Source organism: Rhineura floridana, chromosome 8 (assembly GCF_030035675.1).
Source record: "Rhineura floridana isolate rRhiFlo1 chromosome 8, rRhiFlo1.hap2, whole genome shotgun sequence".
NCBI lineage: Eukaryota > Metazoa > Chordata > Lepidosauria > Squamata > Rhineuridae > Rhineura > Rhineura floridana.
In genome coordinates this window covers 76,480,917-76,985,279 of record NC_084487.1, presented here as the reverse complement: position 1 = coordinate 76,985,279, position 504,363 = coordinate 76,480,917, and the positions used below count along the sequence as shown (strand labels likewise).

Below are 504,363 nucleotides of genomic sequence, written 5' to 3'. Positions count from 1 at the left end.
AACATGTTTTTGCTCTTAACACTCTATGTTTCAACCCAGAATGTAAATCAGAATAATACATATTTATGAACTCATATGTATTCATGAAGAAGTATTGCCTGTTACCTTAAAATGCTGTTATAAACATTATTACCGGTGTTCATGTTTGATGATGCTCTGAGAGTACCTGAGGAGCACAATAATGATAATTACAAATGGATGTACATCTTGATGCTATCAGTTTCCACTGAACCCGAAACAGTAATTGCAATCCTTATCCCAGGATCAAGAAGTATGATTTGAAATTACATTTAGCAAGGATATTGTCTAGTATCCTCATGCTAAAGCATAATTAGATTAAAATATTAGCAGGAACATTATTACCTTTAAATACTCCAAGCTGTGCATGTCAAGAGAATTAGCAAAAGGGCAACTATCAACTTTCCAGAAAAGACAACAAACATTTCAATTTTGAAATAGTTCTGAATAGTTTTCTTAACTGGCAAAAAGAATAAAGTTAAATCAAGCCAGGTGACTGGTTGCATAAATACCCAACAATGTCCATAACCAACCACTCATTCCCCAAATAGCATTTTTCAAAATAGCAAAAGAATCCAAGCAGAAAAATGCAACTAAATGATATTTTGTGTAAGAGAATTCAAGATATTTAATCAATCATTTAACAGAATCTATTAACTATATAAAACACTAAACAAATATCAGGGATGTTTACAGCCAATAAAAATGACCCAGATGACACATTGACCTGGTTGGCACAAGACACTAAGCCAAACCCTGGCTTCGTGTGCCATACCGTACGAACCACCTCATTGGCTTTTCTCTCATGCACAGTCAGGGACATGGCAATAAGCCATGAGGGGTGTGTGTGATTCACATGGCACTTTTGTACACAAGTTCAAAAATCTGAAAACAATAATTCATATTATCAGGTGGATACACAGTACACGCAAAATACTAATAATAATATATTTATTTATTAAATTTCTATTCCATCCTTCCTCCCAGAGGAGCCCACAGAAGGATATAGGCTGTGTGCACAGTCCCATTTACGCTCCCACTGCTGGTTTGGGAAGCAGTGTACACACACAACGCTAGCCACAATGCATACTATCCTTTATCTGTCCTGTTGTTTCTTGTGGTATACTGTGTTTTTCCCCAAACCACCTTCAATTCAAATTAAGAAAAAGAACTCCTTTCCCCACAATTAGCACTCCTTAACATATGGGAGTGGGGAAATGACTTAACATTTAAATCCTTAATATCCTTTTTATTACTGTCCGCTAGGTTAGAGATGCCTAAAAACTGGAAATTGGCAGAAACGTTGACACAGATGCATGGCTCCATAGAATTTGGAATGTAACCATGGCAGAAAAACTAACTTTGACCATTAAAATGGCTAAGGGAAAAACAAAGCTTATGGACTTTTTCATGGTCTGGCATACTTTTATGGATTACATTAGCACACACAGGCAAAAATTGGACAAGTCACATGCATTTCCCCAGCTCTGAAGCAAAAATAGATTTTTCCTGGATTTTTTTTAATTGTATGAAGTAACAAGTACAACATAATCTTTCTAACTACTCGGATTAATTGAATTAGGGGAAATGGGATTTGGAGTAAGATGTTACCTATCTTTGGTTTGTCTTATCTGGTTGATTCTCTCTGTTATATTCTGTGTGGCTTATTATTCCTTTCTCCCTGTACTATTACCTGATATTTGAAGGTGTACTTCTTGCTGTGTTAATAAATGATTTAATTATTTAATTAAAAAAGAATGACCTAGCTTCATTTTAAGCCAGTAATATCTACATAGCCATACACTGCTTAAGATGTATATTTAATTTAAACAACATGTTTCTAAACCCACAAACATAAGAATATTTGGTAGAAAACAATAATAGTAGAACTGGAGATGGTGTAGGGTTTTTTGTTTTGTTTTTTTAAAAGCTCTATGAAAGATTATGTGGGGAAATTGGTGCCTGTTAAGGTATTTCAGTGGGGAGAAAGTTGTAATGGAAAGAACAAAAATCCTGGAGATAAAGATTTTGAAAGCTATCCCATAAATGCCAAAGCCTGATTCCTTCTGTATGTGGTCCTTGGCTTTTTCTACCATACCAGGCCAAAAGATGAACAACTGAAGAATTTTGGCATTGACAGCATATAAAAATACACTTATGATTGGGAGAAGATATTCAAGGAAGTGATGAACTGAAAAATCTGAAAAGCAAAAACACTGCAACACATTGGTGCTGATGACAATTAGGCTATTCTAGATGCACGCAAACTGTTTTTACATGTGAATAAGCTCTGGTTGTTGTTTTTTTTAAAAAAAGCATTAATAAATAGTTCTATTTTTTAATATTTATAATACTAAAGCAGAAATCTAATCTTGCAACCTGGCTTGCCGACTGCATCTTGCAAATTGCCCTAGCAAACAAAATAAGTCATTGTCTGTCCATCTGTAATCTGCAAACATCCACTCCAAACATAATTTGATATGAATACACATCTATGTGTAGAAATAAGAGTTATTGACCTATGAGCCAGATCATTAGTTATTCAACCCACATACATACTACCATCACCTGCTTTTACATTCACTCATACATTCTCACTCATAAATCACTCAATATTCCCAGGGCTGTATATGACCCACAGAACTTACTGCCTACTCAAAAAGCTGTAATGGTTTTCCCACACTGCTGATCAAACACATTAGCAATCTATAGGAAGCCAGGGGAATTTACACTGGCTTAAGATAAGCCAGTATAACTTCCGTTGGGTTGCTAAGGCATGTCTGTGAGCTAGAAGAGGTTTGGAATCAGCATAACTCTCTTCATCCTCCATCTCACTCCCCCAGATTGCCCTTTTGGGGGGGTATGCAGTCATAGCCCCATTTCAGCTGGGGTATGCTTGGGCTTTACAGCAGCATAGCCCCGACTCAGATGAGGTGAGAGATTTACACCAGTATAGCCCTGGCTCAGCCAAGACAGCCCAAGATCTGCTGGATCCAAACCTCTCCATCCTGGTGGATCTGGGGTTTTGACAGCACTGTGTTTAATCTAAATATTTTGTTTGTTAATGCTTTTTGTACAAACAATTACTAGGTTGCATGGGATAGCACAGTGGGGAGGAGAACCTGCCTGGGAGTCCAGAGTCTGTGAGTTCAAATCCCCGCTCATGTCTCCTGGGTGTCAAGGGCCAGCTAAAGAGCAGTCTCATAGTGAGTGGCTCAGGGGTTACATGCCCTTCCACCTGTGCAGCCATGGGCAAGCTGCAGAGTCCCAAGGAGCCCAGTTGCCCCCCAGCTGGCAGTTGCGGACAAGGGAGGGGCTGGCTTGTGCAGCTGTGGCAGCTGGGGAGGACTAGCCTCAGAGGGAGGCAATGGTAAATCCCTCTGAATACCACTTACCATGAAAACCCTTTTCATAGGGTAACCATAAGTCGGGATCAACTTGAAGGCAGTCCATTTCCATTTCCATGGGATCACTATGAAGTACTCATAGAGTATGCAGGCAATCCAATCCACAATCCACTTAAGCAGGAAACGCTGGGTTTATGCCAAGTAAGTTTCATTGATTGAATACCCTAATAGACTAAGTTGGACATATCAGAGGGTTGCATTTCAAAAATCTGTTGAACAAACCAAAATTGCTACAAATGCAGAGACAATGCAGACTTACAGATTAATGATGAATAGGACCACTATAAAGATATCAGCACAGGTAGCCTTACTAATGAAGGGAGCCTGCAGTTTAAGTATTTGCATTAAATTATTTGGAGAAGACTTAACATTTGCAAGTTGTGTTAGGAAAACTACAGTATATTGTGAACGCTTGGTTTAATCTTAATATCCTGAATTACATGCTACGAAGCTGCTGTTTCAAGCCAATGTTATAACTGGGTGCAGAATGGTGGTTTTGTTATGGAGGGTGGTGGTTGTTTTTTAAAAAATAAAATCCAGTTGGTCAATGGAAATTGACAGAAGCTATTAAAAAATCAGAAACATAAACAATTGGTAGCGGCCTGATCACAAAGTTTTACATTGATTCTAGCTCTAGAGTCAATTTAGTTATGTTTTCAGAACACCCACACAATAACAAATATTTTCTGTTAATGTTTTAATAAGGTCTTCAGACTGACTTTCTATCCATTTTATGTAGCTTATTCTAGCTACACGAAGGCAACCTAATGCCATCTGGTTACACAGATGTGCCAGATGTGCTAGAAAGATGAAAAGTAATGGGCCAAGAGAATCCATCAGTGCATACTGAAAATGTAAACAATCAAAGGCCAGTAACAATAAAAATGAAAATATGAAACTATCACATTAAACCTGGGAGGGGGGGACTAACAAAACAAAGATACAAGCCACAGAAATAATTTACTATTAAAACAGACTTTAATTCTTCATACCATAATACAACAAACAGCAGATGAAATACTTAGCACCACTATAGCTCTTTAGTATGTTCAAAGCACATACATTTCTGAGTAATCCTTACACATCCTTGTCCATATATATAATATTTTACTCTTCACCCTCATGCCTCCTGGACACTGTCACTTTGACAGCCTATAAAATGCAAGCTTATTTTTCATGCTTTTTAAAGTGGTGGAGAATGAAATGGGGGGAGGGGAACTAGCAACACCCTTTATGCTGTGCTTTCCAAACACCCACCAGCTAGCTGGCTATCGGGGGCTTGGGAACCCCACACAAGGGATTTTGACAGCTGGGCAGGACAACCCATTTGTCAACCATGTGATGTCATGATGATATCATGTGACTGAAAAGTAAGCAGCCCTGCCAACCTGTCAAATTCAGCCTGCGAGGCTGATCTTGATAAGGATCTGGCCCATGGAACTTAAAAAGGTTATTATTATTATTATTATTATTATCTTTATTTATACCCCGCTTATCTGTCCATAACATAAAGGATCATTCTTTAAAAAAAATCTGGAGTCTTCAAGGGTCTTGGCCAAAACAGTCAATAACTTTTTATACATTTTTCCCTGGGAAAGGTCTTCACCTTTTTTCTATCAACACTCAACAAACACAAGCCAGAAAATTGATCACTCAATGTCAAACATAACTATATCTTCACCCTGCACAAAGTTCTAAAGTATCATTCAATTGTAAGCAGTGGAGACTGGTCAATTAGGCCAAGTGGGACACCGCCACACCAAACTCAGTCTGCCCTCTGCTAACCCAACCTGCCAACCTCCTTACTTGCAACCGGTGTAGGCAGTAACTCTGGCTGCCAGTTTTTTCCTCCACCTTAGTCTCAGGATTGTCTTTGTGGAATTCATCAGAGAGAAGAAAGAGGACAAAACCAGAATTAGTTGGCTCTGGCTCCACCTACTGTGGAGCTCCTCGCCGTCTGAACCACAAGACCCAATGAGCACCATCCATCACTGATTGTAAGGATGCCTATTTTAACAGCAGGGAACAGTTTGGTGTGGTCCAATTGTTCAATAAGGCTCAAGTTGCATATGTTCAGAGCTTGGAAAAGTTACTTTTTTGAACTATAGCTCCCATCAGCCCAATCCAGTGGCCATACTGGCTGGGGCTGATGGGAGTTGTAGTTCAAAAAAGTAACTTTTCCAAGCTCTGCATATGTTATACAGTGACTGGTATATTTCTTTGGTATGTCTTTTTATCCATGACTCATATCAAGTAACAGATTTATCTCCAAAGTTTTCATATTTGTGCAGTTCCTGAATGGAATTGACATGGGCCTGAAAGTTTTTTTCTTTAGTGAGGTACAGATGAAATAGACATAGTTTCAGCAAACTGTAAGCAGGTTGGTCTTCATCACTGAAAAGAGTGCTCAGTGAGGTAATAAGCACCTCCAGGTATGGAATGTAAATAGACTGCTGGTTGAACTCTTCTGTGAATTAGTTGGGATGATTTGCAGTTTTTTCTGTTACATGTTTTTTCTAGGTGTTTTAAGTTCTACATCCACTTCAGCTTCTTGCACCTTTCTATTACTGTGCCAAAGGTTTCTCACTAGCTTCCCTGTGTTGTTCCATTATTCTCACCAACTCTTGTATATGTGCTTTCTTTTCCATTACATCTAACTTCACAGATTGCAGAGTGTGGGTGACTGGCTCTAGCATCAAAGAATATTTGCTCATGACCACAAGACAAACAATAAAAGTCGATATCCGTAATGTACACAACAGGTACAAAAATGGTCTTGTCTTGGTGTTGCTTGATGCTGCTGAGCTGCAAGACAATATTTGAGTAATTTTCTTCAAATATACTGTACTTTTGTATTTTTGAGTCCACTGTGTTTCACATAGCATTGATATGTTGGGTACTAGACATCACCGTTGAGTGCTCTCATAGAATATTTTTATAATGGCTTTCATTGTGCCAACTGTATTATACACCTCACTTACACTATTTAGATCATTTACAGTGAGATTAAGTCTATGGGGTGAGCTGTGGACAAAGGTTGCCTTAGGATAAATTGCCCTCATTTGTGCTTGAACCCCACCTTCTTTTCCTGCCATCATATCCTTGTTCAACTCACTTATTGAGATCTAGTCCAAAAACAGAAGAAGCAGATAAGTTTGTGTTGGCTATGCCTACTGCAGCTCAGTCTGCGATTGAAATGGACCCAAAGAATTCATCATGTACAGATGCATTCCCATCACTTTCTTCCACAAATCTTACACCCAGAGGCAATTGTTCTATGCCAGAAATATCCTTTGTTTCATCTGCTAAAACAGAATCTCATAGACACATTACTCTTCATAACAATATATTCCCTCAAAATGTATTAACTCATTCTACATTTTTGCAGATGTATAAGTAGCATTTCCTTCCTGCCCTAGCTTTTTAAAGATTTCATTCCCTGACTCAACACAAAACTGTAAAAGGTCTATCATGTTACATGTAAATTACATAATCTCAGTATGTAGCATGACTGGTGACCATCTTTTAAATTCTCAGCTGTCTGGGCAAAATCTCAAGAAACAGTTATACATCACAAGAGGAACACACACATAATGTACACTCAATGAGAAGCTGACCAAGGAACATTCCCTTACACCTCTTGCTGTTTATATGGAGGACCAATCTGTTCTATGCATGTGTCCTCCCTGGCCCTTTCCTTACCATTTGTCTGTTCTGTAGCCTTTGAGTTAGGACAGGGTAGACCCTTTTAAAGGCTACAGTTCTAAATCCACTGAATTTTTACTGAATTTTTTTAGGGTGGTGGTTAAACATTGCTTTTATTTATATGAAAAGAACAACAAATTAAAACCAACAAAATATCAAAGTCTAAAGTAGCAGTTGTTACAAGACTTTAATTGCTACAAGATTTTAATTACAAGACTTAAATTACATTACAAGACTTTAATAAAGACATTATATAACTAACCCAGTGGTAAAATTCTTTTCTTTCTGTATGGGGAGTCCTACACATTTGATCCTGCTAAACGCATCGCTTACCAGAGAGGATGAGAGAAGACTTGCAGGGACTGGTAATCCAAATTTGGAGAGGGGGAAAAAACAGTGATAGACTGTTTTGAGGATTTCTCTATTACACCATCATACTAAAAAATCCAAAAATGTTTTACAGAACAGAAAAATAATAAAAATATAATAAAATGTAGGCTGTACCTCTAACACAGTCCAATACACACTTACCTGGGAGTAAGACCCATTGAACCGAATGGAGCTTACTTCTGAGTAGATATGTATTGGATTGCAGCCTTACTTGGGAGTAGGCCCTATTGAAGTCAATAGGACTTACATGCATAGGATTGCAGTATTTTTATTGTTATTTTTCCTGTTTGAAAACACCCTCTGATTTTTTTATGAAGGTATGATACAGATATCTAATAGGTTGACTAGGAAGAGAAGGTGACAGACCGAATTGTGGAAAGATCCTATGGCTACAGTCCTGTACCTACTTACCTGTGAGTAAGTCCCTTTGAACACAATGAGTCTTGCTTTTGGATAAACATATGTAGGATTGTACTATAAAATGTTGGGGAGAAAAGGTGAAAGGTGAAAGACACAAAGGTGATCAAGGCTGTTTTTGAAGACTCAACTTCTGTTTGCTTAGCATGCTTATGATTAAACATCAGGGTTTCTTATTTGAGGATCATTTCTTCTCTTAGCACATTTTTTGCATACCAACCTATTCTCTAAGTCTTCTTTCTAATAATGTGGTAAAGCTGTCTCTAGATTGGTACCACTTAAGGTACTGCACATGGGGCCTCACTTGATTGAAATGGTGTTCTAGGCAAACAAGCAACAAATAAATCAATAGATTTAGAAAACTAGAATGTTAGCAAAAAAAGGAAAAACAGTGCGGTAAAAGCCCTGACCTCTAATTGTTGGTGTGCACATTTATATCCGTACTTTGTATACAAGAACATTCAACAATGTGAGCCCACATTGCAGTCCAGAAAGAGATTTTCATTCTCATATGCTATTTATGAGAATCAGGGTTCAGAGGACAGTGTTATCTAAAGCTACATATAGATAGTCTCGTTCAAGTATAGGCACAACATCTTGGCAGATGTTCAACTGCATGTAAAAGTGCATCTTCCTAGTAGGAAAAAAAATGCTGTTTGAAATTCAGCTACTGTCAACCTCCAGTAGACTTTGAAACTGTACAGTGTATACCAAATTATGCTACTTAGCATTTCAAGAGCACATTTAAACCCCAATTTTAACCATCCTTACTTGGTAATTAAGGCTGCAATCCTCTTATCTAGGAATAAATGGAAATATAATAATAATAATAATAAACTTTATATCTACCCCGCCCTTTTTCCAACAGGAGTCAGAGCGACTTACAGCTAAAAGATAACACACCATTAAAACATAGAAATGTATACAGTTAAAATAGAATTAAACTATGAGAAAAATTAAAAACTATAAAACGTACGTTTAAGAACAGCAGATAATTTAAAATAATAAGATCATAATGTAGTCACGCATCCTATGACACTTAATCCTGGCCGTTCTCTATCCCAAATGCCCATTGAAATAAAACAGTCTTTACTTGTTGCCGGAAAGACGGCAAGGAGGGAGCTAATCGCACCTCACTCGGAAAGGAGTTCCATAGCCTAGGGGCAGCCACCGAAAAGGCCCTATCTCGTGTCCCCATCATATGTACTTGCGAAGGTGTGGGAAGCACAAGAAGGGCCTCACCTGAAGATCTCAAATCCCGGGCAGATTCATGTAGGGAGATAGTGCCTTCAAGTTGATCCTGACTTATGACGACCCTATGAATAGAGTTTTCATGGTAAGCGGTATTCAGAGAGGGTTTACCATTGCCTCCCTCTGAGGCTGAGAGGCAGTGACTGGCCCAAGGTCATGCAGTGAGCTTCATGGCTGTGTGCTGATTTGAACCCTGGTCTCCCAGGTCGTAGTCCAGCACCTTAACCACTACACCACACCGGCTTAAACTCCATTAAATTCAATAGGACTTACTTCTGAGTAGACATGGCTAGGATTGCACTAAAATAATATATGCATGGAAAAATCACCCGGCAGTTCAGTGTGAAGAGTGCCTGCATATGTGCCTGCATATCACTGTAACTTGACTAATATTTTCAGTTCTGAATGCTTGCTGCCATCCTATGCAAAGGAAGTGCTGCCAGAGAAGCCCATGGTGGGGGATGGCTTTTTGTTCCCAAATCCATATATTTATTGGGACCAACCAAAATGTCACAAAAGTGTGGCAGGCTTTTGAGTTCTCCAAAACTCTACATCAGGCAAGATGTTAGGACTGTCTCTCTCCACATTAACCAAGTTGGACCCTGCATTTGTTACCTGAGTCCCTTCTCTGTATGCCCCCTCCAAGGGAGATGTGGAGGGTGGCAACACAAGAACAGACCTTTTCAGTGGGGGCTCCCCATTTGTGGAATGCTCTTCCCAGGGAGGCACTGTCTTTAGGTACCAGGTAAAAACATTAATAATTACCCAGGCCTTTGGAGATTCATTTTTCGTTTGTTTTTAGTCAGGTGGGGAGGAGTGAGATTTTGTTTTTATGGAGTCTGAGTATTTTAGAAGCTTCTAAAATACATAGAAGCATGCTTTTATATCATGCTTCTTGTTTTTGTTAGAAGCTTGTTTTTATATCTATTTGTAATGTAGTAAGACATTGTATTGCCCAGGTCAGTTTACAATTTATGATTCCCCAGGGCGCAATTCTTTGAGGATTTGGAGATGATAGTAACACAGATGGGGTGAAAAGTCACAGGTTTATTTACCGCTAAGCAAAATATATAACAGAAAACAAAGCAGTTAATCTCACATTCCTCCTGCTGCCAGGGAACCCTTCAAAATGACAGTGAATGGACCCCTGTAGGAGCTTTGGTACGCATCACACCATGCTAGGATCTTGGGTCCAAGCTGTGTTCTACCATGGGAGGGTTTTGCAGGGCTTTTTATACTCTTAAATGCTAATGAACTATACCTGCTGTTTGGATTATTGTGACAATATTTATGTTTTTCACAAGACTTAATCAGCAGTTGGCAGGCAGCTAGGATAGATAACTCATGAGAAGTAGCTAAGATCAGTAGATGAATAGTGATTCTCCCCAATTCTAAGCAGCAGGTGCACAGGCCATGGGATGGGAATGTAATGAGCTTATCTCTTGTGAAAGAGTTAACCAGTTAATCTTCCCAAACACTGCCTGAGATGTACTAGTCCAGCCTTTCCCAACTAGTGGGCCACCAGATGTTGTTGGACCACAACTCCCATCAGCCTCAGCCAGCATTGCCAATGATCAGGAAATATGGGAATTGTGGTCCAACAACATCTGGTGGCCCACTAGTTGGGAAAGGCTGTTCAGAGGTTGTTCTAAAATAATACTAAGTATTATGGGCAGGGATTAACCAGTTATATGCCTTCTGGCTCAAAAGGACCCCTAGGCATGCAAGGAGCGAGCGCAGTGTACCAATATTTAAATCGCCTTGAAGTGCAATCTTTCAGATTTATACCACTAGAGACACGTTGAGTTTTCAGTTTTATTTTTATTTATTTATTTATTTGATTTCTGTCCCGCCTTTCCTCCCAATAGGAGCCCAGGGCAGCAATACATGATGATTATGATGTTACACAAAACAGAGGAATGAAGGTTTGTTTATTTTTTAAAGTGCAAAAATTAGGCTAGATATAGTAGCCATGGTTGTCAGTCTGTAGATTCAGTTCCAAGGTGGGGATTGCAGGATGGATAAATCCATCTCCGGTGCTGCAGAGATTATGCTGAACCCCTAGGCTTCCAGGATGAAGCAGCAATGATTGCTCTCCATCTATGAGAATTTACAGTCTGCCTTGTAGCCCAGTTCTCTTTCAACAGAACTGACTTTTCTTGTGAGTGAGATTTGATAGGTATAGTTCCTGTTCATACCTGTTTTCTGTCCTTTTGCCAAGGCAGTGGGTGTTTGGATATATATAAACCACTGAAGTTGTTTCTGTAAATGAATTGTATAGTTAATGAGTGGCATAAAACTGTTTATTTCCTCCTGTACTCTGTGGTAGCTGTTTGGGCATCATACCTCACGTCTCTTGCATTTATGCTCTTATTTTGCAATTGCAATGCAACAGGACAAGATCCTGCCTTGTCAATATAAATTCACTCAGACTGCAATCCTAACCCCACTTACTTGGGAGTAAGGAAGACTTACTTCTGAAAGACATGATTACAATTGCAACCTTAGTGTGTTATTGCTATTCCCTATCAGTCTTTATCTACTCCTATCAGGTCTTGCACAGTTCAGATCCACCATTCTGCATTGGTGCACTGATACAACATCCTGGCCCTTTTGATGCACCAGTGCAGTATGACAGCTTGCAATGATGCACTATTATTAATTATTGAACTTCTTTCCTGCCCTTTACCATGAGTTTCCAGGGCAGGTTGAAATACAACATTACAAACGGTTGAAACAGATTATAGTTAAGGGAATAAGCTGGGCCCTAAAATATACTAGCATTTGTTGAACACTGATCAAAAACAAATCTTCTAAACATGCATTTTTTCTAGAAGACTGCTAATTACCCTTCCCATCCGCAAAAACTGTAGTCCAAGCAAAAAGAGGGCTGATTTCAGCAGCTATCTGAATTCCTCCTTTTTCTTATGTTTAAGAGGCAATGTGAATGAACAGATTCTACTAAATGTAATTAAAACAGTAGATAACTGACATTTTAGAAGATAAGATCACATACAGTTAAAAGAGTAAGGGGGCAAGCTCTGGCTTTATCTGCTTTTCCATCCCCTTTTGCTATAAGGCAAAGATGGAAATCAATATTTGCTATTCTGATGGTGCAGCCTATGAATATAGCATATATAATAGCTTTTGTTTGGCATCTGTTCAGGAACAATATCTTAATAATCACACTAATTAGATCCAGCTTTAATCTGATATAGTCTAGCCATGATGGCTATGCTCTGCCTCTACAATCAGAGGCAGTATACTTCTGAATACCAGTTGCTGGAAACAGCAGGAGGGAAGAGTGCTTGTGTTCAGGTCTTGCTTGCAGGCTTCCCATAGGCATCTGCTTGGCCACTGAGAGAACAGAATGCTGGTCTAGATAGGCCATTGGACTGATCAAGGAGGGTCGTCTTATGTTCTGTGCAGTTATTCACTTGTTCTTTAAAGACTTGAAAATGAAGAGGAAGTTCTCGTTTCCAAAGAAAACCATGTTGTCAACTTTTCTTGTGTTCATTAGAGCTTGGAAAAGTTACTTTTTTGAACTACATCTCCCATCAGCCCCAGCCAGCATGCTGGCTGGGGCTGATGGGAGTTGTAGTTCAAAAAAGTAACTTTTCCAAGCTCTGAGCATACGTCACACAACTTATAATTAAATTTGCTTCTTTTCCCCACTAAGAATTTCTTTTTAAAGGAAAATATTAGGTAGACACTAATACAGCAGAACCTCATTATAAGGAGCTGTCAACCACAGAATAAGCTATATTGCAGGTGTAACAATGTCCCCCACGTAAAATATTGCATACCCTTTTTTCATCCTCTGTGCTCCTTGTACTTGGCGAGTCCTCTTTGCTTCCCTTGGGTATTTTTGAGTGTTTTTTTCCTCTCAGTGTTCTTTTAAAACAGTCCCCTCCCTCCTGTTAGAAACAACGGTTCTTTAAGAGACCCACAATGAAACCATTAATGAAGCAGCAATTTAATCTTTATTTAACGTTCTTGCAAGAGCGGGTGTCCACTAGGTAGGCACACCCAAGTGACATTGGTACAGTTCTTTTATCCTATAACCCGATGCTTTGTTCCCTCCCCTGTTTCCTCATTGGTCGAGTACTCCAGGGTTTACAACCTATCCGTATCGCCTATTCATGTTACAGGAAGTCCCGCCTTTGTTTACATCTCCCATTACTCATATTTTAGCTCCCCCATACCCATATTTACTTTTACCCATATTTGGTATACCTCCCTCCCCCTTGCTTGTTAGTTAGTCAAAACATAGCTCAACCACAACTGCCTTTCTCGCACCTGTTTCCTGATATCTATCTATTTTTGTCTTGTTTTTCTTGCTTCACTAACTATACACCTATGTATTTTAATACTCTTGCAAAAGCAACACACTATATGTATATATCACAATCCCTCCTCTTTTTATTTTATACTTTTCTGTTGCTTTTTCATGAAATTCTCATACTCCTGTGTGATTCCTCCAGTCTGGACAACATGGTCTCATACTGTGCTTCTTGGAAAGATTGGTGATCTTCCTCGTGTTCTCCTAAGAGTAACATATTTTCATTATAAGGAGGGGGGTTTAAAGGCATTTGTTTTGATACAGCGGTTTCTATTAATCTTTGTGCTAATCCTCGCACGCATGGTATGATACAACATCCTACTGCAGTCAATACTCCTGCTACTACTATTAAAGAAGTAAATATTGATATTATCATCCCTTTCCATTTTCCAAACCAAGAATCCAACCACCCGGTGAGTGAGTCATCTATTCCCGAATTTTCGGCTAGTTCCTCTGCTAAAGTGGTGAGGCCTTGTAACGCCTTGGTGATGGTTCCATCTGGGGCCGTGTTGTTTGGGATGAATGTACAACAGCTTTCTCCAAGCAATACACATACTCCTCCTTTTTCAGCCAAGATCATATCCAGTATCATCCTATTTTCCCAAGCCATTCGGCTTGTTGCATCTAACTGTTCTGCAATTCCTTTCACAGCATCTCTAGTATAATTAATGAAACGCTGTTGATTGTAATATATATAATTAATCCAGTCCACATTTTTATTTATGGTTGCCCACCAGAATAGAGTTGACTCAAAACCTGCTGCAATCTGATTTCTAGCTTTAAATTCGTTAGGTACTCCTTGTGGAACCCCAATGGAATCTATATAGATGTTTTTATCAAATGAGGAACTTAATGTGTCCCTTTCGGTTCTCTTATCTGAAGCCTTTTCCTGTTGAAATGCAAGGGTAAATGGTATTGCCAGTTGCACTATGGCACATGTTCCTGTCCAATTCCCAGGGAGGGTAGTTCTTAATATTTTCCCCCCACAATACCACCATAAGTCTGCTCGGGCTACTTTCAAATGGGAATAATTGCCTGTTTTATCTCCTGTTATATTTAAAGTATGGACACATGTATCCAGCCTCCCTACTGGTCGAGTCAACCCATAATCCTGCCTTGAGAGGCAAGAAGAGTGGTTCTTAATGACCCCAGAGAATGCTGGTGGTACTCTTATGTCCTTAGGTTTCATAGCTGGGAACAGGAGGGAAAGCCCTTGGCATGTCTTATTATTCCAAGCATTCTCATTCTGGTATAAAGCCAGTAAGCAACTCATTTCCGTGGGGTGGGTTCCCCATCCCATGGGAAGAGGAGTTACCTGTGCTATCGGCCTTCCAGCCGCACAAGCATAACAGTTGCCTTTGTTTAAGCTATGTACAGTATACTTTATCCATTCTACCCAAGCATTTACTTCCCCATATCCCGTTTCTATTTCGAATGTCTGTGTCAGGTCTTTGACCTCGGTGACTCTGACCTTTTTAGGGTCAATCTGTGGTGGACTGAATGGTTTTACTTGGGGCATTTTTGGCTCTTTATTTCTCTTGTCTATGTGAGGTGCTGGTAGTGTTATTATCTGAAAACAGCATTCTAACTGATCTGTTCCAGATAATGAGATTCCCATCCCAAACTTAACACCATTAACACCAGACTTTTGACTTGTGCCCTTTCTTTCTTCCATCCAGGATGTCTGTTTGATAATCATAGTTATTATGAATATCATAGATATTTCTGGACAAAGATGGTGACTGTCTGAGAGCACGGCCGAAAAGCTCTCCTTCACTTTGCTAAGTGTTTCTATTTTTACTATATCTACTCAACTAAGACTCAACTAAGACTCAACTAAGATTGAATAGACTGGAAAGCTGTTCTGAAGAAGCTTCTTATTCATCCATCCCATATCTTGAGCTTGTATTAGAGCCCGAGAGTATATATCTGGAATTATAATAATATAATAATCGACCCCCTAGAAAACTGGAGACTGGAGACGGGAAACTGGAAACTGAAGAGTGAAGAGTGCAGAGTGAGTAATAAACTTTTCAGTTTTTAATATGGTTCTAACGCGAAAACGATACCATGAACTAATTACTCAATTAGATATACCCATTGAAACAGACTGCCCTCTAAATGAGACTCTAGAAGTCTTAGAGACTCAGGTAATTCCACAAAGACTGAAAAATAAAGCAGACAAAGACAATGACTCCTTTTCTGAACAATTAAATCCTCAATTAGATATACCCATTGAAACAGACTGCCCTCTAAATGAGACTCTAGAAGTCTTAGAGACTCAGGTAATTCCACAAAGACTGAAAAATAAAGCAGACAAAGACAATGACTCCTTTTCTGAACAATTAAATCCTCCTATCCACACACCCTATGACGAAGAGACTCCATTTTCTCTTTCCCTCATGGATTGGGATTTACTAGCCCCCCCTATTGCTCCAGCCATTTCGCATATTACAGATATGGACAGTCCAACTCCTTTACTTACTCAACCCCAATTATCCCCCGTCCGCCCTATGGAGGATATTGAAAAGAAAGAACTGGAATTAATTGGCCAAAAACTGCTTTTAACAGGCCAAAAATGTCTGCAGCTACAATTAGCGATTGCGACCAAAGAAACGGAAAGCATTAAATCTTTCTTAGAAGAAACTAACAACTTGTTAAGATTGTTTCTGGCAGAACTAACTAAACTAAAATCACTACTAAATTACACCTCATCCTCACACAAAACAATCATATCGAAGACTACAAACTCAAAGAAAATTTGGACTGCCCCTAAAAGGAAAAAATCTGCAAATATAAAAAAATTTAAACCTCCAAGAAGTAAAAAAATGAACTTCCAGAAGCTTTTTCAACTGCTTGCTGTCCAACAACAACCGAAGATACAAACAAAGAATTCACTGACTTCAGCATTAAGATCCTCAGTCTCACACACAATGAGAACACCCCCAAAAACCCATAACGACACTTCACTTCAAAACAAAACAAACTCAAACTCAAATATCTTAAAAACGCGTACACGTTCTGACCCGAAGATTGATGAAGAAAAAACTTTCATTATTAATAAGAACTTACAACAAGAAAAGCCAAAGGAAAGCTGGTGCCTTAAATATGACTCAAATAAGCTTGTACTACTGAACCTCCCTTTTCAAAGATACAGAGGAAAAGTGGCTACTTGGAAATACAGAGTTTATTATACACTCCAGTCATTAGGCCTAATGGCTTTATGGCCTGACGACATCATAAAGGTGGAATTCCTCTACAACCCCTCCTTAAAAACATCCGTCTTACTCACCTTTAAATCATCTGCTGTAACAGCTCGAATAATGGCAAATAAATTACTTCTTGAAAATCACGGAATTTCCATCCACAGACATTTCTCCAATTTAGCTAAACCTGCTCCTCTGTTCACAAACAGAATACTATCAACGAATATAATAACCCCATCAAATGGGAGTGGAAACTCCCCACTAAACAAAAGAAAGAATCTGCTAAAATCTGGAAACTTGGATCCACTTCCGGACCGGCTTCCCCTCATCAATCTGCCAAACTCAAACAGCTCTCTTTTACAAACAAGTCTGATTGTGCAGAATTACAACTTAACTCTTCCAACCCCCTTCCCACAAGAAAAACAAAAACCTGAAACTTTCAACACCTTAGTTTCCGATGCTACTTCGCTGCCGTCTGCTCCTAATCTGGTAAATACCGAAGCTATTCAAGATGCCCCTTTTGACTTTACATGCGAAGGGGAGGAAGAATTAATAAATAGCTTCCATACTTTCACAGATGCTGAACAGAGTGAAGTTATTAATAAAATGCAAAACCTATTAACCAACCTCAGAGCAAAAAGGACAAGCTCCAGATTTCTGGAAGGCTCAGAACTGGGCTCATCACCTATAATTCAAGTACCCCCCTCTAATACCACTCTAAATGAACATCCACCTTACTATTCAAATGTCTGCAGACCCAGTATGCTCTGCGATGCAATAGTACATGAGGCACCAGAACTAATTTGACAATCTTCATCAATACTTGCGAACCCCTTTTCAACTACTAAATCATCTGAGAGAAGGGTCAACCACCATTCCCGTATAACAAATTACCTAGGCCTATTTACAAAAGAGACTGCTGATTTTAGTATAATAAATTCCAACTTCTCCATAACGGTAGTACCCACCTCGCCCTACACATACCGTCAAAGGAGTCCTGACGTTAGGCCTATTTCAACACTGCTAGGCAAAGGGAAATACAAAAGACTAAACATCGCCAAATCTTCTAAAGATATCATTGTTTCACGTTGCCTAGTAACCCCTACTCGAGTCAATCAACAAAAGGGACAACTTACTCCAGGAAAAAAGCCACACATTGATTACTCAATATTACTCTTTAATGCCAGATCAGTCAATAATAAGACTTCAATAATCTATGATCTCATCCTAGACGAACAGGCTGATATTGTCTGTATAACAGAAACCTGGCTTAACAATTTAGGTGGAGCCAATTTAGTTGGTATATGCCCGCCTGATTACGCTGTCTACCACCAACCCAGGTTGGATCACCGTGGTGGGGGAGTAGCGCTTATATCCCGTAAATCTATTCCCTTATCTAGAATCTTCCTTCAGCCTTCCCCTGGTTTTGAATCTCTTTGTCTGAAACTTGGTCATCATAATCACACTGTAATTCTTGTGATTTATCGTCCTCCCAATTCACCAAGCCACTTCTTGCTTGATTTATCCAATCTAATTGCAGGTTTAATATTGGATTCTCCTAAACTCTTAATTTTAGGAGACTTCAATATTCACATAGAATCCTCTACTTCAAGTAACGCTCTTGACTTTCTATCCTCAATGTCTACATTGGGGTTGCAACAGTTAATTTCAACCCCAACACATATTGCAGGCCATATCTTAGATCTTGTCTTCCTACCAGAAACAGGTACTTCTGATTTCCGAATACAGAATATAACCTCTACCCCACTATCATGGTCTGACCATTACTTAATTAGCTTTAACCTTCTTGTGTCACCTGTACCCCACAAAACTAGAATTTCAACTAAATTATATCGCCCTAAGAGATTGTTAGATCCCGACCTATTCGCATCAAAGTTTAAGGAATATTCATGCCCCCCTATTGGAACTCCAATCGACACTTTGATCTCCTCTTGGAACAACATTATGACTGAAATTATGGATTCAATGGCTCCCCTTCGCCCATTAAAAATTACAAGATCTAAATCAGTCCCCTGGTTCTCCAAAGAATTGTTAGAAATGAAGCGTACTTATCGAAAGCTAGAACGCCGTTGGCAAAAAACCAGGAGTCCATCTGATCGAGCCCAAACCAAGGAATTTGTGAAAATCTATACTTTGGCCAGACACGCTGCCCAAAAAGCATACTATTCAACTGCAATCAATTCAGCCGGAAATCAACCAAAACAACTTTTTCAGATAGTTAACAGCCTCCTTTGTCCTAAACAGCCGGCTTCTGATATAGCCCAATCCCGTTGCCAGGAGTTTGCCACATTCTTTGAAACTAAGATAGATCAGATTCGCTCCACCTTGGACTCTATTAAAATAGCAGAACATAATGATATTCCATCAGAAATTGATGTAGCCAAACTGGCAGAATCCAATGACACTCCATCTGAAACTGTTCTCCCATCCCAATTTACGAACTTTCAACTTATCTTACCGGTTGATATCCCCCAACTTCTCACTAAAATGAGACCGACAAACTGCTCACTTGATGTCTGCCCTTCATGGCTTATAAAAACATCAAAAGCTCAACTTGCGAACTGGCTCTGTGTGATAATTAATGCCTCACTCCAACAAGGCCATGTTCCCAAGACATTGAAAGAAGCAATTGTAGTTCCTTTATTGAAGAAGCCTTCCCTTGACCCCACACTTCTTACCAATTTCCGTCCAGTATCTAACTTATCTTTTATCAGTAAGGTTATTGAACGAGCTGTAGCCACACAACTTCAAACATTTATAGATACTAATGATTGCTATGATCCCTTCCAATCAGGCTTTCGACCAAAACATGGGACCGAAACATTGCTAACAGCACTGGTAGATGATCTACGACTTGAGTTGGATAGAGGAAATCTAACTTACTTAATTTTGCTAGACCTGTCAGCAGCATTCGACACTATTGATCATACCATTCTCTTAGACCGCCTCTTTAGTATAGGATGCCGAGGAACGGTACTACAATGGCTCCGCTCCTTTCTGGAGGGCAGGCTACAAAGAGTTGTCCTTGAAAATTTCTCATCCAAGGTTTGGCCAGTACGATACGGTGTCCCCCAAGGCTCCGTATTATCCCCAATGTTATTCAATATTTATATGGAGCCCCTAGGAAGGATTATCCGCGAATTCGGAATACACTACCATCAATACGCAGATGACACCCAACTCTACTATTCTTTCCCTCCAGATACCATAGAGGCGGTTTGTCCCCTAAACCAATGCCTGGTTGCCATACAAAACTGGACTAATAGGAATAAATTAAAACTTAATCCAGAGAAGACGGAGGTTCTGTTAACTGGACAAAAACCGTCTCATGAAATTAAAAACCTACTTACCTTAGACGGGGTCCCACTCCCTCTGAAATCCCAAGTTCGGAGTTTGGGTATTATCTTAGATTCCGCTCTGTCCCTTGAACCTCAAATTGCAACAGTATCCAGAAGTGCTTTCTCTCAATTAAAACTAGTCCGTCAACTCCGTCCTTTTTTAGAGATGTCGGACTTGAAGCAAGTGATACAGGCTCTTGTGACCTCAAGACTGGACTATTGCAACTCCCTATATATTGGACTATCTGCAAGATCACTTCGCCCGCTTAAGCTGATACAGAGAGCGACGGCAAGAATGCTGACCAGAGCAAGCCCACAGACACACACCACACCTCTGCTTTATCAGCTTCACTGGCTTCCGATCTCATTCCGTCATCAGTTTAAAATCTTAGTATTAACTTTTAAAGCTCTAAATGGTTTAGCACCAATATATTTATCAAATCGTATTCTGGAATTTAAACCTCAGCGACCGACAAGAATACCTTTTGAACACTCTCTCATTATCCCATCCACCTTTATAATCCGCCGTGCCAATACTAGAAATAAAGCTTTCTCGACCATAGCGCCCATCCTATGGAATAATCTGCCACCAGAGATCCGACGTTCTTCTTCACTCATGGACTTTCGCCGTCAGTTAAAAACTTTTTTGTTTCGTTTAGCTTTTAAACATTTAATAGTTAATTGATTTTTAATGTTGTTACTGTACTCTTATTATTGTTATTTTAGATTGTATTGGATATTGTTACTGTTCGCCGCTCTGAATTCTATGAACTAGGGCGGGGTATAAATTATTAAAATAAAATAAATAAAATAAATAAATATTATTGGGTTGCATTTCTTTAGTCCACATTTACTATCCGATGGACCCTTGGATATGGAGATCATTTCTTTCATTCTACCTGAGGAGGAGGTTATGGTTGATGTCCATCCCCCCAGTTCAGTTGTCCATAGGACATGATTTCAGTAGGGGCAATAGGTGTCTATACACATATACTTGTCATGGTTTCTAATTTGTCGCTGATAGTCTAAGGTTCCACAATTGAAGAGAGTGCATACATCAAATTGTACTGCTTGTACATTTTCACTTTCCCAAACTTGGATTTTGAATTTTACTGTCCCTGAATACTTGGTTCCGATGTGGGTGGCCATCCAGACTGGGACTCCGATTCCCAGAGTTTCAAAACACAAGATCTGGCATATACTCAGCCACATCCACTTCTTCATCCTGCTAGATGAAAACCTCACCAGTTCTTGGTCTCTTAACGGAAGCGTTTACAACAAAAGAGATACAAGAAGATGAGTACAAGACAAATGCTGATTACAGACCCTATTATCTCAGGAACTATGAACACCATGGGGACTACGGTAACATTGTACATTCTATTAAATCTTTGTGTTTTACTGGTATGGTGCTATTCGCTAACCTGGAAATATGTAAATTCCTCTAGAAGGTAGTCTGTCGGGGGTTGGCCTAATTTGGAGGGGTATTATTGCTAACACTTCAGGCCTTAGCTGTCCAGGTTGTTTGTATGATAATACCACTGGTTGAATCCCTAACTCTCTGATCGGTAAGTTTTTTTTTTTAGTTTCTATTACAATGGGTAGCCCTCCTCCAATGTTTCCATCTCTTAATGTAAGCCCACTTCTTCTGGGGTCCAAGAGCTGTCCTGCAAGTCTGTCGTAAAATCCCACTCTTTCCCACACTGGTTACACTTCAGATTGTTTCGATGTTCTCTTATTCCTAATTCCCCTGTGCTTCACCAACCCCAACCTTTTTGTATCCACTTGAAGTTATATATAGGGAAGACTTGATTCTGTTCTTTATGGTGTATTATCCAATACCCTCTATTCTTTCTTCCCCACAAGACTATTAACTGTTTCTTGTAACAATATTCTGCCTGATATATTTTATATCTTACATGCTGACGTAGAGTTCTGACCCAAATCTCATTCCACTCCCACCCTGCTGCCCAGGAATCTAATTCTGGAACCAGTAAAGTTTCAAACCATTCCTTATCTGTCCAGTTCTGGTCCTCTAACTCAATCCTGTGGTGGTCTTCCGGAGTAGCAGCCGTGGTGCCTGTCCAGGGATCTCCTTGTGCACAGTACTGGTCCACGTATCGGGAGGGGATCCCTCTTTTATTCTGGTATAGTGTGTCCAACCTTTTTCTGCTGTCCGAACCGCTGTCTCGGTAGTTAATAGTACCAGGTACGGACCGTCCCAGTCAGGTTGTAGTTTGGACTCCCTCCAACTCTTTATGAACACCCAGTCTCCTGGTTTTATCTTGTGAACAGTAAACTCCAACAGTGGGGTTTGACTTAACAGTCCTTTTTCCTTTAAAAAGGATATAGAAGAAGATAGTGCCAGTATATAATTTTTTAGAAATTGATTCTTAGTCTCAAATGTTAGTGGACCTTTCATATTTCCTAAGTAGGGCAGTCCAAATAACATCTCATAAGGGGATATGCCTATGTCCTTTTGAGGTGCCGTTCTTACTCTTAGGAGTGCAATTGGTAGACACCTGGTCCATGGGAGTTTGGTTTCCAGGATTAATTTTGAGATTTGTTTTTTTAGGGTTTGATTCATCCTCTACACCCTTCCAGAGGAAGGGGGGTGCCAAGGAGTATGGAAGTTCCATGAGATTTCCAATTTCCTCATTAGGTCTTGTAATACCCGGGCAGTGAAGTGACTCCCTTGGTCGGAGTCGATATTCTCTATGATTCCAAACCTAGGTATTATTTGTTCTAAAAGAACCTTGGATACTCCTGTAGCTATTGCTCGGGCCATTGGGAAGGCTTCTACCCATCCTGTTAAGTGGTCCACTATTACTAATAGGTATTTTAGTTTCCCCACTTGTGGGACTTCGGTGTAATCTATTTGAACACTTTGAAAGGGTCTTAGTCCGGGGCTTCGACCTCCTGGGGTTTGTTTCTTCTGTACTTTCTTATTTATCCTTGTACATGTTACACATCCCTCACAGACTTGTTTGGCTACTGTATAGATACCCATGCACCCATATTTCCTGAGTGCTATGTTACACATAGACTGCACTCCCCAGTGACTCCCCTCATGGAGGATAGTCATCACTTCCCTCATAAGTTGTTTGTTTATCATTTCCCGGCCATCTGGTAATACCCATTTGCCTGATTCTTCCTGAATAGCTCCTATTTCTTTTAATTGTTTTCTTTCTTGTTCGTTGAATCTGGGAATAGTTTCCACATGGGGCACTGAAGGAATTAGTACATGAATTGTAATTGGTTCTGAGTTTTGTGCTGCTTCCTTTGCTTTTTCATCAGCTAATCTGTTTCCTCGTACTTCTGGTGTGTTCTTTGTTTGATGTCCTTTAAGATGGACTACCACAATTTCTTTAGGTAACATTAAATTTTCCAAAACTTGTTCAACCAATTCCTCATGTACTAATTCTTTTCCTCTACTGTTTACTAATCCTCTGTCTCCCCAAATTTTTCCAAAGGTATGGACTACTCCAAAGGCATATTTAGAATCAGTATATATAGTCCCTTCCTTTCCTGAAAGTGTCAATAAAGCCTGATTTAATGCATATAACTCACATGTCTGGGCCGACCAAGAATTTGGCAGCCTACTTGCCTCTGTGACTATGGAACTATTTCCATCTATAACAGCGTACCCATTGTGCCTTTTTCCTTCTATTACTCGTGACGAACCGTCAATGAATATGCATTCGCCAGCGTGTAACGGAATCTCCCTTAAATCCACTCTGACCTTGGTTTGCAAATCTATTATGTCTAGGCAATTGTGCTCATTGTTTTCTTGGGGGAATTCCCCTCTCCAGAGGAAGGATGTGGGGTTCAGACAATTATCTGTTGTTAGGACAAGGTCATCCTTTTCCATTAGAATGGCCTCATATTTTAGAATCCGAGAATCCGTCAACCATCTACCCGCTTTCTGGGTCAGAATGGTTCGTACTTGGTGGGGAGTACTTATTACTAAGGCCCCCCCAGAAGTCAGTTTCCTACTCTCTTCCACCAAAAGAGCAGTGGCAGCAATTGCCTGAACACATTCTGGCCAACCTCTGGAGACGGGGTCCAATAATTTGGATAGGAATGCTACTGGTTGTTTTGTCCACCCCATGTTTGAGTCAGTACTCCCAAAGTCGCTTCCCCTTCTACTGTTACAAACAAATGAAATGGTTTGTCTAGTGAGGGTAAGGCTAATACAGGAGCTTGTATTAGACTTTGTTTGAGTTGTTCTATGATATCTTTCTCATCCTGTGTCCATTTTAGTATATTAGGTTCCTCTTCAAGGAGTTTGGCATATAGCCCTTTAGTTTTCTGGGCATAAGACCTTATCCATAACCGGCAATATCCAGTTAATCCTAAAAACTTTCTTAACTTCTTCTTGGTTCTGGGTAGTCCTAGAGTTACTATCCCCTCTATTCTTTCAGGATTTATTCTTCTTCTTCCCGCACTAATTAAATGTCCCAAATATTTTACTTCTGGCTCTACATATTGAAGTTTGCTTTTTGATACTCTCAAGCCCTGTTGTCCTAGAAAATTTAGCAGTTGATTGGATGCTTCTATCACTGACTCCTTTCTATTTGATATCAGCAAATCGTCTACATATTGCAATAATATCACCCCGGGGGTATCTTGAAGTTTTCCAACACCTGTTCCAGAATCTGTCCAAATAAATTTGGACTTTCAGTGAACCCCTGTGGGAGGACTTTCCACTGGAATTGCTGCTTCTGCCCAGTATAGGGATTTTCCCATTCGAAGGCGAACATGTCCCTACTTTCTTCTGCTAGTGGGCAGGTCCAAAAGGCATCCTTTAGGTCTATTACACTGAACCACTTATGGTCATGTGGGATCTTCCCCATAAGTGTATAGGGGTTTGGGACCACAGGGTGGCACACTTCAACCACTTTATTTAATAATCTCAAGTCTTGAACCAGTCTCCAGGTTCCATCCAGCTTCCGCACAGGTAACACCGGGGTGTTAAAGGGAGACATACAGGGTTCAAGTAGTCCATCTTTGATCAAACTTTCTATTACTGGTTGCAACCCCTTTTGTCCTTCTAGTGAAATGGGATATTGTTTCTGTCTTACTGGATCCTCGTTTGGCTTAAGCTTTATTTTGAGTGGGAGAATCTTTAAACCTCCCCTATTTTCTTCTTTGACCCATACAATGGGGTCAATCCTCTCCTCTTGTTCTTCGGTCAGAATAGCTATCTGTGTTTTCTGTGCTCCACTTGTGGCTATAATTTGGTTGTTTTGGATTTCCAGATTTATTGCTAATTCTATCAACAAATTTCTCCCTAATAGGCTACTTCCTGTCAGGCTTCGATGAGCAACACAGCCAGTTCCAGAACAGACAGTGCAAGAGTTAAAGTGTTTAATTGAAGGAAACGCCCAAGGTCAGTGTGCAGCTGCAGCAGATCAGAGGCTCAGCTATAACAAGCTTGGGTAAGCACACAATGGTGTGGGGGGTAATTAGAATGTGGTGTTGTTGGAGAGAGACGGAGCACGGTGTAATAAACTACTTTATTGGAACAGTAAAGTTTCAACTTCCAGAAGCCTCGGCTGTCGGTCTGTTATTTCATTCAGCAGCTGGCAATACAAGACAAGTTAACAAGCTACTGGACTATTGGTTCTGCTGGTTTCACTACACGCAGTGCACAAAGGGTTATGGGCCCAGATCTGAACCAGTAAGAACCAGTTGCAACCAGAAAGCAAACCTTTCCTACGCCAGAAACCAGAGGAGGAGGTGCATCGGTCTGCGTAGCCGGTGAGCTGAAAAGAGCGGCAAAGCAGCAGCAGAGAACGGTTTTGCCAGGCAACCAAGGTGATAAGGAAAGTCTGCAAGAATGGCTGGAACAACTTTGGCTGGCATACCTCTTGAGCGTCTCTCAGAACAAAACTATTCAAACTGGAGGCTGCGGATGCAAGCCTACCTAAATAGAGAGGATTTATGGAAAGTAATTGAACTGCAACCCCCCACCGTTCCACCACCTGCGGAATGGCTTCACTGGGATGAAAGAGCAAATTCGTTAATAATATTGGCTGTCGAGGACTCTCAACTGTTACATTTACGAGGTAAAAATACTGCTAAAGATATGTGGACTGCTTTACATGAAATTTATATACAAACGACTGCTAGCAGTAAAATAAGCCTCGCTAGGAAACTTTATCAGATGAAGCTGACAGACTCAGAAACTATGTCAGCTCATTTAATGAACATTGCAAGGATATTTGCGGAGTTGCAGGAAAGAGGAGTGGAACATACGGAGATGCAGCAGGTCTACATAATTCTTTCAACTTTAAACGCCTCTTGGGATCCAGTGGTGAGTGCACTGGAAGCGATGCCGGATTCTGGATTGACGGTCCGGTATATCACAAACAAACTTAAACAAGAGTGGGAGAGAAGAAAGGAGACTGAACAGAAGCAAGAGGGAAGAAACGAAAGAAACGACAGAAAAGAAAGAACTGAGATAAAAGCTTTTGGAGCTAAAACATGTTACAACTGTGGTTCATTGCATCATTTAAGGTGGAACTGTGATGTAATGAGAAGAAGGAAGGACGGGAGACAACCCTCACATGTGCAGTTGGTGAGTGCAAAGTCAAAGAAAGGAGAATACATTGAAACTAGAGACAATAGTATGTGGGTCTTGGATTCAGGTTCAACCCACTCCCTCTTAAAGGATAAAGACTTGTTTAACACAATGTTGCCAGCTAATGAAGACGTCATATTAGCTGATGGAACTAAACAAAGAGTGTTGGGGAAAGGTACTGTACATATATGTGCTTTAAATACTATCATGACAAATGTTTTATACGTGCCAACTTTGACAGGTAATATTCTGTCAGTTTCTAAATTAAATGCAATGGGTTATAGTGTGCTGTTCAGTAACAAGATATGTGAAGTGATGAAAAAGGGAAAAGTGTGTTTACAAGGATGTCTGATGAGATCTTTGTTTTACATCAGACCAGGCACCATAAGGCATTGTAGCACAGTACAGGAGAAAGTGAGAAAGAATAGTGGGAGATGTATAACAAAGTCTACACAGACACTCCCGATAGTGGCCCCAAGGGCTTTTACTGCAAACATAACTGTAATGGATGAGTGTCTGAAAGAGCCCTCTAGGATTAATTATGAGATTTACCTGAAAATGAACAGAATAATTGGCTTACCGCTATGCAAGAGGAGCTTGAAGCTATAAACAAGAATAATACGTGGACTTTGGGCGAATTACCTCCAGGAAAGAAGGCTATAGGGTGCAAATGGGTATTTAAAAAGAAAACAGCCAGCACGGGACAGGTCCAGCGATACAGGGCACGCCTAGTAGTGAAAGGTTACACACAAAGATATGGAACAGACTACGATGAGGTATTCGCTCCAGTCATTAAACATGAATCAATGAGACTGATGTTAAAACTGGCTGCTGTGAGAGGTATGAAAGTTTTTCATTACAACATTAGCACTGCTTTTTTGCATGGCACGTTACAAGAAGAAATATACATGGAACAACCCCCGGGTTTTATTATTGAGCCAGGCAAGGTATGCAAGTTACATAAGTCATTGTATGGGCTAAAACAAAGTGCCAGGTGCTGGAATATTAAGTTAGACAAAGTGCTACAATCCATGGGATTCACTAAGTGTATAGCAGATGCATGTGTATACGTCAAGAACCAAGAAAACAACCTGACGTATTGTACAGTGTATGTTGACGACATCCTGTACCTGTTTAATAATAATGAGGATGAGGTTTCGTTTTATCGTACCCTGACAAAACATATGGACACAAAACGACTGGGACCAGTCCAGAACTATTTAGGCACTGACATTACATGACATAATGATGGCAGTTTTACTTTAAGTCAAGGGAGGAAAATAACACAGCTTTTAGATGCCTCAGATATGTCAGAATGTAAGCCAGTAAAAACACCAATGACTGCAGGTTTCCAACAGGAAGCTGCTGACACACTATATGAAAAACCCGAGGTATACAGACAAATCATTGGAAAACTGCAATATATAGTGAAGGTAACACATCCAGATATTTGTAATGCTGTGGGGATCCTCAGCAGGAAGGTAGAAAGCCCCTCTGAACGTGATTGGCAAGGACTAAAAAGAGTAATAAGATATCTGAAAGGCACCAGTAACTTGGGAATAAGGCTTACTACACAGGAAACAGATGGAATAGAATGTTACGTGGATGCAGACCATGCAGGAGATCCGTCTAGCCGAAAATCCATGTCTGGCATGGTCGTGCTCCTGCATGGGTCTGTTATCGACTGGCATAGTAGAAGACAAGCAGTGGTGGCTGTTTCAAGTTCTGAAGCTGAATATGTGAGCTTATCCACAGCATGTAACGAACTCACATGGTTTGCACATCTGTTAAAGGAAATCCACGTGGCTGTAAATACTCCAATTAGAGTTTTTTGAGGATAACCAGACGTGCATCAGAATGGCTATGTCAGAATCTCACACAAAGAGGACCAAACACATAAGTGTAAGGTACCATCATGTTCGTGAGTGCGTGCAACAAGGGTTTATCGATTTGAAATACTGTAATACAGACCATATGCTGGCGGATATTATGACAAAGCTTGTGAGTGAAGAAAAATATACAAAACTGGTAGAAATGCTTGGAATGCAAAAGACTTGAAATGCCTGAAATGTAACCAAAAAAATACGCAACGTAACTGAACATAAACTGAATGTAACTATATAAGAACACTGGGAATGTTGAATGCTGAAATGTGTATTGCATGTCTGTCTGGAAGGTGGGGGCTGTCAGGCTTCGGTGAGCAACACAGCCAGTTCCAGAACAGACAGTGCAAGAGTTAAAGTGTTTAATTGAAGGGAACGCCCAAGGCCAGTGTACAGCTGCAGCAGATCAGAGGCTCAGCTATAACAAGCTTGGGTAAGCACACAATGGTGTGGGGGGTAATTAGAATGTGGTGTTGTTGGAGAGAGACGGAGCATGGTGTAATAAACTACTTTATTGGAACAGTAAAGTTTCAACTTCCAGAAGCCTCGGCTGTCGGTCTGTTATTTCATTCAGCAGCTGGCAATACAAGACAAGTTAACAAGCTACTGGACTATTGGTTCTGCTGGTTTCACTACACGCAGCACACACTTCCTATCTCAGGTATGTAGAGCAGTTGTCCCCTGACTTCTGATTGGTCTGTTCTTATCGTTGTTTCCTCAAATATGGATACTTCAAAGGCTTCTCCCTTTACTCCTGATACAGACAATTTATTAGGTGACAAATTCATTCCCTTAGGGATAAAATTTAAAGATGATCTGGCGGCTCCTGTATCTATTAGGAATACCACCTTTTCCCTCCAGGGTCCCACTTCAATATTTATCAAGGGTTCGCTGTGGGGCCCAATTTTAGGGAACCCCTGACCTCCTTATTGTTCATCAAAAGCCATCAGTGATGGTATATTTTCTTCTTTCTTCCATTCTGGGCAGTCTTGTTTGAAATGTCCAATTTTCCCGCATTTGAAACATCCTGCTTGTGGACCTGCCCATCTTTGATTCGGTTTATAGTTAAGATTCTGTCCTCTGTCTCTGCCCCTATTCGATCCCCCTCGCCCTCTTCCTCCAAATCTATCTGTCTCATTCCTTTTCCTCACCACTTGTTCTACTGTGGCCATCATTATTTTTGTTTTCTGTTTTTGTTTTTCCTCTTCCCTTTTTACAAAGACTTTCTGTGCTTCCCTCAACAAATCTTCCAATGGGATTTCACTCCACCCATCCATTTTTTGAATCTTTCTCCTGATATCTGGCCATGATTTGGTTACAAATTGAACTTTCAAAAGTCCCTGTGCGACAGGGTCTTCTGGATTCATGCCAGAATATTTTCTCATTTGGTCTTTTAATCTCTGTAAAAATGTTGAGGGACCTTCCTCTTTTTCTTGTTGTATTTCGAAAGCTTTACTAAAATTCTGTGATTTAGGTACAGCTTCTTTGATTCCTCTCTGTAGTAAATCTCTTAAGTCTCTCATATTGACCCGGTGTGCCTCAATGTTGTTATTCCAGCCCGGGTCATTATTGGGGAACTTATTTTCAGCTGTTGGTACCCCTATAGCGGGAGGGTGTTCTCTCTCCCATAGTCTCATTGCGGCTCTTCTGATCATAGCTCTTTCTTCTCCTGAGAACAAAATATTCATAATGGATATCATTTCTCCCCAGGTATAAAAATTTGGTCCTAAGAATTGGTCTAATTGTTCTGCCAAACCTATGGGATCCTCAATAAGAGACTTCATGTCCTTTTTAAAGGGTCTCACTTCTGTACTGGTGAGTGGGGCATTTACGTAGCCGATTTCATTATTTCCCATTGGAACCTCTCATAATGGGAACAGTTGGGTTTTAGGTTCCTTTGAGGATGCGGCGAAAGGAAAATTTACAACATCTTTTACACATGGCTCTATTTCCTTTCTTAGTCTAGGAAAAGATCCTGTAGTGCCGGGAGGATTTTCTGGGAGACTGGAAGACGCAGTTTTATCTGATATTTTATCCGGATTGGATATTGGCATGGGAGCAGAGGGAGCTACCGATCTGGGGGAAGAATCTACCACTTTCCTCATGTCTATTAAATCCATGCCAGACTCCAATGAAAGGGGAGAGTCTGTAATTTCCCTTAGGTCCCTTAAATTTGCACCGGGCATCTCCCTTAATCGTGAGTCTCCCTGGTATGGGGGTGGTGGAAGGTAATTTATAGGATTCCAAGATGGACATCCACAACTCTCAATCCTTCTTTCCTTTTCCTTACCGTCACATTGTTTTGTAATCTGATTTTTAATTTGTGTAAGTTCCAAAGGATATAGAGTTTCAGTAAGGTTTCCTATCCAACAGGAGGCATAATCTGACTCCTCTTGTGGAAATGGTTCTTTATTATTTACAAAGATGTTTAAACGTTGACAAAGCCAACATTCAAAGGCTCCAAACTTTGGCCAAAATATGACTGGAGGTTGTAGGGGCTGACTTGGCCACTCAAAACAACAGTATTTAATCATGGTTTTCTTGTCCTTTCCTTTGGTACAAGGTAGGTCCTCCCAAACCCTTAACATGATCCCCAATGGACTCTCAGGAGGTATATTCAAAACCTCTTTATTCTGGAAGTGGATGTTATCTTTCTTAGAGTTTTTATTTCCCATTCTCTCTTTTTGTCAGATTGCCTTTCACTCTTCTTCCTTTCGCTTCGTCCTTCTCCAGCCGTATTCCTCGCGGAATAAGCGGAACCGTGAATCCGGACTCCACACTCACTTCATGTTTGGAACACGTCTCAGTCACTCTCATTCAAATCTGACCATTCACTCAATCCTTTTCATCAGATATTGATAGTGGTAGTAAGTCATTACCCAAGGGACTCCGTTAACCCAAGAGACTTCCTGAGGAACCCCGTTCCTCTCGCCAAGGCAATATATATCACTTTCGAAGTGATGTTATTTCCAAGGGAGTTTATTCCCAAGGAACCCAAGGGACTCCGTTAACCCAAGGGGCTCAAGGGACTCCGTTAACCCAAGAGACTTCTTGAAGAACCCTGTTCTTCCCGCCTTGGCCTCCTGACCACCAAGATAATTCTGACACAAAGTTTTCCGTATTTTTCTTACCTTAGTGTGTGCACAGAGTTGCCTGGTCAATATCGCGCGTGCCTACCACTTTTCATCTTCTGGTTCACAAGGTTTCATATAAAAATTGGGTCCTAGGATTCTTTGTCAGTTGAAGAGCCGAAACGTCCCCTTTCACCACGTAGGACTGTTGAAAAGGACAACGGGATGCGTCTCCCCACCGTGTGACTGGGACTATCAGTCAAATCAAAGACTTCATCCCGGACGAGCCCCCATTTGTTAGAAGCAATGGTTCTTTAAGAGACCCACAATGAAACCATTAATGAAGCAGCAATTTAATCTTTATTTAACGTTCTTGCAAGAGCGGGTGTCCACTAGGTAGGCACACCCAAGTGACATTGGTACAGTTCTTTTATCCTATAACCCGACGCTTTGTTCCCTCCCCTGTTTCCTCATTGGTCGAGTACTCCAGGGTTTACAACCTATCCGTATCGCCTATTCATGTTACAGGAAGTCCCGCCTTTGTTTACATCTCCTATTACTCATATTTTAGCTCCCCCATACCCATATTTACTTTTACCCATATTTGGTATACCTCCCTCCCCCTTGCTTGTTAGTTAGTCAAAACATAGCTCAACCACAACTGCCTTTCTCGCAGTATCTGTTTCCTGATATCTATCTATTTTTGTCTTGTTTTTCTTGCTTCACTAACTATGTCTTTACCCCTCCCTTCCAGCAGTCTTTTGCTAACAGTTGCAAAAGAAATCACACACCTATGTATTTTTAATACTCTTGCAAAAGCAACACACTATATGTATATATCACACTCCTGCCCTTTTCCTTCCTGGTTATTTTTCCCTAAGGGATGCTTATCTCTCTAGCCTTCTTCAGGTTATTTGGTTACTGGCTGTGGAGTTTTATTTTTTGTGAACTAATTTCCCCCTCTCTGCTTCTTCCTTCTCACCAGTGTTGATTTGATTTAAATCAAATTGATTTAAGTCATGATTTAAATCACTTCTCTAAAGGACTCAATTTTAACATTTTAAATCACAGTTTAATTACTGGTAAGGAAGTTTCTATTTAATCATCATTTTTGGTAGAAATATATTATTGTTTAATATAACCTTAATATATATTCAGAGCTGTAGGCTTCATTAGAAGGTAGGTACACACTAAGCAATTATTCTGAATTGTTTTCAGATTAATTTCCTTCAAAAATGGGATGATAATTTGGTCATTTTTGTACTAAATCAGAATGAACTTGTGAAGTCATTCAGGAGATGAACCAGCTCCAACTGTTCAATTAATCATGATATTTTTGTCATGATGTGCCAGAATCACCACCACCAAACAGGCTTTTAAATTTTACTAAAAAGTTTGTTTGTTGAAGAAAACTAACCAGAAGAATAAACAACATTAACAAAACATGTACATGGATTTTTGAATGCTTAACTATTTCAATTTTTAGATAAATGTGAAGTTTTTTAACAAAGAAAATGTAAGCAATTTCAACCAAGTCACATGAGAAACTTAAAATATTGAGTTGTACGGTTAAACTCAGTCTTCTTCACCTTTGCCTTCCTTGTTCATTGTTTAGAAAAGAAATACAAGATATCCTGCTTTTTCAGTTCCCAATTTCTCAATTTAGAATAAATTAATCCAAAGGAAGAAAAAATTATATCTGCACCTGTCGAAGAGACTACTGCTATTAAGAGCTGGATTATTACAGTGGTCTCCTCCTTGTTCTGGTCTACTCCATCTCCCCAAATTCTGTATTCATTGACTTTCCCTATCTTTGCACTTCAAGGCAAGACTGAGAGTGTGTACTTCATGTACACCAAATGCAGAATAGGACTGATCAGGTTATCTCCCATCTCTATAAATTGCTGTTAACATATTAACAGAATATAATTAGAAGTTGTATAATTAGTATTCATGATGATATCTTTGACCTATGTTCTATTTTTTTACTAATCCTGGCACTTCCAGGATACAATCTTTAGCATCCACCAGGACTTAGACTCCAGTGTTTTAGCAGGTGAATTAAGCGGGGTATCTAGAGCACAGCCTTGTCCCAATTTCTTGGATGAGTTTCAGTTGGTACAGCTTGAGGACGTTGACAAGGTGCTTGGGCAGGTTCGTGCAACCACTTCTGTGCTGGATCCTTGCCCTTCTTGGCTAATAAAAGCTAGCAGGGATGGAACAGCCGGCTGGGCCAGGGAAGTGATTAATGCCTCTCTGCGAGAGGGGGTGGTTCCTGGCTGCCTGAAAGAGGCAGTAGTGTGACCACTCCTGAAGAGACCCTCGCTGGACCCAGAAAATCTTAATAACTATAAGCTGGTAGCAAATGTTCCATTCCTGGGCAAGGTCTTTGAATGAGTGGTGGCAGGCCAGCTCCAGACACTCTTGGATGAGACCAATTATCTGGATCTATTTCAATCAGGTTTCAGGCCTTTTGGTATGGAAACAGCCTTGGTTGCCCTGTATGATGACCTCTGTCAGGAGAAAGACAGGTGGAGTGTGACTCTGTTGATTCTCCTTGATCTCTCAGCGGCTTTCGAGACCATCGACCATGGTATCCTTCTGGGAAGACTGGCTGAGTTGGGAGTGGGAGGGACTGCATGGCGGTTGTTCCGCTCAAACTTGGCAGGTTGCTTCCAGATGGTGGCGCTTGAGGAACATTGCTCGGCACCCTGGACTCTCCAGTGTGGGGTTCTGCAGGGGTCAGTTCTGTCCCCCATTCTGTTCAACATCTACATGAAACCATTGGGTGCAGTCACCTGGAGCTTTGGAGTGCATTGCCATCAGTATGCTGATGACACACAGCTCTATTTCTCCTTTTCATCTTCTTCAGGTGAGGCTGTCAATGTGCTGAACCAGTGCAACAATGGACTGGATGAGGGCTAATCAACTGAGGCTCAATCCAGACAAGACTGAGATGCTGCTAGTGGATGATTCTTTTGACCAGATGGTGGATGTCCAACCTGTCCTGGATGGGGTGCACTCCCCCTGAAGGAGCAGGTTCATAGCTTGGGGGTTCTCCTAGAACTATCTCTGTCACTTGAGGCTCAGGTAGCCTCGGTGGCATGGAGTGCCTTCTACCAACTTCGGTTGGTGGCCCAGTTACGTCCCTATCTGGACAGGGATAACCTGGCTTCAGTTGTCCATGCTCTGGTAACCTCCAAATTAGATTACTGTAATGCACTCTACATGGGGCTGCCTGTTAAGACGGTTCGGAAACTGCAGCTTGTGCAAAATGCAGCGGCCAGATTGGTAACAGGGACCAGATGGTTCAAACATATAAAAACGGTTCTGGCCCACTTGCATTGGCTGCCTGTATGTTTCCAAGCTCAATTGAAGGTGCTGGTTTTAACCTATAAAGCCTTACACGGCTTGGGACCACAATACCTGATGGAATGCCTCTCCCGACACGAACCCACCTGTACACTATGGTCAACATAGCCACCCTGAGTGCCCTATTATAGGACAGAAGGGCGGGATAGAAATATTTTAAATAAATAAATAAATAAACATCCAAGGCCCTCCTCTGGGTGCCCACTTGGAGGGAAGCTGGCAACAAGGGAGAGGGCATTCTCAGTGGTGGCCCCCAAATTATGGAACGGTTTTCCTGACAAAGTGCACCTGGCGCCAACACTGTTGTCTTTTCGGCACCAGGTCAAGACTTTCCTCTTCTCCCAGGCATTTTAGCATGTGTTTTTAAATTGCTTTTTAGAAATGTGTTTTTAAATTTGTATATTTGTTTTTAATGTTTTTAATTCTTGTAAACCGCCCAGAGAGCTTTGGCTATGGGGTGGTATACAGATGCAATAAATAAATAAATAATTGTTTTAAGAAAATTGTGAAACTTGGCTTAAAAAATTCTGATTTAAATTTAAAAAATCATTGATTTTTTTACCAATCCTTCTTCTTGCTCAGTTCCTCAGCTGCATTTTTTTTTTGCCTCTCTAGGAACCATTACTCAATGGCCTTTATCCTTGCAGTGCAGTTTTCATTATAACATAGAAGCCCTATGTTTTTAATTGTTGTAAAACACCCAGAGAGCTTCGGCTATGGGGCTGTATACAAATACAATAAATAAATAAATAAATACCACAGATGCATCCTCTGTCCCCCAACTAGGGTTGTGGTAGAATATCCACTATATTGGACTTAGTACCAGATTCCAACTGAATTTGACAGTCCACTATCTTTTTGGACCAGCACTGATTTCTTGTGGTGGGCCATGACTGTAGTTGGCACAGATTTTTTTTTTTTAAAATCCTATTTTATGTAATTATCTTCATAATTTCCTCAAAGTTGCTGCATTCGTAACAGTGTAGGTGTGCTAATGATTGCCATTTGTCCATTATATATTACAAAAAATGTGTTATTATAGCCATATAATGCAAAAAATATTGGCTGGCTGCCCTACCCTAGGCTGTATATATGTCATCAATGTTAATTATCAAATCATCCTGCAATTTTGTGTTCTTCAAACAAGACAGCTCAGAGCATTCTGAATTTCCATCCACTTGGGCAGGAAACATTATTATGATGAGAGAGACTGACCGATGCAACCCACCCCATCCCCACCCTGCTTGCATTGCTGCTGTCCTCAGCTCATCAGGGGCTGCCTCACTCTCTCCCCCTCTGTGCTAAATTGTGTGTGTCTGTGTGAATAAAAATACAAGGTGGTACTAGTGGTGGTGATGCTGCTGCTGCAGTGCTGTTAAACTAATTCAAGGATAGTGAATAGCGAAAAGGAGGAGAATCATTAAGCAGCACATCAGTTAGCCCGAGACAAGAGACAGACCAAAGGTGACTATCTGCGTCACTAATATGTAAATAGAACAAAAAACACGTGGAACACCGTGATCATTTACATAATCATTATGTTAAAAATTATGGTGGGGGGAAATTTGCCACAAAAAACCCAACGCTGATCGCATCACCAACCCCCCCCCATTGGATCAAACTGACAAGTGCCAAAGCAAGCAGGAACAAAAAAAGGGCTGATCGGGATTGAACAACAGACTATCGGAATATAAACAGATTGGAACTAGGCAGCGAACCCCATTTCTACCCACAAGCCCTGCATTATAGCAAGGTTCTACTGTATACACAAATGACTATATACACAGTTCAAGTATAATTAACAATCTCCAAGAATGAGCACTGTACCCATGTGGAGCTCCCCCTCCTCTTTGTGCAGTTAGGTGTTTCTACCACGGTTTGTTTAAATCACAGTTTCTTCTTACATCCAAACTGGGAAACTGTGGTGTAATCTTAGCCGTTTTATGAGGATTGGAAACTAAGATTAGATTCCTTGGAGAAAATCCCAGCAGTCTGTTTGTGCAAGGGGAACTCATGACCATCTGCACTGAACCCCCATCCTGCAATGCAACTGAGATGGAGCTCAGGGCAGATGGCTACAAGTTCCTCTTGCAGAACACATGCTAAGTGAGAAGCAGATGCTGACCTCCAACATTTGCCAGGTGAAAACAGTCATTCCTGTTGTACTTTAGCCCGTATAACCATAATTTTTGCCACAAAAGTACAGTTCTGCCCAGGGTTTGATGAACTGGGATTATTGTCCTATGCCCCATGCTGTGGGTGGGCCCACACAACCAAGTGACAGTCACTCTACCAGCCAAATGAGATTTGTTGCTTGTGTTCTTCTTGGTCCTTCTTTCTTCACCACTACCTCAATTTAAAATTGTTTTGCTGCTGCATCAGAACTTTTCCCCACCCTGGACTTTTCTATTAAGAGGGTCCTTCCTGGGGGTGAGGTTGTCTGGGAGAGTAACTGTGCTTTGCTACAAAGCTAGAGAATCTTCAAAAAACATTACTTTAAACCTTTTAACTATAACGTGGAGAATTGGCCATGGCTGGTGCCATCCTCTGTGTGCTGACCCAACCAGCCCAACCTGATGTAAACATGAGCGGCTGGAAGTGTTGTTGTGAGGGCTGACTGGTTGCACAGGATGTTCTCATCTCCACTGTCAACACATAAAGAGGTAAGGCAGCTGGAGGGACAGAGAGCAGCCCCAGCAGCATGCCCAAGCATCAAGCCCATATTTTCCAGTAATAGCAGCTGGAAAAAATTTATTGATCAAATAACCCAGTGGCAAGCCAGAAAACTGCAACCATAACTGCATCTATAGGAAGTGGGGGGAGTAGCAGGGTGCACTAGGACAGGAGCTGCCAACCTTTTTGGACCAGAGGGCATATTCCACATTTTGAGAGAGTGCTGGGGGCATCCATCACAAAACGGCTGCCAGGGGTGGCATGGCATAACCCCAGATCAGAGAGTGGTCAAAGTGAAGCTTTTCCCATAATTGTATTTCCATACTAGGAAACACTGGGTCTGTCAAATTTCTCCCTGCTGTTCAGCTGTTAAAGGCACAAGAGCCCTGTTTTCCCCCTATGCCAATCCTATACCAAAGTCTAGGCTGCCATCCTGTACCCACTTACCTGAAGTGAGACCCATTAAACACAAAGACACATACTTCTGAGTAGACATGTATATCATTGTACTATATGTTAACTATAGTTGTTGTTATGTGCCTCCAAGTCGACTACGACTTATGGAGACCCTATGAATCAGTGACTTCCAAGAGCATCTGTCATGAACCACCCTGTTTAGATCTTGTAAGTTCAGGTCTGTGGTTTCCTGTATGGAATCAATTCATCTCTTGTTTGGACTTCCTCTTTTTCTACTTCCTTCTGTTTTCCAAGCATTATTATCTTTTCTAATGAATCATGTCTTCTCATTATGTGTCCAAAGTATGATAACCTCAGTTTCATCATGTTAGCTTCTAGTGATAGTTCTGGTTTAGTTTGTTCTAACACCCAATTATTTGTCTTTTTTGCAGTCCATGGTATCCGCAAAGCTCTTCTCCAACACCACATTTCAAATGCATTGATTTTTCTCTTATCAGCTTTTTTCACTGTCCAACTTTCACACCCATACATGGAGATTGGAAATACCATGGTCTGAATGATCCTGACTTTAGTGTTCAGTGATACATCTTTACATTTGAGGACCTTTTCTAGTTCTCTCACAGCTGCCCTCCCCAGTCCTAGCCTTCTTCTAATTTCTTGGCTATTGTCTCCATTTTGGTTAATGATTGTGCCAAGATATTCATAATCCTTGACAAGTTCAACGTCCTCATTGTCAACTGTAAAGTTGCATAAATCTTCTGTTGTCATTACTTTAGTCTTTTTGAAGTTCAGCAGTAGTCCTGCTTTTGTGTTTTCCTCTTTAACTTTCACCAGCATTTGTTTCAAATCATTACTGGTTTCTGCTAGTAGTATGTTATCATCTGCATATCTTAAATTATTGATATTTCTCCCTCCAATTTTCACACCTCCTTCTTCTTGGTCCAATCCTGCTTTCCGTATGATATGTTCTGCGTATAGATTAAATAAATAGGGTGATAAAATACACCCCTGTCTCACACCCTTTCTGATGGGGAACCAATTGGGTTCTCCATATTCTGTTCTTACACTAGCCTCTTGTCCAGAGTATAGGTTGCACATCAGGACAATCAGATGCTGTGGCACCCCCATTTCTTTTAAAGCATTCCATAGTTTTTCATGATCTACACAGTCAAAGGCTTTGCTGTAATCTATAAAGCACAGGGTGATTTTCTTCTGAAATTTCTTGGTCCTTTCCATTATCCAACGTATGTTTGCGATATGATCTCTGGTACCTCTTCCCTTTCTAAATCCAGCTTGGACATCTGGCATTTCTCGCTCCATATATGGTAAGAGCCTTTGTTGTAGAATCTTGAGCATTACTTTACTTGCATGAGATATTAAGGCAATAGTTGGATAATTACTGCATTCCCTGCGATCCCCTTTCTTTGGAATTGGGATGTCTATGCAACGCTTCCAGTCTGTGGGCCATTGTTTAGTTTTCCATATTTCTTGACAGGTTTTAGTCAAAATTTGGACTGATTCGGTCTCAGTAGCTTGTAGCAGCTCTATTGGTATGCCATCTATTCCTGGTGATTTGTTTCTTCCAAGTATTTTAAGAGCAGCTTTCACCTCACATTCTAAAATTTCTGGTTCTTCATCATATGGTTCCTCTGTGAATGAATCTGTCATCCTGGCATCTCTTTTATAGAGTTCTTCAGTGTATTGCTTCCATCTTCCTTTTATTTCATCTTGGTCATTCAGTGTGTCCCCCTGTTGATTATTCAACATCCCTACTCTTGGTTTAAATTTCCCTTTCATTTCTCTAATCTTTTGGAACAGGGCTTTTGTTCTACCCTTTTTGTTGTCCTCTTCTATTTCTATACAGTAACTATTGTAATAGTTCTCTTTGTCCCTACGTACTAGTCGCTGTATTGTTGCTTTTAGGGTTCTGACCATGTTTCTGTCTCCTTTTGCTTTTGCTTTCCTTCTCTCTTTAACCATTTGAAGAGTTTCTTCAGTCATCCATTGGGGTCTTTCTCTCTTTTTAACTAGAGGTATTGTCTTTTTGCATTCTTCTCTGATAACAGCTCTGACTTCATTCCATAGTTCTTCTGGTTCTCTGTCAACTAAGTTTAAAGCCTCAAACCTGCTCCTTATTTGATCTTTATATTCTTCTGGGATTCAATTCAATTCAATTTATTCGACCAATGGTCAGCATAAAAGTACAAGACATGTAAAGACACATCCTATACATATACATAAGATATATCAATGTTAATAGAATCAATAGGTTTAGATTTAAAAGAAATATAAACTGGTATAAAACAACATAGCCATAGATATTTATGAGTCAATTTAAATTAAATATCACTAAAAAAAAATCACTAAAATTAATTCAGAATACTTTTTTAAAAAATGTTAGTTCTGAGGCTTTGAACAATAACACTAAATTTTGCCACCTGAACAGTTATTTTTGGAGAGGTATCTCCTAAGAGATATTCCATCCAAAAATGCTCAGACTCATGTGGGAAAGGAGTTAGCAAAGGGGTAATTAGTTGATATCTTGGAGTTCTATATAAAGGACAATAAAGAAGTACATGGATATTATTCTCAACAGCTCCTTCTCCACACGGACACACTCGGTCTTTGTATGGTATTTTGGAGAACCTGCCGTCCATGACGGCTGAAGGTAAAACATCTAGATGGATTTGGGTAAAGGCTTTTCGATATTTAGGGATTTCCAAATTCATTAGATAAGGCATTGAGTTAAAGAATTTTGGGTTATGTCTCTGCTTTTTGACTAATAGTAACTGATGCTGATAGTCAATATCTATCAGGCGTTGGCGTATATTAATCATTGCTGCTTCGAATCCCATAGTAAGGATGAGCTGGGGTGAAAAGCCTATTTTTAAAAGTTTATCCGTCACTAAACTCGCCCAGGGAGAGTGGAGATTGTCTATCAAAATATCTGGAGCAAGGCCAGTGGGCTTTAGAGTAAGCTTTAACCAGGTTTTAATCCTTAGTAGCCAAATTTTGGTCTCTATTGATTGAGATCCCGCTTCTAATTTGAGAATGTTATTTGGGACACATGAAGGGATTGCCATGATAGATCTCAAAAAGATGGTCTGAATAGATTCAAACTCAGTAAATTTCAAGTTCTTATTTACCTGAGAGCCGAAAGTCAGTTGGGCTATTACTTTGGCATTGAAAATTTTTTTCGCTGGTAGAAAAGCTTGGCCACCTTTGGAGAAGTAGAAAGCCGTTAATGCTTTCATCGTTCTCCTTGCATTGATAATCATAAGTTTGTTATGGATCAGATGTTTTCCTGTCGCTTCTGGGATGTTATTTAAATTGTATTTTGGTGTTATGATTGCTTTGTTGGTCTTCTTTAGCTTTACTCTGATTTTCAATACGACCAGTTCATGATCTGTACCGCAGTCCGCTCCTGGTCTTGTTTTCTCAGAAAGTATGGAACTTCTCCACCTTCTGCTACCAATTATATAATCAATTTGATTCCTATATTGACCATTTGGTGATGTCCACGTGTATAGTCGTCTTTTCGGTTGTTCAAAAAATGTGTTTGCAAGAAACAAATTATTGGCTTCACAGAATTCAATAAGTCTTTCTCCTGCTTCGTTTCTGTCTCCTAGGCCCCATTTCCCCACAATTCCTAATTCTTCTCTGTTCCCTACTTTTGCATTCCAATCGCCCATGATTATTAACACATCTTGTTTTCGTGTGTGATCAATTTCTTCCTGTACTTCTGCATAAAATCTCTCCAATTCCTCTTCTTCTGTGTTTGCCGTTGGACCATAGACTTGGATGATGGTTATGTTGATAGGTTTCCCATTTAATCTCATTGATATCACTCGCTCAGACCTTGCATTGTAGCTCCTAATTGCTACATCACTTCTCACTATTAAAGCAACCCCATTTCTTCTTAATTTCTCATTTCTTGCATAAAATATTTTGTAGTTGCCTGGTTGGAAATGTCCCATTCCCGTCCATTTTAGTTCGCTCACACCAAGTATTGTAATGTTGATGTGTTCCATTTCTTGCTTGACAATTTCTAACTTTCCCTGGTTCATGCTTCTCACATTCCATGTTCCTATTGTGTGCGTCATACAACTCCGGACTCTCCTTTCGCATCTGTGCGCATCAGCCTCTGGGCTTCCTTTCAGCTTTGACCCAGCTGCATCATTAGTCACAGTGCTACTTGTACTTGTCCTTTGTTCTTCCCCAGTAGCTCGGTGAGTGCCTTCTGACCTGGGGGTCTCATCTTCCAGCACTATCTCGTGTTGCATTTTGGATACTCTGCTCATAGGGTTTTTGTGGTAACAGATATTCAGAGGTGGTTTACCATTGCCTTCCTCTGAGTTTGGATGCATCTTAGTCTGGTGTCTCAGCTTTGACCATTCCACCTTGGGTGCCCCTGCTAGGAGTCTTGCCTCTTGGTCTAGACTCCTGACGGCATTGCTGTCAGCTTCTTCAACACACTCAAACCCCCTCACCACGTTAAGGTGTGCATCTGAAGAGGAGGGTTAACTATAGAGTGAATTCTTAATGAGTCCCTGGTCTTTAGCTCATACAAAGCAGAAAACATACCTAAGCCTCTTTCCAAAATGTTCACATCACCCTTTTTTTGGAGGGAGGGGAGAAGAGGGAATCTGTAACATTCCCCCACACTTGTTGTGTAGCCGTATTTGCAGAAAATAACTTGGCGCTATTTATTTATTAAATTTATATCCCACCCTTTCTCCTAGAAGGCTCAAGGCACCTGATCCCAGGTCCACCCAACATAGGAAAGATGTATCCTGGCTGCTAGGGAAAAAGGAAGGGCAAATTGTGGAGATTCCAAGGACTAGAAAAAAGTGAGAAGCAGGAAAATACACTAGAGGGGAAAACAAAACAGAAGCTTTTTAACACAAGAATTCCTCTACTTGGTGTTGAAACAACTCATTAACCAGACTCTGGCTTCACTCATTGACTAATAACACTGGTAGGAGAAGCAGCCAGGCTGGCTCATTTCACATAAATTGCTTAGAAGGGCACCTGCACATTTTGTTTTATAAATTTCTTTCCAGGAGGGCTAGAAACTCACTTAAAAAAAATGAAAGCTCAGATTCTGGGCTATTTACACTAGAACATGGAGGATGTGCATAAAAACATGACTGAGAACCCAATATTGAGCAGAGTCTTGGCACTCCTAATATAAAGGACTCTCCAAGTCTCCTCTGTAGAAAGAAGTAGTGCTGTGGGAATCCCTTCTTTCATAAAAGTACTCTCTTGGGCCACCCTCTTCCTCAGAGCAAGGGACAGTGCAAAACAATTTTAACCAGGAAAGGGAGGGGGAGGAGTGAAAGTAGACCCCATCTATGGTAGTATATGGCAAAATCCAAAGCTAGAAAGAATAAAAGCATACTAATTTGTATTTTAATATCTATATCTGAAGAATATGTTGCAGTACAAATACATATTGGTTTCAAATGAACAACTGTAAATGGAGGAGAAAACAGAGCTGTAAGCAGCAGATCAGTAGCAGATTGGGATATGCCTTGTTTATTTATTTATTTATTGCACTTGTATACCGCCCCATACCTGAAGCTCTCTGGGCAGTTTACAGCAATCAAAAACATTAAAACAAATATACAATTTAAAACACATATTTTAAAAACAATTTAAAAAACAATTTTAAAATTTAAAACAATAGAAAAACAATTTAAAACACATGCTAAAATGCCTGGGAGAAGAGGAAAGTCTTGACCTGGCGCCGAAAAGATAACAGTGTTGGCGCCAGGCGCACCTTGTCTAATGGATCATTCCATAATTTGGGGGTCACCACTGAGAAGGCCCTCTCCCTTGTTGCCACCCTCCGAGCTTCCCTTGGAGTAGGCACCCAGAGGAGGGCCTTTGATCTTGAGCGTAGTGTATGGGTGAGTTCATATTGGGAGAGGGATTCCATCAGGTATTGTGGTCCCAAGCCGTGTAAGGCTTTATAGGTTAAAACCAGCACCTTCAATTGATCTCGGAAACATACAGGCAGCCAATGCAAGCGGGCCAGAATCGGTTTTATATGTTCGGACCATCTGGTCCCTGTTACCAATCTGGCCGCTGCATTTTGCACAAGCTGCAGTTTCCGAACCATCTTCAAAGGCAGCCCCACGTAGAGTGCATTGCAGTAATTTAACTTGGAGGTTACCTGAGCATGGACAACTGAAGCCAGGTTATCCCTGTCCAGATAGGGACATAGTTGGGCCACCAACCAAAGTTGGTAGAAGGCACTCCATGCCACTGAGGCTACCTGAGCCTCAAGTGACAGAGATGGTTCTAGGAGAACCCCCAAGCTACAAACCTGCTCCTTCAGGGGGAGTGCAACCCCATCCAGAACAGGTTGGACATCCACCATCTGGTCAGAAGAACCACCCACTAGCAGCATCTCAGTCTTGTCTGGATTGAGCCTCAGTTGATTAGCCCTCATCCAGTCCATTGTCGCAGCCAGACACTGGTTCAGCACATTGACAGCCTCACCTGAAGAAGATGAAAAGGAGAAATAGAGCTGCGTGTCATCAGCATACCGATGGCAACGCACTCCAAAGCTCCAGATGACCGCACTCAACGGTTTCATATTGAACAAAATGGGGGACAGAACTGAACCCTGCGGAACCCCATACTGGAGAGTCCAGGGTGCCGAGCAATATTCCCCAAGCACCACCTTCTGGAAGCGACCTCTGACCCGTTGCGGAGTTCCATCTTTGGTGTGCTACGGCTGGAGTGTGTCGGGGGCCTATCGGCGCCGCGGCGCTGCTGTGGTTCTCGAGGCGTCGCTGCCCTCCGGGTGCTCTTCAAGTGCTTTTGGGCCGTTTGTTTCCGGGCCCGTTGTTTGGTCTCTGGCGTGGCTCTGGCCGTTTCGGATTTACGACTGCCGCTGCCTTGGCTTCTGCTGTTGCTGCCGCCGCTCTCCGGATCTTCTGGACTGCTTGTCGGTTGGTGTTCGGCTTTGTCGTCGGTCGCTGGTTGCCGCGGCTGCGACACGCCTGTGAGTCCTGGACCGCTGCTGCTGGGTTCTGTGCCACTGCTTCTGCCTGCTGCTTTGTCGCTGTTTCATCGTGGCTTTCTGCCTGCTTGCCGCCACTCCATTCAAGTTCGCTGCTTGGGGCGTGTCCTGTCCTTCTGGCTTGCTTACTTGTCTGTTTACTGGGTCGTGGGCAGATATTTTACAACTTTATTTGATGACATTACTTACGGACGAAGCTTGATGCGGAGGAGAATTTTAATGTCGGCGGCTATTGCTGTTGTTTGGGTGCATTTTAATCTGTTTGTTTTGTTTGTTGTGTGTGTGAATGAGATTGTGTGGATGTGTTTGTGTATATTTATGTGTATTTTTATGTGTTGTTGTGTGAATGTGTTTGTTTGTGTTTAAGTATTTTTAAAATGTGCCTGGGAGAGCATACTTTGTATTTAACGGGGGGGCTTTCGGGGGGCCCAATTAGCGTAGTGACGGGTAATGGGAGGTATGGCGTTAGGAGGAGAACGTGCCAGGTAAGGGGAACTCGCCCCAGACAAGTTGTGTCTGTGCCTTGTTCCGGTTCTCCTCAAGGCTACAGAACTGCTGGTTGTTCTATCAGCCAGCCCTTAGATCTCCAGGTGCTGCTTTTGAATGCCAGGTCGGTATATAATAAAACCTCCCTTGTCCACGATTTAATTGTGGATGAGGGTGCCGACCTGGCATGTATAACCGAGACCTGGGTGGGTGAGCAGGGAGGAGTCGCTCTCTCACAGCTTTGCCCACCTGGGTATACGGTGCAGCACTATGGTAGATCTGAGGGCCGGGGAGGCGGGGTCGCTGTGTTCTATAGGAGTACTTTCTCTCTCACCAGGCATCCTGTCCAGATGGCGACTGGTCTAGAGTGCCTCCACTTTGTGCTGGGTCAAGGAGACAGACTGGGAATCCTGTTGGTGTACCGCCCACCTTGCTGCCCAACAGCTTCCCTAGCTGAGCTGACAGAGATAGTCTCGGAGGTGTTGTTGAGGTCCCCCAAACTTGTGGTGTTGGGGGATATCAACATTCATGCCGAGGCTGTCTTATCTGGGGCGGCTCAGGACTTCATGGCCTCCATGACAACCATGGGGCTGTCTCAATTTGTTACGGGCCCAACGCATGTGTCGGGTCACACTCTTGATTTGATCTTCGCCACTGGTCATGGAGATGGTGATCTGGAGGTGGGGTGTCTTTCATCTACTCCATTGTCATGGACAGATCACCACCTGCTGAGTTTTAGACTCACGACGACTCTTTCCCTCTGCAAGGGTGGGGGACCTATTAAGTTGGTCCACTCCCGGAGGCTTATGGATCCTATTGGTTTTCAGAGGGCTCTGGGAGTTTTTCCAGCTGATAGTACTAACGCTCCTGTCGAGGCCTTGGTCGAACTGTGGAATACAGAGATGGCCCGGGCTATTGACACGATCACTCCCGCGCGCCCTCTTCGATGCAGAGCTCATACAGCTCCGTGGTATACCCCGGAGCTGAGAGTGATGAAGCAAGAGAGAAGGAGGCTGGAGTGCAGATGGAGACGAACTCCAGACGGATGCAATTATGCTTTGGTAAGTGCCTCCACTAAGTCGTATATAAAAGCGGTAAGGGCGGCGAAGAAGTCCCACTTCGCTGCCTCTATCAGGACATCTCTCTGCCGCCCAGCAGAGCTTTTTAGGGTTGTACGAGGACTCTTACATTCTGGTCCTCAAGATACCATTGAAACATCTGAAGCTCATTGTAACGACATTGCAGGGTACTTCCAAAATAAAATCGCATGCATCCGTAGGGACCTAGACTCTGATGTTATGACAGATGAATCCATTGAAGTGTCCAGAACACGGTCTTGTCTTTCATTATTGGATGAGTTTCAGTTGGTGCAGCTTGAGGAAGTGGACAAGGTGCTTGGAATGGTGTGGGCGACCACGTCTGCTCTAGATCCTTGTCCATCTTGGCTAGTGAAGGCTAGCAGGACTGGTACCACCGGCTGGGCTAAGGAAGTGATAAATGCCTCCTTGAGTGAGGGAGTAGTCCCTAGTAGCCTCAAGGAGGCAGTAGTGAGACCTCTTTTAAAGAAACCTTCCTTAGACCCAGATAACTTGAACAATTATAGACCGGTGGCGAATGTCCCCTTTTTGGGCAAGGTTCTGGAGCGGGTGGTTGCCGGTCAGCTCCAGGTGCTCTTGGATGAGACCGATTATCTGGATCCGTTTCAATCCGGTTTTAGGCCTGGTTTTGGCACTGAAACAGCCTTGGTTGCCCTGTACGATGACCTCTGTTGGGAGAGGGACAGAGGGAGTGTGACTCTGTTGATTCTCCTTGATCTCTCAGCGGCGTTTGATACCATCGACCATGGTATCCTTCTGGGGAGACTCGCGGAGTTGGGAGTTGGAGGCACTGCTTGGCAGTGGTTCCGCTCCTACTTGGCGGATCGTCGCCAGAAGGTAGTACTTGGGGAACATTGCTCGACACCTTGGACTCTCCATTGTGGAGTCCCTCAGGGGTCGGTTTTGTCCCCCATGCTTTTCAACATCTATATGCAGCCTCTGGGTGCCGTCATCAGGAGTTTTGGAGTGCGTTGCCACCAGTACGCTGATGACATGCAGCTCTATTTCTCCTTTTCATCTTCTGCAGGTGAGTCTGTGGATGTGCTGAACCATTGCCTGACCGCGATAATGGACTGGATGAGAGCTAATAAACTGAGACTCAATCCAGACAAGACTGAGACACTGTTGGTGAATGCCTTCCCTGCCCAGATGGTGGATGTTTACCCTGTTCTAGATGGGGTTACACTCCCCTTGAAGGAACAGGTTCATAGTCTGGGGGTTCTTTTCGATCCTTCCTTGTCTCTTGAGGCGCAAGTGGCCTCGGTGGCAAGGAACGCGTTCTACCACCTTCGGCTGGTAGCCCAGCTATGCCCCTATCTGGACAGGGATGACCTCGCCTCAGTTGTTCATGCTCTGGTAACTTCTAGGCTGGATTACTGTAATGCGCTCTACGTAGGGCTGCCCTTGAAGACAGTTCGGAAGCTCCAGCTAGTGCAAAATGCAGCAGCCAGACTGCTGATGAGGACCAGCCGGTCAGCGCATATAACACCTGTTCTGGCCCGTTTGCACTGGCTACCTATCTGTTTCCGAGCCAGATTCAAGGTGCTGGTTTTGACCTATAAAGCCTTACATGGCGTGGGACCGCAATATCTTGTGGAACGCCTCTCCCGCTATGAACCTACCCAGTCACTTCGCTCAGCATCTAAGGCCCTCCTCTGGGTACCAACCCATCGGAAAGCCCGGAGGACAGTTACTAGATCTAGGGCCTTTTCTGTAGTGGCCCCCGAACTGTGGAACAGCCTCCCCGAAGAAGTACGCCTGGCGCCTACGCTTCTATCTTTCCGGCGCCAGGTTAAGACCTGGCTATGCTCCCAGGCATTTTAAGCGTTTAATGTTATAATTTTAAATTTTCTACTTTCTTTTGTTGCTGCTTGTGTTCATTGTTTGTAGGCTGATTTTATTGTGATATTTTGTATTTTAACTTTTTTGTACACCGCCCAGAGAGCTACTCGCTATGGGCGGTTTATAAATGAAACAAATAAAATAAAATAAAATAAATAAATATTCACAGAAATAGAAACAAAAGAAAATGATTTCCTATAGGAAACTTCACTAAAATTGCAAAGTAAATCAGACATATTTAAAGTGACCATCTGAACTATATCAACTGCCTTAATAATGTTGCTTCCTCCCTGCTAAAACAAGATCAGCACAGCACATGTCTTCTTTCTATTATTTGGGCTGATTGCAGGTGTTGCCACCACTCACCATATCCTCAGAGGCACATGTTACCAAATTCTTCCGTTACACAGGAAGTGGATTGGACTGTGAAAGACCAACCCAAATTGTCTTTGCACTTTGACAAATTTGTAGGGCAGTACAGTACCTCAGTTAGGAGGTCAGGTCTCCTGCTGCCCTGGTGCATTCACTATAGCTGCCCAATTTCCCTGCTTTTTACAGTTTGATAAAAATATCTATGGGCTATAGGTATGTTCTTAAACCACAAGATTTTTTGCCTATTAGTGAATTTCTCTGCTTTGTAATCCGGGACGTAAGAAATGGGGTCCTATGCAGGTTTGCTGAGAATGGATTGATCATTTGCATGCTTATTGAGTTCAGTGGGATTTACTCCCCTGCAATCATGCTTAGGATAGGTAAAACTGACCAGGGGGGAGGCAGGGAGGGCTTGAGTGGGCAGGAGAGGAGGAAGAAGGAAGTGGGGAGGGGAGGAGGAAGGAAGCGGGGAGGGGAGGAGGAAGGAAGCGGGGAGGGGAGGGGAGGGGAAGGAGGGGAAAGTCAGGTCATCATTTGCATGCTTATTGAGTTCAATGGGATTTACTCCTATGCAATCATGGTTAGGATAGATAAAACTGACCATGGGGGAGGGGGAAGGGGTAGAGGAGGGCAGGTTTCATCATTTGCATGCTTATAGAGTTCAATGGTATTTACTCCCATGCAATCATGCTTAAGATAGGTAAAACTGACCATGAGGAGGAGGAAGGGTAATTTGGTAATTCCAAAGTGTGCTCTTTAAACCACATGCAATTTGTTCAGCATCCAACTGCTCAGGCTTGGATACCAGAGAAAGTTTGCAAAATGAGCTATGTTTTCCACTTTAATTTTTTAAGGCCTATTTTTTAAAGATATTAAAGTGTCATGCCCAAACCTCTCTGAAAACCTCATGGGTAATACCTTTGATTTGCTTTCTTAACAAACCCTGTACAAAAATTGGTCTACAAATCCATAGTACTCTGTTACTTAATTGTGAGATTTGGTTGTAAAAGCACCCCTGTGACTTGGACATGTAGTGTGGTTTAAGAATGAAAAGTCTGATCTTAGTTATTAATATGCTCCCAGGCATTTTAATCACTCTAATCTTTTTAGCTTTTTAATCTTGTATACTAAGTTTTTATTTTTATTTTTTGTGTAACTGTATTTGTTTTTATGTCATATATGTTTTTGTGATTTTATTATTGCCATATATGTATTTTACCCTATGCTGTTTACCGCCCTGAGAGCTATTTGCTAAGGGCGGTATATAAATGCAACCAAATAAATAAAAAAAAATAAATAAAGGGGAGGGGGAGGAAGGGGAGGGGGAGGAAGGGGAAGGAGGGAATTGGAAGGGGAGGGGGATGGAGAGGGGCAAAGGAAGGGGGAGGGGAGGGACAAGAGGGAGGGGATAGGAGGGAGAAGAAGGAAGGGTGGGTTTGATCATTTGCATACTTTTGGAGTTCAGTGGGATTGATTTCTGTGCAATCATGTTTGAAAATGGAAATGGACTGCCTTCAAATCGATCCCGACTTATGGCGACCCTATGAATAGGGTTTTCATGGTAAATGGTATTCAGAGGTGGTTTTACCATTGCCTTCCTCTGAGGCTGAGAGGCGGTGACTGGCCCAACGTCACCCAGTGAGCTTTATGGCTGTGTGGGGATTCGAATCCTGGTCTCCCAGGACGTAGTCCAAACCTGAACTGGGGGAAGGGAGGAGGAGGGGAGAGGAGGATGTTTGGTGGGTGGGCACTGGGCAGAGGGGAAGCCCCTTTCCAAAAGGAAAACATTGTGAACAGTATCATTGCTTTTCAAAATTTCCCCCACCTTTTTATTCTACAGCAGGCACATGTAGCCTCTCACCCAAATTTAAAGCAAAGCTGTCCCTGGCCACATCCACACCAGGTCTTTATTTCACTGTGGACGGTCATGGCTTCTCTCAAAGAATCCTGGGAAATGTAGTTAGTGAAGGGGTGCTGAGAGTTGCTAGGAGATGCCCTGTTCTCCTCACAGACCTTCAATCAGAGTGGCTGACTGTTAAACCACTCTGGGCACTGGAGCTCTGTCAGGGGAATAGCAGTCTCCTCTCAGCATCCTTCACAGGCTATACTTCCCAGGATTCTTTGGGGGAAGCCATGTATGTCTCAAGCGAAATCAAAGTCTGGTGTGGGTGTGCCCCCCTGATTAGGCAAGCCAAGCAGCTGTGAGTCTGGCTTCTAGAACATTGACAGTTGGTTCTTACTGAGCATGCCTGACACTATCATTCAGGTCAATGCAAAATTTATTAAATTAATTAAAAATCAGCCAGGCATTTTTTAAACTTTTAAAGTGCAGAAGATGAAGGTCAGAGTATGGGGCAAGGTCAGTAATAGGATTACAGGTACTCTGTGAACATGGCTGATTTTTCATGAATTTCAACAGATTATGAGAACTCTGAGAGAAAAAAGTCCAAAAGGGCTCTGGGTTTTCTCTCTCTCTTTTTCGACTTTGAACTCTCTATTCTCTCTGACTGTTTTGTGTATCACCATAAAAATTGACAGGGTTGTTAAGCAAGCGTTTCTGAGTTCAGGACTATAAGTTTTGTAAGGTTTTGTTTTGAAATGAGTTTAAGGGAAGCATCAGAATGGGATGGGGGCTATTTTCAATTTAACATTGCGGAATGTGAAAAATCTACGCTGGCTATAGTATACAGTAATCACTACCACCACTCTTACAGTTTAAGTCAGCCTTCGCAACTCTAGTGCCCTCCACATTGTTCAGACTACAATTCCCATCAGCCATACTGGTTGGGGCTGATGGGAGTTGTTGTCCAAACCATCCAGTCGGCAAAGGGTGGTTTAGGTTCTTTCTTTAGTCCACGCCCTATTCCTTAAAAACCTAAGGTGTCTATCGCGTGCGCGCATGTAACCATTGCCCGCGACTGAGTAGTCCTCCTGTCCGCCTCGTGGCGCCCTCAGACAGAGGCGTCACTCTCCCCGTCTCGAATCCTTCCACTCTTTCCTTCGTTCATCTCCCGCTTCTATCGATGGGGTTGCCTAAGTGGGAGGGGGTCGTGGAGGGCGTTTCCCCGGTCGCCGCGCGGCGTCATTCCCAGCATGCAGCGCGGCCTGCTCGTGCCGCCGTTCCTGTCACCGCTGCCTCTCCTGGTGCCATCGCTTTCGCAGCTGCTGCTGCCGCCGCCGCGGGGCTGGGAGATATGGCGGAGGGAGGCGCGGCGGATCTGGAGACCCAGCGCTCGGACATCGCGGCGCTGCTCAAAACGGCTCTCCGCAAGGGCGACACCTGGTGAGGGGAAGGGAAGGGATGGATGGCATGGAGAGGCAAGGGAAGGGAAGGCTTGAGGGCCCCTCTGAATGACAGGTGCGGGCGGCTCCTGTCATCGCTTGCCTCTTTTCTCTGCTTGCCCCTCTGATCTGCCGCTTGGGTGTGGGCGGCGGCAGTCCGCCTCCCTTCCACACTCCGCCATCCTCCAGAAGCACCTTCTCAACTGATGGGGCTTACCTTGCCTCACAGGTGTGGCGGGAAGCTCATAGTCTCTCGTCTTTCTCTCGCTTTCCATGACAGGTTCTTCTTAGGCAAGGTTTGGTCAAGGCGCTTTCCTCTCATACCTGTGAGAGGGAGACGAGGTGGTCCAGCCAACTTTCAGTGCAGGTGCTTCTCCCAGGTGTTTTCTCCTATTGTTTCAAACGGCCCCAAGAAACCCGCCCGAAAACAGTGTTTCTGTTTATTCAAAGCAAACAGCGACGGAGCATCAATTTTTCCTGGGTAAAGGTTTCCTCATTAATAGCATAGCCTCCCCAACAAGCTTCCATGGAAAGGCCTGTCTTTTTTTGGCTGACTGTTGTTGGGCAGGGCTGCTGTCACTTCTTGATTTTTGCTTAGGTTTTTATTTCTTCTGGTTTCTTGTACAACACTGGTTTCTTCCTTCCCAACCCTTCCTCTCTTTAAAGTTTGTTATCTGCCAATTCTGCCATTGTTTTGAATTTTGCTGCTGCAGTACTGGCTGAAATACTTAGGAATTGGATCTTGCATCCTTGTGGCTTAATGTGCTGAGTCTTGAAGAACATTTTAGTATTTGTGGAGTAAGATGTATCTAAATAGAGCAGTTGTAATCTCTAAAGCATACACTTTTTTAAAAAAAAACTTATTTTGGAGAAATTTGGGTTTTTTTGAGATCAAGGCTAACTTTGTGCACCTACCAGCCGCTATGTTGTGTTGGAGCATGCAGAGCTCCCAGTAGGCTTGTGGCCCAGATATGTGAAGGCTCCATAAAATGACTGTTGTGACTGGATATATCGTGGCAGTAGCATGTACAGCACCCATGTAGAGCAACTGATTCATATATACCACACCACCTTTTGAATCCCATTCAAGTCCACAGGTGATTGCATATGGGCTGTCAGACATGTGTACCTGTCCAATCTTTAAGAAGTTCTTTGCAACTTGTTACAGTGTATTCCTATGCACGTTTAATCAGAAATAAGTTCCACTGTGTTCCATAGGGCTTAGGGAGCAATTCTAACTTCCAGTCTGGAGCAGCAGGGCTGAACAGAGCAGTGGAACTGCGCAGGCTGGCCAGGAGGGGGAGGGGATGGCAGTGAAAATACTATTTTCCTGCACCAGTTCCATGTGGGTGCAGCAGTCAGGCCCATCATCGGTAACTGGATCAGTTTAGGATCCACTGGTTCCTGGACCAGCCCAGCTCCACCTCTGCTTGCTTCCTTCCTCACCCTGAAACGCCCAGTCTTTGTGGATTATGATGGTTGCCGGTAGTATCTTCTGCTTGACTGCATTTTCAGTGGATACAGTAGGAACCTCCATGGTAGTGGAGGCTCCACGTTGTGGAGTAGACAGGGGGACACCTCTGCCACATCCGAACCCCTTCCAGCATGGTGGCTCAGGGGTTATGTTTGCTTTGTTACTCCCTAAGAAGACATTTTAGGATTGTAGGGTTAATACATCAATTCATTTGGTTTGTTCAACTATAATTTATATTAATATAAAAGAAGCAAGTAGATATAAGTCTATCAAATGTAAGTGGCTATAAATCAAACATTTCCCCTGCTTCTTATTTGTCTTGTATATCTTTCATTACACATTACACATATGCACCATATATGCATGTTAAAGCCCACCTCAGTTGTAGTATTGCTGCCAGGAAGTGGTAATAAGCTTGAGCACTTCCTCCTTAATGCACTCAGCTTAAGACGAGGCTTGCTGGTTTGGTGATCCATTTCCCATTATGTCCAAACTGGAAATTGTACTTCAAGTCATGCCTACACACCTGGATTGCAAAGCACAGATTTACTGTGATCTGCAAGCTGGGGTTATAGGAAGCATTAAACTACAGTTTCCTGGTTTAGATGTCATGGGAAACTGCTATAACAAACCAGGAAGTCACCGCTCAAGCAGGATAACCATAGTTAGCTGAACATGGCCTGACTTACCATATCTCAGTTCAGCCACAAATGTAATATAGATAGCCTTAGGCAAGCTGCTATTCTCTCAGCAGTCCTCCTGCAGAATCATAATTGTGCTGACCTACGTATGACAGTGTGTATGTAAATCAATTTAAGGAAATGTGCTTTATAAATTTACAGTGAAATCCTAAATATGCTTACTCAGAAGTAAGTGTTATTAAACTGAGTGGGATTTACTCTCACATAAGTTATGTGTAGGATTGCAGCCTTAACTACACATGTATGCCCCAGCCATACTCTGCATTTTTGAAGGGTTCTTTTGAAGGTGAGACTAGAGATGAAGATACAACATTATTCTTTACAAACTATGCCCTGCCCTGTATACACCTATATAACTAAGTGTATAAGTGTGTGTATTTCCCCCACCCACATATGCCCTCTTTGAATTCAAAGAGCTCAGAGCACCATACATAGGCATCCCATTTTACCCTCAAAGCAACCCTGAAAGATAATAAGAGGTTCAAGTTTACTAGTGGGCTTTATGACTGAGGGGAGAGATTGAACTCATTACACAGCAGTCATTATCATCTGACTTTTGTTGTTTAGCACAAATGTGTATGTTTACTCAGAGGTAAGTTGCACTGTATTAATCGGGCTTATTTCCAGTGTGTGTATAGGATAGTAGCAGCTCTAAATGGCTATTGAAACTGCCCTCATGAATAAGACAGCATGTAATCTTAAATAAGTCTCATTCAGGGATCCACAGGTTGTAGCTAGCCACGGTAGACAATTCTTCTATAGGGAGCAAGGATCAGATTTCTTATGTCCTGCTGCAGTGGCATTCTCTGTACCCACTCACTGAAGAAGAGTGGTTGGTGGAATATGTTTTTGAAGCAGCCACTCTCTACTATTCCATAGAACTGAGCCTGATAAGCCTGACACTGCATTTAGATATGCATTCTCTGCTTCACTGTATTGCTGATTGATTATTAAAAGCTTATTACTTCTCTGATGGAGTACACTAGTGGCTTTAATTCAGGATAAATTTATGGCTACCAGTAGTAGTCTAGCAACTATATTTGTAGAATCCTGGTCCCATTAAACTCAGTGGGATTTACTTTAAAAGAAACATGCTTAGGGAAGTGCTGCTAGATAAAATCCCAAGCTTGCTTGCTTGCTTGCTTATCTATTTATTTATTTATTTATTTATTTATTTATTTACATTTATGTACCACCTTTCCTCCAAGGAGCTCCAAGTGGTCTACATGGTTATCCCCTCTCCATTTTATCCTCACAACAACCCTGTGAGTTAGGTTAGGCTGAGAGATGGTGTCTGGGCCATGGTCACCGAATGAGCTTCATGGCTGAATGGGGATTCGAATCCTGATCTCCCAATTCATAGACCAACAAGCTAACCATTACACCACACTGGCTCTCACTGTATCATATAATGCATATATTATATGGTGCATTATTAGAATGCATATTCTTAAACTTTGAGAGTTGACAATAAAAGCTATAAGCAAGTATAGTCATGAGTAATATTTAATTGTGGTGTTGTAAGCTGAGTTGTGCTTTAGAAACTTGCCGTATTTTGAGAAGCTATACACATGGTTTTAGCTATTTTAAGTACAAATATTTTAACATTAGATTCCTTCTTTCATACATTTGTATGTCAGCTTATTTAGCCACAGAGAAGGACCATACTTCAGAGATAAAGAGCATGTGATTTGCATATAGAAGGTCCCAGTCCCAAGCATCTCCAGGTATGGCTGGGAAAGTCCCCTGTCTGAAACCATGGAAAACCATCCTGTCAGTCAGCATAGAATTAACAACTTTCTTGGCTCCATGGGCCCATTTGGAATTTTGAGAGTGTGCTATGGGGACCACCCTCTCTTCCCCAGTCTCCCAGATTGCTCCCTTTCCCCCTCCAGCTGCTCAGATACCTATCTTTTTCTGTTTTGCAAGGCTCAGGTGCTGACCTGAGACCTTGAAAAGCAGAGAGAGCTGAGAGAACAAGTGGGGAAAGGGTGCTGCTCCTCCATCTTCCTCCTTCAGCTCTATGCACTTTTCAAGGCGGAGGAGAGGTAATCACATTTGCCATCTCATGACAAAGGGGGCAGTGAGCAATGGGGTGGGGAAACTCAGAGGTTTTGTGAGTGGCAGGGGAAGTCCTCAAGGGCAGCATTGTGCTCAAGGGCGACCACGATGGTGACCACAGGCAGTAATGAGCTCAATGGGCCAATGGTCTGATTTAGCATAAGCAGCTTCCTATGTAGTAAAAATATTTCCTGAAATAGTTTTGAAAACTGTAAACCTATCATAATATGTTTAAAATATATATTCACAGCCATGAGCTTCATGAGAGTAGGCCTAGTTAAGTTTAAAAATCCTGCAAGTATCTGCATGTTGGTCCTATTATCATGTCAGGATTATAATTAGAAGGAGCCTTAATAGAAGGTGCCAGGGCTTGCTCATCCAATATCACAAGATACTGTACCATCACTGTTTAATAATTGGGAAATACCCATCGCTAGAGCCTAATCTTTATTAATCTGCTCTGTTGCTATTAACTATGTATGTACATGTTTGTGTGTATGGAGAGATTGAGGGTGAGTGTGTTTGGTGCCATGTTGTAATATGTCTAAGGCAGAATAAAGCAGAAAGATAAAGTGGAACTGATTCTCCAGGATCCTCCTGCCCCTTGTTTGTACAGTGGTGCCTTGGGTGATAAACCTTGGAACATGGAGAGTGTCCTTCTCCCCAAACCCTTTCATCCTGGCTGCTACAGAGGAAAAGTGAAAAGTGCAGGCCCAGTTATCTATACTCAGCCCCACTCTTCCATCACCATGAAGGAGTTGAATTATGGGCTGTAGGGGAAGAGGTGGTGGAGATGGAGAGAAAGACCTTCTACCAGCCTTTTGGAAAATTAATATTTGGTTCAGGAATATTGAGGAAGAGGGTTTTTTTCAGAACTGGTGAGTACCCTCCCTCCTGTCATAAATATGGACACTTGTTTAGTGTGTAAAAATGAGGATTGCCTGTAATCTAGTGCTTTCCACTAGCCAGCTCCATATTCCTCTAGACAAGTTCTTCAGTGCTGTGGATAAGTAGACTCCTTTATCACCTTTGATCTTCAAACATTTCATAGAGTAGCCGAAGTTTATATGAGATGTCTTTTATCTGTCTAAAAACTTTATTTATGTGGATAGTACTGTGCACAAAATAATCAAATGTGAAAGACAAGAAAACTAGAAGTGCTTCTGCAACAATTACCCAGTTATGGTTTATAATGGGAAGAAGATAAAATGTCATTCCTTTTGTATGTTTAGTTTAAACTGCATCCCACTGTGGTTAAAAGGGATACAATCTTTGTATCTGTTGTGTGACATAGTAAGGTGGGCTATAGCTCTGTGGTAGAGGTTTGCATTTATGGTCCCTAGTTCAGTCTCTGGCAACTCTGGCTAACTGCAGCCAGTCATTGTGGAGAGTACTGAGCCAGGGTGCACCATTGATCTCTTACTGTATATTCTTTAAATTGTTAGCTCTCCAGTAATGGATAGGAGCCCATTTAACAAAGCATAAAACCAATCCCTATTTTTTTTAAAAAAAATAAAGGACAACAGGCAGATTCATTTTAGTTTTTCTTGTGCTCAGAGACAGCACTGATCAGCATGTTAAGAATGATCTGTCAAAATATGCATTCAGAAATTAAATCCAGTAGCTCAGAGATGTAGTTAGTTGTTACCAAGATTTTTAGCCTGCCATTTCTCACCATAAAGAAGCCAACTCACTGAGCAAGACTTTCATGTGTTAAGTTATATTTTTTCTTTTCTTTTATGTAATGTTCCCAGGATGCTCTAATAGCTTTTTCAGTCTCATAAGTAGTTCTTGTCCTCAAATGCAAATGGAGACATATTATAAATTTTGAGCAGGTGACATGCATGTTTTTAAGGTTCTCAACATGTTCCCTACCTAAATTTGAACAGGGTATTATATAAAAACAAGGGGATCTACTTCTACTTAATAGAACAGCATTAGATCCTATTGTTGCATAGTTAGAAAGATGCATGCAGACGTTTAATCCAGGGCATTTCCAGTTAAATGGTCATGCAACAAGTGATGAGAAAGGCCCATGCTAGAACTCCTGTTGAGCCGTTGTCAGTCAGAATTGACAGTACTGGGCTAGATGGACCAGTGGTCTGATTCAGTGCAAGACAGCTTCATTTGTGATATGTATGTCTGTGACGTCCTTCCCTGGTTCTCCCTGTCAGGTTCCCACCTGCTTGTGGCTACTGCCTTTCACTAGGCACCACCAGGGATACCACCAGTCCGGACCATCCTTTATATGGTTTCTCACTCCGCTCTAGCACAGATCTCACTAGATCCCCCTGCTAGGCAGCACCACCAGTCACATCCTATAACCAATACTCCCAGAGACTTTGCCTGAGTCTCTCTCTAGCTGGTTACTTTTGTGACTGTGTGCTTATGCTGTTCCCAACCCCCTTGTATCTTTATAGAAAACGCATACAACTCTGGGTTGTTCTGGATACTTGAATTGTTATTAATCCTCCCTTCACCGCTGCCACCATTAGATACTGTTTCTGTTCAGCCTTGGTAATTACCTTGCCCTCCCTTCTGGTATGTATATCCCCCAGCCAAGGATCAGGCCTTTGGTAAACCAAGTAAGTATTTATTAAATATCAGAAATAACAAGATTACTTTAGGAATGTTTCACAAGCGTATGGTTTCATCTATTCCTGTTTTGTACTTGACTTATTATTAATCAGAACTCCAACTCCCTCTTTCTCCACACTCCTGACCTCCACCCTCAAACACCTCTTTCTCCACACTCCCGACCTCCACCCTCAAACACCTTCTTCTCCACCCTACTAACATCCACCACCAAACACCTTCTTCTCCACCCTACTAACATCCACCCTCAAACACCTCTTTCTCCACACTCCCAACATCCACCCAGATTCAACTGTCATTCTTCCATTTATACTCCCAGCCATTCAAATGCTCAGCCAATCATCCAGCATTCTACTGCTCATGTACTCCCCCCTCCTCTTTCACTCCACTTACCATATGTCTTCTATATAAACAGCACTTACCATATTTACTCTACAAGCAGGAACATCACAATGTCCACTTTTGCTGGTTACAGCTATTTAAAATGGTTATTGTCTACTCTGTGATCAGTGTGGAATCAGGTCTGCCATACATTTTAAATACATTGGCAGAGACAATATTCTTGTCAGTTTCTCTGTTTCCTCTGTGGATTGAGGTGTAATAATTAAAAATATCAAACTGTTGCTTCTTCTGGCTCCCTTGAACAGCCTCATGAAAGCCATATAGAATTCACACTCAAGACAGCAAAAATTGCAGATATTATTTCAGTATCCTTACAGTAAAATTGAGGTACAGTCAGCAGTTCTTAAAGTAATGTGTCCTCCCCAAACCATGTTTAGCCACAGATGTGAAGTAGGGAATATATGGACTATTCTTTTGGAAGTCCTGAAAAATAAAAATAAAGATAACCTTCTCCCTTATGTAAATATGGAGTGTTGCCATTACTGTGTACTGGAGCTTCTCCCTGTCCCCAGTTAGAATTCTCTCACATGCTAGAAAAATATTCCAGCAATTTCAGAAGACCATGATTAACAGTTTCCACCATTGATAAAGTAGTTTTACAGTAGCTGTTAATATACATCTGAGGAGAAGCACTATTGAATGCTGTTTTATAGAATTGGACACAGTTGTACTTAAAAATGCTCTAATGTGAAGGGGTATAGGCTTTTATAATATGGATTTAATTGTTTAGTTAGCAGCTTGAGTTCTAGGATAAAAATGTTTCTTTGAATATTTAAACTGAAGCTTTGGCAGTCTCTGAATTATTTATGTTCATAAATTTGTGAGCTGACGAGGTTATATAGAATATATAGACTTTTTTCTATCCATAGGAATCTTAAGTAGATAACGTCTTATAAGGACTTTTATCAAATACAATTTACAGTGCAATCTTATGCATGTTTGCTCAGAAGTAAAATCAGCTATGATCAGTGAGATTTATTCTGAGGTAGGCATGCATAGAATTGCTGTCTTACATGTATATTGCATTAATTTTATTATGATCTTATTTGAGCAGTTTTCTGTGGGATAGCAGCATATATAGGAAATGTAAAACTGCAAACACTTTTTGATAAATTAACCAGGTGTATACAGTTGAACACTGAAACTTTAAATGTTGACATCAGGAATTTACTGTTGGTCTTTTGAGTGGCATGCTTTTATATTAAGACAATGCTAAGCTACACATTTATATGAAAATTAATGGAAACTTGCAATAAAATGTTGCATTGTATTCTCAGCTCCCAACAGGAGCTGTTTAGGGCTACAGCCAATCTGCAACAGTGCCTTATGGCAGTGTTTAGAGCTCTAGGGAAGAAGGTGACAGGATGTAGGAAAAAACCACATTTTTGTCCCACTGTGCATATGACTGCTGTATGCAAATCTGAGTGATTTATTGGATGAACTTGTTGAAGTTTTTGTGTATGCCAAAAACGTACCTGTTCACCCAAGCCTTCTCCAAATGGTAATATTCATCTCGCACATGGCAATATCACTGTGGATATTATGTTATTGAAATGTGTAATTCCTATGTAGCTTTAATTGTTTTATTGGTTACATATGGTTTATATTTGTGTACTGGTTTGGATATTTGCAATGTAAAGCAGTATAGATTTTATTTCTTTTTTTTTTTTTTTTCAATAATTTTTATTCAGATTTTCATAAAACATACAAGACAAAATCATAAAACATTCAAAGACAAAAAACAAAATCAAAAATAGTTAAACAAAAAGAAAAAAAGAAAAGAAGAAAAAAAAAAACAAAAAAAAAAATAAAGAGTAAAATATTGACTTCCCATTTGTCAAAGATCAAATCAGTTATAAGTCTATAATATATAGCAATCCTGTCTCTTAAGTCATATTATAAAATCACTTTCCTCCAGTAGTTATCTTACTTAATCATCAAATCTCATAAACATTACTTTATTCTTTCCACAAAAAGTCAAAGAGAGGTTTCAATTCTTTAAGAAATATATCTATCAATTTTTTTTTCCAGATAAGCATATCGATTAATCCATCTCATTACTAATTATGATAATCTTATTGTCATAACCATAGTCAAAATAAACATTTCAATTAATCCATCACATCAGAATCTGTTAGGTTCAGTAATTTCAGTAGCCATTGTTCTATTATCTCTATTAGTTCCATTTTCCATCTTCCATCTTCAGTAGTCTTGTTAAGTCCAGTAATTTCAATATCCAATCTTCCATTATCAGTATTCCATAATAATCTTGCTGTCAAAGCCATAGTCATATAATAAGAGTCTGATGGGAATTACCTCTATCCCAAATATTTTCTTGCCATCCATTCTGAATAAGTTGCTGAAATACTGCTGTAAAATCATATCTCTGTTCTTTTTTTCAAAATACACTGGGTCATCTCTTAAAAGTTTTTCCATTGTCACATGGCTGCAGTTAATTCCATAGATTTTCTCTATATTGGGCTCCATCACATCATTCCAGTCCAGAAGATAATCCATGCCATTGATAACTTTATCTCTAGAATCTTCATTAATTTCTTCAGAGATAACATTGAGTTCCAAACAATAGATTTTATTTCTAAAGTCCATAGACTCCAAATCTTGTTCCTGTTCCACGTTTGTTCCAATCTCCGGGATCTCCTCTCTCACAGGGACCCCTATTCCAGTCTCCAGGGTCTCCTCTCTCACAGGGACCCCTATTCCAATCTCCGGGGTCTCCTCTCTCACAGGGACCCCTTCCAGGGTCACCTCTCTCACAGGGACCCTTATATCTTTAATCTCCTGCTTCATTTTACTCAATTCAATTTTCGTTATCTCAATCTCATTCATTATTCTCTGAAACATAGTTATTTCCAGATTCTCAGCCACTTTCTTAATTGCCATTTTAGAAGAAAAATATAGGAAAACCACTTCTTATTTCAGCAACAATTGGGTTAATACTCCAAACTTGGTGACATCACAGTATAAACAGAGCAGACAGCCTTATCTCTCCAATAGTTAAGTAAACAAAATGCAGTTCCCAGGATCGAAGCAATTAATGGCAATCGTCAAGAAACAGATTCGTCAAAATAAAATAGACCAAAAAGAGAGTAGTCTCAAAACAGTATAATATTTTTCAAAATAAAAATCTGGAATAGAAATCCCTCTTCTGTGTGTATCTTTAGAATGCAAATCCAGGACAGCTTTTTGCAACAAAAACAGAGATAAGCTATTAATTAGTGCGTAGCAGAGAGAAGTTACGGCTCCCCAGTGAGATGTCAAAAACCGATCAATCTGGCAAATCTCTTTTAAACAGCAACAATTTAAGTCAAATAAAAGAAAAATATAGAAAGAAGGGTGCTTGCCTGTTAGTGCGTTCTCTCTTAGAAGATAAGATGAACGTTCGCTTTAACAGATAGAGCTTGCTGTTGAAAATCCGTCCCACCTTCGTCGGCTGGACCTCGTCCCATAAATTAATGAGATCTGGTCGTCCCAACAAAAATAGGCTTTGAGGTTAATCTCTTCGTTTCTCCCTACCCGGGAGAAGTTTAATCAGTCAAAAAAAAAAGAAAAAACTGACTGATATATCTGAATAAGCTTCTTTTGAGGCAGGAGCCCGTCTCAAAAGCAGGCACAGGCTAAGTCACCCTTCCCGGAAGTCTAGATTTTATTTCTTTAAAAAAACTAAATTTTTGCTATTGGAATGAGAAAAACTTGACACCTGCATAGCACCTAAACTGCCTCATTTTAATGCCTGCTACCTACTGCCCTATTCCATTGTAAGACTATGACCTGAAGAAGACTCCATGACTTCAACATCAGCCAATTCCCAGCGTCCCCCATTCTTGCTTAAACTTTATCTAATCATATTTTAATTTCTCTGTCATCTTGGTATATTGGATGTGAACTTTGGATAAGAGCTTGACTGGTAGTTGCTAAAAGGTGTGTAGTCAACCGGGGTCTCGGGGTCTTAGATCCCTTACTTTTTTAGGAGCAGGTTCTCAGCAGGTTCCCTAAGTCTCCAGCATACTACAAGCCAATCGGCATGAAAGGGGAGTGTGTTGGCCACTGAGAAGAGTTTTCTAAAGTGCTTCCTTGTCCATTCCTGCTGATTGGAGCCAATCAGAGTGAAAGGAGATGAGTCAGCTGCTGAGAAGCTACTCTCCTCAATAGCTAATACATTCCCATTGCATGCTTATTGGCTCCTAGGGGTGTCTATTGTTATGGGAGAAAGTATTAACAAGGACCTCATTCTCAACCCAGCAGCAAAAAAAAAGGAAAAAAAAGTAGGCTGAGGCGTGACTGTGGCTATCATGAAGGGACCTTGCACTTCTGAATTTGCCACACTACACTACTGTTGGTAAACAGTTATTCAAGCTGCTTGGGAATGTGAGTAGAAGTGCAAGCAATAGCAGCTGGCTGCGCAGGTGGGGCTGTATTGCTCTCCCAGGTTCCCAGCGCTGCACGTTGCTGCCAGCTACTGAGAAGGAGAGGGGCAAGGCAGTGAGGAACTTGGCCACTACTGAGCATAAGCTGCTTTCAAGAGTCAGATAAGGCTTTGATGTTGTGGATGACTTGTTTAGTGTTGAAATACAAAACATTTTGTCATCGGTTATGCAAATATAGCTGCCATGTGCTTTAGAAGCACATAAGTAAACAATAAAATTGGAGCTCACTTTAATTACTTTTTGCCTAGCATATTGGGCATAACATTTTGCACCTGGATTCGTCATATGCAGTGCTTTAATTTCTATAACCGAAAAGCATGTAAGTAGACAAGTGAATGGCACATAGAGTTTGGAATGCTTCCTACAAACTGAATTTTCATACATGGAAGTAACTATGTTTGTGTGTCTTTCTTTGTATTTGTTTTTAAACATGGAACATAGTAACTTGTGACAAATGTAAAGACTATATACATTTGTGTCAGAAAGCTGCTGCAATTCCTGCTTTCCCATTGCATTTTGTACATTTAAGGCAGGCCTGGCGCGAGAGGGTGGCCAGGTTGGGCACTGGCCAAGGGCCCCTGTGGCTGAGAGGGGCCCCTGCTGCTGGCGATGGGTAGATGTAGCTCCTGCTCTGCGATCCATGCTAGCATCAGGTCATGGACCATGCACCCTGCAACATGATGCTGGCATGGATTGTGGAATGGGAGCCACTCCCAGGCAACATCCCTTCCCCCACCAGCATGGGCTTAAAATAGGCTCAGCCACATCGCTTCCCATGTTGCTGCGTTAGTATGCCAGCGTGCTGTGCCGCCACTGCTGAGGGCCCACTGCAGTCTGGTGCCCAAGGGCCTTCTACAGTCTGGTGCTGGCCCTGATTTAAGGGCACACTCCTATCCAGAATGTAAGGTACATTGAGTTCATTGAGACTTCTAGATAAGCGTGTATAGGATTGCAGCCTTAGTGATGTTCCATTTTGAAAACGTGTCTTCTGTCACCTTGGGTGACACAATTTGAAACTTGTATCATTCAAAGTACTCCTTGCCCATCAGTTATATCCTAGGTTTGTAAGAGTTTTTGATCTGTGTTAAATATCATTTTCCCTGCTTCTTCTCAAGGTATTTAGTGGATAGTCGCTGGTTCAAACAGTGGAAAAAGTATGTTGGATATGACAGCTGGGACAAATATCAGATGGGAGATCAGAATGTTTATCCTGGTCCTATTGACAATTCTGGACTTCTCAAAGGTAATTACTGTAGAGTATAAAAAGGCAGCATCCTGATGTGTGTCTGTACAATTGCTTATTGACGTTGCCTCACTCTGTCAATCAGAGGTTTCAGAATATATGTATTTATACTGTTCTGATCCTTGAAAATTAATTTATGATGAAAGCCTCTGACAACAGAAATTTCAGTTGAAGCTACTTAATGGCGGTTTCCAAGTCTTCATAAAAGACTTGGTTTCTGCTAGCAAAAGGAAAACAAAATTGACAGGTGAATTCTGTGGCTAATATTACATAATGTTTAAAAATCATTTACATAAATGTTTGATTTTGAAACTTCTGCATCTAGAATGTCTTAACTTCTGTTGTGTTTCTTGTACATTCAGAATGTATGACTGGAGCAATCAATATCTGAGGATTTCTTTTTTAAAGTACATTTTCAAAAATTAGTTCAGAATGTTGGATGATATCCAACTATGTCTATCTGGTAGTGGAACAGACACTAACACAGATTTCCGTTCTCCCCTGCTGCTCCTCATGTGTCCACCAAATCTGCTCTGGACAAGCAGCGGGGAGAAGGGAAAGTCCCGTTGCATGAGCTACTTGCATGACAAATATGTTGTTAGTTTATAAAGATTTTTCATTTGTCTAAAACTTGATCACTTGTGATCTGAAGTCCCAGTGTACTCAAGTGTGTGTTAAATACTCAGATGTTATAAAACTGTGACATCTAAACATTGCATTAACAAGATATGAAAACATTTCATCATAGATGGGGACTGTCAGTCTCTTAAAGAACATCTCATTGATGAGCTGGACTACATTCTTTTACCAACTGAAGGCTGGAACAAGTTAGTAAGCTGGTATACTCTTATGGATGGCCAGGAACCAATTGCACGCAAGGTACTTTTGTATTGAATGTTGAAATATGTACACTGCACTTGAAAATCCTCTACTTACAAGGCTGCAAGTCAAAACATGATGATGAGACAACTCTATTCCCATATTTATTATTTCATTAACCTATTATTGATGCTAATACTAGTTATTTCTAGGCTGGTTAATCATATTCTGTTACCTTCTCCTGACAGTCTTCAGTGAGTAAGGCTTCTATTTGTCTTTGCTTTGGTGTAGCAAAGCAAGTTCTAACCCAAAACACTTAAAGTAAATATTAAACCAGGTAAATATTATTTCAGTTTTGTAGTGATATCTTAATTGAAGCACTATTGATTGTATGAATTGCTTAATTTTCATTCTGTTTAATTTTGTTCTGATCATGTGCCTTAGATTCTGCAAAGATTTTGGACGCAGGAGTGTGTGCAGCATTTTATTTAATAGTAAAAATACATAGTATTTACAGTTACAGTTTTTTATACAGTTGATGCATTTTATTCAATAAGAATAATTAGATTCTGCTGAAATGTGAACATACCATTCCCTTTTCTGTATCCCTGTTCCACTTTCTTACTTGTCATGCTCATTCTTCTGTGATACATTCAGAAGGAAACTACCTTTCTAGAAATGTTCCTTGGTACAGCTTCCCTTTGTCTGTGTCCGTATCAGTTTACAGAAAAATCCTCAATCTTCCTGTTTCAAGTAAAATGCTAGTTTCTTAAATAATATATGCTTTGGAGCGGGGGGAAAGGTATACTGTTATTATTTATTTTATTTATGAATGACTTCCTATAAGGCATCTTGAGGCAATTTACAGTACAATAAAACATAAAAAAACAGTTAAAACAAATTCATATATAAAACAAAAAGCAATTATATATAAAACAATTAAAAAGCAACAACAGCAATTGCATATATAAAATCAATTTCACATCCCATACAGATACCAATTGGGATAACAATCCCTACTCAGGCTTGTTGAAAGGGGAAAGTCTTCAACAAGCACCTAAAAGACAATAGAGAGATGGTGCTTGTCTGATATATAATATATATACTTAAGAAGATAAGTATGTTTTTCAAATTGTAAACTGTTGCGACTCAGAAATAATCCTTTGAAATAGTCTGGTTAATCAAGCTATCGTATTCCTATTCCTCTCCAGTTTTCTATGAAGGGTGTAAGTTCAGTTCAGATATCGCGCCAGACCCTAGTTTGAGCTGCCAAATAAGCAAACTAGCTTGTTTGCTTTTGTTTTCATTCCTCTCAGTAATTGGGTTTATCCATAATTCAGCAGCTCTGCACATATAGTAATGGCTATAACTATGCCTTGTCCATTTCGTTGTCACGTCAAACCATAATTAACACAAACCATGGTGTGCGCAACCACTTCAAATAATGGTTTTCTACTCTGGTTTGCTGGCTCACAGCTGAAATGTATTACAGGCAACACTTGCTGAAGTCTCTCCAGTTTCAGCTGTGTACATAGATGGATAGCTTCATTGATTTATCTTTTGGGAAGAGTTGAAGAAATGAAAATTGTTGTTAATTGCCTTTGTCTATAGATCTTTTTAGGTTTTAAGTATAGCTGATTATCAAGATAACTGTATTTTACAGAAAGACTCATTTATGTGTTGCTGTCTGAATCCAGTTAAAATCTTTTGTAGTGTTCATTCCTCTTGTGATGAAATTGATATTGTATCAATTTATTGTATACTTGGGATTTACTGTAAATTTAATATTTAAATTGTGTTGCTTTACTGGGCCTGAAATATTAACCTAAAATATTATATCTATGTTTGTGTTTTGTGAGAAAGATTATCTGTGTTGTTATCTAAGCATTCTGTTTTAATGACTGATTTGATTACTGTTTGAAATCCTGTGTATTGTAACTTAACATTAGTCCAACACCTTACCTATATTAATCAGCAGTGACGGGAAGATAGCCTCAGTTTCATATGATGCAAGGCTTCCTAAGCCCAATAGATCACAAGTCCTCCTGAAAGAATGGGGACAGAGATAGTTACTTTGTGATAACACACTGAACTAAGGCAACCTCAAAGATGGTTTAGTTGAGGCAAAAGTCTCTCACTTTTCATTTAAAAGGGTGTCGACCATTCTACTGTAGGCAAAGCATAAGGGGCCAAACCAGAAAATACCAAGTAACAGAAATGAGCTTTTCCATGAGTGACACCTCAGCTTATCTCCCAGGTTTTCAGTGTTGCCTGCGTGCATGGAGATGTTTTGGTGGCAATGGAAAGTACATATTTAGAGCATATAATGCTTTTATTGTTTTATTGCTTGTTGTTTGCTGCCCTGGGCCCCTTTGGGAGGAAGGGCAGGATATAAATTCATTTATAAATAATAATAAATAAATAAATAAATTCACAACCAAAACAGCTGGTTTAAATGGTTTTTATTGGGTTGGACCCAGAGTTAAGTGTGTGTACTGGAGCTGGCAACAGCAGACTTCTCTGCTGCTTCCTACCTACAGCATTCCCCCCCCCAATGTTCTACCTAGGCTAGGGTCAGGAAGCCCTGCTGAATAGGGGTGAACTGTGCTGAGGGGAAGGGGGATCTTCCCAAATTGGTCAGAGGTACCTTCCTGCTTGTGGAAGTTGCGTGGAAGCCTTAGCCCACCCCTGATCACCCAGGTCGTAGCCCATCCCATTCAGCAGAATCCCTTATTGCTCAGTGGAACATTTTCAGGAGGCTAAAGGGACTGCCATGGCGAGGAAGCCAGTTTCTACCAGCCTTCACATGCTTAACTCTGCATATAAGATAATCATATTTTCATAAGTTGCTCTGAAAAGTCATTGAATTAGTTAACTCTTTAAAATAAATCAAAAATTTGCAATTTGCTTATTTTTAAATATATATACCAAAGATTCTTTGCACACTGAAATTCGAGGCAAACATTGTTTTGGTGCTGTTTTGGAATAGTGGCGTACACACAGACCTGGTTGTAACCTTAGCAACAAAAGTAACATGGCATAGCATTACTCTTCAGTTCTGTTCCACTTAAAGCTCAGCTGTAGCAATACATACAAATATTTTGGCATATACAAGTTCTGTATATTAAATTCAGTTTTCCTTAGATATCCAAATCAAACTACTTAATACTTGAACGATGTTTATTAATATACCCTTCCCTTCAGTGAGTGTTCATTAACTCTGTTGCTGTAGCATATGACTTCTAGCAGTTATTTGGTACCTCCTTCTTTACCATATTTGTCTGATGTATCACATATCAGGCTGATGGCTATTTTCAGGACAGTCTACATGGCTGACTTATGCAGTAACAGCATAGAAGATCAGATGGAAGTATATATGAGGTGATTGTGAACATTCTGCTTACTTCAATTTGCAAGTTTTGCCAATTCTTAGTAATATATGACAAAAGAGCAAATTAAAAAATATTTTCCTAGATAAAGGTGAACATTACTATATCAGTTACTAGAAAATCAGTTAATCAATGCAGTAACTCTTGCTGCTGTATATTGCTTTTTTATCGTACCCTATATTGTTTGGATTATTGGTAATGTTAAAAAAGAAGCAGTAGGGATATCTTGTTAATTTTAAACATATTTTTAAACCTAAAACTGTTTGATCATGATCTAGCATCCATGTTCTTTAACCTCATAAGAATTCACAGAGTGTTATAAAACATCAAATTCTAAAGTAAGAGCTAAGTATTTGAATTGCTGAGAGTTTTGTATTATGTATTTAAGGATTAATATATTCTATTCAAATAACCACTTTTGATGTGTTTATTTTCCAGGTAGTTGAACAGGGTATGTTTGTCAAGCACTGCAAAGTAGAAGTATATTTGACAGAATTAAAATTGTGTGAAAATGGAAATATGAACAATGTAGTAACCAGAAGATTTAGTAAAGCTGATATGATAGGTATGCCCATTGTTTGTAACCATGAGTGACTACATTTAATACCTTATTAAATATATTCTTCCAAACATTATAATTTTTGGATGAAATAAATTACATTTAAGTGTAAATGTAGAATTTGTATTACTTTTCCAGTATGTATAATGAGGATTTTTTTGTTTGGCCATAGTCTGAGAAAACTGGCAAATGTCAGATTCTGATACGGAATGAATGTCAGGCCATGGAAGCTAACAAATCTTCTTCAATGTATAGTATTAGTGCTTTGAATCATGGAGTAATGGATGAGTGGCTAAATCTAACTTACTTCCTCCATTCATACTGTTGCAAGTATTTGTGTAATATTCTTGTTACTGGAATGGTTTGCTAGTTGCTTTTTGTTTATAATGTGTTGAACTGTGACATGCATATTTACAAATTTTGCTGCTAGGCAATTATGGTACCATAGATCCTAAAACAATATTTTTATTTCTGTCAATACAGACACAATTGAAAAGGAGATAAGGAAAATCTTCAATATTCCAGATGATAAAGAGACCAGGTTGTGGAACAAATACATGAGTAACACATTTGAACCTTTAAATAAACCAGACAGTACCATACAAGATGCTGGCTTGTACCAAGGGCAGGTATGATATAATATACTTAGGGACCTAAAATTCTGGTGATTTTCTACTTCTCTGGCATGTGATCGTGATATAATTGCATACTGAGGACATCTTCTTGTTCTTAACATATGTTTAATTTCTTTTTGTGTCATCTTTACACTTAATTAGCCATTTCCACACCTTTAGGAGACATACGACAGAAGTCAGATAACCATGATAGTTTTGCTGCCTCAATTTGGGGCTTGTGTTTCTTGAACAACATATTTCCATATTGCATGATAAAACCACTTTTAACCACTCTCCGTTTTTTATATGAATAGTAGTACAAATCCAGTTCTGCTAGGCATACACAAGATCACATTTTTAAACTTTCTTTAAAATTTTCCACAGTACTTTTAGATATAGCCAGTTACAGCGTGCATTGCATCTTTGTCTCAAAGATTAAAAAACAATGATTTAAACAATGATAAAACTGTTACCTTGTGATAGCCTTGTTAAGCTTTTCAACATTAACATAGTGTATTCTTTTAATCATTTTTCAAGAAAACAAAAGTTATATTCACATTAATATATAACAGAGAAAACATGTTATCAACTTAAAACAAATCAAAGCCATATTGAACTTTGGAGAGGCAATAATTTCTTTGACAAAACCAAATAAACAGAGTCCATACTTGGAGAAATCTGTTTTGTCTGTATCCTGTTTTTTTTATATCATAAATCTAGTTCTTAGAACTTCACCTAAAATTTTGACTGATACATCCAGAGAGACTCTAGATGGGCTGGAGGGAAGAACAGCAATACTCCTGGAACATGTTCAGTTGATATCTAAAGAATAAGTTAATTTTGATATTGGAACTAATTCCCAAAGCTGGTTTATCTAATCACTGCTCTGAGGTAATGTCTGAGCTTTCAGTTTATGAGTAAATAACCATCTTACTGCTATTATCTCATATATTAATTATCTATCTTATCTATTTATTGATTGAGATGTATAATTTAACAATAGTAAGGGATTTAATGCTATTTCACAACATAATATTTTAGGCATTAATTTTGTAATAATTTACTAGTATTTCTGTGCTGAAGAACATAACCACATATGAACATAATTTATTGCAAAGTTTGAATTGTTATATATCGCATTATTACAACAGATTTCCATGGAGATATTCATGCCAATGTGTCCATTTAATTATATAGTCTTTGACCAACTCCCATCTGCAATCATGGAATCGTAGAACTGTAGAGTTGGAAGGGGCCTGTAAGAGTATTGAGTCCCACCCCCTGCTCAATGCAGGAATCCAAATTAAAGCATACCCAACAATGCACAAGAGACTGTTTGATCTTCCTGCTCAATTTGTGTTTCCCTGGCTCAGCCTTTCCTACAGTGAACACATTCCTTTAAACATCCCAAGACTGGGGACTCCTACTCCCTTTCCTCCCATTTTGAACAGAGGTGATGGGCAAAGAGCCTATCTCTGTGAGTGAGCAAAACCATGGCTGCTGTAGGTGCCTTTTTCCCCACTGATGGGAGGTGGGATGTCCATACCATTTTGTGGTCCTGTCTCTTTTTCTGCTCTTTTAGATGCAGCAGCATTTTTTTGTTGTTGTTATGCTACACCCCTACATCAGCTATTTTGTGACAGGTGCCCATGGCACTTTCTCAATTCCAAATGTGCTTACTGGAGTGAAAACCTGACTGTTCCATGTATTAGTTCTGTGATAAGATAGATAAGTTTAATTACGGTCAAAGACCCAAATGAGAATACAATCCAGTCGATTAAGATATACAAGTAGTGTACAATATACATACATAGATAAGGAGAAACAGGAACATTACACAGAAGCACGTATTAATTGGGCCGCATATATGAACTTGGCCACCTGGATAGTGGTTCGTTTATCTATACCAGATAAAATAGAAGCAACTATATCATCAGGAGTTTTATATTTATGTATCGGGTTCGATAAGATAAAGTTTAAAAATTTGCAACGGATCTGAGAATATAAAGGGCAATCAAGAATACAGTGACGAAGGGTCTCAATACTATCTGGGCAACACGGGCAAGTACGGAGATTATAAGGTATTCCCCTAAATCGCCCCTCAAGGATTGCCGAGTTCAGAGAATTGAATCTCGCTTTAGAGAATGCTATACGTAGTTTGGGAACGATGAGAAAATAAAAATAGGGAGCAATTTTTTCAAATTCAGAAGTTAAATTTAAATGTAAGGGAGAGCATGTTTTCGAGGCCTGGTTTATTGAGAGCTGATAGTCAATATCCTTTAAGCAGGAACGAATTAAGGTTACCGCTTCTCTGGGCGAGTGAAGGAGCAGATATTCCTTGGATAGACCTATCTTCAATAGTTTCAGCTCTATTTTATTATTCCAAGAGGAAGGGTTAGAGTCTCCCCAAAATAAAAGGAGAAGGCCTGGCGAAATATTAGTCGAGATTTTTACCCAGTAATTAACGGTCATTAGCCAGGCCTGACAGTCCAATGATGGAATTCCGCATTCGAGTCTAACTGCCGCTGATGGGATGCATCTAGGTAAACCCAAGAGACAGCATAATAGGCTAGAGAGGACCGATTCAACTGTGGAGTTCATAGAGTGAATCCAAATCGGAGCTCCATATAAGAGTTGGGGCACAATCTTGTAATTAAATAATTTGATAATCGCTGGCACAAATCGGCCCCCTCTATAATAGAAGCGGAGAAGACTCTTAAGAGAGTATCTAGCTTTCGAGATTGCCTCTCCTATATGACAGGACCAGCTCATAGAAGAGTGAAAAGTTATGCCTAAGTATTTATAATGGGCAACTTGATCTATATGGTGGCCATTAATTGTCCAAACGGGTAAAGTTCTTTGATTTGAGAACACGAGAATCTTAGTTTTACCATAATTTATAGATAATTGGTTCTCAGTGCAATAAGTCATAAATGACATTATAATCCGTTTAAGGCCAATCTTAGAAAAGGACAAAAGTGCCGCATCATCGGCATAAAGCAACAGGGGACATCTAACATCAGCCATTTTAGGAATATGGAAATCGTGGGAGAGACAAGAGTCCTTCAGATCATTCAAATAAAGGGTAAATAGAAGGGGGGCTAAAACACAGCCTTGTCTTACTCCTGTAAACGTTGGGATGGAGTTTGTTAACCCACCCTCCTTGTCGCACGACACTCGGAGCGACGTGTGCTGATGTAGGTTATAAGTTAAATATAGCAGTCTTTTATCAATAGTTGTATTCATTAATTTATACCAAAGTTTATCACGAGGTATAGAGTCAAATGCTGCCTTTAGGTCGACAAAGGCAACATGAAGGCTAGTGTTCTTATACTTGCTATATTTCTCTGCTAAATGGTGTAAAATGAGACAATGATCTAAGGTTGAAGAGCCTCTTCTAAAACCTACTTGTTCTATGCCAAGAATATTATTCCCATCCAGGCTTGTAATTTATTTTTCAACAGTTTACTTATTGTTGAAAGAAGACTGATGAGACGGTAATTAGAAGGATCTTGTCGATTTCCCTTTTTAAATATGGGAATTACTATAGCTTCTTGCCATGAAGCTGGGAAGAAACCCGTTTCGTTAAGTTTAGTAAACATCCTAGCTAATAAAGGGGCCCACCAGTCTGGGAAGCTCTGTAATAGCTCGGCAGGGATGTTATCAGAACCTGGCGCTTTTCCTTTTTTAAGTCCGATGATCAGTTCCTTTATTTCAGATTGATTTACAGTCGGCCAGATGGGGAGCAAATGAGGGTCAAGTGAGAAGGGGATCGAATTATTGAGACAAGCTCTCTGATATAAGGTTTTAAAATAACCTTCCCACGTTTGGGGAGGGATAGAATAAAGGACTGAGGAAGTTGGTTTGAGTACTTTCGTTATGATAGACCAAAAAGTATTTGAATTTTCTGATCTAGAAGCACATATAAGCTGATCCCATTCCTCTTTAAGTGCCTGAGTTTTTTTAAATGCAATGACTGCCTTATATTTCCTTTTAGTTGTATAATAAGCCGGAGGGAGATGATTCAGATGATGTTGGCGATAGTTTAAATAGATAGATCTCAGTTGTAATTTCAAGGCCAAACATTCCTCATCAAACCATTTGGGACGATCAGTTTTTCCCTTTTTTGGAATAGAGTTGGAGGATCGGGAGGGTAGTAAGTTTTTAAAAGATCTAATTAAGTTGTCATAGGCATTATGTAGAGCATCTATGGAATCCGTATTCATTAAGAGGGATTTGGTATCTTGAAAATTTGAGGAGGTCAAATGGTTCTCAATATTATCAGCTACAGAAGTTGTCCAAAATGATCTCTTATGATACGCGGGAAAATTTATTAAGATGTTGCTATTAGAAGGAAGGCGTATGTTCTCATGAGTATAACATGAGAAATTAATTGGAAGGTGGTCGCTGTTTAATTTTGTTCCAGTAGCGAAGTTCCCTATCATATTAATTAGGTCATGAGAAACTAAAACATAATCTATTACGCTGCTTCCTGAGTTGGAAATGTATGAGTATTCCGCACATTCATCAATAGTTTGGAGACCATTCAGAATGATTAAATGATGACTAGCAACAAAGCGAGCAAGGCAAATCCCCGCTCTGTTGATTTTCTGATCCTTTGACACTCTATCATAGGGAAAGGCTAAGTAATCACACTCCTCATCGCGCCATAATTTGGAAGCAAGGAGTGCCTCGTTGTTAGGGCCAATCCTTGCATTGAGATCTCCCATGAGTATCATTTTTGCATTAGGGTAGCTAATCTCAAGATCTAAAATGTATTGGTCCAAGGATTTCCATATAGATTCTGTGAGGGCACAGGACATAGAGGTAGACATATAAACATTAATGAGCAAAAAAGGAAGATCATCAATTTCCATCAGGGCTGCCATCGCAAGGGAATCAAGGAATGGGATAGGGGAAATATTTATATCTAAAGAAGTCGAGACTAAGATAGCCAAGCCCCCTTTTGCTCTGCCACTCAATGAGGGCGTAGCCGGGAGATCTAAAGAGAAAAAACCATTTAAAAAAGGTTTATGAGTAATCCAAGTTTCTTGCATAAAAATAATATCAAAATTATACAAATACGTAATCCATTCATGCTCTATGACTCGTGAGTTCCAGCCTGCAATATTCCACAATAAAAAATGGAGGCTGTGTTTAGGCAACTTAGGTATGGGGGAGGTATTACAATAGGATCTTAAGTCATCTGGGAATTTTTATTTATTTTATTTTTATTATTCAATTTATATACCGCCCTTAGCGAAATAGCTCTCAGGGCGGTGAACAAACAAAATAAAATACAATATATCATAATAAAAATACAAAAACATATACAAACAAACAACGAAAAGCACAGCAAAAACAAAATAAATACTACAAAAATTAAAATACAGATTAAAAGATTTAAAAAGTTAAGAAGAATGTCTGAGAAGCATCGTTTGGAGTAATATAGCATTGTCAATTAAATTCAGTGATGCGATCTAAGTAGCCAGTGGTATCTTTAAAGATCGCTCCTTTGGTGGTGTTGTATTTTTGTTTCGGATAAACTTCAGATTCAGGTGATACGAAAGCTCTTGGACTATCTGTATATCTCAGATCTTGTGAGGATAGAGGTCTAACTTTATCCTTCCAGTTGGCCGAAAGAGTGGAGTTTCATTGTAGGTCGCACTGTCTCGATCCGTGAAGTTGTGGGGCATATCATCATGGGCCTCTGTTCCAAGAAAGGAAGGCTTTGTAACTGAGGCTTGTGGCCGAGAAGGGGACTTGAGTCGAAGAATTAGTTGGTGAAGCCTATTTATAAGAGCTGCTCTTTCAGGCTCAGGAAGGGTAAGATACAAATCGGCAAGTTGGCTTTCTTCAGGTTCTAGTTCATGGAATGGGGTCGTTGATAAATGCGTGCAGTCTATCTGTTTCTGAAGAGGGTTTGTAAATGGTACAGGGTCCTGCCCCAGCAGTAAGCAGCCGTTTTGTCCAAAATTAGGTGTTGGTAAAATAGCATCATCAGACTGGGGCAACTGTATAGGAATTACAAGAGGAGTAGGAGGAGATGTATTAATATAAAATCTTTGTACTAAGAAACCAAATCCGTATAAGTTATTCCTATTACGAAAAAGTTGATTTGCCACAGCTCTCGAGTTGCATGTGATGATCAGTCGCCATTCATAAGGGGTTTGGGACAAAATTTTTATAGATCTTATGAAGCTCAACTTTCGAGGTGTAGCCAGGGATTTGTTAAAGCAGTTATCCAAAAATGCAATACTTGGTATCTGTAAACGATGTTCAGTATATTTGGCTTTGTAGGAGATTGCCAATCTGTCTGTTTGCAGTACCAAGTTCCAAGGCATAGCAGAGTTTGGATTCATAGTCAGCGGCACAAAATGTTGGTTGTTCATAATCGGAGAATTTTCCATTTCGGTCACAGTTGGAGAGTTTGAAGAATGGAGCGATTCGGAGAGAGCAGAAACAGAGACCTCAGACTTAGAAATGTTAGGGGTTATGATGGTAGTGCTGCCAAGTTGCTTTGGCGTTGACTTCGTATTTTGAGTTTCAAGAATTTTGAATAGAGGTTTGAAATTCATTTTATTAGAAGAGTTGGATTTTGGATTTTTCACATTTTTTGATTTCTTTATATTTTTGATGTGTTGCAGAGATTTCTTTTTTTTGTTTTTTTTCGTGTATTTGCCCGGTCCACTTGTGTGCTCCTTTATAGAGTCCTGGGAAGGAGGTAAGAGAGATTGGACCGCCTGCACCACTGTATGCAACAGTGAGTTGGTTTCTGAGATATAGATTTTAATAAGTTTTATTTCCTCGAACAAGTCCAAGTGAACTGCTGAATCAGTAGTCTGAGCATCAATTGGGTGTTTCTTCCAACTACTAGGAGGTGGTGAGGTCTGGCCGTTAGATGTTTGATAGGAGTCGATAGTTAGAAAGGCTGCAGATAATGTTTCATTAGTGGAGTTAAAAGAGTTATTAAAACCAGCATCCTGCAACTCCTCTGCAAGATTTTGAGTGGAGTTGTTCCAGATGGGTTTAATAGGAAGGTGGTGGTCTAGTGACCATTCATGTTGGTTTAGTCTCATTAGGGTTGGGTGAGGACTTAATGCAGTAGAGTAATCAGAGTGAATCTTGTTGGCAGCTGGGTGAAAAAAACTTGTAATTTTAGACTGGGAGGGTCTGTGACGTCTGGATATATCATCGTCCTGAGTAAGGTATTTCTGCTGATAATTATTCATTGTCAAAATTAGTCGGCGGTTTAGCCACTACAACCAGAGTAATAAAAATGCTGGTAGGTCAATTAGGTCGTAAAATAAAACAGTAAAACAATAAAACCTTAAGATACCAGCTCAGCAATAAAATGGCTGCCTCCCGGGAGTTTGCTGAATCGGCAGTAAAAGTTTACAAAAGGAGGAAAATATATAGAGGCTTTGTTTGCATCAGACCCAGCATGAGGCGACACTTAAGAAGTTCATAAAGAGTGTAGCCAAAGATTAGCAGTTCAAATAGACCCAATAAGTATAATAAAGGGTCAAAAAAGAGCGAGTAAACAGTGCACCTTACCGGTGAGAGGTAGACCGGAAGTCCCAGTTCTGTGCCAAACAATCAAACCTTAAAAGTTTAGCTCTGGCTGAATATTTCTTTAGGAGGAGGGTGCAGACAGTACCAAAAGAGACATAAATCCTCCTTTCATACTTCAGGTGAGGACTTCTGCAAAATTAGGGAGTACACTAAAATTCATTGGAGCACTTAGTTCTGTAAGGCTAGTAACAGCCATTTAGATTTTAAACATCTAAAATGGTGACCACCAACCTGATAGAGCTTCAAGAGTTCCAATTAGGCCCAATCTGCACTAGACATATAAAGCTGTATCGTACCACTTTAAACAGTCCCAGCTTTCCCCAAAGAATGCTGGGAAGTGTAGCTTGTTAAGGATACTGAGAGTTGTTAGAAGATCTCCCCTCACAGAGCTACAATTCCCAGAGTTCCCTGGGAAGAGGGATTGAGTGATAGTGGACTTATAATGGACTGTCCACAGGGGCATCACTACCGGGGTGCGGACGGTGCGGACTGCACCTGGGTGACACCGTGAGGGGGGTGACACCCAGAGCTGCCCCGCCCTGCGCCATTGCCCAGCAAAGGAGCCGAGAAGCGCTCCAGGTTGGCGCAGCCAACTCCTCCTCGGAGGCGGGCGGGCGAGACGGAAAGCAGGCGCCCGCTCGCTGGCAGTGAAGCCGGGATGGGCCTTCTACTGCCAGCCTGGAGCGCGTGTGTGCGCGTGCCGGAGGTCCACACCCCCCCACACTCCCGCTAGTGACGCCGCTGACTGTCCACACATCATTCTGCTTCATTAGTTGTTCTGTGATGCTTTCCCAGTGTTACCACATCATTGCTGTCTGGAGGGGCACTCTTGGGCTAAAGCACAACAAAAGCAGGACAAAAAACCCAGAACATAGACTGGAAATAAACCAGTATAATTACAGGATTTCAGCAGGAAGTGATGGGACATGCATGGACTGGAAACAAAACAATACGACCACCCCAAGGCTTTTGGAGGCGCAAACAGTATTTGAAAGCAAGATCTCACACGTACTTCTGTCACCATTAAGGAGGAAAGTTCATCAGTGGGAGATTTTCTTCCTAATGCTAAAAGCACTTTTTTGGGAAGGGGGCAATTTTTATTGGGATCATGGGTAGATTCTTCCCCCACACTACAGTCCCAATGAAAATCCCCCCATGTCCATTGTTATTGTTGTTACTGTTATTTTAAAACCTGATTTGCTTCCAAGTGATATATTTAGCATCACGTGCAGCTTGAACCTAAGAATACATTCAGTTTTTGCTCAGAGGGCTCTGAATGAAGGCTGAGCGGAAAGATCTGCATGGAGAGCATTTGCCTCAAATGTGGGCATGAGGGCAAAATCGGAGGGATAAATAGCAAATGATTCCAAAAGATTTAGCAGCCACCTTTTTCAGTGGGGGTGGGGGGGTCACATTCCCTCCTGGGCAGTTTTCCAGAGGGGTGCATGGACATGGTGGGTGCTCTGCCCTCCATCCAGGCAAGCAAGAGGTATTATCACTGTGCAAGGACACATTCCAGCCAGGCAAAATCAGTAGAGGAGGAGCGTGCAGAACGGAGCTGGTGAGGAGTATGGCCTGGGCAACACCTTGAGGTCTAGATAGAGAGGCCTGGAAGGCCGCATTCAAGCCCATGCTTCCCCCCCCCGGGCTCAGGTTCCCCTCCCCTCCCATACCACAGAATTCCATCTAACAGAAATTGACAGCCATCATGGTGAAGTGGTTAGAGTGTCTGATGAGGACCTGGTAGGCAGCGGTTCAAATCCCCACTTGGCCATGAAGCTCCCTGGGTGGCCTTTGGCCAGTCACTGCCTCTTGGTCTAACCTACCTCACAGGGTTGTTGTGAAAATAAAATGAAGAGGGAGAGAATTATGCATGCCACCTTGAGCTCCTTGGAGGAAAGTCAGGATATGGATGCAATAATACATTAATAAACCCACAGGCTTGGAGGGGACCCAAGAATCTCATCCATACCAACCACTCCCCCATCCTATAAATCAGGAGTGGGGAGCCATTGGCCCTCTATGGTGCTTTTTTTTAATGAGGTGCCAGTACTCATATCTTGATAAAAGTGGCATGGGTGCCAGGAAATGGTTGTGATGGGCAGCCCTCCCAAAAAGAGGTAGCAGTGCTGTTACAAAAAAAACCCTGGCCCTCCAGATGCTGCTGAACTACAGCTCTCATCAGCCCTAGTGAGCATGGCCAATGCTCAATGGCAGTTCAGCAACTTTCTAGAACTGTTTGTTTGCCCAGCCACATGCTGGGCATCCTTACCCATTCACCCTCCATGTGCTATGAATGACATGAAATGATGCTATGTCACGATGCAGTGTCATTCCGAGGAGCATTGAAGTGTGTGTGGGAGGATTGCATTCTCTCCACCCCTCAATACAGCAGTGGTACAAAAGTAAATAGCAGTTAAATAGTTAGAAGCCCCCCTCTCCCCAATTTTCAGAAATGGTCACTTCCATTTTTAAAAGTCACCAAAATGCTGCCCCTTACAAATGACCAGGAGCAAATGGGATGGGAAATTTCATCGGAGTCATTCTTAATTCCATCCCAGGATACTTTAATAAGTAAATAATACTTTAATAAGAAGGATAGTTAATGTTTGCCTTTAAACAAAAAAAATATTTTAAATTTCTATTAAATTCTTTAGGCTGCAATCTAATACACACTTACCTTGGAGTAAGTCCCATTGAACCAAATGGAGCTTACTTCTGAGTAGATGTGTACTGGATTACAACCAGGCAGAGCAATCTAAATGATGGGAACCCGGGGGGGGTGATGGCAGAGGAGCCAGCGCATATCTCCACAGCATCCACTTGCTGCTCATGAGCTGCTGCCCTGGCTGAGCACCCGCTCCATCAGAAGTTGCGCATGAGAGCCAGAAGAGAAGAGCTGGCTCCTATAAACAGGCCTACCGGGAAGTAAGTGGTACCCGTAGGCCACCATTTAGATTTTTTTTACTGTGCCTGCCTATTAGCCAGTGGAATTATGGGGATCGGGACTTGGGGGAGCACTCCAAGGGGGACTTGGAAGTTTTGTATGCCCCCCCCAATGGCTGCAAGTCCTCCTGCCAGGGCTCCTTCCCTGCCCGTTTTTGGGGCTTCCATCGGCTCTCCATCCACCAGGCTGGCCATCCCTAGCAGACCCCTGTAAAGGAGAAGTTTTAATTTCAGGTTTGTGCATTTGTTTCTAATATCTAATCCAGAGAGTGTATACAGTTTATTATATATAATTTCACATTTTGTACAGACAATCCACCACTTGTTTTTTATCATATAATATATTTGCTGTCATTCTTTATTTTCACTGCAAATAACTTTCAACTGATCTTGCCACTTTCTAAATTGCTGATTTGATATTCTAATTGGGAGGGTTTGGAGCAGCAAACTGATTTTTACTAACACTCATTTTCACAGTGGAGAGTCTTCAAGAAAAAGATAAGTTTACTTTTTCCTGCTGTTTTATAAGATCATCATATTCTTAGTATAAATTATCATAATTATTTTCCCTATGAGTCCGGCCATCACAGCGGGTATTAGCTCCACCTATCGTGCGAAGGCAAGAATGTCTTTGAAGTCAAGACTAGGGGCGTCAGGCCCCTCCCACTCTCCAGTTCATTCTTGCCTTCGTACGAACAAGATTGAGATACTATAGCGTAGCATTTAGCTAAGTTTTTCCGTATTTGTCTGTTTATTTGTTCTGACTGGGTGCGAACATAGTGTTTCTTGTGTGTCTCCCCAGTCCATCCTTTCCCTGTTTTTCTGTTTAACTTCATTTAAGTTTATTTCTACTTCTTTTGAGGGTTCCCTCAGAGACCGCGGCTGCGGTTCTCCATGTTTTTGTATTTAGCCTTCCATTTACTTTTATTTCCCTTGCTTGTCTGAGGGTCCCCACAGAGACTGCGGCTGCGGTTCTCTACCTTTTTTTGGCCGTTTTTGAGCCTTTCCCTCCCTGGCTTTGCCATCCATCGGGAGCTCGTGGCTTTGTCTCTCCCGTAGCGCTTTTCCTGCTCAAGCCGCGCTCTGTGGAGCTTTTGAAGGAACCGCGGCTGCGGTTCTCTTCCAGGCGGGAGCTTGCGGCTGCGGCTCCCTGCCCTTTTTCCCAGACACCTAATTTCAGCCTGCCGCCTTAATTCAGCCTGCCGGGGTTCTGCCTCTCCGGAGCCTGTTGATACGGCTCCTTTTCTCCCTCTATCGCCGTGACTTTAATTTTCGCCGCGGAGAGCTGTGCAGCCGGCGGCGGCAGCGGCTTGCCTTCCTGCTGCCTCATCCGTCACAGGCTTCTCTCGGCAGTCTCCTTCTTGGGGTTTTTTAGAGCCGCAAGCGCGGCTATCAGCCCCGCGGCTCCCCCTGCGAGACTGTGCTGGGCTACCCTTCCCCCAGTTCATTACCAGACAGCCGCCATTGCTCCGTCTATCTCCGCCATTTTTAGATCATTTTTTCCCGCCCTTTTTTTTCCCGGGCGCCATTTTTGTTGGATTCAAATTTCCCGCCTTTTTTGTTACCCCTTTATTAACCAATGGATACCTTCCCTGCAAGCTATCTGTATGTGTGTTGTCTGTGTGTTGTAGACAGACTTACACAGGGCTGCCTCACACACAAATTTACTGTGACTGTATCATCAAGGCTGGAGTTTTAATACAGTGGCTGCCTTGTACTAAAGTTGAATTATATTCAGTACCATCAAGGCTGGAGCTTTAATATCAGTGGCTGACTTGTACTAAATCTGAATTATATTCAGTATTATCAAGGCTGGAGCTTTAATATCAGTGGCTGACTTGTACTAAATTTGAATTATATTCAGTATCATCAAGGCTGGAGCTTTAATATCAGTGGCTGACTTGTACTAAATCTGAATTATATTCAGTATTATCAAGGCTGGAGCTTTAATATCAGTGGCTGACTTGTACTAAATCTGAATTATATTCAGTATTATCAAGGCTGGAGCTTTAATATCAGTGGCTGACTTGTACTAAATCTGAATTATATTCAGTATTATCAAGGCTGGAGCTGACTTGTACTAAATCTGAATTATATTCAGTATTATCAAGGCTGGAGCTTTAATATCAGTGGCTGACTTGTACTAAATTTGAATTATATTCAGTATCATCAAGGCTGGAGCTTTAATATCAGTGGCTGACTTGTACTAAATCTGAATTATATTCAGTACATCCTGCCCCCTCTGTGGCCGTGTACCACGCCTGAAATCCAGCCTACAGCACTAATCTGAACTATATGTTGTACATCCTGCCCCCTCTGTGGCCGTGTACCAAGCCTAAAATACAGCCTATATTATACAGCCTATATTATTCTAACGCTGATACCACAGTGCATTCTGCCCCCTCTGTGGCCGTGCACTTAGCCATCTGCCAGTGTATCCTACCCCCTCTGTGGTCGTACAATGTGCCAGTTCGGGTCTTTACATCCTGCCCCCTCTGTGGCCGTGTACTGCACCCAAGTTAATATAAGATGGCAGAACAGCCAGGCATGTCGCAATCAGCCAATATGATGCCAGATCAGCCAGGCATGTCACAAACAGCCCAACCGCAACACTCTACGGCGACTAAGCCTAAGCATGTTAAAGCAATGGCTAAGACAAAACATCTTTCAAGCCATAGCAAACCAAAGCGGCTATGCTATGCCTCTGTGCCAACCCCCACCACTACCACAGCAACTCAGGCACACATAAGCGATATACTTCATTCCCCTGCTGCTTCCTCTGACGAGGAAGATTTTGCTGGCTTCCACACTCAGCCTTCGCCTAACCAGCCTCCCTCCGTTTTACCGTCCCAAACATCTGCTGCAATAGCCACTCAGGCACAAACATCTACCACAACTGGGCTGCTGCCGTCCCCTGATTTCCTCTTCCAACTTCAAGCCATGCTGGCATTTTTCACCCAAATGCAGTCACCACCACAAGTTCCTGCCATACCCCAACTCAACATGGACCAACGTGCTTGTCATGAAGCTCATCCTTCCTGTTCACCTAACCCCTTTGATGTAGCCAGAGGCAGATGTATTGACGAAGCCTCGTATGCGGAGGAGTCAACCTTCACTGACCACGTTGAAGGAGATGACTGAAGCGACTATTCAGATCAAGAGGAGGATACATCGTATTGCTTGTTTAATGCTTCAGACTGTCAGCCCCTGGCACGCAGGGTAGTTAATACCCTTGGTCTCCAGACTGCGCCTTCAACTTCCTCCACCCCAGCCATCAAAGGGGCCAAGGTTCTCAAATCCCCTGCACCTACTGAACATTGCATCCCGGTGCCGGACCCGATTGCCAAATTGGCCTCTGAAGAATGGGCTCACCCATTCCATTCTCGCCGCTTCAAGAACCTGGCTGACAGGTTTTACGCCCTAGCTCCGGACTTTGCCACCAAGTTAGACGTCCCTGGCATAGATGAACCAATCGCTCGCCTCGTTTCACGTTCTCTCTTGCCCAGGGAAGGGGAATCCCAACTAAAGGACACTACTGAGCGACGAATAGACTTCGCCCTCCGCAAAAATCACGAGGCCACTGCCCTTTCCATGCGTGCCTCCGCTTCGGCCTCCATTTTCTCCAGAGCAGCTATGATGTGGCTGGATGATCTTCTAGAGGACACTAACCCTGATCCTGTCACCCTCAGAAGGTCACTGGTAAAGTTGCGTAAGACAGCAGCTTTTGTGGCCGATGCCACCTTGGATGCCACTCAGTTGGGGGCACGAGCCATGACGGCTCAGATAGTCACTCGACGGACCCTCTGGCTTCGCCACTGGCAAGCTGATTCAGCGGCCAGAATGAATCTGTCCAGGGCTCCTTACTCCGGATAGTTACTCTTCGGCAAGGAAGCTCTAAAGGCAGTGCTGGTTGATCCCAAAGACGCCCACAAACCGGTTCTGGCCACTGTCCAGAACATTGACCACAGGCCTTTCAGGCGATCTCCTTCCGTACTAACCAGCCCTTTCGAGGAACGCGGCCAGGAGGACGAGGCCGCAACTTCAGATCCTATGACCCCAATTCATTCAGGGGCTCCTGGAACCCACGCTTCCAGGGCAGAGACCTACGGCTGGCTTGTCAACTTCGACAAAAGCCATCTCCAACCAACCCAATGCCTACTACATCTAGGGGCAATGTTGGACACCCTGCAGGCAATGGTATTCCTGGCTCCAGATCGCATCACTGCCATCACAAGCATCGCAAGGTCCCTGATGCAACAAACATCAGCAGACATCATGCTTCTAGCCAGGGCGCTCGGAATGTTCATTTCTACAATCCATATTGTGCCATGGTCTCGAGCCCACACTCGGCATCTTCAATGGACTCTACTGCCCTTTCAACAGGACATTGCCAGCTCCAACCATCGCAAGGTTCGCTTGACCCCCGCGCTGCGCCTATCATTCCGCTGGTGGACGAGGTCCCAACACCTCTCCAAGGGCACGCCGTTCAGAGAACCACACAGAACTGTTGTAACCACAGATGCCAGCCTCATCGGCTGGGGAGCCCACTGCAACTCCCAGTATGTTCAGGGGGTTTGGTCCACCACAGAGCAGACTCAAAGCATCAACTGGCTGGAGCTAAAGGCTGTACATTTAGCTCTACTTCATTTTCAGTCTCTGTTCCCTTTGGACCATGTCCTCATTCGAACGGACAACACGTGTGTAAAATCACATTTGAACAGACCGGGGGGCACCAGGTCTCATCCTCTGCAGGACCTAGCCTCCCTCATCTTTGTCTGGGCAGAACAACATCTACAATCCCTGAAAGCAGAACATCTCAGAGGGATTTGGAATGTGACAGCAGACTGGCTCAGCAGACAACAGGTTTTTCCGGGGGAATGGAAACTTCACCCAGCCATTTTCCATCGTCTTCAGAGTCGGTTCGGTGAATTCTCAATCGACCTGTTTGCCTCCAGTCGCAATTGCCAGCTACCCAGGTACTTTGCCCGATACCTGGAGTCAACAGCGGAAGCAATGGATGCTCTGACAATACCGTGGCCAGACGGTCTCTTGTACGCCTTTCCTCCCATAACATTGTTAGCCAAAACCTTGAGGAAGGCGTGAACCAGCTGGTTCTGATAGCACCATTTTGGCCATGCCGACCGTGGTTCTCAGATCTTCTGGCAGTGTCAATGATGGATCTTTGGACACTTCCAGTCAGGCCAGACCTTCTATCCCAGGGTCCAGTATGGCACCAGGACCCTACTTGGCTCAATCTAACAGCATGGTGTTTGAACGGGGACATTTGAGGTCAGCTGGCCTGTCTGACGCTGTGATTGATATTATTTTGGCCTCGAGAAGACCATCTACCACTCGTATTTATCAACATACTTGGGTGGCTTTCTCCAAGTGGTGCCAGTTCCACCACCACGATCCATCCCAGGCCACCATGCAACAGGTGCTGCAATATCTCCATAGCGGCTTCATGATGGGACTTAGACCCAACACTCTACGTTGACATGCGTCCACTCTATCGTCCATTCTCTCAGTGTCCTCTCCTGGAGCTCCTATTTCCTCACATCTGTTCATCAAACGTTTTTTGAGGGGAGTCGCCCTATGCTCTCCGGCTGTTGTCCATCGGTTTCCCTCATGGAGTTTGCCGAAAGTTCTGCAGGCTTTGCAACGCCCTCCGTTTGAACCCATCAGGACTGTGCCCCTACGTATGCTGTCCTTCAAGGTCGTGTTCCTGATCGCAATCACATCTGCCAGATGCGTTTTGGAGTTGGGCACATTGTCTTCTGCTCGACACCTCTGCGTCTTCCATAAGGATTCTGTTGTGCTGAAGACTGATCCTTCCTTCCGTCCCAAGGTCGATTCAGTCTTTCATTGCAACCAGGACATTGTTTTGCCTTCCTTTTGCCCGAATCCTACCCATCCTCTCAAGAAGGCTTGGCATTCGTTAGATGTCCGGAGGGCTCTCAAGACCTACCTGTCTAGGACCCAAGAGATTCGACGAACGGAGTCTCTGTTTGTATCCTTTCATCCAAGGTCTATGGGACATAAAGTATCCAATTCTACCTTATCCCGTTGGTTAAGGGCATGTATTACTTTAGCATATGAGTCTCTGAAGTTGTCAGTTCCAGCTAGTATAACGGCTCATTCTACCAGGTCAGCTGCCACTTCGGCTGCTTTTGCCACTAATGCTCCTGTTGCCGATATTTGTAGGGCTGCAGTCTGGTCTACCCCACACTCGTTTATAAGGCATTATAAAATTGATCGCTATGCCTCTGCTGACGCTTCTTTTGGCAGACGAGTGTTGCAACAGGTTCTTAATCAGGATTAGCATGTGGTCCCACCCTGTATGGGCTGCTCTGGTACATCCCGCTGTGATGGCCGGACTCATAGGGAAAATGGACCATTGGTCTCACCTGAAGGGTGATTTTCCTATGAGTACGGACATCACGACCCTCCCAGTTGGAGGATGACTATATGTTTTCTAATGTGTTATATATTACTGTTACGCTATTATATTTAAATTTAAGAGTGAAGTCAAGACTTCTAGTTCTGTTATACCGCTATGTTGGAGTCATGTTACTATGCATGGTACTATTGTGTTATTTTCCTGCTGCCAGGCCTGTTGGCCTTGTTCTTGTATTTTTAGATATTTCTCCTCAGACTCGCTGCGAATGAACTGGAGAGTGGGAGGGGCCTGACGCCCCTAGTCTTGACTTCAAAGATATTCTTGCCTTCGCACGATAGGTGGAGCTAATACCCGCTGTGATGTCCGTACTCATAGGAAAATCACCCTTCAGGTGAGACCAATGGTCCATTTTCACATAATTCATCAAGCTTGTTAGTTACTTTGATCCTGAGGTACCATATAGATCTTGCTTTAATTTTATATGCAAATCTTTAACCTTTTTTTCAAATGTTGTGTTATTACTACACTACCTAATATATATATATATATTATCTTTATTGAATTTATATTCAATGTTGTCAGCTTTTCGAGGATTGAATTGGATTTGTTAAAGTCAGCACAACATAGTTTTATTTATAACATAGCTTATAGTATTTATCGTTATTTTATTTCCTGCCTTTTATTCTTTGTTGTTCTCTTTGTTTTTATAGCCAGTGGTTCCAAAACCAATACAAATAATAATGCTGATGGAGGTCATCCTTGCCTTGTGCCTTTAGTTAATTCAAAATTGGATGATGACATACCATTTATACCAACTTTAGTTTGTGGATTTGTATAAATTGCATGAACCCAGCTCCTGTACTTGGTACCAAAATTAAATGATTTAACGGTCACAAATAGAAAAGGCCATACCAACTTGTTAAACATCTTTTCAGCGTCTACATTCTTATTCTAGTATCTTGCATGATAAATGTGGTGGGAATGACTCCTTCTCTTTGGTCTGTTTCCCATGATGAAAAGGATATTGAGTACTCTACAGAGTTACCAGACAGGTTGGAATATAGTCTGTTTGTAACAAGAATTTAACCTGGCATATAATTTGACCTTGTAGGCAGGCATAGCGAAATCATGTGTTAAAAGATGTGAAAGTTTAAAATTCGTAAAGGTGGGCAGGAAAGATATGAAGACTTATTTCAAACTTCTAGGTGGGGAAAAAGGGAATGGGAGTGTGTATATTGTGTCTCCACTCGAGCCAAAATTAGGGCCAGATTTTTTTCAGTCAGAAATACTGTTAAAAGAAATGCTGGCACAAATTCTGAACATTCATTTGAGATATGAGAACAGAAGCTACTAAAATTATATTAAAATCTATGCCTCTCACAAGGTTTGAGACAAAAGCAAAACATTTTTACTGACACTTAGTGCAGGCCTTTTAAAAGCTGATTTTGAAGTCTGAGGAAAACTTGTAATATAGTTGCCTGAGGTTATTAATATATTCCATGAAACAGGTGCTGTTGGTTAGTTTGTATTTTTGTTAATTCTGAGTATGATAGATGTCTTACAAAATTAAAACATCCAAGTCCTTGCTTAAAAGGGCTTAATTTAAAATGCTGGAGGCATGAAGGAGAAGTGAAGAATGGGAAGGACGAAAAATAAAATACGGAGGTATAATTTTGATTGCTTAAGTACAAGTCAGAACTGTAGTTATTAAAAGTTTTTTTTAAAGTTTGCAGATACAAAGATAATACAAATTGACAGTCATTCCAAAATACATTTTCAGTTAGTATGTATTCCGTTAAATCAGTTTGACACTGATATAAGCTAAATTTGATGGACTGAACAAATTTGTTCAAATTTGCATTGTTTTGCACAATTTTGCAGCTTTTTACATTTTTACATTTAATTTGGGTTTTCCTGTTTTGGCAGGAGGGGCAAGGAAGTATGCAGTGCATTAAAACCCTGTCCCCAGCTGTTAAATCTCATTTAGGTATCCGTTTGGCTTCTGAGATTTCAGTGGTCATTGCCCAAACATTTTCAAGCATATCTTTGCTTGCTTTTTAAAAATGAAGTTGAGATTATTAAGTTGAATTCCATGCCTATTTGTGCTTTTTGTAGGCTTTCATAGAAACACAGCATTTTCACAGTCCTGCATTCTTTACTGGAACTCCAAGTGCTTCAGAAAACTAGTCTGAAATCTATGTTTTATATATTGCCTATATCTTCAATAACAAGAATTCAAGAAAATATAGGATTGGATCCAGAGTTCATGTAAGGGGAACTCGGGTGTAGTCATCTGTGGTCTTGGGGGATCTTATACCCCTTATGTTTTGGGGGGCAGGGTCACAATGTCTCCAGCATCCAATGAGCCAATCAGCATGAAAGGGGAGTGTGTTAACCACTGAGAAGAGTCTTCTAACTTGCTTCCTTGTCCTTTCCTGCTGATTGGAGACAGAGTGAAAGGAGGTGAGTCAGCCACTGAGAAGACTCTTCTCAGTAGCTAATACTTTCCCCTTTCGTGTTTATTGGCTCCTAGGGATGTCTCTTATTGTGGGAGAAGGCATCAACAAGGGTCTCATTCTCAACTCAACAGCCCCTGTCAAGAAAGAAAAACAGCAAAAAAAAAAAAGGTGGGAGGGGGTGTGGATGGGACTATCATGAAGGGATCCTGCACTTCCGAATTTGCCACTACACTATGGGGGGAACTCCACTAATGAAAGCACTAATGAAGGATGAGACAAGGAGGTACATTTTGCCAATTCCTCCCTTACCTCCTGAAAAGCTGTTCTGGAAAATTGAGGGGCCTTCTAAGTTGCTGGCATTCATGGATCCAAGCCATCCCATTTTTCTTTATTTTTGAGAATTATACCTTTGTTTCAAGACTCCAGGGCACGTTACAGGTATAAATAGAAATTAAAGTGACCATCTAAATTTAAAAAATGTAAACACATCTTAGTCTGACACCTAAAATGATACAGTATTGGTGCCTGTCTAACCTCCAAAGGGGTTGAGTTGCACAACCTTTTCCTCTCTCACCATTTGTGTCTGATACTATTTATAGTGATTCCTAAAGTGATATTTTACCTCAAATTAATTGTCTGAGCACTGGCTGAGTAGATAAGTCCATCCATACCCTTCTAAAAATGTGCTACAATTTCTTAGGCCCCAAGATGTTTAAGGTAGTGGTGGCTAGCTTGTGGCCCTCCAGATGTTGTTGGACTCCAAGTCCCATCATCCCCAGCCAGCATGGTCAGTGATCAGGGATGATGGAAGATGTAGTCCAGCAATAATAATAATAATAATAATAATATAATAATAATAATAATAATAATAATAAAAAAAAATCGTAAAGGTTTCTACATGCAGGGGGGGAAAGAAGAGAGAAAACAACCTTTTCTGGTATCTGTCCAAACAGAATATTTCAAAACATTATCAGTAACTATATTAGACAGTGGTTTGCTACAAATGAATGCAGTTCAGAGAGAAATTATTTTCTGCACTGACACTTTCTGAAGTTTCTCAGAAATTTCTACTAAATTCTGCAAGAGTAAGAAAACACTTTTTGTTTTAGATATCGAGATGTCATGCAAATCCTAATATGGTATACATGTGTTCCACTGTATTATTGAGACATAATTCTGCTAGGTATTACTGTTATCTACATTATTAACTACAGGAATTCCTTCATAGAGACAACAAGCTATATTCCGTTGAACAGGAAGCAATCTCCCCCTCCCCACCCTGAAATTACATTGTGCTTCTTGTTTTTATTCATACAGAGTGATATCCAAGGGCACAACAAGGCTTTCCTTTCCTTTCCTCCTCACTTCAGTCTCCTGCACATCCCCAAAATCTGCTATATAGGGTTGGTGGAGATATGAAACAGATTGGGGGGGGGAGAGAAAGGAGAAGTTCTGTTGTGTGAGTGTATGTCTGCTCACACAAAATTGGCTTTCACCCACAAATACCAGTTTCATTAACCCAAACAAAAGTATAGACATTACTCATGGTTTTAGAGAATGCTTGTCCTCTCTTCAAGGTGAGAGTAGTGTGTGTGTGTATCCATATATGTATACACGTGGAGAAAGTTTTTTGTTCAGATTTTAAATGGACAATAATCTCAGGAAAATCGTGAGGTGCAAACTGTTGCTCTGATGGATGTTATATAGGTGATTTAATGTCCAGTTTTAAAGTCTTAAACTGAACTCCATTTTCTAAACTGTAATGAAGTTAGTTTTTCTTTTTACATTTTATTCAATACAGGTATTAGTGATAGAACAAAAAAACGAAGATGGAACCTGGCCAAGAGGTCCTTCAGCTCCAAAGTAAGTGATTAAAACAAATTAGGGCTTCCTACAACATGGCTTAGTAGATTTGACTCTCCACCCCTAAATCTTTTCTCTGGTTTTGGAAACAATACTTCCATATTTGTAATTATATGCTGCTCTTTGCAAGAACAGTAATTGTGTTAGACAGGTTTATGTGGCTGGTAACTGTTCAAATGTGTTAAAGAGCATATCTTTCTGTAGACCTGCAGCTTAGTTATTATTATAACAGGAAATCTGGGCTAAATGCTAAAATTTCCTTGTATATAAGGAAGATGTCAAATTACTAATCACTACTAACATTACTGTCCGTATGACCTTTTCCCCCCATTATGATTATTGGTTGTTTTCTGTCTTCCATCTTCATTGTATTGCGATAATAGGACTGAATTAAGACCAGTCCTATAATTTATTTATTGTACTTGTTAGTCACATTCTCTGTCCATGGGCATATGAAGCAATGTTACAGAATAACCCATAAAATCTTAAATTACAATACAATAAAATCAAACAAAACTTACACAACAATAAAGCAAAAATTAACAGCTGTATGTATAATGAAATTAAACTCACAATTAAACAGGGCCACCCACTAATGCACCAGCAAAACATTAAAAACAAAAACCATCTAACAGAAGGATGTAGTTAGGAAGGAGAATGAGCAGGTCTCTTTAGGAAACACATTCTGTAATGGGTTAATATGATCAGTTTTCCCCAAGTGCACTTGCACCAGGCCACCCTCACCACTTGACATTATTTCTCAAAAAATGGTAAGTTAGGAAAAGGCCCGTAGTTCAGTTCTGTTCAAAGTTTATTACAGTCAAAGACCAGCATATAAATACACAACATTAAAACAATAGGACTTATTTAAAATTCAAGCATCCACAATAAAACTATACAAGCTCCAATTAAAAAAACCCCAGTTTTAAAGCCTTTGAATTGTGTTAGTTTATCAGCACTCTCCAGCATGTAATGGCCACTGCACAGGAACTGGCCACTTTAGCTGTGACCTGAGGATTCCAATGAAACAAAAGATACTCTAGATAAAATGCATCAGCCTGTAATTCAAATCTGCTAAATCTAAATCAAAATGTGGCTTTCAAAATGCAGATTCCATTCTACAGTCTGAATACAAGGGCGTCTGTTGTAGTTCATTTTCTACTTGTATATTTTGAGCTTGATTTTATCACTTATTTGCTTTAAAAAATCCAGCAAGTCCCTCCCCTCATAATAATGCATTTGGTATGCTTTCAAAGATTTTATATAGCAGTCTGTAAGAACTTCCATAAAGGTAAGCTGTGTAGCAAAAAGATTGAACCCTAATAAAATACTTCAAAACCTTCCTGTGTTGCCATGTAATTCTGCTGAAGGACAAAAGGGAGACAATGGTAAGGAAGTTCAGAAAAATGTTAGAATGGGAATATCCTTTTCTATAAAACTGATGCTGTAAGTATAAACTAAAATTGCTCAAGCTGATTCTGCATGTCATATCTAGATGCAATTTTAGGTAACAGTTCTATAAGCATGAATATGCGTAGGGATAATTGCTTAATCGGACCAAGTTTGAAAATTTAAGAAAATAGGCAGCAGAATATAGTTTAAATGTCTAAATACTCTCCCAAAGTGATTGAACGCAATTAGACTGTTTTTTTAAGAATGAATGCTTGTAGTTTGTTGTATATAGGCTAAATACCTCTACAAAATGTTTAATTTCTGTAAGAATTTACCTTTTTATATTAAAAATCCTTTTAAATTGAATCTGTATACTGAATTTAATATATTGGGTTTTTGTATTGAAATAGTTTGGAGCAGGTTACAATATTTCTCTAATATACTGCTATATTATTCGTCCATACACTCAGACTTTGGTTTCACAGTGTTCATCTGCGGGGTAATGGGTATGTTTACCTTCACTCAGAGTTTAGAAAAGTTACTTTTTTGAACTACAACTCCCATCAGCCTAATCCAGTGGCCATGCTGGCTGGGGCTGATGGGAGTTGTAGTTCAAAAAAGTAACTTTTCCAAGCTCTGCCTTCACTATATAGTATATCCATTTTCCACAGGAGGACTGCCATCAAGCGGGTTATAGCTCCACCTATCGTCCGAAGGCAAGAATGTTTTGAAGTCAAGACTAGGGCCGTCAGGCCCCTCCCGCTCTCCAGTTCATTCTTGCCTTCATCCGTGCAAGTTGGAGTATATAGCTTAGCGTCTAGATAAGTTTTTGTGTATTTGTGTGACAGGGTGTGGAGGTTTTGTGTGTGTATTCCCATTATTTCCCTTCCCTCTGTCTTTTAGCCTATTTTTTCCCTCAGTCCCTAGCTATTTACTGGGAGACCGCGGCTGCGGTTCTCCCTTCCTCAGGCGGCGGACGCAGCCCTATTCCGGGAGCTTGCGGCTGCAGCTCCCTGCCTAGCTGAACGGCGATTCTGGGAGACCGTGGCTGCGGTTCTCCCTTCCTCAGGCGGCAGACGTAGATTTAATCCAGGAGCTTGCGGCTGCAGCTCTCTGCTTTGCGCCGCCGCTCTTCCCGTACTTTTTCAGCTTGCCGCCTATTTTCGCGGCAGCTCCCTTAAGTTTTTTCCTCTCCAGAGCCTGCGGCTGCAGCTCTTTCTACCTTCAGTGTCCATTTACTGTTGGGCTGCCCCGCCTCCCCCAATCGTTCCGCAGCATTTTAAACCTCGCCGCGACTGCCTTCGGAGCCTGCGGCTGCGGCTCCTTACCCTTTGCAGTTTCTCTTTGCCGTTGCCCCCCCTCCCTCCTTGCTTGCTGAGTCTGTTCCAGCGGCTGTAGGGATTTCACTGGCCGTTTTGCCCTTCAGCAGTTATTAACTGGCTCTCCCTCTAAGCCGTGATTGCGCTTCTTAGCCCTGCGGCTGCAGAGCATTTTTTTGAGGCCGCTTTTTGAGCTCGCTGGTGCTCCTCTGTGACCGCCATTGCTTCTTCATCGCCCCAAAGCCTTTCTGATTGGCCAATTTTCCTGCTCTTTTCGCGGGCACCATTTTGTTCCTCCCCCTTTTTTCCCGCCCTTTCTGTTTGGTCCTTTCAATAGTAAAGGATTCTGTTCAAGGCCTTTTCTATCAGTTTCTGTGTGTATGCTGCAGGGTAGAACATCTATAAGCCTGCTATAGGTTCTTCAACACAAACTGCTGACTGAAGCTGACTATTGAAGCTGTTTCGTGTATCCAGCCTATTTGGAACTATACATTCTGCCCCATTTGCAGCCGTGTACCAAGGCTGTTTGGAACTGTACATTCTGCCCCATCCGTGGCCGTGTACCAAGCCTGTTTGGAACTGTACATTCTGCCCCATCCGTGGCCGTGTACCAAGGCTGTTTGAAATTGTACATTCTGCGTATACTAAGGCTGTCTGGAACTGTACATTCTGCCCCATCCGTGGCCGTGTACCAGCGCTGTTTGAACTGTACATTCTGCCCCATCCGTGGCTGTGTACCAAGGCTGTTGATACTGTACATTCTGCCCCATCCGTGGCCGTGTACCAGCGCTGTTGAATCTGTACATTCTGCCCCATCCGTGGCCGTGTACTTAGCCATCTGAGCCGGTGCATTCTGCCCCATACATGGACATGTACTGAGCCTGTTTGGGTCTGTACATTCTGCCCCATCCGTGGCCGTGTACTGAAGCCCCTTGAAAATATATGATGGCGGAACAGTCAGCGACAACTCAGGCAACCAAGCCTAAACAATCTAAGGCGGCCAAGCATAAGCACACCAAAGCGGTTGCCAAAACTAAACATGTATCCAGCCACAGCACAACCAAGCGGCCACACTACGTCTCTGTTCCGGTCTCCGAGGGGGCGGGCCAGGAACAGTTAATGAATCTCTTTCATTCTCCGACTGCATCCTCCGAGGAGGACTTTGCTGGGTTTCCTGAGCAGCCAGCAGCCAGCCACCCTCCTCCCATATTACCACCTAGAGCTTATTCATCTTCCCAGCCTGCTGAGCCGTCCATAACGTTGCCTCTACAAGCGCAACCATCTACCACACCGGGGCTGCAGCTGTCTCATGAGTTCATATCACAACTACAAGTCATGCTATTGTTCTTCACTCAAACACAGTCACAGTCACAAGTCCCCGTCATTTCTCAGCGGAGTGTGGACCACCATGTACGCAATGAGGCAGATCCATCATGCTCTCCAAATCCTTCTGACATTGCCAGGGGCAGGTTTGTTGATGATGTTTCTTGTGGGGAGGATCCACCATTTGCTATGCAAGCCGAAGGAGACGAATGGAGTGATCAGTCGGAACAAGAGGAGGATACATCTTATCGCCTGTTTGATGCCTCCAATTATCAGCCCCTTGCTCGCAGAGTATTGAACACCCTTGGTCTCCAATCTACACAACCTGCAGCTGCCACTTCCGCTATTAAAGGGGCCAGGGTCCTGAAATCCCCCACACCAGCAGAGCACTACCTTCCTGTGCCAGATCCTATTGCTAAGCTGGCCAAGGACGAATGGTCTCACCCATTACAAACACGCCGTTTTAACGCCCTTGCGGACAAGCTTTACTCTTTGGCTCCGGAATTTACAAGCAGACTGGCCGTCCCTGGCATAGACGAGCCGATTTCCAGTCTAGTCTCTAGATCCCTTTTGCCGAGGGAAGGAGATTCACATTTAAAGGACGCCACTGAGCAGAGGCTGGACTTTGCCTTACGCAAAAATCATGAGGCCACCACTTTCTCCATGCGAGCCTCTGCATCAGCTTCCATGTTTTCCAGGGCAGCGATGATGTGGTTGGACGACCTCTTAGATGATCCTAATCCCGATCCTGTCTCTCTGAGGAGGTAACTGATGAAATTACGCAAGACGGCGGCGTTTGTGGCTGATGCCACCTTGGACGCAAATCAGCTGGGAGCAAGAGCTATGGCAGCTCAGGTAGTCGCTCGGCAGACCCTCTGGCTTTGTCACTGGCAAGCGGACTCTACAGCCAGGGTTAACTTATCAAGGGCACCTTATTCCGGCTCATTACTCTTCGGCGAGGAAGCCCTAAAGGCAGTACTTGTTGACCCCAAGGATGCTCGGAAGCCTGTCTTGGCCACTGTCAGGAACGTTGATTGCAGGCCCTTCAGACATTTCACCTCATACCACATGACCCAGCCCTTTCGAGGAGCGCGGCCTGGGCGACGAGGCCGCGATTTCCGAACCAATGATTTCCGTTCCTCCAGGGGAGTCTGGAACAGACGTTTCCCAGGCAGAGGTCAGTACCAGGGACGCAGAGGTACCTCAATGTCCTCATATAGGGGAGGGTCTCGCCAGCACAGACAGTACTGACTTGATACCGGTCGGGGGCAGACTGCTTCTGTTTGGAGACCATTGGCTGCGTCTGACTCAGGTTGCCTGGATCAGAGATCATTTTTGTTATGGCTATGCACTAGAGTTTTGGGCAACCCCTCCAGGGCACCATCCAGGCACTGCATCATGCAGACAGCCATACATCACCTCTTGGACACAGTGGCAATAGAGCCAGTCCCTACATCAGAGAGGTCGGAAGGGGTGTACTCCCTCCTATTTGCTGTGCCCAAACGAGATCTGTCATGGAGGGTGGTGTTGGACCTCAAGTCCATCAACCGTTTCGTAAAGTATCACAGGTTCAAAATGGAATCCCTCCATTCCATTACAGAAAGCCTTCACGAAGGATACTTCCTGGCTTCTATCGACCTAAAGGAAGCGTATCTCCATGTGCCTATTTGCATAGCCCACAGAAAATTCCTTCGGTTTGCCTTCGGCCCCCAGCATTTTCAATATCGAGCAATGCCGTTCGGCCTCTCGTCTGCCCCAAGAGTATTTACCAAGGTGCTACTCATACTAGTGGCTTACCTCCGGCTTCAAGGGGTGCATATCTACCCCTACTTGGACGATCTTTTAATACGGGCGAGTTCCAGGGAGCTGGCTCATTGCCATCTAAAGCTCACGCTCCATGTCTTGCAGACCTACGTCTGGCTAGTCAATTTCGACAAGAGCCATCTCCAACCAACCCAACGCCTACAACATCTAGGGGCAATCTTGGACACCCTGCAGGCGACGGTGTTCCTGTCTCCAGACCGCATAACTGCTATCATAGACATTGCACGGTCTCTGATGCACCACGCAACCGCAGACGTCATGCTCCTAGCAAGGGCTCTTGGAATGTTGGTGTCCACCATCCATATTGTGCCATGGGCTCGAGCTCATACTTGCCAACTTCAGTGGGCTTTGTTACCATTTCAGCAGAACATTGCCAGGTCCAATCATCGAGCAATTCCCTTGAGCCCCGCACTGCGTCTTTCATTCTGCTGGTGGACGAGGGTCCAACATCTCACCCAGGGCACTCTGTTCAGAGAACCCCGCAGGACTGTTATCACCACAGATGCCAGTCTCCTCGGCTGGGGAGCCCACTGCAACTCCCAGTTAGTTCAGGGGGTTTGGACCGCAGCAGAGCAGACTCAGAGCATCAGTTGGCTGGAACTAAAGGCTGTCCACTTAGCTCTGTTCCATTTTCAGTCTCTGTTCCCCTTGGACCATGTTCTCATTCGAACGGACAACACGTGTGCGAAATCACATTTAAACAGACAAGGGGGAACCAGGTCCCATTCTCTGCAGAACCTAGCTTACCTCATATTCGACTGGGCAGAACAACATCTACAATCCTTGAAAGCAGAACATCTCAGAGGAATTTGGAATGTGACAGCGGACTGGCTCAGCAGACAACAGGTCTTTCCGGGAGAATGGAAACTTCATCCGACCATTTTCCATCTTCTCCAGCGTCGGTTCGGCGTCTTTTCCGTCGATCTGTTTGCCTCCAGTCGCAATTGCCAGCTACCCAGGTACTTCGCACGATACCTGGACACGACAGCGGAAGCGGTGGATGCTCTGTCGCTACCGTGGCCGGATGGCCTATTGTACGCCTTCCCTACAATACCACTGTTAGCCAGAACCTTGAGGAAGGCGCGGCGCGAGAGGGCCCAGCTGGTTCTGATAGCACCATATTGGCCCTGTCGACCGTGGTTCTCAGATCTCCTTGCCATGTCAGTGACGGACCCTTGGACGCTCCCAGTCAGGCCAGACCTCTTATCCCAGGGCCCAATATGGCATCAGGACCCCAATTGGCTCAACCTAACAGCGTGGCTTTTGAATGGGGACATTTGAGGTCTGCTGGTCTGTCTGACGCTGTTATTGACATTATCTTGGCCTCGAGAAGACCATCTACCACTCGTATATATCAACATACTTGGGTGGCATTCTCCAGGTGGTGTCAGTCCCAGCACCTCGATCCTTCCCAGGCCACAATACAACAGGTGCTGCAATTCCTTCATAGGGGCCTCATGATGGGACTTAGACCCAACACCTTACGTCGACATGCGTCCACTCTGTCGTCCATTCTCTCAGTGTCCTCCGCTGGTGCTCCTATTGCCTCGCACCCGTTCATCAAACGTTTTCTGAGGGGAACTGCTCTATGCTCACCGGCTGTATTCCACCGCTTTCCCTCATGGAGTTTGTCGAAGGTCCTGGAGGCTTTGCAACGCCCTGCGTTCGAACCCCTTAGGACTGTGCCTTTACGTCTGTTGTCATTCAAGGTCCTGTTCCTGATCGCGATCACCTCTGCGAGACGAGTTTCGGAACTGGGCGCATTGTCTTCTGTCCGCCATCTCTGTGTTTTTCACAAGGACTCTGTTGTGCTGAAGACTGATCCTTCCGTCCCAAGGTCAATTCAGTTTTCCATTGCAACCAGGACATTGTTCTTCCTTCATTTTGTCCAAATCCTACCCATCCTCTCGAGAAGGCTTGGCATTCGTTGGATGTTCGGAGGGCTCTCAAGACCTACCTGTCTAGGACCCAGGATATACGACGAACTGAGTCTTTGTTTGTATCCTTTCATCCACGTTCTATGGGGCATAAAGTAGCTAATTCCACCTTATCCCGCTGGTTGCGCGCATGTATTACCTTAGCTTATGAGTCCCTTAAGCTTCCTGTTCCATCTAAAATAACGGCTCATTCCACTAGATCAGCGGCCACTACGGCTGCTTTTGCTACCAACGCTCCTCTTGCTGATATTTGCAGAGCTGCTGTTTGGTCTACCCCACATTCGTTTATAAGGCATTACAAAATAGATCATTATGCCTTTGCCGATGCCTCTTTTGGCAGACGAGTTTTGCAACAGGTTCTTGATGATTAGGATGTGGGTGGTCCCTCCCTGTTATGGGCTGCTTTGGTACATCCCACTTGATGGCAGTCCTCATGTGGAAAATGGACCATTGGTCTCACCTGAAGGGTGATTTTCATAGGAGGACTGCCATCACGACCCTCCCAGTTGGAGGATACCTAGATATTTTCCGGGATTTTTTTATATATTCCTGTTACGCTATTATATTTAGATTTACTAGTGAGGTCAAGACTGCTATTACTGTTACATCGCTATGTTAGAGTCATATTATTATGATTATTGCTATTGTGTTATGTCTTTGCTGGTAGGCCCGTTGGCCTTTTTTCCTGCATTTTTAGATATCTCTCTTTGGACTCGCTGTGAATGAACTGGAGAGTGGGAGGGGCCTGACGCCCCTAGTCTTGACTTCAAAACATTCTTGCCTTCGGACGATAGGTGGAGCTATAACCCGCTTGATGGCAGTCCTCCTATGAAAATCACCCTTCAGGTGAGACCAATGGTCCATTCTAAACTAAGCAATATTACATCATAGAGCAGGGGTGGGGAATATGTGGCCTCCCAGAAGTTGTAGGACTACAACTCCCATTGGCCCCAGCTAGCATGGCCAATGCTCAGGGATGAAAGGAACTGGAGTACAACATTTGGAGGTCCACAGGCATCGCATGCATGCAGGCACCAAGGTTCTGTAGTATTAATTGTGTGTTGGTGAGACTTTAAATCTTGAATTACATAATTTGTGTTTTTGCAGACCTTAGAGACAATTTGAACATAGTTTTACATATATATGGTCCTTTCACGGTCCTATATCAATGTTAAAGGTATGTTTGAATGAAATATATGTTTCCCCCCCCCCAGTAAAAAAGTCTGACAGCATGTTTTGAAGCCACCTTGCTGAACCTAAATGGGTTTGTGTCTGTATCTGGTCAAGATTGCCTAGGAAGCCCATGTATATCTCTTTGAATTCCATGGTGGAAAAAAAGTGGGATAGAAATGTATGAAATAATAATAAATAATATTTCAGCACATGTCAGAGATAAACATTCAAACCCAGTTCCAGCATGTTAATTTGCTAGGTACTAATATTTTGATGATGTGGTGCTTTGCAACAGTCTCTTACGTACATTCTGAAGTGATACTAGCCTGTATAACCACTGCTTCCATGTGCCTACTTAAATATACAAATCAGGTTTTGTCTGTGGTCTTAAGACACTTTGATCAGTCACTTCACTGATGAAAGTTGTTTTAACTCTCTTGCCATGTTAATGTATCTTAATACATACAAAGTGCTAGAGTGTTCTTATTTTCTTGTTCTACTTTTTACTTATTTCACTTCACATATTTTAGGTCAAGTCGTAGGTATGGAGTTGTTTGTTACTTTTAAATTTTATTTAGTTCATAGCATAAGTTTTAGATATTTAATTAATGGTAGAAGTAATAACTTGTGAATTATTTACATTTTTTCTGTCCCTGTGTGGAAATTGTTGCTGCTCAAAAATAAGCAATAGATTACTATAGATGACTATATAAATAATTATAGGTCAAGATCATGAGCTAAAATCATGAAGAAGTCATTCTAGGATTTTGTGTGTTTGTGTGCTCTTGACTGTGATTTATAATACAGATACCTTACTATTCTCTGCAGAGATGAGTTTTACTGTTAATTGCTGCAATAATGACAACAAAGTTAAGAATTCTCAAATCCCTTTGAAATAAGAGTTCAAATACAACTGGTTGGTCATTATTTTTTCTGACAATGAGTATGAATGATTTTTTCATCTTTTTCAGAAGATTGTTAAGATACAAATACTCTGTTCTTAAACATGTGGATCCTTGGCCATTTAGATAAATGCATCTGAGGATGGGATTGGCTGTAGCTCAGTAGTAGAGCAGTGATCCCAGGTTCAACCTCTGGCATTTCCAGATTCAGCTAGGAAAGGATCTTGTCTGAAACCCTGGAAACCACCGCTAGTCCATATATAGGCAACACTAATCTAGATGGGACTAATGTCATGACTTGGTATAAGCTTCCTAGGTTTCTGTGACAATGAAAAATAATCAAAATAACCTCACCTAATCTTGAAGGTTTAAACAGTTGAAAATTATTTGGGGGGCAGTTCTTATTTTCAGCCTCCTACATAGAAGGGTATTGGAAACTCTTCCCTTATGGCAGGAATGACTCCATGCCAAGGTATATATTTTGCAAAGCACCCCCCCCATCCCAGTGGCTCCTCATGCAAGACTTGGCTAAGTGTTTCAGATAACAGGAAGGAATGAAATCTTATCAACATTTGGTTATGTTTAGTTTCTCAGAGACCCTCCGTGGCGCAGAGTGGTAAGCGGCGGTAACGCAGCCGAAGCTCTGCTCACGGCTGGATTTCTATTCCAACGGAAGGAGGAAGTCGAATCTCCAGTAAAAGAGGGCGAGGTCCACTCAGCCTTCCATCCATCCGTGGTCGGTAAAATGAGTACCTGGCATATGCTGGGGGGTAAAGAAAGGCCGGGGAAGGAACTGGCAAACCCACCCCATATATGCAGTCTGCCTAGTAAACGTCGCAAGACGTCACCCTAAGAGTCGGAAACGACTCGCACTATAAGTGTGAGGACATCTTTACCTTTTTAGTTTCTCAGGGCTGTAATAATATCATGCAAGAAGCACCTGGCTCCAATCCTAACATCCTCAGTTAACTTTTTGTCCCTACCTTGGTCCCAGTCTGAATTAAGGGACCCCATGCATGCTATTTTCAATGGAAAGAAAGCTAGCAGCAAATATTGTTTTAATCTGGTGGTTAGCCCCTTATTGCTCAGAATGGATTGGAAAGTCCTAGACTAGAGAAATGAACAATGGAGGTGAATAAAAGACTCCTTGTTCTGATTTTTAGATAAATAACTGTGTAAAACTGTGGGTTACCATGACCATGTACAGTTGTGTGGGACACTTTGAAGATCCAAGTTCTGTGGGTTACTTCAAAGATCCCAGAGTCTCTCAGCTAATAATGTAAGCTTAGCTATTGTCAACTAAAATGCTGTAGGATATTTAAAAGCCTGAGGCAAGGTTAATTAACCATCCCTAAATACACTGCTGGAAACAACCACACATCTCTGATTAAAATAAACCCTGAAAGGATAAATGTAAAATCATTTATTGTAAAAATGTAAAATCATAGACTGCCAGCTGTGCTAATAAGGCATTTAACGACCATAATCAAAGGAAGTGTGACACTAGTTGCATGATCCCAGGAGGCTTTTGAGCATGGGAAAATGCTTTTGAAACTGCAAAACAATTTCAAAAGCAGATTGAGTCAGCAATGGGTATCAGCTTTTTAAAAAACACTCTGGAAGGGTTGATTACTTCTCATGTATGGTGAAGATTAAGAATGTATTGGAAACATAGCTATTAAGTTGACTTTTGGGGATTGTATTTATTGGAATATGGAAAAATAAAATTACATTCCATACCAAGACATTGAAGGATTGTACTTCCACATTAAAGAATAGAATGGCTGATCTAGATTGGAACTCTGGAACAAATTAATAATTTAAGCACTGTTAGTAGTTAGTAGTTAGTAGTGTGCAAATGAGGACATATGCTATATATCCACTGCCCTGATTTACTTAAATTAGCTGAATTAGGTCAACTAAACTGTATGTGTAAACTGGTTCCCACTTTTCTGTAAAACCCGTTACATTGTGGTGTTATTTCTTCTGACTTTTGCCTTCATATGGATTTAACAGAAGTTCACAGGATGTTTGTATACCAATCCAGTTTTGGGAACCCAAACCCTTGTGAAATAGATATGTGGCGTAAGGGATGTTGCATACAAGCTTCTGCTTGTCTTTATAATAGAAGACAAAAATGCACACAATATATTTAAGTAGTAATGTTTTGTAGGTATGATTTGCCAGATGTTACTTTTTGAACACCTTCTGCATGCTATTTACATACTTTTGTGGGATCCCACTCCCCCCGAATATGACAATAACCTTTGCTTAAGAACTACAAGTGAAGGTTCCAGTCGAAACTACAACATTAGAAAGGATGAAAATGAGACTGCAACAGAATGTTACAGTGTATTTTCACCCCCCCCAAGGGAAGAGTTCAACCCAGCCATGCCCTCCTTAGAGTACTACTAATGGCTCAAACAGGTCATTTGCGGCCTATTGCCGAGATAAAACACAAACACCATTCATTGGGTTAAATCATGGGCCACTTTATTAAACGGAATCAATTAGAATAATGAACCTGCAGAGGGGAAATCAAGTGCGGGAGCATTCTGATGATCCAGGCAAAGCCTGCTTGCAGCCATAGGGCAACTAAACCTTGCCTGAGCCCGGGGCTGCCCTGTGCCAGACCCCAGCTCAGGCCACACCCTGAAGATGTGTAGGGGGTCCAACCCGCATCACCGCCCCCCGGAGCCGTGAAACTCCGAGCGGATGAGGCACGTTGGCCCCAAAGGCAGCCCGTGTTCTGCCCCCCGGGCCGTATAGCCCTGAGCTGCAGGCCCCCGGACCGCCAATCGCCCCCAAAGGTGCCTAAAGGTGTCACCTAGCTGCCCTTTCCCTTTTAACCTTTTCCCGCACTTCTTTGCCACAAAAGGGGGACAAGCCTCTGCTTGGTCTCCCTTTACCCCACACCCGATAAGAATCTTGTGCAGACCCCTCTGCAGGTCCATCTGGAAGATGCCATCGTTGCCCCACGAACTGCATGTCCACACATGCCTGCTACTGAGGGCCTTGCCCTCCATGTCTGACCACAGCAGATGACCCAAGGCTACCGAGGCCTCAACTGCATGTCCTCACATGCCTGCCACTGAGGGCCTTGCCCTTCCTGTCTGACCACAGCAGATGAACAGATGCTATTGTGGCCTCAACTGCATGTCCTCACATGTCTTGCCCTTCAGTAACCAAGGTAATTCCCACCCAGGGGAATGACCACCACCTACAGAACCTTCCGCCCTGAACCCTGCTGGAACAACATGGGTAGGAGACCATTCCAGTGCATACTATGTCGACCCAGCCACCAAACTGTGGCCCACCATCCGAGGCCCAGCTGTGAACCAATGTGCGTTTGCGGCCCCAAGGCCAACCTATGAGATCATGCCATGGCTGCAGAGTAGGCTGCGCGTCTGCTCCATCCCCATCCAGCAACCTGCCAAAACAGAAACAATCGTGAACAGTTGGGTCGCGGACCTTCAGACTCACCCCCAGGGTGAATGTATTCCATGCGCCCCCTACTTCCACCTCCTGATGGCGTGCACCTGCATATACCAAAACCAAATGGACCGTCCCAGGTAGGCAATTCCACTGCCGGGTAGGCAAACCCCATTCCGGAGGAGCATGTCCCTCAAACCCCCATGGGTCTTCTCCCAGGCACTGCGACACTAGACTGAAACTTTATAAGGGAAGATCCCTCCCCCTGAATATCAGGCAACCAGGCCTGTAGCTTCAGGCCAAAAACACTATGACGCCGTCATGGGGAAATGTCCAGTCCAGGGGGAGGGTAAAATAATGTGGACTAACTCTTGCACCCCTGGTCTGCCTGGAAGTCTGACCTGGCCCCCAAACACCCTCGCCCCCCATCCGGAAGGCTCCGAATTAAGTGTGAGGGCCGCTACATGCAACTGCTGAGCTTTGAAGCATGATGGTCTCAGGGCACCTCCCTGATCAACCATCCCTGGCGGGTCAGGTGAACATGGAGGATGAGGATAAGGGGTATGGGGGTGTGCATGGGCCAGCTGGCCAGCACATGACATATCCCAAGACATCTGAATGGTCCTAAAGGCCCCCTGCCAGCCGACCTTGCGACACACTGACAGACAAGCTACACTCCTACCGTGTGATGAATTCCAGCACGTGATTCATAGGAATAGGCCACACTTTGCATAGCCCCTGCCAGCCCCTAACTCCCAGGAATCCCCTCCTGCCCTCTGATAGCTGGTGAGCATGCTGGGGCCGCAGATAGGCATATGGCCATCTCTGACTCCCTTCCCCCATCTCCCAGTATGTGGTATGGGACTAGCTGAGTCGGTCCTTCCTCTAACTGAAACACCATTGACGCGCCGCAGGAAAGGAGGGGGCCACACCACAGGTTGGCGCACAAGGCAGCCAAAAACTTTGAACTTGTGGTAAGGCTGTGAAATCCCTGTTATGGCACCATCACCCCCACCGTAGAAGGCCCCCAACACCTGAAGGGGAGGAAGCAAACACCTTCCCCAGCCCCTGAAAACTGCAGGATCTTGATCTGCAACAGTTCAAGCTTTTCCAGGGCAGCCTGCAGCCCTGGGTCCAAAAGTCAGTCTTCATACCCTGGAAGGTGAACACTGGGGCAGGATCTTCCCTTTCCCCAGCTGCCAAAGGAACCCCCCAGTTCATAGCTACGCTATAAACTGTGCCATCAGGTGCTAATATGCACCCAAAGTCTGCCCTACCCGTAAACTGTAAATCATGAAAGTAGTGCCCCACTGCTTCTGAGCACTCTCGTCTCCAAGAAGGGGCTGAAGTGCTCCATGCAAGAATACAGCAGCCCCTAGGTAATGCTCTGCTGCATAGTTGACTTAACAGGCAAAACTCAGCAGCTCAAAATCCACCGTGTGTAACGGCCGGCAATGCAGGCAGATTAGCTGCCACACTTGCCCATAAGGCATCACTGAGTGACCCCACTTGTATGACGGATGGTAAATCAGGTAGACTTTGCCCACTGCCACTTTGGGCACTATACGGGGGGGGGCGCTGAGAGTGCAGAGGTAGGGGATGATGGGAAGGGGCCAATAACCCTGCCCAACTGTATGTCTTCATCAATTGTCCCCTGGACCAGTGCGTCCATAGGATCCGGAAAACCGCATAATAAAGAAAAACCACATCATAAAATGAGTCCCCCCCATAACTGGGCAGTCTGCAAGCAAGGTCCATAGCCCTCGAGCATAGCTGGGAAGGGACACTTTTTCCGAGCAGCCTCTGCTGGGGGCTGCCCTGGCCCCACATATCCTTCTGGCTTGTTGTTGTTCCTTTAATAGCAGGTTCATATTCAGCAGTTATTAGATGGCATGGAGTTAAGCAATGTCATCTTCTAATGTCTGCAGATCAAATGACCATTAAAAGCACAGGACTAGAGGCCTGTAAAAAGGTGGGCACCTTATCTACAGACCAGTTTGTAAACTAGCTAAAGTGAAGATGCAAGCAAATGTGCAGCCTGCACGTGATTGATTCCATTATGTTTAAATAATTTACTCAGAGAAATATGAATTGGACAAATTCTATGCATACTTACTTATGAGAAAATCCCCGAGTGTCTCGTTACTTCTTCCCCTGGAAGGGTGCATGTGATTGCACACATACAGCAGAATCCTATGTGTGTTTACTCAGAATATCACAGATTAAATGGGTTTTAGGACAGAGGTTTATGTTTTTTTTTCCCCAGTCGAAACTGCAACATTAGAAAGGATGAAAATGAGACTGCAACAGAATGTTACAGTGTATTTTCACCCCCCCCAAGGGAAGAGTTCAACCCAGCCATGCCCTCCTTAGAGTACTACTAATGGCTCAAACAGGTCATTTCCTTCCCTTCCCTTTAGTTTTGGTTTCTTTTCTGACATTTAACTTTCCATGGCTCTTGGAGGTCACTGAACATTTTCAATACTCTGGGCTGTTTTTCTGGAGATTGCTTTAATTTTTCATCTAATTAATAAACATGCATACTTCTGTGAACACAGGACATTCCCCACATGTACAGAAACCATTATTTTATTTTAGAGTGGTCCTGATTTGTTTCCAGAAATAGTTACTCAGACACCTGATTTCGCTAATGTTGTTATGTGCCTTCAAGTTGATTACGACTTATGGCGACACTATGAACAGTGACCTCCAAGAGCATCTGTCATGAACCACCCTGTTCAGATCTTGTAAGTTCAGGTCTGTGGCTTCCTTTATGGAATCAATCCATCTGTTGTTTGGCCTTCCTCTTTTTCTACTCCCTTTTGTTTTCCCCAGCATTATTGTATTGTCTAGTGAATCCTGTCTTCTCATTATGTGTTCAAAGTATGATAACCTCAGTTTCATCATTTTAGCTTCTAGTGACAGTTCTGGTTTAATTTGTTCTAACACCCAATTATTGGTCTTTTTCACGGTCCATGATATGCACAAAGCTCTCCTCCAACACCACATTTCAAAGGAGTTGATTTTTCTCTTACCTGCTTTTTTCACTGTCCAACTCTCACATCCATACATAGAGATCAGGAATACCATGGTCTGAATGATCCTGACTTTGGTGTTCAGTGATGCATCTTTGCATTTGAGGATATTTTCTAGTTCTCTCATAGCTGCCCTCCCCAATCCTAGCCTTCTTCTGATTTCTTGACTATTGTCTCCATTTTGGTTAATGACTGTACTGAGGTATTGATAAGTTCAGTGTCCTCATTGTCAACTGTAAAGTTACATAAATTTTCTGTTGTCATTATTTTAGTTTTCTTGACTTTGAGCTGTAGTCCTGCTTTTGTGCTTTCCTCTTGAACTTTCATCAGCATTCGTTTCAAATCATCACTGGTTTCTGCTAAGTAGTATGGTATCATCTGCATAGCTTAAATTATTGATATTTTTCCTCCAATGATCTACACAGTCAAAGGCTTTGCTGTAATCTATAAAGCACAGAGTGATTTTCTTCTGAAATTCCTTGGTCCGTTGCATTATGTTTGCGATATGATCTCTGGTGCCTCTTCCCTTTTGGAACGTCTGGCATTTCTCGCTCCATATATGGTAAGAGCCTTTGTTGTAGAATCTTGAGGATTACTTTACTTGCATGGGATATTAAGGCATTAGTTCGATAATGACTGCATTCCCTGGGATCCCCTTTCTTTGGAATTGGGATGTATATCGAACACTTCCAGTCTGTGGGCCATTGTTTAGTTTTCAATATTTGTTGACATTTTTTGTCAAAATTTGGACAAATTCAGTCTCAGTAGCTTGTAGCAACTCTATTAGTATGCCATCTGTTCCTGATGATTTGTTTCTTCCAAGTATTTTAAGAGCAGCTTTCACCTCGCATTCTAAAATTTCTGGTTCTTCATCATACAGTTCCTCCATGAATGAATCTGTCATCCTTGCATCTCTTTTATAGAGTTCTTCTGTGTATTGCTTCCATCTTCCTTTTATTTCATCTCGGTCAGTCAGTGTGTTCCCCTGTTGATTATTCAACATTCCTACTCTTGGTTTAAATTTGCCTTTAATTTCTGTAATCTTTTGGAACGGCTCTTGTTCTTCCCTTTTTGTTGTCCTCTTCTATTTCTATACAATAACTATTGTAATAGTTCTTTTTGTCACTACGTACTAGTCGCTGTATTGTTGCATTTAGGGTTCTGACCGTGTTTCTATTGCCTTTTGCTTTCCTTTTCTCTTTAACCATTTTAAGAGTTTCTTCAGTCATCCATTGAAGTCTTTCTCTCTTTTAACAAGAGGTATTGTCTTTTTGCAATCTTCCCTGATAATGTCTCTGACTTCACTCCATAGTTCTTCTGGTTCTCTGTCAACTAAGTTTAAAGCCTCAAATCTGTTCCTTATTTGATCTTTATATGCTTCTGGGATGTTATTTAAATTGTATTTTGGTATTACAATTTCGCTAATAGAGGGAACAAATGGGACCCGTAATTCAATGTCACACTGCATCCACACTCTCTAAAGGGAAATATTTCTGTTCAGGCCTTTACGGAACCTGGAAAAGGAGTCTGTTGAGGCCTCTTCCTAAGTGGGGGTGGGGAGTTTAGTTGCATGAGTGGAGGTGGGGAGAGACTGAGCCATCTCTGTATACTATATATAGGAGTTTCTAACTTGTAAATAGACACACACACCATTTTCCAGGATACCTACTACAAGATCTTGGGGGGGATTGAGGAAGTTAATTCTGTGCCTTTCCTCTGCCCTCCATTTTTCCTTTTCTCCTCTTCTTTAGCGGTCAACAGCATAACACTTCTTAAGCTGCTGTCAACCATAGATTGGCTTGATAAATTGTTGTACTCTGCCTGCCTGTAGTTTCATTACACCCTTTCTTTCTGTCCAGGCTCAACTATTATCAGGATTGTGTAAACTCAGATTTTTTTAAAAAAGACATTTTAATTTACAAACTTCGATACTTCTGTGTTCCCCAAGTATGTAGAAGTTACTATCTTATTTTCATCACATTTCACTTTCAAACTGATAGACCTTCAACCACCTGATTTCACTCTTCAAGGGAATGGTAGGGGTGGTGGTGCTTTTTTTGACAAATGTTTAAGGAAAGAATCGGAATGTGGCTGTTCCCTAGGTGTAACATTCTAAACACACTTTTGATGAGTGATTATACTTTATTGATAGACACCTTTTTGATAAAAGTGTTATAACTATTTATTGATAAACTCTCTCAGAATGGATACTTGCATGATTTGACAGTTATTTTTATTTTGTTCAAAATGATAACATTTTGAATTCTGGATACTAAAGTGTATCAAGTTTAAATCTTGTCCTTGAAGGTGGCTTTTGTTCAAATTACCACTGTTGGTGTCATGTTGTCTTTTCATTGTAGGCTGGGAAAGGGAAACGGTACATTGACATAGGCCAGACATAACTGCTTTGACCAGTTCGCATACCAGATTAGTTTATGGTCTGAAGGAGCTATTTTGCTCTGTTTTGGTTTTACTGTTGATGAACTAAAGTGTAGCATTTTTCCTTTCAAAGGGATAAATTGTAGAGTTAAAATGTTAATGTATAAAAATCCTTCTGTGAACCCATGGTCTTCCGTCTGACTTTGTCCCATAAAATGATGTTATATGTTTAGGTGTTTTTCCAACCATTGTTGGAGTTAATTTGAAATTGGTGCACTTTTAACTAGCTTCCTTGGTCAATGTTAAAATGCAACTTGGTAGTATAAATGTTAATAGAGGCTTTTTTGATTGGGAAAAAAAATCAAGACTTCATCAGCATTTCTTATATAGATAGCCATTTTGACAAAGCTTTTTAGCTTAGTGATAGTCATAAAATGGCTTAAAGAATGAATGAACCTGATGCTTTCAGGTACTGTTAAATCTGCTTTGACAGTGCTTTAACATTGTTAATGTATTGATTCACCTTCATAACTATCCTCAAGAATTGTTAAAAGTGTCATAAGCTAGGGACACTTTTTAGGGAGGAGATGCCTCTCATCTGTGACCAAATTGTGGCTTTTGGTGAAAGCAGTTCTTTGCCAAATGTTAATTGTGGCTTTGGCTCACTTTTAATTCCCATGATTTTTTTTTATGAGATAAGTATGAAGGAGCCCTATGAGGAGAGACTGAAAGAACTGGGCCTGTTTAGCCTGGAGAAGAGAAGACTGAGGGGAGATATGATAGCACGCTTCAAGTACATGAAAGGTTGTCACATAGAGGAGGGACGGGATCTCTTCTTGATCGTCCCAGAGTGCAGGACACGGAATAATGGGCTCAAGTTGCAGGAAGCCAGATTTCAACTGGACATCAGGAAAAACTTCCTAACTGTTAGAGCCATACGACAATGGAATCAATTACCTAAAGAGGTAGTGGGCTCTCCGACACTGGAGTCATTCAAGAGGCTGCTGGATAGCCATCTGTCGGGAATGCTTTGATTTGGATTCCTGCATTGAGCAGGGGGTTGGACTCGATGGCCTTATAGGCCCCTTCCAACTCTACTATTCTATGATTTTATGATTAAAAGTGATATATTTTTTAAATGTCTTGAGGCTGGACAACTTCTCTTGGCTGTTTGTTGCTCTGATCATAAGAACCTTATTTTTCATACTTATTTACATACATTGTTCATCTATTAGCTTTTCCTTTTTCATTATTAATTTTACAGTCTCAGCATTTTTATCTAATTTAACATTTTCATATTTTTAAAGGTCCCCAGGTGCATCCAATTTTTCAACTTTACCAAAGATCTCTCCATCTCTATCAAATAATTATAACAACATCAACAGCAGAAAGTAAGCAACACATCTTAAGAACTTTTAATTTTAATCATCCAAGTATAATTTCAAAGCAAGACTGTTTATAATTCTAGATAAATAACTTGGATGGACTTTACTACTGTGGAAGTACAGTGATGCCAAGACTTAAAGGTCACCAATACCCTAATGTGTTCAGAGATAAACTAATAGTGGAAGATTGTTTCTGCTTTGCTTTTTCTGCAGAACCTTGATATTGTATCATGTTATATAGCACACCATTCTGACTTGAAATCATTGCATTAAGAAAAGACTTTAGCAAGAATGGTGTGTGTGTGTAACAATATTCACATGACATTATTCAGGCTTTCCTAGTCTTGGGTCTTGGCATTCCAGATCAGAGATTTGTGTGACCTCAGTAAGTATTGGGATTATGTGTTACGGCAAGTTACACCTCAGAAAATTCCACTTTTAATCTTTCTTATTATAAAGGCATACTTCTATATATAAATATTCTGACAAATATTTAATATGATAAAACTATATTTTAAAACCCGGTTAATTCATCAAACAAACCCCTTAATTTAGAACACACACACTGTAGGTGCATTGCATTTTCTGCAATCTGCTACAAATATGAAAGTGTCTATTAAATAATTCACATAGAGGCTTTCTCATAGGAATACTGGAAAAATAACTGAAGTTGCTAATTCATCTCTTTTCAGTCTTAAAATCTCAGTTTGTGGCTATGAATCAAATGTGAAAATGTTTTAGTATTTAAAAGTAATATAATCTCTAAATATTTTATACAATATCTTCCAGTTAAATACTGCATTTATGAGAAGGGAGTTTTCGTAAGGGGTGAAGTGGCACTTGTGCTTCTACTAATTGTGAGTAGCCCCAACTCTCTCAGTTAAACAAATACATGTATTTAACTGCAGTCTATTGTACTCTCTCTCTCTCTCTCTCTCTCTGTGTGTGTAGTAAGTACGGAAAAGTTACCTTTTTGGTGTGTATAAACAAACTAACCACAGACTAAACTGATCTTATCCTTTTATTAGAATACCGATAGCCTATGTTAAATGAAAAAGCATATCATAATCTCTGAAGCCATGGGACAGTTGCTACCCGCTTTAAATCACATTTTAAAATGGAAACTAAATTTTCAGAATCAACAGAAGTGCCCTTGGCTTGTTATTTAAAAGGGCAACAACACTTCTATTTCATGGAACTGCCCAACAACTGGCAGGCAGGTACTTCTTATATTTTTGAAGTTCAAAGATAAACATGCATTTTTATAAGGAAAGGCTATAGGATTTGTTTTTTAATTCAACGAATGTAAGGTTTAAATTTGAAATCTGAAGGGCTTCCATAGATTTATCTATCCACAACAAAGTATGTTACACGTTGTAACTTGATATCTTAGCTTAAATAAGGACTGGGGGAAACTCATGTTGGTAGCTCATTGTGGAAGGTGGAGATAAATGTTTACTTGTTTATTAAAATATTTCTAACCCATACTCTATCAAGTGATCTCAGGGTAGGATATATATGTAAAAAAATAAGGATGGCTAACCAGTGGCTCCCTAGAAGTTGTTAGAAACCAACTCCCATTAGCTGGAGCCACCGTGGCCAATAGTTGGGGGTGACTGACTTAAATAATCATTTGGAAATTATAATTGGAAAGTGATGGAAACATGTTTCAGTAGTGAACCATTGTACGCTGAAGTCCAAAAGTATAGACACGGATCCAAATATCCTCATATATATATATTGTTAAGCACTTGAGTGCACATTCAAAAATACTCTTGATTTTGACTTCTGTCTTCAGTTCCTAATATTGTGCTGGAGTTCTGAGTTTAGAAAAAAACTGTTTGGATTTGCTTGGAGAAGTGTTGGAATGCTGACAAGTCCTATTTTGGATGGAAGCCCTGGTGTACACGTGATAGGCCCCTGGGCAGCCCATTAGCAAACCTAGTTTATTTTTTCTGGATTTGTCCAGTTTTAAATGGTAAAGGTTACCTAGGCTGCATTCCTATACCAGGTTACATGGGAGTAAGACCCCCTGAATTCATTGGGTCTTACTTTTGAGCATGCATGTATGGAATTAAACTGTTAGTAAATTGTGATTGTCCTACTACTTTCAAGCTCTGGTCTTAAACATACTTAAATTAATTCTACTGTACTCAACGTGTACATTTAATTGTAAGTCTGGGAACAGAAATCTTGTTTCCCCTAAACAAGCCAGTAAACATTATGATATCTATATATTTAGCTCTGCTGTTAAAATGCTCTTTAATATTGGAGTCAATACATACCGCATGGCATCTTTTAAAAGAGAATGCCCTATTAAGTCATTATTTTTTATTTTAGAAAATGATTTCTTTGTTTTAGAGCACTGTCTTCTGTACCTGTAGTCCATTTGGATATTTAAAGTATTGCTGATATTTTCTCCGTAGCACACTGATTTTCCTGGTCAGGAGTTGGAGTGGACATGTTTGTTTAAAAAAAAAACCATTTTCTTCCATTCATGTTTCTGCCCATTTATGATTGTCTCCAAATAAATAAATCTATATACCAAAAGTGAAAATATCTGGTCATCAAAATATTTTAGTTACTGATTAAAGTAGGCAGAGAGTTTCTGAATTGGTTTATAAATTTCTCCTGTAGCCTGAATTATCAAAATTATTTCCTATGAGTATTCATTTTTACAAAACCAGTTAGAAAGAGAAGAAAACTGCAAGTATGCAACATCTCTCATTGGCAGAGGCTACAAGTCATTTGTCTTCCAATCCTTTTATTGCCAAAGGATATATAATCTTCTGAAACTGATGTAAATCTATTTCATTTAGGCAACTACATTATCACAAATTTATATGCTTCCAAATTCAGTCTGTTGTTTATAACTGTTGTGGTCCTTGAGTGTGTTTATTTATTAACATCTTTAACAAGGATTTGACAGGATAATATAATTGTTAGTAAAACTTCAAAGGAACAAAGTATTTTGAGCAGAGGTGATATGTGAGTAGAAAGCGGAGCATCTGCCTAAATGTAATTGACCACTCCCCTTGTCTTTGTTAACACTGGGTTGCATCCCACTTACTTGGGAAAAAAACATTGAAATTAACGGACCTAAGTTTGTCATGTCCATTCATTTCGGTGGGTCTGTTTTAAGTATGACTGGCATCATATAAAATCCATAATGTAGAAAGGGATTGGGGGAAATAGCTGCTATTTCCAAGGATTTGAAGATCAAGAGCCCACCTCTGCTTCACTACTAGAATATCTTCATACATCTACAGAAGTGATAATTTTTTGAAACATTTACATTCTATTATGCTATAATTGCCATCAGTGTTAAAACATACATTAGTTTGATTGCTGCTTATCTGTTAACGAAAAAAAAAAAGGACCACTTCCATTAACATTATTTTGCAGGAATGCACCTGCAACTCTGCATTCAAGATTCTGGGCATACTTTAAAACTGGTATGTCCTTTCAGTACTATGGTTTTGAGCATCTTAATGACTTGGTACGTGTTCTCCTCTGTAAGCAGCCTGTTGATCATGTACTAAAAAAATGTACACATTACTATTTACATGTCAGGTCACATAACACATAATGTAATCTGTCTCATTGAGGTTCTGATTCCCTGGGCTGAAATATATATGATAGCAGTCATAGGTAAAGCATGTAGACTTTTCATGTATGTTTAAATGTACTTACTATTGCTGGCCCATTCACATGTATCATTACAATGTTGGTGTAGTACGCAGTAGGTTACTGATAACTGATATGCTATTGGTACCTATGAAATGACCATTGCATGTGGTAACTTCATTATAAACATAATAAACTACGCATGGCTCATTGAATAAGTGCTTTACTGTCCAATCTGTTTTGGTTCTCTGTGGTGGTTGGTATTGACTAAAGAGCTTTCCTAGGAAATACAATATGCTGAATGATACTATTACTGAGTGATATTCTATTTTTTTTAAAGGAAAAGAAAAGCCCTTTTCTAGTTTTACGCCTTTCAGATTCAACCCGGAAAGCCTCTAAAATTGTGTTGATTGGGGTGGAATTATACTGTCTCAACTCTGGATAACTAAAAAAATACATAGTAGCAGAGTGAATTTATTTCTTTGAAGACTGTTACACATCATGTCTATTAACAAAAGTTCTACATGTGCTCTAGTGCATACATGTAGTTCTCATCTGTGGAAGGACATCCCTACTGTCTTCAGATCCACATCTTGTATCTTCATCCTGCAGGCTACATAGATGGAATTCTAATCTCAGTTCCATGTACATATGTTACATTATAATCAATGGCACATCAGTGAAATATAGCTGGCTTTATAGATCTGCATGCAAGCAAAATTGTGTTAGATCCTGAACAATCTGGTGCTTCATTGTGATATTCTGCCCTTTCATTTCTTTTAAGTATGCTTTATTTTAATCCTTCTTAAATACATTTTAATACATTACCCTTCAGTTAGCAAACATATTTCCTTTTAGGAGGTTGTTCTATATGGGCAAAGTAGGCTATAATAAAGCAAGTAAAAGTGCATTACTAGATGGCATTGTATTCATTGTTTGTCACTCCAGGCTGCCTCCCACAATTTGCTGGCTCATGCTGTCCTAGTGGCAAATCCAAAAATAGAATCCTTAGTGCATTGGGCTAGTGATGTCATGATGGCCTTGGAAATCTTAGCTCTCATCTGTAATTAAAGTGTAACTCTTCTGTCTCATTTTTCTTCTTAATGGTAGCAAAATGTAAAAGGAATATGCTTTATTGTTGCTGCTGGTGCCTAAGTTGATTGAAAAATGAAGAACGGATCTGCTCTTGTTCAAGGGTAAAGAGTGAACAAATGTAGCAGCCATGTTAGGGTTGTGTGGTTTTCCTTGGAAGTTAAGTAGCAGAAGAATTTAAGGGCCTTTTGTTAACTGAGTTTTAAGTACAGAATTGAAGTTTTTCAACTAAATATTTATTTATTTATATGTGTATTATGTTAATGTACAGTTATACATATCTATCACAAGTACAGATGTAATTACATTGTGAAATGTTTTGTTTTCTTCCAGTGTGAAAAATTCAAATTATTGCCTCCCTTCATACACTGCTTATAAGAATTATGACTATTCAGAGCCAGGAAGGCACAATGAACAGCCTGGCCTCTGTGGCTTAAGTAACTTGGGAAATACATGTTTCATGAACTCAGCAATTCAGGTAGATGTTTTAGTGTCACATAAACCTCCTTAGTAGGCTGAAAAGTATTTTTAAATGCAGAATTAGAGTTACTTGTATAATACTCTCAAAAACTCAGTTGAATTGACTAATATAGGAAAATTAACTTTCCATTTCTATTATTATGTAATAGAATAATTAGAATGGGTATTAACAGACAGAAATGTTGCTGAATTGGTTTAGTTTTCCAAAGTCTACAGTTTATTGTTACCCAGATAATCAGCTACTTAATCTTACTGAAATACTTTCGTAATGTCAATATTATATGAACAGTAAGAAAAAGAAATAGGGACTTGATAGTATCACAGAATAGAAGAGTTGGAAGGGACCTATAAGGCCATTGAGTCCAATTCCCTGCTTGATGAAGGAATCCAACGTAAAGCATACCTGACAGGTAGCCGTCCAGCTGCCTCTTGAATGCCTCCAGTGTTGGAGAGCCCACAACCATAGGAAATCATGAAAACTGAGGAAGGTATTGAATGGCTAGACTAATCTACACAAGTATTTTATTTACATTTGGTTACAGTGTCTGAGCAACACCCCTCCACTCACAGAATACTTCCTCAATGATAAATATCAAGAAGAGCTGAATTTTGACAATCCTTTAGGAATGCGAGGTGAAATTGCAAAATCTTATGCAGAGCTCATCAAGCAGATGTGGTCAGGAAAATACAGTTATGTCACTCCCAGAGCATTTAAGGTAAATATAACTTTGAACAGAGTTAGATCCTGGTATATTTCTAACAGAGTGAGACCATTAATGATGAAAACTGTAAGTGTATTAATTTAATGCTTTCTTTATAAACACGTTCCTTGGACACTGAAATGTTTCTGTTTGCCACCCTGGGCTCCTGTTGGGAGGAAGGGCGGGATATAAATCAAATAATAAAAAAATAAAATTAATAAAACATTCAGGTTTTCTAATTTTTTGTTCTTGTGTCGAGTCTATCTTTATCAGTGTTTTATTTATTTATTTATTGCATTTGTATACCGCCCCATAGCCGAAGCTCTCTGGGTGGTTTACAACAATTAAAAACATTAAAAACAAATATACAATTTAAAAACACATTTTTAAAAATCAATTTAAAAATTCTTTTGTCCATTTTCTTTCATATTTGATTCTCTAGACACCTATTTCTAGCCATAATTTCTTTTCTATCTATATTAATAATTGAAGGGTCAAAATTATAGAACTATCATGTACTGAGAGAACAAAGAAGACAGAAAAGTCTGTCAGATAATATGACTGAAGGGAAGAGCATGAAAATTTGAGGCAGTATTACTTAAGCAGTCTATTAGCCTTTGACAAGTAAGAAAGGCATTTTCAGAGATTTCTTTTAGTTCCAATGGCATATGTACATTTAGTTAACAAAGTAAATCTTTATTTGCCATTGCAAAATTATTGGCATTGTTTATGGGTTTACCACTTTTTAGACACAAATGTTGCCTTGGATTCTTGAATATACACTATATCTGGCTTTCCCAACCTCTGGGTCCCCAGATATTGCTGGACTACAATTCCCATCATTTCTGACCATTGACCATATTGGCTGGGATTGATGGGAGTTGTAGTCCAACATCTGAAGACCCAAAGGTTGGGAAAGGCTGAGCTGTATAATCTGCCTACTTATGTGCATTTGCCCCAATTTTCTCTTTCATGAGTACTATTTGGCTAAGTAAAGGTAGGTGTGTTGGTCTATAAGAGGGCACTCCAAAGCTCATAGTTGGGCAATTTTATTTATTTATTACATTTCTACCCCACCTTTCTTTTCATGATTGAAACCCAAGACAGCTTTCATATGGTTCCCAGGCAGTCTCGCATCCAGGCACTGACCAGACCTGACCCTGCTTAGCTTCAGCAGGGAGCTGGCCTTATGTGCCTTCAGACCTTTATTGACATAAACCAAACTGTTCCAGAAGTTTGGCAAGCTTTTGAGTTCTCCAGAATTCCTCATCAGCAAGACAGTAAACAAAATAAAACTGTACAAAAATAGGCTGATTTAGCCATGAGGTCAGCTTGTAGACTCAGGATTGGATTGAGCTAAGTCATACATGGGGTAGACCCATTGAAATTAATGAACTTGTTAGCATGCCTGTTAACTTCAACAGTACAACTAGCTTTGGATGCCACCGGTAGTTTACCAGCATTTAAAACTAAACACCAGCACTTGGGTTTTCACCTGGAAATTGATTGGGAGCCAGTGTAGCTGAACAGGCAAGATATGATACCACCATCTAGCCCCAGTTAGAAGCCTAGCACCTGTATTTTGCACTAACTGCAGTTTCTGGACATTCTTCTAAGGCAGAATTTTACACGTTACAGTAATGTAGCTTGGACATAAACAGAATGTCAGTAGCTACCTGTGGCTAGGTCTTCTGTAGAAGGGAACACAGATGGCACACCAATAGCATATCAACCTCAGCTGGAAGGCACACAGTGCTCCCAGGGACAGCTAGATCACTGAAACTTAGGAGGAATCACGTCAAAGCCTGAGTAATCTCCATATTCCACAAAGTGATTAGGGCTTCAACAGCAATGCTAGCTACCAATTGACAACACTTCAAAGGCTCTCAGTGATCACTCAGATTCCATTCACTTGCAGGGTAGGACCATCCTAATAGGTCCACCATATTTTCAGTGGCTAGTGGTTACTGTCAGTCTCATCCTTAAAACAAAGGGATCTGGCCCTGACAAGGATGTCAAAGATCTTCTAGCCGCCAGCCTGGTCAAGAAAACTGTGGGCTAATGTTGGGCAGCCCTGAGTTAGTCTTGGCATGAAGAAAAGGCATGGCTAGTCTTGGCATGAACGTTGAGGTACCCTAGAACCATCATCTGGCAGTCCAACAGCTTCTATCTGCTCTAGTGGGGAGACTGTTAGGCAGGGACTAATCAATCCCCAGTGCCCAACACTAGGTGGAACCATTCAAAACTGGAACACAACTGGACAGGAAGTCTGGAATGGGGATTGGATGGGGGAGAATTCCTGTGGACAAGAGCAATCCCCTTTCCCTGTCCCTCAGACCTCCTACATACTACAATAGTATATTTTAACAATCTGTGAGATGAAAATACATTTTTATCATCGGTTATGAAAGCTCAGTTGCATCAAGTCAAGTGACACCTGTATAGTAATCTTGTGCTGTTTTCTCTAGACGCAAGTAGGACGATTTGCACCACAGTTTTCTGGATATCAGCAACAAGATTGCCAAGAACTCCTAGCCTTTCTTCTTGATGGCTTGCATGAGGATCTGAATCGAATTAGAAAAAAGCCTTACATTCAACTAAAAGATGCTGATGGAAGGCCAGATAAGGTAAATGTTGTTTCACTGTAATGCATTTAGGCTAGAATATTAATCCAAAAATATGTTGAAATATATTGTCAACCTTTAAGCAGCTGTAATTGAGAATAGACTCAAAGATGCATACTTAGAATACTATTCTGCTGTCACCAAATTAAAAATTATTTAAGCTCTCAAAGGCCATTAAAATTAACTAATTAAGCAGAAACTGCATACTGGTGACTTTCAAAAATACAGTGATCACTTTCTACAGTTTCTTGTGCTTTGTTAACAGACAAAAATGAATCTGCTGGATCGGCAGTGTGATACATAATTTCAGCTTTGAGTGCTGTTTTTTTAAAAATAAGTAAGTGATGAACTCCACAAAGGAGCTTATCAGTAGAAGAATCTTACCAAGAGAGTAGAAAATGAAACCTTTCAGTTGTTGGCAGACTGTTTTGTGGTCATAGCCTTATTTCAAAAATATGGATGCCACTTTAAGCCATTTAAAATATTTTGTATTTTAATTGCTGTAATAGAACTTTTAGCCAAGGCTCTACAGTCGTCCACTGATTCTTGAAGGCTTTAAAAAAAAAAAGAAGCTTTCATATGCCGTGACATTTCAGTTCAGGAAATGCTTTACATTCATTTAAAATGTTTTTACCCTGCTTCTCTTGTGCATGTAGATGACATCAGGTGGGAGATCAGCTCCCTCTAGTGGTTGAAGGTTCTACTATTGTTCAATTTTGCAGAAGCTTCTGGTGTTCCATAGTGCTCTCAGCTCAGTTTGATTCTGCCTTTGCCTGATGTGGTTGTTGGCTTGTGAGCTCTTTGCCTTACTCTGCGGCTCAGACCTGTTAAACCCCCTTTTTGTTTCTTTCTGTATTTGCTAGTAGTGATGTTTCTGTGACCTTTTGTATAGTGCTTAGTCCCTGTAGTTTTAGGACTCCTTTTACCTAGTAGTCCCTACCTAGTTGTTATTCTCTTTTCTGCTTCTAAACAATAAAAGAGACTAGTGTTTACTTGATGTACACCGCCCAGAGAGCTTTGCTATGGGCGGTATAAAAATTGAATTAATTAAATAAATAAATAAATAAATTTGTCTCTGTTTGGCCCTTCGTTTTGCCTGCCCTCCATTCTGTAGAAAAGTTAGTCTTTGTTATTTACTGGCCCTCCACTCAGAAAAGGACTTGGTCAGAAACCCTCCCTTTGTTCCTCTCAGCAAGCGTCTGCCATTTTGTTTGCCTACACTTTTTCTCCATTGTTGTAAGCAGGAGTTCCCATCTGCTCCTGGCCAAACACTGTGTAATGATGGGTAAAAGTAAGCAAGGGTCAGCAGTCACAAATAAAGCCAGCACCAGTCTCCTACTCCCTCCCTCCCTGAGGCAGCTTCATCATTTTTTACTGCTCTTTCCCACCCAAAATAGGCCAGTTTGGGTTTGTCCCACTTGATGTTTTCTACATGCATGAGAGAAGAGACTGTTTCGTTCTACCTGTGAGTGGGTCTTCATCGTGCATGTAATGATGACGTCAGGACTTCTCCCTAGTCTCTCTTAGTTTGGAGATGCCTGTTTGCCGACTTGGTTCTGTCTAATTTTTTTCAGGTTCATAGTTTTTTGCCAGTTCTGTGTGCATAGAGTCTTGTATTATTATTTTTCTCTTGTGTTTGTGCTGCTGTTCTGTTGGTTTGTTTGTTTTCCTTTCTGGTGTGGCTTGTCATCATAGAACTGAGCTGGGAGAGCTATGGAATGCCAGAAGCTTCTGTAACAGCAATTCTGCCTTCAATCATTAGGCTCCCAGAGTGGCTTACAGACCAGTAAAAAAGCAAGTAAACTTAGGCACTATTTCTTAGTTCAAGTTATTGTAATAACAAGCTGAAATAGAAAGATTTCAAAAAAAGCAGGAATCTTTTTATAACTTTTTTTTGTTTTCTTCCTCTCCCTATTCTTTTTTCTTTTGTGTCATTTCCTTTAGATTGTAAACCTGAGGGCAGGGAGAGGAGTCGAAAGGATCTGGTCTCTCAGCACAGCTGATGAGTGGCCAAGATTTCCTTCTCTTCCTCTGCTCTGCAGCCTAATGGAATATTTTCCTGAAATATTAATGGCTGTTTAATGGTTAACTGTGTCTAATTACAAGCCACGTTTTGGTCTCCTTGCAAGATCTTTTCAAAGGGATTAAATTACATCTAGTTGATAGTACTTTTTCTCCAAGAACTGAGTGTCACAAAATTGGCCCAAGTGGCTGCCCCGTGCCAAGAATATCTGTTCTGAAGTTGCATTGTAAGCCCCAGCAGTTGGAGATGCATCTTGATTGCATTCAATCTTTATCCAGTCATTAGACTTCTGGTCCTAGAGAAGTATTACTAAGAATAATGCTAATTTTGCTGATTTTTGTGGTATTTTAGAAATAGATACTAAAGTTGTTAGAATAAATATTCTGTCTAGATATGACCACTTCAGTCACTGGGACAATATGAAGAGCCTAAGCTGCGAAGAAGTTCACCTCTGTCATGAGCCATTTGTGAACTACATATACAGGCACGCAGCACATCACACACTCATTTCCATCACAGCACCGAGGTGAGACAAGAGGTTTAAACCGCTCCTCTCAAACCAGCACTCCAGTGGGATGGTTTTCCATCCCACTGCTGGGTTTGGTGAAGAGGTTTAAATCTCTCCTCTCAATCCAACTCTGCGATGGAAATTCAGATCACCTATTATAATGCTGGGAGGGGAAAGTTAAACCTCTCCATCCAGTGCTGTCATAGGCTAACAGACCACTTCCAATGGCTTGGTGGGCCCAAACTGGCTCATGGGTTACAGGGTTGTTATAAGGATTGTAACTAGATGGCATTTGAAGTGCTTTGAACATTTTGAAAGCACTTTATAAATGTTAAATAATTGGAATGAATGAATAAATAAAATTATTTTCTGGATTCGGTGGTTTTCTTTCCCAGTCATGATGGTTATACTATCTCCAGTATGAGAAGTAGCATGCCTCTGAATACCAGTTGCTTGGGGATCATGAGGGGTATCTGGTTGGCCACTATGAAAACTAGATAGGTAGTCTGCTCAAGCAGGATATCTTATTATGTTCTCAGTAGTGTTAGAATGGCATTAATTTTTTGTGTAGCAGATGAACCAGAGGGGCACAGTATATTGTAAGGCTGTGTTACTTAGCAGCTGTATTCTTTCTTGAGGCTTTCTGTATCAAAGACATTTTGATGTTTCACGTAAAAAAGCTCCAGATGTAAGTGTGATCCAGAGGTGGGACAAGGGTGTTTCCCATTGGTGTTACTCAGTGCACACCCATGCTCTGTTTAATACAGTCAAGTGTTATATAATTGTTCAAGAACGTATTATAAGTTACTAACTTTGCTTTTACTTAGGTGGTTGCTGAAGAAGCTTGGGAGAACCATTTGAAGCGAAATGATTCCATCATTGTTGATATATTTCATGGACTTTTTAAATCAACCCTAGTTTGTCCAGAATGTGCTAAGATCTCTGTAACATTTGATCCTTTTTGTTACTTGACTCTTCCATTACCCATGAAAAAAGAACGCACTTTGGAAGTTTATTTAGTTAGAATGGATCCGCTTGCCAAACCTATGCAGGTGAGAAATACAGATGCTTTCTTAGTTCATGGTCTATTACATAATCAATAGTAATGAAGATTTTGCTTATTTTACTGTTGCTTTTTAAAGACTTTATTCTGTAGACTTCCATCTCAGCAGTATGTAACTGGTTTGGATTTATTTACAATAATTTCTATGCCACTTTTCATGAAAAAACAAATCCCAAAGGTAGTTTACAACAGTAAACTAATAAAACTAATAAAATACAACAATAAAACAAGAACATATTGCAATTATAATACCAGGATTATTAAATTCTAGCATCAACAATTGGGAAATGCTTGCACAAAAATATTTTTAGTAAATAGCAGAAGCACACTAGCATTGCTGTCTGCCGTATTGCAGAGTGGAGATCATTCCAGGTACTAAGCACCCAACCATGGAGAAGGCCTATTTCCTTGTTGCCACAAGATAGATGTCTGTAGGTTACAACATGGCTAACAGGGCCTTCTGCAAAGATCATAGTGATTGGGCAGGCCTGTATGGATGAAGGTGATCTCTTAGGTAACCTGATCCCAACTTGTTCAGGGCTTTATATATTAAAAGAACCTTAAGCATGCCTTGGTAGCAAACTGGCACAGGTGTTGAATGTGCTTAGTAGGACACCCAATTTAGCAGACTGCCTGCTGTGTTCTGCACAAGCTGCAGTTTTCAGACCAGCCTGAAGAGCAGTCCCACATAAAACACATTACAGTTGTCTAGTCTTGAGATTACCAATGCATGGGTCACAGTGGCCAAGTTGTCACTGTCCAGAAATGGCTGTAGCTGGTGTACCAACTGAATCTGATAGAAGACACTATTTGGCACTAAGATTACCTGAATCCAGTAGCGTTGATGGATCCAGGAGTCCTTCCAGACTATGTACCAATTCCTTTAGGGAGAGTGCAACCCTATTGAGCACAGGCAAACTTCCTAATCCTCAGACCACAAAACCACTTACCCCCAGAGCCCACTCATCCACAGAGCCTCCATCTTATGAGGATTCACTTTCATCTTATTGGTTCTCATCCAGCCTATCACTGCTTCCAAAAACCATGCATAGCCACTTTTGACTAAGGTAACAGAGAAATAGAGCTGAGTGTTGCCAGCATACTGATAATACCTTGTCCCAGAACTCCTGATAACAGCTCCTAATGTTTCATATAGGTTGCTGAGAACATGCTGTGGGTTCATGGATTGCTCCTTCTCCTTCCTGATTTGAATTGGGGTTCTGATTCTGATTTGGAGGCCAAGTATGATTAGCAGTAACTAGACTTTGTCTGATTCAGATGTCATGGAAACCTGAGGTTACCATGGGCCACGAAGTAGGAGAGGGAATCATTGTGTTTGAAGAGAGGAGAGTGAGCCTGTAGCTCAGTTCCAGTGGTCAAACCTTGGTTGGCTGTGACATCTGAACTGGACCTATGGCTGCTATAAAGATTGCAAAGAGGTAACTAGGGGAATGAGATCTGATTCACAAATGTTTGAGAAAGCAACTGTCAGCACTTTCTTTCCTGAATTTAACTCTCCTAACTTGTGTTCCTTTCTATGTCTCTGAGGAGTGATATTTTTCATCCCTTGAAATTGCAGTGGGAAATTGATTTACAACTTCATATTTATATATTCCATGTTTTTTATGCCACCTTTCCTACTTTCTGGAGCACAGGACAGCTAAACATAATAAAATGCTAAAACAACCTTACAAAATAGGTAGCATCAGATGGGAGCCATATTTGATATGCAGGATGGACACAACAAAGCAGTGCTGGATGTGGGCTTAAAATAAGCTTCTTAACATGCTGTTAAGCAGTGAGGGGGGAGAGAAAAAGAAGTGGTATGTTCATAAATAGTATAAAACAATAGGAAGGAAATAAAGTAGAAGGGAAAAAGAGAAGAGAACAAGAAGATTGTAGAAAGCTGACGATGACACAGAGATGAGGGAAATAAGAGAAGAGGAAACCAAGGAAACAGCATAATGGGGGAGCAATCTGACAAACAGATTGGGGAATATTAAACTGGGCTGGTGTTTGAACATGGTGACTAGTTCTTATATAGCATTTAAAATTTTCAAGGGGTGTATAATCCTTGGATTTGCCCTTCTTGCAGATTTGTAAGGTAGATCACTGTTGTTCTTAATTTAAAGATGGGAGGACTATACTTGGGACTTGCCTGATGCCACACAGACAGGAATAGGTCTTAGAAACAACTTTCCCATGACCTAAGTGATGGTGGGCCTAAATCTAACTCTTTTAAATATCAAATATTAGCAGTTATGAGAGAGTGCAGAGTCAATGCCGGCACGACCTCTTCAAGAAAGGTAGAGTGGCTCTAAGGTGCTTTCAACCTTGTTCACAAAGTTTTAACAAATGGCTGCTGTTGCCCCTTAACTGTTAGAGTGAAGTTTTTTCTTCCCAAAATACAAATCCAAGTTATGCCAAAGTCCTGTTATGTTATAAATAGTGCAGTCAAAATAGTGCAGACTAAGGGCATGTATTTATTTTCTGCATTTATGAATATCTGCTTTGCTCATTAAATTGACTTGTTTGACAAATTATCTTCTCGAGGCATTAAATAAAGACAGACACAGAATGAGACTGGATGTATAAACACAAAAGGGGGGAGTTGGGGGAACTGTCAGATGAACGAGTAGATGGTAGGGCATGGTTATAAGTTAAATCAATAATGAAGGAAGATGGTGATGCTTTACTATATGCTGGGAAAGGGTTATGTGTGTTTGGAAGGCAAGAAATAAAATGCAAATTGGAAGATGACAGGTTTGAGATTTAGATATGCAGTGGGACGTAGCTTGTGAGAGTGTTGCAGGGGATAGTCGTAATGTTGCACTTGAGATGGAGGGAGAAGGCTATTGGAAATTGGTGTACTGGGCTCCTGGGTCACCCTTATCTCACTATGTTAAAGGCCACTGACCTGATAGTATACAAAAATTATTTTAAAAGGGAAATAATGTGTAGATTTATAGCAAAGTATCATTTCTAGCTGTATATAGATATTACTTGCACCAACTTCTAGATATCTTGGGGGAGGATTGTTTTGAAAGCTGTGTGCATTATGTGTCTTCAAGCCGCTTACAACTTATGACGACCCTACGAGTCAGTGATCTCCAATAGCATTTGTTATAAACCACCCTGTTCAGATCTTGTAAGTTCAAGTCTGTGGCTTCCTTTATGGAATCAATCCATCTCTTGTTTGGCTGAGTTTACTTTAACCAATTGTGTTCCAAAATGTGAATATTAAATCAGCACTTATCATTTGACATGAATGACACTTAGGGCTCATCCAGACGACTGCAAAATGTGTGACACACCCGTTATGTGTGTTCATTATTATTTGGTCGTCCAAATGACGTCTGGCGCTGTTACGCATTTTCGTGGGTTAAATCCGCTCCTTGCAATACCGGCAAAAATGCAATTTGCTGTTTAAAATCGGGAATCATTCGCTGTGCCTTCAGGAGTTAGGATGCAATACCACGGACTTTACAGCTGATGCGCGGTTCTTGGGTGTTTCCCCTTGCCCCTTCTCCTCATTCCAGCCAATCACGTATTTGCACTTTTGCACATGTGCGAGAATAAGCCCGGGAAAATTGAACCAATCATTGCAATGGTGGGGTGTTGGGGGGGGGTCTGCAAGTACTGCGCAGATGCATTTTATTTTTTGCCAGCCTGCAAACTGGGTGGCCACTCTGGGTGAGATCTGCAATGCACAGCAAGTGAGAAAGGAGGGGGTGGTCGGTTTCAGCCTGCCTCTGAAAGTCTTGTCAATTTCATTCTACTTGCTGAGGAGTTTGCTTCAAATCAGAAAAGCATACATTCCTTTAAGTGTAATATCCCAAATGCAAACAAGAAAAGAGCTTCTGGTCGGTTTCAAGGCTGCTCCAGAAAGCTTTGTCAATTTCATTCTCTGTGGGAAGGAAAGGGAGAAGGGGGGGACACACGTTTCTTGCTTTTTTGGAGAAATAAGTGCATTGCCAGCATGTGTATCTCCTTAAATATCAACAAAGGCAGAAAAGCATACATTCGTTTAAGTGTAATATTGCAAATGCAAACAAGAAAAGGGTGTCAGTTTCATTCTCCGTGGGAAGGCAGGCGTGAAACCGACCAGCAGCCTTTCCTTCCCAGGCGAGAACTCCTTTACAGCCATATTGTGCTTCGTTGCAAAGGGGGAGAGGAGCATATGTAATTTTTTTGCTGACCAATTGGTTGATAAGGGGAGGTTTTAGAGGCAGAGCTTGGAAAAAGCAAAAAGAATGTAGGGGTCTTACCGCTGCGTGTGCGGGTGCAAAAAAGAGTTTTTTTTAATTGGGAAAGAGCGAACTAAAAGGCAAAGTGAGGACTATCAGATGACAAACCGAATATGGAAACCGTGGATTATCCCGCTCTGTTTGGATAAGCCCTTAGTTTGGCTAATTATAGGTTTGCCTGCCTTATCTCTGGTTGTTGAGATCCTAAGAAATTTTCCTCCCCACCAAAAAAGACTAGTTGAACCATTTGGTTGTAACCAAAATTATTTTCTTTAAGTGTGGAATTCTTCAGTTTGAATCTCAGACATATACATAATCCGCCTTACTTATATTAATGAATCTCCTCAACCAGATATCCCTTAGAGGGCACTCTTCCTCCTCATAGGGAGTATTTCTAGTCACTTAAATATGTAAAATTTGAAGTTGTATTAAGTTGTCTTCCCTGTTTCTTAAGAATAACAGTATTTGTATTTTATTTTTATAGTACAAAGTAGTAGTTCCAAAAATTGGAAATATACAGGATCTCTGCACAGCATTGTCAACTTTATCCGGTGTTGCTGCAGATAAGGTATGATGTTTCTAGTAATTGTAGATAACTTATAATGTTATCTGTCTGTCTAAGCAAATTTAAATGATATGAATTTTATTTCTGTTTAGATGATAGTTACTGATATATACAATCATAGGTTCCATAGGATATTTGCAATGGATGAAAATCTGAGTAGTATTATGGAGCGTGATGACATTTATGTGTAAGTACAGAAGAAATATAATCTGAACAGTATTCTTTTTCTTTTGAATTTCATGTGGATTACTCTATTAAAAGACTGCTTAGCAGAATTACTTAAAGATATGGCTTTGTTTAATTTTTGTGTGTATGTGTGTGTTTGCTGCTTTAGATTTGAAATTGGCATCAACAGAACCGAAGATACAGAGCAAATTGTAATTCCAGTTTGTTTAAGGGAAAAGTTTCGGCACAGCAGTTACAGCCACCATAGTGGCTCCACACATTTTGGTCAACCTTTCCTTATAGCAGTGCCTAGAAACAATACTGAAGATAAGCTGTATAATATTCTGCTTCTGAGAATGTGGTAAGTATGCAAGAAAAATGCTGTGAATGCGCTCCTAATTGCAGTGAAAAAGTATGTTACGTATTTGGACATCACAAACCTGGACTCCACGAAGAAAATACAGGGATGTGTTAAATAATCTGGACTCTGGTACAACCTAGTGCTAACAGGGAGGATCAGAGGTTTTTGTCTGGGACTGCATACTATTGCCATCCTTATAATTAACCATTTTTGTTTATAATTTTGGATTATTCAAGTAATAAACCTGAAAGTTTTTGAAGACTGTACGTGGAGCCCTTATGGTTGTGTGAGCCTTTGCTTATTTAGGACAACTGGAAATCAATAGTGCAGTAATACTAGTGGTGCAGCTAGGTAATCCTAGGTCCCAGAATAAATTGTTTTACGGGGGCGGGGCACTTTAGATGGACATCTGTTATTTCATGTTTGAAGCACACAAATAATATTTCTCTTCTTCCTACTACCACACTACCACCGTTGCATGCTTTATTGCTTCTACATTCCTGATACGTTGGAGCTCTAAAAAAAAACAACAGTTTGCCAACCCTAATTTAAAAAAGTAAATACTCTAAGCATGTGCAGTTTTGCATTTTAGGTTCACATAAATCATATCACCATCATGACCACAGGAATAAAATAGAGGTTGCTTCTTCTGCCCTGCTGCCAAATGCATTTACTTTTGAATAAGCATATTTGTTGTAGAATATTATTTTTATTTTTAAAATATATAAAATAAGCAACTGTAATCCTGCATCTGCCTGGCCATCCATCCATCCCCAGAATAAGGTTTTAAGAAGTACAATTTTTGGGAAGCACCCCTTGGTATAGTGGATTCTTGTGTTTCTATGATAATGGCTGTTTGTCAGTTCCCTCTTACTCAGCTTTATGAAGAAGGATCACTGTCTCACCATGTGAATGGGGAAAAAACTATATTGTGCATTACCTTGTTTTGTTGTGTTCAGTTTTGCTGATGAATTACTTTGGAAAATACTAGTGAACATTTTTTTTAAAAGAGAAGAAATATAAAATTAAGTTTGTGTAACAATTGGTGTGTTTTCAGCCGATATGTGAAAACTTCTACTGAAGCGGAAGACACTGAAGCATCCTTGCAGTGCTGCAAGGACAACAGTATCAATGGTAATGGCCCAAATGGAATTCATGAAGAAGGATCCCCAAGTAAGGCTTGAATTACAGATAGCCACCTAAACCTTTGATTTAGTTTTTGGAGGTGCTCTAAAATCTGCTTTGTTTTAAATCCTGCTTTATTTTGCCACTAGCCTGTCATTGTGGGAGTTGCTGTTCTGATATAACAGCTGTAGGAGCACTAGACTCTCGAATAATGATAATAATATGCAGATTCTGAAGAGTGCACCTGCAAGCCTAAGTTGAACGGATGCTTGAAACTGATGATGTAGCCATTCCCTAATTTGCATATTTTATTCGATATGTTTTTAATTTATATGTTAGTGTGTAGTTCATCTGGAATAAGGCGTGGGTTGTCAAGCCATCACCCACAGGTTCCATGTCACCTGTAAAGGGTTTCAGTGGTGCCCCCAGCAGATAGCTCAGAATCTGAACTTTCAGTTTTTTGAAGAAGTCTCTAGCAATCCGAGAAATAAAGGTATGGAGGAAAATGTGCAGGTATCTTCTGAACCATTTTTGTGAAATGAGTCAGCTTTTCCTATCTGTCAGCCAATGAGTAGCCATTGAGTGAAGTCAGAGATTGATAAGCGAATTGTTGGACACCAGGCAATAGGAATCCCTGGGATCCCAAAGATCTGCTGTTTTGCCATCTCTATCCTCCTTCTGACTTTTTTTTCTAGTCCGTGCAGTCTCCATAGTTTCCCCTTCCTTTTCCCTAGCAACCAGGATACTTATTTCCTGTGCTGAGTTCACTAAGATTAGGTTGTGCCTACTAGTTATTTTCTACAAATACTACTAAACAATAAGTGTGGGTGAATGTTAAAGAATTCCCTTCCCTCCCAAAAGCAAATGTGAAAACTTTGCAGAGGGTTAAAGACCAGGGACTCATTAAGAATTCACTATATAATTAACTTACAGTGCAGTGGTATACATTTCTACTCAGAAGTAAGTCTCTTTGTGTGTAATGGGGCTTCCAATTAAGTGGGCACAGGATGGCAGCCTAGGCTTTGGTTTAGGGTTGGCATTGGGAAAAACAGGGTTCTTGTGCCTTTAACTGCTGTATGGCAGACAGAAATTTGGCAGATCAACCCTTTCCTACTATGGATATAAAATTATGGGGAAAGGTTCACCATAACTACTCTAATTTTTTGTTATGACATGCCCCAAGGCAGCCATTTTATGTTATGCCATACTCCCATGGCAGCCATTTTGTGACTGGTACCTCTAGCACTCCCTCAAAATTTGAAATAACCCCTCTGGTCCAAAAATGTTTGCAACCCTTGGATTAAGATACTAACTTTTGCATTTTTCATATCATAGCAGGATGTTTTGTTTATTTTGAAAAGGGGTTTACTCTAGAGAAACTGCAGTGTTATAAACATTACAGTGCCATTTTACCTGATAAAGTAAAAAGCCAGGGCTGTGTGCATTCATTGATTTTGTGGACATACTGCACAAGCCTAGGTGTTGATATTAATAATATTGAGCTTGAAATTACATAGGCAGTGCTTGATGAATTCTTAAACTACGGTGCAATTGTGGAACTGAGTAGGATTTCCATGGAACAAGTCTACAGTATCATTCAGTCCTTAACAGTGTGGCTGAGAATGTATGTTACATTTGTATAATAATTCCTTATTTTATTTTAAAATGTTTATATTCCGCTTTATATTAAAAATACCTAAAGCAGTGTACAACATAGAATTGTGTGTGTGTGTGTATACACACATACATATGTACTATAAAACAGTAATATTTGTGCAATCTGACAATTGTGTGTGGAGGCTGCATCACTGATCAGAAAATGCTTGTTTGAACAAATATGTTTTAAGCATGTGAGAAAACGATATACAGTTTGTTCATGTCTAATCTTTGATGGGAGGCTGTTCCAAAGGGATGGCACCATTACGGGAAAAGATCTCCTGAGTGGGTGCAAGATGGAACACCAGTGGCTGTAGTACCAACAAGAGAGCCTCATCTGCTGATCTCAGTGAGCAGATCAGTTGTGAAAGCCCTCTTGGTCCCAGGTTTTTGGGGGCTTTACAAGCTAACAGAAAAACTTTAAACCTGGTTCAGTAGCAAATTCTTCAGCAAAGGGGTTACATGCTCATGATATGCCACCCTGGTGAGCAGCTGTGGCGCTGCATTCTGCATAGCTGCAGCTTCTAAACCAGACTTTTAAGGGCAGCCCCATATAGACTGCATTGCAGTAGTTCAGTGATGCAACAGTTACAGAATTTGGCACAGTACGGCCACCAGAGTTTAAGGGCCTAGTAATATGTCTATTTTATTGGGTTCAGGTTTTCTTCTTTGTTACTTCTTAGCACGGATGATCTGAAATTTTGTCAAACAGAGCTCTCTTGCAACTTGTACCTCCTTGAGAGAGTGGCTCTTAAGTGCACAATTCCAGCACATTTAAAGAAATCTGGGAGGCTGGTTGACATATATTGATTTACCATTTATTGGCAGTAGTATTGAGTGATGGCTTGTAAGTGTGAATGATACATCACAGATTAATTGCCCAGGTAGAACATTTATATCATTGGGGGACAGTTCACACATTTGGCTGAGAATAAACAAGTGATGTGTGTATGTTTGAACTTCCTCTTAACTCTAAAGAAACTTTTGGTTGCTTAGAGTAGATTTATTTGTGTACATTGATAGAGTAAATGTAAAATCTCATCAGAAGGAGATGTGAAGCTGTTCTACGCTTCAACTTTTACTTCCCAAAGACACTGAAATATGTAACTTGCACTTTTGGGTCTCCTGTCTGTTCCTGCAATGTGGACCTAACTTTTATGGGTCTAAAGCAATCCACATTTCCTTACCTAGGACAATGGGCTTGCAGGGTTGTTCAATCTGCTCTGGAGCGAAGATGAGAATGGAGCAGCACCAAGCAGGAGCCAAGTAGAGAACCTGAAGTGACGGCCAACTTTTTGTTGAAAGAGCAAGTTGAACAGCTCTTTTAGTGGTGCGTGTGTGTGGGGGGGGGCAGTGGCAGTGGCAGTGGCAGATCCAAATCGTGCTTTACTGCTCTGGTGTATGCCAAGAACTTCCCTGGAGACCAGGGAGACTTTCAGACTTATAGCCATGGTTCTGTATTATATTGGCTTCTATTCACTAATGCATAATAATGTATGTGTTAAATTCTGTGTAAATGATAGGCAATATTGCTATATCCTACATCCCAGGTGAAATGGAAACAGATGAACAAGATGATGAATCCAGCCAAGATCAGGAACTTCCTTCTGAAAATGAAAACAGTCAGTCAGAAGACTCTGTTGGAGGAGATAATGATTCTGAGAATGGGTTATGCACAGAGGATTCCTGCAAGGATCAACTTATAGGGCACAAAAAACGATTGTTCACATTCCAGTTTAACTGTTTAGGCAATACTGACATCAATTATGTTAAAGATGATACCAGGCATATTCGATTTGATGACAGGCAACTTAGGCTAGATGGTAAGTTTTCGGCCACATTCCACAAGGCTGCATACATTAAAGAGGTTAAGATCAAAACAATTGAACAAACATATAATAAAAGCAGTGTCAGATAAAATCAAATATAGAGGACCAGCAGTAAAACAAAACAAAAAAAGTTTGGAATAAGAAAGTATTTAGGGACTACTTAAAGGCCACAAGAGATGAGGCCAAGCAGAGTTCTTGAGAAAGGGAACTTCACAAGTGCACTACTGAAAAGCCCTGTGGTTGGTACCTGCCAGTCTGAGCATAGTGGCAGGCCAAAGAGCAGGCCTCTGAGACTGATTTTAAGGCATATGGAGGTTTAGATAGCTGTAGGTGGTCCTTCAGATAACGTGGTCCTGAACCTTTCATGATTTTAAAGGTTAGTACTAGTGTTTTAAATTGAGCCCAGAAACAAATGGGTTATCTGTGCAACAGGTGCAAAATAGGTTTATTATGATCAAACTGCTTAACCCTGCAAGTCCTACATAGAAAGCATTACAGTAGTCTAGATGTAATTAGCACATGTGTAGCTCAGAACAGGCCTGCTTTCTCCAGATAAGGCTGCAACTAGCAAAATATCCCTAAGCTAATAAAACACCCCTTGTCACTGAGTTCACCTGTGCCTCCGTAGATAACACTGGGCTCAGGAATTGCCCCATGCTGTATATCTGATTCTTCAGGGAGAGTGCAACCCCATCCAAAATCAATTTCAAACCTCTATCCAAATCAGTGGTCTTCCCAACCAAAAGTACTTATGTCTTTTCTGGATTTAAGTTTGTTTGTTCTGATCCATCCTAGAACTGCCTCCAGACACTTGTTTAAACTTATCACTGCATCCCTGGGATTAGAGATGGAAACAAGAAGTAGAGATGTGTGTTGTTTGCATATTGGTGGCATCTCAGCCCAAACCTCCAGATTGCCCCTCCCAGTGGATTCATATAGATTTAAAAAATCATGGGAAGCAAGATGGAACTCTGATACACCCCAAAAGCCAGCATCCATGGGCTTGATGCAGCAGTCTCCCAACATCACCATCTGTACCCATCCCTCAAGAATGAACCAGAGCTCCCATAAGACTATGCCTCCAAATCCTACTCTGGCAAGATGGTCCAGAATGCTACTATGGTCAGTGATATAAAAAAGCACTGGGGACTTCTTTAATTCCATTCCCAAAATATAAATGAGTTTTTAAACTATGTTGGGTCTACCCAAATCTTTTTTTATTATTTCTACATAGGAATTTATGTCCTCTGCTTCAAATAAATTCCTAGGGCACCATACAGTATAAAATCAAAGAAATAACATTTTAAAACAAAAACACTGCAGAATAAAAGTAGGACCTGAAACTATGGAGAGAAGCACCTCACAGAGATAAAACAACTTTTATTAAAAAGCTTGAAGAAATTTTAAAACATTTCTGTACTGCTTTTTATTTGTGACAATAACAAAATGGTTCATGATATAAATACCTTACAAATTGAATAAAACCACGGTCATCAGTGAAACATCACAATACCAAGGAATCTAGTGCTAGTGGTCTGGGAAGGTCATGGTAAACAGATGGGCCTTTAACAGTCAGTGAAAGCACCCCAAAACGTGTCCGTCTAATCTAGCAGGGAGGGCATTCCACATAGTTGGTGCTGCAACAAAAAAGACCCTCCTCTAGAATAGAAAGGCCTTAGCCTGGTGCCGAAACGACATTAGTCCAGCCACCAGACAAGCTTCTCTGGGAAGAGCATTCCACAATCAGGATGCCACTACCAAGAAGGGCCTTTTCCCAATAATTGCCTACTATCTTCTGGACAGTAGGGGAACCTAGAAAAGGGCTTCTAGTAAAGATCCTGTATAGGCCGGCACATGTGGGGACAGGTGATTGTTCGGTGTCCTAGTCTCAAGTTGTGAAAGACTTCAAAAGTTAAAACAAGCACTTGACTTGGGCGAAAAAATGGACTGGGATCAAGCTCTGTTGGTGAAGTACAGTCATAATACAGTCATAATGTTTAGTCTCAGTTAACAGTGTTGTAACTGTTATGAACTAACTTTAGTTTCCGAACAGTTACCTGAGAATGGGTAACTGAGGATAGGCTATAGTAGGGTTGCAGCTGATGCCTAGGCTGAATACTGTTTATGGTATATTAGAATTAATATGCAAATACTACACTTGGCAAGCAGCAGGTATTGGTCATTTTAGGCAACTCTTTATAGTTGACTGGCCATAGCTGAGTGATTGCGTTATATGTAGTGAATACTTCCATGATAACATCTGTGATTCAGTTGCCTTATGTTTAAAAAAGTGAGTTTAAAAACAGTGTATCAGTCATTGTTGGGTTGGATCCAGGCTTTTCCTTCCACAAATGGAAGAGCTCAAAATCTGGTGGAGGCTCCTGCTTTGAGGAAGGGGAAATGTTTTTCCTTACCCCTGCAGGCCCCAGTGCCATTTCCCATGCTGTTTCATAGGGACTCTGACTCTTACTCTCCAGAGCATCATTTGGGGGCAGAAGTGGAGGCTGAAGGGGAAATTGGCAAAAATTGCCTTCCTTTCTGCTAGTTGGAGTCCTGTGGATGGTTTTTTGACTATCCAACCCAAGGTGATTCTTTTTATTTTTATTTGTTGTATTTATACATCATCTTTCTTCAAACAGAGCCCAGGGCAATGTGCAACAAAGGATAAACATTAATATTCCATAAGTGATGAAAGCAAATGCAAAACTAAACTATTCATAAAGTAACAGGCATTAAAAACAATAATTTTTAGAACTCATGGCAGCCATTTAAATATGTTATGAGCTAACTGTAATAAATTTTATTAAACTAAATGCAGTATTGTTAAAGGAGGCTTCTACTCTCTTGTTTAGAAAGATCTTTCTTGGCTTTGGATTGGGATCCTGAATTTAAAAAAAGATACTTTGATGAAAATGCCGCTGAGGTATGTGATTTTTTAAAATATGTTGTTCTGGTTGCACAGTGTATTTAGAAGTGGACAAAACAGCCATCCTTAATTCACCACCCTATTCAGAGGTGCCAAATTGGGGGCATCCATCTTGGGGACCACAATCTGACCCCCAAAGAGGTTTAGGGGAGGGGGCTTATCATGGTAGTAGCAGAGAGGCTTCTTCCCTTTCTTGCACCTTTTCAAAGCTGCTGCCACTACACAGGAAGGAAGATAGGAAGAGATCTCTGATCTAGCTACTATACCAAAAGTGAAAGAAATGAGGGGAGAAACAGCCCCCTTCCACTATAGTATGCCCCCTCTTACTTAAAATGGCACAAATCACTTTGTACCATCCCCCCTTCATTCCATTTTGTGATTTGCCCCAAATGCCTCCCCCATTCCAAATCATGCAAATACCAAAACAGGGCAAAATGACACTATCCTTAGCGGACAGTAAATTCTTTCAGAAGTATTTTAAACAGTTCAGTAGTAGCTAAAGTGTATTTTTCATTTGGGTTAGCTTTCCAGATATGGGAGATTATGGTCCTTGTTACAGTAAGACAACATAACTAAAATGAGTTTTGTTTTATTTGTTCTCTTAACTCAAGAAATACTTCTCTTTAGGATTTTGAAAAACATGAAAGTGTGGAATATAGACCTCCAAAAAAGCCCTTTGTGAAATTAAAAGATTGCATTGAATTGTTCACAACAAAGGAAAAGCTAGGTGCTGAAGATCCGTGGTAAGAACAAAAATGCAGTAGATGTGCTGAAGTGGTTTATCAAATTTTGGCAGGTACTTCCTGGTATTCTGCTTAGATCATCACTGGAGACATGACACAGTTTGTACTTACTCTCCAAATTGGTATTTAATATGGAAACCTAAACCTACCATTTGAATTCTTGACTATTACATGAAGGCACTTATATACCGTTCAGTATAATTCCTTACTTGGTGTGCATGGTGGTTTGAAAATGAGGGCCTTGAATCTGCAAATACTTTAATCATAAACGGAACTTGCCACATATGTTTTTGTAGCCCTTGAGAAAAATAGTACAGTAGGGCTCCGCTTTACAGCGATTCACTAATGCGGCAGCTTTCAATTAGGGAAAGTCCCCGCATTAAGGCGCTTGTTCTGCTTTTACGGTGTTTTTTTCCGTCGTGCGCCATTTTGATGTCATTTTTGTGCGACGTGCCCCATTATCATCAATGGGTTCCGCTTTACAGCGATATCCGCTTTGCGGCGGCAGTCCGGAATAGAACCTGCCGTATAAGCGGGGCCTGCCTGTATCTCCTTTCATAGATACACATAATAGCTAGAGCAGCCTTTACCAACTTGGTGCCCTTCAGATGTTCTGGACTATAGCTCCCATCAGCTCCTGTGCTGGCTGGGGCTGATGGGAGTTGTAGTTAAAAATATCTGGATGGCACCAAATTGGTGAAGGTTGAGCTAAAGTGAATTTGCAGTCAAGAGAGAACTTACGTTTAAAAGAGCTGCAACTGCGTATTCATTTACCCTTTCCATATTAGGAATAGCAGAGCATTCAATTTTCATAGGCTTCAGAAGAAATGAAAGCAGTGTACTTCTCCAGATGTGGCTGCTACTATCACGAGAGTAAAAAAATGTGAAATAATATGTTTATGAAATAGAGAATATTAAGCAGAGGTGTAGACCATGTGCCCCTCTAGATGGTGTTGAATTCTTACCATGCTAGCAGAAGCTGATGGAAGTTATCTAGAGTGCCGCAGGTTCCCCACCCCGATCCAAAGGATATCTTCATATTGATTGCTAAGATGAACTTTACTCAGTCATGTACAAACATTAATTGTATAATGTTTTAACTTCACTGTATCTGAATGTTTTAACATGAAACTTTTTTTCTTTGTAGGTATTGCCCAAACTGTAAAGAACATCAGCAAGCTACCAAAAAACTAGATTTGTGGTCACTGCCACCAGTATTGGTAGTGCATCTAAAACGTTTTTCTTACAGCAGATATATGAGAGATAAGTTGGATACTTTGGTTGACTTCCCTATAAAGTAAGAGAATCATATAAAAGTCAATTGAGTATTTAGCTTTCCTGGATTTTTTATGTAATGTTAAGTATACTTTCAAGAGAGAACTAAATTCACTGGTTATGTAGGCTTAACTTATTGTGAACATCTCCACTTATTGTGGACATAACAAACCATATTTTTCAGCTTCCCTGAAAAAATAATTCATTTAGTATGCATTGCATTTACCTTGTTTACACTCAAGGTTACTGCCGCTATGACTTTTTCAGTGGTGTTGCATAAGCCGTCACAGATGTTGCACAGTCTGCTCGTCACTTCTTCCAAATTAAAAGTGAGCCATGTTTCCCTGGGCATGGGATACTATGCTGGGTAGTTTCTCTCCATATAATTCCCCAGAGAGTAATGTATAGTGTTATCACTCTCAATTTAAATGCATTTTATGTGGAATTATATCTCATTAATTTTCAGTTATGGCCCCAGTAAACCTTATTAGAAGAAAGTACTGATAGTGTTACTTGGAGTAAAAAATACCTCTGAGACAGCTTCCTATGTGAATAAAGCATTGATTATTTGAGGATTATATTAGTGTTTTTATATAATTCCTCTGAGGAACTCAAGGTAGCATACATGGTTTTCTTAGACCCCAATTTTATATTCACAACAACCCAAGTGAGCTGATTGAGGATTTGGCTGTATTCTTTCCAGTCCTGGTCTGACACTCTACCGCTACACCATCTGGCTCCTCCTATTTTTTTCTTCTTTGACAAGGACACCCAATAAATGTTAGTGTATGTGAAAAGGCCTTGATGGAACCCAATTAAAAGAAATTCATTTGTTGCTTTGCATAAGGTTTGAAGTGATTGCTTTGTCTCATTTGTATTGAAGGAAAATATAATGTATAATTATTGAATATAAATCCAGAATTAAGGAGATCTTTTCTTTAAAACAGTGATTTGGATATGTCAGAGTTCCTTATTAATCCAAATGCTGGGCCTTGCTGCTATAATTTGATTGCTGTTTCAAACCACTATGGAGGCATGGGAGGAGGGCATTGTAAGTAACTTACCTTATATGTAAGATGATACCTTTTTATTATTATTATGGCCTATTATCAACATGTTAAGATAAATCATTCTCTCCCTATCCTAGACACTGCTTTTGCAAAAAACAAAGACGATGGGAAATGGTACTACTTTGATGACAGTAGTGTGTCCACTGCATCTGAGGCACAAATAGTGGCAAGTATATTTTGTTTTTGTAAAAACTAGATCTAACACAGACTTGCATAAGTATTTTATTAAGAATACAGCAAGGATGGGCAGGAGGTATATAGGAATCTTCTGGTAAATTTCTGGGTGATATGAAGATTGGCATGGATTTTTCCCATCCAAGTACTAACCAGGCCCAACCCTGCTTAACTTTTGAGATTTGACGGAATCAGGTGCTTTCAGGGTGGTGTGGCTGTAGGTGAAGATTGGCATGGATTTCTGACTCCCAACATATCAATGGCAATGACAAAATTACCCCGCCCATCCCTAAATTATATTGCTTAACTGAAGAAAGGGGAGTAACCAGGAGTGGATTTTTGTGTAGGAGTAGAACTATGAGCTCTGTTCTAGAATTCAAAACAAATGTCCAGTCTCAGAATTCTTTAAATGTAATTATGTCTTTTGTACTTAACTTCAGTTGGTGGATCTTGAGGTTCTATTTAAAAAGCAAAATAGATCCCACAAGCCTGAAGTCTGCCCATGCTGATTTACAGTATGATACAAAACAGTATGGCAAAAAGTAGGTAGAGCTTAGCACTTTGACTTGAGAAACAAGCTTCAAAATTTAAAAAACTTACCAAATGAATGTTATATTATTCAGTAGAGAAAAGTAGAAAGGATTAATGATTTTAGTTCATAAACATGAATTTGGGTGCTGTATTGAAAACCAGTACAGTAGGGCTCCGCTTTACAGCGCTTCACTTTACAGCAATTCACTAATACAGCGGTCTCAGTTAGATGCAATTAGACTAAAGCCCCACTCATATGGCACTTGTTCTGCTTTTATGGCGGTTTTTGGGCATCGCACGCTATTCTATTCAATGGGTTCCGCTTTACAGCGGTTTTTGCTTTACAGCAGGGGTCCGGAACATAACCCACTGTATGAGTGGGGCCCTACTGTACAAAATATTCAAATTATCTCTGAAAATGTCACTGCATCCCAGAATATCTTTTTGCCCCTTGTTTTTCAGTCTGTGAAAACTAATGGAACTGGAAATAATGGAAGGTGTGGCTTTGATGATAATAAATATTAAAACATTGTTCCTTATTTTGCAGTCTAAAGCAGCATATGTGCTGTTCTACCAGAGACAGGACACAATCAGCGGAACTGGCTTTTTCCCTCTTGACCGGGAAACAAAACAAGGTGCATCTGCTGCCACAGGCATCCCATTAGAGAGTGATGAAGACAGTACTGAGAATGACAATGATATAGAAAATGAAAATTGTATGCACACCAACTAATGGAAGACCTAGAAGCCATACAGAGAAAAACTTTCTTGTGGGATATATCTGTTGAAACATTGAAATTATCCACCAAATTAAAAATAAAATCTGAGATGGGAAATTTCAGATGACAGAATGTAAATCCTTATTACATTTTAACTTGCGCAGTACTTGAAGTGAAACACAATGAAAATATTAACAGAATTCGACTCTTAATACCTTTACAATCTTGTATTCACAAGCTATATATAGGAAATCACAAATAAATCCCTTTACAGTTTCTGCTGCAGTTTCAATGAATTATGGTTTCTTTGTTTTGGATGCAAGTTAATATCAACAATTTGTGGATTTGGTCTTTGTGTAACACCACAAGAATATTACTGTATTTTTGGATGGGTGTGTCCATATACCTGTAACAAACATTGATTTGCCCAGTATATGTGACTCATAAGTGCAGCAGTATTCTTGCAACACCAAATTTTCAAGTTTATCCCTGAAATAAGTGTTGATTAAAAAGCAACCTAATCATGATAGAAAATAACTTGGAAAAGGTGTTTTAACCTTTTGTGGTATAAGTAATCTTCCAGAATATTATGTTCATCGTATTGCTGCTGTGGAACAGGTTCTGGATTTCATGCTGCATTAAGGAGTTGAATTTTTCAATTAAATGTAAGTATCCCTCATTGCTTGTTGGATCTACTTTGTAAACATAATTCTTGTTACCTTGCTTATAAGATGTGCGTAACTTTAATCTGGTGTCAGTCCAAAATTTTTAATTGTGCTGTAAGTCCCTCCGCCCGTCCCCCGTTCTTGGTAGTTTGGCAATTTGCAAACTACATACAGTGTAATAGGGTCCGATTTTTAACAGTATACTGTATTCATAGTAATGACTGTGCATCAATCTTAGATGAGTTTTCCATATAACTTGCCTTCAAATTGTTAATGGGCAACTGGTTTAAAGGTAGGTCTGTTAATTTTTATGTGCGTTCTTGGTGGAATTCACCAAAGCCTTACATCTTATCTCAAAAAGGTAACTTATAATAGAAGAATTGGCATTTGCATGTTCAAGAGTCAGAACCTGTACAGTAAGTAGATAAAACATACATACCTTGAATTGGATTTTTAATTAACTGTGTTCAAGGAGTCTGGGATGCCAAAAATAAGTGTAACAGTTTGAAACATTTTTTATTTGCTGCTTTCCCTTTGATATAGTTGGAAGAACGTATTGTTGATTCATATACAATACTGCCTTTGATAGGAACTCCCTCAGTGTGGAGGCACACTTCACATATCTACTACCTGAAGTCCCACCATTGTTAAAGCAAAAAGTATGATCTTCACTTGAACTAATCAAATACAATAAGTTATAAATTGTGTATTGTAAATAAAGTTCACTCTGTGAGTGCACATTTTGGTAAATTATTTATTTATGTTAGCATTTAAAAGTTTAAAATTGCATTTGACCAGGATAAAATTAGGTTTGTGGACATGGCTTTGCTTTATACTTTGATATTAAAAGCTGGTGTTTCATCCTGGTATTTTAAAGCTGCTTTCTGTTTTTTTAAATGTAAGCTAGCCTCCTGCATGACAGAGGTTAAAAATTGTCTGCACTTGAGTTCACTTGGGTTTACATTTGAAATGCGCATGTTTTATTTATAAAAATTTCAATAAAGCTCTTCAAGGCCTTATTTAGTCTTTTCAGTTTCTTATCAGACGTCTTTGGGAATAGATCATCACATGTTGTCATGTATCTTATTTTACCATGGGCTGTAAAAAGGACACTAATTGGTGGTAAAAATACCTGTAACTACCAAGTTTAGCCATCTGGAAGTACTGAAAGAGGTTGATAGCAATTCCAAAAGTTGACAAACATTTCGGCAAAGCAAGTGGGCATAGTCCTTCCTAGACTCTTCAGAATGCATGAGGGGGTTGAATATCTGAATGGTCTTCATGCCCCACACCTGTTGTACAACCTTGAAGGGGCTGCACTATGACCTTTTTAATGAGTTTAAAATTCCACAGAGGTTGAATAAAAAGATGATAGGTCACTTGTCTTCCATTAGTATATTCCACTTGAAGCCAGTTGGTTTTTGCCAGCATAACTGGTCTGTTTTTATTGTTGCTATATTATTTATAAATACAAATAATTATTATTGTAGTTTTCAGGTCCTTGGGATAGTTTGTTTTCCTGCTTGATGTTTGATTAGGGACAGTTCACACAGGCAAGTGGCATGTGGGCTGCACATGTGGTGGAACACAGATGCAAGTCTTTAAAATTTGAATGATTGCTTGCTTTTAATTGGGAAGTGTTTAGATTACATATAAAGTACATGTCTGTGGTTCTAAAATGATTTATACAATCTTTTTGTGCTATAGACTCTACAGTGTAGAGTCATACTAATATTTCTATAATCTATTTTTAACAAAGCCTTGAGGGGAAGGGTGTCTTCTAGCCAGATTCTATTAGAGGTTTCTTTTATATTGTGTATAGACACCACATGCTGTATTGGTTGGACAGGGTATAATATTATTTTTAGGTATATTAGTACTTTCAGCCTCCCACTACAAAAAGTACTTTTCCAGACATATCCACTTCCCTTATTTAGAATAGCGGGGCACATAGGTTAAGATGAAGCGACAACCATACTGTCTTATTTTACTTATGTAATAATAAGAAAGTCTTACCATTATAAACGGACTATAATTTGAATTTGTTTTTAGGTGTATTTCAATGTTGAATTTCGTTTTTAACCATTCTATATCCTGTTTAGGACAGATCATCAAACGAAATGGTAACTAGTTAAGAGAACAATCCTATGTTCCAAGGAGCAGTGGCTGAAGGGTTGCTGGATCCTGTGGCTCTTCCTGTCTATGGGCAGAGAGGAAGATCTGCCACCAGAGGTCTTTGTTTATTGTCGTTGTTATGTGCCTTCAAGTTGATTACGACTTATGGCAACCCTATGAATCAGTGACCTCCAAGAGCATGTCTTGAATCACCCTGTTCAGATCTTGTAAGTTCAGGTCTGTGACTTCCTTTATGGAATCAATCCATCTCTTGTTTGGCCTTCCTCTTCTTCTACTCCCTTCTGTTTTTCCCAGCATTATTGTGTTTTCTAGTGAATCCTGTCTCCCCATTATGTGTCCAAAGTAATATAACCTCAGTTTCGTCATTTTAGTTTCTAGTGACAGTTCTGGTTTAATTTGTTTTAACACCCAATTATTTGTCTTTTTCGCCGTCCATGGTATCCACAAAGTTCTCCTCCAACACCACATTTCAAAGGAATTGATTTTTCTCTTATCCACTTTTTTCACTGTCCAACTTTCATATCCATACATAGGAGACTGGGAATACCATGGTGTGAATGATCCTGACTTTAGCGTTCAGTGATAACATCTTTGCATTTGAGGACCTTTTCTAGTTCTCTCATAGCTGCCCTTCCCAGTCCTAGCTCTGCCACTATAACTTCGGCAGTATGACATAAAAAGGGGCATTAAGGGTGGTGGTGGATTGCGTTCAAAGGATCCAAAAGCTGTCCTTTTCTTCTGACATGGCCTTGACAAGGGAGAAAAATGACACCAGTCCTGCAGATATTTTCCCTCAAATTGAAACCATTAGGAGGAAAAATAAAAAGGATGACTAAATACAAAAAAAGGGAGAGGAAAAAGGGGAAAGCCACCCCCACCCTTCAACCCAGGCTGGTATGAGGCCAACAGTTTGAGTGTGATTATTCCAGCACAAACTCTTCTTCCCTTGCACACCCCCTCCCAGTGACCTCCACAGGATTGCTCTGCCCATGTTTTTTTAATGATTTTTTAAAGCCAATCCATATTTTCCATTAAACTGCAAAGGGAATATTGTTTCATAATCAGTAGATCTTTGTATCCAGTTTGTATTGGAATATGAGGCCATCTCGCACCAATGTGCTTCCTCAAAAGATGGCTAGATTGTGTTGTCCATTTCCTGTTGTCCTTACCTATAACTTTGGAACTCCAAGGCAGTCAATCAAGAAAAAATTCAGGCACCATATGGAGCAACACTGGCATTTGACAGGCAGATAATGTTTGAGCTAAAGAGACTCTCACCTACTGGTTTCTGACAATCCCAAAACTCGCACAAATCAGAAACTTTCCCTGGGACAATAGCTTCCTTTCCAGCTGTCATAGAAAAATAACAGCCTTGCTTTTTTCTGTTGAAAACTATCATGCTACCATGATCATAATAATGACATCTAATTTTCATTCACTTTTCTTTTTGCCTGTTGTAATAATTTGTAAAAGTGGTGTTCTTTTATTAACCACTTCATCTACTTATTTTTCATTCCTGTTATTGCCTATGATCAATATAGGAATTGAGCTGTAACCAAAGTGATTCTTGAGAGCACCATGTTTGTGATCACTTTGCATCAAAATTAAGCTTGAAATGGAACATGCTGTTTGGGTAACTTGTGGCATACCACTAGAATGGGAAGGTATTATTTTGGAGTAGCCCCAAACTTGTTCTACTGGGTTCTAGTCCCTTTACTTGTAGAAAAATTAGTAAGATTCTTGGGGCATAGTTCCTAAAAGCAAATGAAGCATTGGTCGTTTTACCGTATCTTAGGCAACAGTATCCTGGTTATATGGATGAATGAGTTGGATTGGACAAATCTTATTTCAGAGTACTGAGCTTTTCAGATCCCAGTTCATGATTGCATCTGCACCTCTAAACTAGGTACTACAAATAAGGAACTAAGAACTATCTTGAGCTGTATCCCAAATATTAGTCTATACCACAAACTCCAGTCTAATAGTTGGTTTTACTCTTGGATGGGGAAACTCCTGCACTTTGTTTAGCAATATTTTCCCTCTGTTCACTTCACCAAACTTAAGTATACCATTTCCTCTACCCCTTTCTCAGAACTGGTTCTGGTTACCTTTTGGAGAGTTCATGCATTAGGTATGATCAAACAGCATGCAACATATACCTGCCTGACTTCAGCCCACATTCTGCTTCTGAACAAGCCTAAATGAACAATAAAGTAGGAATATGATTTGCTGTGTAATATAGAAATACGCCAGAGACAGAAAAGCTTTTGACTTACCAAATTCTGTGAAACATTGTGGATTCTTTCCATGCATGTCTATGGATGAATTAGTAATAGTGCATGAACATTGTTTAGATCTAGTCCTGGATTAATCCAAGGATAAATGAATGGTGTTGCCTTCTGTAAGTGATGGAAGGGGGTGAAAACATTTCCAACAAATTTTTAGTAGTATTGGAAACTAGTAATGAAAGAAACAAGATAATTGGGTTGATCATACAATAAATGATTAAGTACCAGTTTGCCCTAAAGAAAGCAAATTTTAAATTCCATAACACTGTTAAGTATTTCCAGTATTTTACAAGAGTATTATTTTAAGTATTACAGCTATCTGTATGAGGCACAAGGGAGATATCTGGAGTTGTTTTCAGTTTTAATCACCTGTATTCAAGGATGCATGAATTCTAGAACTGTGCTAAGATGAACTACTAGGATGCTTATAGAAATAGAGCAAAGATAGTATTTCATGCAGAAGATATTAGAGATTGGCTTACATAAGCACTGGGGAACCTATGTCTGTCTGTCAAGATGTTGCTGAATGATACTGGTTGATTAGTGGGTGGGCTAATGTTGATATTGCTGCCTTTTAGTGGTAGATTGGACTTGATTTTATTTATTTATTAAATTTATATCCCACCCTTCCTCCTAGAAGCAGTCCAGAGCGGCAAACAAAAACACTAAAAACACTCTGAAGCATCTTAACAACAAACGACTTCAAAGCATATTAAAACAAAAGATCTGTAAAAATATTTTAAAAGTTAAAAACAGCTTTTTTAAAAAAAAGTTTTAAAAACATCTAAAAAAAGATAATGCCAACATAGACTGCAATAAGGTTTCTACTTAAAAGACTTGTTCAAAGAGGAAGGTCTTCAATAGGCACCGAAAATAATAGAGATGGTGCCTATCTAATATTAAAGGGAAGGGAATTCCAAAGGGGAGGTGCCACACACAAAAGGTCCACTTCCTATGTTGTGCAGAACAGACCTCCTCATGAGATGGTATCTGCAGGAGGCCCTCACATGTAGAGTGCAGTGATGAACTGAGTAGTTAATGGGGTAAGATAATCTTTCAGGTATCCTGATCCCAAGCTGCATAGGGCTTTGTATGCCAAAACCAGCACCTTGAACTTGGCCCGGTAGTTAATGGTCAGCCAGTACAATTCTTTCAACAGTGGTGGAACATGTTGGCAATACCCTGCCCCAGTGAGCAGCTGTGCTGGTGCAAAAATGCAGCTTCTGAACCAACTTCAAGGGCAGCCCCACATAGAGTGCATTACAATAACCCACCTGGAAGTTATTAGTGCATGGACAACAGTGCTGTTGATACTTTTGATTTTGTGGGATCTCAGACAATACTAATTTTTCATGTAATGAACATGTTTTGATTTAGAATATTTTTTTAATGCCCTTCATTAAATGATCTCAGGACACTTTAGAATAATCTACTATATATTTTGGATAGTTCTTAACTGTGCATTTGGATACCTCTTAAGATATCATAACCAAATTTGGTATGATGGTTCCAAGGAGCAGGTTTTCATTTATTTTTGGATACAATTGGATACCATTTTGAATCAAGATGGCAGGCTGAGCCTTTCAGAACTTACACTGATTTCAGCCAGATTTCAAAACTGTGGTGATATTTTGGTTTCTCACAATTCTCAATACAGTTAAAACCACTGCATGCATCTGTGTGCGCGCACATATAAACATTGCATGTTCCTATAACTACAGCTGTTCACCACCAGCAAAGAGTTAGTAAACACATTCCAAGTTTCATTTACCATCCCATTTTATTTAATGTGTATTAGTTTGTATTCTGAAAAGCAGCATTTTTCAACTGAGCAAAATCAGAAACCATTATTTTATCTATATAATATGCTTGCATCATCTGTATTTCCTTACTAAGTAGTTGTGTGTCTTTCCTCTGCATACATTTAGGATTGGATAACAAGGTATAATTAAGGGCTACATGGCAGGATATTATACTTACAGTACATTATTTTAGAGGCTACTTATTTTAAGCATGTGAGTAGTCATGCTAAAGGCAGATGCTTTAATCAATCACGTGCATAAATACAGTCCTCATCATGTACCTGTCTTACAGTATGGTTGCTCTGACATGGTGGTTCTTAATTTTTGTGTGTGTTAAGTCATTGTCATGCCATCTGTCAGGCTATTAACTGAACTGAAGAAGAATCAGTAGCATTTCCTTCATTGCCTTATGCTGTAGTAAGCTGCAAATCAAGGCTCTAGTGTGAACTGCAGGAGAGGCTTTGGTCAAGTCTACCATCCCCCTGGCCTGCACATAAGAATCAGCTAGTACATGAGAATTCTTACGTTTCTATTGCTGTTCATAATTGGGAGGAGATGGATAAAAAGAATCCTTTGCTTTTTTTCTCCATACTTTAGTAGAGCAACATATTTTGGCCTACACCTAATGTATGCTTGCCAGGGAAACAAAGATAAACCCAGCTCTCTGCTGAGTCTTGTGTACATTTTTAAAAACATGCTCTTGACATTTATATTTTGCAATATTCCAAATTTTGCAGTGTGGGAAAGAATCCTTTCTCAAGCAGAAAAGTAAACGAGGTGCATAAAAGAGAGCCTCCAGAAAACTATGCTGAGCTTCTTTGTGAGGCAAACTGCTCCCTAGGCCTACTGCCAGTTGCTCAAGAAGAAATCATATGGTACTTTATAGTATTGCCAAAGCTGCTTATTCTATAATCTGCTCCACTAAGTGCACGTTGTAGGGCTGTAGTATCTTGGCATAAGGAATGCATACCTTAAAACATGGGACAGCTGCCAACTCCCCCTTTAAAGAAGCAAGAGAAGGCTTCCGTAGAGCAATTGTGGTTGTGTATATAGCAACACCTGTCTAAACATGGATAGTACCTTCTGTAAATACACCTAATGTTAAAGTGAGAAAACTACAGGAATGTACTTAGAATGCTTATGTCCTGTTTACAAGAAATCTCACAATAAAAAGTTATATTCAAGAAATATTTTTAGGGTGACAGGATTACTCTGGTGGTATTTCCTACCTTCAGATTTGGTCTTCCTTGGTTTTGCCCTCTGCCACAAAGGAGAAAGACTGAACAGCTAGATCTCATTCAACCCATGAGGGAGGCAAGTCTCGTCTTGCTTGTTGTTGTTATATGCCTTCAAGCTAGGGTAAAGCAGTGGGGCTAGTTGGCTGTAAGTTATTCATCCCACAATGGCAGAAAGACTTCCCTTGCTGGCATCTGCTGTTGGAATTTGGAGTTGCTTAAGTGCTGGACAGCTTTGTTAACAAAAATTGTGTTAAAAGGTGGAAACTAATACTAGTATGATAAAGCAGACCGTGAGATACAACACCGGCCTTAAAATAAACAGCTAAAAATGTCATTTTTTAAAAAAAAATGGGGAAACATCCCACACAATTTTGAGTTTGTGATAGGGAACGCCTGATAGCTATGGGTGGTGGTGTTGATCCTAATACTACATGATTGTAATCCTGTATCCATTTACTGGTGTGTAAGCCCCACTGAACTCATTAGGCTTTACTTCTAAGTACACATAGGATTGAGTTGTAAGAAAATAACGGGTAACCCTACACTTGTTTTCCTTTGCTTTGTTTTGATTGGGCAAATCTGTGATATGTGGTTGTAGGGATGGGATCTTAAAAAGAAAAGTCGAGTCAGGGCTGATGATACAAGAAAACAAGCGTTAATTTCCAGAAAGAGCGATGCTGAGGCCTGCCTTGGAGTCGCCTCCTGGGGACCTGGAATCCTTCCGCATCATTTGCAAGGAGACTAACAAGAGAAGTGGTGAATTTAGAATAGAATGGTGTTGTGAGGAAAACAAACTGTACGTGTTCTGAGAAAACAAATTCTTCATCTGTTCCAGAACTGAGTCCCGGCTCAAATTCAGTCCAAGCACTGTCACCTCATCTGCCCCCGAGGAATACCCCGTGGCACCTTCTAAGACGCGAAGCATTTCCTATCCCGCCAGAACGCGTAGGACTTGCCATTCCTTGGTCTCAGCAGCTGAGGCCGGGCCCTCCCAGCTCCGCCCCTTCCCCCGGCCTCTGCGTACGGAAACGGGGCTGACGTGTGGCGGAGCATTGTGGGAGCTGGAGCGGACGTGGACGCGGCAGGGGCGGTCGTGGAGGGTTCTGCCTATCTGTTTGCTTGCTTGAGCGGACTGTGGTTTTACCCGGGATTTTTTTGCCTCAGAGCGCCACCACAAAAGACGACAACGCTGGCTCGCCCAGCCTGCCATTTGTCGGCCTCCCTTCGCTATTTCTCCTGCTGTTGCTGTCTTTACAACACGGCGGAGCCATGGCCGGGACTAGCAGTCCTGAGGCCGTGAAGAAACTGCTGGAAAACATGCAGGGCGACCTGCGGGCCCTCAGCTTGGAGTGCCGCAAAAAATTTCCTCCCGTCAAGGAGGTGAGGGGAACTTGACTAAAGGGGGGAATTCTGATGGGGGGGTGTCTGTGGTAAAGTCTCGCCGTGCGTGCGTGCGTGCGTGCTTGTGAACGCCTATTAGTTTTTTTCTTTTCTGCTTGTACAGTATATTAGGAGGTGGTGGTAGGGGGTCTCTAGGTCGTTGCGTGGGATTGTGCTGCTGCCTTTTCCCCCTTTGCAAACTGAAACCCTATCCAAGGTAAAACATACCAATGGCTGGTATACATTGCAGTGTCTGGACCCCTTAGCCACAGTCGTCCGAGTGCAGCACTTTCTGCCCTTGCTTCGCCAGCAGTTCTCGGTTGCACCTCATTCTTCCAAGGCTTCAATTTCTAGTGGACGAACTTTTTAGTGTACTGTTCTGTGCCCAGCAGTGGTGCGTTTTTGGGGTAACTGATGCCGCTCAAAATGTATTATCCTTGAACATAACAGCCTGTGTACTGTGGCTGTCATCTGTTATCATTAGATAACTTGGAGAAAGGTGAGGTTCCTGTTTGGAGACAAGTTTAGTGGTTTTCAAGGCATGACACATAGTAGCATCTGTTCGCATAATCAAAAAGAGGATTGTGTTACACAAACATATCTTCAAAGTGTTCCTGTTTTACTAGCAATAGAAAAACATGTTTCTGGTGTATATTGCATTTGAAAGTGACACTTCGAACTGCATTCTTGTGTCTAGGATGATGCTATTTGTGAGGGGTGTGAGTATGTATGAATTAAGAGGGTGGGTTGGTTTACATATGTATATTTTCAGCCTTTGGTAGGACTTCAGAATTTTGAGTTATATTTTGGGAGTGAGATGTATCTTATTTCTGTGTGCTATTGAGTTCATATATAGTATCAATTATGTGATAAGCTTTTTGTCTCCCATATGTAGATAATTACCTGACATGCTAAGAGACAATTGCCAGTAATTACTGATCAGTTCTGCATATTAAATAATAATAGCTTTCCTATATGAATAATGATGGGAAATTACAGAATGTAGTAGTGAATATTTTATTGGCTTCTTTTTTTTGGAGGAGGGTAAAGGATGTTCGGAACTCTATTTATGAAGTGGCTACTTATTAGCAAATGTTTGAAATTATTATTTTGTCTGGACACACTTCAACTTCATAAGATCTTTTGCTCTGTATTCCTGTTAAGATATGGAAATACTCTTTTTTATATACAAACAGTGTGTAAGGAACATTGTGTGTATAAGAAATAGTCCACCTTTCAATACTGTTATCCTGAGTACTTTATTTTTTTTAGTTGGATTTGTTTAGAGACCGGCATCTCCCTCTTAGCGGTTTTTTATTTTGAGTCATTTTCTTTCTTTTCAGACCTTGGTAAAGCTACAGTTGTACAGGAATACAACCCAGTACTTCAAGAAGGATATAGTACAGATGGTTATATAAATTCAAATTTATGCAATAAGTAGAAAAGGTCTTTTAGACCAAGAAGGATAATGAGTGGGTTTCCTGCACTGCATTTACTGTCATCTCTTTCTGAATGTATGAGTTGAGGCATGTATAGAGTGTGGCTTTGTCATCTTATTATCTTGGAATACTGTGTAAAATTTGCTTTATGATTCAAAACTACATATTTCAGGACTTAAAGCAAATGCCATCCCATTCAGTATTGATTAGTGACAAACTGTTTTATTCATAAGTTTGATCAATGACCAAATTTTTCTGTTCTACTTCACATGCTCTTAGAAACATCCCCTATTACATCTTTAAATCCTGTAAACCATAACTGATAATATTATAATACTTAATCCGCTGGTTTCAGTTTGCAAGAGAAGTGTATTGTAAAGTAGCCTTAGTGCTTTATTTTCCACTTTGTAACATCCTAGCCATATCCAGAGTATATTCTGTTCCTTAGTTTATGCTAGTTCCATCTTCAGAGGTAATGTTCGTGCTCATATAAGCCAATATGTCTCCATTTTTTTACTCTATTGTCATTTAGCTACAATGAAGTGTTAGAGATGTGGATAAATCTCAAAGGGGGTATGGGGCCAGAGCGCATTGTCTAAGAAACACAGTCTGATGTGACGGGATGGTCAGTGTGGAAGATAGCATCAACCTCCTTGCACTTGCCATTGAGCCTGGATTCTAGACTGCCGTGTAGGAGGGAATATCTCACTTAGACTAATATGCAACTAAGCTACAATGCTGTGTATACTTACTTGGGAGTAAGCCCCTCTAAACCCACTGGGGCTGAGTAAACATTCATAGAGCTGCACTGTCAGAATTCTGGCCATCTCTGGAGTCTGCCCTTCTGCTTACCCATTACTTGAGGGGGTGGCAGAAAAGGGGTCATATTGTGTCCCTGTTCCCAGCAGATTCCTCAGAGAGACAGACCTGATATGCTGGAGTTCCTACCCAATAATATGAATTAGCAGTCTATTATTATTATTATTATTTATTTAATTTATTAGTCGCCCATCTGGCTGGTTGTCCAGCCACTCTGGGCGACGTACAAGATAAAACAATACATTAAAACATTAAAATTTAAAACCATAACAGTAAGAAACCTAACCCACCCCAAAAGCCTGCCTGAAGAGCCAGGTCTTCAAGGCCCGGCGGAAGCTTAGCATAGAAGGGGCATGGCGGAAATCATATTGTTTCTGTGTAAACAAATGTAGTTGTTTTAGGACAGGGTGGGGAACCATTTTTGCCCCAAAAGCCATGGTTCCTTCTTGGTAGTCTTCTAGGAACCAGAGGAAAAAATGGGGAGAACAACAAATGTGAATGTTACCTTTAAATAGTATAAGTTTGTACACACACTCATACACCCCCCACTTATCTTCATCAGTAGTACCAGGGTTCTGAAGTATAATCAGAGTTCAAGGACACATTCCAGACAGGAAAAGCACTAAAGGAGAGTACAATGCAGGGCTGGTAAGGAGTGTGGCTTGGGGAAAGTTCCAGGGGCCAGATTTGGCTCCCATACCTGTTTTATGATACTGACTACTGTAAAAACTCTTGATTGTGGAAATGTTGTGTTATGGTTTATTTCTATGCTGCCTTTTGGCCAAAAAGGCCCTCAAGGCAGCTCACAAAAACAAATACAAAATACACACCATAAAAGAACAATACAGTGTACAAAAAATTAAATAACAAAATATTGTTGTTGTTATGTGCCTCCAAGTTGACTACGACTTATGGCGACCCTATGAATCAGTGACCTCCAAGAGCATCTGTCATGAACCACCCTGTTCAGATCTTGTAAGTTCAGGTCTGTGGCTTCCTTTATGGAATCAATCCATCTCTTCTTTGGCCTTCCTGTTTTTCTACTTCCTTCTGTTTTTCCAAGCATTATTATCTTTTCTAATGAAGCATGTCTTCTCATTATGTGTCCAAAGTATGATAACCTCAGTCTCATCATTTTAGCTTCTAGTGATAGTTCTGGTTTAATTTGTTCTAACACCCAATTATTTGTCTTTTTTGCAGTCCATGGTATTCGCAAACCTCTTCTCCAACATCACATTTCAAATGAGTTGATTTTTCTCTTATCCGCTTTTTTCACTGTCCAACTTTCACATCCATACATAGAGATTGGAAATACCATGGTCTGAATGATCGCGACTTTAGTGTTCAGTGTTCATTTTAGTGTAGTTCTCTCACAGCTGCCCTCCCCAGTACCTAGCCTTCTTCTGATTTCTTGACTATTATCTCCATTTTGGTTAATGACTGTGCCGAGGTATTGATCCTTGACAAGTTCAATGTCCTCATTGTCAACTGTAAAGTTGCATAAATCTTCTGTTGTCATTACTTTAGTCTTTTTGACGTTCAGCTGTAGTCCTGCTTTTGTGCTTTCCTCTTTAACTTTCATCAGCATTTGTTTCAAATCATTACTGGTTTCTGCTAGTAGTATGTTATCATTTGCATATCTTAAATTATTGATATTTCTCCCTCCAATTTTCACACCTCCTTCATCTTGGTCCAATCCTGCTTTCCGTATGATATGTTCTGCGTATAGATTAAATAAATAGGGTGATAAAATACACCCCTGTCTCACACCCTTTCCGATGGGGAACCAATCGGTTTCTCCATATTCTGTCCTCACACTAGCCTCTTGTCCAGAATATAGGTTGCACATCAGGACAATCAGATGCTGTGACACCCCCATTTCTTTTAAAGCATTCCATAGTTTTTCATGATCTACACAGTCAAAGGCTTTGCTGTAATCTATAAAGCACAGGGTGATTTTCTTCTGAAATTTCTTGGTCCTTTCCATTATCCAACGTATGTTTGCGGTATGATCTCTGGTACCTCTTCCCTTTCTAAATCCAGCTTGGACGTCTGGCATTTCTCACTCCATATATGGTAAGAGCCTTCATTGTAGAATTTGAGCATTACTTTACTTGCATGGGTTACTAAGGCAATAGTTCGATATTTCCTGCATTCCCTGGGATCCCCTTTCTTTGGAATTGGGATGTATATTGACCGCTTCCAGTCTGTGGGCCATTGTTTAGTTTTCCATATTTCTTCTCAGATTTTAGTCATAATTTGGACTGATTCGGTCTTAGTAGCTTGTAGCAACTCTGTTGGTATGCCATCTATTCCTGGTGATCTGTTTCTTCCAAGTATTTTAAGAGCAGCTTTCACCTCGCATTCTAAAATTTCTGGTTCTTCATCATACAGTTCCTCCGTGAATGAATCTGTCATCCTGGCATCTCTTTTATAGAGTTCTTCAGTGTACTGCTTCCATCTTCCTTTTATTTCATCTTGGTCATTCAGTGTGTTCCCCTGTTGATTATTCAACATCCTTACTGTTGGGTTGAATTTCCCTTTAATTTCTGTAATCTTTTGGAACGGCTCTTGTTCTACCCTTTTTGTTGTCGTCTTCTATTTCTATACAGTAACTATTGTAATAGTTCTCTTTGTCCCTACGTACTAGTTGCTGTATTGTTGCTTTTAGGGTTCTGACTGTGTTTCTATCTCCTTTTGCTTTTGCTTTCCTTCTCCCTTTAACCATTTGAAAAGTTTCTTCAGTCATCCATTGATGTCTGTCTCTCTTTTTAACTAGAGGTATTGTCTTTTTACAATTTTCCCTGATAACGTCTCTGACTTCATTCCATAGTTCTTCTGGTTCTCTGTCAACTAAGTTTAAAGCCTCAAACCTGTTTCTTATTTGATCTTTATATGCTTCTGGGATGTTATTTAAATTGTATTTTGGCATTATGATTGCTTTGTTCTTTAGCTTTAGTCTGATTTTTGATACGATCAGTTCATGATCTATACCGCAGTCTGCTCCTGGTCTTGTTTTTGCAGAAAGTATGGAACTTCTCCATCTTCTGCTACCAATTATATAATCAATTTGATTCCTATATTGACCATTTGGTGATGTCCATGTGTACAGTCGTCTTTTCGGTTGCTCAAAAAATGTGTTCACAAGAAACAAATTATTGGCTTCACAGAATTCAATAAGTCTTTCTCCTGCTTCATTTCTATCTCCTACGCCCCATTTCCCCACAATTCCTAATTCTTCTCTGTTCCCTACTTTTGAATTCCAGTCCCCCATGTTTATCAGAGCATCCTGTTTTGGTGTGTGATCAATTTCTTCCTGTACTTCTGTCTAGAATCTCTCCATTTCCTCTTCTTCTTTGTTTGCTGTTGGACCATAGAGTTGGATGATGGTTATGTTGATAGGTTTCCCATTTAATCTCATTGATATCACTCGCTCAGACCTTGCGTTGTAGCTCCTAATTGCTCTTGCTACATCACTTCTCACTATTAAAGCAACCCCATTTCTTCTTAATTTCTCATTTCCTGCATAAAATATTTTGTAGTTGCCTGATTGGAAATGTCCTATTCCCGTCCATTTTAGTTTGCTCACACCAAGTATTGTAATGTTGATGTGTTCCATTTCTTGCTTGACAATTTCTAACTTTCCCTGGTTCATGCTTCTCACATTCCATGTTCCTATTGTGCGTGTCGTACAACTCTGGGCTTCCTTTCAGCTTTGACCCAGCTGCGTCATTAGTCACAGCGCTACTCGTACTTGTCCTTTGTTCTTCCCCAGTAGCTCGGTGAGTGCCTTCATACCTAGGGGTCTCATCTTCCAGCACTATCTCGTGTTGCATTTTGGATACTCTGTTCATAGGGTTTTTGTGGTAAGAGATATTCAGAGGTGGTTTACCATTGCCTTCCTCTGAGTGGATGCATCTTAGTCTGGTGTTTCAGCTTTGACCATTCCGCCTTGGGTGCCCCTGCTAGGAGTCTTGCCTCTTGGTCTAGATTTCTGAATGCATTGCTCTTAGCTTTTCTACCCTCCTTACCATGTTAAGGTGTGCATCGTAGAGGGGGAACAAAATATTAACATTGTTAAAAAAGTAACAGGAACATCTTTCAATAACAATACAATAACAATCAGCACTTTCCTATTGTTTTGACAATGTCTACGATATTCCGTCATCATATCTGAAGAGTACCTCACACAAATCCAAGATGGGAATATAGCTTCTCCACTCCCCTTTTGGCTAATTCTCTAACAACAATGCTTGTTATGTAGACAACTTAAGGAAAGCATGAATTCGCAAACATCTTATCAAAATTCAGAATGGCTCAACAAATTGCAATGGGAAAGGTGCTGAGCTTGGGTAGCTCACTATAAAATCAAGCTGCTAAGATTGTGGTGATGTTTTTCTCATGTTCCATTAAGGTGGATATGGTGAAAATAAACAAACATGTTATCTGATGCAAAAAAAACCCCTCTTTAATGTGTTTACCTGAGGTTCCAGTGCTTTGCTGTGTTTAGCATAAACTTTCAGTGTCCACTTTGATACTGAAAGTGTTAATAGGTATATTTAAAATCCTGAGTTTTAACCTACAAGACACAAACTAAGAAACCAATTAAGGTTTCTCCCACGTAAGTTTTTTTTGGGGGGGGGGGATAATAGTACTGTAAGCAATTTTTCCACTAAGTGCAATTCTGTGTAAATCTGCTCAAGAGAAAGTCTGACTGAATGCAATGGGACTTCCAGATAATCTAGGTTCACCTTCCAGAGCAGATTTTGGGGGTTCGGGAGGGCTGTAGAGGTGAAGAGATGAAGGAGAAGCACTGTTTCTCCAGTGGACAACTGCTTGTGCTACATTGGATCTTGTCCTATTTATTTATTTATTAAATTTATATCCTGCCCTTCCTCCCAGAAGGAGTCCAGGGGATTGTGAGTGGGCATTCAGTGTTGGTAGCCACTGTATTAATTGGAGCTGAGAGTTGAAACTAAAGCGTTCCATGCAAAAAATGTCCCTACGTTCAACTGCAACCCACCACTGATCATACATCAATCAGATTTTGTGGATTTGCCAAGTTGGTGGGAGCAGGAGTAGTAGGCAGTATCTTGGATAGGGCTGAAGAATGTGAATAGGAGTGAAATAATTCTGATCTGATGGAGGATTTGACAGCCTTTAAGGCAGATTTCAGTGGCAAGTCTCCTAAGTTTTAAGAACAAAACTTGGGAATAAGTTCTACTCCTCTACAGTTTTTTTCTCTAGTTTCTATAACAGGTTACAGATCTGGATATCAAGATGTAATATTGTAGAAAATCAGGGCTAGCAGAAAGTGGACTCCTTGGGAAATACATTTTTTTCATATGCTAAAGTCAGATCCTATTATTTTCTTTTCTTTTTGTAGGATATATATTCATGACTTGAAGTAGTTGAAAAGACAAACATAGGGGAGGAGGATATAAAGTAGTCTTTGTTCTCCATTAGCCTGTACTACATGTCTAGTTTTTAAATTAGGATTGAACTGCAAGGACCATCAACCAATTCTATACATATAACTTTGTTAGCAGGTGGGTTTTTAGTATTTCACTACCATTCAGATCAATATAACGGTACACCATTTGCCAGGTGTTATGGTTATAATGAAGAACTCACTTTATGTAGCTTCTAACAGTCCTGTCTTGTGCATTTTAGCAAAAAGAAAATCTGCTAAAAGCAATTATATGCATATCTATTAAAGAGGAAGTCTCACTGAATGCAGTAGGACTTCTAGGTAATCTAGGTTTACCTTCCAGAGCAGATTTTGGGGGCTCAGGAGGGCTGCACGGGTGAGGAGATGAAGGAGAAGCACTGTTGCTCTAGTGTAGCTTGTGCTACATTGGATCTTGCCCTATTTTTTATATCTCTTTCTGCCTAGAAGGAGCCCAGGGAATTGTAAGTGGGCATTCAGGTTTAGTAGCCATTTTAAGGGTTGGGTATTTTTTCCCCAAACATTGAGGGTTGCGTTGGATACCTTTACAAACTAAAAATCTGTTGCCTTTGATTGATAACAATTTGCATATAATTATGCATTAATTATCTCGGTTTGCCTTAACACTGAGTAAGCTGTGTCTGTATTGTTGGATATGTAGTTTCTCCTGCTTTTTATGCAGTTTGTAAGAGATGTGAGCAGTCATTATATATGAGCAACATGCTACATGCAACTCACTGCACAGTGATACAGTTTCAGGCAGCCTCCACCCTCTCTGTGCACTCCCAGCTTGTTCATGTAAATTAGATCTAAGAAAACTTCACTTTAGGCTTCTGCTGTAATGTTGCCATGTAAAGTTCCCATATCTTCTCAGTATTACAAACAACTGCAATGACCAAAAATACCTGATACTGCTAATACAGTAATACACAACATTTCTACTGGAATTACATTCCTCAGATGATATTATAACTAAATGCAGATGTTCAAAATACTGAGCTGGCACTCAGAATCCTGAGATGGTCTTAAGAACCTTAGAAACAGAATGGGCACAACAGAAATAGAAAGAATAGGAAACACTTTTATGAACTAAGTTAGATTGCCAATCTTTTTCCAAGTGTGACAATAATAACTTTAGGACTAGATGGGGTACGTTAATACCTCAGTTAGCAAAGTAGATGTGGTTCTGGACATTACCTATTTAACAGAAACTTTGGTACCAGAGGTAGGAATTACATAAAAAGAATAGGGACAGGTTCCTACACCAGCCCATAGATGGTGGGGGGCTTCAGCAGGGGCTTTAAAAGGTGCCTACCTGGCTCCTAGCCCCTGACCCCCCAAGTCGTATTCGATCCTTCCCTCTCCAGCCCTGGGAGAAAGCAAGAGATCTCTTTAATGCAAAGCCAAACACACAGGCTTATGGGTTCAGCTTAGCAAAGCCAAGCTACAGGCTTATCAGTTTATTGATAGTAGTGGCTAGTCAGTTTCATCTTAAAGCAAAGGCACAGGCTTGAAAGTTTATACATAGCAAAGCTTGTCAGTTTCATCTTTAAAAAAGCCTTAGTTAAAAGTAGCTTCATTCCTGAAGATTTGTTAACTGAGGTATTATGGTATATTTAAAAATCCAAGCATACATTCAGGAGGATCTCTCAAATAGTCTGTGAACTCCACTACATATGGAGTCTTATGCCACACACTATTAATACACTTGTTGAAGAAAGCCAGGTTTTATCTATGCTGAGCAATACCATGATAATTATTCTTTTATGTGCAGGTATAACATCTGCTTTAATTGGCTTCTGCTTTTGCTACAATGGAAGTTGTCTATAGTGTAGGGAAAAAGGTTCTACAACATCCTTGGTTTAGAGCCCTATATCAAATATCTTTTTAGAACACTTTCCTTTGAGAAACTAGTAAAGAAAGCTTCACTCTTTTAAATGCAGTTAAGCCATTTATTTTATTATCCTCAGCAAGTTAGCTTATTGTAATTACTAGATGTGGCTGACATTAGTTCTCTTTCCCCATCTCCCACTTTCCTGCTTTCATTTGGACCATCAGCATAAACAAATTTGAGTAGCATTGCCTTTCTAGCTGAGTCAGCAGCTTAAAGATTCTGAACTAGGATTGCAGTTTTATTGAAGGTTCAGGTTGCTGCTGCGCAGAGGTATCTGCTATCTAGGAATACAGGCATTGGTGTGGTGAAATATTAGGCAAGGTAATAGGAATACTGAAAAGGGGCTTGGATTTTTTCAGCAGTGCACATACTAGTTTAGCTCATTGACACAGATGCACTGTAGAAAATATTTAAATATATTTTTGTTCCTTTTCTTCTTTCCCCCACCCCCTGGTCCCATCCCCTTTGGTCCCTTTCATTATTTTTTTTTGCTCAGTTTAGTACTTTTTATGGAGATTGTTTACACATATCTGGGTAGAGACACACTGTTGTGCCAGTTCCAATCTGTCTCCACTTCTGTTTTCTGAAAATGGGAGTACAACCCCTTTTTACTCTAAATCCTGGTCAGATCAGCTCCAGTGCATTTTTTAAAAATTCAGCTTCAGACAGATTTTGCAGTTGATTGGTGGATCAACCTGTTGTCCCTCCACGTTGCTGTAGGCGGCTCAGGCAGAGACAATGTTTGGTCCAGCACTTTGCTGTGGGCAGTTTTGAAGGCAGCAGTGGGAGGTGTGTCGCCGAGGCCACAGCTGCTTCAAACTTCAGCCAGAAAAACTATTTTTGCTGTTTTTCAAGTGGTTAGCGTGCCCACGGCCCTTGTCTCCTTTGTGCCACCTTTTATGTTTTAAGCCCTTTGGGGAAGGGACTTGTCCTCTCATAATTTGTAAAGCCTCATTTGCATGGATGGCTGTATATACATAATAATGATACATGCCTACCGTTGGGCTAGGAAAAAATAGAGGGCAAAAGCCAAGATGCTAGAAAAATAGAAATTTATTGTGTCTTCAAACGCGACTCATTTCAGCCTCTAGGTTTTTACACCTTCATCGGGGGCTATAAACAAATAAAAGAGCAGGGACAAATTTACTTATATAAACATGTAAAATCATACATATAACATCTCTAAATCAATCTATGACTTGCACTGCAGGCTATCGAGAAGTTCAAATGAGCAGACCGCTTACAACAATATAAACGCCTCAAAGAACAGAATATTAAGCATGTGTATATATCACGGCAACCCAAAATAAGATACAGGTGGAACCACTTAATTATTTTTCTTGTTACTAAATGACAACCATCTGGGAGTAAAAAACAAGTAAGGGACTGTGGGTATTTTCTGGATTTCATAGTAGAGGAAGAAACTTGAGCTCCTTATTTTTATTAACTACATGGAAGAATTGTTCAAATTCAATTATTCCTCATGTTGCAGCATTTCTCAGTTGATTGTGTGTTACCTGTTCTGCCCATTCAGTGAAGCATCAGAAAGCATTAACACTACTATTGTGGTAATAAAATATATTTTTGGTTTGTCCAAGATTTGATTCCTCCCCCCATCTATTTTATTCACATACTATAGATCGACATGTTCCTGTGAGATAGTAAAAGTAATTTTTATCTATCAGGAAGGTGCAATAGCATGTGTGATGTTAATATATACCTATAGGCAGTTTGTAGTTATGTTCAATGTAGAAGTTCCATAGTTTCTGCAAAAACAAGATCAGGAGCAGACTGCGGTACAAACTACACTTCCCAGGATTCTTTGAGGGAAGCCATGACTGTCTCATGTGAAATCAAGTCTGGTGTGGGTGTGGCCCTCTTATTAGCCAAGCCCAGCAGCTGTGAGGCTTTTAGAACACTGACAGTTGGTCCTTACTGAGCATGCCTCGCGTTATGATAGGCTTCCAGCCAAAATTTCTTAAATTAATTAAAAATCAACCAGGCATTTTTTTTAACTTTTAAACTGCAGTAGATGAAGGTCAGAGTATGGGGCAAGGTCAATGTTAGGATTACAGGTACTCTGTGAACATGGCTGATTTTTAATGAATTTCAACAGATTATGAGAACTCTGTCAGAAAAAAGTCCAAAAGGGCTCTGAGGTTTTTCTCTCTCTTTTTAGACTTTAGAAACTCTCGATTCTCTCTGACTGTTTTGTGTATCGCCATGAAAATTGAGAGGGTTGTTAAGCAAGCGTTTCTGAGTTCAGAACTATAAGTTTTGTAAGGTTTTGTTTTGAGATGAGCTTATGGGAAGCATCAGAATGGCATGTGGGGGTATTTTCAATTTAACATTGCGGAATGTGAAAAATCCATGCTGAAAAATCCATCGTGGCTGTATAATAAAACGCATTTCCAACACAGACGCAGACTGGGACAAGGTCTCATCTTAAAAGGCTTGTTGAAAGAAGGTCTTCAATAGGCACCGAAAAGATAACAGAGATGGCACCTGTCTAATATTAAAGCAAAGGGAATTCCAAAGGGTAGGTGCCACAACACTAAAAGTCCATTTCCTATGTTGTGCAGAACAGACCTCCTGATAAGATGGTATCAGATAATTGGTCAGTTGCCTCCTTTGGATGGAGTTGTACTCCATCTGAAAGAGCAGGTCCGTAGTCTTGGGGGGCTCCTGGATCCATCTTTGTCGCTAGAGGCCCAGGTGACCTCCATGGCTAGGAGTGACTTTTTCCAGCTTCGGCTGATAAGACAGTTGCAGCCGTTTCTGGACCGGGATAGCCTAAACACTGTTGTCCACCCACTGGTAACCTCCAGGCTGGATTACTGTCATGCGCTCTATGTGGGGCTGCCCTCGAAGTTGGTCCGGAAGTTGCAGCTGGTGCAAAATGCAGTGGTGAGACTGCTCACTGGGGCAGGGTATCACCAACATGTTACCTCGCTGCTGAAAGAATTGCACTGGCTGCCCATTTGCTACTGGGCCAAGTTCAAGGTTCTAGTTTCGGTGTACAAAGCCCTATACAGCTTGGGACCAGGATACCTGAAAGACTGTCTTACCCCTTATATATACCCAGTCGATCACTGTGCTCTGCAGGTGAGGGCCTCCTGCAGATACCATCTTATCAGGAAGTTTGTTCTGCACAATATAGGAAATGGACCTTTAGTGTGGCGGCACCTATCCTGTGGAATTCCCTCCCCTTAAATATTAGGCAGGCGTCATCTCTGGTATCTTTTCGGTGCCTTTTGAAGACTTTCCTATTTCAACAAGCCTTTTAAGTTGAAACCTATCCCAGTCTGTGTCTGTGTTAGAATTGCTTTTAATATTTTTTCTTTAATAATATATTTTTAACTCTTTTTTTGTTTTTAAAGATGTTTTTAAAGCTTTTTAAAAATGATTTTAATGTTTTGTTTTAATGTATTTTAAGGTCTTTTTATGATGTTTTAAAGTGTTTTTAGCGTTTCTGTTTGCCGCCCTGGGCTCCTGCTGGGAGGAAGGGTGGGATATAAATCAAATCAAATCAAAATAAAATCTACAGGAGGCCCTCACCTACACAGCACAGTGATCGACTGGGTATATATGGTCTTTCACGTATCCTGGTCCCAAGCTGTATAGGGCTTTGCACACCAAAACTAGAATCTTGAACTTGGCTTGGTAGCAAATGAGCAGCCAGTGCAATTCTGTCCTGGATGGGGTTACACTCCCCCTAAAGGAACAGGTTCGTAGTCTGGGAGTCGTTCTAGACTCTTCCCTGTCACTTGAGGCTCATGTAGCCTCGGTGGCACGGAATGCGTTCTACCAACTTCGATTGGTAGCCCAGCTACGTCCCTACCTGAGTAAGGAGGATCTTACATCAGTAGTACATGCTCTGGTAACCTCATGTTTGGATTACTGTAATGCACTCTACGTAGGGCTACCTCTGAAGACGGTTCGGAAGCTACAGCTGGTGCAAAATGCAGCGGCCAGATTGCTAACAAGAACGAAGCGATCTGACCATATAACACCTATTCTGGCCCGCTTGCACTGGCTTCCAATACGCTTCCGGGCCAAATTCAAAGTGTTGGTATTAACCTATAAAGCCTTATACGGCGCGGGACCTCAATATCTGTCGGAACGCCTCTCCCGTTATGAACTGGCTCGTGCACTACGGTCTGCTACGAAGGCCCTCTTCCGGGTCCCGACCCATAGGGAGGCCCGGAGGGCAGTGACAAGAGCTAGGGCCTTCCCAGTGGTGGCCCACGAACTATGGAATAGTCTCCCCGAGGAGGTCAGCTTGGTGCCGACACTATCATCCTTTCGGCGCCAAGTTAAAACCTTTCTTTTCTCCAAGGCATTTTAATTAATTTTTTGTTAATGATTGTACTGTTTATAATTTGATCTTATCTTATACAGTTTTAGATTGTGAAATTTGATTTTTAGATTGTGGTGTTTTTGTACTATATTGTATTTTATTGTATTTATGTTCACCGCCCAGAGAGCTATTGCTAGTCGGGCGGTATATAAGTTTTAAAAATAAAATAAATAAATAAATAAATTTCAGCAGCGCAGTGATATGTTGGCGATACCCTGCCCCAGTGAGCAGTCTTGCCACCACATTTTGCACCAGATGCAGCTTCCTGACTAACCTCAAGGGCAGCCAGACATAGAGTGCATTACAGTAAACCAGCCTGGAGGTTACCAGTGGGTGGACAACAGTGTTTAGGCTATCCCGGTCCAGAAACTGCCGCAGGTGTCTTACCACCAAAGCTGGTAAAAGGCACTCCTTGCCACTGAAGTCACTTGGGCCTTTAGCGACAATGATGGATCCAGCAGCATCCCCAGCTACGGACCTGCTCTTTCAGATGGAGTACGACCCCATCCAAAGCAGGCAACTGAGCAATCTGAACTCGGGAACCACCAACCCACAGTGCCTTCGTCCTGCTAGGATTCAGACTCAGTTTATTTGGCCCTCATCCAGCCCACCACCAAGTCCATGCAGCTGTCCAGGGCTTGTACGGCTTCTCCCGATTCAGATGTTACAGAAAAACAGAGCTGGGTATTGTCAGTATACTGCTGACACCTTGCCCCAAATCTCCTGATGACTGCTCCGAAGGACTTGATATAGATGTTAAACAGATGATAGTTCTGGTTTAATTTGTTCTAACACCCAAGTATTTGTCTTTTTTGCAGTCAATGGTATCCACAAAGCTCTCCTCCAGTACCACATTTCAAATGAGTTGATTTTTCTCTTATCTGCTTTTTTCACTGTCCAACTTTTAAATCCATACATAGAGATTGGGAATACCATGGTCTGAATGATCCTGACTTTAGTGTTCAGTGATACATCTTTGCATTTGAGGACCTTTTCTAGTTCTCTCACCACTGCCCTCCCCAGTCCTAGCCTTCTTCTGATTTCTTGACTATTGTCTCCATTTTGGTTAATGACTGTGCCAAGATATTGATAATCCTGGACAAGTTGGATGTCCTCATTGTCAACTTTAAAGTTACATAAATCTTCTGTTGTCATTACTTTAGTCTTCTTGACGTTCAGCTGTAGTCCTGCATTTGTGCTTTCCTCTTGAACTTTCATCAGCATTCATTTCAAATCATTACTGGCTGAGATATTGTACTGCCCTACAAATTTGTAAAAATGGAAAGACAATTTGGGTTGGTCTTTCACAGTCCAATCCATTTCCTGTGTGGCTTGGAAGAATTTGGAAACATTTGTAACAGTTTTGTAAGGTTTTGTTTTGAAATTAGCTTATGGGAAGCATCAGAATGGCATGGGGGTATTTTCAATTTAACACAGCGGAATGTGGTAAATCCACGCTGGCTATAGTATAGAGCCACTCTTGTGGCTGTATAATCATTACTGCATTCCTTGGGATCCCCTTTCTTTGGAACTGGGATGTATATTGAATGCTTCCAGTCTGTGGGACATTTTTTAGTTTTCCATATTTCTTGACAAATTTTTGTCAAGATTTGGAGAGATTCAGTCTCAGTAACTTGTAGCAACTCTATTGGTATGCCATCTGTTCCTGGTGATTTGTTTCTTCCAAGTATTTTAAGAGCTTTCACCTCATATTCTAAAATTTCTGGTTCTTCATAATATGGTTCCTCCATGAACAAATTTGTCATCCTTGCATCTTTTTTATAGAGTTCCTCAGTGTGTTTCTTCCATCTTCCTTTTATTCCATGTCTGTCAGTCAGTGTGTTTCCCTGTTGATTATTAAACATCCCTACTCTTGGGTTGAATTTCCCTTTAATTTAATTTAATTTAATCTTTTGGAACAGGGCTCTTGTTCTACCTTTTTTGTTGTCCTTTTCTATTTCTATACAATAACTATTGTAATAGTTCTCTTTGTCCCTATGTACTAGTCGCTATATTATTGCATTTAGGATTCTGACCATGTTTTTTATCTCCTTTTGCTTTTGCTTCTCTAACCATTTTAAGAGTTTCTTCAGTCATCCATTGAGGTCTTTCTCTCTTTTTAACTAGAAGTATTGTCTTTTTGCATTCTTCCCTGGTAATGTCTCCGACTTCAATCCATAGTTCTTCTGGTTCTCTATCAACTAAATTTAAAGCCTCAAATCTGTTCCCTATTTGATCTTTATATTCTTCTGGGATGTTATTTAAATTATATTTTGGCATTATGATTGTTTTGTTGTTCTTTAGCTTTTCTCCAAATTCTTCCAAGCTACACAGGAAGTGGATTGGACTGTGAAAGACCAACCCAAATTGTGTTTGCATTTTGACAACTTTGTAGGGCAGTACAATGTCTCAGAGAGGAGGTCAGGTCTCCTGCTCCCCTGGTGCATTCTCTATAGCTGCCCAATTTCCCTGCTTTTTAAAGTTTGGTAGAAATATCTGTGGGCTATAGGTACATTCTTAAACTGCAAGGTTTTTTGCGTATTAGTGAAGATATATATATCTTGGCACCACATGGCCTGAACCTGGAGGACAGTACCAGCATCACTTAGCTTCTCCAAATGAAGCCCCTCTGAGCTTTCTATTCTCAAAGCTCTATAACTGCCACCTTGGTAACAGCATTTGTATGTTAGCAGCTGATGAAGGCGGCAGCCGAAACGTTCTGGTATTACAATAAAAACCTCTGTTTTATTAATCACAGTTACGTGCATATATGCAATTACGTGCATATATATATGTTTTAAACCTTTTTTAAAAAGATGTTTTGAAAGTTTTTTTAAAAAAATGTTTTTAAGATGTTTTGTTTTAATGTATTTTAAAGTCTGTTTTTATGATTTTTTAAAAAGTGTTTGTAGTGCTTTTGTTTGCCGCCCTGGGCTCCTGCCTGGAGAAAGTGCAGGATATAAATCAAATAATAAATAAAATAAATAAATAAATAAATCATTAGAAGCTAAAATGATGAAACTGAAGTTATAAAACTTTGGACACATCGTGAGAAGACATGATTCACTAGAAAAGACAATAATGCTGGGAAAAAGAGAAGGGAGTAGAAAAAGAGGAAGACCAAAGAAGAGATGGATTGGTCCATAAGGAACCCATAGATCTGAACTTACCCATAGATCTGAACTTACAAGATCTGAACAGGGTGGTTTATAACAGATGTTATTGGAGGTAGCTGATTCATAGGGTCACCATAAGTCGTAATTGACTTAAAGGCACGTAACAACAGCAACAGGCACTAATCAGAATTGTTTCATCACCACAAGGGTTTCTCCTTGCGCAACAGGATGATCTTCCCTCCTTCATGCCCTCCTAACTCTGTTCTGTGATTTACCCCCACCCTCCTGAGCAGATTTGGGGACAGTGCAGTGGAAGGTGGAGGGCAGAATTTTGTACTAGCACAACATTTTAGTTAAATACAGTACTTCCCTTGATTTCCTTTTTTACTGAGTTTGTCCCTGCTTGCAGGAAAAAAGTCATTGTGAGGAGACAGGATAAGGTTTAGAGTTAAGGTAATTGAAGGCTATCGTAATAACAAATGATTGATATGAAGAATTTAGTGGTAGCAGTAGTTTAGGCTAATTGGTGGCCTATCGTTTTAATTATAGCAGAACACGTGAGTTACTGGAAAATTTAATTACACTAGTGAATGCTGTTAAGAAGGTTATTACATGCAATTGCCAGTACATGCAGCACTTTGGCATTCAAATCAAGGCAATCTGGCAAATCAAGGCTCTGTGTGCTTGAGCATGCAAAGTTGCATGTTTTTTAAACTGAAAGTGTGTTCTATAACATAACCATTTGCAGAAGCTCTAGAAATAAAAATGAAATATGAACAAATTATGTTGGTCATGTCAGTTTGTATAAGTTTCTCACAAGGTCGCACATGAAAAGAAACCATGTTTGATGGATTTAAAATTGCACTATATAGAATGTCATGAAAACTTATTTCACGTTGAAAGGACTAGATCTCCTTTCACACACAGAAAAACTCTAGTACAGGCATACCCCGCTAAAACATACATGCTCCATATGCCTGTATTTCTCCAGAAACGCAGAGCAGCAGCAGAGGCTTTAGCGCGTGGGGGTGGATGCGATCCGGCCAAATCAGCTGGGAGGCGCAGCAGCGCAGCAGCAGAGGCTTTAGTGTGGGGCTTTGAGGCTCCGCATGAAGGAGAGGTAAAAAAAGTTTTAAAAGGTAGTGCTTCACTTTAAGGACATTTTCGGTTTATGTACTCGCTCTGGTCCCATTGAGTACGTTAATGCAAGGTATTACTGTATCTGCTTTCTTTCTTGATAAGGAGAATGATTAAATGTGAATTCATTGACTGCAGTTCTATACACATGTAACTGGTTGCAAGTCCCATTAAAGTAAACACGAACTGCTTCTGGGTAGACAAGTATGGGATTAGGCTGGTTTTATTTAATTCACAATTTTTGTAGAGGAAAATTGTTGGGGAGCTCAGAAATTAGAACTGTGACATTTTAGTTAACATTTTAGCTGATGAGGTATTTTAATATCTTTTTAGTGACTCCATTGGGTTTTCTGCTGAGTTAGCGAGAGTGTAGTGTGTTAAGTTTATTTGACATTAATGTGTGTTCTTCAAGATGCAGTTGAGAGCATAGAAATACAGACTTTGATAGAAATTGTGTGTGAAATTTGCATGAGATTAAAAAAATGGTTTGGGTTTTTGTGGGATCTTCTTAAACAGAAACTGCATCTGTGTTATGTTTCTCTGAGATATCCTTTAAACAACTTTCATTCCAGCCCTGCAAAACTGATTTTTAAACTAGGGATTTAACTAGAGCATTTGTGAATATTGTTGCGCACCTCCCCAATCTCTGAGCAGTGAGAGATCTCAAGGGGTTCCAAGGGTTCCAGAGATCTCCAGGCTTTGGTTTTCTTGGAAAGAAGGTCAGCAGAGACTGATGTCTTTATGAAATATGGTTTATTTATTTTCCACACATTCCAATCTGAGTTTAAGATGGAAGGGTTTAAAGTCTCAGCAGTCCAGTAGATCTTGTTTTTTCATCAGGCTTACCAATGGTGCAGGGAGCCTGCCTCTCTGCCTACTTCCAGTTCCCAGTCTTTCCTCAATCTCAACTCAAAACTCAAGCCTCTCCTAGGCCCCAGGAGAGGGGGAGGCTCTCCTGAAGAGTTTCAATAACAATAGGATCTCCCCAGCTGATTCGCCAGTTGATGGGCGCAAGTTAGGCCCATTAACTCACCTGGCCATTCTGTTAGACTAACAAAGGGGGATCGGGCCAGCAGAGCAAATTTCTCACCTCCAGGAGCAAGGTTCCAAATCAGAGGCTGGAAGGGGACTCATAGAAATCATCAATCTCAACCCCAAACCCATAACAATATCATAGAGAACCTGAATGAGTGAGAAATTCTGCAAATAATTGTTGTGCATAGACAGCCCTTTTGGCTCATGGGTATGATCTAAAATAAATAGAACCCTAAGGTAAAGGTAGTGAAGTACCCGTTTAGGGGAAGCAATTTCTGAAGCAATAGAAAACTTTTTTTTTTACAACTTTAACTTCAATTAAATGAAGAATTGTTTTCTTACTATATAACCTAGGAAGTGGCTTTTAGAATGTAAGCTTGAGGTCAGAGATGTCTTATTACTGACTTTGATAAGCTACTGTGGGAGCCTTTTCAGCTGACGAATGGGATAAAATGCTTCCATCAACAACAAACTTATAATTATTGTCTTTTCTTTATAGGCTGCTGAATCAGGAATAATAAAAGTGAAAACGATAGCTGCACGAAGCACTGATGTCTTGGCAGGTAATTAGTTGCAAAACACCAACAATCAAAATCATAAAGTTTTATTTTAAGTCTCTTTAAATCAAAGCTTTGTGTATGGTTTGATATTTAATATTGTTACCACTTTTAGAACATGGAAATAAAAACATCTGTGGATTTTCAAGTTTCATTTAAAGTTGTGACAGTACGCTAGTCCAATAGGTGAAGCAGGTGGAATATATAATTATCAAACTCTGTGATAGTCTTTAGTATCTGAAGATCCTGTCTGAGTCCTCACTGACTTTCAGGTGCTCAAGTTCAGGGGACATTGACACACTAATCAGCTGCTTCTGGTCTTTGGGACCCTATTTCATTGCTTCCCTAGTAGGAGCAAGAAGCTATGATCTCAGGCTTAACATTACATGTGAATTGGGTGCTGAGGTTTATTTCACTCCACATTAACCACAATATGAAGCCAAGCTTTGTTCTTGGCTTACCATTGAAGGATATCTATCCTCTCTTCTAGTAAAGCAGTAATTACCTCTTTCCTCAACCAGGTGTCTCTTCTCTACCCAGTTTTATCATTCAAGACAGGTAAGGATCCAAGACACAGTAGTTGCACGAACCTGACCAAGTGCCTTGTCCATGTCCTCAGGCCACAACAACTGAAACTTATTGAAAAACGTTGAACAAGAAGGTGCTCCAGCCACCTTGTCAGAATTGCCTACTTCAAAGGTGGAATCCAAATCCCAGTGGATGCAAGTGATACTGTCTTCAGAATGCTTCGCAAACAGTCACAGGCTCTACAACCTCCCTAGGGCCAGCGTGTAATAGGTCTTAGCCACCTGATACAACTCTGCTGGATGGCAAAATAGGGACTCAGTGGAGAAGTAGAAGTAAGCTTTCTTTGCCACCTTCACTGCCACTGAATAGAGTAGAATCTGAGCAATGTTTGATTTCATTCATTGTAGTTCTGCTCCACCTGTGCTAAGCCATCTTCCCACTCACTTTGTTGTTCTCACTCCAGAGAATAACTTGGAGCTCTAATAACACTGCTAGTTGGGAAAGGGTGCTCAACCACCCAGCTCACTTCCATGTTCACCACGAGAGCCAGCCATACTAACTGGAAAACTCCACAGAGCCCTCTGGAAAACTAGTTGGATCCATTTATTGTCATGGAGACCATGAATATGTATAATTGCTAGACTCTATATAAATACAATCCTGGAGGTGTGAATGTATGATTTGGGGTGGCCCAAAAGTTACTGGGGGGGGGGTTACACACACTCAATTCCTTATTCATGTGTGTGTGTGTGTGTATATATATATATATATATATATATATATATATATATATATTGTGTATTATTGGCTTGGACATACCTACTTGACAGTGTCTTGCAGTCAGACTATGCATTGGGTCAGGCAGATTTGTGAGACATCTTGTAGAGACACTCCCTTGGATATTCAAGTGTGTGATTTTTGGTGGCATCAAGCCTAACGCAGGGTGCACCCCCTCAGGTCTGTCTTTTTTGTAGATTTTAGCTATTGTCATAGGTACACACCCTTGACAGTGCCCTGTGTCCAAATAAAGCACTGGACTGAATGCAATTCAATGCCATCTTGGAGAGGGGTGTACATAAATCATTTGTGGTGATCCAAAGCTTACATTGGCTTGCATACCCCCAGTTTCATATTGTTTTCTACATATTTTGACTGCTATGTACATTATAAAAATCTTGCATTATGTTGACTGTTATTGAAATATTTCCAAACTTATAGTTTGACATTAAATTTGTAGATGTAGGTATCATGCTTTGTGAGAGGGATGCTGCAGGAAAATGGCTTCTGGAGACTATGCCAATCTGCACATGTCTCCCCAATTTTTTTCAATTGAAACTCAGGGTAGTATCCAACAAAGAGATTCCCCTGGGTTCCATCTTGCATAGGTGGGTTACCTGTGTGGGTTCCACTGCCATTCGCTGCTTATACTGTGCCTCTCTGGAGAGAGGTGAGACCTTGCAACAACTACCTCTTCATTGGAGCAGTACCAGGGGCAGATGACAGAGCTGCAAGAATATGCTGATTATGTGCGGGCCCTGAACAAGGTCATCCAGAAGTCCTTCCGCCCTCTTAGCCCTAGTGAAGAGAGCCTGGAAAACTCGGTTGCTCAAAGAGCAGGGAATCGTTGGCCTGCCAGATGATATTGGACTCCATCTCCCATAAGCCTTTGTTTGTTACATCAACGAGTTTGTTACATCAATGAGATATCAGCTTGTTATTGGCACAAGCTTGCAAGCTGTAAGCCACACTGGGAGGCTTCTCTGGCTGAAGAGCAGGAAGTGGGGTCCCTGTGCTTACCAGAAGAAAGATGGAGATGAGCAAGGCTGAAGGGGCTATGCTAAGCCATCCGTGCTTATGGGCTCAAGCTGAAGATGAATAGTGCTTCACCTCTCATCTTCCATTTCCCTTGCTACATCATGTTTAGCATAAAGCCTATTCAGATCTTCAAGTGGAAAAAAAACCCCTTCTGTCTTGTTATTTAAAAACAGTGTGGTGGTGATGATGATGGAAGCAGTTCTGAGCTGAAGAAACTTGACCTGCTTGGGTCAACTATTTTATCCCAGTCTGCATCTGTAGTGTAATTGTTTTTAAGATTTTTTAAAAATATGTTTTAGTGTTTGATCACTTATTATTAAGTTTATTGTTTAATAATATTTATTTAATTTTTGTAAATTGTATTGTTTGATTGATGTATTTTTACATTTGTGTTTTTCTTGTAAGCCGCCTTGAGGGCCTTTTGGCCATAAGACAGGGTATAAATAATAATAATAATAATAATAATAATATCCATTTACATTTATGGGCATAACTTAGGGTGCAATCCTATAGGTATTTATGCTGGGCTGAGGGGAGGGATATGGTGGATCTCTGGCTAAGCCAGCTGGGTCCTTGCTCAGCTGGGCTACTTCAGCGTAAGCCCTTCATCCTGGTTCAGCCCTGGCTCAACCAACAAAACCCTATTCCTCCAGGTTCAGCCGTGATTGGCATACGTTAAGCCAGTGTATGTCACAAAAGGAACAATCCAGGTGTGGTGGGGGTGGGGCCCAGGGGAGGGGAACTTAAGCTGTGTTCTACATCTATTCAGTTTGGACATGTGACCGACAGTTCCAGCGTAAGTTAAGCCAGAAAAAATGATGGTCTAAGTAAAAACACACAATAGCTCTGTTTTTTGCTGCTTTTATTTTCTTTCCACTGGGTTCTGATGGCTGAGCCAGATTCTCCCCAACTTAATGGCTCCTGAATGTGTTTTTTCCTCATTGTCTGAAAATCTCATAAACTGAGTAAGTTTATAGCTTTCACTAGTAGCAAAAGTTTCTTTCTTGTGGGCAGGAGATCTAAAGGCCATTACCATGTGTTATGCTTTTCTAGTTATGAGGAGTCAAACAAGTTTACGTTTTCCTGGGCTGTTGAAGAGGGCAGTGTTTTGAAAACCTTCCCAATATGAAGCTTTAATCCTATACTTCGTTTTCTTGGAGTAAAGCTGCAGTGCTAATCCCACATTCCCAGAGTAAACACCATTGAATTCAATAGGACTTACTTTTGAGTAGACATGGTAGGATTGTGCTGTAAATTAAAGGGACTTTTGAGTGAACAGAGCAAAGAATTGTGTCTGTGTTGTAAATCTTTCTCTCCCCTTCCAGTCGTATTTTTAAAGCAATTAGGCAGGGCTTACTTAGTGCTTTTATTAGGTAGGAAACTAATACTGATTTTATTGCTTTTAAAAAAAGTTCTGCAATGACCAACCAGTTTTGACAATAAACTATTATATGGGGTGTATGTGTCTTACATCTCCAGTGTGTGTGTGTATATGGAGTCTTTCCAATATCCCTGTACGGTAGGGATATTGCTGATTACCCTCTGCTGATTGTAAACCAAGGCAGCAAGAAATAAATCCCTTTAAAATCCAATAACTGTAAAACAAGTACAGTAATACCTCGCATTAACGTACTGAATGGGACCAGAGCGAGTACGTAAACCAAAAATGTCCTTAAAGTGAAGCACTACCTTTTACAGTAAAACTTTTTTTACCTCTCCTTCATGCGGAGCCTCAAAGCTCCGCGCTAAAGCCTCTGCTGCTGCGCTGCCGCCTCTCAGCTGATTGCGATCGCGCTTCCCAGCTGATCTGCAGTGGTGCGATCGTGTCTATTTCCACCCCCACGTGCTAAAGCCTCTGCTGCTCCGCTGCGTTTCTGGAGAAATACAGTCATATGGAGCATGTACGTTATAGCGAGGCAACATTAAGTGAAGCGACGTTAAGCGGGGTATCCCTGTATAAAATAGTTGCTAAACAGCTTAAAGTGGCATGATTCTGAATGTTGGGTTGGGTGAGTGAAGTTCCTTATCACTCGAGGTTGCAGTTCTGTGCACACAGGCTCCCTGTTTGAGTATGCCCCATTGAATACATTGGGACTTACTTCTGAGTAAACATACCTAGGATTGCACTCTAAATATCTTTAAAGGTTGTGTAAATAATAAACATCTTTGACAGTCATGCTTATTTCAATATTTCTTGATACTATATCCCAATAAGTATCTGGTTTCACACTATGGTTGTATGTTGTTATGTCCTCTACATTATAAGTGTGCTCTTCTTCCTTGGGGTGCCCATCGTTCCTCTCTGTTGTTTTCATCCTGAGGAGCAGATTAGGCTGAGAGATGGTGAGTAGCCCATGGGAAGTGTCGTTTCCCCTCACAGTTATAATTCCCACCACCCTTAACAAACTACAGTTCCCATGATTCTGCAGTGGGATTCATGTGCTTCAAATGTTTGTTGAATGTGCTTTAAATAAATGGTGTGGATCTGCTGTAGGTATGCTGTGCATTCATTAGTGAATTTAAAAGAACAATTTTAAAAGATAGTTTTTTTAAAACGGGAAGGGCTGTAGCTCAGTGGTAGGGCATGTATTTTGCATGCAAACAATCTCTGGATAAGACTATTGCCTGGAATCCTGGAGAACCAACACTAGTCCATGTCATCAGTACTGAGCTAGATGGTACCAAATGGCCTGAGTCAGTGTAAGGCTGATTCCTTTGTTCCTAAAAGTAGAAAGAGACTAAAGGGCCACAGTGATTCCAGAATTTATGTATTTTATTTACATTTATATACCACTTTATTGTAAAAATAAAAAATCTGAAAGTGGTTTACCGAAGGAATTAAAACAAAATTATTTGCAAAAACAGTTAGACAGGTATTTAAAAACATTCAAAATAATACAACCAACAATGAGTTAAAAATAGATAAAAAAGTAACAGCTTCTACATGCCTAGGTAGGCTTGCCTCAACAAAAATGTTTTTAGCATGTGCTGAAAAGAGTACAGTGAAGGTGTCTGCCTAAGTTCCAAAGCGTAGATGCTGCCACACAAGTATTGGTTTCTTACAACAGCAGAACAAGCACTCCTATGTGGCACCCATAACGTGGACAGCACACCTTGTGCTTGGCCTGGTAGTAAATTGGCAACCAGTGCAGATTTCGGAGCAGAGGTATTATGTGCTGATAGGGTCTCACTCATGTCAGCAGTCATGCCACAGCATTCTGCACAAACTGTCAGGTTATGCTGCATGGGGATTTCTGTGCCCTTGGCTGACTGACCGCCAGGATTTTTTAAATTTTGGTTTTCAGTTAGAAATCCTGACTGGTTGTGGATTGCTGAGTTTTCTGCCTTACTCATAGTAATCTTGTAGTTGGTATGGTATTGCATTTAGGAAATCATCACTGTTGTTTACTTTGCTTTTTCTATTTGCATTTTATTTACCTTTAACCTCACTTCCTTACATCCATAGAAGCAACAACAGTGATTCCATCCACTCATCTCAACCACCTTAAACCCAGTGATGATGCACCTTGTTGGTTGCATGATGGTTTGTTTCTTGCCCAGTAGTGGTGAAAGAGAATTCACATACTGAGAAGGGTGGCTTCAATTGCTGTTGTTCCCAAGATACTGCCTGTGAAGTTAGACCAGACGATTTGTGTTTTCTCTCTGTCATTTATTACTCACTGAGATTGGATTGGCTGTCAAACCAATTTTATAATAGTAAGGAAGTCAAGCCATAAATCACATGGTCTTCGATGCCTGTATACTAATGCGCAGAGCATGGGAAACAAGTAGGACGAACTTGAACTCTTAATACAGGAGGGCAATTACGACTTGATAGGTATAACTGAAACTTGGTGGGAGGACTCCCATGACTGGAATACAGCAATTGAAGGATATAACTTGTTCAAAAAGAACAGAAGGAATAAAAAGGGAGGTGGAGTCCCGCTATATGTTAAAAATATATATCCCTGCACAGAAATACAGGAAGATGAGCTTGGTAGTTCTACAGAGAGTATCTGGATTAAAATTAATGGGGCAAGTAATAAAAGGAATGTGGTGCTTGGAGTCTATTATCAACCACCCAATCAAGGAGAAGACAAGAATGTAACTTTTGAAAAGCAAATTGCCAATGTTTTGAGGAGGCATGATGGAATAGTAATGGGGGATTTCAATTATCTCGATATCTGTTGGGAGACAAATTCAGCCAAACACGGCCCCTCCAAGAAATTTCTGACTTGTGTTGCAGATAACTTTCTCCTATAGAAAGTGGAGGAAGCAACCAGAGGATCAGCTATCCTGGACTTGATTCTAACCAATAGAGATGATTTGGTGATGAAGTGGCAGTTACGGGAACTCTGGGGGAAAGTGACCACACCATACTTGAATTCTTGATTTTAACAAGCCAAATCTGAGAGTAGCCGTATATGCGCACCCTGGACATCAGGGAAGCTGATTTTAATAAACTCAGAACAATTGTAAGTACGGTTCCATGGCAAGCCACCCTAATGAGAAAAGGAGTCCAAGATGGGTGGGAGTTTCCAAAAAAGGAAATTCTAAAAGCGCAATGGCAAGCAATTCCAACAAGGAAAAAAGGGGGGAAACAACAGAAGAAGCCAACGTGGCTTCACAAAAAGCTTAGAGAGGAGCTTAAAACAAAAAAGGACACATACAGGAAGTGGAAAGAAGGCCAGGCCACAAAGGAAGAGTACAGGCAGGTATCACGGAATTGCAGGGATGGTGTCAGGAAGGCTAAAGCTGAGAATGAGCTGAGGTTAGCGAGGGATGCTAAAAGCAACAAAAAAGCTTTCTTCAGGTACATCCATAAAAGACAGAGAAAAAGAAATGGTGGCACAGCTATTCAGTGAGGATGGCAAAATGATAACAGATGACAAAGAAAAGGCAGAAGTGCTCAATTCCTACTTTGGCTCAGTCTTCTCCCAAAAAAGGATCTGTGACCCTCCCGGGAAACATGAAGTAGAAGGGGCAGGATTGGAGCTTGAGATTGATAGACAAATGGTCAAGGAATACCTAATCACTTTGAACGAGTTCAAATCGGCAGGGCCTGATAAACTAGAGTATTGAAGGAACTGGCTGAAGAACACTCAGAACTGCTGTCTATTATCTTTGCGAAATGGAGCACTGGTGAAGTGCCAGATGACTGGAGGAGAGCTAATGTTGTCCCTATCTTCAAAAAAGGGAAAATGGAGGAATCGGGGAACTACAGACCAGTCAGCCTAACATCAATCCCTGGAAAAACTCTGGAGCAGATTATAAAGCAGTCAATCTGTAAGCACCTTGAAAGCAATGCAGTGATTACTAGGAGCCAACATGGATTTATGAAGAACAAATCCTGCCAAACTAATCTTATCGCATTTATTTATTTATTTATTTAATTTATTTATTTGGTTGCATTTATATACCACCCTTAGCAAATAGCTCTCAGGGCGGTAAACAGCATAGGGTAAAATACATACATGGCAATAATAAAATCACAAAAACATATATGACATAAAAACAAATACAGTTAAACAGAAAATAAAAATAAAGACTTAGTATACAAGATTAAAAAGCTAAAAAGATTAAAGTGATTAAAATGCCTGGGAACATAAAAAGGTCTTTACCTGGCGCCGAAAAGATAATAGTGTAGGCGCCAGGCGTACCTCTTCGGGGAGGCTATTCCACAACTCAGGGGCCACCACGGAAAAGGCCCTAGATCTAGTAACCACCCTCCGGGCTTCACAATGAGTTGGTACCCGGAGGAGGGCCTTCGATGACGAACGAAGCGAACGGGTAGGTTCATAGTGGGAGAGGCGTTCCACCAGGTATTGCGGTCCCACGCCATGTAAGGCTTTATAGGTCATAACACCTTGCATCTCGCCCGGAAGCAAATAGGTAGCCAGTGCAGGCGAGCCAGAACAGGAGTTATATGCGAAGACCGACTGGTCCTCGTCAATAATCTAGCTGCCGCATTCTGCACTAGCTGAAGCTTCCGAACTGTCTTCAAGGGCAGCCCAATGTAGAGTGCATTACAGTAATCCAATCTCGAAGTTACCAGAGCATGGACAACTGAGGCGAGGTCGTCGCCGTCCAGATAGGGGCGTAGTTGGGCTACCAAACAGAGGTGGTAAAATGCATTCCGTGCCACCGAGGCCACTTGAGCCTTGAGAGACAAGGAAGGGTCAAAAAGAACCCCCAGACTATGGACCTGTTCTTTCAGGGGGAGTGTAACCCCATCCAGAACAGGATGCACATCCACCATCTGAGCGGGGAAGGCGTTCACCAACAGTGTCTCAGTCTTGTCTGGATTGAGTCTCAGTTTATTAGCTCTCATCCAGTCCATTATCGCGGTCAGGCAACAGTTCAGCACATCAACAGACTCACCTGAAGAAGATGAAAAGGAGAAATAGAGTTGCGTGTCATCAGCATACTGATGACAGCGCATTCCAAAACTCCTGATGACCGCACCAGAGGCTGCATGTAAATGTTAAAAAGCATGGGGGACAAAACCGACCCCTGAGGGACTCCACAATGGAGAGTCCAGGGTGTCGAGTAATGTTCCCCAAGCACTACCTTCTGGCGACGATCCGCGAAGTAGGAGCGGAACCACTGCCAAGCAGTACCCCCAACTCCCAACTCCGCGAGTCTCCCCAGAAGGATACCATGGTCGATGGTATCAAACGCTGCTGAGAGATCAAGGAGAATCAACAAAGTCACACTCCCCCTGTCCCTCTCCCGACAAAGGTCATCATACAGGGCGACCAAGGCTGTTTCAGTGCCAAAACCAGGCCTAAAACCGGATTGAAACGGATCCAGACAATCGGTTTCATCCAAGAGCACCTGGAGTTGGCTAGCAACCACCCGCTCCAAAACCTTGCCCAAAAAGGGGACATTCGCCACCGGTCTGTATTGTTCAAATTATCCGGGTCCAGGGAAGGTTTCTTTAATAGAGGTCTCACTATTGCCTCCTTGAGGCTACTTGGGACTACTCCCTCTCTCAAGGAGGCATTAATCACTTCCCTGGCCCAGCCGGTGGTTCCAGCCCTGCTAGCTTTCACTAGCCAAGATGGGCAAGGGTCCAGAACAGACGTGGTTGCCCGGACCATTCCCAGCACCTTGTCCACTTCCTCGACCTGACCGGGTAATCTCCCTTGTAGACTGTGGGAATGCTGTGGACATAATATACCTTGACTTCAGCAAAGCTTTTGACAAAGTGCTCCATGATATTCTGATTAGCAAGCTCGCTAAATGTGGGCTGGATGGAACAACTATCCGGTGGGTCCACAGTTGGTTCCAGAATCATACTCAAAGAATGCTTATCAATGGTTCCTTCTCAAACTGGGCAGAAGTAGCAAGTGGGGTACCACAGGGCTCAGTCCTGGGCCCAGTGCTCTTCAACATTTTTATTAACGACTTGGATGAGGAGGTACAAAGCATGCTTATCAGATTTGCAGATGATACAAAATTGGGGGGCATAGCTAATACCGTGGAAGACAGAAACAAAATTCAAAGGGACCTTGATAGGCTGGAGCATTGGGCTGAAAACAACAGAATGAAATTCAGCAGGTATAAATGCAAAATTCTACACTTAGGAAAAAGAAACCAAATGCACAGTTATAAGATGGGGGATACTTGGCTCAGCAATACAACATGTGAGAAGGATCTTGGAATTGTCATTGATCACAAGCTGAATATGAGCCAAGAGTGTGATGTCGCTGCAAAAAAGGCAAATGCTATATTAGGCTACATTAACAGAAGTATAGTTTCTAAATCGCGTGAAGTATTAGATCCCCTCTATTCAGCACTGGTTAGGCCTCATCTTGAATACTGAGTCCAGTTCTTGTCTCCGCACTTCAAGAGGGATGCAGACAAACTGGAACAGATTCAAAGAAGGGCAACAAGGATGATCAGGGGACTGGAAACAAAGCCCTATGAGGAGAGACTGAAAGAACTGGGCCTGTTTAGCCTGGAGAAGAGAAGATTGAGGGGAGATATGATAGCACTCTTCAAGTACATGAAAGGTTATCACACAGAGGAGGGCCGGGATCTCTTCTCGATCGTCCCAGAGTGCAGGACACGGAATAATGGATTCAAGTATCAGGAAGCCAGATTTTGACTGGACATGAGGAAAAACTTCCTAACTGTTAGAGCCGTACGACAATGAAATCAATTACCTAGAGAGGTAGTGGGCTCTCCGACACTGGAGGTATTCAAGAGGCAGCTGGACAGCCATCTGTCGGGAATGCTTTGATTTGGATTCCTGCATTGAGGAGGGGGTTGGACTTGATGGCCTTATAGGCCCCTTCCAACTCTACTATTCTATGATTCTATGATAGCCCACAGGATAGACAGAAAAGGGTAGTGAATCTTCTTACTCTTACTCATATCTCTGACCTCTTTCTGAAGTGAAGGGCCAAGTCTGTAAAGGCATTTGGAGCAGCCATGGGCTCCTACTGGGAGGAAAGTTGGGATATATATTTAATAAATAATGTTAAAAGACAGGGGCAGGGCATTCCAGGGAGGGGGTTGCCAACCCTGCTTAAATATGGATATCTTTATAGAGGATTCCTTGTCAAGTTTTACCAACAGCACAATCCAAACCATATTTACTCAGAAGTAAGTGCAATTAAGTTCTGTGGGACTTTTCCCATAGGAAGTGTGTTTAGAATTACAGCCTTCTGGGGCACACATCTTTACTCCTGAGTGCTCCCATCTAACATCTCCACAACACTAGGCTCCTTTCTTCCTACAGTGGCCTTCTGGTGACTGGCCTGACCTGAGGGAACTTTAACCCATCTTGATAGAAGCAAGTCGGCTAGATTACATGTTCCCTACCCAGGTTCCCTAAGCAGGTGAGAAGAATTGATGCTGTCACTTCAGCTGGACTTGGAAACATGATCTTTTAGTTAAGGTTTCTATTAATTTCCAACCAGAGAAATGTTGTTTGAATGGTATGTGCCAAGCAACTGTGGTTCATGCTTAATGACATCACTAGGGCCCACTGCCAGTGATATCACTTTGGCCCGCTCCCATGACATCACTATGACCTGCTTCCATGACAACATTGGGCACACCCCTGAAATCTCAGGCTTTGGAATGCTTCTGACCTGGCAACCCTGTAGGAGAGGCCCTGTTCCCCTCACAGAGCTTCAGTCTCCTCTCAGCACCCTTCACAAACTGCACTTCCCAGGATTCTTTGGGGGATGCCATTAATATCTAAAGTAACGGTGTGGGTAAAGTGTGGGTATGGTCCCCTGATTAGGCAAGCACAGCAGCTGTGTGTCTGGCTTTTAGAACAGTGACAGTCGGTTCTTACTGATCATGCCCGGCCTTATCATTTAGTTCAATGCTAAATTTTTATTTAATTTTAATTTAAGAAATCAGCCAGGTATTTTTAAAGAGCAGAAGATGAAGGTCAGAGTATGGCGGCAAGGTCAGCAACAGGATTACAGGTACTCTGTGAACGTGGCTGATTTTTAATTAATTTCAACAAATTATGAGAACTCTGACAGAAAAAAGTCCAAACGGGGTCTGTTTACTCTCTCTCTTTTTAGACTTTGAACTCTCAATTCTCTCTAACTGTTCTGTGTATTGCCATGAAAATTTGGAGAGTTGTTAAGCAAGCATTTCTGAGTTCTGGACTATAAGTTTTGTAAGGTTTTGTTATGAAATGAGCTTATGGGAAGCATCAGAATGGCATGGGGGTATTTTCAATTTAACATTGTGGAATGTGAACAATTCATGCTGACTATAGCATACAGCCAGTCTTGTGGCTACATAATCTTAGAAAACAGCAGAGATGCAATTTCACCCCCACCCTGCATAAATTTCACCCCCACCCTGCATAATAGAAACTATGAAGCTCTTTATACTGAGTCAGACCATTGGTCTATCTAGCTCACTATTGTCGACACTGACTGGCAGCAGCTGTCCATGGTTTCAGGCTAGGGAACGTTTGCAAGCCTACCTGGAGATGCCTGGGATCAAATCTGGGATCTTCTAAATGCAAAGCAAATGCTCCAGTACTGAGTTATGGCCCTTTCCCTGGAGGAAATAATTGAATAATTAGGCATGAGAGGTTATGTCCCTACTAGAACATTAACACACTAAGGCTACAATCCAGCACATATGTACGCAGAAGTAAGATTCATTGGGTTCAATGGGACTTACTCCCAGGTAAGTGTGTATTGGATTGCAATAACAATTGGGAAGGCTTACTGGAACTTTTTAGCTTTCTCTTGATACTTTACAGCCACAAGAGTAAGCTGTGTTCTATAGCCAGCATGAATTTTTCATATTCTGCTATGTTAAATTGAAAATAATCCCATGCCATTTTCCTGCTTTCCATAAGCTAATTTCAAAACAAAATCTTAAAAAATGTATAGCCCTGTCTTCAGAAGCACATGCAGTCAGAACAGTATCTCCAAAGATGGAGAATTACATTTTTTGTATGTTTGTTGATGTTCTTCTTACTTTACTTCTTTCCTGTGTTACTACTGTTTATACAGAGAATATAACCTAGAAAATTATATTTCGTTATTCATCCTAGAAATCTCTGTCAAATTTATTTTTTATTAATTTCAAAGCCTTTTTACTGGTCAGTGTCATATGATAGTGAAGACAGCCTTTTGTGTTTCAAAGTGGAGGTTATAATGCATTTTGGGTGCATTAACGGTTGAATCTGAAACTGCAGTTTTCATGTCAAATTAGACTGATTACTAGATCGTCACCTTGTAGTGGTGAATGGGCTTGCGTGTTCCAGTGAACCCTGAGAGTGATGCCGTCGGGAGTCATGTACTCCCAGCAGGGTCACCCATGGCGGTAAGGTCAAGGGAGAGGAACCAGGCAAAGAACGATCCAAGAAAGTCCTCAACGGCAGAACAGGCGGAGGATAACATTGTGTACATTACAACAATTGTGAAGGCGGATGAAGGCTGCAGCAGATAAAAGACTTCCAATCGTCTTGGTATCCGTGTCATTGGATCAAAGCCTTTTTCTGTCAAGATTGTGTGTTGATCGTTGTGCGCCGATCTCACTGTGATGCCCCTGTATTTATAATACTGTAAATATGGTAAGTGTGTGTTTATTAGAGTATATATGGTAAGTAGACTGAGTTAGAGGGGGGAGTACATGGGCTGGACTGCTGGAGAATGTTGTATTATGATTGGCTGAGTGTTTGAGTGTCTGAAGGTATAAATGAGAGGATGACAGTTGAGAGAGGAGTGTGGGGTTAATGAGTTCTGTTGGTTGATGAGAGAGTTCGGTTGGTTTTGTGGGTTGGATTGGATTTAGACGGGTAGTGAGGCAGGTTATTGATGGCTAGAAACATAAAGAGTAACGCATCTGATGAAACCATACGCTTGTTAAACTATACCTTTAAGTATTCTTGTTATTCTTGTATATATAAATAAATTATTTCTTGGTATACCTAACATATGATCCTTGGCTGGGTTACACAGACCAGAAGGGTGGGCGAGGCTTATACCAAGGTGGGGAAACAGTATCATTGATGGCAGCGGTGAAGAGATAGAGTAACATCATCAAGTATCCAGAACAACCCAGGGCTGTATTCTTTATAGGCAGAAAGATACAGGGGGGTTGTGGCCTGCAAGTGCACCCAGACACAAAGTAGCAATAAGCCAAGAGGAGACTAAGGCACAGTCTCAAGGCAATATTGTTGTACAGGAAGGTCTGGTGGTGCTGCAGTGGGATCTTGAGAGATCTTTGCTAGAGCCGGTGAGAGAACCATTTTGAGAGCAGGACCCTGAGGTGGGACCGTGACAAGGCAGTAGCCACAGGTGGGGGCCTGAAGTGGTATCATGACGGGTAGGGGCCTGACAAAGTGGTGAAAGCAGGTGCGAGCCTGACACTCCTCACATAAAACAAATTCATGCACAGGGTCTTCCAAGCAAAGCAAACCAAACCAAACCAAAAGTCCCATGGTGATGGGTGCATGGCGACGGGGGCAGGTCTATGAAATCTGGAAGCCCCTAGTCATGGACTGGCACATGGGCAGTGGGTACAGACTCAGTCTCAAGGACTGAGGCAGTTGAGTAGTTCGGCAGCTATATCCACGACTGAGCAGTCCTATTCAGGAACCACTCTGCTCACCCCGTATGGGGAGGGGGCTAGAAAAGGTGCTCTCCCAGACTGGATTACCGCGTCCAGTGTGGTCACCACTTAGCGGTCACAAAAGACAGTTGAACTTTGGAACATGGAATATATGGACATTGCTGGACAATACAGATAGTGAACGTCCTGAACTCAGGACTGCCATCATCGCGAGGGAGTTGAGACGTTTAAATATTGACATAGCAGCACTCCAAGAAACTGGAAGAGCAGGAGAAGGACAACTGAAGGAAGAAAAATGTGGTTATACCTTCTTCTGGAAAGGACTGCCAGAACAAGAACTACAAATACATGGAGTAGGCTTTGCTATTAAAAATAATCTTGTGAAGTTCTTGTCAGAAGTTCCTATTGGCATTAATGAACGACTCTCAACTCTCCGGTTAAAACTTGCCAAAACCCAGCAGGCAACTATTGTAAGTGGTTATGCACCGACATTAGGTGCTGATGAAGACATAAAGGAAAAATTTTATACCCCGCTGGACAACATCAGAGATACCTAAGGAGGATACAATTATTCTCTTGGGTGATTTCAATGCAAGATTTGGGCATGATTTCAATTTATGGCCAGAAACCATTGGGAAAGAAGGAGTTGGGAATAGCAACCTGAATGGCATTCTACTTCTGACTAAATGTGCAGAGCATAATCTTGTTATTGCAAACACACTCTTTCGCCAGAAAAATAAATTTAAAACATTATGGACAGTGACAGCTTCGGATAACAATGGCTTTCAGAGTGATTCATTCAGAGTCTGATCAGGCGTAAAACAGGGATACATAATTGCTCCTACCTCATTGCTATAATTCTGCACCTTATTGAGGGGAAACTTCCTTCTGGTGTGGAAGTCATATATCTAACAGATGGAAAGATTTTTAATATCGGTAGGCTGAAAGCAAAAAGTAAGGTAATGTGAACCTCTTTCATAGAACTTCAATATGCTGATGATAATGTGGTCTCCGCACATTCAGAGAAAGATCATCAAACTATCCTAAATGTCTTTGCAGAAACATATGGAAAGCTTGGACTCTCACTTAATATTAAAAAAACCAAAGTGCTTCATCAACAGGTGCAAACTAGTCCCTCTGTAGCACCATCAATCCAGCTTTAATGGTGTGACACTGGAGAACGTTGATCACTTCCCCTATCTTGGCAGCCATCTCTCTGTAAAAGCTGACATTGATGCTGAAATTCAACATTGTCTGAGCTCTGCGAGTGCCGCATTCTCCCGAATGAAGCATAGAGTGTTCAAGGATTGGGATATTCGCAGGGAGACCAAAATGCTTATTTACAAAGCCATTGTACTACAGACCTTAATGTACGCCTGTGAAACATGGACCATCTATAAAGGCCACTCTCAACTTCTTGAAAGATTCCACCAACGCTGCCTCTGGAAAATTCTGCAAATTACTTGGGAAGACAGATGGACTAATGTTAGCATTTTGGAAGAAGCAAAGACTACCAGTGTTGAAACAATGATCCTCCAACATCAACTTTGCTGGACTGGCCATGTTGTTCGAATGCCTGATCACAGTCTTCCAAAGCAGCTACTTTACTCCCAACTTAAGGATAGAAAACAGAATATCGGTGGACAGCAAAAGAGGTTTAAAGATGTTCTCAAAGCTAATCTAAAAAACTGTAACATGAGCATCAAGAACTGGGAAGTCTTGGCCCATGAACGTCCCAAATGGAGGTCGGCTATTATCAAAGGTGCTATGGACTTCAAAGAAGCATGAATATGGGCCGAATGGGAAAAACAAGCTAAGTGGAAACAAATCCTCATCACGACTATCTTCCATCTGGAAACCTATGTCCTCACTGTGGGAGGCTGTGTGGATCCAGAATTGGCCTCCACAGTCACGGACCCACTGTTAAAGACCTTATCTTGGAAGACAATCTTACTCAGTCACGAGTGATAGCCAATAAATGAATGAATGAACTTAAGCAATGAATCTAGCTGTTGGAAAAAACAAACTTGGTCTGCCCAAGATGCATGTGTTCAGCCTGGTAAGCTTAAACCACTCCACTTAAGGAAGGGTGGGCATGGTCAATTAATAACACAGAGCACACCTAGAAATTTGCTAGAATATATTTTACCTCCCACTGTTCCATCTTGTGTGAACTGAGACTCTCCTTGTGTCCATTGGAGACTGTTCTGCAGAATAGTCAGTGCCATTATTCCACAATTGGTTTTGGAGTTTTTTTAGTGTAAGTTCTGCAAAGTATTGCTGTAATTCACATGTTCACAGAAGCAGAAGCAAAAGAAAATATAGAAAATATATAGCAAAAGAAAATTACTATAGGAAACTTCACCAAAATTGCAAAGTAAATCAAACATATTTAAAATGAAAATCTGAACAAAATAAACTGTCTTAATATTGTTGCGTCCTCCATGCTAAAACAAGATCAGCACAGCATATGTCTTGTTTCTGTTATTTGGGCTGATTGCAGTGTTGCCACCACTCACCATACGCTCAGAGGCACATGTTACCAAATTCTTCCAAGCTACACAGAAAGTGGATTGGACTATGAAAGACCAACCCAACTTGTGTTTGCATTTTGACAAATTTGTAGGGCAGTACAGTATTTCAAGAGATGAGGTTAGGTCTCCTGCTGCCCTGGTGCATTCACTATAGCTGCCCAATTTCCCTGGTTTTTAAAGTTTGATAGAAATATTTGTTGGCTATAGATACGTTCTTAAACTACGAGGGTTTTTTGCCTATTAGTGAATTTACAATTCCTCTTTGAGCTCATCATTTTTTACAAGGTCTAACATGTTTAGGTTTAATGACAGCCTTAATAAACCTCAGAATAATCTTACAGGACATGATATATTTGTAAATATAGATGCCTTCACTACTTATATTTTCCTAGAAACCCAAATCAAGAATTCTTATAAAAACATTGTATTTACTACAAGGCCTTCCTCTCTCAAGCCTTTTTCACTTTCAGGCAGTTGCAGTCTGATATAATTTGAAATGGTATTTTGAATAAATAGCTCTGTTACTATTTTCATTTAATTGGTATTAGTGTCACTGTTGTTACAGAACTGCAATGGATGGCTATGTAACCAAAGCTTCCTTGATGGCTGCTCTCTCTCTATATAGTTGTGCCTAATATAATTCCAAGTTATGGATGATATCCTATTTGTGTTCTTTGCAGTGTTGTGCCAGCAGAGACATTCCCAGCAGAGACATCCACTAATAGAAGAGGAGGGTTGGTGATTTTGGCTGATCTCCCCCAATCTATCTGGATGGTTGTGGGTCCTGAATAACATATTTAGGAGAGGAAATCAGTAAAAACCACCCCCCTTCTCTTTGATAGGTGGATACTTACTGCTGGATCAAAAGACCATCAATTGAGTATTGCCCCATAGTAATAAGATTCTAGAAAAGAGACACATTTTATACAGCAGAATTGCTGAATCCCATTTCTTACCAATGCAGAACTTTGGTGAACTTCATGAGGAGCTGCTGTCAGGATGTATGTATGGGGGGGGGGAATGAACGCGGTGGCAGCAGAGGAAATATTAAGTGTGCATACTTAAAGGCTCTCAGATATTTAGTTTAAATGAATTTAGACTGTTGAATCATGTTTGTTTTCTATGAGTTTCTTCAAGTATTTTTTTATTTTTTAACAAAATATTTTTGGTTTAAAATCTCCATGTATGGAATCAGAATTTTATATACTTCTGCAGTAACTATTGTTCTGAGAGTTGTATGTTCCGTTCAGAATCAGTGGATACAATTCCAGATAGGGTTTTAAAATTTGAATTTATAATATAAATTATAGTTTCTGTAGAATCACTATGGGTATCTTTGAAAACCTGGAACAAATGATTTTGCAAACTGGGTTACCTTTCAAATTAATTAAATATTACTATGCTGTGCAAGCAATGTATTCACATAGACAAGGTTTATATTGAAACAAGCTGTAACTGGGATTTTCTCTTCAGAAGAAAGGTGACAAAGAAAATCAGTCATCTTTTCAGTGGTCCCTTGAATCTTGGGGTTATTTTCTACTGTTTCGCATCATTGGGCTTTCTAGCTGAGCACTTGACTATCCTGACCGGTAGTGGTTCTCAAGGATCTCAAGCAGAGACAGGTCTTTCTCTGCTATCTGAGGTGCATAGTGCGTAGGAGGGTCAGTAAGATAGATGATATGACTGGGAAGCAGAGTGAATGAAGGAAAAAATACTGTGCTTAACTGGTAGGTAAAAGAACATTCAAGCAGTCCCCACCCCACCCCCTGCTTGTCCAAAAGATTCTTAACTTGGATATAAAATGCAAGTACAAGTTCCAGGTTGGTAACTGTTTCCATACCTTTTTTATTATTACTATTTTAAAGCACTGTTATAATTATTTTGTTAGATTTCAACAGATTATTTTCTTTTATTAATCAAAACTATGAACTTGTGATATTTTACGTATTTTTCCCCTTTTAAAGCCTTGAAAGAAAGCAGCTCAGAAGTGGTTCAGCCTTTTCTAATGGGTTGTGGAACAAAAGAACCAAAGATCACTCAACTATGTCTAGCAGCTATACAGAGGCTCATGTCTCATGAAGTTGTTTCAGAGGTGAGATTTGGGGAATCCAAGTGGTATTATGAAAGTATTGCCTAATATTATACATAGTTGAAGCATTAATATTTAGAAACTGAGAGTAGCCTAATAGATAACTGACTAAGCATAGTCTTTAAGATTGATGTAGATGTAACACTACAACATTATTGGGAGTAGCTTCTTGCTCCTCCCCTTGCATGAGCATTCCACCTCAGTATCAATTTCAGAATGAAATGTATTTAGCATTATGAGAACTAGTATGGTGTAGTAAATTGCATGCTGAACTTAGAAAGAGGAGACCCTCCTAGCCATGAAGATCATTGAAGAATCTTAAGCCATTTCCTACTTCTCATGTATTCTACTTTATAGACCTTTTGTGAGGATACAATTTATTTATTTATTTTATTTTTAGTTTATTCGATTTCTATACTGCCCACAGCCAAAAGGCTCTCAGGGCGGTGCACAACAGGGAATAAAATACAATAGAATCACAAGAAACAGTAAAAACATACATATTAAACAATTAAACAACCTGGTATACAATAAGAGCTAAAAATAGATTAAAATAATAGATTAAAATGTCTGGGAGAATAAAAAGGTTTTAACCTGGCGCCAAAAGGATAGAAGTGTAGGTGCCAGGCACACCTCATCGGGGAGACTGTTCCATAATTCGGGGGCAGCCACTGAAAAGGCCCTAGATCTTGTAACGACTCTCCGAGCTTCTCTGTGGGTCGGAACTCGGAGGAGGGCCTTTGATGTTGAACGTAGTGACCGGGTAGGTTCATATCGGGAGAGGCGTTCCACTAGGTATTGTGGTCCCGCACCATGTAAGGCTTTATAAGTCAAAACTAGCACTTTGAATTTAGCCCAGAAACAAATAGGTAGCCAGTGCAAACGAGCCAGATCAGGTGTTATATGTGCGGACCGCCTGGTCCTCGTCAACAGTCTAGCAGCTGCGTTTTGCACTAGCTGTAGTTTCCGAACTGTCTTCAAAGGCAGCCCCACGTAGAGTGCATTGCAGTAATCCAATCTAGAGGTTACCAGAGCATGCACAACTGAAGCGAGGTCGTCGCTTTCCAGATAGGGACGTAGCTGGACTACCAACCGAAGGTGATAGAACACATTCCGTGCCACCGAGGCCACCTGAGACTCGAGAGACAGGAATGGATCGAAAAGAACCCCCAAGCTACGAACCTGTTCCTTCAGGGGGAGTGTAACCCCATCTAGAACAGGTTGAACATCCACCATCTGGGCAGAGAAGGCACTCACCAACAGCGTCTCAGTCTTGTCAGGATTGAGCCTCAGTTTATTAGCTCTCATCCAGTCCATTATCACGGCCAGGCAACAGTTCAGCACATTAACAGCCTCACCTGAAGAAGATGAGAAGGAGAAATAGAGTTGCATGTCATCAGCATACTGGCTTCATGTAGATGTTAAAAAGCATAGGGGACATAACCGATCCCTGCAGGACTCCACAATGGAGAGTCCAGGGTATCGAACAATGTTCCCCAAGCCCTACCTTCTGGAGACGGTCCACCAAGTAGGAGCGGAGCCACTGCCAAGCAGTACCACCAACTCCCAACTCCGTGAGTCTCCCCAGAAGGATACCATGGTCGATGGTATCAGAAGCAGCTGAGAGATCAAGGAGAATCAACAGAGTAACACTCCCTCTGTCCCTCTCCCGACATAGGTCATCATACAGGGCGACCAAGGCTGTTTCTGTGCCAAAACCGGGCCTAAAACCGGATTGAATGGAGTTTGGGGGCAGTGGGAGCCATGTGTGCTGGTTTGTTCTCTCATAAAGGCAATGTAAATATGTAATTAACACCTATAGCACAATTTTGAACCATGATTAGAAGCAAGTATGCAAACTACAATTTGAACTATCTGTAGCTAGCATTAGCATTGATACAAACTGAGAGGAATAGAAGGAATATGCAAGGCCATGGGGAATGTTATATGTACAACAAGGCTTACACTTTAGGATTATAATACAAAATAGTTGATGAAAAACATGTTAATCCAAGCTTATAGTGTAACCAGCACTAAGAGTATTTTAAACCTATTATATGATATGGAGATAATGAATATAATGAAGAGATCATTTTCCTCTGATGCATTGTTTTAAATGAACAGATACGAATCATGTGTAAAATAAAAAAGCTATGGGTTTATTTTATAAATGCACATGTTTATTTTATCAAAATTGATTGTAACTAGTACTTGAAATTATTTTAATTGCTTCTTTAAAGCATTTTTACCATACTCTTCAGCCAAATAGGATCCCAGAATGACTTACAGATCAATGAAAAACTAAATGGTCCCTGTCTTCATGTCTAAAAGATATGACACACAAGAAAAAAGTGATGCAGAGGGATGAGGAAAAAAGCAAACTTTGGTATCAGTTCATATAATGACCAGCAGGGATGGAAACAGTTCAGGGAATTGCTACTGCTAGGTGTCAGATAAAGAAGAGCCAAAGGCAACTGGTGTCTCAGAAGAGCCAATGGAAAAACCATTGTCATTTGTCACTCTGCCGTAACCTGACGGAATCGTTGCTGCTAGGCGATAGTTGAGGAAGAGCCCAAGGCAGCTGTGTCTCAGTAGAGCCAATGCAATAGCCCTGCTCCCCTTTCTTCCACTCTGATTAAGTATATGGTTAAGCATCCCACAGTGGTGAATTCTTACCTGGCTGCTCACTTTGTCTTAAAATATCTGAGCAGAAATGGTAATCAGAAAAAAATGGCGCAAAAAACATTTTCAATATATATAAAGTATGTTAGAATTAATGATTGACATTTCTGTAAGCATTTTTGTAAATAAAGTGTCTTCACATCTAATAGCACATTTCAAATATTTTTCCCAAGGTTGCGGCTGGAAATGTTATCAATATGCTTTGGCAACTGATGGAAAATAGTCTTGAAGAACTGAAGCTTCTTCAGACAGTTCTTGTATTATTAACAACCAATACAGTTGTCCATGATGAAGCACTTTCTAAGGTAGGCATTGTGTAGTATTTAGTTATACAGTATGTTAACCAAGTAACGGGATCTGATTTTGAAAGTTTTACAATGAATTGGCAAGTAAGGTTCACAGACCATTTTTCGCTATACACAGACAACAAAGAAAATCTTCAGAAAAATGGCATTCCAGTGTTGCTTCTTTAGGCTATCCCTACAGGCCTGTTCAGGTAATATTTTAGCTCTAGAATTCTTCTCAGGAAAAGACTGAGACTGAACAATGTTCTCCTGTACCCTTAACAATATTAGTAATCCCAAACAGCAATATTTAGAAACTGATCACTTAGACATTTCATCATTGTGGGTGACTTGGTTAAAAAAACGCAAAACTGTTTTTGGATAAACCTACATTCCATCTTGAATAACACATTGGATCAATTAAGAATGTTTAGTCTTAGCTTTTGATATTTCTAGACCTATATATCTTTGTACTGGAATATTAAATTAAAAATGTGTATTCATTCTGTATTTGTCATCACAGCTTTGCAGTTGGCAAAACAGTTGACGTTCCTGGCAAAAAAGGAGAACAGTCAGTCTTCCAGTGGGCATCTGGGAAAATAAGTATCCCAAGCTGTTTGGTCTTGATCTGAGCTTTTCCCAACAAAGTTCTCAAGATCATTTGAAGATTAAAGTAGATTCTAACCCCAGGTTTCCAGGCAATATAATAAAGCCAGCAAAATAAAGGGTTCAGTTAAAATAAAAATTGATTACGTAACTACTTAATTTCATCCATTAAAAGTTATACGAAAGATAGAGTCCTGGAGTGCTTCCAGAAAATGGTTGATTTTGATCAAGTCTTCAAGCAGAGTTCCACAGTTGTAAAGCAGTCAGTGAGAGTGCCTGTTTCTATGTATTGTTGCTGTTTGTACTTGGTACATGGACCATACAGTCCAAGGAGGCATGATGTAGTAGCAATGGAGAACTTCAACTATCCTGATATTTTTAGGAGACAAATTCTGCCAAACACACCCCCTCCAAGAAATTCTTGACTTTTGTTGCTGATAACTTTCTGCTACAGAAAGTAGAGGAAGCAACTAGAGGATCAGCTATCCTTGACTTAATTCTAACCAATAGAGGTAATTTAGTGTGCGGAGTGGTAAGTGGCGGTAACACAGCCGAAAGCTCTGCTCACGGCCGGAGTTCGATTCCAACCCGCTCAGCCTTCCATCCATCCGTGGTCGGTAAAATGAGTACCCGGCATATGCTGGGGGGTAAAGAAAGGCCGGGGAAGGAACTGGCAATCCCACCCCATATATACGGTCTGCCTAGTAAACGTCACAAGATGTCACCCTAAGAGTCGGAAACGACTTGCACTACAAGTGCGGGGACACCTTTACCTTTTAGTGTCAACTACGAGAACTATGGGGAAAATTGACGATGTTATTCTTGGGTTCTTGATTTTAACGGGAGCAAAAGCTGGACTTCAGGAAAGCTGATTTTAATAAATACAGAACAATGATAAGTAAAGTTCCATGGCAAGCAACCCTAATGAGAAAAGGAGTCCAAGAGGGGTGGGAGTTTCTAAAAAAAGAAATTCTAAAGGCACAATTGCAAACAATTCCAATAAGGAACAAAGGGGGAAGACAGAACAAGAAGCCAGTGTGGCTTCACAAAAAGCTTAGAGATGACATGAAAACAAAAAGGACACATGCAGGAAGTGAAAGGAAGTCCAAGCCACAAAGGAAGAGTACAGACAGGATGCACAGAATTATAGGGATGGTGTCAGGAAGGCTAAAGCTAAGAGTGTGTTCAAGTCCAGCAAGTAATGCTAAAAGCAACAAAAAACCTTTCTTGGGGTACAATAATAGCAGAACACAGAGAAAAGAAATGGTGGTTCACCTACTCAATGAGGATGGCAGAATGATAACAGATGACAAAGACAAGGCAGAGGTACTCAATATATAGTTACTATGAAAGATTTCAAATCTCCAGGGCCCAATGAACTGCATCCTAGAGTATTGAAGGATCTGTCTGAAGAACTCTCAGAACTCTTTTATCTTTGTGAAATCATGGAGGATGGGTGAAGTGCCCATCACTGGAGGAGGGCTAATGTTTAAAATGGAACCTGGGAGCTACAGACCAGTTAGTCTGACATCAATCCCTGGGAAAATTCTGGAGCAGATTATAAAGCAGTCAAATCTGCAAGGACCTTGAAAACAATGTAGTGATTACTGGAAGCCAACATAGATTTGTCAAGAACAAATCCTGCCAAACTAATCTTATCTCATATTTTTTATATAAGATTAACCTCCCTGGTAGAATGCTGTGGAAATACTGTGGACATAACATATCTCAGCTTCATCAAAGCTTTTGACAAAGTATCCTATGATATTCTGATTAGCAAGCTAGCTAAATGTGGGCTGGATGAAACAACTATCAGGTGGCTCCACAGTTGGTTCCTTCTCAAGCTGGGTGGAGGTAACGAACGGGGTACTGCAGGGTTTAGTCCTGGGCCCAGTGCTCTTCAACATTTTTATTAATGACTTGGATGAATGCTTATCAAATTTGCAAATGGCAGAAAATTGGGAGGGATAGTTACTCCCCTTGAAGACAGAAACAAAGTGATCTTGATAAGTTGGACACTGAGAGGTTGTGAGAACAACAGAATGAAATTTAACAGGGATAAGTGTAACCCTCGGAAACCTAGGAAAAAGAAATGAAATACACAGTTATAAGATGGGGTATATTTGGCTCAGCAATGCTAAATGCAAGGAGGATCTTGGAATTGTTGATCATAAGCTGAATAATAGCCAACAGTGTGATATGGCTGCAAAAAGGGCAACTCTGTTTTAGGCTGCATTAACAGAAGTATAGTTTCCAAATCACATGAAACAGTGTTCTTCAATTTTAGGTCTAGCGCTTGACCGCCGCCTGGACTTGGTGGTGGGCTGGATGAGGGCCAATAAACTGAGTCTGAATCCTAGCAAGACAGAGGCACTGTGGGTTGGTGGTTTCCAAGTTTGGATAATTGGTCAGTTGCCTGCTTTGGATGGGGTCATACTGCCTCTGAAAGAGCAGGTTTGTAGTCTGGGGGTGCTACTAGATCCATCTTTGTCGCTAGAGGCGCAGGTGACCTCAGTAGCTAGGAGTGCCTTTTACCAGCTTCGGCTGGTAAGACAGCTGTGGCCGTTTCTGGACCAGGATAGCCTGACCACTGTTATGAACGCACTGGTAAGCTGTAATGCGTTATATGTGGGGCTGCCCTCGAGGTTGGTCCGGAAGTTGCAGCTGGTGCAAAATGGGCGGTGAGACTGCTCACTGGGGCAGGTTATAGCTAACATGTCACCCCGCTGCTGAAACAATTGCATTGGCTGTCCATTTGCTACTGGGCCAAGTTCAAGATTCTGGTTTTGGTGTACAAAGCCCTATACAGCTTGGGACCAGGATACGTGAAAGACCGTCTTATCCCTTATATACCCAGTTGATCACTGCGCTTTGCAGGTGAAGACCTCCTGCAGATACTATCTTATGAGGAGGTCTGTTCTGCACAACATAGGAAATGGACCTTTAGTGTGGTGGCATACCCTGTGGAATTCCCTCCCCTTAAATATGTGATGGGTGCCATCTCTGTTATGTTTTCGGTGCCTGTTGAAGACTTTCCTGTTTCAACAAGCCTTTTAAGTTGAGACCTATCCCAGTCTGTGTCTGTGTTAGAATTGCTTTTAATATTTTTTCTTTAATAATGTTTTTAACTCTTTTTTTGTTTTTAAAGATGTTTTTAAAGCTTTTAAAAATGATTTTAATGTTTTGTTTTAATGTATTTTAAGGTCTTTTTATGATGTTTTAAAGTGTTTTTAATGTGTTCTTAAACTTTCTATTTAAAAATATTTTGAATCTTAGGTGTTTTGTTAGCTTTTTTTTTTTAAGTAACGTTTTTGAAGATGTTTTGTTTTAATGTTTTTTAAAGTTTGTCTGTATGGTGTTTACATGTTTTTAGTGCTTTTGTTTGCCGCCCTGGGCTCCTGCTGAGAGGAAGAGAGGGATATAAATCTAATAATAATAGATAGCCTCTCTCATGTGAATGCACAAGGTGGAGAATTCCTACATTCTCCCTGTTGGCTATTCAGAGTCCTTGTGTGTCAGACACTGTGTTCACCTAAGCTTACAGAGGCAGGCTAAGGTTGGAGCTCCACCCAAGATTTCTTGGGGCTTCAGAGACATCAGGAAAATAAATAGGAATTCAACAACAGATTGCTTTATAATCTTAAAACACGTATTCTTTATACATTTATTTCTTATTTATGCAAATTACATGTGTCTGGCATCAGCCAGTAGATCAGAATTATATAAGTCAGGATCAAAGTCCTGACTGGTTATAATGGCATATGTAATGCCTTAGTCAGTAGTGCAAGATTATACAGTTGGCCTTAGCCAATATGTCTCTTATTTATTATAGCTTAGAATTACATATCTGGCTTATACATCAGTATACATTGCAGTATTATACAGCTATGAGAGTGGCTGTAAGCTATAGCCAGCGTAGATTTTTCACATTCCACAAAGTGAAATTGAAAATACCCCCACAGGCCATTCTGACGCTTCCCATAAGCTCATTTCAAAACAAAACCTTACAAAACTTGCAGTCCTGAACTCAGAAACACTTGCTTAACAACCCGCTCAATTTTCATGGCAATAACCAAAACAGTCAGAAAGAATTGAGAGTTCAAAGTCTAAAGAGAGAGAGAAAAAACCCAGAGCCCTTTTGGACTTTTTTCTCTGAGAGTTCTCATAATCTGTTGAAATTAATTAAAAATCAGCTATGTTCACAGAGTACTTGTAATCCTATTACTGACCTTGCCCCATACTCTGACCTTCATCTTCTGCACTTTAAAAGTTAAAAAAATGCCTGGCTGGTTTTTAATTAATTTAAGAAATTTTGCATTGCAGTGAATGATAATGTCAGGCATGCTCAGTAAGAACCAACTGTCAGTGTTCTAAAAGCCAGACTCCCAGCTTCTGGGCTTGGCTAATTTGGGGGCTACACCCACACCAGACCTTTATTTCACTTGAGACAGCCATGGCTTCCCCCAAAGAATCCTGGGAAGTGTAGTTTGTGAAGGATGCTGAGACGACACTCATATTTGCCTGAGAGAGCTCCAGTGGCCAGATGGTTTAACAGTCAGCCACTCTGATTGAAGGTCTGTGAGGGGAACAAAGGGTGTCTCCTAGCAACTCTCAGTACCCTTCTCTAACTACACTTCCCAGGATTCTTTGAGAGAAGTAATGACTGTCTAAAGTGAAATAAAGGTCTATTGTGAATGTGGCCAGGGACAGCTTTGGTTTAAATTTGGGTGGGAGCTACATGTGCCTCCTGTAGAATTAAAAGGTGGGGAAACCCCTGAGAAGCAATGATACTGTTCACATTGTTTTCCTCTTGGAATGGAAAGGGGCTTCCCCTCTGCCCAGTGCCCAACCAACTAATCTCCTCCCCTTCCCCTCCTCCTACATTCCCTGCCCCTCCCGCAGGTCATCGTTGGACTACGACCTGGTAACCAGGGTTTGAATCCCCACACAGCCATCAAGCTCACTGGGTGACCTTGGGCCAGTCACTGCCTCTCAGCCTCTCAAGAAGGCAGTTGTAAAACTACCACTGAATACCGTTTACCATGAAAACCCTATTCATAGAGTCGCCATAAGTCAGGATCGACTTGAAGGCAGTCCATTTCCATTTTCAAACATAATTGCACAGAAATAAATCCCATTGAACTTAAAAAGTATGCAACTGAGCAAACCCACTCTCCCTTCTATCCCCTCCTTCTTTCCACTTCCCTCCCCCTCCAATCTCCTCCTTCCCCCTCCACTCCCCATGGTCAGTTTTACCTATCTTAAGCATGATTGCATGGGAGTAAATACCACTTTACTCAATAAGCATGCAAATGATCAAACCTGCCCTCCCCTGCCCCTTCCTTTGCCCCTCCCCATCCTTCCGCTCCCCTCTCCCATTCCTTTCTCCTTCCCTCTCCTCTCCCCTCTCCTCCGCATGGTCAGTTTTATCTATCCTAACCATAATTGTTGTTGTTATGTGCCTTCAAGTCAATTATGACTTATGGTGACCCTGTGAATCAGTGGCCTCCAAGAGCATCTATCGTGAACCTCCCTGTTCAGATCTTGTAAGTTCAAGTCTGTGGCTTCCTTTATGGAATCAATCCATCTCCTCTTTTCCCTTCTGTTTTTCCCAGCATTATTGTCTTTTCTAGTGAATCATGTCTTCTCACTATTAGTCCAAACTATGATAACCTCAGTTTCATCATTTTAGCTTCCAGTGATAGTTCTGGTTTAATTTGTTCTAACACCCAAGTATTTGTCTTTTTCGCAGTCCATGGTATGCACAAAGCTCTCCTTCAACACCGCATTTCATATGAGTTGATTTTTCTCTTACCTGCTTTTTTCACTGTCCAACTTTCACATCCATACATAGAGATTGGGAATACCATGGTCTGGATGATCCTGACTTTGGTGTTCAGTGATACATCTTTGCATTTGAGGACCTTTTCTAGTTGTCTCATAGCTGCCCTCCCCAGTCCTAGCCTTCTTCTGATTTCTTGACTATTATCTCCATTTTGGTTAACGACTGTGCCAAGGTATTGATAATCTTGACATGTTCAATGTCCTCATTGTCAACTGTAAAGTTACATAAATCTTCTGTTCTCATTACTTTCGTCTTCTTGATGTTCAGCTGTAGTCCTGCTTTTGTGCTTTCCTCTTTAACTTTTATCAGTATTTGTTTCAAATCATTACTGGTTTCTGCTGGTAGTATGGTATCATCTGCATATCTTAAATTATTGATTTTTCTCCCTCCAATTTTCACACCTCTTTCATCTTAGTGCAATCCCACTTTCCGTATGATACATTCTGCGTGCAGATTAAACAGATAGGGTGATAAAATACACCCATCTCACACCCTTTCCAAAGGGGAACCAATCGGTTTCTCCATATTCTGTCCTTACAGTAGCCTCTTGTTCAAAGTATAGGGTGCGCATCAGGACAATCAGCAGACTGTGGTACAGATCATGAACTGGTCATATAGAAAATCATAGTAAAGCTAAAGAAGAAGAACAAAGCAATCATGATACCAAAATACAATTTAAATAACATCCCAGAAGAATATAAAGATCAAATAAGGAACATATTTGAGGCTTTAAACTTGGTTGACAGAGAACCAGAAGAACTATGGAGTGAAGCAAGAGACATTATCAGGGAAGAATGGAAAAAGACAATAACTCTAGTTAAAAGAGAAAGACCTCAATGTATGACTGGCGAAACTCTTAAAATGGTTAAAGAGAGAAGGAAAGCAAAAGCAAAAGGATACAAAAACATGGTCAGAACCCTAAATGCAATAATACAGCGACTAGTACATAGGGACAAAGAGAACTATTACAATAGTTATTGTATAGAAATAAAAGAGGACAACGAAAAGGGAAGAACAAGAGCCCTATTCCAAAAGATTAGAGAAATGAAAGGGAAATTTAAACCACGACTGGGGATGTTGAATAATTGAACATGGGAACACGTTGAATGACCGAGATGAAATAAAAGAAAGATGGAAGCAATACACAGAAGAACTCTATAAAAGAGATGACAGGATGACAGATTCATTCAAGGAGGAACCATATGATGAAGAACCAGAAATTTTAGAATGTGAGGTAAATGCTGCTCTTAAAATACTTGGAAGAAACAAATCACCAGGAATAGATGGCATACCAACAGAGTTGCTACAAGCAACTGAGACTAAATCTGTCCAAATTTTGACAAAAACTTGTCAAGAAATATGGAAAACTAAACAATGGCCCACAGACTGGAAGTGTTCAATATACATCCCAATTCCAAAGAAAGGGGATCCCAGGGAATGCAGTAATTATTGAACAATTGCCTTAATATCCCATGCAAGTAAAGTAATCCTCAAGATTCTACAACAAAGGCTCTTACCATATATGGAGCGAGAAATGCCAGACGTGCAAGCTGGATTTAGAAAGGGAAGGGGCACCAGAGATCATATCGCAAACATAATGCAACGGACCAAGGAATTTCAGAAGAACATCATCCTGTGCTTTATAGATTACAGCAAAGCCTTTGACTGTGTAGATCATGAGAAACTATGGAATGGTTTAAAAGAAATGGGGGTGCCACATCATCTGATTGTCCTGATGCGCAACCATGATTACATAGGAGTAAATCCCATTGAAATCAATAAGCCTGCAATTGATCAGACCTGGCTTTCTCCTCCTCTCCTTTCCTCCTCCCTTCCCCTCTTCCTTCTTCCCCGCCCACTCCAGCCATCCCGCCCACTCCAGCCTTCTCTTCCCCCCCCGGTTAGTTTTACCAATCCTAAGCATGATTGCACGGGAGTAAATCCCACTGAACTGAATAAACATGCAAATGATCAAACGTTTTCTTCTCCCCTCCCCCTTTGCCCTCCCTCCTCCTCCTCCTCCCCCCTTTCCCATCCCCTGTGGTCAGTTTCACCTATCATAAGCGTGATTGCAAGGGAGTAAATCCCACTGAACTCAATAAGCATGCAAATGATCAATCCATTCTCGGCAAACTTGCACAGGATCTCATTTCTTACCTCTTGGATTAAAAAGCAGAGAAATTCACTAATAGACAAAAAATGTTGCAGTTTAAGAATGTACCTATAGCCCACAGATATTTCTATCAACATTTAAAAAGCAGGGAAATTGGGCTGCTATAGTGAATGCACCAGGGAAGCAGGAGACCTGACCTCCTCTCTGAGATATTGTAATGCCCTACAAATTTGTCAAAATGCAAACACCATTTGGGTTGGTCTTTCATAGTCCAATCCACTTTCTGTGTAGCTTGGAAGAATTTGGTAACGTGTGCCTCTGAGCTATACGTATGTTCTTAAAGCACAAGGTTTTTTGCCTATTAGTCAATAATATTCTATTAGTTCAGATGTACACATTATGCTTATATAAGTTACATTGCAAGGAGTCAGCATCAAACAAGTTCCGTTTCCATATTAGTACATTTCAATACACCTCTTATCCAGAAAGAAATGGAGGTGAGATGAAACCCATGAAATTACATGAACGGTTGTCACACAGAGGAGGGCCGGGATCTCTTCTGGATCGTCCCAGAGTGCAGAACACGGAATAATGGGCTCAAGTTGCAGGAAGCCAAATTTCAACTGAACACCAGGAAAAACTTCGTAACTGTTAGAGCCATACGACAATGGAACCAATTATCTAGAGAGGTAGTGGGCTTTCCAACACTGAAGGCAATCAAGAGGCAGCTGGACAGCCATCTGTTGGGAATGCTTTGATTTGGATTCCTGCATTGCGCAGGGGGTTGGACTTGATGGCCTTATAGGCCCCTTCCAACTCTACTATTCTATGGTGTGGGAGCAGACCTCTGGCAGCAGCAACTATAGCTGCAATGTGTCTTCGACCAAGTCTCAAGACAGAGTGGCCCCTTGCTGTACAAAACCTGCTCCTTTTATAGGAGTATTCAAGACTATCTGACTATCAGCGGCTGCTCTTACACTGCATCTTTCCATGCTGCCTGTCTGAGGCAACAAGTGGGACCAGCTAACTTTCCAGCTAGTTGCTTTAATCAGAAGCAGATGTTGTTCATACCATATAAGGAGTTTTCTCCTGTGGCACAACTCCTTGAAATGGTTATCTCTTTTATTTATACAGACAAGAGCACAATGGCTGGCCACCTAGAACTAGATGGGGAGAAAATAAAAGGAGAGGGGAAAATAAAAACTTTTTCCAGTTTGAACTTTGTAAGCCTTGACTGTATACTATGAGGACATATAATATTGTATATATTAGGTTTAATACACACATTTTAAGGGCTCTTCTAAGAGAAATTTGAATGTTATTTGGGTTGCATCATGACAACTTCATATTTTTTTTAGGCAATTGTCCTTTGCTTTCGGCTGCACTTCACAAAAGATAATATCACAAATAATACTGCAGCAGCCACAGTACGGCAAGTAGTCACTGTTGTTTTTGAAAGAGTGGTTGCTGAGGATGAACGCTATAAAGGTGGGTATGTGCTTATATTGTAATTAAAAATGAAATATAATAAATAACCATTTGGTTCTTATGGCAAAGTTGTATTTATAAGGAGTCCAATGTAGCCGTAACATGATTCTAAAAGGAAATCCATCAGATCAATTAGAGTACTTCCTCCAAGCTAGACAAGGGGTTGGTTCATGTTATCATCATAACATTCCCGCATAAGAGAGGCTAAAATTAGTATAGATATCAGCCCAAACCTCCCTGATCCAGGTCTTATTAGAAGATGTGATGGATAAAGGAAAAGTGACTTTTCAAAGAATGAATGTCACTACTTTAATGTGTTATATCATGTGATTTCCTTATGTAGCTTTCTGATGTAGGCTTTGGATCAACAGGTTGATCAATAGCTGCCAGGCGTGCTGCTTAACTTGCGATTACATTGGAGAAATGTGTTCATTGACTGACAATTCTCTTCCACATGCCTTCTGAAAGTTACCCATCACATATCTGAAACTGAGAAAGTAACTGTGGAACCCCTTTCTACGTAGTCAGTAGCAAGAGGAGAGAGAGAAAGCAACCTCTGAAAGAGGTTTGTGCAGGCTAAGAGTATATGCCAAATCGCCTAAGTTGCTGCATCAGCCCTTGTTAAAAATAAATAAGGAGAATGCATGGCTGTTCAGTTTTAACGTGTTATGTTTCTGAATTGGTGTTTTGTACAGATATTGTAGAGCAACCAATAGGAATTCAAGGAAACAGTAACAGAAGATCTGTTAGCACTTTGAAACCATGTGCTAAAGATGCATATATGCTTTTTCAGGTATTGACACTCAAATTCTTGTCATTCTTTTATTACACAGTATAATTTACATTTAAAATTCAGTGTATGTGAAGAGGCAATAGCCATTATTTGCATCTGGTGAAAGAGAATATGCTACACAATATTTTGGTGGGAAATGGTTAAAGTACACAGACTATTCTTAATATTATGGAGTAAAAATGTAGTATGCAGGATATATTGTACTGCTCAGCTCTAGAAGCTGTAGACCTCATTCTATTCAGGAGCTAAGGGGATGGTAAAAGAGGCAGGAGGCAATTTGAAAAGCTAAAGAACCTGAATGTGTTTAGCATGGAGAACAGAACATCTGTGGTGGCCCCCGAACTGTGGAACAGCTTGCCGGAGGAGATACGCCTGGCGCCTACGGTTCTTTCTTTTAGGCGCCAGGTTAAGACCTGGTTATACTCCCAGGCATTTTAATGTTCAATGTTTTTATGTTTAATGTTTTAGTTTAATTTTGTTGCTTTTTATTACTGATTTTATTCTAATATTGTATTTTAATCTTGTTTTGTACACCGCCCAGAGAGCTATTAGCTATGGGCGGTTTAGAAATGAAATAAATAAATAAATAAATAAATAACATCCTCAGTGTTTTCAGATACTTAAAGATGTCGGAAGCAAAAATAACTGCACACCATTTCCCCAAATTGGTGGATTGACATCAGTGGATAGAAAAATGAAACTGAATAAAGGCAAATTCACTGTGTTAATAATTAGATGGTTCTGGGGCAGTGGGAAGTACAGTTTGTGGTGTTTGTGTGTTATTTATTGCCACATGTAAAAATAAAATCATTTATTTTTTTTTAAATGGGATGATTCTGATGTAATGCCAAATCATCATTTGGCACTACATGAATGAGATTGGCAGAACAGCTGGACTTACACACAGCACTTCCCTCCTTTCCTGATTTGTGGCAAACCAGTTTGTCAGTTTCATCTGAACTAGTAAACTGTGATTTGCCCTTGCTCTGAAAACTAGGATTGGAAATCAAGATCAGACCCTGTTTCCAGACCTCTCTTGCAGGACAATCTGGCTTGCTTCTTTGGGCAAAATAATAGTTTTCCCCCAAACCAGGTAAGGAAGGAGAGGATTGTGTATGTGAGGGAGGAAGGAGTGCCTGAAACCCAGACATGTTTACAGCAGACTATAATTTGGCAGTATGTCTTACTGTTTTTCTTCACCCTGTGGAATTATTTAAATAAGTATAAGCTGGGTGATAACTGGCTAGACAGAAGGTTCTGCTCAGAAGAAAGCAGGCTCTGAAGACAATTGGCACAATCTGTGAATTTGCTCCACTGTGGTGAAGGTGTGACCCTCCCCCCCTGATTAGCGCATGCTGAGCAATTGCCATTGTTGTGAATACTTCTCTGGAAGCTTTGCAGTTGGTCAGAGCTGTTGCAAAATTTTCCAAGTCAGGATAGGGAAGAACCAGTGATAACTGCATTTCTGTTGGACCATGTGGTATCCTTCAGTGCCTGCACACAGAAGGGAGCCGAGGATTGCAACAGTGCAGTAGACCACTTTATGGATTACATTATTTGTCCAGGGGAAGGATGACAACCTAATCACATATCAGCATTGTAAAGGGGGAAGTAAATGATATACTGAGCTTACAGATTTATATGTCTGTTATAGGAGCAACTGAAGTAATTATCAGATGTGCTTTGGAGTTCCACCAGATTCCAAAGGCAAATTAAACTGGTCTACTGAATTAATTCGCCACCACATAATCAGTATGAAATAATTAACAGAATTATCTGCAGACTCGGTTATTGTTGTAAATGATGTATTGACTTACCATACTGTCTTTATTAGTGAGTGAATTTTATCTAGTTATTCTTTTCAAATATTCCATCCTAGTAAAACTGGGTTTAATGTGTATTAAACTTCATTCCATAAGCTTTGCATGAATAAAATCCCAGGTTTAATTCTCTAGTTAGGACTGGGAAAGAAACCCTGGAGTGCTTCTGCCAGTCGGTGTCATGTTGTTAGCACTGAGCTAGATAGCAGTCAGACTTTAATGTGAGGCAGCATCCTATGGGACTCTTAAGTTGGAAATATCTTAAAGCCATTTAATGCTACCATTTCCCCCCAGACTTATTCCTGAGAATAAAAGTACAAGAGTGTTCTTGTTTTTCTTTAGGATCTTTGTCAGCTGGTTAATGCTGATGCACCTTACTGGCTTGTAGGCATGACAGAAATGACCCGGACATTTGGTCTGGAACTACTTGAGTCAGTCCTCAATGATTTCCCACAAGTATTTTTACAAGTGAGTGTCTTTGTTTTTATTTCAGAAAGGGGAGGGTTTTTTCTGATATTAAGGTTTTAGAAACGATATACTAATTTGGATCCTAGCTAGGCATCCACAAATTAAAGCACTCCTGTTCACAGATGGAACTGATATCTGCTTGATCTTCTGCTAGAAAGTGAGGGAGAAAAACATTTTTTGCTGATTTCTCTTTCCCCCTGCAGTGCCTCTCATGTCACTCCATTGGTCCCCCAAGCCTCCAGGGCAGATTTTTTGGGGAGCACAGGGGGCTGCAGGGTGAAGGGGAATCGGTGAAAGTTGCCACACTCCTTTTTCCACTAGTGGGAGCTTTGTATGAGCAAAGCTCTGCTCGGGAGATGCTCATGCCAGCGGAAGCCTAGTTAGGATCAAGCCTCTGTTTCTAAAACAGGAAGGACTTGGGCAATGTTTATTAACCAGTCTTTGGCATCTCTATGTGAAAATATTGATACCACTTAACCTAGTACTTTGGTTGCATTTCTGTTAACCTTAGTATGTGTTAAATAACATATAAGATTTACTTGGCAGCTGCAAAATGTATGTTTCAGTAGAAACATAGATGCCTAAACTTATTTATATATTTTTTTAAAAAATGTTTAGTGTTCTTAACATTGTCCTTTCATTTTCCAGCATCAAGAATTCAGTTTCCTCCTTAAAGAAAGGGTCTGTCCACTAGTGATAAAGCTCTTCTCACCAAATATAAAATTTAGACAAGGTTCCAGTACATCATCTTCACCAGCACCAGTGGAAAAACCATATTTTCCTATCTGCATGCGCCTTTTAAGAGTAGTTTCTGTTTTGATCAAACAGTTTTATAGTTTACTGGTAAGAAGAAAGTTTTAATATCATTCTTATGCACAAGATAAATTTTAAATGGCTTACACATCAAAGTGTTATATTTGCCTTCTGTATATTAGAAGTAAATCTGTGTCACTTGCAGTACAATCATATACATCAGGAGTGGCGAACCTCTGACAAAGGACCAGCCCAATTTGGCTCATGAGGCCATTTCTCCAAAACCATGCCCACTGTCCATCAGCTGACAGAAAAGGGGCAGGTTTCAATCCTGTACAAATGTGCTGGTGAAGCAGAACCCTACAGAGGGCAGGGTTGAACCCTGGTGAATGGAGAGTGCAATCCTGCTGGGTGCTGCTTTGCCAGGGTGTTGCTTGCAAAGAACAGGATTGGCATCTCCGCTCTTCAGCTGATGAGAGGAGACTTTAATCCTGCGTAGTGCTGAATCATCGTGACATCAGAGGATTGACAAGTGGTTGGCTCACACACCTGTCAAAGTTGGGCCATGTGGGAGCCTGCTGGGCCAGAAAGGATCCCCACTACTGATACACGTGTTTGCTCAGAAGTGAGTGAACTTAGTGGGCATTACTCCTAGGTAAGTGAATTTAGGATTGCAGTGGGACTTACTTGTAAGTAGACATGTATAGGATTATGCTGTTTGTTTTAAAATGGGTGCCTTACAGTTCCATTTATTTTTTAAAAAATCCTCAGAGCAGCTTATAATACCTATTAAAATATCTAAAGAACGAAACATCCGAATATAAATAAAATTATATATAAACAGCAGTTAGAGGCAATGTTGTTTGCTACTGTTCTTTTTCTTTTGTTACATGTTTTGGATTGTTTTAATTTTTATTGCCACCTACTTAGAAGAGAAAAATAGAAAAAATTTAAATGAATAAAAAGGAAAACTAAAAATGGGTGCACAAATTAGGAAATTAGCAGAATTGTAAAGAAACAATTATTGATAATTAAAAACTGAGGAATATAGGGTAAATATAGCCTGATACCTTTGTGACAATGATTTTGATGTCAGGCAAATGTCTCTAGGGAGTGTACAACAGAAAAAGGCCCTTTCTTCCTTAATCATCTTAACATAAACCTAACTTCTGAGGACAAGATAACCCAGGAGAGATCCTTATCAGAGGATCTTAGCTGTTCGACAGGTTCATATGGGAGAAGACAGTCCTTTAGATACCATGGCCTTAGACTTCAATGGGATTTACTCTGTAATAATAATTTTTGACTGCCCTTATTTACGCTTTATTTTGTCACTGTAGTAGTAAATTGTGAGATGTCAATTGATTTGTGTATACTTCTTTTCCCTGGTTAGATTCTCTGGATCTCTTCTGTTGCATTTATTGGGCTCTCTTTTCGCTTAGTCCATAGTCCATTATGCATACCATTTCTTTTTATTGTTTCTTTTTCTATTTTTTCTATTACTTTTCCACACAGAGCTTAGAGGGTGCTTTAAAACAATAAAATCATAACAAATAAGCAATTTAAAACCAGGTAAAATAATGAATAACAAAAATAGCGTAATTAATAGGAAAGAACTGGCGCTATATTTCAAAAGCTTCAGGGGGAAAAAGAAGCTTGGTTTGTTTGCTGTCATGAAGGAACCAGCCCTGAAAACTTTCTGAGGGGAAGCATTTCATAAGAAAAGCTTTTATGGGGGGAAATGTCCTGCTTCTGGTACATGGCACTCTAACTTTTGTCAAGGAAAGAACCCCATTTTGATCTGAAGTCAAAAGGTAGTGAAGCTCATATAGAAAGAGGTGTTCTCAGAGAAGTTTTGGTCCCAAGTTGTTTAGGATGCTTAACATTAACTATAATATTGGCCTAGAGCAGTCTTTCCCAACCAGTGTGCCTCCAGATGTTGTTGGACCACAATTCCCATCAGCCTCAGCCAGCATTGCCAATGGTCAGGAAAGATGGGAATTGTCGTCCAACAACATCTGGAGGCACACTGGTTGGGAAAGGCTGGTAGAGGCTAATCAGTGAGGGTTCTGTTAGCATTTGTTGCTATGCACCACACAGCTAGCAGTGACTGACAGCTGTGTTGCCACATTCTGCACAAAACTGAATTCTCTGAACTTTAAAGGAGTTATACAAATACAGTCTTTCAAATCTTTCCTGGCTACACTGGGAAACACACACTAATAGTCCTCTATTTGACTTGAAGGAGGTGAAATTGCAGACACAGTCCTAATCGTCTCAAAGGGTATACCTAAAGAGGACTATGGCCAAAACATTGCTTACAGAAAAAAAACTGTTAAGTCCTTGATAACAGTATTTCCTAAGAAGTTTATAATACTTCCTCTTGGTCTAATTCTCAGAATCTGATTAGGGTACAGAAAAATAATTTATACTACCTAATCTTACCTTCAAATTACTCCTCAAAACTCACCTTTGCCTTTGGCACAACGCTCTTGTTCCCATGCCGTACACTTCGCCTGTACCTAAGCCTAAGAATGGGTCAACTGAAACTACATCATATTCCTTTCTAGTTTACTCTGTTGTCCACCTTCTCTAGTCCATTCAGGCATTGTCAGCTTCTATGTTGCCAAGTAGCCCTTCTTCTGACATTGCATGCTCTATCTATCTCTTCCCTTGACATTTGTGCAATCGTATAGGGAGTGACCCTTCCTTAGTTGGACAGATTGTGTTAAATGGATGGCGATTGAAAGGAAAGGATGCCCTGTTCAGAGTGTTCTTTTAATTAATAAAAGTTTGTTTGTTTGTTTGTTTGTTTAGGTAACTGAATGTGAGATCTTCCTATCATTGCTTGTGAAGTTTCTGGATGCAGACAAACCTCAGTGGCTAAGAGCTGTTGCAGTGGAATCTATACACAGACTTTGTGTGCAACCTCAGCTGTTAAGGTAGTGGATATACATTAGTCGATATACCATATATAGCAATTATAAAATATTTGGGTAATTAAAATAACAATTTATAGTTTTTATGTTAGGTATGGCTTTATACGAAGATCCTCCGTGGCGCAGAGTGGTAAGCGGCGGTAATGCAGCCGAAGCTCTGCTCATGGCCGGAGTTCAATTCCAATGGAAGGAGGAAGGCGAATCTCCGGTAAAAGAGGTCGAGGTCCACTCAGCCTTCCATCCATCTGTGGTCGGTAAAATGAGCACCCGGCATATGCTGGGGGGTAAAGAAAGGCCGGGGAAGGAACTGGCAATCCCACCCCATATATACGGTCTGCCTAGTAAACGTCGCAAGACGTCACCCTAAGAGTCGGAAACGACTCGCACTACAAGTGCGGAGACACCTTTACCTTTATGGCTTTATACAAATTGTGGAGCACTGATTTTTAATATTCTTAAATCCATTTTAAGTTCTAGAATTTAAAACAACCTGTGCTATAGAATACTATTTCCAATCAGTATAAGGAAGACTGTTTCATAATATAGAGCCACTAGTTAATTCACATAAGCATTTTGTAAATAAATACATTTTTATTCTGTTCAAATTGAAACAGGTCCTTCTGCCAATCTTACGATATGAAGCAACATTCAACTAAGGTATTCCGTGACATTGTGAATGCTCTGGGATCATTTATTCAGTCACTATTTCTTGTACCAAATACAGGGAATGTGTCGGCTACAACAAACCAAACAGGTAAACTAGACATTTTTTTACTTGTTTTGAGTCATTTACCAATAATTTTCTCTTAGGAGCACTCTTGTTTCAATTAACGTTTTATTTTTATTAATATTTGTTGGTGAGAATGATAACATTATTCTTTGTTTTATTATTTGTCTGTTTTCTCTCTTCTAGAAAATATCTTTGTGTTGGGAAGGGTAAAGCCTTTTAGAAGAAATTTCATGGAGGTGTTACCCTTTTATAATCCTGAAGAGAAACTGCAGAAGCTAGTCATATAAAACAAAGCTGCCATATTTTAAAAACTACCACATCTAGTTCTTATTAGTGCCTGTTTCAGCAGATACCTCAAAATCTTTCTGCATATGCTGCATCACAGGACTTTGGAAGAGTTTAATTATTAATATTTAAATTTCTGAGTTCTAAATGATTTCAGTTTTGCAGTGTAGAGCCACTGATGTTAATAAGATCTCTGACTAAATACAGATGCATTGCATAATTGGCCAGGAGGGGGCATTCAATGTAGATGGAAGTACGTTGCTTATAGGCATGTTGTCTTATGATAGTAAAAGAGGGTCGTATTATATTCAGCTAATTACGTTAAAATTGAAGTGTAGTTAATTTCCCCTTTTGATTTAACTATATAGGAGGTAGCGTGCCTGGTGGTACAGCCTCAGCACAAACCAATCCAGGAATGCTAGGAATGGGTGGAGGTGTGACCGTATTACCTGCTTTTGAATACAGAGGAACCTGGATTCCTATCCTCAGCGTATCAACACAGGGCAGTGCTAAAGCTACCTAGTAAGTAAAATAATGATCTCTAAAACTCTTTAAAACCATGGATTTGCCACATCCTAAGCAGTTGTAAGCAGGATTATGTATGAGATCTTGAACTTTCCCCTTTCACGTTTATATGTCCCTGAGGCCACATTTCAAGGCACTAGAAATCTGGTAGCGGGTAGTATTATTCCACATTTTTAAAAAAAGGAAAATTCCATGAGTTAATAAATTAAGCTACAGCCAAGCTCAGAAAGTTATTGTGATATTTCCAGAGTAGCAACATGTATAAAAGAACACTAAGGCAATAAAATATAAAGAGACATCAGTCACAATGACCACTGTTTTGGAAACTGGCCAGAGTAGCATTAAGCAAGTGGATACTTTGAGCGGCTGATTGTGTCTCTTCATACTGGTTTTTTTCATGATTGTTCCTCAAATCCAGTTCTTCTCCAGATTGACTAGAAACTACTTTTCTGTGATGACCTAGCCTTCTTTGAGTCAAACTTTACCCTGGTTCAACTTCTGGTGGCCCTTTCTTATTAGGTGCTACCTATTTAGACTGCTGTCCAAGTCTTGGAATGGTTTATGCTTAGTGTGTTAAGTGTTGCTTCTAATGTAAAAACTAAACTGTTAAGAGTATCTGACTTCTTATTCTAATGACCGCAAGGAATTATTGATGCAGATGTATGTTGTGGTGTTTAACGTATTGTATTAATAGAGTGGAAAGAAACCTTTATTTTATCTGGATAACCTTAATTTATCTGGATAAATAAGGAACACCTACATTTCTGTAGGCCAGGGGTCACCAAACCTTTTGGACCAGTGGGCACATTTCAAATTTTGAGACAGTGCTGTGGGAGCCAATTATAAAATGGTTGCCATGAGGGGCATGCCATAACTTAAAATTAGAGAGTAGTCACAGAGAGTAACCATACAGTGCACAAGGACCCTATTTTTCCCCAATGCCAATCCTAAATCAAAGCCTAGGGTCTCATGCTCTACTTACTTACCTGGGAGTAAGCCCCATTAAACACAAAGAAGTTTTCTTCTGAATAGACATAGACATGTATATCATTGTACTGTAAGTTAAATGTACAGGGAATTCTTAATGAGCACCTAGTCTTTAGCTCCTGAAAAGCATAAAACATGCCTAAGCCTCTTTGCAAAGTTTTCATATTTGCCTGGGCGGAGGGGAGGATTTTTTTTTACACCATGGTCAACAGTTTTGAAAGCTGCTGAGAGATTGAGAATGAGCTCGATCACACGTACCCCATCTCTTTCCTGACAAATGTCATCAACCAGGGCAAGCAAGGCGGTTTCCGTGCCATGACTAGTCCTGAAGCGAAACTGGAATGGATCCAAGTAACCCGTTTCCTCCAAGCAGGACTAAAGCTGGACTGCTACCACTCTCTGAAGTACCTTGTCCAAAATGGGATGTTGGCAACTGGGTGATAGTTGTTTAACACTTCTGGGTCCAGGGAGGTCTTCTTAAGGAGGAAATATGCCATCACCTCCTTCAGAGTGGATGATACTTCCTCCTCCTCCAGTGAAGCACTGATCACTCTCTGGACCCACCCAGTCAATCACCTATGACAAGCTCTAAGAAGCCAAGATGGGCAAGATTCACGGGGGCAGGTAATCAGCTGCACTTCATCAAGCAGCTTGTCCAAAATCTCATGCTGCAATAATCGAAACTGATCCAATACAGATGGCATAACCAGTGTTTGGATGCCTCCGTTGGACATGCTCAAACTGTGACATCCAATTTTCTCCAAATCTGAGCAACTTCCTAAAGTGCCTCGCAAAATTGTTATAGCAGGCAGTGAAGAGTGTCATAGCAACACTCTCATGTCAAGGTGACAAAAGCCCATTCACCACTTGGAAAAGCTTGCAGATGCAATGGTGACAAGAAGTAAGCTTTCTTTTTTCGTTGCCACAACTGGTAAGCATGTGTTCACTCAGGTTCAAACCATGATTTATTCCACTTGTGCTCTAGCTGCCAACCCTCCTGTTTCATTGCATACAATTCACTTAAGTACGAAGGCAACCTACATGATTCACAGCGATGGTTATATGAGTGATTGTGTCGGTGGCTCTGCAAGTTTCACCATTCCACAGTGTTATGAGAGTCTCAACAAGAGCACCAACCATGTTAGCTGGAAAATCCCTGAGAGCATTCAGGTCTCCATCTCAATAGGTCCCCCACATCTGCAGAGTGGAGTAGCCACGTTCAGGCTAAACCTCACCAGGGAATGGTCCGTCCATGACAATGGACTCATAACGAGCCCGACAATCAGTGGAGTAGTATTTCCAGAAAATAAATTCTTGGGGCAACCTGATCTATGATAAACCCACCACAGGAAAGATGCATCCTGGTTGCTAGGGAAAAAGGAAGGGCAAACTATTCCAAGGACTAGAAAATAAGACAGGAGCAGGAAAAGTGCATTAAAGGGGAGGGGAAACAGTAACTCTTTGAGACTCCAGGGGTTCTTATTGCTTAGTATCCAGATTTAACTCACTTATCAATCACAGCTCTGACTTACTTATTTGTTAAATTTATATCCCATCCTTCTTCCCAGAAGGAGCCCAGGGCGGGAAACAGAAACACTAAAGAGACTGTAAAACAAAAGACTGTAAAACATATTAAAACAAAACATCTTTAAAAACATACTAAAAAGCAATTTTCCTCAGGTAGCCTGCCATCATGTGGGTTATAGCGCCATCTAGCGTCCGAAGGCAAGAATGGATTGAAGTCAAGACCTGGGGCATCAAGCCCCTCCCACTCCAGTTCATTCTTGCCTTTGTCCGAGGCGTTCGGATTTTGCTAGTGTAGTTTCATAGCTGAACCGTTTATTTCCTTTCCTGTTGTTACCTTCCCTCTCTCTCCGTTCTACTTTGTCTGGGGCATTTGTTGGGTTTTTTTTACTTTAACCTTGTGTTCGGGGCTACGGCGGCTGCCGTTCCCCCATTTGGGCTCAGTCGTCTCCTGGGAGATGAGCAGTGGCTGCGGCTTCTCCTTTACAGCCCTTATTTTTAGCAAGGGAGCCTGCGGCTGTGACTCCCTTTGCTCCTACGAGCCATGGCTGTGGTCTCCCCTTTACAGCCCTTTCGCCACCTTGCCCCCGTTCGTATTTTTAGCAGGGGAGCCTGCGGCCGTGACCCCCTCTACTCTTTATCGCATTTTCGCCTCCTTGCCACCAGCTCTGTTTTGTCAGGTGGTGGCAGCGGCAGCTTGTACTCCCGCGGTGGCGAAACCTCCCCTGCGGCCCTTTACAAAGTTTTCCGTGGCTGTTAGAAGACCGCTTTTCTACCCCCCTCAGCTTGCATTGAGCCTGTGAGTAAGATTGCAGCTCTCTTCTGCAACCATTTGGAGTACGCGGAGGCCATTGCTCCTTCCTGGCTGCCATTTTGTTCTCAGATTTTCCCGCTCTTTCTCAGCGGGTGCCATTTTGTATGCCCCTTTCCCCCCGCCTTTTTTATTCAAGCTAGACTTGTTCATTGTTTTGTGTGCACTGTTTGTTGAAGGTATTTCGCCAGTCTTCAGTTCCTTTTATTTCTACATCAAATACAGAGATATCACCAGGCTCATATCCATACCTGCAGTTCTACAATTCCAGGCATTTCAGACTGTATATTCTCCCCCACCTGTGGGCGTTTACTGAAGCGTGTGTTGGCCATACATGCTCCCCCATCGTGTACCATCTCCTCACACGACTTGTCAGCACAACACCTGCACTGCCCCTCAACTGCTACGTGTTTGCTACAGTGCCTTTGGGATGGTACATTCTCCCCCACCTGTGGGCATGTACTGAAGCGTGTGTGTGCATTTGGGACTGTACATTCTCCCCCACCGTGGGCGTGTACTGAAGTGTGCATCTTTGTACATTCTCCCCCATCGTGGGCATGTACTGAAGTGTGTGTCTTTGTACATTCTCCCCCATCTGTGGGCATGTACATGATGGCGGATCAACAGTCAGAGGCAGCTCATGCTACAGAGACACAGCAACCGTGTACAGCTCCAGTGCTTCACAAATCTACCAGGCACAAGCAACCCAGACCACACTCCAAGGCTGTCGCTAAGACCAAACACTTATCTAACCACACCACTACCAAAAGAGCACGATATGTGTCTGTCCCAGCTTCAGAGGTTGCTGGCCAACAGAGATTAATAACCCTCTTTCATTCAACCAACTGGATCGTTTGAGGACGAATTTGAAGGATTTCCTACTTGAGCCTGTGAATTGTCCTTCTCAACCCACTTTCTCAGCTACAGCTCATACGTCTCACCAGTCCAATGAGCCCCCTGCAGCTGTGCCTCAACAAGGGCAAACACCAACTTCTGCACCGGGATTGCAACTGTCCCCTGATTTTCTTTCGCAGTTAAAGAACACCTTGAGCTTCTTATCACAAGAGCAGTCGTGGTCCCAGACTACTCCACTGCTTCATCAAAGTGATCAACGACATTCCGGTGCTCCGCCTCATTGTGGCTGCAGTGACATATTCGCTCCATCCTCACCCAACCCATTCCATGTCACCAGAGGCAGAGTTGGAGATGAGAATTCCAGTTTGGAGGATCCATAGTATTCTCTTCAAGCCGAGGGAGATCAGTGGAGCGATGAGGAGGCACTCAAGGAGGATACGTCCTATCACCTGTTTGATTCGGCCGACTATCATCCCCTCGCTCGTAGAGTTCTGGACATGTTGGGCCTGCAGTCCTTACAACCTCAATTTACCACTCCTCCGGTGAAAGGGGCCAAGGTACTCAAAACTTCCAGATCGATAGATCACTATCTTGCTGTGCCAGACCGCATCGATAAACTGGCCAAGGAAGAATGGGCTCACCCACTGCAGCCACGCCGTTTCTCTAGCATTGCCAAAAGACTCTACGCATTGGCCCCCGGAGTTCATGAATCACCTGAACATTCCGGGGATCGACGAGCCAATCTCTAGTTTGGTTTCCAGGTCTCTCCTGCCGAAACAGGGCGACTCTCAGATAAAAGACCCTTCTGAGTGCCGTATGGACTGCGCTCTGCGTAACAATCATGAAGCTACCGCCTTTACTGTTCAGGCATCTGCTGCAGCGTCCATGTTTTCAAGAGCTTCTATGATGTGGCTGGATGAGCTCTTAGATGACCCTAATCCCGATCCCATAAAGCTCAGGAAAGGACTAGTTAAGTTGCATAAGTCTGCAGCGTTTGTGGCTGATGCCACCTTAGATGCAACTCAGATGGGAGCATGCGCCCTAGCTGCACAGGTGGTCGCTTGGCATACACTTTGGCTCAGACATTGGGATGCTGATTCTATGGCCAGGGTCAGCCTGTCGAGGGTACCTTACTCTGGGTCATTGCTTTTCGGAGAGGAAGCCCTCAAAGCGGTCTTGGTGGACCCCAAAGATAGTCGAAAGCCAATTTTGGCCACATCCAAGAGGGAGGATTGTAGGCCTTTCAGACGCTTCACTCCTTACCGCTCCTTTCAGCCCTTTCGAGGAACGCGGTCTGCGGGACGGGGCCGATATTATCGATACACTGAATTCCGTTCCTCCAAGGGATCCTGGAACAAACAACGGTTTCAAGGCAGAGTCCAGAACTGGGGAGGTCAAGGGGCCTCAACTTCTGCATACAGCAGGGGCACTCGCCAGCGCAGACAATACTGACGCTTTCCCCATCGGGGGCAGATTGCTACTGTTTGCAAGTCTCTGGTTGCATCTGACACAGGCCGCTTGGGTCAGATATCTCTTTCACGGTTATGAACTGGAATTTTGGCTGACCCCTCCAGACAGATTCATCCCCTCCCTCCTGCCCAAAGTTCGAGACAGGCGCCGGATCATGCGGGAAGCCATAGTTCATCTTCTCGACATAGCTGCAATAGAGCCAGTGCCATTGGTGGAGAGAGCAGAAGGGGTTTGCTCTCTCCTCTTTGCAGTTCCCAAGCGAGATCTGTCGTGGAGGGCAGTGTTAGACCTCGATTTTGTCAACCGTTTCGTGAAGTATTGATGATTCAAAATGGAGTCCCTGGTGTCAGTTATAGAGGCTCTACACGAAGGGGACTTTCTAGCTTCCATAGACCTGAAAGAGGCTTACCTCCATGTGCCTATCTGCCCTGCTCACAGATGTTTCCTGCGATTTGCCTTCGGCCCCCATCACTTTCAGTATCGGGCAATGCCTTTCGGACTCTCGTCGGCCCCAAGAGTCTTCACCAAAGTGCTGCTCACCCTGTGGCTTACCTCCGCCTCCAGGCATTCATATCTACCCTTATTTGGACGATCTGCTGATTCGAGCGGATTCCAGGGATCTGGCCCGCTCTCATGTTCACTGTGCCCTCACGGTTCTACGCACCCACGGTTGGCTTGTCAACCTCGACAAAAGTCAACTTCAGCCAACTCGGCGTCTGCAACATCTGGGAGTGATATTAGACACCACACAGGCTGTCAGCTCTACACTGCAGCAGCAGTGTCAGGGGGGCTGGAAATTCCTGGGTCTTTGGCAGGGAAGGAAAGTCCTTAGCCAGCAGTTGGGTTGTAAATCTGCCAGGCCTATCCGAAGCGTACTTGCCGAGTCAGAAGTCCAGAAGCGAGGTCAGTGGAGGTCCGGGATCAATTGCCAAGGAGGTCAGTCAAAGAGATGCTGCAGGGAAACTAGGTCTACACAAAGCCACGCCTGACGTTGCAGTCAGCAACAAGCTGCAGCCAAGGTGTGCCTTATAAAGAGCAGGATGGACAGCAGGTGTGAGCCCTCAGCGTTTGGGCCTTAAGGAGACAGGCCTGCCTCTCTTCTGCCTGACCTTCTGCTGTCTACGTTCTGGAGGTGAGGGGGGAGTATCCTGTTCACTGTCTGTGTCTGGCTGCAGGGCCTCTGCTGTCCCTGGGGTGCTCTGCAGCTGAGGGGCAGAAGGAGCTGGATTCTCAGGAGGCTCCTCCGTGTCTCCTGCTGCTCCTGGGTCTGCTGCTGTTACTCCCGAGTCGTCCTCATCTGAGGAGTCCTCTGACGGGGCCATGACACAGGCCATGCCTTTTTTATCATCGGATTGGATTGCAGCCATCAGAGAGATGGCTCTGGGCCTGGCATGTCGTATGGGCGCAGACGTAATGTTTCTGGCAAGAGCTCTGGAGATGTTTGTCTCGACCATCCACATTGTACCATGGGCTTGGCACCACACTCGACCCCTACAGTGGGCCTTACTCACTTCCCAACAGGACATTGCCATGTCCAACCACCGCACAATCCACCTGAATCCGTCACTGCGTGCTTCCTTCCATTGGTGGGCAATAGTCAAAAACCTCAGCAAGGGAACCCCGTTCCGAGAACCAGACAGGACTGTAATAACAACAGATGCCAGTCTGTCCGGATTGGGGGGGACGCGGCACTGCAATTTCCAATTTGTTCAAGATGTCTGGTTCAGCACAGAAGCAAGTCAGAACATCAGCTGGCTGGAACTGAGTGCAGTCCGTCTGGCCCTCCGGCATTTTCAACCTTTATTCCTTCTGGGCCATGTGCTGTTTCGAACAGACAATACCTGTGTGAAATTACGTCTGAACAGGCAAGGAGGAACCAGATCACAGTTCCTCCAGATGGAAGCATCTCATCTCTTCAGTTGGGCCGCAATACATCTAATTTCACTTAGGGCAGAACATCTCAGTGGTGTGTGAATGTTACGGCCAACTGGGTCAGCAGACAACAGGTGATCTCGGCGGAATGGAAGCTTCACCCTATCGTGTTCAGCCTTCTCCAACGGCAGTTCGGCATCCTCGGTGGACCTGTTTGCCTCCAGTCACAATTGCCAGCTACCTCTCTACTTCTCTAGGTATCTAGACGCCAACGCAGAATCTGTTGATGCTCTGTTGACATGATGGCCGGAAGGCCTCCTATATGCCTTCCCCCCGATACCGCTATTGGGCAGGACCTTGAGGAAGCTACGATGCGAAAGGGCCCATCTGGTCCTGATAGCCCCGTACTGGCCTCGCCGGCCGTGGTTCTCAGATTTGCTCTCCCTGTCAGTGATGGATTTTTGGAGCTTGCCACTCAGACCAGATCTTCTCTCTCAGGGTCCGATATGGCATCCGGATCCCGAATGGCTCAGTCTGACAGTGTGGTGTTTGAACGAGGACACTTGATTCGTTCAGGACTTTCTCAGGAGGTTGTGGATACAATCCTCGTGTCTAGAAAGCAGTCAACCTCTCGCATCTACCAGAGCACTTGGTTTGCCTTCTCTAACTGGTGTGACTCTCAGAACGTCCAAACATCTCAGGCTAATGTTCAACAGGTGCTGCAATTCCTACATAGAGGTCTGAAGATGGGACTTAAAGATAACACCTTGCGTCGCCACGCCACCACCATATCCTCTATTCTCTCAGTTACATCTCCTAGAATTTCTATGGGCTCACACCCACTCATCAAATGATTCTTAAAGGGAGCTGCCCTACTATCGCCGGCAGTTTGTCACCATTTTCCTTTGTGGAGTTTATCGAAGGTCCTGCAAGCTCTGCAGCGTCCTCCCTTTGATCCCCTTTGATCTGTGCCATTACGACTTTTGTCCTTCAAGTTCCTGTTCCTGGTGGTGGTCACCTCGGTGAGAAGAGTTTCAGAGTTGGGGGCACTGTCCTCGGCCTGCCATCTCTGTGTTTTCCATAAGGACTCAGTGGCATTGCGGCTAGATCCCTCCTTCTGTCCCAAGGTCGATTCAGCGTTCCATTGTAACCAGGACATTGTTCTTCCCTCGTTCTGTCCCAATCCTGTCCATCCACTGGAGAAGGCCTGGCACTTGCTAGATGTCTGGAGGGCCCTCAAGACCTACCTGTCTCAAACCCAGGACATATGATCAATGGATTCATAGTTCGTATTCTTTCACCCTCGTATTCTGGGGGAAAAGGTGGCCAGTTCTACATTATCTTGTTGGTTGCGTGCCTGCATTGGCCTATGAGTCGCTTCAGCTGCCAGTGCCTTGTAAGATAACGGCACACTCAATTATGTCAGCAGCCACTACGGCTGCTTTCGCAACCAACGCACCTCTTGTGGAGATTTGCAGAGCGACTGTATGGTCTTCTCCAGATTCCTTTATAAGGCATTGCAAGATAGACCATTATGCTTCTGCCGATGTCTCCTTTGGGAGGCATGTTTTACAAGAGGTTTTTTATGACAAGTAATCAAGGGGCGGTCCCTCCCTATTTGGGGCTGCTTTGGTACATCCCACATGATAGCAGGCTACCTGAGGAAAATGTACCATTGGTCTCACCTGAAGGGTGATTTTCTCAGGTAGACTGACATCATGGCCCTCCCTTTTGGAAGCTATCTGGGTATTTGGTACTTTTCAAATTCTCACTCTTGAGAGTTACACTATTTAAACTATTTAGTCAAGTCAAGACCCTTTTGGAACTGTTAAAGTGCATGTAGCCTCTGTGTTATTATTTGGGACAATGTTTTCCTTGCTGGTGGCCCGTTGGTCTTTTTTGTCTTCTCAGATATATCTCACTTCGGTCTCGTCATGAATGAACTGGAGTGGGAGGGGCTTGATGCCCCAGGTCTTGACTTCCATCCATTCTTGCCTTCGGACGCTAGATGGCTCTATAACCCACATGATGTCAGTCTACCTGAGAAAATCACCCTTCAGGTGAGACCAATGGTCCATTTCAATACAGGCACAGATTGCAACAAGGTCTCTACTTAAAAGGCTTCTTGAAAGAGGAAGATCTTCAGTAGGAGGTGCCAAAAAGATAACAGATGGTGCCTGTCTAATATTTAAGGGGAGAGAATTCCAAAGGGTAGGTGCCACAACACTAAAGGGCCACTTTCTATGTTGTGTAGAATGGGCCCCCTGATAAGATGGTATCAGCAGAGGTCAGACTATCCTGGTCCAGAAATGGCCGCAGGTGTCTTACCAGCCAAAGCTGGTAAAAGGCACTCCTAGTCACTGACATCACGTGAGCCTCTAGCAACAAAGATGGATCCAGGAGCACCATCAGACTACAAACCTGCTCTTTCAGAGGGAGTATGACCCCATCCAAAGCAGGCAATGGACCAATTATCCAAACCCGAGAATCACCAACCCACAGTGCCTCCGCTTTGCTAGGATTCAGAGTGTTTATTGGCCGTCATCCAGCCCACCACCAAGTCCAGGGTCCAGGGCTTGCATGGCCTCTCCTGATTCAGATGTTACAGAGAAGTAGAGCTCAGTATAATCCAAGTACTGCTGACACCTCACTCCAAGTCTCCTGATAACTGTTCCTGGGCTTCATACAGATGTTAATTTGGGGACAAGATGGTACAGGCGGGCCCAGCTTATACGGCAGGTTCCGTTCCGGACCCCCGCCATAAAGCGGAAATCGCCGTAAAGCGGAACCCCATTGAGTATAATGGGGCACGTTGCACGAAAATGATGCCAAAATGCCGCAAAAGGGCAAGATTGGCTTTAAAGCAGGGAATGAAAGCCGCCGCATTAGCATTAGTGGAACGCTGGGAAGTGGGGCCCTGCTGTACCCTGCAGTATCCCACAACTGCCAGGGGGTCAAAAGGCAATTTCCCAATGCTATTCCCTGAAAATGTCCCTGGAGATAAGATTGGCACCACTGTAAGACTGTGCCTCCATTACCCATCTCACTAAATTGGCCCAGAAGGATGCATGGTGAATGGTATCAAAAGCTGCTGAGAGATCAAGTAAGAGTAACAGGTTTGCACTCCTCTGTCTTCCCAATAAAGATCATCCATCAGAGTGACCAAGGCCAATTCAGTCCCAAACCAGGCCTGGGCCCAGATTGGAATGGGTCAGCATAATCTGTTCCATCTAAGAATACTTGAAATTGCTATGTCACAACCGTCTTAATCTTCCCTAAAAAGGGGGTATTTGCAACCAGGCAGTAGTTGTCATAAACCAATGGGTCCAGGGTGGGCTTTTTCGGTAGTGATCGGATCACCACCTCTTTCACGGCAGCTGAGACCACTCCCTCATGCAAAAATGTGTTGACTACACCCTGGATTCCCTCAGTCATACCCCCTCGGCAAAGTTTAATAAGCCAAGAAGGGCAAGGGTCAAGAGGACACATTGCTGGCTGCATTGTTGCAAGCACACTGTCTACCACATCAGGCTGCATCAACTGAAACTGATCCCAGGAAGTTGCAGTAGATGTTGCACTGGATACTTCAGTGGGGACTACAGTGGATGTGGATGGGGCATCAAGATTGCTGTGGAGGCAAGGCAACTTGTTTGCCTTGCAAACAATTCATTCACTTCACTCCTTGACTAAAAATGTTGACCTGTGGGAGCAACTAGGGTGGCTCATTTCACTGAAATTGCTTAGAAAGGGTACTTTCACATTTTGCTGTGTAACTTTCTTTCTAGAAGGGCTAGAGACTTACTTTTTAAAAAAGCAAGTTCAGAGCTTGGGAGGCCTACCAAGGGTGCCAATTGAGGCCTTTGCGTGCGTCAGGTTGGCAACCCCCGCATTAGACAATCAGATGGTTGAAATGATTGCTAAACACACTCATGAAGAAACAAGCCTCATTATATACAGTGGGCTGATGAGCATGCAGTGCTAAATCATATTTTAACACTATGTCGTCAAGCCACAATGAATCTGAGTATATGGCCAGGAGGAAGACTTCAAACCGCAAAGCTGAGTTATTTAGCAACTTATTGTCTGTTTTATTTATTTTATTTTATTCATTTATTAGGTTTATATCCTGCCCTTCCTCCCAGTAGAATTCTTGGTTCGCCTAAGCCAAGAGCCTTTGAAATTGAAAGTAATCTTGGGCAGAAACCCTCCCAGCCTTGTGGGTGGAGGAGAGAGTATGAAAGTACACTCCTATCTGACTCACCAGGCTCATTCACATCACACTAACCACAGCTTAGCATTGTTTGTGAACCAGCTCTCTGGCACTAACTTCCAAGTAAACATACATAGGATTACACTGTAAATGAATACTCATTTATGCTATCTGGAAAGTACTTGAAAGGTTTAGGGAGCTAGTACTCCTTTGAGCCTGAAGTTTGGAACACTGAACTATGATTGCACAAAATAAATTAGTATTAGTCTAGGAAACCTCCATTCTTCTCCCTCCTCTGGTTTGGAAAATAATATAACAGGCAGTCTTATTGTCTTATTTTCCTGGATTTCTCTGCAATATTTCAGATACGTCTTAAATGTTAATCTGGTCCTTGTTGCCAAAGACCACAATATTCAAATCAAATCACATCACATCAATATAATTCCCTAGGTAAGCAACGGATACCAAGTGCTTATTTCTTTCACTTAAATATAATTATTTATTTTGGTCATTTTTTTCATCTTAGCCTAGAAATGTTGGATAAAGTTGAGCCACCTTCCATTCCTGAAGGCTACGCTATGTCAGTAGCATTCCATTCTTTGCTGGATCTTGTCCGTGGGATCACTAATATGATTGAAGAAGAATTGGGACAGGTTGAAACAGACAGTCAAGTAACAACAGCTGATACACAGTCTTCACTAACGCAGTCTTCAGACCTGCAAGATTTTAATTCAGCATCTGACCAAACTGACAAAGAAACAGGTCTGTGATAATGCTTAAAACTAGGTGAAAGTTAATAACAGGAAAAGAGTATAAGGCTGCATACAAATGTACAGGAGCTGGTGCAGGTATATCTGTCTCTAAGTGAGCTCTTCTTCCTCCTCACCACCCTCACCTTCACTTCATAAGCACATGTAGTCTCCAAACTGAATGCAAACACTTTCCTCCCCTTTCCCTTCCTGGTTCTTCAGACAGAATGTTTGCTTTGGTTTCTTCCCCTTTTTGGTAATTGCCTTGCATTATAATTGGATCAGATGTTTGTCTGATGCGTAATTTAAAAAGTAAAAAAAAGACTAATTATATTTTACATTTAAAAAAAACTGCTCTGAGAAGTGGGAGAGATGGCTTCATGGTTGACAAAAAAGGCAAGCCAATAAGACTCTCTGGCTGTAGAACATGTTTCCCTGGTGCTGCTGCTAGGGAAAAAGGTTGCATATCTGCTGAAAATGGTGTATGTTTCTATATCAGCACATCATTAAAATTCTCTCTGGATGCACCGTATGTCATAATTTTTCTTGACATTTTTACATAATTGCTTATGAATGAAATTTACATTTTAAATAATTTTAGAAAGTCATATTTGTCTCTCAGCATGTTTCCAAGAGAGAGGCCTTATACAGTTATTCGTGATAATATGTATATGTCTGTTTTTCAAAGACAAATGGTCAAAAATTCCACTGAACATGCTTAAGATATCTAAAATAGCTTTTGGATCCTGGCCTTTCTCTTGGAAATATGCTGTGACAGACAAAGCTATTGTCCTCACTAGATCATTTGTCACGCCTCCCAGGCCGTTGCTATTATTCATGTCAGCTAGATCTGACTGTGAAACTGAGGGGTGCGAAGATATTCTAGGTGATCCAGTTCTGGCTTTTGATCTGGCTTGTATGAACCTGGAAATGTTCAGTAGATTGAAAAGGTAAATGCTTAATAGTTCAACTACACCAAATTCTGGGATTGTATTAATAAAATGTGGTATATACAAAAACAAAAATGCATGACAAACCCAGTCAGCTATATTCCAGTTGCTAAATATTATCTAAAATTGCTGTTATTTCCCCCACTCAGTTAGCAGAGCAGTTTGGGAAGAAATGGTGAACGCATGCTGGTGTGGTCTTCTTGCTGCACTATCTTTACTTCTGGATGCAAGGTATTCAGTCCATTTATAATTGTACTTAATTCTTCAGAGCTTCTGTTTAGAAACAAGTTTGGAACCTAAAACTGAACTTCGTTGAGGGCTGGGTAGCACAGTTCCCAAGAGCTAGAGGACACATGATTACGTCAGAAGGTGTACTTTGTGGAAAACAGATTGGACATCACTCTGTCTTTGGATACTAAGAATCTTATATGAGCATTTTTTCTCTCTAGATGAACAAATTTTGTTATTTACTTAGCTTTAAAATGCTTCAACTATAAATATGTTCTCATGAAACTTTTTTCACTACAAAAACAAATGATGGCACAGCTGCATTGTAAGGATTTGTTCACTGTATTAAATTTGCTCCTATGATAGCTCTGTATACTTTATTTGGTCATCACTTTTTACAACAAAGAGTTAATACAATGGAACAAAACTGTCCTTTGTTTTTCCAATATGTCCCACTAAGGAATGTAGACAATAATAAAATGAATAGTTATGGTTCAATTCAAGAAAAATGCAGCACACACATTACTAAGCAAACTACAGTGCCTTGCAAAAGTAATGAGACCCCTGACCAATGCTCTCATATTACTGAATTACTGAATTACAATATGCACTCATATTACTGAATTACATTGTAATTCTGTTCTGTATGATATTTTATTTTGAAACACTGAAACTCACAATCAATTATTATAAGGTAACATTGCTTTTATGTTGTGAAAAGTTTATAAGAAACAAAAAACTGAAACATATTGCTTATATAAATATTCAACCCTCACACATTAATATTTGGTAGAGCCAACTTTCGCTGCAATAAGAGCTTTAAGTCTTTTGGGGTAGGCATGTACCAGCTTTGCACACAGTGTCCCAGGAATTTTGGCCCATTCTTCTTGGCAGATTCGCTCCAGGTCATTCAGGTTGGTTGGATGTCACTTTCAAAGAGCACCACAGATTCTCAATGGGATTGAGATCAGGACTTTGAATGGGCCACTGTAGAACATTAACCTTTTTGTTCTCCTGTGCATGGAAAAGCTGATCTCAGGTGGGTAGCTAACTCCACCTAGCGGTTGAAGGCAGAAGAGTGCTAAAGAGTTTTTTTTTTACAAAGACTTCCTGCTCTGCGCAGCTCCTTAAGAACGGTTGATCTAGCTCCTCTCTGCATTCAGGCCTATATAGTTTGGTGTTTTGTTCCTATTGTGTGTCTGTACCTTTTCCTTCCTTTACTGTTTTCCTACATGTGTCTTGTTTAAAATAAACAAAAAGGGGTTTGTCATTTTATGTTTCTCCCCCCTCCTGAGACTTCACGGCAGCGGTGAGCCAACTGCGCCCCCCCACCGCTTCAGCTGCGAGACCACTGTCTTCTTCATTGGACTTTGCCCCCCTCCCAGCCTCATTTCTCAAGCGCATCTGTGCCTGTATACCAGCAATTATCTGACCAGCCTCCTCCTTTCACGGTGTGAGCGGGGATGCCTCTTGCAGTGTGCTCCCTAGGATGCCGAGTGCCTGCCACACCCTCCTCCATCCTCTTGCCCACGGAAGGCCTCAGCGGGATGCTCCAGCCGCATCAGCAGCACCTGGCCCAGTTATTATCACAGCCCTTAGCCCCCATAAGACCCGCAGTGTGGTTTGCGCCCATGGGGAAGGCAACACGCAAATCAGACCACCCACCAAAGAAATCTAAGTCACTTCAGCCTCTTACTACAATAAAAGTCATGCCTCTGTCATTATCCAACCAGGCCCTAGGGCCTTTAGGTTCTATTGAATCCCAGGTAGAGGTAGCCATAGCCTGTCCCTCTTCCAGCAGGCACGAGGTGGCTGAGGCATGTACTGTCGTGGGCAGGGTGGCTCCACAACGACTGGCACCTAAGAGAAGTAGGGGAACCAATCACGACAGGCAATGGCCTGGTGATGCACAGGGGGCTGCACCAAAGTAGGCTCATAGCAACATGTGCAGGTCACAGAGGGACCTGAAATCCCTATCTGAGGAGGAAGGCACCCAATTCCAGCCCACCCTGGAGGTGATTTTTTCTACATCATCTACTGAGGAGTTTGAAGGCTTCCTTGAGACAGCTACGTCTCACCAAGCATTACAGGAGAAGAGGGGTGAAGCATCCTCCATTTCACCCTCTTCACGTCAGGAACTCCCAAGTTCAGGGGGTGGTGCACAACCCACACTGTTCTTATGCTCAACCTCTACAGTTTCAGTTACCACCGCACTTGCTATAACAATTAAAGGAACAGCGGAGAGATTCTCTCCTAATGGATCTAGCCAGAGATCTTTTCACATCAGTGGCTGAGGCTCGACACCCCACACAGGACACACCAGCCACAGCACCCACTCCACCACCTTCAAGAGTGCAAGTGGCGCAAGGACTCACTACACTCCGCACTTCTTCAAATGCGCCCCAACCACCGGGCATGGCATCACCGGACCCTTATGCCACCTCACAGGTTAGGCATCCTCAACTTCAGGAGGAGGCAACGGTGGACCCCGACAATGAGCTGATTGTCCTTGATGAGGAAGAATGGAGTGGAGATTTGGAGTCAAAGGAAGTAGTGACCAATAGGATTTTCCAGGAGGCTCATTTCCTTCCACTTATGTGCAAGGCAATGGAAGCTCTGAACGTAAATTCTCCAGAAGATCCTCCAGCTCCCTCAGCATCTAGATTTTGGCTCTGTGTCCAGACCCAAAACCCAAGTCAAGGGCTTCCATCACTGTTGCCTAAAGTGATCAAGTCCAAATTTGATGCCCTGCTGCAGTTCAGTTGCAACTGCCAACAAATACTATACGTTGGAACAACACATCATGGACCAACTCGAGGTTCCTCTGGTCGATGCCCCCATAGTCAATTTACTAAATCCGTCCTTGAACCTGAAAGACTCGGATGCCCACCTCAAGGATCCATCAGAGCGCAAGCTGGATCTAGGCCTTAGGAGGATTCATGAGGCCAGTGTGCTCTCCATTAGAGCAGCAGCAGCCTTCTCGGTCTTTGCAAGAGCATCCATGCTGTAGCTAGAGGACCTATTGGATGGCCCGCAGCAGGATCCGGCTCGAATCTGGAAGTCTCTTCTGAAAATCTTGAGAGCAGTGACCTTTATGGCAGATACATCCATGGAGCCATGCAGTTTTCAGCAAGGTTATTAGCAGCTAGTGTTTTCACTCGAAGGTCTCTATGGTTATGCCATTGCGAGGCTGATACTGCAGCCTGCTCTAATGTCACATCTGAGCCCTATGTGGGTGGCAAACTATTTGGCAACGACACCCTAGCTGGGGTCTTGGAGTTGAAGGAAAAGAAGAAAGCTATGCCTTCTGCCAAAAAATGAGACGACAAAAGATTCTTCTGTAGACCTTTCCATCCTTTTCCCTCCCAGTCCTTTCGAGGCTCCAGGGCATTCGGAAGAGCAAAGGAGTCCCATACCAGCTGTTCCTTCTGGAATAGGCAATGTACCCAGTCTAAAAGCCAACAACCTTTCCCCAATAGATTGGGTTTTGGATCCCAGTCTCGGGGGAATAAGCATCAATTCTTTTTTTTTCAATTAATTTTTATTCCAATTTTCAAAACCAAAACAATACAAAAAGAAAACAACATAAATCAATAACTAGTACAATACAAAAAGAAAATATATATATATAAAAAAGAAAGAATATTGACTTCCGATTTGTCATAGTTCAGCTATAAATCAATAATATATAACAAACCTATCTCTTAATAGATTATAAAATCACCTTCCTCCAACGGTTATCTTAGTTGGTTTCAAATCTCATTAACATCATATCATTTTAATCTTCCACAAAAAGTCAAAGAGAAGTTTCCAATCCTTGAGATATATGTCAATCAATTTTTTTTTCTAAATAAACATGCCAATTAATCCAACTCATCAAATCTGCTAAGTCCAGTAATTTTAAATCGCTCTTCTGTCATTATCCATATTGGGTCCATCTTCCATCTTCCATCTTTACGCACCCAAAAATCTTGCTGTCATAGTCATATAATAAAAGTCTGATAGGAATTTCCTCCATCACAGATATTTTCTTGCCATCAAATCCAAACGTATCACTGAAGTATTGTTGCAAAGCCGCATCTCTGTTCCTCTTTTCCACATGATACACTAGTACATCTCTTGAAGGTTTTTCCATTGACACAAAACAGAGATTAATTCTGTTAACTTTCTCCATTTCAAGTTCCATCAAATCCTTCCAGTCCAAGAATTTTTTTGAACCGATAATATCTTTATCTCCAATCTCTTCAATTCCTTCAGGGACAGCGCTGAATTCCAAACTGTAATATTTGTCTCCAGGATCCATCACAGCCAGGAAATCCAAATCTTTTTTCATGTCCATAATTAAGCCAATCTCCATAGTTTGAACCTTGCCTTTAATTTCTCTTTCATCCTTTTTTTGTTTTCCAGATCTATCCTTATTCTCCTTTCTCATAGAATCCTGAGTTTCTTTCAGCTCCTGTCTCATTTCGTGAAATTCAATTCTCCACGCTTGTCTATTATTTCTCAGTTCTTGTTTTATTGAGTTAATCCCATTCATTATTTTCTGAAACATGTCTAGAGATAAAGTCCCTTCTTGTACATCCATGATCTTCTTAATTGTCATTCTTAAAGCCAAAGGAACAAAACTCCTTCAATTTTCAATGTCCCAAACAAAGAGCAGCTTATTTCTTTAACCAGTTACAAAGGAGTTAATCTTTCCAACCAACTAACGTCACATGCTAGACAGCCCTTATCTCTTATCTGCCCGGAAGTGTAAGAACGGCTTTAGTTCACAGCGTCGAAATAGCTAGTAGCAGAGAGAATGAGCAGATTCGTCAAAAAAAAGTAGATCAGGAAAAATAGTCCCAGCCATATATCAAAAAGATTTCTTATCTCTTCCAATCAGAAATCTCTCGTCCATTGTAATCTTTAAAATGCTATTTTCCATGTCAGCTTTTTGCAATAAAAAAAAAGATAAGCTATTTATATTTTCTTCCCCCTTAGTTCCGTAAATAAAAAAAGGAAAGTCTTACCTCACCTAGGTTATCTCAATTGCTGTTACTTTGACAATTCTCTTTAGCTGTATAGATAAGAAAATGATGAATGTAGACAGGAGGATGTTTGCCTGTTAATCCGTATAAAAAAAAAACGGGTCACTTATCCAGCTGAGCTAGCATAAAAATCCTCGCTCTGTCTGAGCTGCTGGAAGACAGACAATTCTGACGAATTCCAGACTCCAACAATCAAAACAAAGCTATGTGGGAAATCTCACGTTTCTTCTTTAACCGGAAGAAATTATTCCCAGTCAGAAAAGAGCCTTCTGACTGAATTTAAACTGGATAAGTTTCATCCAAGACGGAGCTCGTCTCAGAGGCTGCACAGGCGTAGGGATCCTCCTGGGAAGTCGGGAATAAGCATCAATTCTGACGCCAGGGTCCATCAGGTGGGAGGACACCTTCAGCTCTTTGCCCACTGCTGGATGGACACATCTTCAGACCAATGGGTAGTGCTCACCCTCAGATATGGACTGAGGCTGGAATTCACCTCCCTCCCTCCAACCAAGTTTATTGCCTCCCCCCTCTCAACATCTCCAGACAAGCGGGAAAGGACTCTTCAAGGACTCTTGTCCACCTTCTGCAGATTGCAGCAATAGAGCCCGTTCCAACAGGCAAGAGGTTCTCAGGAATCTACTCAGTATTCTTCACCATCATGAAAAAAGACATCTTTCTGGGCGGTACTTGATTTGAAGAACTTAAATCAGTTCATAAAATACTGTAGGTTCTGCATGGAAACTTTACTGTCCATCAAGGAGGCATTGAGAAAGGGAGACTTCCTCTCATGTATCGATCTGAAGAAGGCCTATCTGCATGTCCCTGTTTTTCTGCCTCACAGACATTACCTCCGGTTTGCGGTGGGGGAGGATCACTTTCAGTACAGGGCCATGCCGTGCGGTCTGGTGTCTGCCCCCAGAGTATTCACAAAGATCGTGGTTGCTCTGGTGGCACACCTCAGGACGCAGGGGGTCTATGTCTTCCCTTACCTGGACAACTTTCTGCTCTGGTCTCCGTCCCTCCACAAGGCTTGGGAAGATCTGCACATCACCCTAGCATGCCTCAAGGATCACAGCTTCCATGTCAACCAAACCAAGACTCAGCTTTGTCCAGCCTACCACATAATACATTTGGGGACCACCATTGACTTGTGGCAGGGACTCATAACGTTAGCTCAAGACAGAGTAGACAAGATAATTACAGCTGTCACACAGCTCCTATCTTTGCCTTTGGCAGATCTTATGCATCTGGCAGGTATCTTGGGGTTGTTGGTCTAAACCTATCAGACTACACCATGGACACGTCACCACTCTCGACCACTCCAGTGGGCACTATTGCCTTTTCAAAGTGACATTGCAGCCAGGCGTCACCAGAAGGTAGCACTTTCACCAGTGGTCTGTCACTCTGCTATGGTGGGTGCACAAACCCAATCTACTAAGGGGAGTGCTGTTCCAGGACCCTCCACAGACCCTGATCACCTCAGATGCTAGCCTGACAGGCTGGGGAGCCATTTGCAACAGCCAGATGATACAAGAGACTTGGTCACCACAGGAGTCAGTACTTCCAATCAATCTTCTGGTGCTTCGTGCAATTCGGCTAGCCCTGAGGCACTTCACGGAGATCAAATGGTTGGGGGCGGTGCTGGTCAGGACAGACAACGTATCGGCCAAATCACATTTGAATCATCAGGGAGGCACATACTCCCCACAACTACAGAAGGAAGCTGCCCTGCTGTTCCGGTGGGCGGAAACACGTGTGGACTCGATCCTCACGGAATACCTCAAGGGGGAGGACAACTGCCAAGTGGATTGGCTTAGCAGACAGAAGGTGCATCAGGGAGAATGGAAGCTTCACCTGTTGGCCTTTCAGGAAATAGTAGGACACTTCGGCAGAGTCGAGGTGGACCTATTTGCCACATACCTCAACTGCCAGGTGAAAAGATTTTTCTCCAGATAAGTGACACCAGAGGCGGAAGGCATAGATGCTCTGACGTCCCAGTGGCCCCAAGGACAACTCTACGCCTTCCCACCTGTTCTGATCATTCCCAGGGTACTTCAAAAGATCTGAGCCGAAAGGGCAAAAGTTCTACTGATAGCTCCTTAGTGGCCAAGGAGACCCTGGTTCCCAGAACTCACTGATCTGTTGATCGATCTTCCCTGGCAAATTCCCTTCAGGGAAGACCTATTGTCACAGGGACAGCTTCTTCACCCAGACCCAGGATGGCTGGCGCTTCATGTCTGGAGATTGAGAGGTGACGCCTCTTAAAACGAGGCATTCCAGCTCAAGTGGTGGAAACTATGATGGCCTCAAGATGCCCTTCCACAATTAGAATATATGAGACTACAGGGAAGGCCTTCTCAACGTGGTCACAAAAGAAGGGTTTAATTCCAAGGAAAGCAGATATAAATGACATTCTCTGCTTTTTATAGGGTGACTTGTCCTTGGGTCTTAAGTCAAACACTCTCAGACGCCAGGTGTCACCCCTTTTGGCGGTTCTGTCTACAGCTCCAGAGAAACTGCTGGGATCTCATCCGTTACTCAGGCATTTTCTACGTGGTGCAACTTCATCAGCATCTTCTACAATCCATCATTACCCAGCTTGGAGTCTACACAAGGTGTTAACGGTCCCACAAAAGCCCCCTTTAAAACCCCTAAGTCAAATTTCCCTATGTCTTCTATCCTTTAAGGTTTTGTTCCTTGTGGCCATTACTTCGGCTCGGAGATTGTCTGAGTTGAATGCTCTGTCTGTTGACAAGAATTTCTGTGTGCATAAGGATAGAGTAGTCCTACGTACTGTCCCTTTTTTTTGTCCTAAAGTACTGTCTACCTTCCACTGTCAGCAAGAGCTGGTACTTCCTTCTTTTTGTCCTAAGCACTTTCACGCCACAGAGAAAGCGTGGCATCCACCGAATGTGCGAAGAGCCCTGAAAGTGTATATCTCTAAAACAAAACATCTGTTAGACAGATAGTTTATTTGTCTTCTTCCACCCAGCGTCTTTAGGGAAGAAAGTGTCTTCGTCCATGCTTGCTAGGTGGATCAAGGCATGTATCACACTGGCCTACGCCTCTCTGAAGTTAGCCTGGCTAGCCAGGATACTGGCCCACTCAACTAGGGCAGCATCCACATCTGCAGCATTCTCAGGCCACACATCTATCACAGAGATTTGTAGAGCAGCTACATGGGCCGCACCTAATATGTTTATTAAACACTGTAAGATTAACACATGCATCAGCAGAGGTAGCTTTTGGGAGGAGAGTGTGTGATGTTCCTATATTAATGTATATATGGTAAGTGTTGTTGTTTTAGAAGATACATGGTAAGTGGAGTGAAAGAGGAGGGGGAGTGAATGGGCAGTAGAATGCGAGATGATTGGCTGAGTGTTTAAAATGGCTGAATGTATAAGAGGAAGAGTGAGAGTGGAATCTGGGGGGGAGAAGAGAACTGAGTGGGTTGGTTGGTGGGGTTTAGAGAGTTGTTTGCCAGGAGGGAGGTGGAGTTCGGATTAGTATTGAGTAAAACCATATGCTTATGTGCCTTAAGAAGAAATCTTGTTAATCTTGTTAGCTTTGTTATCTGTAATAAATACTTAATTTGGTTTACCAAAGGCCTGATCCTTGGCTGGGGTTTCACAGACCAGAAGGGAGGGTAAGGTAGTGACCAAGGCTGAAGGGGAACTGTAACAAATGGTGGCAGCGGTGAAGAGAATAACAATACCAGTATTCAGAGTCTCTGGGAATACTAGTATTGGGACGTTACTGGTGGTTGCCTAGCAGGGGGATCTGTTGAGATCTGTGCTAGAGCGGATAGGTAAACCATAAGAGAGTGCGGTCCGGACTGGTGGAGTCCCTGGTGGTGCCTAGAGACAGGCAGTAACCACGAGCAGGTAGGAACCTGACAGGGAGAGCCAGGGAAGGACGCATCACAGAGTGCTACAGCACTTTCTCCCAGATCACTAGTGTAATCAGCCCAGCGATGTTCCCACCCTACACGTGTCAGCTTTGGTATGTCCCACCTGAGATCAGATTTTCCATGCACAGGAGAAAAGACATTTGGTGTTACCATAAAATGTTTTTCGCTGTGCATGTCAAAAGCTGATCTCGGCCACTCCCTAGGAGAGTTGGGCTGCCATCACTCTTTTTCATCTTAGGCCTGCAGCAGAGAGTGTATGAGTGCTATTTTGTGTTGATGGTTCCTATTATTTCTTTTGTTCTTTCCTCCTGTTGGTTGGCTTGTTATCAAAAACTGAAATAAGGAGCTACACAGAGCAGGAAGTCTTTGTAAAAAACAAAACTCTTTAGCACTCTTCTGCCTTCAACCGCTAGGTGGAGCTAGCTACCCACCTGAGATCAGCTTTTGACACGCACAGAGAAAACCGTTTTATGGTAAGACCAAATGTCTTTTCTTGAGCCACTCCAGTGTTGCTTTGGCCTTGTGCTTGGGATCATTGTCCTGCTGAAAAGTGAATTTCCTCCCAAGCTTTAGTTTTATAGTGGACTGAAGCAGGTTCTCTTGTAGTATTTCCCTGTATTTTGCTCCATCCATTCTTCCTTCAATTTCAACAAGATGCCCAGTCCCTGCTGATCAGAAGCATCCCCACAACATGATGCTGCCACCACTATACTTCACTGTAGGGATGGTGTGTCTTGAGGCATGGGCAGTGATAGGTTTGTGCCACACCTACCACTTTTGAGTTTTGGCCAAAAAACTCTATCTTGGTCTCATCTGACCAGAAAACCTTTTCCCACAACACAGCTGGGGCACTCTCATGCTTTCTGGCAAACTTCAGACATGCTTTCAGATGGTACTTTTTGAGTAATGGCTTCTTTCTTGACACCCTCCCATCCAGGCCAGTGTTATGCAGAGCTCTTCATATGGTTGACTGGTGCACCATTACTCTACTCCCAACTACTGAACTCTGTAGCTCCTTCAAAGTGATTGTTTGCCTCTCTGTGATCCAACTGTTCTCACTGGGATGTCCAAATACTTGGATATTATTTTGTACCCTTTTCCTAATCTATGCATTTGTATTACCTTATCTCTCACTTCTGTAGAATGCTCTCACACAGGTGGAAGCCAGTGGTAAGGTAATTGTGTCCTCGATAGGGCATTCATCTGTGCAAACTGGGAACTTCCACAGCACAGGGGTTGAATACTTATGCAAGCAACATGTTTCAGTTTTTTATGTTTCTTACAAACATTTTCCAACATAAAACCAGTGTCACCTTCCAATAACTGATTTTGAGTTTCAGTGTTTCAAAATAAAATATCATACAGAATGAAATTACAATGTACCATTTGTAATTCATTAATATGAGAACATTGTTCAGGGGTCTGATTACTTTTGCAAGGCAGTGTATATAAAATTATTATGAGTATGGACAAAACGCAAAATAATTATCAATTAAATGGGAAAGAAATTGAGGATATGACATGCCATTTACTACCCGGAAATGGCTTTGGAACAATGTTTCACAGCAAACAGCTAGCATTGGTTCTAAAAGAAAACTTTAATAAGGTCATTTTTAGATGGCATGTAACTCTGGCCAGATTAAATCAGATTTATCCAGCATCTAATAGCATCTGCTGGAGGTGTAAAACTTTAAATGTGTATATTCTGCATATATTTTGGCTATGTCCAAAAATAATACCCTTTTGAACATCGGTGGTAAGAGAAATAGAAAATATAACACAATGTATTTTACCAATCAGTTATAGTGCTTTTAGGTTATGTACGAGATATTGTTTTGTCCTGTGATAGAGAAATGGCAACATATCTAACTGCTGCTTGTTTAACAAGCAGCTATTACTGAAGGAAAGCCAATGCTCCCATTTTAGATAAGTGGATTATGAAAGTTTGGGGAAATGTTCAGATGGTAAAACTGACAAACATTATGACAGTAAGGCTGCAATCCAATACACACTTACCTGGGAGTAAGTCCCATTCAACCTAATGGGGATTACTTCTGAGCAGGCATGTGCAACCTAAGGGAAGGTAGACAGGCTGAAATTTATTTTGTTTAAAAAATGGATCCCTTGATTATGTACTGGAGCAGTCAAATACAGGAGAATGTTGAACCATAAATGTTGTTGGGAACTTCATAAAAATATTATGTTCTCTTATTTATTTGCCATTTATGACCACCTTTCATGTCTTCTTTTATTTTTCCCTTACATATGTTGAATATTCTGTAATAATGTAATATGTTTGTATATGTATCATAGTTTTTTGGGGGAAAAGGTCTCAAAATAACTTGCAACAGGAAAAAATACAGATAAATATCAAATGAATTCATTAAAAAATAATGATATACATTAAAAGTGTTGCTCTTCAACCATTTACAAAACACAAATGTAATTTTAGAAAGTAGCTTCTATTCTGTATCTCTGAAGCATGTATATTTTAAGTGTACTATAAAATTAGTGTTACTTCAAACTTGAGTTAAAAAAATTTGTATCCTGCAATATCTTTATACTGATATTTTTATCTTTAGCTCTTTGTGACATTTTGGTAACTTGCTGTGCATTTTGGATTTTCCCCCAGCAGGTCTACATGGCTCTTAATGTTTGAGTATTTTTATAGATTTTTTCCTTGCTGTAAAAGTATGCTTGGGTGTTCTTTTTTAAGCTGCTTCTGATATGTATGGATTGTGCTAATTATTTTTAATGCTATTTCAGCACTGATGAAGCTGCCACAGAAAATATTTTAAAAGCAGAACTGACTATGGCTGCATTGTGTGGAAAACTAGGCCTTGTAACTTCGAGAGATGCCTTCATTACTGCCATTTGCAAAGGCTCCTTGCCTCCTCACTATGCCCTAACTGTGCTGAACACTACTACCGCTGTCCTTTCTGGTAAATGTAAGGATATTATTTGGTCTTATTTTTCTTCTTATAAACAAGAGCATACGCAATTATCAGTAAGCAGCAATGGCATGATTAGACCATTTTACTTTTCCAGATACATATTTGATCCACAAGTGCTTAGCAGAATGGTATGCAAAGCTATGAAAGTATGTTAGGTGAAACATAGTTTAATGTAAAATTATTTGGTCTTCCCTATGCACAGCCACTTGATATATATCCTGATCCTGGAATAGTATGATCTCTTTCAGAGTCAGAACTACATTAATGACCCACATGATTATCATTCTGTACCCCCTGTAAAGCCTTACATTTCTATTCATGTTACACACTGAAAAAAGTGATGTAGTTTTAAATGGAATATGAACTCTATTAAGAACTTTAACTACAGTATGTAGTTCATATCAGCCACAAACCATCAGTGTGAACTTAATACAGTTTTTAAATGAAAAGGGCTTTTAAATTAGCCAGTAGCAGAAATGATTGCACTTTCTGTAATTTTTGTGTGATGCCCCCCCATGATATGTCACATCTCCATGGCAGCCATTTTGTGCCCCTGGTACAAAAAAGTTGGCGACCACTCCTCTAGAGTATCAGAAAAAATTCTGATGCAAATTATTTTAATTATACAGTTTAAAATTTACTGGAAAACTCACATCACTGGTGAAAATAAATCCCTCATAGGCAAATGAGACAGAGGAGCAAAATTGCAAGATTGCTATTTGAAACAGTATAAAATTACATTTATGAGGATGTATGAGATCTTTTCCTTCTATTCTTGACGTACCCAAATTTCTTTCAATTTTTTTTAATAAATTACTGAAAACTTTTTTGAAGTTACCACTAGTGATATTTAATGGGAGTTTTTAGATGGCTGCTGAAGACCTATCGTTGCATGCAAATGTTAAATTTCCATTCCTTTATGCCATTGTACTGATGTTTTTAAGGATTGTATGGGTTTGTTTATGTATGGTTTTATGTATGTTTTGTATTTTTAAAATGTATGTATAGTTTTATGTATGTCTTGTATTTTTAAATCTATGTAATCTGCCTGGGAACCCACGTGCCGGGTGAGAAGTAGACAAAATAATAGCCATTATTGTTGTTGTTGTTATTATTAATGTCCCTTTAGAAAAATCATTTCTTAAATATAACTTCTATTACCAGTTGTAAAAAATAGCTTAGTGTTGGTAACCTAGGTAAGTAAATATACTTACATGTATGTGGATTTGCAAACATTATGTCTTTTAAGTGGGTTAGATCCAGGATTTGCTCCTACAGGTGGGAGCATTCTCTGAGGGAGTTCCGTCAGTGGTTGTTTCTGCTGTTAGCAGCACCTCCCCTCTTCTAGAACCTCCAGAACAGTGTGGAGGTTGTGCTGGGGGAGGGGGGATTGGCAAAAGTTTTTGTCCTGAAAAGATATTTAAAATTTAAGGATTCTTTGCTTTCTAGCATATTCCATCCAAGGACAGAACGTTCAGATGATTAGTCCATCAAGCGAGTCTCATCAACAAGTTGTAGCAGTAGGACAACCGCTAGCACTCCAACCTCAGGGAACAGTAATGGTAAAACATAATTTGTAAATATACCTTTCTTATTTGATGGTCTACTTTTGCTATATTTGATTTCCTCTCCCCCCCCCATAATTAAGTCACACCTAATAAAATAAACACAGAGACGATTTGAGAGACTAGAGAGATTCCTCATTTTTTCTTATTAAGGTTAGTTGTTAATGATTTATACAGTACCTTAGTTTTTTTTGTGCAAAATGTATGGCAATTGTTATTGTATCCAAAGAGGCTCTTCTTGCTTTTTAAAATATTATTTGCATGGTGATACAGTGGCTGAGAGAGGGAGAATTAATCTAGACAATTAAAATTTGGAATTTTCCCCAGGTAGTATGCTATCATGTGGGTTATAGTGCCATCTAGCGTCCGAAGGCAGCAATGCACAGGAGTCAAGACCTAGCTGCTCCTTCCAGTCGTACTCCAGTTTATTGTTGCCTTCATCTGAGGCTGATCTCTTTATCCTTAACTGTAGTGAGTTTTTTTCTGTGTGTTTAGGATTGTATGTTTTTCTGGGAGTATGTGGTGTGAGGAGCGTGAGAGTGCTTTTCGGTGTGGGGCTGTTTTCTTTCCTTGACTCTTAAATCTAAGCCCTAGCATATATCCTAGCCCTCTCCAACTTCCATCCTCCCTCCTGGCCTTTGCGGGGCTCATGGCTACAGTCCCACAGACCCCCCCCCGCTAGCAGAGAGAGCCGGCTGCCAGAGATTTAATCGGTTTCCACCTTTGCAAGGCTCGAGGCTGCAGCTCTGCAGACCCCCCCTTTGCTAGCCGAGAGAGCTGGCTGCCCTTACTAGCAGAGAGCCGGCTGTCTTACCTTGCGAGGTTCGCTGCTGTGGCCCAAAGGATCTTTGTATCTTGGAGAGGCAGCTCTTGGCTGTTGGAGAGGTAGTGCTTACTAGTGTGTTCCATCTGGAGCTCGCAGCTGCAGTTCTGGCTGATTGGGGGGTGGCGGTGTTCCCTCCTCACACTCACGTTAATTAGGATAAGGCTGAGACGAGCCTTTTGGAACTTGTGGTGGCAGCTCTGGGCAGTTGGTGACTCCTTTCTTTTGGGAGGCATATTCTGCAACAGGTTGTTTCTCGTGGTTAGGCACCAGGTAGTCCCTCCCTACTAGAGCTGCTTTGGTACATCCCACATGATGGCATGCTACCTGGGGCAAATGGACCATTGGCTCACCTGAAAGGTGGTTTTTCCCGGTATCATGCCATCAGGGCCCTCCCTGATGGAGACTGCCTTCATTGTAAGGTTCCTTTAATTCGACTGTGTTATAATGTTTAATGAGTCAAGACCTTTGTGTATGTGTTCTGACTGTTGCTGCTCCTCTGTTGGGGCAGTGCCCTTTTACTTGCTGTTCTGTCTGTTCTATATGTGACGGTAGTCAAGGTGCCTCACTTCAGCTTTGTCTTGAATGAACTGGAGTGGGACAGAAGGAACAGCTAGGGTCTTGACTCCTGTACATTCTTGCCTTCGGATGCTAGATGGCGCTATAACCTGTGATGGCATGATATCTGGGAAAACCATGTTTCAGGTGAAAATTTCTTCATTTGATTTCATGTGAGTGACTGCTCTTCAGAAATCTTTAGATATGGAAAATAAATATCTGTAGAAAACATGGTAGAATGTTTGAAATGAAACATAAAAAATGTTGGTGCCTGGGTAAGATAATTTTATATAATAGTGGGTTCTACAAATCAGAAAGTGTTATTTATTTATCCACAGCTTGTGTGTATTTATATAGTACTTATATGTATTGGTCTGAAGGCACATGAGGCCACCACCTTGCTGAAGCCAAGCAGGTCTGGGTCTGGTCAGTGCCTAGATGGGAGACTGCCTGGAAACCATATGTATGCCACCTTGGGTTCCATGGTGAAAGAAAGGCGGGGTATAAATGTAATAAATAAATATGTACACGTATGTATAATAGTATATAGTAGTAGTAGAAAATAAGTAAAGGGGAAATGGGATAAGGGAATTAGTAGGAGTATTTTAGATGTATGCTGCATACCAAATTACCAATGTGTGTCAAGGAAAAATCCCATTGACTTCAATTGACTGACATGGCTTCATCTGAAATACTATGTCCAGTTTTGGTCACCCATATTTAAGAAGGCTTTCAATTCAGTTTGTTTAAAGTATTCATCTCTCATTTTCAGTTTTTAAAAAGGCAGTCAGAACACAAAGAGAAGAATGCCAGGGATTGATATCCTATTATGAGCAAAGGTGGAGCCACTTCACATACTTTCACCTATAAATATAATTTAATAGCTTTCAGGATACAGTGGGCTATTAAAAATATGTCATGCTAGCAGATGCATAGGAATGTCCCATTTCTCTCTTTCCCCTCACCCTTCTCAGTCTGTTCCAGAAGGTCCTCCAACCATCCAGAGCAGTTTGGAGGATGCTGCAGGGATGAGGAGAGGAAGGGGAAAGTTTCCTTTGCACAAGCAGAAGTCCATTGTACAAGTGGGCTGCCACTGTTGAATGCTAACCTAAAGCTGCAGTCCTAAACATACTTGAAACAGTATTTCAAGCACCAGTCGAGATGTATTCACATAAACAAGACAGATTATGTAGAGGTTATTCAAGCTGCCTTACCACTGTATGGTTCACACATTTTTTCATGTACATGAGTACAAACCCTAATTTTCCACACAAGGGATATCGTCTGGGGAAATCGTGGTTCTCTTCCTTTCTGTTTCCTAGACAAGTAAGGGTAATCTCTCAGAAAGGCACCCTGACATGAGATAGAGAAGGATGTGTTCTGTTTGTTGATTTTTTTCCCCATTAAAAGTTACTGAAAGAGAAAAGTTTATGTAGCCCTCCATGGAAAGGCTTGTATAGTTCTCCTCCTCCCTCACTTTTGACAAAGGGAGAGCAGTCACTGAAGGTTTATTAAAGTGGAGCAAATGTACATAAGAGTACATCCATGGCTGATGTGGACCCAAATTTTGTTGGGTGGTGTGGGAATGTCTATAAAAATTATATAACACCTTAAAACAAAGAAAGGCCATTCTTAAACTCTTTTCCTATTTCACCATATTTTTTTATTTTAGAAGAGACCTTCCGCCTCCCCAAAAGCATGGCACACCTGTCATGATACACCATGGAGGATGGAATAGATTGGATACAGAGGTCAAGTCAAATAGGTTGACACATGCAATCAAGGGCCACTTACTAGACATGATGTACAATTTTTTGTTAGAGAAGCAAAGGCATGCCTGACAACCACATTTCAACCTTTATATCAAAACTTTTATATATGTGACATATCTCCAAGTTAGAATTGGAAACATTCCCAGATCCCAGCTGCAGTTTTGTCTTCAAGTGCAGTTTTTTGCTTGAATGGTAACCATTCATAAGGTTACACCACTTGAATTGGGGGCTAAAGCTTCCCCACCCTGCTCCTGTCTTCATAGCACTGTTCTGAGATCTGCTGCGTGGGTACACTAGAAGATAATTTGGTGCTTATGGGCAGATTGCGAGCATGGCTTATGAACTTAGACTTTCTTGTGTGTCTGCTTCTCCTCTTTATACCATTTTTCTGTCAAGCTGCTTCATCCATGTTTCCCCCACAACTAGTTTTCCTTTTTTACCAATCTACTAAGAGGAACAGCCACCCAGCAGAAGCAATATTCGTGCCACCTTCCTTCCCTACCTCTCCCCCCTGTTTCCTGCATGCAGAGAAGGGGAAGCCCATCTACACACCCGGCTCTTCAGGTATCCTCCCACCAGGAAGATGGCTATTTTGGATGAGGGATTCGCAAGCCAGAATGCCAGTCTTCGTTCTAGTCTTGGGACTTCCATTATCATAAGAGATTTATTCTGCCTACTTCCTATTCTCCTATTCTTCCATCAAACATACACTTATGAAACCAGCACTGGTTTAGGAGCCTTGTAGTCAGTTTCTTTTCTAAGCTCATTGGATAGAGCATGCTGCTCCCTTTTTCACAAGTTACTATTTCTGCTACTCTCTATCTGCAACTCCTTCTAAGAGTTCCCCAAGGTAAGTAGAAGCTTCTTTATTTCTTGCTTTCCCTTGCCTCTGGAGAAGCTTTTACTTGGTAGCAGGATCATTTGTTCTAACCTGAAGAATCCCCATTCATTATGGCTGGATTGCTGTTCCAGTTTTCCCTTGTGTTAGAATCCATTATGCTGCTTTGGATCTTGGAACTTTCTTTTTCTATCAGTGCTTTTGCTGATGTAGCAGATGGTGATTTTATGTTGGTGTTCTGCATTTGGTGTAACGGTCACTGATTTTGCATTGCACAAGTCTCTCCTTTTCATGCTTTGATTTGTGTTCTGCTATCATTCAATACTTCTCCGTTTGTTAATGGTCTAAATATCTAGCAACAGTTAAGAAGGAAAAAAGAAACCACGGTTCCATGCTGCCCTTACGTTTTAGCTATATAATTTAGCCTTGCTGCTATTTTCAATATAAGCAATTTGAGAACAGGATTACTCTTTCTGTCCCAAATCTTAGAAGACTCTGTTTTGCTATTAATGAGATAATATAAGTACAATAAAACAAACATGAGCCACTATAGGAGATAAAGAGTGAGTGTGGGGTGCTAGGCTAAGATTGTATGTGTTCTAATTTACTAGTTATAAATATAAATGTAGGTTTTTTACTGGAAGAACATTTCAGATTTCTGGAAAGGATTCCATTAAAATTGACACTATTTTAATATTCTGTATATATGGCTGTATCTACCAGCCAGTGCAAAATATCTTTTCAACAGTCTCAAAAGACCAGCCATATACTAATATTCATAATATCAACACCATAAAGCAAATGCAGTGTACATTTTGCATTCTCTGTATAGACTGAGTGACAAATGTTCGCTTTGAGCCAGTTGTCCATCCATTGAAGTCAATGGGACCATGCTGAGGAAATACAGTGTAAATGTACCATTGGTATCACCTGAAGGGTGATTTTCTCAGGTAGACTGACATCATGTGGGTTATAGCTCCACCTAGCGTCCGAAGGCAAGAATGGATTGAAGTCAAGACCTGGGGCATCAAGCCCCTCCCACTCCAGTTTCATTCGTGACGAGACCGAAGTGAGATATATCTGTGAAAACAAAAACGGCCAACGGGCCTACCAGCAAGGAAAACGTTGTCCCAAATAATAGCCTAGAGACTAAATACACTTCAACAGTTCGAAAAGGGTCTTGACTTGACTAACTAGTTTAAATAGTATAACTCTGAAGAGTGAGAATTTGAAATTACAAAATACCCAGAAAAACTCCAACAGGGAGGGCCATGATGTCAGTCTACCTGAGAAAATCACCCTTCAGGTGAGACCAATGGTACATTTTCCTCAGGTAGCCTGACATCATGTGGGATGTACCAAAGCAGCCCCAAATAGGGAGGGACCGCCCCTTGATTACTTGTCATACAGAACCTGTTGGAGCACACAGGTCCCAAGGAGACATCGGCAGAAGCATAACGGTCTATCTTGTAATGTCCTATGTAGGAATTTGGAGTAGACCATACAGCCGCTCTGCAAGAGGTGCATTGGTAGCGAAGGCAGCCAAAGTGGCTGCTGACCTAGTTGAGTGTGTCGTTATATTATGAGTCACTGGCAGCTGAAGTGACTCATAGGCCAATGCAATGCAGGCACACAGTCAACAAGATAACGTAGAACTGGCCAGCCATGTCTCCAGATTACGAGGGTGAAAGGATACAAACAGTGAATCCTTTGATTGTATGTCCTGAGTTCATGACAGGTAGGTCTTGAGGGCCCTCTGGACATCTAACGAGTTCCAGGCCTTCTCCAGTGGATGGATAGGATTTGGACGGACCGAGGGAAGAACCATGTCCCGGTTGCAGCGGAAATCTGAATAAGCCCTGGGGCGAGAAGACGGGTCTAGACATAATATCACTAAGTCCTTATGGAAGATGCAGAGGTCCTGCTGCTGAACGTTGAAATGAGCCTGACAAGGTTGCATAGAAGTTGTAGGAGCTGATATCGCCCAGGAAACTGCAGGAAACAAGTTCCCCAGCCCCCTAGTTCATGATGTTATTCTGCTAGGCATCATTTACCAACGATCAATGCAACATAGAAAGTCTGAGGTTCCTCAAAAGGATATACAGAGATAAGGAGGGCTACACTCAGAACTATGGCTAATGCAATTTGAATAAATTAGATCTGTGGAGGAGGCACCGGGTTGAACCACTGTTGCCCCTGGAAGAGGCCTGCTAGTTCAGGCTCAAGGCAAAGGTGGGAAAAACCGATATTGCAGTTAATGCAAAAAATCGGACATAATCCCAGCCGACGAGTATGCTCACTCTCTGGCCAAGCTGGAGAAACAGCTGGACCCCTTGCAGTAAATAAACAGAATAGTATGAATTCATCAGGAGAATGCTACACCTTTGTCTGTGCCAGGAGACTGAGTAGCAAGCTGGGCCCTGTCCCCGGGATCTAAGGGAAAGGGTAAGCATTTCCAGAGTCAGTGGATAGATTGAGAAGTGTCCATCACGTTCCACAAGGAGTCTCAACACCAACCTTGCTGCCCAGATGCAGTGGTGAGGAGGAAAACTAGAGGTTCCAAGGTTGGCTACTATACTCACTGTGGGACCCCCTCACCTACCTTAAGGTCTATGTACACCTTGCGCGGTTCAGACTGCAAGTCATGTTCATCCCCGCAAAAGTCCCGCTGACGCAGGCTAAGCGAAATATGGAAGCGACAGCTGCTGAAAAGGCTAGCGCTTAAAATCACTGACTGCTGCTGAAGGTGCTGCTACGTAGCAGTGCCATCTGAAGAAATGGCTATAGCTGTGCTGTTCCTAAATAACGACATTTAGAAACCCAACACAGGGTTATCTGGCCACAAATATGCCCATACAGAAGGAGGAAGCCAGCCCAGACCAAATAGCAACCTCCGTAGTGGAAGAGAAGCGGAATGGCGACACCCAAAATGACCCCAGCACAAGAGTCTGGTCTTTAATAAGCTAAAAATGCAGGCAAAGGCTGGAGTCGCGAGGCCAGAAAGGGCCCAACCAAGTGACTCTGAAAGCAGCCTAGCCAAAGAGAGCTGCCCAAGGGTGATAATAGCGAGCTCAAGCAGCCCAACAGAGGCAGAGGCGGCAACCTGCCTCTAATTAGCTCCAAAAACCAGTAAGTCAAGCACCTCAGTAGAGGGAGCATTGCCTTACAAATCAGCCCAACCACCCACCACCGAAGGGGATGTGGCAACCTCTGAGAGCCAAATAATTGCACTCAGTAAGGAGGGGTATTGAGAGTGTCCTTCCGCACTGGTGTAGTTCCTGGCCTGACTGGCAATGTGGATACTTATCATGGTTCGAGAGACGAGTGGAACCATTACTAAAGGGCAAATAAATACACAGCGGAAAGAGGCAGTGAGAGTGTTGTTCCGCACTGGTCTTAGATCTGGCATAACAGGACCGTAGATAACTTATACTGATTCTGCAGCAGCAGCAGCCCACTTGTCTGGATATGTCGGCAGATTGGAAACTTCGCCGAGATGCTCCATGTAGACAACAAGTGCACATAGAAGATGGGATTGGTTAACCTTTGAACATAGCCCAGAGATATATCCCAGGGCAAGAACATGGAAATACCATCAACTACGGTCCAAGGCAGGTACTTGTAGCCAAGAAGCGCCTCTAAGAACCAAAGCAATTGCACACAGTGGGAAGGAGCAGTGAGGCCGTCCTTCCACAGTAGTCCTAAATCTGAGACACCGTGGGGAGGTGCAGTGAGAGAGTCCCTCCTCACAGCGTTGCCTGTGATCTGATAGGAACAGCGAGGAGCTCCTTACAACACTACAGCAGCAGTGGCCTGCTCACCTAGATATGGCTTTCATGCATGAGTAGAAACCTCTGACATGGACTCACTGGAGGTGTAGGCAAATAAGAGGACAACCAGTCAATCTGCCCCACCGAAATAGTAGAAGAGACCTCTGCCAGGTCTGGCTAACTACCAGCCAAAAAGGGCGAGAGGTGATTCACATGATATAGACTCACCTGTTGCCTGGGCTGGTCCACACTCACCTGTCATCTGGCCTCATTAGAAAATACGCACTCGAGTAAGCGTCTGGCCGCTGATCTCCCGTCATATACACACACAAGGCAAGAATTGCGGTAGATGACACCAGCAAACAGGAGGAGCGGTATGGAGAGAGGCCAGTACATGCACGCAAAGGAGAAGATGCAGTACTGCTCCTGTTTTTAAACGCTTGGTTTTGTCGAAAGCCTTGCAGTGAAACCAGGAATGCTTGTGGTTTGTGGCTTTGTGTTGCACCGGGGCATTGGGGAGGATTTGCACTATGGAGGCTAGGTTCCGAGAGAAATAGTCTTGATTCAATATGACACCAGGAGAGCTAGATACACACACACAGTGGTGAAGGTGCGGTATCGCTACAGAGCACTATATAGTCAGACAGTTATTAGCAGGCCCTTTTGTAGTCTAATCGGATCTGGATAGAGTCATCTAAGAGATCATCCAGCCACATCATAGAAGCTCTAGAGGAGATGAGAACTGCAGCAGAGCCTGAATAGCTGAGGCAGTAGTCCCATGATTATGGCAAGGACAGAAAAAACGACGTGCCTGCAGCGGGCGAACCCATTCTTCCTTGGCCAGTTTGTCGATGGGATCTGGCACAGGAAGGTAGTGATCTGTCGATCTTGTAAATTTCAATATTTTGGTCCCCTACACGGAGAATAGCAGATTCAGTCTGGAAAGTTTGGACACCTAAGGTATCCAAAACTCTGCAAGCGAGGGACAGATAGTCGGCCATATGAAAACAGGCGATAGGACGCATCCTCCTCCAGTACTGAATCATCGCTCTGCTCACCTCCCTCGGCTTGAAGAAAAAACGAGGGATCCTCTGAACCGGTAGTCCCATCGCCAATCCTGCCTCTAGCGACCTCAAAAGGATTTGGTGAGGGTGGTGGATGTACCTCACTGCAGCCACAATGTCTCATAGCGTCAGTATGTCTTTGCACATTTTGCTGGGGAATGGACTGGCCTGTGACCCTGACTGCGCTTGTGAGAAGAAGCTCAGTAAGTCCTGCAACCATGGGAGAAACTCGGGACAACTTCAATCCCAGATGAGGGGCAAGAGCAGCCATCTGAGGATCCAAGGTCACTGACTGCACTTGGCGGAGCAGAGGCTGGTGCCCTTGTTGAGGCAAATTAGCAGTGGTTTCATCAGACCGGAGAGATGTATGAGCCCTAGTTGATGACATGGGTTGAGAAGGACAGTTCCCAGCTGGTTGGCTAGGGAACCCTTCAAATACATCCTCAGATGAACCAGCAGGTGAATGAAAGAGGGCTGTTAATCTGTCTTGGCCAGAGCCTCTAAAGATGGGACAGACACGTGTCGTGCTTTCTTGGCAGCGGTGTGGCTAGATAAGTGTGTGGTTTTAGCGACAGCCTTGGAATGAAGTCCAGGTTGCTAGTGCTTAGTAGATGTGTGACGCCCTGGGGCCTTACACTGTTGCTGTGCCCCTGTAGCATGAGCTGCCTCTGTCTGTTGATCTGCCACCATATACACGCACAAGGTGGGGTGCGGTATGTAACACCAACACCCTCTTCGTACATGCCACACAGATGGGGGAGAATGTACGGTATATATAGCCAACATACGCTGCTGTACACGCCCAGGGGTGTGGGAGAATGTACAATATATATTGCCAACACACCAACACACTCTTCGTACACGCCACACAGATGGGGGAGAATGTACGGTATATATCACCAACATATGCTGCTGTACATGCCCACAGGTGGGGGAGAATGTACAGTATATATATCACCAACACAATATGTAAGAGGAGAGTTGCAGTGCAGTTACTGTGCAGATAAGCCGAGAGAAGAGGGACTTCAGTACATGCCCACAGGTGGGGGAGAATGTACAGTCCCAAATGCACTGTAGTAAATACGCAGCAAGTGCAGCAGTGGTGTAGTCAATCCGTACAGTCCCAAATACACAGTGCAGCAGAGGTGTGGCCAGATAGATTCTGTACACGCCCGCAGGTGGGGAAGAATGTACAGTCTCAATGTGCAGCTGCAGTGCAGATAAGTCGTGTGGGGAGAGAGCTCTGTAGAGATGAGCCTTGTGCTGGATTTCTCTGTACTTTATGGTTAAGTAAAAAGACTTAGAGACCCTGACTAAGTCACTCCAAACACTGCAAAGGAGGAACAGAAAGGGCGGGAAAAAAGGGCAAAACAAAAATAGTGCCCGCTGAAAGGGGTGGGAAACATGAAAACAAAATGGCGGCCAGGAAAGAAAAAGGAGCAATGGCAGTCCAAAAACGGTCTCCGCGTGCTTTAAAACTCTGGTGTAAAAACTCTGAAACTATGCACATACAAGGAGGCAGATAGGAAAAGGAAAAGCCTTAACAGAAAAGGTGGGAAATAGGCAAAACAAAGGTGGCGCCCGCTAAAGAAGAGCGGGAAAACTCAAACAAAATGGCGGCCGGGAAGCAGAAAAAAGCAATGGTGGCCGGCAAGGAGCACCTGCGACCCTCAAACAGCAAGCAAAGAGAAATAGCCGCTGTCTTAATAAAGAACAGCCACCGCGTGCCTCTAACGGCCACAATAGCAAGCTGGAGGGAACCAGCCGTGGTCTTCTACATAGCCTCAGCCTCAAGTCGGTGGGGAGGGAACAGCAGTCTTTACACGGCTGCCTTGGTGCCCATGAGGCAGCAACAGGGAGCTGTAAGGGGGAGCCACAGAAGCGAGCTCCAAAACCCTGAAGAAACACAGTTGCTTGCGCTGCCTGAAGCTTAAGGCTGTAACGAGACTGCTCATAAGGAGAAGGTGCAGCAGCACCCAGCTGCCAAAACTCTAGCTGGCGGCAAGGACAGGTGTGAGGCTGTAAAGGGGAGCCGCAGCCGCGGACTCCCAGCCAAGGCTCGTCAGATGAGAAAACGTTCGAGGCCAATGGGGGAATGGCAGCCGCCGCAAGCCCCAACCAAGGGACTGAGGGGGGAGGGAAAAACAAGGAAGAACCCCCCAACCAACGTCCCAGTCAAAAAATAAAAACAGTGAAAGGGGGAAGGTAACGGAAGGACAAAGAAGCAATCAGTCCCGCACACTCAATCACTCAAAAAAAACACTAAAACGTAGCTATAAACCCTACACCAGGAGAATCCAAAAGCCTCGGATGAAGGCAAGAATGAAACGAGTGGGAGGGGCTTGATGCCCCAGGTCTTGACTTCAATCCATTCTTGCCTTCGGACACTAGGTGGAGCTATAACCCACATGATGTCAGGCTACCTGAGGAAAATAATTTTTTTCAAAGCACTGTTTAGTATTTCCTCAAAAAAGAAACTTCCCTCAATAGATTTTAACTCAATGCTTTCCTCCTTGTGCATAGGAACAATACCTGGTTGCATTTCACAGTATCAGTCATTTGTCCAGCAAATTTTAAAACCTGGGAGTTATATGGAGTAAAAACTCATATGGTATGGGGGTTGGCTGTTCATCAAAGAGACACCAAGAATTTCACTCGGCGTATGCAAATTTACTTTCAGTAAAAATAACTCTTTTTTGGTGGGGGCAAGGTATTTTGCTGGAGGGAGAGAGAAAATCTCTTTTTTGCTCCATTTTTGCTTGAAGAGTTGAAACTGGTAGTATAAGTAGGCTTGCCATCATAATGATTTGCTTACTGAAATAGAAATAGAAGGGTTAAAAGGCTTGGATGAATTAAAATTGCTTGGCTCTTCCAATGTAAGAACCAATGTAAATATATCACATACATGTAGACCGAGACTTAGGAAAAATAGAAGAATGAACTGCAGGGCTTTTTTCTGCCATTGTGTGTGCTTATTACCATTCTTGAAGTTCGCAAATATTTTTAAGCATTTTATTTTACCTACTTCAAAAATACTATTTAAATGCTCTTTTAGCTTACGTCTAAGAATATACAGTGCATGAGGACATTACTTAGCTTGGCTCATTGTCATGGAGCTGTTCTTGGCACATCATGGCAACTTGTCTTGGCTACTCTTCAGGTGAGTAATAGATGATGCTTAATTTACACTTTATTTAAACTTCTTATATGGGTGGATATGTATCTTTCAATTAAATTCCTTCCATGATACCAGCCAGTACCACCCAATTGTGCTTGTCAAATATTTGCAGTTAAGGCATGGAAATTTTTGTAGCATATAAACGAACATTGTCAGCATGGCTTTCTTTTTGCTTCCTTCTCCTCTTATGACTAGATGAAATGTACCCATAACTTTCATGATTGTAGTCAAGTACCCTACTTACATGAGCTAAAAAAAAATCCACAGAATAGCTGGAGAAGACTGAGGGTTTGACTAATCTTTCATGATACATGTAGAATTTTAAAAGCTGGACTATTAGCATCTAACACACTTATTTTTAATAATAATAATAATAATCTTATTTATTGCCTGGCTCAAAAGTCACATTAAACTATGGTTTAAAATAAGCTGTGGTTTAATATAAATGAGCAGTGTGCTGGTGCATGCCTCTCCTAAGTTCCCAAAGTTGGAGTCATGGTTTGTTTCTCTCCAAAGTAACCAAAGTTCAGGGCTTTCCTGCTTGTGGTGTGTTAATGAGTTTGGCTCATTTCATGTGTGGCACCACAGGAGCATGGGGCAGAGTGCTGTAGAAACGTAGCACAGTGTGCACCACAGACTGCTCATTCATATTAAACCATACTTTGTTTTAAACTGTGGTTTAAGGCAACATTCAAACTAGACCTATATATACACACACAGGTACCTCAATTAAAAATGTGCTTTGCATTTCAGCATCTTGTATGGATTCTTGGTTTAAAGCCAGGTATTGGAGGTGCTTTAAAGCCTGGAAGAGCTGTAGAAGGACCAAGCACAGTAAGAATGAACTTACTTGTATAACAGAATTATCATATTGTATATTTACGTTACATATTTGCTTACAGAATTCAATTGTATCCTTTCAGGTTCTAACTACAGCTGTTATGACTGACTTACCTGTTATCTCCAACATTCTTTCCAGGCTATTTGAAAGCTCACAGTAAGATAAATGACTTTTATAATGTATGTTTCTAATCAATTTTAGCAATAGTTCTAATAATTTATCCTTCCCACAGGTACCTTGATGATGTTTCATTGCATCATTTAATCAATGCTCTTTGCTCCTTGTCTCTGGAAGCCATGGACATGGCCTATGGAAATAATAAGGTATGGAGTATTTTGTTCTGCTTTTCAGACGATCCTTTATAGATTAATTACCTCCTAGCTTTAGTTTCTAAGTTTCTTGCAACACGATATATGATTTGTCATGCAGCAAAGTAGAATGAATTGTGTTGATGATTCTGCTGCTGAATTTAGGGTATCATAAAACATAGTATGTGAACTTCACAGGAAGATACACTAATGCAATTGTTTGGTTAAAGTTAAAATGTACTATATTAAAATGAAGTAAAGTAGAAAATAGACCTTCTAACTCTGAAAATGAGCTGTTTTAAAGATGTGTGATAAATAAAATATTTGTATTGCTGTTTGTTACAGGAAGCCAATCTTAATAATTAAGAAGGGCCTGTTGTTTGGTTTTTCCATAAATGTATATGGAGAGTATTGGAAATCTTTACATTTGCACTTAAACAAAAGATTAACGTTCTGAGGCTGCAATTCTTTGCATACTTACGCATAAGTACCATTAAATTTAGTGCACAGGATCAATACGTTAACCTTCTAACTTTCTATAAAGTAAAAGGAAGTAGCACCTAATATTACTCTGTTACTACATAGGAATATAGGAAGCTGCCTTATACTGAGTCAGACCATTGGTCTGTCTGGCTCAGTATTGTCTACACTAACGTGGCAGCTGCTCTACAGGATTAGAGAGGGAATCTCCCAGTCCTACCTGGAGTTTCCGGGGACTGAACCTAAGACCTGCACGCAAGAAAGATGCTCTATCACTGGGCTATAGCCCTTCAATTCCTTTTACTATTTAATCCCAGTGTGCCCCTGAGTGATTCATTTCTACATAGTGGCTGCCTTTCGTTATTCATATCTCTGCACGTGTCCCCTTCTCTCCTGTCTTTGTTGCACACTTCAGTGAAATAGGGAAGTCTTCAATTAACCATAGCTTTCTATTTCATTCATACTGGATGAGTCCAATTTTCCAGGCTGGACAAAACAGGAAACTGTTTGTTTGGACACTTCCATATTTCATTAAGGTGTACCACAGTGGGAGGCAAGAAGGAGCTGCTCGTGTAAACAAACATATGGTGTGTATCTTGGCTTCTTTAGCCAATTATGCTCATCCAATAAGTGTGTTAAATTTATAACACCCTAAACTGGTCTGATAAAGAGGAAGGTATAAGATATGAATACCACATCCCTTTGCACTCCACAGTCCACATTTTATCATTTTTATAATTCACTCATAACTGTTTACAGATCAAATTATAATTCTGCAAACATCTTTGGCAATGGTACAGATAAAACAGATCATTGGTCTCACCTGAAAGGTGGTTTTCCCAGGTATCATGCCATCAGGTGGGTTATAGCACTGCCTAATGTTCAAAGGAAGAATGCACAGGAGTCAAGACTTGAGCTGCTCCTTCCAGTCCTCAACCTGGTCAATTCCAGATGAGGCTGAAGAACAGAAAGCACAAGAAAACACTGAAAAAAATACCGGCACACAAACAGGAGCAGTAAAATATCACTAATACATGCAATAAACTCTTGACTAGTTCAGAACATCATAAATTCAACAAGAAAAAAGCAGCCTTAGCAGTACATGTATGGATAAAACCTGACATGAGAAATGAACGTATAAGCAGCCTACCTAGCAGGGAGAGCCCTGATGGCATGATACCTGAGAAAACCACCTTGCAGGTGAGACCAACAATCCGTTTTCCCCAGGTAGTATGCCATCAGGTGGGAGTCCCAGTAGGGAGGGTCTACACAGGCTGCCTAAATATGAGATAATCGTGTTACAAAGTGCACCTCCCAGGAGAAGCAACTGTGGAAGCATAACAATATAACTTGTAGTGCAAAATAAACAAGTTAGGGCTATACCAAACAGCAACCTAACAAACAACCACAAGGGGAACAATAGTGGCCAGGGCAGACAAGATGGCTGCTGACCTTGTGGAGTGAAATGATGTAATGAGGCCCAGGTAACTGTCATGTCAGAGAAATCCAAGCTCTCAGCTAGCAGGACAGGATAGAACTCGAAACCTTTTCTTGCAGCTAGCAGGACAAGATAGAAATTTTACCCCAAGTTCTTGGGTGAAAGGAGATGGATGGAGAGTGGCAGAAGACCTCAGTATGGAGTCTCCACTCCCATGTTGCCTGCTAAGGTTGGACCACTTCCAAGTCCATGTTGCCGCTGATAGGCCCAACCCTAAAGGAACATAGTGACACCCGGCCCAGGTAACTAGAGGAGTTGTTCTTACTTGAAGACAGGGTATCCCCCAAGAGGGAAGAACCAAGTAAAGAGCAGACAGATGTCTGTGCTATATGTTAAGCTTGAGGCCTAGCAAAATGATTCTTCTGAGCAGCGTAATTTTCTTGGAGAACACTGTGTAACCAAACTGCATTAAGTATATTTGTAGAGGCATGTTAGGATGGGACCAATCACACCAAGACGGTGGCAGTCACGTCCCACAAAACCCCAGCATTCTCAGAAGCACCAGTGAATTGCCAGACCGTCAATCTCAAGCAGACCAGGTCTGGAAGATTCATTGGCCGTTGGGACGTTAGATCAAGCGAGACTAGAATGCAAAAGAGAACCTTGAAATAGCACGGCTAAATGCACTGGAAGATGCCATGGTGGAGTAAACTCTAACTTACTGTTTCCAACAGACATTGCCAACTGGGCCAGGATGTCTGGTTAGCACTACATCATATGGTCACCTGGTAAATTTCGAATTTCTATTCGAAGAGGAAACCAGTTGCATGATTAAACAGCTTGAAGCTAGAATGCACCACGTACAGCAGTAGGATTGAAATTAAAAGAAGCGAGTTGCAGAAAAGTTGAACTTGATTAATGAATGAATGAAACTTTGAAACTTCCAAAATGAAAGAAACATCTTAGAAACCATTGCCCTCAGAAACCAATTGGAATTCCTTATGGGGCTTCTGGCAGAAGAAGAACATTACACCTCCATGGAATCCACGAATCTAGGGAGTTGCTTGATATCCTTTAACATTGTCTTAAGGCTACCCTATAGTTACACAGAGAGGGAGCCAGCAGCTTGGCTGATCCAAGAGGATCAGACAATACATGGAGGACACGGCCAGCAGTGGTCACCACCCATAATGAACATGCTCTGACTGCAAAAATGGGAGCAATATGCTTTGAAACTCTAGCCACTAGAAACTGCAGGAGCATGCTTCTGCACTCATGTCCTGCCTCCAAGCCTCCCCTGGATATACGGGGCTGCTGGAGATTCAGCCACAGGAAATAAATACCTAGGGACATATTCTGACTAAGTACCTGTGCAGTAACCAGAATCCCGGGATAGAGGCATCTGCTGAAGAGAAATGCCCAATAACGCCCAGGCAGTTATAAACCAGTGCCATGGAAAGAGCACCTGCAGAGTGCCAGTAATCTTAAATTTATAACACCCTAAACTGGTCTGATAAAGAGGAAGGTATAAGATATGAAGACCACATCCCTTTGCACTCCACAGTCCACATTTTATCATTTTTATAATTCACTCATAACTGTTTACAGATCAAATTATAATTCTGCAAACATCTTTGGCAATGGTATAGATAAAACAGATCATTGGTCTCACCTGATTTAACTGATGCTTAAATAAACGAGAATAAGAGAAGTCCTGAAAGCCTACCTCTTGAAAAAGGCATCTATGTGTCTTTCGATTCTATTGAAACCATCTTCAAAACCATCCAGAAGACTACCTGTCAAAACAAAAAGCGTAAAATCAGAATAAGTTTACTTGTAAAGCTTTTTTTTAACCACTGAAATGCTTAATTGCAGGTAGGGAAGCAGAATATCATCTCAGTGTGTATAACCTTGAGTCAGTGTGTGTAACCTTCAGTCCAGTTAAACAAATTGAGCAGTGAAGAAAGCTTTGTGTGTGTTACGTGCCTTCATGTCGATTACGACTTATGGCGACCCTGTGCATCAGCAGCCTTCAATAGCCCCTGTTATAAACCACCCTGTTCAGATCGTGTAATTTCAGGTGTGTGGCTTCCTTCATGGAATCAATCCATCTCTTGTTTGGCCTACCTCTTTTTCTACTCCCTTCTGTTTTTCCCAGCATTATTGTCTTTTCTAGTGAGTCATGTCTTCTCGTTATGTGTCCAATGATAACCTCAGTTTCATCATTTTAGCTTCTAGTGATAGTTCTGGTTTAGTTTGTTCTAACACCCAATTATTTGTCTTTTTCGCCGTCCATTGTATTCGCAAAGTTCTCCTCCAACACCACATTTCAAATGAGTTGATTTTTCTCTTAGCCACTTTTTTCACTGTCAAACTTTCACATCCATACATAGAGATTGGGAATACCATGGACTGATTGATCCCGACTTTGGTGTTCAGTGATACATCTTTGCATTAAAGGACCTTTCCTGGTTCTGTCATAGCTACCCTCCCCAGTCCTAGCCTTCTTCTGATTTCTTGACTATTGTCTCCATTTTGGTTAATGACTGTGCCAAGGTAATGATAATCCTTGACAAGTTCAATGTCCTCGTTGTCAACTTTAAAGTTATATAAATATTCCGTTATTACTTTAGTCATTTTGACATTTAGCTGTAGTCCTGCTTTTATGCTTTCCTCTTTAACTTTCATCAACATTCATTTCAGATCATTACTGGTTTCTGCTGGTAGTATGGCATTGTCTGCATATCTTAAATTATTGATATTTCTCACTCCAATTTTCACACCTCCTTCATCTTGGTCCAGTCCCGCTTTCCGTATGATCTGCGTATAGATTAAACAGTTAGGGTGATAAAATACACCTGTCTCACACCTTTTCCAATTGGAAACTAAATGGTTTCTCAATATTCTGTCCTTACAGTAGCCTTTTGTCCAGAGTATAGGTTGCATCAGAAGAACTGGATGCTGTGGCACCCCCATTTCTTTTAAAGCATTCCATAGTTTTTTGTGATCTACACAATCAAGGGCTTTGCTGTAATCTATAAAGCACAGGGTGATTTTCTTCTGAAATTCCTTGGTCCATTCCATTATCCAACGTATGTTTGCAATATGATCTCTGGTACCTCTTCCCTTTCTAAATCCAGCTTGGACATCTGGCATTTCTTGCTCCATATATGGTAAGAGCCTTCGTTATAGAATCTTGAGCATTACTTTACTTGCATGGGATATTAAGGCAATTGTTTGATAATTACTGCATTCCCTGGGATCCCCTTTCTTTGGAATTGGGATGTATATTGACCGCTTCCAGTCTGTGGGCCATTGTTTAGTTTTCCATATTTTTTGACAATATTTTGTCAAACTTTGGACAGATTCATTCTCAGTAACTTGTAGCAACTCTATTGGTATGCCATCTGTTCCTGATGATTTGTTTCTTCCAAGTATTTTAAGAGCAGCTTCCACCTCACATTCTAAAATTTCTGGTTCTTCATACGGTTCCTCCGTGAATGAATCTGTCATCCTTTCATCTCTTTTATATAGTTCTTCAGTGTATTGCTCCCATCTTCCTTTTATTTTATCTCGGTCAGTCAGTGTGTTCCCCTATTGATTATTCAACATTCCTACTCTTGGTTTAAATATCCCTTTAATTTCTCTAATCTTTTGGAATAGGGCTCTTGTTCTACCTTTTTTATTGTCCTCTTCTATTTCTGTACAATAATTATTGTAATAGTTCTTTGTCCCTACATACTAGCCACTGTATTTTTGCATTTAAAGTTGTAACCATGTTTCTATCTCCTTTTGCTTTTGCTTTCCTTCTCTCTTTAACCATTTTAAGTTTCGTCAGTCATCCATTGAGGTCTTTCTCTCTTTTTAACTAGAGGTATTATCTTTTGCACTCTTCCCTGATAATGTCTCTGACTTCAATCCACAGTTCTTCTAGTTCTCTAACTTTAAAGCCTCAAATCTGTTCCTTATTTGGTTTTTTATATTCTTCTGGGATGTTATTTAAGTTGTATTTTGGCATTATGATTGCTTTGTTGTTCTTCTTTACCTTTACTCTGATTTTTGATATTGCCAGTTCATGTTCTGTACCGCAGTCTGCTCCTAGTTTTACTTTCGCAGAAAGTATGGAACTTTTCCATATTCTGCTACCAGTTATATAATCAATTTGATTCCTATATTGACCATTTGGTGATATCCACATGTACAGTCATCTTTTCAGTTGCTCAAAAAATGTGTTTGCAAGAAACAAATTATTAGCTTGACAGAATTCAATAAGTCTTTCTCATGTTTCATTTCTGTCTCTTAAGCCCCATTTCCCCACAATTTCTAGTTCTTCTCTGTTCCCTACTTTTGCATTCCAGTCCCTCATGATTATCAATGCATCTTGTTTTGGTGTGTGATCAATTTCTTCCTGTACTTCTGCGTAAAATCTCTCCAGTTCCTCTTCTTCTGTGTTTGCCAGATGATTGTGATGCTGATAGGTTTTCCATTAAGTCTCATTGATATCACTTGCTCAGACCTTGCATTATAGCTCCTAATTGCTTTTGCTACATCCCTTCTCACTATTAAAGCAACCCCATTCGTCTTAATTTTTCATTTCCTACATAAAATATTTTGTAGTTGCCTGATTGAAAATGTCCTATTCCCGTCCATTTTAATTCACTCATGCCAAGTATTGTAATGTTGACATGTTTCATTTCTTGCTTGACAATTTCTAACTTTCCCTGGTTCATGCTTCTCACATTCCATATTGCTATTATGTATGTCACAACCACCATCTTCCAGGAGAACCACACCTCAGCACATATATGCCAGTGTGTGTAATGTTGAGTCTAGTTACACAAATTGAAACAGCGAAGTAAACCTCACCAAAGGCTTAATTGTTTTGACAATTTTAATATGGAATTTTACACTGTTTGAAGTCACCCAGGAACCTACTGGTGAAGGGCATGACTTAACCAAGTAACCACCATCTTCCTGGAAAACCACATTGATGCCATAGAAATAGGGCAGAAAACCTCACGTAATTTGAAAAAGATATAAACTTAATTTACATTATTTTGCTAAGTTACGTTTACCTAGCAGGATAACAATAAGATCCTCCTCCAGAGGACCCTTAGAACTTCTAAGGAATTCACTGGATAAATCCAAATATTTTCTCAGACAGTAATGAAGGGCTACAACTATTCAGAGGAGCAAGCTGGACTTTGCATTGATGCTGTAGAAATAGAGAGGGCAGAAAACCTCATTTAAATTGACAAAGCTATACTCAGCTTAATTTACTTAACTTGCTTAGCTAACATTTTCCCAGCAAGATAACAGTAAGATCCTCCTCCATAAGGAATTGGATAAATCAAAAAATTTACACAGACAGTTATGAAGGGCTGCAACTGTTCAGAGGAGCAAACTTAAGCTTTCAGCTGAAGCTCATGAGGCAATTCATATTCCTTCACTACACTTCGGCCCCCTAGAGGATTCACCAGATTATTCTACTGTTGCCCCTAGAAATGCCCTACTGCTGTTCAGGCTTTGGGAGAACTGGAGCTTTCAGCTGAAGCTCATGAGGCAATTCCTATGCCTTCACTACACTGAGGCGTCCTAGATGAGCCACCACGTTATTCTACTGTTGCCCCTGGAAACGGCCTGCTGCTGTTCAGGCCTTGGGAGAAAGGGAATCAGGTCTCTTAGAAATATTAAACCTGCTGTTCTAGAGCCTCCAGTAAAAAAGGTGAGAAAACTCAGCAGAGGACTATGTCATATCTCTGCCCAAGGGTTCTGAATAAAAAAGCTAGATCCTTTCCACAGTCACTGGACAGACTAGGACCAAGTGGAAACAGAGGTACCATAAAAATGGCAGGAAAACACTGCAGCAGAGGACTATGCCATATCTCTGCCCAAGGATTCTGAGGGGGAAGCTAAACCCTTTCCATAGTCACTGGACAGACTAGGATCTGAAGTACAACAGAGAGTGATAAAGCCCTGCCACTTTCTCTCAACCGCAAGCAGCGCCCACACCAAAAGTTGCTGCGCTGATGCAATTTCTGAGGATGAATACTTGGAAGGCCCAAGTTTGGCTGCCTTGCTTATCTTAGGGCCTTCCTATCACACATAAGAAGAAATGTGCACACAGAAGAGGGTTAACCAGGGTACATGCACACAGTAGAGGGGTGCAGTATGCAGCTGTCAACACATACACTTGCAGGTCACCATTCCTTCTGGTGGAATTCCTTCTGATGCGGGCTGTGAGGCTAGTAACTGCGGAGATTATGGCTGCTGCATATCACTGTGCTGTGCCTCAGAAGTGATATCCATAGTCCCAGCAGAAGATGTCTCATCCATGGTAACACACAAAGTAGAGGGGAGCAGTTCCAGGCATTAGTTGAAGAAAAGCCAAACATATGAACAGGTTGAGAGGAGTGGTGGATAAGTAATCAACACATGAACAGGTAGAGAGGTGTGGTGTGGTGGATTAATGGAGGCCAGCAATAATACACACCTAGTAGAGAAGAACAGTTTGACCTCAGAATGCAGCCAATACGGGTTTTTTTTAACTTCACCCTTGTCCAAACTGGGAAGGGAAGAAAACAAGAGAAGATAGGAGAACCAAAATCTACGAGCTGATTGGACACCAACAGAGAAGAAAAAAGGCAGGAAAGGAGAAAAGTGATGGGAGAGCAGAGAAAAGAGCTCCCAGAACCTGATGCAGCAGTAGCTGCTAGGAAGAAATGGGCTGGAGCCGCGAGCCCAGGGAGCAAGGAGGGGAGGAGCCAGCCAGAAGGGACAAAGTTGGAGGCGGTGGCAAGGAGGGAGGGAACCATAGCCACAAGCTCCAGAGAGCAAACACCATCCCAGGTGGGCAAATGAAAGCAAGGAAGGACAGAGCCATTCCACTAGCTCCGAGGGGTGAAGAAACTAAGCCGCAGCTATGAGCTCCATGAGTGAGAGAGAGGAGGAGACAGCCAACAAGAGCCTCCCTGGGTGAGAGGCCCAAGGAAGGAAACCAGGGAGGCTGCAGGGAAAGCTGCCCCAAGTGGCCAGAAGAAGGTGGCCGCAGTAGCAGGGCCTGGGGAAGGGAACCAGGGAAGCCACAAGGAAGGCTGCTGCAAGGGGCCAGGGGAAGGAGGCAGCAGTAGTGAGCCTTGGATTGTTTTTTTTAAAGCACAAATATAAATAGGCAGAGTAAAACAAAGATAGAAGTACACCAAGGAAACAGAGTAACAACTAGAATGACTGCAGGTGGATAAGAACTAAGGCTGAGATCCGACCTTGGACAAAGGCACGAATGGACTGGGTTAAGGACTGGAAGGAGCAGCTCAAGCCTTAACTCCTGTGCATTCCTGCCTTCAGACACTAGGCAGTGCTATAACCCACATGATGGCATGCTACCTGGAGAAAATTGCATGTACAAACTGCATATCATCTGACCACAGCTACTATATGTGGAGCTATTAACATGGCTTTTATGTGGCAACTGTGACATGCCGACCAATCCTTTTGTATATTTTCGTTTAGTATCACTATTTGAAATTTTTGTACAGCGGGAAATTTGTTCAGGATTTGCCCAAATTAGGAGCTTTGGATATGGTTTTGTGTAACTGAAAAGCAAAACACATGGAAAGAAGATAGCTGATAGCAGTTTACTCCTGATTTTCTTTTCCTTTAAATAAAATGCAGCCCCCTAGCCACAGTTATGCTTTTACTTTGTGGGTGTTGCTGTTTTGCACATTATGTGTATTAGCCCATTGCACTTACAGGGTGGGTTGGTTTGAAAGTACTCTTCAGTTGCAAAAATAGTATAGCAAATAGAAATGTTTTCATGCTTTGATATGAGGGGGAAATAGAATATTAGAATGTCTTACTAAAATATTAACAGTGCTATTTTATGCATGTTTAATCAGAAATAAGGATTATAACTTAAGTCTGAAGATGAGAAAGAGTCCTAGAATAAGACACCACCACAGCAGTGTAACATTGAAGGCCTCAGAGTGGGCATTGTATATCATGGTGTCTCCCCCCTCACCTCCCCCCCCGAATCTTCATCAGCTACACTGCTGCCATTTTTAAGAAAAAAACACCCTTGTTTTTCTCTCTTATTGTCAGCTACCTTGGAGGCCTGTTGTCAGGTAGAAATGCAGGTTAAAATATTTTAAATAGAATAACATAATACAATAGTCAAATGACTTTGTTTTAAATTCCATTTATCCTTAGGAGCCATCACTGTTTGCTGTTGCTAAATTGCTCGAAACAGGACTAGTTAACATGCATAGGATAGAAATTTTATGGAGACCGCTGACTGGCCATCTCTTAGAGGTAATAACCAATCTTTTTATAACTGTTAGGTTAGCCTGTGTGTTTAAAAAATCCCTAGTATTTTTATCTGTGCTATAAATACATAAGGTTATTTGGAAAGCAAATTATATTGCTTTTTAATTTCATCTTGTTTGCTATCATGTTTCCACCTTGTTTTTGTTCCTTATTAAGTTTAAAATATTCTCCATATAAATATGTACTCTATGGCTTGATATAAAGTAAAGTATGTATTGGCTTTTTTTATGTTGAAAAGCAAAAGCCAGGCAAGAATACATATTGGTGCTGTCAAACTGATTTTAGTCATCATAAATAAAAAGGTACCTGGTATTGTGTCCTAGAGGTCTATGGAGACAAGAGCCACTATTCCTAACAACCAATTCATGTCCCATTTTAGTTCTAGTCCTGGGAGTTATCAGAAATATCAATTATTGTAAAGGGAGTATGCATGTAAAAAGTGCTGGAATCAGGGAGATAATTCATTTACACCTATTAAATAAGCCTCTTCTTTGCTCACTTCTTCGGATGCATCCAGTATTGAGATCTCTAAGGCCCCTGCATGTACTTCTACAGCTGTCTGGTTGTGTATGCGTCTGAGTACTTTTCCTCCTGGTGAGGTGGTGATTAGGTTGGAAAGGATCTACATGATAAACCCAATTACATAAGTGTAATATTCTCATGCGTAGCATAGTTCCCCTCAAAAAGAATATTGCAGAGTTGGAAAAGGTTCAGAAAAAGGCAACCAGAAAGATCAGGGGGATCAAGGAACCCCCGCTGTGGGAAAAGGCTGCAGTATTTAGAGCTTTCTAGTTCAGAGGAAAGGCGAATAAGAGGTGACATGACAGAAGTGTACAAAATTATGCATGGCATGGAGAAAGTGAATAGAAAAACGTTTTTCTCCCTTTCGCATTACACAACAATTCATGGACATCCAATGAAGCTGAGTGTTGGAAGATTCAGAACACACAAAAGAAAGTACTTCTTTATACAGCACAAAGTAAAACTTCGGAATTCATCCCCACAGGAGGAGCTTTTGAAGAGGATTAGGCAAATTCATGGAAGATAAGGCTATCACTGGCTACTAGCTATAATGGCTGTGCTGTACCTCCACAGTTGGAGGCAGTATACTTCTGGATACCAGTCGCTGGAAACCGCAGGACAGGAGAGTTCTCTTTTGCTTAGGTCCTGCTTGCAGGCTTCTCATAGGCATCTAGTTAGCCACTGTAACAACAGGATGCTAGAGTAGGTGGGTCATTGGCCTGATCCAGCAGGTGGTTCTTCTGTTTTTAGTTATTTCAAATAAGTTACTTATGCTAGTATAGTCATAACCTGGAAAGGAATTGTGCATGTGTCTGTTCATGAGTCAAATACCAGTATGTTGAACTGCTTACGAATTTTTGGCATATGTGGATTTAAATGCACACATGTATAATCCCTTCCTTTGTAAACAGTTATGGGAATGACTTGTCAGGAGCTGTTTCATGACTGAAAATTAGTATAGGAAGCATCCTGATGATACGTTAAAATGTTACTTTTATATACTTAGGATAAGGCTATTGCTTGTCTCAGTTATTATATTACTGGTATTTATTTGTTATTTGATTTATATCCTGCCCTTCCTCCCAGTAGGAGCCCAGGGTGGTAAACAAAAGTACTAAAAACACTTTAAAACATTATAAAAACAGACTTTAAAATATATTAAAACAATCTTTAAAACCATTTTTAAAAACACCTTTAAAAAAGGTTTAAAACCATTTTTTTTTTTAAAAAAAGGAAGGTTTAAAAACATATTAAAAAGCAGTTCCAGCACAGAAGCAGACGGGGATAAGGTCTTAATTTAAAAGGCTTGTTGAAAGACGAAGGTCTTTAGTAGGTGCTGAAAGCACCTTTCTAATATTTAAGGGGAGGTAATTCCAAAGGGTAGGTGCCACTGCTGATAAGATGGTATCTGCAGGAGAACCTCACCTGCAAAGCACAGTGATCAACTGGGTGTATAAGGGACAAGACAGTCTTTCAGGTACCCTGGTCCCAGGCTATATAGTGTTTTGTTCACCAAAACTAGAACCTTCAACTTGGCCCTGTGGCAAATGCAATTCTTTCAGCAGTGGGGTAACATGTTGACGATGCCTTGCCCCAATGAGCAGTCTTGCCACCACATTTTGCACCAGCTGGACTAACTTCAAGGGCAGCCCCACATACAGCGCATTACGGTAATCCATCCTGGAGGTTACCAGTGCATGGACAACAGTGGTCAGGCTATCCTGGTCCAGAAACAGCCACAGCTGGCTACCAGCTGAAGCTGATAAAAGGCACTCCTAACTACTGAGGTCACTTGGGCCTCTAGCGACAAAGATGGATCCAGGAGCACCCCCAGACTATGGACCTGTTCTTTCAGAGGGAGTACAGCCCCATCCAAAGCAGGCAACTGACCAATTATCCAAGCTTGGGAACCACCAACCCACAGCACCTCCATCTTGTTAGGATTCAGACTCAGTTTACTGGCCTTCATCCAGCCCACCACCGAATCCAGGCAGCGGTCCAGGGCTTGCACGGCCTCTCCCCATCAAATGTTACAGAGAAATAGAGTTGGGTATCGTCAGCATACTGCTGACATCTCTCCCCAAATCTCCTGATGACCATTCCCAAGGGCTTCATATAGATGTTAAACAGCAGTGGGGACAAGACGGTCATCCAGTGCTATTCTCTGAAAAAGACCCTGAAGATAGGATCGAGGATCGGAACCACTGTAAAACAGTGCCTCCGATACCCATCTCACCAAGTCAGCCCAGAAGGATACCATGAATGGTATCAAAAGCTGCTGAGAGATCAAGTAAGAGTAAGAGGGTTGTACTCCCCCTTTTCTTCTCCCAATAAAGGTCATCCATCAGGGCGACCAAGGCTGATTCAGTCCCATAACAAGACCTAAACCCAGACTGCAATGGGTCAAAGATAATTTCTTTCATCCAAGAGTACTTGTAATTGCTGTGCCACAACCCTCTCAATCACTTTCCCTAAGAAGGGGGTATTTGCGACCGGTCGGTAATTATCACAAACCAGTGGGTCCAGGGTGAGCTTTTTCAGGAGCAGTGAGATCGCCGCCTCTTTTAGGGTGGCTGGAACTACTCCTTCCCACAATGATGCATTGACCACACCCTGGATCCACTCAGTCAAACCCCCTCATCAAGCTTTAATAAGCCAAGAAAGGCAAGGGTTGAGAGAACATGTTGCTGGCCACATCATCGCAAGCACCTTGTCTACATCATCAGGCCGCATCAACTGAAACTGTTTCCAAGAAGTTGCAGCAGACGTACAGTAGGGCCCCGCTTCTCGGTGCCCCGCTTTTTGGTGTTCCGCTAATACAGCACCAGCAGGGCGATCAGCTGGAGGGGGGGGCTGGAGTGCCCCACATTCCAGCTGTTCTCCTCGGGGGCAGTCAGATTCCCACACTCCAGCTGATCGTGCCGGAGGAGGGGAAGATCAGTTGTAGATCTCTTCTGGCACGATCAGACTCCCGCTCGAGCTGATCGTGCCCGAGGAGGGGAAGATCTGATCTTCTCCTCCTCTGGTGTGATCAGCGGGTTAGGTTCCAGACACCCACGCTACAGCTGATTAATTTTTTGGCGGTTTTCGCTTTCCAGCGGGGGTCTGGAACCTAACCTACTGTACTGGACACCTCACTGGGGACTACAGTAGATATGGATGGGGCATCAAGATTGCTACAGAGGCGAGCAACTATACCCTCAAAGTGCCTTGCAAATAATTCACAGTTGGTCTCCAAAGGGTCTAAAACTCCATTTCCTGGAATTGATGTCAACAGACCCCTGACAATACGGAAAAGCTCCACTGGATGGCTACTTGAGGATGCGATGGTGGCAGAGAAGTGGGCCTTCTTCGCGGTCCTCACCACCACACAGTAGGGACTGTTATCATGTTTTACTTGTGCCCGATCAGCCTCACTGCACGTCTTTCGCCACTTGCGCTCTAGCTGTCATCCAGCCTGTTTCATTGCCGTTAGCTCACTGGTGTACCAAGGTGCAGACCGGGCTCCACAATGCCAGAGAGGGCACTTGGGGGCAACCATGTCAAGAGCCCGATGCACTTCACTGTTCCACAACATGACAAGGGCTTCAACAGCGTCACCTGTTCTATCTACTGGGAACTCCCCCAGGGCATTCAGGAATCCATTGGATTCCATTAGTCTCCAGGAGCGGACCATCTTAATCTGTCCACCTCCCCAGGGAAGGATCAGAACCATACGTCTAAACTTCACCAGGAAGTGGTCTGACCATGACAGTGGGGTGGCATCCACCCTCTCTATCTCCAGACCACCCCTTCTTCCATCTGGAGCAAAAAACAAGTCGAGGGTGTGCCCTGCCCTATGCATCAGGCCCGTGACAACTTGAGACAACCCCATGGTCGTTATGGAGGCCATGAAATCCCGAGCCAGAACACTAGAGGGAGCCTCAGCATGGACATTGAAATCACCCAGGACTATCGTTCTGGGCTCCTCCAGTACAACAGCCAAGATGGCCGCCAGCTGAGTCAGAGAAGCTGCCTGGCAGCAGGGTGGATTGTATACCAGCAGCAACCATAGTTTACTGTCTCCTTGGCCAAACACGAGGTTCAGGCCCTCATAGCCAGCTCCAAGATAGAGGGGTTTCCTGGTGATAAAGCTGGAAGTTCTGTAGATCACAGCAACTCCTCCCCCCTCCCATTCCTGCAGCCTGTGCTGGTGTTGCACCAAGTATCCAGGTGGGCAAAGCCAGGTCAGATCGCCTTCTCCCAGCTTACCCACCCAGGTCTCGGTAATGCACACCAAATCGGCACCTTCATCCACAATCAAATCATGGATGAGTGTGGTCTTATTGTGTACCGATTTGGCTTTAAACAACAACACACAGGCTAGTGGGCACAGCAGATGAGCAACAAAGGACCCATCCATGAGAGGAGTGGAAGCGAGGATCAAGCCGTAGATAGCCTTGCCCTCATCTTTTATTGTAGTTCACCACATCCCCATGCCTATACCTCCCTATGGTCACTGAAACTGGGGTGGCATCACACATGTTCCTCCTTACTAAGACTCCTCCTAAACACCTGATAGGGACCCAACAAGAGCCCACCAACAAAACCTACCTGAAGCAGTTATCCCAGTAGGCCTCTGCGAGAATTGGGAACAGTCAGACCTACTCAATATCTTTCACACAGGACACATGTGGTTCCCCCCCCCATCTCAGACCCAGGGAGGGCCAGCCTTCTGCCAGTTACAGACTCTCGTTCTTACGGCATCTGGCAACTTTCTCCTATCATTCAGTTCACTGCACAGGCTCTCACCCTGTGCAGGAAGTACACATGCACCATATACCCTCCCCACTACCAATCTCCTCTAGATTGGTTAAAAAAAAATAGAAGGGGGTAGCACCCTCGCCCTCAGGGCTCCCCAAGGGGCGATCCCCTTCGGTGGTGACCCTGCCAGCGACAGACCTGCCGACCAAGAGCAGCTGGGCTTTTGTGCCTCCTGACCCAGCCAGGAGCTGATGCAAGAGGCTGCGCAATTAACTGCAGCCTCTCTCTGGAGCCAGGGCCAGGCAAGGGGTCCCAGTCCTTGCAGCACTTACCAGGGACTTCAGCTGTCTCAAGAGACAGCAACCCAGAGGAGCTAGCAGCAAGCACCCAGATGCTCAGATATTCATGTCAGCGCTACTCTGGCAGAAAAATGTACAGGCATTTGTAATCTGTGTAAAATATATTATTTTTAACAACAAATATATATATATATAATAGAAAATTTTCCACTGGTGAAAATCAAAGACTTGTACTACAATTTATACTGCATTTGGGGGTGGGGGGGATGTCTCAAGACAAACATTTCAAATCTTAACTGTAAATGAGATCATATTTGGAAAATTTAATATTGGATTGAAATTCAGTAGAATCAGCTGGCTCTCTTCTGTAGAACTTTCTTCATGGTGCTTTCCTTTTTATTACAAAGATATCTGTGATCTTTATTACAAAGATCTCTATCTTGGTGAGTAATGGTTTAGCCTACTTTAAGGGATGCCAGGTTTTGTGTACTAACGTTTGAGAAAAAAATATAAATCTATGATGGTCAGACATATGGTGAGTCTCCACCACAAGGGTTTTTCAGCCCAAGGACTACATTGCCTCATGGGGAATCTTCTGGGGACCACACATGAATGGTGAGCAAGGCCAGGGGCAAAAGTGGATAGAGCAATAGATATGACTCCTTTGTACAGTAGGCTGCATTCCGGCTGCACAAAAGTCAGAGGCAGAGGTGCATACACATACATACCTCCTATCCAGACAAGCAGGATGTATTTTCATAATTCAAGGAACACATACCAGTCAGGCAAGCGCAAGGAGTGTATGGAGTAAGACCAGTGGGAGGTGTGGCCTGGGGAGGATGTATAGTAGGGGGAGTCCCTGGCAAAAAAGGCATGAAGGGTCATGTTCCTGAGGCTCTCTGCAGTAAGAAGGGAGACAGGTATATGAATTTTGGAAAATCTCTGCAATATATCTTAACCCTTATAGCACACTTGTGTGTGTGTGTGTGTGTTCGTTCTTCATAAGGGATTAGCAGACGGATTTTTTCACTTTTTCAAGGATTGATAGACATCATAAAAGTGGTTTAGTTTTAGAGGTTTGGCAAGCAATAAGGTTTTTCTCCCCTTGGAGAAATATAACACTTCCCAATATCTACTGAAAACATTGTATCTATGCATTAATACTGTTTATGGAGTGAAGCTTAGTGATGCTGTATTAGTGCTTAATGCTTGCTGCCTTGGTTTTCTTATTTTTTCTTTTTCCTTCTTCCCTACTGCTTCCTGTTTTTTTTATTCAGAAGGTAAGCTTGTCTTGCAAATGTATTGCAAATTTACTGTTTGACTTTGCACTAATGAGTGAATCTTTTCATTTTGCTGTTTGATGGTGGTAGAACATACTGTAAAACCTCATAAGAAATAAGATGGGGGTGCAAAAAGATGGAATTTCATATGGCCAGCTTACGAAATTGGTAATCCTTCAATCGCATGCATCATTGGAATTTGGTAGATAATTTATTAAGACACATAAAAGCTAGAATGACGTGTTAGTCCAGTAAGAAACATGCATATTGTATTTTCTATTCTCAGAAGAACTGGAAATACATGAGAGAAGAATTGTAAAGTACCTTGTGTGCTGAAAAGGTTGCAGCACTGCTAATATAATAACACAGCAACTGCTATATGTTGAATGCTAATTAATCTGCACTGTGGGTTTGAATAAAGGAAACTATATTGTATGTTTAGGTCTGCCAGCATCCAAATTCAAGGATGAGAGAATGGGGAGCAGAGGCTTTAACTTCTCTCATTAAAGCTGGGCTGACATTTAACCATGACCCTTCACTCTCTCAGAACCAGGTAAAATAATGTTTTGAAAAATAAAAAACCTTGTGAAAACCAAGATCCACAGCAAATAGTAGTTGCATAGTTCATATTAACTGTCAGTAAGAATCAGTAGAACGTATTTTCCACAGTACTGTGCATAGTTGAATATGAAAGAACAATGCTGCTCTTCTAGCCAGTAGAAGTGGCTGCTTGTTGGGCTAAGTAACAATGTAATCCTGTGTATGCCTACTCAAGTGTAAATCCCACTGAATTCAGTGGGTCTTACTGTAAATTAGTCAGTGTAGGATTGCAGCCCATATTTGTTGTTTCAAAGCTGTGTACTCTACCTGGATACCTACCTATGCCTCCTTTACCCTCAGAAGCCGCCAGAAGAGTCTCTTGGCTTTCCATCCAGACTAGGAGTGGTAGGGTTGCATCTGCTTCTGTGTCTTTGTACTACTGCTAATTTATTTTTACAAATTTCAGTACTGCAATCATTAGGAGGCTTTATTGCAAAATGGGGGTGGTAGGATATTAGGGGAATCGTGTTGAGTGATGAAGCAAGAACCCAAGCATCTCATGCTGCTTTTAATTGTTTGTCAGTAAACAGCAGGAGACACACGAAGCTGGGGGTTACTCATCACCCATTTATATTACCCTGTTCTTTCCTCCCCTAATCGTAATCCTCTTGGCATGGAACTGGCTGCAGTTACAAGACTACTTACAAGACTAGTGATGATATGCTGAAGGAAGTAGCTGCTGGCCAAGATCCATTGAGAAGAGGGCATTTTCTGAGTCTAGGACAGCTGGCAGCATTTCCCAGGCTGTATCCCACCAGTTGCCAAACCATAATATAGAATTTCAGTATTTACCTTTCTCTCCTTCCACAGCTGTGCTGGTGTTCAGTAGGCCTCTGAGTTTGTGACTTTTATGCATGGTCTTGTTTTGCATCAAGATGCTTTAGCAACTATGGTTCTCTAATTTTCTTAATGTATTTTATTTCTAGAGGCTTCAGTTATTATTGCTAAACCCACTGAAAGAACTGTCAAACATCAATCACCCAGATATTAGGCTCAAGCAACTGGAATGCGTGTTACAGATTTTACAAAGTCAGGGTGACAGTCTAGGGCCTGGGTGGCCCTTGGTACTTGGAGTCATGGGAGCAATCAGAAGTGATCAGGGGTGAGTTTTTTGAAGCTATGCAAAAATTTACTCTTACCTATCTTCATTGCTGCTTCCATTTCTATCCTCTATGTAACTTTGTGATGCTGTTCTCTATGGTATTTTTTTTTTTTTAAGTTTTGCACAGTCTGCATCTGGGCTGGAATTGCTTTTTAAGGTGTTTTTAAAGTTGATTTTTAATGATGTTTTTAAGATGTTTTGTTTGAATATGTTTTAAAGTCTTTTGTTTTTAGGATTTTAAAAGCGCTTTTAATGTTTTTGTTTGCCGGCCTGGGCTTCTTCTGGGAGGAAGGTCGGGATATAAATTTAATAATAATAATAATGCACTGAATTCTTTTACAATTACCAAAGGTTGTAACCCCCTTTCTAGGGTAAGAGAAGTTTTTTGTGACTACCACGTAATTGACTCAGACTTCAAGATATTTTAGCTAGTATTCTCAAATATTAACCTTTAGTGTATTCAGTGCATTGGGTTTTTTGATTCTATAAAGTGAATAGTCTACTTCACGCATAAAAAAGAGGCTCCGTGGTGCCCACATTAAATCCATACAGTATGGCGGTGTTACATGTTACAAGCCATTTGTGTGTAGTCTTGCCCGTTCCATATAACCTTTGGGAGGGGACCAGCTTCCAGGAGCATAGTAAACATTAGCAGGTCTGTATGGTGAGCAGCAGGGTCAGCACCTGGTGTGATTTGGCCCTTGGGCACCAGCCTGCCCCAGGCATGCAGTGCCATACAGCTCAACACCCTATCCAGATATAGGCGACATGGAGCTTAAAAAGGCCCACCCTCCAAACCTACCTCTTGTGTCAGTGTGCATGTGTCATGCACGCCTCCAATCACCCAAGATGGCGGCGGGGGCATCAACATCTTAGGAACACCACCACCACCACCTTGGGTGATGGTAGGCATGTATGTGTGGGGTATGCACACTGAATGGCTAAGGTAGGTGGATCAGATGGTCTTATTGAAGGCTGTGCTGCCTATATTGGGGGGTGTCTGGGAGCTCCCACTCTGCAATCCGCAGCAGCATTGGATCGCAGTTAAACAAAAAGGGTTGTATCCAGCTAAGTCCTACTCATAGTAGACCCATTGAAGTTAATAAGATTAAGTTAGTCATGTCCATTAATTTTAATGGGTCTACTTCAAGGAGGACTTAACTAGATACAACCCAAAGAATTTGCCATATGCAGAGCTACCATGTATCTTGTTGAATGTATAGATTGGGCAATTGTCTATTTGGTATTATGATAATTAATAACCACTTGATAAAATTAGAAATAAGATTTTTTGTTTTGCTAATAGAGAGTCTCTAATACGGACTGCATTCCAGTGCCTACAGTTGGTTGTGACTGATTTTTTGCCAACAATGCCGTGTACTTGCCTACAGATTGTTGTAGATGTTGCTGGAAGCTTTGGGCTTCACAATCAAGAACTCAACATTAGCTTAACATCAATTGGTCTCTTGGTAAGTATTTAATTTAATCTCTAACTGTGATGCCTTTACTGTCTAATGTTTAATGTTCTTTATATAAAGACTTGGGCTGAAATTCTGTAAACACTTATCTGGGAGTAAGCCCCATTGAACAATGGGGTTTACTTCTAAGTAAACATCTATAGGATTGCACTGTAAGACTTGCTTTTTATAATTTGATAAATCATCTGAGAAATTGTTTCAAAATTCTGAGCATTTATGTTTGGGCTATAGAGAAATGAAATGCTGAATTACATGTATTGATACAAAGTAAAAGGAGTTGCAATGTAAGATACTGAGGGCATATTCTGTGGTGATCAAAACTTTTGAACAGACTAGGCACTATTTACAAGAGAGTTAAGTATCAAGTTTCATTGATTTCTGTGTGATGTAAGCAAGTTCTATTTTCTCTGGACTATGCTTATTAGAATCAAGCACCCAAGTAGGCATACGATGAAATCTGAAATCTTTCTTTAGAAAGGTAAAGTATTAACAATATGAAAGCTGAAGGTATATAAATACTTTGAATACAGGATCAAATATAGTAACAGACCATGTCCTGTATAAATCAATACAGAATAACAGTAGAGTTGAAAGGGGCCTATAAGGCCATTGATGCAAGAAATCCTGCTCAGTTCAGGAATCCAAGTTAAAACATACCCGACAGATGGCTGTCCAGCTGCCTCATGAATGCCTCTAGTGTTGGAGTGTCCACCACCTCCCTAGGTAATTGGTTCCATTGTCGTACTGCTCTAACGAGTTTTTTCCTGATATCCAGCTGAAATCTGGCTTCCTATAACTTGAGCCAATTATTCCATGTCCTGCACTCTGGGATGATCGAGAAGAGATCCTGGCCCTTCACTGTGTGACAACCTTTCAAGTACTTGAACAGTGCTATTATATCTCCCCTCAGTCTTTTCTTCTCAAAGCTAAACATGCCCATTTCTTTCAGTTTCTCCTCATAGTGTTTTGTTTCCGGTCCCCTGATCCTCCTTGTAGCTCTCCTCTGAACCTGTTCCAGTTTGTCTGCGTCTTTCTTAAAATGCGGTCTCCAGAACTGGATGCAGTACACAAAATGAGGCCTAACCAGTGCTTAATAGAGGGGAACTAGTACTTAACACAATTTGGAAAGTATATTTTTGTTAATGCAGCCTAAAATAGCATTTGCCTTTTTGCAGCCAGAGCACACTGTTGGCTCATATTCAGCTTTTAACAACAATTCCAAGATCCTCCCCACATGTAATACTGCTGTGCCAAGTATCCCTGTAGTGGCCGGTGGGCAAATGCTCAGCATCTTCACCAGCAGAATAGCTGCCTGTAGGCATGGGGGGGCTTGTATTCCCCCCCCCAGCCTTAGTTCTCTTTAGAGTTTAGCATTCAGCGTCTAGGCAAGCAGGGAGATGGGTCAAAGATGGCCAATGTGAGCTCAGAGCCACCTGGGGCCTAATCTGAGGTTGCTAATAGGCATTCCAGTCTGATGCTCTGCCAAGAGTGCTGTGTGATGCTGGGAAAGGTGCCTTGTTAACCAGATAGTGTAGACTTGGGAGTGTAGTTAACTCCCTGCCAGGAAGCTACAGGCTGTGCTTACCAGCTATTGTTATGCTGTATGACCCTGGGAAAGAGCCTCCACAACTGGAGGGCTATTCTGGGAAAGCCGTGACTTAATCCTTTGTAGTAATTCGTTGTTCATTACTGTGCTGTAAACATGTATCCTATAAAAGGGTTCCTGTTGCTCAGTTTGGTGTTCAGACTGGTCCACATTCGTGCAGAGCCAGGCAGCCTGTTCTACCTTATTGGGTACACCTGCAGGTCGAAAGTTATCCAATAAACACTCTCCTTTTAAGTAAACCTGCTGTTGAGTCTGCCTTATTAGTCTCTCTGGTATCTCCGAAACCTGAGTGCCCAGGCCGGGAGCAATACAATCCCCCATCTTACAACTGTGCATTTGGTTTCTTTCGGTGTTTTTTTTGCGATTATCCCTGATTAGAACTTTGCATTTATCTCTGTTAAATTTCGTTCTGTTATTTTCAGCCCAGTGTTCCAAACTATCAAGATCACTTTATATTTTGTTTCTGTCTTCCAGGATATTAGTTGTCCCTCCCAATTTTGCAAATTTGATAAGCATTCCCTGCACTTCCTCATCCAAGTCATTAATAAAAATATTGAAGAGCCCTGTACCCAGAACTGAGCCCTGGTACTGAGCCTTACGGTACTCCACTCATTACCTCCCCCTTGTTTGAGAAGGAACCATAAGGACTCTTAGTACGATGTTGTAATCAACTGTGGACCATCAGGATATCATGGGCACTTTGTCAAAAGCTTTGCTGAAGTCGAGATCTATTATGTCCACAGCATTCCTACAGTCTATCAGGGAGGTTACCCAATCAAAAAATGAAATAAGATTAGTTTGGCAGGATTTATTCTTGACAAATCCATGTTAGCTTCTAGTAATCACTGCATTATTTTCAAGGTGCTTCCAGATTTATAATCTGCTCCAGAATTTTCCCAGGGGTTGATGTCAGGCTGACTGGTCTGTAGTTCCCAGGTTCTCCATTTTGCCCTTTTTGAAGATAGGGACAACATTAGCCCTCCTCCAGTCATCCGACACATCACCCATCCTCCATGATTTCACAAAGATAATGGACAGTGATTCTGAAAGTTCTTCATCCAGTTCCTTCAGTACTCTAGGACAGCCTTTCCCAACCAGTCTGCCTCCAGATGTTGTTGGACCACAACTCCCATCAGCCTCAGGAAGCTTTGCTAATGGTCAGGAAAGATGGGAATTGTAATCCAGCAACATCTGGAGGCACACTGGTTGGGAAAGGCTGCTCTAGGATGTAGTTCATCAGGCCCTGGAGATTTGAACTCATTCAAAGTAATTAGGTGTTCCTTGACCATTTGTTTATTAATCTCAAGCTGCAGTCCTGCCCAAACGTAAACTTGTACTTCATGTTTGCTAGGACTATCATAGACACTCTTTTGGGAGAAGACTGAGTCAAAGTAGGAATTGAGCACTTCTGCCTTTTCTTTGTCATGTGTTATCATTTTGCCATCCTCAGTGAGTAGCTGAACCACCATTTTTTTTGTCTGTCTTTTGCTATGGATGTACCTAAAGAAAGCTTTTTTATTGCTTTTAGCATCCCTCATTCTCAGCTTTTGCCTTCCTGACACCATCCCTACAATTCCATGCTACCTGTCTGTATTCTTCCTTTGTGGTTTGGCCTTCCTTCCACTTCCTATATGTGTCCCTTTTTGTTTTCAGGTCATCTCGCAGCTTTTGGTGAAGCCACATTGGCTTCTTCTGCTGTCTTCCCCCTTCTTTCCTTGATGGAATTGCTTGCAATTGTGCCTTTAGAATTTCCTTTTTTAGAAACTCCCACCCATGTTGGACTCCTTTTTTCATTAGGATTGCTTGCCATGGAACCTTACTTATTGTTCTGAGTTTACTGAACCTTACTGAGTTGGTTAAAAACAGCTTTCCTGAAGTCAAGGGTACATGTATAGCTACTCCCCACTTTTGCTTCCTTTAAAATCAAGAACTCAAGTATAACATGGTCACTTTCTCCCAGAGTTCCCATAAGTACCATGTCATCCACTAAGTCAACTCTGTTGGTTAGATCAAGTCAAGGATAGCTGATCCTCTAATTCCTTCCTCCATTTTCTGTAGGAAAAATATATCAGCAATACAAGTCAGGACTTTTTTGGTGGAGCTGTGTTTGGCAGAATTTGTCTCCCAACAGATATTGGGGTCATTGAAGGTCCCCCATTACTACTGCATCATACCTCCTTGAAACATTGGCAGCAGTTTGCTTTTCAAAGGTTTCATCCTTGTCTTCTTGATTGGGTGGTTGGTAGTAGACTCCAACCACCATGTTCCTTTTATTCCTTGCCCCATTAATTTTAATCCAGATACTCTTGGTGGGGCTACCAAGCTCATCTTCCTGTATTTCTGTGCAGGGATATGTATTTTTAACATATAGTGCAACTCCACCTCCCTTTCTATTCCTTCTATTCTTTTTGAACAAGTTATATCTTTCAATTGCTGTATTCCAGTTATGGGAGTCATCCCACCAAGTTTCAGTTATACCTATCAAGTCATATTTATCTTCCTGTATTAAGAGTTCAAGTTCATCCAGTTTGTTTCCCATACTCTGGACATTAATATATAGATGTGGGAGACCATGTGATTTATGGGTTAGGGTTAGGGTCTGGCTTCCTTCCTACATTAGTGGGCCCAATTAAGGCTGTTCCCTCAATCCCTGTTGCGCTGCAGCCAACTCAGAAGGGACAGGAAGGGGGGAGGCATGAGTTTCAGGCACCTCCGCAGCCAGAAGAAGCAGAGTTGGGGATTGCTGTGTCTGAGTAGGATCGTGCGGGAGGGGGGCAGCCTGCTCTCCAGCCAGTTCCCACGAGTAATGCCCTTTCCGAGGAGCCGAGTGCACCATCCCCAGTTGATGCAGAGGACTTGTGGGGGAAGCTTCAGAGTCAGTGCCAGCTCCTCCTTTACCAAGCAGTTCCCAGGAGGATTCCAGTGTGGCACCGCCCCCTGACCTCGAGCCCGTTGCTCGGGAGCAGGTGTCTTCAGATGAGCTGTTGGATGCGCGTCCCCTGTCTCCTCGTTCCCGTCGCCGCGAGAAACGGACAGGGCAAAGACAGGAATTACGAAGGAGTCAGAGATTACGTTCGAAAACATTTCCTATATAAGCCTGCCGCTCCCAGTGGGGGGTCGTTGAGTCAACTTCCTTCACACGCTGCAGAGCATGTCTAGAGTATAGTTAGGGACTCTAGTGAGTTAGCGTAGGGTTTCCTATGAAGCGCAATGCCTTTGATGTATCCATTACTCTAATAAAACGAGATTTACTTGCACACACACTCCAGCCTCATTCTTTTGGCTCTGGACGGGACAATCCCCGTACTGTGCATAATGCTTCATCAGTCGTTACCTCCAAGTTTACCTCTCCCCCTTAGGATTCAGTTTAAAGCCCTCCTGAAGAAGTTCTCCATGCTGTGGCCAAACACATTCTTCCCAGTCCTTGAGAGGTTCAAAAATATATCCCAACTATTTATTTATTTATTTATTTATTTAAATTATATCCTGACCTCCTTTCCAGAAATGTGTAACATTTCTGTTATACATCATCATTATGATGTATCATGAGCCATCAGCATTATGTACTTTTACTATTATTTTGTACTATATAAAATATTAATAATCATATAAGTATGCAGCAGGATCCAAATTATAGCCCACTCTTTTAATGATGGCTTGTTCAGGAAAATAATTCTTCCTTCAACCAATGTGTGCTTTGTGGTACTCTTAGATGTAAATTCTTGCTGCTGGATTTGTTTGTTTATGCTTGTTTCTTTTTTAAAAACAAACCCAACGCAATATCACAGAATTAAGATAATATAGCTATTTAAAATAGCATTTAAAATTTGCAACCATAAAATACCCATTTAAAAGTGAATTCAACTTAGTACTCCAGCAATATTTCTCAAAACCTTCCTACAGAAAAATGTGAAAACGAGCCAGCAAAAATAATACCGGGATGGAGCCTGGCATAATTTTAGTGCTCTGTAAATATCATTTACAAAAACACATTCTCTGTTTTGTAGTGGAATATTTCAGATTATTTCTTCCAAAGAGGCGAAATTATTGAAAAAGAGCTGAACAAAGAGGAAGCGGTACAACAGAAGCAAGCAGAAGAAAAGGGAATATCACTGAACCGTCCTTTTCATCCAGCTCCACCATTTGACTGCCTTTGGCTATGTCTGTATGCCAAGCTGGGGGAGCTCTGTGTAGATCCACGGCCTGCTGTGAGAAAGAGTGCTGGACAGACCTTATTCTCAACAGTTGGTGCTCATGGAACTTTACTTCAGCATGCAACATGGCACACAGTTATATGGAAGGTACTATACGAATACTTTACATCTTAAAACAATATTACAACTATGTCTTACTCTAGTTCTTTCTATGTGTGTTTGATATTCTTGTTTTCCAGTTTGAATGATATTGGGTACAATGTATAATTTACAAGAGTAAATGGCCCTATTTTCTATTAACCTTAGTGGCCAGTTCAGTTGTTTTAACTTTCTGCCAGCTTTTGTTATGTAATTCAGTGATCTTCAGCCTTTCCAAACATGTAAATTCGCTTTTAACTGCAACATGGGCTTTTTTAAAATTTGCCATATATTATTATTCTTAATTATGAATTTTCTCTCTTGCTCTTCAAGAAGGAGCCCAAGGCAGCAAACAAGGCACAAAACACTAAAAATATCTTAAAACATTTCAAAAACAAAACATCTTAAAAGCATATTTAAGAAAAAAATCTTCTCAAACATCTTAGAAAGCAATTCCAAAACAGATGTAGATTAGGATAAGGTCTCTTTTTAAAAAGCTTTAGTTGAAAGAGTAAAGTTTTCAGGAGGCACCAAAAGGAAAACAGAGATGGCACCTGTCTTATATTTAAGGGGAGGGAATTCCAAAAGGTAGGTGCCACAACACTAAAGGTCCTCTTCCTGTGTTGTGCAGAATGGACCTCCTGATAAGATGATGGTATCTGCAGGAGGCCCTCACCTGCAGAGTGCAGTGATCGACTGGGAAAACATAGATGTATGGTTTCTTTCTTGTATGCAATCCCTTTCTCTTTTTTTCTTCTCTTTCTCATTAGCACCTTGCATAGCGTTCTGCTTCACATGCATCCTAGCTAAAATGGAAGCTGTATAATTTTTGAGAGATGTGCTTCTGCGTTTTCTGGAAGGTCACCGATGTTGGAACGCATCTCTAGGAATTCCCATTGTAGTCAGTTTCAGGCGTGTTGCAGGAAATCCTTTTTGGAGAGAAAAAAACACCACAATGGTGGTGCTTGCCAGTTAACTATTTTAACTGTAGTTGTGAGCTACCATGTTGAAATACCATGTTGAAATTTAGGCCCCATCTACACTATACATCTAAGGCAGTATCATACCACTTTAAACAGTGATGGCTTTCCTTAAAGAATCCTGGAAACTGTAGTTTGTTAAGGGTGCTGAAGATTGTTAAGGGACTGTTGCTCTCACCTGAAAGGTGGTTTTCCTGGGTACATAACACCATGAAGTCTTTATGGAACACACAGAGGTGGCAGGTGACGGACAAGTTTCCCAGATCCAACACTGTCTGGGCTGAAGTGATTGCCATGAGAAAGAGGACTTTAAACGAGAGCAAACATAACATAATGGACTTCAGAGGCTCAAAAGGTGGGCACTACAAAACCTGCAGAAGCTTCTGAAGACTCCATGAGGGAAATCGGTGAGCCACAGCAGGTGAGAGGAGGGATGCCCCTTTCAAGAACCACTTGACCAAAGGATGTCTGAGGGAAGCCTGGATTGGCCATGCTGACAAGATGGAAGAAATGGCTGAAGCCTGCCTGCGCAGGATGTTAGGCTTGAGCCCCACTGAGATTTCTGAATGGGGAAAATCGAGAAGTTGATGAACTATAGCACTGGACGGATGAACCTGCTTTTTGAAGTACCGCTTGACAAAGGCTGACCATAAATCTTAATAGATACAAGCGGTGAAAGGCCGTCTAGAAGCCAAAATGATAGCAATAATGTCCTTGGAGAGCCTTGAGAATCTCAAGTGTCATTACTCAAAACCCAGGCTGTCAGATTCAGCCACTCAGGATCTGGGTACCAGATTGGTGCTTGAGACAGAAGGTCCATCCTCGATGGTAACTGCCATGAGTCCTTGATTGAGAGAGTGAGCAGATCTGAAAACCATGGCCAGTACGGTGTCAGAAGGATCACCTGGGTGTGTTCTCGATGGAGCTTCCAGATGGTCCATCCCAGGAGAGGGACCAGTGGAAAGGCACAGAGAGGTCCTTTGGGCCATGATGTCAAGAGCGTGTCGACTGTCTCAGCATCCTCCTGATGATATCTCACAAGAACCATGGAAGCTGAGTTGAGCAAAGAGGTCTACAGTAGGGCCCCGCTAATACGGCTGGTTAGGGACCAGGTCCCCGCCGTAAAGTGGAACCCATAGACTATAATGGGCCGCGTCACGTGAAAATGTCGCAAAACGCTGTAAAAGTGCAAAATTGGCTTTAAAACGGGGAATTTCCCCAAATTGAAAGCTGCCGCATGAGCAGAACGCCACAAAACTGAACGCTGGTAAGCGGGGACCTACTGTACTGTGAAAAGGCCGAACATGCAGTTGACAAAAACCTTCTGGATGCAGCCTCCATTCCCAAGGCAGAACTTGCTGTCTGCTGAGCCAGTCTGCTCCAGTGTTCAATTTGCTGCTGAGGTGCTCACCCACAGGAAGTGCAGATGATATTGGCCCAATTGAAGATGAGTGTCAATTCTGTTTGAACGGTCCTTAATCATGTGCCCCTCAAATGGTTCAAATGAGCCTTCACACTGCTGTTGTCAGTCTGGTCAGACATTGGTCAGATGGAGCTTCTGGTGAAAGTGAAGGAGGGCAAGATGCACTGCTCACAATTTCAACAGATTTATGGTTAGAATTTGGTTGGTTGTTGTCTAAGTCCCTTGAACAAAGAGGGAATTGCATAGGGCCTCTCACCCCAGTAGACTGGCATCGGTAGTAATTAGAGTCCTCTCGGGAGGGGAGCACCCCTCTGCAGATTCTCGGTCACTGCCCACCAGCAGGAGGACCGCAGGAATGGGGACAGCTGCACCCTTCTGTGCCTGGAGTTGGCAGTATCCAGCTGAAAGGGCTGGAGAGCCCGGAAATGATGGTGAGCCCAAGGAACCATATGAATGGAGGAGATGACCAGACACAGCACCCTGGTGAGGAACATCACATCCACCACTCTCCCAGACATAAAATGATGAGCTGTCTCGATGGTGGCCATGATTCTCTCCGGGGACAGAAAAGCCATTGCGTGAGCCATGTCCAATATGGCTCCAAGGTGCTGAAGACATTGCGTTGGAGTCAAATGGCTCTTTTTCCAAGTTCACCAGGAAGCCATGGTCCCTCAGAGCTGCGATAAGTGAGGTGCACATGATTGGACATCAACAACCTGATACATGTCCATACCAGGAGGACGTCCGAGTAGGGGTTGATGTGCATCCCCTGAGGCCAGAGATGAGCCACGGGTTACCACAAACATCATGAACACCCTCAGATTTAAAGAGAGACCGAACAGCAGGACCCAGTACTGGAAGTACGTCGCCTAGAGTGGCTTCGGCCAGATAGGCGACCTAAAAAAATTAAATTTACATTTTACATTTACAAGTGAGCCTGGCAGTACATGAACCTCAGAAATCTTCAATGGACAGGCAAGATTGGCACATGTAGGTAGGCTTCCTTCAAATCAATAGAAGGCAGAAAGTCTCCTTCCTGGAGAGCTTCCACAATTGATGTGACAAACTCCATCTTGAAATGCCGATGCCGGATAAAGGTGTTGAAAAATTTGAAGTCTAAAATTGCCCTCCACAAATGAACTTTTTTGGACATATACATCTTTTTTGGTGTATACTTAATTTTGTTCCTACACCTGAGTAAAATGTATCAGGATTCACTGGCTCTATTGCTCCAATGGAAAGCAATTGATATATGGCCTCTGTCATCACTGCCCGTCTCTCCAGAGAGTTGGACTGGGCATGGAAGAAATCTGTGAGGAGGAAGTTCTCAGAGTTCTATGGGGTAACCATGAATCACAGAGTCTCACACCCAAGCATTCATGGTTATGTGTGTCCAAGCACTGGCAAATTGAAGAAGCCTGCCACCTACTGGGATGGCATCAGTACTAGCACTGTTGATATCCTCCACGACCAGAAGCTGGGGTGCACCCCGGGAATCCAGAGAACTGGTTTTTGTTATGTCCAAAGAATTGCTACTTGTTCCAGTAGCCTCTTGACAGTTGAAAATTATGGCCTCTCCCTGTGGGCCATGGTGCCTGAAAGGACTACTGGTAGAGGTATGGTGATGATCTGCAGGCATCTTTACAGTCGTCTCTCTTAGTAATAGCCAACACAGATTTCCTCTTATCCTTGGGATTAACCATCATTGCCTTGAGGGCCTCATCCCTAAACAGCATGGTACCCATGTAGGGAACTGTGGAGAAGCTGATGTGAGCTGTGTTGTCAGTATCCCAGTGGTGTAGCCAGAGGGTCTGGCAAGCTACCACACCTACGGACATAGCTCTGGCAGCAAACTGCGTAGCATCAAGCGTAATTTGACCAAAATGTTGCAGAGTCTAGCTGGGTCAGGCTGAAGATCATCCAGTAACTCATCAAGCTACATCATTGAGGCCCTGGTGATCAAGGAAGCAGCTCAAGAGGCCCAGATTGCATACGCCAAGCATTAGGGGTCTTCCTAAGAGCAAAGTCCAGTCTCTGTTCAGATGCATATTTAAATTAAGAGTCCTTTTCTTTGGGGAGGAGAGATTTTAAGACCAGACTTGAAGTGGGCCCATCCGCTGCCTGGAGTTTCAGGAAATTCATGAAGTCTGGATTCAACAAATATTTTGTTAGCAAAGGCCATCATGCGGTGTGCATGAAGAGGATGGCCCCATTCCTCCTTTGCCATCCTGTTGAGGGGGTCAGGAACTGGAAAAGAAAGGACCAAAGATTTAAGTGTCTTTAACACTCTGGAGCCCTTCACCAGAGCAGGAGAGGGCTCAGGCTCAGGCTTTTCCAGACCCAAGGTGGCTAGAGACTTGCAAAATAGGATAAGGTAGTCTGAAGACTGGAATGAATGGTGCAAAACATCATCTTCTCCTTCCTATTCTCTACTCCACTCAACCTCATCACCTCCAGGAGTGATGAACGGCTCAAGCGGATCAGCTTCAGTTTCTAAACTACATTGAACCCTATCCCTAGAGATATCAAAAGGGTTAGGAGATTACTCCTGTTGTTCCTCAACTGGAGGTGAAGAGTGAGCTTGGTGCACAGGCACGAGGGAAGGTCTCTAGAGTTCAAATGAGATTAACCCAAGCAGAGTATCTCTGAATTGAGATTGGCCTGATTTAAGAGAAGGACCCTATAAGAGAGTGAATGAGGATCAAAGGGTTGCCTGTGAATCAGAAGATCACTGAGGCTCAGTAGACAGTTCGGGCCACTCAGGTATAGTAGACAGTAGAACTGAAATATGCTCAGAGGGTGCAAATGCAGGAGCAGAAGGCTGCATGTACAAGTCTCCTTGGTGAGGTGGTACCATGGAAGCCTCCCAAAGGACAGTGAGGGCTGGTCTGGAAACCTTCAGATTCCTCATCGAAAGCTGGTGAGTGAAAAAGAGCCTCCAGCCTTTGTTGTCCATTGAGTTGCTCTCCTCCCCCATCTCCGAGGAGTAACCCCATGGAATAGCAACATAACTGGCTCTTCTGATAGCCTTTTGCTTATGCTTAATAGCTTGTGTTTAAGCGACTTGACTTCAGACACTGGCCATGGCACTAATGGCTGCGAAGATGCTAGTTGCTGCATATCACTGAGTTGTGCCTCAGTAGTCACGTCCATTGTCACAGTGGAAGATGGCCCAGCCATGGTAACACACACAGTAGAGGGCAGCAGTTGGGCACATCAAGTTCAGTAAACACCCACACAGGCTGAGGGGTGCAGTGGAGAACCAATCTACATATGAAAAGGTACAGGGGTGCAGTGGATTAATGGAGGCCAGTAATAAGACACACAGTAGAGGGCTGCGGTTTGACCTCAGAATACAGCAAAAAAAAAAAAAATTATTGCTCCAGTTTTTCTTCTGATAACTTCTCCCTTTGTCCAAGACAACAAGGGAAGAAGAGAGGAGAGTCAAGAGCAAGAGACAGACTAGAGATCAACAGAGGAGAAAAAAGGCAGGCAACTGGTGGACAAAAAATGGTAGATGGAAGAGAAGAAAAAAGGGTGGGGAAACAGCTTCAAAATGGTGGACAGTGCAGACAGAGGGGGAAAGCGCACCTGCGCACCCCTAGCAGCAGACAGAGAAGCAGGGAACAGCTGCAGCAGCAAGCTCCAAACGGCATGCAGCAGTGGCTAGGAAGGAGTGATCGTGGCCCTGATGTGAGTTCCAGGAGGAGACTAGGTCAGAGCTGCTAGAGCCACCACCTCTGGAGTTGGCAGGGAGAGAGGCCCCGAGAGAAGGAGCAAGGCACTAGGGAGCAAGCGCAGCTGCAAGCTGTAAAGGGCAAAGGCAGCAAGAAATAACTTGTGGTGGCCAGAAGGGACAGAGCCACAGCCATGAGCTCTGAGGAGGGAGCGGCAGCAGAAGGGGAGAGAAGGGAACGGAATTACAGGTGTGAGCTCTGGAGCGAGTGGTGGCAGAAGGAATAGAGCCGCAGCCACCAGCTCCAAGAAGCAAGCAGCAGCAGGCAGGGAGAGAAGGAAACTGAGCTGCAGCTGCAAGCTTTGTGGGGCAAGGGGGCAAGCAGCGGTAGGGGAGAGATGGCCAGGGATAAACAAGCACCTCCTTGGGGAAGGGTCTGAGGGAAGAAGTGGAGGAGACCACAATAGACAGGCCACAAGAGAAAGCCTCAGAAAAACAGGCCGCTGCAGCAAGCCTGGGGAGCAGGAAGCCAGCAACCCCAGGCAACATGAGAGAGACTTAAAAAAAATAATTACACAAATATAAGAAGACAGAGACACAGAACAGACTCACAAGAAATAGCAGTAGAGCAAGGACAGACTCACGCTAATCTGACTAAGCTGATAAGAGCTAAGGTTGAAAGGATCCACCTTGGACAAAAAGCAGGAATGGACTGGGGTGAAGACTAGAAGGAACAGCTGAAGTTTTGACTCCTGTGTATTCCTGCCTTTGGACACCAGGCGGCACTAGTATCCACCTGATGGCATGCTAGTTGGGGGGGGGGAAACCTTATTCCCCTCACAGAGCTACAATTCTCAGAGTTCCCTGGGAAAAGGGATTAATTGTTAAACTACTCTTAGAATTGTAGCTCTGTAAAGCAAATAGGAGGTCTCAGCACCCTTAACAAACTATAGTTCCCAAGATTCTTTGGAGGAAGCCATGACAGTTTGAAGGGTATGATACTGCTTTAAATGTGTACTGCAGATGCAGCCACTCTAATATATCTGAGTAGACATTTATAGGATTGCACTGAAAATCATGTAAGTTCCATGAGATCAGTGTGACTTACTCCTAAAAATGTAAATGTACTGCCTTCAAGTCGATTCCAACTTATGGCGACCCTATGAATAGGGTTTTCATGAGGCTGAGAGGCAGTGACTGGCCGAAGGTCACCCAGTGAGCTTCATGGCTATGTGGGGATTTGAACCCTGGTCTCCCAGGTTGTAGTCCAACACCTTAACCACTACACCACACTGGCTCTTGACTTACTCCTAGATAAGAGAATATAGGATTGCAGCCTTGTTCTGCTATTTTATATCATGCTTCATTGTTTTGTTTTAAATGAACAAAGCTATAAAATAGGACCACATACTTTAGTTGTTAGCACACATCTTTCATCACACTTGTGCCCATAGTTGGATATCTACACATGTCACCAATGGAGCCATGGCATATCTGGAGAAATTGCCTTGTACACTAATAACAGGAGAAGATCAGCGATAGAACACAGGCTAGCCTTCCAGATGATGTCTGACTCCAACTCCCATCAGCCAGTGTTGTCAGTTATGATGGGAATTGGACTCCAACATCAGTTGGTGGGCCACAGATTCCCTTCCTCTGGGCTACAGCTTTAGGTGAAAAACACAAGTGTCATGCAATACAGAAATGAGTAGGTATACAGAGTGGATACAGCTACAGAGAAGGTGCAGCCTGCATCAATAGCTAATGTGACTAATGCTGTGGAGGAGGAAGAGAGATAGAAAGACTGGGTAAACTACTGGTACAGGATAAACCACAGTTGCATAAAGAAAAGGAAATAGAGAGCCAAGAAGACAAGGTCAGGGAAATGAGAGAAGGGAGAAAATGAAGCATCAACATTCACCTGTTTCAAAGTGGGGAGAAGAAGTAAGAGATTTCTTTCAGGTCATCACAGTGACCTGTGAGTTTGAGGGTAGGGTTGGTTATCAAGGGCTCTTGGAGTGTTTTGATATAACCATTTTGGTATAAATTATGGATGGCTAGTCACCCATCTAATCACAGAAGGAGTCTTCTGCTCACAGAATGGCTGTTCTACACTTTGCACTAGAGCACTCTGTGGGAAAAGAAATACAGTTTAATGATCTGATTTGTGGAGCCTCTTGTACACTCAGGAGTAGATTAACTGCTTTAGAACTTTCCTGTGCATGAGCAATACAACAGGGTATTTTCTTTCTGCTTATGGGTCTTTGGATACAACCAGAAGTTGTTTGAGTTTGTCATCACTTTAGACTAGTGGACAAAGCAAGTCTTTTCATTTTGTGGGCCTCCATGCCCACATGGGGAAAGTGGATCTATCTATTAAATGGGACACAGTCTTCATCTAGAAGGTCATAATCACACTTAGCTAAATGGGCCCAGAAGTTATTATTATTATGAGAGTCATACTCTTTATTACCACAAATTCATTAGCTTGTCAACTGAAGTTCTTGAAGCAGTTTAACATTGTTACTACACCTAGGTCTGGGTTAATGACAATCGAGCTAAAAGGTTGGTGATGATAAGGTTAAGTAAACTAGAATCTCACATTCTTCATCTGCGGAAGAAAAAAAATCTTGACAGTATTTTTAATTTGTTTATTATTTTATGTATGCTTCAATTACAAGGCACAGCTAAAATATCAAGTTCTGAAATGTTTTATATTATAGGTTCTCTTTCATTTGCTGGATCAGGTGAGGGAGTCTTCTACAACTGCTGATAAAGAGAAGATTGAGTCTGGTGGTGGTAATATCCTCATTCACCATTCAAGAGATACAGCAGAGAAACAATGGGCTGAGACATGGGTGTTAACGTTGGCTGGAGTAGCCAGAATATTCAACACAAGGAGATACCTGTTGCAATCCTTAGGTATAATGGATTCTTTGCATGCTTAAGAAGGCTAGATGGGATTTTTGCTGACAAAATTTGGTCGTACGGTTTTATGTTGATTTATTTTATTTATTAAAATTAGTATCCCACCATTCATTGTAAAACAATCTCAGGACAAGTCACACCATACAAAACTACATAAAAACCAACCCATAAAAATATTTACAGAAACTATGATTTAAAATTAAATATACATATATCCCTTCGTCTGTCAAAAGACCTGACAGAAAAGTAAGTTTTCACTTAGCACCAATAGCTTGCCAATGTTAACACTAAGCTGATTTCAGGGGGAAGAATGTTCCACAACCAGAAGGCCACCACCAAGAAGGCCCTGTTACAAGTTCCAGTAGCCTGGGCTTTGTTTGGTGATGTACAATCAGATCTCAAATCATGGACAGAGAGACACACCTTCAGATAGTTGGGTCCTAAGCCATTTGGGATTTTATATGCTAAAACCATTTGAATTGGTTTCATTAGCAAAAAAGCAGCCAGCTCAGATCTTTAAGGCTTGGGTGTCTTATTTTATTTATTTATTTATTAGTTGCCCATCTGGCTGGTTATCCAGCCACTCTGGGCGATGTACAAAATAAAACGTACAAATACATTAAACATTCAAAATCTGAAGCAATAATAGTAAAACTTAGCCCACCCCAAAAGCCTGTCTAAAGAGCCAGGTCTTCAAGGCTCAGCGGAAACTCATCATAGAAGGGGCATGGCGGAGATCATTTGGGAGGGAGTTCCACAGGGTGGGGGCCAAAATTGAAAAAGCCCTCTCCCTAGTCCTCACCAGTCTAGCTGTTTTAACTGGTGGGATGGAGAGAAGGTCTTTTGAGGCTGATTTTGTTGGGCGGCATTGCTGATGATGCTGGAGGCGCTCCTTCAGATAGACTGGGCCGAAACCGTGTAGGAATTTAAAGGTCAAAACCAACACCTTGAATTGGGCCTGGCAAGGAACTGGTAACCAGTGCAACTCTTTCAGCACCGGAGTGATATGATCTTGTCGTCGGCTGCCTTTAATCAGGCACGCCGCCACATTCTGTACCAGTTGCAACTTCTGGACCGTTATGACCTCTTACAGCTGAGCTAGCCAACACCTTGGTGGTTCATTTGCAATAACTAAACATTCTTCGAGGACAGCCCCATGTAGAGCACTTTACATTATTTATTAATTTTAGTTTTGGTATTTTTTACCAGGCCTTCACCTTAAAGTCCCAGGGCGGGTTATAGACTGAAAATGTAATTACAAATATAATAAATAAACTAAAAATGCAACAATAAAAAACATCAAACACATCATATCTAACAATTACATTTGCAAAGACAGCAACTAAAATTAATATTTCTCTTCCAAAAGCCAGTATGTCTAACCAGGAGATTACTAGGGCATGGGTTACTGTGGCCAGGCTATCCCTGTCCAGCAACAGGCATTGCTGACAAATCAGCCAGAGCTGGAAATAAGCACTCCACACCTCTGCAGCAACAAAGTGGAATCAAGGAGTATTCTGATTGAAGGAACGTACCTGATCCTTCAGTGGGAGTGTACAGCCCCATCTAGAATAGGCTAATTCCCAGACCCAGTGACACCAATCCATGGTACCTATTTTGCCATGATCCAAGTTATTTGTTGGCCTGCATTCAGCCATTTCAGCCTCCAGACACTAATTGAGCACCTGTACATCTTAACCAGATTCCAATGGAAGGGGATATATAGCTGGGTTACTACTTGTAATGGTGTGTTTTTTATTTGTATTCTATAGCACACCTAGAGGAAGGTACTGGTAAACCACCTTTGAATGCCTCTTCCCATGAAAACCCTATGAATATATCCAAAAAAGATTCATAGGATCGCCGTAAGTCGTAATTGACTTGAAGGCATATAACAACAGCACACCTATCCACTAATTTCTTAAGTTCAGCTATTTTCTTATGATGTAGCATTATTATACCACTTATTTAAAGTCCTTTTTCAGAAAAAAATTAAAAAAGCATGTGTGTGGCATAATAATGAAACAGATTGCTTTCTGATATTTCTTTTTCCCCAACAGGAGATTTTTCTCAAGCTTGGGATGTTCTTCTTGATCACATCCAGTCAGCTGCACTCAGCAAAAACAATGAAGTTTCTCTGGCTGCTTTGAAAAGCTTTCAGGAAATCTTGCAAATTGTGTCCCCTGTCAGAGAAAGTGAAAAACCTGATACACCACCTGCTATTAATATGCCTGTCCTCATAGGAACAGTGACTGCCACTGGCCTTGGAAGATCTTTTATGAGAACTGATTCTATAGGAGAAAGGATTGGCAGGTATAATATTACTGAACCTCCTGTAATAACAGATGAAATTGAAGACTTGAATCTTTGGTGGGCTGCCTGGAACAGCTGGTTTAGGATTGGATCAGAAAGTACAAAGCCTCCAGTTGCTTGTGATAAAATGACTTTTATTCCCAGCCAGCCTTTTCTTACAGCTTTAATACAGATATTCCCAGCCCTTTATCAGCACATCAAAACTGGTTTCAGTATGGATGATCTCCAGAAATTGGGTGTCATTCTACACGGTGCAGTCTCTGTTCCAATCAGTTCGGATGCATCCCCCTTCATTCTACCATCATACACGGAGGCAGTTCTAACAAGTTTGCAAGAAGCAGTTCTTACAGCTTTAGATGTCTTACAAAAGGTAATAATGTAGTTTTTAAATACTTTCTGAAAAGCAGTCACTCAACTTCATCTTTTGTATTGCCATCTATAATGTGAATCAATTAAATATTTGTAGATAAAATTTGCAATGATAATAGTCATAGAACGTATTTTTGCTCCTTCCTGAAAGAGCGTGTTCCAGGCCTGCCTTTTTTGCCTACTACAAAGTTCTTTTTGTTCAAACAATCTGCTTCAACAGATTACATTGCAGTTAGATCATCTTCATAAAGTTATTACATCAAAAGTTAATACAGAATATAACTGAATCAAGAGTAGTTTTGTGTGGTATTTTAATCAAAATGCTAAAGTTGATGATCTTTGGATAGAATTATTATAGTAGGAGTCATGCAGGTAATACATTTCTAAGATTGCTCTGCAGAAACTAAAACAATTGATTCAATTCCACCTGAATCCTATTAAAACCAATGGCGGATACAGTTGCAACTAATTGAAATTCCATTGTCCCCCAAAATACAAAATAGCTTTGATTTTATACCAAGACTATGACCAAAATCAAACCCTGTCACAACTCAACAATAACAATCAGACCTTAAATGCCTCAGTCCTTCTCTCAGCGCTCTCCTCATATGCTTCCAAGACCCCTCAAAATCCTTCCCTCCCTTTGACACACTTGCCTGGCTACTGCTGCTTTTCTGGCAGTAGAAATGAAGGAAGCCTCTCTCCCCTTTCCTATGCCAGCGATCCACATGCCAGTAGATTTCGGATTCCCCCCCCCCCAACTGTTGATGCCCATAAAATGTTCTATGGAAATCTGTAGCCCTTGGAAAACACACTTGCCCTAGTGCATATCTGTCTTCAGACCTATATTCTTCCCGACATCTGTCAACCTTGTTTTTCTCTTATTCCACCCTACCCCTATACCAACTGTCATTACTAATGTAAGCAACTCTCTGTCCCACTGTCCCCATAGTGTCCCGAGCCTCAGTGTTTCTCTAATCTGCAGAGGAAGACTGTATGAGGCTGAAAGACAAAGGAAAGGTGTAGGTGTGTGGAGTTGTAAGTGAGCTCAATATGCCAGACAGTATTCTACAAAGATTAGGTGCAAGCCACCTTCATAACCCATGCTTTAAAGATGGCTTGTTCAAAAACTGGCAAGTTTGTTTTTAAGCCATAATCTCTGGTTCATACTAAGCCCTGTTTCTTTGAAATTGAAAATAAACACTGCAAAAGTCCTTCTCCTGGCCACAGGGAAGGAGGAAAGAAGAGTAAGTAGCATGTGAGCCCAGCATTTTACTCTGGCTTCACAAAACCAGCGCAATATACCAAAAACTGATGGATATTCCTCCAGTGCCCGTAGCAGTTCTTTCCATCCACCAGTCATGAACATGCACACTGTTTATGTATCCATCATATTAGTTTAAGGAAGGCAGTAGCCCCACAAAATCCTTGCTGCCAAAAACAGCCCACACAATCTTCCCTGTGAGAGGCACAGATGAGTTATCAGTTAAGAAACAGCAACTGATACTTGCAGCCACAAGTTTTAAGCTTCCCTTTACCCAGAGCATCCCTTGGAAGCCCAAGCAGAGCCAGCAGCAGCCTGGAAACTATCCTTTAGACAAACAAATAACTTTACCCAGATGGGAAAGGAAGGAGTGTCCTGCTGATAGCAGCAACCATCATACAGTCTCACTATGGTGTGCGTTATTCCACATAACGTGTATATAATTACACACAATGTACTTACGTTTGTACTTTGATGTGTGTGGGGAACAAGTGATTTCAAAGGAGAATGCACACTTCCTGCAGTAATCTCATACTAATAAATATCATGAGCTGGCCAGTAATGTGGGGGAGAAAGCAATGCACTGAGAAACAGGAGAGGTAGAGTTCCATCACTGCTGAATTGGTTACATTGCTGTGCAATTTTTAGGGACACAGAAGCCCAGGGTGAAAAAAGCTGGCGACTCCTCACAGGAATAGTTGGTTTCCCAATGGTCAAACTACTATTCTTACTTGTGGACTACATGACACTGGGAGAAACATTGTTTCTCCTATAAGTATTAAAGAACAGCCTGGCCTATGGAAAATCAAGAGGCATGTGGATAGTTACAAATATTTGGTAGCAGCTGCATCAGACTAGTCCTGCAAATGGGTGTTCATTAGAGGTTGGCAAGTAGTATGTTTTGAGAGGTTACTACCACCTACCTGTTGACGTGTGTGTGTTGTTGCGTGAAACAGCATACATTACGTTGGAGTTAAGTTGAGCAAGAAACTTCTTCAGAGCATTAGATCATGTTAAGAGTCTTTATTAAGACATTACGGCCAAAGGCTTAAGAGTAAATACATGTAGAGTTTCTTCAGTCACCCCCCTTCTGGTACCTCTCTCTCCAAAGGTAAACACAGAAGAGAACCTCTCAGTTCAGAGGCAATACACAGAAGACACAGCTTAACACAGATAGCTGCTAGAACTTTTCCCAGTCTATCGCGATGGTTACCATAGCAACGGCCTTCGCAGTCCGTTCCCAGACTGGGCAAAGACATAACTCTCCCTAGTTACAGTTTTTCAGACTTGATGGAAAACAGACTCAGTGACAGTGCGGTTCAATGGTCAACACTACCTGTCCTTCATTGTGTGTACACTCAACTCACTCTTCCATTGGTAAAGTTTGGAGATTCGCCTGTTGGAAAAAAGTAATAAAGTCACTGGGGCAGCACTTATTCATACATTTAAGTTATTCATATGCATTTAAATTTTATCTTGGATTACTCTTTCTTCTGCACCATGGGCCGTGGACCTGATGGTCATCCAAGAAATGATGAATTACAAGTTGGACCAACAGTACCAATGAGTGTTCACTAACCAGTAACCACAGTAGCTGTGCTCCCCATACACCAATGCATTCACCAGCGCATGGCAAAAACTTACTTGAATTGCTGCTGTGAACTGTGGCTACAAGGGGCCCCCTTCTAAAATCATATATACTCTCCCCTGGATGGAATGCACTGTGTAACTTGTGGAAAGCTGTATGACTTTATATGGTATAACTTCCTGTTGCTAAGCCAGTACAGACTTTCCTGATATTGCAGGGAGAGGAAACATTCTTTAGGCATGCAGATGTTTTGGGGTGAGAGATAAAGGTTGTTTAACGTATGTGCTTCTCCTCCATAGTCCTTGCAATCTCAGTAGTGGAGGTGAGTTACCTTTTGGGATTTCATATCTGGAGTCCTGCAGCAGAATATCTGTAAAGAACTGTTTTTTGGGGGAATTGTATCCTTTTTGTATGTGCATAGTTGAGCCCTGCTGGGTCAGGCCAAAGGCCCATCTGGTAGTCCAGCATCCTGCTATCACAGTGGCCATCAGATACCAGTGGGAAGCCTGCAAGTAGGACATGAGCACAACAGCATTCTCCACATTTTGTGTACCCCAGTAACTGATATTCAGAAGAATACCATCTCCAATACTGGAGGTAGTGTACAGATATCACGACTAGTAGCCAATGATAGTCTTGAATTTGTCTAATCCTGTTTTAAAGCCATCCAAGTTAGCTGCCTTTACTACATCTTGTGGTAGCAAAACTCATAGTTTAACTTTGAGCTGTGAAAAGAAGTTCTTTCTTTTTCTTGCCGACTTCTTTGGATGACCCCAAGTTCAGGCATGAGACAAGAAAAATTCTTCTATCTACTTTCTCCACACCATGCATACTTTTATACACCTCTGTCATGCCTTCTCTTCCTTTTTTTTTTCAATCTGAAAAGCCCAAATGTTGTAATCATTCCTTATAGGGGAATTACTCCAGCCTCTTGGTGATTTTGGTTGATTTTTTCTAGCTCTACAGTATCCTTTTTTGAGATGCAGCTATGGCCTCATGCTGTCGGTTTTGATATATGAGCCATGTTCTGTTACTGGGGGTTTAATACTCCTGATCTTATGCCATGATGTGAGAAACTGCTCACCACTGCCCCATTTGGGAGCAGTGTCACTACAGATTTTCAGGGAAGAAGCTTCTTGACTGACTCTGTCCATTGGCTCCTCCTGGACAGAAAGGCATGTAAGAGAGCTTCTTGTCTCAGTGGTGCTTTGATCAAGTAAGAAGATTCACTTGAACTCTAGTGTGTCTTGTGCTTCCAGTTTTGCTCTTTGGTCTGGACATGTTCTCCAGTTCTTTCTTGATTTGCCCTTGCAGGCTTCCTATAGGCATCTGGTTGGCCACTTTAAGAACTGACTCCCAGTTCTCAGATACTGACTCACTCCAGCCCACAGCTGAGCTCTGACACATGATTAGCTCCTGAGTTAGGCCAATTCTAATTTCAGTATGTATGTTGCAAAAGCAAGAGCTTTTTAGTCAGAACCCTCCTCTGATGTACTTGAAGGGGGGGGGAGATGAACTGGTAGCTATATGAGTTCTCTACTGATTTCATTGGAAGTGTGTTTAACTTAGCTACCCTTTTCATTGACATGATATTATGCCATTGTCAAGGACAGGAAAAACCTCCTAAGAAAGTATAGGATTCAGTCTGAGCTCTGCTCCTCTCCAGCAACACCCTGAAATCTACCCATTTTTGCCTCTTATTCTGGCATTGTGTACCATCAGCACAACAGTAATATTATATAATGTTGTGTTGTACCAGCACAGTAGAATTTTAGTTGTGATCCTGGAAGGACCATAGGTCAATGGTAGAGCATCTGCCTTGTATGCAGAAGATCCCAAGTTTGATCTCTGGCATCTTTGGGCTGAGAAAGACCCTTGCCTGAAACCCTGGAGAACCACTGCCAATCAGTGTAGACATTACTGAGCTAGATAGACCAATGGTTGATGTTCCCATCCATTTGGAGTAACTTGAGGAAAGTACTGAGAGTTCTCGTCTGATCTTTTTAAATTTCTTGTTGCTTAACAAATGCACAGTAGTTACCAAGTTAAGCCCAGCAATTGAAGTGTAATTTCTCTTACAGCATTACATCTAAGCAGTTCCGTAGTAGCTAATCTGGACGTCTTGTGTGATTTCTGAAAGTACACTCTTCAATATGCTGAAGAGTTAATGTGAACAGTCTTCAAGGATTGGTAACATCCTTTCTGAATGCTGATTTAATTCCACAGATGACTAAATTGCTTCACCAATGCATGCTAGATGTGTTCTACTAGTTTGCTGGCCTTTTCTTCATGTTTCAGAAACTAAGTGCCGAGAGTATGTCTTATTCTTATAATACACGCTTTCAAACTGTTGACAACTTGGGAGAGGAAAAGGAGATTTAATAACCAAAAAGAAACTTCACAAAAGTACTGTAGTTGATTTCTTGCACCACAGGGTTTGGGCTAGCCAAAGAGTGTAGAAGGCACAGATCAACGGGCATGTATTCAACCAGATCCATATGGATCTACAACTAAATTGGGGTATTATGTGGATCCAGAGTCTTTAGCCCTCTCCCATCTGGGAAACAATTCAAAGAGAGTTGAGAATTTAGGGCAACTCTTACCTGTGGTGCAGAATTGTCCCCCAGTTTACCAAGTTAGTGTAGAAATTAATTCATTAATTATATAGCCACGAGAATGGCTGTATACTATAGCCAGAGTGGGTTTTTCACACTCCGCAATGTTAAAATGAAAATACCCCCATGCCATTCTGATTCTTCCCATAAGCTCATTTCAAAATAAAACCTTACAAAACTTATAGTTCTGAACTCAGAAACGCTTGTTTAACAACCCTCTCAATTTTCATGGTGATACACAAAACAGTCAAAGAGAATAGAGAGTTCAAAGTCTAAAGAGAGAGAGAGAAAACCAGAGCCCTTTTGGACTTTTTTCTGTCAGAGTTCTCATAATATGTTGAAATTCATTAAAAATCAGCCATATTCACAGAGTACCTGTAATCCTAATACTGACCTTGCTCCATACTGTGACCTTCATCATCTGCAGTTTAAAAGTTAAAAAAATGCCTGGCTGATTTTTAATTAATTTAATAAATTTTGGCTGGAAGCCTATGATAACGCGGGGCATGCTCAGTAAGAACCAACTGTCAGAATTCTAAAAGCCAGACACAGCTGCTGGGCTTGGCTAATCAGGGGGCCACACCCACACCAGACTTTGATTTCACTTGAGACAGTCATGGACTCCCTCAGAGAATCCTGGGAAGTGTAGTTTGTGAAGGGTGCTGAGAGGAGATTCCTGTTCCACTGAGAGAGCTCCAGCGGCCAGAGTGGTTTAACAGTCAGCCACTCTGATTGAAGGTCTGTGAGGAGAACAGGACGTCTCCTAGCAACTCTCAGCACCCTTCACTAACTACACTTCCCAGGATTCTTTGAGAGAAGACATGACTGCCTAAAGTGAAATAAAGGCCTGGTGTGGATGAGGCCAGGGACAGCTTTGGTTTAAATCTGGATGGGAGGCTACATGTGCCTGCTGTAGAATAAAAAGGTGGGGGAAAGCCTGAAAAAGAATGATACTGTTCACAATGTTTTCCTTTTGGAAAGGAAAGGGTCTTCCCTTCTACCCAGTGCTCACCCACCCAATCTCCTCCCCCTCCCCTCCCTGCCCCTTCCCTGGGTCAGTGTTGGACTATGACCTGGGAGACCAGGGTTCGAATCCCCACACAGCCATGAAGCTGACTGGGTGACCTTGGACCAGTCACTGCCTCTCAGCCTCAGAGGAAGGCAGTGGTGAAACCACCTCTGAATACCGTTTACCATGAAAACCCTATTCAAAGTGTCGCCATAGGTCAGGATTGACTTGAAGGCAGTCCATTTCCATTTTCAAACATGATTGCATAGAAATAAATCCCACTGAAGTCAAAAAGTATGCAAATGATCAAATCCTCCTGTCCTCCTCCCTCTTGCCCCTTCCCTCCCCATCCCCTTTGCCCCTCCCTCCCCATCCCCTTTGCCCCTCCCTCCCCATCCCCTTTGCCCCTCCCTCCCCATCCCCTTTGCCCCTCCCTCCCCATCCCCTTTGCCCCTCCCTCCCCATCCCCTTTGCCCCTCCCTCCCCATCCCCTTCCAATCCCCTCCTTCCCCATCCCCTTCCAATCCCCTCCTTCCCCATCCCCTTCCAATCCCCTCCTTCCCCATCCCCTTCCAATCCCCTCCTTCCCCATCCCCTTCCAGTCTCCTCCTTCCCCATCCCCTTCCAATCTCCTCCTTCCCCTTCCAATCTCCTCCTTCCCCATCCCCTTCCAATCCCCTCCTTCCCCATCCCCTTCCAATCCCCTCCTTCCCCTTCCCCCTCCAATCCCCTCCTTCCCCTTCCCCCTCCTCTTCCTCCTGCCCATGGTCAGTTTTACCTATCTTAAGCATGATTGCATGGAAGTAAATAACATTCAACTCTATAAGCATGCAAATGATCAAACCTGCCCTCCCCTCCCCCTTCCTTTGCCCCCCTCCAATACGCTCCTTCCCACTCCCACTCCTCCTCCCCCATTGTCAAGTTTTTCCTATCCTAACCAAGATTGCATAGGAGTAAATCCCATTGAACTCAATAAGCATGCAAACCTGCTTTTCCCCTCCTTCCTCTCTCCTCTCCATTCCTCCTCCCCTCCCCTCTTCCTTCTTCCTCCTCCCCTGCCCACTCCAGCCCTCCCTCCCTCCCCCTGGTCAGTTTTACCTATCCTAAGCATGACTGCATGGGAGTAAATTGCACTGAATTCAATAAACATGCAAATGATCAAACCTGTCCTTCTCCACCCCTCCCCCTCCCCCTCCTGCCTGCTCCCCTCCCAGTCCTCCCCTCCCAGTCCTCCCCTCCCAGTCCTCCCCTCCCAGTCCTCCCCTCCCAGTCCTCCCCTCTGCGTTTACTCCCCTCCTCCGCAAAAAACCTTGCAGTTTAAGAACGTACCTATAGCCCACAGATATTTCTATCGAACTTTAAAAAGCAGGGAAATTGGGCAGCTATAGTGAATGCACCAGGGGAGCAGGAGACCTGAACTCCTCTCTGAGATATTGGACTGCCCTACAAATTGGTCAAAATGCAAACACCATTTGGGTTGGTCTTTCACAGTCCAATCCACTTGCTGTGTAGCTTGGAAGAATTTAGTAACATGTGCCTCTGAGCATATGGTGAGTGGTGACAACACCTGCAATCAGCGCAAATAATAGAAAGAAGACGTGCTGTGCTGATCTTGTTTTAGCAGGGAGGAAGCAACATTATTGAGACAGTTGATATAGTTGAGATGGTCACTTTGAATATGTCTGATTTCCTTTGAAATTTTAGTGAAGTTTCCTATAGGAAATCATTTTCTTTTTTTCTATTTCTGTGAATATGTGAAGTACAGCAACACTTTGCAAAATGTACACTAAAAAAACTCCAAACATAATTGTGGAATAATGGCACTGATTTCTGCAGAATAGTCTCCAGTGGACCTCAGGAGTGTCTCAATTTGCACAAGATAAAACAGTGGGAGGTGAAATATATTCTAGCAAAATGCTAGGAGTGCTCTATGTTTTTAATTGACTGAGCCCACCTTGCCTTAAATGAAGTTGTTTAAACATAGCAGGCCAGTGTGAGAACAGGATGCTGGACTAGATGGGCCACTGGCCTGATTTAGCAGGCTCTTCTTATGTTCTTAAAACATGCATCCTCTTTTTTCCAACAGCTAGAGTCATTGCTGAAGGAGCAACATATTGGAATCAGTCTGATTTTACATCAAACTGCACTTTCAGATTCCACTGTTAATGCACCCAAAATAGAAATAGAACATAACCTCCCATTTGAAACACAAAAATATGCTGTCTTCACCATCATATGACACTGACCAATAAAAAGGCTTTGAAATTAATAAAAATAATGGATGAATAATGAGGGAAATAAAATTTTCTAGTTTAGATTCTCTGTAGAAACATTAGTAACACAGGAAAGAAGCAAAGTACGAACACCAACAAACATACAAAAATGTAATTCTCCATCTTTGGAGATGGCAGGTGTTGCCACCACTCACCATATGCTCAGAGGCACACGTTACCAAATTCTTCCAAGCTACACAGCAAGTGGATTGGACTGTGAAAGACCAACCCAAATTGTGTTTGCATTTTGACAACTTTGTAGGGCAGTACAATATCTCAGAGAGGAGTTCAGGTCTCCTGCTCCCCTGGTGCATTCACTATAGCTGCCCAATTTCCCTGCTTTTTAAAGTTTGATAGAAATAGCTGTGGGCTATAGGTATGTTCTTAAACTGCAAGGTTTTTTGCCTATTAGTGAATAACTAAGATTTATTTAAGATCCCCTAAGAAGGATCTATGAGAGCCAGTGTGGTGTATTATTATTATTATTATCTTTATTTTTATCCTGCCCTTTTTCCAGAACTGGAACTCAAGGCAGCTTCCAGATAAGATGGATACATATAGTTACAAATATACAAAGCTACCTTAAAAATCAGACTATTTGCAATATTAAAACCATTTAAATATACTGTTAAAATGAATCAAACTCAGTTAAACAGTAAAAAACAACACAGCACCCTCTGCAAGCTTCGTCCTTATGAACCATCAGTTCTAAAAGCCTGTCGGAATAAAAAGATCTTCATCTGCTGATGGAAGGACTGCAAGGAGGTTAAGGTGAATACCAATTACCATGAAAACCCTATTTATAAGGTCACCATAAGTCGGAATCGACTTGAAGGCACCCCATTCCCCCACCCCCCCGAGAAGGATCTAGCTTACAATACACTCACTGAAAATTTTGTGTCACCAAAGCCCAATGCCTGGCTGAATATGAGACACTTAGAAGAGAAGGAAATTGGTTCCTCAGAGAGGATATCTGTTTCTGCAGTTCTCCCAACAACTATCCCAAGACCAGTCATCTCAAATTATACCCTTAGAGGAAGAGCCAGACAATCCAAGGAAGGCCATACAAAAAAATTATAAGCTATTAGGAAATTTGAGTACTCCTTCAGCTAACTTGATTCAACAAGGTTTATTCTATAAGGAATCTGTAAATATAGGGCAGTCATCCCTTATGAAGGACTTGACTATCTCTCGGAAATCTATCCAGGGAAAGATACCAACTAATTCAGGATGACAGAAATGCATCCAACCAAATAAGTTATCATCTCTTTCATGGAATATCGCTGGATGGTTAAATGAAGCTCCAGACTTCCATTTTTGGGATTATATTAATAATCAGATCGCCTTTGCTGATTTAGTTTTTCAGTGTCAGGCTTCTTTTAACATGCTTTGGGGGCAGAGTAGTCGGAAGTCTGGCATTGAGGTAATTCTGGGTAGGGGGTTGATTGGCCATCACAGGGGAAGGGATATAAGACACCTTCATGCTTGTTTCCCTCCCGATTCCCCTCCCAACCCACGGGACCCTGGCAGTCATGCTGGGAACTCCCTGGATTTACTGTTCTGCTGATGAATGCAAGGTCAGTGACTAATAAAATCACTTTAATCCAGGACTTAATCCTGGATAAGTGCGCTGACATTGTGTGTATTACTGAAACCTGGTTAAATGACCAGGGCAGAGTGGGACTTTCCCATTTCTGCCCTCCAGGTATTGTGGTATTCCAGCAGCCCAGATCCAGGGGATGGGGAGGTGGGGTCGCAATTGTCTGTAGGGAATCTGTCTCCCCTGTCAGGTGTCCTATCCCTAACTCCTCTTGCTTTGAGTGTGTGTGCCTGGCATTGGCTCAGGGTGACAGAGTTGAGACTTTGTTGGTGTACTGTCCACCCTGCTGCCCAACAGTCTCCCTCCCTTAGGTGGTGGAGCTGGTCTCGGCGTTGGTGTTGCGGTTTCCCAGGCTGATGGTCCTGGGTTATTTCAACATATATGCTGAGGTTAGTCTCACAGGGCCAGCTCAGGACTTCATGGCTGCCATGACAACCATGGGGCTGTCCTTAATATCTTCTGGACCAACTCATGTGGCAGGACACGTGCTCGATCTTGTGTTTTGTTCGGGACAGGAAGGTGCTGATCTGAGGGTGGAGGGGTTCTCTGTGACTCCGTTGTCCTGGTCAGATCACCACCTGATTAGGTTTAGACTTTGTGCCCCTGATAACCTCTGCAGGGATGATGGGCCGATTCAGATGGTCTGCCCCTGGAGACTTGGGGATCCTGATGGTTTCCTGAATGCTCTGTGGGATGTTCCCAACATGGCTGGCACTACTGCCGAAGCCCTGGTCAACCTCTGGAATACGGAGGTGACCCAGGCGGTAGACACTATTGCTCCAAAGCACCCTCTCCCACCAGAGAAGGCCTGTAATACACCTTGGTTTACTCAAACCTTGGGCCTGATGAAACGGCAGGGACGACGGCTAGAGCGACAATGGAGAAAAACTCAATCTGTCTTTGACCGAACACTGGTTAGAGCTCATTTTCAAGCCTACCATGTGGCTGTGATGGCGGCGAGAAAAGCTTACTTCTCTGCTACCATTGCTTCTGCCCAGTGCCGTCTGGCGATGCTTTTTCGGATGGTCCGGGGTCTTTTGGGCTCTGGCCCAACAGCAGACTCTGAACCATCAGTTGCTCGCTGTGAAATGTTTGCGAGGCACTTTGCAGATAAAATTGCTCGCATTCGGTTTGACTTGGACTCCTCATTAATTACAGTTGTGCCAGATGTCCCCATTGCTCCCTCTGGTCATTTTTCCATGGATACTTTTCAGCTTGTAAAGCCTGAGGATGTGGACAGGATTCTGGGAGAAATGAGGGCCACTACCTGCTCGCTTGATCCTTGCCCATCCTGGCTAATTAAATCCACCAGATTGGGAGTAGCTGTTTGGTTGACATATCTGATTAACACCTCCCTAAGGGAAAGCTCTATGCCAACATTGTTGAAGGAGGCTGTGATTAGACCTTTGTTAAAAAAAAACTTCATTAGGTCCTGCGGATCTTAATAACTTCCGGCCAGTCTCTAATGTCCCCTTTCTGGGCAAGGTGATTGAGAGGGGGGTGGCGTCTCAACTCCAGGTTATCCTGGATGAATTGGATTATCTAGACCCTTTTCAATCAGGCTTCAGGCCTGGTCATGGGACAGAGACTGCTTTCGTCACCCTACTTGATGACCTACGCCGGGCATCAGGCAGGGGCAGTGCGTCCCTGTTGGTGCTGCTGGACCTCTCGGCAGCCTTTGATACCATTGATCATGGTATCCTTCTGAGCCATTTTGCTGGGATGGGTCTAGGAGGCACTGTTCTACAGTGGCTCCATTCCTACCTAATGGACAGGACCCAGAAAGTGGTGCTGGGAGACTACTGCTTGACCCCCTGGCCATTGGCCTACGAGGTACCGCAGGGTTCCATTCTGTCTCCCATGCTCTTCAACATTTATATGAAACCACTGGGAGAGGTCTTCCAGAGATTTGGAGTGCAATATCATCAATATGCTGATGACACTCAACTCGTATCTCTCCCATCTGATGGCAGGGTGGGAGTGCTCATCCTAAACCAGTACCTGGAGGCTGTGAAGGGCTGAATGTGGGCTAACAAGCAGACAAGACAAAGTGTTGCTGGCCAAGGGGAAAACTGCCCGAGAGATAGGGTTGCAACCTATTCTGGATGGGCTTGCACTCCTTTTGAAAGAGCAGGTCTGCAGTTTGGGAGTTCTTCTGGATCCTGCCCTGCTGCTAGAATATCAGGTGGCTGCGGTAGCCAGGAGTGCTTTTGGCCATCTCAAAATGGTCTACCAGTTGCGTCCGTTCCTGAAAGCAGCTGACTTGGCCACAGTGACACATGCATTGGTGACATCGAGACTTGATTACTGTAACACACTCTATGTGGGGCTGCCTTTGTAAACGATTCAGAAACTAAAGTTGGTCCAAAATGCAGCAGCCGGAATGTTAACTGGCGCACGGCACAGGGAGCATATCACCTGTGTGCTTTATCAACTCCACTGGCTTCCAATTTGTTTCTGGGCCCAGTTCAAAGTGCTGGTTTTGACCTTTAAAGCCCTAAACGGCCTTGGACCAGTGTACTTAAGGGGCCGCTTATGTCCATATGTCCCAGGATTTAAGATCATTTGCATCTGGTCTCTTCTGCATGCCTGGAATGAAAGAAGTTAGATTGACATACACGCGGGAGAGAGCCTTTTCAATTGTGGCTCGCAGACTTTGGAATTCCCTACACCAAGAAGCCGGCTTTGCTCCCTCCCTGATGATCTTCCGGAAATTTGTAAAAACTATTTTGTTCCGGAGAGCCTTTGCTTGGGACTGACAGGTCAGCCTGACACTGTTTAAAGTTTTTTATCTTTTATTTTTATCTTTTAAGTGTTGGCAGCAGTGTATCGACTGCCTGTGCCCAGCAGGATAGATCACGTTGAAAGGATACCCACACACGGGCCGTTAATTGTTAAGAGTCTTTTACTGACAGGATTTCGTACAGGAACGGTTACAATACAGATACGAATACTTTCCTTTACTCTCCTAACACCCCCACACCTTGTAGTTTCTTTTTCAAGGCTTTATAGACTGGGTTTGCTCTGTGCCAGCTGCAGCCTCTGCTGTGAGCTGTCCATGAGCTGTCCTTGAGCTGCTGCACACCTTAACCCTTTACTTGTCTTTCATTTCTGTCTTTCTGGAAAACTAGACAGATAGACTGCTCAGCAGCCTACATTAAGTTCTTTTATTCTCACTCTGTTATACATGTATGCACATATATACACGTATGTGTGTTCGTATGCACAATGCATTTTATGTATTTTAATTGTATTTTATGCATTTTAAGTTACTGTAATGTTTGTGTTTTTATTTGTGTATTTTACTATGTATGTGTGCTATTTTATTGTAGCCGCCCTGAGTGCCCTATTGTAGGGTAGAAGGGCGGGATAATAATAATAATAATAATAATAATAATAATAATAATAATAATAATAATAGATTATTGAGGTCCCTTCCAGCGTCATGGTTTTATACAATATATGGCCAGGAGTTAGTTGCTTAGCCTTTGGATTTGTGTGCTTATGCAATACACTTTTGATTAAGAGATTCTTATTGATAACATGAGAAGAACCCTGCTGAATCAGGTCAAAGGCACAATTAGTCCAACATTCTGCTCTCAAAATGGTCAACTAGATGCCTATGGGAAACTCACAAGCAGGACGTGACTGCAAGAGTACTCTCACCATTTGTTGTTCCCAGCTACTGGTATTCACAGGCATTTTGCCTCCAATAGTGCAGGTTGAACATAGCCACCTTGGCTAGTAACCATTGACAGCCTTCTACTTCATGAATTTGTCTTCTTTTTTTACGTTGGAGGCCATCATTATGTTTTGTGGTTGTGAATTCCATCGTTTAACTATGAGCTATGTGAAGAAGTGACAGCTGGTATAGCACAGTAGGGAGGAGAGCCTGGCTGGGAATCCAGAGTCTGTGAGTTCAAATCTCCACTCATGTCTCCTGGGTGTAAAGGGCCAGCTAAAGATCACCCCCACAGTGAGTGGCTCAGGGTTTATGTGGTCTTGCCACCTGTGCAGCCATGGGCAAGCTGCATAGTCTCAAGGAGCCCAGTTGCCCCAGCTGGGGAGGACTAGCCTCAGAGAGAGGCAATGGTAAACCCCCTCTGAATACTGCTTACCATGCAAACTCTATTCATGGGGTAGCCATAAGTCGGGATCGACTTGAAGGCAGTCCATTTTCATGTGAAGAAATACTTTCTTTTGTCCACTCTGAATTTTCCAACATTCAATTTGGACGGCCCATAGTTGCATTTTTTGTGTTGAAATTTCTAGAAATATTAACACTTTTATTTTGCTTTTTATAGGCTATATGTGTAGGTTCAGAAAGCATGCAAATAATGTATCCTGCTATCTTTGATCAGTTGCTGACATTTGTTGAATTTTCCTGTAAACCACCACAATACGGACAGCTAGAAACAAAGCACATCGCAAATGCAAAATATAATCAGGTGAGATTTTAACAGTTCTGCTTTTCCGTTCACTTGCTTCCAGATGGCTTCCAGATATGACTAGCTTTGCATGAGTTATTTAAATAATATAATTGTCCTGAATTTGGACATTTGTGTTATCAACTCATTTGATAAACATTTTGGGGGTTTGCATTTCCAGTTCTTTCCCTTTTTTCCTTTGCTTTCCATTTTGAGAAGTACATTCAACTAAAAAAAACCCACTATACATTTGTAGTGAAAACCAGCAAAATAGATCTGTATTACCCTAACAAAATTGCCATAATCAATTTGCACTCAATTTTGCATTATGAGATTTCCTATTTGGCTTTCTTTTCATTCTTCTGTTTTATGGCATCATTACTTTGAATTTATTTGCAATACTAATCATACTCAACAGGCGAATGAGTCATCAGAATTTTAATAGGTACTATATATGTGTGTGTATTAATTTTTCCTTATTCTGTTTATCATGCAACACAATGGAATCACAATAGATACAACTGTTTGCACCGGTGAGTTCAAATTCCTTAAAGATTGTGCTTAAGTGTTTTTGCTGCATAAATTGCAACATTTCACTGGCTTAAAATTTACCTTTTAAAATTTCAATCATGTGCCCCTGTTCACAATTCTGTATGTGTAAGGGTTGGGAGTTTCTTTTTGTAAGTTTTTTCATGGATCATATATTTTTCCTTGTGGAATTCTTTGAAAAATTTGCATGCCATCAAAATAGGTCCATTGCAGGCTTTGTTTTCTCTCACTTACCTTGTTTCTCTACATACATTGACATCCCAATCTTATTTTTTTAGGCAGAATGGGTAGCACTGAATTATGTACCATTTGCTGAGAGATCTTTAGAAGTTGTGGTAGATCTATACCAAAAGACAGCTTGTCACAAAGCTGTTGTAAATGAGAGAGTCCTTCAAAATATTATCAAGGTAAATATTCATGTATAGATTTTAAGATGATGCTTTAAAATGAGTTCTGTTGTAGTCCTTTGTGGCTGGTTGTGGAACTATTCTGGACCCCTAAGTGTGATTCTACTTTGTATTGCAAGAATTACTGTCCATAACTATGGACTGCAGAAATTTGGGTCAACTTTGTCAGCTAGCCTTGTCGATAGTGCTTATATCTTTGTTCCAATCACCTGCAGATTGGAAAACAATGCCATTGTAAGGGATTAAAGTTTGGTAATCAGAAGCAAGAGGACTGGAGTACCCTTCCTATGAAACTACTATTAATATAATTTTGATGACTGAATAAAATCTGTAATTAGCTGGCATGTAATGAATATACTCTGTATTGCATTTAAGAATTCATTGCTGAGCTTTAGTGGCATTTGCTTTCTTCATGAGATTGTGTATAGAACTGTGATAACTGTCTTTTTCAAAGTGAGAGGCTGGTCTCCAAAAGAAACATGAGCTGTTGTGAACAACTGAAAATATGTTGAGCCAATTTATTACTTCATAGTGCTACAAAGTAAAGAGAGAACTTGTTTGTAGCAGCAAATACAATACAGATGTTAGTCTTTAAGGTGCTACAAGCCTCTTTGCTGTTTTGTCCAAGCACAGTGTTTTTAGAAGTGACAATAAAAGCTGGCTCCTACATTATGCAGCTAACAAGCTTGTCCACCGCAAGTCTCTGATGAGTGTCATCATGCATTTCACTTTTAAACATTACCTGTAAACACACAGGGCTGTGTGGTAGACACAAATTGGGGAAATGTAGCATTAAGAACCTACTGGACCAGGCCAGTGGCCTCGCTAGTCCAACATCTCACACTGCCCAACCAGAAATGGCTATGACTTCTTGATATGTGCTGGGTCTTTATAAATATAGATAATCCTTCTAAACATTAAAGTTTTTTTTACTAGAGATGCATGATGGGCAACCACCAATGTGAATCAGCCCCAAGAATAGTATTTGAAATTTCCACATGTGCAAATTATATGAGGTGGCCTGTGTAGATCAGTATTTATATTCATTTTTAAAATGCCTGTCCATCAAATTAAGACTAGAGTGTTCAGAAGTAACACTGGAAAGGGAAAAGCATTTTAGTACTATATAATTTCTAAAATTTGTCCATTTCCATTACAGTATTGTTCATTGTTGTGACAGGTCCAATCCTGTAATATTTGCATTTAATGGGTCAAACCTATGTGATGCCTTTTGCTTCCTTCCTTGGGTTACTTTCTTCCTTGCTTACAGTCACACTCTTTCTCTATTTTTGTATTTGATCTGTACTTGAGTGAGATTTTTTTTCTTTTGTTGGCAAGTGTCAGTGTTACAAGTACAAGAAATGCTGTGTTACACATTTCTTTCCTGTACATCTTACTGTTCAGCTTATGTAAGTATAATTATTTTCACAGACATTGAGGATGCCACTTAGTTTGAAGTATGCTTGTCCTTCAGAAAGCACGTGGAAGCTGGCAGTTTCTTCTCTCCTTAAAGTTCTTTCCATTGGGCTACCAGTTGCAAGGCAGCATGCTTCCTCTGGAAAATTTGACAACATGTGGCCAGAGTTAGCCAACACTTTTGAAAACTTTTTATTTACTAAAAGGTAAAGTGTAACTTCTTGTTTGTGTGGGAATTAAGGCAGAATGAAGAGCAAGAAACTTGAAATAGAATATATCTAATTTTGTTACTTATGAAATTGGCTTTGTAATACCTCTATCTTTAGAACATCTTAATTCTTGATTTTCCATGACTGGGAAAGCACTAAATAGGCACAGTTGCAAATTATGGCAGTTAATAATGCTGTCATGTCATTTCCTAAATTATTTTACCTTATGAAAAACAACTGAAAACACTGAGGCTCATCCCTCTTTTCCTATTGTGTCATACTGATGGCTTTCAGATACTAGGTGGGTAATTGTTCTAAAACCTTTGTATTCTTGAGTGGGTGAATAGCCTGAAGTGGCCCAACAGATAAGGTTGGAATCGCAGTACTGTGTTCCCCCACTAAGTGGAACCTAATCTTTTTGAGTGGGTGTAATGTATGTTTGAGAGCCAGTGTGGTGTAGTGGTTAAGGTGTTGGACTACGACCTGGGAGACCAGGGTTCAAATCCCCACACAGCCATGAAGCTCATTGGGTAACCTTGGGCCAGTCACTGCCTCTCAGCCTCAGAGGAAGGCAATGGTAAACCACCTCTGAATACCGCTTACCATGAAAACTCTATTCATAGGGTTGCCATAAGTTGGAATCGACTTGAAGGCAGTCCACTTCCACAATGTATGTTTGGCTCTCACACCAGAATATTAGTGGCCAAGAAGCCTTCTTGAACCAAACATATGACAAATCAGGATCTCTGAAAATACTACATGCAGCAGAAGTGAGGTTATCACGAGGGCCCATGATTTATGCTTATACCTAAAAAGCTGCTTTTCTGAGCATGGACACTTGAAATGTTCTGAGCAATAACAAAATCAGTAAGGCTGAAATCCAAACATACATTAAGCCCCGCTGAACACAGTGGCACTTACTTCTGAGTGAATTTGCATAGCATTGCTTTGTAAATTGTGTATGTGCAATTTCATATTTTGGTTATATTAGCTCTGTTCCATTGCCTCCCCACTCCCACTCTAGGGAAGGAACAAGCAATAACTAGTAGAGTGAAGTTGGGGGAAAAACAAGAAAGGAGCTGCCAAGAGTAGTGCAGGGGGGCAGGGGACACAAAAAACTGTCAGGAAAAAGTCAAAACAGTCAGACAAATGGGGACCAAATACAGGCAATAGACACAAAAACACAGTAGATCCAAAAAAAACTAGGGAAACTACAGCCCATGGGATGGACTATCATCCATCTTTACCTGAAAGAAAGGACCAGAGTCCCCATTTGGATACTGAAATATCTTCCAGTAGTGGTGTTGGTGTTGGTGGTGTTAAGTAGCAGTAGTAATTTCATTTACGAATTGCTTCCTATGAAACATCTCAAACTGATTTCACAATACAATAAAAACTTACGTAAAACAATTGCATTTATAAAATATTAAAACAATTGCATATATAAAAAAGAAAATTGGCCTCTCAACCCCATATGTTAAGGCTGTGCTTTTTTTCTTTCAGTTCACCTCCAGATAATCTTTCTATTCAAGAGTTTCAGAGAAATGAAAGCATTGACGTTGAGGTGAGTGTATATTACCTGTCAAGCAACCTAGAATATTTGCTTGCAAAATGTTTTATAATTATACCAATTAATCAACACTTGATTAATTTACTTAATTTGCATTATATTCTTCCTAAAGAATTAACTTCTATTGGTGCTGAATGAAAGTTACCAGGAATGTATTCAGCTAGGGATTTATACACATCTTGGTTCACATTAAAGGTTGTATTGATGGTGGGGGGAGAGCGTGTGAGCCCGAGGCTTGCTCCCGTATGTGTACATATCTTATGCCTAAAAGAGTTTTTTTTTTACTCTTGTGGTGTACGTTTCCTGACTTTAATTCTGCAACAGTGTCCAAATATTCTGTGTATTAATGAACTTTGGCTAAATGAATTTTCCAAGTAACATATGTTCTCATCTGTTATAGGTGGTGCAGCTTATCAGCACAGAGATACTGCCATATGCTAATTTTATTCCCAAGGAATTTGTTGGTCAAATTATGACTATGCTCAATAAAGGCTCAATACATTCTCAGTCATCTTCATTTACAGGTATATTAACCAAAGGATAAAGTAGTATAAAGAGACATATGGAAGCATTCCTCTCAGGAGTAAAAATTTGAACTGAACTATTAAATGACATGTGCAGCAACTGAATAATTGGGGTATTGGCACACGGAAGTGAACAGTGCAGGACCAGCAGGAGGACAATTGTACTTGCCCAATATTTATATAGTTGTTCAGAAGCTACATTCCCAGTTGCAGTTGGCTCAATCTTAGTGGTTTGCTTAAATGAAGATTCAGAAATCTACAATGTTCCCATTTATGTAACATTTTCAGATAAAATCTCAGGGATGAGGGATAAAATGGCCCTTTTTTGCCATTTTGTATACTACATGTACTGGCATGCAGTATTCTGAATAAGTCTATAGTATGAAGCAATTACTGCCACTTTTCGTAAGTAAATATATTGCAGTATCAGTAATTTTGATTAAATGTGTTTTGTAACCTTCCGTTTCGTAATGATTTCTTTTCTGAAGTCAGCAGAACTTAAGGGTCCTTATTTGGAGAAAGTTAGTCACACGTAAGTCTCATTTAAATAATTAGTGCAGGAGTTAGCTATAACTGACTTATCCCTTTGATTACAAAAGCACAGATTAGTGTCAGTTCTTTTATTCTCTAGCATAAATAAATGGTGGATAACATTTATTTTTAAACCTATGATCAAAGTTGTCTAATTTTATTTACATTTTTCAACATATATATTTCTGTATATTATGTTATCTACTTTGATTTTGTAATAATTGTCCTTTGCTCTGCTATTTTCAGTAATTCATTTAAATTAAATATTTAGATAAATATATTTAAAGATGCATTTTTGATTTTGACAGAAGCAGAAATAGATATTCGTATGAGAGAGGAATTTTCAAAGATGTGTTTTGAAACATTGCTTCAGTTTTCATTCAGTAATAAAGTAACAAGTCCTCAAGAAGGCTACATTTCACGAATGGCACTGTCTGTTCTATTAAAACGATCACAAGATGTGCTGTATCGCTACATAGAAGATGAAAGATTAAGTGGCAAGTGTCCCCTTCCACGGTATGTACTACTGGGGTTTTTTTGCCTTTTTGTGATCAGGTTCCAAACTATGCCCACCCAGTATCTAGAGGAATGTTGTTATAAAAGCCTTGGTAGCTAAAAGACTTGTGTATCTCTGGGGTTCAGTCACCTGAAAATAGTAAGCATTATATCTTCTAATGTGACACATATAACACCCTAACAGAATGGGTTTTTTTAGTTTTATTGGAAAATACTGATGATCTTTATCAGTTAATCTGTTGATGAACCACAATAGATTTGAGTTGCTGCAGCTGATCAAAACTTGAGTGTGCATTACACAACAATAATGTAGTTCAAGTGAGGCTCTGTAGGTTGACCTGGTGGGCCAGATCTTTGTTTCCCCCCACCACCGTTGGCCAACTTTGACAGGTGGGGTGAAACCACCCACCTGTCAATCATCTGACATCATGATGTCTGGTGATTTGACAGGTGGGTGATCCTGCCCACTTGTCAGAGTTGGCCCATGGGGGAGGGGTGGGGAGATAGTGACCAAGCATCAACTGATGCGTGGGCAGTTCAATTCTGTTTACTCTGGATGTGCAAGCAACTTTCCCACATACCTGAACCAAGCAGGATTGAACTCCCAACCCATCAGTTGATGGGAGGGGAGCTCAGTTCTGTTTTCTGCAGGGATCAGCTGTGCCTCTGACTGCCCCACACGATGTCAGTTCTGGGGCAAGCGGCCATGATTTGGGGGATAAGGCCTGGGGAGCCACATGGAGGGCTTGGCGGGCCAAATTTGGCCCACATGCCTGAGGTATACTTAATTGGAACAACCTTTATTCTTATTCTTTCAGATCAGGAGTTGGTTAACTGTAATTAGTAATCACCTAGAATATAGTTCTGGTTTTGTTTAAATATTTGTGATGACTTAGTTGAAGAGTAGAATTTTGACTTGACTAACTTAAATACTTACTAACCTTTACAATTAACATAGGCTGTAATCCAAAGTACATACTTCTACATGCCCACGATTAGATTTTTCACCTTTATTTGAATGGCAGACTCCCATGCCCTAATGGAAGTTGGTTTTTGAAATATCCCTTAATTTCCAAATGATGTGGCATGATGTGGGGATTTCTGATTGAACAGTTCTTTGTATTCTAGCCGTAGTATTTTTACATTCTGAGAACTATTCATATTGGAAACAACACCAACAGTCCTGAGCACTCTGCGGCTGCTAACCATAGTCAGAGCTATGCAGGTGTTGTGCCCCAGGCGCAAGGGGAGTTAGATCAGGGAGAGGAGTCAGATGAGGACAAGGTCCCTGGGGATGTTATAGGAGGGGGGGGGCTCTGTCAGCCTGCAGACTTCCTCACCCATCCCTTCTATCAAGGCAGATCCCGCCCCTTCGTATGCACCAACCCTGCCCGTGCCAGAATCCCCACCTGGCACTTCAAACGCTTCCCCGCCAACCAGCGTCCTGCTCCCTGAGGTCGCGCCATCACCTAGTGAACCCCCACTGTTGGATGAGGCGTCGGAGGCTCGCCCCCTCTCACCCCACGCAAGAAGGTGCAAGAAGCGGGACTCTCAGAGGGTAGAACTGCGGAGGAGCCGTCGGTTATGGGCAAAGACCTTCCCTACTTAAGCAGGTGCCCACCCAGACTCTAGTGCTGAGTCAACTCTCCCCACATGCTGCAGAGACTGCTTAGTTTAACTAGTTAGAGCAAGTAGTGAGTCAGAATAGACAGGTGTATGAAGTGCACTGCTTTGGATATAACCATCACACTAATAAAACAAGAATTAAACCAAGCCTCACCTCCGTCCCGGGCTCTGGGCAGGACAGCAGGGGATGGTCCCCATTAGTTGTCTCCACCCCCAAAGAGTATTGTACTACTGCAAATTTTGGGGTTCCCCATAGGATCTGATATCTGCCTCTTGTTCTTCAGAAGCCTTATTTTGACTGCAATCCTGTCATCACTCACTATATTAGTTTTCCATTAGTATATATAATGCCAACATACGCCACAGGCCACCCTTGTACTTCATTCTAAAAATAAAACTAGATATAAACCATCTTAAGTTTTAATGTTATAGAGAAGATAGCAGTTTGAAAAAATTTTTAAACATCATTGCAGAAATTTCTTTTACACAATCAAATCGTGTTTAAAACTTTCTACAAACATAAATTCAGTGTTGATTTTGTTCTCCCCTATATAGGCAACAAGTCACAGAAATAATATTTGTTTTAAAAGCTGTCAGTACCCTCATAGATTCTCTTAAAAAAACTCAACCAGAAAATGGTAAGTGAAACAATAATTGTGTTCTCTGTGTGTATATATAAAATACATATTCACACATATTCCTCAGTGAGATGACCTACTATACTATATACATAATTAAATCTATATATAGTTCATTATACAGCCAGCATGGATTTTTTACATTTCGCCATGTTAAATTGATAATACCCAGCATTCCATTCTGATCCTTCCCATAAGCTCATTTCAAAACATAATTTTACAAAACTTACAGTCCTGAATTCAGAAACGCTTGCTTAATAACCTTTATTTCACTTTAGACAGTCATGGTTTCCCCCAAAGAATCCTGGAAAGTGTAGTTTGTGAAAGGTGCTGAGAGACTTTTACTCCCCTGACAGAGCTCCAGTGGCCAGAGTAGTTTTAACAGTCAGCTGCTCTGATTGAAGCTCTGTGAGGGCATCTCCTAGCAACTCTCAGCACCCTTCACTTAACTACACTTCCCAGGATTGTTTGGGAGAAGCCATGACTGTGTAAAGTGAAATAAAGGCCTGGTGTGGATGAGGCCAGAGACAGCTTTGGTTTAAATTTGGGTGGGAGGCTACATGTAGAATAAAAAGATGGGGGAAACCCTGAAAAAAAATGATACTGTTCACAGTGTTTTTCTTTTGGAAAGGAATGGGGCTTCCCTTCTGCCCAGTGCCCACCCACCCAATCTCTTTCCCTCCATCCCCCTCCCATTCCTGCCCTCCTCCTCCTCCCCTCCCTGCCCCTTCCCCTGGTCAATTTCACCTCTCCTAAGCATGATTGCACAGGAGTAAATCCCACTGAACTCAAAAAGCATACAAATGAACAAACCTGCCCTTCTATCCTCCTTCCTCCTATCCCCTCCCTCTTGCCCCTTCCCTCCCTCTTCCTTCACCTATCCTAAGCATAATTGCACTGGAGTAAATCCCATTGAACTCAATAAGCATGCAAATGATCAGATCTGCCCTTCTCCCCCTCCTGCCTGCTCCCCTCCCTGTCCTGTGGTGAGTTCCACCTATCCTAAGCAAGATTGCAGGCAAAAAACCTTGCAGTTTAAGAACGTACCTATAGCCAACAGTTATTTATATCCAAGTTGAAAAAGCAGGGAAATTGGGCAGCTATAGTGAATGCACCAGGCGTGCAAGAGACCTGACGTCCTCTCTGAGATATTATACTGCCCTACAAATTTGTCAAAATGCAAACACAATTTGGGTTGGTCTTTCACAGTCCAATCCACTTCCTGTGTAGCTTGGAAGAATTTGGTAACGTGCCTCTGAGCATATGGTGAGTGGTGGCAACACCTGCAATCAGCACAAATAAAAGAAACAAGACATGTGCTGTGCTGGTCTTGTTTTAGCAGAGAGGAAGCAACAATATTAAGACAATTGATATAGTTCACATAGTCACTTTAAATATGTTTGATTTACTTTGCAATTTTAGTTATGTTTCCTATAGTAAATCATTTTCTTTTGCTTCTGTTACTGTGAATATCTGAAGTACACCAACACTTTGCAACATGAAAAAAGCTTCAAAAACAATTGTGGAATAATGACACTGACTGTTCTGCAGAAGTGTTTCCAATGGACATGAGTAGTGTCTCAGTTTGCACAAAATCACACAGTGGGAGGTGAAAAATATTTTAGCAATATTCTAGGTGTGCTCTATGTTTTTAATTGACCATGCCCACCTTTCCTTAAGTAGAGTAATTTAAGCATAGCAGGCTGAAAACATGCATCTTGGGCAGGACAGATATGTTGTTTCCAACAGCTAGATTCATTGTTTAAGTAGCATCATACTGCAGTTTCAGATTCAACTGTTAATGTGCCCAAAATAGAAATAGAACGTAACCTCCAGCTTGAAACACAAAAGGGTATCTTCACCATCATATGACATTGACCAAAAGGCTTTGAAATTAATAAAAATAAATTTGACACATTTCTAGGATGAATAATGAGAGAAATGTAATTTTTTAGGTTAGATTCTCTGTAGAAACAATAGTAACACAGGAATGAAGCAAAGTAAGAACACCAACAAACATACAAAAATATAATTCTCCATCTTTGGAGATGGCAGGTGTTGCCATCACTCACCATATGCTCAGAGGCACATTACCAAATTCTTCCAAGCTACACAGAAAGTGGATTGGACTGTGAAAGACCAACCCAAATTGTCTTTGCATTTTGTCAAATTTGTAGGGCAGTACAATATCTCAGAGAGGAGGTCAGGTCTCCTGCTTCCTTGGTGCATTTATTATAGCTTCCCAATTTCCCTGCTTTTTAAAGTTTGATAGAAATATCTGTTGGTTATAGGTACATTCTTAAACCACAAGGTTTTTTTTCCTATTAGTGAATATAGAAGTTGCAAATAGTTTGTGTGTTTACTTACCAGTTGTGATAGTACATACTAAGATTTTAAATATTCTTTATAGGGAAAAATGTTTATTTGCCTGCACAGCTAACAATTGTATCTCCAAACAAGCACATTAGAGTTCTCATATGCCACAATAAAATGATCATTTTAGGAATGAGAGATAGGATTGGTATGCAGTAGTCACACAATTCTGTCAGTCTTCCAGAGTTCACAAATCAAACATGAATCTGTAATTTTTCACCTGTGCTAGATTATTTGATAGGAAGTGTACACATATTTTCTAATTTATATGGTGGAAGAATTGCATCCAAGAATGCAATCCTATACCTACTGGTGAATATATGGCAATCTGGCAAAGGAATTGAGAAAAATGTATGTTTATTGCATCTAAGCTGCAGTGGATTTTAGCTAAACATATTGTTTACCTGTTATTGTTACCGGTAGGAGGGGGCATCTGCATTTACCTTTCTATTACTCTGTGAATAATATGTGTCTTTGTCATTATAGCAAATGTCTTTACTATTATGGTTGGGGGGTGGACTTCAGTTAGAAGAATATATTTTTTAAATCATATACTAGAAAATTACTTTTTTTTTAACAGTTGATGCCAACACATGGGCACAGGTTATTGCTTTGTATCCAACATTAGTAGAATGTATCACCGGCTCATCTTCAGAGGTCTGTTCTGCTCTCAAAGAGGCTTTAGTTCCTTTTAAGGACTTTATGCATCCACCACCATCCAAGATACAAAATGGAGAATCCTGACCAAAGAAATTTTTGCTTTTGAAAAAATGCATCTGTCCAATGAATGTTTATTCTAATGTGAGATATCTCTGAAATCTCGAGACTAGTACTTGGCAAGCAGTATTGACCACCTTTTAAACTGTACTAACCAGAACTCTGTGATTCATATCACTTCAAGCTTGCACCTGAATGGGGTGAAGAGCAGTGCAAGTCTTGGTGATTCACTGACTGAAATCCATTTTAAAGTACAGTTGCTACAATAACTTGAAGTGGTGATTGAAAAGTGGGCTTATGTACAGCTTGTTGTGTATGTGTTAATGATGTAATTAGGAAAAAACCTGATTTATTTGGATTTATTAGGCAGGTGTTTTGCACCTTTTTTCAAGTACAAGATTGTACTAAAATTTTATGCAAGAAGGTACTGTAACATTCCACATTATCTGTAACCAGCCTTTGTAAACAAAGGGAAGATGTACTTGTGTGTATAATAAATCGTACAGGTCTGTAAAAAAAAGTTGCATTTATTATTTAAATTCTTTTTAAAACATTGATAATGTTAAAAGCTTGAAAATATTTATTATGAATACCAAGTTGTATGCTTGCATTTTTACTTAATATTTGCTTTCTTTGTTGACAGACATGCTTATTCATATCCAATCATGCAGTTGATTTTCTTTTCTTTTCTGTTTGAATGTATCTTATCTGTGGCCAATTAATAATTCTGCTAACAGGATTTATGAATAAAGATAGTGGCAAAAATCTGTGAGCTGCCATGTTGAAATAAATGAATCTGCATAAGCAGAAAATTGCTGTGTAGCAAACACTACCATACCTCATTTCATTAAACAACTGTTTTACTGTCAGCCCTTTTTTTTGTAGTTCTGCTTTAAAAAAAAAACCCTTCTATTTGAAGTGTATATATACTTTTTTCCCCCTTTGGCCCCGAATGGCATTGGTCACCTTTGTTCAGTTGACTAAAGCAAAATGATTCAAAGTATCAGCAATATTTTACTTGTATTTCTTGTCATTGTTTCAATAATCTTAAGTGCTTTGTTTTGTAATGTCTTTTCAACCTGAAGAATAACTGTTCTACTCTTTGAGTATAATACTTGTGTGATACAAACCAAGAAGTGTATTTTTTGAAGATAGTTTAGAGATACAGTAAACTGTCATGAAGTAAAATTGTTTGTTTTCCTTTACTATGAAGTGCCATGGAATGGGTATTTCCTGTAGGACTTCTTCATTGTTGCATAAAAATTTATATAAAGATCTACTTAAATTTTAATGATTTTTTTAGTTAGATCCTGATTTTGATAACACTGCAACATGCTGGATGAAAACAGATTTCCTCTATTGTCCATTCCCTGATGTGAGAGAGAACCTCAGTAAAATAGTAACTTAAACACAGATGGCAATTTTACAGACATATCTGGTCACCTGCCACCATAAATAGTGTCACAAACATGGCACATTTCATTAACTATTTTTATATGACAACAATGTGTTCTGTTCTGGTCTCAAAATCCTCCATGATAACAGTTTATGGTGCTGTGTAGACCTGCCTCTCTCGCCCTGAGGTGGCGAAGATCTGCACTTGTCCAAAAATATTCAGCAGAATCTTGTCCATCAGTGGCAATTCCCAAGTTCATGTGTTTAGGACTGCAGCCACTGAATTAAAGGCTGCTGCTCTTTGGGAAGAAAATCTGCAAGAACAGTTTCCTTTTGAGGTCAAGCATTGACTATGATACAGTGGATCATGAACTGTTTATATTACAAACTTGATACAAGGGCTGAGGGGATGGACAGGTAAGTATCTCACTGCCATCCATGAGATGCCTTCTTGTATTCCATCAGAATTGCCCAATTATTATTAATCACCTTCCATATATGTCTCAAGCTGATGTACGAAATACAATAAAACAGCTAAAAAGCAGTTAAAAATACAGAAAACAGTTAAATTTTTAAACGTTTAAAAACAAACTATAAGCTCTGCAATGTGCTTTCAAATTGTGACTATGTACTAGCCAAATCGTTTTACATTTACTTTCTGTGTTGTAGAACAATAACAATCTGTCTAATACCTACCCACTGCAACAGGCTACATGAACACAAGTTTTGGATTATCTTACTACCTTGATTTAGGGTGCAATCCAACTTGATTTTGCATCAGGCTGGGGGGAGTTGGATGAGGTGGACCCCCGGATGAGTTCGCAGGCTCCCAGCTCTTCCAGTCTCCACCAGCAGAAGACCCTCATCCCAGCCGAGCCACAGGGCTGCCAGGACCCTGCTGGCACCGCTGGGGACAGCCAGCTCAGTGGATGGAGAGCTGGCAGAAGCCGGCAGTAGCCCTGAAAATGTGGTATCCAGGGGCAAGGCAGGGAGACTTGCACAAAATCCAAGTCCCCTGTGGAGTGCTCCTCTGGGTCCCGCTCCACACAAGATTTCTGCCAGCAAGAAGGCCGGTGGAGTAGAATAATGACATCAGTGGTCTATGGGTAACACTTACTCCCTGGTAGGCCTATTTTTGGGAGCCAGCTCTTCCCATCCAGTCCTGCATGCGGTTCCTGACAGAGCCTCCAGCGAGCTGGTGGCTCCTGAGTAGCAAGTGGACATAGCAGAATTTCCTGCTGGTTTCTCTTCCGCCAGCTCCCCCTTCTGCCAGCTACCCGTCAGACTGCAATGTTAGTAGTAAATCAACATTTTTAATAGATGTCAACCAATATCTATGTATTTTTGTTTAGGAAATATCAGGCATAACTAGGAAACTTGATTTAAATTTATTATTACAATTGGCATTTTCTGTAATTTAAGGCTGCAATCCGATGCCTGTTTTCATGAGTAAATCCTCCATGTAGTGAATAGATACGTATAGGATTGTGCAGTAAATTATCTTCATTTAAATCAATTTACACTAAGCTAGAGCTTATGATTAAATATATGAAAAGGCAGATTGTATGCTGGCATTTATACTGCTTGAAGTTGGCAGAGCAATCCTATCTATGGGATATGAGAGGGAGAAACCAAGGCAGAGGAACCATCTGTTCATGCAGCTGCGGAAGGGTGTGTGTGACTTTTCCCCTTTTTAATTTGGCCTTTTTAAGGTGGTTTTTCTAAGATTTTTTCCCTCCCATTGGGAGTTTTCCACTTACTCTTGGGGTGTGTTAGCAATGGGAAGGCTTGGGATCCTGTGGATCCACAGTCTCTCTCAGCACATCTTTTTTGTCCTTTCTGACAGTGGAGCTTTAACATCAGAGGAGCATCAGCTCCAGTCCTTTCCTTGGCCTCAAAGAGAAGGCATAGATGGACCTTTATCTCTTTATCTTTGGAGAGGGAAATCCAAAAATTGTATGGCCCCTGGGACACATTCCAGATAACATAGCATTGCAGCCTTAAATGTATTTTGGGAGTTACCAAATTAAATGTTGGTTTTACTTTTTTACAAATGTTCACATTATATAGTTTCCCTTATCCCCCACCCCCCAAAAAGTGTATGATGCTATATTTCCTCCATAATTAAAGAGAGAAAAAATCAATTTTTGCTTATGTTCTTTAACAATGCTAAATATTAGGCAACCATTAACTGACTGCTGCCCCCCCCAAAAAAATTGTGAAAGTCAAAACATTCTCAAATCACTGGTCTTTCTCAGCTCCCTCCAATAGATTTGTATGCAGTGTAAATAAATGTGTAAGTAAAAACTTCATTAACAATTTTTAAAAATAAATAATATATAATTATACTAGAATATGTTCTCATAAGCCTTGATCTTCATGAATACTGTTTGTGATGTATCTTACCCTAACAAATTTTATAAATTCCCCTCCAAAGCCGCCATCATGAGACTTGTATATCCATAGGCTTTTTCCACAAGAGGGAGGGGCCTTACAACAACTCACAGAATCTAATTGGTAATCAAGCTATTAAAATACACCTGAAGGCCTTGCAAGTACCTGCAAAGACAACAAGCAGTCCCAAGACTGGGCCTTTACAGACCAATTACCTACATGAACAAGATTCAGTCCTCACATTCTCCAAAACTCCAGAGGTTATATTTCTGCTCAAGGCTAGACACAGTCTGTCATGAAATCTTTAAACATAGTGATCCATGGGACACAGTGACCTATTTTGCACATCACATTAAACCATACTTAAAAAGAACTCGTAACAGTGCAACATCCTAATGGCTTTCATCTCCTTTTTCTAATACTGTCCCTTGTCTCCCCCAAACTAATTGAAAAGCCCTCAGCCATTATTTATTGTTCCTACAGGAAATGGCATGCTGCAAAGTAACTTTTACTAAATAATGCAGCTCAAATTACCCAATGGAACCTTTTCTTATAATAGGCATAGCCCACCTCACCTGAACTGGGACAGCAGCCAGGGGTGGTGGTGGTTGAGATAGGGACCCCGTGCCTGCTATTTAACAAAAACCATTCATACAACTGCCAATTGCATGAATAGCATCTTATCTAGTTTGGAGCTCTGTGCTGCTATTGATAAGTGTCACAATGTACTGCCTTCAAGTCGATTCCGACTTAAGGCAACCCTATATAGGGTTTTTGTGGTAAGCGGTATTCAAGGGGGTTTACCATTGCCTCCCTCTGAGGCTGAGAGGAGTGACTGGTCCAAGGTCAACCAGTGCACTTCATGGCTGCATGGGGATTCAAACCCTGGTCTCCCAGGTTGTAGTCCAACACTAACCACTACACCAAACAGGTGGCTAATTTATGTCTTCATATGTTGTTGGACTATAAGTCTTAACATCCCTGTCCATTGACCATGGTTTCTGGGGCTGATGGGAGATGGGGCCCAACATCTGGAGGGCACAGGTTAGCCAACCCAGATCTACACCAAGGTTTATAATCTGTGGTCTTTTATTTCTTATGTTTCTAGCATATTTGCATAATTAGACAATGCATACTGCTACTTGGGTGTCTTCCGTAATGTTATTATCTTGTTTAAATGAGATAACATATTGCTCTGACCAGAGTCTTTGTGGGCACTGTACCACACATACACCTTTTGCATCCATAAGCTACCACAGTGAAGGGTAAATTCCATATGTAGAAAATGATAAATGCAGAGTTTCCTGATGCCTTTTAATAGAGCTCTTGCAAGGAAGTGCTCGATGTCACCTTGATAGGCAGCAGGCAGCAAGCAAACAGGATGAACCACTAGGTGAGTGGAAAAGCCATCCCTGCAACTTCTCTTCCTCCCCCCCACTGCAAAACAAAAAACTCCAAACCAACCAGAATGCAAATGGACAGCCTTTCTAGCTCCAGGAGCTGCTGTCATTTATCCCTCCCCCCACCCCAAAAAAAATAACCAAAAATTGTTCAGAGTCATCAGCTCAGTGCCTGTGGACACTGAGTTGGCAATCCCCGGACTATGGTTAAATCAATATCATGACACACTGCTCTATTTTTTCTTCTTCATCAAATCCAGGAGCCAATCCCTCAATCAATGCCTAGATGAGGGAGAAAAAATAAACTTAGTACCAGTAAATGGAATGGAAATACTACTGATTGGTAGTTAGAGTAGATGTTTCTACCTTGGATGCACAAGAGGTGGCTGTGGCTAGATCTCACTTTTATCAGCTAAGGGTGTAATCCTATGCATACTTTCAAATCAATTCCCTAGGAACAAGACGTTTTCTGAGTAAATACATAACAGAGCAATCCAATTCAGGGGAAGCCCGTTTAAGTTGTGCTGGAGCAAGAGAAGCTGGCATAAATTTCCACTGCATCCAGTTGCCATTCGGGAGCCTCTGGGTTGGCTGAATGCCAGCTCAGCTGGGAGCTGTGTACAGCGACCAGAAAGTAAAAGCCTGCTCCCCCAAATACCCTGACCTGGGAGTTAAGTCCTCTGCATTGACTTTCATTGCAATCACTTTTTCAGACTGACCCTTTTCCCAGCATAACTTTTACATGGATTGGGACCTGCAAGAGCACTCCAAACACGAGTTGGATGTGGCCCAAGTCCCCTCACCTTGGCCCTGCTTTCAGACCTTATGTTGGTTTCCGCCGGCTCCACTTGCACTGATCCCAGCTGAAAGACTTACACTGGCATAGCCTGGCTGAGCCGGGACCCAGCCATTTCAGCTGGAGATCCACCACATCCAACTCCCCTCATCCCAGCGTAAATGCAAGTTGGATTGCACCAAGTCTGGTAAATTAGCTGCCCGCTTCTTTTAATCAAGCTTGCTTTTGTCACTCATGCGCTACTTAATTTCACTATCTGTAACTGTTAAGACAGCTACCAGAGTATAGTACAGCACATTAGGATCCCTAAATGCTAATGGTTTCAACTTTTGAGTGTTAAAGCCTTACACAACTTGAGACTGGCCTTCTGGTGGAAATCTGTTGCCTCACATAAGTTTTTGTGCTAAGCACTTCTGGAGATGATGTAGTTTATCAGTAGCAGCAACAAGTATGGTTAACAGTTTTATGGATTTTAGCTGTGTTTTATTGAATTTATTTTGTACACTGCTCATAGTTTTGTGACTGTGGTCTATCTTTTCTAAATTAAAATAAATATTCGTGGTAGTACTGAGGTGATGAAATTGCCTAACATTTTTTGTGATTAGGGCTGCAATCCAATACACATCTACTCAGAAGTAAGCTCCATTGGGTTCAATGGGACTTACTCCCAGGTAAATGTGTAATGGATTGCAGCCTCAGGCTACAAGCCTATATTCACTTATCCTATTCAACTCAAAAAGGCTTACTTCTGAATAAACACATACAGGATTTCACAGCTAGGTTCGTCTTAAAATCTTTTAACACACTGTTTTAAAGTTTTATGCAAGGGTGATACAGAGACTTAACTTTTTCATCATTTTGCATGTCTTTATCTGCTTAAAACTATTAGAAATTGTTCATTTATGGCAAAATGTAAGTTCTTTTAAATAAGAATATCCATTTTCTAAGTAGTAGTATTTGTCCATTCCATTGCAGGTGATTAGCTGTTCTAGGCTCAGACTCTATAGGAAAGAGCAGTGGTTTCCAAATATTTTCCCTACAGACCACTTGTCGGATTACCTAATGATTTTTCTGCCTGTTGTTGCAATTGTAATACACTGTGCTCGATGCCATACGATTTTTAATTGTATTTTGATTGATTCTTTTATTATTTTGTATTGTATTACAATTTGCATTCCACAGAACTCAAATTCTAATACAATAAAATACAAGAAATGAAAGTAATCAAAATATAATTAAAAATCAATTATGAACTTTTAATGTAGGCATGTTGCAAACCACCTCTAAGTGAAGCTGGTCCACTGTTCAGGAACCCCTACCATAGAGGGTTAAGTTACAGCATTATCCTATATAGGGTATTTCAGAAGTCACCTTTTGGTCACGATGGTTTACTTTTAGGTAAATGTTCATAGGACTTCAGCCGTAGTTTTTATCACATTATAGCGTTTTTTGCGTTTTTCTCTGTTGTGCTGCTTCGCAGGTCGATAGACAAGCAACGCCTCAAAAACCTAATCGCACTTACTTCATGAAAAAATTACTTCATTCACCACCTTGGCCTAATCTGTCCTGGTCTACATTTCCCATTAGCCTTCGCTCAGAGCGCGCGGCTGGTTTTTAGGCGTCCACACCCTATATATTTGCGCGCCGATTTTTGCTCTTCGTCCTAACGTGAACTACAGCAAAATAATTCAGTTTTCCAGCCTTCCTTGTGGCTAGGCTTTCAAGGCGAATTCGTGTCTCCAAGCGGTCGACCACAGCGTGACCAGAGCGTCCGTGTCGGGGGGGGGGGAGGGGGCAGGGGGCAGCAGACGCGCCAAAGAAGGTCGCGAGCCGTAATCTTCCCTCGTCCGCTCCTTTCCTTCTTCAAGATGGCGCCGGAAGGCTATGTGACGAGCAGGACTAGTCACGTGGATAAAGTGTAAGTCCTCCTCCCCCATCTCTATGGTTTGCTAACCGGGCGCGCGAAGAGTGAGGCGAGCAACAGGAGGAGTGAAGTGAGCTTCTCATCCTTCCGGAGAAAGGAGAGGGGTGGAAATCGGCGGGGCCTCGAAAAGGGCGGGAGCGCGGCTGAATTCTCTTTTATTCCGGTACCATGGGAGAGGAAGATGCTTTCGCTACCGTTGGGAGGGGAAGAGGAAACGTGGGGTGGGAATAACCACTGTCCTTAAAGGAAGGAACCGAAAAACCACGGTGTGAGTCCCGTGATCGTTTTCTTCCTTCTTTCTCTCCCGTCTTCATCCATCAGTCTGGCAGTGCGTGAGGAAAGAGGAAGGCGGGGAGGCAACAAGCGCCCACAGCCGCGAGGAATGGCGCCTTGCTGAGCTGTTCCTTGTTATCCCCTTCGTGTCCCCAACTGCCTTTTCTTTCCTCGAGGGCGGGGGGGGGAGCTTGGAACGGTCAGGTTTGCCGGGGTGGGGGACGGCTTCTGCGCCGCGACTGCGGAACGTGGTGATAGCTGCACTGAAGCCAAGCCAAAGGCCAGTGAGTGGAGGGGAGGGTTGAGGTGTAGCTGTGCGGCAATTTTTTCTCGGTTTTCTTTATCTCCCTCCTCCCCCCTCCTCCTCCCCCCCTCCTCCTCCCCCCCTCCCCCCTCCTCCTCCCCTCCCCCCCCTCCTCCTCCCCCCCCTCCTCCTCCTCCTCCCCCCCTCCTCCTCCTCCTCCCCCCCTCCTCCTCCCCCTCCCCCCCTCCTCCTCCTCCTCCCCCCCTCCTCCTCCCCCTCTCCCCCCTCCCCCTCCCCCCCTCCCCCCCCCTCCTCCCCCCCTCCTCCTCCTCCCCCCCTCCTCCTCCCCCTCCTCCTCCCCCTCCTCCTCCTCCTCCTCCTCCTCCTCCCCCTCCTCCTCCTCCCCCCCTCCTCCTCCCCCCCTCCTCCTCCTCCTCCCCCCCTCCTCCTCCCCTCCTCCTCCTCCCCCCCTCCTCCCCCCCTCCTCCTCCTCCTCCTCCCCCCCTCCTCCTCCTCCCCCCCTTCCCTCGGCGGAGCTGCGCTCCGATTGACAATTAAGCTCCTGGTGACTGTACCAGCTGGGGCCTGTAATGTACTTAATGCACGAGACCTCCTCACGTCATCTTCAGGTCATGCAAGGAAAAGGGCAAAGCTTGCGGGAGGGGGGGTTCTGGGCGGGGTTTCCTCATCTGCTCTTTGCAGAGTGATGTCTGCTGCAGATAAAGGAGGCAAGAGGATCGTCAAAAAGAGCGAAACCCTTTGCCATGGCTCCTTTTCCTCTCGGCCCTTCATTGTACTGAGGGTTGAGCATGCTTTTTTCCCTCCAGGATGGGTCGGGTGCACCATGGCCCTGGCTGAGGTAGTAGTTTGTGCTGTTGGTCGGGTTGTGACATTGCCCGCTGTGGAGATAACTGCGCAAGCTACTGCCTTGCTAGTGCTGGTGATGATCAGCTGCGGATGAAGACAATGACAATGGGAATCCCCTTTGTTTTCTCAGGGGTTACATGCTGAAGAGGTAGCAACAGAATCAAGTTTGCATTTGCTACTGTGATGTGTATTTTTTTTAATGACTCTCATTCGTATATGGCTTTATATTTGAAGCCTGGCTTCAAACATTTTATATTTCAGATTTGGTTTTTTTGCCTTTAAGTAAGCGGCTAACTTTACATGATACATTGTTTTTGCATGCTGTATTTCTTTGTGACATGCTAACAGATACTATTGTATTCAGATTATTAGTTTGACTAAAAGCCACTGTATGTTGATATCATTTGGTTATCTGTAGAAAGCCAGAATTTGTTGTACATCTTGCATGTGCTGAATAGACAACCTGTCATAAGACAAATCAATTGAGCCTTTAGATGAGCGGTTATGTATTTACAGTACCATTTTGATACTTTACTACACCATGAAGCATGTGAATTTAGATTATGGTACATTGCTGATGACTTTGGGACACAATGAATTGTGATTTCCATTTGAATTCTTATTTTGGGGGTCACTTTAGTAAAACACCATTTCAGAGGTTTTTATAAATTTTAATTACTGTGAATGTATCCTGCATTGTAAAGAAATAATGAGAAACGGTAATCGTTTGGGTTCTAAAAGACAATATCATTGCTTTATTGTGTAACCATAATGTTATGTGCCAGCTGTCTTGCTAATGAAAAGTGTTATAAATGTGTGTTCAGCTTTTTAAACTGTGTAATTCTGCACATCTACTCAGAAGTAAGTCACACTGACTGTAATGGGACTTACTCCCAGGTAAGTGCATATAGAGATTGCAATCTTAAAAGTAACTTGGGGGGGGGAGGCACAATAACTTGTTAACTAATGTGCTGAAAGGCATCTAATTTTTAATGAATTCCTATATCTCCATATTTCAAAGCTTACTTAGGGTAGTAAAATAAAGTAAAATTGAACTACAGTGAAAGAGTGATATTTAGTATTAGTCATACTCAGAGTAAACCCATTGAAATCAATTGCCCTTCTCAGAGTATGACTAATGTTGGATATTCCTCAAAAATAGAAAAACTCCACCCTTATTAGCTCACAAGATTAAAAATTAATGAAAAGACCTGTGTGTAAATAACTTAAAGGCTTTTTTTAGTACAGTACTGGTACTAGAACAGCTAGAAATTCCAAAACTAAAAGAAATTTTTCATTTGTCAAACTACACTTTGCCCTTGCGGAAGTGAATATACTGAGCTATTGATTGGAAAATAATAGTTCAGGTTGTTTTGTGAAGGTTCATTGTCTGGTGCTTAGTAGTGTGAGCATCATCTCTGTCTTGCATACTTTTCTAGTTAGGTGTTAGATTTCATATTGGTTTTTCCATTTTGTAAACGTCAAAAAGACTAAAGTAATGACAACAGAAGATTTATGTAACTTTACAGTTGACAATGAGAACATTGAACGTCAAGGATTATCAATACCTTGGCACAGTCATTAACCAAAATGGAGACAACAGTCAAGAAATCAGAAGAAGGCTAGGACTGGGGAGGGCAGCTGTGAGAGAATTAGAAAAGGTCCTCAAATGCAAAGATGTATGACTGAACACTAAAGTCAGGATCATTCAGAGCATGGTATTTCTGATCTCTATGTATGGATGTGAAACTTGGACAGTGAAAAAAGCAGATAAGAGAAAAATCAACTCCTTTGAGATGTGGTGTTGGAGGAGAGCTTTGTGCATACCATGGATTTTGAAAAAGACCAATTTGGGTGTTAGAACAAATTAAACCAGAACTGTCACTAGAAGCTAAAATGATGAAACTGAGGTTATCATACTTTGGACGCATCATGAGAAGACATCATTCCTTAGAAAAGATAATAATGCTGGGGAAAACAGAAGGGAGTAGAAAAAGAGGAAGGCCAAACAAGAGATGGATTGATTCCATAAAGGAAGCCACAGACCTGACCTTACAAGATCTGAACAGGGTGCTTCATGACAGATGCTCTTGGAGGTCGCTGATTCATAGGGTCGCCATAAGTCATAGTCGACTTGGAGGCACATAACAGCAACGGCTAAAGCATGCAAAAATAGTTCTGCTAGTTAATTTTAAAAGGTTATTTTATAATTAAACCAATTTAACTTTATTTGGTATTTTGCTTAAATATGTCGAGCTCCAGTGGCTTTTATATACTTTTTAAACAACCCAACCTTTTAGAAAGTTGTAAAGTCTAGGATTGTTTGATTAAAGAAGATATGATAGAAAAATGAAGTGTAGCAATGGCCAGTAGTGCAATAGTGGGAAAAGGTAGTCTTTGGGGAAGCCTTGGTATTTCTCACTTTATATAACTGTAGCAAAACCCTGACTAGCAACTTTTAAAAAAAACACCTTCAGGAACACACAAGGAACATTTCTGATTGATTTGGTTTATGATTTGTTGAACACAGCCATTTCCACCTTGAATGATTTTATGAAGCCTCCAAAACTAACTGATGAACAGTACTTTATCCTCTCAGTAGTGCTATTAGAATGACAGGACAGCTGACTACAGTATCCCATAAGAACAGAGACTGAAATGTAGTTTTTGAAAATGTGCAAAATTGTTCTTCTAAAACAAAATAAGGCCAGGATTCTACTTTGAATTAAATTGCCAGATTAATTCCTGTTTGAATTTTAGAAGGTTCAAATGTATCAGTTTGGACATCAGTCAGATTTTTACAAACAAAGCACAACATCATAGTACTACTATGCAGATCTACTCAGACAAGTTTGTTATAATGTAGTTTGAAGCATACAATCAGACATGGGTCTTCATTGCAGACTCCTACATCAAATGCAGAGCTTGGAAAAGTTACTTTTTTGAACTACAACTCCCATCAGCCCAATCCAGTGGCCATGCTGTCTGGGGCTGATGGGAGTTGTAGTTCAAAAAAGTAACTTTTCCAAGCTCTGAAAATGATAGGGAACTTGGGGATGTATTCAACTAAGTTTTACTCAGGGTAGACTCATTGGAATTATAGATCTCCATTAAGTCCATTAATTTCAATGGGTCTGCTATGAGTAAGACAAACATCGGATACAACCCGTTATAAACTTTATGTAGGTTTAGGACTGATGTTTACAATTCATTTCAGCTGCTATTGGCTACATTCAGGAATATAAGGGATCTTGAGTAAGATTTATTTCACTAATGTAGTGTACAAAGATTCTTGGGGTAGAATTGACTATAAAAGCAGGATATGGATTATATCATAAATGAAAGTACTCATCTGTGTGTGTAGGTAGGTAGGTACTGAGTGTAATTTTCTTTCCCTTCCTGATTCCAGGGCCCAAAACAATGTAAAGTTGGTTCTGCAATTTTACAAAGCAATAAATGATTGCTTGAAGTAATTGAAGTCTTTTGCTCTTAAGTGGATGTCTTTCTCATAGCTAAGTCATCAGTTGCTTTTCTGTTTTTCAGACTAGTGCCTGTAATGCCAACACTTCATATGACCCCTAGCACTCACAGGAGAGCATTCTTTAACTTAGTCCTAGCAAATCTACAATAAGGATTACAAAGATGAGATCCAGTATAGATTATATACAACAATACAGCATAACTTCATGGGACTATAACATAGAATTTCTAATTCATTAGTGAATATGAAGTGAATAGGAGCTTTTCCTAAAAGGCCTCAAAGAATTCCCTCGTGAGTTTTGCCTGTAAATAACCTTTCTGGCAATAAATGAAAGGGTTACTCTGGTATTTTGCTCAATACATCTTTGCAGTTGTATTTCATTGGTACCATAGCTAAGTCATAGCTGAGGGACTAAATGCCTTGTGATGAATTCAGTATTACATTGATGTTATTCAAGTAGAAATAATGGCTTGAATCCAAGAACTAAGGAGAAAATATATTACTGCTGTTCTGTGAACTCTTATGGAAACTAACAAGATTTATTGCAGTGCCACATTATCAGAGTATGAGAAACATGGTGAATAAGGCAGATATAGACTGGCCTATAAAACAGCTTTGCAGAAGAACTTTGGGCTTTGCTTCACTTTTCTGACTACTAAGTTGGGAACCACTTCTGTGAATATGTTTTGTACTAATGACAAAAGAACTTTGTATCCAAGCTATCACTGTACGCGTCTTCCCTTTCCTCCTGGCTCATAATGTTAAAGAGTCTTTTAAAAAATTGGGAGGAGCTAGTATAACATTGCTTTTGCACAAAATAAATGTAAAATGAGCAGTCATTAAACATACATGAAGTTAATGTTTTGGGGGCTGAAGGTGCTGTTAAACTTTGTTAAAATTGACTAACTTTGCCTAACTACTCCAAATGTTTGTAAATAACATATTTAAAAATATGAAATATGAATTGATCAAGAACCAAGATCTGAATGCACTTGGGAAAAATACCCAGTTGTGGACATAGGCTTAAAGATTATATTGACTCTTTACACTTTTATTTAAGTACATTTATATGCTGCCTTCCTTCTATCATAGAAGACACCATGATGCCAAACAATTCATTCTGAAACGCTGCATAGTACATTCTTTGGATTATTCTATTTCAGGAAGTTCGAGGGAATGGTTACATGTGTGAATATTCATCAGTCTTCTGGAACAGATTGCAAGTGGGGTTAGAAAATGAGATATGGTTATTTGATTTATCTTTTATTAAAATCTGTTACAAAGGAGATTGCTACAAAATAAAACTACAATAATATATACAATTTAAGGATTAAAGTAATCACATCCACTGACAGCAATAAAGTAAGTCTACCTCTCTTATACCTGGGAGAAAAGGCTATTCAGCCTATTCCCTAAAGGCTAATAGTGGTTTTGGCAGACAAACAATGTCTGGAGGAGTGCTGCAACAGACAAGGTTCTTTCCCTGCTTGACACCTACCTAATTTCAGAAGTTAAGGCAAGTAGGAGGAGCACCTCAGATGCTTCTACCCATTAATGTAAATATGGGGAATCTGGCCCTTCAGATAATGGGTAGCAACTCCCATCATCCCTGACTATTGGTCTTGCTGGATCTCATATAAGTTGGAGCCCAACAGGTTCCCTATCACTGCATTAATGGATCATAAGAATATGGATTAATGCGTAGTTCCATTGATTTAAGGTTGAGAGTACAGTATAGAACCTTCAGGTCACTAGGGGTGTTCTCAGGCATTGTTTTGCTTGCTCAAACATGCAGCTGTCACCCTCAACATGCACCCTCAGCCCCTTGCCTCCATGTGATCAGGAACCTTGATAATGCAGAGTTCCTGATCATGTGGAATCTACTCCTATAACAAATCCTAGCATTCTGGTTCTAGAGTTAGTTGTCTGCATTGTTTAGGGGCCCAGATACAAGCATCTCTGATGTGACATCAGGGGAGTGGCGGTGTGTTTTTAATGTGGGGTTGGTACATCTGTAGCCCTGGTTTATAGTTGCCATGGTCAGATACTTGAAACAATTACCATATATAGTTTCTCCAACTTGATAACATGTAAAGCTCCCTGCTAAGATGCAGTTACTGCTACCACATATATGAAGTACTAATATGGAGCACACCCAAGTAAGCATAATGTGTAAGTAGTATGAAGAATATCCTGCAATCCTTTCTGCAGAGTACCCATACAGCTCATAGGCTTGTTACATCAAAAAAAAAAAAAAAAGAGGATAGAAAATAAGGAAAGTGGACAAAGGTGAACAAGACTTGGTTGGAGCGTCTTTATACCTATTGAACTTTCCAGTTCAATATTTCCAGCAGTCCACAGGATTTTTCAGGAGCCATTTTTCTACCATTGCTGAGCGTTTGAAACAATAATTTAAGACCTTTGTAAAATAAAATATTCTCAGATTTAGACACTAACCATCACTGCCATCATAACGCTAGTAATAGAGGACTATGGCCACACAGGCTGCATGGGAACTACCCTAGATTTCTCACAAGATTTATTTAGATCCCACCTTTTCTCCAATAAGCTCAAATGTGGCTTACAAACATGATTCTCCCCTTCATTTAATCGCCAACACAACCCTGTAAGGTAGGTTGGGCTGAGAGGTAGTGACTGGCCAAGGTCACCCAGTGAGCTTCATGGCTGAGTGGAGATTCGAAGCCTTGTATCTTGGATCCTAGTCTAACACTAACCACTAGATCACATGGACTCTTTAGCTGATGAAGAATGTGGTAGCAAACTGATTGGAGCCTGCCACAAAGTATGTATTATATAACTAGTTCGGGATTGACCCTTCTGAACAAGGTAAAGATTTTGTCCTAATCCCTCTCCTTCCCCAAATAGTTTGGAACATATATATCATAGCTCCTGTTCATACGACCTATTAGAACACACTCTGAAGTACTTCCTAAACATTCTACCTGGGTAGTAGAGAGCTATGAGTGGTTATAGTGCCACAGCTGAAAATACAGGTGATTTTAAAAGGACCAGGTCTTCCTGATGGGACTCGGCCTTCCATAGTCAGCATTCAAGCAGGCTACTGATTTAATAAGACTAGATGTTCTATCCAGAATTTTTTATTACTAGGACTACGATGTGACACATGCCATAATAGTTCACTAGTAGTTTAAGTTTAGGGTGGGTTCCTATCCAATAAAAGATAATTGCTTTTTTTTTTTTTTCAATAATTTTTATTCAGATTTTCATAAAACATACAAGACAAAATCATAAAACATTCAAAGACAAAAAACAAAATCAAAAATAGTTAAACAAAAAGAAAAAAAAAACAAAAATAAAAAGTAAAGAGTAAAATATTGACTTCCCATTTGTCAAAGATCAAATCAGTTATAAGTCTATAATATATAACAATCCTGTCTCTTAAGTCATATTATAAAATCACTTTCCTCCAGTAGTTATCTTACTTAATCATCAAATCTCATAAACATTACTTTATTCTTTCCACAAAAAGTCAAAGAGAGGTTTCAATTCTTTAAGAAATATATCTATCAATTTTTTTTTCCAGATAAGCATATCGATTAATCCATCTCATTACTAATTATGATAATCTTATTGTCATAACCATAGTCAAAATAAACATTTCAATTAATCCATCACATCAGAATCTGTTAGGTTCAGTAATTTCAGTAGCCATTGTTCTATTATCCCTATTAGTTCCATTTTCCATCTTCCATCTTCAGTAGTCTTGTTAAGTCCAGTAATTTCAGTATCCAATCTTCCATTATCAGTATTCCATAATAATCTTGCTGTCAAAGCCATAGTCATATAGTAAGAGTCTGATGGGAATTACCTCTATCCCAAATATTTTCTTGCCATCCATTCTGAATAGGTTGCTGAAATACTGCTGTAAAATCATATCTCTGTTCTTTTTTTCAAAATACACTGGGTCATCTCTTGAAAGTTTTTCCATTGTCACATGGCTGCAGTTAATTCCATAGATTTTCTCTATATTGGGCTCCATCACATCATTCCAGTCCAGAAGATTATCCATGCCATTGATAACTTTATCTCTAGAATCTTCATTAATTTCTTCAGAGATAACATTGAGTTCCAAACAATAGATTTTATTTCTAAAGTCCATAGACTCCAAATCTTGTTCCTGTTCCACGTTTGTTCCAATCTCCGGGATCTCCTCTCTCACAGGGACCCCTGTTCCAGTCTCCAGGGTCTCCTCTGTCACAGGGACCCCTGTTCCAGTCTCCAGGGTCTCCTCTCTCACAAGGACCCCTATGTCTTTAATCTCCTGTGTCTCCAAACAATAGATTTTGTTTCTAAAGTCCATAGACTCCAAATCTTTTTCCTGTTCCACGTTTGTTCCAATCTCCGGGGTCTCCTCTCTCACAGGGACCCCTTCCAGGGTCACCTCTCTCACAGGGACCCCTATATCTTTAATCTCCTGCTTCATTTTACTCAATTCAATTTTCAGCTCCTTACAACCCTGTCGCAGGTTTTGTTTCGTTATCTCAATCTCATCCATTATTTTCTGAAACATAGTTATTTCCAGCTTCTCAGCCACTTTCTTAATTGCCATTTTAAAAGAAAAATATAGGAAAACCACTTCTTATTTCAGCAACAATTGGGTTAATACTCCAAACTTGGTGACATCACAGTATAAACAGAGCAGACAGCCTTATCTCTCCATGCTTAAGTAAACAAAATGCAGTTCCCAGGATCGAAACAATTAATGGCGGTCGTCAGGAAACAGATTCGTCAAAATAAAATAGACCAAAAAGAGAGTAGTCTCAGACAATATAATATTCTTCAAAATAAAAATCTGGAATAGAAATTCCTCTTCTGTGTATATCTTTAGAATGCAAATCCAGGACAGCTTTTTGCAACAAAAACAGAGATAAGCTATTAATTAGTGAGTAGCAGAGAGAAGTTATGGCTCCCCAGTGAGATGTCAAAAACCGATCAATCTGGCAAATCTCTTTTAAACAGCAACAATTTAAGTCAAGTAAAAGAAAAATATAGAAAGAAGGGTGCTTGCCTGTTAGTGCGTTCTCTCTTAGAAGATAAGATGAACGTTCGCTTTATCAGATAGAGCTTGTTGTTGAAAATCCGTCCCACCTTCGTCGGCTGGACCTCGTCCCATAAATTAATGAGATCTGGTCGTCCCAACAAAAATAGGCTTTGAGGTTAATCTCTTCGTTTCTCCCTACCCGGGAGAAGTTTAATCAGTCAAAAAAAAAAAAATCTGACTGATATATCTGAATAAGCTTCTTTTGAGGCAGGAGCCCGTCTCAAAAGCAGGCACAGGCTAAGTCACCCTTCCCGGAAGTCCCCAATAAAAGATAATTGCTGATTCAGGTTTAGGGAATTCTATATTCCTCCTGCTTAATTCTCAAAAGTGAATCATTTTCTGTATAAATTACCATCTTATTTGTATTATTCACAATTGTAAATGCTGGCCATTTTTGGTCAAATACATGTCTATTTCCTCTTGGGGCCTTATGTAAGGGAGCATCAAGCACTTAATGTAATCCACAAGGCTGCTCAGTTTTAACCCATCAGGCTGGAATCTTCATAATATCACTTTACCTATGGTGGTAAGATTTCAAATGGAAAGGTAGCAATTAATTTAATAAATTTTGCAGTGAACTGATGTCAGGCATGCTCAGTAAGAACCAACTGTCAGTATTCTAAAAGCCAGTCTCACAGCTGGCTGGGACTGCCTAATCAGGGGGCTACACACCAGACTTCCCTCAGAGAATCCTGGGAAATGCAGTTTGTGAAGGGTGCTGAGAGACGACTCCTATTCTCCTGACAGAGATCCAGTGGCCAGAGTGGTTTAACAGTCAGCTGCTGTGATTGAAGCTCTGTGAGGGGAACAGGGCATCTCCTAGCAATTCTCAGCACCTTTCACTAACTACACTACCCAGGATTCTTTGAGAGAAGCCATGACTGTCTAAAGTGAAGTAAAGGTCTGGTGTGGATGTGGCCAGGGACAGCTTTGGTTTAAATTTGAGTGGGAGGCTACATATGCCTGCTGTAAAATAAAAAGGTGGGAGAAACCCTGAAAAGCAATGATACTGTTCACAATGTTTTCCTTTTGGAAAGGAAAGGGGCTTCCTCTCTGCCCAGTGCCCACCCATCCAAGTCACCAAATTCTTCCAAGCTACACAGGAAGTGGATTGGACTGTGAAAGACCAACCCAAATTGTCTTTGCATTTTGACAAAGTTGTATGTCAGTACAGTATCTCAGATGGGAGGTCAGGTCGCCTGCTCCCCTGGTACATTCACTATAGCTGCCCAATTTCCCTGCTTTTTAAAGTTTGACAGAAATATCTGTTGGCTATAGGTACATTCTTAAACCACAATGTTTTTTGCCTATTAGTGAATACCCTTCTGTGCTGTTTGCTTATGCGGGTACAGATACACAATGCACTGTGCCCTAATTAAATTGTCTGCATACACCTTTTAGTGTGCAAAAGGATGCTTAGCACTATTTGGAGCCCCCCACTAATTATATAAAACTTGTTGCCCAACAAGTTTTTGTTTTTGAAATGTTTACAGATTGAAAGGGAAGTTGCATTGTCCATTATCCAGCTCGTCTTCTAAGAAGACTGATACAGTCATTTTCTGCCTTTTGTAGAACACATCTTCATCCAAATTAATTGCAGATTGCAATGCCTTTTGACTGCTATACTGACTGGATGCAAAGATGAATTTAGGGACTATAGCCTTATCTCACAGGATTGGTGTTTTGTACTTTCCCAAAATTATACAGAAGATATAGAATGAAATGTGAAGATGTGCTGCAGCAGGAACAGTCACCCAGATTGCACATAGCCATGATGCAGATCTGCACTCATTCTTCCTGTGTGCACAGGAAAGGAAATTATTTATTTATTTAATTTGCATACCACTTCATACTTCCAAAGAAGCCCTTAAGTGGTTTACAGTATTATTAAAAAATCACAAATACAATAAAAGATTGCACATTTTAAACAATACAAAACATTTTAAAAGATCTTAAACATCAATATACACTAAAACAACTAACATAATCACAATAACTACTGGCAGATCAAAGCACAAAAATACAACAGAGACAACCAGCCCCACCCACCAATTACACAAGCATGTGTACAGGTAGCAGCAGCACTCCCACTTATGCTGCTACCTCCCCAACTAATGCTCTCACCAAAAGGTGGGCAAAACCACACAATTCCCATCTCTGGAGCTCCCTCCTATCACCAGGGAGCACCCACAATCATTCCACCCCCACACAACACCCATAACAACAACGGGGTGACACCCTCATCCTGGGGATAATCCAAAAATGGTGATCCGCAGTAGCACTAGTTGTATGCCCATGGGTTGGGATGTAGAGATGCATCTTGGGGAAGCCATCCAACAACTTCACTTTTCTTCCCCCCCTAGTAAGGTGGCATACTCCATTAATGCCTTATAGGCCAGCATCTTGTACTCATCATGCTGCTCACCCCTGGCTGAAATGGCATTGCTTACTTCTTTGTCCCTGTACCAATAATACTCCATGTGCATAAAGCGCCTTTACACAAATAAAACCATTCTTTAAACTCCATGTGCATGATTAAGAAAGAGAACATGGTTATGCAAGATTTTATCAGCTTGCAGATGTACTAATACTTCTAAATAGGAAACATTTAATTGAAAGAGATACCATTTACATGGTATCATCTTATGGGAAATTCCCATGGCTTAATTCATTCAACAGCTGCAGCGAACTGCCCCTTCCAAAAAATACATTGCTTTTTTTATCAAAGTGACTCCATTGTGATAAGGAAATTTAGATGGAACTATTTGTTTCTACATAATATTATATATGGAATTCTTCAACCTATCCCAGCTAATTCATGTTTCGATTGTACCAAGCTGCTTAAATTGCACTGCTCAGAGATTGCCTTGATCCCCAGGTGGAGGTATTCCATCTGTGTTGCTCTGAAAGACTATTTACAGCAGAGGTTAGGCCAGTGATTGCTGGGATGGAAAACTCATTTCTCAGCCTGGCTTTTATTTACACTCTTATTAAAGATCCTTTCACTCATGTTGGAATGGCAGCTAGTGGCTGCAGCAAGCATTTGGCACCAAGCCAAGCAGCAAAATTACCATGTCGATGAAAGATAGCCTGCTTCCATTTTAACCTTTCACTGTTCCCTCCATCTACATTTGCATGAAGAAGGAAGATTATTGAACAAGATAGTGGGGACAAAGGCATAAGACAGTCCTGGGCAATTGAGCTCTCCAAAGAAAATCAACTGAGTTATCAATTTGGAAACAAGTCATTGCTTTGCTAATATGCATTTACCCGTAATTATTAATTATTTTAGAATAAAACAGTGGTACCATTCATGCCCCATTTTTCTTTTTGAAATTGCTGCCTAGATTATGATATAAAATGCACTAACATGTTTGTCTTCAAACTTTATGCAAACAACAAAAAAATACACAAGGAACAACCTTAAAATATCTTCTAAATGATATGTGGGTATAGGTATGTTCTTAAACCGCAAGATTTTTTGCCTATTAGTGAATTTCTCTGCTTTGTAATCTGGGACGTAAGAAATGGGGTCCTGTGCAGGTTTGCTGAGAATGGATTGATCATTTGCATGCTTATTGAGTTCAGTGGGATTTACTCCCCTGCAATCATGCTTAGGATAGGTAAAACTGACCAGGGAGGAGGCAGGGAGGGCTTGAGTGGGCAGGAGAGGAGGAAGAAGGAAGTGGGGAGGGGAGGAGGAAGGAAGCGGGGAGGGAAGGGGAAGAGGGGAAAGTCAGGTCATCATTTGCATGCTTATTGAGTTCAATGGGATTTACTCCTATGCAATCATGGTTAGGATAGGTAAAACTGACCATGGAGGAGGAGGGAGCAGATTGGGGGGGAAGGAAGGGGGAGGGGAGGGCAGGTTTGATCATTTGTATGCTTATAGAGTTCAATGGCATTTACTAGTATGCAATCATGCTTAAGATAGGTAAAACTGACCATGGGGAGGAGGAGATTGGAAGGGGATGGGGAGGAAAGGGGAGGGGATAGGAGAGAGGAGAAGAGAGGGTGGATTTGATCATTTGTATACTTTTTGAGTTCAGTGGGATTTATTTCTGGGCAATCATGTTTGAAAATGGAAATGGACTGCCTTCAAATCAATCCCAACTTGTGGCGACTCTATGAATAGGGCTTTCACGGTAAATGGTATTCAGAGGTGGTTTTACCATTGCCTTCCTCTGAGGCTGAGAGGCAGTGACTGGCCCAAGGTCACCCAGTGAGCTTCATGGCTATGTGGAGATTTGAACCCTAGTCTCCCAGGTCGCAGACAAACACTAACCCAGGGGAGGGGAGGGGGAGGAGATAGGGTGGGTGGGCACTGGGCAGAGGGGCAGCCCCTTTCCAAAAGGAAAACATTGTGAACAGTATAATTGCTTTTCAGCATTTCCCCCACCATTTTATTCTACAGCAGGCACATGTAGCTTCCCACCCAAATTTAAAACACTCTTGTGGTTGTATAATTATCTTTTAGACAAAGGAAAGTTGCAGCTCCTCATTTTCTGGTAATATCACTGTTTCTCACCCAGTAAAATAGATATAGTCACATCTTTGAAAATGTCTCTAAAATTAATTATATTAGGGTTTAACTAGAGCCAGTGAGCTGCTCTTCTCTTCCTTGAGTCATCTAAGTAAACACATCATATCTGATAGCATCATGTTATATGCTGCCATGTCCCCACCACCACATCACTGAGGGTTAGATGACCTCATATTTAGCTAGATGCTTTGAGAAATTGGGCAGAGAAAACCAGAATGTTGGACCCTATCTCAGTTTTTCATAAACTGTGATTCCCAATTTTTCCTGCAAGGGTAGCACAGTGAGAGGCTTCCCCCTCTCCTTCATTCCCAGGTTGCCGTTCCGAGGGCCAGCAACACACCATTATGATTGTGAAGCCCTTAAAAGAGACATGCTCACTTGTTCCTTCTGTCATACTTCATTTCTCTTCAAGTACATACTGCCTATATTTGTTTATATTCATATTAAAAATAAATATAGACTTGTTCAGTGTTGATTACTGATGTGATATTCATGCACTTTTTATAAAGGGGGAAATAGGACCTGAAAGGTGGAGTTAGTTTACAAGTGAGCCCTGAAAAGTTTAAGTTTACAGATGGGTCCCACATCAAAACATGTGAGAACTGCGTATCAAACGCTTCTGTTCTGCACAGGCAGGAGACTTCTACTTCCACCACAGGCTTTCCTCTTCCCTCTGCAGTCCCTTGCGCATCCTCAAAAAATGCTCCAGAGGGCTGGGGAACCCTCTAGAGCAGATTTTGGGGGCATATGGGAGGAAAGAGAGGGGAAGTCCCAGTGTGAGAGTGGAACTCGGCTCCTAAATACAACCCACTGCCCTAAGACCTTAGTCTTTTCTAGCAAAGACAGCAGTCTTATGAAATCGTGTATATTTTTGTGTTTATTGTGGCATACACTTTGATAATTAAGAATCATCAACAAATGCTGGTTCCAGTTGTGTTCCAGAGCATTGCCAAATCATTTTAATCATGCAAAAAGATAATGCCGGAATGCCACCTTACACTGTTGTTGTTGCTGCAGTTCATGCTCACAGCCTGGCACCCCATAAATATATAGTAAACATATTCAAAACATAATATTATGGCAGCATCAACAATGCCACTTCAGAAGGTCCAAATATTTGCTTTCAACAACACAAAGAGAACTATTTATCCCATATACACAATTGGTATTTTCATAGAAGGCAGGGCTCTGTATGGTATAAGATTGTTTCTTTTAAAAAGCGCAACTATGGTTGCCTGGCTCAATTACTTTAAAAATAAGCCAAGACAACTTTGAAATCATTCTAATCAATGGCAGATTCTCATGAAACAGACTGTTTAGGGAATAGGTAACTAGACAGAGTTGGGCTAAATCTAACCTTTAGGGTATTTCTGCCTGGCCCAAGCAACATCTCCAGTCCCAAGAACCTCCATTATACGTTATACTAGGGGTGGGAAACCTCTGACCCGTGAGCTAAGCTTGGCCCACCAGGCTGTTTTGGAGATACCACACCCATCGACCCTACATCTGATGTCTGATATGGGTGGATAAGGGTGGGGCTTCAAAGGAACAATTGGGATCTTAAAATAGTCTCTCAAATGTTCCTTTGCTGCAGCAAGGTACACTCCCAATCGCCCATCAGCCTTGCTCACAGAGGGGCAAAACAGTTTCCATTGAATGGAAATCACTGCTCCTTCCCAGTGTTGTTTGAAGCCCCCACCCCCAGCCACTGGTCTTTTCCATCTCCAGCATAGGAGGTGGAAAGGAGATGTGTGTGTGAAAGCTCTTTGTGACACACACACCCCGCTCTTTTCCTTTGCATCTCTGACATTGGTGGTGCAAAGGAGAAGAGGGGGAGATTCACAAAGGGCATTCCCATTCTCTTCCTTTCAACTCTTTATGTCCAGGTTGAAGGAATGCGGGGCAGGGTTTGCAAGTGTTTCGGTGCTCCCCCTTTCAACCTCAAATGTTGGGATTTTAACAGGTGAATGTGGCAACCCACCTGTCAATCATGTCACAATGCCATGTGATTGGCAGGTGGGTTGCCCTGCCCACCTGTCAACATTTGCCCATAGGGTGGGACCGAATAAAGATCTGACCCTGGAATCAAAAAGTTTTCCCACCCCTGCATTATACATCTTGCCTTCATTCTTCCACCTGAATCCAGGGACTAGTTGAAGTCCCCCTCCTCTCTGTCAGGACCATCAGCCAATCTTAGCAGAGCTTTCCCCCCTTATTATGCAACTCATCTGCTCACTTCAGTGCACAGTTAAATCAGTTAGAAGAGGACTCTGCCAAAGTCTCTTGTTGCTGTTCACACTGGGAAGGAAAGCCCTGATGGTCTTTGCTGTTACCTTTTTCTCCCATCCCTCTCCCTTGTACTTTTGCCACCCCTTCCCTCAGCAGCTTTAAGCCTTGCAAATGGAGCTAAAATATCTCCATTTTATCTTCATTGTCACAACACTATACAGTACTATGATTTGAAGCTTCTTGGTATTGTTTGATGTGTCTAAATCATTTTTAGTATTCTTTCAGCTATTTAGAAACACAGAATCTCTTTGAATCCCCCCATCTCTGCCAGTATTTATAATATATTTGTAGAATAGAACTAATAGCAGTTGGGCTCACCAAACCTCTGCAACATGCATTACAGCTTTCACTAAGTTTTATTCTTAAGCATGCTTCTATCTTCTGACTTCTAATTACCGAAAAGCAATTAAAATACAATAAAATGCTAGTTGACATATATTCACTTGACAGTAATAGGGTACAAATTGTTTTAAAGTAATTTTGCCCATATGCAGAAACTGCTAGCAGCTGTTCAGTAATCAGTATGTGCTTTCACATAATTTTACAAGCAGTGTTCCACTGACCAAAGCCATACACAAATTTAATATAACCAATTGGGAACTTGCTCTCTAATTCACAGCTGGGTAAATCAGACCTAGAAGTAGGGCTTTCAAAATGTATTCACATCAATTTTCTTCTCTGCTTATTCCCACCATTCTTTCAGCAAGCAGAATTGACAGCTAACTATTTGAACATGCACCTGACTACAACAGAACTTGACAAATGGAAAAATGTAAAAAGACACTGTACCTATGGAACTATACTTGGGTTGAGACAGCTCAAAAGAAATCTCAAGATCTGAGAGTTCTAGACTTGGTCTCGTATTTTCGCAGGCAGATTTCACCATCTATATATCCCAGAAAAAAGCTCACAGCAATATTACCCAAAATAAAGAGCCAAAAAAAGGTTTTATATTTATTTTTTTACAATATCATTTTAAAACTTTGTTGTGCATACATTTTTCCAGCTTCCTTCTTTATTTCATTGCACTTAAACATTTCAAAACACATAAAATATATCCCTTTACTAAACATTTTTGTTCTCATGTTACAAAAAAGTTTTGACATTTCACAGTCACAATGCTTAAGTACATTGATCCAAACAATTTTATCCAACAGACTCTTTTCATAGTTTAGAACGCTGAGCCCAGAAAATAGTACATTCCTTACTTACAGTCACTGTACCAATAAAGGAAGAAAATGGCAGAATTAAAATGAAATACAATGGAACATCAGAATAAAGTGGAGGTTGACAGGGAAAAGCCTCCTTCAAGTATAATGTAGGTAGAATTTGGCAGAATGATTGAAGAGGTATTTGGCCACTGTCTACATCCTCTTCATACAGCCGGAAAGCTACGAATGTGCAATTTTCACATAACTCACAATATGAGATGCAAAACTTCAGGTGTGCATTATGCAAAGGGCAAGAGAATTAAGGAATTTGATAGGTTTGTAGTGTATGAATGACAAGTAAAGCTCAAAGGAATGACCTATGAAGAGTTTTTTACTTCAGCATGGCACACAGAGAAGCACTTTGAAGTACCTTCGTGCAGTGGAGACTGGTGGCTCCAATGTCAGTCAGGCAGTGAATCTGCTCCGGGTTTTAGTCTGAACTTTCAAGAAGCTGTCCAAAGTGCCAGGTAGATTGACAGCTCCTTGAAAGTTCAGACTAAAACCTAGAGCAGATTCACTGCTCCACTGACATTGGAGCCACCAGCCTCCACTTCCTCCTTCAACAATTTTAAAGTTTCTTTATGGTTTTAATGATCTTGTGCTGCTGGTTTTAAAATTTAATTAAGAAGCACCCGTTTCATGGGCATTGGGGGAGTACTGAAAGAGAGCTCTTTGATTATTTGATAAAAAATAAAATTATAATGGTAAGTAGTATCAAGGACTACTAGATGAACTCAGCAAATGACATTTTAGGTTACATCTGTCAAATCTTAACTGTAAGGAGGAATTTCCCTTGAGTTGCAATACATCTTTACAAGAACTGAAAATGGCAGACAGAATCAGGAGATTGTTCCAGAATATTTTAAAATCAAGGGAGGAGGAAAGAGATGCTAGATGAGGTAAGTGACCTAATAAAATGTATCTCAAGGGCATTTTCTATACTTCTAATTTGCAAATATGGTCAATCTTATCACTGATAGATTTTACAATCCAAGATTCAACACTGATCATATGGTTGTAACTGCTTCATATAAGACAAATGAATTTCCTCTATCTTTTCTCTCAATCTTCCAATTCTGGCCTAGGTGAGATAGGCAATATGAAAGACTGAGTTCCCCCCAGTTCTCTTTGGATAAGTTATTTAGTTGCCAATAGAATTGAAATGTATAGTGGCCCAATGACAATTTCCAACCCACCATTTTTCCAAGCTATACTGAAGTGCCCTTAATGTCCAGTAACCTTTTACACTGTAACCTGCTTAGCTTTAAACATGATTTCCAACAGTGTTTGGGGTTGTTGAAGCAGCAACAGAGTGAATGTAGCTCGATTATTTCTATGAGTAGACAATGCTAAATTCCATGTTATAATTTTGAAGAATACTTTTAAGTTTTACTACACACATGGAATTCAATTATAAATATGTGTCAGGGAAATGTGAACTAAATTTTGCTGTCCTAATAGAACTTACCTTTCAAAAAACCAAAAAATGGGAATACCGTTTGCATAGGTCTCTACTGGGTTTGGCAAATGTCTCATGCTACAGCCTAGTAATAAAGAGTAAGGGGTGAGATCCAGCTCCACCCCCTGCTTCACTGAATGCATAAGCAGAAAACACGTTTACTCACCTACAGGAGAAAGGGCAAAAATTCCAAAGATAGCCTCTTACAGTTTACAGAGTGCCATTGTGTAGGTTTTCCAACAGTAGGATGAGTCTTTAAAGGGGAGAAAGGAGTTCCATTCACTTCTGTCTAGTTCCTGTCCATCAGAACGTATAAAATGTTCATCTAGAAAGTGCAATGCTATCTTGAAACTAAGTATATGCTTCTATAGTTCTTGGCTAGGGAGATAATACCTGAGGAACTAAATTTTGAGTCACTTATAACCATTCAAATGATGATCATTTGGGAAAGGGGAAAAGACTGATATTCCCATTCTAGAATACATAACCTGTATGGCTGTACAGGTAAATGTAAATCCTTTGCTTAAGTAAGGTTCTTACTGAAATGTTTGCTGCAATCTATTCTGATGCTACATGAATATTCAGAGAGCACAAGTACCAGAACAGCAAACAAACTGAAGGGTCTCATCTTTCCTGCAGTGGCTCTCCCTATACCTTCCAAATTAATGTCAAGTACTACGACTGGCCATTACAGTATCACAGAAGCAGTAAAAGAAATTAATGCTGAAAGGGTAGCGCATGAAAAGATAAACAGCTACTGTTCTGGAGGAGACTTCTAAAACATACCACCCTTAGATATTTAAAGAAAAAAAATCAGAAGACAAAAAATTACGAAGTACAACAAATTAAACAGTACTTATATAATGATCCTTTCAACAGGATATACTTGGAGAAAATAGAAGCATTCAATGAATGAAAATTTGTGCCAAACAAAAGTGATTTCTGGGGAAGTCTTTCTAAAGTAAGAATTCTCCCAGTTTGCTACATCATAGTTATACATACAAAAATCTTGACAAAAAGGGACACATTTCCAGCCAAACAACTTCCCTATTCTCTTAGGCAACTTTGCTAACAAGTGCTAGACCATGTCCAGAGAAAAAGTTTCCTTCACCGCCTAAATATATAAAAGGAACTGTAAGTTCCAAAATGTTTATGATGGTGTACAAGAGCAAAAAGCCTGAATTATATACATAAATAAAACTCTTTAGAAGTTATCTACTAACAGCTTTTGAACAAACAATCATTAAATGTCATATCAGGCTTTGTTCACCTTAATACCTTATAAATTAAATTTGTTCAAAAGCAAAGTTAACCATTCAACTTATACTGGGGGATACTGGCTACATTACCAGTTTTAACAATGGTTTTTCCAATTCACATCTCAAATGGCATTTCCAGCTACATTAAACTGGTAAAGAAAAAATCTATCAGGTCACAGCAAGGTCCTCACCAAGAAAACACTAATGTATTAGCAGCATTAAAGTTCTGGTTCTGATATGCACGCACACAAAAAGAAACCCATAGGAAAGCTGCGCTTTCTAGGAGATGCCTTTAAATCAAGTACAATTCAGCCTCTATGTTTCACACAGAAGCATCCAAGTCCACTCAAGGTTAGAATATAATATTTCAGTTAAGCATCTCTTCTCTTGATAACCTATCTTTTCCAAAGATTCTTACTAATAGCACATCTTCCCTTTTACCAGCACTGATGCTTGTTTTTACACGACTCTGTTTCCATGTATTAAAGGAATAATGTAGACAGAAATATCATCTCCTGAGCCCAGTCTGTCATTGGATATCCTCCAGCCTCTGTCCTTCAGTACTCCTCTTGCTCGCATTACCAAATCCTGAGCTGCTAATGTGTACCTGTGCAAAGAAAAAACAGCCACAGATTATAGGTCTTGTACAATAGCAAAGTTTTATTACTTGCAGGGCAGGGGAAGCATTCCAAATAGTTGTGCTCCCATTTTACAGACTAGTCAAATCTGAGAAGATTGCCAGCCTTCTGCTTATACAGCAGTCTTTCCCAACCTAGTAGCCCGAAGAATTGAGAACGCAATTTCCATCAGCCTCAGCCAGCATGGCCATAGTCATGATGGCAGTTATAACTCCAAAAACATCTGGAGGGCACCAAGCTGGGAAATGCTGCAATACAGGCTGTTTCTCAATAACACAATAAACATACTTCATCATGTATAATTAATGTCAATCAGTTCTTAGTCTGGCAATGTGAATCAGTTTAGTCTCATAAAAAAGGATACTAGTGTACATGTCAAGTATAGTTGCTAGGAACAGAAAACTATCACAACATTAGATTTGTGCAGAGTGGTAGAGTTTGTAATAGTCCAAAACTGTAAACCTGAGTACGAGGCTTAACCATTCCTTCTCCCAAAGTTCTAGGGCAGCCTTTCCCAACCAGTGTGCCTCCAGATGTTGTTGGACCACAACTCCCATCTTTCCTGACTATTGGCAATGCTGGCTGAGGCTGATGGGAGTTGTGGTCGAACAACATCTGGAGGCACACTGGTTGGGAAAGGCTGTTCTAGGGCATATCGGATATTACAACTTTGATCAAGATTCAGATATTTTATAAGACTATTTGGGGAAGGGGCATAGCATGTAAACGGCCCTTGGTGCTTGAGGTAAACACACAACATTTTCAGGCAATATATACCCAAGACTCCTGCCTCAACCACTGGAGAGATTCTGCCAGTCTGTGTAGAGCATACTGAGCAAGAGTAACCAGCAATCTGACGCAGCTAGTTTCCTGTCTTCCTAAGACATAACCATATCCAGAGTGTAGGGGCCAAACCAGATGAAACGTTGGAGATCCATGATCAGATCTCCTGTCTCTCTTGCCAAAACACACACACAGAGCTATAAATTGCAGCAGGACCTCAGTGCTAGGAGAACTTTTCCCTTTCTTAGTATCAATCACACACATCTAGCCCTAATACTTGCCCCATTAGGGAAAACATGGGCCCTAATACAAAAAGTAAAAGATGCCAGACATTACTATATTGATGACTGGGGGGGGGGAGGGTGTTGTGCCACATACAGAGGATTTTTATTGTCTGCTGGAATCACTCCATGTGTATTCTTTTCAGTAAGGAGCTGAAAGAAAACCTGTGGAAATTTGCAGTCAACAGCACAACAAAAGGATTCTCAGTACAAGTCAGAAAACAATTAAAACAGATAAAATCAATATGATATACATATCAGACACTGAGATGTACAATATGTAAAGCCTTAAAGTAGAATGTGACGGAACTGTTGTCTTACAAAATAAAAGCTTATTCTCTTTGTATTCTTAAAAACAGGGATGAGGAACCTTTTCTGGCTGGTGGGCCAGACTGTTACCCCCCCCCATCCCTGGCAGGCCAAATTTGACAGGCGGGTGGGGCCATCCACCCATCAATCACCTGATGTTATAGTGGCATAAGGTGATGCCGTGTTTTGAAGCACAGTACAGGGCTTATTGAATGCTCTTTGCAAGGCTGCTTGCAAAGGATTTTAAAACAGCATCATGCTACTCCTTTAGACCTTCAATTTTCAGAGTTTAAAGGAGCAGCACAAAGCTGCTGCAAAGAACACTGGGAGGGAGAAGTAGTTTCCACTGAATGGAAACCACTTTCCCCTCCTTGAGCAAGGTGCGCTCACTGTACCCATCAGCTGATACCTTGCTCCAGCAAGGGAACAGTCGGGAGTCCACTCTTAACTTCCAATTGTTCTTTTGAAGCTCCATACTTGTCCACCCCATACCTGATATTATGTATGACATCAGAGGTAGAGCAGGTGGGATATAAATTTAATTAATAAATTATAAATCAATAAATAGACTTTCATAGAGTGGGGAGGGTGGCTTATGGGCTTCCCGTGGTGAACTTTGACTTTTATACTTTGTTTACATATATGTTTATGTAAATGGATATTGTTTATGTATTTTGCTTTGTAAATTAATTATATATATATATATATTATTGTACCTTGCGTATTCTATTGTAAACCGCTTTGAGATCTTTTAGCTAGTAAGTGGTCTACAAATGGAAATAATAATAATAATAAACAGCTTAAATTCCAGTGCATCTCTTTAAGATCTGTGTTTATGGATTCACCTACTCAGATGCCTCCATGGCGCAGAGTGGTAAGCGGCAGTAACATAGCCGAAGCTCTGCTCATGGCCAGAGTTCGATTCCAACGGAAGGAGGAAGTCGAATCTCCGGTAAAAGGGGTCGAGGTCCACTCAGCCTTCCATCCATCCATGGTTGGTAAAATGAGTACCCGGCATATGCTGGGGGGTAAAGAAAGGCCGGGGACGGAACTGGCAATCCCACCCCATATATACGGTCTGCCTAGTAAACGTCGCAAGATGTCACCCTAAGAGTCGGAAATGTCTTGCACTACAAGTATGGGGACACCTTTACCTTTTTACTCCCAAGTAAGTGTGAAAAGGATAACAGCTCTAGTTAACTCAGTTTCCCTAAATGTATTCCATATTATTATTTATTTATTATTTTATTGATACCCCACCCTTCCTTCCAGCAGGAGCCATATCCCACAGAAACTCATCCATTCATCTGACACATTTCCAGAGAGGGAAATGAATAATTTTCCCCCACTCTCCAAAGTTTTTCTTTAAAGCTTAGAAGTATTTCCTAGTGTGAAACCTTAATTGCCTTAAGTTATGCCATAAATTATTTCACTATCTTAAATTATGCTGGGATGAAGGATTTATGCTGGTGTATCTCCAGTTTAGATGGGGTGAGAGACTTACACTGGCTGAGACCTAGCTCAGCTGGGAAAGCCCAAGATCCACTAAACCTCTTCTGACAGTTCTTGGGTTTATATTGCCCTATACTCACCAGAGAACTGCAACAGGGTTATAGCAGTGTCACATGCTTTCTACAGCAACAGAAATATAATTTCTAGAATCAGGTTGTGGGAAGAATATAGGGATGGATATTTTCAAAAAAAGCAAGGAAATGGAATCAAATAGTTGTAAGGAACGTCCCCAAAACTCTAGTCATCAATCTGTTATAAACATACATTTCTATTCTCTTCTACTCTATCATTTCCAAAAAATGACAATGGTGCCTTACATTGCCCAAGAAACATACATCTGCTGAAGATTTTCAAAAAGTTAGAACTAATAAGCTGTACTAAGGTAAAGGGCCCAGATCATATATATCACCTTGTATATCAGACTCGTGTACAATCACCTTTGAAGAGATTAGGGACAAAATGATACATTCCAGCTTCTTGCTAACCATCTAGTTACGTGAAATTCCATACAATGAAATGCTATTTATATTCACCAACATAAAAATTGAAATGTACGAGTTCACTGCAAAATGGTTTTAAAAATCATCATTGGCTGTACTTTGTTTATTTATTAATCCTCCCTTTACACAAACTTCCCAAAGATGGTTACAAGTCATTAAGAACTTGTTCTTGTATGTTAAATGTAAGGAAGGAAATAAATAAATAAATGGTAAATTCCTATCACATAGGAGCCAGTAATTTTCAGAAAAACACAATGCATAGTCATATCCTAAAAAAAAGGGCAAGGGGAAATCTGAAAGACACCCTTGCTAAATAAATATAAAAAGGAGAGATTGCAAACCTGTGGGGATCATCAGGGTCACAGTTTGGCAGGAAATTAGTGACAGCTTCTGCCACTTCTTCATTTAACAGTACATCCCATAGCCCATCTGTAGCTAAGATCAGAACATCATCAGGCCCATGCTCATACTGGAGAAGATCATATATCCTTACCTGACAAAACAAACAATTATGTGGAGGAGACAAAAACAAGTTGTTGCTTTTTTTTTAAATGAATAGATGTTGTGTGTTTCTCTCCTACCAGAAAACCTACTTAGTTCCCCTAAAGGATAATATCAATCATGGCCACAAAAACAGCCCTACACATTATAGAGGAGATGTTTAAAACAGAGACCACCTTATGAAGTGAGGCTCCAAGTGAGTTGCATCAGTACTGTGCCTTGTGTGCAGGTTTCCCTCAAGTATTGTAAATCAATACTTTAAAAACATTACCTGGTTCAATCCAACCCAACCAAGTAGTACAGAAAATCTGCTAACACAGCATTCATCCTGCAAATACATTAGGCAGGAATGCCATCACAAGACTATTCCAGTCTATAGCTTTTCACCAGGCTCTCGCTTTTAAAGCCATAACACAGAGGAAGCCAATGCATATTGCTTGCAGATCAGCTACATGACAATCAAGAGACCAACCTGAAGCTGATCTATGTATGCAAAGGTCAGAATATTCTTAAATGCTTTGACAGAACAGGAACCAACTAAAAATGTTCTCACATACCAGAGTATTTCTCATAGTTCTGTATGCAGATATACAGCTTATGAAAGAAATGATCTCTGACAGCCTGTTGAGTGTAGCATCTAAGATATATTCTTTGGCTGCCTTGTCAGATTTTATTGAACCAGGTTGAGGTCATTTTATGTTTTTCCAAGTGTGTCTTCTATTAGAAACAGGTCTGGCTGCCTGCATTACACTTCCCATTGTCAAACCACCTGGCTCCTTGCATTCCAAAACCAAAACCTTCAGGAGTCCTGCTGAATTACCAACAGAACACTTTTAATTACTCTAGCAATAACTGTGTTTTCAAAGAAGTGAAGTAGCAGACAAGAGAAAATTATTATCACTAGAATTTGAAAACAGCTCAGCCAGCTGGTAATGCTGACTTAACCTTGTGGTTGACAGGGCAGTGCTCTACCGTTGTTGAGAAACACACTTGGCATTGCGAAGAGAGCTGTTTATCCTCTCTTTGTGTTGCGTAAATCTTAGAAATCCAAGAATAGGAGATGTATATGGAGTACTTCGACTTCTTGACACAGGTCCCAGTGCAAACCTTCAATTTTCCATTTAACCAAAGGGAAAATTGGATTTTAAAAAATGATGTGCCATTTTAATTTCATTTACTAAGGTGCAATATGTGGTTAAGGATGAGTCTCATTAAAAGGGTCAAAATAGAATCCAAAAGTTGGCAAGTCCACTGCTATGGGACATTACTTAACATCCTCTAAATGCCAACAAAGTGTTACAACACAACATATCACTTATTATTCCCCCCCTCACTAGTCAAAAGCAAAATCCAGTCATCTCATATTGTAAGGCTAGATCTCCTTCCTATTAAAGTATGTATCAAAACATCATACTGAATATACAGCAGCTTGTGCATAATTATAGCAAATCCTTTAAAATATTAAATCTAGCTAACGAACACAAAAATACTCAAAAGCTGTGAGTCAACACTTAACCTTTTTAATACATATTGGTTGCTAACAATTAAACAACATCTTGAAAGGCAAAAACCAGATGAACATTCCGCACATGCCCAGAATAGGAGGCCAAGCTTTCATGTTCACACATTGCAGTCCCACAGTCTTTGAGAAGTCACTGTACCAATATCCAAAGTCTCAAGAATCAACTAATAAATCCTTTCTTCCTTATTAAAAAGGATGCATGGACTTGGGATAAGAAAAAAGCCAAGACAACTAATGATAAAATAAATTAGACCACCTGACACCATTATTATGTCAGATGACAACTTCAAATAGGCACATTCTCAATGCCCATCAGCTGACCAATGCTGAGCATGATCTCTCGGAAGGCATGCTGTCAGCTGACTGATTTGATTTGATTTACCCACCTGCCTCTTTGAATCTACACCCTGTTGAGCCTCAGCTCTCCCTGAAGGAGCAGGGAGGGGAGAGGCATGAGTTTCAGGTGCTTCAGCTGCCAGAAGGCGCAGAATACCTAGGAGTTGTTGAGTCTGCTCGGGGTCTTGGGGGGGGGGCAGTGAACTTGAACTCCAGCCAATTCCCACAGGTGGCGTGAGCTCCATAGAGGAGAGTGCACCGCCCCCAGTTGTTCCCAAGAGCCCGTCAGGGGACGCCTCAGAGGTTGTACCAACTACTCCCTTGCCAAGCAGTTCCCAGGACGCTTCCAGCGTGACGCCACCTCCTGACCTTGAACCTGCAGCCCAAGAGCAGGTGTCTTCCGACGAGCTGTTGGAAACACGCCCCCCCCTCGCCTCACACCCGCCGCCTTGAGAAGCGGACAGGGCAGAGACAGGACTTACGAAGGAGTCAGAGATTACGATCAAAAACGTTCCCTACATGAGCTGGCCTCTCAAAGAGGGGAGTCGCTGAGTCAACTTCCTTCACATGCCGCAGAGCATGTCTGGAGTGTAGTTAAGGGTTTCTAGTGAGTAAGGCAGGTTTCTATATGAAGCGCAATGTCCTAGATGTATCCATTACTCTAATAAAGCAAGATTTAATTGCACCCGCATCTCCGTCCCGTGGTTCCAGCTCTGGACGGGACACACCCAAACAGAAAAATCTACACCCACAAAATAGTCTCATTAGCATCTCTGCAACTCTTGCGGTTCTTCTGGGTAGCCTCCTTCCTTAAGAAACAGTCGTATATTTTATGAAAGTGATTGTCTGAAACGGGGAGACAGCTATCTTGGTGTTATTGTGGGCTTAGAGTTCCATGTGAACATGTTCTAAACGAGACAGAAAATGAATGTTGACAGCTATGCAAAGTTCAGAGTGTGATGTGCAATACACCTGAAGTAGGTTATTTCTCTCCATGGACTTAAAGAGAAGCAGTCAACATAAGCAGTCCTCTGCATTACCCACTTTACAGTTGATCAACAAAGCTACTTCAATAAAATAAACCCTCTCTTAATTGCATTGTGCGCTGACAAACATAAAAATATAATACAAGTGATTTATGTTTGTTTGTTTTTAAAAAAGTCTAGTCCTCAGCAGTATTATCTATAGTACTCATTAATTAAGCCTCTTTTAGGGTGGGTTTTTTTTTAAAAAAAACATATTAACACCCACTGAATAGCTCTTCTATGTTTCCTGTCCTGTAGCAAATTCCAGTGCAGAATGCCAAGTGTCCAAGTCATGGTTCTATATCTTTTATACTAATATTCTGTCAAATGTGTTTTATGGGCTTTCTAAATCCCTCTAGATAGCTATACATTTTATTTACATCCCCTATCAGTCTTTGGCTACAATTCTAAACTCATTACTAGGGAGTGAGCCCCACTGAACAAAGAAACTTACTTTTGAGTAAAACATACACAGAATAGAGCTCTTAAGAAACAGAGTTTGGCCATCTTTTCCTTAAGCCATAACCATGTTCCTTATTCAAAGTGCCAAAGCAGCCATTTTTCATGTGAATACTTCCTAAACTTTCACAAGCAGATTTAACAAACTATGATGTGTCGCAAAGACGTTTTTAAAAATAGTTTAGTTCCCTTGTCCTGTCCCCATAATAAAGGTGTGAATGTTCTACCTCTGGTGACGAGGATAAAAAAGGCTTGATGTAGATGTTAGAATCGTGCACCTTCAGGTCATGGTCTCCAAGTCCTCTCGTAACTCCAATAGTTGCCATGACACGAGCCTGGGAACAGAGAGACAAACCAGTCCTAAGGCTGTTCTGAGTGACAGGAGTATATGTGAAAACTGTTACCAGAAACTGAACCAATACATCATGATCAAAAGGCCTCTTCATGTATTCAGTCTACCTGAATGAAGGGGCAAGTGGGAACTGATGAGAAAACTCCACCACATTGATGATGTATGTGCTGGGCATTCTTCCTGGTCAATACATGATCAGCATTAGTCTGAAGGGGAAGTTGTCTTACTCATGTGTAGGGTTTCCAACATGGGACAGGAACACTAATCATTCAGGGTTCCTGTCCCATGCTGGAAATCCTACATGCAAGTAAGACAACTGCAATTAGTCTAATGCGAATCCTGTGTTGGCTGGTGAGGATTTTCTGTGCACGCAGCTTCATCCAGGGCTTTCCTCCTGCATTCCCATATGCCCCTTCATACATTCAAACTGAATCCCTAAAGAGGGCAAAAGACACCCAGGATAGCTAATATCACTAAGATCAATAGAAGATGCCATGCATTTAACAACATAATCAAAAATCCCACTAGATATATTTTTCTAATACACACTTATTTTGCACACCAAACACGCTCAATAACAGCACAATATTCGAGAACAGGCAAACAACCTACACCACCCCAATTACAACACAGAAGAACTGAGCAAAGCCAAGAATTTGTGGTACTAGGGAAGAACAACAGACAAGTACAAGTAGCGCTGTGACTAATGACGCAACTGGGTCAAAGCCAAATGGAAGGCTGGAAGGGTTGATGTGCACAGATGCGAAAGGAGAGTCCGGAGTTGTACGACATACACAATAGGATGGCAAACACAGAAGAAGAGGAATGGGAGAGCTTTTACTCAGAAGTACAGGAAGAAATTGATCACGCACCAAAACAAGATGTTCTCATAATAGTGGGGGACTGGAATGCAAAAGTAGGGAACAGAGAATAACTAGGAATTGTGGAAAATGGGGCTTAGGAAACAGAAATGAAGCAGGAGAAAGGCTTGTTGAATTCTGTGAAGCCAATAATTTGTTTCTTGCAAACACAGTTTTGAGCAACCAAAAAGAGTACTGTACACATAGACATCATCAAATGGTCATATAGGAATCAAATTGATTATATAATTGGCAGCAGAAGATGGAGAACTTCCAAACTTTCTGCAAAAACAAGACCAGGAGCAGACTGTGGTACAGATCACTGCCTTAATACCCCATGCAAGTAAAGTAATGCTCAAGATTCTACAACAAAGGCTCTTACCATATGTGGAGTGAGAAATGCCAGATGTCCAAGCTGGATTTAGAAAGGGAAGAGGTACCAGAGATCATATTCACAGAATCATAGAATAGTAGAGTTGGAAGGGGCCTATAAGGCCATCGAGTCCAACCCCCTGCTCAATGCAGGAATCCAAATCAAAGCATTCCCGACAGATGGCTGTCCAGCTGCCTCTTGAATTCCTCCAATGTCGGAGAGCCCACTACCTCTCTAGGTAATTGGTTCCGTTGTCGTATGACTCTAACAGGAAGTTTTCCTGATGTCCAGTCGAAATCTGGCTTCCTGCAACTTTAGCCCATTATTCCATGTCCTGCACTCTGGGACGATCGAGAAGAGATCCCTTTCATGTACTTGAAGAGTGCTATCATATCTCCCCTCAGTCTTCTCCAGGCTAAACATGCCCAGTTCTTTCAGGCTCTCCTCATAGGGCTTTGTTTCCAGTCCCCTGATCATCTTTGTTGCCCTCCTCTGAACCTGTTCCAGTTTGTCTGCATCCTTCTTGAAGTGCAGAGACCAGAACTGGACGCAATACTCAAGATGAGGCCTAACCAGTGCTGAATAGAGGGGAACTAATACTTCACGCGATTTGGAAACTATACTTCTGTTAATGCAGCCTCATATAGCATTTGCCATTTTTGCAGCCACATCACACTGTTGGCTCATAATCAGCTTGTGATCAACAACAATTCCAAGATCCTTCTAACATGTCGTACTGCTGAGCCAAGTATCCCCCATCTTATAACTGTGCATTTGGTTTCTTTTTCCTAAGTGTAGAACTTTGTATTTATCCCTGTTGAATTTCATTCTGTTATTTTCAGCCCAATGCTCCAGCCTATCAAGGTCCCTTTGAAGTTTGTTTCTGTCTTCCACAGTATTAGCTATGCCCCCCAACTTTGTATCATCTGCAAATTTGATAAGCATGCTTTGTACCTCCTCATCCAAGTCGTTAGTAAAAATGTTGAAGAGCACTGCGCCCAGGACCGAGCCCTGTGGTACCCCACTCGTTACTTCCACCCAGTTTGAGAAGGAACCATTGATAAGCACTCTTTGAGTACAATTCTGGAGCCAACTGCGGATCCATCTGATAGTTGTTCCATCCAGCCCACATATAGCGAGCTTGCTAATCAGAAGATCATGGGGCACTTTGTGAAAAGCTTTGCTGAAGTTGAGATATATTATGTCCACAGCATTCCCACAGTCTACAAGGGAGATTACCCGATCAAGAAATGAGATTAGATTAGTTTGGCAGGATTTGTTCTTCATAAATCCATGTTGGTTCCTAGTAATCACTGCATTGCTTTCAAGGTGCTTACAGATTGACTGCTTTATAATCTACTCCAGAGTTTTTCCAGGGATTGATGTTAGGCTGACTGGTCTGTAGTTCCCCGGTTCCTCCTTCTTGCCCTTTTTGAAGATAGGGACACCATGAGCTCTCCTCCAGTCATCCGGCACCTCACTAGTCCTCCATGATTTCGCAAATATAATAGACAGTGGTTCTGAGAGTTCTTCAGCCAGTTCCTACAATACTCTAGGATGCAGTTTATTGGGACCTGGAGATTTGAACTCGTTCAAAGTGATTAGGTATTCCTTGACCATTTGTCTATCAATCTCAAGCTCCAATCCTGCCCCTTCTACTTCATGTTTCCCGAGAGGGTCACAGACCCTTTTTTGGGAGAAGACTGAGCCAAAGTAGGAATTGAGCACTTTCTGCCTTTTCTTTGTCATCTGTTATCATTTTGCCATCCTCATTGAGTAGCTGTGCCACCATATCCTTTCTCTGTCTTTTACTATGGACATACCTGAAGAAAGCTTTTTTGTTGCTTTTAGCATCCCTCGCTAGCCTCAGTTCATTCTCAGCTTTAGCCTTCCTGACACCATCCCTGCAATTCTGCGATACCTGCCTGTACTCTTCCTTTGTGGCCTGGCCTTCTTTCCACTTCCTGTATGTGTCTTTTTTTTTGTTTTCAGGTCATCTCTAAACTTTTTGTGAAGCCACATTGGCTTCTTTTTCTGTTTTCCCCCTTTTTTCCTTGTTGGAATTGCTTGCCATTGCGCTTTTAGAATTTCCTTTTTTAGAAACTCCCACCCATCTTGGACTCCTTTTCTCATTAGGGTGGCTTGCTATGGAAGCGCACTTACAATTGTTCTGAGTTTATTAAAATCAGCTTTCCTGAAGTCCAGGGTGCGTATATGGTTACTCTCAGCTTTTGCTTCTGTTAAAATCAAGAATTCAAGTATGGTGTGGTCACTTTCCCCCAGAGTTCCCATAACTGCCACTTCATCCACCAAATCATCTCTATTGGTTAGAATCAAGTCCAGGATAGCTTCCTCCACTTTCTGTAGGAGGAAGTTATCACCAACACAAGTCAGAAATTTCTTGGAGGGGCCATGTTTGGCCGAATTTGTCTCCCAACAGATATCGGGATAATTGAAATCCCCCATTACTACTACTTGTTCTGAGTTTACTGAACCTTACTGAGTTGGTTAAAAACAGCTTTCCTGAAGTCAAGGGTACATGTATAGCTACTCCCCACTTTTGCTTCCTTTAAAATCAAGAACTCAAGTATAACATGGTCACTTTCTCCCAGAGTTCCCATAAGTACCATGTCATCCACTAAGTCAACTCTGTTGGTTAGATCAAGTCAAGGATAGCTGATCCTCTAATTCCTTCCTCCATTTTCTGTAGGAAAAATATATCAGCAATACAAGTCAGGACTTTTTTGGTGGAGCTGTGTTTGGCAGAATTTGTCTCCCAACAGATATTGGGGTCATTGAAGGTCCCCCATTACTACTGCATCATACCTCCTTGAAACATTGGCAGCAGTTTGCTTTTCAAAGGTTTCATCCTTGTCTTCTTGATTGGGTGGTTGGTAGTAGACTCCAACCACCATGTTCCTTTTATTCCTTGCCCCATTAATTTTAATCCAGATACTCTCGGTGGAGCTACCAAGCTCATCTTCCTGTATTTCTGTGCAGGGATATATATTTTTAACATATAGCGCAACTCTACCTCCCTTTTTATTCCTTCTGTTCTTCTTGAACAAGTTGTATCCTTCAATTGCTGTATTCCAGTCATGGGAGTCATCCCACCAAGTTTCAGTTATACCTATCAAGTCATAATTGCCCTCCTGTATTAAGGGTTCAAGTTTGTCCTGCTTGTTTCCCATGCTCTGTGCATTAGTATACAGATATTGAAGACCATGTGATTTATAGCTTGGCGTCCTTACTACATTTTTCTGAGGGCTGTTACTGGGCCCTATTAGAGCTGATCTCTCTGGTCCTGCTACTGTGCATAAGCCTTCATCAGTTGTTACCACCAAGTTTACGTCTCCCTCCCCTTTAGGATTCAGTTTAAAGCCCTTCTGATGAACTTCTCCATGCTGTGACCAAACACATTCTTCCCAGTCATTTTGTGGTCCCAGAATCCAAATCTCTCACGTCGGCACCACCTTTGTAGCCATTCATTCACACAGAGTATTTTTCTTTCCCTTTCTATTCCTCTTCTAAGTACTGGAAGGATGGATGAAAAAACTATCTGCGCCCCGAAGTCCTTGAGTTTCCTTCCCAGAGCTTCAAAGTCTGACGTGATTTCTTCATAGCTCCCTTTGGCAGTATCATTTGTTCCCACATGGATGAGAAGAAAGGGATACCTGTCAGTGGGCTTGATGAGTGATGGCAACCTTTCCGTCACATCTCTAATCCATCCTCCTGGTAGACAGCATACCTGGCAAGTCCACAGATCTTCTTGGCATACTTGGGTTTCGATCCCACGCAGTAGGGAGTCTCCCACTACTAGTACTCTTCTCTTCTTGTTGTGGGGCGTGGTTTCATTGTCCCTGCTTGATTGAGCTTCAGCCTCTTTCTTGTTGTTGCACAGGGTCTCCTGTAATTCTTCCACCACAGGCTGTCCTCCAGTCTCCTCGAGTGGTTGAAAGCAGTTCCATAGCTCCACTGGTGAACGGTGTCTTCTAGCTCTTCTGCTCCTAACTGTCACCCTTTCCCACGGAGTTTCCTCCACTTCGTTATTCCTCTCCAAAGCAGTCTCCTCTTCTGCTACCACTTGCTGTTGCTCCTCCACCTCCATGTCTCTTTGCTGCTGTTGTTCAGCGTTCTGTCTAAGAACCCTTCATCTTCTCTTATAGTACTCAGTGTGGCCACCCGCCGTTCCAGGCCTCTCACTTTTTCTTCCAACAGTGCCACGAGCTTGCATGTGTTGCACGTGTACGCCATGTTGTTCTCAGGCAAGAAAACAAACATGGCACAGACCTTGCAGGTCACACACCTTGCAGGCCACAACCACTGGAGAATCCTTCCCGTTCATACTCTCTTCTACCTTTTGTTTCTTTCTAACTACTTGTTTTGGAGTGGCCTGTGCTTTGTCCTGTCCTACTTCAGGGTAAACTTGAGAGTCCCAGTGGTGTGCAGAGCACTGCCAAGGAGAATTAGTGATTTTTTTAAAAAAAAAATTAGGGACCTCCCCCTTGACCTCCCCTGTGGAACTCCTTTGTCAAACTCCTGTTTGCCCTCCCTGTTCGCTCGCTCTCTGAAAGCTGGCTTGTTTATATGTCCTCTCCTGTAGATCAACAGAGACAGCTCCCTCTGCTCTGCTCTGTTAGGAGTCAGGAAGCAGAATGAGAGTCCCAGCACACACAGCTGCTGCTTGTTGCTCTCAGCAGTTCTCAGGCCATGCCCTTCAGCCAACATACATTGGATAATGGAAAGGACCAAGGAATTTCAGAAGAAAATCACCCTGTGCTTTATAGATTACAGCAAAGCCTTTGTTTGTGTAGATCATGAAAAACTATCGAATGCTTTATAACAAATGGGGGTGCCACAGCATCTGATTGTTCTGATGTGCAACCTATACTCTGGACAAGAGGCTACTGTAAGGACAGAATATGGAGAAACCGATTGGTTCCCCATCAGAAAGGGTGTGAGACAGGGGTGCATTTTATCACCCTATTTGTTTCATCTATATGCAGAACATATCATACAGAAAGCGGGATTGGACCAAGATGAAGGAGGTGTGAAAATTGGAGAAATATCAGTAATTTAAGATATGCAGATAATACCATACTACTAGCAGAAACCAGTAATGATTTGAAAAGAAAGCTGATCAAAGTTAAAGAGGAAAGCACAAAAGCAGGACTACAGCTGAACATCAAGAAGACTAAAGTAATGACAACAGAAGATTTATGTAACTTTAAAGTTGACAATGAGGACATTGAACTTGTCAAGGATTATCAATACCTTGGCACAGTCATTAACCAAAATGGAGACAACAGTCAAGAAATCAGAAGAAGGCTAGGACTGGTGAGGGTAGCTATGAGAGAACTAGAAAAGGTCCTTAAATGCAAAGATATATCACTGGACACTAAAGTCAGGATCATTCAGACCATGGTATTCCTGATCTGTATGGATGGATGTGAAAGTTGGACAGTGAAAAAGGCGGATAAGAGAAAAATCAACTCATTTGAAATATGGCGGAGGAGAGCTTTGCAGATACATTGACTGCAAAAAAGACAAATAATAGGGTGTTAGAACAAATTAAACCAGAACTATCACTAGAAGCTAAAATGATGAAACGGAGGTTATCATACTTTGGACATATAAAGAGGATTCACTAGAAAAGACAATAATGCTAGGAAAAACAGAAGGGAGTAGATAAACAACACCAAACAAGAGATGAATTGATTCCATAAAGGAAGCCACAGACCTGAACTTACAAGATCTGAACAGGGTGGTTTATAACAGATGCTATTGGAGATCACTGATTCATAGGGTCGCCATAAGTCATAATCAACTTGAAGGCACATAACAACAACAGGATCCAAACAGCTTAAGGTGCATCCCAAAGCTTAGACTTTTTGACTTTTCTTCTTAGAAAAACAGGTCCTTGTGCCACACCACAAACTGTTTGGAAACTCATCTCAGTTTCCAAATGTTTATCAGCCACCACTGGGAGCTGTTGCTGTTTGAGAAACAACTTTAAAGCTACCTTTGGCATGTGCAACTAGTTGTGTGGTTCTTTGGAGCTGGACCACTGAAAGTTACCAAATCTTCCCTACAACAGATTTCTACAGCTCATCGTCCAACATGATTTTTTCTTGTACTGCAAGCTTACCATGTGCCACCTTTCAATGGAAAACACAAAAACAAAACCCAGATGTATAGTTTGAATTTTAATTTCCCAAGTCTGTGATACATAGGATATATCAGTTTGCAAATCTTATACTTCATCTAGGTTACTACATGAACCCACAAGGCACTGTGTGAGGATAGTAATGTAATGGATCAAGCACAAGTGCTCCAGCACAATCCTCATACCCCTATATCAATGTCACAGCCTAACCCATGAGCACCAACCACTATGACAAATTTGGCCTAAACTCTTCAACTGCCTCAAAACTCCTCTTCCTTTTCACAAGCCACTGCCTTTGACTTACATGTGACATATTACATGTGATATTACATGTGATTTCCATTTCCTGACTCCTAACTGAGCAGAAGAGCAAAGGGAGCTGTTTCAGCTGGTCTAGAGGATAGACAAGTGAGCCAGCTCTCAGAGAGCTAACGGGTTTGGCAGGGGGGTTTGGCGGGGGGGGTCACTAACAAAAAACTTTTTTAGTACACATCACGTACCAGAGGGACTCTTCTGTTAACCTTCAAGGATAGGACAAAGCACAGGCCATTCCAATTCAAGTAGAAAAAAAGAAACAAAGGGTAATAGCAGTTATGGGTGAAAAGGACATTCCAGTGGTGGTAACCTGCAAGCAGTGTGCAATGTTTTCTTGCCTGAGAACAACATGGTGTATACGTCCAACAAGTACAAGCTGGTGACACTGTTGGAAGAAAAAGTGAGAGGCCTAGGGCGGCAGGTGGCCACACTCAAGGGTATAAGAGAAGACGAAGAATTCTTAGACAAAATGCAGGAACAGCAGCAGCAAGGAGAAGTAAAGGAGGTGGAAGAACCGCAGCATGCTGAAGTAGAAGAGGAGTGTTGAGGAGAGAAACAACAAAGAAACAGAAACTTTGTGGAAGTGTGACAGGAACAGAAGAGCTAGAAGACTACCTGCAGTGGTGGAACTATGGAACTGATTTCAGGCACTTCAAGATGAGATTGGAGGACAGTCTGCTGATGAAGAATTACAGGAGACACCATGCGACAGCAAGCAAGATGCTGGAGCTCAGTCAAGCAGAGGCAATGAAACCACGCCCTACAACAAGAAGAGAAGACTCCCTGTTCTGTGGGATTGAAACCCAAGTATGCTGAGAAGACCCATGGACTCGCCAGATGTGCTGTCTCCCTGGAGGATGGATTAGAGATGTGACAGAAGGGTTGCCATCACTCATCAAGCCCTCTGACATGTATCCCTTTCTCCTCATCCATGTGGAAATGAATAATACTGCCAAGAAAATCTACAAAGAAATCATAGCAGATTTTGATGCTCTGGGAAGGAAGCTCAAGGACTTTGTGGCCCAGATAGTCTTCACATCCATCCTTTCAGTACTTAGAAGAGGAGTAGAAAGGGAAAGAAGAATATTCCAGGTAAATAACTGACTAGAAAGGTGGTGCCAACGTGAGAGATTTGGATTCTGGGACCACGGGCTACACTTCCTGGAAGATGGACTGCTGGCAAGTGATAGGTTGCACCTCACAAGGACTAGGACGAACGTGTTTGGCCACAGCATGGAGAACCCCACTTGAAGGGCTTTAAACTGAATCCTACGGGAGAGGGAGACAACAATTGGAGATAACAATTGACAAAGGCTTATGCATAGGAGCTGATAGAACAACTGTAATAGGGCCTAATAATAGCCTTCATAAAAATGAAGGATGGAAGCCAGACCGTAAACTACATGATCTTCAATGTCTGTATACTAATGCCCAGAGTATGGGAAACAAACAGGACAAATTTGAACTCTTAATACAGGAAGGTAAATACAACTTGATAAGTATAACTGAAACTTGGTGGGATGGCTCCCATGACTGGAATATAGCAATTGAAGGATATAACTTGTTAAAAAAAACCAGAAGGACTAGAAAGGGAGGGGGAGTCACACTATATGTTAAAGTATAATATCTCTGCACAGAAATACAGGAGGATGAGCTTGGTGGCCCCACCAAGAATATCTGGATTAAAATAAATGGGGAAAGGAATAAAAGGAACATGGTGGTTGCAGTCTACTACTGACCACCCAATCAAGGAGAAGTCTAGGATGAAACTTTTGAAAATTGCCAACATTTCATGGAGCATGATACAGTAGTAATGGCAGACTTCAATTAGCCCACTTACATCTGTTGGGAGAAAAATTCTGCCAAGCACAGCCCCTCCAAGAAATTCCTGACTTGTGTTAGAGATAACTTTCCTTGACTTGATTCTAACCAAGAGAGATGACTTAGTGGATGAAGTACAGTTACAGGAATTCTGAGGGAAAGTGGCCATGTTATACTTGAGTTCATTATTTTAAAGGAAGCAAAAGCTCAGAGTAGCCATACATGTACTCTGGATTTCAGGAAAGCCTATTTTAATAAACTCAGAACAATGATAGGCAAGGAACCATAGCATGCTACCCTAATGAGAAAAGGAGTCCAAGATGGGTGGGAGTTTCTAAAAAAGGAAATTCTAAGGACAAAATGGCAAACAATTCCAACAAGGAAAAAAGAGGGAAGACAGCAGAAGAACCCAATGTGGCTTCACAAAAAGATGACCTGAAAACAAAAAGGGACATATATATAAAGTGGAAGGAAGCCAGGCCACAAAGGAAGAACATAGACAGGTAGCACGGAATTGCAGGAGTGGTGTCAGGAAGGCTAAAGCTGAGAATGAGCTGAGGTTAGCGAGAGATGTTAAAAGCAACAAAAAAGCTTTCTTTAGGTACATCCATAGTAAACAACTGAGAAAAGAAATGGTAGTACATCTACTCAATGAGGATGGCAAAATGATGACAAAGAAAAGGCAGTAGGGCTCAATTCCTACTTTAGCTCAGTCTTCTCCCAAAAGAGGGTCTATGATGATCCTAGTAAACATGAAGTTGAAGGGGCAGGATTGCAGCTTGAGATGGATAGGCAAATGATAAAGGAACACCTAATTACTTTGAATGAGTTCAAATCTCCAGGGCCTGATGAACTATATCCTAGAGTATTGAAGGAACTGGCTGAAGAACTCTCAGAACCACTGTCTATTATATTTGCAAAATCATGAAGGATGGATGAAGGGCCGGATGACTGAAGAGGGCTAATGTTGTCCCTATGTTTAAAAAGGGCAAAAAGGAGGAACCAGGGAACTACAAACCAGTCAGTCTGACATCAATCCCTGGGAAAATTCTGAAGCAGATTATAAAGCAGTCAATCTGTAAGCACCTTGAAAAAATGCAGTGATTACTAGAAGCCAATATAGATTTGTCAAGAATAACTCCTGCCAGACTTATCTCTTTTTTTGATCGGGTAACCTCCCTGATAGACTGTGGAAATGCTGTGGACATAGTATATTTCAACTTCAGCAATGCTCTTGACAAAGGGCCCCATGATATCCCGATCAGTAAGTTAGCTAAATGTGGGCTGGATGGAACAACTATCAGTTGGATCCAGTTAGCTGTAGAATCGTACTCAAAGAGTGCTTATCAATGGTTCCTTCTCAAACTGGGGGAAGATAACGAGTATGGTACTGCAGGGCTCAGTCCTAGGCCCAATGCTCTTCAACATTTTTATTAATGCCTTGGATAAGGAAGTGCAGAGAATGCTTATCAAATTTGCAGATGATACAAAATTGGAAGGAATAGCTAATACCCTGAAGGACAGAAACAAAATTCAAAGTGGTCTTGATAGGCTGGAGGACTGGGCTGAAAAGAACAGAATGAAATTTAACAGGGATAAGTGCAAAGTTCTACATCTAGGAAAAAGAAACCAAGTGCACAGTTATAAGATGTGGGATACTTGGCACAGCAATACTACATGCCGGAAGGATCTTTGAATTGTTGATCACAAGCTGTATATGAGCCAACAGTGCAATGTGGCTACAAAAAATGCAAATCCTATTTTAGGCTGCACTGATATCGTTTCCAAATTGTGTGAAGTACCAGCTTCCCTCTATTTGGCACTGGTTAGGCCTCATCTTTAGTACTGCATCCAGTTTTGAATACCGCAGTTTAAGAACAATGCAGACAAACTGGAACAGGTTCAGAGGAGGGCAACGAGGATGACTGGAAACAAAGTCCCATGAGGAAAGACTGAAAGAACTGAGTATGTCTAGCCTTGAGAAGAGTTCAAGTACTTCAAAAGGCTACCACACAGAGGAGCCAGGATCTCTTCTTGATTGCCCCAGCGTGCAGGATACAGAACAACCTGTTCATGTTACAGGAAGCCAGATTTCTATTGAACCTCAGGAAAAACTTCTTAACTGTGAAAGTGGTTCAACAATGGAACTAATTACCTAGGGAGATGGTGGGCTCTCCAATACTGAAGTGGCAGCTGAACAGCCATCTGTTGGGTATGCTTTAACTTGAATTCCTGCATTGAGCAGAGGGTTGGACTTGATGGCCTACAGGCCCCTTCCAACTCTACAGTTCTATGATACGCTGCTCAGGATAGATAAACACCATGCTCAGAGGCACATGTTACCAAATTCTTCCAAGCTACACAGGAAGTGGATTGGACTGTGAAAGACCAACCCAAATGGTGTTTGCATTTTTACCAATTTGTAGGGCAGTACAATATCTCAGAGAGGAGTTCAGATCTCCTGCTCCCCTGGTGCATTTACTATAGCTGCCCAATTTCCCTTGCTTTTTAAAGTTTGATAGAATAGCTGTGGGCTATAGGTATGTTCTTGAACCGCAAGGTTTTTTGCCTATTAGTGAATATTATCTCAGTTCGTATTACAAGGCAAGTAGCGGGAATGTTGCACAGTGACTGATCATCTGAAAACTACCTACAGTAGGGCCCCGCTTTACGGCGTTCCACGTTAAGGCGTTCCACTGATGCGGCAGCTTTCGTTTTTAATTTAAAAGCTATTTTTTCTCTTTTGCGACGTTTTGCGCTGTTTTCACATCATTTTCGTGCAACACAGCCCATTAAACTCAATGGGGTTCCGCTTTACGGCGGGGGTCCGGAACGGAACCGGCCGTATAAGCGGGGCCCTACTGTATAGTAATCTCACGTGTTCAAGTAAATGACTACAGTTATAACATGTGGAACAGATCATATAAATACATCTACAGGGAATAATCTGTACTCTTCTCCCTTCTTTTATTATTCAAAAAAACTTTGGCAAGAACTGTCAAGAAATTCTGTTTCTTTGTGCTAAAAACATGGCTCTGCCAAGAGGGATTGTGGGTAACATCTTGCTGCTGGAATGCAGACTTACAAGTATCATCTTTCTGCTGAGAAGCCGTCTGCTGCCACAAGCTCATGACTGAATACACATGTGAAATTCCCTCCCCTTAAATACTAGACAGGCGCCATCTCTGTTATCTTTTCGGCACCTATTGAAGACCTTCCTCTTTTAATAAGCCTTTTAAGTTGAGACCTATCCCAGTCTGCTTCTGTGTTGGAATTGCTTTTAAATATGCTTTTAAACCTTTTTTTAAAAAACAATATGTTTTTAACCTTTTTTAAAAAAGATGTCTTGAAAGCTTTTTAAAAAATGTTTTTAAAGATGTTTTGTTTTAATGTATTTTATGTAATGTATTTTAAAGTCTGTTTTTATGATGTTTTAAAGAATTTTTGGTGCTTTTATTTGCCACCTTGGGCTCCTGCTGGGAGGAAGGGCGGGATATAAATCAGACTGGTCCTCACGTCACCAGCTTCAGCTAGCTATGGCAGCCCACATCTGGGAAGGTGCAAAAAAACCCTGGAATATTCCACCTTCCAGGAGCCTCCTGACTGGCTAAGAGACCTCCTTAGCTGTTGCTATACTTTTCCCTATAACAGCTAGCCTTTTCATTGTCTAGTTGCCCCATTTTTTGCCCTGACATTACATTCTGGGCAATATGTGCTGCTGCACCTGGTGGCATCTAGTATCTTTGCTATCCTAACCTCTGTTGGCATGTTTTAGAGTTAGAAACATAGGCAGTTGCCTTATTTATACTGAGTCTGACTATTGGACGATCTAGCTCAGTATTGTCTGTACTGAGTTACAGGTCCTAGTTCCTGACTAGGAATAGATAGTTTATTTGTTTTTATACTGTGGTTCAATTCTCAACTTTTTTTTTTAATGTCTATTGATGATTTAGACCTATGCCTTGTGGGTGTTCTGGGTTTAAGGATTTTTATGCTAATATTTTTATGTACCTAATATGTTGTAATAAAGCCAGCTCATATTTACTGTGGTGCGTGTTTCTTCAGGTAAGCCTCGATTGGGTACTTAACCAGCACCATGATCATTGGCCCTGGTACTGAACAGTCTGTTTGGCTTGGGCTCCAGGAAGCAAAGCTTTTAAACTCTTGCCTCTTTGGAATCCCAGAGACGTCAGTTTAATTTAAGGTTTGGGTTTCCCCTGGCCCAAACTGGTGGACAAAAGGGGTAGTGGCAGCGTGATCTACCTTGCAGGGTTGGTTTTGGTTCTCTTCCAGCCCTGCTAAGATTAGCACCTAAGGGTGCCTTACAAGAGCTGGGATTTCCAGGGATCTGGGACCTGGTGTTCATTTAGACAGTTTTTGTCTAAAAAGGAGGCAGGAATTCTCCTTTACAAAGGCAAAAAAAACCCCCAACAAAATAACTCATAGTACAACATTCTCCAACTTGGTGCTTGCAGAAGTTGTTTGACTACAACTCCCATCATCCTTGACCACTTGCCATGCTAGCCAGGGCTGATGGAAATTGCAGTCCAGAGGGCAACAGGTTGGGGAAGGCTGTCATAGAACAATCAAACATCCTTTACAAACTCCCCTATCCTCGAAGCCTTTGCATCAGCACTGTGATCCCTTAGCAGTTGAGTGGAATTCTTGGGACAGCCTGTGAAGAAGGTGTCTCATTTTACTGATGTTCAACACCCTCAATATTGGTTCTCAAATATGCTAAGAATGAAAACCATTAGGTCCACAAATAAATAAAGAAAAATAAATTTAAAAGCAGCAAGTGCACAAATTTTTCTAAAAACAAAAAAAGCATCTAAAACATACAGATACGCCACAGCAGGTTTAAGTCCTTCATAACTAGATTAATTCCGAAGATAGGCTGTTTTATAAAATTCAAATAAGCAGTCAAGCCATTGGGGAAGAGTTGCTTAGACACACAGTGAGCATACTAATGCCAGCAATCTGAAACTTCAGTGTCCTTTTATTGATCCTAAAGCTGTATCTACAGGCTTGCTGGGATCACTGCTAATAATCGTGCTGTTTCTAATTATGCATTTGGTAATACATTGCTACTTCAATAGAATTCTCAGTCTCTCCCCCTTCCCCCACACTCTTGAAAGTGAATTTGATTCGTAAGATTGAACTGAACAGTGGATGCAATACAAAAAAATGTATATGCATATTAATATAATTCAATCTTGCCTGATCTCAGCACACTAAAATTGTGCTCAAAGCAAACTAAATCAGCATTATGCCTTTTGTCTTTTTCCAGCTTACTGGCTCACATTTAACTTCACAGTCAAACTGCAGTGAGCTGTCTGCAAATCAAACAAATATTTTCTTTTCAAATGGTCTCTCTTGTTCCCGATTTCTTGAAATAAAATAATTAATCAGGCAAAAAATTCATCAGTAAATGTTATTAAACTGTGCTTCCCCCAGCCCGCTCCAAATAGACTGTATTTGCCTCCTTACAGACAGCAGAAACTGATTTATGACAGGCACAATATTCTTTCAAGCTGTCAGAATGATAAAATAAAGAGATAAGAAGTGGAAAAAATTGGACTGCTTGGGGCTAAATTGAGTGGTAAACAGTATAAGGCCCCATATTCCTTTGAAATCACAAAACACTTATTCCTACCTTCTTGCCTTCTCCGTATATAAGAGGAAACTTCAAGTCATCTTCTTCAATGGTTTTGTATGCCCTGTGGGAGGATAAATAGCATTTTATGAAGCTTGCACTCAATTATTGACCTAATGCCCTGACACTAGTGGCTCCTCCCCTCTTTTATCCATCTTTGCAATATATTCCTGATTTTCTCTCTTCTCTTTATACTTTCCCCATTGGATTGCATTGTTTGAGCAAAAGAAAAAGTGGCTGCAAAGAACATAATTTAATCTTATAAACGAGTCCTGGCTTTTTGTTTTAAAAACAGACAGGAAAGCAAGTTGGAAAACACCCTGATTACCAAAAAGTGTGAGCCAAAGCACCCACCAAACAGCAATACAAATCCATTAAAGAATGGAATCATCTTATCAATTGATAGCTGTGAGAACCAGCAGGGTCTGTAGATAAAGGAAGGTCTGAACCAACTCTTTCTTTAAAAAATCTATCAGAAGCAAAATACATAAAGGAAAGTCTGAAGGCCATAATATTATGCTTTAATCAGGTTATTTAGTGCTCATCTGATCTTGACAATGACATTCAAATTTGCCAGAAATTCTCACTACCAAGTTCCCTTATCACTTTCAAATACTTAAGGGCTACCTAAAATGTTACAGTGTTCCCTCATGGAAAGACCATTGCTGAATTAACATGCCACATGTACCTGTGTGTTGACTGGCCCATACAGATGATCATACCTGCTGTATATACCCTAGGAACCTGCAAATGACCATAGATTCCCTAGATATGTCCCAATGTTGTATATATAGTGATAGTTTACTGACACTAATTCTTGCACTCCATCATCATCATCATTTTAGTTGATTTATATTCCGCCCTTCCTCCCAGCAGGAGCCCAGGGCAGCAAACAGAAACACTAAAAACACTTTAAAACATCATAAAAATACCTTAAAATACATTAAAACAAAACAACATTAAAAACATTTTTTAAAAAAGCTTTAAAAACATCTTTTTTTAAAAAAGGGTTAAAAACATATCATTAAAGAAAACATATTAAAAGCAATTCTAACACAGACGCAGACTGGGCTAGGTCTCAACTTAAAAGGCTTGTTGAAAGGAAAGTCTTCAAAAGGCACCGAAAAGATAGCAGAGATAGCATCACTTTCAGTATGAGATCTATCTTTAACATATGAAGCATATATAGGAGATACATGGGTGCTTATCCTCTGCATGTATTGCACACAACCACTGTCATTGGTGATCACTCATGGCCGAGTAAGATTGCCTTCCAAGATAAGGTACGCTTGGAAGACACCTGTCCATGAATTTATTTATGTGGGGAGATCGGTGCACGACGATCAACACACAATCTTGACAGAAAAGGGCTTTGATCCAGTGGCATGGATACCACGACGATTGGAAGTATTTTGTCTGCTGCAGCCTTCATCCACCTTCACTAATGGATAACTGCTAGTGATTTTGTTGGTGAAAAAGAGGAAAATCCACCGGGAAGGGTGACTTCGCTTGTGCCTGCTTTTGAGACGGGCTCCCGCCTCAAAAGAAGCTTATTCAGATATAAATCAGTCAGAACATTTTTTTTTGACTGATAAAATTTCTCCCGGGCAGGGAGAAACGTAGAGATCAACCTCAAAAGCCTGTTTTTGCTGGGAGGACTGGATTTCATTAATTTATGAGAAAAGGTCCAGCCAACAATGCCGGACGGACTTCCGAACATGCTCTATCTGTTTTAAGCGATACGTTTATCTTTTCTTCAAAGAGAAAACAGACTAACAGGCAAGCACCCTTCTTTCTATTATTTTTCTTACTTGGTTTAAATTGTTGCAGCAAAAGGAGATTTGTCAGATTGATCGGCTTTGAAGAACTTCTGGTGAGCTATAACTCTTCTCTGTTATTCACGAAATTAACTGCTTATCTCTGTTTCTGTTGCAAAAAGCTGTCCTGGAAGTGCATTCTAAAGATAATAAACAGAAGAGGGATTTCTATTCTGAGGAATGTTATATTGTCTGGGACTATTCTCTTTTTGGTCTATTTTATTTTGACGAATCTGCTTCTTCACGACGCCACTAACTGTTTTGATGCTGGGAACTAAATTTGTTTTGTATTCTTGAACATAGAGAGATAAGGCAGGCTGCTCTGTTTATACTGTGATGTCATCAAGCCTGGAATATTAACCCAATTGTTGCTGAAATAAGAAGTGGTTCTTCTTTATTTTTGTTTTGCTTTGTTTTCGTGGTTTTAAAAATGGCAACTAAGAAAGTGGCTGAGAATCTGGAAGTAATTATGTTTCAGAAAATAATGGATGAGATTGAGATAACGAAACAAACCCTGCGACAGGGTAGTAAGGAGCTGAAAACTGAACTGAGCAAAATGACGCAGGAGCTTAAAGGAATAGGGGATCCTGTGAGAGAGGAGAATGAGATCAGAGATGAGAAAAGAATAAATAAAGGGAAGATACAAGCCCTGGAGATTGGAACAAATGTGGAATTGGAAAAAGATCTGGAGTTTATGGATATTAGAAATAAAATCTACTGTTTGGAATTTAACGTTATCTCTGAAGAAATTAATGAAGATATTAGAGATAAAGTTATCAATGGCTTGGATAATCTTCTGGACTGGAATGACGTGATGGAGTTTGATATAGTGAAAATCTATGGAATTAACTGCAGCCATGTGACAATGGAAAAACTTTCAAGAGATGAGCCAGTGCATTTTGTAAAAAAGAAGAACAGAGATATGACTTTACAACAGCATTTCAGCAACTTATTCAGAATGGATGGCAAGAAAATATTTGGGATAGAGGAAATTCCCATCAGACTCTTATTATATGACTATGGCTATGACAGCAAGATTATTATGGAATATTGATAATGGAAGATTGGACACTGAAATTACTGGACTTAACAGGACTATTGAAGATGGAAGATGAAATTAATAGGGATAATGGAATAATGGCTATTGAAATTATTGGACCTAACAGATTTTGATGAGATGGATTAATCGAAATGTTTATTTGGACTATGGTTATGACAATAAGATTATTATTATTATTAACGAGATGGATTAATCGATATGTTTATTTGGAGAAAAATTGATAGATATATTTCTTAAAGAATTGAAACCTCTCTTTGACTTTTTGTGGAAAGAATAAAGTAATGTTTATGAGATTTGATGATTAATTAAGATAACTACTGGAGGAAAGTGATTTTATAATATAATTTAAGAGACAGGATTGTTATATATTGTAGACTTATAACTGATTTGATTGGTGACAAATGGGAAGTCAACATTTTATTTTTTTGTTTAATCATTTTTGTTTTGTTTTGTTTTTTTGTCTTTGAATGTTTTATGACTTTGTTTTGTATGTTTTATGAAAATTTGAATAAAAATTATTGTAAAAAAAAAAAAAAAGAGGAAAATCCAGAAGTCTATAGCTGACTATTAGGACTATGCACCATTGCCTCCAGATATCATCATATTAACTACAGATGCTGAAAAAACATAGATAGATTTTTCAAAGACCTGAGTGTTGAATAGTAGACTGGGGGGGGGGGTTGCTTTTTCCACTTTGGCTAATGATTTGTCTTTCTAAGGCATTGGTAAAACTGACCTGTCAATGAAGAGAAAGCAGTTCTTTTCCTAGCCAATAGGCTAGAGATTGTCAAAAGAGATTCAAAATAATCTGTGAAACGTTGTTTGATGTTCCTGACTCCTGTGTTTATAAAGCTGTGTCTATACTGTCCCTGTCACTTATAGAGAGTGTGATGTCTGAAATATACTATGCCACTGCTGTCATCCCATAAACACGCACACAGAAGAGGACACACCTTTTAGAGCATGCCAACATGACACCTCTGGGGAGATCCATGTAATCCAACAGCAAAAAACAATAAAATCACAGCTAAGTGGTAGCTCTCCAGTTTCCTCCTCATTTCCTAACCACTGTTTTTGAGAGAAATCCATGGCTGCCAAAGCATGGCAGAAACCACATTAAAGGTGAGGCTGTAATATTGCTCATGGCACTGAGCCTTAAATTATCTCAGCACCCTCACATCAGAATGGCTTCTAAAAGTAAATGCAGAATCATGTATACCAAATGCTGTGCTTTCTAAAATTGCTGCTGATTCCCTCCCTCCAGACACCTGTACTACATTTGTGAAGGGTTGTTGCACTCTACAGGAGCGCTCATTAAAGGGTAAGTGTATGTGCAAATTTGCATTTGGATACAAATTGAAAATGAAATAGTAACATGCTGAATTTTCAGAAGGAAGACCAAATAGTGCTTAAATCTCATAAGAGCATTCAATTTAAAAAAATAACAACACAGCAGCAGGTTGACACTCCAAAAAAACCCTGGTGTGACACAGTAGGACCACAAATGAGCCCTGTCCTGATCAAACTACTATAACACACACAGAAAACCTAATGCACATATGCTGCATTTTCCTACCCTACTGACAAACTGTTCCAATGAAGTTTTTAATTTAATGCCCAACATTTCCCTCCCCACACATTTTTACACCCATGCTTTCATACTATAATGGAAAGACCCAGATAATGGTCTAAAATAGGTATATAATGTGCTGACATCATTTATACATGCTTAGATTTCCCTAGAGATGCTTAAGACTTATTGAACTAGTGTATAAAGTTTGCCATAGGCACAAGAGCCAAAACAGTAAAACAGGAGTAGTTTGAAATTGCCCCCCTTCAGAGTTGGAGAAAAAGCATTTTAAAAAACCAAGCATTTCTGTACCCATTCTCCCCCTCCAGGAAGTCTGGGCGTATAGCCAAAATACTAGATTCAAAATACACAAGTCTGAGTTAGAACGTAAACAGTGACGAGAACAGGAAATATCTTAGTAGGATTTTCTGAATGGCTGGCAATAATCTGGCCAATTCACCTACGAACTGATATGAATTGCTGAGAACATTATTTACTTACTTACTTACTTACGTACATATTTATTTCTATGCCGCCTTCTGGCCAGAAGGCCCTCAAGGCAGCTTACAAAAAATAAATACAAATACACATCAAGAAAAACAATACAATTTACAAAAGTTAGATAACAAAGTATTAACACTATTAAAAAGTAGCAATAACAACTTTCAATGACAATACAATAACAGGCAACACTTTTCTAATACTTCCCTAATAAATTCCTAATAATTAGATGATGTCTACTAGTTCTTACATCAATATCAAAGCGTGGTACCACTGGGGTATCCTGCTTGTACTGCACCTGCCAGTCCTGATACAGGAAAGGGATCAGGAGTAGTCCAGTTTATTGCCAACATAGACGGTGTCCATGATAAGCAGTACTTCAACTTGATCACGGGAATAAAGCAATCAATGTTCCAGCCCACAATCTGCCTGCCCTGGCTGGCCAGGCTACTCTCATAGGCTGTGGCAAAGATGGAAATGAGGGGCTCAAAGGGAAAGGAGACAAAAGAAGTGGAAGCCTGCTTGGCGTGGGTGGGTCTGCCCGCAGCAGAGATGGAAATGACGGGCTCTGAGAGGAAAGAGGTGGAGGCCGGCTCAGCATAGATGGATCTGTCCATGGGGGAGGCCCCAGTGCCAGAGCTCATATTGTCTGAGAGTTGGTGCGGGTCCACCATCATGACAGGCATAGACGACGAGAGGCCCAGCGGGGAGGGTGACGAAGAAGAAGATGCGGTGAAGGAGATGGGCAGGCGGCACTTGGTGGCTCTGGGGTAGAGATGTAAAATTTCCAGAAATTTTGAAGCCATGGAAAAAAAGTTTTTTTCCAGAAAAAAAATCTTTTGAAAAATTGAAACAATGCAGTATTAGCATTTTTTACAGATTGAAAGTCACTTTGTTGCTTCAGGAACATTAAATGTAATTATTTACAAGTTGGTCTGGCATAAAATTATCACATTTGGTTTATTAAAAGTACATTTTATTCAAACAATTATTACAAATTGAATTTACTTTTTTAAATTTTTACTTTCTTTTGTAACAAACGGATCTACAAGATCCTGAACTGTAAGAAACACCTGAACCATAAGGAACTTCTTTCGTTTTGCCGGTTTATGAGGAGCAGGGGGGGAAAACAATTTTAAAAAACCCAGACCATCAACATTAATAATAAAATTATTTGTGTCCACTAGTCCTCCAGTGTCAAGCAGACATAAATAGCATCCATTCCCATAAAAAGAACTGAGAAAAAAAAGGGGGGGGACACCAAGATTCAGTGAAACATTTTATTCATCATGCTAAAATAAAACATTCCATAATCAATTTTTTATTCATATTTTTCAAATTTTTCAGGAAAAAAACAAAAAAGGCTTAGGAAAAAAAAATGGTTCTCTGGTTGTTTTTCCAGGCCTTCACATCTCTACTCTGGGGCTTTCAAAAGTAAAAGTGGCACTGCTGCCTCTCCACTGGGCTCTGAACTGCTTCTCTGTAGGCTTCGTAGGCCTCCCCTAGTGCAGGGTGGTGTTGGCAACGGCTTAAGGAGCAGCAGCAGTGGCGTCAGCGTCTTCCCCTCAGTCCCATGCAATGGTCTCCATTCAGCTTACTATATCAACATCATTCTGGAAGCACACACACACCTGCTCCTTATAACTCCTGTCTCTTTGAGTACCCTTCTTCCGGCTCCTTATATCAATTTCCCCAAGCACTGGAGATCATGTGAAATGCAGTTTTCCTTGTGTGCCTGGAAAACTACATTCCACATTATCCTTGGCTTCTGGAAAGCTGCAGTAGGAGTTCCCTTGCACCAGAAAACACCTTTGTGTGTTTCTAAACCATCTATGTTTATAAGATGGAAATCTATGAAAACAAAAAGGTGTTTATTTGTAAGACTATCCCACGAGAATGTTTATGACCAATCTATGAGAATGAATTCAAGAGAAAACAGCACGGGAACATGCCTTCCCATAGAAAAGAAAGTGTATAAAAATCCAGGTTTCATAGCACCCAGCCCCCCCCCCCCAAGCTCTGCTAGAGTAGAGGGAGGTCGAAGAAAGCAGGAGAACCATACATAACATCCGACGGGTGATGTATCACATGTATTCCCATGTCCTTTGTACTTTGGCTTTGTGGTATGACTTAGGAGTTTAACTCAGCCTTCAACTATTGTAATTTGTTTTAATTAAGATGTGCCTTCAGGGTTTTATACTTTGATGTTAAATGGATATCCAGCAATTTCATTTGTGCAGATATATATATTTCTATTTTTCTGTTTCTGCAATGATGGCTAAGGCCACCTAGAATGCATTTTATTAGTTGTAGTGTTCAAGATATGAACAAACATCATATATTATAAAGACTGTTCTGCTGTCTGAAGTCTGGCTCCCAAATAGAAAATTTCTGGTACCTCCCAAGACTCAAGAAATCTTGAGTGGGGTCTCTTCTATTCTACGCCTACACTAGACAACTGTTGATAACCTGTGACCTAACATTCGACATACAAGGACTCTGTGTAGATATGAGGGAAGGGAGAAAGCAAGAACCCTCGACCCTATGCACACACTGGCAAGGGCTAGTCTTGCCGGTAACAATACAGACACTCTCTCTTAACTAGGGTTGCCATATTGCCCGGTTAGCCGGGTTTTACCCAGATTCTATGCATGCCACCCGGCGCCTGGCTAGCCCTTTAGGTGGCCCGGATTCTCAGCTTTAATTTAAAAAAAAAAAAAAGTTTCTAGATGGTCCGGTTCTCGAGATATACATAAAAACGTCAGCCGCCCCCCGACTGTTAAATCTTTCTTTAAACAGTACTGTATAGCACTTCGTAGCTTTAACCCCGCCCATTCAGGATTGCAGCCAATCAGGGATTGTGTTTCAGTTTCATTGACCTTAGGCAGTGTCTAGAAAACAAAATGGTGGTTTCACCCCCTGTTTATCTGAAAATCTCATAAATTGGGTAAGTATATACATTTCAGTTTTTTTTCCTCTTGTGTGCAGGAGTCAGATCTTGGGCAGTGTTTTGAAAACCTTCCCAATACTTGCTTTTTGTAAAAGCAATGCTAATCCCATATGCCCAGAGTAAATCCCATTGAATTCAACAGGACTTACTTTTGAGTAGACATGGTTATGAATGTGCTGAAAATCAATGGGACTTTGGAGTGAATGTAAAAAAGAATTGTGTTTGTGCCCTCCAGTCCTATTTTAAAGCAAGTAGGCAGGGCTTACTTAGGTATTACAGTTTTTATTCTGTAGGAAACTAATACTGATTTTTTTTAAACTAATACTGAGTTTTCTGCAATGACCAACTGGTTTGACAATAAACTATTATATGGGCTGTATGTATTTATACATCTGCAGTGTGTGCGTGTGCATGTATGGAGTCTTTCCAACACCCCTGTGAGGTAGGGTTGGAAACCAAGGCAGCTCACAACAAGAAATAAAGCCATTTAAAATCCAATAACCATAAAAACAAGTATAAACAGTTGCAAAACAGCGTAAAGTGGCATGATTCGGAATTTTGGGTTGTGTGAATGAAGTTGCTTATCACTTGAAGTTGCATTTCTGTCCCTGTTTGAGTAAGCCCCACTGAATACGCTGGGACTTGCTTCTGAATAAATAAACCTAGGATTGCACTATAAATATCTTTACAGTTTGTGTAAATAATAAATATATTTGATAGTCATGCTTTTATATAAATATTTCTTCATTTATCATATTTTTGGTTTTTGGTTAGGAATCCTGACTGGTTGTGAGATGCTTAGTTTTCTGCCTTACTCATAGGAATCTTGTTGTGGTTGGTATGGTATTACATTTAGGAAAGTGTTACTGCCTTTTGTGTTGTTTTTTTCCTATTTGCATTTCACTTATCTTTAACCTCACTCGGTTACAGCCATAGAAGCAACAGCAGCATATGCAAGATAATGAACTCCCGTTAGTGATAAGAACAAGAATTTATAATTATTATTTCAATTAAAACAAGAGGCTTATCAATACTTTGAAGAGGACCAGATATTTATTTTCTTTCTGAGCCCAGGACTGGGTCTTTTATGATGCCCGGGGGGGGGGAAGCAGGAGAGTAGTCAATAAGACAGACATCCTGGCATTGGTAATCTAATTAGCAAGGTATGTGTGGGGTTGTTGCACACTTCCAGGCCCAGTTTCATTTTGAGTATGGAGGTGGAACCTGTGTAGATGTGGTTGATCAAAGGGAGAAGAAATTTTGAGTTAAGCAAAGCTCTGCTTTTATAAAACCTAAGAAACATACAGATACTTTGAATGTCTGAGTGCCTGCACCAGTGGAATACTGGAGGAACTTGTAAAGCTTGCTGCAACAGTATTTACAACTGAGCATGTTGTGTGAAAGACTCCTTTTCCTAACATTTTGGCTTCTTGTTTTTCTCCACCCACCACATCTTTGAAATATATTGTATATGGTTAACCGTACTGCTGCCCTGACTTACTTTATGTTTGTTGCTATTTTGTGTTTTTATTATGTTTTTATATTGATTGTGTATTTTTATTGTTTTTATTATATTTGTAAGCTGTCCTAGCTCTGTTTTTAACAGCAAAAGGGCAGGATATAAATTCTCTTAATCAATAAATAAATACTCCATAGTGTTGGAAAATAGGAATCTAGGCATTTAAGGCTAAAAATGTTGCTTTAAAAAAAAAGATTTCTCACATCTTTCCCCAGTTTTTGGTGGTAATTCCTAGGCACAAAAACAAAACAACTGGACAATCCAAATATTAATATGCAAATAATTTGCATAATATGCAAATTAACCTGCCCGGATTTGTGGAACTGGAATATGGCAACCCTACTCTTAACGCTTTTCCTTTATCTGGAGCAGAGCTTGGAAAAGTTACTTTTTTGAACTACAACTCCCATCAGCTCAATCCAGTGGCCATGCTGGCTGGGGCTGATGGGAGTTGTAGTTCAAAAAAGTAACTTTTCCAAGCTCTGATCTGGAGGAAGAACAACATTGGTGCCATTCAGTCTTCACCCTGTTCTAGTGTTCAAAAGAATCTAGCCTGCTCCAAATGTAAAACTTACAAGCCAGTATTACAAATCTATATCTATTATGAAAATATAGGAGTTTCTAGACATCTACACAGAAATGCAGGAATTTCTACACATCAACACAGAAAATACAAGAATGTTAAGGATATGACCAATTTTTGTACAGCATCAGATGCCATAATATTTACTGTATAAAATTAGAACTGCCTTGCTGGACCAGCCCAAAGGTCTAACTAGCCCAGCATTCTGCTTCTAGCAGTGCTCAGTTGGTAATACTAACAGGTCGTGATGGAGACATCTATCTCTTCTTAACAAGAAAGCCTTCCTTTTTTCCCCTTTTGCCTATTGACTAATAAGCTACTGAGAGTTCTAATTCTCCATGAATTTGCCTAACGTTGTTTGAGTAACCAAGCTAAATCCCGTCACCAAACCTTATAGGAATTTATGGATGGTATCTAATGAAGTTATGCTAAAAGTAGATCCAATGAAATCAATGGATTATTAGCTTAAATACCATTTATTTTGATGGGTCTTCTCTGAGTAGGGCTTATTTATTAGATTTTCTTTACCCACCATAAAGTCCCAGAGAGGGCTCTAACATTAAAAAAATATACAATTTAAAGAATAAAACCACTCACCCATACAAAACAATCATCAAAATAAACTCCTGGTAAGTCATAAAAATACTTTTCAGCTGTCAAAGGCCAGGATAAAGAAGTACTTCTTTAGCATATGATGAAAGCTGAATAATGTTGATGCTAGATGCACCTCTATGGGTAGGGAGTTCCACAACTTTGGAGCTAGCTATACAAAGAAAGCCCTCTCCCAAGCTGCTGTTCCCTGAACTTCTAAGAAGGCCTCTTCTGAAAATCTTAACACCCAGGGTGGTCTGTTGGAATGGAGGCAGCCTTTCAGATATTTGGTGTCCAAGTCACACAGGACTTAAAACCCATGAGAGCACCTTAAATTGGGTTCGGAAATAAACTGGCAACCAGTGCAGCTGCCTTAAGATTGGAGTTACGTGTGTTCTAAATGTCACCCCAGCCAGTAGTCTGACAGCTGCATTCTGGACCAGTTGAGGCTTCTGAATAGTTTTCAAGAGCAGCACCACACGAAGTGCATTAAAATAGAACAACCTGTGGGTTATCAGAACATGGAGTACAATTGTCAAATCATCTCTGTTCAAAAGGCGTCATAGCTGGTAAGCTACCTGGAGCTCGAAATAAGCACTCCTAGCCACCAAAGCCACTTGGGCCTACATTGGCAGCCTTGGTTCCAGGAGTACCCACAAGCTAGTCACCTGCTTCTTCCAAGAGAGTGCAAGCTCAGGCAGAACAGGTTGCCTCCCCATCTTTTGGACCAGATAACTTGGAACACATAACATTCCTTTTTTTGAGGGGGGGGACCTCTGCCTCAGTTTATTAGCCCACATCCAGTCCATCACAGTCTCCAAGCACTGGTCTAGCTCCTGGGATGTTTCTCCTGATTCAGTTGGGGAGGTGGGCATCACCCACATATTTGTGACACTTCACTCCGAATCTCCTGAGGACAGCTCCCTCTCAGCTTCATATACATGTAAAATAGCATAGGAAACAAGATGGATATCTATGAGACACCACAGGATAAGTTCCCATGGTGCTGAACAATGGTCCCCCCTGACTGCACTCTGAAAACAGCCCAAACATAGGAGTGGCACAACTGTAATGCAGTGCCCCCGATCCTCATCTGACGGAATCGCTTTCCAGGAGGATGCCATGGTCAATGGTATCAAAGAGGTTAAGGAGAATAAGCAGGGTTGTATTCTTGTCTCTTTCCTGACAAATGGTATTAGGATGACCAAGGCAGTTGCAGTATCATGCCCGGACCTGACCCCAGACTGCAAAGGATCCAGATAATCAGTTTCCTCCAAACATGCCTGGAGTTGGGCTACCATTACCTCTTTGAGCAACTTACCCCAAAGGGGGATATTTACCACTAGGAAGTAGCTGTTAAATCCCCACACAGCCATGAAGCTCACTGGGTGACCTTGGGCCAGTCACTGCCTCTCATCCTCAGAGGAAAGCAATGGTAAACCCCCTCTGAATACCGCTTACCATGAAAACCCTATTCATAGGGTCGCCATAAGTTGGGATCGACTTGAAGGCAGTCCATTTCCATTTTCAAGAAGAGGGACACCACCACTTCAAGGCAGATGGTACCTCCCTCTCCTCCAGTAAAGCATTAATCACTCCATGGCCCCACACAGCCATCCCCACACAGCTAGCTTTAATAAACGAAGATGAACAAAGTCGAGAAGTTAAGGGGTCAGTTGCACCCCTGTAAGCTGCTTGTCCACAGCCCCAGATCACAACCGAAACAGATTCAGTACAGCTGGAACTGACAATGTTCTGGACACCTCCAGAGAACTTGCTCCAACTGTGGCATAAAATTCTGTCCAAATCCAAATGATTTTATCCCTAAAGTGCCTAGCAAAATTGTCAAAGCAAGCTGCTGAAGGAATCAGAGCACTGCTATCCTGGTCAAATGCCGAAAGCCCATTCACCACTCAGAAGACCTCTGCCAGATGGCTACTTGCAGATGCAATGCCAACACTGCCACATGGTAGGTGCAATCATTCACTCTCAAGTGCATTTGATCAGGTTCAGATTGGAATTTACACCATCTGCCCTCCAGCCATTGACCTTACTGTTACATCACACGCAGGTCGCTGGAGTACCAAGGTGACCTGCATGCTCCACATGACTGGTGAAGAAACTCAGGAGCTATTCTGTTGATGGCCCTACATGTCTCACAATTCCATAGATCAGTCGAATGCTTCCCTATGCATTTTTTAAATATTTTATTATTTGGAATTTTGTTTTTGCCCATTCTAAGTTGCCTAGATGACTGAATTATAGGGAAGCAAACAAACAAGCCTTGAATTTCACTCACGTTTCCTATGTGCTGATTCAACATACCTATTCACTGGTAACTAAATGCCCGCAGGTAATCTATATTCATGCCAACATAGCAGGGACGAAGCACTGAATAGAAAAGCTGCAGGAGACACCAGCCACCCTTTTTAGCAAATGATAGTGGGAAATAAATGGAGACTTGCTTCTAACTTTCTCTCATAGTAATGCCTGTACAGCTACTACAATTGATCCATTATAAAAGATATGCTCCCTCACTTCTTTGTGAGGCAGGTGAATGCTGCATCCCCCTTTAGCAGTGGGAATAAGATGGCCAACAATGGTTTATGGGTGAAAACAGGCCACAGCTTTATTGATTAAAGCCAGTAAGCAGGGTTGGCATGACAGTAGGGCAAGGATCCACTTCCATTTCGGCAGCCCATGCCAAAGGAATGCCAAGTCATCCAACAAGTAGTTGGGAATCACCCTTAGGAGTTAGCCAGCATTAGGGTGGGATGGAGGCCCAAGGTGCCTGTGACCCTACTGACCAAACAGTGGGGGAGTTGTAAGCTGGATGAGATGGTACCCTTTCCAAGCTAGGGGCGCAGCCAGCACATATATCACTAGGCCCCTTATGGGTGTCCTCCTTATGTTTGATCCTCCCAATACCATTTCTGCCTAAGTTGTGACAGAAGCATAAAAACGCCTAACAACAGTTCCATGACACACTAAAACTGAGGGATGGTGGATGGTAAAAGCAAGCACACAAAGAATGAGGCTGGCATCTGGCAGACCGAGGCCTTTTATAGGCCTGAGCCTGTTTCTGCCCCTCTGTAGATCTCACAATCGTCCAGGATCCCAGGCTGATCCTGGGAGAGCTGACATGGACAGGAGAATGGCATTACCCCTTCCGTCACTGTCTGGGGCCACGCTCCACCCCACAGATGCCCCCCCTGCCAAGGGTGCAAGTCTCACCTTATCCTCCAAAGTCCTTAAGCAGCACAACTCTCTTGTTTATGTACCAGTTCAGAATCCAAATGCACTTTCTTTATTACAAGAAAGAAGACAGGACAGAAATGAAACAAGGAAAGCTGCAGAGCATCTTGTGGAATAGCCAAGAGCAGACCCACAAAGATGAGGGAGCGAAATCCAATTGTAGCTGACAACAGTAGACATGAAGGAATTCTTGTTGCTTTTGTACCTTGCAATGCATTTTAATAAGGTGGTGATGGCAAAGGAGGCCTGAACACTGTTTGAAATGAAATTACAGACATCTCTCTAGATGTATCCAGTACAAAAAAGAGAGAAACTCAAAGGAAGACCAAGCAAGTGCTTTAAAACAGAAAGGGTGCATTTAGGAGCAGAAGAAAGAGGTTTCAGTGCACCTTATTTCTATCTATCCATCTATTTATCTATTTCTAGAAAATCTGAGGAAGGGCATCCTTTCAAGATCCATTTGTTTTTTATTTTTCTGGGCAGACAGAAAGAGAGCCAGTATGGTGTAGTGGTTAAGGTGTTGGACTAGGACCTGGGAGACCAGGGTTCAAATCCCCACACAGCCATGAAACTCACTGGGTGACCTTGGGCCAGTCACTGCCTCTTAGCCTCAGAGGAAGGCAATGGTAAACCCCCTCTGAATACCACTTACCATGAAAACCCTATTCATAGGGTCGCCATAAGTCGGAATCTACTTGAAGGCAGTCCATCCCCCCCCCCAAAGAAAGTGCTTCAATTCTTGAATTACAAAGACTGGCTAAACAAGACTTTATTTAGTTGCTGGCAGAGCAAGAGGAAGCAAAGCTGAGAACAAACCAATTAAGTAACATGCAGAGTTAGGGAATGGCTATTCTCCATGCTCTTGCTTCAGCATTATTACTGTCAAGGATACTGACATTGAACAAGCAAGCCAGGGCAGCAGTGTCCCCAGGATTCAAGGCTCCAAAAGCTGGTATATTTCAGTGTGCCAACAAAACAACATACAATCTGAGTATATCTTGTGAAATCCCCAGCAATGTCATACAGGATGCCAGCCTGGGCAGTACACTTGGGTTCAGGTGATGCAGCTATATTATTATTATTATTATTAGTAGTAGTAGTAGTAGTAGTAGTAGTAGTAGTAGTAGTAGTAGTAGTCCAGGGTGGCAAACAAAAGCACTAAAAACACTTTAAAACATTATAAAAACAGACTTTAAAATATATTTTAAAATATTTAAAAACATTTTTAAAAAGCTTTAAAAACATCTTTAAAAAAAGTTTTAAAATATATTTAAAAAGGTATAAAAACATATTAAAAAGCAATTCCAACACAGACTGGGATAAGTTCTCCACTTTAAAGGCTTGTTGAAAGAGGAACGTCTTCAGTAGGCACCGAAAAGATAACAGAGATGGCACCTGTCCAATATTTAAGGGAGGAAAGTCCAAAGGGTAGGTGCCACTATACTAAAGGTCCATTTCCTATGGTGTGCAGAACGGACCTCCTGATAAGATGGTATCTGCAGGAGGCCCTCACCTGCAGAGCAAAGTGATCACCTCGGTATATAAGGGATAAGACGGTTTTTCACGTATCCTGGTCCTGAGCTGTATAGGGCTTTGAACACCAAAACCAGAACCTTGAACTTGACCTGGTAGCAAATGGGCAGCCAGTGCACTTCTTTCAGCAGCAGGGTGACATGTTGGCGATACCCTGCCCCAGTGAGCAGTCTTGCCACCCCATTTTGCACCAGCTGCAGCTTCTGGACCAGCATCAAAGACAGCCCCACATAGAGCACATTACAGTAATCCAGCCTTGAGGTGGTCAGGCTATCCCAGCCCAGAAACAGCTGCAGCTGTCTTACAAGCCGAAGCTGGTAAAAGGCACTCCTAGATACTGAGGTCACCTGGGCCTCTAGCAGCAAAGATGAATCCAGGAGCACCCCCAGACTACGAACCTGCTCTTTCAAAGGGAGTACGACCCCATCCTAATCAGGCAACTGACCAATTATCTGAACTTGGGAACCAACAACGCACAGTGCCTCCGTCTTGCTAGGATTCAGACTCAGTTTATTGGCCCTCATCCAGCCCACCACTGAGTCCAGGCAGCGGTCCAGGGCTTGCCGCCCCCCCCCGATCAGATGTTATAGAGAAACAGAGCTGGGTATCATCAGCATACTGCTGACAACTCGCTCCAAATCTCCTGATGACCATTCCCAAGGGCTTCATATAGATGTTAAACAGCATGGGGGACAAGAAGATACCCTGCTGCACCCCAAAGCACAACTGCCAGGGGGCCAAAAGATAATCACCCAATACTATTCTCTGAAAAAGGCCCTGGAAATAGGATCGGAACCACTGTAAAACAGTGCCGCTGATACCCATCCCAACAAGTCAGCCCAGAAGGATACAATGGTCGATGGTATCAAAAGCCGCTGAGAGATCAAGTAAGAATAACAGGGTTGCACTCCCCCTGTCCTTCTCCTGATAAAGGTCATCCATCAGGGTGACCAAGGCCGATTCAGTCCCATAACAAGACCTGAATCCAGACTGGAATGGGTCAATCTAATCTGTTTCATCCATGAGTACTTGCAATTGCTGCGCCACAACCCTCTCAATCACATTACTTAAGGGGGTATTTGCAACCGGTCGGTAACTGTCACAAACCAATGGGTCCAGGTTGAGCTTTTTCAGGAGCGGTTGGATCACCGCCTCTTTCAGGGCAGCTGGAACCACTCCCTCCCGCAACAATGCATTGACCATACCCTGGCTCCACTTGGTCAAACTCCCTCTGCAAGCTTCAATAAGCCAAGAAGGGCAAGGGTTGAGAGGACACATTGTTGGTCACATCATCACAAGCACCTCATCCATGTCATCAGACCGCATCAAATGTAACCATTCCCAAGAAGGTGCAGCAGACGTTGCACTGGACAGTTCACTGAGGACTACAGTAGATGTGGATGGGGCATCAAGATTACTATGGAGGCAAGCAACTTTACCCTCTAAGCGCCTTGCAAAAAGTCTACAGTGGACCTCCGAAGGGTCTAAAACTCCATTTCCTGGAGTTGATTTCAACAGACCCCTGACAATACGGGAATACTAGATAGCTACTTCAGGATGCGATGGTGGCAGAGAAGTGGGCCTCCTTCGCTGTTCTCAGTGCCACACAGTAGGCATGGTTATGATGTTTTACTCGTGCCCGATCAGCCTCACAGTACGTCTTTTGCCACTTGCGCTCCAGCTGTCATCCAGCCTGTTTCATTGCCCTTAGCTTACTGGTGTACCAAGGTGCAAACCACGCTCCACAATGCAAGAAAGCATGCTTGGGGGCAACCATGTCAATAGCCCGACGTGCCTTGCTGTTCCACACTGTGACAAGGGCAGGGTCACTTGCTTTATCTACTGGGAACTCCCCCAGGGCATTCAGGAATCCTGTGGATTCCATTAGTCTCCGGGGGCAGACGATCTTAATCAGTCCACCAGCTCTGCAGGAGAGGATTGGAACCACAAGTCTAAACTTCACCAGGAAGTGGTATGACCATGATAATGGAGTGACATCCACCACCCCCATCTCCAGACCACCCCTTCCCCCATCTGGAGCAAAAACCAAGTTGAGTGTGTGCCCTGCCCTATGCATCGGGGTAGTGACAACTTGAGACAGCCCCATGGTCATCATGGAGGCCATGAAGTCTCAAGCTGGAACACTAGAGGCAGCCTCCATATGGACATTGAAATCACCCAGGACTATCGTTCTGGGCTCCTTCAATACCACAGCAGAGATGGCCTCCACCAGCTCAGTCAGAGAAGGTCCCAGGCAGCAGGGTGGACGGTACATCAGCAGCAACCCAAGTTTACTATCTCCTTGGCTCAATGCCAGGTGCATGCCCTCACAGCCAGCTCCAAGACGGAGAGGTTTCCTGGTGACAGAGATGGAAGTTCTGTAGACCACAGCAACTCATCCTCCCCATCCATGCAGCCTTTGATGGTATTGCATTGAGTATCCAGGTGGGCAAAGTTGGGTCAGATCAACTCCTCCCAGCTCACCCACCTAGGTCTCGGTAATGCACACCAAATCGGCATCTTCATCCACAATCAAATCATGGATATGATCTTATTGTGTACCAATCTGGCATTAAACAACCCACACAGGCCAGGGCACAGCAGATGAGCAACGAGGAACCCATCCATGAGAGGAGTGGCAGCAAGGAACAAGGCGTAGATAGCCTTGCCCTCGTCTTCTATGGTAGGTCACCACCTCTCTATGGCTATACTTCCCTCTATCCGTGATCACTGAAATTGGGGTGGCATCACCAATGGTCCTCCTTACTAAGATTCCTCCTAAACACCTGATATGAACCCAACAAGAGCCCACCAAAAAAACCTACCTGAACCAGTTATCCCAGTAGACCTCAGAGATCTGGGAACAGTCAGACCCACTCAATATCTTTCACACAGGGCACATTTACTCTCCCATATATCAGACCCAGAGAGGGCCAGCCTTCTGCCAGTTGCAGACTCTCATTTTGAAGGCATCTGGCAACTTTCTCCTATCATTCAGTTCACTGCACAGGCTCTCACCCTGCACAGGAAATACATATGCCCTATACACCCTCCCCACTTCCAATCTCCTCTAGATTGGTTTAAAAAAGAGAAAGAAATAGAAGGAGCTAATGCCCTCAACCCTCAGGACTCCCTAAAGGGCTCCCCAAAGGGCAACCCCCAAGGGCAGCCAGGCTTTTATGCCTCCTGACCGACCAAAGAGCTGATGCAAGAGGCTGCAAGATTAACTGCAGCCTCTCTCTGGGGCAAGATCAGGCAGGAGCTCCCAGTCCTTGCAGCATTTACCAGGGACTTCAGCTGTCTCAAGAAACATCAACCCAGAGGAGCAAGCAGCAAGCACCCAGATGCTCAGATACTCACTCCCAGGGCAGGACTTCTCCAGTCACCCAGTGCTGCAGCTGTTCTATATGGGCCAGCTCTGTGCAAAAGACACACTTCCAGACAGAAGAGTCAACACAAGAGTATCCTTACATCTTTTGTGTGACATAGGAAGTGTCCTCTAGAGCAAAGCCAGACCAACATTCTCCAATTCAGTCTTCTTTGTCTTTCTCCTTGATCAAATATTTGCACATGCACTTTCTTCGCCCAGGATTGTGGGTTGGGTTTTTTTTTTCTTTCTTTCTTTTTAAAGCCTGAGTTTGTGCAACAGCACCTTTGTTCACACATACTAACACACACACCAAAACACAATTGCTCCAGTTAACCAGATAAAGAGAGAAAGACCTCCAACCAGGATCCTGAAGAGCTTTGCTCAGAAATGAAACTTGTAGCTTCTGTTTGTGTTACTTGTATAGGTGAACAGGTACAAAAATTATTATTTTTTAAAAGGTCCCATTAACAAAAAGGTGTTATATCAATAGCTAGGAACAGGAAATATAAAATTACACTTTAGAATGTTTCACAGGACCATGCACTACTACTTTAATGAAATAAATTAAGCTGACAGAAGCCAAGACCATCCAGCTGGCTTCATAGCTGTTTGGGGATAAAAACCAGAGTTTCCCAAGAAAGAACACACATAAAAACATAAGAGCCTGCTGGATCAGGCCAGTGACCCAACTAGCCAAGCATCATGTTTTCATAGTGACCACCCTTTTTCCTCACTCTAGCTATGACACCACGCAGGCTTCCTGTGTGCGAAGTTATATTGTGAGGTTATATAAATATCAATTAGAAGTATTGAGACACCAATTAAAAGTGCTTATTTTCAAGGTTCCCTACGTGTGGTAATGTGGGAGGGCAATCACACACTAAAAACATCTGTGGAGGTTTTTTAAAAAAACTGATCTCTATTAATAAGGCAGTGCAAACATTCAAAAAAGAATTTTATATTTGCTATTTCTTCCTTCATACTTATTGGGCGACTGTTGGACTCTGCTTTGTCTCCAGCTTGTTCTGCCCCAATGACTCTGTTCCTCTGGCTTGTGTGCACTTAGGGAAAGAAGAGCCATTTGTCATTGCCAGGAGATGTGCTGTACACAGCAGGTCAGATCTTCTCCCCTGCTGTTCCTGCAGCTAGAGCTGCAAATCTTGAAAAGATGCAGAACATGCATGTTGTGAATGGCCATTTATCATCACAGAAATGTGCTCTAAACAGAATCCATGGAGCTATACTTTACTGGAACACACAGAATCGGGAATAAAAAAGGAATAGTGAGAAGGAGTTTTGTTAAATATGACTCCCCCTCTCTCTTCTGTATCTTTCTGTTGTCAGTAGCTAACAATGATACTGACAACTGTGCTAACAGTTACACAAAAGTTGTATCTTTCTTTTTCTTAAAAGAAGTCCTAAGCTGTCTCCATAATCATTAAATTTTAAAAATAAAATAGATATAGATATCATATTCTCAAAGGGGGAAGGTTTATTTAACTATGCAACTGAGAAATGATCTCCCAAAATCATGATTTTTGCTGAAGTTGAAAAGTTTCACTAGACAAAAACACCCACTACATATACACAATTGTCAATGGGAGCTTGTCTAAATTACATGAATTAGGAAACAAGATGTAACTGAGCAGGTGAAAGCATAAAGCAGGCTAACTGCCAATTACTCTTTGTACCCTGGAGTCAGACTGTTAGGGAAGACCACTTATCTGAATAAGACTAATAAGAGCAAGCTAATTAGATCCACTGGTGCTGGCTGGCAGATAAATCCAAGTCTGGGAAAGGGACACTGCCACTTTAAATACTGCCTTGGGATGTGTAGCAAAGCTAATGAGGACTGTCAGTTGGGCCTTTTTTATTAGGCGGCTCTCTGGAGGATAACGCCTAAGGTTTTGGTAACAGGGCTTCTGTGGTTGATTCAATAAATCAATTTATATTAAAGGGGAGGGGAGGAGGCAGTGCAGGTCTGGTGTTGCTTCATAAAACATTCTGTGGCATTTCTCAATCTACTTATCCCCTTCTCTGTCAGACTGCATGGCCAGGCTGTCAAATGACATTGAGCAGAACAATAAAGAAGAAGAAGAGAGTGCCCACAGCTACAATATTTGTTGAACACAACATGCAAGTTACACAAAGGAAAGCATACATTAGTTACTGTATTGAGTGGGATCCCCCGAGAATTTTTTATTTTTTTATCCAATTGCATATTTTAAAAAACAGTTTTGAAGCTATTTGCAAGAAAAAAAGCAAAAGGTCTTCCCAGACAAAATTAGAAAACACACAAAAAAACCAGGAAAAATATTAGAATGTCGTCGTTTTTGTTGAAATATTCAAGAAACTTGAATACCTGTTCTATCAGGAAGTAAGAGCAATGCAACTAGACTAGCATCATTCCATGAAAGTAAAAACACTGCAAGCTTTCCTTCCCCAAGGCCCTCAGACTCTAGCCTCTGGTTCAGAAAGAAGCTCTCTCACACACATATAGATTCATTATGCCTGTTGGTGGCTAATTGCAACAAAGCCTTACAGAACACAGATCTACCAACAGCAAAGCCATTAGGGACAACCAACCAGCATGGACTGGCCCATCTGACTCCTACCAACTACATCGTGACTTGGGCTTTTAACCCTTCGCCTGTAGCAGGACCACACAATAGGAAAGCTTTTTGTGCTCCAAAGAGGATCTCTTTGGATTCATGACATTTATTTTGTTTTGGCCAAAAAAGGAAATTATAAGGCAAAGCACAATGGCATAAAGAGCGATGAGACAGCTAGTCAAGGCAAAACAATGTATCACAACAAGGTCTTTCCTTAATACAGAAAATGAAGCTGTGCCCAAGCAGTGGAAATTGCTCGAGGTACTTCCTTGGTTCCCCAATTATCCTATAGCTGCTGCTGCTGCATTCACTATGACCACTAGCAGCTTGTTGCCGTTCCAAATGAAAGGTGAAAGGTACAAGACTATTTCACAGCCCCTATGTGTAAAGAAACTGTCAGGTTTCTTTAAAAATATTAAAATGACCAAAAAGTTCAGAAAAAGCACAAGGTTTAATCTGCATGAGAATGTATCACCTTGGAATACATGCAGATTACATGCTTAGAACTACACCTCAACATACTAAGTTTGCTGCACATGAAAAGCTAGCACATCAGGGAGAACCATGTGTAGCTTTCAGTGTACAAGTAGCAACTGATGTGGGAGAGAAGTCAAACACATAATCTCCCATCTTTATTCTGAAGTGGCACAATCTTATGAGGATAGGAGCATGCCTTTTCACAATATTTCACGTTGCTCCTAGGTCAATGGCTGGAAAGATTTAAGTGGCTCACCAGAAAAAGAAGAAGTCCACACCAGAGGCAACATCCCCTGCTACCTGATCCTTCTAGCTGGAGATGCCAGGAGTTGAACCTGGGACATTCTACATGCAAATCTTGTGATCTACCATAGAGCTATGGCTTAGATCTTAGGAACTGCAAGGCATAGCCTGAGAGATGCTGGCAGAGTTTATACACTCCAATTTCTGGACTAACTTGCGCCTCTGAGAAATTCTTCAATTGTTCAGGACAATAAAATAAAAGGAAAAGGATGGTGGCAAGACAAGCAGGGTACTTACAGTGATGGCGACCTTTCCTCTGTTACCAACACCGTTGGAAATATCTAAAAAGGTAAAGGTAAAGGTGTCCCCGCACTTATAGTGTGAGTAGTTTCCGACTCTTAGGGTGACGTCTTAGGGTGGGATTGCCAGTTCCTTCCCCGACCTTTCTTTACCCCCCAGCATATGCCGGGTACTCATTTTACTGACCACGGATGGATGGAAGGCTGAGTGGACCTCAACCCCTTTTACCGGAGATTCAACTTCCTCCTTCCGTTGGAATCGAACTCTGGCCGTGAGCAGAGCTTTTGGCTGCGTTACCGCCGCTTACCACTCTGCGCCACGGAGGATCTTTTGCGCCACAGAGGAAATATCTACTAGCGGTCAAAAGGTCTACCATGTTATCCTCCCCCTTCACTCTTGCCCACTCCTTTCAACTGCTATGGGAAGCATTTGTACCTCTTAGAACCTTAACACAACATTTGCTATTGAGTTTGTTATTGCTAAGAGTGAGAGTGGGAGAGAATACACAGTTGTTGCATGACATTCACGGATGGCATTAACTGGACCCAGCAACGGACTCTTAGTAGTTCCAGGGCAAGGTAGAAGTAGTAACTGTCACAGCAACAAAGGCAAACAAAATCAGTAGCAGCAACCACAATAGGAGCTGCCTATGTTCTGGGCCTCTGCTGGGGCAAACCCTTGGATCTTATCTTAAAAAAAAAATCCTGTTGTGATGCTATCAGCGGGTCCCACGGAAACACTGAGCTTTGTGGAGCCAAATGCCTCCATTTCTGTAACTAAATGAGGTCTCTCTATTCCCAGGGGTTTGTAAAAAAGCACTGTCTGTCAATAAACCCCTATTGTGCAATACACATGCTTACACTACGGTAATGAATGACTAAATCTGTGGCTCTTGTTGTTTTCTAAAGTGTGCTTTCCAATGCTTAAAACAGGGAGGTGTATTCTTACCAGCCAGTCATGCTGAAGTCTCTGTAAAGCATTCTTTTTCCAACTTCCTTGCGCTGAACTCTCCTTGGAAACTCCAAGTGTGTAAACTCATTTCCCAGCAAGTGTGGCTGCATAAATGCCTACAGGTTTAAAAAGAAAAGAGGACAATGACAATACAATCATCCTGGGAGCTCTTGCATTTTTAACTATCACAATTTTCAAACAATGCTGCTCTTCCACCACTGTATGATTTGGACCTCAATCCATTTTGCTCCTGGAGCTGCACACAGACTACTGAGAACACACTTGCCTTATATCTTGTCAACACCGTCGGCTTTTCTAAACCATATTGACCAATTTTGTTGTGAAAAGGGATGTCTAGATTCAGTCCAGTTTGAGCCCATCAAACCCAACTGGCTCAGCCATCTGTTCTGCACATGGAGCTGTTCCACAATGGAACACAGCATATGCAGGCACAGGCTACTAGATGCCAAGGTGGTTATTTTTATTTTACATTACTGTAAACCCAGTCTGTGCATGTGGTACCCTCTTTATATGAGGATGCGATGCCATCCAGAATAAACCACAGATATGTCACTTCTTCAAATTTAGTGCTGTATCACTAGATAGAAAAGCTCAAACTCATGGTATTTGAGCTTGTCTTAACTCAAGTATCCTCGGCAGAAAAAACTAAGCAAATTAAGTTATTTGCATACTTGCCAGAGGATCAGTACATTCACTGAAATAATGGACAGCACATTCCTGCTTGAAGCAAACCAAACAAAATTTCCCAGGGAACTGCTAACTTATCATCATCATCAGAAGTTTAATCTCTCTTGCCTTTCTGGGGAAGGTTCTATTTTATCTCAGCCAACCAAGGCAGTTAAGTTTTCCTGATCTTCAAAAACAGCTGCTGTACTTAAAGCAAACCTAAAGAGCTATTTTGTAGTAGTATTTTAAAACCAATGCTATGTATGTTTTAACTTTTGTACATTTTGATACTTATATAGATAACTTTAATTTTTAAAAGGTTTGCTAATTTACCAAACGATTGTAATAGAAGTTCATAATAAATTTGAAGCAGCTAGGTAAGGTTTCTAACAGGGAAAGAAATGTAAATAAAAAAAAGAAAACATGCAAGAAGTAAAAAACTAAGACTCCATTGGAACAAGAGTCTATATTATTGGCACATACGTGATAATAAGCAAAGAATGTGGCATTGTTGGAGCCTTGCCACCATTTGGATAAGCCTTTCCAATAGTTGAACAGGACTGGACAGACAGAGGTACCCATGGGGGGAAAAAACACAAGAAAGGATGCATGGGTCCCAGGAAAGAAAGAGGCAAAGGCCAAAAGAGACAACAGGGCAAGGAAAGCGAGTGCCTTGGGGGGAAAAGGGAAGGGAATGTCCAATGGAATAACTAGAGAAAAAAAGTCAGTTTCAATTTTCTTTACCCATATTTTCAATATACAAAATCAAAAGATTTTCATTATATAAAGCTGTCTTGTGGCAGTTAGGTGTACTGCCGCAACCATGGAAATCATTGCTATGAAGCAAAGTGACCATCAAAGGGATGGCTCACATTTGAATGTTCTCTATGCAAATGCACCCCTACACTTGGGTCAAGAATACTGCATGAAGAATTGTAATGTCTAAACTAGCCCTGTAGTACACAGGCTCACTGCATTTTTGCTAAATATTATGGGTCACTCAACAATGATTGAGAATATTAAACCAAGGGGTGGTAAATATCCCTGATAATCCAGAAAAAGTGAACCATCCTAAAGTAAGATGTGCAAGGGCTCAAAAGTCACACTTTTGGGGCTCCCTCCTAACGCTGAGGAACAGACCCAGACTTACAAGAACATAAAAGCAGCCCAACTTGATCAAACCAAAAGGTCCATCTAGTCCATCAAGTCTTAGGGCAACAGCCATTACCTGCTGTTGTTGCCCAGCATCTGGTATACAGAAGCATACTGACCTGTAATCTGCAGGTTTCACATAGTCACTAATAAATTTATGTAGAGATGTACCACATAATTACATTGTGGACAGTTCTCTTCCTCCTCCCTTCCCTTGGAAGTTTCCATCAGTGTGTGTGACCTTCCTGGGCCCTCTGGACAATCCCCCTACACTTTCTACTTAGCTTGGCATGCCAGGTGGCCACTGGTACACTGGATTAGATGAGGGTCACAATTATTCCAGCTTTATCATTGGCACTGTAACTCAGTAGTAGGCCACATGCAAAAGGTTCTATTTTGCAGTTTCCTATATAAAAATAGTTTATGAATAGGAATCCTTTCACATGGCTATAAAACACAGTGTCAAGGTAAAGCAAGAACTCTAGAGCTGATTCTCATTCATTTAAAAAGAACAAACACTGAATTCTCCAGGAACAGAAACCTAGGATGAGATTCTTGACAATTCAGCCTGCAACTTTTTATGACAGCAGTGAACTATTTTCTTTATGTTAAGCGCACTTAGTATTCCATACTTTGTTTAACAAACTTTAAAATTAACGTAGGTTGGGTGCACAATGGAAAACCTTCTGGAAATGAGTTAGATGGCTTAGAGCACAAGAAAGCCACTTCTGAATTTGGGGTTATTGCCATCTAATTTTGGTAAAATATATGAATTTTTTTCTTCAAGTTACATAGGTACTATAGAAGGGCTTATTTGAGATTCCTCTTGATTTTGCCAACATGGTAGACAAGGGTGTCTGTCCTGTAACAACTAAACTATCCTTTCCATTTGTGGACAGCCTTAATGCTTTTATATATAATTAGCACCAGCAATATGCATGTTTTCTTTAGGAACTGCTAAATGGAGAAAGTGAAAAGAAAGTATTCAGGGAGTCCTCTTAGCAGATTTTGTAAAAATTTGGATGTGCACAAAATCATTTTTATTTTTTAAATATTTATATCCCACCTTTCCATTTATAAATCTTCTAGATGATTAGCAATAAATATTAAAATAACAAACAAACAAGTCTTGACCTCTTTTGCTTCAATAGGAAACAAAGAAAAAAGAAAATAATCAGTTCAATTTATTTTGCACAGCAGATTTTTACTCCCAACTAACTGCTTATAGTACACAAAACCAGACTAAACATTTGTCTTCCTTGCAAACCAAGGAATTCTGTTGATACTGAAGCAATTGTAGAGAATACTTGGCAGGAGAGGTGTGTGAGGCTACATTCAGATGTGGGTTTTATTATGTTATGTTTTCCTGATTATAATGCTAACACTTCTTTCCTGATTTCTGATGCTCCTTTCACACTACATATTGCATTATAGAACTGTGTTTTTTCCATCAATATAGAGTAATACCTCAGTTAACAAATCCTCTAGGAAAGAGGACAAAGACTGTTTTGGGGGTGGGGCGGGGGGTGCACACTCTGACACAGAATGTTGCTCCTTGTCTACTGGATTGCAGCTGCTGCAGGCAGCGCTTACACACATGGGCAGAGCTTGGAAGATTACTTTTAAAAAGTAATAAATTACAATTACTGTTACATGGCCCCAAAGAGTAATTACAATTGATCTGAAAGGAACTGATTACTTTACCGTTACTCAAAAGTAATCACTACAATTACACTTAAGTTGCTTTTTAAAAAAAAACAGAGTGCCTACAAGGTGCTGGCTTTGGCTGCTGCACATCTGAGTAGCCTGAAACATTAAAAATAAATTCACACACACAGAGGGTAGGTTTTTTTTAATCCATAAAATTAACAGAATAGTATAACAGCACCTCACACCCACCCGCCCCCACCCTTACCCCAGCAATGGTGATACCCCAGCACACGTATACTTTTTCACTAGGAATCAAATTTTACACTTGAAATGCTGCTTACACAATATATTTCTGTATGTCTCATCCTTCCTCAAAGAGCTCAGACAAGGAATTTCTTTTTACAGTCATTACATTGCCACCAATACTGAACAGGCGTTCTATTGCTGCGCTTGAAGTCATGCCTGTGTTGTGCTGCAAAAAACACCACAGCACCTCTTTCAACTAAAAAACATTTTTATCAATATGACAATCCCCTATCATCAAAGAAAAATGCAAACTTTAGTACTTTACTATATATGCATGATTAAATTGTTGGAAGCAGAATGTAAGGAACATAATGTAGGTAAACAAAAATTGCACATATCAAAAGTAAGCCACCAGAATAAATGTTATCCCTTCTCCTACAATTAAAAATATAGTCTTGTAGACATTTAAAAGAGGATTAGACAAATTCATGGAAGATAAAGGTATCAGCAGCACCTAGCAATGATGGCTATGTTCTACTCACACTGTCAAGAGACAGTATGCTTCTGAATATCAGTTGCTGGGAATACAAGTGAGGAGAGTGGTGCTCGTGCACTCAGGTCCTGCTTGTGGCCTTCACTTTAGGGCATCTGATTAGCCGCTGCAAGAACAGAATGCTGGACTAGGTGGGCCACTGGCTGGATCCAGCAGGCTCTTCTTATGTTCTTGTATGTATTGCAACAAACAACAAAAGTTACTTGTGGGGCCTTTCAGACCACGTATAGCCAATGTGGTGCCCTCCAGATGTTGTAGGACTACAATTTCCATCATCCCTGATAACTGGTTATGTTGTCCGAGACTGATGGGACTTGTAGTCCAACAACATCTGGAGAACACTATGTTAACAATCTAATTAGATTAATACAACTCTCTTCCCACCTACCCACCTGTTTCAAATATGTCCGGAAAAGTATGTCTCTTAAATTCTATGTCTGACAGTGCGTTCCTTTCAGAGGTAAAAATTAATTTGCAATCCTATATACTTATCCATTTAACTCAATGAGGTTTAATTCAGAGTAATATCTAGGACTAGACTCCACCAGACTACATTTGAGGGGCTATACTTTATTAATGCTGTACCAACTACAACTACCAACTGCTGTTTATGTACATATATTGTCTCAACCTAAGCTACTTCACAGGGTAGTTGCAAAGAAACTGGGGAAGGGAATGGCAATGGTCATGGCATTCACAAATCAAAAGTAATTCTGGGGAGGGAGGCACACACAAGTAACGATGTCTGACAGACAGAATGTTAATATCTACGCATTGTTCCTCACTCCCACTCCTCTCATGAATGGGTTCCTCGTTGCTCATCTGCTATGCCCACTGGCCTGTGTGTGTTGTTGTTTAATGCCAGATCAGTACACAATAACACCACCCTCATCCATGATTTGATTGTGGATGAAGATGCCGATTTGGTGTGCATTACCGAGACCTGGGTGGGTGAGCTGGGAGGAGTTGATCTGACCCAGCTTTGCCCACCTGGATATTTGGTGCAACACCAGCACAGGCTGCATGGATGGGGAAGAGTTGCTGTGGTCTACAGAACTTCCATCTCTGTCACCAGGAAACCCCTCTGTCTTGGAGCTGGCTGTGAGACGTGCACCTGGTGTCAGACCAAGCAGACAGTACACTAGGGTCGCTGCTGGTGTAACATCCACCCTGCTGCCCAGCAGCTTCTCTGACTGAGCTAGTGGAGGCCATCTCAGCTGTGGTGTTGGAGGAGCCAGAATGATAATCCTGGGTGATTTCAATGTTCATGCTGAGGCTGCCTCTAGTGTTCCGGCTCAGGACTTCAGGGCCTCCATGACAATCATGGGGCTATCTCAAGTTGTTACCAACCCGATGTATAGGGCAGGGCACACCCTTGACTTGGTTTTTGCCCCAGATGGAGGAAGGGGTGGTCTAGAGATAGGGGGAGTGGATGTCACCTCATTCTCATGGTCATACCACTTCCTGGTGAAGTTTAAACTTACGGCTTCAATCCTCACCTGTAGGGGTGGTGGAAAGATTGAGATAGTTCACCCCTGGACACTAATGGAATCCACTGGATTCCTGAATGCCTGGGGGAGTTCCCAGTAGATAGAACAGGTGACCCTGTTGACGGCCTTATCATGCTATGGTACAGCGAGGCACATCGGGCTCTTGACATGGTTGTCCCTGAGCACCCTCTCCGGCATTGTGGAGCCCAGTTTCCACTTTGGTACACCAATGAGCTAAGGACAATGAAACAGGCTGGACGATGGCTAGAGAGCAAGGGGTGAAAGACGTGCTGTGAGGCTGATAAAACATCATAACCGTGCCTACTGTGTGGAGGTGAGGGCAGCGAAAAAGGCCCACTTCTCTGCCACCACAGCATCCTCAAGTAGCCATTCAATGGAACTTTTTCATATTGTCAGGGGACTGTTGACATCAACTCCAGAAAATGGAGTTTTAGACCCTTTGGAAGCCCACTGCGAATTGTTTGCAAGCCACTTTGAGGGTAAAGTTGCTTGCCTCTGTAGCAATCTTGATGCCCCATCCACATCTACTGTAGTCCTCTGTGAGGTGTCCAGTGCAACATCTGCTGCAACTTCTTGGGATCGGTTTCACTTGATGAGGCCTAATGACGTGGACAAGGTGCTTGTGATGATGCCGCCAGCAATGTGTCCTCTTGACCCTTTGCCCTTCTTGGCTTATTAAAGCTTGCCGAAGGAGTTTGACCAAGTGGATCCAGGGTATGGTCAACACATTGTTCTGGGAGGGAGTGGTTCCAGCTGCCCTGAAAGAGGCACTGATTTCACCGCTCCTGAAAAACCCCACCATGGACCCATGGGTTTGTGACAATTACCATCCAATCGCAAACACCCCTTCTTAGCGAAGGTGACTGAGAGGGTTGTGGCACAGCAATTACAAATACTCTTGGATGAAACAGATTACATTGACCCATTCCAGTCTGGATTCAGGTCTTGTTATGGGATTGAATCAGCCTTGGTCGCCTTGAGGGATGACCTTTATTGGGAGAAGGACAGGGGGAGTGCGACCCTGTTATTCTTACTTGATCTCTTAGGGGCTTTTGATACCATTGACCATGGTATCCTTCTGGGCCAACTTGGTGGGATGGGTATCGGAGGCACTGTTTTACAATGGTTCCGATCCTATCTCCAGGGTCATTTTCAGATAATAGTATTGGGTGATTGCCTTTTGGCCCCCCGGCAGTTGTGCTCTGGGGTGCCACAGGGTAATATCTTGTCCCTCATGCTGTTTAACATCCATGTGAAGCCCTTGGGAGCGGTCATCAGGAGATTTGGGGAGAGGTGTCAGTAGTACGCTGATGATAAACAGTTCTATTTCTCTGTAACATCTGAATCAGGAGAGGCCTTGAAAGCCCTGGACCACTGCCTGGAGTCGGTGGTGGGCTGGATGAGGGCCTATAAACTGAGTTTGAATCCTAGCAAGACGGAAACGCTGTGGGTTGTTGGTTCCCGAGTTTGGATAATCGGTCAGTTGCCTGCTTTGGATGGGGTCGTACTCCCTTTGAAAGAGCAGGTCCGTGGTCTGGGGTTACTCCTGGATTCATCTTTGTCACTAGAGGCCCAGGTGATCTCAGGGGTTAAGGGTGCCCTTTATCAGCTTCGGCTATTAAGACAGCTGCAGCCGTTTCTTGATCGGGATAGCCTGACCACCGTTGTCCATGCACTGGTAACATCCAGGCTGGATTACTGTAATGTGCTCTATGTGGGGCTGTCCTTGATGTTGGTCTGGAAGTTGCAGCTGGTGCAAAATGCGGCGGCAAGACTGCTCACTGGGGCAGGGTATCACCAACATATCACCCCGCTGCTGAAAGAATTGCACTGGCTACCTATTAGCTACCAGGCTAAGTTCAAGGTTCTAGTTTTGGTGGCCCTATACAGCTTGGGACCAAGATACCTGAAAGACCATCTTACCCCTTATATACCCAGCAGATCACTACGTTCTGCAGGTGAGGGCCTCCTGCAGATACCATCTTATCAGGAGGTCTGTTCTGCACACCATAGGAAATGGACCTTTAGTGTAGTGGCACCTACCCTTTGGACTTTCCTCCCTTAAATATTAGACAGGCGCCATCTCTGTTATCTTTTTGGTACCTACTGAAGACCTTGTTACGAGGCAGAGCCATGGAGCCTGCTAAACTACAATTCCCACCCCACACCTAATGGTATGGCTGGTTATGCTTTCCCAAGAGGTTTTGTGCGAAGAGTAACAAGGGCAGAAATTAAGATACAAAACTAAAGCTACAGCATAAATGTTCTGCATAAATGTTATCTTGTTCTTTGGCAAATTTTCCTCACCTACAGTGAATCCCATTGTTTGTTAGCAGCCTTAGTTTTCAGGGTCAGTTAGCGATACACACACACATACACAACATCACCAGAGTTCCTACCCCCCTTGGCAGGAGGGGGAGAGAGGAAAAAGTATTTTAAAAACCGAGGCTTGAAGGTAGAAAAAAAGAGAAAGAGGAAGGGGGGTTGAGGAACATCACAGCTCCCACACACGTGTACGACGCTCTCAAGGAACTGATCAAGGACTGCAGGGACAGAACCGGTGACACTCTGGGTCTCAGTGCAAAACCTTGAGACCAAGAGATTCCTTCCTGGTTTTGGATCAGAGCTCTTCCACATAGCTTCAGCTGTATTCAACCACCCACTCCGGGCATAGGATAGGTAATCTCTCCTACCTTTCACCTCTTATAGTAATAGGGTCCTTTGATTTCTTTAGTTTAAAGTTATGAACAGGTTAGGATATTAATGATTAATGCTGCCACGCACCCAAGTAATTCTGTAATGCTTTTCGACTCTTTCTCTCAATAAAAGAAAGCTTTGCTTTATTTTGGTTTGGACCTGCATTTCTTGCGTTAAATAGATACACCATTTAGGCACATTTCAGGGCAAAGTGCTTGTTTTATCACTAGCAAAAGATCCCCTCCTCTCAAGGAGGTGTGTTTCATGGGACATGAGGGTGGCAAATTCACACACTCAGGTTCCCAAGAGCACATGTTGTAACAACCTTCCTCTTTCAACAAGGCTTTTAAGTGGAGAACTTATCCCAGTTTGTGTCTGTGTTGAAATTGCTTTTTGAGATGCTTTTAAACCTTTTTAAAATATGTTTTTTAAACTTAAAAAAAAATGTTTTTAACGATTGTTTTAATAAGTTTTTAAGGATGGTTTTGTTTTAATATATTTTAAAGGCTTTTTCTATGATGTTTTAAAGTGTTTTTGTGCTTTTGTTGGCTGCCCTGGGCTCCTACTGGGAGGAAGGGCGGGATTTAAATTTAATAAATAATAATAATAATAATAATAATAATAAGTGACGCTTTCCCCGTAATTGTATTTCCATAGTAGAAAAGGCTTACCCCATTTAATTTCTACCTGCCCCACAGCTGCTGAATGCACAAGAGCCTGATCTCCTGCCATGCCAACCCTCAACCATGCAAAGAAATCAAGTTAAAAAAAAATCCACAGAATTCGGGATTTTTTTAAAAAAATAGGAACATCTATAACTGTATGAAATATGACATTCTCAGGCAAAAAGAAGTGATGAGACAGTAGACATAAAAAACCCAAAGCCTTGACAAACAGCAACAAAAATATTCTGAGCATCAGCATTTTCACATTTTAACTGTTTTAATTATTTTTGCTTATTTACTGCCGCGAACCAGTCCCTAACTCTCAGCCTAACCTACCTCATGTGGCTGTTGTGAAGATACAGAAGGCAGAATTAAAATGGCTGCAAAAGGATACTAAGGCTGCAAGCCAATACATGTCTACTCAGAAGTAAGCTCTACTGGGTTTAATAGGACTTACTCCAAGGTAAGTGTGTACTCCAACACACGCTTATCTGGGAGTAAGTACCATTAAACCCAAAGGAACTTACTTATGAGTAGACATGTATCTGATTCCAGGTTAGTCCTTGTATTATAGGTATCAAATTTTACTTGCCTTAACCAGATTGATGCATCTTTGTACTAAACTGTCTTATTTGCTCTCTCTTCCTCTTCCCCACAAATTAGTACAGCTTCAAGGCTTCAACCAGTCCTTATCTCACCTAATTAGTACAATCCTATACCCAATTTGATTTACCTAGGAGTAAGCTCCATTAAACAAAAAGAGACTTACTTCTGAGTAGATGTATATATTGTAGTTTAAGTTAACTATACAATGATTTTTAACAGGTGCCTGGACAAGTGCCTGTTTGGAACTCTTTGCATTTGTCATGGGGAGGGGAATTTTTTAATTTGCACCAAAGAACTTCCAGGAAATACCTTCCTCAGAAGACGAAGGTGCATCCTGGTTGTTAGGAAGGAAGGAAGGAAGGAAGGAAGGAAAACTGGAAGCAGCAGCTCTTTAGGACACTGGCTGCTTGCTGCTGCAACTTCTGCCTGCCCCTTGCTCGCCTCAAAGCCAAGGCTGTAAGAAGGCTTTTGGCTCTGGTCCTTGCTCTCTCAGCAACCCTGCTACTTCTGGGCGGCTAGCTAGTGTGGTGCTTGAGTGTATAGAGAGGAGAACTGTGCTCAAAGCTTTTTCAGTGTTTCCCAAACTTTTTTATTTTTTTGTTGCTGGACTATAGTTCCAATCCAATCCAATCCGGTTTTATTACGGCCAAAGGCCAGTATAAAAGTAAAACAAACATCATAAACGATTATTAAAAGAGGGACATATTCAAGTCAAAAATTAATCAGGAATTAGCTTCCAGATCTATATAAAATATTGATTATTCATTCGTCATTCATTATTATTTGTTACAGTAATAGACTGAATATTATAGGAATACAGATCATAATATTAATATAGGATAGGAACATATTAGTTAAAATTTCTAAAACTCATCCCAACATATTTAAGAGTAAACAAGGAGAGCCAGAAAGAACTCAATTTCAAGAGTCATTTACCCGATTCCTCCTAAGTAGAATAGCAATTGCGCAAAATTTAGCAACTTTCTCTGTAATTAATTGTTGGTGATCTCCCAGTAGGTATTCCAAACACTTATCCTCACTTCTACCAGGTATGAGGTCTAGGATAGGTTTAATTATTTGATTTCTGAGATCATGGTAGTAAGGGCAACGTAGTAAGACATGGGCAATAGTTTCTACCTCATCCTCACCGCAGGGACATTTCCTATCACAATATGGGATTTTATTATATCTGCCATCTAGAAGCATTGATGGTAGAGTATTCATTCTTGCGAGGGAAAATGCTCTGCGGTAACTGGGAATGGTGAGATTGGACAAATATGGCATTGGAGATAAGAATCTTGGGTTATATCTATGTTTCCTGACTTGTATTGATTGGTGTTGATAATCGATATATTTGATTCTTTGTGAAATATTCATCTTGGCTTTTAGATAGCCCATTTCTTGGATTACAGGGACAGAAAAGCCAAGGTTCTGAATTTTATCTATTATCAACTTCTCCCAGGGAGATTGAAAATTATCTTGAAGAATTTGGGGAGAAAGCCCAGTGGGATCAAGTTTCAATTTCAACCAAGTGGAAATTCTCAAGGTCCAGATCTTAGATTCTATAGTTGGTAAACCAGCCTCAAGTCTAAGAATAAAACTAGGAATACACTTAGGGACAGCAAATATAGTCCTCAGAAAGGAATTTTGTAACGATTCCAAAGCAGAGAAGTTCTCATTGTATTCCATAGAGTAATTTAGAAATTACTTTAGCAGTGAATACTTTAATTGCTGGAATAATAAGCTGTCCCCCTTTATTGAAAAAGTATGATAACAGAGCTTTCAGCGTTTTTTTAGCATTCCAGATCGTTGCCTTGATCTGCATTTGCCATGATCCAGTAGATTGAAATGTTAAACCCAGGTACATAACAGTATTTATTTGTTCAATTGAGTGACCCTTAATTTGCCAACGATGTTTCAGTCTTTTTTTGGTAAATATTAAAACCTTAGTTTTCTCGTAGTTAATTGACAGCAATTCGTTTGAACAAAATGTAGTCAAAGCTGCTAAGAGTCTTCTAAGGCCAACCAAGGATCTTGCCAACAGAACTATGTCGTCAGCGTATAAAAGTATGGACCTGGGGCTACCAGCATAGTCCCACTATGGGACTATAGTTCCCATAATTCCTGACCATTGGCCATGCTGGCTGGGGCTGATGGGAGTTGTAGTCCAGCAAAAAAAAAAAAAAATTTTGGGAAACACTGCTTTAGATTGATATAGCAAGATGCTATATGATAAAAGAAAAAAGGCAAGGCAGGCATCCCTGGATGAATTTTGGAAGAACTCTTCAAGTGGTTTATATGCAAGGCTTACCTGACCTGGATGTTTCAATTCAGACATGCATATTGTTAGTTTTGAATAAAAAGTTTGCTGAAATACATTGAACTACTCTTTTTTTGTGTGGTGTAGGAACCTATCCATTTTCTTACCATGTTATTCTTACCTCTGATACCAAAGTTTCTGTTAAAGTAGTAATGTCCAGGAACGCATGTACTTCGTTATCTGAGGTATTACTGTATCACCATGCCCCGCTAAATTTCATTTACACCAGCAGGTGTGGTGTGACACAACAGCGGACATGTCTCTCTCCTCCTCTCCCCCTCTACCCCCCTCCCCCTCTCTCTCTCCCTCTCTCTCTCTCTATGCATGAACACTTCTGTATGCCAGAACACTACACTAAATGTTATTATATAAGCGGTGGTAGTTTGACCCAAAGAAAACTAGGAAACATAAAACACCAAACTCACTCAAATTTCTGGCTTAACAGGGTTGCAAACAGATTTTTTTCTGGAAGCAATTAACACGGATATGACCACAAAACTTCCACTTGATTCCACTAGATTTACAGAAGTGGCTTTTACATGAAAGATTACATAACATAACAGGCAAGGAAATGTCAGGAAAATGAAATAAAGTGCTGTATAAATACAGCCTAAATGGATACTGCTGGATCTAAGATGGAGGAGAGAATCCTCTTCAGAGAACTATAAATGTTTTAAACAATAATAAATATTAATTGCAGGAATACTTGAAATATCTGACCACCAACCTCAGTAATCAGTAGACAACAACTGAGAACTGGACAGAAATGCCAGTGATTTTAAAATCAAGCACTAAAACACCTGGAAATGTCAGAAGCAGTAAAAGAGCACTTCATTTTCCTAGCACTGATAGATGGCTATATGTTACTTCTAGTATATATGAAAATATCTCTTTAATATGGTTTCACACTTCTGGTATCTACCACCTCTTTCCTTTGAACTTGATAGACATAGCCCAAGCACATTTACTACATATGGAGATGAGGTAAACAAACAAAGGTAGAGAAAAATTTAGGGGAAATAGCAAAAATGTTGTTCAAGTCAGCTGCTATTTTCAGATCTTACCAAAAAGGACATCAAAAGAAGAAGCAGAGAAAAAGACCCTCATAGGCAATGTTTTATCTTTGCTTTCTTCAAATAAACTCCTACTCCCAAGATGCTATAGATCCCCTTTAATTTAAAAGACAACAAACATTTTTTTTAATGTGGGCGGCATAAATATTTATTTATTTATATTACAGATGTTTTGTATCCATCTCTGTGAATAACATGTCTTTCCTCTGAAATGTTTCAGTCTGGTTATGTCTTGTAAATAGCAATAAAATCTGAGTACAAGAGAATATAGTTCCCCACCACCACCACCACCCACATTTCTTTCTGCATTTATAGCCAGCCAAGCATTGTTCTACTCGGAGCAAGCATTTCTCAGAAGGAAAGGCCATCTGGCTTATACAAGCCTGCCCCAATCAGCCTTTGGGCACAGTGGGAGAGGGCACTAATGATGACGTGTTAAGTTTTAAAGTCAACTTTTAGAGACAGAAACAGATTGGTTTGGAGCATCTGCCTGAAGTGCCAGTTGTACTGGTGGAATTTAAGACACAGGCCAGGCTTGCCAGATGCCACAGCCTGACAAAAGGGATTTCAGTGTTTTGCTTTTTACACCCACAATGCAAGCTGAAAGGACAGAGATGACCATCACCATGTGGGCCTTGCAACATCTGCCAAGTCTGAAGAGAATAAATTAGGCAAGTTGTTCATTTTGAAAGATCCAAAGCACCTATTCTCAGAGCAAGTAAAAACATATCACTATTACTGGATATATACAGGGCTCATCCTTGCTGTTAAGGAACCCTGGGTAGGAACACAAGGCCAAGCAGCATTTATTTGTTTGTTTGCTTATTTCTAAAAGTATTTAGAAATTAACAGCTGCATAGGTCTTTCAACATTAAAAAAGTCTTCATGAGACACTTGAAGGTCAAAAGTAGGGGTTCCTGCTGAATCTCTTTACGTACATGCTCCCACACTCTAGCTTTCCCATACTGCAAGCTGCACCCAGAGCTGGCCAGAGTGCAAAAGCAATCTAAGCAATTGTTTGGGGTGAAAATAGTTTAGGAGTACCAAAGCAGCAGCATGCAGTCTAACAGGCACACTCCAGCACCTTTGGGGCAAGATTCTCTTCATGTACCAACTTGCCTATACGCAATGTAGAATCATAGAGTTGGAAGCAGCCTATAAAGCCATTGAGTCCAACCCCTTGCTCAATGCAGGAATCCAAATTAAAGCATACCCTACGGGTGCCTGTCCAGCTGCCTTTTGAATGCCTCCAGTGTTGGAGAACCCTCCCTAGGTAACTGGCTCCATTGTCATACCGCTCTAGCAGTTAGGAATTGTTTTCTGATGTTCAGTAAAATTTTGGCTTCCTGTAACTTGAGCCCATTATTCTGTGTTCAGCACTCTGGGACAGTCGAGAAGAAGGCCCTCCTCTGTGTGGCAACCTTTCAAGTACTATCATATCTCCCCTCAGTCTTCTCTTCTCAAAGCTAAACATGTCCAGTACTGTTGCGACCCAGGCACAAGAGGAATTAGCTCAGGAAGAGGAGTCAGATGAGGACGAGGTCCCTGGGAGCATTGAAGGAAGGGGGAGTGCAGTCAGCCCACAGACTCCTGAGGCCAGTCCCCCCCATCAAGGCAGTTCCCACTCCACCTGCGAGCCTGAGCTGTTGGGAAGCGACCCCGCCCGTGCGCCAACCACGCACCTTCTGGTATCCCTGCCTGGCACTTCAAACGCTTCTCCGCCAACCAGCTTCATGCTCCCTAAAGCCGAGCCATCACCTAGTGAAGCCTCGCTTTTAGATGTGCCGTTGGAAGCTCGGCCCCCTCACCCCGTGCGAGAAAAGGGACCTTGAGAGGGTAGAACTTCGGAGGAGCCGTCATTTACAAGCGAAGACCTTTCCTACTTAAGCAGGTGCCCGCCCAGGCTCTAGTGCTGATTCAACTCTCCCCACAAGCTGCAGAGACTGATTAGGTAGTTTAGCTAGGGAAAGTAGTGAGCTAGAATAGACAGGTTTATGAAGCGCCCTGCTTTGGATGTAAGCATCACCCTAATAAAATGAGAAATTGACCAAGTCCCGCCTCCGTCTCATGTCTTGGGCTCTGGGCAGGACAAGTACTTTCAGCCCCTCCTCTAGACTGATGGGAATGGGTGAGAGATGGCACAGCAAATCTCTCCATCAGTTTTGCTAAAATACCAGCAACTTTTAGGTGCTCCTCCTCCTCCTTGAAAATCTTTCCATTTTAGATAGTTATTACAAGAACGCTGTAACTAAGAAATAGTGACCAAGTGTGCTTTTTTGCTCCTCCTCCATTTCCTTTTGTGTTGTGTCTTTTAGGTTATAAGCCTGAAGGGCAAGGGATTATGACTGGCATGCATAAACAATGATAGGTGTCTTTTTTGGCTACAGAGTGGGATAAAGTACTTCCAAACAAACCAAAATGTTATTTGTGTGTTAACTCCTGGATAGTTCCTAAGGTACTTAAATGAACTACAATAATATAAACTCCACAATGTTTAAAAGGAGAGGGGAGAGAGAAGAGAATGAGGTAAATATTTTACTCTTTCAAACTTAATGACATGTTTTTTTCCAGCAGGCTACAGAAATATGGCTTGCAATGTTAGGAACAAACTTTGGGGGTCACATGACTTTGGAGAAGTATCCAAACTCTAAAATTTAATCCACAACAGATAAGACTATGGCTATAGCAGAACAGGATCTTTTCTTCAGACAGAATAAGAAAAATGATATCCAATGCATTTCGAGCTAACAAATAATATTTGGAACAGACCAAGGACCATAAACATAGACCAATGATAAACCCAATACAGACATTAGATCTCAACAGTTTTCTGTCCATTCTCTCAAAAGCTAAAGTATTTGATGCACACAATATTTTATCTTCATTCTGCAATAGCCTGCAGTAGGATATGAGCATGAATATAAGATCCAGCTTGTGGCTGTACGTCACTTACTTCCTCTGTGTTAACAGACAGAGAGTGGTATTCCATGCTAGTTCTACTCAGAGTAGACCCACTGAAGTTAATAGATATGACTAACTTGGGTATGTTCAACTCAATGGGTCTACTCTGAGTAGAATTTAGTTGAGAAGAAGCTTGGATAAAATGTGCATAATATAGATGGAATGTTATAATGCATTGATAAATTGACTTGAGCAATGCTTAACAATCCTGGTCAAAATGTACAGCTCAGTCTTATAGGTCAGCCTGACAAATAACAGAGCAATCCAACTCAGGGAGGCTGGCAGAAGGGGCCGCCACATCCAAGTGCTGTCCAGGAGCCACTGGGAGGTGAGGGTGCTGGCTGTGCCGGCAGGGCGCAAGGGTAGGAAACAAAATGTATGTTTCCTTCTGCCACCCCTTTTCTCGGTGTATCTACTGCCACAAAGGAAGGGCACAGGACTGAACCAAACTGGCTCAGGAGTGGCGTAAGGCCCCCTCCCCTTGGTTCCACCCTGAAGCATCCCCAGAAAGCTCCTTTTTGGGGCTTTCCCACCAGGTCCACTTGCATCTATCTCAGCTGAGCAAGCTGGGTCCTGACTGAGCCCAGATGGTGCTGGAGTTCGCTGGCAGTGGCATGGCTGTGCTGGGGGGAGACAATTTCTGCCGGCAGAGTAGAACAGTGCTGACACTCTTCCTCCTCTGCCTCATCCAGCTGCCCCTTAGCTCAGCATAACCAGCAGCTGGATTGTGCCCTAAGTCTATCAAAATGTGTAGGTAGTAAATTGTTGCATTCCAGCTTGCCCACATAGTATCTGTTAATCACAGTGCTGAATATTTGATATTTTATTTCTACAGGTTTTTAAAAAAATATGTATCTTTATATTACTGCTATATGCTTGCTTAATTTATAAATTTTGTATGCCACCTTGCAAAAAAGTTTCATTTTAAAAGGTGGGATATAAATTTATTAAATAAAAATAAATAAGTGGTATACTGATATGTGAATGTTAAGAGAAACACCTACACTAAGTTATGTGAATATTGAGACTGATGAAAATCAGTCTGGAGTTGAGGTTCATGAAAATCTAGAGTAGTCTCTGCAAAGATTAATTTTTTCACATTAGACATCAGATGTAACAAAAAAGCACAGTTTCCCACTACATGAATGATCCTGTGCAAGCTTCAGGCTTGTGTGCTTTTCCTTCCCATCTCCTCCCGCACAGTTTTTCATGATGTCTCATTTCTTTTAAAATATGGTTTGGAAATAAGTCAGATCTGAAACTATGGTTTGATCCTGGTTGGTCTAACTAATCACAGGTTAAACAAATCAAGAGTTGCATGGAGTTTGGACATTTAAAAATAAAATTTAAAAAGGATAGTTTCAATCTCCTTCTCTGCACATGAAATTGTAGAAAGAAAGAGCAAGAGAAGAGGAAACACACAAATCCTCATGTAATAGGAAAACATAGTTTCCCGTGATATATGAATTGGCCAATTGATTAATGCACATCTTCCAAATGACAGCGCACCTGTGTACAATTAATCACTGTAATAACCAAAGACAAAATATCTTTATTTGACCTATTCCTCTGACTACTGAGAGTGGTTTCAGAAGGGCTGAGAAGGCAGTAGCTCAATGTTAGTTATCAACCACTATGCCAAGTCTTTAGGCTTCTTACCAGATATTGAAGACGCTGACGTTCTGTTTCTGGAGTGAATTCTGAAGACATCGGAATGACTTCTCCGTTTCTGATTATAATGGCCCTGCAATATTCAGAACATACAGTAAGAAGTGGAGAGCAGTCTCTTTTGGAAAATATGCATTGCTTAAAAAAATTAAATGGCGTCTTATTCTATTCTGGCAAAGCACAGACAGCATCTTCACTGCATCTCTCATCAATGTAATACTAAAGGTATCATACACACTGTTGTTGCATTCTGTTTATGCCAAAGAGTAGAAAAAGCCCATTTCTAATACTACAGGAGACATAATGGATAGTGCTTTGTAGGCCTATGGTGTCTGGTGCACTATAATCTTCTGGCTTCAAATGACTCATGTTCCAGTCATGGATTGCTCATATGCCATGTCAGAACATATCCATTCTAGCAGCAAATGGAGATGGCAGAGCAAATGTAACTAGGTACCTGCCAAGGGACACAGGAAATGGGATGACTGGTAGTAGTACTGTGCCCCTCTCCCCCACAAACCACATCCTCCCTCCCTCCAACACACACACACACACACACACACACCAGTCTACCTGCAAATACCAATGGGAAAAGAAAATCCTCTCAAAAAATGGGCATTTTCCTGATTTCTATCACATAGTTATCACACTAAATCGTTATGAATCGTTATGGAGTCATTAAAGAAAAAGGTATAATTTGATCATACATGATCTTGAGAGGCGATTGCCCCAATAGTACAGTCAGGATTCTTGTTGCATCCTAACAGCAGTTAATTTTGTTTATGTGAACAAGTTTGTCTCTTTTTGTAATCTCGGCCTCATAGCTACACTTTTGAAGATAGTCAGAGATAGGGAAGGAGGAAAGAGACAAAGATGGGGAGGAGCTGTAGCATGGCAGCCTATCCTTTGATTAATATGTTGGACTTAGGAATTGGCAAGACTAAGAGGCATGTTGGGATTGGCCCCTCTTTGACCCTCAGCTTCATTTCATGATGTAAGACCAGACTGCCTGATACTGGGTTGCAATTAGGCATGAATTCATAAGGATTGGCACAATCTTCACGGGTTTTATTACTCTCTCAGTAAACTAGTTTCCTTCTGCCAGATTTACATGGCACAGTGATGTAAGCAGAACATCACTGTAAGCAGAAAAGTAATTTCTAAGCACATCCCAAAAGGAATTTACATCATTCACCTTTTTGAGCCTAACCATCATTTAGGTCAAAGGAGATCTCTCCCTTCCCCCCCCCTCATTCCTACACATCATCATATCCTGCTTTCTTCCATGCACACCCACGAGACCTAAAACTCTAGAAAAAGAGCGGATCACACACACAGCTGCCTCCTGTCCACTGGACTCTTTGCATGTCAAGTAGCATTGCATCGCAAGACATCAGGCCAAGAAATCTCTAGGTCAAGGGTCCTGTTGCCTTGTAGCGAGGAAAGGTCTAAGTGAGTTTCAAAAAGAGATGAAACTCTAAGGCATAGGATTTCTGATTCCAACTTCTGCTTCCGGCTTCCCTGCATACATGCGCAGGGACACAGCTACAACAGCCCCTCAAGGCATGGGATAGGTAACTTTACTCTCTGTTCTGTCTTCTGGAGTTTTCACACCATATTGTTGTGCTCCCACCCTTCACTTCATTTTGCAACTTCTTTTATCTGTAAAACTTAGCTTAAGCTTTAGTCTAAAGGCTGTGAATGAGTTAGGATTAAATACATCCTGGAATTTATACTTTATAAATTGGATCGCATTAATGAATTTGTAATCAAACACTTTCTACCTCACTGTAATAAACAAACACTGAACTGTTGTAAAATGAAACTCTTGTTGTGGGTGTGCATCCTTGGGTTTTAAAGTGCTTTAGACACATTCTCAAAATGGCGCATGACTGACCCACATAAAAGATCCTCCGCTGACACGAAATATGTTTTAAGAGTCATGTGTGAGTTCAGGCACACACAGGTTCTTAGACATGTGCAACAAGGCTATCAGAAAGGGAGGTAAAATCTATTATATTTAAATACTCCGCAGTATGCCATCCTTGACAGGAGCTAGGTACACCCATGTAGCTATATAAATAATTTAAGATTATCCCCAAACATCTCACTGAATGTGATCCAGAATGTAATGGCTAAGCAAATTTTACAAAAATTTGCCCATGAGCAGTGAATTTAAGCTCCCCTGCTGGAATAAAGTCAGCTTTTATTTATGTAAATGTACAAAAGAACTGCTATACTGATAATTATTAGTGAGAAAGTTAGCAACATCCAACTGCAACTCTTTGGCAGCTTTCAGACGGGATGCTAGACCACAGTTTATTGCTCTCCAGATTTTCTGGATTACAACCCCCATCAAGCTGAGGCAACATGGGCAAACTACCACCAAAAAATTACCACCAAACCTTTTGTTTCTATTTTAGATTAACCACAGTTTAGCAAGCTATTCAATCCTAAACTGTGGTTTGTCATAACTACATATGGAAAACAAGCAATTTTAATAAATTATAGTTTGAAGTTGTATCATTTTCACTAACCATAATTAAGATTAACTACAATTTATCTCAGTTCAGATGATACAACAAACTGCAGTTAATCTAAAATTGAAGCAAAGGCTTTTGAACTCCTCTTCATAACCCTACTTGAGGAAGGTGAGAGGAGGCAAGCTCAAGACTTGTCTAGGCTCGTTCTCATGCTAAAGTATGGTTTAGCATTACATCCGAGCCAGTCTTTTGAGTCAATAAGAGGTGGATCAGATTTAAGATTAAGACTTTCATTTATTTGAAGTATTGTACTATGGGTGTATATGAAGCAGAGGAATCCTCTCATCAGCATGTTTTCAGGATACAGAAGCTTGTCTGTTGTCCTCTAGTAACTGACTTTAGCATACACATTGTGAAGAAATGCACAAACGTTCTCATTACAATGGATTATCTATGCACCCATTTTAAACAGCAGGCATGCATTTTAATGCCTTTTCATTATTTGTGCTCCTCTAAGTTGTGCTTAGAGGTAAGTAATGCAATCTCAAATATTAATCCATTTGATATCTTGTTTATCTTTCAGTGAGGTAGGTTGTGTAAGACCTGTCTTTTTATCTATATTATGAATGTGTTTTTAGGCTTTGGTTTTGTATACTTATTTTAATATTTGCATCATTTTGAAAAACATTTTGGGTTCCTTTTTCTTTAAAAAGTGACTAAAATAATAATAATAATAATAATAATAATAATAATAATAATAATAATAATATCATCTGCCTACCTAAAATACTGGAGCAAGTAAGGATTTGAAAGATACTGCACAGATTTACCAAGAATATTAGTATATCAGATGCTGCTGTACTATAGGACACTTGTTTTTCAGAATGAGCTGTGCTCTTTTATGTCATACTTCCATTTGCTAAATACACTCTACCCTTACAATAACTGAATGCGCTGCTATTAGTTCTTCTGGTGCCACTGTAGAGTAACCAGAAAATGCTGGATATGCATAAGCATGTTGATAAGCTCCTAAAAGCTTCTTACAGTGAATGCTGAATACATTCTTTCTTTATGAGTGGCTGGGCAAATGTAAGCTCCAAACCTGCTTTTCTACCATGAAGACTGAACTGAAAACTTGAAAACACAAGAACAAATTGAAACCTGCAAAGCAGTTGATTATCAGTTGCCATATAATTTGTCAGAAAATGTAGCAAGACAGAAGCTTTTACCACAAGCATGAAAGCTACCCTGTAATAAGTTGGAACACTGGAAGTAAAAGATTATGGGAGTGCTAGGAACCACTTTCTAACACCACTTCTCAACCTTCCCAGAGAAATGATGGATGGCAAATAAGAAGTTTTGTAGAACATGCTTCTCCCATCAAAGATCCAAGCACCCCGATATTTCTGCGAACACTCCAGAAGATCATAAGAACATAAGAAAAGCCATGCTGAATCATGCCAAAGGCACATCTAGTCCTGTGTCCTGTTCTCACAGTGGCCAACCATGTGCCTATGGAAAGTCCACAAGCAGGATCTGTGTGCAACAACACTCTCCCCGCTTGTGATTCCCAGAAACTGGTATTCAGAGGCATGCTGAATCCAGCTGAATTTGGCAACCATTCAGGTGCTGATCCTATAACACTCTCGCTGAACGGATGGTCCAAACAGGTACAACTCTTCATCTATTCTGATGTCCACATCAAAAACAGAAAAAAAATCCTGCACAGAAAATATATGTATGTGGGAACTAAAAATGCTTCTGTTTTTCTCTTACACAGAAGAGAATGATCATACACAGAAAGGGGGAGGGAGAAAGAGAGAGAGAGAATAAATACTGTAGAAGTAACCTGGAAGCACCAAAGCAAGGTTTATTCAGAAGCAGGGCTGGCACCAGGCACAACTAGGCCCTTGGGCACCAGCCTCACCCGGGCCCATGGTGCCATAGCCCAACACACACACAATACAGGGAGCATGGCACTAATAAGCCCACCGACACACCCCACCTACCTCTCATGTCATGTGAATGACGTGTGCATGTAGCCCGCATACTTGCCATCACCCAAGATGGTGGGGGGGCATCAGCCCATTCGGGAAGCCCCCCGCCACCATCCTGGGTGATGGCAGACATGCATGCACAGCATTCACACTGATGGGTAGGTGGGACATGCGGGAAGGCTTATTGAAACCCACGCTGTTTGCATTGGGGAAGTGCCTGGGAGCTCCCTCTCCACGATCAGTGGCAGGGTTGGGTTGCAGGACATGATGCTGCCGCGGATCACAGAATGGGAGCGCCACCCTCCCACCCTAAGGAGGGGCCCAGGGGCCTCCAGCCAAGGTCCAACCTGACTGCCCTCTGACCCCAGCCCTGTTCAGAAGAGTGGAAACTGGTTCTATTTACGCAGGTATGAATAAGGTGACACACACAGGTTTTGTTTGTTTGTTTGACTTCTGGGACACACTGAATCCATTTCAAAATGGACTTGGATAACCAGAGAATAGGAAAGGAAGGAGTCATGCTCAGCTAAGTAACATAACAAAAACCCAATGCTCCCCTTTGTTACATTTTCATTTTTTCTCTGTAAGCACAATAAATTGAAATAATGGTTTAAAGCAAAGGTAGATGCTAGTGTATTGAATTCAATTTTGTCATGAATATTTAAAATATAGCAAGACTTGCATTAAATCGCAATGTACATAAAGTTATATCTGACTGGCAAGAAGGCAAACAAAATCTCCTAAAATTACACTTAGTGACTAGGATCCAAAGAGCTACTTTAGAATATTTTAGGCATACCCAGTGGGCTTGTTTTTTTACTTTCTACTTTTGAATAGCAGACCCCTTTATCATGCCACAAACTGATATTGAAAGTCCCCTTCATTTAAGAGGCTTGCCATACAGATTTGTTTTTGGGGGGAGGTGGAGGGAGCTGTTTTGAGAAGCATAAGTTCAAATACCCCTTGGTCACAATGAACTAGTTGCACAGTTCTTTGGATCCAGGCCAAAGTTGTTTCTTTTTAAATGTCTGGAGACAAAAGCTGTTTTATCATTTTAGAAGGGGAGGGATATGATTACAGATCAAGCTGAGGAGCTTAGATAAGGGAGTAGATATGCTTGCCATTCCTTGAGAGTCAGCCTAATTTTTTCCCAGACCACATTGTTTTCTAGCTGACTGGATCTTTTTTAATGCTCCTGAACTTTTATAATTAATTATTATATTGGATTGCCCATCCTCAACCCAGTGCCCACCAGCTGTTTTGGACTATAAACCCCATCATCCCCAGTCAACACTGATGGGAGTTGTAGTCCAAAGAGTCTGATGGGCATCAGATTGGAGAAAGCTGTATAATCACAAAAAACTGTGTTGGGTGTTTTTGTTTTTAAACGACTTCTTAAAATTCAGACACTCTTATTACACAAAATACATGAACAATCCTACTACACTCCCACCACCGTCTTCCATTCATCATGAAATCTTCCCACTCTGTTTTTATTATGTCTTAGCTCCAGATCCAAACCAGCTCTTTCCTAGAAAAGATGGGCATAACTCATGATTAAATATGTTGCTGTAATTCCCCTCTATTTCAATGTAATTACTACCTGTGAACAAGTCAGTTCCAAAAAGAGAGAGAGTTTTCAAAAGGTCAATTTGTTTGGACAAGGTAACACAGCTATGAAGCTTGAGAAAATTCCACACAGCAAGAGCAGCTTGAAATAATAAGATAACCACGGGAACATCCATCAAGACCATTAAACAAACAGCAGTTACACAAAAAGTATAACTGGTGCTAAAGTTCCTGGTTGATCAGTTGCACCCAGGACAAAACTGTAGATAGAAATTTAGAAATATGGAATATACAGGTAAAAAAAGCTAAACATCTACACAAATATAGCTAATTTATTTTATCAAGCATAACAGCAGCAACACCTAAAACCATTAAACATAGTACACAGTGAAAAGTGAAATAGACTATGTCCACAGATTTACTATCTGATGAAAGACATTAGGGAAGGAAAGCAAAAGAGTGCTAACCAGAAAAGGCTGGAGTGAAAAAAGAAGTCTTGAAAAGGTGCTTGAACATACTAATAGACAAAGAGAATGACATGTCAGATGCAAGGGCACTTCAGCAGTATGGAGCAGCAAGCAATGAGGAACATGGATGGGAGATTAAGAGGATTTCTCAAGAGGAGGAAGCATAATATAGAAAAAGAAGGGAAATGAGAAGGAAGACCTCAAGACATTTTGAAAATACAAGAAGCTTAAAGTGAAGGACAAGGAAATCAGTGAAGACTGCAATACAAAACATGTAATATCTGAACTATAAGCATCATATATAAGATGGGCAGCAAGCACTTGAGAGAAAATGCTTAAAGGCAGGTAGGCCAACAAGAAGGAGGATGTCTAAGATAGAAAGAGTAAGAGACCAAATTAAAGTGCTGATTTTGAGCAAATTATAGCTGTTACCAATCAAGTGAAAATGGCATAAAGAGGAAAAAGGGAAGAAAAGAATGTAGAAAGTAGGAACTAATTAACACTGAACTAATTTCAATGCTTAATATGAAATGCTTGTAGCACTTGAATGACAGCAATGCATGGCCTAAGTGCAGATACAGTAGATCTATGGGCCAGCAAATGGATTTAGAGCAGGCCTCAATACTAGTTTTAAAAAGTAGGCTAATGAGACAAAAGCTTGTATTTAATTGGATATAAAATACTAAACTTTCAGGCCAAGACTGATGGGCATGCTTCTTGATCTCCTGGAAGGAAGATTCCACAAATCTGGTCCCATATCACACTAGAGATGACCTTTCCCCCAGCCTGCCCCTCATCTGGATGGCTAGCACAAATATTCCCTTGCAAAGAACTCTGAAGCGGAGGAATCTTCCATTTGCACTGGAGTTTGGCAGAAACAATGCAAGTTGCTCAGCAAGAGCAGGACACTTTGAGGAAGGGCAAAGGAGCAAAGAAAGGGACTCCCACAACTTCTTCCATCCTCATGGCCTAGTTCAGACTGGTAGAAAAGATCTCCCAAGTCCATTTCTCTTACCAGAGGATCTTGACATGGGAGAGGTCTTATCTGATTGCACCTACAGCATTAACAGAAGACAGATGGAGCATGTTTCTATCTTCAGCAACCCCCAAAATGAAATGAGAACAAATGGCTCTGCTCCCTTGAGTTCTTGGAGGGGGGGAGCAAGGGGGAGAGACAAAGAGTAGGAAAGGGAAGGGATCAGTGGCAAGCATTTATTATGACCGGCTAGTGAATCACATTAGAAACACTTGCTTTTCTGTTTGAAGTCACTTTTGATTGAGCTGTTACGATAGAGAATAAAATTATAATTCAAGACAGGTAGCTCAACGACAAGAAGTACCTTGAAAACAATGCAGTGATTACGAGAAGCCAACATGGATTTATTAAGAACAAATCCCGCCAGACTAATCTTATCTCATTTTTTGATTGGGTAACCTCCCTGGTAGACTGTAGGAATGCTGAGGGCATAATATATCTCGACTTCAGCAAAGCTTTTGACAAAGTGCCTCATGATATTCTGATGAGCAAGCTAGGTAAATGTGGGCTGGATGAACAACAATCAGGTGGATCCACAGTTGGCTACAGAATCGCACTCAAAGAGTGCTTATCAATGGTTCCTTCTCAAACTGGGGGGAGGTGACAAGTGGGGTACTGGAGGGCTTGGCCCTGGGCCCAGTGCTCTTAACATTTTTATTAGTGAATTTGATGAGGAAGTGCAAGGAATGCTTATCAAATCTGCAGATGATACAAAATTGGAAGGAATAGCTAATACCCTGGAGAGCAGAAACAAAATTCAAAGTGATCTTGATAGGCTGGATCAGTGGGCTGAAAACAACAGAATGAAATTTAACAGGGATAAGTGTAAAGTTATACAGCTAGGCAAAAGAAACCAAGTACAGAGTTATAAGGTATGGGAAACTTGGCACAGCAATACTACATTCCAGAAGGATCTTGGAATTGTTGGCTCATGTTCAGCTTGTGATCAACAACAGTGCAATGTGGCTGCAAAAATGGCAGATGCTATTTTACGCTGCATTAATAGAAGTATAGTTTCCAAATCATGTGAAGTACTAGTTCCCCTCTATTCAGCACTGGTTATGCCTCATCTTGAGTACTGCATCCAGTTCTTGACACCTCACTTTAAGAAGGATGCAGACAAACTGGAACAGGTTTAGAGGAACATAACAAGGATGATCAGGGGACTGGAAACAAAGCCCTATGAAGAAAGAATGAAAGAACTGGGCATGTTTAGCCTTGAGAAGAGAAGACTGAGGGGAGATATGATGGCACTCTTCAAGTATTTGAAAGGTTGTCACACAGAGGAGGGCCAGAATCTCTTCTCGATCATCCCAGAGTGCAGGACACAGAACAAAGAGATCAAGTTACAGGAAGCTAGATTTCAACTGAACTTCAGGAAAAACGTCCTAACTGTTACAACAATGGAACCAATTACTTAGGGAGGTGATGGGCTCTCCAGCCCTGGAGACATTCCAGACGCAGCTGGACAGCCACCTGTCGGGTATGCTTTAAGTTGGATTCCTGCATTGAGTAGGGGGTTGGTCTCAATGGTATGATAGGCCCCTTCCAACTCTATTAACATAGAGTCACAGAAAAGTAGAGCTATTCCTTTGCCATTTAATAATGTGGTAACTTTCATTTTTCATTTATTAGAAGAGCCTTCTCACCTGCACAATTGAAAATGCTGCCTTTAGCAGTACTTAAGGGTTATTTTAAGAGTATTCTATTCCAAAATTGTGTATGTCCATGTAGAGATGGTAATACTGAAACACTGACTCATGTATTACTATTTTTACAAAGGTTTGTGTAAAGAGTCAATCACCCCATTATTATCATCTCATCCAGGCATTCAGCTGTTTATTACATGAATTTTCTCCTTGCAGACCAAGATGAGATGGTGGCAGCAAAAGAACACAAAATTTCTACCACCTGCCATGACAGTAAGAGTCACAATCATGTTCTCTTGAATTTTAATTTGTATAATTTTCAATTTACTTTGGCAAATTTATCTGCTTAGTTGCATTTTATATGTTTGCACTTTGTACACAAATTGCAATGGTTGGTGGCTGATGCAAATAAATATATATTATTTATTTTAAAATGTATGTCCTTGTGCTTTCTTCAGCATTCAGACACACCTATGTTGAAGTCTTTCATCTTTGTGTCTATGTTTAGGTCTGTCACTGAGTGTGTGTTATGCTTATATTTCTCATTTGACAGTTCAGGTAAACTGAACTTCATGGGTTAAGTTGATGTTTTGATGTGAACAGAGGGAGGGAAGGAAGGGATGGCTGGAGCTTGTTATTGTTATTGCAATGGTTAAAGTCAAAATTCAATAAGCCTTAAATATATTTAAAATTAGGTGGAGATAATCATCAACTAAAAGACCTTTGATCACTGGACAGGCCTTGTTAAAGGCCTTGAACAGGCCATGTGGCAGACTCGCATGGCTATGTGCTATTCAGCAGCCACTATGTCACTGTTATGACATTTAAATTGGTCCTCTAATCAGTCTCAGCAGATGCTTGCCCAGCCTTGTCCAGAACCTGCCAGCAGCAGCTCTGCTGCTGACTACGGCAAGCCCATTCTGTAGAAAATGCTTTTTAATTCACAGATTATCAATTCAACACAGAGACACACACTTTAAAGCCACTTTAACAATTACTTTAAAATATAGTCAATGAAAAGAACAATTGGAGTAATTTGTTTGACTGATATGGGCATTAAAAAACCATGCTGCTTTATGAAGGAACTGTATAATTTTCTGTGGCCTTTGGGGGTGGGATCCAGACCTTATAATGCATTTGCAACAACAGTACACAGCTACATTCTTCCATAATTAATGTTTATATATTTATGGTTTGGGGAGAATGAGTAAACAAACCAAACTAGCCACTAGAAGTGTTATGCCCTAAATTAATGCATAAATTTGATTATTTCATTTCACGGCAGAATTGAACTGGCAGAATTGTACACTTCAAAACAGTCTCCTTGAAATATGTGCTTGAAGGGAATATCTAGATATGAAATCTATTGGATTTTAAGAACCCACTCATCCTGCCACACTCTGTATTAACATTAATGTTTTTAAAAACATGCCGTTAGATTTCATGGTACTACTGCTATATGAGGCAAGATTACTCATGTTGGCGAGATCAGAATGTCAGCATTAACTGAAAGGTCCTCAGTGACAAAGTAGCCCTATCATAATGTGCTTCACCTCCAACAAAATTCACCTTCATGCATCTTTCAGCTCAAGAACCTTGTTAGTACTGTCAACACACTGAATGTTACAAAGAGACACACACCGTTTCAAATAATTAAAATCCTAGAAACTATGGTTAGCACCAATGTACATTAGAGATCTGAGAACCCCACCATGGCTCAAATCAAAAACTGATCAGCAATTATGAGTCAATTGTTAACATCCCACTCCAAAGAAGATTGAACTTTTTCAAAAGTGTAGTGTTTAAATTTTTCCAATGTCTTTTTTTATGTTTGTTGTTATTGTTGTTATGGTTCATGACTAAAAATCCCACTGAACTGAACTGATGAATTTAAGGAAGATGAAAGTTAGGTCTATTCCTATTCCAGTGCTCAAAACACAGGGTGCCCTGATTCTATTACACATCTTTTCAGCAAGAAATTATTTGAAATACAACACTGAAGTGCACATTTTTATAAGGGATGCTAAAATCTGGTAAAAAGAGACAAAGGGAAACCATATGGAAAACTCTGTTTGACAGCATGTTGTGAATTCCAAGCCACAGGGAGGATGTGCTCATTTTGTCAAAAGGCAATGTACATGCAGGTGAGGCAGAAGCATCTGGCTTGTCTGTGAAGAGAAAGCCAACATGTGTCAAAAAGAGGAGGACTGAGCAGACGAGAAGAATATGGCAAGGGTTCAAGTATATTTTGATTGTTTATATTAGAAAGCAAATGTGTGTGTGGGAGACTGTGAAAGCTAATAGCATAGTCTCTCCCACCCACCCCCCAGTTTACTTATTATGGCAGGTAAACATGCAGATATCTGGAATGTGTGTCCATTGGTGGTTTACAGAAAATCTAAACAGTTGAAGATAAGCTAAAACCTTTTTTATTTCAGCAAGTGTATCTGGAAATATAATTTAGTTACATAGTCTTGTTTTTAAATTCTGTTTATCATTGATAATTATTTTACTGCTACATGTAGATCACTTAGATATTTATAAAATCACATAAATACATAAAATATTATATTACTATTTTCTAGTAACTGAGAAGCTCACTGGAATAATTATTTAGATTTGTAATATGAAGGCTAAGGCACTGTTCACACAAAGAATCTGTGCCGAGTTCCTCCACATGGCTCATCACATGATTGTGTGGAGAAAATTTCACATGAGCCCAAATGACAATACAGAGGAATGTCTGAAAACTTTTCCTTGAATTATAACAACTTGAAGAATGGGCAGGCATACACATGAAAAACTGATGCAGTAGTCCACATAGATGGTTTTTGTGTGTTCCTATTTTTAAAAAAAATAGTAAGAAGAGCTTCTCTGTCTCACTTGTTTGCAAGAGCAAATCTTAATGAGAGATTCCTATCCTGTTGTATCTTCACTATAAGAGCAGATGAAGAAAGCTTTGAGGTGGCAAGTACAAAGACTGGGAAGAATTGGTAGCAGGGATGGAATGAAGCCAGAGAGCCTAATCAAAGTAGCCTCTAGTTATTTTCTTCACTTTTAAGACCTCAAAAGATACAGTGGACGAATACAAGCCCAGATACACAAACAAGAGTGCAAGCTAGCAAACTATTTGCTTGGCTAGGATATACCTGTCAAGCAATGCAAGCAATGATGAAAATCAATTTGTTCTGAATTCAAGCATGAGCAGCTTGCAAATCAGCTACCCAGTCCAGGAATGCAAAGGGATATAATGGTTCGGGAAAACAGAAGTGGCTAATTAGGGAGATGAGACAGTAGCTTAGGTTTATATATTGATTCAAAATGACAAATTTTTGGCTACAGATATGTAATAGCTTTTAGAACACAGCTGTAAATTCTTCACTGTAACAGAAGTCATTTCCACTAGAGACTGTAATGCATGTGCATTGCTAATCAGTGCATTGCATGTACATTGTATCCTGTATTGTAAGGTACTGCTGAAATATTAACAGAACGTTAACCAGTAATGCTGCAGAAGAAAGAAAGGTAAATTTGCGCAAACGCTGCTGAGGCTGGTGCTGAATTTCTTTATGCAATGTCCAAAGGACAGAAAAATCAATAGTTTTCACCTTGAGATCAACCCTTTTAAAAATAATGCACTGGAAACTACCACCTGTCTCAGGAAAGGGAATGCTTGCCACGTATTCTGCTTTATCTTGGAGAGACAAGAACACATAAATACACACTTTGGAGAAGATTCAGATATAGATGCTGAATGTATAAACAAGGTGTCTATGTCAAAAGCCAAAAATGAACTAGGCTATCTAATCAGTAAATAAAATGGGTTGTGTATTAGCTCTTTATCAGACTCTAAAGAAGCCACCCCAATTTTGAAAAGCATTCTGGATTATACAGGGTACGTCATATTTGATTTCCATTTCAGACAAGCTTTCTATCTTCCCTCCCTGCAAAATTCTTCCTGCAGCAAAAATTCGACCTCTGATCTAAATTTGCAGTTTTCATGGCCCCTGAATATGGAATCTGGTAGTCTGAACACCTAAACTCTCGATAGATAATAGACAGAGATATTTACATTCACCAGAAGCTGTTCGCCTCCACTTACTCGGAAGGCACAGTTGGTATGGTGCAGGTGTTTCAGCAGGAGGAAGAGACTGGCCAGCCTTCTCCCTCCCAACACACCTGCTAGAAGGCTAGCATTGCAGTTCCACCTCACTGGGCGAGCTGCTTCTGACATTCACACACACAATTTAGATACAGAATTGGACTTTGCATCATCATTTGAGGTTATTTGGATCATTTGGCTTCTCCAGACAATAGAAACCGAAGCTTAAAAAAAAGAATCATTCTGCTATATGTTTTTCCCAGATGGACTGACCACCAGCCTTCCCCAACACAACACACTCCATGTGTTGTTGGACTACAACTATCATACCTGACCGTTGTCTGAGCTGGCTGGAGATGATGGGATTCCAAAACAGGTACCAGGTTGGAGAAGGCTGCTATGAAGCATGTGCTTCAAATGTAGCTAAGGTGCAGATATAGGAAGATGGTCTGACTTTGTAGAAAGGGAAAGGCCCTGATATACACACACAGTCTCTGATCTTGGCCATAGTAAACATTTCCAACAGAGATTATTTGAAACATTTTATGTGGCACAGGATATCATTACTACTTGTTATGCCTAGAATATCTACAGCAGGGGTTGGGAACCTCAGGCCTAAGGGCCAAATGTGGCCCTCAGGACTATCTCTAGGCCACTCCCTCTTCCCAGGCCATGCTTCTCACCAGGTCTGCTCCATGCCAGTATAGTGTAGCAGTCAGAGTGTTGGCCTGGGATCTGACAGACGAAGGTACAGATCACCACTCGGCTATGAAGCTCATTGATCTTGGGCCAGGCACTGTCTTCAGTCTAACCTACCTCACAGGATTGTTGAGAGAATAAAACCGGGAGAGGGAGAACCATGTTTGTACACCACCTTGAGCTTCTTGGAAGAAAGGGGGCATATGAATGTAATAATCATAATCCCACTACCACCCACTTCGGGTAGCTGGAATGTGCCCTTGCATTGTGATAATGTCTCTTGCTTAGAAATGTGTGTATATAAAAAGAGCCACTGTTTTTTGCCTGTATACACAACGAACAGCATGGTTTTGTTTTATGGTTTTATGTGTGAAAATTGGAGGGAGAAATATCAATAATTTAAGATATGCAGATGATACCATACTACTAGCAGAAACCAGTAATGATTTGAAAAGAATGCTGATGAAAGTCCAAGAGGAAAGCACAAAAGCAGGACTACACAGCTAAACGTCAAAAAGACTAAAGTAATGACAACAGAAGATTTATGTAACTTTAAAGTTGACAATGAGGACACTGAACTTGTCAAGATTTATCAATACCTCGGTATAGTCACTAACCAAAATGGAGACAATAGTCGAGAAATCAGAAGAAGGCTAGGACTGGGAAGGGTAGCTATGACAGAACTAGAAAAGATCCTCAAATGCAAAGATGTATCACTGAACACGGAAGTCGGGATCATTCAGACCATGGTATTCCCAATTTCTATGCATGGATGTGAAAGTTGGACAGTGAAAAAAGCGGATAAGAGAAAAATCAATGAAATATGGCATTGGAGGAGAGCTTTGCACATACCATGGACTGCGAAAAAGACCAATAATTGGGTGTTAGAACAAATTAAACCAGAACTCTCACTAGAAGCTAAAATGATTAAATGAGATAATAATACTTTGGACACATAATGCGAAGACCTGATTCGCTAGAAAAGACAATAATGCTGGGAAAAACAGAAGGGAGTAGAAAAAGAGGAAGGCCAAACAAGAGGTGGATTGATTCCATAAAGGAAGCCACAGACCTGAACTTACAAGATCTGAACAGGGTGGTTCATGACAGATGCTCTTGGAGGTCACTGATCCATAGCGTCGCCATAAGTCGTAATCGACTTGAAGGCACATAACAAACTGATTTATTGATGCTGATATTGTTTAATTTTGTATTGTATAATGCTTTAGATTTTTTAAATATAAAGTGGTATATAAACAATTAAAGAATTACATTAAACAGGATTTTTCTCAGAACTACTGCAAGGGAGAAAAGGGTTCAATTCTTTCTTGCAATGCCTGCTTCAGTCCCCTGAATTATCATTACACACACACGCCACTGATGCTGTGTGCTTTAAAAATAACCACACACAACCAAAACCCTGCATCTTAGATGCAAAGACATATTTAACATCATGTGTAGTTTGGCTGAAGAGACTAAGGCTCACCTGGGTGTAACTGTGATGTTCCTGTATATATATAATACTGTAAATACGGTAAGTGCAGGTTTATTAGAGTAAATGAGGTAAGTGGACAGTGAGAAGGGGGAGTACATGGGTTGGAATGTTGACGAGTGTTATATTATGATTGGCTGAGCGCTTGAGTGTCTGAAGGTATAAATGAGAGGATGACAGTTGGGGCGGGGTTCATTCGATGAGTGCGGTTGGTTGGTTTTGGGAAGCTTTTATTGGGTGGATTGGGAGTGAGGCAGGTTACTGACGACTAGAAACATAAAGAGTAACGCAACTTATGAAACCACATGCTTGTTGACTATACCTTTAAGTAATCTTGTTATTCCCTATATATATAAATAAATATTTCTTGATTTACCAGAACGCCTGATCCTTGGCTGGGTTTACACAGACCAGAAGGTTGGGCAGGGCATATACCAAGGTTGAGAAACAGTATCAATTGTGGCAGCGGTGAAGAGATAGTGTAACATCATCAGGTATAAAGAGCAACCCAAGCCTGTATTCTTTATGGGCATAAAGATACAGGGCGGTTGTGGCCTGCAAGTGCAACCAGACACAGCGTATCAATAAACCAGGAGGAGACTAAGGCACAGTCTCAAGGCAATATTGTTTACAGGAAGTGTCTGGTGCTGCTGCCTAGCAGTGGGATCTTGTGAGATCTTTGCTAGAGCCGGTGAGAGAACTGTTTTGAGACCAGGACCCTGAGGTGGGACCGTAACAAGGCGGTGACCACGGGTAGGGGGCCTGACAGTAACCCGCACTGAATTCAGTAGGACTTATTCATAAGCAGACATGCTTTGGATTGTACTTTTAAGAGTGTGATGGCAAAGTGAAGGTGAGGACTTCAATTGCACCAGCAGAAGGAGTCAAGGAAAAAGGACATAACAAGGGAATGTTTAATTTTAAGTTATTGAACTGCTCATGATTCAATTTCTGTGAAACCAAGACCCCATGAAAAATGTTGCATGAGGACACAGATTCAGGTTCAACCAAACATATGCAAAGGCCAATGTCTCCACATGCTCAGGAAGGCTGCTCTGTTTACAACTCAGGGACATCCAGGGAAACTGAATTTGGAAGATTCAAGAGAGACAAAAGAATGTACTACTCCTCTATATTGAGACAGTAACATCCGAAGGATGGGTCTCTCCAGCGGCCTTTAGCACAGAGGAATTGCTGCTTATTGACAGCTTCGGTTATCTGCCTCTACAAGAACAAAATGTGATCATGGCGCGACTTACCACTTTGGGAAAAGTCTTACAAAAAACCAATATCACCAGGGCTCTAAATGCATACATGATCTAAATGCTCATAGTGCTAAGTTGGTCATTGGACCAACCGCCCGAGAAGGTGGAAAAAACCCTATAGGAGGGGTTGAGATCTCAAGCCCCAACCCTCCCCCCCTCTCTGTGAAGAGAGATAAACCCTTGAGTCCAGAGATCCTGGTGCTAAAATCATCCAAACAATACTACTCTTCCGACTCCCCAAAAAAAGGTGCCTGGACATATACTACGGCCTCAAATAGTAGTAGCATCAACAACTATCAAGCAATAAAACTTGCTGCAATGGAACATAAACCTTGCAACTACAATACACACGATTGGCTCACTTTCCAATATTTGGATCCACAAGAACTTGGATCCCAACCAGCAAATAACCAAGCTAGGACACCCAATGAAAAATGAATGCCTCACGTATTAACAACTAATGGTTGTGTTCTGATCCCAGAAGAAGAGGGTCTGTACACAATAGAGGAACTGGGCTGACTAGGCTTAAACGATCCTCTATACGAAACTGGTGACATATCAACCGATAACAGCAGGCAGAGATTTTTAGAGAATAGTATTGGCCCAGTAGAGCACCTATGTCAGTATGGACTGCCAGATCGGCAAATGAATAACCCATCGGCAGATCTGTCCAACTCCCGACTATATGAAAAGGCACCAAAGACCCATCCAGCTCGGCAGTTCCAGCAGTACTCTACTATAAAACTTTTATCATGGAACATCGCTGGATGGGCTTCCAAAAAATCAGACCCCCTATTTAAAGAGTACCTGGAAAATTTTGATCTAATCCTACTACAAGAGACATGGGCGCGAATGCCAGTGGAAATGGATGGGTATGTCACAAGCAACCTCAAGGCCACCGTTGGGGAGCACAGGGGAAAGCCTAAAGGAGGCTCGGCCCTCCTAGTCTCCACGAAGCTCAAGGCCACAGTTACTGAGCTGTATGACCGATGGGCCCTGGCAACTATTGTAAACTTCAACCGCTACCGTCTTTTGATTATAAATGTCTACTTCCCTCCCCCCCGGGGATCACATCTCGGGGATAAGGACCTGTGGACTTTCTTTGAATAATATTTAACAAAACTCCATCTCATGTTCCCCGAGGCGTATGTGGTGCTGGCGGGCGATTTTAACGCCAGAATTGGCCCCACGAACAACACCCTATATGCCCACTTTAATATGGTCCCCCCTACACAGGAAATAGGACAGCAAACTCTTCCTCGCCACTCCAAAGATTACAAACTAAACCGGAGAGGCCTCCATCTGGCACAACTAGCATTCAGGCTTGATCTCTCCATCCTCAATGAAACACTCTGCGGGGATCTCCCCAGGGAATATACCTTTTGGACAGAACATGGCGCCAGCACAATCGACTATGTGCTGACCTCGCACAACCTGCAGGGGAGCTTGATCCACTTAAAAGCTGAGCCCCGACAAGACAGTGATCATCTTCCCATCCTATTGGAATTTAATACAAAAGTATTACTTACACAACTGACAGACAAGTTTGAAATAGATTTTACACCTGCGGATAGCCAAAGGAGAGTTAGATGGACAAACAAAGCAGATGAGCAAACTACGATCTTTCTTGGGTCTGAGAGGGCTCTCGAATTATCCAGGGAGATTACTACCACAAAAGTACCTGAAACAGCAATAACCGCCTATCAAAATCTAGTCCTTGAGCTCTTGCAGGCTTTAACAAAAAAACTCTTGCCTCGCTACTACCCACCGCATAAAATACAACTCAAAATCCTGGTTCGACTCGGAGTGTGTGACAGCTAAGAAAGAGCTGGTAGCCTGTTACCAACACTATAGGCAAAGCGAAGCTACCTCTATTCCTATGGCCTTGCGCCTTCAAAAAAAAAACAATATAAGGAACTACAAAAAAGAAAAAAAAAGGAGGCGTTAGCTAAAGCCTGGGCCCAGCTGATTCATGCAACCAGAAGCAATGACTCTTCGCTATTCTGGCGTACTGTACGAAGTGGGCTTCAATCAGAACTCCCTAGGATGATATGCCTGGTGCCTGCCAAAACATGGGAAACCTATTTCCGTGAATTATACTCCACGGGCTCAGATACTCTAAAAGTTACCACTCTCAATCTGGCAGACACCCCCATATGGCGGTCAGTCTCGACATCAGAAATTAAAAAGTTACATTACTCAAATCCGGGAAGGCACCCGGGATTGATGACATTCCATCAGAACTAATTAAGAACAATATAGACTGGTGGGCCCCTCCCCTGGCTTCACTCTTTACATTCATTGGTCAGACAGCCCAGATCCCGATAGATTGGGGCCTGGCTGTCATCATCCCAATTTATAGAAAGGGACAAAAGGATGACCCCTCCAACTATTGTCCAATTAGCTTACTGAGTACAGTAAGTAAGCTCTATGCCAGGCATCTGTTATGGAAACTCTGGGACTGGACAGACCGGGAGAATATACTAGCTGAAGAGCAAGCGGGCTTTAGGCCAGGCTGCTCCACAATCGATCAATGCCTGATTCTGCACCATTTGATCAGGAAATATAGCTGCAGGCTTTGTGGACTTCAAATCCGCATTTGACAGCGTCCCCCAGAACAAACTGTGGGCAAAGCTGGAAGCCTCCTCTTTGGATCGCAGACTACTGATACTAATACGTACCCTGCATGAACAAAACTCCCTGAGAGTCAGATGCAATCCGCAGGGGCATCTCTCGGCCCCAGTCCCACTAAATAAAGGAGTGAAACAGGGCTGTATCTTGGCCCCTCTCCTTTTTAACCTTTATATCAACGCCTTAGCCCCTACCCTTCTGAATACTGACACTCACCCTCCTAAACTAGCGAACCGACCCATACCAGCTCTTTTATACGCGGATGATACAGTAATATTATCCTACTCTGAAGTGGGACTTAGAAGAGCACTCCGTGCCTTCACGGCATATTGCAAAGAAGAGGAGCTTATAATAAACTATGAAAAGACCAAAATCTTGCTCTTTTCTAAAAAGTACACCAACCGCAGATGGACTATCAATGGACACGACATTGAACAAGTTAAGATCTACAAGTATCTGGGTGTAGTCTTTCAATCAACTGGCATCTGGACAGCACAAACTGCCCACCTAATAGAGAACACCCGTAAAACCGCTACTGCTATACTTAGGTTTTTCCATACGAAAGGAGGTGCCCACATCCCCTCGGCTATTAAAGTATTCCAGGGTAAGGTGATGGCCCAACTACTTTATGGCTCACAGGTATGCATCTATAGAGATGTTTGCCCCATGGAGGCAGTTCAATCAAAATTTTTACGTTCTATTCTTGGTGCCCCGTGTGGCATCCCCAACGCCATATATAGATTGGAAGTCGGGCTAATTCCCTTTGAAGCCCGAATGTGGATAAATATATTCAACTATTGGATCAACCTAAATGCTAACACGCTGGGACTAACCCTGCTGATCCTAACAGACATTCTGACACGCGGGTGGGTAAGCCAAGTTGAGGAAAAACTACACCATTATGGGTTTTCTTGTTCAGTCTTGGCCCAGTTGGGCCCCATTAAGGCCAAAGAAGTGATCAAAAATAGGATAAGGGATGTAGCCCTACAAAATGACAAAGCCCGGGTGGCAAATTACCGGTTTCTGGTAAATTTTAATATCAACTTTGCCCCCGAAACATACCTTTACGCCTTGGATATCCCTAGGCTCCATAGAGCCTTTACCCTGGCCCGCCTAAACGCACTCCCGTCAGCCTTACTGGAGGGGAGATACCAGCATATCCTATACTCCCAACGCCGATGCCCATGCCAGTTGGGGGAGGTTGAAACAATTACCCATGTTCTTCTTTACTGTTCATACTACAAGGACACTCGTGATTATATTGCCCCAATCTTACAAACTCTGCCCCATAGTCCCGATACATCATATGTCTCACTCCTCCTTTCAGATCTCAGGAAGGAAACAACCCTTAAGGTAGTGAAATTTTGTGCTGGTGCATGCAACATAAGGAAGCAGACAGTAAAGGCACTATCCTCTTAGCTAAATAGGATTAAATGTCTCTTCTTCTCTTTGTATAAGTTTTATGCTGTATTTTGCATATGAGATTCCAAATTCATGTTTTTAATCTCAGTGTATTCGTATTTGTATGTATGTGTATGACTGGTCAATGACCGTAAATAAATGATACTTACTTATACTACTTATACAGCACATAGTGATGGACTGGTTTTGAATTGCTTTAAAAGAGGATTATACAAATTCATGGAGAATAAGTCTATCAATGGCTACCAGCAACAATGGCTATGTTGTACCTCCACTGTCAGAGGACGTCACTGCCTCTGAATTAGGGATGGGATCCGCTTGTGGCAGCCAATCTGATCCAAATTCAGCAGAACAGGAGACCATTCTGTCCCGTGCCTGTCTGCTTCTTTCCACCACCTTCTTTCTTTATCCGATTTGATTCCCCCAATCCAAAGTCATCAAAATTCTTGGCCATCTCTACTCTGAACATTAGTTGCTGGGAACCAAAGTAGGGAGAATTCTCTTGCACTCAGGTACTGCTTGGAGGCATGGGCATCTGGTTGGCAGGATGCTGGACTAGATGTGCCTTTGGCCTGATCCAGCAGGATTCTTCTGACGTTCTTATGTTATGTTCTTTACTTACCAACAAATGTGAAGAATTCTGCCTACCTGCTATCACCAGCGTTTGCCACATAAAGCTTTCCTAGTAAATACACCACAACAAGCGCTGTACAGCCACCAGATATATTGTATACTGTCCTTTCTCGCTCTATCTGCAAATCCTGAGGAAGAAAAAAATGAATTCCATCAGAGTCGAACACACAGATCCACAACTGCTATTTTTAGTGAGAGAAAAAGCTGTCAAACATACTTGTGTTGAAAAAATTGACAATGCTGGATTTTCTATTTCAGCTGCTTCAGGAAAATCAGACAAAGAAGTTAGACAAATGTTTGATACTTAGTGGAGAAGACGAGTGACTGAGGAAGGTAGTGATAAACTGACAGGGAGAAGAAGGATGAGTAAAAGGAAAAAGATATAGGTGAGTAGAAATTACCTCCTTGACAGAACAAAAGGAAAGCCTGGTCTGCACATGCACATGCAACAGAATGAAGGTGGCAGAGTGGACTGTATCAATTCAGAGTGCAAGTTGGGATGTTATTTTTCAATGGCATGTAAAAAATAATTTCCTACAAGTAAAGGGTAGCAGATCAGACATAAAGATTCTTGCCTCAGTCTACTCCCTGCTGTAATAATTTTATACTGGCAGAGAAGAATTTAAAGCATGATTACTATTTTTACATTGGGGGGCATCCAAGGGTGCAATTCCCTCTACCCACAAACTGAAGTGGTACGATCCATTCTACCACCTACCTTCTGGTGCATGTTTATAGACCATACATAATAGGAATATTGATTGCAAGAAGAACCTGATTTTAAAAGACTAAAGTTGCAATCATCATCCTGTCTACTCAGAGGTAAGTCTTACTGAATTCCACAGGGGATACTCCCAAGTGTTGGCTAGACGGGGAACAGAATGCATTTCAAGAGCAGCAGTATCAATACTGAACAACTGCCAAAAGAGCTGAATGTAAGTGCATAGTGCATCACGAAATAGGAGATAAATCCTTTTTACAGCACGAAGATCACATTTGTTATCCTTTTTGTAGGCCTTAAGAAGTACAATGGAATCCATCAATTCCATTTTTTATACCCCCCAAAAATTCACTAATACACAAAAAAACCTTGCGGTTTAAGAACATACCTATAGCCCACAGATCTTTCTATCAAACTTTAAAAAGCAGGGAAATTGGGCAGCTATAGTGAATGTACCAGGGAAGCAGGAGACCTGACCTCCTCTCTGAGATATTGTACTGCCCTACAAATTGGTCAGAATGCAAACACACTTTGGGTTGGTCTTTCACAGTCCAATCCACTTCCTGTGTAGCTTGGAAGAATTTGGTAACATGTGCCTGTAAGCATATGGTGAGTGGTGGCAACATCTGCCATCTCCAAAGATGGAGAATTATATATTTGTATGTTTGTTGGTGTTCTTCTTACTTTGCTTCTTTTCTGTGTTACTAAAGTTTCTACAGAGAATCTAAACTAGAAAATTTTATTTCCCTCATTATTCATCTTAGAAATCTGTGTCAATTCTATTTTTATTAATTTCAAAGTCGTTTTATTGGTCAATGTCATATGATGGTGAAGACAGCCTTTTGTGTTTAAAATTGGAGGTTATGTTCTATTTCTATCTTGGGTGCATTAACAGCTGAATCTGAAACTGCAGTTTGATGTAAAATCAGACTGATTACAATATGCTGCTACTTCAGCAATGACTCTAGCTGTTGGAAAAAAGAGGATGTATGTTTTCAGCCTGCTATGTTTAAACCACTTCATTTAAGACAAGGTGGGCACGGTCAATTAAAAACACAGAGCACACCATGCATTTTGCTAGAATATATTTCACCTCTCCGTTTTATCTTGTGCAAACTAAGACACTCCTGAGGTCCACTGGAGACTATTCTGCAGAAGTCAGTGCCATTATTCCACAATTATGTTTGGAGATTTTTTAGTGTAAATTTTGCAAAGTGTTGCTGTGCTTCACATATTCACAGAAATAGAAACAAAAGAAAATGATTTCCTATGAGAAACTTCACTAAAATTGCAAAGTAAATCAGTTAAAGTGACCATCTGAACTATATCAACTGTCCTAATAATGTTGCTTCCTCCCTGCTAAAACAAGATCAGCACAGCACGTCTTCTTTCTATTATTTGGGCTGATTGCAGGTGTTGCCACCACTCACCATATGCTCAGAGGCACATGTTACCAAATTCTTCCAAGCTACATAGGATGTGGATTGGACTGTGAAAGACCAACCTAAATTGTCTTTGCATTTTGACAAATTTGTAGGGCAGTGCAGTATCTCAGAGAGGAGGTCAGGTTTCCTGCTCCCCTAGTGCATTCACTATAGCTGCCCAATTTCCCTGCTTTTTAAAGTTTGATAGAAAGATCTGTGGGCTATAGGTACGATCTTAATCCGCAAGGGTTTTTTTGCCTATTAGTGAATTTCCCTGCTTTTTAATCCAGGAGATAAGAAATGGGATCCTGTGCAAGTTTGTTGAGCATGGATTGATCATTTGCATGCTTATTGAATTCAGTGGGAATTCAGTGCCCTCCACGGATTTTTATTGAAAATTGTTTATTTTGAAGATGTGTATTTGTATGCTGGTCTATGACCGTAATAAAGTTATTCATTCATTCATTCAATGGGATTTACTCCCCTGAAATCACGCTTAGGATAGGTGAAACTGACCACAGGGGATGGGGTGGGGAGGAGGAGGAAGAGGAGGAGGGAGGGGAGGAAAGACAGAAGGGAGGACTTGGATGGAAGCAGGCAGGAGGGGGAGGGGAGGAGAATGACAGGTTTGATCATTTGCATATTTATTGAGTTCAGTGCAATTTACTCCTGTGCAATCATGCTTAGGGTAGGTAAAACTGACTGGGGGGGAGGGCTGGAGTGGGCAGGGGAGGAGGAAGAAGGAAGAGGGAGGGAGGAGGGAGAGGGGGAGAGGGGGAGGAAGTGGAAAGCAGGTATGATCATTTGCAATGAGTTTGATGGGATTTACTCCTATGCAATCATGGTTAGGACAGGAAAAACTGACCATGGGGGTGGAGGAGGGGGAAGGAGCGTATTGGAGGGGGCAAAGAAAGGGGGAGGGAGGACAGGTTTGATCATTTGCATGCTTATAGAGTTCAATGGTATTTCCTTCCGTGCAATCATGCTTAAGATAGGTAAAACTGACCATGGGGAGGAGGAAGGGGAGGGGGAGGAGGGGGAAGGGATAGGGGGAAGGAGAAGGGAGGGTGGGTTTGATCATTTGCATACTTTTTGAGTTCAATGGGATTTATTTCTGTGCAATCATGTTTGAAAATGGAAATGGACTGCCTTCAAGTCGACCAGACTTATAGCAACCTTTTGAGTAGGGATTCATGGTAAATGGTATTCAGAGGTGGTTTTACCATTGCCTTCCTCTGAGGCTGAGAGGCAGTAACCGGCCCAAGGTCACCCAGTCAGCTTCATGGCTGTGTGGGAACCCTGGTCTCCCAGATCATAATCCAACACTGACCTGGGGGAGGGGCAGGGAGGGGGAGGAGGACAAGGAGGGGAGGAGATTGGGTGGGTTGGCACTGGGCAGAGGGGAAGCCCCTTTCATTTCCAAAAGAAAAACATTTTCAGCATTTCCCCCACCTTTTTATTCTACAGCAGGCACATGTAGCCTCCCACCAAAATTTAAACCAAAGCTGTCCCTGGCCATATCCACACCAGGCCTTTATTTCACTTTGGACAGTCATGGCTTCTCTCAAATAATCCTGGGAAGTGCAGTTAGTGAAGGGTGCTGAGAGTTGCTAGGAGACACCTTGTTGCCCTCACAGAGCTACAATCCCCAGAAGAGGGGCTGACTGTTAAACCACTCTGGCCACTGGAGTTCTCTCAGTGGAACAGGAGTCTCCTCTCAGCACCCTTCACAAACTACACTTCCCAGGATTCTCTGAGGGAAGCCATGACAGTCTCAAGTGAAATCAAAGTCTGGTGTGGGTATGGCCCCCTGATTGGGCAAGCCAAGCAGCTGTGAGTCTGGCTTTTAGAATGGTGACAGTTGGTTCTTACTGAGCATGCCCGACGTTATCATAGGGTTCAAGCCAAAACTTCTTAAATTAATTAAAAATCAGCCAGGCATTTTTTAAACTGCAGATGATGAAGGTCACGGTATGGGGCAAGGTCAGTGTTAGGATTACAGGTACTCTGTGAACATGGCTGATTTTTCATGAATTTCAACAGATTATGAGAACTCTGACAGAAAAAAGTCCAAAAGGGCTCTGGGGTTTTTTTCTTTCTTTTTAGAATTTGAACTCTCTGTTCTCTCTGACTGTTTTGTGTATCGCCATGAAAATTTAGAGGGCTGTTAAGCAAGTGTTTCTGAGTTCAGGACTATAAGTTTTGTAACGTTTTGTTTTGAGATGAGCTTATGGGAAGCAGCAGAATGGCATGGGGGGTATTTTCAATTTCACATTGCGGAATGTAAAAAATCCACGCTGGCTATAGTATACAGCCACTCTCGTGGCTCTATAATAAATAATTGAACTAGGCAATTTGTCATTTTCATCCCATCACATCCTGGACCATTCCCAAGACTAGATCAAAATGTACACAACACAGCCAGCATTGATTTCCATACATTTAAAATGGCCAAGTCATTTAACAATTGCAATTAGTCATTCATCATTTAACATTATTAATTCTAAAACTATTCTCATTACAGAAGAGGGCTGGTTAAAGCTTTGTCCCTGTTTTGTTGTTGTTCTTACATACACCACTTTAAGCTATAGCTCTAAGAACTCCCTGGGAAGAAGGGCATTTTCCCCACTCTTATAAAAACTAGATTAATCAGGGACAAAGCAATATAGCAACTAGTAGTCATGACAACCAGAGCTAGAGACACAATTTGTATTGACAACTAAGCCCAGCAAGCATGCTTTAGATCCAAGGAACCTCCACTAGAGAAATCAGAGTTATTTTGAACATAAGGAAGGTAAGAGGACTGCTCAACAGGACTTGGCCACACTCCTGAAGAGGAATGAAGCAGGGTATGGATTGTGATGCTAATAACGTCTGTCACAAATAAGATTCTGTGCAGTTCACCGCACAGGGCTCAACCCTATTTGTTTTATTAACAAATTAGTGATGGTTTTGTGACAGGCACAGATGAAGCAAGAGCTAAACTGCCCAATGTGGCCACCTTCTGGTTCATACGTGAATTGCATGTTAGACTTTCCAGAGCTCCTGTTTATTCAGTATTCATCCTGTTTAATGAACGGCAAGGTATAAAAGCGTAAAAAGCCCTCAAAGACTGATAGAACGCATCTTATAAATGCAAATACACAAAATTACTATTTTTCTTCTATTAATAGTTTATGGTAGGTTTCATTAAATTCAGCTTTGAAACATGTTCTGATGTTGAGTCAAATTATTTGCCAATTATTATACAAAATTATTAAGATTTTTATTTTAAAATCTGAACATGATCCACGAAGAGGAAACATTACTGCCTGCAGTTTAGCTCCTGTGGGTGGTAAGGATATCCTCTCACACAAAGAGAGACAGAAGTCACTGTGCCAAAAGTTATCCTAATAAATGACAGTACATTAACTAGGTACAATTTTTTGTAATTGATTGTGTGTTTTTATGTCTAAACTCTTCAGAGTTAAATGAATATGGAAATCATATGTAAATATGATTTGCTGCACCTAGATCTAAAGAGAGTTCTAGTGAAAATAATATGCATTACACATTGCTACTCAAAATAAATCCAGAAATTCTGCTTATTTTAGTGGAAGGGCCGTAGCTCAGTAACACTTGCTTTGCATGCAAAAAAGGTCCCATGCACAATTCCAGAAATGTCAAGTTAGGGCTGGACCCAGTTTGAAATTAGAGAGAGAGCTGCTGCCAGTCTGGGTAGACAATACTCAGCTTGATGGAACAATATCTGACTCAGTATAAGGCAGCTTCCTATAGACTCCACATGCTTTAATCTGAATTTAGAAATTGGAGTGAGATTTTGTTTAACCTTTAAAGGACAGTGTAATGGATTAGAGGTAGGAGATGAGTGCCACAGGGTTACAGGATAAGTGGATAGTCAACAAGCTCAGCTTCCTGAATACTGGAGCTTTATACAGTTATTGGCCCTACCCAGTTCTAGTTGTTCAAAAGCAAGATATTATCATAATACAAGATGCCTGAGAACCTGGATAAGGGCACACATGCAAATGCACACAGGATTGCACATCTATTCGAAAGCAATGAGTGCATGAATAGACTAGATCCCTCACTTGGGTTCAGATTTTTGCCCTTGGTTCCAATCTTACAAAAGATGGATGTACATTAGCCAAATTTACACATATATGATCCTGTTTTCCCATGTGAATCTCCTTAGCTAAATCAGGGCAACTGTCCATGGCTTGGATTCAAAGTAGCACATGTAGAACTCTACTCATACAACAAGCTTTCCCATCCTTTTCACTGCAGTCCCTTGGGCCCTCAGAGAAACCACTTCTGAAAACAAAATGGAATGAGAGTGGAAGGCGCTGTATCAATGTGTGTGTGGAAAGTCAGTGAAAATCACGGGACCATCTTGCATGGGTCAAAGTGACTTTCCACTCAAGCAAGCCACCATTGGATACACAGCTTCAGATTTTTCAAACACATCCAACTGTATGGACTAGAAACTTGCCATTTTTTAAAAAAACGACATTAGATTCTTTAGATTCTGCATGCATTATCAAATTCTGCTATACAAAATTCTGGATGATTGAAAACCTAAAATGTACAAATCATAAAAAATAAGTTACCAAAGAGTTTACAAGCATTAACTTATTCTTTATGTTCATCCAGTGAAAGAAAAAAAAGCCAAACTTTTACATAGGCCAGTAATATTCTGGCATTTGTGTTTAACTGTCAAACAACGTGTTTTAAAAAACTTTTAATTTTATCTGGCTAACTTATGCGTTTGCTTCCAATTATTTTTTAACTCCAATTATTTTTAAACAGAGTCTCTCTAAAGCCTCTGCAGTAGTATCAAAGAAAGGAAAAACACAAAAGATGCAACCTACAGAGATGATCAGAACACTAATTATCAAATAATTTAATGATTTAGTGACTGAGAATGATCTAATTATTCACAGCCAGTGGGCACAAAAGAGAAAGAATCCTGCAAAGCCTGTACAGAGAAAAGAGCTCTTTTTTTTCATCATAACACTACCACAGTGACCAAAACTGTTTGTAAAGGCAGTCTTGGTATTTTTTTAGTCTCCACACTTCTTCCTAAACTAATGTAACCTGTTTAATTAGAACTCAAATCATTCCCTCTATTTCCAAAGTTCATGGGTAACTATGGATATAACAGTAGATTTGGGGAAACCTGAAAGTTTGCATAAGTATATAATAATATCTAGAAAAAAATATAATGGAGGAAAACCAAAAAAACAGTCCTATGAGTGAGAATCCTCTGTGGCTGTGGAATGCTGACCAATTGTTGGGGGCAAGGGGGAGAGAGGAACAAAAAATCAGGTGGCAAAGGGAGTGAGATGGAGTATCATACAGTCCCAACCTGGGGGCTGTGACCCCCAGGAAGGCAGCAAAGTAATCCAGCGGGGGCTGCGAACAGTAAAGAAATGAATTATTCATTTTTTTAAAAAAAGTCTTCACTCCTGGGACACTGTCTGCTCCAAACTGCCACTGCAGACAACACTTCCCCCTTGCTCCAAACAAGAGGGAAGGACTTTTGCTGAAGAGCCAGAACGCCTTTCAGGCGTGCCGAGGGCAGGCATCTACCTATAAAACATGTGGCAGATGCTAAAGGAGGCTGAGGGTGGAGCTACCAGGAAGAGGGGATTATTATCAATGACTCCCATCTCCTCGCACTGCCGCTGCTGATGACGACACCCTTGCTCACAACGAGAGAGGAGAGGGCTTTTCATGAAGCAAAAAGAAGCAAGGCTGCAAGGAAAGGCTGCTTTCCTCCTTCCTTCCAGGAAATCAGCCTGCCTGCCTTTCGTGCCTCCTGATTCACTGCCATCTCCTTTTAAAAATTATTATTAGCTGAAAGGCCACCTAGATCTAGCCTTTAGCCCAGATGAAGCCAGGAGCAGTGAGGAACCTCAGGACTTGCTCGCTCCCCATCTCTGAGGCTAAGTGTGTGTGTGCCAGCATCCCTCCTTTCTTCCACCTACACTCCCCCCCATCTCTCTCTCCAAGATGCTGTGGCAGTTGAGGACTTCCCCCCTCCCACATGCCCAAAAACATGTATGCCTGCAGATGTTTGTATGAGGGACAGGTGTGTTTGTGAGTGTGTGTGCACTGATCTGTCTTCTGCTCCACTCTCATTCCCCAAGTGCACGCTAACCAAGTCATCAGTTCTGAGGATTATCGCAAGGCCTAAAAGCACTAACACCTCCCCTCAGTCTATCTACCCTTTTGTCTTCACAATCTAGCATCCCCATGACAACTACATTGCTGCTTCTATTATTATTATTATTATTATTATTATTATTATTTAAAAAATCAGCAGGGTGACAAAGGCTGGGGTCTACATATTGCAGCTGAACTGTATTAATTTATTTAATTATTATTGCATTTATATCCTACCTTTCCTCCAAGTTGCTCAAGGTGGTACATGTGTTTTATCCTTACATAGACCCTGTGAGATAGGTCAGGCTGAGAGACTGTGTCTGGCCCAAGATCATCCAGTGGGCTTCATGGGTGGGTGGGGATTTGAACCTGGATCTTAGTTCAACACTGTAACCCACTGGTGTTGGGAGACAAGAATGTACATCTTCGGACTATGTGTGTGTGTGGGGGAAGGGGATACCAATCTGATAAACTTTTGCCTTAAGAAAAGAAAGCAACACCTCCCTGTCTGCAGGAAGTTTTTATGAGAAGCGATATTTGGAGATGTGATTTTGCTATGCACCATTTTTTCAATTAACAGAGGCTAAAATTACAATTAGCATGGGAGGGGTCACAAAAAATTTTGAGCTTAAAAAGGGGGTCCCATATTCATAAAGGTTGGGAGCCACTGTCACAGAGGAGAGAATGGCTGACTGACTGGAACACTGAATAAGAGCACTTCACACACAACATTTTGTTGCAAACTCCACTTGTAAAATACAATTTCTAATTTCTCATATGCATTCCAAGACAAAATTAGTTGGTTTTTTTTAAATTAAACACTTCCATCATAGTTGCAGTTTGTAAATCTAATCTACTTCAAACAATGGTTAATGAAGGAACTATTATTTTCACTGGAACACGTGTAACATGAAAACATGGTTAACATCAGGAATGAAAGGGGAGAAATCATTTGAAAAAGGAAAGGAGTAGTAATTCACAAAACTGGTTCTGATTTACAAATCATGATCTTAGGAAATCAGCATTACACTAGCACTGTGGCAGAAGAGGCAATGCAGCAGGCACTAGCCATAAGTTCCTATTATATTTTATTACCTTCTCAGGACTCTTCAGGTGAAGTCCATTTTAGACCCAGCAGAGAAAAAAACAGGTGTATAAATGAGTCAGGCTACAGCTTTTCAGGCACACACCACTGCAACAGTAGCCAGCTGTATGCCCTCCATAGCCACATGGAGCACAAAGGTCACCCAACTCCAAACCAGGATTCTGTGCCCTCTTTTGGATACTAATTTGGAAGCTCTTGCCTGTGACATTAAAAGGCGGCATGCTATGTCAATACAATTATCCATATGAGGGCCATTACACGAGTTGCCGCTGGCATTTTGTTTTGCCAATAACAGCTTGATACTACCCCTATGAAGACAAACATGTATCTATTTTTAGAAAACAAGTTTCTTAAATGGGTTGATGTCAGCATGTCAATTTCCTTCCCCTGGGCTACACCCAAACACAGGGAAGGATACTACCAAAAAGGTACTAGGTCCAGCGGAATAAAACACCTACCATTTCCTTGAATGCTGTCTCAATAGCCCCCATGATGAGGCACTCGTGAGAGATCTTCTTCTCTGTAAAGAAACGAGTCGGTGGGGTGCCTGGTGAGCCCGGAGCTCCAACGCTCCCACGTAATGAGGCTGCCCTGGTTAGAGTTCGGGTGTTCGTATGCATGCTTTCTGGATCCTCCCCCAGGCAGGTAGGGGGAGGGACTGCTGAGTTTTTCAGGATGTCCACAATCTCCTGTAGCTGCTCCACAATATGATGTTGAAGCAGTTTTGATGCTACAACTGCTGCTCCAGATCCAGCGTGCCCATCAAATAATGACCAGTAGTGGAAAGATATCCCGTCTGATTCCTGGAGAAGAAAAGAAACATAAATGAGTGAAGGTGGAATGGCACCTCAATCATTAAAAGGATACATTTCCCAATCTCAAATCCTGAAATTACTTTTCAGAGAGAGATCCAGATTACTATGCCCTTGCCCGCCATGCACGGGAAGCATACACAAGATCAGTTTTTATATACTCAGGATTCATTCAGACTAACTTGCAACCTCATCTCATTATCATCACTCTGAATAAAAGAATCTATTGTAAAAAGGGAAATAAAAACCAATCTTCAGCCATTAGCACCATTGATGCATTATACAGCTACGAAAGCGGCTGTATACTATAGTCAGCATGGATTTTTCACATTCCGCAATGTAAAATTCTGATGCCATTTTAAATGTATGGAAATCAGTGCTGTCTGCGTTGTGTACATTTTGATCTAGTCTTGGGAATGGTCCAGGATGTGATGGGATGAAAATGACAAATTGCCTAGTTCAATTATTTATTATAGAGCCACGAGAGTGGCTGTGTACTACGTGGATTTTTCACATTCCACAATGTGAAATTGAAAATACCCCCAATGCCATTCTGATGCTTCCCATAAGCTCATTTCAAAACAAAACCTTACAAATCTTATAGTCCTGAACTGAGAAACGCTTGCTTAACAACCCTCTAAATTTTCATGGCGATACACAAAACAGTCAGAGAGAACAGAAAGTTCAAAGTCTATAAAAAAGGGGGGGGGAACCAGAGCCCTTTTGGACTTTTTTCTGTCAGAGTTCTCATAATCTGTTGAAATTCATGAAAAATCAGCCATGTTCACAGTGTACCTGTAATCCTATTACTGACCTTCATCATCTGCAGTTTAAGTTAAACAATGCCTGGCTGATTTTTAATTAATTTAAGAAATTTTGGCTTGAACCCTATGATAACGTCAGGCATGCTCAGTAAGAACCATCAGTGTTCTAAAAGCAGACTCAAAGCTGCTGGGCTTGCCTCATCAGGGGGCCACACCCACACCAGACTTTGATTAAATGTGAGACAGAGTTCCCCTGACAGAGCTCCAGTTGCCAAAGTGGTTTAACAGTCAGCCGCTCTGATTGAAGCTCTGTGAGCAGAACAGGGTGCTTCCTAGCAACCCTCAGCTCCCTTCACTAACTACACTTCCCAGGATTCTTTACCAAATGTTACCAAATTCTTCCAAGGTACACAGGAAGTGGATTGGACTGTAAAAGACCAACCCAAATTGTCTTTGCATTTTGACAAATTTATAGAGCAGTACAATACCTCAGAGAGGAGGTCAGGTCTCCTGCTCCCCTGGTGTATTCATTATAGCTGCCCAATTTCCCTGCTTTTTAAAGTTTGATAGAAATATCTGCTGACTATAGGTACATTCTTAAACCGCAAGGTTTTTTGCCTATTAGTGAATTAATATATGAGGTTCTCAAGTCCAGGAGATGGGAAGATGGTCTGTTCTGGATGAGGTTGTACTGCCCTGGAAGAAGCAGGTTCATACCTTGGGATACTCCTGGATCCAGCCCTGTCACTGAAGGCCCAGGTGGCCTCAGTGACTAGGAGTGCCTATTTTCAGGTACAGCTAGTTCACCAGCTATGACTCCTTCTTGGACAAGAACAACTTTGCCACAGTACTCCATGCTATAATAACTTCCAGACTGGATTATTGCAATGTGTTCAGCAAGGGGCTGCCCTTCAAGACAACTTAGAAACTTCAGCTGGACCAAAATGCAGCTGCTAGATGACTGGCTGGGGTTGCCTTTAGAATTCATATAATCCCTGTTTTAAAACAGCTCCAATTTAAGGTGCTCATGTTAGTGTTTAAAACCCTAAACAACTTAGATCCCAAATATCTGAAAGACTGCCTCCTTCTGGACAGACACTCTCAGGTGTTTAGATCAACAGAAGCAGCCCTCTTGGTAGCTCCACTGTCATCAGAAGTTTGGGGGATGGGAGATGGCCCAGGAAAAGCCATTCTGTGCGGCAGCCCCTAACGTGTGGAACTTCCTTCCCACAGAGGTGTGCCTGGCACCTTTATAATACAGTTTTTGGTAAATGGTGAAGATGCACCTCTTTACCCTGGCCTTCGGCAGCTGAGACGTGTATTTTCAGGACAAACCTATTCCTGTGACTGTAATTGTTCTAATTTTTTTAATACTTAAATTTAAACTGTTGCAGTCTGCCTTGGGACCTGCTGCATTAATAAATTTGATGATGATGATGATGTCCATTAGTAGAAAAGCATGTTAAAAGGATGATCAGTTTTAAGCACTGGTGGTGGTTACAGTAGCAGCATACCTGGGGGGGGGGAATCTTGAGTTTACAGTTGTTTAGCATCCTTAGTTCTTTATCTCTGAGATAAGGCACAACAAATACAAATACTGACCAGCTTCATTGTGGTTCTGCCACAGGAGAATCTACCAATCTGCCACTGGATACATTTTTTTAAAAAAAATCAGTGACACTTTTATAAATAAATAAAATAAAGATATTTTATACAGCACCATCTCATAAAATATCATGGCAGTGTACAGCAATATGTATACAATAAAACATAAAATACATTTAAAACACAAAATCATTAAAATGAATCAAGAAAGTTTAAAACCAAAGCATAGGCCTGTCAGCATAACAAAGTCTTCAAGAGACACCTGAAAGGCAAAGAGTGAGGATGACTGCCAAAATTCTACTGGAAGAGAGTCCCACATCATGGGACCGTCAACACTACGTATCTGACTTCTAGCTAGGCTGGTCGGGCCTCTGTAACATGGGGGGCAACAAACAACATTCCTCTGGATGATCTCAGTTGACCGAGTTGGGATATAAAGGCTCAGGCAGTCCTTAAGGTAACCTGGACACAAATGGTTCACGGCTTTAGTAGATAAACAGATGTACATGAGGCATGAGGGGAAGTACAACAAAGAACCGCCAACTTATAACACAATCCTATACATGCCTACTCAGAACTAAGCCCTAATGTAAGTTCATACTGGATTTAATTTTCTGACTGTAGCTCAGTGCAAGAGGGCACATACTCACCACCTTCTCCATCCACATTATGAGTCTGATGAAGTGACAGTTCATTTCACTGTTTTATTTTATATTTACAGTTAGGCTGATATGCTTTTTCACCCAAAGCACTCAAAGCAGCTTATGACCAAATATAAAAGCAAAGTCTGACCTTATAAATCATATAAACTAACATAAAACAGGATCAATCAGGTGTTTGTAAAATCCAATAATAAAATCCAGAAGGTTTTAGGACTAAAAATAGGTTTAACAATACAGTAGTCTTTTGCCTTTCATATGCCTCGGGATTCTTGTCATTTTCTTCTGTCCAGCAGAGAGAATGTGTTAATTAAAAAAAGAAGCAAGTCACACTATTTAAAATTACTTTAATAAGAAAACTAATTCATTTCCCCAACTATCACATTTTTGCAAATGCTTTTAAGGCTTTCTAAAAGTTGATGTCATGCTAGGAAACTTCTTAGTGGCCACAACCCTCCGCTTTTTAGCCATTTTCTCTAATAAGCTTTAAGAGATGCAACAATATCTCACCAAGACAGACATCCTGGAATGTCTCGCTTCTGTTTTACCATACATGAATGTGGTATGCAGGAAGGCCAGTTTTTAAAAAGTACACAAGGGAGAAAAAAATCCCTATGGTATCCTTATTGCTATAGTAGTATATAGTCCCATGTGCTGCTATATTTTATAGAAAAACATAACATTTTATCTAATTGCATTAACCCTGATACAGTGGACTAAAAAACATACAGGCTAACTTCTAGAGCAAGAGTGCCCTCTAGTAGCAAATGGTTTGCAGCAATAATATTTGAAAGTTACTCTGTTCTAAAACACTAAAGTCAAATAAATAAATAAAGTCAAAGTGATTAGGTATTCCTTGACCATTTGTCTGTCAATCTCAAGGTCCAATCCTGCCCCTTCAACTTCATGTTTACCAGGAGGGTCACAGACCCTCTTTTGGGAAAAGACTGAGCCAAAGCAGGAATTGAGCACTTCTGCCTTTTCTTTGTCATTTGTCCTAATTTTGCCATCCTCATTGAGTAGCTGTCCACCATTTCTTTTCTGTCTTTTATTATGGATGTACCCGAAGAAAGCTTTTTTGTTGCTTTAGGCATCCCTTGCTAACCTCATCTCATTCTCAGATTTAGCCTTCCTGACGCCATCCCTGCAATTCCATGCTACCTGTCTGCACTCTTCCTTTGTGGCCTGGCCATCAGAGAGCTTCGGCTATGGGGCGGTACAGAAATTTAATAAATAAATAAATAAATAAATAATAAATCAAAATATATATTTCAAAGTACATTAAAGTCTATATAATAAATTCTTAACTAGCTTTCAAATGAAGTGTGTGAAGAGATGGCAAATGGGCCAGAAAATAGCAAAAGTACATATGAAGAGAACTGGAAGAAACTGATCACACACCAAAACAAGATATGATAATGGGGGACTAGAATGCAAAAGTAGGGAACACAGAAGAACTAGGAATTGTAGGGAAATGGGGCTTAGGAGACAGAAATGAAACAGGAGAAAGACTTATTGAATTCTGTGAAGCTAATAATTTGTTTCTTGCAAACACATTTTTTAAGCAACTGAAAAGATGACTGTACTTGTGGACATCACCAAATGGTCAATGTAGGAATCAAATCGATTTTATAATTGGAAGCAGAAGATGGAGAAGTTCCATACTTTCTGTGAAAACAAGGCCAGCAGCAGACTGCACTATAGATCATGAACTGATAATATCAAAAATCAGAGTAAAGCTAAAGAAGAAGAACAATGCAATCATAAGGCCAAAATACAATTTAAATACCATCCCAGAAGAATATAAAAATCAAATAAGGAACAGATTTGAGGCTTTAAACTTAATTGACAGAGAACCAGAAGAACTATGGAGTGAAGTCAGAGACATTATCAGGGAAGAATGCAAGACAGTACCTCTAGTTTAAAAGAGAGAAAGACCTCAATGAATGACTGAAGAAACTCTTAAAGTGGTTAAAGATAGAAGGAAAGCAAAAGCAAAATGAGAGAGAAAACACAGTTAGAACCCTAAATGCAATAATACAACAACTAGTATGTAGGGACAAAGAGAACTACTTATTGTACAGAAATAAAAGAGGACAACAAAAAAGGTAGAACAGAGTCTTATTCCAAAAGATTAGAGGAATTAAAGGGAAATGTTAACCAAGAGTAAGGATGTTGAATAATCAACAGGGAAACACACTGATTGACTGAGATAAAATAAAAGGAAGATGGAAGCAATACACTGAAGAACTATATAAGAGAGATGACAGGATGATAGATTCATTCATGGAGGAACCGTATGATTAAGAACCAGAATTTTTAGAATGTGAGGTGGAAGCTGCTCTTAAAATACTTGGAAGAAACAAATCACCAGGAACAGATGACATACCAATAGAGTTGCTACAAGTTACTGAGACTGAATCTGTCCAAATTTTGACAAAAATTTGTCAACAAATATGGAAAATAAACAATGGCCCACAGATTGGAAACGCTCAATATACATCCCAATTCCTAAAAAAGGGGATCGCAGGGAATGCAGCAATTATCAAACTATTGCCTTAATATCGCATGCAAGTAAAGTAATCCTCAAGATTCTACAACAAAGGCTCTTACCATATGTGGAGCAAGAAATGCCAGATGTCCAAGCTGGATTTAGAAAGGGAAGAGGTACCAGAGATCATATTGGAAACATATGTTGAATAATGGAACGGAGCAAGGAATTTCAGAAGAAAATCACCCTGTGCTTTATAGATTACAGCAAAGCCCTTGATTGTGTAGATCATGAAAAACTATGGAATGCTTTAAAAGAAATGGGGGTGCCACAGCATCCGATTGTTCTGATGCACAACCTATACTCTGGATAAGAGGCTACTGTAAGGACAGAATATGGAAAATCGTTTGGTTTCCAATGGGAAAAGGTGTGAGACAGGTGTATTTTATTACCCTACTTGTTTAATCTATACGCAGATCATACGGAAAGCAGGATTGGACCAAGATGAAGGAGATGTGAAAATTGGAGGGAGAAGTATCAGTAACTTAAGATATGCAGACGATACCATACTACTAGTAGAAACCAGCAATGATTTGAAATAAATGCTGATGAAAGTTCAAGAGGAAAGCACAAAAGCAAGACTACAGATCAATGTCAAAAAGACTAAAGTAATGACAACAGAAGATTATGTAACTTTGAAGTTGACAATGAGGACATTGAACTTGTCAAGATTTATCAATACCTTGGCATAATCATTAACCGAAATGGAGACAAGAGTCAAGAAATCGGAAGAAGGCTAGGACTGGGGAAAGTAGCTATGACAGAACTAGAAAAGGTCCTCAAATGCAAAGATGTATGACTGAACACTAAAGTCAGGATCATTCAGACCATGGTATTCCCAGTCTCTGTGTATGGATGTGAAAGTTGGACAGTGAAAAAAGTGGGTAAGAGAAAAATCAACTCATTTGAAATGTGGTGTTGGAGGAGAGATTTGTGCATACTATGGACAGTGGAAAAAGCCAAATAATTGGGTGTTAGAACAAATTAAAGCAGAACTATACTAAAAGCTAAAATGATGAAACTGAGGTTATCATACTTTGGACACACAATGAGAAGATATGATTCACTAGAAAAGACAATGTTGGGAAAAGCAGAAGGGAGTAGAAAAAGAGGAAGACCAAACAAGATATGGATTGATTCTATAAAGGAAGCCACAGACATGAACTTACAAGATCTGAACAGATGCTCTTGGAGGTCACTGATCCATAGCGTCGCCATAAGTCGTAATCGACTTGAAGGCACATAACAACAACAACAAGGCAGTTACTTAAAGTAAAATACTGCAGTTTATTTGAGGGTAAGATCTTCCTTCAAAAATATACAATACAGAGAGAAATAGCTAATTGCAGGTGTGTCAGCAGGATTTTCTGGGCCCAGTTTACCCTATCTGCAAAAAGAGGGTATGAATCTGCATATATTTTGTATGCTATGTAAATTTGTGTCCTCTTTTGCAAGTGAGGCAGAGTCTAAAAATAAATCAGGCTATACACAAGTAATAAAATGTGTGACAGACAGAAGGTCAATAAGTGACCCTTTTCCCATTACATAATAATATTTCCATACTAGAATGGGCTTAACCTGTTGAATTTCTGCCTGCCACAGAGCTGTTGGGTGTTAGAACCCTGTTCCTCCACAATGTTAACCCTAAACCATGCAAAGAACTCAAATTTCATGAGTTGTAAACCAGTTATGTTTTACTGCCTTTCCCTAAAAAAAGCCAGTACATCAAGATACTGGATAACAACACTAAACTACACTTCAGGGTTAAAATACATTAACTTTTTCTCAGTCCTCCTCCACCCCCACCCCAATATAACAACACTGGGCTACTTTGGAGAGCTCTCATAACCCATGCTCTCTCAGCCACAACATAATCCTGCAGTTTGAATATACTAAATGAAATTGTTCATTTCTCACAAAGCAGTAAGAATAGTTTCTGTATATTTTTCTTGTCTCTTGTTTGACAAGGGCTAGAGATTTACTTTTAATAAATAAATAAAAAGAAAGTTCAGAGTCTCCCAGCTCTGGGCCAGTACAGCAGTACCCTCTTGGTAGCCCTAGCCAATTGGTTCATGACCGATACTAATGAAGTCATGTTTGGGGAAAGGGAGCAGTTGTGTTGTCTATGGCTGAAATGGTTTCTTAATAAAGCTCAAAGCATGCACCAGGAGCAGAAGCCTTAGAGTTGTATCCAACTTAGTCATACTCAGAGCAGACCTTCTGAAGCCAATGGACTTATGTTAGCATGTCCACTGATTTAAATGAGTCTACCCTGGGTATAACTTAGTTGGATGCAACATATAATTTGGAATGCCGCTGTTCAATACATAGCAGGGTAAATTCTGGAGCAGGCAAAACAGCAGCTTCTGCTCATGATAAACAAGCCTTACAACATGACCATCTCAAGCAGGGATCCACTATCTGTGAAGAAAACAGCAGCCACCATGACCTGCTGCATTATCTAACCTAGATTTATTAATTTTAAGACCACTTTTGATAGCTTTGGAGCATCTCACTATAAGTGGAGGATGAAGTTACCAGCATATAAGCACATAAGAGGAATCCTGCTGGATGAGGCTCTAGGTTCATCTAGTCCAGCATCTTGTTCTCATAGTGGTCAACCAGATGCCTATAGGAATTTTGCAAACAGGACCTGAGTGCTTGCAATCCCCAGCAACTGGCAGACTGGATGTCTGATTTGTCTAATCTTTTAAAGCCATCTCAGGCATTACCTCTTGTGCTAAAACAATCACTAGAAGACTTTCAGGGTGCTGAACTTACCAACCCACCCACATTTCATAGCACACTTGTTTTCTTCATGTGAGTTCACCTTCAAATGCAGTGAAATTATTTGAGATGTCTTTTTTTTTTACTATCCTTTCAGAACAGGAAAATGTTTTTAGGAATGCACAACACACTCCCTGTTTTCTGTACATGTTCTCCAAATCAAACATATTTGCTTGAACAAACTGGGCAATAACTGTTATGATCAGCAGAGAGAAAAGTATCTGTGAAATAATGGGAACTGCTGCCCATCATATCCACAACTGTCATGCTTACACATATATGCTTTACTAAGAGGATACCACAGCACAGACTGCTTGCACATACACAAGTAGTCTGCAAGTGAATCAACAGTCTTTGTAGACAGTTCAAAAAAGGAAGTGGCAACTTACTGAATTCTCTTTCAGCTGCAACCCTTCCCCATTTGGCAACGAAGATCTCCGTTTAGTAGAGGAATTTTTGTTTGGTGTAGAATTAGTTCCTCCTGTTTTCTTCTTTACCGAAAGGACTTCACAACTGGCCTGGTCTTCATTGTGTGTGCTTTTACCTGCATTGATCACCCTAATAAACAAATAAAATAAAAAGTAACAAAAGAAGTTAATTTCTAAAAACATTTTTTCATGCTTGTTTGAGGGATTTATATACCACCCTTCAATAAAATTCAAAGACTGGCTTAACAAAATTTAAATACACGCAAAGTAACACAACAGAAATAAAACAGACAAATTAAAAATACAACATTTCCTCAGCAAAAAGTGAAATCAAATGGTTTGATGTAACATTCAAATATTATATCCTGTCTAAACATTCCTATCTCACTGTAATAGGAATAGGAATAAGGTCAGTCAATTTAGTCTTCAACTTTCAGCCAAAGGTTTTAAAGATGCAACTTTAGTTCTCCACAATAATTTCTTGACCCTGGGAGAATCAGAATGAAAAAAAAAAAGGAATAGGAAGCCCACAGTATTAAATCCAAGGTGGATAAAAGCAATGGTTCATCTCCCTCAGCAACCTGTCCATCAACAATGGCCATATATCTGTTTCATGCCTATACCTCCACCTGCATTCCTTGTCGATCTCCACTGTTTTTCCTACGTTACTCAACATGGGAAAGGTTTGTTGCCAACATTTTGACAGACCTTGCTCCCTGTGTCAGCACATTTTGCCCACATTGTGACATACAATAGCATCATAGAATATAATAGGTAAGGCTTGCTAGAGATTCGAAAGTGGCACCGTGAGTCCTTTCAACTCAGGGTTCCTGTGCTTGTCATTTGTGACATTTTGGTCGGTCCTAATAAAGACATTCCCCTATGGCAGCTTTTAGAAAGTTTTCTAGGAATGTGTCCTAAATAGTAGCAACTGTTTTTTCCTTGCCCCTTTGTCTCTAAAATATTGAGCTGTGTTTTTCTCAAATCTGTTAACTGTGATATCCAGGAATGTATGGCGGGAGATAGCATGTTAGTCATTCATGCTGGTGTAATTAGTATTTTGGATCCCATGGCAGTTCTTGCAATCCATGTCTTTTGACATGCCAAAAATGTAAATGTTCACACTGGTTCCTGAAAACAATGCTGATACTACTTTAAACTGTCATTCCAGATGGTCCAATTATTTTGCAGTACCACAATATGAAAAGCGGACCTTGTAGGACCCACATTTCCAGACATTATCTGGGTAAGATAGGTTTAACGTGGCTATGTTGAAAGACCAGCCTTTTCCAGCCTGGTTTCTTTCAGGTGTTTTGGACTAGAACTTCCATCAGCCCTAGCCATAATAATTAGGGATCATGGGAACTGTAGTCCAAAACATCTAGTGGGCACGAGGTTGGGGAAGACTTTTTTAGACCAAGTCTGCATAACATGTGAACTATCAAGCTGAATATAGTTCCCTAGCCATTATTATTATTATTATTATTATTATTATTATTAAAATTATTTCCCGCCCTTCACCCAAAGGTCCCAGGGCAGGTTACAACAAATTTAAGTATATGGCAGCCCACTGTAGACAAATACCCTTTCTGTTTTTGCTGCCGCCTGCGATGACAGAAACAGGGAGACCACAAAAGATAACCAGCAGCCTACATTTGGCTTGCTAGGCCTCAATTTGTCAAAACAGAAGGAGACAAGTTCTGGTGGTACGTAGATGATTTATTATGTGCTCTACATGTGTCAGAAAATATAACTCCCTCCTCTTGAGCTAAACACAAAAGCATTCAATTGGATACAATTACTATCATAAAGACAACACTGTGGTCATTGCTATGAACATACTTTTACAACAATCCATAGGCCACCTCCATTGTTAAAATTAACTTTCTAAAACACTTGTTTTATTGCAAGTGGTTGCATCTGCAATCATGTAGCATAAAATATTACTACGCCCTGACCTTAAACTAGACAGACAATCTGAGAATTGCCATATTTCGCAACTGCACAGCTACTGACAACTCCTACCCCCCCACACACACACAAAACCAAACAATGCCCTGTACTGACCTATGGAGCCGTGTGTTTTCTTTACTCTGTCAAATTATAAATCAGAACAATAAAACATAAAAATCCTTTCCCAAAGCCCCACACAAAACACAGTTATCAGGGCATCAGGCTACCATACAAAATGCCAGATCTAAGCTGTTGTTATTTATCTTGAGTGTCTTAGATTCAGATATCTCAACTGTGTACCTACTGCACTAGTAAAATCCACTAGTCCTGCTAAAACTTAGTCAATTGCTAACATATAATGTTATCACATTCAGTAAGTAAATTCTCATACAATACCTCATAATTTTTCTTGTATTTATTTATATCCAAGAAATAAAATCTATATAAAAATATAAAACCTCATTTAACCTTAAGGGTCTCAAAACTTTTCAAAGAGATGATCCAAAACAGCTCCCTCTTACTATGTAGTTTGACTTTCTCACCAGTCTTTTCAATGGCCAATTGAATGTTTTTGTTTTTAGCTCCTGAGGAAAGAGATATATTCTCCAAAACATGCAGAGCATGTAATAAATCACCTACATAACACCAGAGCTTGTCTCCTTTTGTTTCGACTATTACTTGGTGCTTTTTTCCTCTCTTTGTTCCTGAGAATCTTAGTTTGTACAGGCTAGCTTTGGACTACAAGGTCTTAAACAAAGGTTTCTGCAGTGATGAAAATGACATCTGCAAACTTCTGAGAAATGGTCTTGATGACTGATGCACACTAGGCCTGTGAAACAACACAGTAAACTAGAGCAGCAGGGGACAACAGGATATACTGGAGATAATCTATCCATCTCAATCAATCATGAAAACTGTGTTTGAGAATGGCTAGTTGCCAGAAGCAAGAAACTAAGAAATTTAGTTATCTTAATAAACCCATACCCTGCTTTTTCGCCCAAAGATCCCCAAGGCAGCTAACAATCTAAAACACAAAACAGTAAAATTAAAAATCTAGATGTTTAAAAGCAATCACATAAATCAACAAGTTAAGGACAGAAGATCAGATAAGAATGTTTGCTGGAATAAACAGGTTTTCAAAAGCACCAGAAAACCCTACAAGGGAGTACCACACAGATTTGGGTGCAGCTACAAAAAAGCTGTCTCCCATATGCTTGTCCAGTGTACCTTTGATACCAGCGGGACACGTAAATGAGCTTCCTCAACCTATCTCAAGTTCATGAAAGGAAGGAAAAAGAAGATTCAATTCTTTAGTATCCTGTTAGTCCAGGCATTCATGACGAGGCATTCTTCCAACCACCCCTTAGTCTTCCCCTCTGAAACTGGCCCCTGTATTTACAGCACAATCATATGCAGGTCAAGTTGGAGCTAATTTCCATTGAGTTCACTGAGACTAACTCCCAAGTGGTTTGTATACGGTTGCAGCCTGAATACTAGAACATCCCAGTGATGTGGCAAAATGCAGACTCGGGGTCTCCCAAGGATCAAGGAAAATAATATTTTTAGAAAAGCTTTAAAAACACCTTAAAAAGCAATTCCAACACAGATGCAGAATGGGAAAAGGTCTCTACCTAAAAGCCTTGTTGAAAGAGGAAGGTCGACTGCTGTTGATAACCTGTGATCTTAGGTGAACTAACGTTCAACATACTCTACATAAACATGGAGGAAGGGAGAAAGCAAGAACTTTCGAACCTGTGCATTCATGAGAAGGGGGCTGCCCTTGCAGGTATCAGTTTGTTTTAACTATGGCTTGGTATTATGTGTAATCCCAGCACCCCTCCTTAGCCATGGTTTGTTTGACCACACTACCTCAGAAGCTCACCAAACCACAAAGAGCAGCAAACAAAACAAACTTTGGAGAAACAAGCCATGGTTTGTTTGACGGTCTGTGTGACAATCCATAGTTCATAACACAAACCATGGCTAAACATTATATGCGAACCAGACCTTTGGGGAATAGACAGGACATCTAGATATAGATATTAACAACATGCATGGAAGGTTCCAGAAAATCACTTAATAAACTTGATTCCAACAGCTTCAACAAATTTTACTATTTTGAATGAGATATGAAGTCATCAAGGTATTTTATGTCTAACATGCATTCGAATGAAACATTTGATCTTATACTTACAATTACACAAAAAGTTGTTTTTAATTACTTAGTGCTCTACTAGTGTTCTTTTATTTGCTTTCACAAATAAATGGATGTTATAATCCCATACAGATAGCAAAAATACACATAATAATTGCCTAAGAAATTATTTTTTAGACAATCAGACGAGGTCCAGCTTGATGCAAAACTGTTTTTTTTTAATCCCCAGTTGTGAGGCTCGCCTTATTACAAGTCAGATAAACACTGCAGGCCACCATCCTATAGGGTCTTTGGCTGCCAAGGCTTCTCCTCAGGTTCTGAGAAAGGGAGGAGCCATGCCCTAGCCAAACAGGAAATGGCGCATTGACAATACAAGACATGGCATGGTGCTCCTATGCCAATAGCAGCCAATGTATATAGGAATGAATGAGAAATAGGGGGTGTTTACCCCAAGCTAGCCTTTGGACCAATACAGATCATACACCTACATATTTAGAAATGTGTCCTCAATGATAATTGTGTCCAATCCGGTGTTTCTTTTCAACACAAGACAGTGTCAAGCATGGTGCCCCATGACAATAATAGCCAATGTATGTAGAAATAAATGAGGATTTGGAGTGGCCCAAAGCGTATCATTGGGAGCAGACAAAGAAAACCACAAAGATCACTGGAAGGTTACCTAACACCACCCTGCTCTATTTCTCTGTCACATCTGAGGAGAGGCTGTGACTGTTTTGATCCAGTGTCTGGATGCAGTGGTGGGCTGGCAAGGGACCAACATATTAAAACTGAATCCTGGAAAGATGAAGACTCTGTGACTGAGCAATTCCAAGGTCCAAGAGTTGGGAGTTCACTAGTCCTAGACCCCCCAGTGAAGCAACACGAACTTTGTTGGGGAGTGTGATGCCTCTGTATTTTGATAACTGTAAATATGGTAAGTGCAGGTTTATTAAAGTATACATGGTAAGTGGATTGAGTGAGAGGGGGGAGTACATGGGCTTGAATGCTGGAGAATGCTTCATGATGATTGGCTGAGCGTTTGAGTGGCTGAAGGTATAATTGAGAGGATGAGAGTTGACGTGTGGGCAGTTGGTTGTGGAGTGTGGATTGGAGTTGGTTGTGGGTTGGATTATATTTGGCTGGTATTAAGGCAGATTATATATGATTGGAAACATAAAGAGTGACACTATATGAAACCATACACTTGTTAAATATCCCATAAGTAATCTTGTTATTTCCTCATATTTATAAATAAATATTTTATTGGTTTACCAAAAGCCTGATCCTTGGCTGGGGTTTACACAGACCAGAAGGGAGGGCAGGGTAATTACCAAGGTGCAGATGAACAGTATCAAATGGTGGCAGCGGTGAAAAGATAGTGTATCATCAAGTATGCATGGCAACCCAGGGCTGTATGCTTTATAGGCATAAAGATACAGGGTGGTTGTGGCCTGCAAATGCACCCAGACACAAAGTAACAATAGGCCAGAAGGGGACTAAGGCAAAGTCCTAAGGCAATATTGTGAAACAGGGAGTGCCTGGTGGTGCTGCCTAGCAGTGGGATCTTGCGAGATCTGTGCTAGAGCCGGTGAGAGAACAAATAAAAACCAGGATCCTGACTGGTGGGACCTAACAGGTGGTGGTTTGAGGTGGGATCCTCACAGGGAGCTCCTAGATCCTCTTTGACACTGGAAGTCAAGGTAACTTCCAGAGGCAAGGAGCACCTATCACCAACTACATCCTTTTCTGGAAAGGGATAGCTTAGCCACCATGATTCATGTGTTGATAACCCCACAATTGGACTAACATAACACACTTTACGTGGGGCTTTTCTCAAACCCACTCGGGAACCTGCAGCTGAGGCACAATGCTGTGACCAGATTGTGTGGCACATCTTGACATGTGCACATTACACCAGTGCTGAAGAAACTGCAGTGGCTGCCAATTATCTACTGGGCCATGTTCAAGGTCTTGTTAGTAACATATAAAAGTCCTGAACAACTCAGGACCAGATTACCCAGAAGATCTCCTGCCCGTTTATAGACCTTTAAGATCACTTAGATCATATGGGAAAATTTTACTCATAGCACCGCACTCTACCAAATATAGGGCAGAGTAGACCCCCATTCTTTATTGATTTCTATCCACACCAGCTATCAGTGGAATGCTGGTGCTATGGTTTACTGCGTCTTCTGCCAAAAACAAAGCATTAGGCTCAACGAGACTCTGTACCCAAAGATTATTCAAGTGTTCAAATGTTTGCCTGAACACACAAATGCTATAACCATGGACAGGGATGCAGGGGTGTGCATGCAAGACCCACCTAACAATGTCCCAATGTGCACAGCCCCGCCTACCATGTCCTGACCTTCCCCATGTTGGCGGGGGGGGGAACATCTGCAAGGGCCTCTGATCATATGAAGGGTTCAAGCAAACACAAGTGACATGGAAATCAAACAACAACGATGTCTACAATAGGTATCTCTGGGGATCTCAAATCCAAACCTTACCTGTATTTCTACCTCATCTAAGATACACCTGAATAGGTTAAGTCTTTTTTAAAAAACATGCACACAAACACCACTTTCATTCTAAAGGTAGATGCATTTGCTGTTTCATTGACTTCAAGTTTGTCAAAGCGATGACACAAAGCCACGCTGTAGAGGAGAAGACAGGCATGAGAAGTGACCCTAGTAGTTTATTATCTAATCCACAGTGTACCACCTAAGTGCTTCAGACTGCCTCCCGACTTATGGCGACCCTATGAATAGGGTTTTCAGGGTAAGCGGTATTCAGAGGGGGTTTACCATTGCCTTCCTCTGAGGCTGAGAGGCAGTGACTGGCCCAAGGTCACCCAGTGAGCTTCATGGCTGTGTGGGGATTTGAACCCTGGTCTCCCAAGTTTTTTCAGCTGCTGACATTTCTACAGCAATAGCTCTTTTCAGGTGTGAAAATATAAACTTGCACGTATTCACTAACAGCAAGAAAGTTGCAGCCATGAAAATGAAAGCAATGGGTTAGTTATACAGGACATGAACAAATCATTTGATGATGTCAAGCGAATACATTCCTTACCTCCATTTAAAAGACTTCTAAACTTTTTTTTCTTTTATCCTTTCAATCTTGATGTGAAAGACTGAAATGAATAAGGCTTTTCTGATTCACATTTGCACCTTTAAAATTAAATTTAAACCTAGCTGAATTTAAATTGGGTACACACAAAGCCTATATTACTAGGATAAAAGTGGTGGAATTATTCTGTAATAAGAGTATGCTAGAAGATAGCCTGCCAAGAGACTCACGGAGTTGGGAGTTGGAGGTACTGCTTGGCAGTGGCTCCGCTCCTACTTGGTGGACCGCCTCCAGAAGGTAGGGCTTGGGGAGCATTGTTCGATACCCTGGACTCTCCATTGTGGAGTCCTGCAGGGATCGGTTCTGTCCCCTATGCTTTTTAACATCTACATGAAGCCGCTGGGTGCGATCATCAGGAGTTTTGGAGTGCGTTGTCACCAGTATGCTGATGACACGCAACTCTATTTCTCCTTTTCATCTTCTTCAGGTGAGGCTGTTAATGTGCTGAACTGTTGCCTGGCCGCGATAATGGACTGGATGAGAGCTAATAAACTGAGGCTCAATCCTGACAAGACTGAGACGCTGTTGGTTAGTGCCTTCTCTGCCCAGATGGTGGATGTTCAACCTGTTCTAGATGGGGTTACACTCCCCCTGAAGGAACAGGTTCATAGCTTGGGGGTTCTTTTCGATCCATTCCTGTCTCTCGAGGCTCAGGTGGCCTCGGTGGCACGGAATGTGTTCTATCACCTTCGTTTGGTAGTCCAGCTACGCCCCTATCTGGAAAGCGACGACCTCACTTCAGTCGTGCATGCTCTGGTAACCTCTAGATTGGATTACTGCAATGCGCTCTACGTGGGGCTGCCTTTGAAGACAGTTTGGAAACTACAGCTAGTGCAAAACGCAGCTGCTAGACTGTTGACGAGGACCAGGCGGTCCGCACATATAACACCTGATCTGGCTCGTTTGCACTGGCTACCTATTTGTTTCCGGGCTAAATTCAAAGTGCTAGTTTTGACTTATAAAGCCTTACATGGCACGGGACCACAATACCTAGCGGAACACCTCTCCCGATATGAACCTACCCGCTCACTACGTTCAACATCAAAGGCCCTCCTCCGAGTCCCGACCCACAGAGAGGCTCGGAGGGTTGTAACAAGATCCAGGGCCTTTTCAGTAGTGGCCCCCGAATTATGGAACAGTCTCCCCGATGAGGTACACCTGGCGCCTACACTTTTATCTTTTCGGCGCCAGGTTAAAACCTTTTTATTCTCCCAGGCATTTTAACTTAATTTATTTTTAAGCTTTCAATTTATACCAGGCTGTTTTACTGTTTAATATGTATGCTTTTTACTGACCTTTGTAATTTTATTGTATTTTACTCTATGTTGTGCACTGCCCTGAGAGCCTTTTGGCTGTGGGCGGTATAGAAATCGAAATAAATAAATAAATAAATAAATAAAATATGCTATCAGTGCTTACATCTGCACTGGCTTCCTTTAGTCTTCTAGCAACAATGAAAGGTGCTGTTTATGAATTATAAGCCCCCCAAGGCTTAGGCCCCATAGCTGCATGTATGTACAATAGGGCTGTGCCAAATGTTTAACCTTTTAACATTTGGGGGGAAATTCCCAGAAAGATGCAATAGTACCTTTTTTCATTGCTACCTACAGCTCTTCTGTCCCCTGTCTGACACTGCTGCAACACTACCACCATCCCTGACCTTCTTGTTTTTAATTTCTTATTACTGATCCAGTGCCTATGAATAATAATTTTAATGCTACAGATCTTAACTATTTTTTTGTCTTCAAATGTGGACATGAATACATAGATGTAAAAATCCACAAAAAAAGAACCCCCAAATTACTATTTTGTCTCATTATTTTGAATCGTTTACTATTTTATACCTAGATTTTATGTCATCTTAGAAAATTAGAGATGTAAAACCTGCAGAGTCTCTGGATTTAAGAGTCTTGTGGGTTACACAAATGTATGCGTGGGGGGAGGGAGTGCATACAACTAGAGCTATTCATTTTCAACATTTACAACCTGGTTCTGGGTATGTTTATACTCAGCAGTAAGTTCCATTGAGTTCTATAGCATTTATAATAATAATAATATTTAATTTGTTTGTTGCCTATCTGGCAAATAGCCACTCTAGGCAACGTACATTAAAATAAGGTAAAATACAATAATATCAGATGCAGTCACATTAATAACAATAGATAAAAATACTGGACAGTCATCAATACATATAAAAACAATTATATTAGCAGCATACGATAGATGACAAAATCATGGAGATTTACCCCTCCCAAGGACCTCAAAGGCCTGTTGAAATAGCCACGTCTTCAGGGCCTTGCGGAATACCTCTAGGGAAGGGGCATGTCGAAGATCACATGGGAGGGAGTTCCAGAGAGTGGGGGCCACCTCAGAAAAGGCTCTCTCCCTAGTACCCACCAACCTCACTTATTCTTAACTGCATAAGATAGTAGCCTTAAGCTACAATGTTTGGAGCATGCAAGCCTGTGTAAGTGTACAATTATTATTATTACTTATTTTTGTACATGTATATCCCACCTTTCTTCCATCCTCTTCACTCAGGCCTTTGGTCCTTGAGGTGTGCTATATTCGGCTGCAATCCAATACACACACCTGGGAGTAAGTCCCATTGAACCCAATTGAGCTTACTTCTGAGTAGACATAGATTGGATTGTAGCCTTAGTTTCTTCATTTGGATTAAGTTTCTTATATTGTATGTTCTTAAATTTGTTTAATATTGTATGTTTTAATATCTGCTTTATATTTTATGTTTTTAAATCTGTTGTAAATTGCCTAGAGACCATTGGGTATGAGGCAATCAACAAATGAAATAAATAAACAAATAAAGGAATAAAGGAATTCAAGGCGGCGAACATGTGGTTCTTAAGACAGTTCTCCCATTTCAATTGCGGTGATTCCACACAAATGCGCCCAAAGCAGTTCACAACGTAACAAAAAAATGCATACAGTACTACAATAACAGTTCAGCACCAATTCATTCTGAAAGAGAATATAACAATCCAAACAAAGTACTATATTATTATTTAATTTGTATGCCGCTTCCCCACACAAATACACCCAAATGTGTATCATATGTTAATACAGCTATCTAGACCATACCAAGGCAGAAAATGTTCACATGAGAATTTGAGCACTCAGGATGGCATCTACATGCACAGAACAGTTCTGCAACCAGAGATGACAAGTTCAGATTGTGAATTCAACACATACATTTTTTTAAGTGTGTATAAAATCCGATAGTAAAGATTACTTTACACGCCAACCTATGCATTTGAATTTACAGCATATAAAAATATTAATAAACTGACATTCAGCTCTAATCATGTGCTCCATTCTGCAGTCAATTTACATAATTCCATGTAATGTATTAATTTTTACTGCTCTACACAAAATGCTTTGAAGTTGTGTTCCTGCCAATTGCACAATTTTGCTTTACGAGGAGAAGTTTGGCATCAGTAGCCGTGGAATACAAAATGGGATGAGTAGCTACCAAACCATGAAAAATAAATACGCTATGGAAAAAATTATTTCAGGAACAGAGCCTGAGCTTTGTCTCCTGATTTTGCTTTGTTAATCTAATGCCCTACTTTATAATATCTTCTGGAGGTCAATTTTCTATTTTAATTCAGTTGAATCCTAATCAATGCTTTAAAAAAAAATCACCCATAGGCGCCCATACACACACACCCTATGAATGCCCCTGGGGAAGAAAAAAAGGACATCTCCCTGATTCTGCAGATACAAAGAACTGGCCTATCACCCAGTGTTAGATGGAAAGAAAGCTGGATGCCTATAAAAGCAGAAACCAAGAAAAAAGAGGCAGACATCAACACTGCTGAGGGGACTACCTCATTATAGAACAGTGGTAAATCTTCTCTCAGGAACCAGAACTGCCAACCTCCAGCAGAGGACAATCAGAAGAGATAAACAGAATTTTGAAAGGACAACAACATCCAAAACCAACCTGACTTTGTCTGCAATATTATCATCAGCTTTTCTTACTACGTTATAGTTTTGTGTCATGTTACCTGTGAACACTTCTGCACAGGCACATGATGCTTACAGGTGAGGATGGCAAGGAGAGGCAAACCTTGGCTGCAATGGTATGGAAAGGAGGAGGAGGCAGGGACAATGACAAGAGGGGCAGCAGGGGCACCCAGTGGGCAGGGCCTAGCAGGAGAGAGAGAGAGAGAGAGAGAGCAGCAGCAGCAGCAGCAGCAAGGTCTTAAGGTAAATGGGGAATGGGGGGGAAGGCTTGGCGATCCTTGGAGATCTGTGGGGGTAGGCTTGGAGACCCTTGGAGGGGGAGAGCTTTGGTGATCATTGCCCGTGTGGGGGAGGGGGCTCTGGCAACCGAAGTGCAGTGGGTTGGTGAGGTGGAGCTAGGGATACCTGGCAGAGGCAGTGGGGGGAGTGGGAGGGGTGGCATGGCAGAGGGGATGGGGAAATGGCTAGGGGCGCTTGACAGAGGGGAGGGGGGAGGGGTGTAGGTGCTGTTGGCAAGTGAAGCAAGCAGGGACAGCAGCCCTTAGTTAAAATATATAATTTTTTAAAGGGTGAAATGTGGACAGTGGTGGGTTTATAGTCTGCAGGGCCCTGCACACGGCCCTTTTTAGGGGACCTATTTGTTCACCTTTACTATTATTTTCATCATACTAATTTATAGACCACTTCACAGCATAAAGCCACTGAAGCGATGTACAAGATAAAAGCAGAAAAATAAATAGAATCAATTCAACAAACTCTAAAAACAATAAAACCATCCATGCAAACCCCAAAACAAAAAATTGTCATCAAATATAAAATGGATATTCCATAAACAACTGGATTACACCTCAGGGAAAGCCTTCCTAAACAAATTGTCTTCAGCCGGCGCCTAAACATCATCAGCTAGACACTGTCAAGAAAGGATGTATTCGGTTCAGAGAAATGGTTCATTTGCTCAGATTTCTGGTAGAAAGAGAGATCAGGGTAACAATGTTTTTTCCCCACTAATTGGCTGTGAGCTCATCCTTGCACTGTTGTTATCTGGTACAAGCTAGACTTCAAGGCCACTGTGGTGGTTTCTGCTAATTGGACTGAACACCTTTGTGGTGATATCTCATGTACACCCAAGTTCTGGAAAGTTCCTGCCAGCTAGTCCCCTGATTGGTTGAAAGAGTTGGCTTGCTGCTGCTAACTTTGTTCTATAAAAGTGATTTGGTTTCTTTGTTCCAAACCTCACCTCCTGTCTCACATCTTGGATCCTGACACTTGTGGACATCCCTATACTACTTGCCGGTTTTCTGGGGTGGTTTTGCTCTATGTGGTTGTATTAGAGTTAGGCAAGTTAGCTCTGTTGTTTTATCTTTTGTCTTATAATTCCCTAAAGGTACTTCTGTACTCTTAACATCTTTTTATTCTTATAATTCTTATTGGTATTGGTATGTGGATTCATCTTTTATGCTGCTATTTTTAAATAGTTATTTCCACTGGAGTGGTTTCTTGGATGAGAGTTGGTGCTAAATCCAGTCTTAACCAATTGGTCAAACTGCTACTTTGAGTAGCTAAAAACTTTGAGGCTTTTAGTTCTTGTTCCATTGAATCTCAAGGGACATCTGTTGCACAGCTTGGGGGAGGCACTCCTAACCCGGGTTGAAGTGGACTTAAGGACTAGTGGCAGCATTCCACCTTGCAGGGTTGGTTTTACGCTGGTCATTTGGCACCTACCACACCAACAAGGCTCTGGCCCAGGGTTTTGGAACCAGCAGTCCTTGACAGATGCCTGTCTGATTTCACTTGGTAATTAATTCCAAAGAGCTGGAGCTGCAACACTAAAAGCCCAGTTTCGAGTACAGGCTAAGCACACCTCTGAAGCATATGGTACACTCAGCAGTGCCCCATCTGAGGAGCGCTAGAAGCAAAACCTTGAACTGCGCCCAGTAGCATACTGGCAGCCAGTGCAGCTCCATCAGCAGGAGGGTTATATAGTGTCAACAGAGTGCCCAGCCAACAACCTAGCTGCTGCATTCTGCACCAGGTGCTATGGCCGGGTTAAGCCCATGGGAAGTCCCACATAGAGTGTGTTGCACAGAACCCTATTACTACACATACCTGTAAATCTGCACCTGTATGTGAATGCAAGTTGTTTGAACACATCTAAAAATGAAAACACAGCTAAATGACTTTTAAAAAAAATCACATTCAGATACATGCAGCAATATGGCCCTATAGGGTGCAAGCATCACAGGCCTTAAAGAAAGGACACTGTAAGCCTATGAGACTCTGCCTGATACATTCAGCCATGGGTGCCATATGAACCATGGCCTCACTATTTAGTCTGCTAAAAATCATAGTAACATGATGAAAACAAAAGGTAACAATACAACTAAGCCAATCATTTAACTCCGTAACAGCAGCACATTTTTTTAAAAAATCAGGATTGCTGAACCCATTGTAGTGGTAACAGCTTGAATCAACATAGCCTTTTCAGAAAGGAAAGGGGAAGAGCCTAGGGGTAGTATTCAGAATAGACCAACTGCATAATAATTAAATGGGTCTACTGTGAGTAATACTTAGCTGAATACAACCCAAAGTTTTTTATTTCAAGGACCAGCTGCTGCAGAGCTCATGGAAGGCAGAGGAAGATGGAGACTACCCATTCCCATCTCCATTCCTCTCTAGGAATGTGGTGGTAACTTTGGTACATGCGTTCAATCTTAGCCAGCCTCTCCCTCCCTCCACAGCTAACACAGGGCCACCAAATAACTATCTTACCCTGAGGGAGGAGAGGCCTAGCTTTCAAAACACTTTTTTCCTTGAAACTAATCTGATGGCCCGTCTAGATCACTTGGCCCATCTAGTTCAGTATTGTGGACACTGATTGACAGCAGCTCTCCAGTGTTTCAAACTCTCCCAGCCCTACCTGGAGATGCTGGGGATTGAATCTGGGACCTTTTGCATCCAAAGCGGATGCTGTCCCACTGAACTACAGCTCTACCTCAATGGCTCTTTACCATTTTATTATAGAGATTTTTTACATTTTACGTGCATATACTGTTTTGAGATATCAATTGCTGCTTTAACATGTGGAATTAATACTGCTACTGGGAGTAATATTATTAACATTGTTTAATATTGAATGTGGATGTTTTGTATTGTATATTTATACTGATTCTTTTTGTTGGGATATGTAAAGTGCTTAGAGTTTTCTGTTGAAATATGAAACAATATACAAGTTAAATAAATACAAAAAAAATGTGTATTGTTTTGGCCTTTGCATGTAAACCACTTTGTTATCTTATTTATTTGCAAATTTATAAAAACCAATTTGCAGCCAAAGCTATCAAAGTGATATACAATAAGATAAAAATTGGGTAAAATACAAAAGAGACAGATTCTAAAAACAATAAAGCCATTGGTTAACTTGAAAAGCAATATAATATATATATGTTTTATAAGACAGTTCAGGGTGTCAAGATCAACAGCAGATAAATTAGGACTGCAAATAAGGCAACAGTTGAATAAAAACAACAAAGGCTGCAATCCAATACATGTCTACTCAGAAATAAGCTCCATTGGGTTCAATGGGACTTACTCCCAGGTGTATATTGAATTGCAGCCTAAGAAATCTAGAGGCAAAACCACTTGGTGGAAACAGGACTTCATGACAAGCTGATTCTGGATGCATTGCAACAAAAGCCCTACCCTCAGAAATAGTTAAACAGATATGAGTACAGCATTCTGATTGTTTGCTGCTCATAAAGAAGTTGCTCCCTGTATTTTATCACCTCCTAAGTATCCCCACCTCTCTAGTTAGTTCATGTGTGTCCTTCCATTTCAGCAAAAGCCAAACAAAAGTAAGTTTTTTTACGTTTTTCCCTTCTCAGCAATTGGGCATAATGGGGCGGGTAAGAGGTAAGGTCTCTCTTCCACAACAAGTTAACAATCCCATCTCAGATTTACAGCCTGAACTCGCAGTGTGTTTTCACTCTCTTAATCAGAATCCCCCATTACCTGAACCCCTACAGCCATACACAAAGCTCAAAAGTTGATTTATCAGAGGGAAAATATTTGCTGTGACATCTTGTTTTATGGTAATCTTGTTTTATGGTAATCTAATATATACATAGGTCCTGAGGATGGATTTTGGCTGCCATTCTATTAAGGTTTATGATTTATAAAATCTTTATCTAATCCTCCAGAACTGGTAAAAAGTGGGGAAAATACAGATGTATATCCATATAATTGGAGCCAGTGTGGTATAGTGGTTAAGGTGTTGGACCACAACCTGGGAGACCAGGGTTCAAATCCCCACACAGCCATGAAGCTCACTGGGTGACCTTGGGCCAGTCACTGCCTCTCAGCCTCAGAGGAAGGCAATGGTAAACCACCTCTGAATACCGCTTACCATGAAAACCCGGTCGCCATAAGTCGAGATCGACTTGAAGGCTGTCCATTTCCATCCATATACTGATGCAATCAGAATTAGATCCGCTGGCACAGAAAACTCTACATTTGAGAGTTAGTAATCATTTCTGAAATCCAGATTAATATCTTTTTTAAAAAAAGCATTGCCCAATGCTTATTCAAGCTAGAATGTCAACAGCACAGTTATCAAATGTAGCCAAAAGACTTCATCCATACTTAGTACATTTGTTAGAAATATACATGCAGAATCTTCTCTTGAAGTTCTACTGAATATGATTCCCTAATACAATTAAGATGATTATGTGGAATGACATTTATAGATTTTGTATGCATTTTCAGAATTCCATTGGTTTGCAGCAAAGCTTAAAACCATTATTTTTAATAAAGCACGTATTTCTCCGTTGAAAGTGAAATGAAGCTATACTACCCATTCATGTAAAGCAATTATGATATGATAACCTGCTCTCTTTTGGAAGCTTTACCATATGAGATTTAAAGGAAATGCTTCCACCATCCATTTTTCTCTGGCATTCATTTTCTGCAGGAAGAGGAACACATTACTGAGCAGGGAAGACACTGGTCATATTCAGACATAACAATAAACACAGCAAACTTATTATTAGATGGAGCAAGCTTGCAGTACAGGGGAGACATACACTATTCTAGAAGTAGCTTCTCAGTCAACGACTGTATTGCTGTTTGGAAATGTAATGTAATTATTACATGTAACACTTTGTGATATAACATTGCACTAACCACTAAGAAAAGAATTTATCACACATTCCAATATGCTAAGAATATTTTCCTTGAAAACTAAACTACCCAAAATTACAGATTCAGTGGAGTCACAATCTGCATCCCTGTTAGGCTGATCAAATTCAACTTAAATCAACAGGATTTACCAGCTGTGTTCAGAATGGAAAGTGCAATCCTATACATATTTTTACTCAGAAGTCAGTCCCACTGAGGCGTGTATAGGATTGCAGTTCCAGGGTTTGTTCTCCCAATGCTCTCCCTCTTTAATTTATTCTACATTCTCATTTTTAAAAGATGAGGCAGTGGAAGACAGGGTGAGCCTAGGAAGCCTTGCCAAGGACACACACAAAGATGGCAGCTGAGCCAAGAAGTGAACGACAACCACATCTTCAAACTGGGAAAGGAATACATAAGCTTTCCTTCATGTATGAAAGTGAGCAGTCTATTTTTCTTTGCAAGAGCAAAAAAGAAAAAACTGCTACTAAAGGCGAACAGCTCAAATATTTATGCAAACATTGAAACAGCAGAACATATGGCTGTATTTCTGGGAAAGATCTAAAAGCAAGAGAAACAAGATGTATGCTTCTTATGTAAAAAAAAATCAATTATGCAGACAAGGGCAAAATACAGAATCCACAAAAGGAATAAATATATTTGTCCTCTAATTTGGAGCCCTTCCCAGACGTTTTAGCACTTTTCCTTTTTCACATCTCAACACACCACCCTGCGACTTGTTACGCATGATAAGGGGATAACTTCCTGCTTCACTAAGATGGACCTGGGCTCATGATCTCTGGATTGTAGAGATGGAGGGCCAAAGAAGGTGGGGCTCCATAATTCAGTGGTAAAGCACACCCTTTGAAACAGAATATTCCAGATTCAGTTCTTTGCATCTCCAGTTTTTGCACTTCAGGAAGTAGAGATAGGAAAGACTTCTGCCTAGGACCTTGAACAACCGTTGCCAGATTACTGGTCTGAATTAATGGTCCAACTCAGCATATAAAACAGCTTCATATGGGGGGGCATCTACCACCAAGTCAGCCAATCTCAACTCCCAAAGTGTACTTATACAATAAAACACGTTTAACATGTTTGTTGCATTCATGCTTTACATTGTTTAGGCGTACACACAAAAAAAGATAAAGGTGACATGTCATGGTAAGCCAAAAACCTCCCACACACATCTTGGCAGGAGCAGAGGTACCAGCAGCCACGTTGTCAAGAAAAGGGAGCAATCTGGTGCATGGGCCAGTGTTAATTATCTGCCACTGTGCAGAGGTGGGAAAAGTAGACTCTACCTGCCCTGAGGGTGTGTTTTAGGATAGGGGGAGTAAAGTCGAGCACACTGCAGGCAATAGGCTGCCCAGTGGGGGTGACACACAGAAGGACGTTAGGGGGTGGGGCAGCACCTCCAGAAGAGGCAGATAGATAGCAGAAGGAGCCTGAGTGCAAGGCAGGGAAATCAAGCTCTCCCAGGATGAGAGATTGGGAGAGGAAAGGAAATCCTGCAGGTGAGAGCATGTAGGGTCTGTCATTTTGTGGGTGGAGGTGGGATGAACAGCTAGCTTTGCACAGAAGGTATGTGTACACTGTTTCAGCACTCAGGTATGCTGTGATATTTTTAAAAAATATTTTGCAAACTGCCGCTATTGTTAAAAGTATCTTATTTTTTATAGTTGCACCTGAGAGGATTAGGTTTCTCAGGGGTTGAGCTGTGAAGTTGATGGCAGGAGTAACATTGTGAATAATTTAATAGTGCTACTTATTATAGTACATATTGTACTATGTACAATTATGTATTGATTATAATAAATTGTATTTATATAACTGTTTTTAACTTTTTGTATATATAGATATTGTGTTACATATGTACATTATGTTGTGTATTATGTTACCATATTCTAAACTGTCCTCTGGCCTTTTGATAAAGGGCAGCATATAAATTTCTTAAACAAACAACTGAGCTAGGGAGAAAAAAACATGATTCCTGACTTAATGTTATCTCCAAACAAGAGAATGAGGTTTGTTTTGCTCCAAACAAACCATGATCTGTAGCCAAAATTTGGACATAATGCTCCCTGAACTAGTGAGGAGCAAAACAATCCAGATGTTCAGGACAAACCACTACCTATGGTTTACTGAGACATGTGAACTGGACCAATGTATGAAAAGGACTTTGGTTTACATGCAAACAACTCAGATGTATCATATCTTGAAACCCCAGATGGGTAGTGAAAAGTATTCTGAAGGAAAAGGCCACATAGGGGATATACAACAACAAGAGCTTTACTATCACTAAAGGTATGAAGAGAACAAGGCCCACAGCATGGTGCTGCTTGTAGGCCCCACTGCAACTCTCAACTGAAACTAAACCACCACAGCCCTGGGCAGACTCAGCAGTTACTTGTATGGCAAGCCCGAAGGGCCAATACAGAACACCCCTTCCCCCTAGCTTTCATACTTGGGACGAGCCCTGATGCAGGTTGATTGGCGATAGTTTTGCATCAAAGCTGATAGCACATCACCTAGTTCCCCGTTTAGCTCTGGTTCATTCAGGTCCACTTCAGGGTCCAGGCACAACTGCTCTTGTCCAGCAACAGGAGCATCCACTGGCTCATTTTCTCTTCCAGCACCCTCAGAGAGAACTGATTGAGCTGGGCTTCATCCTCTCATCTGGTCCACATGTCGACGTAACACATGGCCATCTGGTGTTTGAGCTCTGTAGGACAATGGCCCCATGGCTTGGGTCACAGTCGCAGGAATCCACGTTCCTGACATTCACAGCAACAAACTCCCTTGGTCGGTCCTCAGTCAAGTCAGGATGCATCCGATCAAGCAAAGTCATCTGTTCATTACTAGCTCAACTGGGTTCCTTCTGGTTGTGGCACAAGGTGTGATGTGTTGTGTCAGGAAAAAACTTGCCAGGCATCGGTCCCAGTCACCTTCTATAATCCATTTCAATGCATCCTTTGTTGTCCTGACCATCCTCTCAGCCTGGCCATTGGTTGCTGGATGAAAAGGGGCTGAAGTGACATGCCGAATTAGTCCATTATCCAGGAATGTGTGGAATTCTGCAGATGTGAACTGGGCCCCATAGTCTGAGACAATGGTGTTGGGCAACCCAGGTGTTGTGAACAGCCTGTGTAAGTTCTCGATAACAACATGGGACGTCACCGACGATACAGGAACCACTTCTAACCATCTAGAGTATGAATCAACAACAATCAAGAAGGTTTGTCCCTGGAAGGGACCTGCAAATATGAAACCATGACCATGGTGTTTTTGTCGATTCCCATTTGTGCACTGGGGCACGTGGTGGAGCTGGTCTTGAAACCTTCTCACATCTCGACGCATTCTTCAATCTAGCTGTCCAACTTGGACCAGCATACATAGCTGTGCCCTATAGCCTTCATTCACACTATACCGGGGTGTCCAACATGTAGAGCCTCCAGCACCCATGTCTCAACACAGTAGGAATGACAACTCTATTTCCCCACAGAAGGCATCCCTTGTGCACCAATAGTTCATGTTGTTTGGATACAAATGGTCTGAATTTCTCCTCAAGCTTCCCTAATGGCCATCCCCTCCACACCCAGTTGAGGACACGGGCAAGAACTGGGTCCGTGGACAACACAGTGGCAATATTCCCAGCATGGAGGGGTGGTTCTAGTAACGACTCTAATAACAGCACGTCCAGCAGAGGGGTTTCACCAACCCCAGCAGAAAGGAGAGGCGGCTCAGAGCATCAGCATGGGCAATGCTGATGCCGGGCCAATGCTGCAAGGTGTAATTGTATGCGTTCAGGAAAATTGCCCACCGCAACATGCATGGAAATAATATTTGAGGCGTCTGCTGGTTAGGGGCAAACAATCCCAATAATGGCTTGTGGTCAGTAGCAAAAGTGAATGGTTGACCATAGACATAGTCATGGAATTTTTTTTACACTAGCTACAATAGCCAGGGCCTCCTTATCAATTTGGGCATGATTCCGTTCTGTTGAAGACATTGTTCTGGAGTAGAAAGCAATAGGCACCTCACAAGAGTCCTCAAGGCAGTGGCTCAGGACAGCTCCAATACCATATGGAGATGCATCACACGTGAGAATCAAGGGCTTCCGTTCATCATAGCACACCAAGACGCTGTCAGACAATAACAGGTGTTTTACAGCATGGAAAACCTCATCATGCCGGGCTGTCCACTGCCATGCAGCATGCTTGTCAAGAAGGTGATGCAATGGTTCTGCCACTGTAGCCTTATGTTTCAAGAATGCGTGATAGAAATTCAAGAGGCCCAAGTGAGTTCCTGCTTATTACGGGGCACTGGAGCTTCATGAATAGCTTTAAATTTCACTGGGGTAGGTCGAATGCCAGCGGCATCAATACTGTAGCCAAGGAATTCAATTTGGAAAACACCAAACACAAATTTCTCATGCTTGACCTGGAGACTAGCAACAGCAAAACGGTGCAGTACATCCCGCACCCATGTGGCAAGTTCAGCAATGGAGTTGCCAGCGACCAAGAAATAATCAAAATATGGTATGGCACCTGGGACTCCTTTAAGAATGTCCTCCATTAAACTCTGAAAAATTCCAGGAGCCACAGAAACACAAAACTGGAGGCGTTTTACTCTGAATGCTCCACGATGAGTGGCGATAGTCTGAGCATCAGCAGTAGCATCATCCACAGACTGTTGCTGATAGGCCTGGGCCAGGACAAACTTTGCAAAAAAAATTCCTTGTGAAAGTGATGCCAAAAGTTGACTCACTGCTGGGATCGGTTATGGATGCTGATGCAGGGCTTTATTGATAATACACTTGTAATCACCACAAATGCAGATGTCACCATTGGCCTTCAATGGAGTGACAACGTAGGGTGTGTCACTGGCTCCAAGACACCTTGCCCAATGAGGCGATCAAGTTCAGCATCAATCTTTGCTCACAGTGCAAACAGAACACAACGGGCTTTCATACGGATGGGGGCCACAGTAGGATCCAAGAACAACAAAATAGGAGGCCCCTTATATTTCCCAAGACCTTTATCAAAAACAGCTTTGAAATCATTTAGGATGCTATCCCATAATGATTCACCAATCTGGTGGACCCCCATGACAGCAATGCCCAATGGCTCAAACCAGTCTAAGCCAAGGAGACTGGTGTGATGCCCCTGAGCAACCAATAACTGTAAAGTTCCATGGAAAGTTTGGTAATGCACCTCAACTTCACAGATGCCCTCTACTGGAATCTGATTTTCCTGGTAATCAGTAAATTTGGAGTGAAAAGGGACAATTTGTGGGGCCCCACAAGGAAATATTTGCTGATAGGTTTCTGATGAGTTGATAGTATAACCTGAGCCCGAATCAACTTCCATGGTGCATGGAGTGCCCTGAATAGTGACTGTCACCTTCACCTTCCTCACATTGGCAGAATACTGCAACCCTGGCTTGATGTGGTTAATCATCTCCTCTGCGTTGCCATATGTGGAAAACTTCTGTACAGTGTGTGTGGCACTGCTTTGTGTCCTTGATGGTGTTTTCCCTTCCACCGCACTCCTGGGGGTGTCTGCTTCCACTTTGGCTTGGCGTACTCACTCAATATGCCCAACGTTTTGACAATACCAACACTGTGCACCTCTGAAACGGCAGGCATGACGTTCATGGGATCCACCACAGCTCTTACATTTCACTGGAGAAACTTGTCTGGATCTTGGATGTCCTGCAGCACCTACTCTGGTTGATGAGGATTTGCCCTGCAGCCTGTGGATCTCTAGAAGTTGTTGATTTGAATCTTTAGCCAGCTGGGTTTCTGAACAGGGTGAGTTCCTTGTTAAGCGCACTTCTCCGGTGCTTGCTGCTTCTGCTTCTGTAGCCAGAGCTTCCTCTAATGCAGTCTTGAATGAGAGCCGTCCTTTTGCAAACAGATGCTTTTGCAGGCCTTCATCATGCAACCCACAAACCAGGCGATCACACAGCATCTCCTCAAGGTTTGGGAAATTGCAGTATTTCGCCATGCGTCTAATTTTAGCAACATACAGTGACACACTCTCTGTTGGGCCCTGATGTCGTTTGTAAAAACTATTTCAAACAGTATTGGAGAGAAAAGTCCTTGTAAAACATTCAGGATATCCACATAAGATGTATTAGCAAGATTTGCTGGTGCTAGGAGGGCCTGGGCTAGGTCAAAAGTGTCCAGCCCACAGACACTGAGTAACACAGCACGCTTCTTCTCTGACTCTGTAATGCCATTTGCTGCCAAGTAAAACGCTAGCCTGGCTGCATAACTTTCCCACTTGCTGGGACATGCAGGGTTAAATTCTTCAAGATGCCCTTGGGTGGCCATTTTCCACAATATACACACTGACCTGGAGTACTTTGCAGTGATTTTAACAAGGCCCAACTGATGTCTTCATCCAGTCTAAGGAGAAATGTTCTCTCCCTTTCAGTCTTTAATGCATGAAGAAAGCACTCTGTGTGCCTCATGGTATCCCATCCTCGTCGCCAGTGAAAAGTATTCTGAAGGAAAAGGCCACATAGAGGATATACAACAACAAGATCTTTACTATCACTAAAGATATGAAGAGAACAAGGCCCACAGCATGATGCTGCTTATAGGCCCAACTGCAACTCTCAAATGAAACTAAACTGCCACAGTCCTGGGCAGACTCAGCAGTTACTTGTATGGCAAGCCTGGAGGGCCAATACGCAACAGGTAGGCACTGGGAGCAGACTGAGCCTCCAACCCCCTAGTTGTTCATTTCTGAGCTGTAAAGAATATGTGCCTCTGAAAATGTTTCCAATTGTCTAGACCAGGGGTGGTGAACCTTTGGCACTCCAGATGTTGCTGAACTACAATTCTCATCATCCCCAGCAAGTATGGCCCATGGGCAGGGATGATGGGAGTTGTGGTTCAGCAACATCTGGAGTGCCAAAGGTTAATCATCCCTGGTCTAGACTGGAAAAAAAGTGATGTTTCTCTCTTGAGCAGCAGAGTTTCAGCTTTGCAAATCAGAGACAGCACCCTAACCATTGTAGTAATAATCCCCTTGACAATGACACCTTGATAAGGGATGTCAACTTGGGGTTTTTGGTGTGTGTGTTTTCAATCCAGTTGTTACTGTATTTTTCTGAGGAAAGGCTAAGCTTCTGCGCAGCTTCACTAGGTTTCAATCAATTAGTATCTCAATTATAACCATTTGGAGTCATTAAAACAAAACAACACCCTAAGTATTACAATAGCTACTAATAAGGCTACCATGTTCACTGTTCCAAGTACCATCAGCAATGTTGTACAAAGACCAGGCTTCATTGTAGCTATCCACCAGAGCTTGGAAGTAACTAGTTACAAGTAACGAATTACTTGTAATTCATTACTTTTTCAAGCAACGAGTGGGTAATTCCTTTACATTTTGATTGTAATAGAACTAGGAGTAATTTTACTACTTTTGTGGAGTAATTGTAACGTTTCCAGAATTACTTTTGGGCATTACTTGAGGGGGGGCAGGGAAGTCTTCTGCCCCTCTGATTTGTGGATGAAAATCATGTGTCTCAAATTGGGCTTCTGTGCAGTATTGCTCTTTCCTCATGCTCTGTGGATGAGTAGGAGGCGATGCAGGAGGCGGCAGAGAGTGAGACGGGGTGGAGTGGAGAAAACAATTATTTTACAAAATGGATAGTGGTGGTGAAGAATGGAGTGGAGGGAAAAAGGATCCGGAGGTCAAGAACATGGATAAAGGAGGAGGAGGAGGCAGCAGCAGAATGGAGATAAAGAACTGTTCAGGTGAAAAATGACAGTGTGTGTGTGTGTGTGTGTGTGTGTGTGTGTGTGTGTGTGTGTGTGTGTGTGTGTGTGTGTGTGTGTGTGTGTGTGTGTGTGTGTGTGTGTGTGTGTGTGTGTGTGTGTGTGTGTGTGTGTGTGTGTGTGTGTGTGTGTGTGTGTGTGTGTGAATACTATGTTTGCACTTGGCCCACAAAGTGGCCTCCCCCACCCTCTCTGGCTACTGTGCTGCATTTGCAGTATTTTAACTTTTTTGCATCTCAGGGGAAAACGTTTGCTTGAGTGAGTGTCCCTCAGTTGGTGGCAGGGCAAGGTCTGGGAGGTGGTTAAGTGAGAGAGATTATGCTGGCTGGCTGAGTGGGGGGGGGTGCACTTGGTTTGGCGTGCAAAGATCTGAGTAGTGGCCTCAGCCTCCCTCCCCACCACCCTTACCAGCAGAGAGACCACCATTGCTATCTTATGAATAAAAATAATTATTCTACTACCTCTGTATGTGTGTGTTTATTTTTACTGTTGTTTTAGGCTACTTAGATGTGCAGCAGCCAAGGCCAGCACCTTGTAGGCTTTTTTTTAAAGTAACTGAAATGTAATTGTAGTGATTACTTTGGAGGAAAAGTAAAGTAATCAGTTACTTTCAGAGCAATTGCAACTATAACGGTAATTACTACTTTTTTGGGCCATGTAACTGTAACTGTAATTTATTACTTTTTAAAAGTAATCTTCCAAGCTCTGGAACCACCTGCATCAGTACATTACTGACATTTTTTGATGCTAGCTAACAATCATACGGATATAAAAAAAGTAATAATCGATGATGTTCTGATGACTGTATTTACTGGCACTGACATCTTATTGACTACAACAATCTTTAATGATGCCGCCTCATTCTATTTCAAATCAAAGTGTCAATAAAGTCTTAGTATACTTCTGTCTTTGGAGCTGCTATTTTCAGAGGATAACATCTCTTTTGGCTGTAGTTATGGTTGCACTGACAAACAATATCACAAGGCAGTCATTAGCAAGGGAAAAAACACTAAGTAGCAATAATTGATATAAAGCAGGCATTAATACGTAATGACAACTGGGACACATAAGCAATACATCACTTACAAGGGAGATACAAGAGAAAGTTAAAGTATACCAACACAGAAGAGAGAGTTGAGAGGGAGAGTTGCCAAACTTTTCTTGTGACTAAGAACATAAGAAGAGCCTGCTGGATCAGGCTACTGGCCCATCTAGTAAAGCAGCTTATTCACACAATGGCCAACCAAATACCTACAGGGACCCTTCCAAGCAGGACCTGAGCTCTCTTGTGGTTTCCAGCAACTTGTATTCAGAAGCATACTGTCTCTGACAGTGGAGATAGAGCATAGCCATCGTGGCTAATAGCCTTATTCTCCATGAAGTTGTCTAACCCTCTTTTAAAACCACTCAAGTTGGTGGCCATCACTGCATCCTGTGCATTCTTATAAAGCAAAAAGCTCTCTCCTAATAATATTCTCTTTCTGGCTGTTTGTCAAGATAAAGTGGGCCTCAGAATCTTGAAGGTCAGAATTACATTTAAAACAACCTTCTCCAATCTGGTTCCTTCCAGATATTTTGGACTCCATCTCCCACAATCCCTACCGCTGGCTATGGGAATTGGATCCCAACAATACCTGGAGGGAACCTGGCTGAGGAAGGCTCTTTTCTTGGAGGTGTTGTGCAAGATGCAAAACCAAATCCAATATCAACAGTTGTAATATCATCAAGGGCCACCAACTTGTGATCAAGAACAGATATCCCAGTACAACACACACATAAATAGTGTCACTGACAGAGGACACTCCTTTGTTTAGCCAGCAAGAATGCTTGAAGAATTAGACCTTTGTGAATTCCTGTTTGAAGTACTTGCAATTCCTTTGAAAGTGCACAATGTCAACATAAGATCAAGTTCACTGTGACCATATCACAATGTTAAACACATATGTAAAAAGAAAAAAACAAACAGCCAAAGTTATTGTTTCAGTCTTTTAAAGTCAGTCACTCCACTTGCTCGCAAGTTCCTCTTCAATAACTCAATGTGGAAGCAGACAACAAGTTTTAAAATAAACCCCATCCAAGTGGCATTTTAACCAAGGCAATCCAAAGCCCAGGAATAGATGTAGTTCAAACTTGTTGTAGTTCAAACTATGTGGCTAGAGACACTGAGTCATTCCCAAAATTCCTCAAGACTGCTTTTGGTCATCTACAGCAGAGGATGAGAGGATCTACAGAGCAGATTAGGATCTATTGGGAGATCTCTGGGTAATTTGCAGTAGATTGGCATGAGTTTTTGACTCCCAATTGTCTAATAGCAACAATGAAAAAGCTTTCCTCCTCCCCTCAACTTAAGCTGCTGAGAAAGAACACTAGGGAGGAAAGACAAAGTCTTTTTTTGTGTGAAAGAACTTGTAAACTTGGTTTGAGGGTGACCTTGGTTAGGAGTATAGATTTCTGGGCTAAAAGCATACCCAGAGGCACTCTGTTCCATAATTGCCTCTGGCTCCAGTTGATTGGTCTAGAAAAAGGGCTAGAAAAAACAAAGTAGATACCATAACCCTGAAGTCTGCTCAGCCCTAAGATAGAGAGCAGAAATAACTGATGTGAAAGCTATAGGAATCACATGGCCCTCCAACACTAAAAACCAACAACTTTTAATACAGTAGGCGACTAGCTGTTTATCATCTCTGTCAGCATATCACATGGGACTATGAGACAGAATGGAAGCATGACACAGATCTGCCACTTCCTTGCATATTACTTCCATCTCTTACATATTCTTGTCTTCAATGATAAAGTTATTTTAACCAGACAGATAATTGCTCTTCCACTGGTTATTTCACTTTTTTAGAAATGTTGCTTCAGTAGTTAGACCGTATCTTTCAATAATAGTGTATAATCTTTTGAAGATTTCAGCCCAAGCTCATATAGTCAAGAGCAACAAGACAGTTCTGAGTCCTAGTTTAATCATGAACTCTGTCTTGGAAATATACTATAGTCTTGAGTGCATGAAATATTCTGATAGTCACTCTCACACACTTACATAAAATGGGGCTGATTACCTGTTTCAGAGAACAACTAGGAGGGTGATCAAGATGATTGGAAAAGTAATCATTACATTTGTATTATCAGTTCTCGGGTAGGGAAAATACCTAGCAATTACATTTGGTTTAACTGAAGTTTCCCAAATGTCTTCAAAGGCAGTCCCACATAAAATGCATTACAGCAATCCAGATCAGAACAAAATTCATCCCACAGAGTAGGACCAGATGGTGAACTCAATACTTTCAAAGACTGAATTGCAGAACTAGCAGCATTTAAGCAAAGACATGAGCAGTGCTTAACAAACAGTCAAAGAAGCTACTGACAGTTCCTTCACATTATCCTGTGGTTCCAACTGAAACCACAGAAAAGCTCTGCTGGATGCCACCGCATGAATAAGATGGTGCTGGTGAAGTAACGTGGGGTTTTTTTTGCTGCTGTCATCAGCATAGAATAGGTGCAAGCGAGCTCTTACCTATGCTTAATCAGATTTGCTTTGGAGTGGTTCACCTCCTGCATACAAGCCCCTTCCCTAACTGCTTCATTGCCCACAACTCCGACATAGCAAAAAGCTCTGTTCAGTGGGAGTGGGTACTTAGGAGCTATTTTGCCAACTGCCCAACTCATCGCTTTTTTCTCACAGAACACGGCTTTGTCAAGAAATTCTCCCTGGCTCTCAGGAAGCTATCATAAGAACATAAGAACATAAGAAGAGCCTGCTGGATCAGGCCAGTGGCCCATCTAGTCCAGCATCCTGTTCTCACAGTGGCCAACCAGGTGCCTGGGGGAAGCCCGCAAGCAGGACCCGAGTGCAAGAACACTCTCCCCTCCTGAGGCTTTCGCCAACTGGTTTTCAGAAGCATGCTGCCTCTGACTAGGGTGGCACAGCACAGCCATCATGGCTAGTAGCCATTGATAGCCCTGTCCTCCATGAATTTGTCTAATCTTCTTTTAAAGCCGTCCAAGCTGGTGGCCATTACTGCATCTTGTGGGAGCAAATTTCATAGTTTAACTATGCGCTGAGTAAAGAAGTACTTCCTTTTGTCTGTCCTGAATCTTCCAACATTCAGCTTCTTTGAATGTCCACGAGTTCTAGTATTATGAGAGAGGGAGAAGAACTTTTCTCTATCCACTTTCTCAATGCCATGCATAATTTTATACACTTCTATCATGTCTCCTCTGACCCGCCTTTTCTCTAAACTAAAAAGCCCCAAATGCTGCAACCTTTCCTCGTAAGGGAGTCGCTCCATCCCCTTGATCATTCTGGTTGCCCTCTTCTGAACCTTTTCCAACTCTATAATATCCTTTTTGAGATGAGGTGACCAGAACTGTACACAGTATTCCAAATGCGGCCGCACCATAGATTTATACAATGGCATTATGATATCGGCTGTTTTATTTTCAATACCTTTCCTAATTATCGCTAGCATGGAATTTGCCTTTTTCACAGCTGCCGCACACTGGGTTGACATTTTCATCGTGCTGTCCACTACAACCCCGAGGTCTCTCTCCTGGTCGGTCACCGCCAGTTCAGACCCCATGAGCGTATATGTGAAATTCAGATTTTTTGCTCCAATATGCATAATTTTACACTTGTTTATATTGAATTGCATTTGCCATTTTTCTGCCCATTCACTCAGTTTGGAGAGGTCTTTTTGGAGCTCTTGGCAATCCCTTTTTGTTTTAACAACCCTGAACAATTTAGTGTCATCAGCAAACTTGGCCACTTCACTGCTCACTCCTAATTCTAGGTCATTAATGAACAAGTTGAAAAGTACAGGTCCCAATACCGATCCTTGAGGGACTCCACTTTCTACAGCCCTCCATTGGGAGAACTGTCCGTTGATTCCTACTCTCTGCTTTCTGCTTCTTAACCAATTTCTTATCCACAAGAGGACCTCTCCTCTTATTCCATGACTGCTAAGCTTCCTCAGAAGCCTTTGGCGAGGTACCTTGTCAAACGCTTTTTGAAAGTCTAAGTACACTATGTCCACTGGATCACCTCTATCTATATGCTTGTTGACACTCTCAAAGAATTCTAATAGGTTACTGAGACAGGACTTTCCCTTGCAGAAGCCATGCTGGCTCTGCTTCAGCAAGGCTTGTTCTTCTATGTGCTTAGTTAATCTAGCTTTAATAATACTTTCTACCAGTTTTCCAGGGACAGAAGTTAAGCTAACTGGCCTGTAATTTCCGGGATCCCCTCTGGATCCCTTTTTAAAGATTGGCGTTACATTTGCCACTTTCCAGTCCTCAGGCATGGAGGAGGACCCAAGGGACAAGTTACATATTTTAGTTAGCAGATCAGCAATTTCACATTTGAGTTCTTTGAGAACTCTCGGGTGGATGCCATCCGGGCCCGGTGATTTGTCAGTTTTTATATTGTCCATTAAGCTTAGAACTTCCTCTCTCGTTACCACTATTTGTCTCAGTTCCTCAGAATCCCTTCCTGCAAATGTTAGTTCAGGTTCAGGGATCTGCCCTATATCTTCCACTGTGAAGACAGATGCAAAGAATTCATTTAGCTTCTCTGCAATCTCCTTATCGTTCTTTAGTACACCTTTGACTGCATTATCATCCAAGGGTCCAATTGTCTCCCTAGATGGTCTCCTGCTTTGAATGTATTTATAGAATTTTTTGTTGTTGGTTTTTATGTTCTTAGCAATGTGCTCCTCAAAATCTTTTTTAGCATCCCTTATTGTCTTCTTGCATTTCTTTTGCCAGAGTTTGTGTTCTTTTTTATTTTCTTCATTTGGACAAGACTTCCATTTTTTGAAGGAAGACTTTTTGCCTCTAAGAGCTTCCTAGACTTTGCTTGTTAACCATGCTGGCATCTTCTTGGCCCTGGCGGTACCTTTTCTGATCTGCGGTATGCACTCCAGTTGAGCTTCTAATATAGTGTTTTTAAACAACTTCCAAGCATTTTCGAGTGATGTGACCCTCTGGACTTTGTTTTTCAGCTTTCTTTTTACCAATCCCCTCATTTTTGTGAAGTTTCCTCTTTTGAAGTCAAATGTGACTGTGTTGGATTTTCTTGGCAATTGGCCAGTTACATGTATGTTTAATTTAATAGCACTGTGGTCACTGCTCCCAATCGGTTCAACAACACTTAAATCTCGCACCAGGTCCCGGTCCCCACTGAGGATTAAGTCCAGGGTTGCCGTCCCTCTGGTCGGTTCCATGACCAACTGGTCTAGGGAATAGTCATTTAGAATATCTAGAAACTTTGCTTCTTTGTCATGACTGGAACACATATGCAGCCAGTCTACGTCCGGGTAGTTGAAGTCACCCATTACTACCACATTTCCTAGTTTGGATGCTTCCTCAATTTCATATCTCATCTCAAGGTCTCCCTGAGCATTTTGATCAGGGGGACGATAGATCGTTCCCAGTATTAAGTCCCTCCTGGGGCATGGTATCACCACCCACAACGATTCTGTGGAGGAGTCTGCCTCTTTTGGGGTTTTGAGCTTGCTGGATTCAATGCCTTCTTTCACGTATAGAGCGACTCCGCCACCAATACGTCCTTCCCTGTCCTTCCGATATAGTTTATATCCAGGGATAACCGTATCCCACTGGTTTTCTCCATTCCACCAGGTCTCCGTTATGCTCACTATATCAATGCTCTTCTCTAAGACCAAGCACTCCAGTTCTCCCATCTTGGTTCGCAGGCTCCTAGCATTAGCGTACAGGCACTTGTAAGCAGTGTCTCTCTTCAAGTGTCTTTGGCACTTGTGGTTAGGCCTGTGGTAATTTTGCTCTTCTGAATTTATATCCTGTGCCCCTGCTCTCACAATGCCTACTTCTAGGCCTACCCCTTTTAAAATTTCATCATTTCTTTGGTTTTTATCCCAGGGGGGAGGTTTATTCCGAACCGGACCTTTCTCAGCTCCTGTCGGGTTTCCCCCCTCAGTCAGTTTAAAAGCTGCTCTGCCACCTTTTTAATTTTAAGTGCCAGCAGTCTGGTTCCATTCTGGTTCAAGTGGAGCCCGTCCCTTTTGTACAGGCCCGGCTTGTCCCAAAATGTTCCCCAGTGCCTAACAAATCCAAACCCTTCCACCCGACACCATCGTCTCATCCACGCATTGAGACTGCGAAGTTGGGCCTGTCTGGCTGGTCCTGCGCGTGGAACCGGTAGCATTTCAGAGAAAGCCACCTTGGAGGTCCTGGCTTTCAGCATCCTACCTAGTAACCTAAATTTTGCTTCCAGGACCTCATGGCTGCATTTCCCCATGTCGTTGGTGCCAACGTGCACCACGACCACTGACTCCTTCCCAGCACTGTCTACCAAACTATCTAAACGACGGGCGATATCCGCAACCTTCGCACCAGGCAGGCAAAACACCTTGCGGTCTACACGTCCATCACACACCCCACTGTTTATGTTCCTAATGATCGAATCACCCACTACAAGGATCCCTCCACCCCCTGGAGATATATCCTCGGCACGAGAGGATAGCTGCTCATCCCCCAAGGAATGGGTCCCTTCTAAGGGATCGTTTCCCTCTTCCTCAGCTGGATGCTCTCCTTCCCCGAGACCATCGTTGTCCATGATAGCAGGAGAGCTATCATCGTTGGAGTGGGACACAGCTATAACGTCCCTGAAGGCCTCCTCCACACACCTCTCTGCCTCTCTCAGCTTTTCCAGGTCCGCCACCTTGGCCTCAAGGAAATGAAGTCGTTCCCGGAGAGCCAGGAGCTCATTGCACCGAGAGCATACCCACGACTTCTGTCCAACAGGCAGATAGTCGTACACGCTGCAGGGGGTGCAAAACACTGGAAAGCCCCCACACCCCTTCTGGCTTCTTACCTGCATAGTTTTGTTTAAGGTTTATTACGTCAATGGGTTGGAGACTGTGGTTTAGTTGAGGTCAGGGAACAGACGGGCAGAGTGGGGGGCCCTGGCCTCCTCGTCCTGCTGCCGAACTCGCTCTGCTGCTTAACTCGCCTTGACGCTTCATCAGCTGGGGCTCCCTCTAGCTCGTGGATCCTAGCTCCTGATCCATTAGCCTATAGGGTACACTAGTGCTGGCCCAAGGGTTTTTGGAGCACCTGGAAAGAAAGTAGTTTGGGGCCCCTTAAGGTATGAAAGCAAAGCAGGAGTAACATTTCACTTAATTCTATTCATGACACTGCAATGAAAGTATGGATAAACGTATTATAGTAAATTCCTTGTGGTCAATTTTTATTACAACTGGAGTGGAAAAATATTACTTAATACATTATAGCAACGCTACACTGTAAATAAATGTCATAAACAAAAAGAAACAAGTTGTTACCTCCATATGTGATGTTCTTACATACACAGAAAGAGCTCCCCCCCCCAAAAAAAACCCCTCCAATTCTGACCAGGAAGTGCTCCAATCACAACAATGAAGTCAAAGAATGCTCCCCCACTTTCAAACTAATATTGTCTTACCAAGTTGAGAGCACCAAGTCCACAGTGTGACTTGTCATATCATGGATCCAGTAACATATTGGGCTCAATGGAATAGCCCCATGGTTGTCATGGTGGCCATAGATCCCTGAAAAACACATACACAGACTGAACCACAAGGCTTAGAGTCCTCAACAGCAAGTCCAAAACTACTGAAGCAGAGAAACTGTTAGACAGCAAGATGGTCAGTGTACTAACAGAATCCCCAGTCACTGAGACCTGGGACTCAAAAAGACAGAAATTTACGATAGGGAAGCCCTCCAGATATTGGTGGACTACAACTTCCATAATACTTGTTCATTGGTTATGATTGTTGAGGCTAATGGGAGTGGGAGCAAAACATACATTTACTCCCATAGATTGCCCATCCCAGCTACAGACCACAACATGTCCCCTCCTCCTTAGCTGTCAACTTATGGAAAACCAGCTATCCCCTGCTTGCCCACGCACATTTTGGTAAAACAAGCCAGGTTGGCTACCCAATCCTGGGCAGTGTCAAGAACGCCTAGTTTGTAAGGTTGTTAACTAAAATGGTTCTGTGGCAAGGCATCGTGGTGAGAACATCTTGCCTGAATTAGGGCCTCTGGGAGGCCATGAGACTATCAGTTCTCACAGCTGAACTCAGTTAATTAAGCAATTCTGGCCCACTTGCACTGGCTGCCTTTATGTTTCCGAGGTCGATTCAAGGTACTGGTATTGACCTATAAAGCCTTACACGGCTTGGGACCACAATACCTGATGGAACGCCTCTCCCGATACGAACCCACCCGTACACTACGTTCAAGATCAAAGGCCCTCCTCCGGGTGCCTACTCCGAGGGAAGGTCGGAGAATGGCAACAAGGGAAAGGGCCTTCTCAGTGGTGGCCCCCAAATTATGGAATGATCTCCGTGATGAGGTGCACCTGGCGCCAACACTGTTATCTTTTCAACGCCAGGTCAAGATTTTCCTATTCTCCCAGGCATTTTAGCATGTGTTCTATATTGTTTTAAATTTTTAAATTGTGTTTTAAATTGTTTTTAAAAGATGTATTTTAAATTGTATTTGTTTTTAGTTATTGTAAACCGCCCAGAGAGCTTTGGCTATGGGGCGATATACAAGTTTAATAAATAAATAAGCAAGAACACTTGCTTATCAGTTTGAGACTGGTATCTCAAGGCCACAGGCCTGGAAGGTTGGAGAATTACACGACCCTTAGGTGCGAAAGCTCCAGAAGATTGCATCATCAGAAAGCCCCCTGACTGGCTAACTAATTCCTAGCTGTTGCTGGGCTTTTCCCCATAAAAATAGAACCAAGACTTTAGGTCTTTGTTCCCCAGTGGTCTTTAGTACTACCTGATGTTGGGGTTCTGTTTACCATCTGCTATAGAGGCTATACATCTCTGAGGAGATGTAGAACCATGAAGTTACTCTACTGGTTTTCCTATGTTGTGTGAATACAGATTAAGCTAGACAGCTTTGTTATTTTTATCTGTGACTTGAACTCTCTGCCTTTGGTATTTTACCTAACCCTAGGGGTGTTTGGTTTAAGAAATTATTTTGCTGCTACAGTTTTGCACTTATATTTTATGTTAATAAAGCTACCTCTTACTTACCAGTGTGTGTTTATTTCAGGGAGAAATTGGCTCTGAATCCAGCAAATTAGCCACAGACTATCACATAGGTGGGTATTTTGACTTAAGTCTCCAGAACAAGGAGTGCATTTTTGGCTCTTGTCTTTTGGAATCCTTGGCAGGTCTATTTCTGGCACTTGGGGTTCCCCTTGGCCCAGAGTGGGTGACCAGGTTTAAGGGGTGGTGGCAGTCTACCTACCTTGCAGAGTTGTTGTTGGTTTAACTCAGCCCTGGTAAGGAAGACAAGGGTTGTGCCTGGCTGGGATCAATTGCCCTGGACTTGGGAGTTGACCCTGGTGGGAATTTGCAAGTTCTTGATAGATAGCAGATCTTTTATTTAAGAATTTAACAGCCCCACCACAAGGATTGATGGCAAACTGGCAAGACAAATGGGGTCACTTGCTGTCTAAGAACAACAACTAACAGCAATTGCCAGACCTATTCTCCAGGAATTTGCCTGGAGAAGCCACGTAAAGATAGCAGCCATTATTAAAGCATGTGGCAGTACATGTTATACATTATGTCAGAGGTGGGAAACCTTTTACAATCCAAGGGTCACATTCCCTTGTGGGCAACCTTTTGGGAACCACATGGTAATGACAGGTGAGACCAGAGGCAAAAGCAGGCAAAGTAATGGATGCAATGCCTTCCTTTGTGTAGTAGCCTACATACCAGCCATGCAAAAGTCACCGGTTTTTACATAAACACACACACCTCACTCTCTCTCCATCCAAGGAAGCAAGATGCATTATCACTGTTCAAAGACACTTCTTGGCCACGTCAAAGCACTCAAGGAAGGCATGGGGCAAGGATAGTAAGAGGTATGGCCTGGAAAGAGTTGTAATAGTTGTAAGAACCATGAATAGCCTGAGGTTCTCTACCTCTGCATTATGTTTTTCTCTAGAATATTCTCTTTCAGTTGTTCAGAACTTACTGTCAATCCATTTTACTAGGTGACCGAGCTCCTTGTACTGCGAGAAGCTTTTGATCCAAAGTCCTACTTTAATAATTCTTAATTGATAATAAACTTGCAACATGCCCCCATACCCTTCTGCCCAAATTAAAATGCTCCAAACTTTCATCATAGGGAAAGTGCTCCAATGCCATGATCATGTTGGTTACCCCTGGGCAACCAGGGCTGCACCAGATTTATATAGAGACATTACCATACCATTTTAATTTTCAGTCTTTCTTTATCATGCTTAGCATGTCAATTTCCTTCACTCCCCTTGTATATTGAGTCAACATTTTCACCACACTTGCTGTGAATGAAAATTCCTATTAGCCACAGCCAGTACAGCTGTGCTGACAAGCTCTCTCTCTCTGTCCTATATAATCACAGCCAGTTCAAACCTCATTACTGTACAGGAAGGACGTGGTTGGGTTTTTATTTTCCAAATGTCTCTTTATGTTCTTTTCATACTTACTTGCATTAAATACCATTTGCAATTTTGTTGTCCATTCACCCAGTTTGGAGTTATCATTCCTCAGTTCTTGACAATCTGCTTGGGCTGCATGCCTTTGAATAAATTTGGGGCCATATGATTATTTGTCCACTTCATTGCTCACTCTGACTCTGGTTCATTTTAAAATAAGTTGAATAGCACTAGCATCATTTGGATTCTTTAGAGGCTCAACTATTTCCCTGCCTCCACAGAGAAATTTTTTTACGCACTCCTCTTCCTTTGACCAATTCCATTTACAGAAGATGATACGTTAAATTTATTCAAGGGCCTTTGGTGAGGAACTGTCCACTTCCAAAAAACCTTTTGATAATTTACCCAAATATCTATCAGCTATAGCCTATGTGGTTTGCTAATACTGTCAAAAAAACTCCTGAAGATTGGTGGCGCAGACCTTTGAAGTTGTATGATTTTCTGGATCTCCACACACGTGATCCCAATGAAAGCATAATTTGTGTGTGTGAAACCATATAGGCTTCTATGTGCATGAATTTAATTTTAAGAAAAAATATTTTACATAATCTTTAATAACTTGCCCTTCCAATGTTCTGAAGTTAGCTGTGAGGTTTTGTTGTATTTATGTAGATTTTGATTTAATTATTTTTGGTTTTATATTGAATTTAAACTGACTTGTTTCACTTATTTATTGACGTCACCCAGAGAATTCTACATTGTCAAATGGCATAGAAATGCTGTAAGTATATTAACTTAGAAATACAGACTGTGTTACAAGAAGTCTTGCAACTGTTACTTTCCAATTGGAAATAGGAGACCAAAGTATTCTCTTTGCATATAAAATATATGCCTGAACATGGACCATCACTGATTGCTCTTCATGGTGGTGAAACATCAAATATCAAGAGCACTAAAAGGGATAGGCCAAGTTGCCTCTTGCTTAGCCAGGCTTCATGTCCTTTAAAATCAAGAGTTACTTGGCAAAACCAGGAAGCACTCTTAGTAAGTGTTAAGCTGTTCTATCAGACAAGTTCTTGCCAAACTATAATCTGCTGCGACAATTTATATAAATATTGTATTATACGGCAAAGAATTCCTACAAACAAATCCTAAAGCAACTCAGAAGCAAAGCTATATCTATCATCCCACAATTCATACTGATTGCTTGTCATCTATCCTTGGGGATGTGGCATTAAATTGGTCTCATTTGCATTTTTTTTTAAACAAAATTCAATTAAAGACCTTTTTGAGTGGGCCTAGTTCAGCAACCACACTTGTATAACCTCCTCTGTTTGACAGATGGAAGAGACCTTGTGAGAGCAACACACAGTGCAGAGTGAGTGAGTGACTCAGCAGGGTTGGCTAGCAACACACCTCACCCCCCTCAATTAACTGGTGGACTGTGCATTTCAAAAGATGAGGAAAGCTGCACCCTGGGGCATACTTTAATGTCTTATTACATTAAACAAAAATCAGGCCCCGAAACAAAGAGTTTCCTGTACCTAGTTTATCACTCCACAAAGATAAAAGTTTTGCATACCTGTGTAGAACTTTAACTTCTAGCTAAGGCCAGTCCAAACAAGGCATTATTATTATTCAGTCAAATTGCCCGTACAACAATCAGAAATTAATTCAATCCTTTCTTAATCATCCCAAAACTATAGAGCAAGGGTATGGAGCCTGTGGCTTTCCAGATGTTGCTGGACTACAACTCCCATCAACTCCAGCCAGCATGGTCCAATGGTCAGAGGTGATGGGAGCTATAGACCAGCCAACATCTAGAGTATAATCCAACTGGCTAGAAAAGGAATCGAGATGAAAGACGCAACCATCATCAATTCCAAGAGAATTGCAGGGGACACAATGCAAAGAATGTATTGTTTTCTTACCATGCAAGTCAAAACCTGCAGTTTGTGTTTGTTCAGATACATGAAAAGCAGGGGTGTAGTTATGCAGGGTCTCATGGGGGTCTTAGACCCCTTACTGTTTTGGGAGCAGGGTCCCTATGTCTCCAGCATCCTATGTGCCAATCAGCATCCTATGTGCCACTCAGTCACTGAGAAGAGTCCTCTAACATGCTTCCTTGTCCTTTCCTGCTGATTGGTGTCAATCAGAGTGAAAGGAAGCAAGTCAGCCACTGAGAAGACACTTCTCACTAGCTAATACTCTCCCCTTTCATGCTTGTTGGCTCCTATGAACATTTGTTGTGGGAAAAGGCATTAACAAGGATCTCATTCTCAACCCAGCAGCAAAAAAAGGAGGTGTGTGGCTGTGACTTATCATGAAAGGACCCTGTATTTCTGAATATGCCACTACACCTCTGATGAAAAGAGAAATGATATCAAATGGTTATGTCTCAAATGCAGGTTTCCCTTCGATTACTTACACTGTCTTACAATGAAATTACACAGGGAGGCTCTGCTCTTTCTAGAAAAGCAATCCCTGTAAAAAGTGGAGGTGAGAAAGGGATTTTATTCATGTTCCTTATAGAAATAGCAGCACATACAAGTTAAGTGTACTCAAGTGCATGACTGACATGGCAGCTATGAAAAAGGCAGAACAGTCTAGGAGCTAGAAGAACATAGAAACACAAAAGAGTAGGGGGTTTTCTCAACCACATCCTGCATCCTCAGGCTGGATAAGATGAAGGATCACATTTAACCAGTTCGAACTTTGATAGACATAGAATCTATCAATGGTAAATGCTTAATGACTCATCTTTTAAAATGTGCAGTAAAGCCCATTAACTATTTTTTGGGGGGGGATGAGAGGCACAGTTGAACATGTACAGATTTTACACTCATAAGTGTAAAAGCATCTGCCTGAAGTTTAATGATTCAAGGGGCAAGTGTTAATTAGTAAACTTCCACTTTCTTTGTTTCTTATGTGAAAACTGTAACAGAAATAAAATACTAGAGGCTACTTAACCAAGCAGGTGGGTCTCTTTCTGCACTGTACTACCAGGCTTTCTTCAGTGTACAGAGCTGATGTCTGGAAAGCACAGTATTTGTATTAATTAGACAGCTAAATGTTGCTTTAAAATAGATGTCTTCATTTGAATTGTCACTATTTTTCTGCAGTAATTCCCATCATACTCTATGTATTCAATTTTTTTGTTCACATGGTGTCAGATTATCTTGTATGCATATGAGATCACATGAGTCTATCGGCTAGACTTCATGTAGCAAAGAGAAGGATATCACGTAATGATGCAAGATGCTGAGACATCACAAAGATGACTGTACGGCAGCACAATCCAAATGTTTGGGGGGGAAATATTCAACTCGTGGTGCAAAAGAAATAAAGAATTATTCTAGGGAAATAATTGTTTGAAAAAGTGTGGATGTTCGGCAAACCCTAAAAATGAGTCTCTTTGTCTTTTACTTTCATGGTTGCATATGCTATGTAGATACAAGGTATTGAAGAATTCATATTTACTCAACAATAACATCTACATGAGAAAATACAAAAGCCATGCCTATACAAAATGGAAATGGACTGCCTTCAAGTCAATTCCGAATTATGGGCAACCCTATGGATAGGGTTTTCATGGTAAGTGGTATTCAGAGGGAGTTTACCATTGCCCTCTGAGGCTGAGAGGGAGTGACTGGCCCAAGGTCACCCAGTGAGCTTCATGGCTGTGTGGGGATTTGAACCCTGGTCTCCCTGGTCATAGTCCAACACTCAAACCACTACACCACGCTGGCTCTCTATGCCTATACAAAGTACCTAATTAAAAGATATCCATATCCATGCTTCACTCACTGTGTTCACAAAATTATTCTTGCAGATAAGTATTTTTATTTATGTATGTATTTATTTATTTGTTTATTAAATTTATATCCTGCCCTTCCTTCCAGAAGGCACCCAGGCGACATGCTTTAGAAGCCTACAGTTATACATGCCTCCCCTACAGGTCTACATCCATTAAGAGCTGGAGAGCACCAGACTGCAGACCTGCGGTGTAGAGAAGTACTGTCTAGACCTACGCTTTCTGTCTTTCCAAAAAGAATTTAGAAACTACACCTGTAGAAGAATAAAAGTGCAAACTTGGATCACCGTGGTAAATAAAAACTGCATTTACTTCAGCAAGGTCAACACTTTGTTCTAAAGCTGCTCTAATCTTAAACACCTTCTCTCTCAGCTCCGCACTACCAATTTTAATTGGAGAGCCTTGTGCATACCATGGACTGCGAAAAAGACAAATAATTGGGTGTTAGAACAAATTAAACCAGAACTTTCATTAGAAGCTAAAATGATGAAACTGAGGTTATCATACTTTGGACACATCATGAGAAGACATAATTCACTGGAAAAGACAATAATACTGGGAAAAGCAGAAGGGAGTAGAAAAAGAGGAAGTCCAAAGAAGAGATGGATTGATTCCATAAAGGAAGCCACAGACCCGAACTGACAAGATCTAAACAGAGTGGCTTATAACAAATGCTATTGGAGGTCGTTGATTCATAGGGTCACCATAAGTCGTAACCAACTTGAAAGCACGCAACACACAAGCTGTTGAGAAATTGTGCTACAGACTGAGGCCTAACAGTTTTAAAGAAAATAAAAATAAATACTCATTATAGGCATGATGGTTTATCTTAACATTTAAGATGAAAATATACACATGTAATAAAAATATTTTTTCAAGTTTAACAAACAGAAAGGAAAACATCAGCTCAAGAAAATATAGATCGATCCAATTATAAGAAAGCTGTCAGTAAAAATTCTGCAGAGTCACATTCACTTCTTAAAGTTACTTCAACACTAATGTCACAAATATATAAAGAGACATTTTTTCCTGAACAGATTTGGAACAAAGGATTTTCAGTTTTGGTATACAAAACTGGATGAGCATTACAAGTTACCTTTGGACTAAAACTAAATACCTAACAGCAAGGAATAACCACCTCCTTTTGTTACTATACAGAAAGGGGCGGACAGATTGTCAAAGCTCAACAGAACTCAATTCATCTGGCTGATAGAGCAACAACAAGAGAAGTTGGTCTCCAAGGTAGTCTTCAGTAAAACAAAGTGGTATGTACAGTAAGAATCTACAGTTCTTCTGCAGATCCTATACTGACACTAAGAAAGGCTTCTGAGCAATATTATTTTAAAAGTCACTGGGGTGAGATTATGTTTTTTTGTAGACAACGAAGTTCAGTTGCAAGCAGAATATGAAAGGTAGTAGACGACAACTCCCAAAAAGTTACACAGATCAATTCAGTCAAACAAAATAATTAAAAATTGGGGGTGGGGATTTTTATTTTTTTAAATATACAATCATCCATTTGATGTAGCTGACTTAGGCTGCAATCCTATATGTGTTTACTTTGGACTAAATTTCATTGCAAGCAGCATAGTTGTCTTCTGAATAAACATGTATAGGATCAGACTACCCGTCACTTTATTCCCCATGCCAGAGTCTGCAATGAAAAGCAATGAAATAATCACACTGTATACTGGAGTACTTGGACTAGTTTCCAGCACTCTGTAAGTCAGAGATGGGGAACCTGTGGCTGTCCAGATGTTGTCAGAGTCCAACTCCCATCAACCCTAGCCAGCATCAGCAACATCTGGAGGGCCAGAGATTCTCCATCTCTGCTGTTAAGAAATCAGAGTAATCTAGACTATAAATGAACACTCACTGGCTTCTTTTGATAGCAACACAAAGAGTAGTACCACCTACACATTGCATCGAATTTGTGCAGGTGAGGCCTTATACCTGAAGTCATCTTTACTAGCTGTTACTTCACTGGGATCACATGAAGCTATTCACTGGTGAATATGGCAAGGAAATTATTGAGGATTACTCCACTGACAGCGACGCCATACACATACACACACACACACACACAGAATCATGAATGATTTCATCCAGCTAAATACATTGTGAGTCTTTCAAATATCCTGGCTAAGACTGCAATCCTAACCCCACTTTCCTGGGAGTAAGCCCACTGAATTCAGTAGGACTTACTTCTGAGCCCTAACTTATCTAGTTCTTCTTTGTGGAGGGAGATATGGGTCTTTGCCTCCACACAATGCTGTTCTCATTATCTTTAAGCCTGTGATCTTAAATAAAATTCACTAAAATTCCAGTGAGATTTAATCATATATTTAAACATCCATTTGGAAGAGGGTTTAAGTGGTTGCTTAACGTCTAGATTATGCTGGAAATGATTTTTGGCCACTGGCTACCACTAAACTCTTTTCAAGTAAATAGTAGTGATATGACAATGTGAAATAATGAACTGCAAGCAGCTACTGAATGACCAGAAAGTTCTTGGACCATTATATTCAGAGACAGTTTCTACCAACTTCATTACATATTATATCTGTCTTGAAATACTACTCAACCATTTGAAAGCCTTCAGTCTGGACATGTGCATTATGAAGGGAAATAAATACAACATATTAGGGAGATTCAGTGTGCTTATTGTAGAATGCAATACAGCATAATAGAGCTCTGGGCAGGATCAGATATCATCTTTTTGTCACTTATGAAAACTTAATCACAGATACCTATTTAGATAAGTGCTCATTTTTCATTTGCATCCAGGACTGCGGTAACATAATCCATCCCAAAAAACCCAGGGGTGTGTGTGTGAAGCATTTTTGCTACCACTTCAAGTGCTGCATATCACTCCCATCTTATTAAAATATGCACCCCTGCAATAAATTCCGGGTATTACTTCTTCATTTTTAGGTCTTCCACTCAGATATTAAAGCATACACTAAACACAAGAATAATAAAATGTGGCATTAAACAAAGAAGTTCAGAATCTGAGGAAAGACACCAAAAAACAACTGTAGTCTCCTTGACTCCACCTTCCAAGTCCTGCTACCACAGCAAGAGAGTGATTGTGTGCAAGGAGGATGGAAAATTTTGAGAATGGAACTGATCAATGACACACACTCCAGCCATCAGCTTTACAGCACAGGCCTGAAAAAGGGGATGTGCGCCAAATGCCAGCCTCCCGTTACCAAAACAAGAAGAATATATCACTCTCTCATACACCTCCCTCAGTACATTCACAGTTCTTCCTTAACCCCTTCCCCATCAGTAAAAAGAAACAATCCAGAGACTTGCTGCTCTGTTAATTCCACTCAGCAGAACAAAATGCAAAACAGCCTGTGGCCTGTGGGGAAAGCCTGTACATTGGGGGAGGGGGGGAGAGGCTCAAAAGCCTTTTCACTTTTGATTTTCCTCCCCTTTTTAGGACCCATTATCACTGCTAGACTTAGACTGGACAAGCTTGGCACACAAGGAGTTGCAAAACCAGATTGTGCATGATGGGAATGATATGCACTCGCTCGGTCAAAGGTAAGCACTTTATGGCTATACTATTATGTACGCTTACCCAAGAATAAATTGCATTAAATTCAACATAATTTACTTCCAAGTAAATATTTACAGGATCAGGTTGCAAGCCTATGCACACTCAACGGCAGTAAAGCCTTCTGGATTCAGGAGGACTTGCTTCTGAGTAAGCATGAATAAGAGAGTGTGTGTGTCCCATTGATTGAAATAAATAGGACTTAAAAGCTGCTCCACTTTCACCAATTCAAGACAGCCAACTGAGCCATCTACTTGAGCAGAAAAAACTTTGGGAGAGGGATCAGAAGAAGTGAACACTGCCGCAAACACTTGTAGAAGGGCATTGGATTAAACCACGCCAATACATAACATGTAGGGCTTAACTTGAAGCAGGATTTCCCAACGTTTCATCCCAAAACCTATGCATAGGAATTAGAAGAATAGCATATTATGAGTACCTGCTGAGTAAATTCCCATCACCACAAACAGTCTTACATTTACCAGGATCAGGGGGAGCCATTTAACTGCCATACACACACACAGCCACACTTTATCAGACAACCTGCTCTACCCACAAGGTAGGTTCTCCATACTGAGTGTTTGACTATTCCCACCCACCACTCAAAGGAAACCTTTAAATCTCTACTCTTTCCAGTGCGGAATACCTCCTTTCCCAGGAAGACTGGGCACTTGTCATTTTAGAAGTTAAGAACAGCCCCACCAATTCAGAAAACTAGTGCGCTGGCTGGCTCGACTCTCACACCCAGCACTCATCAGTTCATGCAGCCCTCTAAGCTATTCCTAGGGCCTAGCCCTAGGCAGACGATCTGGCCCGGCCTCTCCCCCCTTCTCTTGCTGCAGCGTCCTTGCTGCGAGATACTGTAGGGGACGTGCGTGCCTCCTGCCCAAGCCGGTCACCAGCAGCTAGAGGGCCGCGCGGACCGTTTCCCTCCCTCCCTTCCACACCCACCCCGTGCTTCTGCTTTGGGGCCAGGCAGCTTAAGGGGCTACTCACTCGGCGTATCCCGTGGTCCAAGGCAGGCGCTTGGTCTCCTTGTTGAGGATGAGGATAGGCCGGGCGATGTGGTCCGCGGAGCACTCGATCTCGTCCTGAGTCAACCCCAGGAACTCGGGTCTGCCGTAGGGGAAGCGAAGGGGCAAGTCCAAGCCGCTGCTGTGATCCGAGCCCGAGCTGCCAGCCATGATGCCTCCCATCAAATTGGCCACAGCAGACTTCACCCGAGTAAGCATAGTAGTCCTGCCGCCGGCGGCACTAACGGGACCAGGAAAATCACCATCCAAATGACGGCGAGCGCGCAGGGCTACGACTGAGATCACGCCGCTGCGGATCCTCCAGCCACCGCCGTCCCTGGAGCTGAGACGCGTCCGCAATGGAGGAACTGCATGGAGCGTGCGGCCAGGGAATTTACCTGCGGCAGGAGCAACCGCTGAGCCAGAGAGCAAGGAGATGGAGCTACCACCGTGGAGCGCTCCTCATTATTATTGTTATTGCTGCTCCGGTGGTGACGGTTCCCAGCTTGTCCCTCCCTCGGGCTGATTGCTGAACTCGACCCAACCCGAGCGGCTTGCGCTGCTACCAGCGCTGAGTCATGTGGCGATAATAATCAGCTCTGGCGCGTCTGCCACAGGAACTTCCTGCTCCTTTAGCTGCGGCAATAGCAGCACAAGCAGCGCTTCTCCATCCAGCGACTGAGTGGGATTGAGCCCCGAAGATCTAGCGGCACTCTCCCGCCGTTCTCTCCCCTTTGGTTTGTCGTAGTGGCTACGGGCAACGGGCAACGTATTGGAAGAAGTGGGCGGGGTTTGCTTGCAGACCTGTTATGAGCAATACTTCTGGGTACACGACAAGTCCTCCCGGTGTAGAATAGGTGTGAGTTTACAGTGCAAGCGTATATGCAGGTATACTCAGAAGAACTGAGTTTAATAAGGTTTACTCCCAGGGACAGGAGTATAGGATTGAAGAGCCGTGTAGGGCTGTACAGTCTGAAGGGTTTTCTAAAAAGAGCTTTTTCTGTGGCTCCTCTGGTGACCCCAGGTCTCCTTTTTGTTCTCTGGGTGTGTTCTAGGGAAAGTGCTCGTTTTCCTCTCCAGGGGAAGTAAGGAGATTTGAACACCGAACTGGTTTGTCTGTTCTGACAACAGCTCTCCAGGCGCTCAGGCAGAAGTCTTTTTCCAGGTCTTTTAACTGGAGATAAGAAGCTGGGCCCTTTTCCCTAAAGGATCTGATGTACCAGTTAGCTGTCATGTTTCCTCTTTAGGATATCATTTTTATGCCATCTTTTAGCCCAGAGCTTGGAGCATTACTTCTAAAGAGTAATCAGTTACAATTACTGTTACATGGGCCCCAAAAGTAAAAAATTACCATTACAATTGCTCTGAAAGGAACTGATTACTTTATCATTACTACAATTACACTTAAGTTACTTTTTTTAAAAACGGAGTGCCAACTAGGTGCTGGCCTTAGCCGCTGCACATCTAAGTAGTCTAAAACATTACAAATAAACACACACAGAGGGTAGCAGATTTTTTTTTTTATCCACAAGATTAACAGAATCTCACATCCAACTAGGGTTGCCAGGTCAGAACCATCCAAAAACCTGAGAAAATGGGGGCGGGCCCTAGTGATGTCACGGGGCGGGCCCTAGTGATGTCACGGGGCGGACCCTAGTGATGTCACGGGGCGGACCCTAGTGATGTCACGGGGCGGGCCCTAGTGATGTCACGGGGCGGGCCCTAGTGATGTCACGGGGCGGGCCCTAGTGATGTCACGGGGCGGGCCCTAGTGACGTCACGGGGCGGGCCCTAGTGACATCATGAAGCATGATACATTGTATCAACCACGCTTGCGTGCAGCATACCATTAAAAAAAAAATTTCTGATTGGAAATTAAAATAGAAATCTTACCTAAAAGAGGTCCAGCTGAAGTGACAAGGTCATTCCTTCTCACCATCTTAGGGAGTATGGATGGAAAATGGAAATGGAATGCCTTCAAGTCGATCCCAACTTTTGGTGACCCTATGAATAGGGTTTTCATGGTAAGAGGTATTCAGAGGTGGTTTACCATTGCCTTCCTCTGACTTTGGACACATATACTTTGGACACATAATGAGAAGACATGATTCATTAGAAAAGACAATAATACTGGGGAAAACAGAAGGGAGTAGAAAAAGAGGAAGACCAAACAAGAGATGGATTGATTCCATAAAGGAAGCCACAGACCTGAACTTGGAAGATCTGAACAGGGTGGTTTATGACAGATGCTATTGGGGTCGCTAATTCATAGGGTCACCATAAGTTGAAATTGACTTGAAGGAACATTAACAACAACAACTGAATTAAAGATACAAAAAAGGAAAGTGGAAGGTGTTTTATTTTTTACAGCCAGGAGAAGTGGTAAGAGGTAAAGTCAGGAATGAATGCATTTTTTTAATGAACAAGATAGCATGTTGAACTATCTTGTAAAAATGAACTAAGAGTGCTTGCAGCAGCTATGCTAATGCAGAGTGAGCCAGTTGTTATCTGCATGGTGCTATGAAGTCAGTTGTATGTTAACTGTATGTTCATGCAACAGATGGTATAGCACAGTGGGGAGGAGAGCCTGGCTGGGAGTCCAGAGTCTATGAGTTCAAACCCCCACTCGTGTCTCCTGGATGTCAAGGGCCAGCTAAAGATCACCCCCACAGTGAGTGGCTCAGGGATTATGTGCCCTGCCACCTGTGGGCAAGGTGCATAGTCGCAAGGAGCCATTTCCCCCAGCTGGCAGTTGCGGACAAGGAAGGGACTGGCTTGTGCAGCTGTGGCAAGCTGAGCAGGCCCTAGCCAGCTGGGGAGTACTAGCCTTAGATGGTAAACCGCCTCTGAATACCGCTTACCATGAAATCCCTATTCATAGGGTAGCCATAAGTCGGAATCGATTTGAAGGCAGTCCATTTCCATTTCCATGCATATAATTAAACAGATACAGTCAAGTTTTTGGACTTTATTGTGATTGCTGGCCAAGCAGGATAGGGCTCATGGGAGTTTTAGTACAATATCTGGAGGATGCTACTTTGGCTGCCTTTGGGATAATAGATGGCAGCCTTAAGTCTGAAATGGTGTTTGGAATTCTGTAGAGACCAGCCAGTACACATTATGTCATAAGGCCAATTCTTAACCATTTGGCTGTGGCAGTTACCTGAAATTGCTCTTTCGTGGGCTCTCACAAACACCACCAAGCTTTTCTTTTAAAACAGACCAGCTTGTTTAAGTACATACAAAGAATAAAAAAGGAAGTCAACTGACAAGAACAAGACACTTTTTTTCTAAGCAAAATTGATCAAAGAAAAAAAGTATGCTTGTGTGTGTGCCTGTGCGTTTGTGTGTAACACACACACACACACACTTACATGTAGCATAGAATCACAGAGCTAGAAGGGGCCTTTTAGTCCTTCTAGTCTAAGCCCCTGCTGGAAGTCCAAACCCAGAACAAGATCAGGTCTGTTCGCTTAAATTGCCACATTAGAGACTTAATGAGACAACACAAGTCAGTTTAATGGGAACTTTCCCACAACAGGGTGACCATATGCTTAGATCTGATAGACCTGAAGCAGCTGACAATTTAGGGCAGACTTCCCCAGCTTGGTGCCCTCCAGATGTTAGCTGGTGGCAGCTGTATGCCCAAAGATATCTGGAAGGCACCAGGTTGGGGAAGGCTGCTTTGGGGAGATGGGAAATGTGCAGAAAAATGGAACAATGGCACACATTCCTATTTGTTGTCATTTCAATCTCACTCCCACATCCTGTCAAGAAAAGACAATTACATGATGATTCTGTCCGTTTCCAGCAGTGCAATTATCCAGAGGAAATAGTAAGAAACTGAGGATTAGGGCCAAACTCTCTCTTTCTCTCTCCAGCCTCTCTCTCTTTCTCTCTCTCCAGCATCTCTCTCTTTCTCCAGCATCGCTCTCTTTCTCTCTCTCTCTCCAGCATCTCTCTCTTTCTCTCTCTCTCTCAGCATCTCTCTCTTTCTCCAGCATCTCTCTCTTTCTCCAGCATCTCTTTCTTTCTCTCTCTCTCTCTCTCCAGCATCTCTCTCTTTCTCTTTCTCTCTCTTTCTCTCTCTCTCTTTCTCCAGCATCTCTCTCTTTCTCTCTCTCTCTCAGCATCTTTCTCTTTCTCCAGCATCTCTCTCTTTCTCCAGCATCGCTCTCTTTCTCTCTCTCTCTCTCTCTCTCTCCAGCATCTCTCTCTTTCTCTCTCTCTCTCAGCATCTCTCTCTTTCTCCAGCATCGCTCTCTCTCTCTCTCTCTCTCTCTCTCTCTCTCTCTCTCTCTCTCTCCAGCATCTCTCTCTTTCTCTCTCTCTCTCAGCATCTCTCTCTTTCTCCAGCATCTCTTTCTCCAGCATCGCTCTCTTTCTCTCTCTCTCTCTCTCTCTCTCTCTCTCCAGCATCGCTCTCTTTCTCCAGCCTCTCTCTCTTTCTCTCTCTCCAGCATCTCTCTCTTTCTCCAGCCTCTCTCTCTTTATCTCTCTTTCTCCAGCATCTCTCTCTTTCTCCAGCCTCTCTCTCTTTCTCTCTCTCTCTCCAGCCTGCCACCCACAGCAGCAGTGGACGCCGGACGGGGCCAGCTCCTTCTTAGCCCCGAGGACGCCTGGCTGCTTCACCCCTCGTGCTGTGGGCACCGCTGGGCGGCAGTGGCCGCGATGCGCTCCCCAGCCAGAGACGCTGCGGCTGCCACCGCCACCACCGCCACTGCCGAGCTCCATCGCGGCCACTCCCGCCCAGCGGCGCCCACAGCAGGAGGGAGAATGACAGCGCCGCGCTCGCCCGACTGGCCTTTTAAGCAGCGCCCGCCTCGCGCGCCCAGGGCCAGCCCCTCGTTGCCGCTCCCGCCCGCCCCTATTGCGGGAGGCCGGAGACGGCCCCTTTTCCCCTGAAACTCCAGCCAAAAACCGGAGACCTGGCAACCCTACATCCAACCCATCTCACCCCAGGAATGGTGATACCTCAACACACATACTTTTTCACTCAAAATCAGATTTTACACTTGAAATGCTGCTTATACAATATATTTCTGTTATGTCTCATGTTAGCTCAAAGAGCTCAGACAAGGAATTTTTTTACAGTCATTACGTTGCCACCAGTACTGAACAGGCGTTCTACTGCGGCACTTGAAGGCATGCCTGTGTTGTGCTGCAAAAAACACCACAGCACCTCTTTCAACTAAAACACATTTTTATCAACATGGCAATCCCCTATCATCAAAGAAAAATGCAAACTTTAATACTTTACTAATTACCTTTGTAACTTTTTTGTCAACAGTATAACTTAGAGGTAACTTAATCCTGTACATACTTACCTGGGAGTAAGTCCCATTGAACTCATTGGGTAGACATGTATGCACTAGGGTTGCCAGGTTCTTGGCCTGAGACTGATCCTGTATCTTTAGGAGAAGAGAAAGTCAGCCAAGTGCAGGTGTTCTTGCAACTCTGTAATGGGAAAAACCACAAGGTGGAATTCTCCCTTCCCTGTGCACAACTTTTAAAGTTACAGAAGACCTCTTGGTTGCCCGGCCCAGCCTCCAAGAGGTCTTCTGTATCTTTAAAAGTTGTGGAGGGGGAAGGAAGAATTCCACCTTGTGGTTTTTCCCATTACAGAGTTGCAAGAACACCTGCACTTGGCTGACTTTCTCTTCTCCTAAAGATACAGGATCAGTCTCATGGACCTGGCAACCCTAGTATGCACAATTGAACTGTCAGAAGTAGAACGTAAGGAATATAACATAGGTAAACAGAAAATGCATGTATCAAAAGTAATCCACCAGAATAAATGTTATCGCTTCTCCTGCAATTAAAAATGTAGTCTCACACAGCTTATAGTACAACCATAGGATTTGCTACCACAAGAAGCAGTGATGGGCACCAACTTGGATGGCTTTAAAAGAGGATTATTTATTTATTAAACTTGTATACCGCCCCATAGCCGAAGCTCTCTGAGCAGTTTACAATAACTAAAAACAAATACAATTTAAAATACATCTTTTAAAAACAATTTAAAACACAATTTAAAAATTTAAAACAATATAGAACACATGCTAAAATGCCTGGGAGAAGAGGAAAGTTTTGACCTGGCGCCGAAAGGATAACAGTGTTGGCGCCAGGCACACCTTGTCAGAGAAATCATTCCATAATTTGGGGACCACCACTGAGAAGGCCCTTTCCCTTGTTGCCAGACTCCCAGCTTCCCTTGGAGTAGGCACCCAGAGGAGGGCCTTTGATCTTGAACGTAGTGTACGGGTAGGTTCGTATCAGGAGAGGCGTTCCATCAGGTATTGTGGTCCCAAGCCATGTAAGGCTTTATAGGTCAATACCAGCACCTTGAATCAATCTCGGAAACATAAAGGCAGCCAGTGCAAATGGGCCAGAATCAGTTTTATATGTTCGGACCATCTGGTCCCTGTTACCAATCTGGCCGCTGCATTTTGCACAAGCTGCAGTTTCCGAACCGTCTTCAAAGGCAGCCCCACATACAGTGCATTGCTGTAATCTAATTTAGAGGTTACTAGAGCATGGACAACTGAAGCCAGGTTATCCCTGTCCAGATAGGGACGTAGTTGGGCCACCAACCGAAATTGGTAGAAGGCACTCCATGCCACTGAGGCTACCTGAGCCTCAAGTGACAGAGATGATTCTAGGAGAACCCCCAAGCTACGAACATGCTCCTTCAGGAGGAGTGGAACCCCATCCAGGACAGGTTGGACATCCACCATCCGGTCAAAAGAACCACCCACTAGCAGCATCTCAGTCTTGTCTGGATTGAGCCTCAGTTTATTAGCCCTCATCCAGTCCATTGTCGCAGCCAGGCACCGGTTCAGCACATTGACAGCCTCACCTGAAGAAGATGAAAAGGAGAAATAGAGTTGTGTGTCATCAGCATACTGATGGCAATGCACTCCAAAGCTCCGGATGACCACACCCAATGGTTTCATGTAGATGTTGCACAGCATGGGGGACAGAACTGACCCCTGCGGAACCCCATACTGGAGAGTCCAGGGTGCCGAGCAATGTTCCCCAAGCACCACTTTCTGGGAGCGACCTGCCAAGTAGGAGCAGAACCACCGTCATGCAGTCCCTCCCACTCCCAACTCAGCCAGTCTCCCCAGAAGGATACCATGGTCGATGGTATTGAAAGCTGCTGAGAGATCAAGGAGAATCAACAGAGTCACACTTCCCCTGTCTCTCTCCCAACAAAGCTCATCATACAGGGCGACCAAGGCTGTTTCTGTGCCAGAACCAGGCCTGAAACCTGACTGAAATGGATCCAGATAATCGGTCTCATCCAAGAGTGTCTGGAGCTGGCCCGCAACCACTCGTTCAAGGACCTTGCCCAGGAATGGAACATTTGCTACTGGCCTATAGTTATTAAGATTTTCTGGGTCCAGGGAGGGTCTCTTCAGGAGTGGTCTCACTACTGCCTCTTGCAGGCTGCCAGGGACCACCCCCTCTCGCAGAGAGGCATTAATCACCTCCCTGGCCCAGCCGGCTGTTCCATCCCTGCTAGCTTTTATTAGCCAAGAAGGGCAAGGATCCAGCATAGAAGTGGTTGCACGAACCTGTCCAAGCACCTTGTCAACGTCCTCAAGCTGCACCAACTGAAACTCATCTAAGAAATCGGGACAAGGCTGTACTCTGGATAGCTCGCTTGATTCACCTGCTATAACACTGGAGTCTAAGTCCTGGCGGATGCTAAAGATTTTATCCTGGAAGTGCCTAGCAAATTCATTACAGCGGGCCTCAGATGGTTCTACCATGTCCCTGGGGCCAGAGTGTAATAGCCCCCGGACAATTCTGAAGAGCTCTGCTGGGCGGCAGATTGATGATTTGATAGTGGCAGCAAAATATTGGTTTTTTGCTGCCCTCACTGCCCCTAAATACAGCTTACCATAGGCACTTACCAGTGTGTAATTGCATCCACTAGGAGTTTGTCTCCATCTGCACTCAAGCCGTCTCCGATATTGTTTCATCGCTCTCAACTCTGGGGTATACCATGGAGCTGTACGAGCTCCACACAGGAGAAGGCGCTCAGGAGCAATCATGTCAACTGCCCGGGTCATTTCTGTATTCCACAGCTCGACCAGGGTTTCGACAGGAGCACCAGCCCTATCAGCCGGAAAACTCCCCAGAGCCCTTTGGAAACCATTCAGATCCATTAGTCTCTGGGGGCGGACCAACTTAATAGGTCCCCCACCCCTGCAGAGGGGAAAAGCCGCTGTAAGTCTAAACTTCAGCAAGCAGTGATCTGTCCATGACAGAGGGACTGATATAAGGCTCCCCACATCCATGTCCAGATGCAAAAACCAAGTCTAGAGTATGCCCTGCTACATGTGTTGGGCCAATGGCATATTGGGACAGTCCCATGGTTGTCATGGAGACCATGAAATCCTGAGCCGCCCCGGGTAAGGTGGCCTCGGCATGGATGTTGACATCCCACAGAACCAACAGTCTGGGGGATCTCAACAGTACACCCGAGACCACCTCCGTCAGCTCAGCTAGGGAGTCTGTTGGGCAGCGGGGTGGGCAGTACACCAACAGAATCCCCAGTCTGTCCTGCTGACTCAACTTAAGGTGCAAACACTCCAGACCAGTAGTCACATGGATAGGGTGCTTGCAGAGGGAAATGGAACTCCTATAGACCACAGCAACCCCCCCTCCCCAACCCTCAGGTCTACCCTGATGCTGGACCAGGTACCCAGGCGGGCATAGCTGGGAGAGACTGACTCCTCCCTGCTCACCCACCCATGGAGGATAAAGCTATCAGCAGCACCTAGCAATGATGGCTATGTTCTACTTCCACTGTCAAAGACAGGATGCTTCTGAAGATCAGTTGCTGGGAATACAAGTGAGGAGAGTGGTGCTCGTGCACTCAGGTCCTACTTGTGGCCTTCCCTTTAGGGCATCTGATTAGCCACTGCAAGAACAGGATGCTGGACTAGATGGCCACTGGCTGGATCCAGCAGGCTCTTCTTATGTTCTTGTATGTATTGCAACAAACAACAAAAGTTACTCGTGGGGCCTTACAGACCAGACATAGCCAACGTGGTTCCCTCCAGATATTGTAGGACTACAATTTCCATCATCCCTCATAACTGGTTATGTTGTCTGAGACTGATGGGACTTGTAGGCCAACAACATCTGGAGGGCACTATGCTGACCATCCAATTAGATTAATACAACTCCCTTCCCACCTACCCACCTGTTTCAAAATTGTTCAAAACAGTATGTCTCTTAAATTCTATGTCTGACGGCACGTTCCTTTCAGATATAAAAGTTAATCTGCAATCCTATATACTTATCCATTTAATTCAATGAGGCTTAATTCGGAATTGACATATATAGGACTAGACTCCACCAGAATACATTTCAGGGGCTATACTTTTTCAATACTTTACCAACTACAACTACCAACTGCTACTTACGTACATATATTGTCTCAACCTAAGCTACCTCACAGGGTTGTTGCAAAGATAAGCAAGGGAAGGGAATGGCAATGGTCATGGAATTCACAAATCAAAAGTAAATCTGGGGAGGGGGGAACACACAAGTAATAAGTTGTATGATAGACAGAATGTTAATAGGTGAAGCTTTCCCCGTAATTGTATTTCCATAGTAGAAAAGGCTTACCCCATTTAATTTCTACCTGCCCCACAGCTGTTAAATGCACAAGAGCCTGATCGCCTGCCATGCCAGCCCTCAACCATGCAAAGAACTCAAGTTAAAAAAAAATAACAACTACAGATTTTGGGCAATTTTTTTTAAAAAAAGAACATCTATAACTGTATGAAACAACAACAAAAATACTCTGAGCATGAGCATTTTCACATTTTAAATTGTTACTCATCATTAGTTTTACTTATTTACTCCTTGGGCCAGCTCCTCTCAGCCTAACCTACCTCACATGGCTATTGTGAAGACAGAGAAGGCAGAATTAAATGGCTGCAAAAGGAGACTCAGGCTGCAAGCCAATACATGTCTACTCAGAAGTAAGCTCTATTGGGTTCAATAGAACTTACTCCCAGGTAAGTGTGTACTCCAATACACACTTACCTGGGAGTAAGTCCCATTAAACCCAATAAAACTTACTTCTGAGTAGACATGTATTTGATTCCAGGTCAGTCCTTGTATTATAGGCATCAAATTTTACTTGCCTTAACCAGATTGATGCATCTTTGTACTATAAAGTGTCATATTTTTCTCCTCTCCTCCCCTACAAATTAGTACAGCTTCAAGGCTTCAACCAGTCCTTATCTTGCCTAATTAGTGAAATCCTATACACAATTTGATAACCTGGGAGTAAGTTCCATTAAACGTAAAGATATTTACTTCTGGGTAGACTTGTATGTAACTATCCCCCTCTAGGATGCACACCTTAACGTGCTGAGGGGGGTTGAGAATGTTGAAGAAGCTGAGAGCAATGCCATCAGGAGTCTAGACCAACAGGCTAGACTCCTAGCAGGGGCACCCAAAGCAGAATGCTCAAAGCTGAGACACCAGACTAAGATGCATCCATACTCAGAGGAAGGCAATGGTAAACCACCTCCGAATACCTCTTACCAGGAAAACCCTATCAACAGAGTATCCAAAATGCAACATGAGACAGTGCTGGAAGATGAGACCCCTGGTCAGAAGGCACTTAGCGAGCTACTGAAGAAGAACAAAAGACAAGTACGAGTAGTGCTGTGACTAATGACGCAGCTGGGTCAAAGCCGAAAGGAAACCCAGAGGCTGATGTGCACAGTTGCAAAAGGAGTGTCCGGAGTTGTACAACGCACACAATAGGGACATGGAATGTTAGAAACATGAACCAGGGAAAGTTAGAAATTGTCAAGCAAGAAGTGGAACATATCAACATTACAATACTTGGCATGAGTGAATTAAAATGGACGGGAATGGGACATTTTCAGTCAGGCAACTACAAAACAATATATGCAGGAAATGAGAAATTAAGAAGAAACGGGGTTGCTTTAATAGTGAGAAGTGATGTAGCAAAAGCAAGAGCTATAATGCAAGGTGTGAGAGAGTGATATCAATGAGATCTAGTGGGAAACCTATTAACATAACCATCATCCAAATCTACGCTCCAACGGCAAATGCGGAAGAAGAGGAACTGGAGAGATTTTATGCAGAAGTACAGGAAGAAATTGATTATGGTAGTAATACTAGACCACCTCACGTCAAACAGCTACGCCACGCCCCTTTTGAGTTTGACAGGTGACATCAGCGGAAGTCCCACCGGAAGGCCCACCCCGGAAGGCCCACCCCGCCATTTCCGGATCCCCTGATGACCTCACCGGATATCCTGTTCCCCAGAAGCCCCAGCCCTCGTGCCCCACCCTGGAAACGGTAGCCCTGTGACCCCCCAGGAGCACATGGTCCTCGCTGGACCAATGGGCGTATTTTTACTCAAAATGGGGTCCCGGATTGGTCCCTATAGGGGCATGTGACCCCTCTATGAGCACGTGGATGCCAGGGGACCAATCTAAAGAGGTTTAAAACCCAAAGGTGAAAACAGGATACCGGAATTGCACCCCAAAGGGGTGCAATTCTGCCCCCCTCTCCAGACTGCTCCCTATAGGGGCATGTGACCCCTCTATGAGCACGTGGATGCCTGGGGACCAATCTGAAGAGGTTTAAAACTCCTAGGTGAAATTAGGGTGCC

The 504,363-nt window shown here is 41.6% G+C and overlaps 3 protein-coding genes across 17 annotated transcripts; 2 read left to right on the top strand and 1 right to left on the bottom strand.

Moving 5' to 3' along the window:
* The first annotated feature begins 51,838 nt into the window (after positions 1–51,838).
* USP15 (ubiquitin specific peptidase 15) lies at positions 51,839–141,637 on the top strand. 9 transcript variants are annotated; one of them, XM_061639857.1, is made up of 22 exons: positions 51,844–52,210; positions 65,003–65,130; positions 65,879–66,009; positions 69,777–69,903; positions 70,381–70,526; positions 91,693–91,754; positions 111,778–111,861; positions 116,908–117,052; positions 117,597–117,770; positions 120,224–120,382; positions 123,738–123,962; positions 128,705–128,788; positions 128,878–128,972; positions 129,120–129,311; positions 130,369–130,484; positions 133,643–133,915; positions 136,774–136,844; positions 137,475–137,590; positions 138,738–138,887; positions 139,813–139,916; positions 140,013–140,101; positions 141,188–141,637. In XM_061639857.1, the coding sequence occupies exons 1-22, from the start codon at positions 51,951–51,953 to the stop codon at positions 141,371–141,373; spliced, it is 3,117 nt and encodes a 1,038-aa protein (XP_061495841.1). In that variant the 5' UTR covers positions 51,844–51,950; the 3' UTR covers positions 141,374–141,637. The 9 variants fall into 9 exon arrangements, with proteins under 9 accessions (XP_061495849.1, XP_061495850.1, XP_061495841.1 ...); XM_061639860.1 differs by lacking the exon at positions 51,844–52,210 and adding an exon at positions 52,497–52,690; XM_061639858.1 differs by lacking the exon at positions 111,778–111,861 and having other exon boundaries at positions 51,846–52,210.
* An 8,829-nt stretch (positions 141,638–150,466) lies between these two features.
* MON2 (MON2 homolog, regulator of endosome-to-Golgi trafficking) lies at positions 150,467–315,530 on the top strand. 4 transcript variants are annotated; one of them, XM_061639850.1, is made up of 35 exons: positions 150,468–150,868; positions 170,617–170,680; positions 189,585–189,712; positions 192,565–192,696; positions 202,598–202,727; positions 203,423–203,520; positions 205,683–205,808; positions 206,457–206,651; positions 209,379–209,503; positions 210,115–210,254; positions 210,884–211,037; positions 223,296–223,531; positions 224,618–224,699; positions 236,403–236,578; positions 238,040–238,152; positions 250,036–250,140; positions 250,912–250,992; positions 251,082–251,155; positions 251,232–251,322; positions 261,431–261,532; positions 268,834–268,944; positions 269,918–270,093; positions 271,400–271,562; positions 277,185–277,478; positions 286,272–286,470; positions 288,537–289,159; positions 303,812–303,955; positions 304,450–304,467; positions 304,762–304,890; positions 306,322–306,512; positions 308,019–308,079; positions 308,486–308,609; positions 309,449–309,656; positions 311,838–311,920; positions 314,874–315,530. In XM_061639850.1, the coding sequence occupies exons 1-35, from the start codon at positions 150,758–150,760 to the stop codon at positions 315,035–315,037; spliced, it is 5,151 nt and encodes a 1,716-aa protein (XP_061495834.1). In that variant the 5' UTR covers positions 150,468–150,757; the 3' UTR covers positions 315,038–315,530. The 4 variants fall into 4 exon arrangements, with proteins under 4 accessions (XP_061495836.1, XP_061495834.1, XP_061495833.1 ...); XM_061639849.1 differs by having other exon boundaries at positions 236,403–236,584; XM_061639852.1 differs by lacking the exons at positions 311,838–311,920; positions 314,874–315,530 and adding an exon at positions 311,018–311,671 and having other exon boundaries at positions 150,467–150,868; positions 236,403–236,584.
* A 25,097-nt stretch (positions 315,531–340,627) lies between these two features.
* On the bottom strand, positions 340,628–493,524 carry PPM1H (protein phosphatase, Mg2+/Mn2+ dependent 1H). 4 transcript variants are annotated; one of them, XM_061639853.1, is made up of 10 exons: positions 492,664–493,515; positions 448,589–448,757; positions 439,480–439,824; positions 429,619–429,731; positions 408,150–408,234; positions 390,367–390,485; positions 367,038–367,101; positions 351,722–351,829; positions 347,993–348,144; positions 340,628–344,235 (listed from the first exon to the last, which is right to left on the bottom strand). In XM_061639853.1, exons 1-10 carry the CDS (start codon positions 492,897–492,899, stop codon positions 344,088–344,090), a joined length of 1,539 nt encoding a protein of 512 aa, XP_061495837.1. In that variant the 5' UTR covers positions 492,900–493,515; the 3' UTR covers positions 340,628–344,087. The 4 variants fall into 4 exon arrangements, with proteins under 4 accessions (XP_061495837.1, XP_061495838.1, XP_061495839.1 ...); XM_061639854.1 differs by lacking the exon at positions 492,664–493,515 and adding an exon at positions 492,314–492,402; XM_061639855.1 differs by lacking the exon at positions 347,993–348,144 and having other exon boundaries at positions 492,664–493,522.
* Between the last annotated feature and the right edge of the window lie 10,839 nt (positions 493,525–504,363).

Coding starts and splice junctions, on each gene's coding strand:
- USP15 (XM_061639857.1), top strand. CDS start 51,951: ATGGGGTTGCCTAAGTGGGAGGGGGTCGTGGAGGGCGTTTCCCCGGTC. Junction 111,862..116,907: donor AACAACATCAACAGCAGAAA/GTAAGCAACACA, acceptor GTTTTCTTCCAG/TGTGAAAAATTCAAATTATT. Junction 138,888..139,812: donor TTGGTTGACTTCCCTATAAA/GTAAGAGAATCA, acceptor TCTTTAAAACAG/TGATTTGGATATGTCAGAGT.
- MON2 (XM_061639849.1), top strand. CDS start 150,758: ATGGCCGGGACTAGCAGTCCTGAGGCCGTGAAGAAACTGCTGGAAAAC. Junction 192,697..202,597: donor ATGATGAAGCACTTTCTAAG/GTAGGCATTGTG, acceptor TATTTTTTTTAG/GCAATTGTCCTTTGCTTTCG. Junction 277,479..286,271: donor GGCACACAGTTATATGGAAG/GTACTATACGAA, acceptor TTTATATTATAG/GTTCTCTTTCATTTGCTGGA.
- PPM1H (XM_061639853.1), bottom strand. CDS start 492,899: ATGCTTACTCGGGTGAAGTCTGCTGTGGCCAATTTGATGGGAGGCATC. Junction 408,235..429,618: donor GCAAACGCTGGTGATAGCAG/GTAGGCAGAATT, acceptor TGAATATTGCAG/GGCCATTATAATCAGAAACG. Junction 367,102..390,366: donor GACTTCAGCATGACTGGCTG/GTAAGAATACAC, acceptor ATCCTCCCACAG/GGCATACAAAACCATTGAAG.